This window comes from Schistocerca americana, chromosome X (genome assembly GCF_021461395.2).
Source record: "Schistocerca americana isolate TAMUIC-IGC-003095 chromosome X, iqSchAmer2.1, whole genome shotgun sequence".
In the NCBI taxonomy this organism is placed as follows: domain Eukaryota; kingdom Metazoa; phylum Arthropoda; class Insecta; order Orthoptera; family Acrididae; genus Schistocerca; species Schistocerca americana.
Genome location: NC_060130.1, coordinates 614,397,623 through 614,974,338, shown reverse-complemented (window position 1 = coordinate 614,974,338; position 576,716 = coordinate 614,397,623). Strand labels below are relative to the sequence as shown.

General features: G+C 42.5%; 1 protein-coding gene across 1 annotated transcript; it reads right to left on the bottom strand.

The window, feature by feature from the left end:
• Positions 1 to 113,023: 113,023 nt before the first annotated feature.
• Positions 113,024 to 425,317, bottom strand: LOC124556204 (elongation of very long chain fatty acids protein AAEL008004). Its single transcript, XM_047130194.1, has 11 exons — positions 425,274 to 425,317; positions 302,071 to 302,140; positions 235,661 to 235,701; positions 157,948 to 158,023; positions 143,504 to 143,694; positions 138,177 to 138,257; positions 131,866 to 131,949; positions 118,694 to 118,750; positions 118,461 to 118,566; positions 115,010 to 115,146; positions 113,024 to 113,221 (listed from the first exon to the last, which is right to left on the bottom strand). The coding sequence occupies exons 4-11, from the start codon at positions 158,003 to 158,005 to the stop codon at positions 113,024 to 113,026; spliced, it is 912 nt and encodes a 303-aa protein (XP_046986150.1). The 5' UTR covers positions 158,006 to 158,023; positions 235,661 to 235,701; positions 302,071 to 302,140; positions 425,274 to 425,317.
• Positions 425,318 to 576,716: the final 151,399 nt, after the last annotated feature.

Below are 576,716 nucleotides of genomic sequence, written 5' to 3'. Positions count from 1 at the left end.
GAAATGACCTCAACACTGAATAGTTTAAATTATAAAATTGGTGCTAACCACTAAGCTCTGCAAGTCAAAATAGGGAAACAACTAAATAAACAGCATAGTACTTTCAAGACCGAAATTGGCGATGTCCGCCAAGCTCTAATTGATTGGAAGAAGTAACTACTGCTTGTGAAAAAGATATTAAGAAAGTAAAATCTGATTGTGAGAAATTATGTGAGAATGTTACCGGTAATGAAAGATTTTCTGACTGAGTGGAAGCAGTAGAGCTACAAGTACAGGAACTAAATACTAGTATTACTAACATAGAAAATAGAGTAACCTATGATGCTTCTTGTAACACTACTGTACATCATGTTAACTTCACTTGACTCTGCTTTCATCTGAATGTCATCAGTTTTTACGTTTTGCTTCAGATGAACAAGTTCACCCATTAGAGTTCTGGAATGATTTTCAGGATGTTTTACCAAATGCATGGTCAGAGCGAGAGCAAATTTCTTTCATAAAAGTCATTTGTCAGGAGATGCTTTGAGATGGTCAGCTGACCTAATGATTAGATGCAAAACTCTTTCCAAATTTAAAACTTCATTTCTTAATGTGTACTGGTCACAGCAAACAAAACGATATCTTGAGAGAGTTTTGTAGTGGTGAAAAGTTTGCCCCAGGTCATGAGTAAGTAAAAGAGTTCTTTAGAAAGTGGATTTCATGGTTGTCATATCTGACAGAAACTACGAAACTCGAAATGATTGAAAGGTAAGCTGACTTGATACTGACAGAAAAGAATCATTTCTACACCTACAGATAATGTGGATAATTTCATTCAATATTTGGAGCGAGTAGAAGTAGTAGCTGCTGCTGAGGAGTAGGTGCTAAATAATAATAGGTCTTCTAACAATCACGATAGCAACAGAAATAATGACAGTGGGAACGTGAATGTTAGAAATATGGAGGTTCAGAATACAAGATGTAACTGTCGTAGTCGAGGCCACAGTAGAGGAAGAGGGGGCAGATAGCCACCACACTTTCGTAACAATTATTATGACCAAAGCACAAATGTGAATAATGTGTCGTTGAGACAAGACAGAGAGCAGAATGCTACCCTCTCTTATTCTGTATCCGATGAACACAGCAGGCCGCGTGTGGGAAACCACGTCCCGTCTGTGAGGAAACTGGCGCTCACAAGGCGGAAACAGTAACACAACTAGTAACAATAACACATGTTGCAGTCAGTCAGCACACGGAAACAGGTAACAGGGATGATGAAACAGGAACACACAGTAAACACAGAACACAGTGCTAAATCACTCTCATTACATAGCTGACATCATTTTGGACACATTAGAAAAATGGGTCAATGAGGAGAAAGAAAACGCTACAGATAATAGGGAGGATCAAATTAACAGGTTTGAACCAGATAAGGACGAAGATGAGGTAAAGGCTTACATCTTCGACAATGATGGCAATCTGATGGCTAAAGTTTTGGTAGTAGAGATAGATTCGGTTTTGCCAGGTCTTGACGAGCAGGAGTTGATGTTGAAGGGGCAGCAATAATAATGAGGTCACGAAACCTATTAGCTGTATTAACTTGTCACAAACTTTAAAAACCGACCACAGTATTATAGATAGCAATGTTTCACAGGGTCACAGTTCCTCAGAGGTAGAAAGTAGTTTGGCTGATGTGCAGCAAACGAGAGCAGAGGAAGTCGTCCAGTGTTTTGACTTAAAATTGGTGGACAGGTTGGAAAAGGCAGCTGAAAATGTAGAGATTGATGACCCCAAGAATCTGAGTCTGAGTGTAGTTACAACTGAACGAAACTACTTTAGCAGTAAACAGATTGAAAAGGATTTATTAGAAGATGTTTATGAGGGACCTGTCCAGACTAGAATAACTCATCGTATTGTAAAAACTAACATCTCTATTCGTAATAAGAATGAATTCACTGTCATGAAAGTAGACAGAATAATAGAACATCCTTGTTTAATCGTGCTCAGTTCAAGTGTTGAGATGCTGTTTGGCACATACACTCCTGGAAATGGAAAAAAGAACACATTGACACCGGTGTGTCAGACCCACCATACTTGCTCCGGACACTGCGAGAGGGCTGTACAAGCAATGATCACACGCACGGCACAGCGGACACACCAGGAACCGCGGTGTTGGCCGTCGAATGGCGCTAGCTGCGCAGCATTTGTGCACCGCCGCCGTCAGTGTCAGCCAGTTTGCCGTGGCATACGGAGCTCCATCGCAGTCTTTAACACTGGTAGCATGCCGCGACAGCGTGGACGTGAACCGTATGTGCAGTTGACGGACTTTGAGCGAGGGCGTATAGTGGGCATGCGGGAGGCCGGGTGGACGTACCGCCGAATTGCTCAACACGTGGGGCGTGAGGTCTCCACAGTACATGGATGTTGTCGCCATTGGTCGGCGGAAGGTGCACGTGCCCGTCGACCTGGGACCGGACCGCAGCGACGCACGGATGCACGCCAAGACCGTAGGATCCTACGCAGTGCCGTAGGGGACCGCACCGCCACTTCCCAGCAAATTAGGGACACTGTTGCTCCTGGGGTATCGGCGAAGACCATTCGCAACCGTCTCCATGAAGCTGGGCTACGGTCCCGCACACCGTTAGGCCGTCTTCCGCTCACGCCCCAACATCGTGCAGCCCGCCTCCAGTGGTGTCGCGACAGGCGTGAATGGAGGGACGAATGGAGACGTGTCGTCTTCAGCGATGAGAGTCGCTTCTGCCTTGGTGCCAATGATGGTCGTATGCGTGTTTGGCGCCGTGCAGGTGAGCGCCACAATCAGGACTGCATACGACCGAGGCACACAGGGCCAACACCCGGCATCATGGTGTGGGGAGCGATCTCCTACACTGGCCGTACACCACTGGTGATCGTCAAGGGGACACTGAATAGTGCACGGTACATCCGAACCGTCATCGAACCCATCGTTCTACCATTCCTAGACCGGCAAGGGAACTTGCTGTTCCAACAGGACAATGCACGTCCGCATGTATCCCGTGCCACCCAACGTGCTCTAGAAGGTGTAAGTCAACTACCCTGGCCAGCAAGATCTCCGGATCTGTCCCCCATTGAGCATGTTTGCGACTGGATGAAGCGTCGTCTCACGCGGTCTGCACGTCCAGCACGAACGCTGGTCCAACTGAGGCGCCAGGTGGAAATGGCATGGCAAGCCGTTCCACAGGACTACATCCAGCATCTCTACGATTGTCTCCATGGGAGAATAGCAGCCTGCATTGCTGCGAAAGGTGGATATACACTGTACTAGTGCCGACATTGTGCATGCTCTGTTGCCTGTGTCTATGTGCCTGTGGTTCTGTCAGTGTGATCATGTGATGTATCTGACCCCAGGAATGTGTCAATAAAGTTTCCCCTTCCTGGGACAATGAATTCACGGTGTTCTTATTTCAATTTCCAGGAGTGTATTTCTTAACAATCTATCAGGGGAGGATAGATTTTGATCATAACAAATCAGTATTAACATTACCTGATTCTTGGGTAGTTAAAGAACCTTTCACAGGAAATTATACAGGCAGTAACGATGAAGCATGGGAACTACATATTAGAGTAATGAGGAATAAGGGATATTTGCAGGAAGATACTGAATTCCACAGAAAGGTGCAAGATGCTAATGTGGAAGAGATAGAGGCAAAGGTACAGTCAACAAATCAAATTTATGATAAACAAAGAGCAAAATTAAGGTGAGTATTAACCACTCATCACAATGTATTCTCGAATACACCTGGTGAAGTTGAAGGGTATGAATGCCATTTGAATGTAAAGCCTGGTCAGGTATTTTTGAAGAAATCTTATCAGATACGTGTTTCAAGAAAGCAAGTATTTGAGAGAGAAATCCAATATATGTTGGCATGTGATGTCATTGGTGATCATAATAATCTTCTTGTTGTTGTGCCTAAGTGTGACGGAAGTGTTAGATTAGTACTGGATGCACGCTGGCTAAATGAAATTGTAATAAGGGAGAGTGACTGTCCCTGAGATAATGAGGAATTGATACAAAAGTCCCGAGGAATTAGGTATCTTACATCTATGGACATAACTTGTGGATACTGGAATTTGCCCTTGGCGAAAGAATCACGTAAATATGCAGCCTTTTTGTATGAAAGGAGTGTGCTAGCAATATAAAGTAGTCCCATTTGGATTAAATATTTCTGTGTCTGCCTTTGTAAAAGTAATAGCTCATGTATTGGTGCAGGAATTGTTAGATCAGGTAACTATTTGGGTAGGTGGTATACTATTGGCATCTCCCACATGGGAAGAACATATCAGTCTACTAGACAGTGTGCTAGAAGCTACAGAAAAAGGTTTTATGAAATTAAAGTTAGAAAAGACTGAGTGTGTAAGAGACAAAATAAAATACCTGGGCCATGAAATTAGCGGGGATGGTATATTACCCGATCCTTCTAAATTATAAGTCACTGAAAAATTTGAAGTACACAGAAATAAAAAGCAATCCAGGTCAATGAAATTACAATGAAATCCAGACCTTTAGCTACATACAGGCGTTGATAAATATCAACAGGGACAGTTGAAAATGTGTGCCCCAACCGGGACTCAAACCAAGGATCTCCTGCTTACATGGCAGACATTCTACCTGGCTGAGCCACCAAGGACAGAGAGGATAGTGCGTCTCCAGGGACTTATCTCTGGCACGCTCCCTGTGAGGCCTTCATTCTCATCTTACTGTCCACACACTACATTTGTAGCGCCCCTGCCCAGTATACTCATTACTTGCGGAAGTCAATCTACCGTATCCTGTAAGAGTTCGGGCGGTGTGAGTGCATCCGCAATGAAGAAGATCATTGGCCGGTAAGCCTTATCTATATGAAGTTTGTATCTGTTCTTTCGGACATACCATCTTCGTATATTCAGGTCAATGTCCGGTTTATTCGGATTCTACCGTCTTTTTGTTAAAAGTCATTTGTTTAATGCACCTTGTTTAGTCCACTTGTTGAAAAAGAATACCCTATGAGGTTGGACTGAAGAGAACCAGTCCGCTTTTGAAGAATTAAGAAACTGTTTGATGAGTAGTCCGCCTTTACACCATCGAGATTTTTCGAGACCCTTTTGCATGTCATTTGACGCAAGTGGTTATGGGATTGCAATAGAGGTGCTTCAGATGGAAGGCGAAAAAGAGGTACATAAAACAACCGTGTCTGCGAGTCTTTCACTGCAACATGCAGAGCGAAATTATGGAATTTCGGACTTAGAGAGACTGGCTGTCATGTTTGGTATGCAAAAGTTTGAGCATTATTTGGTAGGGCACAAGGTGATAATGTATAGTGATCACAAGGCATTTACAGTTTTAAAAACTTCCAAACTGAGACATCCGAGACTAACCAGGTGGGCTGTGTACATTCAGCAGTCCGACCTTGAGATTAAGTACACACTAGGGAAGAACAATCTGGTAGCTGGTAGATTATCAAGAAGTGCTGAGCTATGCAGGGAATCAGAAATTCCGTTAGCAGATGGGAATGAAGTGAGCATGATGGCCATACTTGAGCTCAAGGTCGAAAGCGCCTTGAAGAAAGTATGTATGTAAAAACTTAAGAAAGGAGCAAAATGATGATGATCAGTTGAGGTTAGTTAAAATCCATTTAGGATTCCCTAATTACCCAAAACTAAAACAGTACTATTGATTACATAAAGGAATTTTATTCCAAAGAAGAAAGTTAAATTCAGTAGAATGGAAATTTTGTTTTCAATCACAACATGTGGATCTGCTGACAGATTACGTGCATCTACAATATGACTATTACGGGGCCAATAAATGCGTTGCTAAATTAAGTACAAAAGTCATTTTCGGTAACATGCACTGTAGGGTAACAAGAAGGGTAGCATCCTGTGTTGTTTGTCAGAAGGCATGTGCAGTAAAGAGCATAATGCAAGGAGATATGCGCAATGTAGAACCAAGTGGAACTCCTGGAGTTGTGTGCCGCCGATCTTTTTGGGCACCTCCCGACATCTAGAGGAGGATGTACCCATGTTTTTGTGGTGACTGATGGTTTTAGCAAGTATGTCAAACTGTGTCTGATAATGATAGCTAATGCCAAAACGCTGGTAGACAAGCTAGAAATGACAGTTTTGTGAAGTTTTGCAAGCCTAAGAGTCTCTTATCGGATAATGGTCTTCAGTTCGCATCTGAAAAATTTAAGGCATATCTAGAAAAGGCCGAAATTTGCCATATAAGGATCTTGGCGTATTTTCCGTGGGGAAATATAAGCTAAAGGGTTAGGCATGAGCTAAACAGCTTGTAGGACTTACTGTAGAACTTACTGTAATAGGAAGCATTCGACTTGGGCCGATCATAACAAAAACTTTGAAGTAATCATCAACGATCTTAAACTAACGTTTAATCAGGAATCCCACAACATCCTTTCAAGCATGATTGATTTTCCAGTCCTATCTCAGAGCTCTATAAATGAGAGGAAGGCACAGGCTAGGACAAACATTCGTAAAAGAATGTATTTGTACTATCTGCCATGTCTTCATGTCTTTCATTTGGGCATTTTCAGTTTTATTTATTTCCTTAATTAATTAATTTTCTAATTAGCCAATATTTGTCAACATATGGACATTGTAGACACTATTAACAAATAAAAAGAAAAAGTTGGTAGAGCACTTGTCCGCAAAAGGCAAATGTCCCGAGTTCGAGTCTCGGCCCAGCACATATTTTTATCTGCCAGGAAGTTTCATATCAGAGCACACTCCATTGCAGAGGGAAAATCTCACTCTGGAAACATCCCCCAGGCTGTGACTAAGCCATGTCTCCGCAATATCCTTTCTTTCAGGAGTGCTAGTTCTGCAAGTTTCGCAGGAGAGCTTCTGTAAAGTTTGGAAGGTAGGAGACGAGGTACTGAAGCTGTGAAGACGCGGTCTGAGCCGTGCTTGGGTAGCTCAGTTCGTAGAGCACTTGCCCGCGAAAAGCAAAGGTCGCTAGTTCGAGTCTCGGCCTGGTACACAGTTTTAATCTGCCAGGAAGTTTCATCCTTCTGAATTTGTTTAGTGTACTCATCCCTTGGTCTCCCTCTACGATTTTTACCCTCCACACTGTCCTCCACTACTAAATTGGTGATCCCTTGATGCCTCAGAGTATGGCCTACCAACCGATCCCTTCTTCTAGTCAAGTTATGCCACAAATTTCTCTTCTCTCTAATTCTATTCAATACCTCCTCATTAGTTATGTGATCTACCCATCTAATCTTCAGCATTCTTCTGTAGCACCACATTTTGAAAACTTCTGTTCTCTTCTTGTCCAAACTATTTATCGTCCATGTTTCACTTCCATACATGGCTACACTCCATACAAATACTTTCAGAAACGACTTCCTGACACGTAAATCTGTACTCGATGCTATCAAATTTCTCTTCTTCAGAAACGCCTTCCTTGCCATTGCCAGTCTACATTTTATGTCAAAATGGCTCTGAGCGCTATGGGACTTAACATCTGAGGTCATCAGTCCCCTAGAACTTAGAACTAGTCAAACTTAGCTAAACTAAGGACATCACACAGATCCATGCCCGAGGCAGGATTCGAACCTGCGACCGTAGCGGTCGCGCGGTTCCAGACTGAAGCGCCTAGAACCGCTCGGCCACCGCGGCCGGTCTCATTTTATATCCTCTCTACTTCGACCTTCATCAGTTATTTTGCTCCCCAAATGGCGAAACTCCTTTACTACTTTAAGTGTCTCATTTCCTAATCTAATTTCGACAGCATCACCCGATTTAATTCGACTACATTCCATTATCTTCGTTTTGCTTTTGTTGATTTTCGCCTTATATCCTCCTTTCAAGACAGTGTACATACCGTTCAACTGCCCTTCCAGGTCCTTTGCTGTCTCTGACAGAATTACAATGTCATCGGCGAACCTCAAAGTTTTTATTTCTTCTCCACGGATTTTAATACCTACGCCGTATTTTTCTTTTGTTTCCTTTACCGCTTGCTCAATATACAGATTGAATGACATTAGGGATAGGCTACAACCCTGTCTCACTCCCTTCCCAACCACTGCTTCCCTTTCATGCCCCTCGACTGTTATAACTGCCATCTCGTTTCTGTACAAATTGCCACCTTCAGAATTTGAAAGAGAGTATTCCACTCAACATTGTCAAAAGCTTTCTCTAAGTCTACAAATGCTAGAAACGTAGGTTTGCCTTTCCTTAATCTATCTTCTAAGATAAGTCGTAGGGTCAGTATTGCCTCACGTGTTCCAACATTTCTACGGAATCCAAACTAATCTTCCCCGAGGTCAGCTTCTACCAGTTTTTCCATTCGTCTGTAAAGAATTCATGTTAGTATTTTGCAGCCGTGGCTTATTAAAGTGATGGTTCGGTAATTTTCACATCTGTCAACAGCCGCTTTCTTTGGGATTGGAATTATTATATTCTTCTTGAAGTCTGAGGGTATATCGCCTGTCTCATACATTTTGCTCACTAAATGGTAGAGTTTTGTTAGGCCTGGCTCTCCCAAGGCTGTCATTAGTTCTAATGGGGTGCTCTTCACTCCAGGGGCCTTGTTTCGACTTAAATAGGTTAACAAAATAAAATTCAGGATTAATAATGAAGTAAAACGTCACAATGTTATGAAGTAACGTATTGCCAATATTCAGTCTGAAAAAGACAATGGTATTTTTCCAAACAAGAAACAAAAAAAAGAAAAAAGTTCTTTCTGGTAACTTCTCAATTGTTTATTTAAATTTTTGTCCTTCCTTAGACCTAAGTTGAGAACAGAGGCTTAGGCTATGTCATGTTTTTCTCAGAGACAGTTAGTTACTTAGTTACTTTCATGTTCCATGGATCATTTTGCACAATAAGTAGTCATGATGTGGAATGAGTCATTTTACATTTACATTGCAAACGAATTTGTCTCTAAACATCACCATATAATTATTTTTCCCCGAAAATGAAAACAAGATATAGAGACTGAGTTATCATTTCCTACCCACCACCTTTTACACATTACAAACCTAGAAATTCTTTCATAGAATAGAAGTGGTTGTCAAGGAGAAACTTTTTCAATGTATTTTCAAATTTTGCCTTGCTGTCTGTTAGATATTTTATATCACTGGGCAAGTGGTAAAAAATTTTTGTTGCAGCGTTGTGCACCCCCTTCTGTGCTAAAGACAACCTTAATGTTGAGTAATTAATGCCATTTTTTCTTTTAGTATTGTAATTATGTACCTCATTGTTCCTTTTGAACTGTAGTGGATTACTGCAACAAATTTCATGATGGAATAAATATACTGTGAAGCAGTAGTCAGAATGCCCATCTCCTTAAACAGATGTCTAAAAGATGATCATGGGTGAGCACCACATATGATTCTTACAGCACATTTTGGGGCAATGAAGAACATTCTTAAGGATGAGTTACACCAGAACATTATTCCATATGACATTACTGAATGAAAATAAGCAAATATGTCAACTTACTGATTTCTCTCTCCCCAAAATTTGGTATGATTCAAAATGCAAATGTGGGTGAACTAAGTGGTTTTAGGGTTTCCAAAGTGTGTTTTTTTTTTCAATTTAAATTCTCATCAGTCTGGACACCTAAGATTTTTGAAGTTTCCACAATATGTATTATTTCATCACCATGTGTTACACTTATCACTGGTGCAGTTCCCCTAGAGGTGCAGAACTGAATATGATGTGTCTTTCTGAAATTCGCAAAAAACCAGTCAATGTTACTTCTGAGAGTTTTGTTCACCATTTCTTCCATTTCTGCATGTATACTGGGAGTGATTACAATACTGGTGTCATCTGCAAAAAGAACTAATTCTGCTTGTTGTACATTAGACAGAAGATCATCTACATATACGAGAAACAGTATTGGACCTAAGATTGAGCCTTGGGGAACCCCATACATGATTTCTTCCCACTCAGAACTATGTCCCTGGATTCTGTTGGTTGAATTACTACTACCTACGACTTTCTGCATTCTTTTGGTTAGATATGACATGATCCATTGGTTGGCTATACCAACAATCCCATAAAAATTCAACTTGTCTAGGAGTATATTTCGATTCACACAATCAAATGCCTTGGATAGGTCACAGAAAATACCAACCAGTGCTATTTTGTTATTTAATGCTTATAATATGTGGTGTGTGAACATGTAAATGGCATTCTCAGTAGACAAACCCTTCTGAAACCCAAACTGTGATTTGCTGAGGATATTATTGTTATCAAGGTGAGATACTACTGTAGAATACATCACTATCTCAAAAATTATGGAAAATGATGTCAGCAGTGAAATATGTCAGTAGTTACTGATGTCTCTTCTGTGAGACCTCTTCTGTTAGCCTCTTCTGTGGTTGGTTGTCGTGTCTGTTGCTTCACTATATTCCACATTGCTTTAACTCTGTTGTCAGAGGTACTGCTTTCTGACATTATGTGCATGCTTCTTGATTTTTCAGTAACCTTTCTTAGTAATTTTCAGCAGTTTTTGTTGTGCACAACTAATGCAGGGTCTCTACTTGTTCTTGCCAAGAGATACATTTCCCTTTTGCTTTTACAAGATACATTAATCCCCTTAGTGATCGATGGTTTTTTACATGGCAGTTTAATGTCCCTTCTGATTAGCTTATGCAAAAATCTATTTTCAAATACTGATATGAATTTATCATAGAATAGATCAAATTTTATATTGGTATTTGGTTCTTTATAAATTGAATCACAGGTTGTTTCTTCTATACTACTTTTAAAAACATTTGCCCAGTAGTCATTAATGATTCTAACTGACTTCCACTGAGGTGTATCCACACTGTGAGGCACTATGTCATTTATCCTGTCTAACCGCATCATGATCAGAGGGAGCATTTGTTACTGGGTAAAGAGTAATTTTCTTGCTTTGTGCCTCATCAAAGAAACCATTATCAATTGGGAACCTGTTGTATTTATCCACCAGTGTTGGAAAGTTAACTAATAAGAGCAAATTGTAGGATCCAAATAAGGTTTCCAGATCATTTTTCCTGTCAGAATCCTTTAGAAAATCTATACTGAAGTCACCACATACTATTAACTGCTTGCTAATGTCTGACAGACACCACAGTAAGGAATCCAGATTCCACATAAATAATTCAAAATTCCCTGGTGGGGACCTATATACTGTTCCAATTAAAAGTGAACTGTTTTTCATTATTAATTCAAATGCACAGACGTCTATGTGCTGATCACTACAAAATCTACTTGTGTCAATGCTTTTGAACTTGTGTTCTGTCTTAAGATATGCAACAACTCCTCCTTTTCCCATATTAGTTCTGCATGAGTGAGCTGTTAGACTGTAATCTTTTATATGTAACTGATCTAGCCCTGTGGTTATGTGGTGCTCAGACATACACGTGATGTCTATCTTTTTCTCTAAATTTTGCAAGCAGACAAGAAGCCATTCTACCTTATTACTCAATCCTCTAATCTTTTTGGTGGAATAAGCTAACCTTAGTTTTCTGTGCATTCTTGCGGGGCTCTTCTGTTATAGTGACTTCTTTCAAAACAGGGTGCCTGAAACTTAATTCTAACCTAAAAAAGGCACCCCTTGAGACCAGTAACCACAGGGATCTAGCATTGTGTGATGGTGGCAGCCCGTACATTTCCTGCAAGAAGTTCAGCCAACCTATCTTTCCCTCTCCTATTCGGGTGCAGTCCATGTCTAATACAACCCTATCTCCCAATTGTAGCAACGGGCACTGCACTCATATGAGAAATCATTTCAGTCAACAATAACCAGCTCCACTGAGAGTTAACACAGCTCACAGCAGTATTAACCCAGGGCTAGTCATGGTGCTGCAGGACCTCCACGAAACTCACATTTGTGTGTGTAGTTGTACTCCTATTTTATCCAGGTCACCCCAAATTCTGTAATTACTCCAGGCTATTTCTTCTACACCTACTATAATAACCTGTTCCTCTTTGTGCCAAAACCTTTGCATAATTTTACTATGTCCTCTGTCACCTGGCTATGGCTAGCACTTGGCTTCACAATACTTGTGACCTGGTATCCTACTCCTAACATTTTCTGCACTATCTGGTCTACACCTCTCCCATGGCTACTACCTAGCAGCAAGACTTTTCCCTACTCTCTTTTGGTACCGAACTACACTGAGTTTCTAGGCTAGAAGCCTGCTGCAAACTACTGAAACCTATAGCTGTATGAGCCTCTTCCGGCAACAAGCCAAATTTATTCGATATTGATACCTCAAATGTTGAAGAAGCTGATGAACTGTTCCCCTTTTGCCCATTGCTTGTTGCCCTTACCCAGTTCCCACGACCTTTTCCCCTTTCAATATATCTAGTTCCATGGAGGTTTCATGAAAGGCAGCATACAAGCTGTAGTGGAGAAGGAATTCAAAAGGACATTATCTACAGTGAATCTTCCACTTTCCCTATTGTTATGGTAAATAATGACGTAACTTCCACCCCCTACCTTAAATGTTTTAGTGAAAGTGGTTTGTATGGATGCTCACACTGGTGAAATCTTTTGTGTGTTTCTCTTACAGGTAAAGATTGAAAAATTTAAATAAAGAAAGTAATTTTATAATAATCGAAAATTTTCTTGTATGTTTCTATGTTATTTTAAGTAAATAACTTACAAATATCAGTAAGATCATGTTTTTCTATGTATTCATACATATATGTGATTTATTTTGTGATTGTAGTATTAAGGAAAAATTATGCTCAAATCAATTTCATTTAAAAAAGGTCAGCTATAGTAACATCCCTTGTTAAATATTTATATATTTATTATATATATTATAAATATATATTTTATAAATATTTATTTATTTAATTTTTTCAAAAATAATTTTTTTTGCAAAAATAAATAGGGGATGATGTGGCGAAACAAGTGCTGTATCATTTGAGAGATACAGAGGCAAGCAAGTAATCTGAAACTTACCCCAGTTCACTGCTACTAGTGTCACATCATTGTAACGCACCTGTGCGTAGCATACAAAGAATTGCGTCATAATCTAAGAATAAAATTAAAGTAGCTTCTCCAAACTTTGTCAACATTTGCTTCAGTATATTAACTTTAAAATTATTAAATCTCAGGATCATTTGATGAATATGTTTCACTAAATTCATTGTTTTACGTGAAATAGCAAGTGACGATAAATAATAAAGCTAGAAAGCCAAACATTGTCCAGAATGTGTACATGTATGTCGCAATCAGCTGTTACGTATCTCAACTTGATCAGAATAATATTTCGCCATTTTTACGAAAAATTGAAGGCGCTAAATACTAGAGTCAGAAAGATGAAAATTCGTTTGAAGCTTGAGGTTGATATAAAAACATTGCCTATGTGACTCCATTAAGCTACCGCTAATAGTTTTCAAGTAATTTACTAAAAACTAAATTTGGAACAAAAACAACCTTATTTGCAATATATTAAGCATCATTTATATAAATGATAGCAAGTTCTAGTTACTGTACATGATTACATCCATTAAATTACAAAAATATTACAAATTTCAAAAACTTTGATGTAAATAACAATCAATACAAGGACTCTTAAGGAAGTAGTTCGGAGGTCATGTAGTAATGTCACTTCCATTATAAAAATCCTAGGCTGCAAAGTTTAAACGCAGTCCAGCTAAAACTTTTTCGGCAATTAAAGGCAGCTTAATTCCATTCATAAAAAAAATTACGAAGATTGTAAATTGATACACAACACTGCTTTAAAATATGTGTTTGAGGAAGCAACCACGATACCTGCCCACAGAGTGAATGACCGCATATGTTCTGTTTGGCCATCTCCTGCACCCATACACGATGTGATCAAAAGTATCTGGACACCTGGCTGAAATGACTTACAAGTTCGTGGCGCCCTCCATCGATAATGCTGGAATTCAATATGGTGTTGCCCCATCCATAGCCTCGATGACAGCTTCCACTCTAGCATGCATACGCTCAATAAGCTGCTGGAAGGTTTCTTGGGGAATGGCAGCCCATTCTTCATGGTGTGCTGCACAGAGGAGAGGTATCGATGTTGGTCGGTGAGGCCTGACACGAAGTCGGCGTTCCAAAACATCCCAAAGGTGTTCTATAGGAATCACTTCAGGACTCTGTGCGGACCAGTCCATTACAGGAATGTGATTGTCATGTAACCACTCTGCCACAGGCCGTGCATTACGAACAGGTGCTCGATCGTGTTGAAAGATGCAATCGCCATCCCCGAATTGCTCTTCAACAGTGGGGAACAAGAAGGTGCTTAAAACATCAGTGTATGTCTGTGCTGTGATAGTGCTACGCGAAACAACAAGAGGTGCAAGCCGCCTCCTTGAAAAACACGACCACACCGTAACACCACCGCCTCCTAATTTTACTGTTGGCACTACACACGCTGGCAGACACCTTTCACCGGGCATTCGCCATACACACCCTGCCATCGGATCGCCACATTGTGTGCCGTGATTCGTCACCCCACACAACGTTTTCCCACTGTTCAATCGTCCAATGTTTACGCTCCTTACATCGAGCAAGGCGTCATTTGGTATTTACTGGAGTGATGTGTGGCTTATGAGCACCCGCTCGACCATGAAATCCAAATTTTATCACCTTCTGCCTAAGTGTCATAGTACTTGCAGTGGATCCTGATGCAGTTTGGAATTCCTGTGTGTTGGTTTGGATAGATGTCTGCCTATTACACATTACAACCGTCTTCAACTGTCAGCAGTTTCTGCAATTAAACAGGCAAAGAGTAAGCCAGAACACACAAGTCCATTTAGTTTTAAATGATTCCTGATTAAGTAGTGACAGAAGACTCCAAGTTAATCTGAGAAGTAAACAGATTTTGCTGTGTATAAATTTCAGTGCTTGTTAGTTAGTTACTTTATTACATGTTCCTTAGATTTAGTGACCTCCATTTAGACCCTCATAGCAATATAGGCACCTTTATTCTTATATGTGATGCATTTATTATTGTTAAAAATCAATCAAAACAGTCTCAATCGCCTTTTCAGGTCTTTTAATTTCTTGGCAACTGATTTTGGCCCTATCCCCGGTCCATCTTCAGGCTTATGCCGCCATTATTGCTGCTGATGGCAGCAGACAGAGCGAGATCCGTAGAAGTACGGCTGTCAATGGTGCTACTGTCGTGCTACTGTCGTGAGTCTCTATGGAAGGAGGTAGGACAGTGAAACTACGACTAGTGCTAAATAGTTGGACATACACAACTCTTGTCAGAACGTGGGGTTCGAAAGTTTGTCTGCTCTGTAAATTAGGATAGATGGTGATTTATAGCATCTCTGTCGAAAGAGCACAATGTTGGTGTTTATACAAGTGTTTCAGAGCAAACCGTTCATTGTACATTGTTAAACATGGAGCTCATTAGCAGATCACGTGTTCACATATTGACCCAACCACATCGTCATTTACTATTGCATTGGGCACAGGATCATCGGTTTCCACTGTCAATCAATGGAAATGTGTCAGCTCTTGGGGGTGAATTGCATTTTTGCTACACTGGGTGGGCGTTCGTCTCCACAACTGCTGTCATTTAGGTGAAAGGTATGGTGGGAGCAGTATTATGCTGTGGGAGACATGGCATGGCACTTGAACGACTTGGATACTTTTCCCCATGAGTGTTCTTCCACAAAGGAGGCCAGATATCTGAATACCTGTACTGAAAAGAAGCCTACATTGCACACAGAATCATGAAACCGTTTTCATTAAATAATATTTTTAAACAGTGAAAAAATCAGTCGTATTGAAAGAGAAACATGGAATTTTTTGACGTTACTTGGCATTTAGGAAAGAAAAGATAGTGCCTAAACACAGGTATTATGTATTACCTTCTAAATTTTGTTTGTGTGTTTGTATGTATATATTTTCACTAGCAAATAAATGTCGTTGTTCTGAATTGTTTGAACGACACTTTTCCTGTTTTTACGCTTCTCATTGTTTATCATGCAAGCTTCATGAAGAACATCTGATACCAATTTTTCTTTGTCCATCAATACACTCTACCACAGTGAGTTCCTTAGTTCTGATACAGTATTAGAACCTTTCGTATTATAGATGGAATTCCATATCTTATTTTCACCATTCTGTATTGGGCTAAGGGAAATCACATCGTTCTGACATTCCATCTAGTGGCTTATGATAAGATCATCATCTGCAAACAGGGTACCCAATCATACTATTTCGATTGTATATTAATGGTCTTGTGTCATGTTTTATGGCGTTATATTCTAAATCCATAAAAACACAGTACGATTTTGATGCTCCCTTTGAAACAACATACTGTATCTGAAAATTTAAGACCAGTTCACATTGCCCAACGTATCACGTCACGTAATAGCACCATCATGGCAGTGCATATTCACATTGTCCATCACATCTAGCTAAGTCAATTCAACTAGCCCTGTACCAAACTGTGAAAGTGACTTTATGAGATACAATTCGTAATACAAAATGTCAGAATATAGTATCCCAATAAAGAAACTAATAATGGTAAAGTTTATCAATGGCCAAAGCAAACAAAATAATTTGTGTTTATGGTCAGCTTTGTTTGGTAAAGTACTGAGAAGTGACAAAATTTCGAAACATCGACTTCTGACACCTGTTTACTGACGAAAATACACACATACGAACATATCAAACAATATTTATAAGGGAATAAATAGAGCCTGCTTACCTTATCCATTACGTTTCCTTTTCCCTTATGTAACTAACAATGTTAGAAAAAAACAAATTTTTCTCCTTCATTAGAGCTGGTTTTTTTCACTTAAAATCTTATTTAGTGACAATTGCTTCATCAGTTTACTTTCGTTTTTATACTGGGTGGCTCTTCTTTGGGTCGTCAGGCACATTCTCTCTAGTGTTCTGCAGTTACATTCAGTTTCGTTTTTGGAGCGCTTACCTGAAGTCACTTCAAACAAATCCTTCTCATCACATCTTTCATATGATGTCCAACATCGATGGAAAGCGTCGGTATGTTTCGTATTATATAAAAAAAATATTTTTAAATCGAAATTCTACGTGTCTATTCGATAAAGCAGTCCCAGATTAGTTTAGTGCGTTATTCGTTTTACCGAGATGTATTAACAGGAACAGTAAAACATGAAGAATAATCAGTACTGCAACAGTGGCTGAGCAGCTCATCTGTATAGTGGTAGCAGTTAGGGCGCTACTGGAGTACAGATTATTCTTCGTATTTTACTGTACCTGTTAATATACATTGGGAAAACACATATCGCAGCAGACTAATCTAGGACAGATCTGTCGAATGGGCACATAATATTCCACTTTAAAAGTAATTTTGTTTCCAACAGGAAACAAATTAACACTCTTCATCGATGCTTAGCTTCACGTGAAAGATATAATGAGCAATATTTGTTTGGGTTGACTATCGCTACGCGTCACAAAAACGAAGCTGCAAATATATGTATAAATTTCAGAGAAGATGCACATGACTACTCTTGGAGAGATGCTCTGTATACAATGCAACAGCTCTGCTCTGTTATTGTAAAATCTAAACAATTTTTCACTATCAGATATCCAACCTCGCTTGTGGGCGAACACTCAATGGAAAAAAAATCAAGTCATAATGGAAAATTGCGATATCCCACGAAAACAAAGCACTGTATCAAATAAGAATTAATAAGATAAAAAGGACAATAGCCACTATTATAGCGTGAGTGAGTACAGTGTAAATAGATTAACTTCCGATGTTAGCAGAGAATACACCGTCAAAACTTTCTTCTCGATGATGTTTAAGGTGGCGTCACATTACATGATGGTCCATTGATGGCCCATGTGTATGCCAACATTTGAAATACATTGTGGAATATTTTGACATGATTGCCAGTGTTAATTGGTCTTGTTTGTGTTATGATGCAAGATCATTTTCTCTTCACTGTAATTAATTTTACCCAACGAGGTTGCAGCAGTGTCAAATACCTTAAGTCTTTTGCCAGAGACAATGAAAACTTAAATTGGATTTCAACATGCATCTAAAGTGACGCCACTCGGCTGCGAGTCAAGCGACATCGCCAAAGTTGCACGTGAAAACATGTGGGTTCCTGTGGCGTCTCTTGAATGGTGTCAGTCTGGGCAATGCCAGTAAAAATTATGATGGCTTTTTTCCCTCACTACCGATTAGCCTAATTCGACTGCCCCCTGGTAGCTTAACTTCGAAGTATCTTTGCGTATACTGGTTCCCATTTCAGTTAAACACCTGTCTAGTGAATATAAGAAAAATAGTAACGAGGTTTCTAGTAGCACAATAATTTTATCTTGACTGTAGTTTCAATATGAGAATGCGAATATACAGTCACCATCTATATTAAATGTCTTTTAGTGCACTTACACACAGTATAACTAGAAAATTCGCTACAGAGTAAGTTTAACATTTGCAATACTTGTGACATCTTAATTAACTAAATGATATGAGGTGTAAAAGTGGCAACATTAACTCTCAAATGTGTCATCGTGACATCAGGGATAGCATCCAATATATCACGAAAGCACTTTGAAATTATATTTTTGGGAATCCGATATACAGGATAGTCAGAAACAGTCTGAAAAGCTTATAAGAGGATAAGCTGTGCTGGAAAATAGTTGTTAAGTTCCTACCGCCTCATACTCGGTTTTTGTATCCCTCTCTTGCTTGGTTTTAATAAACTTGTTTGGTTACATCATCTCTAGCGAATTTCCTACACAAAAGCAGCTCAACAACTACTCGAAATTTGCTTATGTTATACGAAAATGTTTCACAAATGGATCTTCGATTGCGAGTGCTTTTTCCTTTATAATTGTGTTTGATGCTCTCGTGTTATTTCTGCACAAAATCCACTACCAAAACTTATGTTTATGCTTTCTTTGCTTCTTATAGGATTCTTGGCCGAATTATAATGCCACAATCTGAATGACAGCGCCAGTATCTATGCAAATAATTAAAGTTCTCCTGTACAATTGTGACAGGAGTTTGTCGAAACAGTAGGACATGGTGCCATTACCAAATCAGTTGTCATGCCACTTGCCATGGCGTCACTTTAGCTGCATGTGGAGACCTGGATTTACACATGCATACTGGAACACCACTGATACCGGTCAATATGACTGTCGAAAAAAAGTGTTCTCTCACTGTCATTCCAGCTGGCATGACAGTCAGAGAGTTAACAATCAGTTAACTTACTGAGACTATGCACTACCCAAGAGCTTCAAGAAATGCTGCAAGGTACCAACAGCCTCATTCTGCTAAAGTTCATTTGACTGAACAGGACGTGCCTTTATTTGTAATTAAATGACGAGAGGTAATATGGCTGTGATCTTTTCAAAAAGGCACAACAGAGCAGATCTTGAGTTGGGCATTTTCATATGTAAGTAGATGGGAAAACTGTTCTTTGTCTTCAACTACATAAAGAAATACTTTTTAAGGTGGTAAAATATTCTTAAACATAGTGATAAAGATCTCATTCTAGCTTTCAGCAGTTCCTTTTTACCACTGACTAGTATTTAAGTAACAGCACCACTGGCAATAATGGAATATCTTTCAAATATTGCATCTGAGAGTATGACTTGATGAGGTTCACCTTAGGTTCATGTTACTGAAGAACTACATAATTTAAATGTATTTTGAAGTAAGTATAATGATAGTATATTTTGCAGTGTATCTGTGCCTCCAAAGATTTACAGCGACTCTTCACTTGAAACAAAACGCTGTGTAAGCACAATACTCTTCTGATCTGCTAAATAACTGGACAATGATAGGTTTGCACAACGGTATAACAAATAAGTTTATTTTTACAGAATCTGTGATCTCTCAGAACCCTGAATAACTGTAAGATTAGACAAAACAGAAACTGTTGAGATAAGAGCTTTACATTCTAATGCATCTTCAAGAAATTGCTAACATTATCCAGTATTTCATGTAAAAATTTGGAAATTCTACAGCAAGGATATTAAAGGAAAAATAGGACTCCGATTATCAGGTATCTCAATGTTTCCTGTAACTTAACACAGAGCAATGTCTTGCATATGTAAGTCTGGCCTTTGTATAGAGGAAGACAAACATCTCAAAAAGATTTCAAAATCAGTATTATTCGTCAGAAAATGATTTGTGAACCACATTGTTGAGAGCGCTTTTATTATCATGGCTTTTGCACACAAATCATTTCTACGAGAAATCCATTCCAAATTCAGAATTTTGGGGTTAGTTTTCTATGTCTGATGGAGTTTCTGCGAGCTCCTGAGCTGAAAATATCCACACCCATGACAACACCTTAATGAATTATGTCATACTGACACCATGTCACGATAATGCTGCCAGTGAAATAATGGCTATGCATATGTAAACCCTAACTGTCGTCTGAAGGCAGGTGGTTATCTAAGTGGTGATGTCATGGGTTCATTAGCCAAACAAGAAAGTATTAGTGAAAGAGAATATATTTTTGGAGATTTGGACTTCCAAAGTTCTGAGTTATCATTTGGAGCATGAAGTGTCATTACGACTAAGTGTCTCAATAGTGACATGGAATTGTAGAAAATTATGAGCTGTGTTGTTCTCTGTTTGCGTGGGCTTGCGATCTGATCACCTAAGGAAAAGATGCTACCCAGATGAATGAATACTGAGGGGGAGGGGATCCCTAGACCAATGTTGGGGCAACATGGGGTTGTTTACAATGATACAAGTAACAGTATAAGCATAAACTGTACTCTTCCAGCCAGCCGGCCAGTGTGGCTGAGCGGTTCTAGGCGCTTCAGTCTGGAACCATGCGACCGCTATGATCGCAGGTTCGAATCTTGCCTCGGGCATGGATGTATGTGATCCTTAGGTTAGTTAGGCTTAAGTAGTTCTAAGTTCTAGGGGACTGATGACCTCAGATGTTAAGTCCCATAGTGCTCAGAGCCATTTGAACCTTTTTTTTTTCAGCCATATAAATTTTCCTGTAATAATATTGCCTTACAGCAGTAGGCAACGCTTAGGCACTTTTCTGCTCTCATGAGTAAGGAGACACATCATAGTACATGCCTGACTATATGCATATGTCATCAAGCAGGTGTAATGAGAAACATTGTTGTGGAGTGATTTTAACGTAGGATGTCACTGTGAGGTCTTGGCATCTTGTGGCTAAAGTTGCAACTAATGATACTGTAGACATTCATAAACCATATTTACTAGATATGCAAATATGTATTGTTTTAATTATTTTGCTAAAAGGGTTTTGATAAAAAGATTTAAGCTATTAAGAACATTGTAAAGTTAAGTATTTCTACTAAAGCTCTCTGCAAGTAGATGTGGCTTTACATTTGCAACTGTAAGCTAAGCATCTTCCATGCATTGCAGACTAGTTAACAAAATATTTTTATGATTAGTGACCATGTAATGACTTATACTCAGAGTGGTCATTTTTGTGAGTGTACATAGAAATGCTTGTTAGGTACTGATGCACAGAAAGTGTTCATGCTAGTTAACCATGTCCCATCAGCGTCACCTCAAAGGCAGTTTATATAAATTTAGTCAGGTTTCCTGCACTTTCATTTTGCAGCAACTATTTATTAATGTGTAATTTATTGCATAGTACTGTGCAAGCCCTGTCTAATATAGAGGCGATCAGTAGTTTTAATGCTGAGCATCTACTGCATGTGATCATTTCCTGTTTTTTCGAGTCTGGTTGTCAAATATAGTCATTAGAGCAATGAACATTCCTAATTAGGATATAATCTAAGTGACTGGAGACATCACATGTGGTGAGCGTCATAAACAGGACATTGATATTGTATTAGTATCCTGAACCTAGGAAAATTATTTCTTCGATTTTGTCGCCCAAATTAAAATCTGTTTTCAAGGTTGCTGACAAGAACCAAATGTAGAGGGAAAAGTATTATTAGGTGATGTAGTCAATTGGGATGTAATCTGCAGGAATGGAAACAATAGCAGGGCAGAAGATAGTCTACGTGGGTCAGAGGCTACACATTACGCAACAATTAGAAAAGGGGTAATTGTTCTTTACCAAATAAGTTCGGAAGATACAGTTAGACATCTGCAAATGATAATAAACCAGGAATTGGTAGATTCGGAGCAAAGATGTTTAGAAGGTGCAGTTATGTATCCATTAATTGAGGGTAACTTAAAAATGGTGTCAGAAATGAATTCAAGTAGTAAAGAAAGTCTAGTCACAAGGATACTGCAAGCTCTGCGTCAACAAAGTTAAGCAATACAAACATAAACGATTCACAACTGGATAACTCCTTGGGTGAAAAAGTAGATTCAATAAAAAGTGAATTGCATAAATCACTAAACGTATTACTAGCAAATCACTAAAAGAAGCATTAGTTGAGAAGGTTGGGTTAATATGCAGGTCATTAAAAGGGTCAATGTGTGAGGAAATATGGAGAAATGTGGAAGTAGGAATAAAATCCCACATAAAAGAAGTCAGTGAAAGAATAGGTACATGTGAGAAACGTATAAATAGGGTAGAAATTACTGTTAATCAGGTAAATACTGAGAATAGGATTCATGAATTTGGGGAGGCAGTAAATAAAAAGTGAAATCAAACTGTAGTAAAAATTAGTACTAATGCCAGTAAAATAAATACAGAATTAGTGAAACAGGTACAGCAACAAATGTCACATAATAAAGTACCAGATGTAGAGAACTTGAGGACAGTAGCTTCTAGAATTACTGAGAGAGTTGCAGGATTACAAAATGCAAAGAGATTGACAACTATTTTCCCACTTGGACGAGCAGCTCATAATCCAATGGGGATTGAGTTAGGGCCATGAAGGACTGTGACACTTTCGGGGAATTTTTGAGTACATTTGAGGACGAATTTTACTCATATATTAATGAAAATGAAGTCTGTCAGGAATTTTTGAATTAACCCTCATGTCGACCTATTGAGGAGAAAACTATGAGGACATGTTGTGAAGAACTGTTTAGGAAGGTAGAACACATAAAGGGACTTCTATGATAGAAGAGTATTTCTTGCATTTGTTGCATCATAAACTACCATGGAGTGTACAAGATTACATTACATTACGAAATTCTGACAGGTGACATTGATAAGAAGAGTAGGTGAACTTGAAGTGTGGAATATACCAAATGTCGACAGATTCCACTATAATTGAGAGAGGTGCAATAACAGTAGTAATAATAATAATAATAGTAATGATAGAGACAGAGAATATGGTATGAGGGCTATAAGAATGGACCAAGGGAGGAGAGATGGCAGAGGTTTTGGAGGAAGAGGCAGTTGTAATACCAGACCATATTATGATCATAAGAATGAAGAAAATTAAAAGCCACAACAGCGAAGGGCCGAGCTGTAGGTGATAAAATAGATAGGCACCAAAAACCACAATCAAAGCATAACAGTGAGAATGACTCCAACGTAAACAGATACTATGAAAATAGGCAGAATGACAGGAAAAGAATAAATTCCAGTTTTAAGACTAGAAAGGAAGAGTGCTATGCACAAGTGGAGAAAGAGAGAGTGGGATTCTAAATTAAATTTGGTATAAGGTTTACCTAAAAGACATAGAGAAAAGGAAATTAAAAATATCAAAAACTTAGAAAAGTTCATCAAGTAGATATAGATGAGATTTTGCCAGCAGATATACAGGAACAAACTAATACAAATTCCTATACTAAATCTAGTTTTCCTAATAAGTCAAAGAGTGAAACTTGCAAATGCATGGAAAAAGTAATGGACAATAGTATTGGTAAAGCAGTAAGAGATATGCTTATTAAGTCTAGTAGTAATAGTAGTACTGAAGCAAACGAGAATTTCGATCAGTGTGTAGAAGAATTGAGTAGATTAGGTGAAGAGCTACTGGAAAAAATGAGAGCAAATGGCAGAAGGTGTCAGGAGTAGTTGTGAGAAAACTGATTGTGGAAGACAGTGAAATAGACAAAAGTGTTGGTAGTTCAAGTGGTAATAGTGAGTGAGGTAAGTGAAGATGAAATTGTAGGTGTAAGTGCTACTGTCAATGATCTTAAAATATATGATGCAGGTATTATCAATAATACAGAAAAATATGTCAAATGAGAGTCAATTAATTACAGAAAGGGAACAGTTTCATGAGGTCCAAAGGGGGTAAAGAAAATGGAAATAAGTGGGCAAGTTCTATTCACAGAACGTGATAGTAATAAAGTAGTAATAGAAAATGCACTATGTAAAGAGCAGGAAACGTTAGTGGATACCAAATCTCAGATAATATTATGGAAATAGAGAATGGCAACACAGAAGATGGAGTACAATTGTGTTTGGTAGGAAGGAAAAGTATAGTAAAAACTGTAGTGGTGATGAAAAGGGTATAGATGAAAATGAGGAGTCTGCCTTAAGTGTGTTTGAGTCAGAGAATTAGAATCAGGTTCTGTCACAGAAGGAATATGAAGTAAGAAAAATGGAATAAAGAAAATGGCCCAGATTGGAAGGATGAATTAGTTCAGGGGAGGACAGGAGAATTGGACTGTAAGGATACTGAAAAACCTCTAGATGAGTGTGTGTGGTTAAAGGAAAAACCCAAGAGAGAAAAGTAATAAATTAGTCCACTGTATGCTGACAAATTGGACTACTGAGGCAATAGAGTAAGGAAAAAGGTCAAAGAACCATCACTTACAGCTGGACAACCAGTTACTGAAATAGAATTATATGGTATAAAATAATGTGCTTTACTAGATGTCGGAGGTCAGATACCAGGCATTGCTGAAAATTTGTGGAAACAAGTCAGGAAAATAAAATTGCAGTTATGTCAGTGACAGGATTAAAAGGAATTAGTGCAACTGGAAAATTAAGTAAACCTGTTAGTAAACAAGAGTATTTATCATTCAAAATTGGAGGATGTCATCTAGAAAGTATGTTCTTAGTGGTACCAAATTTGAGCATAGATATTATCCTCAGGTCTGAGTGGTTGAATGGGAACCATGTAATTATAAACTGTGACCAAGTGTTAATGATATTTCAAAATTTAGATAATGAAAAGAATGTTTCTGTTTTGGGCATCTTGCAGATGGAACTGAGCCATTGGCTTGTTTGAGAGTCAGGGAAGAACCTTGTGTGGATTTTTATGACAGTATGTATGATGTAAAGTTTATAGAAAATACTCATGACAGTCAGGATAAGGAGGAATTATTTAGGCAAAAGGTAAATGAAATTACTGAAATCAGTGAGGAGAAAAAATTTGTACTATTTCAGATATTAATGAAAAATGATGAAGTGTTTTCTAAGGAACCAGGAAAAGTGATTGGTACTGAGTGCATGCTTAACCTGAAACTGCATGAACCTTTTTATACAAAACCATTTGAAATCCCAATACCTAAAAGAAAAGCTCTAGCTACAGGCTTGGATAGGACTGAGAAATTGGGAGTAATGGAAAGAACTAATAGTAATTACAATAATCCTATTATGTGTATTTGGAAAAAAACCTGGCGAAATAAGGGAAGTAATAGATGCCAGTAAACTGAACACAGTCATTGGGAAGGAATGAGAGAAATCTGATAGTTTGGCTGAAATAATTCAAAATTTTGATGTGGCAAAGTACATAAGTAACCTAGATTTACTCGCTGTGTACTGAGAAATACCATCTGCTAGAGAACAGAGAAAGTACGCTATTTTTTGTTTGGCGCAAATATTATCAGTTTTGTATAGTGCCATATGACTTGAATATATCCATGTCAGTCTTTATACATGCACTGGATAAAGTTTTGAGAAAAAAATTTGTGCAACAAAATTATAGCTTAAAGCTACAAAAAGTTGAGAAGAACATTGTAATTTATTGATGGAAGTCTTCCAAGCTTTGTGGATAAGGTGGAATGACTTTACAATTGAAGAATACGAGTTTGTAAGGAGTGAAGTTATGTCTCTATGGTACTTGGTCACAAGGGATGGAATTAGGAAAGACCTAGAGAAAATCAAAACACTGAGGAATTCTCTTTTCCCAAATGCAGAAAACATCTAAAAGCATTACTAGGATTATATGGATTTTGTAGGAAGTTAGTGTCTGATCAAGTTTTTAACAACCCAGCTCTTAATGGTTTACTAAAAAAAGACAAGGTATTTGTTTGGAGAGCAGAATATCAGGAGGTGGTTCAAAAGTTAAGCAGAATTGAGTGAAGAAAGTATTTTGAGCCACCCAGATATAGGACTGCTGTTTTGCCTGGAAATGGGCAGTAGTGCATATCGTTAAGGAGCAATTTACTTTAGATAGGTAACAAAGATAAACATGAGGAAAGGAAATCCATACCTTCCGCGAGCAGGACCTTTAGTAAGTGTGAGCGAATTTATATCATCCCAGGAAAAGAAGCCTTAGACATAATTTGGGCATTTAAAAGATTAACAACATTTTCTGGGGACATAAGGTAATTTCTATATTGACCACTTGGAATTAATATTCCTTAAAAAGTCTTACCCTTCATGTGATAGACTAACAAGGTGGATGGAATATCTACAATCATTTGCATTTGAATTAAAGTACATAAAGGACAAATAAAATATGATGTCTGATGCCTTACTGAGAATACCAGTAGAAATAAGGGCAGATAAACACAGATTAGGGGGTATGAGGGTGCAAACGAATGTCTTATGTAAGGTGAATTAAGGCCAATAAACAAATAAAAAATTATTGGTGAAAATCTGAGAAGGGAACAGAATAATGATCTATTTTTGCAACTAGTGAAATCTGAACGTAGTAAAAAGGGCAACAATAAGGTACCAAGGCGTTATAGTATTTTTAATGGTATCCTGTCCTGAAGAAAAGATCAAGCCACTGAGGTGTGGAGAGCTTGTTGACCAGATGAACAAGCAATCACTCTAATTGCTTGTATGTATTTGACTTAATGTATGTATGTATGTATTTTCTGGATATTGTGAAAATAAAAAGTGTGTAGAAAAATTAATGGACTCAGTATATTGTAATAACATGTCAAGGCCAGCCAGTGTGGCTGTGCGGTTCGAGGCGCGTCAATCTGGAACCGCGAGATCGATATGGTCGCAGGTTCGAATCCTGCCTCAGGCATGGATGTGTGTGATGTCCTTAGGTTAGTTAGGTTTAAGTAGTTCTAAGTTCTGAGGGACTGATGACCTCAGGTGTTAAGTCCGATAGTGCTCAGAGCTATTTGAACCATTTGAACATGTCAAGGTGAGTATTTGAGCGAATAAAGACCTTTCACTTATGTCAAAGAGCTGAGGAAGCCAATCAAAAGAGTAGATGTCCCATGGAATCTGTAGTGCCCAATGATGTATTACAATTAGTAGCTATAGATTTATTTGGCTCATTATCCAGAGCATCAGGTGGTCTCTGTCACATTTTAATGGCAACTGATTTGTTTTCTTAACATATCAGGCTATATTGCACAAGAAAAACGCTGGCAAAGTAGTCTGTGGGAAGAGGATAAAAGATTACTTCATGATGATAGGAAAACTTTAGGCCAATTATAAGATAATGGTACTCAGTTTATTCCCAAGGAAGGGAAAAATAGTATGCTGGATCAAGGAATATAACTAAAATATATAGCAGCATACGATGCAGCTAGTAAACCTGGTGAACTCTGTAGGAGGAATGTTCATAGGCTTCTTCTGACATTTTGCCATTACAGACACAGTCACTGGGGAAAATTCGTATCAGATATGGAAAATGTTTTAAATAATTGGGACGTGAGTATAGATAGTTTAAACCTGCTGAAATTGTGAGAGGAATGAAAGAGCCTAATGTAACAGAACAAAATGTTAAGTTTCCTGCGAGTTAAGATTTTTTGAAAATAAAAGACTAGTTAAGGAATATGTAAAGAAACAAATGACAAAACGTAAGGAAAATCGTAAGGAGAAAGGAAAGTCAACTAAAATAGAGATTATAGCTCTGGAGATAGTTAAGTGACATGAGGAATCCAAAGAAATAACAGCCGAAATTTCTTAATTTCTCCGTATATACACTCCTGGAAATGGAAAAAAGAACACATTGACACCAGTGTGTCAGACCCACCATACTTGCTCCGGACACTGCGAGAGGGCTGTACAAGCAATGATCACACGCACGGCACAGCGGACACACCAGGAACCGCGGTGTTGGCCGTCGAATGGCGCTAGCTGCGCAGCATTTGTGCACCGCCGCCGTCAGTGTCAGCCAGTTTGCCGTGGCATACGGAGCTCCATCGCAGTCTTTAACACTGGTAGCATGCCGCGACAGCGTGGACGTGAACCGTATGTGCAGTTGACGGACTTTGAGCGAGGGCGTATAGTGGGCATGCGGGAGGCCGGGTGGACGTACCGCCGAATTGCTCAACACGTGGGGCGTGAGGTCTCCACAGTACATGGATGTTGTCGCCAGTGGTCGGCGGAAGGTGCACGTGCCCGTCGACCTGGGACCGGACCGCAGCGACGCACGGATGCACGCGAAGACCGTAGGATCCTACGCAGTGCCGTAGGGGACCGCACCGCCACTTCCCAGCAAATTAGGGACACTGTTGCTCCTGGGGTATCGGCGAGGACCATTCGCAACCGTCTCCATGAAGCTGGGCTACGGTCCCGCACACCGTTAGGCCGTCTTCCGCTCACGCCCCAACATCGTGCAGCCCGCCTCCAGTGGTGTCGCGACAGGCGTGAATGGAGGGACGAATGGAGACGTGTCGTCTTCAGCGATGAGAGTCGCTTCTGCCTTGGTGCCAATGATGGTCGTATGCGTGTTTGGCGCCGTGCAGGTGAGCGCCACAATCAGGACTGCATACGACCGAGGCACACAGGGCCAACACCCGGCATCATGGTGTGGGGAGCGATCTCCTACACTGGCTGTACACCACTGGTGATCGTCGAGGGGACACTGAATAGTGCACGGTACATCCAAACCGTTATCGAACCCATCGTTCTACCATTCCTAGACCGGCAAGGGAACTTGCTGTTCCAACAGGACAATGCACGTCCGCGTGTATCCCGTGCCACCCAACGTGCTCTAGAAGGTGTAAGTCAACTACCCTGGCCAGCAAGATCTCCGGATCTGTCCCCCATTGAGCATGTTTGCGACTGGATGAAGCGTCGTCTCACGCGGTCTGCACGTCCAGCACGAACGCTGGCCCAACTGAGGCGCCAGGTGGAAATGGCATGGCAAGCCGTTCCACAGGACTACATCCAGCATCTCTACGATCGTCTCCATGGGAGAATAGCAGCCTGCATTGCTGCGAAAGGTGGATATACACTGTACTAGTGCCGACATTGTGCATGCTCTGTTGCCTGTGTCTATGTGCCTGTGGTTCTGTCAGTGTGATCATGTGATGTATCTGACCCCAGGAATGTGTCAATAAAGTTTCCCCTTCCTGGGACAATGAATTCACGGTGTTCTTATTTCAATTTCCAGGAGTGTAGATCCCTTTGAGATGGCTAATATAACCCATCCCAAAGCCTATTAGATGATTTATCCAAAGTTCAAAAAGAAATATGGAGTAAGAAATATAGCTGATTTGAAATTATATGGGAAAAGAGTGATTCAGTAAGTGAATGTAATAGACAAAATTTTATTTACCCTTGAGCAGGCATGCCTTCGTATAAAATGTACCAACCACAAATAACATTGCCTTTTGCCATTCCACTGCTGCTTTACAACTGCTAGTCCGTACTTATTCCTTCATTATTGCTTCAGTTAATCCAGTACTGAGCTGTGCTGTCATATGTCCAAGTCAGGAGCAGTAATACAAAATAAACTGCATGTTAGGTGAGAAAAACATTTATGCAAGAAAAGACACAGTTTCTGAGCCCACAGTGAGACAGCTGGATACAAGATAGATAGCAGTCTAATAAGCAGTTGGCTGCAATCTGATGCTACTGCGCTATTGAATGCTTCGAGTGTGTCCTTACTGTGGGGTAAGACTTGTACATTGCATCAGAGTGATATAATGAAAGTTTGTTTTATTATTTTTTAATTAAGCTGTAATTTATCTCATATAATGTAAGTTTCTTTTATCATTATTTAATTAAACTAAGAGTAAACTGTAATTTTGCTCAGTCATGTTTACCTTGGTAAAATGAAGACAGCTAGTCTTTTAGTGTGTACAAAGTATGCCAGACGCCAGCTTGTGTTACAAAAATCGATGCACCTGCTCGAGGGTTAATACTAAAAGTTGATGTAAAGTAAAATGACTTGAAATTAGACTATGAACAGAGTAAACATGCAAACAATATGGATAGGTATATAAAAAATGAACTATGATAATTCTATACTAAATTAATAATTAGCAATTTCTGATTAGTAATTGGACATTGTGTCAATAAAATAAGTACGTAGAAAGAATAGGTGTTAATGCACACAAACGGAATCGAGTGAAGTAAGAAATTAGTTTTTAAAGCTGTGGTGATATGATTAATAGTAAATATGATTAATTGCAAAAAATTATTAGTAGGTATGATTGTTAAATATGATTAGCAGGTTAGTCCAGAGAATGAGAATTGTTCTATGTTGACTGCAAAGAAATCACAAAAGATGTTTTACCTTTTCTAAATATTTTACTTATAAAAGAGTTTAAGTGAACAAATTTAATAAATTTTATGCAGGGGCTATTACAAACTGCTAGGACTTGTAGAAGGAAGTATTCTGAATAGGAACCCATGTATGGTAATGTACCATTTCTGTGCTACAGCTGTTTGAAAGCGTGTTTCTTGGTTAGATAGGCAAGAGGGTAGTCTTGGTGGGAGGTGGTTACGTTGGATGGTCTGATATCATTTGATATCTATCCTACATCTCTGACCTGGTTCGAGCTTCATTCTTGTGTCTGTGAGTGGGTTAAGAGTGACATGGTTGAGTACACATTTTCAGAATACACCGATGTGATCCTTCTGAATGGTTAAGCTCGTTGCAATGGAAAATAACATCTTTGCTGTCTATTTACACAAGCTGAACTCAAGGATTGCTCTGTCGAATAAAGTATAGCAGAATGAGGGTATTGGCACCTTGCAGCATTTTTTAAGCTCTTGGGCACCACATGGTCTGACTGTTAACTTTTCGACTGTCACGTCAACTGGAATGACAGTGAGACAATACGTTTTTTCCTCAGTCATGTTGGCCGCTATAAGTGGAACTAAAGTGGCATCACAGCAAGTGACACGACAGTTGATATGGTAATGGCACCGAGTTCTATTGTTTCCATATACTCCTGTAACAATTCTACTGGAGAACGTTTTGAGTATGTTCCCAACTCATATTGCTTGCATGGATATTGATGTTGTCATTGATTTTATGGCATTATAATTCAGCCAAGAGTCCTATAAGGAGAAAAGAAAGCATAATCATTGGATTTGGACTTGGCTTCTGTGCAGAAATAATACGAGCGCATCAAACACACTAATAAAGGAAGTAGAACTCGCATTCGAAGATCTGTTTGTGAAGCATTCTTGTATAATGTAAGCAGATCGACCTCTGTTAATATTTCGATTCAACATTCCGTCAAGTACTGGCTTCAGCGAAACTGTGTGTGACACTTCGATGTTTCACATCTGGCAATCACCTGACATCTCCCCGGTATAGACAGGGTGGTCATAAACAGTCTGAAAAGCTTGTAAGGGGGATGTAGGGTAAGTTGAGTTGAGATGTAACTATTAACCAAAAAATTAGATACATTCCACCATTTCTCAATTAATTTGCATTCAAGTTAGTAAATCAGGCCATTGTGTGTGGAAATTCGCACAGCCTGCTGGAGGTGATGTCGCTAAATATGTTCTTCAATTGGTTTCCTAAAACCAAACAGGAGACCGACACAAAAATTGGACATGAGACGGTAGTAAGGATCGAACCCAAGCCAAAGTCTGAGAAGTCTCGTGCACTATCATCTATGCTAAGAGAACAACTGACACTAATTGTACAATGTGGAACTCTTTAATTTTTGTTCACAATGGCGTGATTGCCTAACTTCAATGCTAATTAACTTGGAAATGGCCCAACATACCAAATTTTTTCTTAACAATTATTTTTCAGCCCATCTTCCCCTGCAACACTCTTATAAGTTTTTCAGACTGTTTCAGACCATCCTGTACATTTGATCCCCAAAAGTAGAATTTCAAACTACTTGCATGATGCGTTGGATGCTATTTATGATGTCCTGATGACTCATTTGAAAGTAAATGTTGCCACTTTTACACCTCATATCAGTTTGTTAAATAAGATGTCAAGGTACTGCAAACATTAAACCTATTCTATATCGAATTTTGGAGTTATGCTGTGTGTAAGCGCACTAAAAGACATTTAATACAGATGGTGACTGGATATTTGTGTTCTCATTAAAACTACGGTCAAGCTGAAATTACTGTGCGACTAGAAACGTTGTTACTTCCTTTCTCATATTCACTGGACGAGTGTTTAACTAAAATGGAAACCAGAATACACAATGATACTTCAAAATTAAGCCAACCAGTCGCAATCGAATTAGACTAATCGATAATGAGAAAAGGAAGCGATTTTAATTTTTAGTGGCAAGGCTAAAAATGGCTTCACTCAAGAAACGCCGCCGGAATCCGCGTGTTTCCACATGCAACTTTGACGATGCCATTTGACTGGCAGCCGAGTGACGTCACTTTAGCTGCATGTGGAAACCCAGTTCAAGTTTTCATTATCTGTGGGAAAAAGCTTAAAGTATGTGACACTGCTGTAACCTTACTGAGTAATTCAGCATACGCTAAAAATATAAGTACAGTCAAGACAAAAAGAAAATCTTACATTGTAACTTAAATAAGGCCAATTATCACTGGCCATCATGTCAAAACATTCCACAATGTTTTTCAAATGGTGGCATTCACATAGGCAGTTAATGGACCAACTTGACATGTGAGTTCACCTCAAGGTTTCCCAGGAAGAAAGTTTTGATGGTGTGTCGCCTGCTAACATCGGAAGTTAATCTATTTTCCCCACACTCACTCACGTTATAATAGTTGCTACTGTGCTTTCGTTTCTCCTTAATCTTTATTTTATTGTAGTGCTTTTTTGGGGGGGGAAATGGCAAATGTTCCGTGAGGACTTAATTATTTATTCCATTGAGTGTTCTCCCACAAGTGAGTTTGGATATCTGAAAGCGGAAAAATTATTTAGGTTTTACAATAACAGAACTAAGCTAAGTCCTCATTGTATACGGAGTATCTCCTCTAAGAGCCGTCAGGCGCGTCTTCTCTGATATTTCTATATACATTTGCAATTTTGCCTTTGTGATGTGGAGTGGGAGTTATCCTAAGCAAATAAAGCTTTTCATATCTTTCACGTGGTGCCCAGTGTCGATGGAAAGCACCAGTTTGTTTCCTGTTGCAAACAAAATGACTTTTAAAGTAGAATGTTACATGCTCATTCGACAGATTGATCCCAGGTAAGTCTGGCCCGATATTTGTTTTATCAGTCTATATTACTAGTGACAGTAAAACAAATAAAACAGGAAGAATAACCAGCACTCCATTAGCGACAGCACCACTATGGCCCACACTGACTGCTCCTACCATACAGAAGTGCTAGTCAGTCGCTGCTTGAGTAACGACAATTCTTCAGTTTTTACTGTTCCTGTTAATACATATTGATGAAACGAATAACGCACTAGTCTAATTTGGGAGCGCTCTGTCGAATAAGCCCAGAAAATTTCGACTTAAAAATCATTTTGTTTGTAATGGAAACAAACCGATGCTTTCCATCGACAGTGGGCGTCATATGAAAGACATGACTGGATGGATTTCTTTGGGCTGGTTCCAGCTACACGTTGGAAAAACAAAACTGCAAATATCTGCAGAAACACTGGAAAGAACGTGCCTAACAATCTATTCGAGAGTTACCCAGTAAAAAAACAAATGTAAGTTGATGATCCGATTTTAGTTAAATAACATGTCAACGTGAAAAAAATCAGTTTCAACAAAGATAAAAAATACAATTGTTTACGAAATTATTAGTTAGACAAGGGAAAAAAACATAATGGATAAGGTAAACAGGCTCTATTTATTCCTTTATAAATACTGTTTGATGTTTCTAGAATGAAATTTTCACTCTACAGCGGAGTGTGCGCTAATATGAAACTTCCTGGTAGATTAAAACTGTGTGCCAGACCGAGACTCGAACTCGAGACCTTTGCCTTTCACGGGCAAGTGCTCTTTCAACTTTTTTTTTATCTCATTTTGTTCGCTTTTGTTCGTCGCAACTACTTGAGGCGGACGTCGTAAGCCACCCTTTTAAGTTCGTTGTTGATCGATTAACTCAGTTTTTTTATTACAGAGGGCAGCTACCCCTCTGACCGAACGCGCTGAGCTACCGTGCCAGCATCAACTGAGCTACCCAAGCACGACTGACGCCCCTCCTCACAGGTTTACTTCTACCAGTACCTCGTCTCCTATCTTCCAAACTTTACAGAAGCTCTCCCTCTCGCAGGAATGGTACTGGCAGTTTACTACACAAAACCAGCCAACGGACATATGTTATCAGGTGTGCTTTGGCTATTAATGAACTTTACCATTGTTAGTTACTCAATTCCAATACTACACTTCCACTTTTTTACTACGAATTGTAATTCATAGATAGTGTTGCCAACTTAGTGGATTTTCCACTGGAACTAGTGGTTTATACCCTCCTTTCAGTGGCGAAGTATTGGTTCTAGAGGCCAGTGGGTCTTATAGTGGTTTAGTAGAATCCAGTTTCAGTTACTGAAAATACGATCTCTCAACCACTAAGCTATTTATATATAACGAAATATGTTATTTCTACTTTATTTGATTTTAGGAGTATTTAACGTTTACTGCGAAGACAACACTGATGCATTACAATGTGACATCAAACAAACCATCACACTCGATAGAGTACTTGTGGGGATTTGCTGTAGAACGAACAGTATTTAGTAGCACCTAGTTATAGTTCATTTCACAAGCGAAGACGGCTTGCGCAGGTGCAGGGAGTGCAGCAACAGGTTTCAAACAATGGGTGCTCACTTATTTCATTGTCGCTTTTAATAACCTCTGAGCGCTATTGGCTCACGCAGGGTGCGTCACGTCAGATGCGCAGAAAAAATTAACTCAACTGTCGTCCTTCATGGTGTGCATTATGCAGTTGTGATTCTCAGTGTATGGTATTATTTCACGACTTCATCCGTGTGTAACTACGCCGCAAACACAATATATGCTAAAGTTTCGGGATCCTTGGCTTCAGGACCCACATTTAAAAGACTGGCTTCAACTTACTGAAAGTACTAAAAGTCTCATGGGATGTCGAAGAAGCATCTACAAAATAAAACGGTAAGCAGCCTTTTTTAAAAATTGATTAGTCATCTATTGATCGGTTTTACATCTTTGACAAAACTTTGACTAAGTAAATTGCAGCCTAAAATTGCTTTTAGGTCTGAGCCCATTGGGAATAAAAACAAGGAAGAAGTGAGACTCGCACTATTCAGTCATGCATACTAGTATACGTGTAGTCGACTATTTGGGAGAGCTAATTAACCACAGTCATGAAAAAGATATCGAAAAAGTTCAGCTGCACCGAACTAAGTGCACCTCAGTTATAAAAAAAAGTGTGATCACCGCATTTAACTGATATTCTGAAACAAGATTGCAAAGATCAATCACTTAGCTTGTTAATCTGCTGATATTGCTGTACATAAATACTTGGGATTGATTATAGTTTATTACAGTAAAATACACCAAAAATAGTCTACATACCTTGACCTTGCTGAAGCTATTCTCTCTGCTATAATGAAGACACATCACGGATTCGATTTGCGACTTGAAAATTTAATGGGCATTCGTACAGATAATGCCTCTGTCATGGTTGGAGTAAATAGCGGAGTATTTACAAAACTGAAAGAAGAGGTAACACACTTGATTTTAGTATGTTGCTTGTACCATTCCTTGTAACTGGCTGTTTCAGCTGCGGCAAACGAATTTTTACCGAGATATGTGGAGTTTTTAACTAAAGAGACATATGATTGGTTTAGTCGCTCCTCTTCCAGACAGTCTCTTTATAAGTAACTATACAAAACCATCAACGATGGACAGAAACCGTCAAAAATTGTTCAAGCGTGCCAGACAAGGCGATTATCAATAGAGTCCGCTGTATCAAGAATATATACGCAATGGCCAGAGCTAAAAACACATTTTCCAAAGCTGAAGTGCGCGAAAGGTGTCACATGGAAGAGTTTTTGCATGCTATGTATGCAAACGAGATTAAGTACGCATATATTTCATTTTTATATCCAATATTAACTGAAATAAAAAAAATAAAATGTTCGAATCGAAAGATACAGATCACAACAAACTTTTCGATGAATTGACGAACCTTATAGACATGTTTGTCAGTAAAGTTACGTTACCTGCAAATAAAGTTAGTATTTTTACTCAAAATATTTGTGATTTCTTCGATCGAAGATGCCATCTGCGATTCCGCTTTGAAAAGGAGTTACCTGAAATCAGAGAAAAAGGATTACCATGGGAAGACGAAAAAATGTTGCGTAATCGGTGCATAACATTTATAGTAAGTCTGATTGAAGAAATAAAAAACAGATTACCAGAAAATTTGATATTGATGAAAAAAAATTCCAGAATAAGTGTTGAACAAGCACTTAATCACACCAAAGAAAATCTAATTGATGCAAAGGCACAGTTAAATAAAAGTGTAGAATTTGTAGCAACAGTGGATGATCAGTGGCGATAAATTCATTTGTTGAACTGGAACGAGATCAAAGATACAACAAAAATTTGGAATGAAGTATTGCATTTCAAAGATGCTCAAGGGGAATCCAGATTTGAGGAATTAGCGACTTTTGCGATTACTCTCAGAATACTGCCTCAGTCCAATGCCGACGTTGAAAGACTATTTAGCAGTATGAATGAAATAAAAAAGCAAGCAGAGGAATAGAATGAAATTTAATCTTTTAACTGCTATATTAAGAAGACATTGTGGTTTGAGGTTGGAAGGAAAATGCTGCAACGAGTATGAAATTCCAATAAACGTTGAAAAACAAATCGGTACCAAAGAATCGTATTGTTGCGGTCATCGACCACCAGAATAGAGCAGAGTGGTATCTCTGCACACTGACACGCTCTTGGGATGCGGGTCTTGGCACGCGCCTTTGTGCAGTGTGTGTTCACGTTTCGACCAGTGACGCTCGCCAGGCTTGTTTATCTGTGTATATGTGTAATTGTGCAGTTAGAATAAATACGAGTTTCATACAAGTGGTGCGCAGGTTATTACGGCAGCTAAGCGACCTGATTCCAATAGTGGTGACCCCGGACATTTTCGATACGACCACAGTACGCGCTTTTCTCATCTTTCCTCCTGCCACCGTTACGCACCGATGAACCACAACGTGATTTGTGACCCGGAGCTCACCATGAGTTTGCCTACAATTTCATTCATGGACGAATTGCCGGTAATTCAGCCATCGACGTCTCTGACTACAGTGTTAAACCCGTGTTCACAACATTACCCCACTAGTACAGTCCACGCACCATGACCCACACATGTAGCAGTGCATCCAAACACGTGGCAGTTTACGAACTTCATCTACATCTACATCTACATCCATACTCCGCAAGCCACCTGAAGGTGTGTGGCGGAGGGTACCTTGAGTACCTCTATCGGTTCTCCCTTCTATTCCAGTCTCGTATTGTTCGTGGAAAGAAGGATTGTCGGTATGCCTCTGTGTGGGCTCTAATCTCTCTGATTTTATCCTCATGGTCTCTTCGCGAGATATACGTAGGAGGGAGCAATATACTGCTTGACTCTTCGGTGAAGGTATGTTCTCGAACTTTGACAAAAGCCCATACCGAGCTACTGAGTGTCTCTCCTGCAGAGTCTTCCACTGGAGTTTATCTATCATCTCCGTAACGCTTTCGCGATTACTAAATGATCCTGTAACGAAGCGCGCTGCTCTCTGTTGGATCTTCTCAATATCTTCTATCAACCCTGTCTGGTACGGATCCCACACTGCTGAGCAGTATTCAAGCAGTGGGCGAAAAAGCGTACTGTAACCTACTTCCTTTGTTTTCGGATTGCATTTCCTTAGGATTCTTCCAATGAATCTCAGTCTGGCATCTGCTTTACCGACGATCAACATTATATGATCATTCCATTTTAAATCACTCCTAATGCGTACTCCCAGATAATTTATGGAATTAACTGCTTCCAGTTGCTGACCTGCTATTTTGTAGCTAAATGATAAAGGACCTATCTTTCTGTGTATTCGCAGCACATTACACTTGTCTACATTGAGATTCAATTGCCATTCCCTGCACCATGCGTCAATTCGCTGCAGATCCTCCTGCATTTCAGTACAATTTTCCATTGTTACAACCTCTCGATACACCACAGCATCATCTGCAAAAAGCCTCAGTGAACTTCCGATGTCATCCAAAAGGTCATTTATGTATATTGTGAATAGCAACGGTCCTATGACACTCCTCTGCGGTACACCTGAAATCACTCTTACTTCGGAAGACTTCTCTCCATTGAGAATGACATGCTGCGTCCTGTTATCTAGGAACTTCTCAATCCAATCACACAATTGGTCTGATAGTCCATATGCTCTTACTTTGTTCATTAAACGACTGTGGGGAACTGTATCGAACGCCTTGCGGAAGTCAAGAAACACGGCATCTACCTGGGAACCCGTGTTTATGGCCCTCTGAGTCTCGTGGACGAATAGCGCGAGCTGGGTTTCATATGACCGTCTTTTTCGAAACCCATGCTGATTCCTACAGAGTAGATTTCTAGTCTCCAGAAAAGTCATTATACTCGAACATAATACGTGTTCCAAAATTCTACAACTGATCGACGTTAGAGATATAGGTCTATAGTTCTGCACATCTGCTCGACGTCCCTTCTTGAAAACGGGGATGACCTGTGCCCTTTTCCAATCCTTTGGAACGCTACGCTCTTCTAGAGACCTACGGTACACCGCTGCAAGAAGGGGGGCAAGTTCCTTCGCGTACTCTGTGTAAAATTGGACTGGTATCCCATCAGGTCCAGAGGCCTTTCCTCTTTTGAGCGATTTTAATTGTTTCTCTATCCCTCTGTCGTCTATTTCGATATCTACCATTTTGTCATCTGTGCGACAATCTAGAGAAGGAACTACAGTGCAATCTTCCTCTGTGAAACAACTTTGGAAAAAGACATTTAGTATTTCGGCCTTTAGTCTGTCATCCTCTGTTTCAGTACCATTTTGGTCACCGAGTGTCTGGACATTTTGTTTTGATTCACCTACCGCTTTGACATAAGACCAAAATTTCTTAGGATTTTCTGCCAAGTCAGTACACAGAACTTTACTTTCGAATTCATTGAACGCCTCTCGCATAGCCCTCCTCACACTACATTTCGCTTCGCGTAATTTTTGTTTGTCTGCAAGGCTTTGGCTATGTTTATGTTTGCTGTGAAGTTCCCTTTGCTTCCGCAGCATTTTTCTAACTCGGTTGTTGTACCACGGTGGCTCTTTTCCATCTCTTACGATCTTGCTTGGCACATACTCATCTAACGCATTACGTACGACGGTTTTGAACTTTGTCCACTGATCCTCAACACTATCTGTACTTGAGACAAAACTTTTGTGTTGAGCCAACAGGTACTCTGAAATCTGCTTTTTGTCACTTTTTCTAAACAGAAAAATCTTCCTACCCTTTTTAATATTCCTATTTACGGCTGAAATCATCGATGCCGTAACCGCTTTATGATCGCTGATTCCCTGTTCTGCGTTAACTTTTTCAAATAGTTCGGGTCTGTTTGTCACCAGAAGGTATAATATGTTATCGCCACGAGTCGGTTCTCTGTTTAACTGCTCAAGGTAGTTTTCAGGTAAAGCACTTTAAAAAATTTCACTGGATTCTTTGTCCCTGCCACCCGTTATGAACGTCTGAGTCTCCCAGTCTATATCCGGCAAATTAAAATCTCCACCCAGAACTATAACATGGTAGGGAAATCTACTCGAAATATTTTCCAAATTATCCTTCAGGTGCTCATCCACAACAGCTGCTGAGCCAGGAGGCCTATAGAGACATCCAATTACCATGTCTGAGCCTGCTTTAACCGTGACCTTCACCCAAATCATTTCACATTTCGGATCTCCATCAATTTCCTTCGATACTATTGCACTTCTTATCGCTATAAACACGCCTCCCCCTTCACTGTCCAGCCTGTCTCTGCGGTATACATTCCAATCTGAGTTAAGGATTTCATTACTATTTACGTCTGGTTTCAGCCAACTTTCTGTCCCTAGTACTATATGAGCGTTGTGACCGTTTATTAATGAGAGCAGTTCTGGGACCTTTCTGTAGACGCTCCTGCAGTTTACTATTAGCACATTAATATTGTTATTCCCTGTTGCATTTTGCCTACTCCTACCTTGCTGCGTCTCAGGAAGCGTCTTGTTGGGCCTAAGGAGGGGATTCTCTAACCTAAAAAACCCCCATGTGCATTCCACACGTACTCCGCTATCCTTGTAGCCGCTTCCGGCGTGTAGTGCACGCCTGACCTATTCAGGGGGACCCTACATTTCTCCACCCGATAGCGGAGGTCGAGAAATTTGCACCCCAGATCTCCGCAGAATCGTCTGAGCCTCTGGTTTAAGCCTTCCACTCGGTTTCATACCGCAGGTGAAACAAGAACTTCCCTCACCACAGTGCTCAGCAACATCCCGTATGAATATGTTATGAGGGTAGTTCAATAAGTAATGCAACACATTTTTTTTCTGAAACAGGGGTTGTTTTATTCAGCATTGAAATACACCAGGTTATTCCCCAATCTTTTAGCTACACAACACTATTTTTCAACGTAATCTCCATTCAATGCTACGGCCTTACGCCACCTTGAAATGAGGGCCTGTATGCCTGCACGGTACCATTCCACTGGTCGATGTCGGAGTCAACGTCGTACTGCATCAATAACTTCTTCATCATCCGCGTAGTGCCTCCCACGGATTGCGTCCTTCATTGGCCAAACATATGGAAATCCGACGGTGCGAGATCGAGGCTGTAGGGTGCATGAGGAAGAACAGTCCACTGAAGTTTTGTGAGCTCCTCTCGGGTGCGAAGACTTGTGTGAGGTCTTGCGTTGTCATGAAGAAGGAGAAGTTCGTTCAGATTTTTGTGCCTACGAACACGCTGAAGTCGTTTCTTCAGTTTCTGAAGAGTAGCACAATAAACTTCAGAGTTGATCGTTTGACCATGGGGAAGGACATCGAACAGAATAACCCCTTCAGCGTCCCAGAAGACTGTAACCATGACTTTACCGGCTGAGGGTATGGCTTTAAACTTTTTCTTGGTCGGGGAGTGGGTGTGGCGCCACTCCATTGATTGCCGTTTTGTTTCAGGTTCGAAGTGATGAACCCATGTTTCATCGCCTGTAACAATCTTTGACAAGAAATTGTCACCCTCAGCCACATGACGAGCAAGCAATTCCGCACAGATGGTTCTCCTTTGCTCTTTATGGTGTTCAGTTAGACAACGAGGGACCCAGCGGGAACAAACCTTTGAATATCCCAACTGGTGAACAATTGTGACAGCACTACCAACAGAGATGTCAAGTTGAGCACTGAGTTGTTTGATGGTCATCCGTCGATCATCTCGAACGAGTGTGTTCGCACGCTCCGCCATTGCAGGAGTCACAGCTGTGCACGGCCGGCCCGCACGCGGGAGATCAGACAGTCTTGCTTGACCTTGCGGCGATGATGACACACGCTTTGCCCAACGACTCGCCGTGCTTTTGTCCACTGCCAGATCACCGTAGACATTCTGCAAGCGCCTATGAAAATCGAGATGCCCTGGTTTTCCGCCAAAAGAAACTCGATCACTGCCCGTTGCTTACAACGCACATCCGTTACAGACGCCATTTTAACAGCTCTGTACAGCGCTGCCACCTGTCGGAAGTCAATGAAACTATACGAGACGAAGCGGGAATGTTTGAAAATATTCCACAAGAAATTTCCGGTTTTTTCAACCAAAATTGGCCGAGAAAAAAAAAATGTTGCATTACTTATTGAACTGCCCTCGTACATAGCAGCCTGACACACGGCCAGGTACTTTCGCCCGAAGTGCATACCGCTACATTTCCAACATACCAACAGCATGCAACCACGTTTGCAGCAGCCGTGACGCCTGCGCCTACTGCGTTTGCTCCCGCACCATGTGTGTCGTGTGGTCAGAGGCCTAATTGCGCTACAGTACGGACAGTCGACCCTACACCAGTTTCCGGGCCTCTACTGTCCCCCATTGCCATCTTCCCACAACGCCACAGCAGCCACCTGTAGGACGGTTTCCGAAGCTGCCACAACTATAGAAGGACAACGCTGTATGACGGTTTGTGTTAGTGGACATTATTCTGGACATTCACGGAGTGTGGGGAGACGACGCACATTTCATTTGTTTAATTACCCACCTCCATGACGAACTGGACCTGGTCATTGACCTATCGCTCTCGCCACCAAGCCAGCACAAATATGCCATCGCAAGAGCTGACATCATCGAGTGCTTATCGCGCCCTCCAGCAGAAGCCATCCACTACATAATTCACGACGTGCCAATAGGGGACCGTACGCCTTCACAACTTTGGCTCCATTTAAGGGCCCAGGTGGGCAAGGAGCAAATCCCTGACCTCGCACTCTGGGCGTTGTGGCTTGTGAAATTACCACCAGACCTCCAACTACACCTGTTGGCTTACCAAAACACCGCTCTGGAGGAAAAACTACGACTGGCGGACCAGGCATATTCCATCATCAAACATCGCCAGGTCGCATCCTCCTGTTTTTCTGACACTCCGAATGTTGGCGACACTGCCGTCACATCTACTACGTTTCACCGGCCGGCCAGCAGAGGCCAGGCGCGCAGCTCGCAGCAACAGCCGATGGAGCCCCCTGGTGGCCAGACGGCCGTACTTGTTATGGTTCCTCCACCGGTTGCCCCGCCCACCTTCACGCAGGCGTAACAGAACACGCCACGTGACGTTGCCGGCTCGCCGGCTCAGGCACAACACCCAGCGTACCCACTATGCTGGTATCATATCACGTTCGGCGACACTGCACGTTCTTGTCGTGCACCTTGCAACTACCCAAACGGGAAGCGCGAGTCAGAATAGGCGCCACGGCTCGCACTGGCAGTTTAGTGCGCCAAAAACATTATCTACTGACCACCCCTGCTGCCCACCATGCTGGCAGACTGTACATCCACGACAGGACGAGCACACTCTATTTACTCGTGGACACGGGCGCCGATGCTAGCGTTATTCCTAAGTCGAGAGCCCCATCTTCGACATAGACACCCGTCATGCCACTGCGAGCAGCCAACAATTCCGCAATTCGCGTCCACGGTTCAGCCGAACTCCAACTAAATCTCTCGCCTGATTTACGCTGCGCCTGGACGTTTTGCGTCGCGGATGTCGACTGCCCCATTATCGGTACGGATTTCCTGCGTAACTTCGAGCTCTCGCCAGACCTCGAGGCAGCAGCCCTCCTGCATCACGCTTCCGGCAACAGGATACCAGGGATTTTCGCCACCTGTCCCCCGCCCCCTGCCACACACTGTGATACCTTGCCCACCGTGACAGCCGAACGCGCCCTTCTCACGACAGAGCTCTCCGCCGCCTGGTCGCGCCTGACAACCCAGCGCCTCGAGATTACCGACCTTCGCGCCGAAAACGCGCATCTGCAACAGCTGATCACCGCCACGTCAGCCGAACTGTCCCGCGCACGGGAGGCAGCAGGGGGCGCTTCCGCACCGCGGGGATACACCCACGAGAACTCCACCGAGGCGCAGATACCTCCGCAACGATGCATTTTCCCGCAGGTCAGTGACATTCCTACCTCCAATGTAATGCGTGTTACCCCACCTAGTCCCAGTGTGGTTCCCCAGGGTGTCCCGCAGGTGATAGGCGCGATTACTAACGGTCACTGTTTGAACACCACAGAAGGCCCCTCAGTATGCAACAAGGCTCGACGCCTTAATGCCACCAATTACAGCATGCAAAAACCGCTGTACAGGAGCTGTTAGATTCAGGTATTGTTCGTCCATCCAACAGCAATTGGTCCTCGCCTGTTCATCTAGTGCTCAAGAAGGACGGTTCATTTCGTTTGTGTGGCGACTACCGACAGTTGAACGCCAGAACGATTTTAGACAACTACGCTACACCAAACATACAAGATTTCGCCCAACAACTCCATGGTGCACGCGTTTTCAGTGTACTTGATTGCCGAAAAGTGTACCATCAGATCCCCATGTACCAGTACGACATCCCTAAAACAGAAATTATCACCCCTTGCGGACTGTACGAATACTGTTACGTGCCGTACGGCCTCAAAAACGCCGCACGGACTTGGCAACGGTTTATCGACTCCATCCTTTTCTCACTCCCATACTGTTACGCGTATTTGGACGACATCCTCATTTCATCACCTACCCTCGAGGAACACGAACAGCACCTATCAACAGTTCTTAGTAGTCTCGCCGAGAATGGAGTCCAAATGAACGACGATAAATCTCAGTTGCAGTCCGCTAGTGTGACATTTTTGGGCTATACTGTTTCCGCAGAAGGGACCCACCCCACATCTGGCAGAGTCGCCTTTATATGCGACCTCCCCCTGCCCGAGAGGTCCGCAGCTCGTGGTCGTGCGGTAGCGTTCTCGCTTCCCAAGCCCGGGTTCCCAGGTTCGATTCCCGGCGGGGTCAGGGATTTTCTCTGCCTCGTGATGACTGGGTGTTGTGTGTTGTCCTTAGGTTAGTTAGGTTTAAGTAGTTCTAAGTTCTAGGGGACTGGTGACCATAGATGTTAAGTCCCATAGTGCTTAGAGCCATTTGAACCATTTGAACGTGCCTGCGGCTTACCGCGACCTACGTCGTTTTTTAGGGATGATAAATTTTTTGCGGCGGCACATCCCACACGCCGCATCCCTACAGGCTCCGTTGACCGACGCACTCATCGGAGAGAATACTTCAGGGCTCCGCAAGGTCCTGTGGGGCGACGACATGCGACGCGCGCTCGACGCACTAAAAACGGCACTAGCGAACGCTGTCACGTTCGCGCACCCGGTATCTGACGCCTCATTATCAATCACAGCTGACGCAAGCGACGCTGCAATCGGCGCTGTGCTCCTGCAGCAGGTGGCAGGCTCCGCACAACCACTACGTTTCTTCTAACGGAAGTTGTCAGCCTCCCAGTGTAAGTGGTCCACTTTTGACCGAGAGCTCTTTGCTATTTACGAGGCAGTTCGGCATTTCCGAGAGGACATTGAGGGTAGGTCAGTGACCATATATACAGACCAAAAACTGTTGGCGGACGCTGTGCGGTAATACCACAACCTACCTCCCCCCCCCCCCCCCCCCCCGCCGTTTCTGACACATGGACGTAATAAGTCAATTCACAACAGACGTCCGTTATATCAAGGGTGCGGACAACGTCGTTGCTGACTACTTGTCACGGGTTGGTACGATCTCGTTTTCTTGGGACTTCGACGACCTAGCTGCCCAGCAACAAGGGGATGACGACATTCAACAGTTACTGAATAGCGAGTCCACCTCGTTCTCAATTGAACCACGCCGAATTCCAGGTTCAGCCTTACCAGTCCTCTGTGACGTCTCCACAGGTATTGCCCGCCCCTTAGTATCGGCCGCCTTGCGCCGTAAGGTATTTGCCACTGTCCATGACCTAGCACATCCCAGTATTCTGGCTACCACACGCCTCATAACAGAGCGATTCGTATGGTCTGGGGTTAGAGCAGACTGCAAATACTGGACACGGGCATGCATACCTTGCCAACGCGCTAAGGTCGGCCGTCCACGCATGCACACCATTGAGCTCATTTGAGGTACCGAAAGGCAGGTTCCGTCACGTCCATCTTGACCTGGTCGGACCGCTCCCTCCTTCCTAGGGTTTCTGATACATTTTATCTATCATCAACCGTGTTAGTCGGTGGGTGGAGGCGATTCCAATAACAGACATTACCGCCGACTCTGTCGCACGGGCCTCATCGCCTCCTAGATCGCGCGGTTCGGTTGCCCATCTACGGTCACGACGGACCAAGGACGACAATTTGAAGCTGTGCTCTTTGGCAAATTATGCGATCTATGCAGTGCAAAAAAATTAAGCACAAGCGCCTACCACCCGCAAAGCAATGGGTTGGTCGAGCGCTGGCACCGCACATTAAAAGCAGCGCTGATGTTCCACAACAGATCTTGGTCCGAAGCCCTCCCTTGGGTACTACTAGGTGTCCGTTCGGCTTGAAAAGACGATTTGCAAGCCTCCCTAGCGGAATTGTTGTCCTCCCAGCACAATTCGTCGAGGATTCCGATCCTCCCCCGCAGTCAGAACTTGCGACGCTTATAGAACGCGTCCTACACTTCGCCGCAAATGTACGCCACGCGCCCCCACGAGCACACACGGTCCCTCTTGACTCCATGCACAAAGACCTACACGTTTGCGATTACGTGATGCTGCGCGATGATACGGTACGACCCGCACTACACCCGCCCTACTCGGGCCCATACAAAGTGATAAGCCGCTCGCTGCAGACCTTTTACATTCTGTGCAACGGTAGAATACAGTGTCCGTCTCGCGCCTTAAACCAGCTTGGCGCCTCAACGACGAGGCAACTTCAGAGTACAACTTCCACCCCGACCACAATCTCGTGCCACCTTCCATTCCATCTCTAATACCTCAAACGCGCCGAACCCCCCCCCCCCCCCGGTACCCGTGACGCGTATGACGATGCGTGTGATGATGGTGTGACACCAGTGGTTCGTGTTCACCCCCCAGCTCAGAGGCTGCAGGAAAGGTCGCGTGTGAAGTTTTCACCCCTCCCTTCCCCCACCTCAGTTTTTCCGTCGACCGGCCGACGCAGACCGACGACGCCAGCGTCGCCGTTTTCCACGTCGACGTGTCACCTTTCCCGGTCGAGGACTTGTCTCTCCAGCTACGAGATGGGACACTGTTCGTCCTGCACGTTTCCCCCCGCACATTCGACGATTCAGCCGCCCAGGTTACACTCCTACGCACGTTTGCGGTACCGACAGACGCAGAGGAGGCGGCAATCACCGCTTCGATCGATGAGGACGGCCACCTCTGCATTCGCGTGCCACTCACGGCACACCACGCCCCCGCATCGCCGGGCCGCTTGATCCCAGTTTCCTGTTTCGGCCGCCCGCTACGCCCACCGGTGTGGCACCGTGACTTCATCACAACAGACCGATCACCACGCCAACCTACATCACCTCCTCTCACTGGTAGGGGGGGGGGGCGCTCTGTGGCGGTCATCGACCACCGGAACAGAGCAGAGTGGTATCTCTGCGCACTGACACATTCTTGGGACACGGGTCGTGACACGCGCCTATGTGCAGTGTGTGTTTACGTTTCGACTGGTGACGTTCGCCAGGCTTGTTTATGTGTGTATATGTGTAATTGTGCGGTTAGAATAAATATGACTTTCATACAAGTGGTGTTCGGGTTATTACGGCAGCTAAGAGACTTGATTCCCATAGTATCAATATGAAGCCGAGGATGATGATGATGCAGACGAAAATGATTCATCTGAAGAAGACGAATGCATTTAAATAATTAGCTGTTGTTGTAGAACTTTTTGTATGTTCCTGACCTTGGCTTGCTGATTTATTTATTGTATGTTCATTTAATGATTCTGAATATTTTATTACTGATTAATAAAAACTAATTACTAATGTACTTATTGTTTCCTTTCATAATAATTAGAAAAGTTTTTAGTGAAAATTTTAGCAATTATGAGAGTAGGCGCGTTTTTGTTAGTGGTTTTCTGGTGGTTTTTTGTACTTGGAAGTGGTGGGGAGCTCACTTTAATTGTTGGCAGCACTGCTCATAGAGTTACTTTCACTGTTCAGTACTGGACTATCAAATTTTTTTGTCAAAGTCGATATGTCAAATACGAGGGTCACTCCAAAAGAAATGCACATTATTCTTTTTATATCCACATTTTATTCTACATGTTTGAAAGTTTTACAGTGTGTAGATACATCCTTTAGGAACAATATTTTCATTTCTCCACATAATTTCCATCCCTCTCAACTGTCTTACGCCATCTTCGAACAAGCACCTGTATACCTGCACTGTAAAATTCTGGACCAACCTGTTGGAGCCACTGTTTGGCAGCGTGCACAAGGGAGTCATCATCTTCAAACCTTGTTCCACAAAGAGAGTCTTTCATTTTCCCAAAGAGATGATAGTCACATGGAGCCAGGTCAGGACCGTAAGGCGGGTGTTTCAGTGTTGTCCATCCGAGTTCTGTGATCGCTTCCAAGGTTTTTTGACTGACATGTAGCCGTGCATTGTCGTGCAACAGCAAAACATCCTGCTTTTGCCGATGTGGTCGAACACGACTCAGTCGAGCTTGAAGTTTCTTCAGTGTTGTCACATATGCGTCAGAATTTATGGTGGTTCCACTTGGCATGATGTCCACAAGCAAGAGTCCTTCAGAATCGAAAAACACTGCAGCCATAACTTTTCCAGCAGAAGGTGTGGTTTTCCATTTTTTTCTTGGGTAAATTTGCATGATGCCACTCCATTTATTGCCTCTTCGTCTCTGGTGAAAAATGATGGAGCCATGTTTCATCACCTGTCACAATTCGTCCAAGAAATTCATCTCCACCATTCTTGTACTGTTCCAAAATACCGTTTTTCTTGTTTCTTTGTGAGCCACTGTCAACATCCTGGGAACCCATCTAGCACAAACCTTTTTTAACGCCAACACTTTCAGTATTCTGCAAACACTTCCTTCCCCTGTCCCAACGTAGTATGACAATTCATTCACTGTGATGCGTCTGTCAGCAGTCACCAATTTGTTAACTCTCTGCACATTGTCTGGAGTTTGTGAGTACGAAGCCTGCCACTGCGAGGACAATCCTCAATATTGCCGTGCCCGCTTTCATCACAACCTGCTTGCCACCGACTAACTGTACTGCGATCGACAGCAGCATCTCCAAACACCTTTTTCAACCACTTGTGGATGTTTCCCACTGTCTCGTTTTCACAGCACAGGAATTCTATGACAGCACGTTGCTTCTGACGAACGTCAAATGTAGCAGCCATCTTGAAGACATGCTGTGACGGCGCTACTCACGGGAACAGGTTGAACTAATATTGAAAACAAGCGGGAAGGATGCATCTACACACTGTAAAACTTTCACATATGTAGAATGAAAACTGTATTTTTACAAAAATAGTGTGCATTTCTTTTGGAGTGACAGTCGTATTTATGTAAAAGAAATTTGATGGTGTAATAGGGAACTTTGTCAAATCTCGTCTGTCGTCAAATAAATGTAATCAAATCTAGGGCCTCACCGTAGATTTTATCATAAAAGTCGCTTGTCTTTTGGGGTCAACGGAAGCGTCCGATTCCACCTGTCTGCTTTGACCTATGTAAGGGTGTTATGTTGTGTGACGTCATAAAAGAATGGAGTTTATGTGTTGGTTGTGTTTGTCGATGTCGTCTTGTTGTGTCTGAAGGCGCCCCCTCTGTGTGTGTGTGTGTGTGTGTGTGTGTGTGTGATGACCGACCTGCTTTGCTGCGCCGAAATTTGTTGGTGGTAAGTAATTGTTTTCTTGGGTCTATTTTTCTCGACTTGTAATGTTTTGTGTATTTATTGTGCATTGAATGTATCTTAATTTACGTAGGGATATTTGACTTTTTAACTTTTGAGGTGTTGGGGTTTTGGTTTTGTTTTTCATAGTTGTAGGTGTTGATTTTTTCGTATCAATAGTTATGGTTGACCTATATAGGTCAAGGGAAATGACTGATTCCAATATTCGTAGTTTTATATGTAGGCATCGGTGTTTTGGTATCGTCAGTTGCGATTGACCTATATAGGTCAAGGGAAGTGACCGATTCCTGCAGATTTTGTAATTTTTTTTGTTTTTTGTTCATCATTTTGTGTGTTTTGGGATTGTGTTGTGTTTTTTTACTGTTATATTTAGCTTGTCCCCTCCCTGAAACCCCCAATTTCCCACGGTTGTCCTGTTAGTTTGATTGTATTTTAGCAGGGAGATGTTATTGTCTTAGTTATACATATTTTCGTGTTTGTTGCCGTGTGTATGTAGTGATATCATAGGCGCCATATTGGAGACGCGTAGAATAGCCATTTCTGACTATTGATGACGTCATGGGTCAAAGCAGACGGTTGGAATCGGACACTTTCGTAATCCCGTCTTCTGTTCACTGCAATGCGACATGCTACCACGTGGAACACTAGCATCACTGCAGCGTTCTGCCATCTGTAGTGTGTTTATAAACATGGCCATTAAATTCAGTTGGTGTGCATCGTCAACTACAAAATTAGTAGAGCTGTAGGAAGCAGATGAGGCGCCTTACAACGTGAGGCACCCTGAATACAAAAATAGATTAAGAAGATTGGAGAGCTATAAAAATATTGCAGAGGTGCTGTGAGATATGGCATCGTTGTACAGCAGATGACACAAAGAAGAAAATTAATGGCCTCGACTCAAGCTACTCCCACAAGAAAGCAAAAGTATGTATTGACATATTTATTTCATTTTATTAATGCAAGTAAAGTTTACATGACATACAAATGATTTGCATAAATTTCTTCACTGCAGCTACTTGAAGCATACAATAATGTTTACATAAGATACAAGTAATTTAATTACTATTATTGCAGATGTGTAAAAGCAAAAGTGGAGCCAGTGGACAGTCAGTTTATACTCCGCAAATGTACTGGTACCAGTTGCTGAAATTCCTCGATCAGGCCACAGAGACGGACGAAAGTGTGAGCAATTTAGAGAGTACCGAAAGTGGCAGTGAACGTGGAACACCAATGTTTGAAGAAATGTTTGACGTATGTACATTTGTTTACATTTCACATTACGAAATGTGATTATCTTGCCAGGGCACTTTCCCAGCACCATTGTAAAATGTTTTAAAGCATTCTCTAACTGTTCTCCCGTGTACTGGACGTCCAGAAGCAGCTTGGCAAGCTATTGGTTCCATTCGCTGTCGGTCCTCAGTCCTTTGAGACTCAAGATAAGTGCAGTCTCCTACTACGGCAGACACTATTTCTTGACGAGTTTACATGTGTTTTCTTCTCTCAGTTAACAAGTTGTGCAGTGTGAGGGCAACCAGTGAAATTGTGGTAACTTTTTCTGGAGGCAGATTATTGGTAGAAAGAAAAATCCTGAAACGACTGGCAAGAATACCAAAGCTGCTTTCGACAAATCTTCTTCCTCGCAACAGTCTGTAACTGAAAACCTTTTCTTCCTTAGTGATTCCTTTTAAGGGGTATGGCTTCATAATGTTGTAACTCAGAGGAAAAGCATCATCTGCCAGTACAACCATTGGAGTTGTTGGAGTGTTTTCAAAAATCAAATTATGGGAGTGACTCATTGACCGTTCTATTCTGAACATTCCTGTAGGCAGGCAGTTTGGGAACACAAACAATAGTTTGCGTTCCCAAGCTGCCTGCCTTCAGGAATGTTCAGAATAGATCGCTAAATGAGACACTCCCATAGTTTGCTTTTTGAAAACACTCCAGCATCACCAACATGCCCATTAGTTCCTGCATCAACATACCAAAATTTTTAGGTAGTATCTACCATGGCAAATGAAATGATTCTGTTAAAGAATTTATAATTCGAAAAGTGAGATCCACTAGCTTGTGGGCAATTAATTCGAATATGATTTCCATCCATTGCTCCAATAGTCTTATAACAGTACTTCTCCTCGAAATCCTTTGCAATTTGCTCCCACTCTTCTCTGTTTGTGGGTACCTGTAAATAAGATGTATGTATGTGTAACATAGTATGTGACTAATGGCTTTCATTTCTATTTTATAGCATGAATGCAGGCTCATTACACCATTCAAGAAGAGCCTGGTGTTGCATGTAGTGAGCCACAGCCACAGCCCCAGCATCAAGAGCGGCCTCCCACAAGGAGAAGGAAACGACAAACTGACGTAATTGTGGAGGACACCAGAACATTGAAGGCTATGGCTGATGTGGCCAGAAATCAGCCCCAGCCCCAATCTGTCGGAAAGACCAGTATAGTGCCCTTGCCACCCACATTCCAGCTGAACTGCGGGAGACGGAAAATGTAGGTGGTAATGCATTTGCAACAGGCACTATGCAAGGGCTGAATCGGTATATTAGGGACAGGTGGGATTTGCTGCATGCAACATATCCACAGCCACAACTATCCACCTCTGGGTATATCTAGGCTGCCTTCCAGCAAGCTGGCAGAGAAGAGGAGGATACGATTTAATACACACACAAACACACACACACACACACACACACACACACACACACACACACACACACACACATATATATACAGGGTGAGTCGTGTAAGACGTAACACCCCCATTATTCCGGGGGCGATTGCACATATCGACAAGCGGTGTTCGAATCATAGCCGACTATGGGACACATACTTTGGTACATGCACAATAATCACAACGTTTATATTGACCGAGATAATGAGGCAAGTACATGTTTTTAAATGGGACGCTATACTTTTTTTACCATCATTCGAACGCTCTGGAAAAGACGCGTATAGTGATGTAACGCATGTTGCTGTTGTGATTCAAACTTCGCTTAAAAGACGCTGGGAAATATTGTACCATTGAAGGTTGAGGCGGTCGGAAGCAGCTGCAGACTAAACACACCTCGCGCGACCCGCGGGCCGAGTTGCCGTGCTCTATGCAGCATGCACGGCCTACACTACGTAGGTGAATCCTCATCTGCCCTCTTTCAAGCGAAGTTTGAATCACAATAGCAACATCCTTTACATCACTATATGCAGCTTTTCCAGAGCATTCGAATGATGGTAGAAAAAAGTATAGCATCCCATTTAAAAAACATATAATTGCCTCATTATCTCGGACAATATAAACGTTGTGATTATTGTGCATATACCAATGTATGTGCCCCATAGTCCGCTATGATTCGCTGGAAACCGCATGCCGGTACGTGCAATCGCCCACGGAATAAAGGGGGTGTTACGTCTTACACGACTCACACTATATATATACACTCCTGGAAATTGAAATAAGAACACCGTGAATTCATTGTCCCAGGAAGGGGAAACTTTATTGACACATTCCTGGGGTCAGATACATCACATGATCACACTGACAGAACCACAGGCACATAGACACAGGCAACAGAGCATGCACAATGTCGGCACTAGTACAGCGTATATCCACCTTTCGCAGCAATGCAGGCTGCTATTCTCCCATGGAGACGATCGTAGAGATGCTGGATGTAGTCCTGTGGAACGGCTTGCCATGCCATTTCCACCTGGCGCCTCAGTTGGACCAGCGATCGTGCTGGACGTGCAGACCGCGTGAGACGACGCTTCATCCAGTCCCAATCATGCTCAATGGGGGACAGATCCGGAGATCTTGCTGGCCAGGGTAGTTGACTTACACCTTCTAGAGCACGTTGGGTGGCACGGGATACATGCGGACGTGCATTGTCCTGTTGGAACAGCAAGTTCCCTTGCCGGTCTAGGAATGGTAGAACGATGGGTTCGATGACGGTTTGGATGTACCGTGCACTATTCAGTGTCCCCTCGACGATCACCAGTGGTGTACGGCCAGTGTAGGAGATCGCTCCCCACACCATGATGCTGGGTGTTGGCCCTGTGTGCCTCGGTCGTATGCAGTCCTGATTGTGGCGCTCACCCGCACGGCGCCAAACACGCGTACGACCATCATTGGCACCAAGGCAGAAGCGACTCTCATCGCTGAAGACGACACGTCTCCATTCGCCCCTCCATTCACGCCTGTCGCGACACCACTGGAGGCGGGCTGCACGATGTTGGGGCGTGAGCGGAAGACGGCCTAACGGTGTGCGGGACCGTAGCCCAGCTTCATGGAGACGGTTGCGAATGGTCCTCGCCGATACCCCAGGAGCAACAGTGTCCCTAATTTGCTGGGAAGTGGCGGTGTGGTCCCCTACGGCACTGCGTAGGATCCTACGGTCTTGGCGTGCATCCGTGCGTCGCTGCGGTCCGGTCCCAGGTCGACGGGCACGTGCACCTTCCGCCGACCACTGGCGACAACATCGATGTACTGTGGAGACCTCACGCCCCACGTGTTGAGCAATTCGGCGGTACATCCACCCGGCCTCCCGCATGCCCACTATACGCCCTCGCTCAAAGTCCGTCAACTGCACATACGGTTCACGTCCACGCTGTCGCGGCATGCTACCAGTGTTGAAGACTGCGATGGAGCTCCGTATGCCACGGCAAACTGGCTGACACTGACGGCGGCGGTGCACAAATGCTGCGCAGCTGGCGCCATTCGACGGCCAACAGCGCGGTTCCTGGTGTGTCCGCTGTGCCGTGCGTGTGATCATTGCTTGTACAGCCCTCTCGCAGTGTCCGGAGCAAGTATGGTGGGTCTGACACACCGGTGTCAATGTGTTCTTTTTTCTATTTCCAGGAGTGCATATATATATATATATATATATATATATATATATATATATATATATATATATATAATTTTTTTGTAGCTCTCCAATCTTCTTAATTTATTTTTGTACTCAGGATTCCTCACGTTATAAAGCACCCCATCAGCTTCATATGTTTCTATCAATTTTGTAGTTTTCGGATACAAAATGTAATTCTGACTTGTTATAAAATAAAAATAGTTCTTAATGCACCTAAAGTGTATTGAACATTTATTTACCTTCAGATATTGGTCTTTTAGTGCTTTATAAATTGCTGCACACGTTTTAGGTATTATCTTCGTTAATGTGCACTGTGGCATTAGAGTACTGTTGTAAGCTAGAGTAACTCTCTCCTGTAGCAAGGAATCGGAATGTTACTGTGAGCCTGTCTTCTGCAGATATAGCAGTTCTTAAGTGAGTATTGTGCTTTGTGATATTAGGATACATACCACTGAGCAAATACTGAAATATATACTCATCCATTCTTAAGTAATTTATGTACGACTTGGCGTCCTCCACTGAAAGCTCACGTAACAAGTTTTCTTGAATGCTTTTATCGTCTCGACGTAAACCCCACGGCGTCACCCAGGTATGTTTCCTCTGTTTCCTTGGCTTCTCTTCCACATGTGCACATCGTGCAATTGTGGTACATGCAACTGCTGCAGTTAATAACAAGTTGTTGTCAGACATCTTGAACTTTGACGAAAAATATGATGACAGTGTAATTCCCCTTTTTAGCGCCACGTCAAAGATCTTTGTCAAATAAATTTGACGAATATTTGATCAAGTCTTTGTCAAAGAAATATGATAGTGTAATACCGGCCTAAGGCCGGTATTACACTATCAAATTTCTTTGTCAAAGATTTGATCAAAGATGTGATCCAATATTCCGTCCAATATATTTAACAAAGATCTTTGACGTAGCGCTAGAGGGGGTATTACACTGTCATCAAATTTTTCGTCAAAGTTCAAGATGGCTGACAACAACTTGTTACAACCGCAGCAGTTCTACGTACTCCAATTGCATTGTGTGCACATGCGGAAAAGAAGTGGGGGAAAAAATGGAACCATACATACGAGGTTGACAGTCTTAAAAGTCCTGGGATTACAACTTGATAATAAATTCAGTTGGGAGGAGCACACCACAGAACTGCAGAAAGGCCTTAACAAATCTGTATTTGCAATTCGAGTGTTAGCAGACATAGGAAACATAAAAATGAAAAAGCTTGCATACTTTCATTCCATAATGTCATATGGGATAATATTTTGGGGTAAATCTTGAAGTCAAACAAGTTTTCAAGGTCCAAAAGCGTGTAATACGTATTATTTGTGGAGTAAATTCACGGACCTCCTGCAGAAACCTCTTCAAAGAACTGGGTATACTAACTACTGCCTCTCAGTATATTTACTTCTTAATGAAATTTGTCGTAAATAATATATCTCTTTTTCCAACAAACAACTCAGTTCATACATACAATACCAGGAACAAAAATGATCTGCACAAGGACTTAAAAGCGTCTGTGATCTATTCTGTTACTCGTTTTTATTCTCTGTGGGTGTTTTTAGTATTTGGAAAAAGGGACCAATGACCATCGCAGTCTGGTCCCTTTAATCCCACAAACCAACCAACTCACTTTAGTTCAAAAATGGGTCCACTACTCAGGAACACTCATCTTCAATAATTTGCCAGGAAACATAAAAAATTTAGTTAGAAATAAAGATCAGTTTAAAAGGAGCCTGAAAGACATACTGCTGGCCAACTCCTTCTACTCCATTGGCGAAATTTTTAATAGACTCAAATGATGTATTGTATTTATTCATACTATAAGTATTGTTACTTCAGCTTAAAAAAAATCGACATGTTCCACATCCACGAGGCTCTCCTCAGCACGGATCTATGGAACGAAAAATTAATCTAATCTGGGTGAAGCCGTGGGTTTTACGACGACACGATAAAAACATTCAACAAAACTTGTTACGTGAGCTTACAGTGGAAGACGTCAAGTCGTACATCAATTACTTAAGAATGGATGAGCATACATTTCTGTATGTGCTCAGTGAAGTGTATCCTCATATCACAAAGCACAATATTCACTTAAGAACTGATACATCTTCTGAAGACAGGCTCACTATAACACTCCCATTCCTTGCTACAGGAGAGGGTTATGTTAGGTTAGGTTAGGTTAGATCAGGTTAGGTCTCGAATCTTCTTAATCTATTTTTGTATTCAGGGTGCCTCACGTTGTAAAGCGCCTCATCAGCTTCAGACATCTCTATTAATTTTGTAGTTGTCGGCACTCATGAATTGTATTTACCGGCAATGGTTATAAAAACACTACAGACGACAGTACGCTGCAGCGATGCTAGCGCTCCATGTGGTAACATGTCACATTGCAGTGAACAGAAGACAAGCGGTTTCTTTGATCAAATATACAGCGAGGCCCTAGGTTTGATCAAATATTGGACGACATTTGACAAAGTCCCTATTACACTATCAAATATCTTTGACAAAGAAATTTGATAGTGTAATACCGGCCTAAGCAAGCTGACATGATGTGATGTGATGAACAATGTGAATAAGCAATGTAATGATGGTGCCAGGACATGATGTGATGTGATGCTCACAGTGAAGTGGCCTTTAATCATTCTGTGCAGTATTTTTCTCGGAAAAGATCCTCAAAATTTTTACGAGTTCTAACCACAGTCTAATATAACAGTCGCGACACTCACTGCTGTAAAAGTTGTTGCCGTTTGACAGATGGAGCGACACTAGCGCTCCAAGCGGTAGGTAAGGTGAACGTCAGACGCGTCGTAAGCATAATGTTTGTTTACATCCATTTCCTACGTAATTTCCGCATTATTTGAGTTATTTTCTTGCCTCCAAGGGTTTGTGTGGTATCAGAAGGCATATATGTTTCTAAAAATGATTCTAAAATAAGCGCCAGCACGGACAAAAATCATGAATAGAGTGGCAAGCTACAACACATTCGTGAAGAAACACTTGTGACATTGGACAGAATTGCAGCTTACCACGTTCATATCAAAAGAATATAAACACACAGATTCACATGTCAGAAGCACAGACATGTACCTCTACTTGCAAAAACGATCGACAGCTCGTTTATCGTTCTGTAGGCCTACTGCGTTTGTTTGTCATTTTCGCCTGTTGCCACAAGTACGACCTTCATCTTTTTATTATTCTAAGTGGGACAAGCAACTGCCAAATAGTGGGAAGAATATGCTGAAAACACTATAATGAGCTGATTACACTACATTTCACGAAAAACCAAATATTTGTATAATTTTCAAACAATCTGTCAGTGAAGAAGGTGCTGACAAAATAATGTCATCACACGAAAGAAGCAAGGGAAATTAAGTGACTGACAACAGAAGTGAACGAAATACATACCAAAGAAATCAGCAGCCCAAATGAGCCAACTTCTTCAGTTTCTTATTTGCTTTCTTGTTGTTAGAAACTACGTCTTGATTCCAATATTTCAGCCTGTAAACGAGTCTCACTTTAACAAATAACTTGATTAACAGCAGTTTCGCTCGAAGTCTAGCGATTTGCACATTCTGACACTTCACACGCTTTTGCAAGACACGAACAGCTGCACTTAATCTAACCACTTCATCGTCAAAGCAGGTCTGTGTTGACGATTCACACGAATCTGGCACTGATACATGGTGAGCTGAACCAGCTGCTTCTGTGTCATAGGACTGTTTTACTGCTTTAGATTGACTGTCGAATCTTTGTGGCAGTTTCCTCTTCATCGTCAGCTGAGGTGGCTTATTTGGAATGTCAAACAGGGTGGGTACTGCATTCCACACGAGTTTGTTGTTGTCTGCGTTCATGAACTGGTTTTGTTCGAAATGTAGCGAACAAAACCTAATATTACTATACAGGTACACTGGGTCTTTCTTCATGAGGTCTTCTCGCCTGCTATTAACAAGCCATTTTCTGCTCCTAAAACGAAACATTCATCATTTATACACATATAGTTTGCAAGTGAATCCTGACGATACAGTTTAGTAACATGATGGTTATACCTCTCAGGATCCTTAGGAAACCTAAAAAAAGACAGCTTTGGTGTCTTCTTTCTGTTGTTGGTGCAATTTATTGCGCTACAAACGCTCCCGCCAGTAAAAGCCATTGTAAAAATCAAAATAAACAACCACTATTCTCCTTCACGATCGCGACGAACTCACAGTGTAACCTACCAGCCGCTTGGGGCGCTGCTGGCGCTGTAGGCAACAAAATCGAGGCGAAGTGTCGCGACTGTTATATTAGACTGTGGTTCTAACCTATAACGCCATACAGAGGTGATGCAAGACTATAAATGTATAATCAAAATAGCACCTTTGGCTCTGGTGACTGCAGCTAATGATCTTATCATAAACCGCTAGACAGAATGTGAAAACAATGTGATTTCTCGTAGCCCAGTACAGAATGATGAAAATGAGATTATGGGATTCCATCCGCGATACAAAAAGTCTTAATATAGTATCAGAATTAAGGAACTCACAATGTTAAATTACATTAATGGACAAAGCAAAATTCATGTCGGATGTTCTTCATAAAGTTTGCGTGATAAACATTGAGAAATGAAACAGGAAAAGTGTCGTCCAAACAATTCAAAATGGCGACATTTATTTGCTAATGAAAATATATATGTGCAAAAACAGTAAAAATGTTTGGAAGTCAATACATAATGCCTCTGTTTATCTATTCCGTTTTCTTTCTTAAGCCTTAACTCACGAGATGTGGTCTCTCAGACGACGCGAAAATTTTCGAACTCGCTCTCTGAGGCCAGTTGTGGTGGAATGCTTCTATACTCCCCCTACCCTCCTTAAATTGCCAAGCCTACGATGTTTTGCTGTCGATTGTGTTATCACCTTCTGTGTTTATTGTTGACACGTGTTATCGGTAGGTGTTGGAGTCTCCTAGACTGCACTCGTGCACTGCGTACCTGTTTTCTTCAGTACACTACAGTATAGTTCAAAATGTGTCGTTTTTAACTTTCCCGAGTTTGATGAAATTGTTTGTCGGTCTATGAAGGAAGGTGTCAGTGATATAGATCAAGAAATAAACGAAAAAGACGACAATTTTACAGTAGCCAGGATCGCAGTTCTGCTGTCAAACAAGAGTATCATCCAGAGGAAGAACTTCAGAAAAGCTGTGATGGGGATCTGTCTGTTTCTTCAATGAAATACTTGAAGTGCCTGTTAAAATGTGTTCTGAGTGGTGATAAAAATGTAGTTCCCACCAATTAATGTCAATTTGACAGACTTTCTTTCTGTACCTACTGGGTGCAATTTGTATGCACAAATTTAAACTCTGGAATTTAGTTTTATTTGGAAATTTATTGACTACAGAGATTGCATAATTTTTCAGAATGTAAAATTCAGTGCTCTAACAATCTATTTATGTGTACTATTTAAAAGAACCATACAAATTTATGTGCTTTTCTGTGATAAATAGTAAAATGCTGCCGGCTTTGTTTAGTGCTATAAAATAAACTAGAAGCATTAAAAAACACTTATATAATTCTAAAAATAAATGTTAAATAGCATACATTAAAAATTTCAAATGATTTTTGCCTTAAATCCTGGTTTAAAAATAGGGGTCCCAAGACCCCACCTCGTGGTATGCGTTACAGAAAAGTCACCTCGTGAGTTAAGGGTTAAATACCAAATACTGACAAAACCAACTGTATTTTACTCTTCAATAGATCTCACTTTTTCAGTGTTAAATTAGGGAGCGATGACCTCAGCAGTTTGGCCCCTTAGGAATTTACACACATTTCAATGTTAAATAAACTTGTTTAGTGAAAATTGTTTCATCAATCTGCTCTGTACAGGTATCGTAAACCCTGAAACTTCTCCATTTTCAGATGTCTGGCTGCTTTTGTGGAAGAACGCTTATGGGGAAAAATAGCCAAGTCATTCCTGACTTGTCAGATGTACTTTCGGATATTGTCATCTTCCTTGCACAATATTTCAATGAGGTGACACATCGCCTTCATTGAGTGTACCTGAAGATGGCGACAAGTTACGTCACATTAATACCATGCAAAGTAGATGTCGATATTTGTCAATGCACATGGAGGTCAAAAATGTCAGCAGATCACGAGGAAAGCATGAAGAATAACATCCAGTCCTCATGGATCATTTGCAGTATGACTCAAAAACAAATCAAACAATAAAATGAAGATACAAAGCTACGAAATAAACACGATTTAGTGCAGAGAGAATAGGTTAACTTCAGATGTTAGTAGACAACGTCATCTTCCTCCACCAATATCAACACTAAAAATGTCTTCTCCAGAAACCTTGATGCTTATGTGCCATTCCATTTTGTTGAGGGCCTGTGTAAATGCCCCCATTTGAGATGAATTGTGGAATGTTTTAACATTCCATTCCATCTTGTGCCATTTCGTCAAGTGTGAATCAACCTTACAATGGTCAAAAGCTGTTTTATATGACTAATTTCTGACATCAATTACCATAAGTCTGATAAGTATTATTCATCGATTGGATTAGTAGTTGGCCCTGAATATAACATCACTTCTAGCATGATTTACGATTTATAATAGTAATTAATGCCACAACCCACTCATATGTGGAAAATTGTTAGTGTTTAACAAAAGGACGAAAAAGTTGGACGGAAGAGCCATAGAGCATTGCGTCAACACCCAGAGTTTAATAGCCACAAATATGGTGACGTAGGTTACAGTAATAGACACGCCCGTGCATTGCACAGTTACGAAAACCGAGCTCGGTGGTAAATGGCGGTGCACACCCATAACCTTGTAGCAAGTGTGGTGGTGCCACTACACCAGGTCAAGTCTCTTGTTTTGGCAATGTGATTAGGCATCACGTTTTAGTGAAACAAATGGGCACTGGAGGCATATGACTACACTACTGGCCATTAAAATTGCTACACCAAGAAAATGATGTGCTACAGACACGAAATTTAAGCGACGGGAAGAAGATGCTGTGATACACAAATGATTAGCTTTTCAGAGCATTCACACAAGGTTGGCGCCGTTGGCGACACCTACTACGTGCTGACATGAGGAAAGTTTCCAACCGATTTCTCATACACAAACAGCAGTTGACTGGCGTTGCCTGGTGGAATGTGGTGATGCCTCGTGTAAGGAGGAGAAATGCGTACTATCACGTTTCCGACCTATATAAAGGTCAGATTGCAGCCTATCGCTATTGCTGTTTATCGTATCGCGACATTGCTGCTCGCTTTGGTCGAGATCCAATGACTGTTAGCAGAATATGGAATCGATGGGTTCAGAAGGGTAATACGGAATGCCGTGCTGGATCCCAACGGCCTCGTATCACTAGCAGTCGAGATGACAGGCATCTTATCTGCATGGCTGTAATGGATCATGCAGCCATGTCTCGATCTCTGAGTCAACAGTTGGGGACGTTTGCAAGACAACAACCATCTGCACAAACAGTACGACGACCTTTGCAGCAGCATGGACTATCAGCTCAGAGGCCATTGCTGCAGTTACCCTTGACGCTGCATCACAGACAGGAGCGCCTGTGATGGTGTAGTTAATGACGAACCTGGATGCATGAATGGCTTGTCATTTTTTCAGATGAATCCAGGTTCTGTTTACAGCATCATGATGGTCGCATCCATGTTTAGCGGTATCGCGGTGAATGTATATTGGAAGCGTGTATTCGTCATCGCCATTCTGGTGTATCACCCTGTGTAATGGTATGGGGTGTCATTGGTAACACGTCTCAGTCACCTCTTGTTCGTGCTGACGGCACTTTGAACAGTGGACGTTACATTTCAGATGTGTTACGACCTGTGGCTCTACCCTTCATTCGATCCCTGCGAAACCCTACATTTCAGCAGGATAATGCACGACCGCATGATGCAGGTCGTGTACGGGCCTTTCTGGATACAGAAAATGTTCGACTGCTGCCCTGGCCAGCACATTCTTCAGATCTCTCACCAATTGGAAGCGTCTGGTCAATGGTCTGTTTGACTCAATGCCCAGGCATATCAAGGCCGTTATTACGGCCAGAGGTGGTTGTTCTGGGCACTGATTTCTCAGGATCTATGCACCCAAATTGTGTGAAAATGTAATCACATGTGAGTTCTAGTATAACATATTTGTCCAATGAATACTCGTTTATCATCTGCGTTTCTTCTTGGTGTAGCAATTTTAATGGCCAGTAGTGTAAGTCTGAATTTCAAAGCAGGGATCAATTGTCATCGCTGGAAGTCAACAATACCACTACAACACCAGAGCGACGCCAGACAGGGAGATGACTGGCCCCTGCCGGCTGCAACCATGTGCTCGAGACAGGGCTGCACCTGCTGTATGCAATAAATCTTTCATGGGACTTTGTGTCTCAGCCGTGCTTATCAGCCATCTGCACCTGCTGACTCCAATGCCGAGTTCCTAGTGGGAATCCATGTCACAATGCCTGCCAAGGGGGCAGCACGTCACACCCTGCGAACAGCAGCCTTTGCACTCCCACAATGCCCCAAGGGAAGCAGTGTACGTATGTCCTGTTTCACCGCCACCAAGGCTGCGTGCAGAATCAAGCAGCCACCTCCCAAGTGGGGTGCAATCGCAGCATAATACGAAGCACCACTGTCGTCAGTGCCTATTGCCTACAGAGGCTATCAACCTCAGCAGCGTGAGGTGCCAGTGTAGTGGTATCAGGTGGATGCCATCGCCCATTCATCAGGCTCTAGCCAGGGTCAGTAAGGAGAGGCGTGCTTGCTTCACTATGCCATGTGCCAAAACAATAAAGCATGTTGTAACGGTTAACAGTGTTTCCCTGGGCACCATGGCTTATCACCACCACTCACTCGTTCCCCCAGCACACTACAGAGCCATGTCAGGAGTGGGAGAACTTCACCACCATCGACAGTGGAGGGATGCCACCCCCACTTTGCATTGTCGGAGCCACAGCTCACAGTATCGTTGTTAGGGCGAGTGAGGCTTTTTTTATCTTATGTGTTGATAGCAATGGGGTCAAAGCTTAAGGGATGTAATTATGTGAGGGTTACCCTTACAAGACCAGAGGAGCCTGCTGACTTATCACAGTTTAAGTGCATTTCAAGAGATGAATGCTTGGTGCCTGTGCATTGTACTTAGTGTAATTTGCTTGGGCACACTGCACCTTGTGCTGAATCGGCATCAGTGACTCACTTTACATGTAATCTTTTTGGGCAAACATGTAGATAGTGTAGGAAGTCGATGCGGCTCATCATTAGACAGAAGGAGTAGGTTTATAGAGAACTTTGCAATTACATTTTCTTTTGTTACTTAGCTGTGTTTGTCTGATTCGTGAAAATAAGTGAGGTCGAAACAGAGGGAAAGTCAGGGACACAAGATGTCACCAGTGAGGAGGCTTTGCAATTGTTATTGAATCAGGTACCTCAATTGAGAGTGGTTAATGTGATTGTAAATAATGTATTGGTGGAGAAGGATCACAAAATAGAATTGCTGAGGTCTCAGGTTCTAGGGTTGGATCCAGCTATCACTAACCATGTTTCTCCCTTCTCTGGATGTCTGAGGGTATGGTAGCATGTGTAGAAGATCTCAAGTTAACGTCTAACTTTGGGAGTTCATCAGATAAGCAGTTATTGTAGATTGCAAGGTTATGTCTGATGGGAGAAGTGATGTTGCTTGTAAGGTGTACAGAAGCATTACATAATGCAGAAACTTTTGATGAATTGAGGCAGGGATTGGAAGAATGGTACAGGAAGCAGAACAGGGCATGATTTTTTGGGAGCATTTGGGTGCTCTTCCAGAAGGTGTAATGAAGCAATGAAGGATTTCATAGATAGGATTAGGAAGTTGAATATTTACTCCTGTGTGTTATTGCAGAATGGCTAGATGATCAAAGTGGAGCTGCAGGAGGTTGATAAGCGACTAGTCGATGCTTTTCTAAGGAGTCTGGCACCAGATACCTCTAGGAGGGTGCACATGGGTGTGCCTGAAGATCTCCATGCTGAGGTTAGGTTAGCTCTGGAATACGAGTAACCTGATAGATCAACAGGCATCAGGGATCAAAAACAAGTATTTCCATCAAAGATGAAGTGTTTCAATTGGGGATGAACAGGTCATATGCAGAAGTAGTGCTACCAGCCAAGAAGGAGTGACAGAGTCAACAGAGGTGACCAGTGATTTAATGGGAATGGTAGAATGGGAAGTGTAGCTTACAGACAAGGATCAGGGGTGGTAATAGAGGTTGTCCAGGGGGGGAGGAAGGACTGTTAAACTTAGGAGGGAACCCCAGTGCCACATACAGGATTTCCCAGTTAAAAATAAGTGCAGTGAGAATGAATGAAGTGGTAAAATGTGCCATAATGTGTGTGATAGATGGTAATAAATATAAAGATTTGTTGAAAACAGTGGTTCATGTGTCAGTGGTCTCGAGTGATTTAGTGGGAAGGAAGTGTTGGAACACAGCATATTATAAATTGCGTGAGGTAGGGGACAGTGATACAGAACCATTGGCTTCAGTAGTGATAAGTTTCCTGTTCAACGCAATTCGACTTAAGCAATGTGTTGAAGTGGTGTCTCATGTAAGTGAGGGGTAGAGCATGAGCCAAGGGTTGAACTTTATGCCTCAACGTCATGCCATAATTGACTTTCGATAACATGTAGTAGAATATAGTGTGAAGACATTCCAACTAGGAGAAACCGATGATTTGCTGTGAGGAATGTCTAATATACAAAACAATCCAGTTCAACTGCAAGCTATGACATTAAGATTTGATTCATATGATTTCATGTCAGGAGGTACAAAGAAGTTGCTATGGGTGAATGTGGAGCCTGTGTTACCAGTTGATATGTCATGTGTAACAGAGCCATTAGAGGGTAGTGAAATATTGGATGCAGTGTGTTGTTTGATAAAACATAATATTGTACAAGAGAGGGAAAGAGGCAAAGTGGTACCCATCAATGAAGATCATTTTGGCGTGGAAGAAGTTATGCTGTTAAAGGGAATGTTATTCACTACATTAGAAATTCTGGATCAAGAAGACTGCCACACAGGTGATGTTGGCTGTGATGAGGCAGATGCTGCTGCTAGGACTCCATTTCATGAGAAACTGAGTCATTTGAGGGGGACAGATAGGACTCAGGTGGAGGACTTGTTGCTAAAATTTCAAGATTTGTTTTCTCCACATTTGCTAGTAACATAACACAGGATTCCAAGAGGAAATGAAGCAACAGTATATTGGAGGCTATATAGAATCCCACAATTGCTCCTACCAGTTTTGAAGGAGTGTATAAACCAACAGTTGGCTGATGTAATTATAGAAGAGTGTACCAGCCCCTGGGGGTCAAGAATTGTGATTGCGTCAAAAAGATCTATGGTCAGGCCAAAAAATGTTAGTTAATAATAATAATAATAATAATAATAATAATAATAGCTTTATTCAACATCAAATGGTACACTGCACATCTACAAAGAAATAGTAATGATTAAAGTTATTTGTACAATACACAAGACACATTCTTCTGAATACATCATTAATTTACAACAAAATTACAATAAGATGTTTACTGATGTCTATTCACATAATTTCACAAAGCATTTGTTGTTCTTCATATAAGTATGGTACTCTGCTAATGTGTAGAAATGGTGTTTTATTAAAAATTTCTTAAGCTGATGTTTCAGTTTAATTGTAGGAAGAGCCATGACTGCACTAGGCAGTGCATTAGCTAATTTTATACCTGCATACTGAGGCCCCTTTTCGTAAAGAGCTGTTTTGTGGCTGCCAATTAAAATCTTTCTTTATTTCTAGTATTGTAGTGGTGGAAATCTGAATAAGTGTTTGGGTGCAGTATTTTCACAAGCAATATGGCTTTTAGAATGTATGTGTTTATAACAGTTAACACCTCTGTTTTTGGAAACAAGTTGCTACAAGATTCCCTAAATTTTGCGCCACAGATTATCCTCACACCACTTGTTTGAAGAATGAGTAGCTTATCTAAATTAGCTTTGGTTGTTGCCCCCCGAATTTCAATACTGTAGTTCAAGTGAGAGGAGAAAAGAGCATGGTATGCAGTCTTTAGGACTACAGTGTCTTTACAGAATTTGCTAATAGTACTGATTGCAAATATATTTTTTGACAACTTAGTTGCTAGAGAGTCAATATGTGTGTCCCATTTCAGGTTGCTTTGGATTGTTACGCCAAGGAATTTTGCATTAGACTCTTTCTTTACCAATTCGTTGCCAATGTATAATTTCATTTCATTATTCAAACTACTTTTGTTAAACTCCATCAAACATGTTTTACTGGTGCTTACATTTAAGTGGCTCTATTGAAAAAGTGAACAATTTCTTTTGTCACATCATTACACTCGGACTCTAGTTCATTACATGATTCCTTTTGACACACAATGGACGTGTCATCGGTATACAGAACAATTTTGGAATTTATAGTGCAGTATTTAATATCATTTACATAGATCAAGAACAGAAGGGGGCCCAACACCGAGCCCTGGGGCACGCCATATTTTATGCAAGTGATCTCTGATTTGTAGACACCAATTTTTCATTTTAAGCAGAACAAACTATTTTCTATTGCTCATATAAAACTTTATTAGGTCATAAGCAGCGCCTCTAATGCCCATGCTCCATAGCTTGTCTAATAGGATGTCAATATTCACACAATCAAAGGCTTTTTCCAGGTCTAGGTATACACCTGCCACATGTTCCTTGCTTTCGATACCCCCTAACACCTCTTCAATTAGTTGAGCAGCTGCAGTGCTAGTTGATTTACCTTTTAGGAATCCATTTTGATTTTAAAACATCAGGTTGTGTTTGTTAAGAAAGTTTATATTCCTGTTGTATATAACTTTCTCAACTATTTTGGAAAAGACAGGAAGGATTGAGACTGATCTGTAGTTTTCTATTTTATTGTTGTCACCTTTCTTAAAAATGGGTGTTACCTGTGCTATTTTTAATCTGTCTGGAAAGATGCCTGATTCTATTATATTGTTGACTGCTACAGACAGAGGTACAGAGACATTTTGGCTACAGGCTTTTAAAACATTAATATTTAGGCCATCATGCCCAGCAGAATTAGAGGGTTTTAGAGAGCTAATGATCCCCATTATTTCTGCACAGTTTGAGGGGGCTAGATTTATACTATGGTCACATGTATTACCTTTTGTTACAATTACTGCCACCTGAATAGTAAGACTATGACAGATGCCCAGGCAATTCCAAACATCACGGAAATGATAGCTAACAATGGACTTAAGAAGTAGATACCATCAGTTAGAAGTTGCACCAGAAGATAGACTGAAAACAGGATTTTCAGCACCTTGCATACAGTACCAATATATAAGGATGCCCTCTGGGCTGAAGAATGCACTGGAAACTCTCCAACAGCTACTGGATGGAGTGCTGAGGGCATTGAAATGACAGCAATGCCTCATACATCTCCATTTTCAAGGGATATGCAAGAATATGGACAACATCTGAGGGGAGTGTTCAAAAGATTACAAGCAGCCCATCTGACATCCAGCACAGAAAAATACTGCTTTGCACTGGAAGAGGTTAAATATCTGGGCCATATTATTAGGAAGGGCAAAGTGAGGAGCGATCCGAGGTTAATACAAGCAGAGCAAATGTTTCTGGTGGCATGAACAACCCAAGGAATTAAAAGCTTTTCTCAGTCTCACAAATTATTATAGAAGGTGTTTTTGGCCAGACCACATATGCAGTTGTTAAAGAAGGGGACTAAGTTTGTATGGTCAGAAAGATGCCAGGAAGCATTTGTCCAGTTGAAGAAAGTATTGACATCGAATCTGTTTTTGGTCTTTCCTGAGTTTCAGGAGTTCATATTATCATGTGATACACCAGATCACACTCTAGGGAGGGTTTTGAGGCAGGAGATTGATGGGCAAGAGCATCCTGTTGACTGTGCAACAAGGCAGTTTAACATAGCCGAGAAGAATTATTCTACAACCAAAAGAGAAATGCTTAGTTTGATATAAGGAGTGATGTACTTCTGGTGTTACTTGTACAGAAAGAAGTTTTGGCTTGTGATGGATCTTGCTTCTTTATAGTGATTACATGGTTTGAAGGACCCATCCAGTAGATTGATAAGTGGACGTTGAAACTCAGTGAATTTGAGTACGAGGTAATGCATAAATCATGAAAGAAACATGGGAATGCAGATGGGCTTAGCAGAAAAATAGCTGTAATATAATACAGGCATTGGGTCATTACCCTGAGGAATGGCAAGCAGTACAAAGTGCTAAGAAGAGTGTAAACAGCAATAGTTTAACATGAACAACTGCTAGTTATGCAGAGAGACAAAATTGAGACTACGAGTGGTGGTGCTGGCCAAGCTGAAACCAGACATGTTACATGAGATGTGTGATCACATTTGAGTGTGCCATAAGGGATGTCTGGCAACAAACCAGAGAGTGGCAGAAAAGTATTGATGGAAGGGAAGAAAAGATGATGCTGGTCAATACATTGAGAATTGTGTGGGTTGTGCACAGTGAGCGGATTTGAGTTGGAAGTAGGTCCTGTTACAGAGGCTACGAGAAGCAATGGAACTGCCCAGTTTCACTGGTATGGACAAGTTATGCCCATTCAACTGAACATCAGCAGGTAATCACTTTTCACTGACCATAATAAGCCATTTTTCTGGTTATATCAAGATGGTTCTGATGGTAGACCAACAAGCAGTCACAGTTTCACAAGTGTTAGTGAAGAGGTGGATATTGAAGTTTGGGGTGCCAGGGATGATAACTGCAGACCAGGGAATGAACTTCATTTCAGACCTGATGGAAGAGTTGTGTAAGTTACTAAAGATGAAAAAATTGAGAACCAGTCCACTTCATCCAAAAGATAGCATGTAACAAAACGTGTGCATCAAAAAATTCATACAATACTTAGTTATTAGATGAACTCACACCATTCCAACTGGGATACATATCTATTCATTGTGGTGAATGCATACAGCTCCAAACTACACTCTGGTACAGTATTGTCACCATTCAGGGTGGTTTATGGGTAGAAGGTACAGTCACCATTCGGTGTGATTAACCAGAAAGGTGGCACGAAAGGAAAAGCAATATAGGAGTATACTAGAATCATAAATGAAGTGTGAAGAAAGACCAGTGAGTGAATACTAAGGCATTGGAAAAGAGGCAGCAATGTGAGTGGGGACATTACCTCAGTACAAAGTGAGTCAATGGTTGATGATATACCCCACATGGAAAAATGAAAAAGTTTAATTGAAACTACATGACTGGTAAATGTGAAGCTACAACTGCCGATAAGGACAACAGTTGTGCATGTCAGGCATCTATGACCATTCAAGGATCCGCCAATGCCAATTCCATGAGAGGTATTAGTGAATGCGAGGAGAGATATGAAACGGACGAAGCAGAAGGATGAGTGACAGGGGAGAGGTCCAGAAACCTCAGGATCCTTATGCATTAAGAGAGGAATTATTTGTAAAGTGGTGTGATTTTTGCAATTACTGAATATTTTTATTTTTGTACAGTGTATGGTATTAATGTGTTTTGGATGAAGTTATATGTTGGTGTAGGATATGTTTTATCATAAATGTGTTGAGACATGCTAACTGGAGACAGCAGATTTCTGGGGGCAGCAGATGTGGTATTCATCCATGTCCTCAGGTTGCCTTATGGTAGAAAATCCAAAGAAGAAAGATGCTAGTTTTAGCAGTGCTGTACTTTTTCACCAGAGGCAGAGTGAAGGGACTGCATGATGGTCAGCTTGACAGAAGAGTTGTGTTCTCCAGACAATCAGATATGGTGTTACCCAGCCACAGGTGGTCATTAGGTTTATTGTTTAAGATGTAGCAGTTGCAGAATGAAATTAGGAGATTGGAAGAAGTTTTTACTGGCATACAATAACTAGCGGTTAGTTGCTGGAGGCTGAGAGAGGTCTTGAAGGAACACGGGAATTTGTTTGAGGCATGTGGACGATTAAACGAGCAGATGCAGGAAGTGATCAGAGTGGTTCTGCACAAATCCAGAAGAGTAAAAACGGGATGGAAACATGGAGGGGAGGGGTGGTATATTGAAAACCATCTTCGATATGGCAGTCTTGAATGACGTAAGCAAGTTGGACAAAGTGGCAGAGATTGCAATGGCGTTAGTGGAGGCAAATAAAGTAACTGTGGAGAGGCATTCCATGCAGATCGTGAGCTTGGAGAGTGGTGTGTTACAAAACACATGCATGCTCCAGAAACTGATGAAGGAAGTTAGGGATTGTGCCAAGACCTCGGCTAGCACTCTCACCCAGGAGTACTACCATGATGCAGCAGTGGGTGTAACAACAGACAGCTGATAATAGTGTGTGTTGGTGACGTTATTGTAAGTAGGCAAGCACACGGTGTTCGTGTGTTACATAGTACACTACTGGCAATTAAAATTGCTACACCAAGAAGAAATGCAGATGGTAAATGGGTATTCACTGGACAAATATATTATACTAGAACTGACATGTGATTACATTTTCACGCAATTTGGGTGCATAGATCCTGAGAAATCAGTACCCAGAACAACCACCTCTGGCCGTAATAACAGCCTTGATATGCCTGGGCATTGAGTCAAACAGAGCTTGGATGGCGTGTACAGGTACAGCTGCCCATGCAGCTTCAACCCAATACCACAGTTCATCAAGAGTAGTGACTGGCGTATTGTGACGAGCCAGTTGCTCGGCCACCATTGACCAGACGTTTTCAATTGGTGAGAGATCTGGAGAATGTGCTGGCCAGGGCAGCAGTCGAACATTTCCTGTATCCAGAAAGGCCCGTACAGGACCTGCAACATGCGGTCATGCATTATCCTGCTGAAATGTAAGGTTTTGCAGGGATCGAATGAAGGGTAGAGCCACGGGTCGTAATATATCTGAAATGTAACATCCACTGTTCAAAGTGTCGTCAATGCAAACAAGAGGTGGCCGAGATGTATAACCAATGGCACCCTGTACCATGATGCCGGGTGATACGCCAGTATGGCAATGACAAATACATGCTTCCAATGTGCGTTAACCGCGATGTCGCCAAACACAAATGTGGCCATCATGATGCTGTAAACAGAGCCTGGAATTATCCAAAAAAATGACGTTTTGCCATTCACCCAGGTTCGTCATTGAGTATATCATCACAGGCGCTCCTGTCTGTGATGCACCGTCAAGGGTAACCACAGCCGTGGTCTCCGAGCTGATAGTCCATGCTGCTGCAAAGGTCATCGAACTGTTCATGCAGATGGTTGTTGTCTTGCAAACATCCCCATCTTTTGACTCAGAGATCGAGACATGGCTGCATGATCCATTACAGCCATGCAGATAAGATGCCTGTCATCTTGACTGCTAGCGATATGAGGCCATTGGGATCCAGCACTGCATTCCGTATTACCCTCCTGAACCCAATGATTCCATATTCTGCTAACGGCCATTGGATCTTGACCAACGCAAACAGCAATGTTGCGATACGATAAACAGCAATCGCAATAGGCTACAATTTGACCTTTATCAAAGTCAGAAACATGATGGTGCACATTTCTCCTCCTTACACGAGGCATCACAACAACATTTCACCAGGCAACGCCAGTCAATTGCTGTTTGTGTATGAGAAATTGGTTGGAAACTTTCTTCATGTCAGCACATTGTAGGTGTCGCCACCGGCACCAACCTTGTGTGAATGCTGTGAAAAGCTAATAATTTGCATATCACAGCATCTTCTTCCCGTTGGTTAAGTTTCGCTTCTGTAGCACATAATCTTCGTGGTGTAGCAATTTTAATGGCGAGTAGTGTACATACTTATCCAGTGAAGTTAGTGGAAGTTGCAAGGTAAGAGAGGAAGGGGTGCTGCTATTAGCAGAATACGAGGATCAACATGCAGTGATGACCAAAAGTGAGCTCCAGCAATGCCAGATGCGATAGTCACTATGTGCCTGAATCACAAAATTGTAACAAGTAGGAGTACATGCATCAAGCAACTCTCTGGGGGTAAAACAGAGGGATTTCCTTGCCAAAACGATGTGATCACCCAGAATCATATTTTCAGAAGGCAGGTTTGCATCAGTACCCTTGGAATACAATGACGTAGTGATAATTGCTAGTTGCTATGAGCTAGGGAAACTAATCGGCGAGACATTTTGGATTTATGAGGCACTGCATTGCTGATCGATGGGACTATATTTGATAATCTGGGACCCACATTTCATTTGCCAACTACTATGTTGGGAGTTATTCAACTAAATGTGATATGGCCACAGGTGTACTGGCCAGATGAACCTTCAGAGATGTCCAACAAAACCTTATGTTCATTAACAACATCTGGAGATGTAGCTTGGATCATTCAGTAAACCAAATCATATAAGCCCATAAGAGGTGGATCACTACAGAATAATTGCTGAAGCATGTGGAACAGCACCAGAATGATAGACATCAAGTAACCCTGACTTTGAGCATTGCATGTCCTAGCGCAGTGGTAAATATAATTTTGCTCTGCCTAACTCTAACATATTTCAAATGACAAAGGTGTGATAGGCCGTCCCAGGACTAATCCAAGTTTCCATAGACTGGATACTATGAGCAAGACATAGGAGATAAGTTTATGTAGTCAGAAATGAATAGAGTAGTTTGCGTAGTAGTTAAGAATAGCTGATTTAGAGTTAGAAACTAGTTTCACAGATTAAGGTTAGAAGTAATTACAGTAGATTTCCAAGCTATTATAAGACCCAAGAGATTGGGTCTTCTCTGTAATGGGGGCAGTGTAGTGCCCTGACACAGTCTTTGGTTGGAAAATTATTAGTCTTTAAAAAAAGATAGGAACAGTAGCATGGAAGTGCCATAGAGCATTGCATTAACAGTGAGAGGTCAGTAATTGCAAGTGTGGGGACATGGGTTACAATAACAGACACACCAGTGAATTGCACAGTGAGGAAAATATATCTCAGCAGTAAATAGCACTGCACTGCCATAACCGTGTAGCAAGAGGGATGGTGTCACTTCACAGGGGAAAGTCTCTTGTTTTGGCAACATGACTAGGCACCAGCTTTTAGTGAAATAAATGGGCAATGGAGGCATTTAAATAAGTCTGGATTTTAAGGCAGGGATCACTTGTTATTGCTGGAACCCAGCAGTACCACAACAATGCCAGGAATTACCAGATAGCAAGAAAACTGGGCTCCGCCAGCTGCAGCCATGAGTTCGAGGCTGGGCTGTGACTGTTGTTTGCACTAAGTCCTTCATGATACTTTGTTTCTCGGCCTTGCTGATCTGCTGCCTATGCCTGCTGACTCCAATAGTGAGTTCCTAGTGGGACTCGGCACCACAACACCAGCCGCCTACTGCTTGCCATCACACCCCACAAACAGCTACCTTTGAACTCTGTTGTGGTAATATGAGCAACGTTAGTTCTTGCCGGGCCTACACAATGCTGAGGAAAGCAGCACACTTGTTTTATTACATCACCATGGCAGCCGCATCTGGAATGTGGGAGGGGAGGGGGAGGGGAAGGGCGCCTCCCAAGTGGAGTGCTGTCACAGCATAACATGACACAGTGCTGACATCAGTGCACACAGTCTACAGACGCTGCCAGTCTGAGCACTGCAAGGTGCCAGCCCACCATCATCAGATGGAAGCTGCTGCCCGTTCATCAGCCATGGCCAGGGTCAGTGCCTGCCTCACTACGCCATGTACCAAGATCAAAAAAGCTCTTTGTAATTGTTAACAGTGTTTGCCCTAGGCACCATGGCCTATCTCTACCACTTACTCATCTCTCAGTGTGCCCAGAACACTACAGTAGTGATGGCTACTTCATCCTTTCACATTATATGATGATTCTTTTTGTTGTACAAAAGAATGTTAATTAAGATAAAACAGCTATAAAGAAATTGAAGAAGCAACAATCAAATGTTTTGTGAAATTATTTCTCTAAAAGTTAAAAGTAGGAACTGTAACAGATTATAGAAATATTTGATATTGGATGCACCTTTGAATTCTTCTTCTTCTTCTTCTTAGCATGCCTCTCCGCTTCGGACATTGGAAATCATCATGGATATTCTGCCTTTATCAGTTGCAATGTGAAACAGTTCTTCAGAGCTAATGTTAAACCAAGATCTAAGATTGTCGGGCCATGAAATTCTTCTTCGTCCCAGAGGTCTCTTTCCCTTGATTTTTCCTTGCAGGATACATTGAAGCACCTCATATCTTTTTTGATTCCTCATGAAGTGGCCAAGCTATTGTAGTTTGCAACACTTGATGATGTTGATCAGCTCTGGGCTTTTGTTAACTCGAACCTTGACATTTGTCACTTTTTGAGTCCATGATATTCTCAACATTCTTCTGTATAGCCAGAGTTCAAAGGATTGGAGTCTGGCAGTGGTTGCCTTTGTAAGGGTCCATGTTTCCACACCATAAAAGAGAACTGAGAACACATAGCACCTGAGGAGCCACATTTTTATGTTCATGGTAAGATCATGAGTCTTGAAGGCTGAGCTCATTGAGTTGAAAACACTCCTCAGCTTTCCGATGAGACAGTTTATCTCCTGCGAGTTGTCCCATGCTTCGTTAATGGTGGTGCCGAGATATGGGTACTGTGAAACTCGCTGTATGCTTGTGCCATTGATGTACCGACTCACACCTTGAATGTTCTTCCTGCTGATGATCATAAATTTTGTTTTGTTTGTGTTGATGTCCAAGCCGTATTTCTTACTTGTCTCAGAAATTTTGTTTATCAGCTTCTGCAGCCCTTCCATTGTATTATGCTTATTATTAAACTGGATTTCATGCTGGTCAGTTTAATCGTCCACTTGTCAATTTCCCAGTCTTCATTTGGGATAAAAATTTAAACAATTTTTTTTCTATCAGATCACTAATTAAGCCTTTCTTAATTATCCAGGTTACTTGCAAGAAATTAAAAGTTTTTTTTTTTTTTTTTTTTTTTTTTTTTTAACTAGATTTCACGCTGATAAATTTGCCATCCCATTTGTCATTTCCACTCTTTATTTAACTGTGAAAATTTGAACCAAAATCCGTTATGTAATATCTAGGGAGACCTGTTTTTACTCCACTCAAAACTTTTATAAGATATGATCGGATATGATTGTACGTATCTAATAAACAAAGTGCACATAAAGGCATTTAAAAAACATTAAGGTAAATATGAAAATTTGTGAAGGAGGAATAAATGATGATATGAATGAGGAAAGCCAAATGTTTAAACTAGAAAAACCAGAATTTGTAAAATAATTTGTTCTCAGTGAATTTAACAAAAGTTGTGGACTCATTGGTCACATATTATGTGCTGAAAAATTGTTTATGTATAATAAATTTGATTCTAAAATAGAAGCTTAACAAAGTGTGTAATGCATTGATTGTTAAAAGATTATAAATAGTATGGTGGATGTGACCAGATGGTTTGTTATAATCATAACTCAGTTTTATTTCAGTGAAGTCTCAGTATTGTTTTAGTCTCAGTCATGGTTTAGTATTATGTTAACTTAATAATGTCATGTTTTCAGTTCATTTTCAGTGTTTTGACTAATTTTCTTTAAATAAACTAGGACTGAAATGAAGCACATTTTTTTATTTGTGTCTATATCAATACACCAAGATCATAGGACCACAAACCATCAGAAATCAGTACCCAGAACAACCACCTCTGGCCGTAATAAAGGCCTTGATACACCTGGGCAGTGAGTCAAACAGAGCTTGGATAATGTGTGCAGGTACAGCTGCCCATGCAGCTTCAGCAACACAGTTTTTTATAATGTGCTATTCTGCAAATATTTAGTAAATCACTAAACTAAGAGTGAAATTTGCTATGGAGTGCTCAAGCCTAATACACTACTGGCCATTAAAATTGCTACACCAAGAAGAAATGCAGATGATAAACAGGTATTCATTGGACAAATATATTGTACTAGAACTGACATGTTATTATATTTTCATGCAATTTGGGTGCATAGGTACTGAGAAATCAGTACCCAGAACAACCACCTCTGGCCATAATAAAGGCCTTGATACACCTGGGCAGTGAGTCAAACAGAGCTTGGATGATGTGTGCAGGTACAGCTGCCCATGCAGCTTCAACCCAATACCACAGTTCATCAAGAGTAGTGACTGGCGTATTGTGATGAGCCAGTTGCTCGGCCACTATTGACCAGACGTTTTCAATTGGTGAGAGATCTGGAGAATGTGCTGGCCAGGGCAGCAGTCAAGCATTTTCTGTTTCCATAAAGGTCCGGACAGGACCTGCAACATGCGGTCATGCATTATCCTGTTGAAATGTAGGGTTTCGCAGGGATCGAATGAAGGGTAGAGCCACAGGTCATAATATATCTGAAATGTAACATCCACCGTTCAAAGTTTCGTCAATGCAAACAAGAGGTGACAGAGACGTGTAACCAATGGCACCCTGTACCATGACGCCAGGTGATACGCCAATATGGTGATGACAAATACATGCTTCCAATGTGCGTTAACCGTGATGTCGCCAAACACAAATGTGGCCATCATGATGCTGTAAACAGAACCTGGATTCAAGCGCTCCCGTCTGGGTTGCAGTGTCAAGGGTAACCGCAGTCATGGTCTCCGAGCTGATAGTCCATGCTGCTGCAAATGTCCTTGGACTGTTCGTGCAGATGGTTGTTGTCTTGCAAACGTACCGATCTGTTGACTTAGGGATCGAGACGTGGCTGCACGATCTGTTATAGCCATGCAGATAAGATGCCTGTCATCTCGACTGCTATTGATACGAGGCCATTCGGATCCAGCACAGCGTTCCATATTACCCTCCTGAACCCACCGATTCCACATTCTGCTAACAGGCATTGGATCTCTACCAACGCAAGCAGCAATGTCGCGATACGATAAACAGCAATTGCGATAGGCTACAATCCGACCTTTATCAAAATTGGAAACGTGATGGTACACATTTCTCCTCCTTACATGAGGCATCACAACAGTGTTTCACCAGGGAATGCCAGTCAATTGCTGTTTGTGTATGAGAAATCTGTTGGAAACTTTCCTCATGTCAGCACGTTGTAGGTGTCGCCACTGGTGCCAACCTTGTGTGAATGCTGTGAAAAGCTAATCATTTGCATACCACAGCATCTTCTTACTGTCAGTTAAGTTTCGCATCGGTAGCACGTCATCTTCGTGGTGCAGCAGTTTTAATGGCCAGTAGTGTATTAATATTGTGACTAGGGTAGAATAATATAATTACATTGTAAGCCTAAACTTGAAAACTAAAATCTTATATCGAACACTACATCCGATTGCATGGTGAATTTATGGTAACAGCGTCACACAAAAAAGTCAGTCATTCAGTTACATCCTTAGCTGTGCTCTCACCTGAGACACAAAACATATTTGAGATGGATACTTACTCAGCTTTTGGATTTCAAATAATAGACAAAATTAGCATCATATTCAAGGTGGTATTATTTGATGATCTTGAAACATTATGTACTGAATGTGTTTATTTATTTTCTCTGTGTTTAGGGTATATTAACTATTATGCAGCTCAAAATCAATTGAAATCGTCTGCAATCTCATTAGTTTTGAGACTGATCAGTTCATGTAGCCCTACAAGAGGACTTAAAAGGTGAGATAAATCAATTAATGGAAGAAGATATTGAAAGCAGCTGTAAATGCATAATTGGACATTGATGTCTAACCCATTCCTTGATCAAAACAACTAATTTTCAATCTTTCTGGTGGCCAGTAATTCTCAAAAACAGATCTAGCTGAAGAATATCTGCAATTGCCGCCTCAAGAACAGTCACAACACTTTATGGTAATTAACATGCTCTTCAGGTTGTACAGATACATCAGTCCACATTTTTGAATCATTAGTGCAATGACATTTCTCCAATGCTACTTGGAACAACTAATTCAAAAGATTCCAAACATGGCTAACTACTTGAATAATATAATTTTCACTCATGTTACAAGGGAACTATACCTGCAAACTTGTGTATACTCTTCCCCCTGCTAAACAAGAGTGACGTTTTCAAGAAAGAAATGGAATACCTAGGCCACATCTTGAGTCACAGAAGTTTACAACCAACTTAACAACATGTAGAAGACACAGACAAAATTCAAGTGCTCACAAATTTAAAAGATCTCTAATCATTTTTGGTAAAACTAATTATAGTTCCAGTTACATACCTAATGCTGCCCAGATTATCAGACCACTCAGTAACTTATACAGCAAATGTGCAAAATCTGAATGGTCCCATCAGGGCCAGGACACTTTTAAAAAATTAAAACAGTGTCTGTCAAGTGACCTATGACCCATCCAAGTGACTTATCCTGGCTACCTACACCCCCGAGCACAGCTTTGGGTTGGTTCTCTCCCCCAAAACTGCAGACAAATATTAACAGATTGTGGCAGTTCTCTCCTCTCAGGATTTGCTGTCACCACAGTTTGCTCTAGCAGATGATCCTCTCCCAGGATTTAGGCGGCTAGACACTCTTCAAGATGCTCCCACTGCAGCAGGCATCCTATGTGACAGGAATCTCTTACCCCCACCACCAGGACTGGTCTTCATGAATTTCTGTGCAGGAATCCCCATCTAGGTGTGACACTTGCATGTTTCTGGCATGCTAGTGACATTCAGTTGGTCTAGAAATAACTTAAAGGCTTGGCTGAATGTAAGTACTGTGAGACAGTGCCTGAGTGCTGCACTGATGATCTGGAGTGAACGTTTCAGCAAGTCAGTCTTGTGTTGCCTTGTAGCAACTAGTTTGACAGGCACCCAGTCCAACACAGAACCAGATGGCTTTTCCCACATTTAATAGCTCATGTATCACAGTTCCTTTTTGCCCTTTCTAGCCACTTTGGAGAGTCCACATTTGGGCTCTGATGGGCCCATGGTTTTTAAATTTGCAGAGTCACATACCAGCATGATCAATGCATTTTTCTGTACTGAAACAAGTTATTTCCAAACAAGGTCAGACTAACTTTGCACTGCTCATCCGTGTAGGCACTAACTGTTGGTGGTAACTACTACCAGACAATATTTAGTTGTCTCTCTTATCCCATTTCAGGCCAACGCAGCCATGGTGTGCCTTCCTTACAATAACTGCACAGTGTCTTATTGTTTTCCTGATCAATGGTCACGTTTGATGTTTGCATTAACATTTCAAATGACCAAATGACTTACCTGTTGACTCCAACACTTTGTTCAAACTGTTTCTCATGCATGGCAAGAACTGAATTTTGTAGTCATGTTATATTTAGTATGTCTTCTACATATGGCACCAGCTTAAGTTAGCTTTGTCAGTTGAGTTTAAATGCTATTGTTCAAACTGTTTTTCATGCATAGCATGGGCCAAAATTTGTGTTCATGTTAGATTTAGTATGTTTTCTACACATGGCACCAGCCACATTTGATGTTTATGTTCATATTATGAGGGTCCATGTGGACTAACCAGTTGAGTTTAATTGCCTTGTTCAAACTGTTTTTCATGCACTGCAGAGGCTACATTTTGTATTCATGTTGTATTTATTATCTTTTCTATGCTCGGCACCATCCGCATTTGATGTGTGTGTTTACCTTACAAGCATCCACTTGGAGTAACTGGTTGGGACTAAAGAGTGTGTTTAAATTGTTTGTAAATTACAGCATGTGTCCAATTCTTGTATTCATGCTCATTTCTGTGGACCACCACAAGGACGGAACAATTGTATTTTTCAATTTCATTTAATTATTTTCAAATTTTCACTTTGCGCAACATCTGGTTTTCATCTTCAAAGATGAACAAACTAGATACTTCATGTCTGTTTATTTAAAGTTTCCCCAGCTACTTGCACTACAAAGAGCTGTCTACTAACTGTTGGATTTTCAAGTTATGCTTAAACCAATGCTTATTCTGTTTGATCTTATTTGGTTGCTTGTAGAAGTCAGTTGAGCTCAATAAATTGGTTGCTATTGCAGAAAACAGCACTTACGTGGTGGGGTAGCAATATATGCAAAAACACCTCTTGCATCAAACTGTGGCAGGATGGATCTCAATACCCTTTGTGATGAAATGCATTTTGAAGTATCAGGTCTAGTAATTGAGAACCTTAAGCTAATGATAGTAGTAGTGTACAGGCCACCTAGTGGTGACCCCCATATCTTTCTGGAGAAACTTGAGGAACTCTTAATGTACATATGTATACCGAAATGGAAAAAATACAATATTGTCATTGGAGGGGATATCAATTAAAGTTTTGATGTCCTGATGGACAGAAAAACTGTGACCGAGCTCAAAAATGTGCTTCGACAATTTGACCTGTACTATGTTAACTGCAAACCTACCAGAGGCTCATCCTGTCTAAACAATATACTTACAAATATTAAGAGAACTTGTATGTCTACTGATGTAATTAGGTACCCTTACTCAGACCATGATGCAATATATCTTAGTCTTAATAATGTAACTTCAGACTGTGCCAAACCAGAATCTAAAATTGTGATTACTAGACCAGTGAGCAGGGAGGGGATGGATAGGTTTAGACATGCCCTCACTTATTTCAGATGGGACACATACACTCCTGGAAATTGAAATAAGAACACCGTGAATTCATTGCCCCAGGAAGGGGAAACTTTATTGACACATTCCTGGGGTCAGATACATCACATGATCACACTGACAGAACCACAGGCACATAGACACAGGCAACAGAGCATGCACAATGTCGGCACTAGTACAGTGTATATCCATCTTTCGCAGCAATGCAGGCTGCTATTCTCCCATGGAGACGATCGTAGAGATGCTGGATGTAGTCCTGTGGAACGGCTTGCCATGCCATTTCCACCTGGCGCCTCAGTTGGACCAGCGTTCGTGCTGGACGTGCAGACCGTGTGAGACAACGCTTCATCCAGTCCCAAACATGCTCAATGGGGGACAGATCCAGAGATCTTGCTGGCCAGGGTAGTTGACTTACACCTTCTAGAGCACGTTGGGTGGCACGGGATACATGCAGACGTGCATTGTCCTGTTGGAACAGCAAGTTCCCTTGCCGGTCTAGAAATGGTAGAACGATGGGTTCGATGACGGTTTGGATGTACCGTGCACTATTCAGTGTCTCCTCGACGATCACCAGTGGTGTACGGCCAGTGTAGGAGATCGCTCCCCACACCATGATGCCGGGTGTTGGCCCTGTGTGCCTCGGTCGTATGCAGTCCTGATTGTGGCGCTCACCTGCAAGGCGCCAAACACGCATACGACCATCATTGGCACCAAGGCAGAAGCGACTCTCATCGCTGAAGATGACACGTCTCCATTCGTCCCTCCATTCACGCCTGTCGCGACACCACTGGAGGTGGGCTGCACGATGTTGGGGCGTGAGCGGAAGACGGCCTAACGGTGTGCGGGACCGTAGCCCAGCTTCATGGAGACGGTTGCGAATGGTCCTCGCCAATACCCCAGGAGCAACAGTGTCCCTAATTTGCTGGGAAGTGGCGGTGCGGTCCCCTACGGCACTGCGTAGGATCCTACGGTCTTGGCGTGCATCCGTGCGTCGCTGCGGTCCGGTCCCAGGTCGACGGGCACATGCACCTTCCGCCGACCACTGGCGACAACATCAATGTACTGTGGAGACCTCACGCCCCACGTGTTGAGCAATTCGGCGGTACGTCCACCCGGCCTCCCGCATGCCCACTATACACCCTCGCTCAAAGTCCGTCAACTGCACATACGGTTCACGTCCACGCTGTCGCGGCATGCTACCAGTGTTAAAGACTGCGATGGAGCTCCGTATGCCACGCCAAACTGGCTGACACTGACGGCGGCGGTGCACAAATGCTGCGCAGCTAGCGCCATTCGACGGCCAACACCGCGGTTCCTGGTGTGTCCGCTGTGCCGTGCGTGTGATCATTGCTTGTACAGCCCTCTCGCAGTGTCCGGAGCAAGTATGGTGGGTCTGATACACCGGTGTCAATGTGTTCTTTTTTCCATTTCCAGGAGTGTATTTTATTAGGGTTCAACACTGCTCAGCTGATATTGTTTTCACCAAGTTTTTCTCCATATTTTTAAATATATTTGAAAATAACATCCCTCTGAAAAAATGTACAGTGAATATTAGTAGTAATTACAAGAAAAGGAAAATGAAGGAATGGTATACTCCACAGTTAGGGCAACTGAAAAATACTATTATGCTGTATTCTTGTCTGTACAAAACTGGTAAATCAGAACTGTATAAAGAACTGTATGCTAAAGCTAAATACAAGTATGGCAAGGCAATAAATGAAGCAAAGAAACTGCATAACATAATAAACATTGAAAAATCTAACAATAAATGCAAAAAGGCCTGGAGTGTAATAAACTCCATTGCTCACACTATACACAAAGAGGAAATTGTCATTACCCCAGAAGAATTTAATAAATATTGCATTCAGTCCATTGAAGAAATTAGTAGCTCAATAAACAAACCCCCTGAAAATGCACTTAGTAATATGGACAGCAGCTTTGAAAAGCTTCCCCCAAACGCCTTCACTCTCACAGAAGTGAACCCAAGTGATATCCTAAAAATAGTGAAAAATTTCAGACCTTCAGTTAGTGTTGATTATTATGCTATGTCATGTAATTTGTTGAAAGATGTTATTGATTGTGTGATTTATCCCTTAACTTTTTGTATTAACAAATGCCTAGTTGAAAGTAAGTTACCCGACATACTAAAAATTTCTAGAATTGAGCCCATATATAAAAAAGGGGAAAAGAACTGTCCCGCTAGCTACAGACCCATATCCATAACCCCAGTTTTTTCAAAAATTTTAGAAACAGTTATGTATGAGCAAGTTAGTGTCTACTTGGGTAAACTAAATATAATTAGTGATAAACACTCTGGATTTAGGAAAGATAAATCCACAACAGATGCTATGGAGTCCCTCGTAAAATTAGTACCAGATGTGTTCGAGGCTAGGGACTATGCCTAGGCTACATTTTGTGACCTGAGCAGAGCCTTTGACTGTGTAGAGCATGACACTGTGCTAAATAAGCTGGTTTACTATGGTTTTAATGACAACAGTATAAATATGTTCAGGTCTTTTCTAGAGAACTGTCAACAAATTGTGTGCATTGATAGGGAGAAATCAAATTTGGTTAATGTTAGGTACGGAGTGCCTCAAGGGTCGGTGTTTGGACCTTTAATTATTGTGCTAACGATTTTCATGACCTGCCCTTGTTCATAAATTCTCTCACAATATTGTATGCTGGTGACACAACTTTTATACATAAAAACTCTGATCTAGGTACACTGAAAACACTGACCGAAAAAAACCCTTGCTCAGTCCTCATTATGGTTCAAAGTTAATGGCTTCTTACTAAATGAAAACAAAACCCAGACACTTTACTTTAGCCTCAAAGAGATTCCTAACTACCAAGAACTAGAAACTGTCAAATTTTTAGTTGTTAATATTGACAATAAATTGACATGGGAAAAATATATTGGCTAGGCTTTCAAGGGTTATTTATCTAATTAGAAATTCAAAAAGACATGTTCCCAATGACTATGTGAGATCAGCATATTTTGCCTTCTTCCGAAGCATCATCTCTTATGGCAACTTACTGTGGGGTAGTAGGTGTCATGTAAATGACATTTTACTTTTACAGAAGAAAGTAATCAGAATAATAACAGATTCTGATAAAACAGAACATTGTAAACCTCTGTTTATTTAATTGCAGTGTCCTACAGTAGTAAACTTATTCATCTACAATCTTTTATTGTACATTAGAAACAATGTCTCTAATTTTGTGTTGAGAAATGAAATTCGTAGCCTTAATACTAGAAACAGAACATCTGTAGATGTGCCATATCATGGATTATCAAAATTGCAGAACTTCTACCTAGTTCTTGGGCTAAGAATGTTTAACAGACTAAGTGCTGACTTTAAAGAACTGCCTGTAAATATTTTTAAAGCTAAATTATACAAGCTACTAGTGAACAATCCGTTTTACACCATTGATTAATTTTTTGAAGATGAAAATACTGTATTCTAATGTGTACCTATTTTATGTAAACCAGTTTACATCAGTATAGTGGTTTACGTAGAACTTTTACGTTGACTTTGTCTATTGCTGTAATCAGCTGAATGACAATAAAATTTTATTATTATTATTGTGCTTTTTGTCAAACTCAAGCCGAAATTCTTCTAATTCCATGTTGGAATATGCATCCCTGTCCTTCCAATCATCACCTTGTTTAAAGTTCATATTTTTGTGTTTACATGAGCTCTGTTTTGGCCATTAAGCTATTTACCTTTTCATTTAATTTTGCCTTTTGGTAACTGTGATTATGCACTGCCTCTCAGGAGAGGATAGAGTCATTCAGCATAACCCATGTAAACTCAGTTAAGTACCTTATCACAAGCATTGGGAGTTTGTGGATCTGTGCAATGTTGTTCAAGCAGCATGTAAACCCTTTAATTTTGTTGGTGATATCTTGATTCAGCTCTACCAGTCGGCAGCTCAGCTACCAGATTTCAGTGCTACTTGGGTCAAGTTTATTCAGGAGTCAGATTAGATATCAGGTTAGCTTTGGCAAGCATCAAGTCACAATCAGCAACAGTCCTCTCAATTCTAAAATTAGCATGGAAATACTGACTGCAGCTCTAAGTTAGGTGCTATTACACTTCATTTACACAACAGCATCATATACACCTCCAAAGCTCTGACTACAACTCAGGTAAACTATTCTAAAATTGAAAAAGAAATTCTTGCTATCATATTTGGCTTCCAAAAATTTCATACATTTCTTTATGGGACTGAATTCCGCCTAATCACTGATTACAAATTTGATATTCCATTGTTCAGTTTCAAGAATCAACTTCCCAAAAGAGACAGTTCCATGCTCCACGATGGGCTCTCTTTCTTAGTAATAACAAACAGAATGACATGAAAATATTGATGTCTTGTCCAGAATTACTTCTGGCTGGACTAGGTTTGCCAGGTGTCCTCATTTTCTGGGATGGTCCCCGTTTCAGATTAAAGAAATTGGTGTGCCAAAAAGTGCTTTCTGGAATGCACTTTGTCCCAGATTTTTGGATTTCAGAGAAATATTCGCATACTATTAATTAGTTCTCCAAATTCTTGTGTGGGTCTATATTTCAACTCCAGCTGTTAAGCTAAATGACAAAAGTTTTTACTATTGCAGCTCACTGTGTTCTTTAAGGAATATTATTGTGCTGTAACACTGCTAAGTTTCAATTATTGCACCTTATGTCAGTTCATTTTAAGCTTTGCAGCAACATGGTTCTCTGTTTCTCTGTCTGAATCATATTGTCATTAATCTGTTATATAAGTGTTTGATCTACATGAACTCAAAATGCCAAAGAGGAAGTGTTGTATCCAAGAAAAACATTCAGAAGGGTTCTTCAAGAAATGAGGGAGAAGTGACTATGAAGCAGAATATGTAATTTGCAAGTGTCATATTTCCATTGCGGTAAGATCATATATTAAGAATCATTTAGCTAGCATGAAGAATGTATCAAGCATTTATTTTGCAAGTACTTAAAAAAATTAACACTTATTTTATTTAAAATTCATTTATGACTGGAATACCCAGCAGGTTTCAGTTGACTATTTGTTTATTTTAAGATGCGAATATCTTTGGTGTTTAAAATATTCTGATTGCATGATTTTCTGACTTTTAATAGTTTTAGACAATGCTTAATCTCCCTTAATAGTTTTGCTTTGTAACTACAAATTTTTAATATAATTACACATTTACTGTTGGTTTCTAATGGCAGTCAACTGCCCGCTTCTCATGAATATGCAATTTACCTGGTTTATTTGGTGTTCTTGTTAGTTAACAGTCATCAGCTTCATGTACTGTTGCATATAATGGGCATTACATGTCTGTTTGTTGTCAGTAGCAGGTCAACTGCAGCTATAATGGATCGCTGTCATGGTCATGGCCTTTCTGAGGCTGAAACTGTAGAAGCTCATCAGATACCTGCAACTCAGTTCAAAGTAAAAGAGTTTGAGAGTAAGTACAATGAAAGTGGTACATCGAATGATCCTCCTGTGCATTCGACTAGTGATCCATCAGAAAGCAGTGGTGAAAATGACAAACTGGAGTTCCTTCCCATCATAATCATGCTGTAACTTGGGTAGATAGATCTTGGCTTGCTTTGCAAAATGTAAGTATTGGTATTTGTCACACAGGGAGAATAGGAGGTGAGTAAAATATTACAGTAAGTACAATTGTCAAGTATAAAAGTTTTTTTTATAGTTATTTATGTTTATTTTTTATGTTACCTATATTTATATAATTTATTTTTGTAGTATTTACATTGATTTTATCTCATAACATCTAAATTTTTGCAGGTACTACTGTAAAAAATATTAGAGTGAGAGCCAACATTGGTCAAGAAGAGTGTGGGGCTGATGGAATGGCATGGACACCTTTTTCTTTTAGAAACTCTGCAGGAAGGAAGATTCATCTAAGTGATTTTCGAGAGATTGCTGGACCTACAGGGTATGCAATGCATACTGTTAGGGAGGAATCCCCAGCCAGTGCACTTTGTCTGTTCATTAGTGAAAATGTGTTGCGCCTAGTGAAAAAATGCATCGCAACAGAAGTGTGCATTATACTCAGCGATAATTTTTGGAACTTAAATTTGGAGGAGCTGGAAGCATTTATAGTCATATTGTATTCTCGAGGAACATATGGTGCATGGAGTCTTCCCACGAGAGATTTACAGAGTCATGAGTGAGGTCCCCTCTTTTTTATGCAAACAATGGCAAGAAACAAAATTTTAGAAATCATGTGATCTCTCACTTGGCACCAAAGCTATGTGTCAGCAATGTAAAGAAGCTGAAAAATTGTGTTTGGCATCTGAAATATTGTACATGTTTATAGATAACTGCATTGCATGATACAAACCAACTGAACTCCTAACTGTGGATGAGCAGTTATATACGACGAAATGCTGATGTCCATTCACTCAATACATGAGTGGCAATCCTAATAAGTACACCATAAAGTATTGGTTGCTCACAGGTGCTAAAGTTAGATATGTTCTAAATCATCTTCCTTATTTGGGAAAAGATGAAACTAGACCTGCGAGTACTAGCCTGGGAGAACACTTAACGCTACGTGTCATGGAACCTTATTTATGAAAGGGGAGAAATGTTACAACAGGCAACTTCTTCACTTCTCTCAAGCTCACAAAAGAGCTAAAAAAGAGGGATACAAGCATTTGAACAGGAGTAGAATGGAAGTGGCACCATCTGTGAGGGAAGGACAAGATGTACTTCATTCAAGTGTTTTTTATAAGGCTGGTGACATTACTTTAACAGCTTTCCAAGAAAAGAGTGAGAAAAATGTGCCTATTCTTAGTTCAAAGCACTCCAGAGTAACAATCAATGAGGGTGCAGAGATGAACACTCAAGAAACAGTCAATTTTTATAAGAATACCAAATTCAGAATACATGTGATAGATAAAATACCATGCATATATAGTGTAAGAGCAATGACGAAGTGATTACCAGCACATATCTTCTACAACATTCTGCATCTACCTATGATCAATGCTCACACCCTGTACAAGTTGATAACTGGTTGTGCCATAACTCAATGGTCTTTTATAATGAAAGCCATAGAAGAATTAGCGGTACCATCAGAAATTCTCACCCTCAGCAACTCCAGACCCCATCTATTTTGATACTTGACAGAGAAGAAGGAACATCTAAGCAAACTAAATGAGAAACTTGTCAGGCTTGATTTTACAACAAAAATAAAACTAGAGATAGTTGTTTTATATGTACAAAATTTGCACATGGTTCACGTCTAAGCAAATGGATATGCAAAAAGTGCAATCGAGTAGTCTAGTAAAACAGTACTTACTTTTAACAGAATAAAAGTATAATTAGTGAATAGCTAAGCAATCCTATAATAATAACATTTGTCAATTATTTTTATATCATTTAAAACACAAAAATTGAAAATGTAAGCAATTTTATGCACCTCTAACATGGTGTCACATATTTTTGTATGGTTTGACAAAACAATAAAATTTATCAGGTTCAAATAAGAATGCACCCACATTATTATTGTAGATAAAAAATAGTAAAATCATTATTAATGACAATAAATATGAAATATTATTACGTTTTCTAAAATAAATATTTTTAAAATGTGATAAAAACCATAGTGGTCAGCTGTCCTTCATTGGGTGTTGTAGTGGATTGATGTGAGCTGGACATTCTAGCGTTAAACAGGCCAAATTAGTAACAGCAGTGGAATTAGCGATTTGGCATCATACTGTCTAACATCATATGTCTTTGAAATCAGGGGAATGTACTTCTGGACTACACTCTAGGTTTTTTAATGATTCTGAAGCAACAAAAAAGTGATGTTGGGGAGAACAAAATCAACAGCACTTGTGAAATCAATGTTAGTGCCTGAGACTGTCAAACAAATATGTGATGGTCTTTCCAAAGTCTGTTATTATGGTGTTGCTACAGACTTTAGTAATCATAAAGCTGAGAAAATATTTAAGTAACTTTTCAGTGTTTTACACCAAGACATTGAGTTTGAGTAAAATTACCTCTCTGCCAAATGGTACTGCCACTGTAAGAAATACGTTTTACATCACTATCTTAAATGAAAACAAAATTGATAAATAGTGCATAGTGTTTTGCGGTGAAAATGTCAACACCAATTTTGGAGGAGTAAAATAAGCTGGTACAAACAATATGTTCGTGTAACTGAAAACTGAAGTAAACAAAAATCTTGTGGGAGTTGGGTGTCCTGCACACATAGTATTGCATAATGTTGCAAAGACAGCTGCTGATGTAATGAGTATTGACAAGCAAACAGTAGTAATTAAACTTTCCAATTACTTCTCCAAATACAAAGTACAAAAGGAGTATCTAAAAGAATTTTGTGAGTTTGTTGACATAGAATATAATCCATTGTTGTCACAAACAAAAACAAGGTGGTTATCTTAGTTTGTTGCAATAGAGAGAGTAGTGAAATTATTTTTTGCTCTTAAGTCACTCTTGAGAAACCTTTTGACAATATTGACTGGAATACTCTTTTTCAAGTTCTGAAGGTGGCAGGGGTTAGAAAATACAGGCAGCGAAAGATTATTTACAATTTGTACAGAAACCTGATGGCAGTTATAAGAGTTGAGGGGCATGAAAGGGAAGCAGTGGTTGGGAAGGGAGTGAGACAGGGTTGTAGCCTATCCCTGATGTTATTCAATCTGTATATTGAACAAGCAGCAAAGGAAACAAAAGAAAAATTCGGAGTAGGGATTAAAATCCATGGGAAAGAAATAAAAATTTTGAGATGTGCTGATGACATTGTAATTCTATCAGAGACAGCAAAGACCTGGAAGAGCAGTTGAACAGAATGGACAGTGTCTTGAAAGGAGGATCTAAGATGAACATCAACAAAAGCAAAACAAGGAAAGTGGACTGTAGTCGAATTAAATCGGGTCATGCTGAGGGAATTAGATTAGGAAATGATTCACTTAAAGTAGTAAATGAGTTTTGGTATTTGGGGAGCAAAATAACTGATGATGGTCGAAGTAGAGAGGATATTAAATGTAGACTGGCAATGGCAAGGAAAGCGTTTCTGAAGAGGAGAAATTTGTTAAGATCGAGTATAGGTTTAAGTGTAAGGAAGTCGTTCCTGAAAGTATTTGTATGGAGATGATATATAGTTTGGACAAGAAGAGAATAGAAGCTTTCGAAATGTGGTGCTACAGAAGAATGCTGAAGATTAGATGGGTAAATCACGTAACTAATGAGGAAGTATTGAACAGAATTGGGAGAAGAGAAATTTGTGGCACAACTTAACTAGAAGAAGGGATTGGTTGGTAGGACATGTTCTGAGGCATTAAGGGATCACCAATTTAGTATTGGAGGGCAGCGTGGAGAGTAAAAATCATAGAGGAAGACCAAGAGATGAATACATTTAGCAGATTCAGAAGGATGTAGGTTGCAGTAGGTACTGGGAGATGAAGAAGCTTGCACAGGATAGAATAGCATGGAGAGTTGCATCAAACCAGTCTTCGGACTGAAGACCACAACAACAACAACAACAACAACAAGTCATTCTTCCTTTCAGATGAAAAATCACCCAAATTTCTGACACCTCTGCTTCAGAATCCACTGACTGAGCCATATTTATGGTTTTTGCACTGTCAGATGAGTGCATTTCAGAGACAAATTCTTAAACTTCAGAAGGCAGACAGTAGTATTATAGAAGTAGCTGCACTTTTGGAAGATGTTGTGGGAGTGATAGGATGGCATAAAAAGGAAAAATTTGTGGCACTCAAAGTGAAATCTATGTATCTTGCAGAAAATAGAGGTTGCATCCTCTAGGGATATCCAGCAATTTCATTCTGATATTGAGCAGGTGAATTTTTTTTTTTTTTTTTATGGTCAGCAAACTTGAAAGAAGTTTCCATTTTCAAATGGATGTTGCTAGGCTCAGAACATGTTTGGAATGAAGTTACAGGGGCAATACTATCCAATACTATCTCTGCAAGACGAAGTATTATCGTTGCTTGACCAGTTTTACTTCCTCAACCAGTACACTGTATCACAACTCAGCAAGAATAGTGATAACTGATCTAGTAAATCATGTCTGGAGAAGTGGATCTATTTCTTTGAACAGTGTGGATGTGTAGAGCAGTAGTCACAATTACTAAATCTCTGTTCCAGGACACAATGTTACGGTGAAAAGTATCTTCTCTCATGAATTGTCCAGTGGACTGAAGAACAAAATAGATTCCAAATATCAATAGTTAAGGCATTGGTAAAATGTGTTTTCAATTATGAAGTGAGCTGCTCTGACTTTTATTATTATACACCATAAAATGTGGGGGAGGGAGCTGCAGTTAACTGCAGTGATCATTAATTGTCAGTACACTAAGTCAAATGAGAGTGTCCAGATGAGTGCAAGTCTGACAGTGCTTCATCTCTGCAGCTGACTTGCCAACTGTGAAGTGGATCACCTGCTACACATGACAAACACACTTGTAATTGACTGATCCCAAGTTTCAGTGTCCCACTAACATGAACACTCTAGTATGGGAGCACAATAATTATAACAGTAAAGGAATATTGCTAGTTCTAAATTCTGTTGTACTATTGGGATAATGAATAACTGCTTGCACTGCTTCTAGACAGCAACATTGGAATCTGTAAACTTTCACCTGTTTGATTTGTGAGGTGTCTTTTGTTTTCTGGAAAATAATTGGAAAAACACATTCAGGCCTACTAGTTCACTGAAAAATTTAAATTTGTGCATTGTGAATTTGCGTACTTCCAAGTGCAGTTGACCGGCAAACAATAAATGTGCAAATATATCTGAGTATTAAACCTTTTATGCAGCTACATCCTATACAGTCTTGTGACAGTAATGTGTCGGCTCTGCAAATTTCTTCTCCTCCTCTTATTTTTTTTTAATACAGCAACAGCCACAATAGTGGCTACTTTTTCCCCTGAAACATAGTATGACTCACTGACTGAGGGGCAGCTGTTATTTGAGGGGCCAGGGCAGAAGACCTGCTTGTGAGAACCACTTTCCTCCTACTGTAAGTGGTTAATTGCAGCAGTTCAGAATGTCCTGACTAATAGTGGCAATTTGGTTGTATCTTTCACTTTTTTATGCTTAAGGGTAGTGATCCAGGTTATGCTTCCAAATTATGTCCATTTTTCGTAAGTTTAAGAGAAATGTCCCGGTTTGTCAGACAGAAATTATGGTAACCCTAGGCTGGAACCCACATTTGACTTTAGCAAAATAATGTGCTTTCATATTGCCAATGGTTTGTGAATCTGCTTAGCTGATTTTCCTCTCACAGCATTTGAAACTGTGTGTGTTATGGCTGAGGATTCACTCCTATGCCAAATAACATGAAAAATTTAGCTTGGTTGTCTAAAGTGACTCCTGCCCTTGCTTTCCCAGGACTTTTTACCTATTTCTCCTTGAAAAATAGAATCAACATGATCAATGGACAATGAAAAATACAGGATGGTTATTCCGCCATCATTGCATCAGTGTGCCATCAACTTTCTGCCCCTGAACACTGGGGCATGATGTGCATGAAGGCACTTGCGAGAAAGTATGTTACTTGCCAGCCAACACATATGAAATAAACTAGAGAAACCTGTTTGCAGACCCTGCACAGTGCTTCCATACTTGTGCAACACCTCTGTGTCTGTGCTGTAGCACTGCTCTTGGCCTACTCTTCATGAACTGTCTTACTCAAACATTTTCACATGCAGATTCAACTTAGCCTCAAAAGATTTAAGTTTTTGCTTTAGCTGCCAACATGAATTTGCATTCTGTATTTCAGTAAGTACTTAGGTTTATGACAAATAACTACTACTATCAGTTTTCAGTTCTAGCCAACTGGTGATATCAAGCCTTATATGAGTCCCCCTGTTTTCAGGAGTTCTCCATGCTCCAGCCCTTTTAGTACATATGTTCTTACAGTTCACCTTCCTCTCTAAGTATAGAGACAGAGGATAGAAGTAAACTGTGTTAACAGATATAAAATATGCAGCATCAGAACCCAAATGTAATAGTATTATGCTAAGAGTGGATATAAATGGAGTGTACACAGTAGATAGAATCAATTACACCTGAGTTCCCACGAAATATATTAAATACTAAGAGAGAAAAGTTAATTAATGATATGGATGGCTAAAAAGATGGAAACGACAGCCTAATGGTGTAGAATATTGATGAGGAGGTCTCATGAAACGAAAGTTAAGAGAGAAGGTAAAAAAGGAATGAAAATAAAAATCAACCTTCATACTACTAAATTATTAGTGCAGGTAGAAAATATCTGCATTCCTTGAGATTTGAAGATAGAAGCCATAAGCTTACTATCAATTTGTTAATGAGCACACTTTCTAAAATAACACTGTTGTTACAAGTACATAAAATTTGCCTGCACTCATTCATTCTTATTGAGTACTTTATTTGGTCATTCCACAAGAATAAAGATTGTCTTATCAATAGTTAGCACCCAGTTAGCTAGAATGAATCACAAGATACCAGTTAAGAAAAAGAATTCAGGTTTTGATAGATAAAGGATAATGATACGAATCATACAATCATACAATGACATTAAAAATAAGAGTAGACAATGTAAACAAATACATATAAAATCTATTTAATGAGCAAAAACAATATTTTACAAAGAAATACATTATAGACATACGGGTATAAGAACACGTACTCATAAACAGTTCGGCGATATTGTATAACAGCTATTACAATAAATATACATTATCATCTAAGATACATAACAACCATTCAGCATCAGGATGCTCACAGCAAGTTTGAAACAGAAATATAAAAGATTGTTCCTTTCACACCCTGCCTTATTTGTGCTTCAGATTTTACAAACTTGTATCATCAATGTACCTTGCCCAAAATTTTATATTTTACATCTGTATCTGCATTACATGAGGTCTCTTTCACAACACTGATCAACTGAATTACAGCAAATGCTAAGCAGATTACTGTTCTCACACACAATGACTACACATTAGAGGAGTTCTTTTTTATATAACTGAACAGTTGAGTATAGTAGATTTCATTTGTACATAAAACTGTCATGTGTCAATGTTATTAAGCAAAAGTGACACATCTTTTAATAGCTGCTTGCATTTGTTTCAGTCACTGTCTGTCTCAGAAACTGTTGCATATGTAGCCTATTACAAAATACAATTAACAAAAAGTAAACCTTTCAAAGTATGTACACAGGAAAGAACTAAACAGTTATAGATTGACCAATTGAAGTGGTGAACAGCACTCAGCCATGGCAAGTGAGGGGGAACTATTCAGCTACTCACCACAACTGGAAAATGGAGCAGTTGGTATTATTCTCCTCTAAAATGTCCTATAATTATTGAAATGAGTGAAGAAAGTAGTACATTGACAAGAAATGGCAAAAGATGTGTGTGCAGCAATATTAAACTGAACTTGTTGCTTCACTCTTTGTTTTGTTGTGTGTATATAGTCTAATTGTTGAGCACAATAAACTTAACAGCCCACACAACCCACTCTAGCAATACTTAGCTAAAAAAAAAAAAAAAAAAAAAAAAATCTGCCATTCTCTCTCCAGGTCCACACCATGTTTAGTTGAGCTACACCACAATTTAGCTGAATCTTGTTTCAGAGCAATATACATTGCACAATAATCTTTCTGGGGATTGGCCAGTAGAAATACATATACATTTTTCACATTTCTGCACCTCATATCCTTCAACAGTTCAGTATGAACTGAGAGTTTTGATTTTATCATCTAAAGAGTGAATAATGCAAAAGCAAGGAAAAAGTAGAATAGTCAGCAAAGTTTATTGAGCTGAAACATTTATGGCAATAATAATAATAACACATCAATACTTATTTATGGCAATGAAACATTTCTGACAGCAGATGACAGGCAAAATTTGATAACTGCCATATGTCTGTGACTGATGCAAATTTTTAATATTCAGCTGTACATCACATTATAATTTAGATCTGACTAGACTTTAACTTATCATAAAAAATATACAGTGATAAAAACAAATATAATTATGAACTGACAGTTTGACAGAAACTCAATTGAGTTTTTTTGTTATGGCTCTTGTTTCTAACAAATCTGCAATTGATGTATGGTATTAACTTGACATGAGAATACACACATTCACATATAAAATCATGCTATGAATACCACGGGCTTCCAAAAACTGTAAAAATAGCTTTACTCCTTTTAAACCCTTATTGTTTGCCATTATGTGGGTTAATAAAGAGGGACTGTGTTCAGAATACACGTATTGGATTTAATGCCCACAGAATGTTGTAGATAAAACACTTTTTTTGTTTACATCCACAGCAGTATAGAGGAACACTTCAGTTGTTCACTGTCTCCTGCTCATCATCACTTACAGTTGATAATGAGCATTTACATGTCTGTTTTCCTAAAATGAAAACAGCACTAAATCAGTACTTCATCAGTTTGTACCATTTGCTAAAGACTTATTTGCAACTGTACGTAAGTGAATATCTGTTGATGCATTGATGTAATAGTCAGATGCTTGATTCTTGGAGTAGCCATTTGTTACAGCATGTCCATTTGTGACAGATGTGTGATTGATTTTGGTTTCATTCTGTAAGAAAAGGATATTCTGTGATTAGTTCAAAATACGTCTTGTTGCAAAATCATAAGTTGTCAACAGTCAGAGGAATCCTTATAAATAAATTTATTAAGTGGCGCTACAACCAAATGAAGAGGAAACTGTTTCGATGTTAAAATAGTTCTAACAGAGCCAAAAATCACAGTGACAGTTCGATTATTCTGGACGTCTGACAGTGTTTCATTGGGCTTTGGTTTTGACTCATTTTTCAGCCAGTCTGATTCATATTATTGTCAAATACAGTAGATTCTAAGTTAAGTTGTCATCAGTCTGAAGATTGTTTTGAACACCACAGTGCATTACTAGGCATGGTGTCTTTGGAGTAGTACGCCATTGGCTTCTTCTGAACTTCGAACTGACTTACCTCACCAGTTATACCTCACCAGCTATACCTCAGTTAAACGTGAATTTCAAATCACAGTGCAATTCTGCCTTTTCACATCAATAAACATTGACAGAGGTCAAAGCAGTATTAAATGAGAGATTAAAATCCTAGGACTTTGAATTTGTAGTGTAGCAATTCATCAGTGAGCCACCAAGCCACACACAATAGATTAAATCATCATAAAATAAAAATTTTCTTTGTACTGTATTGAGTCATTCTTTTTTCTGGAATTCAGTATCACTGGTTAATTGCACAGTAAACTGGAATGGGTAGTTATAAAAGTAGCCCATATAAATGTTGACAAATGAATCCTGTTAAGACTGAATTATTTCACTTGTCTCACTTTTTTAAAGTTGTTATGAAAGTTGCCCATAAAACATGCTATGAGCAGACTATAAAATATTACTTATTGTTTATTTCACTTATAGTTTCCATAAATGAATTCTACATTACCAATGATATAATGAGTTTCTGTGGTTATTTTGTGATGATATCAAGTCATTAACTACTACATTTACATCTACATGATTGCTCTGTAGTTCATAATTAAGTACCATAATATTGTTGTAGGAGTTTGATTGTAATATGTGTCATACATTGGAATTCATATGCAGTTACCACAATAGCCCATGTTAATTTAACAAGTGACTGATTTATAAATGAAATATAATCATTCCAAAAGAGAAATCATCATATATTCCACAAAATTCAGTTACTAGAAATATTCCAAGGACATACATCTTCTGAAACTGCACAGCTGCTCACTAACAAGAAAATGAATGCAAATTTATTAAATTGTTTGATCTTAGATTAGTCAGATGGAGACCAAAACTCTCCTGTCATTAATTGGCTTGAATGATAGGAGGGATGGCTGAGAATAGATACTGGTGAGCAGTATACTGATTAATCTCTCACAAATAAAATCAAAATGTCTTTTGTGTTGCACATGATGAGATTCAATAAATGTGAAATGACAGAACAATTCCTCTTGATGAGAAAAGAATGGAGTACATGAAAAATAAGTACACCCATGAACATCATTCTACAAAATTGCAACTCGTCATCATTGAAATGACGCAAAAAGGAAGATGTAACCACTGCATCAAAACCGTGGCAGATATCAATAAAAATTATTCATCATACATTGCAGGCTTTCGCTGCTAGTATATGTGTCCTCGGTGACTTCTGTTTTATGAGCAAAAGGCTGTACCCCAATGCATATTTCATGGGCCTAATTCATTGTCTCCTAATGCTGGAGACACCATCAGATGGTATAGACTCATATAAAAAATTCAAACTTACATGAGTTCAGCGAGCCAAACTGTTTATATGTATCCACACAATGGCTGAGTCATGGCATCTTTTGATTAATGCCTAAGATCACAGAGTCACGCCTACGAGTCTCTTAGAGCTTGCGGTGCAGTAGAATTGGAGCTGTCTGTTTCATTTGCTACTAAGCATCACAACTTGTCTAATTTCAATCCTTGTTCTTTATTCTAAAGTTATTTTTATTATTTTTTTCAATATGGCCTCTCTGTACATCCAAGCAGAGTAATAGTTGTATTTTAATAAAACTGTAGTAGTATTGAACAGATGAAGTTGGTGGTTCTCTGGTCCCAGAGTATGATCTGCTACTGCCATTTTATCCATGTTTCCCAGGCAAACATTACTCTTGTATTCTTTAAGTCACATGATAATGCTTCTTTTTGTAGATCCTATGTATACTTGACTTCATGTGCAAGGGATTTTGTGTACTCCTACTGTTGCAGGCAACAGGCATAGGTCCCTTGCTGTGTTAAAATGTTCATGCACTTTTCTTATTGGTTTAAGCACTATCAGTACCATGTCTTTTTAGTAATCTGCTGAGCCCATTTGTGACTCTTTTTACAAATGGGAGGAAAATTTTCCCTTTAGTTGGTTTTGTTTTTTCACCTGAAGCTCCAGACCTTTTAGGAGGCAGTGCCTTATTTATCTATTTGCAGAATAGCAGTTTCTTTTGAAAGTAGTTCTTAAATGATTGAACTTTTTCTCCAAGTACTGTGGTTCACAGAATCTTTTGGGCCAGTCCACCAATGTTTTAATAATTCCCCTTTTGTGCTTGGAATGGTGACTGGAATTTTTGTGACAATATCTATCCATGTGAGTAGGCTTTGTGCTCTAAAAGTTCTGCCACGTTTTTTAAGTACCTGGATATACAAAACTGAATTTGAACCTTCTTTCAGTTACGCTGTAGTTATGAAGAGATAAAGATAAGAGATTTTTTACTGCAGAGGATGAAAAATTGAAGATATTAGTTTTGGGTGATAATTTGGTAGCCATACAATTTAAGCACATAGCTCAAAGAATAAGCAAAAATGCATTACAAAGATGGTCAAAATTACTCTCTCAAATAAGGATAATCTGTGGTGAATCAAAAACTGAGAAACTGTAAATTAAAGTCTAAAAGAAAATAACCAACTTTGACAAATTTGATTCCAAAAGGAACCAATGTGCACGGCGACTGTAGATTAATTAAGGAAGAATAGGAATACAGCAATCAGTCATAATCCTACTAGTTTCTTACTATACTTGTGTACTCAGATTTCAATTACAAATAGCCATCTTCAGTGTACTTGAGTGAGTTACCATCCAACGAACTCTCAACAGTACGTCACCTTAAGTCACATGATAATGCTTCTTTTTGTAGATCCTATGTACTCTTGACTGCATGTGCAAGGGATTTTGTGTACACCAAATGTGGAAAAAATTCATAAGGTGACATGTACTGTAGTGAGTTCGTTGGATGGTAGCTCACTCAAATGCACTGAATATGACTACTTATAGTTGAAATCTGGATATACAAGAATAATATAAAACAGTGGGATTGCCACTGACTGCTGTGTTCCTATTCTATCTTAAAAGAGAACACTGAATTCATTCCACCTGAAAAAGTTTGTACCATACTAAAATACAAGAAGAAAATACAAAAACTGAGTGAATTTAATGTGAAAGAAGAGGAATAAAATCAAAGCAAATTGCAAAATAGTATAAAGAAAATGGAAAAGAGAAAATCACCAAACTGAAATAGATTGTAGTGCAGAAGCAATGAAAAATAAAATAGAAGTTCGCAGCACATAAAAGTGCAATGCTGGACATTACAGTCAGCAAAAGACATCTGTATATTTTGGATGAAAGTAAATGACCTATGGAGAATGAACAAATACAATGAGTACATTATATGATAATATTTTGTTATCAGAAAGCAACATTAAGAAAAATATCTTCTCAAAATCAACCCTAGAATGGAAACAATGAATTCAAATCTCCTTGTAAATGAAATTACAGAAGATTTTCCCCCTGTTGCGAAATATAAATGATCTTTCCTTCCTTTTCAACCTTCCCTTTCCCCACCCCCTCACCCTACGAGACTTCCATTTCCCTTCCGCAGGAAATAACTGTTGGTTCTGAATGTTAGGTAGTGTGTCACTGCTACTTTTATATGTGACTATTGGCACACATTTTGCATTCGAAGGTAAGCACTGGCAAGCAATTGTGTTTCATAATTCATTACTTTTCTCTGGTGAATTTTCCTTTGATACAATTTACAGTTGAATTCAGAAAACGACTTAAAACATGATAATCTTACTCCAGGATCCTTCTCTGAGACTGCTGACTCTCAGATATAATAGTTCAGTATGGTTGCAAATTAGCTTGAAACTCCAGTGAGCTAATGAATATGTTGCTATAAGTCTACATCTAACTGTATGAGTAACCTAGGAGAAATTATAAAATCAGAAGAATTTGAAAACAGCATGATAGTGTTAACTACTGCAACATAACAAATTTGTGTCAGGCTGTAAATTTGTGTGTTTCTCTAAATTAAAAAAAAAAAAAATGCAGATGGCTTATAGGGGACAGTCAAATGAAAACAAGACAGATGGTGGAAAATGTGGGTAGACTGTTTATTATTTAAAAAGTAATCACCATAACAGTTAACACATTTATCTTACTGTGAGACAAGATGGTCAACACCTTCATGGAAAAATGTGTGCAATTGTCTACAGAACCATGATTGCACCCAGGCATACACCTCTTCATCTGAAGCAAATTGACGGCAATGAATGTCTTTCTTACGGGCTCCAAATATATGGAAATCAGATGGTGAGAAACTTGGACTGTGTGGAGGATGTGTAAGGGCTTACGAGTGAAACTTCTGCAGTATAGTCAAAACAACTTGCCAACAAAATGCCTGTCCACATGTTCATCTATATCTGCATCTGCTTCTACGTCAATATGCCACAAGCCACTTGACAGTGTGTGCTAGAGGGTACTTCTGGTACTACTAACTGGTCCCCCATTCCTTGTTCCAATTGTGAGGGGTGAGTGGGAAGAATGATCATTGGTAAGTCTTTTCATTTTTGTCAGAACGTAAACTGATTTTGTGACATATTACAAGTTCCTAATCAGGAGCGAATTATTTAGTCTCACCTGAGTGCTTTGGTAGTTCAGTTTTTTAATCTCTGCATGTGAATCTGATTTACTAGACACAGTTCTCCATGCGTACAGTAGAGTTCCGTAGTGGATGTCGATTGTCCTTGTTTGTCTGTGTAGTGTAGTTTCCCACAGTCTTTAGTAAGGATAGGGGCTGTGATTGCTGTGTGTGGATACGAGGTGAGTTGGTGACTCTTTGCTCTCAGCTCCAGGCTGTGATGACTTTGGTTATACAGCTTGAAACTGCAGTGGATGGGCATCATTGTTGTGGGCCGGTCGTGGGGATCCAACGGACATCCAGCACATCTGAGTTCACTGATCAGTCCACACCAGTGGCCAGCACAGTTACTGCTCACACTGAGGTTGACCCCTCACCCATTGTCGAGTGGGATGTCACCTTGGAGTGTGGAAGGCGATGAAGGACTTCCCAAGGGGCTGAATGTAAGACCTCCCCAGTTAGTCTGGCAAACAGACTCCAGGCACAAGACATTGTCCCTCAGTCAGATGCAGTTGCTTATCTTGTTTCAGAGGAAACATCTCAGCCTGAAAGATTCAGACAATCACAGAGGGTAGTATTATTGTTAGTTGTGAGCTCCAAAGTTAGGCACATTATGGTTCCCCTTAGGGACTTGGCTGCCAAGGCAGGGAAGAAATCTAATGTGCACTCCATGTGCATGCTGATAGGATTTGTTCCAGACATGGAACTGGTCCTTCTGCATGCACTGAAGAGCACAGCAGTGGTGGCTCACATCTATGATGTGTGTTGCTTTGGACTGGAAGAGATTCTCTCTGGTTTCAAGCAGCTAACAGAAATGGTAAAGGCTGCCAGTCTTGCTTGCAAGATGAAAGCAGAGCTCACCATTTGCAGCATAGTCAACAGGAATGATTGCCAACTTCTGGTAGAGAACTGAGTGTAGTGTCTGAATCAGAGGCTCAGCTGGTTCTGCGGCCATGTAGCTGAAGACTCCTTGATTTGCGCCACAGGGTGGTTGGGTTTCTGGTCAGCTGAGTAGGTCAGGAGTCCATTACATGCTGTGTGGCATAGACTGGGCAGTTTTTTAGGTTAGAGCATCTTGGGAAAACACAAAAACTTCATTCTCAAAAGGCGCAGGTTGTACATAGGAAGAACATAGAGCCAGGAACTATCGGTATCTGTTGTAAACTGTCATAGCTGTGCTGGGAAAGTACCAGAGCTCCAAGTGCTAATAGAAAGCACTGATTCTCAAATTTTTATGGGCACCAGAAGCTGGTTAAAGCTGGAGATAAGTTCACCCAAAATTTTTGCAAAGAACCTAACAGTGTTCAGCCAGGATAGGTTAAGCGAAGTTGGGAGTGGCATGTTTGTTGCTATTACAAGTAGCCTATCTTGTAGCAAAATTGAAGTAGATAGTTCCTGTGAGTTAGTATGGGCAGAGGTCATTCTTGGCAACTGGAATAAAATAATAATTGGATCCTTTTACTGACCTCCTAAACCAGATGATAACAATTGCCAAAAGGTTCAAAGAAAACTTGGGTTTAATTTCAAACACATACCTGACCCATACAATTCTAGTTGGTGTTGAATTTAATTTACCCTCAATATGTTGGTGAAAATACATGTTTAAATCTGGAAGTACACAGAAAACATCTTCTGAAATTGTGCTAAACGCATTCTCTGAAAATTATTTTGAGCAGTTTGTTCATGAGCCCATGTGAATAGTAAATGGTTGTGAGAATACACTTGACCTCTTAGCAATGATAATCCTAAGCTAATAACGAGCATCAAATTGAAAACAGGGATTAGTGAACACAGGATTGTTGTAGCGTGATTTAATATTTTAACCCCCAAATCCTCCAAAAATAAACAAAAATATACCTATTCAAAAAATCAGATAAATATTCAATTGACACCTCCCTGAGAGACAATCTCCACTGCTTCACAATTAACAATGTAAGCATAGGCTAGATGCAGCTTCAATTCAAAGAAATAGAATTGACAGCAATTGAGAGATTTAAACCAGGTAAATTAACAAATGACAGAACTAACGCCTTATGGTACATAAAACTGGTCATAACAGTGTTGCAAACCAATGAAAAAAGCATGCCAAATTCAAAGATTGGCAATATTTTACAGAAGCTCAAAATTTAGCACAGATGTCAATGCAAGATACTTATAATAGCTTCCACACTGAAAATTTGTCTTGAAACCTGGCAGAAAATCCTATAAAATTCTGGTCATATGTAATATGTGCTAGTGGCAAGACAAATTGCCTTCTCTGTGTAAAAGCAATGGAAATACTATTGACGACAGTGCATCCAAAGCAGACTTACAAAACACAGCCTTCCGAAATTCCTTCACCAAAGAAGATGAAGTAAATATTTCAGAATTCGAATCAAGGACAGCTGCCAACATGAATAACTTAGAAGTAAATATCTCCAGAGTAGTGAAGCAACTTAAACCACTTAATAAAAGTAAGTCTTATGGTTCAGACTGTATATCAGTTAGTTCCTTTCAGGGTATGCTGATGCAGTAGCTCCATACTTAACAGTGGCAACACCTGCCCCCCCCCCCTCCCCCAACTCGATATGTTCGAGGAAATGTAAGACATGTTATTTGGTCTTTTGTGTGCCAAAGTGCAGTGCCATACCTATTCACACAGCATTCTTCTATTGCACGTCACTTTATTTTGCTCTGTGGAATTCAAACATACACTTTTTGTAATGGAAGCTATCAGACCCATATTCAGGACAGTGGAAATTAAAATATTCTGTGGTGCCTCTCCTGTCCCCAGTTGGCTGGTTTGACAACCTACACCCCCTTAAAAAAACTCGCAATTAATACTGGGTGGGATTATTTGTGACTGAGAGAATAAGAACTCTTCAGAAAATTTACACTATTTATTACCTGTTAGCTAATAACATTCTCTTTTGTGTGACATAAAATTAAATATAGGAAACATAAAACCAGTAAAGACAAGAGACAAGCAAGACAGTATGCATTTCTTCAATCCTTATGTCCCAGAATTTTTTTCTCTCTATCTTGCTAAGCGTTACAGGGCTTGCTTTCCTTTCTGCAAAAGAATCTATTACCTTATTAAAGTTCGCCAAATGTCTTGCTACATGAAAAATCAAAATGTAATTGTATAATACTGAAAGAGTTGGTAACACAAATAGTACCTATGGCTTGTGTGATTTCTCAATTTGATTACATCTGTGTTGTCACTGTCTGCTAGATAAAATGAAAAAGATCTTTCTAATATTGCAGCAATTGTAACACATTCCAAAATAGTGAGACTGATTTTGCACAAATGGTGATTTTTATATACCTCATTTACATAAATAACATGACAGAATGGAATTCGCAAAGTACTAATGTTAAATGTCTATTAGGCCCACTACAAGCAAAAAGTTCTATGTTAGGAAATAGTTTCACATTTCATTCAAATGCTTCAGTTCCTCAAATATGACATCGAAAACTAGTTGTACAAAACTTCTCTATAAATATGGAACTGACATATTCTTCCACATAACTTGTGTGATGTACCCATTTCTTCTCCTTTCTCGATCCAACAAACAATCTTGTCATTACTAACTCTGCAACTATTCCTGCCATTGTCAAAATTTATTCTCCAGTTAACTTCCCTAAGCCTGCCAGAATCACCAGCTCAGTTATCCCACATTTATTTTCTGGTTAGGCATTATCAGGTGTTCATACAATATGTTTTTCATGCTGTTCTGAGAATAGAACTTAAGCAACTGCTAATCGGGGACTGTACAACTGGCCATTAATAGTGTAGGGTTCTGTTAAACATTTTCTGTCAAAATTTCATTTTCTTAGATACACTGAGAAGATATGTAATCTTTCTTGCCTGTTATTCTTGTTAGTCATTTAAGTCCACTCTGGTAGTCCGACTCTATGGATTTCACTAATAACTATAACAATGCTGATCATTCGCGCACCCCATCAACCACATAAACAAACAGCAATTGGCATTCAGTAGTTTTGGTTTATTTGACTCAGCTCGTATAGTCCCATTCCCTCTTGTCTGTGGGAAAGTTTTTTATTTTTAGATGCAACGGAGATGCCCCTGGCAGGGAAATCACGTACACTATGCACCCATTCAAAAATCAACTTATGATTCATTTAGAAATCAACTTTGAATGTGCTCAAAAATGTTCAAAATCCAACAGGGATGTGTTTCAAAACCACATGAATAATCGATAGACCAATGTGCGCTAGTTGCTAGGCGCTTTGTGAAACAAGATTTTTTTTCTTCAAAAATATTAATTTGGCACCCCAAAAAATTCCTGCCCAGGGCAGATACCCTGGTTTGCTGGGTTGCCACCACAAAGTTTTTGGTCTGGTTTGAAAATATTGTAGACAAAGGGCTGTAAATGATTTAGGAGATAAACTGATAAGGGAAACTTCCCATCACACCCCCTTGTGATTTAGTGGTAAGAGTGCCCAGTGTACAGCCCATCAAAAACTGAACACAGATCAAGCATGAAAACAGGAAGAAGGTGTACTGATCATGGGATGTCCACCCTGAACAAATTCATTGGAAAAAAAGTGGTCATGATGTTGGACTGCAAAGTGGGTGAGGTGAACCGTGTTCAATGCTCTCTTGCGTTTTTTTTTTTTTTTTTTTTTTCTGCTCCCTGTATTCAAATTTGTGCCTGTGTCATGGTATAATGTCTGTTTGCAGCAGTGAAGTGTAAGGAAGGGACCTACAATGAAATTCAATCCTGCACAACTAATCTATTAGCAGCTGAAAGGAAGTGGCTTTCAAATGCGAACCAAAAGCCTTTGATGACAAGGAGACAATTCAACCGAATCCTCCACCAGAAAACATATCTGGTGGGTCATACATAGACTGTATGTGTGTCATATGATAGGACCTAATTTGTACACCTGGTGAGTGAGTGAGATATGCCTCCCTGCCCAGTTTAGGTGTTTTTATGAATGTGAACGTGATCTCTCCCAAGGAAATGAGAACATAATAGTTTGCCACATAAGCTGCAGATAATGAATGCAACAGTTTCATAACCACACAATTTCTCTGTGCTCTGTCAAAACACATATTTTAGTGTTTTTGAAGTTGCACTCAGTTTTGGAAGTTTTGCTCTTGAATTCCTTTGTTAACATAGTTAACATCTGTTTATTTGTTGTTTTCATTCCTGTGAGGTGTCTATGTGGTATCTCACCTGCTCTTACTATTCATCACATTTACTTGTGATAGTACTGTATTCATACCACATGATTTATATTCTATAACCAATGTACAGTATGACAGCCACCAAGCCTACAGAAAGAGAACATACATTTCAATAACTGAATGGACAGTTCATAAAGTTGTGAAAAAAATAAATAAATGGCTCAAGGGGGTTTAGAACCTAGATCACCCACTTCATAATCCAACCCTGTGACCACTTAACCATGGCACCATGGCTATGCCACTTTCCTCAGCATTTTATTTGTTACATTTGGACTGTTCACTGCTTCTGTTTTTTTTTTTTTTCGTAGTTCAGTACACCTTCTTCTTGTTTTCATGCTTGATCTGTGTTCAGTTTTTGGCAGGAAATCCACTAGGCCATCTTCCCACTAAATCTGATGGGGGTGCAATTGGGAGGTTTCGTTGTGAGCAGCCATCTTAGGTTGTTTGCAGATGATGATGTCATTTATCATCTTGTAAAGTCATCAGAAGATAAAAAAAAATTACAAAACAATTTATAAAAGATATCTGTATGGTGCAAAAATTGGCAATTGACCCTAAATAATGAAAACTGTGAGGTGATCCACATGAGTGCTAAAAGGTATCTGTTAAACTTCAGTTACATGATAAATAAATCAAATCTAAAGGCCGTAAATTCAACTAAATACCTAGGAATTACAATTATGAACAACTTACATTGGAAAGAACACAGAAAATATTGTGGGGAGGGAAAACCAAAGATTGCATTTTATTGGCAGAATGCTTAAAAAATGTAACAGATCTACTAAAGAGACTGCCTACACTACGCTTGTCCATCTACTTTTGGAGTACTGCTGCAAAGTTCAAAGAAAAGTATCATGTTTCATATCATCGTGAAATAGGGGAGACAGAGTTACTGACATGAAACAGGATTTGGGGTGGACATCATTGAAAGAAAGACGTTTTTTGCTGCGGTGGAATCTACTCACGAAATTTCAGCCACCAACTTTCTCCTCTGAATACAAAAATATTTTGTTGATGCTGACCTAAATAGGGAGAAAAGATGATCATAATAAAATAGGGAAATCAGAGCTTAGACAGGGAGATATAGGTGTTCCTTTTCTCTTTTCTTCATGCGCTGTTTGAGATTGGAATAACAGAGAATTATTGTGGAGCTGGTTCCATGAACCCTCTGCCAGCAATTAAGTGTGATTCATGGAGTATAAATATATGTAGATGTAGATGCAGATGAAGCCTCTGTATTAGCTCTAATTTCTAAAAAATTTTCTTTGTGGTCATTTTGTGGGAGGAAGTAATATGTTGTCCGACTCTTCTCAGAAAGCACACTCTCAAAATTTCAACAGGGACCCTTTCTGTGATGCACAACGATTCTCTTGTAGTATCTACCACTGGAGTTTGTCAAGGATTTCTGTAATGCTCTCATGCTGACAAAATGATCCTGTGATGAAATGTGCACTCTTTGTTGGATCTTCTTTATCTCTTTTATCAGAACTACCTGGTAAGCATCCCAGGCCTATTTATGAACAGTACTCAAGAATCAATTAAGCAAACACATTGTAAGCCATTTCTTTTGTGGATGAGTTACATTACCTTAAGATTCTTAACATTAAATGTCTAACAGTACTCCACCAAAATATTCAGTGTGTAAAAAACAAAGTGCAACAGCTGGAAGTCGAGTTACAAATCTTAGACAGCACTGTTATCTGTATTACAGAGCACTGGTGTAAAGAAAGTGAAATCTTATATATTAATTTACCCTCTTATGTCCAAGCATGTTCTTATTGCAGAAACACAATGAAAGGTGGAGGATCATGTATTAATGTTAAGAATGGCATTGAATTTAAAGTCAGAAATGATATTATCATGCTAAGTGTAGACAAAGACTTTGAAGCATCAGCAATAGAGATTTATTATTTTTTTTCATCAGTCTACTGACTGGTTTGATGCGGCCCACCACAAATTCCTTTCCTGTGCTAACCTCTTCATCTCAGAGTAGCACTTGCAACCTACGTCCTCAATTATTTGCTTGACGTATTCCAATCTCTGTCTTCCTCTACAATTTTTGCCCTCTACAGCTCCCTCTAGTACCATGGAAGTCATTCCCTCATGTCTTAGCAGATGTCCTATCATCCTGTCCCTTCTCCTTATCAGTGTTTTCCACATATTCCTTTCCTCTCTGATTCTGCATAGAACCTCCTCATTCCTTACCTTATCAGTCCGCCTAATTTTCAACATTCGTCTATAGCACCACATCTCAAATGCTTCGATTCTCTTCTGTTCCGGTTTTCCCACAGTCCATGTTTCACTGCCATACAATGCTGTACTCCAGACGTACATCCTCAGAAATTTCTTCCTCAAATTAAGGCCGGTATTTGATATTAGTAGACTTCTCTTGGCCAGAAATGCCTTTTTTGCCATAGCGAGTCTGCTTTTGATGTCCTCCTTGCTCCATCCATCACTGGTTATTTTACTGCCTAGGTAGCAGAATTCCTTAACTTCATTGACTTCGTGACCATCAATCCTGATGTTAAGTTTCTCGCTGTTCTCATTTCTACTACTTCTCATTACCTTCGTCTTTCTCCAATTTACTCTCAAACCATACTGTGTACTCATTAGACTGTTCATTCCATTCAGCAGATCATTTAATTCTTCTTCACTTTCACTCAGGATAACAATGTCATCAGCGAATCGTATCATTGATATCCTTTCACCTTGTATTTTAATTCCACTCCTGAACCTTTCTTTTATTTCCATCATTGCTTCCTCGATGTACAGATTGAAGAGTAGGGGCGAAAGGCTACAGCCTTGTCTTACACCCTTCTTAATACGAGCACTTCGTTCTTGATCGTCCACTCTTATTATTCCCTCTTGGTTGTTGTACATATTGTATATGTCCTGTCTCTCCCTATAGCTTACCCCTACTTTTTTCAGAATCTCGAATAGCTTGCACCATTTAATATTGTCAAACGCTTTTTCCAGGTCAACAAATCCTATGAAAGTGTCTTGATTTTTCTTTAGCCTTCCTTCCATTATTAGCCGTAACGTCAAAATTGCCTCTCTCGTCCCTTTACTCTTCCTAAAGCCAAACTGATCGTCACCTAGCGCATTCTCAATTTTCTTTTCCATTCTTCTGTATATTATTCTTGTAAGCAGCTTCGATGCATGAGCTGTTAAGCTGATTGTGCGATAATTCTTGCACTTGTCAGCTCTTGCCGTCTTCGGAATTGTGTGGATGATGCTTTTCCAAAAGTCAGATGGTACATCGCCAGACTCATATATTCTACACACCAACGTGAATAGCCGTTTTGTTGCCACTTCCCCCAATGATTTTAGGAATTCTGGTGGAATGTTATCTATAGCTTCTGCATTATTTGACCGTAAGTCCTCCAGAGCTCTTTTAAATTCCGATTCTAATACTGGATCCCCTATCTCTTCTAAATCGACTCCTGTTTCTTCTTCTATCACATCAGACAAATCTTCACCCTCATAGAGGCTTTCAATGTATTCTTTCCACCTATCTGCTCTCTCCTCTGCATTTAACAGTGGAATTCCCGTTGCACTCTTAATGTTACCACCGTTGCTTTTAATGTCACCAATGGTTGTTTTGACTTTCCTGCATGCTGAGTCTGTCCTTCCGACAATCATATCTTTTTTGATGTCTTCACATTTCTCCTGCAGCCATTTTGTCTTAGCTTCCCTGCACTTCCTATTTATTTCATTCCTCAGCGACTTGTATTTCTGTATTCCTGATTTTCCCGGAACATGTTTGTACTTCCTCCTTTCATCACTCAACTGACGTATTTCTTCTGTTACCCATGGTTTCTTCGCAGCTACCTTCTTTGTACCTATGTTTTCCTTCCCAACTTCTATGATGGCCCTTTTTAGAGATGTCCATTCCTCTTCAACTGTACTGCCTACTGCGCTATTCTTTATTGCTGTATCTATAGCGTTAGAGAACTTCATACGTATCTCGTCATTCCTTAGTACTTCCGTATCCCACTTCTTTGCGTGTTGATTCTTCCTGACTAATGTCTTGAACTTCAGCCTACTCTTCATCACTACTATATTGTGATCTGAGTCTATATCTGCTCCTGGGTACGCCTTACAATCTAGTATCTGATTTCGAAATCTCTGTCTGACCATGATGTAATCTAATTGAAATCTTCCCGTATCTCCCGGCCTTTTCCAAGTATACCTCCTCCTCTTGTGATTCTTGAACAGGGTATTTGCTATTACTAGCTGAAACCTGTTACAGAACTGAATTAGTCTTTCTCCTCTTTCATTCCTTGTCTCAAGCCCAATAGAGATAGTTGCTATAAATATGCCCAAGAAACTAACTATATTATGTGTATATCATTCTCCCAGTGGTAATTTAGAGATATTCTTTTCAAAACTTATATAAAGCCTAGTACTAGGATTGACTCTGAAACATAATATCCTTTTGTGTGGGGACTTTAACATAAATACAACTAAAACAGATGACACCAGTAACACATTTGTGAATATCCTACATAGTTTTGGTATATCATCACTAGTCAACTGTGCAACAAGAATAACCACAAATGCATCATCTACCACTGACCATGTAGCTACAGATGTAGGCAGAGGAAACTGTGATGTACTTGTCAAAAATCTGGGACTGTCTGACCATCTATGTCAGATTATAAAAGTAAAAGCTTGTGTAAAAAAAGAATCAAAACTGCATGTATATAAAAGAGTCTACTCCCCATCAGCTTTGCAAGAGTTTTCTTTAAAGTTAGCATGTGAAAGTTGGGAAGGAGTATATATAAAAACTAAAGTGAATAACAAGTTCTCCAATTTTATGTTTGAGTTTAAATTAAAATTTGAAGAAACATTCCCCAAAGCACTAATTCCCGTTGGAACATACACCAACAATAAATGGATTTCTAAAGGAATTAGAAAAAGTGCTCAAACTTGTAAATACCTAAACTCCATTAAAAAGGACAATAGTGATCCAATTTTTTGCACTACTACAAAAACTACAAAAGGATCTATAGGAAGGTACTCCACACTGCAAAAAAATCAGCCAACGATAGGTTCATAAATTTAGCCAATAATAAAAGTAAAGCTATATGGGCTGTAGTGAAACAAGAAACAGGAACTGTGAAGCAGTGAGGTACAAACACACAAATCATGAACAAGGAAAACTTAGAAAGTAACCTGAAAGAATTAGCAAATTATGTGAATACCTACTTTAGCAGCATTGCAATGAACTTACAGAAAAATTGTCCAAAAGGTGCTAATCAACCAATACAGAAGCATACAGCAAACTCAATGGTATTGCTTCCAACTACTGAGGAGGAAGTATGCAATGTTGTAATGCAATTAAAGAACAAAAACTCAGCAGGTTTAGATGAAATCCCAATGTGTGAGCTGAAAAAATGCATACACAGTATCAAAGCTCCAATAACAGAAATCATAAATGAATACTTCAAAACTGGTTGCTTCCCTGACTATCTGAAGCATGCTAAAATTTTACCAGTTCACAAGAAAGGTGACATAGAAAACGTTGAGAACTACAGATCAATATCCCTAATGTCATACTTTTCCAAAGTGATAGAAACAATAACGAAAAACAGGCTTTTGAGCTATCTAAGTAAATTCAACCTCCTCTGCTATGACCAGTATGGTTTCAGGGCTGGTAGAGGTACAGAATCTGCAATAGAAGCACTAGATGAGAACAGCTATGTAACTGGCCTTTTCCTAGACCTGTCTAAGGCATTTGATACAGTTGACCACCAGAAGCTGTCACATAAATTAGAGGCACTAGGAGTAAGGGGAGTGGTTCTCAAATGGTTTCATTCACATCTAGAAAACAGAGTACAGTCAGTAGAGATCGCACATGTCTCCAGTGGATCAAGTACATTGAGAAACATATATCTGATCCACAATATATCAATATTGGGGTCCCTCAACGAAGTGTACTTGGCCCTGTATTATTTCTGGTGTATATAAATGATTTCCCACAACATATCAGCCATGGAGAGAAGATACTGTTTGCAGATGACAGCAACATAGTAATCACCAGTAAGACACCAGCACAAATGTTGGAAAATTCTACTGAAGTGCTAAGGGATGTTCACAAATGGTCCCAGGAAAACAAAGTAGCTCTCAATGTAAAGAAAACAAATACAATATGCTTTAGAATGAACAGAAAACAGAGCCCCTTAAATTTAAAACTAGATAACATCTCCATAGATGATGTACCTACAACAAAATTCTTAGGGTTGCACATTGACAACCAAATGAAGTGGAATGAACATGCTATGAAACTCTCAAAAAAGATAGCCACAACATGGTATGCACTTGTATCCATTTGCAGTAGTGAATATTTGAGGACTGTATACTTTAGTTATGTTCATTCGGTACTCAGTTATGGTATTATTTTCTGGGGAAACAGTGCTCAGAATTTACAAACAGTATTTAAAATGCAAAAGAGAGCAGTAAGAATTATAACAAAAAGCAGTAAGCAGCCCACTGCAGAGAACTTTTCAAAATGTTAGAAATTCTAACTGTTCCTTGTGAATTTATATTCCAAACCATAGTGTACATCAAGAAAAATATAAAAAATTATAGCACAAATAGCAGTTTTCATAACTACAGTACAAGAACAAGTCACTGTCTTCACCTAGACAGAAAGAATAAACATAAGACCCAAAATAGCTTCTTGTATGAAGGTGTAAAACTGTACAATAAACTGCTAAAGAAAATAAAAGAAGCAGATAATGTGTACTACTTTAGGAAAAATCTTAAATTGTTTTTGCAGGAACACTGCTTTTAGACTATAAGTGAATTCCTTAGTACAAAATGATTGTAAATAGCTTTTGTTTCACAATATTTTGATAAGGAGCAAAAATGACTGTAAATAACTTATATGTCACAATGTTTAACTACATGTAACAACAAACTGTATAAATATATGAATGTATGCAACTGACAACATCCATATATTTTTAAATGTCCACAGATGGATAAATAAATAAATTAATTAATTAACCTCAGTTGGTAACGTTGTATTGACTACAATTCAGGTTTGCTGGACAGCCCTAACACATCCTCAATACAGTCCCATTCTCTTGCCAAGAGAGTTCCATATTTCTAGAGCCCTGAAGGAAAACGTTTATGGCCATCAATTTGCTTTGGATGAAGAGGTGCACATCTGGGTACAATCACGGCTCCATAGGCAATCACAAACATTTTTCCATGAAGGCAATGACTGTCTTGTCTCACAGTGGGATAAATGTACAAACAATTATAGTGATTACTTTTGAAGTAATAAACAGTGTACTTACTTTTTTCTATCTATCTAGTTTTCATTTGACTGCCCCTTATATTATAGGGCTGTATGTGCTGACCATGCTGCAGACATTCTAAAGTTTTCTATGGTTTTTGTTCCAGATTTAGTGTTACTATTATTTTTCCTTATTAGAGTTTTTTTCCTACCTGTGGATCAGATTTCTCTTCTCTTCGTGATTTGCTCTTGTAAGCTTGATTATAAAAATTCGAAAACAGGAAATAGAACATGACAGCATGCATTCCAATCCACCACACAAATGCCTTGGGATAGTTGCAGTCTATGAACAATAGCTGGAAGGCATGTACCATTATTGCTACAAACTGTACCTGCAAACATAAATATTTGTTTTGCGGCTTCAATTATTTATACATAACAAAGTAACAAGATGACAAAAGACATCTTAACTTTCTAAGCAACTCAAAAGTCCTCTAGGGAAAAAGCTACTGGTGTATCTGGTAACAGTAAAACAAAATTAGAGCTAAATATCATTCTGTTTTGAGATAACAAAATACAAAGTGAAGGTAACTGTTATTTTGAAATGGGGGAAAAGCAAAACTTACACATGCACGCACACACACACACACACACACACACACACACACTCACATGTGCACTAGAGCTTGTAAGACAGTTACATTCAACAACTGGCCACTTCACAATACTGCAAATCGCAGGGATAAACACATCAATAAGTTAGTGTATGCTGACAGTTTCCACTGACTGGTGTCTTTTAGAATCATATTTTGAGAGACTTACATCAGCAAGGAAGTTCTTAACCCATATAGCTTTGTCATAAGTACAACATGCTGTGTTAATAATAATTATCTTCTAGGCATTTTTAAACAACAATATTATGAAAAGGAAAGTTGCTACTCACCATATGGCAAAGATGTTGAGTCGCAGATAGACACAACAAAAAGACTGTCACAAACAAAACTTTCGGCCATTAAGGCCTTTGTGACCAGTACACACACACACACACACACACACACACACACACACACACATAAAGTCGTGAGTGTGCATGCGTGTGTGTGTGTGTGTGTGTGTGTGTGCGTGTGTGTCTGTGTGTGTGTGTATTGTTGATGGCCTTAATGGCCAAAAGATGAGTAGTGACTTTCCTTTTCGTAATATTGTTACATTCCATCCAGGCATTTTAAATAGTTAGACAAGTTAACTGCAGTTCCACAGTGGATATATTCTTTAAATAAATTTGTTATAAACAATGCACTGTTTTCAAAACGACTAATAATATCTGTAACTAAGTTACCAAACAATAACTGACTGTACGTGCTCTTCATTAAACCTGACTTTGGTTTGAAAGGGGAGAGTTATACTATCACAGATATTTTCATGACTTTCTCAATGATTTAAATATGCCCAATGGCTAGCAAAGTCCACTCTAAAAGCAAACCAGTGATGTTCCTTCTTGACAACTCTTTCTTGTATAAAAAATATACTTTATTTAAAGATTTTAGATGGCTCCATGAAGAAAATGGGATCTTTTATGAAAATGAACAGTTTCACTCAAACAAAAATATATGGTATATAAAATCTAAATTTCACATGTTAATGTAATACTATAATAACATTTAATTAGCATGATGCAGATTTCCAATTATCATATTACTTTTAGATGTGCTTGGAAAGTTGCACGGTCAGCCTCTGTTTAGGCAACTTCAGCACTGGAATTGAAAGATTAAATGAGGCTGTTTGTAAGCCTTGTCCAACATCTTAACAATTATGCCTTTACGTGTTTACAGATAATAGCTTTATTCTCAGAATGTAAAACAGTTTCCTCATTTTATTTGCTTTTACTGTGTCTGTTGATTTTTGTATTGTAGAGATTATGTAGCTTTTATTGTTATTCACTGAATTGGCATCTCCTAACCACTGGCTTTGTTTCAAGTTCTTGGTCAAGAATCTCATAACTGATGTGTTTATGAAAGATGGTGGTACTTAACATTAGACAATAAAATTAGGAAAGAGAGAATGGTTCTTCACCCATAGAAAAATGAAAATCATCAAAATACAAAAACAGGAAATAATTATAGCTGGTATAAGAAAACTTTCCTTATTGAGAGAATAAGCATTGTAAACCAGTTTTAACTTACCATTTGGAAGGCAGTGAGGTATTTTTTCCACCAAAGGTATTTTTGATATTGTGGGCCCATTGCAGCCAACAAGTAATAAGTATACATAATAATGTGAACAAATGTGTTAACCAGTCCAAAGAAAGTGCTGTGGCCTCCTAGAATTGAAACATAAACAATAAAACGTGTCACTATCATTTGGTATACTCCAAAATTTATGAAGTGCAAGTCAAAATACTGGTAAGGTGTGCTTCACATACAAAGAGTTAATATGGGTAATTTGTAAATTAAATATAGGGTTAGGTGTTTTACAATAACTTTGTGCAGATTTTGGTCAATATTATCTTTTGGTTACCAATTTTATTAAAAAAAGAAAGTTACAATATTTCAGAGATGAAATTAAAAGAAAACTGCTGGCTGTGTACAGGAGAGCAATCTTACTGATTCTCAAAAAAAAAATTACATTTTCACAACTGAAATTGCTGCTGGATTATCTACGTCAGATGATTTCTGTGATAGTTTTCAGAATACATAACATTTACAGCTGAAGTGGATATTTGAGGTTTTGATTGAACAGTCAAACAGTTTGGGAGAAAAAAGTCCTGATTGCTGACTATATTTTCTTAATCATCTAGTCATACAAGTCTTTTTAGTATTTTGGAATATGTTCTAACTGTCTCTTCACTGTACTGCTTCTCTTCATCTGAGAAGAATTGTCTTCAAAGACTGCCATAGCAGCATCTCCATTTGGAAGGATTTTACCATTTCCTTTATTGTCAGATTAAACTACCTTGAATTCAATTTCTACCTTCTTATTACACTTGCTGATAGCCATAAGGTCCTCATAGTTCAGTTTCTCACAATTAGAGTTCAGAAACTCACACACATTCTCTTCAGTAAAATAAATGAAAACCATTTGAGGCACCATGCAATACCTCTTCAGTTTCACTGGTAATTTCACTGACCAGTTTATAATTTGGATATGATTAAGCAACAGCCAATGTGTTTCTGTGCATACCCATCACAAATTTTAGAGTGAAATAATTTAATTGTACTAGTTACCATCCTAACGTCAAACTATCACCAATGTGTCCTGATGGTACACTCACCAGCTGAACCAAATGCTACAGCAAGCTTAGAAAAATTCCAACATTGTGACAATAGTACCCTGATCTATGGGTTGTGGTATACGTCTGGTCTAAGAAGACAATAATGGAAGGTTGATGGCTGTAAATATTATCAACAAGGAGGAGAATTTTGAAAGGAATTATTTATTTATCAGAACATTTCTTCAACTCATTTGTAGTTCATTATTAAATGATTTAATGGAAATTAAAGATATCATGCCAATTTTTTACCTTTACTGGACATGCAACCTGTTTCTATTAAATCTCTTCAGTACTCTCAAATCTTCTGAATGATAGACCAAATGAGGTTTTAATTTACAACCACCTGAAGCGTTTTCTATGAAAACACAAGTGCATTGATCATTAGCGGTCTTAAAAAGGCTTTAGTTTAGAAATGGGTATATGTATGGCAAGGCATTCATTTCCAGAGCAAAAATTGAACCTGTTTCATTCAGATGTGTATCCTTTCTGTCACAATGTATTTCAATCTTACTTTAATCTATTTGGTTCCAAGTTATTCTCTTGGACTTGCTAACTCATTAGTTTCATATTATGGAAGCCAAACTTTTGCCTGAAATGAAGAAACCTACTTCTTAGCTACAGCTTGAATTACAACTCCAAAAAGAGGCATCACCAGCAGTTGCTGGGAAGAATCTATTGACTTATCTTTGTTACCATTTGTTCTTAGTGAAATTTAGTCACTCTCATTTCAGTGAAGTAGATTGGACATTGAGCTTTTTTCAATTTATTCGGCATTGTCACTAAAAGTTCTCACTGTAGATTCCATAAGTCCCATAGCACGCGGACTCTCTATGCTCACCTTACTCACAGTGATTCAAAACATGTAACCATTTTTTAAAATGACTGCCATACATTCCTTGACATCAAAACATTCACATGCTATTCTTTCTCGTGTAATTTTGAAAACAGACCCTCTCGCATGTACATGAAAGCCACATAGCAATGATTTGATGACAATGATAAACAAGCTCATAAAATTGTACAAATATACAGTATAACTGAAACTTAATGGCAAATTAAAAATGTGTGCTGGATCAGAACTTGAACCTGGGTCCTTTGTTTTCTATGGGCAAGTGATCTATCAACAGAACTATCCAAGTATGACTCATGACCTGACCTCACAGCTTTACTTCCACCAGTACTTTATCTCCTACCTTCCACACTTCAAGGAAGTTCTCCTGCATACATTGCAGACCTTGCAGTCTTGTAAGAAAGTATATTGCAGAAACTTGGCTTAGCCACAGACTGGGGGACTTTTTTCCAGAATTAATTGTCATTCTGCAGTGGAACACGCACTAATTTGAAACTTCCTGGCAGATTAAAACCCTGTGCCAGACTGAGACTTGAACCTGGGACCTTTACCTTTCATGGCCAAATGTTCTGCTGACTAATCTGTCCAAATACGACTTATTTTTGGAAATATAATGTAAAAGGGTAGATAAAAAAATCTACTCACTAAGTGGTGGCAAGAGAACACACATATAAATGTACTGAAACTTGCAAGTGTTCGGAGTGAGTGGCTCCTTCTTCTGGCAGAAGGATTGCAGGGGAAGGAAGATGGGTGAAGGAAAGGGACAACTATGGTTTAGGAAGTATTTGAAAAAGTTGCCCAGGTCAGGGGAGGCTTATTGGACAAGATGAGGATGGTTTCCTTCGCATCCTGTCCTGTAAGTCTCCCCTGACCGCAGTTCTGGCTGACTTTTTCAAACTTTCCTTATTTCCTAAGCCTCACCAGCACTTTTCTTTCAGCCATCTTCCTTCCCTTTCAAACCTTATACCACAGAAGGAGCCACTGGCTATGCAAATTTTAATGTCTTTATATGTGTGTTCTCCTGCCACCCCTTGGTGAGTAGATTTTTTATCTGTTATACTACATTATATTTTCAAACATGACTCATGACACACCCTCACAGCTTTACTTCCACCAGCACATCATCTCCTATGCAGGAAAATTTTTGTATTGTTTGGTAGGTAGGAGAAGAGTTACTGGTGGAAGTGAAACAGGGAGACTGGGTCATGACTTGTAATTGGATAGCTCAGTTCGTAGAGCACATTCCAGTGAAAGCTGTATGTCCCAGGTCTGAGTTCTTATTTGGCTCCCTTGTTTTAATCTACCAGGAAGTTTCAAATTAGTGGGCATTCTGCTGCAGAATGAAAATTCATTTTGCATACAGTATTATTTTTTGACTAATTGGCAACTAATGAGGCATGTGTTATATACTCAGCACACACTTTACACGTGAATAATAAAACAGTGAAAATGCAGATAACAGAAGCACATACACCAGGGTTTTATTGCATTTCATTTTCTCATGCTTATTTACCTGGTGTAAATTTAACTCCAAACCAAACACTCATAGGCATTACTCCATGGTGAATTACATGCAGTGTTGACACATGACTGTTCTTTTTCCGAAGCACAAAAAAGAACTGAAAGAAAAAAGACAAATCAAGTTATTTAAAATTTATTATTCAAGTAACATTACAAAGTCAAGAAATATTGTTGTTTAAATGTAAGACTGAAAATTACACAATGGAAAATAATTAAGACACTTACTGTATCAAAAAATTCTGTGAACTTGGAGAAATAATACCACCAACATGCATGGACCATCTGCAAGTAAATTCATATTATGGTAAGTTTTCAAATACAAAAGACTGTCTTACAAGTGCCAAACATTTCAAGGGACCTTTTGTACTGATTTGATTCTTATGAACTATGTTTTATACTACATTATACTGTGTTTTATACAACATATTGAGTTACATTAAATCTTTTTTTTTTTTTAATGCAATGTTAGTAACATGACAAATAAGCCATGAATTGCATATCAATTATAGAATATGAAATGCTAACATATTGGAACATTTGCAACTAACAAAAAGCCAAGGTTCCAATGGTAAAGGAATTATGCTTTATTTATCAAACTATATGCACAAATGACAGCAATATGGAGTTCTTGGAACATAGAATCACAGTAGCAATTGATCTCATGGTCTGTTGAAACTGGTGGTTTCATCCATTTTACACCAACTCAACAGCAAAAACATCAGTGCTGGCTAATTATGCATGTCTGCCTTATGTAATCAACCATACTGGCTCTAAATAATTGTGGCAACACAAACTTCAAAAATGTTATAAATAAAATAACTGTTTATTGATCAATTACTGCTTTCATAAATAATTTGTAACTCATACTGAAAATATTCTACTCTTTGGTTTATTTATGAGATTAATTTAATCCAAGATAACAGATTAGTGTTCCACTCATTTCAACAGACCATTCCTACAGCCACTATGAGCTGTTCACGTGAACTAAATAACATAACAATGGAGGAAAAAGTAAGAGCTAAAATGCATTAATTCAAACCCGCTCTGCAAAGAAATAGTTTCTTTCCTGAATCGTTATCATACAAGCATTCCATGAAGACAATAATCACAGATGAATCAGAATTATTAAGTTTTTTTCCTACACATCCAACATAATTTCAAGCTGCTGAACTTCAAAGCAGTCTCATTTCAATAATTTGCACCATTTCACAGTTACCAAGAATTATGCGTGTCAGACATTCAGCAACATATTTCATCATTTTCTTCTTATTTTCTGTATGGTCTCTAAGCTACAGATATAGGATTTTCTCATATTTGCTGCATGTTTATGTATTGTGCATTCCAGTTCAAACCTGCAGATAGTTTTTCTGTGATCATTGTTGAAAGCTAGCAACAGCTGTCCAGCTCTCCTCATTTTATGTGCCCAACTTGCTTGGTGTTTTGCACAATACATCTGGCCACAATCTGTTAAAGTAAATAGTTGTCTAACTATGACCTAATTTTTGTTATGTTTCTTATACATTAATTGCATTTGCAGTTTCTGAGCATTATACAGAGACTCTTTCTTTCTGTAGTTGCTTAGTGTGGTTTAGTTAAATGTGGATTCTTTTTTTTTTCAGGACCCCAACCACTTTGCAACTTATCATATACACTATGTGATCAAAAGTATCCAGACATCCCCAAAAACATACGTTTTTCATATTAGGTGCAATGTGCTGCCACCTACTGCCAGGTACTCCACATCAGCGACCTCAGTAGTCATTAGACATCGTGAGACGGCAGACTGGGGCACTCTGCGGAACTCACGGGCTTCAAATGTGGTCAGGTGATTGGGTATCACTTGTGTCATACATCTGTAAGCGAGATTCCACACTCCTAAACATCCCTAGGTCCACTCTTTCCGAAGTGATAGTGAAGTGGAAACGTGATGGGACACATACAGCGCAAAAGTGTACAGGCCGACCTCGTCTGTTGACTGACAGAGACCGCTGACAGTTGAAGACGGTCATAATCTGTAATAGGCAGACATCTACCCAGATGATCACACATGAACTCCAAACTGCATCGGGATCTATGGCAAGTACTATGACAGTTAGGCAGGAGGTGAGAAAACTTGGTTTTAATGGTTGAGCGGCTGCTTATAAGCCACACATCATGCCAGAAAATGCCAAATGGTGCCTCGCTTGGTGTAAGGAGTGTAAACATTGGATGATTGAACAGTGGAAAAATGTTGTGTGGAGTTATGAACCACAGTACACAATGTGGTGATCCAATGGCAGGGTGTGGGTATAGCGAATGCCTGGTGAATGTCATCTGCAAGCGTGTGTAGTGCCAAGAGTAAAATTTGGTGGCTGTGGTGTTATGGTGTGGTCATGTTTTTCATGGAGGGCTTGAACCTCTTGTAGTTTTGTGTGGCATTTCACAGTACAGGCCTACATTGATGTTTTAAGCACCTTCTTGCTTCCCACTGTTGAAGAGCAATTCGGGGATTGTGATTGCACCTTTCAACATGATCGAGCACCTGTTCATAATGCATGGCCTGTGGTGAAGTGGTTACATGACAATAACATCCCTGTAATGGATTGGCAGGCACAGTGTCCTGACCTGAATCCTACAGAACACCTTTGGGATGTCTTGGAACGCTGACTTCATGCCAGGCCTCACTGACCAAAATTGATACCTCTCCTCAGTGCAGCACTCCATGAAGAATGGTCTGCCACTCCCCAAGAAACTTTCCAGCACCTGGTTGAAAGTATGGCTGTAAGAGTGGAAGCTGTCATCAAGGCTGAGAGTGGGTCAACACAATATTGAATTCCAGCATTACTGATGGAGGCCGCCACAAACTTGTAAGTCATTTTCAGCCAGGTGTCCAGATACTTTTGATCATATAATGTACATCCAATGCTACACATATTAGTACAGTTATTTACAGTCTTTGACTGATCTTGTATGTTCACTTCTTGGAAAACGTACTCGTAATTTTCCCACATGTTGTGCCTGCTTTTGGCTTCATATTTCATATTAATTTAATTTTTGGTATATTCATTTATATACTTAATTTCATTGCTTCCAGGCATAATTAATGGAATGCATCTTTAATTTCTGTCTTACTCTGAACTAATGTGATTATTTCATCAATGAGCTATATATTCTTACCTGATATCCTATCTCATTTTGCTTCTCAGTATCTGTTTTTAAATATATCTTTTATCACCAATGTAAATAATTTTGCATCTATTACATCCTACCAGCTAATATTCCAGTTGATTTTTACCAATTTGATGTCCTAATATATGCTTCATTTTATGTTGTTTTTCCTAATCTCTGTGTAAAGTTAATGAATTGCACATTCTTTCCTATCACTTTCATCATTGTTATTACTGCCAAAAGTACTACTGTGTGGAAGTAATTTCAGAGTGCCCTGCACACTCCACTGTTGTAATCTATAACTTTCTGGATAAGTATGCCGGAATATGGATGTACTCTACTGTCCTGGAGTCCATTCTAAAGTCTGTGTCTTCACTCGTTTGACACAACCCAAATTTTTATCCTAACTATACTGTGAGTGTTCTCACAAAGAGTTTGTAAAATTGTAATATCAGTCTTATTGTCAGTTTTTCAGCAATACTTGGATCTTCTATGTTGTATATCAACATAGGTGTTGTAGGGTCCTAACTCTTGCGAAACTTCTTTTTATTCTAAAACTATACTGAACAATAAATTCAGCTATTTTATTAATGATTACTTTCCTTCTTTTTAAATAACTGGCAGTTCATATTTTTTTTAGTCAGCTCATTGCTTGTATAGTTCCTCATATTGAATGCTTGGTATTTCTCCGACAATGTATTGCAGATTCTATTACAGTAACGATTATCTTTTTAAGTTGCTTTTTTTATTTATTTATTTGGCAATCTTGTGTTCCAGTTTGTGAATATATCACAGCACATGGAACAGGTCAGTCCAGTTTCGATTCTTAAAAGCCAATGTAGACTACTTCTGTTATTCACATATATATATATTTTTTTCCTGCAACCCAAAGCATTACATTGACTGTTTATCAATGTGTTCATTTCCCTGTTATACCTGACTCCTTGTTTGAAGATTTTATGTCGCTATTTCAGTGCCTCAGATTTCCTGCTTTAGCTCTTTCCTTGATGTCTTGTTAGATTACACATATTATGATGTTTCTTTAACCATTGTTAATATTTTCTTCTTTCTAATACTTGGTAATACCTTAGGTTTCTTAGTGGTGTTGTCTTCCTCTCCAATACTTTTTCACTGAACTCTGGGTTCTGTTCTTCCAACAGGGTTTGACCCATTCTTTACATATTGTATTTGATCAAAAAGTGCACCAGAGTTGAAGCAAGTTGCAACAGAGCCAGCCACAAGCAGGTTACCTGTTGCAAAGCAAAACATGGCCAACAGGCATTGTGAAGCAGAGCCAGCTGGGAGCGATACAGCAACAGCTGACACTGCAATATGCTAGCAGAAGGACGGAGCCTTTCATCACTTGCCACTACAGAAATGTTTAGAGCATGTGCCTTAAGCCCTAAATGAACATAGTCTGGAGCATATAAGTACTCAGCCATTCTTGTCTCATTATCACAGCCTCCACCATGAGCCTGTGACACCTGGAGTGACATCCTGGAATGCAGTACAGGATCTGCTGTTCAACCATGAGGCAGAACAGCCTGCACTGACTCACGAGTGAGCCACCACCAGAGCAGAGAGCAACCCCATTGGTGGGGGGAGGTCATGGCCATCTCCACAGTATTGTCAAATGTGCCACCATGCAGTCATCACAGTTGCAGCCAGAGATGTCACTGATAGTGGTATTTGAGTGATTCCACACTCGTCCCCGCTCTTTGCGCTATCAGAAATGCCAGACATCTATTGTTTCGCATGAGAGGCAACTCTACTGTCATCCTGATATCCAATTTCACTGCCCACGTGTGACCATCATAGGGTCATCTAACACTCGTGTCACATCACTGACATCGTCTTCTAAGAGCAACATCTGAACCTACAGCCTACAGTATGGTGAGTGCAAAAAATTTATCATATTTTGGTCATGGAGAAAAGATTTGATGGTTGTGTATTTTTTAATTAGATTTTATTATGAGTAGAGAGCCAGTGGATTTCTCTAGTTTTAGAGGTAATGGAAGTCAAGTGGTGGGCTTAGGCATCAGAAACTGCTGATGGCCTTGCAAAAAATGTTTTGAAGCTGTTAAAATTTTAGCTACTTAATTGTCCATTCCTACATCCGTATGAATGTAGTACTATTTATCCAGGGTCATCTGGCAACACTATAACAGTTAAGCCTCATTACAAGATGCACAAGTCTGGAACTGCAGACTGGTTCTGGTAGGCCTGTTACATTGCATGATTTATACAGGATATACCTACCATGAATCGGCGCATGTGCACTGGATAGCAGTAACACATGGAACTCGAAGGAGACTGTTTTATTTTAAAGTTTTTCATACAGACTAAAAAAAAATTGTAAAATAAATTATTAAATTATATACTTAAAGAGGAATCTGATCGCCATATTACAGAAAGATGCATGCTAAACGGAAAATACACTTACTTTTCTTTACACCATATTCACAGCCCACTTGGTATGCAAAGTTTTTCTGAACTGACACTTCGATGCAACAATGAGCAAATGCAGCATTCCTCTGTGGGAGAGTCAATACAGGCAGGAGAATTGTCTTGGCCAATAATGCCAGCTCTCTGAAACCAATCCTACCAAGTGACACTTCACTCTTCTTTCAAGTTATGGAACTGGTACAAGTGAACAAGTCTTTTATCTCTGAAGGTCGGGTTGAACAAATTTCAGCCATACATACTAAAGGAACCCCATCCTATTGTAAGTCAGTATACAAATACATTTCTGGGTATATTTATTTGGCTGCTGTCATACATGACAGAATAAAAAAAAAAAAAAAAAAAAAAAAAAAAAAAAAAAAAAAAAAAAAAACTGCCACGTATGATAATCGCACAGCTATACTATGACACTGAGTACTTTAAGTACCCTACTGTACTTTCAATGTACTTAGTACAAAGTGCTTTTTAGATCATCATGTCTGGCAGACTCTCAAGAGACAGAAACATAAGCAGAAAATGAGAATCTGGTGCATCTGAAAGAAACAGAAAGGCTGAGATGATTATATCGAAGCGAGCTATGAGTTCGAGTAAGATGAAATTTCTAAAGAAAACTTCAGGTGTAACTGCTCCCGAGGCCTCCAATGAAGCTCTTATTCAAGTGTCTTTATCCCGGAGGATCTCATGGATAAATTAGGCACTGGACGCTATTTTTCAAAAACTGATTTGTGCGACGCATATCTTCAAATACTGCTTGATGAAGAATCTCAAAAAGTGTGTGTAGTGAATGCTCATTTGGACTTGTTTAAATATTTGTGTTTGCCTTTCAGCAGTGCTTCTGCACCTGCCATTTTTCAATGGTATTTGGAACAGCTGACTGCACAAGTGCCAAACTGTTCAAACTATTTGGATGACATTGTCATAGCAGGTCGTACACCTGAAGAACGTACTGCAAATTTATGTGCTTTCTTTAATGTGTTGTCTGAAGCTGGACTGGACAAGTGTGATTTTTTTAAACCTGAGTTGCAGTATCTTGGTCATGTCATAAACAGTCAAGGTGTGCATCCTCTTCAGTCGCATTTGTTAGCCATATGACACTTGCCAGTTCCACTCAGTGTCACAGAATTGCAAACTGTTTTAGGGAAAATGAACTATTATATTCAGTTCATAGCAAATGCTGCACAAATTGCAGCTCCAATTCCTTCCATCACAGGAATGTCCCCTTTGTTTGGACGAATGAGTGCCACATAGCTTTTCAGAAATTTAAAGATGTATTGTTCCATGATCGATGCTTAGTTCACTTTGATACTGCAAAACCAGTTGTATTGCAAGTTGATGCTTCCTCTTACAGAAACTGTGTAGTACTTTTGCATAGAACTGGTGATAAAGACAGACATATTGCTTTCACATCAAAAGCGTTGTCCAAAGTGCAGTGTAAATATTCACAAATTGAAAAAGAGTCATTGGCTATTGTGTATGTTGTCACCAAATTTCACCACTATTTCTATGGTAGAAAATTCTGCTAAGTAACAGATCACAAGCCTTTGCAGTCATTGTTCCATCCAATGAAACCGGTTCCTGTACAAACTGCAGAAAAATTGCAAAGGTGGACTTTGTTGTTGTCTCAATACCAGCATGAGATTGTGTATCGTCTGACAGATCAACATGGTAATGTAGACACACTTTCACGTATTCCGATTGGCCCTGATACAGACTTTGACACTTCTGCTGAATCTTGTTGTCACATCAATTATCAGGATTCTGAATTGCTTCAGTCTTTTCGCTGAACCATAAGAAAATTGCACAGGCCACAGACGCTGATCCAGATTTGAACATTTTGCTCAACTACATTTGCATATCTTGGCCTCATTCCTTGCACTGTATAAAGAACTCTGTAGTGAGCTGATACTTTGCATATCAGCATGGCCTTGCTGTACAGAAAGGTGTGATTCTTGTACAAAATGTCACTTACGTTTATTCCTGTAGAAAGTCACAAAGGGGAAGAACTAGCCACCACAATTTCAAATTTTTTAAACAAATGTAACATTGCTATAAGAAATTTGAGAGGCCAATCCTATGATAATGTGTCAAATATGTCTGGATATTACAGTGGTCTACAGGTGCATATTATGAAAATAAATCACCTCTTATACTACCTACCATGTTCAGCACACTCATTGAATTTGGTTGGAGTGCACACTGGAGAGAGCTGCTTTGGAGCTATCTCATTCTTCAGCTTTGTACAACTTTTTTGCAGCATCAACTCATTACTGACAGTTATGGTCAAACATCTTGAAAAATATGTTAAAGATGACCATTATTTGTCATTAGTTCTGGAAAGAGTCTCCAACACCAAGTCGTGTGTAGGAGGCAATGTGACTAAGGCTTTGTGAAAAGGTTAAACATTTTCCAGAAAGCTTTGCAGTGTACTGATGATGAGACTCAGACATCACAAGTGATTCATGAGGCCAGATGTCTATTAAAGGATTTTTTTTTTGGGGGGGGGGGGGATGCCTTAATGGCTGTTTTCTGGGCTGCCATACTAGATCAAATCAGTGTTGTTGGTATCTCTCTACAAAAAACAACTATTGAACTTGGAACAGCAGTTATCCTTTTAAAATCACTTTTATATTTTTTACTTTCATAGCAAGAATTATTTGATGATTATAAGGTGAAGGCAAGTGAGAAAACTGATATCCAGCACAGTGATGAAAATGAGAAAGTGTGAAGAAGGAAAAGGCATCAAAATGATGGAGCTGCAGAAGACATTGTGTACAGAGGAAAGGAGAAGTTAAAAACTGAAACTTATTTGTGTGTACTACATATGCTGTGTACAGTATTGTCACAGTGACTAGAAGCTTAGGGAAATTAATTCTCTGTTTGAATTTCTAACAGATTTCTTGACAAAGTCCACTTATTAAATTACAGAGGCTTGTACAAAACTTATTGAACATTATTCTGAGGATACCGAGCCTGAATTTATAGACAAGATTGTGCAGTTCAAGTACTTCATCTTACAATTAGAGAATGCCAGAAGATAAAACTGTACCTGCTGAGGAATCATATAAACTGATTTTTGGTAATATCGCACAATCAATTTTCTCAAATGTAAGGACAGCATTGCAAATGTTTGGAAGTCTGATGATTACAAACAGCATGGGTGAACATAACTTTTTACAATCAGAAACTGTCTTCATTCATTAGTGTCTTGGAACTGTTTAAGTTCATTGGTGATAATAGAGGCTGAAAATGACATATTGCAAAATGTCAACTTTCAAGATGTTTGAAGTGATTTTGCATCTAAAAAATTTAGAAGAGTTAATATTTAAACTTTTGTTACTTTAAATTCCAGTTTAGTAAAAATATGCATATATTCATTTGTTTCAATTTTTATTGAATAGGTTGATGGTATATCTCTACAATGCATAAAACAGTTTAATTATGAATAAAACTGAGTTGTGGTAGAAAAAAATATATTTTAGGGAGTTAGAAAATGGTAAAGGGACCTCGAGATATGCATTGCTTAGGAACCTCGACATGGTTAATCTGCCCCTTCTGGCAATAACTTTTAATGTGAAAAATACCAAGTTGCATCATATCGTGGAGTTCGCACTTAACTGTGGATCCCATTATAACTGGCTGGATAAAAACCTTTGAGTTGAAGACAGCTTTACCTTATCCATAACCCAAATTCTATGCTGACAGTCTGCTGATTTCATTGAATAAAAAGTAAGTTCTGTAATCAGGCCCGGAGCACTGAACAAGGCCAAGCTGCTGCTGTGTGATCCTTTGCAACACCATATGGTACGGAGGGCATGGAGTTTGCACATGGCTCTTGCAGTCATTGTTTGCTTACCAAACCTTAGAGCTGTTACTTCTCATTCAAGTGTCTCCTCAATTGCCACTATGAGGCTGAGAGGACCCCATTCCATTGCCACAGAAAAATTCGTGCCAGTACAGACTGAACCCAGATCTTGGGCATAGCAGTCAGCCATGTCAACTGCTCAGCTGTGGAGACAAACGATTCAATAATTCTTTTAAATTTTCCTTCATTTTGCACAGGAGGGTTATGTCACATATGTATCCAAGAATTTGTTTCTGTTAATTTTGCACTTTTAGTGCCCTTTTTAAATTTTGTTTTGCTTCCTTTACTACTTCTTGGACATACAAACTTAATGCTAGAGGAAATTAACTGTGAGTCTGCCTTATGTTGTTTGTAAGATGAACTTGTCCATTTTTATATTCTGCATCTATTGCACCCACTTTATTTTTGAAGATATTTTGGTTGATTGTTTCTCTCCTCCTGTACTTTATTACAATTCGTGATTTCAGATATCTTACATTGTTGACGGCTTTCTCTAGGTCACTATAATGGTACACTGTTTTTTTCCCCTTATTCTTCTTCCACGGCTATGAAAAAAGCTACAGTTATGTCTCTGGTATCATTAATTCTCCTAAAGCTAAAATGATCTTCATAATATATGTCTTTAATTTTTCTTACTATCCTCCTGTATGTTATTCCATTTGGTGATTTACTAACGTGAGATGTCAATAGTTTTTACATTTACCTGTTCATCTGTTGATCTGCTCATTCCTTCTATAGTATAGCATTCTTTTGTAAGTCTGAGGGTAGATCCCATGTTTCACAGATTTTAGACTTGAGGTTCAAGAATCTTTAAGTTACAACACTTCACTCTGATTTTACTATCTCTGAAGGTATCTCATCAGCTCCAGCCGACTTATCAGCTCATATAATTTAGTGTTCTTTCAACAATAATCACACTACTGGACCACCTATTTCTTCCACATCAAACTCCTTTTCTTCCTTTGTTATGCTCCAAAGCACCTCTCCTCCATCACACATACATTAATTGTCCTCATGTGATCAGTTGTTGTAAATAATCTACTGCAGCTCAAAAAGAGCAATTATGTAATAATTAGAATATCAGAAGAAAAAATGCTATTCATTACTCCACATTAAGGCTATTTGTAGCACAAAAAGAGGGGCACAATGCTGCGTTCAAAATTTTGGCCACTTATCCAGTGATACAAAATGTCTGCCAGACAGCAAAGTTAAATTTGAAAACTTACTGAAAAAGTTTCTTCTTGACAACTTCTCCTCTTCCACCGAAGAATTTGAATTTCTATTATGTGTAAAAGGTGGTGGGTAGGAATTACTAACTCACAGCAGTACTAAAAAAATTGTAAATGGTCAGTATGTAGCCATATTTACATGTGCATGTGTAACGTGAATGTAGAATGACTGATTCCACATCATTATGATTAATCCCACAAACAATCCATGGAACATGAAACTAATTACCAGTAAATAATTAATTAACACTCTTCGTTTTACACTTAACAGTTCTTTCCCATTATCACCTAATACGTTCTCATGAAAGCAATCTACACTGATATCTTCCCACATCATTATTTGAATTGTTGGTAATTTATTTCACTGAAAATCTTAAGTATTTCCAAATGTACCATTGGGCTTCTTTCTTGTACCTTTACTCTACCTGTGGAGACATTTTTAGCCTCAACTATTTCATTGTTTATGAAATTTCACTTCATTTCTACTGAATATTTCTCAACACGTCTGCCCAGATCAATGATAATTGTTCTGAAAAATATCCACTTTCTCTCAGTTTTTTGTTAAATGACTGCAAATTAAAGGGCTGCCGCCTAAAATGTCAGAAGGGAAAAAAATATTTTCATTTGCAAATTATGTGATTTTTCTATTAATGATGTTCCTGTGTATATGAAAAGTCACCCTGCATAAAATGATGAAACTTAATGTTTGATAGTACGCAATTTCTGGAAAAAATTGCCAGTATATTACAGCAGTGGAAAATCAAGATGTTTCATACTAACATTAAAAAACATTCATCATTTAATAGTTTACATAATTTACCTCATTTCTGCCGTAGCAACTAAGATTACACACAGTGAATAAAACATTCATGCAGTTACCATTAACAGTTACACAGAATGCTTGTTTGATAATATGCTAAGATTCACATTTCCACATCAGTGTTCCTCACAAAAGAAAAAATTAAATATTCCTTAAATTTCAGAAATTTTGTAGCTTTACATTTACTGCAAAATTGAAAATAGGTAAAACTTTTGTCATATGACTTAAAAATTACAAGAAATCCACATTCTGTGTTTATTATCTGATAACCTGTAAGAGAACTCACAGTTAAACTTGACATAATAATACTCTATACATTCCACATACTCACATGTGCTGGCACATTAAAGGGATTGTAGCTGTCATGACTAAAATGAAACAGAGGCTTCATTATCTTCCCCAGTGAAAGATTAAGTATTTTAATGTGATAATGACATTTTATGAACACATTTATTAAATTATAGATGATATTGCACCACATCTGTACCCCAGAAAGCTTTTCATTAAGCATTATGCACTGCAAGATTGCCCATTTGCTGCTTTCTGACAATGTGCATGCAATGCTTGTAGCAATCACATAACATGTATGTTGTGTGAAACTCTATACACATATGAGGAATAGTCATAAAGTTTTAATTATCACATTTTTTTTTTGGGGGGGGGGGGGGGGGGGGGGAGGAGGAGGAAATAAAGTTACATAATTAATTTTTATAACAATAATGGAAATTCCTGGATGGAGCAATACATAAAATAACATAAAGGCAACCACTCACCTACCATAGTTGATCGATGTGTGGAGCACGGTAACACATAACAGAAAACAGCATTCACACTAGCTTTTGAGCACTAGCTCTTTTTCCGGCAATAGTACACACTCTCATGTACACAACCACACAGACACTCAAACCGACTCTCCCGTGGCCACAGGAGTGTGTGTTTGGCTTTCTGTTTGGTTGTGTGTGTGAATGTGTGTACTATTACTGGAAAAGAGCTAGTGCTTGGAAGCTTGTTTAAATATTGTTTTCTGTCATGTGTTACTGTGCTCCATGCATCAATCTGTTATAGGCAAATGGTTGTCTTTCCCTTATTTTAAATAACTGATTTTTTGTTTGTTTACAGGTATGCATCCACAGCCCCAGTGCAGACTGAAATCTCCACACCACAGTACTGTTGCACACTGCTAGAGGAACCAAAACAAATTGGCACAGGCTATAAAGTAAGTGGAGTATCTTGCAGTAATTAGTTTTTAGCAGTGGTGGAAATGTCGCAACTATGTCAGGCGATAGCCATCATGGTTGATCTGACACAGTTGTAGTAGTTTAATTGATGCTGGGAACAAATCACTGCATGTTACTTCATTTTGTCAATGGGCTGCACTATTTTGTTTTGCCAACTAGGGCATGGAACAGTACAGTGGCATGAGGACTTTGATTATACCAGGTCTGCAGACATGTATTTGTAAAACAATCAAAACATTAATTATGTAACTTTATTTTTGTTTTTTAAGTGATGATTAAATGATAGGAAATGTGAAGTATAACAATAAACACAGAAATGAATGACATTTGATGTAATTTCATGCAGTAATACAAGCCAAATGTGAAAGCTAATTTTAATAGTAATGAATAACTAGAAAAAAGTCTACAGCCCACCATAGTTTTTTAGAAAGTTTTAAGTACGCAATAGCTTACATAATTCATAATTTCTCAAACAATTATATGTATTCTTGAAAGCCAATGAGTAATATATATTTAGCCTCTTTATTACTGCAATTGCTTGAAATATTCTCTGATTATTGATAAACATTGATTAGTGGGCAGCATATTTTTTCCCAGAATGAATGTAGGAAGCTCCTTTCATGACACAATGAACTCACCCTTAATGTCTTGGGATTATTTGAATAGTCGACAGGTTGACAACGGAAATTATACAGGCCTGTTAACCAACCTGACATGCTTATCTGCAAAACAAGTACCATTATATACTTGGATGGAATCTAAATATAAGCAGACACAACAAGCACTTCACTTTACTCCTTATTTCTTTCCAAAGGATGAACTCTGGAAATGTTTCTGTAGAAATATGGCTGATACATTCAGCAGCAGTTTTCATGTTAAAATTTTAGTTAATTTAGAAATTGAAAATTCAAAGCATTAGAGAGAATTAAGATACATAAAAGACCATGCTCTAGGGGTGATAAATTAGCTCAATTCTTTTGACAGGTGTAAGCATGAAAACTGAAATTTGAACTTTTCCCTTTTATACAGGAAAGGCAGTTGATATGAACCAAAGGTCACGATAAACACAGTGACATTTGTCCAATAATAAATGAACACAGTAAAGAAATAGTGTGTAGACAAACCTACACAGAAAATATGAAGGAGGTAACTGTCTGTTCAAGAGGTGACTGTCACAAACAGGAAAAGCTTAGAATAACACAAAATGGGAACTATGAAAAAAAGAGGTAAAAGGGGAAAGTGAAAACAAAAATAAAGCAATTGTGGCTGAAGAAGCAAGTAATTGATTTAGGAAATAAGAAGGTCACAAAAACAGTGAGAAGTGATGTAAATGTAGGACAAAATGAATACAAACATATGATACACAAGGTGTCAAAAAAGAAAAATGAGGAAAAAACACAGCAGCTAGAAGACAACTTTGCCATAGGAGGCATGTCAGGATTTATGTAACAGAAATTTGAGGAAGAAAGAGGAGTTGAGGAGCCTAATGTTAGCTAAGAGGTATTGCAGAAAGTAGTATGGTATTTCTTTATAGAATTCATATACTTTTCCTTACTTTGTTTATGTCTTACATTTATGAAGGATGAAATCATAGTTCCAAAAACTGAATGTTTAACACTATCTATATATGTGTCTACATAGAATTTAACTTATGATAAGCATGGCTCCTTTATCTATCTTTATTCATTTTAGTTACTGTACCATTTTCTGGTTACACTTTGGTAAAGCAATGATAATAACACTGTTCTTTCACCATGTTAGATATGAATATCAACTACATTAACAAAACTGGACAGCAAACTACAAATTCATTACTACAACCACATAAACATGCATCTTTTGCAAACATATATTTATGAGTATTTTGATAAAGCATATTGAAAGTATTCCTTCTGTTTCTTCCAGAGTAACATAATTTGAATTGTTTTATTTAGCTTACACAAGTCAAAATGTATAATTTCTATGTTATGTAAAAATTCAGCATTAACGTGTATGGTGTTACAACTTTCACTTATTTGTCATGTTTTCCTCAAAAATATACACAAATAAACAGTAGTATTATACTTGCAGAAAAGTTTGTTAATATGGTAAAAAATTACTCATTTCTGTCAGTTTCAGATGATTAGAATAAATTCAGCAACTGATATTCATTGACATTCCGACTGGAATAGTCATCACTACGAAAGTAATTTTTTTTAGTCACAGTATTTTAAAGACTATAATTAAAAGCAATATTTATTATGACAATATTCATTATAAAAAAGTTATTCACAAATTTAGTGCCCCCAAGACGCACCTTTTTAAATTCCATAAACAAAAAGCTTAAAAATCTGAGAATAAATCTGTTACTACCCAAAATCCATTACGAGTGATTTTGGAACTAGTCAATTGAAGTGCTGCTCCAGCTATTATGAATCTCTCTGGTTTTTATATTGATTAAAATGCAAACAAATAAACAACATGGTGAAAAATTATTGCACATCACTCTAGGTGTACCATAAATTTTCACCAGTACTGGGAGAATTGCACAATTTAGATGAAAATCGTAGCTTACGGCTATTCAGAAAGATTAACAATTTGTACACTTTCCTCATACCAGAGGAAATGTACACCAGCAAGACCAGAAATGCAACTGAAATTGATGTACAAATATATTTAGATGATGAGCACAAAAGCCAAAAGGAAGCTCATGTACTTAATGACCAAGTTGTGTGGTCAGTATCCTAACACTGCACTCGTAGCAAGGTTGGTTGGTTGGTTGTTTTTGGGGAAGGAGACCAGACAGCGAGGTCATCTGTCTCATCGGATTAGGGAAGGACGGGGAAGGAAGTCGGCCGTGCCCTTTGAAAGGAACCATCCTGGCATTTGCCTGGAGCGATTTAGGGAAAGCACGAAAACCTAAATCAGGATGGCCGGACGCGGGATTGAACCGTCGTCCTCCCGAATGCGAGTCCAGTGCATAGCAAGGTCCTAAGTGTTTTATTTTTGTATTGTTTTCTGCTTGTGTGTAAGATGTGTCAAATGTGTGACTATATGCTTCAGATAACATTAAAGAGTACAGTACTTGTGAAGAGCAGTGTTCTGCTGATGTCTGCATGAATGAATGTAAAAAAGAAAGAAGGGTAAAATCTAATACAGTATCACATATAACTTCGTCTTCTCAAATGGCACTAAGGCATTCACTATATTTGTGTGTCTATATCTCCATCCACACTCTTCAAACCTCTATAACATTAGTGTTAAAGGGTGCTTACTACTTTTCCAAATCTTAAGCATTTGCCATGTTCCATTCACAAATGGGGTACATGAAGAATGAATAGTCGTCTATGCCAACAGTTATTATCTTCATTTAAAAAAGTTCTTATTTTACAGTACAGTTGTGAGAAGTTCAGAATTTAATCCTGGATAAGGGGACATAATGAGGGGATCAAAACTGTACTGCACATGTCATCATTTTTTCCTCTCCTATACCAGCTCAAGGCTATGGATGCTACAGAGCTGTGATTTAGAGAAATCATAAAAAAATATAGTTCAACTGACTGAAACTAATTTTTAAAAATAAGAATAGAAAAATGTACCCAGTCAGATATGGTGTCCTACACAAAATATTATATGCCACTGTCTACATGAAAGGGGAAAATACAAGTTTTTTGCAATGCAAAGACATACAGTGAGGGAACAAAAGTCATGGGATACCCTCTAATATCCTGTTGGACCTCGTTTTGCCAGGCATGGTGCAGGAACTAAATGTGGCATGGACTCAACAAGTTGCTGGAAGTCCTCTCCAGGAATATTGAGCCATGGTGTCTCTATAACCATCCATAATTGCAGAAGTGTTGCCAGTGATGTATTTTGTGCATGAACTGACCTCTTGATTATGTCCTATACATGTTCAGTGTGATTCATGTCAGGATATCTGGGTGGCCAAAACATTTGCTCAAACTATCCGCAATGTTCTTCAATGAACAATAGTGGCCTGAAGGCATGGTGCATTGTTATCCATAAAAACTCCATCTTCGTTAAGGAACATGAAGTGCATGAATGGCTGCAAATGGACTCCAAATAGCTGAACATAACAATTTCCAGTCAATGGATGGTGCACTTGGACCAGAAGACCCAGTCCATTCCAGGTAAACATAGCCCTCACCATCAGTGAGTCATCACCAGCCTGTACAGTGCCTCATTGACAACTTGGGTCCATGGCTTCATGTGGTCTGCACCACACTTGAACCCTGCCATCAGCTCTTACCAGCTGAATCTAGGATTCATCTGATCAGGCCACAGTTTTCCTGTCATCTAGGGTCCAACCAATGTGGTTACAAGGTCATGATAGGTACTGTAGGTGACGTGCTTTTATCAAAGACAGGTTGTCTGCTACCATAGACCATTAAGACCAAATTTCTCTGCACTATTATAATGGACAAATTTGTCATACATCCCACATTTTTTCTGTGGTTATTTCAAGCAGTGTTGCTAGTCTGTTAGCACTGACAACTCTTCAAAATCGCTGCTGCTCTCCGCCGTTAAGTGAAGGCTGTCAGTCAGTGCATTGTCAGTGAGAGGTAATGCCTGAAATTTGGTATTCTCAGCATACTCTTGAAACTGTGAATCTCAGAATACTGAATTTCCTAACGATATCTGAAATGGAATTCCCCATGGATCTATCTCCAACTACCATTTTGTGTTCAAAGTCTGTTAATTGTTGTTATGCAGCCATAATAATGTTGGAATCCTTTTTCATATAAATCACCCAAGTACAAATGACAGCTCTACTAATGCACTGCCCTTTCATACTTTGTGAAAGCGATACAACCACCATCTGTGTATGTGGAAATCACTGTCCCATAACTTTTGTCACCTCAGTGTAATCATACAACAGGGACCAAGCAAATGAGGCAGTGCTGTTGTTAAGATGCTGACCTCATATTATGGAGATTAGAGTTTGCTCTGTCCGGCCATCCTGATTTAATTTTTCTGTAATTTTCCTAAATCATTTTAGGTAAATGCCACGACGATTTCTTCATCGAAGCCATGGCAGACCATCTATCCTATCCTTACAATGCATACTTATATGTTTAGGATGCGTGAATATTTTTAGCTATTTATTTTCATTTTATTGTGATGACAAATCAAGTATCATTATCAGGTGATTCCTCAATGAATATATGTGTGACCTCAGCTTTAGAGTGGAACAAAATATTAGCATAAAGGGAGACACGCTGCATTTGGGAGCTTAGTTTTACTAGAAAGAATCATTTATATCATGTGTGGAGTTTACATAAAGATAATAGGCCTACGGATGGCAGTTGTGTGGTGATTGTAGTAGCAGTATAACTATGTGATGATATGTGATACAGGAACTTGTCTCTAGCCTGCTCTGATAAAGTCAATGTTCATCCTTAATCCACTATATTTGCTTTCCAAGCCCCTTCTGTTCCTTATATGCCATCTTTACCAAATTTCATATCCCCAATTCTGTCACAGTGGTGAGTACTGGACTCCTATTTGAGGGACTGGCACTTCAAATCCCTGTCTGGCTATCCAGATTTAGGTTTCTCATGGTTTCTGTAAATTACTAAAGGCAAATGCCTGGGCAGTTCCTTTGAAAAGGACATGGCCCAAGAACTTAACCAAAAACAAAGCAATGTTTTTAATCTTGTTTCTACGTATGTCAACTATTCCGTGCCTCTAGTACACAGTGAGTGGATACCTTCACTCCTTCCATTATTTGTATTCCACATGACCTACCAGTATCATATTAATATCTCTAGGAAAGTTAGATGAACTGACCATTGGATACATTGTGTGAAGATTCTGTTACATTTTCTCCTGATACTGTTCCAACAGATTCCTAAACCATGCACAGGTAATATAAGTTATGGCTTATCTATAAAAATAAGAGGTTTGTTGTAATTGTCCCTGTACCTTTGACCAATAGCACAGTCTGCAGGAAGTAAACACCAATTCTTGTTTCCTCAGAATACTTCAGACAGCAATGAAACTGAGTTACACATAATAGATTCATCTAAACATCTAGCCAGCAATGCAGTGATAATTACTCTTCAGGGAGAAGCTCACATTCTAGAAACACAGATACACAGCACTCACGTATGTTGTTAATTAAGCCATTAGTATCATGCGGTAAAAGGCTTCAGTGTTAATGTTCAATCACAGTTAATAAATGACATCTATACACACCCCAATTCCTCCACAACAAACACCTCATGCGAGTCAAGCATTTACCGTTAAGCAAACAAAGTACATACAAAGTGGTAATGTAGTAATGAGATACTGATGAGTCAATGGAAAAATGATATCATAGGGGAAAATAATTTAGCATTTTCAGTTTGGCAGATTTACAGCAACTACGTTTTAGCAACAGAAAAGAAGAAAATTTTACATTAAAAATATTTTATAATGACAAAATTCAGTGAAAAAGTAAATATCCACAATTTATCTCGAATGTATATATGTACAGAAAAGAGTTGTTAAAAATAACTGAAGTGACATGTGATTGATCCACCATGTGATGATGTTTTTGCAGTGTCTTTAACAGCATTTCACTGCATTCATGGAACATGGAATGTATATTCCATTAGGAGAACACTTAGTTTCATCTCTCAAAGACAGGATAAGCAATTTTTCATCAAAATTCTGCTAAAATACCATCACCTGGAGGAATCACAAGCTACTTTTTTTTAAAATTTGAAGTTAGAGAAAATATATACTAACTTTTTATACAGAAGTATTATACCAGCACATGTCGTATTTATTTTGAGTATGCAGTTTCAGATTTTGCTTTAAACGAGTTAAAATTAGGCTTATTTAAAATTTGAATATTGTTAAAATTTCCAAAGAAGAAAAAGGTACATAGCTGTATGTACCTATACTTCCTAGACTGAAATTCCAGGCAGTATCATAAGTTTACAGAGTGGGCACAGTGACTCACCCTGACAGCTAAAGGGTTGTCGGAGTAGTCGATAGGCTGGCACCGGAAGCTGTATTCAGTCAGCCATCCACTCATGAGACACTGAGAGAAACAAGCTGTTAAATTCCATTCACCGAAAGCTACTCTATGTGCACTGTTTCCCCACAGAATGAAGAAGTGCCTTCTCCTGGAGAGTTTTCATTACTCACATATTAATTTTGATAGAATTTCACATGTGTATTTCTAGATATGTACATTGACATCAAGACCTACCCTTCTGCATTTACTGATATATTTACTTCAATAAAATTTCACACTTGTTTATGTACATATGGATATTGATACCAAGAGTTAACCCTTTGAAATTTGGTCATAATGATAATATTAAGGCAATCTGAACAGATATTTGTTTGTTCTTTTGATGTCTTCTGACCAAATTGTAGTTAATTTGTACAGTGATGTATGTTATATCTATGCAAAATAATTTGTCATCAGCCAGTCTATTATCTTCATTATTTTTGCCTTATGCTGCAGGAAGATGAAAAAATACCATAGTGTTAAATATTAGAAAAGTTATGTATTATGGCTGCTGTTTAACTGTAGCATGGATGAAACTTTAGTTTCATTAATTCATTAACATGCTGTCTCTGCATCAAAAAGTTCAACAATACATTCACATGTAGACCTAATTCAGATAATATTTTTAAGTAACTCACTGAATAATTGTTCTTTCAGGTGTTTAAATAAACACGTGATGTTTTCATCAAGGAATAGTCATACTTTCTGGTCAAGAAAGTTTCACTGTTCATGGAAGATTTGCAAAGTATCTCCGACAGCAAAAATCCAAAATTTTAGACAGTGACTAGACAGCATATTCCTGAATCTTTTGACTTTATTTAACAACATTGAGTTTTCCCAGTTCTCATGAGACAAATACTCTCTCGCTGTTAAAATGATGAAATAATGAAAATATGTATTCCAAGGATGGATTACAGCAATGTGGTAGCCTGAAGAGTGCAGTTATATAGATGGTAAATGGAATGCAGTAGGCTGGGAGTTATATAATCTCATCTTTTGTGCAGAATGTATATATAAAACTGGGTATTTATTTTCATTCATTCACTATCACTTCAGGTAACACAAAGTCTAGTTTCACTGCCATAGTGTCACACATGGTTCTCTGCCCTTCGATTAACTTTTCCAATAATAATTTTCTAGTGTGATACAGTGGTATAATGGTGTCTGCTGCCATTAAAAATCTTCTGCAGTTATTATTCTTCAGTTTGTCACATTAATTTCTAGTTCATGAAATTTTATATTTGAACACAATTGAAGCACTGCTGTTGTTGTTTCAGGGGCATTTGGCTTCAAAGTCATAAGTATGCACTGGAATGCAGATATAGATGTAAACTGCAATGTGTTACTTTCTCCATTGCTACTGGAATGAAGTCATATATTTCCAGATTGTTATCTTCATATCACCTATGTTCTCATAGTCAATATACTTCAACGATATAGTATGTTCCAATTTTCTTTCTATAAAAATAATGATAAGGGTTTATTGTTCTGTGAACCATTCATCATCTTTCTGGAGTTTTTTTGTATAAAAATTATTATAGAATGTCAACACACAAAAAGCAAACTAAAAACAAAACAACACTGAAATTAGCATTTATCATAGTAGCTGTTCAGATCATCTCTTCCACTTTGTTTTATGAAATTAATTACCTTAGGTACAGAACAGACTCATGTAAATTCAGGAAAATGTAAGTTAGGTAACCCTTTTTACTACTAATCATTTACAACTCTGTAGCAATACTGAATGATTTGGAGAGCCAAGAAAGTACTGAACAATAAACTAAGCTTGTTAAATACACTGAAACACAAAGTTTAGTAACAATAGTAACAGTCTCTATTAGTTTTTTCTCTGCTCAGTAGAGGAATTTTAATATAAATCAAAAACATTTAGAAGCAATAGACAAATTATATTTGCCATTTCATGAAAAACTGAAAAGGTGACAAACAGCTGAACTAAAAAGCAAGCTGTGCTGGTAGCAAACACTCAAAGCATGAAATGCAGAAGAAGAAAATTTTATACTTAACTCAAGGAAGAACAAAATAAAAGAGGGTAGAATTATTTCAAAGTTTTAACATTTCATATATTTGAAACATGTACATTAATATACTAAAGCTTTGCATCATATAAGGATTCTGTGCAACAACAAAATGTATTATTATGAAATAACACATCACTCAGCTAATGTATCTTGATTAAAAATCTGTTTTAAAGAAAAATCTGATTTTGTAAATGAAACAAGAAACTGTATTTTGAATAAGTTACTTAAATCTAAGGAAAAAATTAAATTAAAACCAATTTCTTGAAATTTATATGTACAACAAGTAAATCAACATTTTCAAAGCAGTTGCACAGTTCATCCTTCACTTTCACACAACATTACAACTGAATCAGGAAGTGGAGAGAAAGCTAAGCACCAGTTAAGTGCAGAAACAGTTTAAAGAGAGAAAGATTATTTTGTAGTTGAAGTTCATCACCGGAGGACAGAATACTGTACTAAAATAAGACATTTCACTTATTCTGTGCATGTTTATTTACAGTGCTTGTCCAAAATCCTATTTACAAGTGTAAGTGATTTTTAACCTTCACCCATAAGCTGTAATTAGGTTTTTGCAAGTCATTCCATACACTTTTTTTTCATTTTACTTAAATTGTAGTATGTTCCCATGAAAGAATGGTCTTCCAATCTGTAGTAACATTATTTACAGAGGTTAAGAAATAATGCCTTTATTCTGTTCAGCAATACCCACTTTCAGGCAATGCTGGAACTGGTATGTCAAATTCAGCTACTTTACTTATTCTGAAAAGGAGATCAGTCTGAGGGACTTAAAATACATTCACTTCACTTCTGATAACATGTGACATCCATATTAGCCTCCCCCCCTCCAACCCCCCCCCCCCCCCCTTACCATCTCCCCATAACTCTGTGATTAAAAGAATTTGTTTATTAATTTGGCTGACAGTGCATACACCTGTATTCAAATTATTTGAAGCTTGTTTGATGCAATAGTTCAAACTTAATTGACATCTTTCAACAGATGGCTATATGAGGGACCACCATGTCGTGTTTGATAATTATTTGAGGAATTAGCTATACTGACAGAGTAACAGCAGGTGTTTCATCACAGAAATAGGAAATTCTTATACAATTTACTTCTGTAGATAATTGTGCAAAGATAATTGTACAAAGATTCAGCTATATCACTGCTTACTATTATTATCTGATTATTACTAAGCAGTATTACCACAGCTTGGTAAAACAGTTTCACATGAACTCATGTGGACATGTTACTAAAAAGATAATCTGTCTCATATAGTGCTGATGACTAAATTTCCCATCTTTATTTATTATTTATACTTTTCAAATGACTTTCATATCATCAGGCTGCACTGCTGTTCTGATGATCAGAAAATGTATTGCGTTCTGTGTGTATTTGAAGGGAAACTTGACTAACACACTATAAGGCTACTCTAGCCTCACATACTCCGAAAGACCTTCCAAATAGGACTGCCCATATTACATTCACTGATAATGGTGCTCTGCTGTAACTTGAAGACTAGTCAAAATATTTCTTACTTAGTTTAAGGGAGGCAAGTTGTATGCTTCATACATTTACATGCTCAGTATGCAACTATTAACATTGTATACAGGGTGTTACAAAAAGGTACGGCCAAACTTTCAGGAAAAATTCCTCAAACACAAATAAAGAAAAGATGTTATGTGGACACGTGTCCGGAAACGCTTAATTTCCATGTTAGAGCTCACTTTAGTTTCGTCAGTATGGACTGTACTTCCTCGATTCACCGCCAGTTGGCCCAATTGAAGGAAGGTAATGTTGACTTTGGTGCTTGTGTTGACATGCGACTCATCACGAACGTGGTTTTGCCATCAGTGCAACGTTTACAAATGCGGAGTTGGCAGATGCCCATTTGATGTATGGATTAGCACGGGGCAATAGCCGTGGCGCGGTATGTTTGTATCGAGACAGATTTGCAGAATGAGGGTGTCCCGGCAGGAAGACGTTCGAAGCAATTGATCGGCGTCTTAGGGAGCATGGAACATTCCAGCCTATGACTCGAGACTGGGGAAGACCTAGAACGACGAGGACACCTGCAATGGACGGGGCAGTTCTTTGTGCAGTTGACGATAACCCTAATGTCAGCGTCAGAGAAGTTGCTGCTGTACAAGGTAACGTTGACCGCGTCACTGTATGGACAGTGCTACGGGAGAACCAGTTGTTTCCGTACAGTGTACAGCGTGTGCAGGCACTATCAGCAGCTGATGGGCCTCCACGGGTACACTTTTGCGAATGGTTCATCCAACAATGTGTCAATCCTCATTTCAGTGCAAATGTTCTCTTTACGGATGAGGCTTCATTCCAACGTGATCAAATTGTAAATTTTCACAATCAACATGTGTGGGCTGACGAGAATCCGCACACAATTGTGCAATCACGTATTCAACACAGATTTTCTGTGAGCGTTTGGGCAGGCATTGTTGGTGATGTCTTGTTGGGCCCCATGTTCTTCCACCTAAGCTCAATGGAGCACGTTATCATGATTTCATACGGGATACTCTCCCTGTGCTGCTAGAACCTTTACAAGTACGACACAATATGTGGTTCATGCACGATGGAGCTCCTGCACATTTCAGTCGAAGTGTTTGTATGCTTCTCAACAACAGATTCGGTGACCGATGGATTGGTAGAGGCGGACCAATTCTGTGGCCTCCACGCTCTTGTGACCTCAGCCCTCTTGACTTTCATTTATGGGGGCATTTGAAAGCTCTTGTCTACGCAACCCCGGTACCAAATGTAGAGACCCTTCGTGCTCGTATTGTGGACGGCTGTGATACAATACGCCATTCTCCAGGTCTGCATCAGTGCATCAGGGATTCCATGCGACGGAGGGTGGATGCATGTATCCTCGCTAAGGGAGGACATTTTGAACATTTCCTGTAACAAAGTGTTCGAAGTCACGATAGTACGTTCTGTTGCTGTCTGTTTCCATTCCATGATTAATGTGATTTCAAGAGAAGTAATAAAATGAGCTCTAACATGGAAAGTAAGCGTTTCCGGACACGTATCCATGTAACATATTTTCTTTCTTTGTGTGTGAGGAATGTTTGATGAAAGTTTAGCCGTACCTTTTTGTAACACCCTGTATATCTGTTTGTGTGTGTGGTTTTCCGATATTTCATTTAAACTATGAACTTACAACACACATGCTCTTCAAACATGGTATGCTGGAATGTTTGTGTACTATTACTTACCTCGTAAAAAAGCCATGCACTGAATATAACTTGGAAAAAGTTGTATGCAATCAGTAGATTTTTTAGCTCGAATGGTTTACGATTTTCCATAAGTCTTGGGCCAAGTACTTTTACAATATATACATATGTGAGACAGATTGCAGCAGTAGGGAATGGGCTTGACATTAGGAACCATTTGCTAGTCCTCGGATCTGCAAACATTTTAGAAATGTCAAAATCATGTACATAATATAATGAAGTTATAATACAACAAATATTTAACCTGTGAAGTCAGAGAGCATTTCATAACAACACATTATTGTCACAGAACCCATTAGACTACAAGTCCTGGCATAAAGAGCACATTTTAATGAAATAAAGGCATGCAGTCATAACAACCTGTAGTTTCTTGATGATCCACGATAAGTTTTAAGTGCGGAAATGAGAAAGAATATAACACCATTTTTGTGACTGCTTTAAGAAAAGAAGAGAAATAAACTGAAAAATTGGTGTCTACATCTTATTTGCAGTGACTGGAGGTGGAGATCCCCACACTCAGCATTATTAAAATAATGGAACAAAATTCCTGTGAAATCTGCTAACACTGATCATTCATGTACTTCGACTACCATTTTTTACTCCAGTGAACAAGGTTGTCTGCAATATCATAGACAGTATAGTACATATTTGTCCATATAGGTGGCCAGATGTACATGAAGCAAAGCGGCTGATTATTTGGATTCTCTGTTAGACAAGATATTAAAAGATCTTGTAGTTGAACCCTATTTACAAAAGTGTGTGTATAAACAGCAATGTGTGATGACAGTACACACTCTTTATGAGAAGTCACTTGCAGAGAGTAACTGCAGACAGACATCAGCTCCCAGCAATAGTAAAAAAAAAAAAAAAAAAAAAAAAAAAAAAAAAAAAAAAAAAAAAAAAAAAAAAAAAAAAAAGGGGTTCAAATGGCTCTGAGCACTATGGGACTTAACATCTGAGGTCATCAGTCCCCTAGACTTAGAACTACTTAAACCTAACTAACCAAATGACACCACACACATCCATGCCCAAGGCAGGATTCGAACCTGCAACCGTAGCGGTCGCGCGGTTCCAGACTGAAGCGCCTAGAACCGCTCGGCCACACCGGCCGCCCAGCAATAGTCAAAAATTGTAAAAGAACTGTCATAAAGAACTGTGCAGATAACTACACACAAGTGATTTAGAGCCTCAGTAAATATCTACCAAAGCCAATGTTTCAAAATTATAGCTTTGCCGAAAGGTAAAAATTGAACTTCTGTCTTTAGGTTGTTGTCTCAAAGCACCCAACATGTGACAAGAATACATTAACGTGATGCAAATTCTACCACGTCCATGTCACAGTCACAGTCTCTGTGTCACTTTTGATGTTTCCAACTACTTCACAGGTGAGTAGTAACTCCAAATATGACAGAAGGAGCCTCAACTGCTTACTTTGAGAGACGAAACTAATAGTAAGAAAAAAGCAACATTATCTAGTTTTTCAATGATTGAACAACTTTTGACATCTTAAGCTCGCAGAAACTCATCAAACGGATGACCACCAGTGGCACTGCACACCTTACAATATCATCTATTGTCAGAACTGCTCTTTGGGTTCAAAATCCTTTGGCCTATTGCTAACACGTTCTGTCTATGATTCTTCAGAAAGTACTTCATGGTTGTCAGATGCTTATGAATAAATCTTCTCACACACAACCTGGCACCGTCTCTTCAAATTTTACTGTGTGAACAGTTCTTTGCTGAAAACCTTGGCCAGTTCTCTGAGAATCCAATGACCCAGTTTCTTGTAAGTTTCTATACATGGTGATAAATTTGAACCATTCTCAAATGGTATCCGTACAAGATCCATATTGTACAGCAACATGCACCAAAGGACTCACAACGACATGTTGACTTCACTCTCCACTTTCTCACTTGGATTGAAGTTGACGAGTGCTGGCCCTGGACCATCTTATGGACATATGATGCCCATTTTTCTTAGATGGGCGAGGTGAACACACAGAATTGCCGAGTGTGGGGATCTTCACCTTCAGTCACTGCGAATGAAGTTCCTCTGTACGGTGCAAATGTCACCATATGGCGTGGCTTCACAGTTACGTCCATCATTGGACCCTTCTTTTTTGAACAGGTTGGTGCTCAAGGACCAGAGACGTGCAGTGTGACAGGCCAGCATTACTGTGATATGCTTCACCAGCACATCATACCTGCACTACAAGAGAGAGACACATTGAACTCAATATTTTTTATGCAAGATAGGGTCCCAATGCACATCACTTGTGAAGTTCACCCGCTTCTCTGAAACACATTTGGATATGATAAAATTATCAGCTGATCATTTCCAAATGCTTGGCTGGCATGATCACCTGATCTCATTTCCTGTGATTTCTGATTTTGGGGCTACCTAAAGGACAGGGGAACATTCACACATGTGCTGATCTCAAGCGCAGCGTATCAAGAGAGGTAGCTGGCATACCCACAGACATGCTTCATTCTGCTGTGCAGAATGCAATCCTGCACTTTCAGAATCTTCTGGGCACTGATGGGGGCCATATTGAGCCCCTTTTGTAGCAGTAATGGTACCGGTATGTGATGGTATGATGTACCATTGCAGCACATCAAAAGTGTTTCAGTTGTATTGATTCTGCATTATTTCTCTTATCCATGTCCTTGAAACTAATGCTACCAAGTTTGTTACTCATAAGGTAGGTAATTAGTTACCATGTTATGATGTGCTAAATTGGGTAAGTAGTAATTAAAGTGCATTACTCACAGAGATTCAGTGAGGGCTTTAATTGCCATATGGCAACAAAACTTGGTAGGTATTCTAATGCATTAATGCGCAACTGATTTATGCTGGAAAAAAATTATTTCCAATTTTAGCTACCAGATGCAAATCTGTCTTTGTCAGTGCAAGAAAAATGAATTAGTAATGAGACATGGGCAGAAAAGATCAAATAAGTCAGAAAGACATAATCTTGATTTTGTTATGAAGGACCACTTACACAGTTTGTTTAGTATCAGCACGAGAAATGTTGACAAGATGCTATACAGCGCCAGATTTGCATCTGATATTCAAAATTGGAACTAATTTTTTTCCAGAGTAAATTGGCTCTGCATTAATACATTTGCATATCTACCAAGTTTTGATGTTGTACAGTAATTACAGCCCACAGCAGACCTCTGTGAGTTGCTGCACTTTAATTATAACTACCTGGTAGTTTTGGCACCCTGCACCTCAAACCAAAAACTGACTGGGGACAGCACCTAACAGAGCAAGGACACTGCTGACCATTAAAATTGCAATACCGAGGAGACAAAATGTGACACATGTCAAAATTGCATAACATGTACTACTGCATACAAGTGATTATAATTTCAGTTCAACTATGCATAGTAGATAGGAGTAATGCCATCTAATTCTCTACATAAGGAAAGATTACATTTTTCGTTCAGAAATAGTATTTGAATGTCCATTGTTTATGAGAAGACTGTGGTATACGCCTCTATGGTGATATTCCTAGCAGTATGTGTTGGAATTTGACAGTGGCCAGATTGAGGCGCTTCAAGACTGCAGTTTATTATTCCTGTCATCTTTTCATACGAGTCCCAGTTCTGTATACAACACCACAATAGGCACATCTGTGTATGGAGGCTTCGAGGTGAAGGAATGTTGTCAAATTGCATTCATCATCGTTATATGGGAGTGCAGCAGCTACCGCGCCAGTACGGGTGCCACTGAGTACACAAAACCACATGGCTGGTAATTTCTACAGTAGTCATTTGATTTCATGGGTTAATATCTGTGCTTGTGCTCTTCTTTGTGGACTCTGTGACATGCTGTTTATAATGTAGTTATCTACCTTGGCACAGAGGAAATTCGACTGTTGCCCTTGCCTTTAAGTTCTCCAGATCTCTCACACACTGAAAACATCTTGTCATGGGGAGACTGGCATGCCACAACTCATCAGCCTTAACAAATGCCAAGCTGTTTCCTAATCATCTACAGTCGAGTCTGCAGGGAGAGTGAAGGCAGCACATAGGCTACCACGGACAGAGGTGTGGTGTGGAGGCAACAAGCTCCACTTTGTCTAGTGCTGGTATAACACTGGCAGCCATGGGGTGGGCCACAGTGGGTGGAGGTGGTGAAGGGGGGGTGGGACGACAACCAGCCGTATTTTTCTTCACGCACTGCTGGTACTGCTTGTTGCATCATATTGTGCATTATGCTAAGCTACGAGTGAATCCGATCACAATCTTTGTTTGGCTAATGCCAGCTGTACCGTAGTCATTTTAGTGATTTATCAGAGCATTGGCAGGCCGAAGTAAATAGACATCTACCGACTTCCGCTGGTCTAGAACTAGGAAGTCCTGGTTCAGGCTGTTGTGTGCAAGTAGTGCAAAAACAGGAGTACCATACCCAAGAAACGAATGGTTAAGTTTGTTTTCAAAACGATCATTCAGTGATATTGTTATCATTAATTTCCTGTCTTCATTCTGTAGTTTAAGAACTGATCAGAGAATTTGTATTGAATGTTGCTTTTGATGAGTCACCTATGAGTAAAACAAGAATTTACGAGTCGTGTAAGTGTTTTAGAAGTCGGGTGTGAAGGTTTCGAAGACATTTACAGCACTTACACTTGAACATGAGGTTTGCTCCAGACGCAGACAGATGCAATACACAAATTCCTGCCGTCCGGCCTCTAACCGTCGCTAACATTTTTAAAACCCATATAATAACGCCGATCCTGTACAGCGACGACAGAAGAGAAGGAAGAAGGAGAGGAAGTAGATGAAGACCATCTTGCTTCGGCCGCTGGCAATTAAGAATCAGTTCTACAAGGCAATCCGAGGGTAATTTTCCGAGGTTCTTCCAATTCATCTAGTATTCACAAATGGAGCTTCCGAAACATGTTTACTTAAGCTTTAATTATGCCAGTTGGCATTAAAAAATAAAAATGAATGGTAATGCAAGAAATCGAGTAACATGATCAGATGTAAAGTTATCTAGGCAGATACTGTTATAGATGGCATCAAAGTTGACTCTTTTTAAATAAATGGCCAGTAGCATTTTTGTTGTTGTTAATTATGTGTTCATATCCAACAGGAAGGTCTCAGTTCTATCTTTTAATTTTGAGTGTCAACTTAGCGTCATTGGTATACAAAAATATCTCTTGAGATTATTTTGAAGGTCCATTTCCTGTCTTAGTAGGTAAGTTGGATTTAATCATATAGAGATGTAATTTATAATAGACAAATAAAAAAGGTGATATATTAACAATACAGGAAGATGTACTTTGTGTATACTAATGAAATACGCTTAAATGTTAGGTATCAAAGTAATCTACCGTAACAAAATATTATGGTGGTGGTGGTTGTTGGATGTTTAAGGGGGACTAAACAGCGAAGGTCATCAGTCCCCCACAAAATATTATGTGGACACACATTTGAGGTAAAGTAAGTGTTGTGTATCTTCTGTAACATATGGTTCTTGGGGTCAACTATACTCCGTTCATCATAAGAATAAACCTCATGTAAACATTAGGCAATGTATTCTTCCGCGTATTATGGAACCTCATTGGGATTTCGTTTCACTTGGAGCTGAAGCCAAGCTGTCTCGTGTAGTCTAGTATAATGAGGATACGTTTAATGCTGCGCGTGACGCACACATCGACTCGGCGATTATGCGGGGCAACATCTTTGCCGACGCATTTAACTTGGACAGCACTGACCAGGCAAATGATCCAACTAACCTGTAGTGATGTGAACAGCTGCAGTAAAGCAGTAAAAAGAGACGAGCAAAGAACAATATACACTCCTGGAAATGGAAAAAAGAACACATTGACACCGGTGTGTCAGACCCACCATACTTGCTCCGGACACTGCGAGAGGGCTGTACAAGCAATGATCACACGCACGGCACAGCGGACACACCAGGAACCGCGGTGTTGGCCGTCGAATGGCCCTAGCTGCGCAGCATTTGTGCACCGCCGCCGTCAGTGTCAGCCAGTTTTCCGTGGCATACGGAGCTCCATCGCAGTCTTTAACACTGGTAGCATGCCGCGACAGCGTGGACGTGAACCGTATGTGCAGTTGACGGACTTTGAGCGAGGGCGTATAGTGGGCATGCGGGAGGCCGGGTGGACGTACCGCCGAATTGCTCAACACGTGGGGCGTGAGGTCTCCACAGTACATCGATGTTGTCGCCAGTGGTCGGCGGAAGGTGCACGTGCCCGTCGACCTGGGACCGGACCGCAGCGACGCACGGATGCACGCCAAGACCGTAGGATCCTACGCAGTGCCGTAGGGGACCGCACCGCCACTTCCCACCAAATTAGGGACACTGTTGCTCCTGGGGTATCGGCGAGGACCATTCGCAACCGTCTCCATGAAGCTGGGCTACGGTCCCGCACACCGTTAGGCCGTCTTCCGCTCACGCCCCAACATCGTGCAGCCCGCCTCCAGTGGTGTCGCGACAGGCGTGAATGGAGGGACGAATGGAGACGTGTCGTCTTCAGCGATGAGAGTCGCTTCTGCCTTGGTGCCAATGATGGTCGTATGCGTGTTTGGCGCCGTGCAGGTGAGCGCCACAATCAGGACTGCATACGACCGAGGCACACAGGGCCAACACCCGGCATCATGGTGTGGGGAGCGATCTCCTACACTGGCCGTGCACCACTGGTGATCGTCGAGGGGACACTGAATAGTGCACGGTACATCCAAACCGTCATCGAACCCATTGTTCTACCATTCCTAGACCGGCAAGGGAACTTGCTGTTCCAACAGGACAATGCACGTCCGCATGTATCCCGTGCCACCCAACGTGCTCTAGAAGGTGTAAGTCAACTACCCTGGCCAGCAAGATCTCCGGATCTGTCCCCCATTGAGTATGTTTGGGACTGGATGAAGCGTCGTCTCACGCGGTCTGCACGTCCAGCACGAACGCTGGTCCAACTGAGGCGCCAGGTGGAAATGGCATGGCAAGCCGTTCCACAGGACTACATCCAGCATCTCTACGATCGTCTCCATGGGAGAATAGCAGCCTGCATTGCTGCGAAAGGTGGATATACACTGTACTAGTGCCGACATTGTGCATGCTCTGTTGCCTGTGTCTATGTGCCTGTGGTTCTGTCAGTGTGATCATGTGAGGTATCTGACCCCAGGAATGTGTCAATAAAGTTTCCTCTTCCTGGGACAATGAATTCACGGTGTTCTTATTTCAATTTCCAGGAGTGTAGCTTTGAATGTCGTGACAGGCATATGTATTGATTTATCTAAAGCTTTTGACGTCACTGACCATAATGCCCAAGCCACGGCCGCCATACTGGCGGCCGTGCCCAAGCAGAAGATTGTCCAATTAGGAATTAGAGGTATATCCAATGAGTGGCTCAAGACATACCTATGTGGTCGCAAACAGGTGGTTGAAGTGCAGTATACTGACCATAACAAAATCAGCTACTACTATTCAGGATATGAAAATGTGAAATATGACGTCCCTCAAGGATCAGTATTAGGACCCATTCTGTTTCTCCTCTATGTCAATGATCTTATGTGCAACAGATATTGCCAAACTACCCTCCAATTTGCAGACGATACAAGCTTCCTTATTAGTGGTAAAACAGAAGAAAAAACTAAAAGACTCTGCTATCCACACAATGAACAGTGTAGAACTGTGGTTCAGCTATAACAAACTAATTATAAACAAAGAAAAGACAGTACCACTGAACTTCTATAATGTAAAAGGCAGGGACCACCCAAACATAGAAATAGAACTTAGCGACAGAGTTCTTGAAAGTGTTGACAGCACAAAATTTCTGGGACTCTGGCTCCAGAACAACACAAAATGGGAGGTACACATTGAATATTTGCAAAGAAAACTAAGCAAAACCTGTTACATGATACTGATCTTAAAAAATTGTTGCAGCAAAGCCAGCCTGTTAAATGTATACTACTCCTATGTGCATTCTGTAATTAAATATGGCATAATCTTCTGGGGCAATGCAACAACAAATATTAAACTTTTCAGGATGCAAAAGAGAATATTAAGAATTATTGAAGGGGTAAACAATACGAAATCATGCAGACCCATATTCAAAAAACTGTCAGCTCTTCCTCGTCCTTGCATTTTTATCTACAAAACATCAGTTTTCATCAAACAATATGTTGATAGACACCCAGATATCTAATTAATAAATGAAGATATACATGCACACAATACAAGGCAAAAATCTGACCTTCATATGAAACAGGTGAGAACATCATTGTGCCAAAAAGGCACACTACATACTGGGATAAAGATTTTCAATAACCTACCTACCCATATTAAATCAGCAGGTAAACTCTGTAGTTTTAAGGCTGAAGTAAAGGCATATTTAATTGATCATTGCTTTTACAGTCTGACAGAATACATAAGAGCCAAACAACAAAAATAAAGATGCATTATGAATATTCTACTTTGTATGTTGCCAGTAATGTTTGTTGTATGTATGAATCTTTGCTAAATTACTTCAATATCTAGTTCTTAGGATTGCAACACAAACTGTATTTTATCTTGTAAATACCTAACCATGTCCAATATCCTTGTATATATTCTATGCATGTAGGATTTGAAGGACTATATAAATAAATAAATAAAAGAAAGCAGGCTAAAATTAACAGACAATAAACCTGCAAATGCTGGGCACACACTGTACAACAGTTTACTGCAATGTATAAAGACATCTGATCGATATTTGCCCTTACAGTATTAAAGACTTAAATAATGTGTGTGTATAAATTTTTTATAAAGTACTTTAATGACATTTTCTGTGAATATTCTATAAAATATATGTATATGTACTACCTTTTTGTAAATAGCTATGTATATGCAAGATTTATGTAAAAATGAAAGTGTCCAATATCATTGTAATAAATGATCCTCAGACAAATAAAGAATAAAGGAAATAACGGTAAAACTCAGGCGATACCCTTCTTAGATGAACATAATATGCTCTCGATCTTAGCTACCATAGTATTGTACTTATCCCTTAACTTGGCTTCAGAACAGTTCTAATGGTTTCAGATTGCAGTGTTAAGATGACAACTGTAAAAATGCAGGATTTTTAGGGTGTGCTCGACGCCGTGAAAATTATTGTTTTCCATGTTTCTACAATGCTTATCACTCTGGCTCATGTGAAACCACATTTACCCTACAAAACAACGAGCATATTCAAACGACGAGTATTTGATTTTTCATTTTCCTCAAAAAAATTTAATTGTGTAATTTTTTCTTAACTTCAACAATCTTTAACCATATTGTGTAAAATATCGATAATTAAGAATGAGTATTTGCAATGAAAACCATAATTTTATGTGTGATAGTTAGTTAGTTAGTTATGTGTTCCATTGATCAACCTCACAGTCACCGTTACGATGTGGAAGGTGTCAAGTGCATAAGAAATGCACACATGAATCAATTTTTTTTTTTAGATTAAATTTTTTATCACCTACCCCATTCCCTTAAATGGCACAAAATGCGTATATTATACCTGTAGATTTATTTACTCCTATTCAAGAATTCAACTATGGTATAGAAGGAATTGTCATGGAGATACGATTTCAGTTTATTTTTAAAACTATTACTGTTATCTGTCAGACATTTCATTTCACCTGGTGATTTATCGAAAAGTTTTACAGCAGCTTATTTTACCCCTTTCTGTGCCAAAGATAGCTTAAGTAGAGGATAGTGTAAGTCTTTCTTTCTTCTGGTATTGTAATCATGAATGTCACTGTTGTTTTTAAACTGGTCCATGTTGTTGAGAACTAATTTCATTACTGAGTAAATGTACTGTGAGGCTGTTGTAAGAATTCCTAATTTTTTAAACAGATGTCTATAAAATGTGCTCCAATGAGCCCCACACATTATTCTAACCACTTTCTTTTGAGTAGTGAATATTTTTTTATCAAACTGTTGAGTTACCTCAAAATATTATTCTGTATGACATCAGAGAGTGAAAGTATGCAAAGTATGTTAGCTTGCTAATTTCTATATCCTCAAAATTAGCAGTTATTATGATTGTAAAAGTTTCTGAACCTAGTCACTTTAGGAGATCCAAAATATGAATTTTCCAATTAAGATTCTCATCTACATGTACACCCAAAAACTTAGTATTCTCTACCCTGGCTACTGACTTGACTTCTATTGATATTTTACATTTATTGAAGGAACAGTACTTCTTGCAGTAGAAAATTGGATATACTGCGTTTTTTCAAAGTTCGGAGGAAGCCCATTCACAGAAAACCAAACAGTAACTTTTTCAAAGACATTACTTATATTATTTTCTATTGGAGTTTCTTTTACTGGATTAATAATGATGCTTGTATCATCAGCAAACAGTGTCAGTTTAGCTTCTTCTTTGAGATAAGAAGATAGATCATTCACATATATGAAGATCAGAAAAGGCCCATGATCGAACCCTGTGGAATACCTAACGTAATTGCAACACAGTCTGATGAAGTGGGAAATTTCCTTAAGTCACTTAAACGGTATAATGAGACTTACTGCTTCCTGTTCTGAAGATATGACTTAAACCACTCATACAATGTTCCATTTATACCACAGAATTGTAATTTCTGTAACATAATGTCATGGTTCACACAATCAAATGCTTTGGATAAGTCACAAAAATTCCTGTTGGTGACATTCTACGATTTAAAGACTATATTATGTAGGCAGCGAAATTGTATATTGTTGTTTCAGTAGAACAGTATTTTTGAAATCCAAACTGTGATTTACTAAGTATCCAATTACTGCTGAGATGGGTAGCCACTCTTGAGACATTACTTTCTCGACGATTTTTGACAATGCTGTAAGCAGGGATACTGGCCAGTAATTATTGATATCTGTGGTGTCCCCTTTTTTGTACAGAGGCTTAACAATAGCATATTTTAATTACAGATGTGACTCGTAACATTGTTTTAGTAACTTGCTAGAGATGTCACCTATGTAATTAGAAACTAGAAGACGTGCAATTTTCTTGAAAAAATGATGGTGAAGTACGAGTAAGTTACCATATATTTGATGAATTTCGTATGTAAATGATTTAAGTATTCAAACAGAAAAAAAATTACAAACCCAACGGGTTTCGCACAGCCGCCCGCTAGCGCACTCCATTATTGCTCAACGACGCTATCGATTACACCACGCATGTAATGGAAAATATCTTTCTTATATTTATTACGTGAACTGCTTATCCATTTCAGTTACTGTTTTTTATGCTCAAGTAGTCAGACATACTTTTATTTACATTTTCATCTGAACACTCATCCGATGTTTCTTTGTCTTGACGTGATTCACTATGTCAGACCTTCAACAATGTCCAGTACCTAAGTTTGATTCACACAACGTACATTCTGCAGTGTCTCCACTACCTGTGATAGGAGTAACTCACTTTTTACGAGGGCGTGCTGAAAAGTAATGCCTTCGAATATTTTATGCTGCTGTCAATATCGATTGACGTATTAACGTCATGCATATTACCCTGTCGACTTTCCCGCTTCGTTGCCGCGTCGAATACATTTCTCCTGACGAGAGATCAGTTTATTGATTCTGTTAATGTTGACTGTTTGACTTTGTTCTTTGTTGACGGAGCCATAACCTCACCTCTGCTTGCACCGCTTCTAGCGACAGAGTGTTACAACTTGGTGAGAGAAGTGGGAAAGTTGACCGAGTAATATGCATGATATGTAATACCTCAATCGATATTGAGAACAGAATTGGACATGGACTCCAAATTCGGAGGCATTACTTTTCAGCACGCCTTCGTACTCGCGCAGTAAACTGCAAATCAAGCATCCAGTAGCATAAAATGCTTTAGTCGCGGAATCACAAAAAACGGGACGTTTGAGTGCCCCCCCAAAAAATTCCAAGGCAGTAGAACATTTTGGAACAAAAAACGGGACGATTGGATACCATACGTCACAGGCGAACCTTTGGTGGATGAATGATAATGTGGTTGCTACATGATGATGCTCCAACAGACTGTCCTCTTGAGTGTGGAGCAAAAACACTAGAACAGACAGAACATTCCCACTGCCTGCTGTGTTCCAAGGGGTCCTTTCAATCACTGAAATCTATTCTTCCGAAGATATTTGATCACCACCTTCAAGTGGTGTACCTCCAGTGGAAAGCATTTCCAGCCATCTCTCCATATGACCTTTTTTGCTTCTAATCTTCTCAGGAATCATTTCCTACAGTTTGTGCCCATTTAGAAAAATCGCCCTGTGTATTTAATTTTACACAGGGTGTTGGGAAATTCCCGTTAAAAACTTCCAGGGTATGTAGCATGGAGTGACTACGTAATACTTTGAACAGGAACCCATGCCCGGAAACGTACCATTTCCGTGTTACAATAATTTCAAAACATGTTGGTTATGTGACCAGTTTTACAAGTACGCTATTATATTAGCTGTGATCCAGTACATCACTTGTTTTACAGTTCAACCCCTTAACAACTAAAGAAATTCCTCGTGTACTCGTTGATGGGTTCTCTTCAACGAGCCGGCAGAAGTGGCCGAGCGCTTCTAGGCGCTACAGTCTGGAACCGCGCTGCCGCTACGGTCGCAGGTTCGAATCCTGCCTCGGGCATGGATGTGTGTGATGTCCTTAGGTTAGTTAGGTTTAAGTAGTTCTAAGTTCTAGGGGACTGATGACCTCAGCAGTTAAGTCCCATAGTGCTCAGAGCCATTTGAACCATTTTTCTCTTCAACGTGAGGCCCTACAGCCTCTTCCATTACGAATGTTCGGCGTCTTCTTGGAGCACCACAGTCACGCCCGCTGGCGGTAAAGGTACCCCTTGTATTGTATTGTACTGTATGGAACTGGGGACCTAGAAATGACGGAGACGTTTCGTCCTCACCGTAGCCCTCAGTGGTTCACAACCCCGGCCCCCAGTGGACCCCCTGGGAACGCCTCACACCAGACGAGCGTAACCCCAAAAGTTTGCGTGGTAGAGTAATTATGGTGTACGCGTACGTGGAGACAGTGTTTGTGCAGCAATCGCCGACATAGTGTAACTGAGGTGGACTAAGGGGAACCAGCCCGCATTCTCCGAGGCAGATGGAAAACCGTCTTACAAACCATCCACAGACTGGCCGGCATACCGGACCTCGACGCTAATGCGCCGGGTGGATTCGTGTCGGGGACCGGCACGCCTTCCCGTCCGGAAAGCAGTGTGTTAGACCGAACGGCTAACCGGGCGGGCAAGGTACCCCTTTCTCGAAGCCGTTGCTTAACTGGGGCGAAAATGGCACGCGGTGGGGCCATAAATTGCAGATACGATGTCGATGAAGGTGACGAGCAACTCTTCCATTACCGTGAGCTTCGCCATACGGAAATGAAATGAAAAAAATGAAATGAAATGAAGGATCACGTCGTTGTATTCTGCAACTGTATACTCAACCATGTTGCTCTAACAGTCACAGACACATGAATGAGGCTCGAACCAAGTCAGAGCGGGAGGATAGACGTCAAATGACATCAGCGAATCCGATGTAAGCGCACCCTCCCCCCCCCCCCCCCCCCTCACCATGACTAACCTATTTGCACATCTGTCAAACGAATCGGCTGTTGTCTGCTCAACTCCTCTACAAGTCTTTGAAGTCTATAGCAGGAATTTCTGAACACCCTGTGTTATTAAAATCATGGGTATCTGGGGTATGTAAATGTGAGGGTGCCAGCAAGTTATTTTGTGGGAGAGGTTAGAGCCACTACCAAACTGTGACCCTTGACTCAGAAACGAACCCTTGATGGGTGCCAGATTTAATATGTAAATTGTGACTTAGTGAAGGAGAATTATAATTAATAAATTTTTCTAATGTTCAAAAAATATTCTAAAAACTGCAGCACAATAACAAGTACGAAACCGTAAGCAGTATTAGTATTTTCAACCGCAAACAGCTAACGGCTAATTTTCCCTAGAAAAACTGGGTAGTACAGCTCTTGAGGCCCAGACCACAGAGACCTGAAGCATGTGCTACATGGATAAATCGAATCTGTGTAGCTAGCTACCACAAAGGGCATTTGTCATATAGTTTGAAACAAGCAAGCACAACAGTGCAACACGACATTCACTACCACAATTACTACAATACTACACAAAACATTTTTGTTGTTACATCTATAACGTGCTGGCAAACCTGCTCTGAGGAGCCACAAGAAGCTCCTGCGATGGGCCTATCTATATATGCTTCATCACACATTTTGAAACAAGCAAGCACAACATTGTTAGATCTGCGGACTACAATAACAACGATCTGAGAAAAAGTGAACAGTATGGAAAGCAATGAAGCCTTTTCGCCCTACATGAAATTCCTAGTGTCTATTCACATTCTTCAGCTGTCGTAAACGGCATAAATTAAGAAAAAAACTAATAGATGTATTGTATATTTACCTCCTTGTCTGTCCATTAAGTCCTGGAAATCGTCTATTAAACTGAGGATGGCTGCCATGGTCTCGCGTCAACCTTCCTGCAACAAAGACGTGAACCATTTAGTCTTAATAACGTAGTGTGTTAATCGTTGAACAGCACAATTATGTATCCCATTCACCTCCGACTTGTCAACGGACTTACCATTCCTCTAATGAAACCCTCGTGTACCAGTGTTGTGATTGACATAAGTTACAATTAACGAATAATTTGAGTTGTTAGAGAGAATGCGGGTGGCCTAGCAACAAAATAAGTTTGAGCGTCAGTGACCAAACCTACCTACTTCTTTTGACATGTACACTGTTGAGAGAAAATATTATGGCCACTGCCGACCGCGATACTGCATACTGCCTGGCGGTGTTGTGGACACGTGATAAATCCTGACTCAATAAATATATCGAGGTGCGGTTTTCGCCCAGTTATAGCGGACAATATGGCGAATTTCGTGACATTCGCAAGTAATTGTTATCAAAAAAATGGTTCAAATGGCTCTGAGCACTATGGGACTCAACTGCTGAGGTCATTAGTCCCCTAGAACTTAGAGCTAGTTAAACCTAACTAACCTAAGGACATCACACACATCCACGCCCGAGGCAGGATTCGAACCTGCGACCGTAGCGGTCTCGCGGTTCCAGACTGCAGCGCCAGAACCGCGCGGCCACTTCGGCCGGCCAATTGTTATCGTTTATGATCGCCAAATTACGATACGACTTCATTTTTTCTAATATAACAGGCTATATACTTTTCTCTGTGGCATTTTAAAGAACCTTGTAAGAGGACTTCAACGACAGAACTTGTATGATACTCGATTAAATAGTATCAAGATAACAGCGCCGCAAACCATTGTCCCGCCGCCAGGAGAAGAGGTTCCACAAAACGTCTGCCCTATTATACCAAATGTGTGTCTGGTACGATTCTTGTATTTACCTGTGTGATTGAAGCTGTGTTCTACTGTTGTAGCAATCAGATAACTTGCTCGTACGGTTACTCGGGCATTCAGAATGTATACGACAGTTGAGAACTATTAGGACAGAAGTGCGGTTGTATGCTGAAGAATATCCATATCGTGCCAAGCACTCACAATCTGTCTTTGCATATATTACAAAAAAAGTTCTAGAAACTGGAAGAGTCGAGAATAAACTACGCCGAGGAAAAAGAAGAGCAGCCAAAGAAAGAAATGAAACAAATATCATTTTAGCAGCAGTTAACACACAATGCAAATGCCAATAAGAAGCATCTCAGAAGTCCGAGAGGAATCAACCAAACGAATGCTCTACAAACACTACATTCCACCGCATTTCATCCTCTCGACATTTCGCTGCTTCTAAGCTTCATGGCAATTGGTTACAGTTCTCCGAATCTTATCTAAGAATCGTTAACTAACGATGGGCGAGTCAATTTTCGCAATGCGCAGTAATCGTCAGATGAAAATCCACATAAGATTTCACACACATTTTTTGGGAAAATCCACGCTGGCAAAGAAATGAATAAAAACAACGCTCTTGGTCTATCAACGCTTGGTAAGTGTTTTTCAAGACCTGCATCATTGTTCCCCGTTTTATTAATGAGAATCTAAATACACTCAAGTATCTCAGGTTCCTAAGATATGCTGCCGCCAAAGTTACTGGAAGACATCCCATAACGCAATCATTGTGGTACCAACATGACGAATGTCCTTCCCATTCCGCACCTGTAATGACAGACACTCTTAAGAGAAAATTTAGACATTGGAACGATCGTTCAGAAATGGTCTGCACATCCACCAAGCTTAACATTTATGTAATTTTACCTGTGGCAAAAATTAGCATGAGAGGTCTGTTAGGAAACACCGACGACTCCCGAATGCATGAAATGCCTAATAATAAGGGCCTGTGCTACCGTTAACTCCAGATGAAATTCAACATGCAGCATTGTTTTTCCAGAACCACTTTAAAGCGTGTAGCAGTGCTCAAGGTCAACATATTTTGCACTTGGTACACAGCGGTGTTGGTAAACACACGAACCGTAACTGAGTTATGTGCCTGCATACATTTGGTGTAATAGGCCAGACGTTTGTACAGTCTCTTTTCCTGACGGCGGGGCAGTGGTTTCCGGCGATGTTACTGAAATACTGTTGACCAAGTTCCATGCATATTATGTCACTGAAGTTCTCTCAGAGGTTTCTTTCAAATGACACAGAAAAAAAGTATAGTTCTTGCAGAAAATCAGAGCGACTATAAACGACAAAAATTACTTGCGAACTTCTGAAATTCGCCATACTGGAAATTTGTGGTAAGGTATTACGGGACCAAAGTGTGTGTCGTAATTCGGTGACTATAAACGGCAAAAATTACTTGCGAATTTCTGAAATTCGCCATATTGGAAATTTGGAAATTTGTGGTAAGGTATTATGGGACCAAACTGCTGGGTCATCGGTCCCTAAGCTTACGCGCTACTTACTCTAACTTTAACTTACCCTAAGGATAACACACACACCCATGCCCGAGGGAGGACTCGAACCTCAGACGGGGGAGTCGCGCGATCGTTGACAAGACGGCTGAGACCGCGCGGCTACCCCGCGCATTCGCCATATTGTCCGCTATAAGTTGGCGGAAACCGCACGTCGATATATTCATTATTTCCAACCTCGCCCTGTCTAAGCTGAGCAGAGACGAATGGGTTATCATTCTAGCGACGATACGGGCCGCAGATGACGAAAACAACCGAAGAAAACCACATTGACAAACGGATGCCTTCATGCTTGATGTCTTCTTCGATCGTGATCGCTTATCTCTGCGGGATAATGGTCCGTGCCACAAGGCCAGAATAGTGCTACAGTGGTTTGAGGAGCATGTTAGTGAACTCACGTTGAAGTCATGGACACAAAATTCACCTGATCAGAGCCTGATGGAACACTTGTGGGGCGCTATAGGGCGCCAACTCCTTACCCACATAGCACGGGCCCATAATTTATGGTAATTGCGTGACCTGAGCCTAGATATCTGGTGCCACATACCTCCGGAAACCTATGAAGGACCCGTCAAATTCATGCCACGCTTAATAGTTGCTGAATTAGATTCCAAAGAGGAGCGAATACGTTAGTAAGCAGGTGCCCATAATGTCTGGCTCATCAGTGTAACGATCGGATTGTTGGAACTGAAGGCTACGTAATGGGTGGCTATAGGGTTGACAAAACTTAAACTAAAAAGGCAGGATTAAAAAATACTCACAATACATATTGGTTATGGAAGAAAGCCTTCTCAAAGAGAAAACTAGTAAGAAATTTTGTAATTACTCATGTAGGTAAGTTAGACGTGCAATAGAAGAAGAACAGATGATGTCCTCCTAAAGAGGGGATCCGCGAGTAGGAGACTGGTACAACAGGAACTCAAAAAGTAAGTTACACGTTATTATGGGAGACCAAGTAACTTTTATTCAATGCTGCACTGCACAGCAAAGAGACACAGATACACTACTGGCCATTAAAATTGCTACACCAAGAAGAAATGCAGATGATAAACGGGTATTCATTGGACAGATATATTATACTAGAACTGACACGTGATTACATTTTCATGCAATGTGGGTGCATAGATCTTGAGAAATCAGTACCCAGAACAATCACCTCTGGCCGTAAAACGGCCTTGATACGCCTGGGCATTGAGTCAAACTGTGCTTGGATGGCGTGTACAGGTACAGCTGCCCATGCAGCTTCAACACGATACCACAGTTCATCAAGAGTAGTGACTGGCGTATTGTGACGAGCCAGTTGCTCGGCCACCATTGACCAGACGTTTTCAATTGGTGAGAGATCTGGAGAATGTGCTGGACAAGGCAGCAGTCGAACATTTTCTGTATCCAGAAAGGCCTGTACAGGAACTGCAACATGCGGTCCTGCATTATCCTGCTGAAATGTAGGGTTTCGCAGGGATCGAATGAAGGGTAGAGCCACGGTTCGTAACACATCTGAAATGTAACGTCTACTGTTCAAAGTGCCGTCAATGCGAACAAGACGTGACCGAGAAGTGTAACCAATGGCACCCCATACCAACACGCCGGGTGATACGCCAGTATGGCGATGACGAAAAAACGCTTCCAGTGTGCGTTCACCGCGATGCCGCCAAACACGGATGCGACCATCATTATGCTGTAAACAGAACCTGGAGTCATCTGAAAAAATGTCGTTTTGCCATTCGTGCACCCAGGTTCGTCGTCGAGTACACCATCGTAGGCGCTCCTGTCTGTGATGCAGCGTCAAGGGTAACCGCAGCCATGGTCTCCGAGCTGATAGTCCGTGCTGCTGCAAACGACGTCGAACGGTTCGTGCAGATGTTTGTTGTCTTGTAAACGTCCCCATCTGTTGACTCAGGGATCGAGACGTTGCTGCACGATCTGTTAGAGCCATGCGGATAAGATGCCTGTCATCTCGTCTGCTAGTGATACGAGGCCGTTGGTATCCAGCACGGCGTTCCGTATTACCCTCCTGAACCCATCGATTCCATATTCTGCTAACAGTCATTGGATATCGACCAATGCGAGCAACAACGTCGCGATACGATAAACTGCAATCGCGATAGGCTACAATCCGACCTTTATCAAAGTTGGAAACGTGATGGTAGGCATTTCTCCTCCCTTACACGAGGCATCACAACAACGTTTGACCAGGCAACGCCGGTCAACTGCCGTTTGTGTATGAGAAATCGGCGCCCACCTTGTGTGAATGCTCTGAAAAGCTAATAATTTGTATATCACAGCATCTTCTTCCTGTCGGTTAAATTTCGCGTCTGTAGCACGTCATCTTCGTGGTGTAGCAATTTTAATGTCCAGTAGTGTACGTGGCACTATTTTTCAACACAGTCCCCAAATCTCTGTAAGCAATGGTGGGAACGTTCCAGCAATCGTTCAGTTCCTAGACGGTAGAAATCCGCTCCTTGATCACGGAGGACTGATGATACCAGCTGTGTTGATATGCGTCTAAAAAAAGGAACAGGAAGTGTTACGTACGTAACAAAACATTCACTTATCAGGGAATGACCCTAATGCAGGAGTAATAAGTGAGCAGGGAAACTGGAATATGTAACCCCTTCTGACAATGCGCCACTGTTGTTGTGCAGTGGTCTTAACGAGTGAGGACAAGTGCAGCTTACTTCCTGAAGCCCCTAAGTATTTTACAGAAAAAATAACAAAGTGTTGAGATTCATCTCTATGTATGAATGTACCCGAAAGGGACGTGGAATCATGCCGACTCAGCGACATGGCCACCTGGCGCTAGGTTTATCAGTTAGGATCATTGGCGCGAACAGTCCGATCGAGGTGGTCCCACAGATTCTCGATTGGGTTTCAATCCGGGGAGTTTGGTGGTAAGGGGAGTACTATAAACCCAACCTGGTGTTCTTCGGACCACGCACATGCACTTCAAGTTGTGTGACATGTTGCATTGTCCTGCTGGTAGGTGCCATAGTGTCGAGGAAAAACAAATTGCATGTAGGGATGGACATGGTCCCCAAGAATAGATGCATACCTGCGTTGATCCGTTGTGGCTTCCAGAACGAGGAAATCAGCCATAAAATGTCACGAAAAAATTCTCGAGACCATAACGCTCCCTCAGCCGGCACGGATCTTTCCAAAGACTGTTGCGAAATATTTCGCGCCGTACTCGCTAACGGCCATCCATAAAACGCGATTCATGTCTATGGGCCACCTGTCGCTACAAAGTGGACTCTTGCAGTGCTGGCGTGGAAATTCCAGATGTTGGGACATGTCCTGAGGCATCAAGTAATCGTCAGTTTGGTAATGATGGGAAGTACGAGGGAGTAAAAATTATCGAGGAAGGTCAAAGGATACTCTAAGCAGCTTCATATGGATTTGGGCTGCAGTCGTTATTTAGAGATGAAGAGGCTTGCACAGGATAAACTAGAGAATAGAACTACATCAAACCAGTATTCAGACTGAATACCACAACAACAACAGCAGCATCAATAACAACACTATTAAATACATATCACACGAGAGAGTGTATGTACAGAGCTGCCAGAGTTAGAATTCCGAGATGCAAGTTGGAATTCCGCATTGACACTTGCAGCTGTGGGAGAACGCTCACCGAAGGTCTGTTTCAGTGAGTTTAAAACGTGCAATAAATTCCGAACGCCTCTTTTATGTAATTGTTTTACGAGCCAAATTCTTCAGTTTGGACTGATGAATTTTTGAAGAGAGTGAAAATGACGTCGTTAAGCTGAACAAACAGGAAGAGTGCTTTTAGGTGGTCTTTAGCAGGGTAATATTTTCCTCTCGGTAGCCTAAATGAATGGAAGAGTCCATTATGTAACGTATCATAGAGCTGATTGTGAGGCAATGACTCCCAAACGACTGGCCCGTAGCCATGTGGTCCCCGCTGCAGGTGGCTGTATGTTCTTCTTCTTCCAACAGATTAAGGAGAGTTTGAAGGCCCTCTCATGCAGTCATCGTGACTAGAAGTGGCGGTCGGTCAGACAACAGCATCATACAGATCCCACTGTTTGTACACTGCCCAGCTATCTCTGCTATCTCTCTTCTCGTAAAAGGAGAAACAGAGTCCGACATATATGCATCGTCCTATAATAAAAACGACTGTACGAGATAGTACAGTGGCTTGTACACAGGAGTTCACATCGACGACGGCTATTTTTCTTTTCAAGGTCCATTCGGCAGCGAAATTGAAACCACAGTGAAAATCAAACATGTTTTGTTTGTAACATTTAGCTACATCCTCCAGCTGCTTCGCTGCGCAGTCGCTATTCCGACTTACACATTTGTCGTAGCGGTGCACCGGCTTTTCAATACCCGCGTCATATAAGGCAGCCGCCTGCGTTTTCCGCCAATTTTCTACTCTTGTACCAATTCTGCTTGTTTATTGTAAAGTGGAAGTTTATTCATATATATATAAATAAGGGTGGACCCAATATTGAACCCTGTGGGACTCCCTTTGTGATTTCTCCACTGTCACTAAGTTTTCTACCATTCCGACATTGTGTGAATTATTCAGCACACTCTTTTTCATTCTGTTTGTTAAGTACTATTTAAACCAGCTGTGTGTAGAGCCATGAATTACATAAAACTTGAGTTTTTCTAAGACAGTAAAATGAGCTATACATTCAAAAGCCTTGGAAAGAGCACAAAAAATACCAACTGACGATATATTATTATTTAAGGCTTGTACTGTTTGGTGAGTGAATATACAAATACCAATCTCAGTCCAGAAGCTCTTCTGGAATCCAAACTGTTTTTCGAATAATTCTGAAAAAGATATCAGTATGGAAATTGGGCTATAAGTCTGTCTTGTCATCTTTCTTATGGAGAGGTTTAACAGTTGCATATTTTACCTGTCTGGGAAAATTCCCTGTGCAAGAATTCACATTCGCTTGTTCTGAACTGACCTTCTGTTCTGAATTGACGTTCTCAGGTAATCCTGGTCCAGTCGCTGAACAAGATCATCGGTTGATACGCGCTTTCTTCCCTGACCGTCTGATCATAAACGTCTGTATGTCCTCCTTCAAAGTTCCTGCACCGTTGTCGGACTTTGGTGCCAGACATGACAGTTACGTTATGTGGACTGCATGAAATCAAGTGGAACCGCACTAAATAAAGATATCGAATGACAGCATGCACTTCAAACTTGGCAGGAGACACTATTGTCCCAGGCATGTTTACGTGCTCACTGTGCGCTCAGAACTCGTAAGTGCGACGTGACGCGGTCGACAGTAGAGAGACAGCGCAACGTACCTGCGCAGAGCTTCATTGGATTTTCGCTGTGATTTTAATTTCGCTACCGATAGGACCTTGAGAAGAAATAGCCCTCATTCATAAAGAATGCTTCAGATAAAGTGTTTTTCTCTGCATTTAACAAAATAATAGGTGAAAGGAATATTTATTTAGATAGATGAACGTAAGAAACTTTAATATTTCTGTGAAGTTATGAACCTAGTTTATGTAATTATTTTATCAGATAGTTCCAGCAATGAGTTAAAATGTTTTAAATAGAAGATTACTTTTTCTGTCATGTGACAGATGTACAATGCCTGAAAAAAAGAGTAAATGAAGCAGGCAGAAAACTGGGTGGGGTGTCAATGTACCTTCGTACAAGTACATACCACCTACGGGGATTTAAACGATTATAGCTGCAGTTCTCTATGAGAGGTAGAACGCCTAGCATAGTACAGTAACGTTGCTCATGTTTAGTGTTGTTACCAGGCCTGGTAGGGTATATAAGAGTCGTGGACTACATCAGGTGCTGAATGATTACTGTGAAGGACTAGTGCGAGACGTCGTTATCAGCACCTGACAGAGCTTCAAAGTAATCTCATCGTAGGTCCTCATTTGGCCAGGTGGTCGAATCGTGCAATATCTATATTTATGGTGCATTCAGATATGGCTGTGACCTCACGTTGGACTGCATGGGAACGTGAGGAAAGGCATATTCGTCGTCAAGGTTCTGGTCCACATCTGACCACCGAATTGGAGGATCCTCCTAGTCTGCCGCAGACACATACACTCTGTGATCAAAAGTATCCGGACACCCTCAAAAACATACGTTTTTCATATTAGGTGCATTGTCCTGCCACTTACTGCCAGGTACTCCAGATTAGCGATCTCAGTAGTCATTAGACGTCGTGAGAGAGCAGAATGGGACGCTCTGTGGAACTCACGGACTTCGAAGGTGATCAGGTCACTGGGTGTCACTTGTGTCATATGTCTGTACGCGAGATTTCCACACTCCTAAACATCCCTAGGTCAATTGTTTCAGATGTGATAGTGAAGTGGAAACGTGAACGGACACGTACAGCACAAAAGCGTACAGGTCGACCTCGTCTGTTGACTGACAGAGACCACCGACAGTTGAAGAGGGTCATAATGTGTAATAGGCAGACATCTACCCAGATCATCACACAGGAACTCCACAATGCATCAGAATCCACTGCAAGTACTATGAGACTTAGGCGGGAGGTGAGAAAACTTGGATTTCATGGTCGAGCGGCTGCTTATAAGCCACACATCACGCTGGTAAATACCAAACGACGCCTCGCTTGGTGTAAGGAGCGTAAACATTGGACGATTGAACAGTGAAAAAACGTTGTGTGCAGTGACGAATCACGGTACACAATGTGGCGATCCGATGGCAGGGTGTGGGTATGGCGAATACCCGGTGAACGTCATCTGCCAGCGTGTGTAATGCCAACAGTAAAATTCGGAGGCCATGGTGTTATAGTGTGGTCGCGTTTTTCATGGAGGAGGCTTGCACCCCTTGTTGTTTTGCGTGGCACCATCCCAGCACAGGCCTACATTGATGTTTTAAGCACGTTCTTGTTTCCCACTGTTGAAGACTGGGAGACTGATGTAGACTGGGAGACTCAAAAGTTCATAACGGGTGGCAGGGAAAAAGAATCCAGTGAAATTTTTTTAAGTGCTTTATCTGAAAACTACCTTGAGCAGTTAAACAGAGAACCGACTCGTGGCGATAACATATTAGACCTTCTGGTGACAAACAGACCCGAACTATTTGAAACAGTTAACGCAGAACAGGGAACCAGCGATCATAAAGCGGTTACGGCATCGGTGATTTCAGCCGTAAATAGAAATATTAAAAAAGGTAGCAAGATTTTTCTGTTTAGAAAAAGTGACAAAAAGCAGATTACAAAGTACCTGACGGCTCAACACAAAAGTTTTGTCTCAAGTACAGATAGTGTTGAGGATCAGTGGACAAAGTTCAAAACCATCCTACAATATGCGTTAGATGAGTATGTGCCAAGCAAGATCGTAAGAGATGGAAAAGAGCCACCGTGGTACAACAACCGAGTTAGAAAAATGCTGCGGAAGCAAAGGGAACTTCACAGCAAACATAAACATAGCCAAAGCCGTGCAGACAAACAAAAATTACGCGAAGTGAAATGTCGTGTGAGGAGGGCTATGCGAAAGGCGTTCAATGAATTCGAAAGTAAAGTTCTATGTACTGACTTGTCAGAAAATCCTAAGAAATTTTGGTCGTATGTCAAAGCGGTAGGTGGATCAAAACAAAATGTCCAGACACTCTGTGACCAAAATGGTACTGAAACAGAGGATGACAGACTAAAGGCCGAAATACTAAATGTCTTTTTCCAAAGCTGTTTCACAGAGGAAGACTGCACTGCAGTTCCTTCTCTAGAATGTCGCACAGATGACAAAATGGTAGATATCGAAATAGACGACAGAGGGATAGAGAAACAATCAAAATCGCTCAAAAGAGGAAAGGCCGCTGGACCTGATGGGATACTAGTTCGATTTTACACAGAGTACGCGAAGGAACTCGCTCCCCCCCCCCCCCCCCCCCCCCGCCTCCCTTCTTGCAGCGGTGTAACGTAGGTCTCTAGAAGAGCGTAGCGTTCCAAAGGATTGGAAAAGGGCACAGGTCATCCCCATTTTCAAGAAGGGACGTCGAACAGATGTGCAGAACTATAGACCTATATCTCTAACGTCGATCAGTTGTAGAATTTTGGAACACGTATTATGTTCGAGTACAATGACTTTTCTGCAGACTAGAAATCTACTCTGTAGGAATCAGCATGGGTTTCGAAAACGACGGTCGTGTGAAACCCAACTCGCGCTAGTCGTCCACGAGACTCAGAGGGCCATAGACACGGGTTCACAGGTAGATGCCGTGTTTCTTGACTTTCGCAATGCGTTCGATACAGTTCCCCACAGTCGTTTAATGAACAAAGTAAGAGCATCTGGACTATCAGACCAATTGTGTGATTGGATTGAGGAGTTCCTAGATAACAGAACGCAGCAAGTCATTCTCAATGGAGAGAAGTCTTCCGAAGTAAGAGTGATTTCAGGTGTGCCGCAGGGGAGTGTCATAGGACCGTTGCTATTCACAATATACATAAATGATCTGGTGGATGACATCGGAAGTTCACTGAGGCTTTTTGCAGATGATGCTGTGGTGTATCGAGAGGTTGTAACAATGGAAAATTGTACTGAAATGCAGGAGGATCTGCAGCGAATTGACGCATGGTGCAGGGAATGGCAATTGAATCTCAATGTAGACAAGTGTAATGTGCTGCGAATACATAGAAAGGTAGATCCCTTATCATTTAGCTACAAAATAGCAGGTCAGCAACTGGAAGCAGTTAATTCCATAAATTATCTGGGAGTACGCATTAGGAGTGATTTAAAATGGAATGATCATGTAAAGTTGATCGTCGGTAAAGCAGATGCCAGACTGAGATTCATTGGAAGAATCCTAAGGAAATGCAACCCGAAAACAAAGGAAGTAGGTTACAGTACGCTTGTTCGCCCACTGCTTGAATACTGCTCAGCAGTGTGGGATCCGTACCAGATAGGGTTGATAGAAGAGATAGAGAAGATCCAACGGAGAGCAGCGCGCTTCGTTACAGGATCATTTAGTAATCGCGAAAGCGTTACGGAGATGATAGATAAACTCCAGTGGAAGACTCTGCAGGAGAGTCGCTCAGTAGCTCGGTACGGGCTTTTGTTAAAGTTTCGAGAACATACCTTCATCGAAGAGTCAAGCAGTATATTGCTCCCTCCTACGTATATCTCGCGAAGAGACCATGAGGATAAAATCAGAGAGATTAGAGCCCACACAGAAGCATACCGACAATCCTTCTTTCCACGAACAATACGAGACTGGAATAGAAGGGAGAACAGATAGAGGTACTCGGGGTACCCTCCGCCACACACCGTCAGGTGGCTTGCGGAGTATGGATGTAGATGTAGAAGAGCAATTCGGGGATGGCGATCGCATCTTTCACCACGATCGAGCACATGTTCATAATGCACGGCCTGTGGCGGAGTGGGTACACGACAATCCCTATAATGAACCGGTCTGCAGAGAGTCCTGACCTGAATCCTACACAACACCTTTGGGATGTTTTGGAACGCTGACTTCGTGCCACTCCTCACCGACCGACATCGATACCTCTCCTCAGTGCAGCATTCCGCGAAGAATGGGCCGCCATTCCCCAAGAAACCTTTCAGCACCTGATTGAACGTACGCCTGCTAGAGTGGAAGCTGTCATCAAGGATAAGGGTGGTCCAACACCATATTGAATTCCGTCATTACCGATGGAGAGCGCCACGAACTTGTAAGTCATTTTCAGCCACGAGTCCGGATACTTCTGATCACATAGTGTAGTAACTTCTTCACATCTGCGTCAGCCATCCGAGAACAAGCAATGGACTCCCTGGGACATTGGTCGGTGACTAGCGGCAGCCCAACGAGGAAATGACTCTCCCATACGTAAACCGCCGTTAACACCAAAACACAGACGACTGCGCTTGGAGGGGTGCCTTGACTGGGAAGCATGGACTGTTGATGAATGGCGACACATTGCACTCAGCTATGATTCGCGCTTCTGAACTACACCGGGTGACCAACGTCTGCGAGTATGGCGGCGACCTCGGGGAGCAGTCCATTCTTACAATGTTTTGGAGCGCCACAGCGGTGTTATTCCTGGACTCATGGTGCAGCGAGCCATCGGGTATGACTTCAAGTCAAGGCCGGTAATAACTGAGATAACACTGACAGGAAAACTGTGCTTCACAGGTATGGTATCCTGCGTCCTCATGTCTTACCTCTCAATCGAGAGTATCGTGGTGCCATTTTTCAACAGTACAATGCTCGTCCACACATAGCATGTGTCGCTATGAAGTGTCTGCTTGATGTTGAGGTACTTCCGCGAGCAGTAAGATCCTCATATCTGTTTCCGATAGAATATGTATGGGACCAGCTCGGACCTCAACTCTGTCCCACTGCCAATACCCAGGTTGTCAAGGACCAGTTGCAACGTTTGAAACTCTTCCTAAAAATGGTTCAAATGGCTCTGAGCACTATGGGACTTAACATCTGAGGTCATCAGTCCCCTAGACTTAGAACTACTTAAACCTAACTAACCGAAGGACATCACACACATCCATGCCCGAGGCAAGATTCGAACCTGCGACCGTAGCGGTCGCGCGGTTCCAAACGGAGCGCCTGGAACCGCTCGGCCACTCCGGCCGGCAACTCTTCCTAACCTAATGGGTGCATGCACCCTTGCCAGAGGGGTGGAGTGCAACGTCATACTGATAAGTGGGCTCATACTGCCAAGTTCTCTGTAAATTTGATTTGATTTCGTAATCACTGACGTAACATCACACACCCTATCAAACCGTGAAGTTTCATTTCGTATCCTCCTCCACTTCTGGGTACTTCACTTTCGTTGTCAGGTAGTGAGTTTAGTGTGCACAAATAGGTTTAAATCAATTTTCAATAAATTTTAGTAAGGTAGCTAGAAGCCTTCAAAGGCTTAGGTGTAGATGCAACATGTTGTACGTGCCATTTTTACTCCACGTGAATATCCGTGGCAATATGCCAGCCTGTGGTGTGGCGATCGAATCGGAGGTAGCTGGTTCGTATATTAGTGGCGGGTGAAATTTTCGTTGCTAGTATTTGACTAACAAGGGGAGGAGAGGTGGTGGTATACCCTTTCTAATCATCACACATTGCGGCCATGTTCGAGATTAAAGACCAAACCTCTCCGTCGTGTCTTACGGAGAGAGTATATGCGGCACTATTTTAAGCTCGATAGTACCCTGGCGGCTATTCGGGAGGACTAGGCTATGAGCCGGCACCAAGTTTCATTATCTCACATTCGTTCAACCTTAAAACGAAAAAAAAACACTAAGAGGGGTAGTCGTACAGTCACCTCGAGAAAATAAAGTTACGTAATGAATGTTTTGTTTGTTTCAGGTGGACGTCTGTAGTCTAGGCGATGCAGTGATTTGTTTTCTACATTTGAAGGATAAATACGTTGCAACAATCCATACTGAGCTGGTGTAAATGCATGATAAAAAAGCACAATCATATGACACAGTGTGGCGCAGACGTACGCGGAGTGTCGAACAAGTTTGAATGACGATGAAAGAACTGACAGGCTATCTGTCTGTGAATAACGGGGAATTGCAAAAGAAGTGCGGGCCCTGATGGGCGAAGGATGGCAAATTGGAATGGAGACGATAGTCGACAAAGTGAAAATCAATCACAGATCGGTTTTTACGATCTCACACAGTCTGAACTCTGTAAAAAGGTTGTCAAGCGCTGGGTTCTCCGGCTGCTCATTACCGAGGCAGCAGCGTTTCTGTTGAATTGTGTGTCAGGTCAATCCAGACGACTTCTTTAGCCGTCTGTGTCGGGTGTATCAGTATATCCCCGAGACAAAGAAGTGAAGTGAGCAACGAAAACATGTACAGTGTTATTTAAAATGGTCTTGATACTTCCAAGTGATTGTAAAATTGTTTGCATGATTATATGTATGCGAACAGCAACTCAATAAATTTCTTTTTGTTGCAGTGATCTCTAGCCACATGGCTTTTAGACCAAAAGAGAAGGCATTTTGCATAGTTTATGCCGAAATTTCAAGATTACAGCGAAAATTTTAATTTTTCAACAGACTGGTGTCTCAGTGGACTTCCACAAGAATGTTCGTGAATTCTTGGATACTGAGCCATCAGGACGACGGATCGATCGTGCGTCAGCCGGCAATTTATAATAATGCAATTTCTCACATTCCTTCAAACAAATGTAACTCTTCCATTATTCCTCTCTAAATCTGGCTTATGAGAGTGTCACGTATAGCATATTAGTGCTCCAATGTTGCAAAATTGCCCTTCGTCAAAGTCCACTTTGTACCGACTAAATTTTGTTACGGGCATTTTTTGTATTGCTAACACGGCGGGATTCTCTCAGTACGCAATTTTTCTTTGCCCTGTACAGACTGTACGAAGATGAGTTAGCTAATCGGTCGTTGCGTGTCCACAGCAACCATCCCGGTATTCGCTTTAAGTGATGTCAGAAAACCGTGAGAAACATACATTTGATGATGTGAATCCCAGTACTCTTCAATACGAAACCAGTGCCTTAAAACGTATGGCACCTCGGTTGGTTTGCCTGTCTTATGCCTCATGTACCGACTTCACGCTTCCACACAGAGCACTAGACGTGTGTCGTAAATTGGATGACTCTGGTTCGAGATCCACGTCAGCTGCTATCAGAAAAATGATGCCATGTTTCAGTAAATTGCCCCAGGCACATTTCGAATACCTTCCTTTCGTAAGGCCCCACAGACTTCATCGACGATCCTTATCTTAAGTGATAAAGTCAGATGCTTAATGGAAATGGAAATGAGCGTTTGGCGTCATTGGCCGGGAGGCCCTTTAAGGGACAGGTACGGCGGCCTTGGTGCAGGTCTTATTACATTCGACGCCACATTGGGCGGCCTGCGCGCCGGATGGGGATGAAATGATGATGAAGGCGACGTAACACTCGGTCCCTGAGCGGAGAAAATCCCCGACCCAGCCGGGAATCGAACCCGGGCCCGTAGGACGGCAATCCGTCACGCTGAGCACTCAGCTACCGGGGCGGACAGCTGCTTAATGATCCTCTCTGTTGATGTGATTTTAGAATATCGAAAGAAAAATTATCTTTCTCGGTAAGTACGCGGAGTGCTACTCCGGGCCTGCTGAGTTGGCGAGTTACTGTGTGACGTATTTAGATCATATGGCGATGACTTGCTAATCAACTTTCAGTGGGTGTTCAGGAAAACCTCCTGAGTATTTTGGTACAAGGGACAAATAGCCTCCGGCGACTTGATACAAAGTTATTGCATTTCATTTGGTTTGTTGCCTCAATTAGATATGTATCTGTATTGGACTGAAAATTTTGACTAATATGCATGTACCTTTTGGTTGGAAACAAACTTTTTCCAATGAGCACACTACTTGCTGTAGTAAACACTAACGTCCATTTAACTCTTCGCCCCGAAGGCTGCAAACACTACTGCATGGTTATGTCTGGGATAGTTTTTCCGGCAGTGTTAGCTGTACGCTAATACTGATACATTGCAATACGAACAGGTTTATTGACGAAGAGTTGGACATCATGCACAACGTTTGTGGTGTCAATGAATACAATGCAAGAGTGGCACAATGACTGCGCGCTGTGCTGTTGACACAGCGGCGGTAGCCTCGTATCAGTACTTTTGGACCTGGACTTAAGTGTTTTGGGTTCTACGGTCTTACGATTACATATTACAGGTTTATTAACTCTTATGAAGGTATGTTCACAGAAGAAAAGATAACTGGAGTAAGAAACCGAGTAAGCTATTATTATACTGTAACGAGGCATCGGTGATCACTGTTTCCTATACCGAAGTACTCAGAAAGCATTCTCGAACAATCTCTCAGATTTTGTCGGTGATGTTCTGGTCTCCTATGAGTCGTCAGACATTTGCGATTTCGTTTTCGGTACGTGTACCTGGAGTCAGCCCAAACAAATAACGTTCACCACTTCCTTCATAAGACGCCCAGCGTTAACGGAAAGCGCCGATGTGTTTCCCGTGCCGGCCTCGGTGGTCTAGCGGTTCTAGGCGCGCAGTCCGGAACCGCGCGACTGCTACGGTCGCAGGTTCGAATCCTGCCTCGGGATGGATGTGTGTGATGTCCTTCGGTTACTTAGTAGTTCTCAGTTCTAGGGGACTGATGACCACAGATGTTAAGTCCCATAGTGCTCAGACCCATTTGAACCATTTGTGTTTCCCGTCACAAACAAAATAATTTTTAATGCAGAATTTTACATACCCTTCGATAGAGCGGTCTCAAATTAGTCTAGTACGATATTAGTTTTAGCAATATGGGATTAACAGGGACAGTAAAGAGTGAAGACAGTACTCTAGCAGCGACAGAGCCGTTCTAGCCCGCGCTGACTGCTACCGCCATGAAGAAGTGCTGCTCATTCGCTGCTGAAGTAACAGCTATTCGTAGTATCTTACTGTTCATGTGTACGCAGCGTGTGGTCTGGCGTTAGCGTTCTCGCTTCCCGAGCACGGGGTCTCCAGTTCGATTCCCGGCAGGGTCAGGGATTTTAACCTGCCTCAAGATGACTGGATGTTGTTATCATCATTCATCCCCATTCCGGTGGGAGGAAGGCAATGGCAAACTACCTCCACTAGGACCTTGCCTAGTACGGCGCTGCGGGTCTCCCGCATCGTTCCTCTGTGCTCTGTCAAGGAGTATGGGACTTCATCATCAGTGTTCATATTAATACATATCGATAAAAAGAATATCGTACTAGAGTAACCTGCGACCGCTCAATCGAATGGACATGTAAAATACGGCTTTAATTTTTTTTTTTTTTTTTTTATTAAGAGGAAACGACTGTTTCCGTCGGCGCTGGTCGTCACATGAAAGACGTGAGTATTTGTTTGGGCTGACTCTCCCTACACATGCAGAAACAAAATTACAAATATCTGCTGAAACACCGTGGAACACACGTCTGACGATTCTCAGGAGCGACAGGGTGAAGAAAAATTCGCGCACTCGGACTTCGCAGCGCGATTCCTCACATATTAGCAATACAAAAATGTCTCTCACAAAATTTCGGCATGCGCAAATTTCTGGCAGTAAATATACGTTACCAAGATTGGCACTCTGGAAACACTGTAAGACGTGTACAGTAACTACCTCTGTCAGCAGACAGAAACAGTGCTGTGCAGTGGGTGTAGTGGATAGCGTTTTGGATTAACATGTAGGAGTTCGAGGGTTCGACTCTGGGTGGAGGCGTGTTTGATTTTATTAGCTAAATGTAGCCTGCGTGGTACGGTATTTGGCGTTTCAACCGTCATACGGTGATTACAGTGGGTCTTCTACGAAAAATTTTCACTTATATACTACGAACGCATAAATCGTTTTCATGGTAAAGCCTTTTGTACGTCATTCCATTATACGGTTGGTGGTCGTCCATATTAGCAACTGCAAATGCATTTCATGTGTTTAATAGGTAGTGTCTCAGAAAAATTATTTCAGTGTTATGGAGAGACGTATTGTTCGTAAAACAGTGATTCATCTTTGCTATGTGAGTGGAGCGATTAAGAGCAAACTGTGTTCTTTAGTCTAAGTGTGTTGAGTGACGTTAACTGTGTTGTTCAGAGGGACAAAAAACAAGGCCGGTAACATCTGTTAGTTCTGAAATCGGTGAAACAATATTTTATCAAGCAGTAACTTCGCATATTATATGGAACTCAAATAATACGTTTAAAAAAGTACATATCGTGGAATAGAGGCCCTGCTTCTCATCAGTGCTACGGTCCCAGCGTCAAATTTTAATACCTATGCCTCAGTGCCTGTAGACAAGCCTCTAGAAAAGTTGGGCTGGACAGGAATCTGACTTTTCTCGTGCAGTACCTTAAAAATTTAAAGCATCATCGTCATTTTCAGTTCTTAACCTGTATTGAGAATCACACGCAGATAACTGTGCACTGGTGGTTGATATATGGCTCCTCGAAGACATTTGAGACTCCAGTGCTGCAATGACAAAATTTGTATTAAGCCACAGACCCATCGGCCTGTTGTAAGCCTGTCCGTAAAGCGCAGAGCGAGCAGCGCTTGTAGTGGAGGAGAGGCCTGCCTGCCTTTGTTTTGCCGGCAAGGTGAGAACAGGAGGTGGCGTGAAGTTCCTGGCCACCTGTCTTTGCACCAAAGCCCTGGCTTAAGTTCTAGACGTCTGTAGTGCCTCATCAAGTGATGGCAGGCGACACTATTGTAGGTGATTCGTCCGTCGGATGGGGATGTTAAGCTCAGCAGCCCCTTTCGTGCTATTCGAAAATGGTTCAAATGGCTCTGAGCACTATGGGACTTAACATCTGAGGTCATCAGTCCCCTAGAACTTATAACTACTTAAACCTAACTAACCTAAGGATATCAGACACATCCATGCCCGAAGCAGGATTCGACCTGCAACCGTAGCGGTCGCGCGGTTCCAGACTGAAGCGCCTAGAACCGCTCGGCCACACCAGCCGGCACCTGCTAACCATTACGAACTCAAACCAAATGAGTCACGTAGTTATTTGTAAAATACTGTGTCAAGTGGTAAGGGTGCCACTCAAACGTATTCTTATTTACAGAAAAATAATTTTTTAAATAAGTTTCTTGAATATACTGTCAAAATATTGTTGGCGGCTCAGTTTTTGACCTTTCGCGGTCCGGATCTGGACAGCGGTCCGTCAGTTGGCGACCTTGATCTATAGGCTGATTCCAGTCTGATACGTGTCCTTTGCAGTGAACCTTTTAAACCAGTTGTGACACAGTGCTAACACACGTCCGGGACGCAATTTTTTTTTCACTAAGCTCGTTAATACTGTAAAGAATACGGAAATTAACAACTAAAATAACTAACGCAAGAAACGGACACGAACAGATCTACCCAAATCGCTGCACCTTGCACTGTCCTACTACCCTGATAGACGGGAAAGTAAAAATGTAAGAGGCGTATGGCATTGTTGGCTCGGATATCCAACGGGGTGGGTTTAGCCTGCAGCATCTCTGGCTTTACGGCCATCATATTCAGCTAAAAAGAGCTCTTCTTAGAGTAGCTGAGAAGACAACGATGGGGAGATGTGAGGTACTGATGGCAGATGGTTTTCTCGGTACGTGTATGGTGAGAAAGGCCGCCTAAATTCTATTCCGGCTTCACGATTGACTGCTGTCTTCGGAAGTAGCGCGCCAAAATGAATATACTTCTGTTATAAATATTAGAAAACCTAAACAGTGAATTTACTCGCATTTCATATAAAATCGCTTCTCAGTAACAGGCTGTCATTCCATTATTTCAAAAGTGTTGATTACCAGTAGAATAATAAACAACTGCTAAACGATAAGCAGACGAAGCACTTCGGAGATCTTCAGGTCGCGCCTAACTTGGATGGCGGTTGAGGTGGCTGGGCTGACAGATGAGGGCTCCAGTGGCGGTTGCTGTGTAAGAGAACAGGAGTAACATAGATGCGGCAATCCTAAAGATACAACACTTAAATCTACTGCGCTAGTGCTCCTGTAGACTCTGTGAAACATGGCATCAGGGTCGCCAGTACACCTCCAGTTGTGCACGTTTTAAGGAGCATGCGCATGCGCAACTCGCGTGACGTAATGGCCTTACGGATTTGATAGAAAAAACGTACACGGTTCATAATGTACAACGCGAGCCCTTGCCACTCAACTAGAGTTTTACGTCAGTTCCACGATGTGGTAGCACACTGCGGCAGGCTTTTATCCCCGTTCGCTAGGCATAAATCTTGCTAGATGACAGCACATTCCCAAATACGATAAATCACTCACTATATACTGTAGTAAAATTAGATCGGATGACAATGCAGATTAAAGTTGTGCTGAGAGTAAACCTATTTTGTGGGTCTCCGAATGAGTTATAGCACATTAAGTTGTGAATTCTATCATACAGTAATCCATTTGAGGCGCTGAGGATCAAAGGGCCTAAAGTACATCACCGTCGATTGTGAGACTGCAGCATTTGTTTATGCTTCTGAAATCTGTTGATCTGTGGTGAGCCACGTTTATCTGTATTATAGGCCCACATTGTACATCTGAAAATTCACGAAAAGCTGTATCACTGGTTTCTCCGATATTCACTTAAATGTGAGATCGACAGCGGTGTGCTTAAGGCCTTTATGAAAGTCAGCGCCTCATTTGTATTTTAGTCAAGTGACCATTTTGGTAAACATTACGACTTGAGTATGATGATTTCCATAAACAGCATTTTGTGTGTGGAGCTGGTTGTTAACTGTGCGGTAATCGGTTTTCGTGTGCAGTGTAAACATGAACTATGTTGAATCTATAGTAAATGCGAACAAAAAAGTAGAGCTGTGAGGATGGTTTGTGAGTCGTGCTTGGGTAGCTCAGTCGGTAGAGCACTTGCCCACGAAAGGAAAAGGTGCCGAGTTCCAGTCTCGGTCCGGCACACAGCTTTAATCTGCCAGAACTTTCATATCAGCGCACACTCTACTGCAGAGTGAAAATCTCATTCTGCGAACAGAAAAGTAAATTAGCAGCAAAAGTTAGCCGGAAAGGAACTAGGGCCTCCGAGAATGGATCCTCTGATTGAGAGTGTGACGAAATCAAATAAGCGTGACCACAAGCGAACATTTAGCAAGGAAGTGTACAGTTAGCACAAGTTGTGTGGGTGCAGCGTAAGAATATCTGATTTCAGTCAGGAAGTAAATTCGTGAGCGAATACATCAGTTATGGAGAGTTGCGAAAGCTTACACATTATTTCGTTATTGCCCTAAACTGTACATAATTATGTACAAAACAACAAAATTCCACTAAAACAATTATTTCTTTTGTCAGATAAGTTGTGCATCTTATTATTTATTCTTATTATTATTACTGTTGTTATTATTATTGGCAATGGTAATAGCTGTATAAACTTATTGATAAGCATAACTGTTACACAGCTGATGCTATTAATCCCACACGCTCAGATTTATTTGAAACTAAAAATTTGTGATCAGTATCGGAGGGCAGACACGTTGTCTGCCACGGTCGGAGTCAGTTAAGACATAATTATGAATCTCTGATTTGTAAATGTGAGAGCTCCATTGGCAGTCATGGTCGTTATTAGTTAGGAACTTAATTAGCAGTACAACTCAAATAATTAATGGATAACTTGATCAAGTTGATTAACTTTATGAGGTCCCGTTCTGCTCTTCGGCACAGACAGTACGAAGAGTTTGTATCTGAGTGCGATTCGCTGCATTCTGACTCAACGCAGCACAACAATGTTCGTTGACTAAGTAAAGGTGGAGTGATTAAATGATTTTGCAAAAGAAGAACTAACCACTTTCGTAGACAAGAAGCTACGAGTTCCTAGCAATCGAACGCGGTATTCTATCTGTGTCTTTCCTGAAAGACTTTCTGAAACGTTCAAACGCGCTCAGGTACCGACCTACACGGAAATGGGAAATAAATATGTGATCTGACGCGAAGCATGTCTTCTTTCCGTTACAAGGTGAATATCTTTGAAAAAGAAATGTAATTCAAGAATATAATCGCTTTCTAACAATTATTGAATATAAAAATAATTCTTAAACAGACATTGCAGTTTTTTCAAATTTTACGTCAGATCTTAAGTAGGAATTGCAGCAAGATTTCAAGACTTTGCTGAGATAGAGAAGTTGTCGCATTTCTTAAAATCGCCTTTTGAAGTTTCTCCAGCGGCAGAATGGACTGATGTGGCTGCGAAGTTGTTCCGCCATTCAAAGCCTTTCCTCCAAATGGAGATAACAGACTTGAAGGTCGACATTTCTTTGCAAACAGAGAAGAATTTTGGAGGAAACATTTTCCAGAAAAACAAGGAAATTGCAAAAAAATTATCCATTTACCTGCTATTGTGTTTGGCTCCAGACATGTTTGTAGTACTATGTTCTCCAGTATCTTTCGTATGGGGCCTGTTTACTGTTGAACCGGCCATAATGCTGCTTTGATCGTCACTGCAGGGGCAGTTTTTATATATATATATATATATATATATATATATATATATATATATATATATATATACCGGAAATGTAATTTCTCCCGTTGATTCTGGAATACAGTTATGCCTACCTGTTGTTGTTCATATTATTCTGTGAGTGAAAGTTAAAATAATATTAGTAAGGAATATGAGTTGTTTTTCTTGGGATTTCGATAAAAATTTTCAAAAGTATCCGGACCCCACCTAAATTTACTAGCCGACCCCTGCTGTAGGTCCTCCTTGTGACGGAACTGGCTAGACGGACTGCTCTTCAGTTTTCAGATCAACTATACCTGCTGACAATGACTGAATGTAAAACAGTCAATGTCATGGCCTTCAGCGGTAACTACGGCATCACAACGCTCGGCGGGAATGCCACACATTCCTCCCGAGTTTTCATACTTATCTGCAGAGCAGTCTGAATGGAATAGTACGTAATAATGCGGAAATTCTGGCGCAGAATAGTGTCTTGGTGACAGCGAAAGCGAAGCTGGCACGAGAGCCCACTTTCGCTGGCGTAGGCGGCACCGCGCGGTCCGTCCTAAAAGCGCTTCCAGCCGAAGCAAAAGCACTATTCCCCTCCACCCGTCACCCGTACTTTCCGACCTCGAAGGTGGCCGACGTCTGAAAGGTGAACAAATCCTAGTTAAGAGGAAGACCGCCATGCCAAGTTTTTTAAGAAAGGGCCTTTTGTAACTATCGAGTCGGTGGTCATTTGCCACCGTTGCAATCGATCCCTCAGACACACTGGAGACCGAGAAGAGTTCACAGAAATACAAATGAAAACTCCGAAAAATTGTAACAGTTTTGTGTGGAGAACTTCGCGCATACAAAACGAATTGAAGACGTCTGAAGATTTGCTCAGTAGCGTACCAACGCTTATTAACGAAAGTAAAACTGTTTACAACCCGAAGGTTGGTTTGAACACCGCAGAGCTTACTAGCACGAGTAGGAATACAGTAGGCATACTCCCGATCCCTGGAGAACCACCGGGAATTGATCAAGGTCACCCAGGGAATCACCCAGGCAGTTGTGCTACTTACAGTCAAGGTCATGACGTCATGTGAGATTAAAATGGCGGCAACCGCCTCTCTTCCCCTCCGGGCCAATGCATCTACATCTACATCCACATAGATACTCTGCAAATCACATTTAAGTGCCTGGCAGAGGGTTCATCGAACCACCTTCACAATTCTCTATTATTCCTATCTCGTATAGCGCGCGGAAAGAATGAACACCTATATCTTTCCGCACGAGCTCTGATTTCCCTTATTTCATCGTGGTGATCGTTCCTCCCTATGTATGTCGGTGGCAACAAAATATTTTCGCACTAGGAGGAGGAAATTGGTGATTGGAATTTCGTGAGAAGATTCCGTCGCAACGAAACACGCCTTTCTTTTAATGATGTACAGCCCAAATCCTGTATCATTTCTGTGACACTCTCTCCCATATTTCGCGATAATACAAAACGTGCTGCCTTTCTTTGAACTTTTTCGATGCACTCCGTCAGTCCTATCTGGCAAGGATCCCACACCGCGCAGCAGTATTCTAAAAGAGGACGGACAAGTGTAGTGTAGGCAGTCTCCTTAGTAGATCTGTTACATTTTCTAAGTGTCCTGCCAATAGAACGCAGTCTTTGCCTAGCCTTCCCCACAACATTTTCTATGTGTTCCTTCCAATTTAAGTTGTTCGTAATTTTAATACCTAGGTATCTAGTTGAGTTTACGGCTTTTAGATTAGACTAATTTATCATGTAACCGAAGTTTAACGAGTTCCTTTTAGCACTCATGTGAATGACCTCACACTTTTCGTTATTTAGGGTCAACTGCCACTTTTCGCACCATTCATATATCTTTTCTAAATCGTTTTGCTCTTTGTTTTGATCTTTTGATGACGTTGTTAGTCGATAAACGACAGCGTCGTATGAAAACAACCTAAGACTGCTGCTCAGATTGTCTCCCAATTGGTTTATATAGATAAGGAACAGCAAACACCACCTTCGGGAACGCGAGAAATCAGTTCTGTTTTACTCGATGACTTTCCATCAATTACTACGAACTGTGACCTCTCTGACAGGAAATCAAAAAATCCAGTCACGTAACTGAGACTATATTCCATATGCACGCAATTTCACTACGAGTCGCTTGCGTGGTACAGTGTCAAAAGTCTTCCGGAAATCCAGAAATACGGAATCGCTCTGAAATCCCTTGTCAATAGCACTCAACACTTCATGTGAATAAAGAGCTAGTTGTGTTTCACAGGAACGATGTTTTCTAAATCCATGTTGACTATGTGTCAATAGACCGTTTTCTTCGAGGTAACTCATAATGTTCGAACACAGCTTATGTTCCAAAATCCTGCTGCATATCGACGTTAATGATATGGGTCTGTAATTTAGTGGATTACTCCTACTACCTTTCTTGAATATTGGTGTGACCTGTGCAGCTTTCCAGTCTTTGGGTACGGATCTTTCGTCGAGCGAACGGTTGTATATGATTGTTAAGTATGGAGCTAATGCCTCAGCATACTCCGAAAGGAACCTAACTGGTATACAGTCTGGACCAGAAGACTTGCTTTTATTAAGTGATTTAAGTTGCTTCACTACTCCGAGGATATTTACTTCTACGTTACTCATGTTGGCAGCTGTTCTCGATTCGAATTCTGGAATATTTATTTCGTCTTCTTTTGTGAAGGCATTACGGAAGGCTGTGTTTAGTAACTCTGCTTTGGCAGCACTGTCTTCGATACCATCTGCATTGCTATCACGCAGAGAAGGCATTGACTGTTTCTTACCGCTAACATACTTCACATACGAACAGAATCTCTTTGGATTTTCTGCCAGGTTTCGAGACAAAGTTTCGTTGTGGAAACTTATAAGCATCTCACATTGAAGTCCGCGCTAAATTTCGAGCTTCTGTAAAAGATCGCCAATATTGGGGGTTTTGCGTCTGTTTAAATTTGGCATGTTTGTTTCGTTGTTGGTTCAAATGGCTCTGAGCACTATGCGACTTAACATCTATGGTCATCAGTCCCCTAGAACTTAGAACTACTTAAACCTAACTAACCTAAGGACATCACACAACACCCAGTCATCACGAGGCAGAGAAAATCCCCGACCCCGCCGGGAATCGAACCCGGAAACCCGGGCGCGGGAAACGAGAACGCTACCGCACGACCACGGGCTGCGGACTGTTTCGTTGTAACTGCAACAATGTTCTAACCCGTTTTTTGTACCAAGGAGGATCGTGCACACCCTCCACACCTTCATCTGTTATACGATGTTGCAGTTACTGTGTTATTCTGATCGCGATGCATGCATGTCCAAAGGAACGGGCACTGCGGCGACCACACCGTTACGAAACACATCAAATGAATTCGCAACTGCGAATAAGGATCACCATCATCTGTAGACTGGAATGACAACAATGAAAATTTGTGTCGAACCGGTACTCGAACCTGGATTTTCCACTTCTCGCATAGTTGACAACGTATGGAAGTTTGGGTCTGGCCGTGAGTCGTAAACGGGTAACCAAATGGTAAGCGACTGCTCGCGATAAGCGGGAAATCTGGCTTCGAGTTCCGGTTCGACACAAATTTTCACTGTCGTCATTCCATTCTATAGCTGATGGTAGTACTTATTCGCAGTTGCGAATTCATTTGCTGTGGTTCGTCTTTTATAGTTGAGACACTTATGTGGGATGGGTTATTCTGCAGTTGGACAGCTTAGTGAGAGGATGTGTCTATTTCTTAATAACAGATTACGTTAAGTGACGTCGCTTGAGTTCTATTTATTAATAACAATATTACGTGGCACCAGCAGAGGCGTCTACATCTACATCTACATCTACATTGATACTCCGCAAGCCACCCAACGGTGTGTGGCGGAGGGCACTTTACGTGCCACTGTCATTACCTCCCTTTCCTGTTCCAGTCGCGTATGGTTCGCGGGAAGAACGACTGTCTGAAAGCCTCCGTGCGCGCTCTAATCTCTCTAATTTTACATTCGTGATCTCCTCGGGAGGTATAAGTAGGGTCACCTAGGCAGATATGTAAGTACTCTCACTTCTACGTATTTATCATAGTTTCACGTATTTTTCATCTGTTTTTCTATTTTATAACTGGAGGCACTCTGGAGCATAGGGAGAGGTTGTGTCTATTTGTAGCAAATTAGATCACTCTAGGTCTATTTGTCAATAACATATTATACAGCACCAGGAGCGAAATCACCTAGGCAGATATGTAAGTACTTTCAGTTTTGTACATGTTCCTCAATTTTACGTATTTTACCGGGTATTCCAAAATTTTAAGTATTTTGTCTCAGGCAATCACAATAGAGAATTAGATACCACTGATAAAGTGTCACACCTCCCCAACTCCATCTCTTAAAACAGGAACACTCTAGAACTGGGCGGCATAGGGATAGGCCGAGTCTGTCTATTAATAACAAGTTACGTCACTCGAGATCTGTTCAATATTTGGAAGCACCAGCAGAGGTCTCACACAGAGAGATAATATGTAAGTACTCCCAGTTCTACGTATTTTCCTCAATTTACTGCATTGTACCTAATTACGTGAACTATGTGTCAACATCGCGACGCATCGTGCCACGAAACCACGTCACAGTGTCGCGTCGCTTCAGGTCACGTCGCGTTGCGTCGCGTCAGCGTCATGATACTTTCAGTTTTGGTTCAAATGGCTCTGAGCACTATGGGACTCAACTGCTGTGGTCATTAGTCCCCTAGAACTTAGAACTACTTAAACCTAACTAACCTAAGGACAGCACACAACACCCAGCCATCACGAGGCAGAGAAAATCCCTGACCCCGCCGGGAATCGAACCCGGGAACCCCTTTCAGTTTTGGTTCCGATGTATGTATCACAGCTAAGCCTAAGCTGGTGTTTGACCTCATAGTGTTAGAAACGTACACGTTGGTAGAAATATTGACGATGTCGAGAATGCATATTGTATAAGAAATATCACACTGCATTACTAGATTATATGACGTCATAGGAAAATTCTGATACCTCCAACCAAAGATACTGAATTTGTAGCACACCTCTCGCATGCTGGAGGGTAGATCACCCTCAGACTCCGACTTTCGGGGTGTTGCCGCGAACGCCGACGGTCGCGGACACAGTGCCCAGCAGTTGGGTTACGGTTGGGTTGTTTGGGGGAAGAGACCAAACAGCGAGGTTATCGGTCTCATCGGATTAGGGAAGGATGGGGAAGGAAGTCGGCCGTGCCCTTTCAAAGGAACCATCCTGGCATTTGCCTGGAGCGATTTAGGGAAATCACGGAAAACCTAAATCAGGATGGCCGGACGCGGGATTGAAACGTCGTCCTTCCGAATGCGAGTCCAATGTGCTAACCACTGCGCCACCTCGCTCGGTCGACCAGCAGTTGCCGAGGAAGTTGCGGCTGCAGCCTAATGTTGCTGCTATATCATATCTGGCCGACAGATCCTCCGCTCACGGTAATAACGGCAAACAGATCCGAAGACGTAGGTGGAAATATCAAAGACCGATGCAAATACACACCGCCCTCCTCATAGTATGCGCTGGATAATGCCGACACGGCATGAAGATCCTCGTCCGATCGTGATTGCCAGGTTGCAAACGGGAGTGGTCGAGATGCCTGCCTAACAGTACGCCAGACCATGTTAGAGAAATTTGCAATCACCTCCGATCTAGTAGTTGGCACAAATTACGCTCAATCGTCCAGGGTGAGAGCGTCCCGCCACAGCGAAGCCTGTCGCAGCTTGTCGACGCTATTGCAGATAAACACTGCTACCAGTTTAAGCGTCAAGCACCCGCTCCCTCCCTGCTGCTTTATAATTTCTCTATGTAACGCCAAGAGAAACAAGTCTTATCTCGTGGACATCTACAACCTCACCAAAGGAAATCTGTGGACTCATTTGCGGATAACCCCTCGAACAGCTCAAGCGCTAACCACATCCCTCCTCACCTTCTCGCCCTCCTCCCTCCAACCGTCATGCTTTTGAAACAAGTGCGGGTGACTCCATTTTCAGCTGGGCGGCCTCCCAAGTGGAATGAAGGCTCGTAAAAAAATAAACCCTGCAAGAATATGCGACATTATTATAAGCATCGTATATTAACCACTGGGAAATCCGATTATGGTACGTAATTTCGACTGATCCATGCACAATACTTCCTTAAAAACCGAGCACTGTGTCTTGATAAACTGTTTCTCCAAACAATAATTACCATCGTGATTCAAAAAATGCCAACAATACACGCAGAATGACCCCTGGAAAAGCGAGTTGCACATACTTGGTAACAGTGCAATCAGCACCATGTTTATGACGAGATGCTGCTCGTATCTGCCAGCATTACAGATCTATGAAGCACGAGGACCGACATCGCCACGATGAGACTGTGGACATGCCGTGCAACACATGCCCGTATACGTTCCCACCAGTCGGGGGGAAAACCCATCTCATGGCTCCAGGTACGCGAGGGAAGCTATCCAGGCAAAGCTGATACATGGAGGGGGATCACAGATCCGTGAGGCTGTGAGTAACGGTCCAGAATTGTTTTCTTTCGGTGTCTGGTAAATTGCACCACCTCGACCGCAAAGCGGCAGTTGAAGCAATAGCCAAGGAGTGCCCACACGCTGTCAGTAATATCCAGAGGCCTGCTTGATAAAGCTACCAGCGCATCGCCTGTCGGACGCGAGGCAGACAGCAGAGACTGTCAGAGTAAAAACATTCCAAAATCAAATTTTTATCATACATTACAATATCAGTGACTCATAACTGGAATCAGTCACCTCATACAAAATCATTTCCCTTATACAAATCCGTGTGCATCTGGAATGGAATGATCACATAGGCTACATCATAGGTGAAGCAAGTGTTACACATCAGCTCTTTGGTAGGATACTGGGATAATAAATTTGTATGTAAAAGAGATTGTCTACAAAACACTCCTTCGAGCCATCGTACAATACTGCTCTTAGGTGGGTGGGACCCGTACGAGATAGGACTGACAAGGGATACGTAGCGCATACAAAGAAGGGCAGAGTCAATAGCTGCAGGTTTTCTTGCCCCAAGGCGAGCGTCAGTGAGATGCTGAAAAACCTGAACTGGCAGACGCTTGAAGATGGACGTCAGTTTCCCACGAAAACCAACTTATAGTGTTTCAAGAACCTAGCAATATTCGACAACCCTCTACGTACTGCGTCCGCAGAGATCGTGAAGACAAGATTAGACTAATTACGACATTTAAGCGATCATTCTTCCCGTACATTATACGCGAAACCTTAATACGTGATACAACTGGAAGTACCCTCTGCCATGCACTTGACAGCGGTCTGCAGAGTACAGCTATAGATTTAGATGTAGACTGAAAATGTTCATGACTCCTTACCCCGACCACAATACCCTGCACGCTGAATTTAAATCGTTTCATGGGACACGAATACACGTACACCTACAACCTGATTTTGCTAAATGGGAAAAATCTCTCCCTGAGAGTATAAGAAACAAGCAAGTTATATGGACATTTGACCAGAAAGCGTTCCAAGGGAGACACACTCACTGGACTCCGCCCTAACAGGCCCCGGAAGGCCCAACGGTACCGACCGACCGCCGTGTCATCCTCAGGTGTTTCACGTCGCTGGATACGGATTGGAGGGGAATGTGGTCAGGACACCACTCTCCAGGCCGTTGTCTGTTTTCGTGGCTGGAGCCACTACTTCTCAGTCAAGTAGCTCCTCAATTTGCCCCACGAGGGCTGTATGCACCCCTCTTGCCAACTGCGCTCGACAGATGTGGACGATCACCCATCCATTTGGTAGCCAAGCCCAACAGCGCAAAGCTTCGGTGATCTGACGCGAAACGGTATTACCACTGTGGCAAGGCGATTGACAGCACACCCACTTGAAGGTGGAGATAAAAGATCTTTGACAGTGATCAGGACGAGGCACTTGGTCCGCCAGCATGGGGTAAGCCAGACGACTGTATAGAACATTGTCCATGAGAACTGTCAATGTCCATATCACTTAAGACGCGAGAAGTCTTATACCTATGGACTTGCTTCCCCGGCGACGGCTTTGCGCTGGTTCGTCGCCCAGACTGCTATGGTACTGGGATTCTTGTCATCCACCCTATTTACAGATGAGGTTAATTTATAAGGGGCGGTATCGTCAACCTTCACGACACCCGCATGTGGGCTACGGAGAATACATATGGTACTGTGGCCGTGAAACACCAGCACCGATTCAGTCTCAATGTGTGGGCAGCGATTATTGCCGACCGCCTCGTGGGACAAGTCATCCTTCCACAATGTCTCATATGCGAGGTATGTCTGTTGTTGCTGAGGGTTATGCTGTCTGCCCCGCTGGAAGACATGCCTTTGTTCGTACGAAGGGTAAAGTGGCTACTAAATGGTAGTGCTCCAACTCACTGCCCTCTTGAGCGTGGAGATAAAACACTAGTGTAGACAGAACATTCCCACTTGCATGGTGTGTTCTCATGTGTGCTTTCAGTCGTTGAAACCTATAATGTCAAAGATCTTTTATCTCCACGTTCAAGCAGCTGTACCTCTCTTGGAATACATTTCCAGCCATATGTACACATGACCTTTGTTGCTCCTTATCTTCGCAGACCCGAATTTTGCCCCACTTAGCAAAATCATGCAGCATGGTCTGCCAATCACCTGCCATAAGCATTTTTGTAGTATCTGTCCTGAAAGACAGAGCTTGTACCTTCTTCGAGTGTATGATACCTAAAAAACTTTCAAATTTCTGTTTCACTCTCTTGCCACTCAAACAAACCAATCGTCATTAGCGTTGCCCTTCTTTGTATACAGTGGATGCCGCTTTGGGCTCCGAACTTTTATATGTATCCCCTACCAATCAAGAGCAGGTCTTACTAGTGTTTTCTATGCTACCTCTTTTGTACACAAACTGCGGATGTTCGATATTTACAAAGTATCGATGTTGGGAGTTCAGATATCGATGTTTCAACAGCGATGCAGAAGTCTTTGAAACATAGTAGCATCGATATTAAAGTCAAAATCTCGACCTTCGATGTGGGCAAAAAAAAAGGCCACTTGTTATCAGTGTCAATAATTTTTTTGTCATTTAAACAAATTTTGCTTCCGATCATGCCTCGTAATGACATCTGTGCAACACATTTGTGACTTGGCAAAGGCGGTGATGGGGGAGAGAAACAATATTTTCAGCGACAGTGAATCAAATAGATGCAGTATTTCACATTTAGTGTCTAAAATCTCTCTTATGGCAACAGTTCAAATTTTCGAAGTATCTCAGTAGATACTTCAGAAATTGGAATGGAGGGTGTACACTTGTCTAAACTTTATACTCTAATGCATTTATTCATCGGTTGTAAATATGTATAACCTTTCTAAATTGTTGTAAATGAAGGTTTTTTAAAAAATGGTTCAAATGGCTCTGAGCACTATGGGAACTTGGAACTTGGAACTACTTAAACCTAACTAACCTAAGGACATCACACAACGCCCAGTCATCACGAGGCAGAGGAAGGTTTTTTAAATCTGTTGAAAGTTATTACACTTTTGCGCAAACTACCGTCGAGACTTACATGCAAGAAGATTCTGAAAAAGAATTTAAAGTTAATCAGAACTACTCCAAAACTAAAATTCAGAACGTAGACAGTTTAACACTCACGGCAGATATTTGGACGACAAGGTGCAGTGTAGAAGTTTCTTGGGGATTGCTGTTCATGATTTGTATGGCTATAAAATGGAAATAGCTACTCATGGAATCTGTGAGTTGTCAGGATCATACATAGGTGAATATATTTCGAACATGTTATTACAGCCGGCCGCTGTGGCCGAGCGGTTCTAGGCGGTTCAGTCCGGAACCGCGCTGCTGCTACGGTCGCAGGTTCGAATCCTACCTCGGGCATGGATGTGTGTGATGTCGTTATGTTAATTAGGTTTAAGTAGTTCTAAGTCTAGGGGACTGATGACCTCAGATGTTAAGTCCCATAGTACTTAGAGCCATTTAAACCATTTGAACCACATTATTACAGATTTGTAACTATTGGGGAATAAATATCAGCGAAATACCAGCAGTGCTGACTAACGCCGGAGCAAATATAATTAAACGAGTAGAAAAGCATTTAGTAGTCATACACCGTGTTTTGCCCACATGTTTGATTTAGTGGTAAATAAATCTTTTTAAAAGACTGACAAACTGCGTGAGCAGACTTCTTAAGAAATAGAAACCGGTATGTTGCCCTCGACGGCGAGTGTTCGTCAGAGACGAGGCTATCGTCAGGAGAGACCCAGGGACGTGCGAGAGGACCTCTTTTATTCTCTGTATACACAAATTATCTGACGGACAGGATGAGCAGGAATCTGCGACTGCTGATGACGCTTTGGTGTACGGCAAGGTGTCGTTGTTGAGTGGCTGTAGGAGAATACAAGATGAGCTAGACCAAATTGGTGTGCTGAATGGTTACTAGCTCTAAATGTAGAAAAATCTGAGTTAATGCAGATGAGTACGAAAAACAATTCCGTAACGTTCGAACACAGCATTAGTAGTGCGGCGCTCGACAGAGTCACGTCCATTAAGTATCGAGGCGTATCATTGCAATGTGTTACAAAATGGAACGATCACATAAGGACGGTAATATGGAAGGCGAATGATCGACTTCACTTTATTAGGAGTATTTTAGGAAAGAGTTGCTCATCTATAAACTAGACCCCGTACTGAACACTAGTGCGACCCATTCTTGAGCACTGCTCGAGTGTTTGGGATTCCCACCAGTTCAAATTAAAGACATCGAAGCAATTCAGGGGCGGGCTGCAAGATTTGTTACCGGTAGGTTAGCATTAGAAAATATTTCATGTACTCCCTGGTGTGAAGACGACGTTGTTTTCGCGAAACACTATTAAGAAAATTTAGAGAACCGGCATTTGAAGCTGACTGCGGCACGATTCTGCTGCCGCCAACGTAGATTTCGCGCAACGACCACGGAAATAAGATAAGACCAGTTTGGGCTCCTACGGAAGCATACGGACAGTCGTTTTTCCATCCAATTTGCGAGTGGAACAGGAAAGAAAATAACTAGTAGTGGTACAAGATATCCTCGGCCATGCACCATACGGTGACTTGCGGAGTATGTGTTAGATGAAGACGCACTGCGTTGAAAAGGATCATAATTAGGTACTGACATGGTCAAATCGACGGATGTTGCAGATATAACGCACACAAGCTTTTGTGGTTAATTGAAACAATCTACCTGCAGAATTCTCAGTACTCGTACCTTGTTGCATTAGATCGCAATAGTGCACGTTTGGCAGAACAAGTGGTAATCCAATAGTACCTGAGGGGGAATATTACAAACAAAAAATGAAGCCAGAGTCAGCTCCATGCTCGCCAATGAGTTTTGACGACAGTCCTGGTTAAAGTCGTTATAGTACTACCGTAAGTTAACGAAGCCATCAGCGGAGACGGATATATAGGTGAAATAAACTTCCAATGGAGACGCAAGCGTGGCAGAACCACTGTAATTTCCAATGAGTCCATATAAATTACGAGAACAATTTGTCAGCTTGAGTTTAGAACAGAAAAAAGAAAGCCAGTTTCTCCGCCGAGTGGGTATCAGTTTTGCCGTGTACTGAAATGTATGTAATTTGTTTCAAGACACTTTTACTTGGTGTGATCTACAAGCCACGGGGCACTACTGTAAAAGAAAGTGCTGCTTCTGATGTATGTTGAAAACAAATTACAGCTTGCACTATAAACATCTGTACATTAACTCTCTGTCATCGAATAGCATGCAGAGCAAACAGCGATAATAAAGTACTGGATCTTCTTTTTGGTTTTGTACTGGTCTGTATTCCAGAACAGGTTTCTCGTAGTATTCGTTTGCGAAGTTTCGCGCAACTAAATTTTAGGTTAGTTAATGGCACGCTGGAGGACCGTTAAAACATAAGCATTAGGTTTAAGAACAGCCGCCTTGGTAGGATAGACTTCTCACACAAATTACATTGGTGCATGAAATACATCAAACTAACGAGATAATCTGCATAAGCTGCATCGACAGTTGTTTTCTTTTCATTCGCATTTTTTTATTAGCAGGACTCGTGATCACAGTTGCGTAACAATATGGAAATGGCTGCTAATTTCTCATCGATTTCGCGTAACAACGAATCGTGAAGTCAAGCTGCGGTCGACGGGTGAGGCCATCGTGACTGGAAAAAAGAAAGCGAGTACGTATTTATGAGGTTGATTATACTCTCATTTATAGCATGATGTTGTATAGAAAGAACAGGTAACTTGAAACATTTTCGGTGTTCTTTTAATTTTGTCCACAAACTGCAGAACGGCTATTACATATGCTGGAAGTACAATAGACAATGCCTTTAGTCACAGACATTCGCACTTTAGTTCAAATGGTTCAAATGGCTCTGAGCACTATGGGACTCAACATCTTAGGTCATAAGTCCCCTAGAATTTAGAACTACTTAAACCTAACTAACCTAAGGACATCACACACACCCATGCCCGAGGCAGGATTCGAACCTGCGACCGTAGCAGTCCCGCGGTTCCGGACTGCAGCGCCAGAACCGCACGGCCACCGCGGCCGGCTTCGCACTTTAGGGTGATAGACATTGCACCTCGGACCTTAAAAATTCAAACATATGACGTATTAAAAACTAAACTCCTCCCGCACAGGCCATGAAGGTCCAAAGGTACCGACTGGCCGCCATGTCATCCTCAGCCCACGGGCGTCACTGAATGCGGATATGGGGGGCATGTGGTCAGTACACCGCTCTCCCGGCCGTAGCTCAGTTTCCGAGACCGGAGCCGCTACTTATCAGTCAAGTAGCTCTTCAGGTTGCCTCACAAGGGCTGAGTGCACCCCGCTTGCCAACAGCGCTCGGCAGACCGGATGGTCACCCATCCAAGTGCTCACCACGTGACCAATGATGTGGTACTTCACCACGCTGATAAAAATGTTGTTGTCGTGGTGTTCAGTCCGAAACTTAGTTTGATGAGCCGGCCGGAGTGGCCGAGCAGTTCTAGGCGCTTCAGTCTGGAACCGCGCGACCGCTACGGTCGCAGGTTCGAATCCTGCCTCGGGCATGGATGTGTGTGCTGTCCTTAGGTTAGTTAGGTTTAAGTAGTTCTAAGTTCTAGGGGACTGATGACCTCAGATGTTAAGTCCCATAATGCTCAGAGCCATTTGAACCATTTGAACTTGGTTTGATGCAAGTCTTCACGCTAGACTATCCTGTTCAAGCCTCTTCACCTCTGCGTAACACTTTCTCCCATTACCAAATTAAAAGTGGCGATCAGAAAGTTTCCGTTCGAAGCACTTATAGTCCATTAATTAATTATTCAAAAGCAGTTTTAATCGCATTTATTATTATTATTATACCGCCAACCGGTTTGAACCCGACGTAGGGGCCATCTTCTGGGCGTTTGCACCATTGGTCGAACCTCGTTCGGTAAATCAGCCAGGAATTGTTGCCGTCAGCGAATGCATGTCAATTTCAACCAACTTCCAAGCTAACATTGAGAGGGGAACTGCATGTAGTGGAGATTTGGAATTAGGTATCTTGCAAAAGCCGATTCCTCACACTGGGACATAAAAATGCACGCCTTCAGTGGTGCGGACAACACATAAACAGGACAGGAAGGCGTCCAGTGTGTTCATAAGAATTGCAGTTTTTCCTCTATTCATGTGATGAAACGACCAGTGACGCTTTACACCCTCTTTGGTGGGTGTAGTTTAGGCTGAAGGTGGTTCTGCGACTTTTGCGTTTCTTGTTTCCACGATTTGAGATCAATTATTCAGGTTACCATGAACATGAACGAGGATGCTTGTTTCAGTATTACAGGTGACCAAATGTTGCCCTTACCTCTAAGTCTTCGCGAAGAGTACGCTGTAAATTTTCCCGTTTTCCAAGATGCTGACAGCCATGTTCACAGAGCTGAACGCGTATCTTCCTGATTTGGCGAACACTTAGGCACGCTACTGCACCTCGACTGGCCCGCTGAATGACTCTATGTTTATCCCAGAGAAAATGTCTGGAATTATTTGGAACAACGGGTGAAAATTATCAGTCAACATCAACACAATTTGATTTCTCTAGAGGATCTAATCATCAATGAGTGGCTTCAGCTGGATGCGCCATACAAGGGTTGGACAAAAAAATGGAAACAACGCAAGAAATTAATGCTTGAAGATACATGCAGATGCTAGCGAAGCGTGCAGGTGGGGCTATTGTACCTGACCATGAACGGCACATGTGCAATGCCCTCCATAAAGTGCAGGTGTCAGTTACTTAGAGGTGGCAAAAGTCGTGGGATACCATGTAACATCGTGTCGGATATCCTTTTTCCCGGCGTAGTGCAGCAACTCGACGTGGCATGGACTCAACATGTCGATGGAAGTCCTCTGCAGAAATATTGAGCCTTGCTGCCTCTAGCCGTCCATAGTTACAAAAGTGTTGTTGCTGTAGGATTTTGAACACGAACTGACCGCTCGATTATGTCCTATAAATGTTCGATGTGATTCATTTCTGGCGATCTGGGTGGCCAAACCATTCGTTCGAATTGACCAGAACGTTCTTCCAACCAATCGCGAACAATTGTGACTCGGTGACATAGTGATATGTCACCCAGAAAAATTCCATGTTCGTTTGGTAACATGACGTCCATGAATGGCTGTAAATGGTCTCCAAGTAACCGAATATCCTAAGGACCTAGAACATTGCACGTAAACACAGCCCACAGCTTTATGGAGCCACCATCAGCTTGCACAGCGCCTTCTTGACAACTTGGGACCATGGCTTCGTGGTAACTGCGCCACATTCGAACCCTACCATCAGCTCTTCCCAGCTGAAATAGGATTTCCGCTGACCAGACCACAGTCTTCCAATCGTATATGATCCAAAATTTTGTACATGGCTGCACGTTCAGAGACCGTGAATAATTGCAATTGAAAGACAACAGCTCTCGGTCACTATTTTTAACGAATTTACTGGGTTGCAACACTGCTAGGAGTGTCTTCCTCAGAATTTAATTCAAAGAATGGTCTATATCATGGTCACAGAATTATGACTAAAAATGTATGATACAGAGTATAAGAACAGAATCATCGTGAAAGATTGGCAGTACTTATATGTCATTTATAAAATAATAAATATGCCAAAAGGGCATTAGTCACAAAGATATTTAAGGTGAAAAATTGTGATGGCGAGCCACTAAGAGCTGCTCGTTACTTACGCGGTTACAGGTTGCAAACGGACTGGTCCCATGCGGCATACACATGGAGTTCGCAGTACTGTAAAGACTGAATGCTTGTGGATAAAAGCTTTGTCTATTATACATGGTGGCCAGAAACAGTCTGAAAAGGTTTTATGGTGTTGCACGGTATTTTTTGCTGACAAATACTTATTAAGTGAAATAAATTGATACGATGCTTCCAAGTTAATTAGCATTGGAAAATGGTTCAAATGGCTCTGAGCACTATGGGACTCAACTGCTGAGGTCATTAGTCCCCTAGAACTTAGAGCTAGTTAAACCTAACTAACCTAAGGACATCACAAACATCCATGCCCGAGGCAGGATTCGAACCTGCGACCGTAGCGGTCTTGCGGTTCCAGACTGCAGCGCTTTTAACCGCACGGCCACTTCGGCCGGCAATTAGCATTGGAGTTAGCCAATCAGACCGTTGCGCGAACTCGAGCCAATAGCTGAGCAGTCTCGTGCGCTATCATCTACTACGTCATGAAACAACTGACACTAACTGTACCTGGCGGACCGCTTGAATTTGTGCGCGCAACGGCCTAGATCGCTAAATTCAATGCTAATTGACTCGGAAACGGCACAACGTGGCGAATTTTTTCTTAACAATTATCTATCAGCAAAACCCACCGTGCAGCATCTTTACAAGGTTTTGAGACCGTTTCTGACCACCGTGTGATTCCCTGAACTTGAAGTGTGCAGCACTGGCAGGGAGATGACGGAACCAATTACTTAGATACGACCGTGAAACTAGTGTAGAGACTACACGATGTGTGGAATCCAGTCGCTAACAAAGTTATGTGCTGGGTCCCTACATTTCTTGCTCCGTAACTATGGCCTACTGTTCTTAATTTGCAGGTCAATGGAAGGTGAAGGCACTTGAATTCTGACAGAAAATAATTTCCTAATCTCCATGCAGTTCGCGTACCCTCAAATTACTACAGTAAGGTAGCGCACCATTCACAGGGCAACTAAAGGCCGAAAATGGTGTGCTAAACGTTCCAGAATATTCGTAGGATGCTTGTCCAAAGTCTTACTACGATTAAAGCCCGTTTTCCACGAGCGACTTTCTGGTCAATATCGACTACTAGAAGTGAGTGCGTCTTTCGTGCTAAAGAGTAAATCACCACACAAATGGGTCGCAAATGTGTCAATGACGTCAATGATCTATAAATTGTGCCGAGTGTGGAGTTCCATTTTTCCGAGTATGCTGCACACTGCACGTGCGCAAAAACAAGGGACTGTGGCGGCTAACATCGGAAGTTAACCTGTTCTAACAGGCTCACTTCCACTATAAAAATGGATTTGGTGCATTTGTGTCTTCTTAATCTTTACTGTGTTGCTTGATTTGTTTTCGTGACACATTGAAAAGGTTGTAGGAAGTCTTGGTATTTTTCATACTAGTGTACTCCTACAAGAGAGGCGAAATATCTGAAAGCAAAGAGATATTTACGTTTCACAGAGGATAAAAAAGCCTACACTATTCATAAATGAGTACGTAAATGGGTAAACATGCTTTAATGAAAATTATTTCTGCCGTGAGAAAGTAAGAATTACTTGACGAGGAAAATAGTTTTCGGCGTTATTTTTCGTTTAACAAGACAATAAGATCCCAAGGGTAAAGTAAAAGGGCGTTATTTACTGCGTTCTAGAAATTGCTTGATGTGTTTGGAAGTATGTATTTTCTCGAGCAATAAAGTTATATGTTTTGAAATGTTTGGAGGATTCTTTAGAGCATTTACCACACGATCTTTGACATGACCATCTACTATGACTTTTTCTTTAGCCGTTAACAAACCCTATTATAATTGCTTGTGCCTACATTTTGTTTCTATATGTCGACTTCTTTTTTTTCTTTTTCTTTTTTCAAAAGCGGTGGTCCCTCATAACCTCACTTTCAAGCTTCAGGTGCCAAATTTAATAGCACGCAGCTCTCACAACGCACGCAATTTTGGCGCTGACGCGTAAACGAAAATGACCACTCGAGACAGACGAGACTCAGTACAGGAATAAAACGCCAGTGGCGCTGCACTTGTCTCGAGCAGTCAACTGAGACAAGAAAGTCGATCGTGTAAATGGGACTTAAGACAGGAGAATTGTATTCATTATATTGTATTGTATTGTATGTTAACCGGGGGCCTAGAAACGACGGAGAGGTTGCGTCCCCGCCGCAGCCGCAGTGGTCCACAACCCCACGACGACTACCGCAGTCCACTTCACCCCTCCGCCGCCCCACACCGAACCACTCTTTCAGGGTTATTGTGCGGTTCGGTAGTTTTGTCACTGGTTTCTTCACCAGGCAACCACGATTTGGGGACTTGCGTCAGCCATCCTATTCACAGATGAGGCCACCTTAATGCGTATTCATGCTGCCTTTGACACTGTTCGGATGCAGCCTGGCCGATGTTAACGTGTGAGACTGAACATGCTACGACACGTACACGCATGTGTTAAGGCACATGGAAACCATTTTCAGGACATACTGTAACTGTGGCTGCATGGTACAACGCGCGTTAGACGGCAGTCTCTGTGACTATGTACTACTGAATAAACGGTCTCTAGGATGGAAACCATGCATTTCCGGACATAAGTTCATTATACCTTTTTTGTTCCGTATCCTCTCATCGATCAATCACTAGATTTTGTACATGGTGGGAAAAAAAATCAGCCTATATATACATGCAAATATTTTAATACGTTATTCTACAAGTAAAACTAAGGAAAAAAGTTCATATAAACATAGGTTCGCAAGTGTTTAGTTACGGAGTTACAGCTAATAAAAGATTTTGCCTGAAATTTAGCAACTTCTAATATGAAGCCATCGCAAAACTGTACGAGATTAAAGTAAAGCACGTTTTCCACTTATTTTGTTTTTATTGGCCTGATAAATCTAAAAAAACATGTCCCAGACGTTTATCTGCACTAGTTTTCCAGAACATCCTGAGAAGCAAAGATGTAATTTCGTAAAATTTTTAGTTTATTAACAATTTGGCCCAAGTTGTTTTTCTTTTTTTTTTTTTTAATTCCAGACAATTGCAGCCGGCCGGGTGGCCGAGCGGTTCTAGGCGCTACAGTCTGGAACCACGAGACCGCTACTGCCGCAGGTTCGAATCCTGCCTCGGGCATGGATGTGTGTGATGTCCTTAGGTTAGTTAGGTTTAAGTAGTTCTAACAATCTAGGGGACTGATGACCTTAGAAGTTACGTCCCATAGTGCTCAGAGTCATTTGAACAATTTTGACAATTGCACAAAGTTTTCAGTAGAAGTTGTAGAGAATCTAATTTTGGAAAAATGATGGTAATAACTTTAACTGAAACTGTATGAATGTGTCAGATAATCTGCTTTTATTAATACAATAGCACACGTGAATTCATGTTAAACCGTTGTTATTATGTTCTTTCACTGAACAATACAGAAAAATAACTCGTTTCAAGGTTAGGTAACGACTGAAACAACCCACTAACGGTTGTCAACAATGACACAAACGTTTGTACATTCTTAATGGAAAGTAAACAAATTTACTTGTATAATAATCCTTGCTTCTCTGGATGTTCTGAAAAACTACTGCAGATACACGTCTGGGACATGTTATAATAGATTCACCAGACCAATAACAACAAAACAAATGGAAATCGTGCCTTACTTTAACCTCGTACAGTTTTTCGATGGCTTTATATTAGCGATGTTGCTAAGTTTCAGGTAAAATCTTTTATCAGCCGTAACTACGTAACTAAACATTTGCGGACCTACGTTTATATAGACTTGTTTCTTTACTTTTACTTGTGGAATAACATATTGAAATATTTCCATAACTTCGTGAATCACCTGTATACATGGTGGTCCATTGATAGTGACCGCGCCAAATATTTCACGAAATAAGCATCAAACGAAAAAACTACAAAGAACGAAACTCGTCTAGCTTGAAGGGGGAAACCAGATGGTGCTATGGTGGGCCCGCTAGATGGCGCTGCCATAGGTCAAACGGATATCAACTGCGTTTTTTTTAATAGGAACCCCCATTTTTCATTACATATTCGTGTAGTACGTAAAGAAATATGAATGTTTTAGTTGGACCACTTTTTTCCCTTTGTGATAGATGGCGCTGTAATAGTCACAAACGTGTAAGTACGTTGTAAGTCTTTCGATCTGACGCCAATTCGGCGACTTGCGCGTCGATGGGAATGAATTGATGATGATTAGGGCAACACAACACCCAGTCCCTGAGCGGAGAAAATCTCCGACCCAGCCGGGAATCGAACCCGGGCGCTTAGGATTGACAGTCTATCGCGCTGACCACTTTTTTTATATCATTTTGTTTGTTTTTGTTCGTTTCATCTGTTTGGTGCGGACGTCGCAAGACACCCGTTTCAGTTCGTTGTTGATCCATTAACTGTTTTTTTTATTACAGAGGGCAGCTAACCCTCTGACCGAAAAGGTAAGCTAAGGCACTGACTGAACACGCTTTTTCTTTTTTTATTTCATTTTGTTCGTTTTCGTTGTTTGAATCTGATCAGGGCGGACGTCGTAAGACACCCTTTTAAGTTCATTGTTGATCTATTAACTCAGTTTTTTTATTACAGAGGGCGCCTAACCCTCTGACTGAGAAAATCTCATTTTTGTTCGCTTTTGTTCGTTGCGTCTGCTCGGGGCGGACGTCGTAAGGCATCCGTTTAAGTTCTTTGATGATCGATTAACTCAGTTTTTTTTTTATTACAGAGGGCACGTAACCCTCTGACCGAACACGCTGAGCTACCGTGCCGGCACGTGGTATCACGTAACATGCCGCCAGTGCGGACAGTATTTGCTTCGTGATACATTCCTTGTATTAAATTGGACCGTTTACCAATTGCGGAAAAGGTCGATATCGTGTTGATGTATGGCTATTGTAATCAAAATGCCCAACGGGCGTGTGCTATGTATGCTGCTCGGTATCCTGGACAACATCATCCAAGTGTCCGGACCGTTCGCCGGATAGTTACGTTATTTAAAGAAACAGGAAGTGTTCAGCCACATGTGAAACATCAACCACGACCTGCAACAAGTAGGTGTTTAAGCTGCTGTTGCGGCTAATCCGCACATCAGTAGCAGACAAATTGAGCAAGAATCGGGAATCTCAAAAATGTCGGTGTCGAGAATGCTACATCAACATCGATTGCACCCATACCATATTTCTATGCACCAGGAATTGCATGGCGACGACTTTGAACGTCATGTACAGTTCTGGCACTGGGCACAAGAGAAATTACGGGACGATGACAGACTTTTTTGCACACGTTCTATTTAGCTACGAAGCGTCATTCACTAACAGCGATAACGTGAACCGGCATAAATTGCACTATTGGGCAACCGAAAATTCACGATGGCTGCGACAAGTGGAACATCAGCGACCTTTGCGGTTTAATGTATGGTGCGGCATTATGGGAGGTAAGGTAATTGGCCCCCATTTTATCGATGGCAATCTAAATGGTGTAATGTATGCTGATTTTCTACGTAATGTTCTACCGATGTTACTACAAGATGTTTCACTGCATGACAGAATGGCGATGTACTTCCAACGTGATGGATGTCCAGCACATAGCTCGCGAGCAGTTGAAGTGGTATTGAATAGCATATTTCATGACAGGTGGATTGGTCGTCGAAGCACCATACCATGGCCCGCACTATCACCGGATCTGACTTCCCCGGATTTCTTTCTGTGGGGATATTTGCTATCGTGATCCACCGACAACGCCTGACAACATGCGTCAGCGCATTGTCAGTGCATGTGCGAACATTACGGAAGGCAAACTACTCGCTGTTGAGAGGAATGTCATTACACGTGTTGCCAAATGCATTGAGGTTAACGGACATCGTTTTGAGCATTTATTGCATTAATGTGGTATTTACAGGTAATCACGCTGTAACAGCATGCGTTCTCAGAAATGATAACTTCACAAAGGTACATGTATCACATTGGAACAACCGAAATAAAATGTTTAAACGTACCTACGTTCTGTATTTTAATTTAAAAAAACCTACTTGTTACCAACTATTAGCCTAAAATTGTGAGCCATATGTTTGTGACTATTACAGCACCATCTATCACAAAGCGAAAAAAGTGGTCCAACTAAAACATTATTATTTCCTTACGTACTACACGAAAACGTAATAAAAATGGGGGTTCCTACTTAAAAAAACGCAGTTGATATCCGTTTGACCTATGGCAGCGCCATCTAGCGGGCCAACCATAGCGCCATCTGGTTTCCCCCTTCAAGCTAGACAAGTTTCGTTCTTTGTAGTTTTTTCGTTTGACGCTTATTTCGTGAGATATTTGGTCCGGTCACGTTCAATGGACAACCCTGTATACATAGACTTCCTCTAGAGCTGAAAGCAAAGAAGGTAGTGATGTTGGACACTAGGATCTGGAACGAAGTCAACGTCCTGGCTCACCCCAAAGGTGTTCCACTGTGTTCATGTTGGGACTATGGCCACGCTAGTACATTTCAGCAATATTATTGTCCACAACCATTGCCTCAGAGATGTTGCAGGGTGACTGGTTACAGTGTTATGCTGATACTGTTCTTCTACTGTACGCAGTGCACAATGCTGTAAAATGTTTCCATATCCTTCCTCATTTAGCATTTTCTTAAGCGCCTCAAGGGGAACACAACCCAACCACGAAAAACACCTTCATACCGAAACACCTCCTCCTGCGAGCTTCACTGTTGACCAAACCTTTCCATCGCACTGCCACATCACATAGCGGTTATTCATCACTTCAAATCGCTCGTTTCCAGCCATCCTTTGTCTAGTGGCTTTGCTTTTTACATCACCTTAAGCATCACGCAGTACTGACTACATACATGTGTAACATATGAGGAGCTGCTCGATTATTGTACCCCGTTCTTCTTACCTCCATACGCACAATTATGGTGCTAGATGCATTGCTGGTAGCATTTTGGAACTCACGAGTGATTCCATCCGCTGATTTGATGCAATTTTTTTACAACCACCCTCCGCAGTGCCTGACAGCCCCAGTCCGTCAGTAGGTGAGATCTGGCTAGTCTTGGTTTATCTGTGGTTGCTTCTTCGCGTTTCCACTTCACGTCGCCAGCAGACGAGTTGGGTAGCTTTCGAAGGATTGAGCTGCCCCTGATGGACCTGTTGTTTAGGTGACCTCCAATGACTAGTCCACGTTCGAGTCGCTGAGCTGTGCTGACCGGCCCTCTGTGCCGTTACTGCTTCTCTACTGACGCCACAGTACTGCCCGCCTCCTTTGATAGTGGTAAGTCCGCCTCTCGTGACATCTAGTGGTCAATTCAGCATTACAAAGGGGTGTTCGTATGCTTTTAATCAGATAGTGTACATGTAGAAAATCTTGCCTTTCGATCTTCGGATCTTCCTTTCTCAAGGAAAGGACAGGTACTTTATTTCAGTTTCTATAGTAATGTGTCACATCACCAACAACTTTAATCTTGGCACAATTCATGCATTTTAACCCATATGGACACAGACTCTGATTCATTTACTTTACGACGATTCCTTGTTCTAAGAACCAACGACATTGTAGACAGATAGTAAAATGAACCACGATCTCTGTTATACACTTCACATACAGGGTAGCGCACGAAATGTGTTACCATTTTCTTTTTGAATATAAACTTTATTGTCAATACAATCTGAAAGGAACATATACTACAATGAAGATTTGTTATAACTTAGCATATGCTCAATATGTCCACCATTTCGTTTCCTAACTTTCTTCAAACGAACACTGACGTTAGTGACTACCCTACGGCACATGTCTTCCGTAATTTCACTTCAAGCTTGAAGAATAAGTCTTCTGAGCTCCGTTAAATCACTTTGACGTTTTGGGAAATTTTTTCCCTATAGGTACCCCCAAAGAAAAAAGTCACATGGATTGAGGTCTGGACTATTGGGGGGCCAATTTTGTCCGTCATTGAAGCGACCTGGAAACCTGAGTGAAATGATCCGCATGTCGAAATGCTCGTGTAAAAACTCCAACACAGTGTTTGCAGTATGTGGGCTTGCTCCATCTTGCATGAACCACTGCGTGTTGAAGGGCAAGGCAGTAGCAAGAGGCTGTGGAATGAAGCTATTGCGAAGCTTGCTCAAATAACGCTTGCTGTTCACAGTTTCTTCAAAGAAAAAGGGTCCAATAAGACCGTGACTGGAAATTGCTGCCCAAGCTGTAATCCTCGGAGCATTATGCTGTCGTTCATGAAGCACTTGTGGGTTTTCAGTGGCCCAAAAGCGTACATTTTGTTTGTTAACCACACCGTCTAAATGAAAATGCGCCTCGTCTGAAAACCAAACGTTGTTGAGAGTTTCTTCCCTATCCTGCGCCCACTGAGCAAACAGTAGTCTCTGCTGCTTGTGTTCTTCAGTGAGCTTCTGTGCACAGGTCATCTTGAACGGGTACATATGGAGGTCACTTTTAAGAATGCGTTGAACGGAGCGTCTGGATATTCCCAGTTACACTGCTGCCTTTCTACACGATTTCCCGGGACTTCTCTGTACAACAACTCGTACCGCTTCAATATTCTCCGGCGAACAAACAGGCTTAGGCCGAGGTCGCTTCGCTTCCAATACTGTTCCTTCCTGTACAAATTTATCGTACAACCTGTGGATGGTCTTCTTGCAAGGGACCCATCGTGTGTTAAACTGTTGTCGAAAATGCCTCTGAGTCACAACAAGGCTTTTCGTTTCATGAAAAAGTAACACAATTGCCGATCGTTGCTGTGTCTTCAGTCTTCCATTGTCAGTCATTGCTGCTTACTAGTCTCCTAGCGGCAGTATATCTAATGTGCGTCGTAAATTGTGAAAGAAACAATTGGTAACACATTTCGTGGGCCACCCTGTATCTGAAATGTACGATAAGCAATAATTCCTCGGCTGTTAAAAGTCTCCAGCCCTGATAGAGTCTCCACTTTACCAACGCGAACTAGAGCCACAGTAACCCAACCATTACCATGTGCTCTAGCATCAACATTAGCAAGTGTAAAGTTCAGTACTCATCCACAAAACACTGAAGGACCATGAAGAATAACTTGCGCACCTACTCCACTCTTCGTAGTTATAGACATATTATCAATAGCTTTATACACTGTAAGGCGCGTACGCCTTCTCCTCCTAAAATAACGCGGCATAACCAGTCTGTGTCGATGCTGCTGCACGTGCGGCTGGTCGACGACTGACGCCGTCTTACCAGAAAGTTATGCCGCGTTATTTTAGGAGGAGAAGGCGTACGCGCCTTACAGTGTATAAAGCTATTGATAATATATACGAGGGGTGTTTTGAAAAGTCCGTGCAAAAATAAAAACTACTTACATGTTTGAGGTAAACTTTTTTATTTTTCGACATAGTCTCCTTTTAGACATATACACTTCGTCCAACGCTGTTCTAATTTGTTAATCCCTTCCGAATAACAGGAATTGTCCAACTCTGCAAAATAGCTATTAGTTGCTACGATCACCTCGTTTGAATAAAATCTTTGTCCCGCCAGCAATTTCTTCAAATTGGGGAACAAATAGTAGTCCAAGGGAGCCGAGTCTGGGGAATAGGGGGGGTTGGGTTGGGTTGTTTGGGGAAGGAGACCAGACAGCGAGGTCATCGGTCTCATAGGATTAGGGAAGGATGGGGAAGGAAGTCGCCGTGCCCTTTCAGAGGAACCATCCCGGCATTTGCCTGGAGTGATTTAGGGAAATCACGGAAAACCAAAATCAGGATGGCCAGACGCGGGATTGAACCGTCGTCCTCCCGAATGCGAGTCCAGTCTCTAGCCACTGCGCCACCTCGTAACGAGTTGGAATCCTATTTCCATTAATTTTGTGGCCATAACTGCAGAGGTGTGTGCTGGTGCATTGTCGTAAGGGAAAAGGACTTTTTTTGGGTCCAATCGCCGGCGTTTTTCTTTCAGCTCGGTTTTCAAACGGTGCAATAACGATGAATAATATTCACCTGTAATAGTTTTACCCTTTTCCAGATAATCGATGAGTATTATCCCTTGCGAATCCCAAAAGACAGTCGCCATAACCTTTCCGGCCAAAGGTATGGTCTTCGCCTTTTTTGGTGCAGATTCTCCCCTGGTAACCAATTGTTTAGATTTTTGTTTGGTCGCAGGAGTATAGCAATGTATCCATGTTTCATCCACAGTGACGAAACGACACTTAAAGTCCTGCAGATTCTTCCTGAACAGCTGCAAACCATCCTTGCAACACTTCACACGATTCAGTTTTTGGTCAAGCGTGAGCAATCGCGGGACCCATCTTGCGGATAGCTTTCTCATGTCCAAATGTTTATGCAAAATATTATGTACCCGTTCATTCGAGATGCCCACAGCACTAGCAATCTCACGCTCCTTAACTCTTCTGTCATCCATCACCATATCATGGATTTTATCAATGATTTCTTGAGTCGTAACCTCTACAGGGCGTCCAGAACGTTCCGCATCCCTTGTGCCCATATGGCCACTCCGAAAATTTTGAAACCACTTATAAACTGTTCTAATAGAAGGTGCAGAGTCACTGTAATGTTTATCAAGCTTCTCTTTAGTCTCCTGAGGCGGTTTGCCTTTCATAAAGTAATGTTTAATCACTACACGAAATTCTATTTTGTCCATTTTTTGACAAGCACTCGACTTCCTTGATTCACACGAATGCCAAAATACAAAGAAATAGACGAATATGGCTGAAACGTCGTGTGCGTTCTTTCCAAAGATGCTACTAACTAAACATGACCTCGATACGCGCCGGTGGTGCCATCTCTCGGACTTTGCTCGGACTTTTCAAACGCCCCTCGTATATTACTACGAAGAGCGGAGTAGGTATTCTTCATGGTCCTTCAGTGTTTTGTGGATGCGTACTGAATTTTACTCTTACTAATGCTGTAAAGTAAATGAATCAGAGTCTGTGTCCGCATGAGTGGTGCACTGAATTGTGCCAAGATTAAAGTTGTTGGTGACGTGACACATTACTATAGAAACTGAAATAACGTACCTGTCTTTTTCTTGTCCTTTCTGACTTGCAGTAAAAAACGTCAGGCTGACGGACTGTTGTTTCATTTTATTTACTGAAATCTGGTAACAATATCCATTTCCGTGTGAGCGCGGAGTTTCGCAGGGCGAACAAAGGACGCCGCGTGTCCGTTGGTCAGAGGCTGTTGCATAATAGGCTCCGCGGGCTATTGTCATTCTGGAGAAGTGTCGCGAAAGCTAAGGCGCCGGCCGTCGCTGCCAACTGTGTCACCACGGTACTGCCGTACTACGCGTAAACTGACTCGTCTCAGCTGATATTGGCGGCCAACAGACTGATTCTGGGACAAACAGCTGACACTGCGGGCACTTCTGAAAGCAACACTAAGCAGCTACTCTCTACACTTTCAGAATTACGGCTGTTTGAAGCCCACTTTCTTTGTCATGTTCGTCATGTGAGTGCAACACAGACAGGTGTGGCTAAAAATATTACCTGTGCGCAGGTCGCGGCGGCCCCTCTTCGGAAATATGAACCCACTTTTTTAAACTATTATTTTACTTGGTTGATGCTATAACAATGAATTCACAAGCAACCGTAACAAAAGAAGCTGACTGAAGGGGGAACGGGACAGTTGCAGAGTATTTTTCAGTGAGATGGGTCAGTTGCCAGCAGAGTTACGGAGCGCAGGAGGCGGTTTCGTCAAACAGCTTCAGATGACACTGTGAGTGTTCGCTTCTGAAAAGTAGTGTGGTGGCAACACTGATGAGTGCAGTGGAGCAATCCGTTTTTATTTTGTGCAGAATAATAATAAACAAAGATTACGTAGTGTTTCAGTTTGTCTTAAATGTTCATTTAGGTGTCTTAATCGCAAAGTTTTTGAACAGAAATACCGGTTTCGGCCGTACAATAGCCATCTTCAGAATCTACAACAGAATTAAAAGATAAGAAACATTACTATCTACTAAAATAAGAGATTAAAAACAAAGGACAGAAAATATAACATAAACGCGACTGATCTCTCATTCCGCTGCTCTGCAACAAGTCTTCATATAAAAATGCTGAGTCAGAATTCCCATGCACGCTTCGACCGGATATATACAGGATGCAAAGCTGTCCCAGAGGTCGTTCATGCACGCATAGCCTACAGATATTTATACAAAGTAATTAAAAGGAATTCATTTAAAAATACAGTCCTTCAAAGTGTCCTCAGTTGTATGTAAGTAAGCGAAAATTTCATTTTATTTATGAATTTTTATGTTAAATTATGTGAAAAATCTGTTTGTCTTCTGATAGCTTAAAGTTGATCAGAATTTAACAAGAAGTTCAAGAAATTAAAAAAATGATTCTGTAATCATTCTAAAATAGAATGCATTGCACTACAAACAATACCGTTTGACGAACATCCGCAACTGAGCATTATACTAGAGATTGAAAATATCGCTTCAGTTGTAAATTTCTTTTATTATCACGACCGGTTTCGGGCTCTCATAAACCCATCCTCATGTGTTGCAACTGTGCTGTGGCCCCTGAGCGCCGACATGTTCTGGGGTAGGCAACTTTCAGAGGCAATAGGAACCCACATATCCAGTAAACATGGGCTCTAAAATGCATACTTTACGAGATATGAGCACTTGTTCAATAGGGGAGATGTACACTCCTGGAAATGGAAAAAAGAACACATTGACACCGGTGTGTCAGACCCACCATACTTGCTCCGGACACTGCGAGAGGGCTGTACAAGCAATGATCACACGCACGGCACAGCGGACACACCAGGAACCGCGGTGTTGGCCGTCGAATGGCGCTAGCTGCGCAGCATTTGTGCACCGCCGCCGTCAGTGTCAGCCAGTTTGCCGTGGCATACGGAGCTCCATCGCAGTCTTTAACACTGGTAGCATGCCGCGACAGCGTGGACGTGAACCGTATGTGCAGTTGACGGACTTTGAGCGAGGGCGTATAGTGGGCATGCGGGAGGCCGGGTGGACGTACCGCCGAATTGCTCAACACGTGGGGCGTGAGGTCTCCACAGTACATCGATGTTGTCGCCAGTGGTCGGCGGAAGGTGCACGTGCCCGTCGACCTGGGACCGGACAGCAGCGACGCACGGATGCACGCCAAGACCGTAGGATCCTACGCAGTGCCGTAGGGGACCGCACCGCCACTTCCCAGCAAATTAGGGACACTGTTGCTCCTGGGGTATCGACGAGGACCATTCGCAACCGTCTCCATGAAGCTGGGCTACGGTCCCGCACACCATTAGGCCGTCTTCCGCTCACGCCCCAACATCGTGCAGCCCGCCTCCAGTGGTGTCGCGACAGGCGTGATTGGAGGGACGAATGGAGACGTGTCGTCTTCAGCGATGAGAGTCGCTTCTGCCTTGGTGCCAATGATGGTCGTATGCGTGTTTGGCGCCGTGCAGGTGAGCGCCACAATCAGGACTGCATACGACCGAGGCACACAGGGCCAACACCCGGCATCATGGTGTGGGGAGCGATCTCCTACACTGGCCGTACACCACTGGTGATCGTCGAGGGGACACTGAACAGTGCACGGTACATCCAAACCGTCATCGAACCCATCGTTCTACCATTCCTAGACCGGCAAGGGAACTTGCTGTTCCAACAGGACAATGCACGTCCGCATGTATCCCGTGCCACCCAACGTGCTCTAGAAGGTGTAAGTCAACTACCCTGACCAGCAAGATCTCCGGATCTGTCCCCCATTGAGCATGTTTGGGACTGGATGAAGCGTCGTCTCACGCGGTCTGCACGTCCAGCACGAACGCTGGTCCAACTGAGGCGCCAGGTGGAAATGGCATTGCAAGCCGTTCCACAGGACTACATCCAGCATCTCTACGATCGTCTCCATGGGAGAATAGCAGCCTGCATTGCTGCGAAAGGTGGATATACACTGTACTAGTGCCGACATTGTGCATGCTCTGTTGCCTGTGTGTATGTGCCTGTGGTTCTGTCAGTGTGATCATGTGATGTATCTGACCCCAGGAATGTGTCAATAAAGTTTCCTCTTCCTGGGACAATGAATTCACGGTGTTCTTATTTCAATTTCCAGGAGTGTATTTCATAGTATCGAAGATGAACAAGTGCTCACAGCTCCTACTACCATATAATCTTTGCGGCAACAGTACTAGTTTATGTATTTCATTGTCAGAGGCATCAGACAGGTTTTCGTTTATAAATTCCGACTCGTCCATTTCCGGAACAGGGACCCTTATGTCAAATTGATACATTTATCCTTCTCCATCACCTCAGGAAGTCTGTAACATCATCATGGAATCATCCTCTTCATACATACATTTACAAGCGCCGGCGCCTATAACTTTGGCGCTTTGGCGCGTCGTTGGACTATGTTTCCGGACATAGGTTCCTATGTACAACCTAATCTAGAATGTCCTCTCTACAACCTCTAGAAGCGTGTGACATGAATTGTGAGACACCCTGCACACTGTAAGTAGCACAATAAGTAGTAAAACCGGAAATGGAAAGGAAACAAACGTGATACCAAAAAAGAAACAAATTACACCAACATTTCAATAGCGTCAGTGAGTCATACCGTAATGTATAGGGGGAAGGTAGTGAAGCGCAGGTATGTCGTGTTTATTTTATATTTTCTATGCTTTGTCTTTAATCTCTTATTTTAGTAAATAGTAATGCTTTTTCTTTTACCTCTATTGTATATTCTGAAGATAGCTACTGTATAGGCGAAACCGGTAATTTAGTTCAAAAAACTTTGCGATCATGACAACTAGATAAAAATTATGTAGGTTATGTAATCCCTTTCCAAATTGTCACTTTACACTGAAGAGCCAAAGAAACTGGTACAAACGGCCTAATATCGTGAAGGGCCCCGGCAAGCACGCAGAAGTGCCGCAACACGACGTGGCATGGACTCGATTAATGTCTGAAGTAGTGCTGAAGGGAATTGACACCATGAATTCTACAGAGCTGTCCATAAATCCATAAGAGTACGAGGGGGTGGAGATTTGGCTCTGAGCACTATGGGACTTAACTGCTGTGGTCATCAGTCCCCTAGAACTTAGAACTACTTAAACATAAGGACATCACACACATTCATGCCCGAGGCAGGATTCGAACCTGCGACCGTAGCGGTCGCGCGGTTTCAGACTGGTGGAGATTTCTTCTGAACAGCACGCTGCAAGACATCCCAGATATGCTCAATAATTTTCATGTCTGGGGAGTTTGGTGGCCAGCGGAAGTGTTTAAATTCAGAAGAGTGTTCCTGAAGCCACCCTATAGTAAATCTGGACGTATGGGGTGTCGCATTGTCCTGCTGGAATTGTCCAAGTCCGTCGAGATGTACAATGGACATGGATGCAGGTGATCAGATAGGATGCTTAAGTACGTGTCACCTGTCAGAGTCGTATCTAGCCTCCACCAGCTTGAACAGTCCCCTGCTGACATGCAGAGTCCATGGGTTCATGAGGTTGTCTCCATACCCGTACATGTCCATCCGCGCAATACTATTTGAAACGAGAGTCGTCCGACCAGGCAACATGTTTCGAGTCATCAACAGTCAAATGTCGGGGTTGACGGGCGCAAGCGAGGCGTAAAGCTTTGTGTCGTGCAATCATCAAGGGTAGAGGAATGGGTCTTCGCTCCGAAAGCCCATATCGATAATGTTTCATTGAATGGTTAGCACGGTGATACTTGTTGGTGACCCAGCATTGAAATCTGCAGCAATTTGCGGAAGGGTTGCATTTCTGTCACGTTGAACGATTCTCTTCAATCGTCGTTGGTCCCGTTCTTGCAGGATCTTTTCCGGCCGCAGCGATGTCGGAGATTTGATGTTTTATCGGATTCCTGATATTCACGGTACACTCGTGAAATGACCGTACGGTAAACTCCCCACTTCAACGCTACCTCGGAGATGCTGTGTCCCATCGCTCGTGCGCCGATTATAACTCCGCGTTCAAACTCACTTAAATCTTGATAACCTGCCACTGTAGCAGCAGTAACCAATCTAACAGCTGCGCCAGACACTTGTCTTATATAGGCGTTGCCGACTGCAGCGCCGTGTTTTGCCTGTTTATATATTTCTGTATTTGAATTCGCATGCCTATACCAGTTTCTTTGGAGCTTAAGTGTACATCAGTTTATATTTTTGTTTGTCACTGAAACTATTCAAATCAGCACTTGTAAAGCTTTGGACCTTGGACCAAAGGACTACAAAAAAGACATGTGTGTTCACGGTAGTTGTGGATTTGACAGACTACTGAATGCGGGCACGAATTTATGACAACTTAGGCATACGTATAGCTTGTAACACCAACATTCTGTGCCATCAGTATAACTATAGCTGTCTTATTATTGTCTGTTCATAAATGTATATATTTTTTATTATTTGTAATAACGATGAATATTATTTTCTGTGCGGTTTACGTATGTAAAACCGTTCGTTCGGCTACAGATTCATGCATAGGGATTGACAGGTAGAAATATACTGGTAGCGAAGGAAAAGCTGGAGGGGAGTCCGTCTGAGTATACGAGGTGTTTAGCGCGCCAAAATGAAAGGCATAATAGCACCCAGTGAGCGGCCACTAGTCAGTCGCTAGAATTTAGACTGTCAATATTATGCAGTGGAAACGAGACTAAATTATCTGCAGATTTCTTGGAGTGAGCCTCGGGTGGACAAATTACTAACTTACTGACCGTGGACGTGGAATGCTCCATGATGTTTGGGTGTGGAAGGAGGAATTACGTTAGAGCCATTTTTATAATGATCCACGCTTGCGAAATGCTAATCAACGCAGTCACCCCCGCATCTTAACGCTCGTCGCATCATGGCAATGTGCTGCTTCTTTAGACTAGTAAAAATTCATGAGTCAGTATTTCTTTTACTGTGGTATAATACATTTGTGGATGTGGCACTCGTGTGTTACAAGACAGTTATTGACCTTAGATTCGTAACCTATGCTAGGATCCTGTTCCTAATTCCTTAAGTTATCTGAGTGCGCATAATGATGCATCTGATATAAAAGGACTGTTTGATTTTGCTAATAATAATAAATGAATACTTAAAATGTGAGTAAAATCGCTAGTCAAGCTAAAGAAAAACTCATTTCTTAGATTGCATAGTCCAAACTGAAAATTTACTTGTCGAAGAAGGTAACTGATATTCTATTTCACTCTTTTTTGAAACTATTCTCGAATAAGCAGTTGATACAAAGGTTGAATTTTGTGTAATATATTTTTGCTGGGAGAGTGTTTGTAATAAGTGTTGTCATGTGTCATTGTAACGAGAGGACCCACATATTCTAGAAATAAGTTTCCTCGATGGTTGAACAGATATTATAAGAGGATTACTTTTTCAGAGTTAAATAGTTCATTTTGGAAACATTATAGTGAGGAAATAGTTTGCTAATCTCTTAATGTATCATAAGCAGAATTATCAACCATCTGGCTTTTTCCGGAATGTCCGGCTAATGGATGCTTCGGAAATGTGCGGCTATTGGATGCCGCTTTTTTAATGCCCGTTCGGCATTTTTTTCTTTTTAGAAAACGCACAGGATTTTGGAAACGAAGTTGTATTTCATGATCGAACTAATCTCTGCGTAGAGGAATTGGAATGAATTATAAGCTGCACACACTTGGCTATACAGTATATTTGTCATCTGGTTCGGTGCCAATGGTGTTATTGTTTGCAGAAACGCTGCGTTCATACACGACGTATAAGATATCTCGATTCGAGATATTGTAGTTTGTCTAGCACTGTCTCGGTATTTTCATACTCTGAAACAAAAGCTTGTTAGTTAATAATTTGAAGCTGGAGTTTTCATATGTTGTCGTGTTTGGAAGTGTTGATTCACCAAGAATTTTAGCGAAGTAATGTGGCTGTATACGATTAAATATTACTACTTCTCAGATAAACAGTAGTGAAGGCAGATAAAGGCCAAACAAGTTCTCAGACAAAACGCACTTTCAAACGAAACACCACTGGAAAGGACTGAAAATTATTTCTAGGTAATTGCACTGTATTTGTAAAACAAAATACCATTGTTTAATACTACAGCAGATATTCAACGTATTATTTTCTTCTCGTATTAACATTAGAGCATGTTTCTAGCGCCATTGTGTGAAGTATAAGCAATTTATTGAACTATTAGGCTTTTTTTAAAAATGTCCTGCTTTTTGTGAAGCACTGTCTGCTTTTGATAATTTTCAGTTGATAACCCTACCTTTGGTAGAGAGCTGTATAGAAGCTATTGTTAGAAATTGATTTTGCGAATCTGACTTCACCTGGGATAAATGTTAGGTTTCATTTACCTAATGAATCTCTGAATTTTAAAGCGATTAACACTTATTTCATAATTATACGTTCGATTTGGACTCAAGATCGTATTTTTTACCTGACTAAAAATTATTACACTTTCTAAACGAATCCATGTTCCCACACTCGTTTCTGATACATATTCTTCTGCATAAAACAATATTGTATTTGGAGACGAAACCAATAGTCTGACTGCTTAAAATTCATTAGTTGCACGATCGTGGTCGTAAACCCTGTAAAAGAGTAATCTTCACTAACTTACTGCAATGAAGGAATGTTATAATCCCAGCCTGTTATCGAAGATGGAAGTGATAAAATTAATGCGTAAATAAAATGGATAAACAAGAATGAGAGATGTCAGGTAAGTGATTGTATTGACTTCAGGAAGGCGTTACTAGTGTCACGAGGACAATAAAAGTCTACAGAAGGATACTGACGAAATTCCTTCGATTCCAGATTAAAAATTCATTTAAGATTTTTATAGTTTTTGAGCGTAGGCACACAAATAAAGCTTACTCATGAGCATTTCGGTTGTTAATTCCAATCAATGCTGCGTTCGTTGAATGTTAATTGACGTTGGCCTCTTCTCTGTAAAGAAAATCGCCATTCTTATTTTTGTGGATGTAATTTATCCTGGTTTCACTACGTAGCTTTCTCATTTCGTTTAATTGCAGCTGCAGTTTGTACTTGCGAGGTATACTTACCGTCAGGGAACTGGGTGAATATTAAATCATTTCAAATAGTAGCTTGACAGACCTACGCTCACAGGCGCACGGTTGACCTGCTTCATTATGTCTCAAGCGTCAGTGGCACTTTGCCGCCCACGACAGCGTTCGAGGAAGAGCCGTTCCTTATCGAGACAAGCGCGCTGGCTAACCAGTCAGCGGTTCTCGTCAGGTGGCTGTGGGAGTGTCTGCACCAAGCAATACAAAAACGCGCACTCAGCGAGCTTCTAGAAATAACTGCTGTTCTCGACAGCGTGTGACGACTACATTTACCCACGGATATTCGTGGCGTGTATAGCGCCGAAGAAACGCAGTGAAATGTCCAAACGCGTCCTAAATCATATCGCGCTCAGATGAAACTGCGGAAACTCAACAGGGCAATAGGGTCACCATTATCCCTGCAGGTTTTATGCGAAGCTTGCAACAGAATTATTTTCACACTTGGCTGCAAATGGCCATAAATCTGATGGGCAGAGAAGTGCTCCATGTGATAACTAATGAGTCAAAGTCATATTAGTCTGCAAAAGTAAATAAAAATAAAAAAGGCTGCGGCACTGAAACAAAACTACTATGGAGCGTTGACCGTATCAGGCTCTAACAGGATTCTAGAACCTATTACGAGTGCAAAAACCTACCACCAGCACTGTTTTCGAAATTAACAATCAATCGAAATTCTTCTTGTTTACTTCACTTGTTGTGGTCTTAAGTCTGAAGCCTGGTTTGATGCACCTCTCCACGCTACTATATCCTGTAAAAGCCTCTTCATCTCTGCATGATTACTGCAACGTTCATCAGTTGGAAACTGCTTTCTGTAATCAGCCTCGGCCTACCTCCACAACCTTTACTCCGCACACTTCAGTCCATTACCATTTGACGATTCCATCGATAACCAAATAAAATATTCTACTAGGTTCAGGATCTACATCTACATCTACATCTATACTCCGCGAGCCACCTTACGGTGTTTGGCGGAGGGTACTTATTGTACCACTATCTGATCCCCCCTTCCCTGTTCCATTCACGAATTGTGCGTGGGAAGAACGACTGCTTGTAAGTCTCCGTATTTGCTCTAATTTCTCGGATCTTTTCTTTGTGATCATTACGCGAGATATATGTGGGCGGTAGTAATATGTTGCCCATCTCTTCCTGGTATGTGCTCTCTCGTAATTTCGATAATAAACCTCTCCGTATTTCATGAAGAACAACGTTTTATCAGGTTACCTTTCATTCGGATAGTGGGTGCACTCAGCGACTGTTATGTGGCTTATAAATTACAGAGTGCAGCAGTTAGTCGTCCTTCTTTTAGATTTTATTACTTAACTCCAGATTTCGGCTAGTGGGTAGCCATTCTCTATTCTTGATGCATGTAAGTCCCTGTTGTTCAGGCGTCAGTCACATTTCTTTGAATACTTGAGTAGCATGGCAGACCTACGCGCAAATGGTTCAAATGGCTCTGAGCACTATGGGACTTAACATCTGTGGTCATCAGTCCCCTAGAACTTAGAACGACTTAAACGTAACTGACCTAAGGACATCATACACATCCATGCCCGAGGCAGGATTCGAGCCTGCGACCGCAGCGGTCGCGCGGTTCCAGACTGAAGCGCCTAGAACCGCACGGCCACCCCGGCCGGCACCTACGCTCACAGGCGCACGGTTGACGCCCGAACAACAGGGACTTGCATGCATCGAGAATAGAAAATAGTGCATTGAGAATGGATAGCTACTAGCCGAAATCTGGATTTGCGTAATACAATCTAAAAAAGGACGACTGATTGCTGCACTCTATAATTTATAAGACAACGTTTTTGCGTTTCACTGCTGACTTTACTTAAAAATCACCACAAATATTTGTATATCAATATATACGCTGCTGTATGAGGACTCTTATTGCAAATTTGTTCAAATACACTGACGGAAAAAATGACAAAACCAAAAAGTAATTAGTGTAGAGTAATGAAATTTTGGGAATACATTTGTTTAGGTAACATATTTAAGTGATTAACATTGCTAGACAACAGGTTCATTTAAGCGTGAGATAAGCCATTGCAAATGTGAAATGCTGGTACATTGGTAAACGGTGTAACCGCCAGAGTGCTGAGTGCAAGCATGCAGAAATGCATGCACTGTGTTGTCCAGGTACCGGATGTCAGTTTGTGGGATGCACTTCTATACCTGTTGCACGCGGTTGGCCAACACAGGGACGGTTAATGCTGTTTGTGAATGACGCTCGAGTTATCGGCCGGTGATGTGACGTATGTACTTGACTGGAGACAGGTCTGGTGATCAAGCAGGCCAAGGCAACATGTCGACACTCTGGAGAGCATGTTGGGTTACAAACTGCGGTATATGGGCAAGCGTTATACCGTTGGGAAACACCCCCTGGAATGCTGTTCATGAATGGCAGCACGACAGGTCGAATTAGCAGACTGACGTAATGTTTTGGAGTCAGAGTGCGTGGAATAACCATGAGAGTGCTCCTCCTGTCATAAGAAACTGCGCCCCAGACCATAACTCCAGGTGTAGGTTCAGTGTGTCTGGCACGCAGGCAGGTTGATTGCAGGCCCTCAACTAGCCTCCTTCTAACAGACACACAGCTTGACACCACTGAAGTCGGAAATGGCGCTTGTTTGGGGTCGGCGAAATGCACGCTACAGGTCGTCGGTCTCGGAGCTGTTCTTGTAGTAACTGATTTGTAACAGTTCGTTGTGTCACTGTGGTACTAACTGCTGATCAGATTGCAGCTGCAGATGCAATACGATGCACCAGAGCCATACGCCAAACAAGATGGGCCTCCCTGTCGGCAGTGCCACGAGACCGTCCGGGTCCCGGTCATCTTGCGACTGTACATTCTCGTGACCACTGCTGCCAACAGTCATGTACAGCGGCTATACTCCTGCCAAGTCTTTCTGCAGTATCGCAGAAGGAACATCCAGCTTCTCGTATCCTTTTTACACGACCTCTTTCAAACCCAGTAAGGTATTCATAATGACATATTTGTCGCCTTAAAGGTATTCTTTTTCTAACATCCATTCACCTCATCCAATCTCAAAGGTAACACGCTCACGGCCGTTACAGCCTGATACACAGCAAACCTCATTTGCATCCTCACAGTGGTGCTACTAGCATCACACTTCTGCAATCGGCTCGCCATTGAACAAACATCATATTTCAGATGTAGAAACACGCCTACCAACTTTTGTTTATGTCGCACAACTACTCCTTGGTTTTGCATTTTTTTTTCTGTGAGTGTACAACATTAGTTTGTTCGGTGATAGGATGTAATGCTATTTACTCCTGTATTTTAGGAAATTATTAAATTTTAAGCAGAGCTATAGCTGAATGTTGTTCCTAGTCCGTTGTTTCTCGCGAATCATTTGCATTCCCACAGCGAAAGTGAAATATCACGTGATTGCTCCAGCAGCGCTGGATACCGTATCGTTCGCCGATGACATTGTAATTCTGTCAGAGACAGCAAAGGACCTGCAAGAGCAGTTGAACGGAATGGTCAGTGTCTTGAAAGGAGGATATAAGATGAACATCAACAAAAGCGAAACGAGGAAAATTGACTGTAGTCGAATTAAATCGGTTCATGCTGAGGGAATTAGATTAAGAAATGAGACACTTAAAGTAGTAAATGAGTTTTATTATGGGGAGCAAAATAACTGATGATGGTCGAAGTGGAGAGGATATAAAATGTAGACTGGCAATGGCAAGGTAAGCGATTCTGAAGAGGAGAAATTTGTTAACATCGAGTATAGATTTAAGTGTCAGGAAGTCGTTCCTGAAAGTATTTGTATGGAGTGTAGCCATGCGTGGAAGTGAAACATGGACGATAAATTGTTTGGACAAGTAGAGAAAAAAATGGCTCAAATGGCTCTAAGCACTATGGGACTTAACAACTGAGGTCATCAGTCCACTAGACTTGGAACTACTTAAACCTAACTAACCTAAGGACATCACACACATCCATGCCCGAGGCAGGATTCGAACCTGCGACCGTAGCAGCAGTACGGTTCCGGACTGAAGTGCCTAGAACCGCTCGGCCACATCGGCCGGCGGACAAGAAGAGAATAAAAGCTTTTGAAATGTGGTGCTACAGAAGAATTCTGAAGATTAGATGGGTAGATCACATAACTAATGAGGAGGTTGGCGACTCCATGGCGTGTTGTGTGCACCACGACCAAGTAGTGGATAGAACTGGATGGAAAATCAACATTGGCCGTATTTTGTTGTTATATTGTCAGCAAAATCGAGGAGGTATTGAATAGAATTGGGGAGAAGAGAAATTTGTGGCACAACTTAACTAGAAGAAGGGCTCGGTTGGTAGGACATGTTCTGAGGCATCTAGGGATCACCAATTTAGTATTGGAGGCAGCGTGAAGGGTAAAAATCGTAGAGGGAGATCAAGAGATGAATACACTAAGCAGATTCAGAAGGAAGTAGGTTGCAGTAGGTACTGGGAGATGAGGAATCTTGCACAGGATAGAGTAGCATGGAGAGCTGTATCAAATCAGTCTCTGGACTGAAGACCAAAACAACAACAACAACTATTTTCTCCGAATGTTGACGCCTCCAGTTTCAATCGGGCAAGTGTTCTGCCACGTGCTCACGTGATATTCGATAGCTAGCACGCAGACGAGTTGAATGCGTCACACAACAGGACTCAATTCTCAGCCGCAGCTGGCAGCGCTTCGCTCTTGTCCTTTTTGGTCAGTCTCAGGTTAGTTTGTTATTCAACTATCAACATGCATCGCTTCCATTGAAGTTTTCCGGACTAGCCCACGACTGTGTTTGTTTAGCAACTGTCCAGGTATTAGCCTGGAATGTTAGTGAAAATCGACGAATAAGATAAAACAGTTTTTCTGTCTATTTTACTTCAAGCGTTTGAATACCTGTCAGATGCAAGGCCACTTCAGGCGGAACGGTATTAATCTGCGCCGGGTAATTACTGCACGCTGATGTCTGATTGCGCAAGCTGAAACCGTTCCGCAGTAGAAATCCTGTTAAGTAACTGTGCTAACAGAGAAGAATCCTGTGCTTTGAAAACTATGTTTTTGCAATTTTGTAAAGCGAAATCCGATGCCGATCACACCATAGGTTGAAAAATAGTCATGCTGAAGCTCGATGCATACAAGAGACCAGCTATTTAATGGCGTGTGTCGAAGACTAACTTTGAGTTGCTGCAGAAAACTGCAGGCATTTGATTTTCTTTGCTGTTATTTAGGACGGAGCAATATGCGTTGCAGAGGCTGAAGTCTCGTCAACGCCGAGGTCATTGGAAGACGTCGAATAATGACTGATTGAACAAAGAAACATTTTTGTTTTGTTTTCGAGAAGTCGAATAACATTTTTACTTGCAGTACAAGATAAAAATTATGACTTCACTTAAAGAGGTCAATAAGATATACACTACTGGCCATTAAAATTGCTACACCAAGAAGAAATGCAGATGATAAACGGGTATTCATTCGACAAATACATTATTCTAGAACTGACATGTGATTACATTTTCACGCAATTTAAGTGCATAGATCCTGAGAAATCAGTACCCAGAACAACCACCTCTGGCAGTAATAACGACCTTGATACGCCTGGGCATTGAGTTAAACAGAGCTTGGATGGCGTGTACAGGTACAGCTGCCCATGCAGCTTCAACACGATACCACAGTTCATCAAGAGTAGTGACTGGCGTATTGTGATGAGCCAGTTGTTCGGCCACCATTGACCAACGTTTTCAATTGGTGAGAGATCTGGAGAATGTACTGGCCAGGGCAGCAGTCGAACATTTTCTGTGTCCAGAAAGGCCCCTACAGGACCTGCAACATGCGGTCGTGCATTATCCTACTGAGATGTAGGGTTTCGCATGGATCGAATGAAGGGTAGAGACACGGGTCGTAACACATCTGAAATGTAACGTCCACTGTTCAAAGTGCCGTCAATGCGAACAAGAGGTGACCGAGACGTGTAACCAATGGCACCCCATACCATCACGCCGGGTGATACGCCAGTATCGTGATGACGATTACACGCTTCCAATGTGCATTCAGCGCGATGTCGCCAAATACGGATGCGACCATCATGATGCTGTAAACAGAACCTGGATTCATCCGAAAAAATGACATTTTGCCGTTCGTGCAGCCAGGTTCATCGTTGAGTACACTATCGCAGGCGCTCCTGTCTGTGATCCAGCGTCATGGGTAACTGCAGCCATGGTCTCCGAGCTGATAGTCCATGCTGCTGCAAATGTTGTCGAACTATTCGTGCAGATGGTTGTTGTCTTGCAAACGTCCCCATCTGTTGACTCAGGGATCGAGACGTGGCTGCACGATCCGTTACAGCCATGCGGATAAGATGCCTGTCATCTCGACTGCTAGTGATACGAGGCCGTTGGGATCCAGCACGGCGTTCCGTATTACGCTCCTGAACCCACTGATTCCATATTCTGCTAACGCGATAGGCTACAATCCGACTTTTATCAAAGCCGGAAACGTTATGGTACTCATTTCTCCTCCTTACACGAGGCATCACAACAACGTTGCACCAGGCAACGCTGGTCAACTGCTGTTTGTTTATTAAAAATCGGTTGGAAACTATCCTCATGTCGGCACGTTGTAGATGTCGCCACCGGCGCCACCCTTGTGTAAATGCTCTGAAAAGCTAATAATTTGCATATCACAGCATCTTCTTCCTGTCGGTTAAATTTCGCGTCTGTAGCACGTCATCTTCGTGGTGTATCAATTTTAATGGCCAGTAATGTACATTTTCAGAATATTTCTTCAACACTAAAAACTGTAATAATTACGCTTCATGTAATGTTATTATGTTATTCAGAAATTTCGGAACATATTTCCACAGGATGTGAAACGTAAACTTGGACAATCACTCGTTCTGTCGAACCTTCACTATTGCGATGTGGTAGTGAGGCGACTTTTGCCGAAGTCATGGTGGGAGAAAACATCCCCAATGTATTACAGAACCAGTTCCGGCGTCAACTACACCCTCAAAACACTGTGGGTTTAATGCCTCATCGGGCCGTCGGTGGATTCGAAACGTTGCATCACATGTAAAGAGCCAAATCTTGATTTCTCGAACCACAGTACACGTCTCTCCAATCATTTACTCTCCAGTTTCTGCGTTGTTCGGTCCATTAAAGACGCGCAGCTTTATGTGCCGCTGTGAGGAATGGCCTTTTGCGAGGTACGCGACTCCAGATGTGCGCATGCAATTCTCTATGCAATGACCTTTAGGAGAAACAGAACAAAGCTCCGCATTCTGGCTCAGACGGGCCAGTCGTGCCAGACGGCAGCCATGTCGTCCTGTGCCATTCGGCGTCATGTAGATGCGGTATGGAGGGGCATGAGGTCAGCACATCGCTGACCCGGTCGTTGTCCTCCCACCAAGGCAAAAAATTCATGGCAGTACAAGGAATCGAAGCCCGGTCCTCCGCATAGTAGCCAGACACGCCGGTCACTGAGCTACGGGAGGCGGAAAATGATCTCTAGGAAGCTGGTTGAAACTATCCTGCATTCATTGTCAGCAGCAGTTCCTGTCGGGCTTAAAACCTTGTCATTGTTAAATCGTGATACTCGTCTCTGGTCTCTGTCCATTAGAATCTCTTTACGATCACTGTTCTTACGCCGTATTACTTGGCTGTGAGTGGTACATCATTACTCGTATACACGCTGGGTAGCCCGCGTTGATACGCCAGCAAATAGGACGACTTCATTCACGGTGTGGTCAAAAAGTTGTAGAAAAAAGTAAGTTATTGTGGATGAGTACGAAAAATAACCCTGTAAGATTCGAATTCAGCATTCGTGATGTGCTGCTTGACACAGTCAGCAAAGAACGCTAGCGCGAACCATTGTTGAGTACTACTGGAGTGTTTGGGCTCCCCATCGGGTCGGAATAGATGGAAGCGATTGAGAGGCGTGCTGTTAGATTTGTTACCGGTGGGTTCGATCAGCTCACAAGTATTACGGAGCAGCTTCATGAACTCAAGTGGGAATCCTTGGAGAGAAGACGAAGTTCTTTTCGCGAACACCGTTGCAGAAATTTAGAAAACAGGCATTTGAGGCCGACTGCAGATAGATTCTCCTGCCGCCAAAGTACACTCCTGGAAATTGAAATAAGAACACCGTGAATTCATTGTCCCAGGAAGGGGAAACTTTATTGACACATTCCTGGGGTCAGATACATCACATGATCACACTGACAGAACCACAGGCACATAGACACAGGCAACAGAGCATGCACAATGTCGGCACTAGTACAGTGTATATCCACCTTTCGCAGCAATGCAGGCTGCTATTCTCCCATGGAGACGATCGTAGAGATGCTGGATGTAGTCCTGTGGAACGGCTTGCCATGCCATTTCCACCTGGCGCCTCAGTTGGACCAGCGTTCGTGCTGGACGTGCAGACCGCGTGAGACGACGCTTCATCCAATCCCAAACATGCTCAATGGGGGACAGATCCGGAGATCTTGCTGGCCAGGGTAGTTGACTTACACCTTCTAGAGCACGTTGGGTGGCACGGGATACATGCGGACGTGCATTGTCCTGTTGGAACAGCAAGTTCCCTTGCCGGTCTAGGAATGGTAGAACGATGGGTTCGATGACGGTTTGGATGTACCATGCACTATTCAGTGTCCCCTCGACGATCACCAGTGGTGTACGGCCAGTGTAGGAGATCGCTCCCCACACCATGATGCCGGGTGTTGGCCCTGTGTGCCTCGGTCGTATGCAGTCCTGATTGTGGCGCTCACCTGCACGGCGCCAAACACGCATACGACCATCATTGGCACCAAGGCAGAAGCGACTCTCATCGCTGAAGACGACACGTCTCCATTCGTCCCTCTATTCACGCCTGTCGCGACACCACTGGAGGCGGGCTGCACGATGTTGGGGCTTGAGCGGAAGACGGCCTAACGGTGTGCGGGACCGTAGCCCAGCTTCATGGAGACGGTTGCGAATGGTCCTCGCCGATACCCCAGGAGCAACAGTGTCCCTAATTTGTTGGGAAGTGGCGGTGCGGTCCCCTACGGCACTGCGTAGGATCCTACGGTCTTGGCGTGCATCCGTGCGTCGCTGCGGTCCGGTCCCAGGTCGACGGGCACGTGCACCTTCCGCCGACCACTGGCGACAACATCGATGTACTGTGGAGACCTCACGCCCCACGTGTTGAGCAATTCGGCGGTACGTCCACCCGGCCTCCCGCATGCCCACTATACGCCCTCGCTCAAAGTCCGTCAACTGCACATACGGTTCACGTCCACGCTGTCGCGGCATGCTACCAGTGTTAAAGACTGCGATGGAGCTCCGTATGCCACGGCAAACTGGCTGACACTGACGGCGGCGGTGCACAAATGCTGCGCAGCTAGCGCCATTCGACGGCCAACAGCGCGGTTCCTGGTGTGTCCGCTGTGCCGTGCGTGTGATCATTGCTTGTACAGCCCTCTCGCAGTGTCCGGAGCAAGTATGGTGGGTCTGACACACCGGTGTCAATGTGTTCTTTTTTCCATTTCCAGGAGTGTATATTTCGCGTAAGGACCACGAAGATAAGACGAGAGAAATTAGGGCTCATACAGAGACTTACAAACAGTCTTTATCCCCTCGTTCTATTTGCGCGTTGAACAGGAAAGGAAATAATCAGGAGCAGTACGTGAAACCCTCTGCCACACGGAGTATGTATGTAGAGTAGACGCAGATGTGCACGTGCAGTAACGACAGCTCATTTCTGATGTTCTGTCACGACTCTGCGTCGATCCATCTTCCTGCGCTTATTCCATACAAGCGACTGTGACACTCACTAAATCACACACACACACACACACACACACACACACACACACACACACACATATACAGCTATGATGAATTAGTGTCGGTAGGTTAGTTCTATATAGGGTTGCAGGGTAATATTTCTGACTTTACAGCCATCATATTCAGCTACTAGAAGCTCTTTTTAGAGCAGTTGAGGAGGCAGCAGTGGCAAGATGACGTAATGTTGAGTCACAGATGGTTTGTCCGGTACAGATATCATGAGAAAGACCGCCTCAATCGTGGTCCTTCTCAGCGATTGGTCGCTGCATTCGGAAGTTGCGCGGCAAAATGATAATCTTCTGTTGTTAATATTAGAAAAACTAAACAACGTATTATCTTGCATTTCATATTAAAGCATCTCTCAATAGCGTGCTATTATTCCATTATTTCACAAGTATTAATAACCAGCAAAATAACTGCTAAACGAAAAGGCAGACGATGCACTTTGGAGATTTTCGGATCGCGCCTAAGTTGGATGGAGGGCGAAGTTGCTCGGCTGTAAGATCAGAGCTGGTTCGGCAGTCTCAAAGGAGGAACATGTCTGCCGCGATATCAGTTAAGACTTAATTTACAACGCCTGATTTGTAAAATATAGCTAGTTCGGTAGTCTCCGAGGACAGACGTGTTGTCTGCCGCGGTCGGCATCAGGTTATGACTTTATTAGCATGTATGATTATTTGGACCTATAGTTGAGACCAGTGTGACAGTATTTACGGAAATACACAGTTAATTATTTTGTTGAAGAATGGAAATTATTTGTGACTCTAAAGTGAAATATAACTCTGCAGTTTCTCGTGTTCTGCTAATAAAAAGCGAGTGGCATCCTGTATAAACAAAAATAATTGAAAATTTAATTATTCACATAGTATTAGTTCCTCGCTGAAAGTTTCTTACAGCCGGAAGATAACGGGCTCAGCACCTACGTGTTGTTTTCTGCACAGGGGACAACATTTATAGCAGAATGCAAGTTGGTGAACATTTATTAGAACTTATGCATCTCACTCAGGGCGGTGGAATGAAATAGGCACCTCGTGTGTACTGCAATCTTAGTACAAATGATATCTGGACACGTAATCTGTGGTAACACAGAGGAGGTATGAAAGAGAGAAGATTTCGAGAGAAGGGATTGATCATACGCACATATATACAATGAAGAGCCGAAGAAACATACACCTGCCTAATATCGTGTGGGGCCCTGGCGACCACGCACTAGGAGTCGACTAATGTCTAATGTAGTGCTGGAGGGAACTGACACCACGAATCTTGCAGGGTTGTCCATAAATCCATAAGATCTCTTCTGAATAGCACGTTGCAAGGCATCCCAGATATGCTCAATAATGTTTATGTCTGGGGAGTTTGGCGACCAGCGGAAGTGTTCAAACTCAGAAGAGTGTTCCTAGAGCCACTCTGTAGAAATTGTGGACGTGTGCGGTCTCGAATTGTCCTGCTGGAATTGCCCAAGTCCATCAGAATGCACAATGGACATGATTGGATGCAGGCGATCAGACAAGATGCTTACGGACGTGTCACCCGTCACATGCCCCACATCATTACAGAGCCTCCACCAGCTTGAACAGTTCCCTGCTGAAACTGAGGGTCCTTGGTTTCATGAGGTTGTCTCCATACCCGTAGACGTCCATCCGCTCGATACAATTTGAAACGAGGCTCGTCCGACGAGACAACATGTTTCCAGTCATCAACAGTCCAAACTTGGTGTTGACGGGTCCAGGCAGTCATCAAAGGTACACAAGTGGGCCTTCGGCTCCGAAAGCTCATATCGATGATGTTTCGTTGAATGGTTCGCACGCTGACACTTGTTGATGGCTCAGCATTGAAAAAATGATTCAAATGGCTCTGAGCACTATGGGACTTAACAGCTGGGGTCATCAGTCCCCTAGAACTTAGAACGACTTAAACGTAACTAACCTAAGGACATCACACACATCCATGCCCAAGGCAGGATTCGAACCTGCGACCGTAGCGGTCGCGCGCCTAGTACCGCTCGGCCACTCCGGCCTGCCGCCCAGCATTGAAATTTGCAGCAATTTGCGGAGGGTTGCACTTCTTCACGTCGAAAGATTCTCTTCAGTCTTCCTTGGTCCCGTTCTGGCAGGATCTTTTCCGGCCGCAGCGATGTTGGAGATTAGATGTTTTATCGGATTCCTGATATTCACGGCACACTTATGAAATGGTGGAACGGGAAAATCCCCACTTCATCGCTACCTCGGAGATACTGTGTCCTATCGCTCGTGCGCCGACTATAACACCACGTTCAAACTCACTTAAAACTTGATAACCTACCATTGCCGGCCGCGGTGGTCTCGCGGTTCTAGGCGCTCAGTCCGGAGCCGTGCGACTGCTACGGTCGCAGGTTCGAATCCTGCCTCGGGCATGGATGTGTGTGATGTCCTTAGGTTAGTTAGGTTTAAGTAGTTCTAATTTCTAGGGGACTGATGACGTAAGATGTTAAGTCCCATAGTGCTCAGAGCCATTTGAACCAGTTAACCTGCCATTGTAACAGCGCTAGCCGATCTAACAACTGCGCCAAACACTTGTTGTCATATATAGGGTCGCCGACCGCAGCGCCATATTCTGCCTGTTGACATGTCTCTGTATTTGAATAGCATCCCTATACCAGTTTCTTTGGCGCTTCAGTTTATATCTCGCTCTCTCTAGCCCTGTTTTTTCGACTTGCCGTAGCCAGATATCCGGCTTTACCAGGAATGCCCGGCTTTTTACGGTCGTGCCCGGCGAAATATATGCTAGTCTGGCGTGTCTGGCATTTGTTAGACTTTTTAGCGATGAAATGGAGAAAACACAACAAGACCCGTTCTAACATAGTGGCGAAAGCGCAAGGAATAAATATGAGTAATGTGATAGACTATAAGGAAATACAGAATGCTTCCGTAAAAGCGTGCAAAAATGCAACAGGACATAGAGAATGCTACAATGAACAATCTGAGGTAGAGAACCTGGAGTCGAAGAAGCCAGCTTAAGGAAAAGTGGGATTAAACTTGTCTACCACTTTGTCTAGCATTACTGTCTCCCAACTTATTTACAAATAACATGCGTTCAAGTTTACGGGTACTGTGCTGTTTATTTACATGTACATTCTTTATTTCCTGCAAGGAAACAAGGAGGACTACCCTGATTACTAGGAAGCCATGATGCAGGTTTTGTTTACTTTACTTGTGCTTAATTTGGCTATGTTGTATCGTATTTACATTGTCCCTTGACAGAACGTGCTATGACTCAACAACAGACCCATTCATTACTCAGTGCTTTTCAGAGACGTGCAATACAGTACGACGGAGCAGTACCCAGAACAGTTTCGCAGAACTAACTGACATGCACCTTGTGTATGGTGAACTACCTTGAAATGCTCTCACTGCTGAATGGCTGTACAGGGAACTATTTCCTAACAGGCATCATCTGTCATTATGCGTGTTTATTTCTCTAGATCGGCGAATGCAGGAGGCTGGTTCACTGGAAAGAAGAAACGAGGGACCTGGTGACATGAGGACCACTGGCACACGCGATTTTGAAGAGAAGATGAACGTGTTGCAGCGGACCCCACTACAAGTACTCGTCGTATAGCTGCACATACTAGCGTGTGGCGAGTACTGCACGAACAACAATAACACCCATATCATCCACAACGAGTCCATGCAATGCTTGAGACCGACTTTGCATCAAGGGTCGCATTGTTTCAGTGGTTGCTCCAACAATGGATCGACCAGATTTCCTCCAAACCGTGCTGTTTGCTGACGAGGCCTCATTTGATCGTGGTGGTATTTCGCACAGCAGGAATAGCCATGTGTGGAATGAGGAAAACCCTCAAGTTGTAGTAGAGTCACATCATCAAGCACGTTTTGCTGTGAATATCTGGGCCGGCATTGTTGGTGACAATCTCATTGGACCATATCTTCTACCTGGCCGTCTGAATGGCCACTTGTGCTTGAGGTCCGTGCAAAGAGTTCTACCTGAGTTGTTGGAGAACGTGCCTTTGGCTGTTCGTCACAGGATGTGGATTCAGCACGACGGTGCACCGCCTCTTTTCAGTGTGGATATCCGCAACCTTCTTAATACACTATTTCCTGGTTGCTGGATTGGAAGGAGATGGTCTATTTTATGGCCTGCGAGGCCACCTGACCTGAATCCCCTTGGTTATTTCCTATGGGTGTATCTAAAGTGCATTTTGTATGAGACCCCAGTGGATAAGGAGATAGAATTACTGCCAGAATTATAGTTCCCTGTGATGCGATTCGAAACGCACCAGGGATATTTGTCAGGGTGCGTCAGAATCTTGTTCGTCGGTGTCATGCTTGCGTTGAGATTTAGCTGTCAGTTTCAGTACATTTTGTAAGATACAGTACAAATGATACCTTCTCTGAGTCAGTGATTGTATTTGCAGTTAACTGTAACCAATGTAAATAAAGAAGTACGCAGTAATGTGATTTTATGCCTATTATCTCCTTAATATGGCTTCTCCGACCCCAGGTTCACTACCTCAAATTGTTCAGTGGAGCATTCTCTACGTCCTGTTACATTTTTGTACGGGCTTACGGAAACAACCTGTATACAGGGTGTTTCACAATTCATGTTACGCACTTCTAGAGGTTGTAGGACCCAACAACGAACACATTTCTCCCAGCGAGAGACCAGTTTCATCAAACTTCGTTGACGGGGCCACAACCTCTCCTATGCTTGCACCAATTCATCACTATCAAAGTGAAGTCCAAGAAGGTGTTCAAGTTTTGGAAACAGACGAAAATCGGATAGGGCCAAGTCGGGACTGAATGGAGGATGATCAATGACACTGAACTCAAAGTGTCAGATTGTTGCAGATGTCGCAGCGCTAGTGTGTGGTCTGGCATCGTCATGCTGAAGGAGAGGGTGCTCCATGTGTGGACGAACTCTTCGAATTCGAAACTCGATTACAGTACGCTGTTTCTCACGCACCGACATAGTTACATCACACATCGCCAAGTTACACGCTGCAATTGGGAGCCCTTTAGCGCCAGAGGGCTTAAAATATGTAGACATGAAGAATAAAGATGTAGAATGGTAACAACGTTTGTTTTATTTAAAAAAAAACTTTGAGAGTTTTTACACAAAATATTCGGAGCCATTAATTTACAGCACTCCGTCGTAATGCTTCTCGTGATACTGGTCCTTGAAACTTTGTAGAAAAGCTTTCGTGGAACAACTGACGTCTAGTTTCAAGCGCCTAATAATTTCTGCTTTTCAACATTTCCGTGACGCTCTCCCTTGATTCAGACAAACCTGTGTCGCTTGCGCTACATTTCGTTCTACACGGTCAATATCACTTATTAATCCTATATGAAATTGGTTTCACATACCAGAGATATGTTCTAAGGTGAGGCATGCGAGTGTTTTGTGAGCAGTCTCATTTGTAAACTGACTCTATTTTCCTATTATGCCACCAACGAACGGATGTCTGCCACCTGTTTTACCTACGATTGACCCTATATGATAGTTCTGTTCCGTATTCCCACAAATTTTTAGAACGACGTATGAGTTGATTGTTTCTATTTGTGACCCATGGATGTTGTAGTCATAAGATACTACTTTTCTGCCCTTTAGTGAAGTGCCAAATTTATGTTTTTGTACATGGATCACCTGGCGAATTGGCCTCACCTGGGTGTCATTCGGGAAACTTGATTGCAATCTCAGCAAACCGCTTATCCCTATAAATTTAGAGAAGGTTTATGACACACTCATCCTGGCAGTAACAACATACGGGCTTGAGACAATGACACTTACAAGAAACAGCGCAAATCGCCTCTGTCAGAGAGTAATAAAGAGAGCAATCTGGGAATGAGTCTGAGAGACAGAATCAAGAACGAAGATCGAGCGTTTAACGAGACTGAAATGGCGTTGGGCAGCACATGTAGCCAGGAACAACTTCAAATGGACCAAAACACTGATGCAGTGGCGTCCAAGACACTCAAACAGAAGAATCGGATGTCCTTTGGTGCGATGGAGAGACGACATCCGATGACATGAGGGAAAATACTAGATACAGACCGCCCAGCAAAGATGGATACGGAAATGTCTGAAGCGGCCTTTGTCAAGGAGTGGATATGTAGAGACTGAAGAAGAAAGCAAGTTACCAATCTTTTCACCACTTTGAAATCTAGCTTTTTTTCAGACAGTACTTCATTAAACGTAATTGCATCATCTGTGAAATGTCTACCGGGTCATTATTATACAACACGAACAGAAAAGGTCCCATTACACGTCCTTGTGGCACTGCTGAAATTACTTCTACTTCTCTCGATCCAAGGTAACATGCTGCGTCCTGAATACCAAGAAATCCCCAGACCAGTCACAAATTCCGTATGATTCTCCATATGGTTACCATTTCAATAATAAACGCCTGGTCAATGATGAGTCACTACTACTTTATTTTATTTTTTATTTCACACGTCTAGTTCCGTAGGACCAAATTGAGGAGCAAATCTCCAAGGTCATGCAACGTGTCAGTACATGAAATTATAACAGAAAAGTAATAACAGATAAAATAAAATGTTTATGAATCCAAAAAAAATGACAAGACATAAGTTTATGTAAACGCATTCAACAATATAACATAGAAATCAGCTTAATTTTTGAAGGAACTTCTCAACAGAATACAAAGAGTGACCCATGGGGAAACTCTTCAGTTTAGATTTGAAAGCGCATGGATTACTGCTAAGATTTTTGTATACTTTTGGTAGCTTATCGAAAATGGATGCAGCAGTGTAGTGCACGCCTTTCTGCACAAGAGTCAAGGCAATGCGATCCAAATGCAGACTGGATTTCTGTCTAGTATTAAGTGAGTGGAAGCTGCTAATTCTCGGGAGTAAGCTGATATTGTTAACAAGAAACAACAGTAAGGAATATATATGTTGAGAGGACAACGTCAGAATACCAGACTAATGAACAGGGGTCGACAAGAAGTTCGGAAACTTACACCACTTACTGCTCGAGCGCGAGCCAAAAATACCCTTTAAGAATGGGATGAGTTATCCCAAAATATAATACCATAGGTCATAAGCGAATGAAAATAAGCAAAGTAGACTACTTTTCGTATCAAACTATCACTTAGTTCAGATAGCGTTCTAATAGTAAAAAATGCAGCATTCAGTCTTTGAACAAGATCCTGAATAGGGACTTTCCACGACAGTTTACTCTCTATCTGAACACATAGAAATTTTAACTGTTCAATTTCACGAATCATATTATTTATTTATTTATTTATTTAACCTGGCAAGATTAGGGCCATCAGGCCCTCTCTTACATCTAACCAGGCATTCTACTTATTTTACATTCATATGTTTTAGTAAGCATGTTAAACTACATCTAGTACAAAAAGTGAAATAAACAATTTGAAAGGTACACCTGGAAAAATACATACATATAGAGTTTATATTCTTAGGTCACAAGTACTGTTATAATTAGACATTATTGAAGAGACAGATTTTAGATAGGAGTGCCGGCAGCAGGGAGTATGAGGGAGACTCATGGTGAAGGGAGGAGAAGAATAGAGACATGATGAAACATAATTAAGGAAATATAAAGGAAAAGAAGATTGCGTGGCTAATAGAGAAAGATGAAGAGGAAGGCATCTCAGGAGCAAGATAGGAGACGCTAGCTTTGCTATTTGACAGATGAGGGGATTGTCCTTGTACATTAATTTTGTGGAGAACTTTGTGAGGATGATAGTAGGAAATGCTTCAACTTCTTCTTAAAAGCAGCAGGAGATCGAATTTTGCGCAAGGTAAGGGGCAGTTTGTTCCAGAGGCGGACAGCGGCAACTGAGAAGGAGTTTGCAAAAGTTTTTGTTTTGTGAGTGGGCACAGTTAGGATACCAAATAAGAGTGACCTCGTGTTTCGATTATGATGACATGACAGGTTTTTAATCTCTGAAGCAAGGTACTGGGGTGCTTGCGCGATGAGGAGTCGGTGGAGTAGACATAGAGTGTGGTAGTCACGCAATTTGTCCGGCCGCAGCCACCCTAGCTCGGAGTATGAAGCACTAACATGATCATATCGGCGTATGTTGCAGGTGTAACGCACACAGGCATTCATGGTTAGCTCTAGCCGTCTTTTGTTTTCACTACTCTTGCCTTGTTGAATCACATCACAATAGTGGAGGTTCGGTAGAACGAGTGCTTGCACGAGCTGGCGTTTCAAGTCCTGTGGAAATATGTTCCGAAACTTTTTGAGAGCATAGAGACAAGCAGAGACAAGCAGACGTCAGCAGAGAGAAGTAAGCTTAGTAATTAATAGATTATCGTAGGAAGCTAGAATTAAATTGAAATTTACTAAAGTGATACTGGTAGTGATTATCGTAGGAAGCTACAATTAGATTGAAATTTGCTAAAGTGATACTGATAGTGATTTTTGTTATGAACAATTTAAACCGAAGAGATGGGTGATTAATGAACTAAAGGAGAGACTAATAATTGCAATAGAACTATTTCAGAACGGAAGAGAGTAAACTGAGAAAATGAAAAAAGAATTAGCAGTAACTAAAATTAAGTAATGGTTAGAGCTACAGACACAAAAAAATAGTGAAAAGTTAATACAGTTACAAAAACAATTAGTTGAAGGTACAAATATGGGTATAATTAAAAAATTAATAAAATTACAAGACTATATCTGAGTATTGGGGCTGTTACAATTGCAAATGGTGTTAAGTTTGCACTTTTGGCTCGAGTAGCTTCACTTAATACTATTCAGTTCTGTCATGTTTGTGACTGTCTTCTTTCCAGCTGCTGTCTTAATGATTACTCTGCCATCCTGAGTCCACACATTGTGAAGACCGAAATGGGATATGGCACTGTTTAAAATCTTTAGCCGTTCGTGTGTCAGATCTTCCCTTATTGTAAGCCCTGTCCTTGCTAACTTCTTCTTCTGGGTAAAGATCTCTGCCCTTTTTCGGTACGAGACAAATTTAATTATTATTGGACGAGGTTTGGTGGCACCTGGTAATTTTCGTCCCACCCGATGGCTCCTGTCAATGTCTGCCTTGGTCACTTCAGCGCCTAATTTTTCACGCGCAACCTGTATAAGCAGGTTGTCCGTGTCTTCTTCCTTATTTTCTACTACTCCAAACAGTCGTAGACTATTTCGCCTTTGGTACTGTTCTAGTTCGTCAGTTGCGGCAGATAGTTTGACTTCCAACTCTCGTGCCTTTTTCTCGTATTCAGACACAGACTTTTTTAGTGCTGTAATTTCGGCAGTATTGGCCTCAACAGTTTCACGCATTTTGGCCGATACTGCTGCCGTTACAGTATCTGATATAGTGCCTGCTATCAGATCGAGATTGTTTTTATCGCGAAGCGCAGCGTTTACCTCAGAGCGGACCAGCTCCGCTATACCGGGAGCCGCGGCCGCACCTGCTGCGAAATTAAAACGTCAGGTTTTGTTGAATTGTGGGTTAGAAACTGTAAAAACTTAGTCTTACTGTGATTTAGCGTATTCCTCAATGATCCAACTTTTGGAGCAACTCTTCAACAGTCTGAGCCATATACGATATTGTGCATGGAATTTGACTTGTTAAAAACTGTCAACTTCTAGGTGGAGGCTAAATGAACACATCAGTCTATTTATCTCTAAAACACATACGCACTCAAAGAAATCGGAGCTTTCATGAGCATCAGATGGGGGTCTTGGGACTGACCTGCCCTGAAACACGCCTCTCCTTATGCAGTGTACTTCGGATCGACCCCGGGAGAGAAATCAGGTAACGTGCGGAAGTATGCGTGCGACCGGTTTCCAGAAGCTCCATACGCGAATGTGACATGAGAGAAAGCAAAAGATTCTCGTTCGGTACCTCCGTGTAGAGATCAATCTCAAAGTCACTTGCATGCAGTCTTCCTAGTGGTGTGAATTTCCATGGCTGTAAAGTCACTTTTACACAAGGACTTTCTTGTCTCAGACGACTATTCGTGGCAAGTGAGTCTACTGCAGCGCCCCTGGAATATTATTTCCTTACAAGTATAGGAATAAAAAAAAATATCATTTCCCTTACTGAAAACGCAGCTATTTGAAAACGTCAACAGAGCGTTCAAGGCAAATGGATTATCGCTGAATTTTGACTGTTCAATACTTCTCAAACAATGAAATACAATAAGTAGAAAGTTTTAAGTTTTTGGGATTACAGATAGATCACAAATTCAGTTGGAAAATCTGTTTCCTAGAATTTACGAAGAGCCTTGGTTTAGCTACGTTTCCAGTACGAATGGTTACTGCTATAGGCGGTTTTAAATGAAGAAGCTAGTTATTCTGCATATTTACATTCACTAATAGGTTATGGAATCATTTTCCTGAGGAAATTCGAGTTACACGGATAGTATTTTCAGAATACAGAAGCGGGTTACAAAAATCTGGTGATACTGCTAAAACATTTCTTTAAAAAACTGAGTATTTTGCCTATAGCTTCACAATACACATATTCATTAATGTTCTTTGTCAGTACTAATATTTCTTTTTTCACGAAAAACAGTGAAAGTCATGAATGTAATATTTCGACCAAAAACAACTTCTAAAAAATCTTGGAGTTAACAGTAGTACAGAGTGGAGTCACGTGCCTGGATACACATGTATTCAACAACGTAACATAGCACATTAAATATCATGAAGATAATGTGGCGGAGTTTAAGACTGAACTGAAGAACTTCATGTTATACGACTGTTTCTACTCCACTGCAGAATTTGTTTGCAGAAAATTTAATGTTTTAGATTAATTTATAATTATGATTAGTACTGTAATACATTAATGTCATTTCACTGTATTAAACTTAAATGTGCATATTTGGCTTCTTTCCGCGTCAAAGACACCATTCTCCGTGGATTCCATGGAATACTACTACTGTAATGTAACGAATGATCGTTTTGTTTACACAGCGGTAGGAAAAGGCACAAATGGTTGCTTCCTCATTCACAAGGGATGTTATAAATCTCAGGGATGGTGAGACTGAGACTGCCCTTCGCATCTCCTTTATCTTCTTAGGAGGTCGGTAAATAGATCTTATACCTCGTCCTCCCAGAATTCTGTCTGTTTTGTTGGATACAGCGCCGCAGAGAGAAAGGAAGATAATTGGTGGCTCATCACGTGAATGTCGATATCTTACTCAATGAATGTACTAACAATACTTTTTAATGTTGGAGTAATTTGGATTTTGACCTCATCATCAAATGCCTGTATCTACTTACCCACTTTGGAATATTCACTGGTTCACCCCCAGATGGTTTTCCTAGAAAAAGAAAACAGAAAATGATTTAATTTACGTGTGTGTTTGTACCGCACTAGACAGACAATGTAGACATTATGTGAGGAATAATGTAAGTAAATGCTGGGATCGCTGGTGTACAGTCAGATGTAGATAACCTCGAATACTTCAGAAGATAGAGGAAATGCATACTGACAACATCAGTACATGGAACTACGTAAATATACCAGGTTACATTTACTATTTGGTATGGTGAACGGCCATTTGTTCAAAATGTAGGAAAATGTTAGTTACTGAAGATCAGCAAAATAAACAATCCTATAATGTTCGAATACAGTATTTGTGGTGTGCTGCTTCACACAGTCACATCAATTAAAATTCTAAGTATAAGTAGTGGGACTGTGACAGAACTGGTGCAGTCTGCATTGTTAGTCGATTTCCTCAAGGTCAAGGTCAAGGTCACCCCTCCCCCCATTCTCCCTGCCCCTTTCCCCCTTCCCAGCTCTAGGCCAATTGGGTGAGATAAAATGGCTGCAAATTCAAAAGTGTGTGTTCCTACTGGTCTAAAAAGCTGGTGGAGCCAGCATGGTTATCATATTTATCCTCAAGTAGTGTATGTCACTTCAAGCAATTCCCCCTCTCAGTTTATTACATAGTTACTATAAATGAGGTCGTGTCATACCTCCTTTATGAATTAATACATATCATGCTGCTTCTATGATTTATGACCTAGAAATGTGTGCCTTGTCTCCACCACTAGTGGGAAATTCAAAAATTGCAGTTGGAGCATTATCCTATCGGACAGGAAAGATGTTGCAGCCTGCATTGTTGCCAGATTGGTTCCATTCACTATAGTAAAAGGATCATCGTCATGTTATGTCAGCAGCAGAGATCTGCCACTTCCAGGCATGTTAAAAGAAGAAAACTGACTCATTCAGTTGAATGTAAGAAGTAACTCATTGCTCATTATTATTCACTGTACTTTTTCGCAAATACTCCACAACATAATTACATGGTCACTTTTTCGAAACTACGTAATTGCCTCCCACTGTGACACAGAAGTTTGAAATTTGGCTCAAAGAAGATGCCAACAACCTTCCTCTGTAATGATGCAAAAGCCCTGCGACGTCACTCCAAGGCTCGGCGACACTTCAGACAGCAGTGTACTGACACATGCGAAGAAAAGCCTAGACCTCAGAAGTTCATACGAGGTGTAAGGTGGATTAATGACGTCACACTGGCGCCAAATTTCACCGCAGTTCTGACCAACGCCACTGTGGACGTGTCACATGATGGGAAGGTTTTCATACCCCTTGTTACTCATATTACTCACATTTCATCTCTACTTTTGAAACCTATGTTATGGAGGTCAGTACCCCGATGCCCAGCGTAGAAATCACGCTGTTTTCTTATGGGTGGCCGAGGAAAACAATTCAGACACACTGCCACTCAGTATCGATAAGAAAAGGCCTCAGAGAGGTGGCATAAAGTGCAGCAATCGAAACACCCCTTCCTTAGGGCGTGAATACCAATACATTTAGCTGTCGAAAATGACTTTTCGCACTGCGATGCGGAATAGGACGACTTTCCCCATAACCTTTGACACTGCTGACACTCCCCAGTCGGTTCAACCCTTCTCTAAGGTCATCATCGGCCTGAAACTCCACTGAACGTGATTGTACCCGTTTGGAGTGTATCACAACTGTTATTTTTCCTCTGGTACAGAGAGTGAATCCACTTGGGACAGCTAAAAACCATCTGAAGAAATGTGAACTTGAACGGAAGTGGCAAACGGTGTTTATGTTTTTTCAGCCCACCTGTTTTGCCCCCCTCCTGTGGCATGCTCACAGGGGGGTGGGGGGGGGGGGATGGGGGATAGGGGGGTGCGTCATTGACACATGGGTGAATAAAACGGCAGCGTCCGCCTAAGCCTTTCCCCCCACCCCTCCTCCACACACACACACACACACACACACACACACACACACACAAAATGGTTCAAATGGCTCTGAGCACTATGGGACTTAACTTGTAAGGTCATCAGTTCCCTAGAACTACTTAAACCTAACTAGCCTAAGGACATCACACACATCCATGCCCGAGGCAGAATTCGAACCTGCGACCGTAGCGGTCGCAGTTCCAGACTGTAGCGTCTAGAACCGCTCGGCCACCTCGGCCGGCCTCCACACACACACCAGGTTGACAACACCCTCAGTGCCACCCACAAAATTTTATTGAATACTTTAAAAATGTACATGTACAGAGAGAGCCAGTCACAGATTACTAGGCGTCGTTATGACAGGCATCTCTTTCGAGACCCCCTCGATTTCTCATGTGACCAGCAGATGCTAGTTCAGCGATATAGTGCTACTCAACTCAGGGGTGTTCAAACGGTTGTCTGTCACGATGGAATCTAGTAATCAGTAACTGTCTCTATACAGTTACATTTTGAAAGTGCACAACAGAGGCGTGCAGGTGGCGCCGAGAGTGCTGCGGAACTTGGGGGGGGGTTGTCTTACAGCGACCCTTTTACATTTTATTCACGACTCCCCTCCCCTCTTTCCTCTAATCACGCCACAGGAGAACGCGAAACAGGAGGGATGAAAAAAGCATAAACAAATTCAAATTTTGTTGAATGGTTTTGGACGATCCCTAGTGGTTCCACTCTGCATACCAGAGCAAAAATTGCGGTCCTTCTACATTCTAAAGGGGCGCAATCCCGTTCGACGGGGTTGCAGGCCCACGATGACCTTAGAGAAAGGTTGAATTGTCTGGGGGGGGGGGGGTGTCAGTTGTGCCAAACGTTGTAAGAACGTCGTTCTGTTGCGCATCGCACTGCAAACTGTCGTCATCGAATGCAAAATATGTGGGAATCAACGCCCCAAGGGAAAGGGTGTTTCCATGGACATCCTTTATGCCACGCCCTGAGGCCTTTTCGTATACTGAGCGGTAGCATGTGTGAAATGATTTCCTCGTTCACCCATAACAAAACCGCGTGATTTCAACGCTGGGCATCTCAGTTCTGACCTCCATCGCAGAGGCGTCAAAAGAGGGGGGGGGGAGGGGGGGGGGAGTGGTTTGTGGGTAAGAGGTGGTATGACGATGTTCCCATCGCGTGACATGTCCAGGGTAGCGTTGGGCCGAGTTATGGTGAAATTTGGTGTCAGTGTGACATCGTTAACTAACTTTACACCTCACATGAACTTCTGAGTTCTAACCTTTTTTCGCATGTATCGACAACTTGCTGTTTGGAACGTCGCCAAGCTTGAGGGTGACGTCTCAGGACGCCACGCTTTTGTACGACTACAGAGCAAAATTTGCAACTTCATCCTCGCAATGGCAGACAGTTAAGGGCGTACGGAAAACTGGCCCTTTAATTGTGCTGCGCAACGTGCTTATGACTTTTTCCTATTCCACAGCCCTGGATCAGAAACCAACTCTGCCCAAATTATCGAATCAGGAGGCTCAATTGTTTCATAAATACGAGTTTCTATTGTCTGCACTGCTGCTGCTCGGTGAGCAGAAATCAACACCTGATATTTCGGAGCAGGAACACAACTGTTCGTTGCAGTAGCACCACCAACGCCGCCACAACCACCGCCAGCACCAACTCGCCAGTCTGCATCTACATGGTTTGGGTGATGATAACAGAAACTGATAATGTTAAACATGTTGCTATAGTTTGGTTTACAGAGATTTATTGGTATAGACTATGTGGTAAGAGGGAGTACATTGATGATCAGATGACAATGGAGTACGACCCATCTACATTACTGGCCATTAAAATTGCTACACCACGAAGATGACGTGGTACAGACGCGAAATTTAACCGACAGGAAGAAGGTGCTGGGATATGCAAATGATTAGCTTTTCAGAGCATTCACACAAGGTTGGCACCGAGCGAGGTGGCGCAGTGGTTAGACACTGGACTCGCATTCGGGAGGACGACGGTTCCATCCCGCGTCCGGCCATCCTGATTTAGGTTTTCCGTGATTTTCCTAAATCGCTCCAGGCAAATGCCGGGATGGTTCCTTTCAAAGGGCACGGCCGACTTCCTTCCCCGTCCTTCCCTAATCCGATGAGACCGATGACCTCGCTGTCTGGTCTCCTTCCCCGAAACAACCAACCAACCAACCAAGGTTGGCGCCGGTGGCGACACCTACAACGTGCTGACATGAGGAAAGTTTCCAACAGATTTCTCATACACAAACAGCAGTTGACCGACGTTGCCTGGTGAAACGTTGTTGTGATACCTCGTGTAAAGAGGAGAAAAGCGTACCATCAAGTTTCCGACTTTGATAAAGGTCGGATTGTAGCCTATCGCGATTGCGGTTTATCGTATCGCAACATTGCTGCTCGCGTTAGTCGAGATCCAATGACTGCTAGCAGAATATGGAATCGGTGGGTTCAGGAAGGTAATACAGAACGCTGTGCTGGATCCCAACAGCCTCGTATCACTAGCAGTCGAGATGACAGGCATCTTATCCGCATGGCTGTAACGAATCGTGCAGCCACGTCTCGATCCCTGAATCAACAGATGGAGACGTTTGCAACACAACAACCATCTGCACGAACAGTTCGACGACGTTTGCAGCAGCATGGACTATCAGCTCGGAGACCATGTCTGCGGTTACTCTTGACGCTGCATCACAGATCGGAGCGCCTGCGATGGTGTACTCAACGACGAACCTGGGTGCACGAATGGCAAAACGTCATTTATTCGAATAATCCAGGTTGTGTTTAGAGCAGCATGATGGTCGCATCCGTGTTTGGCGGCATCACGGTGAACGCACATTGGAAGCGTGTATTCATTCGTCATCGCCATACTGGCGTATCACCCGGCGTGCTGATATGGGGTGCCATTGGTTACACGTCTCGGTCACCTCTTGTTCGCATTGACGGCACTTTGAACGGTGGACGTTACATTTCAGATGTGTTACGACCCGTGTCTCTACCCTTCATTCGATCCATGCGAAACCCTACATCTCAGTAGGATAATGCACGACCGCATGTTGCAGGTCCTGTAGGGGCCTTTCTGGACACAGAAAATGTTCGACTGCTGCCCTGGCCAGCACATTCTCCAGATCTCTCACCAATTGAAAACGTTGGTCAATGGTGGCCGAACAACTGGCTCATCACAATACGCCAGTCACTACTCTTGATGAACTGTGGTATCGTGTTGAAGCTGCATGGGCAGCTGTACCTGTACGCGCCATCCAAGCTCTGTTTAACTCAATGCCCAGGCGTATCAAGGCCGTTATTACCGCCAGAGGTGGTTGCTCTGGGTACTATTTTCTGAGGATCTATGTGCTCAAATTGTGTGAAAATGTAATCACATGTCAGTTCTAGTATAATATATTTGCCCAATGAATACCCATTTATCATCTGCATTTCTTCTTGGTGTGCAATTGTGCTATTTTAATGGCCAGTAGTGTAGTCCTCCTCGAGGCATCTTTTTCTCTGGCATTCAGGTGTCCATCATTAAGATGTATGGGGATACAGCACTCAAGCTAATATCTGGAGACTCTATTTATTTACATCGTTCCAGTGTTATGAACTAGCGCGATCTACGTATATGATGGATTATGGATTGCAAGGGACGGTCTGAGTCGCTGGCAACAGTATGTCATATCAGTATTCAACGACTTCGTAAACTACATGTGTGAGAATAGTGTACATGCGAGAGAGTTAGAACAATGTATAAATTCATGTGTCCACGCAGTACCAAAATCAGTAACTATTACATTTAGGAGTATTAAATTCAAACAAGAGGAATTTATGGACAGAATATGTCGACACATTACTGTTCCAATAAATATTGGTACATCACAGGGTGAATTCAAATCAAATAAGAAAAAGTTATTTGAAAAATTCTACAATGGGGATACTGTAGAAGAAAAAGAGAATGAGTACATTTTTTGATGATTGTGAATAACAATGTCTGAAACTATATCTAGAATAAATAATATTTCTTACAAGACTGTTTTATTTTTTTCCCACCCCATACTGTGTGATTTAAGAGTTTCTTACGATGCGCACTCATTGTAGTTCAGTGATTAAGGTAACTGAAGAGGAAAAGGCGGAGCCCTTTTACTACCCACACTAAACAGTCTAAGCTGCAGTGGCTGCACATTTTTCTAAGACTTTTTAAAGAAAAACGTATATGAGATACTGTGAAAAAATTATTTTATTTGTACCCTTTTACAGCCCCCTTTGGCAGAAGGAGGTTCATTAGTTTGATATTTTCCGTCCAAATTAAAATTTATACCAAAATAATCGTACATGGAAATAAACAGATCACTCTGAAACACTTGAGGTGACTCGTGAAAGCCATGTGAAATATTACATTAGTTGTTTAGGACTTCGTGCATTGCACTTCTTGTAGCCGAGCGCATTTCAGTTAGCATTATCGTATCTGCATATCTATGCTTTGCTTCTTACCTGTTGTACAGAAGACTCGGTTTCTTAACAAGATTCACTATATAGTCTGTATACAAAGGATGATACCTACGATTTGATTAGTAACGCGCACCATAAAGTGAGCCAGAACAGTGAACGCACAGCAAAGCTGCGAGGTGAAAGGATAGTTGGGCATCTCGCAAGTAATGAGTTGCCGGGAAACGACAGAGAAACAAATATCCCGTCGTCATCCGGTGCAACTTGCTAGGCGTCAGCACAGCCCGGCGCTGAAACACCGTGTATTTAACCTTGGCGCCTGCATGTCCGCACCTCCCTCCAGCTGTGCCAACATCGCGACTACCAAAGATTTGTCAAATACGGGAAATCAGCAGTCGGGAGAGAGAATGGGGGACGTACACTGATTCACAGTAAAACTGCAACGCCACCAAGGCGATATGCAAAATACGTCAAATTGGCGTCAAGTGTACTGCGTGCTTGGATATTACACTACTGGCCATTAAAATTGCTACACCACGAAGATGACGTGCTACAGACGCGAAATTTAACCGACAGGAAGAAGAAGCTGTGATATGCAAATGATTAGCTTTTCAGAGCATTTACACAGGGTTGGCGCCGGTGGCGACACCTACAACGTGCTGACATGAGGAAAGTTTCCATCCGATTTCTCATACACAAACAGCAGTTGACCGGCGTTGCCTGGTGAAATGTTGTTGTGATGCCTCGTGTAAGGAGGAGAAATGCGTACCATCACGTTCCCGACTTTGAAAAAGGTCTCTGCAGCCTATCGCGACCAAACACGGATGCGACCATCATGATGCTGTAAACAGAACCTGGATTCATCCGAAAAAATGACATTTTGCCATTCGTGCACCCAGGTTCGACGTTGAGCACACCATCGCAGGCGCTCCTGTCTGTGATGCAGCTTCAAGGGTATCCGCAGCCATGGTCTCCAAGCTGATAGTCCATGCTGCTGCAAACGTCGTCGAACTGTTCGTGCAGATGGTTGTTGTCTTGCAAACGTCTCCATCTGTTGATTCAGGGATCGAGACGTGGCTGCACGATTCGTTACAGCCATGCGGATAAGATGCCTGTCAGCTCGACTGCTAGTGATACGAGGCCGTTGGGGTCCAGCACGGCGTTCCGTATTACTGTCCTGATCCCACCGATTCCATATTCTGCTAACAGTCATTGGATCTCGACTAACGCGAGCAGCAGTGTCGCTATACGATAAACCGCAATCGCGATAGGCTACAATCCGACCTTTATCAAAGTCGGAAACGTGATGGTACGCATTTCTCCTCCTTACACGAGGCATCACAACAATGTTTCACCAGACAACGCCGGTCAACTGCTGTTTGTGTATGAGAAATCGGTTGGAAACTTTCCTCATGTCAGCACGTTGTAGGTGTCGCCACCGGCGCCAACCTGCTAATCATTTGCATATCACAGCATCATCTTCCTGTCGGTTAAATTTCGCGTCTGTAGCACGTCATCTTCGTGGTGTAGCGGTTTTAATGGCCAGTAGTGTATATTTCCTCTCCGCTGTCTCTCGCTGTGTCTGATGCTTAGATATGAAAATGATTAGAATTTCAGAGCAACTTCAAAAACTAGGTGGGAGTAATACTCCCTAACTTCTGTGTAAAGGATCGAGTATGTAGCGTGTTTCTCATTCAGAAATCGCATCTGAATGCTGTTTATTTGTGAGAAGGTCGTGTTATACCTCGTACTATAATCCGTTCAGCATAAAAATAAACCTGATGTAAACATTGCACTATGTACTCTTCCGCGTTTGCTGGAACCTCGTTGGATTTCCGTTTCACGTGGGACTGCAGCCGAGCTGTCTCGAGTACTGTCGAGTACGATAATAAGGTACGTTTTGTGTTGTGCTTTACGCACACATCGACAGCGATAATATGGGGCAACAGCTTTACCAGCGCATAACTTGGACACCACTGGCCGGTCAGCTGGTACAGCCAGCCTACAGTGACGTGGCCAGCTTCAGTTCACACGTAAAAAGAGACGATCAGAGGAACGATACAGCTTCGAATGTCATTCAGTTTTTAAGCAAAATGAAATAATACACTGCAAATCTCCCACAATACGCTCCTTAGACGACTATACGAAAATGACAACACCTTATCGTTTTTAGCCAACGTACTATTGTAATTATAAACAAGAAAGATGAAAATGCCTGACATAACCGCAGGGTAATTTTTCTGCATAAGTTGTGTGTAACGTAAGAGAGTACTGAAGGATTTCACCGTATAGTTAAATATTGAAGCCACTGAAGGTATTACTTACAGTCATTCATCTGGTAATCACTTAACTCCTTCCTTATCCGAATCCGAGAAATACATTTCAGTTCTGGAAATGTCACCCACTACATTGATAACGAGCCGATCAGCAACAGAATCCACGAACCCAACCAGGCGCAGTATTTTCTCTTCTTTTATGACGAGCCGTTCTATATCCCGCCAGTGTTCGGCATTGATGTGTGAAAAAACTGCGTGCATTAGTTCCAGTACGTCTGGCAGCTTAACAGTCTTGTTACTTCTCAGGTCAAATCCCACAGCTTGGCTCCAGATCATTCTGTCGGGTCCATATTGAAATGGTACAGTGGCAAATGTAAAAATGCAGCATTTGAATGATGTGTTCGATGCTGTGAAAATAATTGTTTTTCATGTTTCTACGATACTTATGTACCTCTGTGGTATAAAACGATGGACATAGTCCAAATAAAGAGTATTTGGTTTTTCATTTTTGCCTTAAAAATTAAATTATGTTTTCTTAATTTAAACAACTTTTATGAACAGTCTTTCATAAAACATCTATAATTAAGGATTTGTATCTGAAATGGAAACAGGAAATATGTAATTAGAAACAAGAAGACGTGGATTATTCATAAAAAATGATGAATTTTATAATTACGAGATGTAGGTATTTCAAATTGAACGAGAAAAACGAATTATACTGTGGAGATGTGCACCAACGCACGAATAACCGCATTTTGTTAATATTCCATTACGCTCCCGACTGCGCTACCCATTCAATGTGGATTAGTTTGTCAATTGCATTATATACAAAACTTTAAAGCCGATTAGCTCTGTAAATTTATGAAAAACATTAAGAACAGCCTGTTTCTCGGAACTTTTCAACCGTGTTCCAAGCGCGTGTTTTACTGCGGAACAGAAAACAGCCATTTTCATACTGCGCATTATTAGCACGAAAAGCAGAGCACATTGTCAACCTAATGAAGTATATGTTCGAGACTAACTTCTATTTATGATGTTTGTAACGTGTGTGTGTGTATGAGTGAGAGAGAGAGGGGGATAGAGCCGACGATTTTTTTGGGGGGGAGGGGGGGGGGGGGAGGGTGGCGGGTGTACTAGCTGTTAGCGAGTGGCAAAAGTATTAATATAATAATACTGTCCAATGTAATAATAATAGAACCCATCATCTTTACACTCACTCACTGATCCATGAACTCCTCCACAGAACATTGAAACGAAAAGTCAAAACAGCTGCCACCAAAGTTTTCAGCCACTCGCTAACAGCTAGTACACCGGCCACCCCCCCCCCCCCCCCCCCCAAAAAAAAACACTCATACACACACACACACACACACACACGCACACACACACACGGTATAAATATCATAAATAGAAGTTAGTCTCGAACGTATACTTCGTTAGGTTGGCAACAAATAGGTAAACGTACCAAAGAAGATGAAACACGTAATGGAATCGCAATATTCACGCTGTGAAAAGCAGTGTAGACGAAATAGTTGTATCGAGTGACAAAAGAACAATAGTGCACCACAAAAAAGAGTGAGAAACATGGTGAACAGAGTGTGGCAGGCGAGAACACAAAGATGTGATTATATGACAGTGATAAAAGTGGTAGTGCGACCTCCAGACCAGAAGGGGAAACGCAGATCGGCAAATCGTAAGTAATTACTTTTTTTACAAAAAATCGCGAAGTGAACTGTTTGATAATCTAAAACTAACAAAACTGTATCGTTATAGATCCCACTGATGATGCCTTAGAACAGGAGAAGGCGAAACGCGTATGGAATACGATAAATAAAGTAATTAGCAGCAGGAAAAGGCAGTTTTATTTACAAAACAAGTATTCATAGCACAATGTTTGCTTCCGTGTTAAACTTATGACGAGTAAAGTATAGAGCACAGAGTTTTTGCAAACTGGACGGCCTGACACCCTTGGTTGTCGAGTAGTAATATCAAGACTGTCGCGAGACTTGTAGATTGAGAATGGGGAACTTGTTGTAAAATAATACAAAACACCTTTCTCTTTGTTCATTGTAGCCATAGATAATGTATTAAATGAGTTATCGGTATGTTGAATTCACCATTTTGTTCATAGAACTTCCAGTCATGGCACTAGAGTTGTCTCTTCTGCTGCTATGCATTACCACTGTCTGTCGGTCCATGTCTTAACAATCTTCTCGTGCGGCGATTGTATACTTTTTCTTCCGTGTGTTTCTTTGTTTCGTTAGTGACAGGTGTCATTATTTTACTTCTTTCACAGTGATTTAATTTGAGAAGTCATCAGAAATGAATAAAATTATTGTTAGATAGAGACCTTTGTCAGTTTATGAAACATCAGATGCAAAGCAACAGTTAAGCAATGTGCCTGAAACTTAATAGACGCGCAAAACTTGTCTTGCGATTTTCTCGGAATTGCCAGAGTAGTACACCTTACTTACTTACTACTTGCACATTGTGTTCTTTTAATGGCTAACTAAAGGTGTATACAGTGCGAAGTAAATCCGTGATCCCAACGTCGTGGCCGGCCGAAGTGGCCGTGCGGTTAAAGGCGCTGCAGTCTGGAACCGCAGGACCGCTACGGTCGCAGGTTCGAATCCTGCCTCGGGCATGGATGTTTGTGATGTCCTTAGGTTTAACTAGTTCTAAGTTCTAGGGGACTAATGACCTCAGAAGTTGAGTCCCATAGTGCTCAGAGCCATTTGAACCATTTTTGAACCAACGTCGTGGCCTCCCCTTGTTAGAAATGAAATAAAAAACTGAATATTTCTTTAAAATATCATTTGTTGCAATACAGTCTCTTTTATTCATATTAGCGAAAGGGTATCACTGTTTTTATCTTATTTTGTTGGTTATTATTCGTTCCATTTGAACGACAGCGCTGCACTACAGGGTGGATGCATATTAGAAGGGTGTCGCCATGAGGAAAAGTTTGGAAAGCTCTGGTTTAGAGTATTGGAGGCGCGTGACCGCTGCCGATGGTGTTCATTCAGCTGCGATGCGCGAGAGAGACGGCGATTAAACTTAGCATGGCTTGGCGGAAGTTGCCAAAGATGAACGATAGTATCTCGCTTAAAGACATGTCTCCGTATTTTTAAATATTTTTTTCAATAAATCGGCCATGGCCTTTTTGGAGAAACCGTCTAGCTAGTCGCCTTAACTGATTTGGGAAATCCGTTTCATCCCGAATACAAATCCAATGCCGTATTCTGCTGAACTCTGTGATTCCATGCATTGCTTGCCTTATACCTTCCCGAATACCCCAACACTGATACAAAGATTTGTGCCAAAACACAACCTTGGGTTAATTATTCCACAAAAAGCGGAGAAATTCAGCGAACAGTTCCGTGAGTTAAATCTGGGCCATTGAGTGGGCGCTTTCACTTGATTTCTCTACGTAGAATGAGCCACGGATCAGGTTGCGGAGCGAGTTCTTTGTATTCGTGGCAGCCCTGCACACTGGATGCGACCTTGCATCATTGCCTCTGCTGTTTTCCGGACGCAGTTCTACGTCTACCCCCAGTCACAACACAGCGGTCGCAAGTCAGGAACGCGCTGTACTACAGCGTGGATGCACACGAGCGATTTATCATCGCGAATTCGCAGGTTCATTTCTTCGCGCGTTTTAACAGTACATGTGAAACAATAGAGCGACGCACACTATGGGAGCGAAGCTGCGAAATCGCAGCGAGAGAACTGTGTCCGCCAACAACTGCTGCTTCCCAGCGATCTTCCCGATCACTGCGAAGCAGCAACACTGTGAGAATTTGGCAATACACACGTGTTCGCAACTTTGGAAACAGCTATCGTCAGCCTGCCGGTTTGGACGTTGAATTATATATTGAAGATGCGAAAAAACACCCTCAAATATCGGACATATCTCGCAAGGAGTGTCATGGTAAGATTAAGACGAGAGCCACATGGTTTCAAATGCGTGAATTGTTTTGTGAGGGTTTTGCTGCGAAATCACATCAGGAGTAAGATGGTATTAGCAAACGTCGAAATTAACTATTTAGTGTTTACGTTCTAGTGCTGACGTTTTTGCTGGAATGCGGCCATTCAGAATTTGAAATAGCCCTAAAAAGCAAATGATTCGCTCCATGGCTAGAGCCTTTTCACCTCAATGGTACATCTTCAGTCCAGAATAACATATAAATGAACAGGGTGTATCAGAAAGAATCATCCGATTTGGCACGTCTATATTTCTGAAACTAATGCACATATGCAATGAATTTTGTTTTTTGATAGACGGGAAACTCAAAAAGTTTTTTTTCATACCTTTTCATAGGTGTTCAATATGCTCCCCTTGAGATGCACGGCATATGTCAATGCGGTATTCAGATTGTTCCCACACTGCAGCGAGCATGTCTTGTGTTATAGCTTCCAGAGCTGCTGTTATGTGATGTCTCAGTTCATTCATTGTTGTTGGTAGCGGAGGCACGTAAACAGTCTTTTATAAACCCCCACAAGAAATAATCACATGCAGTCAGGTCCGGTGACCTTGGAGGCCAGTAATGTAAGGCTGAATCATTTGGTCCAGTGCGACCGATCCATCGTTTAGTAATCCTTTGGTTTAAATGTTCAAATGTGTGTGAAATCTTATGGGACTTAACTGCTAAGGTCATCAGTCTCTAAGCTTACACACTACTTAACCTAAATTATCCTAAGGACAAACACACACACCCATGCCCGAGGGAGGATTCGAACTGCAGCGCCTTAGATCGCTCAGCTAATCCCACGCGGCCTTTTGGTTTAAAAATTCCCGCACTTCTAGATGCCAGTGTAGCGGTACAAAATCCTGTTGGTAAATGAAGCCGTTAGAATCAGACTCCAACTGTGGGAAAAGTAAGTTCTCAAGCATATTGAAATATGTGCTTGCTGTAACAGTGTTCTCAGCAAATAAAAATGGACCATACATCTTTTGCGGTAAAATGCACAAAACACATTAAATTTTGGAGATTCCCTCTCCTTGTACAACTTCATGCGGTTGTTCCATACCCCATTACGATGGTTCACCTTTCCGTTTAAATGGAATGTTGCCTCGTCACTAAACACTAAGCGTGGAAGAAAACTGTCATCCTCCATCTTGCCAAGAACGAAATTACAGAACCCCACCCGTTGTTGTGCGTCACCTTCACGAAGAGCTTACAGTAGCTGAATTTGGTATGGTTTCATGTGTAAACGTCGACGCAATACACGCCAGACGGACATCGAAGGCATGTTGAGCTGTCGAGCTGCACGGCGAACGGATTTCTGCAGACTTCTTGTGAAACTATGGCGGATGCGTTCGACGTCTGTGTCAGACACTTGTCCATGCCATCGTCTAATGTTCTGTGCTGTAGGATGATTCACACTATACCTAGTACGAAAGTCACGGTGAACAGTTAATACTGAACCGCAGTGCGCAAAACATTGAACGCGAAACGCTTTCTGTTGTCCCGACACCATTTTTACTAGAACTGAAGTGGGTGCACACCGTTGCTACCTAGCGGGAACCGTGTAAAGCTCGAGAGTTTGCTCATTCCAATAGTATGTTGTTCACGCACATATCTCAAGTAACATAATAGTTATGATTTTTTTAAAAAAAATCGAATGATTCTTCTTGATACATCGTGTATATTATGTTATTTCAGACATTTCAGTGTAATGACTGTTTCCTTGTACAGCAACCGACTTTTCTGCTTCCTTCTGCTTACGCCCACATTGTTTGCCTACCAGTTTAGTACTGCCGCGCTATTACCACTGCGATGTCACCGTGTGTGTACTGAAACGATTTTTGACGCTATTGAGCTCGCTGTGAGCACAGCACGCGCATTTCCTCGTTGCATCGAGCCTGAGGCGTGAGACAAAATGAACCGTCCTTGCACACATTCTCGAACGTACAAGATGATTGTTTGGTATCGAAATAAAAAGCAGCATCTGTCCCTTTACTGAAAAAGCAGCTTTCGAAACATCTGAAAATATTTGCAAATGGTTCAAAACAAACGGTTTATGCGAGTTTTCCGGATTTCCCGGTGGACCTACTGCAAATACACTTCTTGGGATTGCCGCCGCATGACATTTGTGCAAGTCCCACAGTACTCTTTCGAAGCAGCTGTTCAGCAGCTTCAGGTGATCACAGTAATTACTGCTGCAATACGCGGGTGACAGATATTCGCACAGCGGCGTCCAAATTTATCACGGCCACAAACAAGAACCACACATGAAACTTCTTGGCAGATTAAAACTGTGTGCCGAACCGAGTAGAGCACTTGCCCGCGAAAGGCAAAGGTCCCGAGTTCGTGTCTACGTCCGGCACACAGTTTTAATCTGCCAGAAAGTTTCATATCAGCGCACACTCCGCTGCAGAGTGAAAATTTCATTCAAGAACTACACCTGCTCGGAAAAGGCCTTATGTTGGACAAAAGTTGAACACGCTCCATTCGAATATTCAGTTCACTGTGGAAGTGGAAAGAGACAGCAGCTTACAGTTTTGGCTTATCATAGTTAGCAGAAAAGCCGACGGAACGCTGGGGAACAGCGTCTACCGCAAACCTACTCATACAGAGCTATATTTGCAGGCCAAAAGTTGTCATCGCCCTGCAAAATGTGTAAGCGTCGTATGATATCTGCTCCATAGAGAACATGTGGTCCCTGATCTCGATAGGGTGCCACATATGCTGCAACATCTAAGAGTGGTGTTCCGACAGAACGGTTACTATTCTGAAAAACAGTATACAGTGCATTCCGTTCCAAACGAGTTCAGCACAGGGAGGTAAATCAAGATATGAAGATAACCACTACAACGGCCTTCTTGCTGAGGAATCAACCCCACGGGAAATATGGAAGGTCACGTGCTGTGTGCAACAGGAAAGGTTATGGGTAATGAGGTGTATAAGTGTGGCATACTGTCAATTGTAACCTGTACTGTGTGCATCTGTTGCATAACTGACATGTTTGACTAAAACAAAATCAGTTACAAAAGATGGATTTGTTCTGATCTACATTACAATTGAGGAACCTGTTCTGTTCTGTCAGTTACGATCTTGGCCTTAGAAAAAACGGCTTATGTAAGATTCTGTCCTAACGTGGGAAGTCTTTTATCGGACGGAGATGTCACACTGTGCAAGAACGCTATGTTGAACACCGTAGAAATACACACCTGGGCCAGCCTGACAAATCGGCAACAGCGGAGCATTGTCTAAATATGGGACATCGTATGTTTTATGAAAATACTCAAGTTTTATCCTCAGAATAACAGTTCTTGGGCTGTGTTTATCCAGATAACCTCATGAACACGGATGCGGGATTTCAATTAAAGGCTGCCTGCAACCCAGCGCTGGCTGCAATTAAATTAAAACGGGAAAAACAAGAACTTCCGATAACATACTCGACGCAACGGATTGCACAGATTTAATTCAGATTTTAGCCCACAACGACCAGGAGAGCGGTGTGCTGACCCCTTACCCCTTCATATCGCTTACGAAAGACATCACTGAGTGCGGCTGGTCCCGGCGGAGGGTCCAGTCCTCCCTCGAGCATGGGTGTGGGTGTTTGTCCTTAGGATAATTTAGGTTAAATAGTGTGTAAGCTTAGGGACTGATGACCTCAACAGTTAAGTCACATAAGATTTCACACACATTTGAACATTTTTTTTGACACCACTGACACGACTGCCCCGTCGGAGGTTCGAGTTCTCCCTCGGGTGTGGGTGTGTCGTACTTAGCGTAAGTTAGTTTAAGTTAGATTAAGTAGTGTGTAAGCCTAGGAACCGATGACGTCAGCAGGTGGGTCCCATAGGAACTTACCACAAATTTCCTTTACACCACTGACAGAGGATGACTCGGCGGCCGGTTGGTCCCGACTGGGCTTGAAACTTGCAAAAGAAAGCCGCAATAACGACCGGCAGCACTGTCATCGCCGACGACGCATTGGCGAATGGCCTCTTTTCGGCTTCCGGCAGGTGGAGCGGTGGTGCTATTTTCTTCCAACTATAAGAGCTTTTCCGTGCGTGAGTGTTTCCTTCTCGTGGCCCTTGTAAATTTGGACGCCGCCCGCGAGTACCAATGATTGCGCCTTAAAACGTCCACTAATAATTACCGCCTTGGTATGTTACTGAAACGAGTCACGAAGTAACTGGGATGACGGTCCTCCCCGCGCGCTTCAAGTTCTACGAAAACACTGCCCACGACAGAAATGCAAAATTTCGTACGCTGTGCCAAAGGTCCACCGGCAGCTGCGCACACGGAGCGTTGCTGCGCTACCTGTGCAACACGAAATGACGGTGCCAATGACTATCACTTAACGCCTATCGCACCCGTTATGCCATATGTTCCACAGTATAGTTACGATTGGGGGAGTAGTGCGACGCACTTGGCCTTTGCCCAAACATGTCAATCAGCAGCAGCGAATATCAAGACGAAATTCCGATGTATGCAAAGTTATGGCTGGAAAACTGACTCCTTCTTCGAGATTCAGGTTACAGAACTCCTCCACGGCTTATGAACCCTTAGAAGAGTCCTAGCACTAGAAAACAAATGTCATTAACAAATGCATCACAAAGAAACGTGTTGTAAATGAAAACTGTTTATAAAATCGTAAATACATTTGCTGACACAGAGAGCGCCTTCGGTTACTTTATAGTGTATAGTTCTGCAGAGTATTCAAAAAATGGTTCAAATCGCTCTGAGCACTATGGGACTTAACTGATGTGACTTAAACCTAACTAACCTAAGGACATCACACACAGCCATGCCCGAGGCAGGATTCGAACCTGCGACCGCAGCGGTCGCGCGGTTCTAGACTAAAGCGCCTAGAACCGCTCGGCCACTCCGGCCGGCTGCAGAGTATTGCTGAGTACATTAAGGACGAAGGATTGGAAACTGCAGGAACAGAGAAAGGCACGTTGGAAACCGAAGCAGCAGCATACGGCTTGCAGGTCACAACACATGTCAGATGGAGGGTAACTTGGTTCGGTTTCGGAACATCGCTTCTCTCTCGTGCGCGAGCACGAAAAATTCCTTGAACCTCTCTGAACTGATCTTAATGCTAGAAAGGGTGGTATCAGATAACTTGCCAGTCAATGCGTATGCTGGTGCAAGTGCAATCTAGGCTTCGTATCCGATTTAGTAGGTAACTGTCCTACAGGTACCAAATAAAGTAATTACTTTGGTAACACTGACAGTACAGATAGATGCAATAAAAAAAAAAGCGGGGGCAGAGCAGAACCACACCACACATCAAAAAAACAACACTTTTCTCTTTATTAATTACATTAAAATTGCTTTATTGCTTCCTTGGATACAAAGGCCAGAAAACACAAATTAGTTACTATCTCCAACTTAGACGCCATATGGGATTTAGGAATTAATACGAATATTAACAAGTTCACCTAGGTGTGTAGTAATGATGACTCCCGCTAATCCTTCCTGTCGAGAGGCGTGTCCCACCGGTAGCACACGGTCGAGCCTACCATTTATGCTACCAGCAATACAATAACGTGTGATATATTACCTATCAGCTTGTCGCAACATCTCTGAACACAATCTTATGTGACCTTTCAACGAGAGAGCTTCCTAGACAAATGACGTACCACATAACTTGTGTTTAATTTAGTGTACAGTCATTTTATGTGACCTCTTGTTGTTTGAAAAATAAAAGGTATATCTATTGAAATAGTAGCCTAGGGCGTTTGAATACGACCGCCGCCCCACGGCCGAGAAACAGGAAAAGCAGCTCCGCAAGATGGGGGAAAGCATGAATACGCACGCAGCCCAACAGCAAGAAACAAAATTTCACGCCGGCGTGAACACGTTAAACAGTTAAACATATCACAGATTACATCATACTGAATCGGGGTTTGATTTAATGGAATATGTGTACAGGGTGTTACAAAAAGGTATGGCCAAACTTTCAGGAAACATTCCTCACACACAAATAAAGAAAAGATGTTATGTGGGCATGTGTCCGGAAGCACTTAATTTCCATGTTAGAGCGTATTTTAGTTTCGTCAGTATGTACTGTACTTCCTCGATTCACCGCCATGATTTCATACGGGATACTCTACCTGTGCTGCTAGAACATGTGCCTTTACAAGTACGACACAATATGTGGTTCATGCACGATGGAGCTCCTGCACATTTTAGTCGAAGTGTTCGTACGCTTCTCAACAACAGATTCGGTGTCCGATGGATTGGTAGAGGCGGACCAATTCCATGGCTTCCACGCTCTCCTGGCCTCAACCCTCTTGACTTTCATTTATGGAAGCATTTGAAAGCTCTTGTCTACTACGCAACCCCGGTACCAAATGTAGAGACTCTTCGTGCTCGTATTATGGACGGCTGTGATACAATACGCCATTCTCCAGGGCTGCATCAGCGCATCAGGGATTCCATGCGACGGAGGGTGGATGCATGTATCCTCGCTAACGGAGGACATTTTGAACATTTCCTGTAACAAAGTGTTTGAAGTGACGCTGGTACGTTCTGTTGCTGCGTGTTTCCATTCCATGATTAATGTGATTTGAAGAGAAGTAATAAAATGAGCTCTAACATGGAAAGTAAGCGTTTCCGGACACATGTCCACATAACATATTTTCTTTCTTTGTGTGTGAGGAATGTTTCCTGAAAGTTTGGCCGTACCTTTTTGTAACACCCTGTATATGCCGAATGATTGGAACAGTTCTCAGAAAAAGCAAACGACTAGGAGAAGGGGATCATCGTTGCTTAGAGATTCCGCAGGCAGAATTTCGAGGGAAATGGAAGCTGGTAACCGATGGCAATATTGCTTCATGAAAATTCCGTCGGTAGGGCTTCGCATGAGGTAGCCAAAGCCTGTCGTACACTCTCCAGGACAGTGCTCAGTCGAGCACATGTCTATTATTTGTAAACAATTCCAATTTAATACCGGGTTCCCGGGTTCGATTCCCGGCGGGGTCAGGGATTTTCTCTGCCTCGTGATGGCTGGGTGTTGTGTGCTGTCCTTAGGTTAGTTAGGTTTAAGTAGTTCTAAGTTCTAGGGGACTTATGACCACAGCAGTTGAGTCCCATAGTGCTCAGAGCCATTTGAACCATTTGAGCCATCCAATTTAATACCGACGACCAGTCTTTTAACGAAAGCTCTGTCTAAGTGAGTGTTGAGTTATGAAATCGGTTTGCAGAACGTACGTGACGTACGCAAGGTAGTATGAGTCGCTAGAGAGAATCAGATTCTTTCCTTTATAACTTCTGTTCTAGAGGAGTGACGTCAGAAGTCATCCCCTCCATCATGCCCCGATGCCAAATGAATTGATGAATCGCAACAAGTGACATCCTTGTCTCTTTCTGTAGGGACCACGGGAGTGGGTCTGTTTTCAGTGGTTGGTAGACACCAGGAACATAGATCTAGCAGAAGTGGATGACTGATTGTTAAGGTTTTTAGTTCCACTTTCTTAACGGAAGCCACCAGGAGATCCCTCAAACAACGGTCGTTTTGGCGTGCCCAGGAAGGACAAAGGTTTTCAGTTCAGTCGTCTCCTCTCGTAGGTAATTTCTTAAATTATTGAATGTGGGATGAAAACTGTCCGGAAAGTGGGAAGATAGTTCTGCATTGTCTCAGGATAATTTTTACGTGGCTAGCCGAATTCTAACTTTAGCAGTTCACCGCAAAATTGTCCGCAGCTCGTGGTCTTGCGGTAGCGTTCTCGCTTCCCGCGCACGGGGTCCCGGGTTCGATTCCCGGCGGGGCCAGGGATTTTCTCTGCCTCGTGATGGGTGGGTGTTGTGTGTCTTTCATCATCATTTCATCCCCATCGACACGCAAGTCGCCGAAGTGGCGTCAACTCGAAAGGCTTGGACCAGGCGAACGGCCTACCACACGGCATTTCCATTCCCATTACCGCAAAATTATCTTGTCAATGTATACGAATTCATGATTAATCAAAATATCAATATGAGTGATCCGTACTGCATTCATTCTTCAATCACTCAGTACAGCTGTTGTTTGCCATTCACACCTAGTTCACCACATTTCTCAAACAAATGAGGCGGTTCCGCTAGGAGATATATAAAGAAATTTATTGTACGAATGGTACGAGACCGCCAGAATTGAGCTTGTTCAGTGAATTCGTACTGCAATGATACTTATTACTTTTAATTCACATTTCATTCATTGAAAAATAAAGTTTGAATTTTTGAACTTGCAGTGGTATGATCACATTGAGTTGCTTAAATTTATTTTCTATCGTACTGTGAATAATGTATATTACACTGACGCAAAAAGATCGCAACACCAACAAGGAGTTGTGTAACGTAAACGATAATTGGAAGGCGTGTTTCTACATTTGAAAGATGAGGTCATGACGTCTACCCAAATTTCGTGCCAGTCGCATAAGAGTGGCGCTAATGGCACCACTACGGGATGCAAATCAGATTTGCTTTAAATATACGCTGTAATGATCTTGAGCGTTAGTTGCTTTGAGATTGGACATGGTAAGTTGATATTAGTCACTCATGCCTTCAAGGTGACAAAGACGCTTTTATCAACACCTCACTGAGTTTGAATGAGGTCGTGCAATAGGGCTACGAGAAGCTGGATGTTCCTTCTGCGATGCTGCAGAAAGACTTGACAGGATTATAGCGACTGTAAATGATTGCTGGCAGCGGTGGTCACGAGAATGTACGGTTGCAAGACGACCGGGCTCTGGACGGTCATGTGGCGCTACTGAGGAGAAGACCATCGTTTTCGGCGGAATGGCTGTGGCGCATCGCACTGCATTTTCAGCAGCAGTCAGAGCACCAGTTGGCACCACACGTATGTAACGAACTATCTCAAATCGTTTACTTCAAGGGCAGATCCGATCCAGACGACCCGTAGCGTGCATTCCACTGACCCTAAACCACCGCTATTTAGCCGGCCGCGGTGGTCTCGCGGTTCTAGGCGCGCAGTCCGGACCCGTGCGACTGCTACGGTCGCAGGTTCGAATCCTGCCTCGGGCATGGATGTGTGTGATGTCCTTAGGTTAGTTAGGTTTAAGTAATTCTAAGTTCTAGGGGACTGATAACCACAGCAGTTGAGTCCCATAGTGCTCAGAGCCATTTGAACCATTTTGAACCGCTATTTACGACTTCATGAGGGCCTACAACCAACCTGTGTGCGAGCTAGACACATTGAACATACACGTGGAGTTATTGTCTGTGGTGCGGACTCCTATTACAGTATGGTTATGCCATGCACTCTGCCTGCAGATTTATAGATCAGTCTGGTGATTCGACCGGTTGTGTTACTATTCATGAACAGCCCCCCAGGGGGTGTTTTCCAACAGGATAACGCTCACCCACATACCGCAGTTTTAACCCAACATGTTCTACAGGTTGTCGACATGCTGTCTTGGCCTGCTTGAAAACCGTATCTGTCTCCTACCGAGCACATATGGGACACCATCGGCCGACAACTCCAGCGTCATCCACAAACAGCGTTAACCGTCCCTGTATTGACCGACGAAGTGCCACAGGCATGGATCTCCATCCCACAAACCGACATACAGCACATGTACAACACAATGCATACACGTCTGCATGCGTACATTCAACATTCTGGTGGCTACACCGGTTATTAACGTACCAGAATTTCACATTTGCGTAGACTTATCACGCGCTTGATTTAACCCTGAACCGGAAACGAACGAGTCAAAGTTATATACGAAAACCATTCTGATACCTCTGACAGTGGAATATGTGTACTGGTACTATTGTTGCTAAGATTATAGGGTAGGCAAATTTCAGAGGTGGTAGTATGGACGAAAGCAAGGAAAAAATGTCTTGCAAACATGGGCTCTAAAATGCATACCTGATGAACTATGAGTACTTGCTTATCTTGAACATTTGATACATTTATCCTTCTCCATGATTTTAGAAAGTCTGTAAGATCATCACTCAATCAGTATGTATATACATACATTTACAGGCGCCGGTGCCTGTAACTTCGACGCTCTGTAGCGTGGTTGGATGACGTTTCCGGACATGGATTCCAACGTAAAACTTGATCTACTACGTACTCTCTACAACCTCTAGAAGTGTGTATTATGAACTGTGAGAAACCTTGTATACAAAAAGACATATGGCATGTACAGGGTTATTACAAATGATTGAAGCGATTTCACAGCTCTAGAATAACTTTGTTATTTGAAGTATTTTCACAATGCTTTGCACACACATACAAAAACTCAAAAAGTTTTTTTAGGCATTCACAAATGTTCGATATGTGCCCCTTTAGTGATTCGGCAGACATCAAGCCGATAATCAAGTTCCTCCCACACTCGGCGCAGCATGTCCCCATCAATGAGTTCGAAAGCATCGTTGATGCGAGCTCGCAGTTCTGGCACGTTTCTTGGTAGAGGAGGTTTAAACACTGAATCTTTCACATAACCCCACAGAAAGAAATCGTATGGGGTTAAGTCGGGAGAGCGGGGAGGCCATGACATGAATTGCTGATCAAGATCTCCACCACGACCGATCCATCGGTTTTCCAATCTCCTGTTTAAGAAATGCCGAACATCATGATGGAAGTGCGGTGGAGCACCATCCTGTTGAAAGATGAAGTCGGCGCTGTCGGTCTCCAGTTGTGGCATGAGCCAATTTTCCAGCATGTTCAGATACACGTGTCCTGTAACGTTTTTTTTACAGAAGAAAAAGGGGCCGTAAACTTTAAACCGTGAGATTGCACAAAACACGTAAACTTTTGGTGAATTGCGAATTTGCTGCACGAATGCGTGAGGATTCTCTACCGCCCAGATTCGCACATTGTGTCTGTTCACTTCACCATTAAGAAAAAATGTTGCTTCATCACTTAAAACAAGTTTCGCACTGAACGCATCCTCTTCCATGAGCTGTTGCAACAGCGCCGAAAATTCGAAGCGTTTGACTTTGTCATCGGGTGTCTGGGCTTGTAGCAATTGTAAACGGTAAGGCTTCTGCTTTAGCCTTTGCCGTAAGATTTTCCAAACCGTCGGCTGTGGTACGTTTAGCTCTCTGCTTGCTTTATTCGTCGACTCCCGCGGGCTACGCGTGAAACTTGCCCGCACGCGTTCAACCGTTTCTTCGCTCACTGCAGGCCGACCCGTTGATTTCCCCTTACAGAGGCATCCAGAAGCTTTAAACTGCGCATACCATCGCCGAATGGAGTTAGCAGTTGGTGGATCTTTGTTGAACTTCGTCCTGAAGTGTCGTTGCACTGTTATGACTGACTGATGTGAGTGCATTTCAAGCACGACATACGCTTTCTCGGCTCCTGTCGCCATTGTGTCTCACTGCGCTCTCAGAGCGCTCTGGCGGCAGAAACCTGAAGTGCGGCTTCAGCCGAACAAAACTTTATGAGTTTTTCTACGTATCTGTAGTGTGTCGTGACCATATGTGAATGAATGGAGCTACAGTGAATTTATGAAATCGCTTCAATCATTTGTAATAGCCCTGTATATAATGAAATATGGTATAGAATGGAAGATTAATGACAAGTACCGCATATGGGAACCAGTAGCATGTACCATGGAAAACCGGAGCATGAAACTGTTTTGGCAAAACTAACGTACTACTAGCTGATATTCGGGTCAAATGATAGTCTGCATTTATAATTAGATTAATTTGACCTGTCAGATGGTAAGTCTTTGTTACTGGAATTTATGTGGTTATATAATTAACATACTGTATTCTTCTCTTATTTTAATTTATATGATTGTAGTAGCACTTGCAGAACTTGTTCTGTGTGGCATACCAAAGATATGATATCAAGCAAACAAAATGATAAATAAATATTGCCTGACATTTCTGTGGGATTATGATCTGGAGATTTAGCAGGCCAGCTGAAGGGCGAAAGGGTGCCTGAATGTTCGTCATACCAGTCCTATGCACGTAGCTGTTGTCATCTGGGAAGCTGGGAATGTCCACTATTCATGAAGGTGTAGGAGAAAGGCCAAATCTTCGTCACCGAGAATATGGAAATAAATATCCTCGTTGATATTCGCGTGAACCAGCATAATTGGGCCAAGTGATGGTATGAAGAACACCCCAAAACATCAGCTTACAACCTCACTGCATCGTTCAGGCCTAAACGCTGCGGGTTAAACGCCTCACTAAGCCATCGGTGAACTCGACTCCGTGCATCATTTGAAAATAGACAGAATCCCGACCACACGCCTTCAGTCAATTATCGTTCAGTTTCTGTGTTCTCTGGCCAACTGAAGACGTACAGCTTTGATCCGCTGTGTGGGCCTCTGTAGGTTCCAGACACTAAACGCCCATGGCATGCAATTTCTTCCGTGATTTTCGATCGGAAATTAGCTGAGAGGGACCTGTATTCAATTATAACAACAATTCCTGTCGGTTTTGAAACCGATTGTCATCGGCAAGACGTGGCCCTCGCCTCTGGGCCCTATCGGTTAGGATCTTTTTACGACCACTTTTCCTAAGCCGTGTTACATGGTTGCGAGTGGTGCACCATTCCTTGTGGGCAAGTAGGACGGTCCACAATAATACACCGACAAGTGGGGTGGTCGTGGGCACGTCCAAACAAGATAGCTTCTATGTTCTACTCTGTCACGACTCCACGTCCATCCATCTTAGTGCGTTGATTTCATACAATCGAGTGGCACATACACACCACTTCAAATGGTTCAAATGGCTCTGAGCACTATGGCACTTAACTTCTGAGGTCATCAGTCCCCTAGAACTTAGAACTACTTAAACCTAACTAACCTAAGGACATCACACACATTCATGCCCGAGGGAGGATTCGAACCTGCGACCGTAGCGTTCGCGTGGTTCCAGATTGTAGCGCCTAGAACCGCTCGGCCGCCCCGGCCGGCTCACACCACTTCATTCCCATGACTTCCGTCGGCGGTGGAGGATCACATGGGAGCCCAGAACCAGCTCTACACGATCTACAGCGCTTTAAAGATAGCAGTGTGCTGTTTTAAAGAGGCTATTAAATTTTGTGCAGTGAGCTTAAGAAAAAACAGTTTAGTTAATGTTGTGTAAAACTGACCGAGTGTTGAACCTACATCGAGTAACGAATAAAGCTGTAGTTGACGTGATCTTACACATCTGTACTCTGTGACTAAAGAATTGGGTCTATGACTTAAGTATAAATGAGACACTACTGTGTTGAGGCAACTCAAACAAATATCTGCATGTAACTTTTGATGATAACATAGCCCGAGACCGCTACGGTCGCAGGTTCGAATCCTGCCTCGGACATGGATGTGTGTGATGTCCTTAGGTTAGTTAGGTTTAAGTAGTTCTAAGTCCTAGGGGACTGATGACCTCAGAAGTTAAGTCCCATAGTGCTCAGAGCCATTTTTGATAACGTAGCCGCAGTCGCAAGTGGAGCAGGGGAAGACTTCATTTCGTTGGTAGGATACTGGGGAAATGCAGCCAGCGTACAAAAAAAAATTGCTAACAAAACACTCGTACGACCGCTCCTGGGGTACTGCTCAAGTTTGTGAGACCCACGCCAATTAAGACCAGCTGGGGATGAATGTATACAAAGAAGGGCAGCACGAAAAGTCACAAGTTTCTTTGAGCCATGGGAGAGCGTCGTGAAAATGTTGACTAATTTGAATTCGCAGTCGCTTGAGGAGAGAGATCGAGTATCTCTCAAAAGCCTACTTACAAAATTCCAAGAACCCGGTATTATATAAGAATTCTGGAAATACACCATAGTCGCTTATGTAACGTTCCAATAGGAGGTTTGGCAACTCATTTGATACCCCTTGTGTAGGGTTTGCCTACTTTCAGGCACTAGAGCAGCCTGAAATGATGTCGAAGTACCTCACAGGTACATTTGTAACGTGCTCAAGAAAGTTGCGTTCGTGGCACTGAGGGTACTGCCGAAATGGAGAGTGTAGAGGGACCTTTTACCATTTTATTCACGCGCGTATTAATGTAGCACTCCCGTGTAATCACGCCACGGGAGGGCGGGAAACAGGAAGGTTGAAAAAACGTAAGTACCATTTGCTGCTTCGGATCACGTTCAAATTTCTTGGAATAGTTTTGAACGGTCCCTAGTGGTTCCAGCCTGTACACGAAGGCAGAAATTGTGGTCGCGCTGCACTCCAGAGGGGTCCTTTCACGTTCAATGGGAATGCAGCCTCATAATGTCCTTAGAGAATGATTGAAACGTCCAAGGGTGTCAGCAGGGTAAGAGGTTGTCAGGATCATCTTCCTGTAGTTCATAGCACTGCGAACTATCGTTTTCAACCGCGCAATGTGTGGGACTTAACGTCCAGGGAAAGGAGTGTTTCCATTGACACCCTATATGTCACCCCGTGAGGCCTTTTCGTGCCCATTCTGAGCGGCGGTGTTCTGAATGTTTTCCTCGGGCGCCCATAAGAAAGCCGCGTGATTTCAACGATGTGTGTCGCGGTTCTGACTCACATCATAGAGATGTTAAGACTAGGGATGAAATGTGGGTAAGAGGGATGTGACGACCATCTCATCGAGTGATACCTCCATAGTGGCGTTGCCCGCATCTCGTGGTCGTGCGGTAGCGTTCTCGCTTCCCACGCCCGGGTTCCCGGGTTCGATTCCCGGCGGGGTCAGGGATTTTCTCTGCCTCGTGATGGCTGGGTGTTGTGTGATGTCCTTAGGTTAGTTAGGTTTAAGTGGTTCTAAGTTCTAGGGGACTGATGACCATAGCTGTTAAGTCCCATAGTGCTCAGAGCCATAGTGGCGTTGGGCAGAATTGTGGTGTAATTTGGTGCCAGTGTGATATCATTAACCCACCCTACAGCTAGCATGAAATATAAGCCGTGGCCTTTCTTCTCGTATGTGTCGTCACCTTTCTGTGTGAAGCGCCGCCGAGCCCGAGGATACGTCTCTGGAAGGTTTTAGGCACCTTTGAGCCAAATTGCAAACTTATACGTCGCAATGGGAGACAATTACGGAATTTCGAAAACATGTTCCTTTAATTTTGTTGCGCATTTTATACGTAGAAACTGGGGAGAAACGGTAGTTTTGTTGCATTACGACTCGCGCTGACTGACAGTGCGGGCAGGGCAAGAGCTGTTGAGCACGAAGATCACCTGGTATTATGACGACGAGTCATCAGGACGGGCTCTAGCTGTCGGAAAGAACAGTAACGTGGTGGGAAAAGGCTAGTTAGCACCACGGAAGTTACTTTGCCGAAGACATTTGTCGCCTGAGATGTCTGAAGGAGATCTTGTAGGCAAAAATGGGATAGAACCGGAGAGCCGTGACGTAAATGGCTGGCGACCTTGGAAGACCGGGTGGTGTTCCGAGCTGGCGATCCGATGGCCGTTTTTCGTTCCTCGCATCACCTTTCGCTTCCCTGAGATGAGAAGCCAACTGTTTCTTGTTCTTACCTGATACAAGTCTGCAAATAAATTTGCGATAAGACGCAAAACTGGTGGTAAACTGATGGTAGCGCACCTGCCTAGCGCGCTGGAGACCCGGGCTCGAATGCCGGCCTTGGCAAAAATTCTCATTTGTCTCTCCAGTCTGCGTATATACATCACTGATGCTTGAGATTTGAAGAGATCTCTGGAACCGTATAGTTTAATTTGAGTAGTGTAGTTTCAAATCTACATTTTCACTGCGTCGTCCACTTTGCGATGCGTGAAGGGCGATACTTGTCGCACTTCACTGCGTCATCCACCTTGCGATGCGGGAAGGAGGGTCCTTATCGCCCCAATTAGGCTGGCTCTTGTGACTGTTTCTTCAAAAAGCCTAACAAAATGGTGCAAACCAGTGATAAAACGAAATATCACACGATTATTCCTTTTCTGTATTAGAAGTGGAACGAAGCTGCAACATTCATTGTGGGCTGGTGGAAGTTTTCGACTTAAAATGCACCAATGCATCACACACTGGTTACGTTGCGCAGACGCTTCCAGAGTGGTCAGACTCGTCCGAAATGATGTGGCTGACTGGGTGTTGTGTGCTGTCCTTAGGTTAGTTAGGTTTAAGAAGTTCTAAGTTCTAGGGGACTGATGACCATAGATGTTAAGTCCCATAGTGCTCAGAGCCATTTGAACCATTTGAAATGATGTGGCGGACTATCTCTCTGTGAAGTACCAGGAATCACAAGAGAGTTGGAAGCCACGGTGCTCAAAGAAGGGAGGATCAGAAAGGAGGCGACAGTGGACAAAGTGAAAATCTACCATGTATCAATTGTCAACACCTTCCGCGACATTTTCAGCATGAAAAATATCGCCGCCTGCTGGATTTTCGCGAATGATCACACCCTTTAAAAATAAATAAATAAATAAAACCGCCCACGCCAAAAGAAGAAGAGTGGAAGTGGGGAACGCTCAAAGTGCCAAATCTGACATTTGTTAGGAGAATAAAAATAACGGATTTTTATCTAAAACATTGAAAATGTATTTTGGTACCACATCACAAAAAAAAAAAAAAAAAGACAAATCAGAAAATAAATGCTTTATTAAGGAGATGGACCTAATTTCTTTATTGGATTTATTGGATTTAAATGTTCCTTAGAGTCTACTTTTAAAATCCATTTATATAAAGTGTGCTACCAACGTAAAAATATGGGGGTCTGGAGCATCCGAGCGCTCGAATGCAATCGTTGTTAAACTATAACAGTTACCGACGGAATAGGGATCCTGTTAGTTTCGGATATTATTAAAGAGGCATTAGTATAAGTTAAAATCCTTTTCTCAACAAGACTACTCTTCGTAACATGATTCGTTTATGGAAACAGTCTGAAAGCACGTGCTTGTCCCGCGTCGCTTGTTTTTTTTATACAACGTATAAGTATAGGGTGATTGCTTGAAAATGACAAATAAATGTTTGTATACGGATCGAAAAGTAACTCCAATCGTACAAAAACACTTCGATAGGAAAGTGAAAGCCAGTGAATCGATATAATTTCGTCAAAATGAGAGTGGTTCGAAATCGTCGAAAAAAAGGCCAATTGCCTATTAAAAGGTTTGTTCATTTTAAATACTAAAAAACACTTGTTGAAAATTTAAACGTTTTTTTTCCAAAGCAATATCTTTCAAGTTGGCAGGAGCTGTAACTCATGAAATATACATGCAATTAGATTACACCTTTTTGTAACTTGGGAATCGGTGTTTTTATGCTATAGTACGTAGGATTTTGGCGACATATTTTAATATGGATTTTTGGTACACGTTTTTATAACGACTTTTTTGTCGAAGAAATTGACTTTTATTTCAGGGTGCTGCCACTTTGTTAAAACCACTTTTATTGAAATCCCTACGTATTACGTTTGACAATATCCTCGGCTTCAAAGTAGTTACTGAAACTCTGTTCTAGGTTGAATATTGTGGCATTTAGAGCTTCCACCAACCACCCTCGCACTCCGCTAAAGCCTTTTGTCGATGTCGTGTAGTGTCCTCTGTTTGCAAGTTTTTTTACCTATAACAATACGTAATACAATCTTAAAGGTGTACAATAAATGTCTAAAGTCAGTTTTGTAATTTGTTTGTTACTTTATAGAAAAAAATCGCGGATATCGGTTCCAAACTAGAGCGTCAGTCTGGTCTACCGCCTTAAGAACATTAGAAGTGCCACACGAGGAAACTGAGTGGTTTTGAATGCCAATAAGGAAGTTTTTACAAGCTGATTCTTGCAAAGAAGAAAACAGTAAACAGTCACTGTTAATGATGCTATTTATTTACATGAATAGCACCGTTACCGGTTTCGTATCGACAGGCTCATCTTCAGACGCCTGTTCACGTTTATATTACATTTGCTGTTGTTTACATTAGCTGTTAGCTGGTTTTTTTTCGAGAAATAGTGTAAACAACAACAAGAGATGTAGTATAAACGTGAACAGCCATCTCAAGATTCACGTGTCCATTCGAAACCGGTAACGCGATTTGTGTAAGTAAATATCACTATTAACAGTGACTGGTTGTTTTTTTCTTCTTTGCAACAATAAGTTTGTATTTTGTACACAGCCACGGTCACAAAAATGTCAGTTTACGAGAAAATAGCAGGAAGAAAGTTTTTGTCCAAGTGCCTTATATCTGAGGCACTGCGTTCTATTTGTCGTAATACAAATACAGAATTAGAGAATTAGGTTTTTAACTGGTAGAACCTTAGTCAACAAAAACCACTTCACATATCTTTTAAGATTTGGAACTACTAATGTAGTGCTCCTTGCCCATTATCCTCATTACTCGCGGCGTTTCGCCGATTGCCGTAAGGGTTTGAGACTGGTGTACATTGCACTGAAGAGATTCTTTGTGTCTTAATTCATAATGGCTGCTGGAACAAAATGGTGTCTGTTCGTGAAGAATATATGTAGTTGTAGCTTGCTGCGCTGAAAGCAAGAGAATTTCAGTATTTCATGCATGAGAAGCATTTATTTCTGCTACTGTCTCTTACTATGATAGGTACTTTTCTTTAAACATAATTTTTGATGAGTAACAGTCATACAATATTTTTTAAAGGAACACACCGCCATTTGATGGTATTATTGTTTATTTAAGCACAACCCAGGTTTCGACTTTTTATGCCATTTTCTAGAATTTTGATTTTATGTCTTTAATATACATTGTGTCCGCCGCTCGTGGTCTCGCGGTAACGTTCACGCTTCCCGGGTTCAATTCCCGGCGGGGTCAGGGATTTTTCACTTGCCCCGAGATGACTGGGTGTTGTAGTGTTGTCTTCATTATCATCATCATCATCATCATTCATACCCATTACGGTCGGAGGAAGGCAACGGCAAACCACCTTCATTAGGACCTTGCCGAGTACGGCGGTGCGGGTCTCCCGCATCGTTCCCCTACGCTCTGTCAAGAAGCATGGGACTTCACTCCCACTATATATTGCAGGACACTTGACATGAGCTTGACAACATGTTAAGCGTCCTGCAGTACACTTTAAAGATATAAAATTAAATACTTGAAAATGGCATAAAAGGCTGAAACCTGGGCTGCACTTAAATAAACTATAAAACAGTCAAATGGCAGTGTGTTCCTTTAAAAATAATAATTTTGTACAGTATCTAATAATTTGCCTTTCTAATACACGAATATTTTTTTAGATTTAATTACTTTTGCTTCCAAAGCGAATGTGTCGCATATTTTTGTCGTTTGCGACTCAGATTTAGCAATAGTTCTGGAATTTGTATCTTCTGTGTTGCTAAAGAGTTTTATTGTTCTTGTCGTTTTAGTATCACGTCTGTGTGGCTTTTCCCTTCAGCTACAGCTATGGTGGCTTATTTGGTACGTTACATATTGCAAAAAAAAATGGCTCTGAGCACTATGGGACTTAACATCTATGGTCATCAGTGCCCTAGAACTTAGAACTACTTAAACCTAACTAACCTAAGGACAACACACAACACCCAGCCATCACGAGGTAGAGAAAATCCCTGACCCCGCCGGGAATCGAACCCGGGAACCCGGGCGCGGGAAGCGAAAACGCTACCGCACGACCACGAGATGCGGGCTAAATATTGCATTCCATACAAGTTTCCTAAGTCCTAAATTCACTAAAATAAAATTATCATATGGAATCGATGCCCGGGAGTCCCCACCCGGGAAAGTTCGGCCGCCGAGTAGCAAGTTTTTTCAGTTGATGCCACATTGGGCGACTTGCATGTCAGTGATGATGAAAGGATAATGAGAAGAACACAACACCCAATCCCCAAAGGGAGAAAAGTGCCGACCTGGCCGGGAATGGAACCCGGACCTGTTGCATGGCAGTCAGACGCGCGGGAGACTCAGCAAAGGAGGTGGACTGTAGATTCACAAATGTGACTGAAAGTGAACAAAACTTCACATTGTTGAACAGATGTATGACGTCTTTTGCGGGACTACCGGACCGTCCAATCTTCGGCCCCTACAAATCATTCAAAACAGATGCCTCTGCCTCATCTTAGGAGCTCCGAGATGACCCCGGATTGTCGACCATCACGCCGAACTGAACATCACGCGCATCTCTGATCACATCACATCTGCAACGCAGAAGCTCTTCCGTTGGATCGACGAACTCAGGCTGCGAGCCCTTCCCCCTGCTTACGTCTGAATAGAGCTTGAATAAATTCCTGTACCAAGACATCTCAGAAGTCCGACCTTAATGCAAGGTAGAACTCTGGCGCGCGCGCGTGCTAGCACACACACAGAAACCGCGACTGTTATGTTAGACTGTGCTTGTACTCTAATGACCTTGTGGTCGACGGGTCGTTCATCCTTAATATTCCATCCTTTATTCGGATGAAGAAACCCTTTCATGGCAGGCAGTTTCAGAAAGACGAGAGATGATTTTCGGTATGAAACGTTTCCTGAACATCCGAAATGTGGATTTCTACAACCAAGAACTCCGTCAAGAGTGAATATGTAGAGAAGGCACCTCATCACCAAATTTTATGTTCGCAGCTTGATTTATCTAGGTGCGCTTCTCAGTCGGTAGCGCAATTGTCCGCGAAAGGCAAAGGTTCTGGGTTTGCGCTCCGTTTCGGCACAGAGTATTAATCTGCCACGAAGTTTCACATCAGAAAGAGTATGCGGTTTTCATTTGCTTCAGTGTGCTATTCAAAGTTATAGTAATTTTCTGAGGCGAGCTTCAGATCGCTAAGCATCCGTGTGACTGTCGCATTAGCGGCGCGCCCTTGCACCGTTCGGAAGTGTGGTGGCCGGAGCTGCAGTTAGTTACCCTGCGCCGCATCCAGCCACTTTTCGCTGAGTAACGTTGCGTCAGCGGTCGAGCGGAAGAGGAGAAAGTGCGGGCTTGGCGGCTGGCTCCTTTCACCGCAGCCGGCACTGTCCCCAGACGTCACCGGACCTCTTTGTTACGAGTTCGCCCGCTCAAAGAAGTATTTTCGCCCGCCGGAAGAATCGAGAACAACTCCGGTCATTGTCGAGAATGGCAAGCGGCGCAGTCCGGCAGTGAGGGATGCATCACGCCGAGAAAAACAGCTGAGAGGGATCAGTATTTACTTCCGGCTCGGAGCAGGATGCCGCAAACCTTCTGGAACAGCGGTTTCTTCCAAGCTTTCTATCTCCTGTTTCACATTACCTACGCCATTGCGCTTCGGGTTTATCCCTGTTGACTCGCGTAGCTCACGGGGAACTAGACCGCATCTGCGGTTCGTGTAACGTGATCCCGCACATCGAAAGTGCAATTTTTCTGCATCTCCATGCTTGTGCGCAAATAAGATTACCTTCATAGCGCCGATACGATTACTTTTATGGCGGGGGGAGTTAAAATAAGTCCGTAACTCCTTCAAAGCTGTAGTGCACAAAAAAAAGAAAAACACATAGAAAGCCGCCCGCCGGCCGCTGTGATCGAGCGGTTCTAGGCGCTTCAGTCTGGAACCGCGCTGCTGCTACGGTCGCAGGTTCGAATCCTGCCTCGGGCATGGATGTGTGTGATGTCCTTAGGTTAGTTACGTTTAAGTAGTTCTAAGTTCTAGGGGACTGATGACCGCAGCTGTTAAGTCCCATAGTGCTCAGAGCCAACCATCTAACATGGCTGCTGAACGACGGTGTATCTTTTCCATCCATCACAACTTTGCTTGGCACGTACCTATCTAAAGCATATTGTACAATGCCCTTGAACTTCGTCCATTGATACTCAACGTTGTTCGTGCTAGAGATGAAATTTTCGTGCTGATCGCTGAGGTAATCAGGAATCTGTTTCTTGGCACTCCTGCTAAGCAGAAAGACCTTCCTGCTCTTCTTTGTATTCCTATTTACAGCGATATTTAGTTTTTGTTATAAGACACGTTCATTTTACGCTGACCTCACGCATAAGATGTCAAGTAGATGAAAAGAATACGTCCAGCATATGTAAACAGTTGCGCGATTGTGTACCGTGTTCGTATGATACAAAAAGTAACTGTGAGCCTGTCGCACAAGCTGCTTTATGTTTTTAAATAATTTAGTGACAGATGTTTTACAAGAAAAAGAGTTGAAGACATGAAGATGACAGCATAGTCTGTTGACACCTGTTGCCTTAAATAAAGAAATATTTTATGCGATCTTGCCTGTTGAATGGTTTTTAACTGAGGAAATCAGCGTCGGGTGCAGATGTAGGAACCCAGAATTGCCGTCCTGGGCATGTTTCTGGTGGAGGAGGAGATAATCTCCGACCTGAAACTTCCTCGCAGATTAAAACTGTGTGCCGGACCGAGACTTGAACTCGTACCTTTCTTTCTCGGGCAAGTATTCTACCAACTGAGCTAATCATGCGCGGCTCAGGACTTGTCCTCACAGCTTTACTTCCGTTAGTACCTCATCTTCTCCTTGCAAACTTCACCGAAGTTCTGTCGCATACTCTGCGAGGCTAGCTCTCATGGAAGAAAGGATATTGCGGATACATGGCTTAGCCACAGCCTGGGGGATATGTCAAGAATGACTTGTTTCACTCTGCAGCCTAGTGTGCGCTGATACGAAACTTGGTGGAGCTCGCAAAAGACAAACCTTCTAAGTTCGGGTCTCGGTCCGGCACACAGCTTTATTCTTCCAGGAAGTTTCACATTAGCGCAAACTCCGCTGCAGAGTGAAAAAATTCTTTCTGGGAACTCCGATCTGTTTTCAAGTACCAGGTGTGTGTCTGTGTCGTTTGAATGGCATGATGAGTGCTTGTTTAGTGTTGTGTTTGAGTTGTTATGGGCGAGAGGAAGGGAGAAAGCGAAATCTGGTACCAGCACATGGCCTGCTCCTCCCGAATAGCAGCGAGTGGGGCGACGAATTAAACGTTCCTATCCGAAGGACAAGTCACCATTATCAACAGTGTCACATATCCTGATTCCCACGAGATTGCTGCAAAGTATGGTGATCACGACGATTTAACTATGTGTAAGACGGGAAATCGTCAAGTGGGGGGGGGGGGGGGGGGGGGGACAAAAGCGATATTTATTGCTTATTATATACTTTAATGGTATTATATACTTTAATTGCTGTAAGTTCCGAGTTATTGTTATGTGGGAGAGAAACCTCTCTATTGCGGAAAATATCAAACAAAGTAATAATCGCTATATAATGTAATAACAACTAGATGATAACAGATTTCGGTTGGTTAGCGACTATCCTCAAACTGTTATTTTGGAATCGTGTTGAAGTCGATAATTAAGAGCCAATTGTTTACATCTTGATCCAGGGTATACTGCATGAATAGTTTATAACATTTGTAACTGTTGTTTGCATTCCTTCTAAGTAAGGCGTGTCTTTAACAAAATAGTGTAACTATTGGACTTAGCCTTTGCAAGATTAATTTTAGCTAAGTGAAAAAGCTGCATTACTAACTTTTTCCGCATTTTTAAATGGCTTCATTTATCTCTCCAACATTCATTCTCCTAAATATGATTTTTTCTTGTGTTTCGAATATTTGCTGACTCTATCTTATTGTACATTTGAAACTCTATTTCGTTTTCAGGGCCTAAATTTTTGATTACGTAGCTGACATACTGATCCATTATCCAGTGGATGGCATTGCCTTTTGTTGTTGCACAATATTTTGTTCGTAGTCTGTAAAGACGCATTGACATTTACAGTCAGGTGAAGATCTTGAAAGGGAATGCTATTTTGTCCCTTAGCGAGTTCCTACTGTTTATGCTTTCGTTGCATGTGTATCTATATATAGCACTTTTCCTACATGCGTATGAAAAAAAGGTTGGATTGACTTGTACGATCGAGTTAGGTCTTTCACTGGTATTAACGATACTATCAAGTGCCCTACCTCTGCTTCCAGGACTTGAGTGAGTAGTGATTGTGAGAACCCTAAAAAAAAGGAAGGGGTACAGAGATACCGCGCGAAACAGACGGAGAAGTCATAATTGGGAAGTGGTTACAGCGCGACGATTTCTTCTGTTATCTTGCCAACACAGTGCACTTCTCGCGCAGTGTACACGTAATTGATTGTTGCTCGCTGTAGTTCTTCACCGCAGCCATTTCGCCGGAGAGAAAGGTCCACTCTTGTCAACTCATCACAACTTTTACTCTGTATCACGGTTGCTGCGCCACGTAGCACATGGTTTTCACTACTACTGTTCATCGGAGACAATAGTACCGTCAGGAGTGCCCCAAGGAAGTGTGCAGGTCCACTCTCGTTCTCTATGTACTTAAGTGACTGACGGATAGGGGAAGCAGCGATCTGCGATTTGCTGATGACGCTGTAGCGTATGGGAAAGTGTCGTCTTTGAGTGACTTTAGGAGGATACAGAATGATTCAGATGGTTCAAATGGCTCTAAGCACTATGGGACTTAACATCTGAGAGTATCAGTCTCCTAGACTTAGAACTACTTAAACCTAACTAACCTAAGGACATCACACACATCCATGCCCGAGGCAGGATTCGAACCTGTGACCGTAGCAGCAGCGCGGTTCCGGACTGAAGCGCCTAGACCTCTCGGCCACCGCGGCAGGCGATACGGATTGACTTGGATAGAATTTATATTGGCTATAGTGAATGGTAGCTTGGTTTACACCAAGCGTGAGCAAATAGCAGCCCGCGGGCCGCATGCAGCTCGCTAATGCCTTTTGTGCGGCCCGCCAAGACAGTCAGAATTTTTATGTAACAATTTATATCTTTTCCGAAATCCAAATTTAACTAATGCATGCGATAATTTTAACAGATGCGGCCCTCTGCTAATCTCTGTTTCCACAAAGTGGCCACCGAGTCAAAACTAATGGCCGTCCCTGCTCTAAACGTAGACAAAAGTTAATGCAGTTTAGTAGGCAAAACAATACTGTTATATTCGTACAAAATATTACTCGTGTGCTGCTTGATACAGTCGAGTCGTTTAAATAACTGGGTGTAACGTTTGTAAACCGATATGAAATGAAACTTCCTGGCAGATTAAAACTGTGTGCCGGACCGAGACTCGAACTCGGGACCTTTGCCTTTCGCGGGCAAGTGCTCTACCAACTTTTTTTTTCGTTATTGATCGTTGTGTTTGGTCGTTGCGGACGTCGCAAGACATCCTGTTCAAGTTCGGTGGTTGATCTTTCCACTCAGTTTTTTATTACAGAGGCCAGCCAGCTCTCTGACCGAACACGCTGAGCTACCGTGCCGGCATAACATACGCTTTTTCACAGGTCAGCACGTCACCACAGAGCTAGCGAAAAGGTATACCAACTGAGCTACCCAAGTCGTGCTTGGGTAGCTTAGAGTACTTGCCCGCGAAAGGCATAGGTCCCGAGTTCGAGTCTCGGTCCGGCACACAGTTTTAATCTGCCAGGAAGTTTCATATCAGCGCACACTCCGCTGCAGAGTGAAAATCTCATTCCGATATGAAATGGATCGAGCATCGTGGTAGGGAAGGCGAATGGTCGACTATAGTTTATTGGGAGAATTCCAGGAAAGTTTATCTTATCTGTAAACGAAACCGCATGCAGAATACTTGTAGGACCCTTTTTTCAATACTGCTCGAGTGTTTGGGGTCCGTTCCGAGTCGGATTAATGGGAAACATCGAAGCAGTTCAGAGGTGTGCTGCTAGATTTGTTACCGCTGGGTTAGGTCAACACGCGAGGGTGTCGCAAATGTTCCAAGAACATGGAGGAAAGAAGACGTTCTTCTCGCAAAGTGCTATAGAGAAAGTTTATCTAACCGGCATTTGCAACAGACTGCATCTACATGCATCTCGCTTAAGGACCGCGAAGACAAGATAAGAGAAATTAGGTCTCTGGATGTCTATCTTTTCAGAGATGGTTGCGAGACTCAATTGTTCGCTACAGGATGTCAAATCAAACACCTTTCAGTCGTCTAATTTCCAAACTGTTATTTTATTCGGCTATTAGTTCCGGCGATTTAATTCGCCATCTTCAAGCCCCTGACCGACGTGTAGGAAGATTCCAACACCGGTTCCGGTGAAAATAAGGGCCAGCATTCAAATACTGGTATCTGTAGATTTCTCCTTGACACCGCGATCACTTCAACCATCATCTGCCGATGCAGCAGGCAACTATGGAGTTCTAATATCAACATGGATCTTTCAATAAATCATTATTATTTTTGTGGGAATATTTTCCATTTTATCGCCACAAAGTTGTTAGAATCACTTTGGGGTCAAAACAGACCCTAGACATGAAATGCGTTTTTCCAGAACTAATGACATGCGAGGGTTAAGTAGGTCCTCAACTCGCATCGTGAGGATGGGCGCACCCCGTTCCAGTCCTCCTACCAAGGAAAAATCCCTGGCAGTACCGGGAATCGAACTTGGGTCCTCCGTATAACAGCCATATACGCTGATCACTGAGATGTGGGGGTGGACTCACCCTTGAGCCACTAAAATATTTGACCGCCTCCCTTGTGAATTAAATGTGCTGAAAGACAATGCTCGTTTGAAAATAAATTTAAACTGACAACTCCTTAAACTCTACAGATAATTTTCTTGAGTAGATGGAGGAGTTGAGTTATATTTAACTTTCATTTTTTTGTAAATGAAGATTTTAAAAATGCGATTATGTGAATAGCCAGCATGTAACCATGTTTCCACAGAGGAAATGTATCTTGAGGTATTACCTGTTGGGTTTCGTCTTAGGATATTTGGTCGAAGAATGTTCAATGATTTTTCTGACGTCTCGCCAACACGAGTGTCTGGCATTGTCATAGATCCACTTTTCATTGTTGGTGGCGGACTAGAGTCAAACTAGCTGCCAGAGGATATTCACAGAGGTAACAAAAGTCATGGAACACCCCCTAATATCGCGTCGGTTCTCCTTTTGCCCGACGTAGTGCAGCAACACGACGTGGCATTGACTCAACAAGTCGTTGGAAGCCTCTGCAGAAATATTGAAACGTCCTGCCTCTATAGCCGTCCATAACTGCGAAAGTGTTGCTGGTGCAGGATTTTCTGCACGAACTGATCTGTCGATTATGTCCCATAAATCTTCGATGGGATTAATGTCGGGCGATCTGGGTGGCCAAGTCATTTGTTCGAACTGTCCAGAATGTTCTTCAAACCAATCGCGAACAATAGTGGCCCGATGACATATTTGGAAACACGAAATCAATCAATGCCTGCAAATGGTCTCCATGTAGCCGAATATCTACATCTACATCTACATTTATAATCCGCAAGCCACCCAACGGTGTGTGGCGGAGGGCACTTTACGTGCCACTGTCATTACCTCCCTTTCCTGTTCCAGTCGCGTATGGTTCGCGGGAAGAACGACTGTCTGAAAGCCTCCGTGCGCGCTCTAATCTCTCTCATTTTCCATTCGTGATCTCCTCGGGAGGTATAAGTAGGGGGAAGCAATATATTAGATACCTCATCCAGAAACGCACCCTCTCGAAACCTGGCGAGCAAGCTACACCGCGATGCAGAGCGCCTCTCTTGCAGAGTCTGCCACTTGAGTTTATTAAACATCTCCGTAACGCTATCACGGTTACCAAATAACCCTGTGACGAAACGGGCCGCTCTTCTTTGGATCTTCTCTATCTCCTCCGTCAAACCGATCTGGTACGGATCCCACACTGATGAGCAATACTCAAGTATAGGTCGAACGAGTGTTTTGTAAGCCACCTCCTTTGTTGATGGACTACATTTTCTAAGCACTCTCCCAATGAATCTCAACCCGGTACCCGCCTTACCAACAATTAATTTTATATGATCATTCCATTTCAAATCGTTCCGCACGCATACTCCCAGATATTTTACAGAAGTAACTGCTACCAGTGTTTGTTCCGCTATCATATAATCATACAATAAAGGATCCTTCTTTCTATGTATTCGCAATACATTACATTTGTCTATGTTAAGGGTCAGTTGCCACTCCCTGCACCAAGTGCCTATCCGCTGCAGATCTTCCTGCATTTCGCTACAATTTTCTAATGCTGCAACTTCTCTGTATACTACAGCATCATCCGCGAAAAGCCGCATGGAACTTCCGACACTATCTACTAGGTCATTTATATATATTGTGAAAAGCAATGGTCCCATAACACTCCCCTGTGGCACGCCAGAGGTTACTTTAACGTCTGTAGACGTCTCTCCATTGATAACAACATGCTGTGTTCTGTTTGCTAAAAACCCTTCAATCCAGCCACACAGCTGGTCTGATATTCCGTGGGCTCTTACTTTGTTTATCAGGCGACAGTGCGGAACTGTATCGAACGCCTTCCGGAAGTCAAGAAAAATAGCATCTACCTGGGAGCCTGTATCTAATATTTTCTGGGTCTCATGAACAAATAAAGCGAGTTGGGTCACACACGATCGCTGTTTCCGGAATCCATGTTGATTCCTACATAGTAGATTCTGGGTTTCCAAAAACGACATGATACTCGAGCAAAAAACATGTTCTAAAATTCTACAACAGATCGACGTCAGAGATATAGGTCTATAGTTTTGCGCATCTGCTCGACGACCCTTCTTGAAGACTGGGACTATCTGTGCTCTTTTCCAATCATTTGGAACCCTCCGTTCCTCTAGAGACTTGCGGTACACGGCTGTTAGAAGGGGGGCAAGTTCTTTCGCGTACTCTGTGTAGAACCGAATTGGTATCCCGTCAGGTCCAGTGGACTTTCCTCTATTGAGTGATTCCAGTTGCTTTTCTATTCCTTGGACACTTAATTCGATGTCAGCCATTTTTTCGTTTGTGCGAGGATTTAGACAAGGAACTGCAGTGCGGTCTTCCTCTGTGAAACAGCTTTGGAAAAAGGTGTTTAGTATTTCAGCTTCACGCGTGTCATCCTCTGTTTCAATGCCATCATGATCCCGTAGTGTCTGGATATGCTGTTTCGAGCCACTTACTGATTTAACGTAAGACCAGAACTTCCTAGGATTTTCTGTCAAGTCGGTACATAGAATTTTACTTTCGAATTCACTGAACGCTTCACGCATAGCCCTCCTTACGCTAACTTTGACATCGTTTAGCTTCTGTTTGTCTGAGAGGTTTTGGCTGCGTTTAAACTTGGAGTGGAGCTCTCTTTGCTTTCGCAGTAGTTTCCTAACTTTGTTGTTGTACCACGGTGGGTTTTTCCCGTCCCTCACAGTTTTACTCGGCACGTACCTGTCTAAAACGCATTTTACGATTGCCTTGAACTTTTTCCATAAACACTCAACATTGTCAGTGTCGAAACAGAAATTTTCGTTTTGATCTGTTAGGTAGTCTGAAATCTGCCTTCTATTACTCTTGCTAAACAGATAAACCTTCCTCCCTTTTTTTATATTCCTATTAACTTCCATATTCAGGGATGCTGCAACGGCCTTATGATCACTGATTCCCTGTTCTGTACATACAGAGTCGAGAAGTTCGGGTCTGTTTGTTATCAGTAGGTCCAAGATGTTATCTCCACGAGTCGGTTCTCTGTTTAATTGCTCGAGGTAATTTTCGGATAGTGCACTCAGTATAATGTCACTCGATGACCATTTCCACTCAATGATCTGTTCAGTTGGCTCAGAGGACACAGCTCATTCCATGTAAACACAACCGACACCATGATGGATCTACCACTAGCTTGCACAGTGCCTTGTTGACAACTTGGGTCTATGCCTTCGTGGAGTCTGAGAGATACCATTAGTTCTTGCCAACTGAAATCGGAACTCACTGACCAGACCACGGTTTTCCAGTGTTATGGGGGTAAATGGATTGGTCACGAGCCAAGGAGAGGCCCTGCAGGTGATGTCGTGCTGCTAGCAAAAGCACCCGCGTCGATCATCTGCTGTCATAACCCATTAACGCCAAATTTCGCCGCACTGTCCTAACTGATGCGTTCGTTGTACGTACCACATTGATTTGTGCGGTTATTTCATGCAGTGTTGCTTGTCTGTTAGCACTAACAACTCTACGCAAACGCCGCTGCTCTCGGTCGTCAAGTGAGAGCCTTCGGCCACTGCGTTGTCTGTGGGGAGAGGTAATACTTGAAATGTGGTATTCTCAGCACATTCTCGACATTGTGGGTCGTGGAATAATGAATTCTCTAACGATTTCCGAAATAGTGATGTCCTATGCTTCTAGCTCCAACTACCATTCCGTGTTCAAAGTCTGTTAATACTCGGCGTCCGGCCTTAACCACGTCGGCAACCATTCCACATGGATCACCTGAGTAGAAACGACAGCTCCGCCAATGCACTGCCCCTTTATACCTTGAGTACGCGATACTACCGCCATTCGTGATTGTGCATATCGCTATCCCGCGACTTCCATCACCACAGTATATATTTCTGTCGCGTCAACGTCTGAGGGCTCCTCCATAGTCATTTCCACAGCAGCTACAGTCTGCTCAACAATTCTTTAAAATGCATCTTATTTGTAAACGTACTGACATGTTCCCCATGATGACGCACGGAACAAATGGTTCAAATGGCTCTGAGCACTATGACACTAAACTTCTGAGGTCATCAGTCCCCTAGAACTTAGAACTACTTAAACCTAACTAACCTAAGGACATTACACACATCCATGCCCGAGGCAGGATTCGAACCTGCGACCGTAGCGGTCATGCGGTTCCTCACTGTAGCGCCTAGAACCGCTCGGCCATTCCGGCCGGCGACGCAAGGAACAAGCAAAAAACTAAACAAAACATGTTTGCTGATAGATGATCTAGCGAGTCTTACTAAACGAAGCGCTATAGAAAAATGTGTAAAAGTGCACAAATGGCGAATGCTAGGAATGGTCAGAGCGAATCAGAACGGAGAAGGTGCTTATCGGGATATTGTAATCTGTGACACAGCAGTGACTACAGCTATTTCTTCCGTGGGAGCGAACTGTCACTCAAGCTTCACACGACCTCCTGTTTGTCCGCTGCCACATTCTAGCACGCCAGTTCGGCCCCAGAGATACGATTTGCAATCAATGGAACCACTTTTCGTGACGTGAGTGTCTCCGAAGCTGATTGTAAGTAAATGCGTTTCGCGGTTCGCTGTTAGGTTAACTACCCGTCAGCTGTGAACATACGTAGTCGTACACCTTGAAAGGCCTCTCAGTTAACAGTGTAACTATTACGCTGCTGCCTGAACAGTTACTGAAAAGTATGCCACCATCGTCAGAATATTCTGAACAGCGATTTATTCTTAAAATTGCTCTTAACATAGAAAAAATGTTACTAATAATGTGAAACCTATAAAAAAATAAACAAAGAATGACTTCAATTCGGTTGCGATACTCTGAGCATATACGGGACTTCGGCATAATTTTTTTACTTCTGAGGATGTATGCAGTGTCCATATTACACACCCAATATTTCTTAAACGACTCAAGTTACGGAAATAAGATTTCAAAGAAGTAATAGTATAAACAAGAAAAGTAAGTTACTGGGTAGTTAACAATAAATTTAAGATTTAGGATGTCTTTTGTGAAATTACAGTGGTATGCAAAAGACAAGAAGACAGTAGCCTTCGCGTGATGTGTTACTGCCAAGAAACATAGCTCGATGAACCTGGACCATACACAGATAGAACTGCTACGGTATAGGGCAGCAGGTAACTTGCAGAAATACCCAATGAAAAACACAAACGATACTTGAAGCAAAGACACTCATTACACTGACAACACCGCGATTCATGATAGTCCCTTGGACATTACAAAGGGTGAGAAATGGTTCTTAACACTATGCCGTCCGGCGACACCACAGTGGTGTCGTTTGCATAGTATCGCTGAGTGGCCGGCGACACCACAGCGGTGTCGTGAGCATAGTATCACGCAGTGGCCGGCGACAGCACTTCAAATGGTTCAAATGGCTCTGAGCACTATGGGACTTAACATCTGAGGTCATCAGTCCCCTAGAACTTAGAACTACTTAAACCTAACTAACCTAAGGACATCACACATTTCCATGCCCAAGGCAGGATTCGAACCTGCGACCGTAGCGGTCGCGCGGTTCCAGACTGTAGCGCCTAGAAACGCTCGGCCACTCCGGCCGGCGACAGCACTTCAGTATCTTTTGCATTCTGTTGGTGTTTTGTTTAGGTAACAACAAGTTACACACGTCAACAAGCTTTTTGTTTTTATAAGTACTTGTGCTCTTTCATCATGGCGGACGAAAGATACAATAGGATTATTTACGATGAATGAGCGGACCTCTTGTCTGAAGTTTCGGATGACTTGGCCGATTGGGAAGAAGACACTGGATATCAGAAAAATGAAAGTGAAGCAGAATTGTAGGAAGATGGTGAAATACGTCCAAAATGAATTCGGCGAACGCTACGGTTCCCAACTGATTCGGCCGAATCAGACGAAGACGGCAGTGCACAGTGGTCAGACTTTGATTTACTGAGGACCAATAATAAATTTGAAGGATCCCCGGGTCCAAACGTATTTCCCAAATATACAAAGAGTGTCGAGGATATCGTAGAATTATATATTGGGAACGATCTGTTTGAATATATTAGTAACGAAACCAACACGCACTACAGTCAAAATTACAATAGCAGGAAACTGGATTTAAAAAATGCCAAATTTGTCGACGTTACGGGACCCGAACTTAGAAAATGGTTTGGGCTTGCTATCCTTATGGGAATTGTAAAAAAAGCAAGATTCGATGATTATTGGTCGGTTGATAGGCACGCCGATATGTCGCAAAGCGATGTCCCGCAACCGATTCAGACAAATATTATCGTTTTTACATTTTTCCGACAGCAACAATAAACCGGATAATGCCGACCGGCTTCTCAAAGTGCAATGCGTAATTGATTATTTTTCCAAAAAGTTTAAAGATACGTTTAATCTAAGACAAAATATTTCAATTGATGAAGGAATGATACAGTGGCGTAGGCGATTAAATTTTAATGTTTACAATCCGTCGAAAATTACGAAATACGGCATACTCATTCGGATGCTGTGTGATTCGATTACGGGATACATTTCCTCATTCAAGATATATTCCGGAGCTGGACAGTCTTCAGCAAAAACAGTGATGGAACTATTGACACCTTCTGAAGGAAAGTGGCATCACCTCTGCATGGATAATTATTATAACAGTGTAGAACTTGCAGAGAAGTTACTTGAAAGGAATATTCGAGTTTGTGGAACGATACGGCAAAATAGAGGATTCCCGGAAAATTAAAGCGCCCGAAAGTCAATGTGTTTGAAGCTTGTCAGCAACAGAAAGGTGACACGCGGCCGGCGACACGCCAAGTAATCCGAATTAGCGCTGCCAGCGCCAAGCGAATAAATTTGTACGAGACGTGCGGACGGCAAAGTGTTAATAGGGCGTGTGACCACCACGGACGACAATACATGCTCTACAACGTGTTCTCATGTTGGTCACAAGTTTGGCAAGGAGTTCTGGCGGCAGGGCTCTCCATTCCACCACAACTGCTGGATGGTCGTTACTGCATGTGGACGTCGTGCATTACGTTTCCTCAACGCAATCTACATGTGCTCGATGGGGTTTAAGTCGGGAGAACAGCCAACGCTGTCCATTCACACCGAATATTCTCTCTTTCCAAGAGCTCTGCATCTGCGTAGTTCGATGCAGCCGCCCATTGTCATCCACAGAAATGAAGTCAGGGCCGGAAGAAAAGACGCACGTTGAACGGTGAGTGTAATGTATTCAAAGATTCGCAAGCTGCCGATGTGGCGTCACCTAAAAAAGACTTGCAATACGGCGGCCGAACTCCCCCGAATGGAGCCTCCCGGCCAACAATGCCGTACGATTATTTCCATTTTTGCAACATTATGCCTCCCCACACCGCTGGACCACTAAACCGATCATGTTCAAGAATGTTCCTGGGTGCACTATGTGTTCCCAACTCTTGTCATAATTATGATGGTACGACTAGCATGGTCGAACATAGTCGTTTTGGTGTCCAGATGTTACGGTGTGCGGAGGCATAACGTTGCATGGGCGTATTGACCTCCAAATCTTTGAGCACGGTAAACTCACAGGTCAACTTCATTGTGAGGCTGTATTGCTTCAACATGTGCGTTTTACAGTGACCTATTCTGCCCTGACTTCATTTCTATGGATGAGAATGTGTGACCGCACCGAACAGTGAAAGTGGAGCTCTTCTAGCGAGAGAATATTCGGCAATTGGCTGGTCTGCCCATTCCCCCGACTCAAATCCCATTGATCACGGGTGGAATGTGTTCGGGAGATGTATAGCAGCACGTCTACATGCACCAACGATCATCCGCAGTTTTCAACTGCGCTTTTGAAGGAATGGAACTCCCTACCACAAGAAGTCATTGTATTGTATTGTAGTGTATGTTAACAGGGGCCTAGAAACGACGGAGAGGCTCCGTCCCCGCCGCAGCCGCAGTGGTCAACAACCCCACGACGACTACCGCAGTCCACCCCTCCGCCGCCCCACACCGATACACTCTTTTACGGTTATTGTGCGGTTCGGCCCGCAGTGGACTCCCCTCCACCCCCAGGGAACGTGTCACACCAGATGAGTGTAACCCCTATGTTTGCGTGGTAGAGTAATGGTGGTGTACGCATACGTGGAGAACTTGTTTGCCCAGCAATCGCCGACATAGTGTAGCTGAGGCGGAATAAGGGGAACCAGCCCGTATTCGCCGAGGCAGATGGAAAACCGCCTAAAAACCATCCACAGACTGGCCGGCTCACCGGACCTCGACACAAGTCCGCCGGGCGGATTCGTGCCGGGGACCAGGCGCTCTAACGCACGGCTAACCGGGCGGGCTAAGAAGTCCCTACCAACCTTGTGGTCAGCATGGGAGCTCGTTGCAGAGCATGCATCGCAGTCCGCGGTGATCACACACTGTTAGCAGCGATGTCCTGTGGATCATCAGCAATCGCAATGACTTCAGAGTAATTATTGTCTTTCAATAAATGTGTAATTTTTGTTCGTCCCATTACCTTCTGTAATACACTGTAGCAATTCTTTCTATGTGTGGTCCATCTTGCATCGAGCTATGTTACTTGGCAGTGAGACATTATGCGAAAGATATTTTTGTTCTGAAGTTTTGCGCACCAGTGTATTTGTGTGGAATGTAGCCTAGTACGGAAATGGTATGTGGACAATAAACGCTACAGAGAAAAAGAGAGTAGAATCATTTCAAATGTGGTGTTACAGAAGACTGCTGAAGATTTTATGGGAGAGAAGCACGTGGCGACGACCCATTCGCGCAAGGATAATCTTACAGCAGCAGAGAGGTCTGCTTCGCATTCTCTGTGCTACATAAGTGGGATTATGTTCAGGAGATGCAGCGTTTACTAGCTGATGCATCGTATCGCAGGCTCAGTCCTGACCAGACGAAAAAAAGTGGAGAGGGAGGATAACACCCTCCCGAAGAAAAGTTGCTTGTCAAAAGACACTGTTAAGTCTCATATTGTGATTACCGTTGATCATTTTTGGTGGTGTTACAGTGCTAGTTGTCAATTATGTGTGTTGTTGTACAGCGTAGGCTGTCTTCTGATTGATGGTTAGTGTTGCCCTGTCTACCGAGGGTGTAAGGTGCCACACACAGTTATCTCTCGTTTCATTGGTGCCTTGAAAATGACGGGGTGTTCACCTGTCGAAATATTTGCAGTTGTTGACGACGTTAGCCAGCTGCGGCGTATATATTATTTGAACATTATGTGGGCAACTCTGGTAACTAATGTAGATGTGCTGAATCAGATCGGGGAGAAGAGTTTTGTGGCCGAACTTCAGTCAAAGGCCAGTAACATATTCGCAGTTGAGAATATGGTCAACCATCAGCTCTGTAATGGAAGGAAGACAATGAAAATTTGTGCCGGACCGAAACTCGAACCAGGGTTTCCCGCTTATCGCGAGCGGTTGCCTTACCACTAGCCTATCCGAGCACTACTCACTGCCAGACCCACACTAATATACGTCGTCAACCATGTGTCTACATAATGGATGTACTATCACAGGTTGTATATTCCTGTACGGGCGAGACATTTTACTTGAAAGTCGCTTGTTGCGAATATGGACAACCATCAGCTGTACAATGGAATGACGAAAATGAAAAGGGATGTAAGAGGGCACCGCAGTGCCTGTTCGTTTGGACATTCATGCACTTCCAAAGGGACATTGCATCCTAACTCGGAATAACAAAGGCACTGCAATATAGTGTATATTAACTAAAAGCTAACCTAAGGCATCAAGGAATAATCAGCTTGGGAGTAGACGGAAACTTCAGGAACAAAAATTGTTGAGAGAGACTAAAGACTGAATATAGCAAACAGTTGCAAGTGTATTTAGGTTGCAGTAATTGTGAGAGTTGAAGAAACATCTACCGTCCGATTAAAATTACTTGTTACCTGACGTGTGTCGCTAGGCGCTACTCTGTTGCCACATTCGACTGTCGCTCGGTTAGAGACGACGCACAATCACGGCAGGTCACTTCGCAAGTGCTGAAGTGCTGTTACATGTAAATGTTGGCAGGCGTTCTCCATCAGGTATGACGGTAATGCGAGGTACTCCGTCTACAGCAGATTTTAAGTGATTGATAACTGAATTGCAGCAGACGACGCGTTCTGTAGCCCCGAATTTACACTCATGTCCTAACCTACCCACAATCTCGTGATGTACAATGTATCCGAGAAATTTGCGGCAGAACTATTAACTACTCACGCTTTGTTCACGGCGACTGAATCTGACCTCTACGAGCAAACTCATGACAGAAGAATTTCAGTTTCAGTACTAAAAGCGAACTGTAATTTCTCACTGTCATTGGCTACTCGAACAGATGCGTTACCAGTTGATGAGCAGTACTAGCTGGAAACCAGTTGCAGGTTATAGGTGACACAGGCAGATTAGGAATGATAGGAAGGAAAAAAAAACTCAATATGAAGATGAAAATGACGAGACAAGTGTTTAAAAATAAAGAGAAATACATTTAAACCAGGTAATTGAATAAAAATAATAATAACATTCATTTTGATAAAGATTTAAAAATAAAAAAAATTAAATTCAATCACGTGACAAGATTCGAACCCAAAACTTCCTGCACATCCAGACTGCACTTTAAACACTACGCTATGGTACCATTTATTATTACTGACATATTTTAGTCTTCTAGCGCACCAGTTGCAACGGCGATTTGCTGCCTTCCAATAGTTCGGCAACATGCAGTGTCGTATTTAGCTTATCCACTGTAGGCTGATCTCTGTGATGATAATAGTACACTGAAGAGCCAAATAAACTGGTACACCTGCCTAATACCGTGTAGGGCCCCCGTGAGCACGCAAAAGTGCCGCAACACGACGTGGCATGGACTCGACTAATGTCGGAAGTAGTGCTGGAGGGAATTGACACCATGAATCCTGCGCCACTGTCCATAAATCAGTAAGAATACGAGGGGATGGAAATCTCTTCTGAACAGCACGTTGCAAGGCATCCCAGGTATGCTCAACAATATTCATGTCTGGGGAGTTTGGTGGCCAGCGGAAGTGTTTAAACTCAGAAGAGTGTTTCGGGAGCCACTTTGTAGCATTCTGGATGTATGGGGTGTCGCATTGTCCTGCTGGAATTGCCCAAGTCCGTCGGAATGCACAATATACATGAATGGATGCAAGTGATCAGACAGGATGCTTACTTATGTGTCACCTGTCAGAGTCGTATCTAGAGGTATCAGGGGTCCCATATCACTCCTAATGCACACGCCCCACTCCATTACAGACCCTTCACCAGCTTGAACAGTCCCTTGCTGACATGTAGGGTCCAAGGATTCATGATGTCCTCTCCATACCTGTGCACGTCCATCCGCTCGATACAATTTGAAACGAGACTCGTCCGATCAGGCAACATGTTTCCAGTCATCAACAGTCCAAAGTCGGTGTTGACGGACCCAGGCGAGGCGTAAAGCTTTCTGTCTTACAGTCATGAAGGGTACAAGAATGAGCCGTCAGCTCCGAAAGCCCATATCGATGATGTTTCGTTGAACGGATCGCACGCTGACACTTGTTGATGGCCCGGCATTGAAATCTGCAGTAATTTGCGGAAGGGTTGCGCTTCTGTCACGTTGAACGATTCTCTTTAGTCATCGTTGGTCCCGTTTTTGCTGGATCTTTTTCCAGCCGGAGCGATGTCGGAGATTTGATGTTTTACCGGATTCCTGATATTGACGGTACACTCGTGAAATGGTCGTATGGGAAAAACCGCATTTGATCGCTACCTCAGAGATGCTGTGTCCTATAGTTCGTGCGCTGTCTATAACACGCGTTCAAAATCACTTAAATCCAATTAACCTGCCATTGTAGCAGCAGTAACCGGTCTAACAACTCAGCCAGACACTTGTTGTCTTATATTGGCGTTGCCGACCGCAGCGCCGTATTCTGCCTGTTTACTTATCTCTGTATTTGAATACGCATGCCTATACTAGTTTCTTTGGCGCATCAGTGTAGAATATGTGATGCCGAGTCGCGTCTTGTGAGACAGGATCCAATAGCGTTCGGTTAGTGCTGTGTATGAAACGTGCATATTTCGTTACCATCATTGTGTGTGTGATGCTTTTGGTGTGATTATCATGTGTGATAAAATGTGAAATACAAGGGAGAACCACGGATACGGAATCCAAACACATTAAGGAAGAAATTCATACAAGGAATTGGAAGTGAACTGGGTATTTGTTTTGGCAGATTGGCAACGGCAAACTGTTTAGCAGTGACGAGCGCTTTGATTGGAGAAAACCAGTTCCAACGCGTGAAGTGTCAACTAACAATTAATTTTAATCAGACTGCAGTAGGCTATCCCTGATCGCAAGCCCACCTGCGGGAAGCCGGGCACCCGCGAGTAGTGGTTGGCAGGCGTGTCCAAACAGTTGACGCGCGGGCAGTCCAGGGCTGTATGGTACGCGCCCATACTGCCTGGTCTCGCGCCTGCGGGCATGGGGTGGTAGGGGTGGCAAAAACCGATCGATTAAAACTAATACCGATATTTTAGTTCTGGGTAACTGGTATCTTTGTCTCGGTTATAACAGCTATTTTTATTTTTCCACTAATACACTACTGGCCATTAAAACTGCTACACCAAGAAGAAATGCACATGATAAACGGGTATTCATTGGACAAATATATTATACTAGAACTGACATGTGATTACATTTTCACGCAATTTGGGTGCATAGATATTGAGAAATCAGTACCCAGAACAATCACCTCTGGCCGTAAAACGGCCTTCATACGCCTGGGCATTGAGTCAAACAGAGCTTGGATGGCGTGTACAGGTACAGCTGCCCATGCAGCTTCAACACGATACCACAGTTCATCAAGAGTAGTGACTGGCGTATTGTGACGAGCCAGTTGCTCGGCCACCATTGACCAGACGTTTTCACTTGGTGAGAGAGCTGGACAATGTGCTGGCCAGGGCAGCAGTCGAACATTTTCTGTATCCAGAAAGGCCCGTACAGGACCTGCAACATGCGGTCGTGCATTATCCTGCTGAAATATTGGGTTTCGCAGGGATCGAATGTAGGGTAGAGCCACGGGTCGTAACACATCTGAAATGTAACGTCCACTGTTCAAAGTGCCGTCTATGCGAACAAGAGTTGATCGAGACGTGTAACCAATGGCACCCCATACCATCACGCCGGGTGATACGCCAGTATGGCGATGACGATTACACGCTTCCAATGTGCGTTCACCACGATGTCGCCAAAAACGGATGCGACCATCATGATGCTGTAAGCAGAACCTGGATTCATCCGAAAAAATGACGTTTTGCCATTCGTGCAGCCAGGTTCGTCATTTAGTACACCATCGCAGGCGCTCCTGTCTGTGATGCAGCGCCAAGGGTAACCGCAGACATGGTCTCCGAGCTGATAGTCCATGCTGCTGCAAACGTCGTCGAACTGTTCGTGGAGATGGTTGTTGTCTTGCAAACGTCCCCATCTGCTGACTCAGGGATCGAGACGTGGCTGCACGATCCGTTACAGCCATGCGGATAAGATGCCTGTCATCTCGACTGCTAGTGATACGAGGCCGTTGGTATCCAGCACGGCGTTCCGTATTACCCTCCTGAACCCACCGATTCCATATTCTGCTAACAGTCATTGGATCTCGACCAACGCGAGCAGCAATGTCGCGATACGATAAATCGCAATCGCGATAGGCTACTGACGTTTATGAAACTCGGAAACGTGGTTTTACGCATTTCTCCTCCTTACACGAGGCATCACAACAACGTTTCACCAGGCAACGCCGGTCAACTGCTGTTTGTGTATGAGAAATCGGTTGGAAAGTTTCCTCATGTGAGCACGTTGTAGGTGTCGCCACCGGCGCCAACCATGTGTGAATGCTCTGAAAAGCTAATCATTTGTATATCACAGCATCTTCTTCCTGTCGGTTAAATTTCGCGTCTGTAGCACGTCATCTTCGTGGTGTAGCAATTTTAGTGGCTAGTAGTGTAACTGAGTAAAAGCTCGAAACATCAATTAGGCGTGGCAGCAGTGCTAAAATTTTCGTTTTTAAATAAACCTTGAAAACTACATTCGTTAGAAAATTGCATTATTACAGAAAATGGAAAAAGCCATCCGTGCCATTTTAGTAACAACTCCAACAGAAACGAACAACAAACGCATGGCATAAGATGTGGTATAGCGCTGCTGAGATAATTATGTTCCTCTCACTGTGTGTCTTGTTTTAAGGCACGCGTGTACGTGCAGTGTGCAAGATGTGCTTCCACTTGGTCTATACCATAATTACTGGCTGTCGTCCGTTTTACTGCAGAATGGCATCAATCCTTGTTTCGAAACATCTTTACAAAGTGACATAGCAGTGAAGTACAATGCTTCATTTGCTTTGGAAGATTAAAGATTCGTCTCTTATTTCCATCAGCTTGTAGCCCTTTAGCACTGGCTATTCTTAGTGCCCAAATAGTGCTGTGACCACCGATTAGAACGTGCTTTTGAGCAAAGTTTCAAAAAATTACAATCAGTGGGAGAATACTGGTAATTTTTTGTAGTATTTAGTCACTTATCACTTTTCGAGAAAAGTTGCGAATGGTGGATGGATTAAGTTTTCTTTTATTTGCCTATTTAATTCAATATTTTTAACGATGCGTCTTGAGACTGAGTCAAAATTTTTCAGTCTTCTTTCGATTTCTACGTTTATTACAGGAATTAATAAGAACAAAAAACCCGGAAATCGGTTATTTTAGATACAGGTTATTTTGAGCGATTTAACAATCACATAAACTGGCGTGGGAAAAACCGATATAACCGAAAACCGGTTGTTTGAGCGAGAACTGCCATCCCTATCGGGCGGCCAAGTGGTTTGTACACGCAGAGAACTGCAATAACTTACCTGCCCGTTCCTCATGGGGCAGCAATGGAACAGCAACTCAGTCGCATCCATCCAATCTTCGGACGGAAGACCATAATAAGAGCAACGCATATCCCATGTGGCAGTAGCGTACGATGGCTTTTATTATATTTGACGCCACAGTACAAATGTTGCCATGGTTGGTTGGCTGGGTGATTTGGGGGAGGGGTCCAAACAGCGAGGTCATCGATCCCATCGGATGAGGGAAGGATGGGATACGAAATCGGTCGTCCCCTTTCATAGAAACCATCCCGTCATTTAATTTGTTCGATGTCTGGAGGGGGGGGGGGGAGGTGTCAACAACTACCTCAGCTAATTTTCAGAAAATAAACGAACGTGAAAACTGATAAGAGTCCCAAAATAGGCACGGAGTCCTAGAAAACTACAAGCTATGCTTGACAGAAGATAGATTTAGATACTACCCCATGTGAATCAGCTTGCGGCCTGACCACCTACAGAAAACATTCCACCCAGGTAGGGGCGCTTCATGATAGAGTAGCATCGAGAGCTACATCAGACAAGTCTTTGGACTGAAGACCACAACGACAACAAAGGGGCGCCTATTCACAGGTTAACCGTACGTGCTGCCTATAACAAATTTGACACGGTTCTTGAGTCCTCAAGTAGAACATGCGTGACAGAAAGGTGAAGCCCATTCACTAAGGAAAAAAAAGAAAAAACTAGCAGGAACACTGACTTTCGAGGGAATCGAATGAAAGAAACACATTTACTCCCATTATCCACTCGCACAGCTATAATCTGCAGACCTGTGTCCATTATCTTAGTGCCAAGTGAAATACTGATGATGGTGAATACACACTTCAGTTTCCTATCGTGTACACTATTATTCTTGTAACTTATGTTAAAGTGATGTACCAAGCGTTAATGTAACCAAGTTGTTATTATAATATCAAAACATGTTATGCAGGGTGGCTAATTTTAATTCATAATGGGGAATAACTCAGAACAGAGATGAGATACAGCGCAATGTTTTAGATAAAAGTTGTAGATGGGAAAGAGAGTCGCGCATTGATACTAATGGCCTTGACCGTGAACGTTATTTTCGAGGTGTTTTGGAGGTTAAAGCGATTTTCTTAAACGGAAACCATAGCATTTGATTTAAGAGCTGAAAAGAGACGTATATTTTACGTATAAATGATACATTATTCAAGGTCATGGCAATGTTCAATGAAGAACAAATAAGCAAATATGTTTTCAGTTCCAGTAGGAATTAACTCGAAGTAGAGGAAGGATACAACAAATGGTGGTCATTTTGGGCATATGTTGAATGGTTAATTTTCAGGTACAAAAGGAAAGGCATAGGAGCTCTCTGAATCAAGCACCCAAGGAATGAGAGGCGAGGAGACTCTTTCAGCGCTTTGAAAATCAATGATCTGCGTTTTATTTATATTTGTTCTATCATGCAAATGTCAAATTACATTTATGCTCTGTGATTTATTTGTTTTTGCCAATAAACACGTTAATTAAAACTTAAGGTTAAAATGTTTCTTCGCTCTTTCCAAGTCCGGCGTCATAAACAGGGGTTAACATGAAATAAAACTCAGTCTTCGAATGATCTTCGATAAGTACCTTTACGATCATGGTTGTTCGTGGGATACGTTATCCTTTATGGCCCTTCTGATTTGTATGTAACATTGTATTTTGTTGTATCCCTCCTCTGTTCCGAGTTAATCCCTACTGGAAACAGACATAGTTACTTATATGACCTCCATTGAACCTTGCCATGTCCTTGAACAATGTATCACTTTATACGTAAAATTTGCCGCTCTTTTCAGATCTTAAGTCAAATATTAGGGTTCCCATTAGAAAATCACTTTAATCTCCAAATCACCTTGTAAATCACGATCAAGATTACGACCAGTAGTAGCAATGCGTGGTGCTCTTTGCCACCTACAACTTTGATTTACGGCATTTTGTTGAATCTCGTCTCTATCCCGAGTTATTCCCCATTACGGATTAAAATGGTTCACCCTGTATACATTATTATTATTATTATATAAATTCCTATGAAAAGGCGATTCTGGGTAATGTTCAGGAAACTAAACGAAGAATGCTCCGCCGGCCGGAGTGACCGAGCGGTTCTAGGCGCTACAGTCTGGAACCGCGCGACCGCTACGGTCGCAGGTTCGAATCCTGCCTCGGGCATGGATGTGTGTGATGTCCATAGGTTAGTTAGGTTTGAGTAGTTCTAAGTTCTTGGGTACTGATGACCTCAGAAGTTAAGTCCCGTAGTGCTCAGAGCCATTTTTTTTAAGAATGCTCAAAATGGGCCCTGACAATTAACACCAAAGTATGGAATACATGGAAGTTGGTGAAGATGAACGAGAAGACTTGGATGTGAGGTTTTGCAAAATTAAAGTTATCTCTACATTTAAGTACTTGGGCGTCATTTTCACAAATGGCAGAAGTACCCAGGACATCACAAATAAAATTGGCCAAGTGAAAAGAGTAATTGGTCAATTTAATTCTTTGCTATGGAGTGACAAATTTACAAAGAAAACGAATTTCTTGCTGCAAAAGTCAATCGTAGAGATTAACACCATGTATGATGCTGAAAAATGGGAGCTAACTAAAACGGAGAAAAACCAATTGATTTTGTTTCAGATGGATTTTTGGCGAAGAATTTGCCGCATCTCCAGACTGGACTGCGTCGGAAATGAAAGGAAACGGGGAATAATAGCAGAAAAAGACACACGATCCCGTAGATAGCTTAATGTTACACGAGTATGGCCACCTCCACCGAGTGGATAATAACCGCTGGCTAAGAAGGATCTATGAGTGGACACCGGCTGAGTGGAGAAAACATGGAAGACTAGAAGATGAATGCAAGATGTTAATGAAGCGATTAATTTAACGCCCCTTCAGGAAGAAGATTAGACAGGTTGGAAACTGGAAGTTACGCTGAGAGGCAAAAGACGATGACCGTTGTTAAAAAGCCGCACTCAGCCAGCCAGTCACCCACCCACACACACAAAGAAAACCTCGTAGCTCCGTTTTGTTAAATTTTACAGGAGAAGCATAAACGGTTCTTAAAAAAATAATATCAAGTGTTACACATAAAGTCGCTACATGTTTAACTATGTGGTAGAAGCCTAGTTATTGACACATTACAGAAACCCATGCACTTTCAAATCTCTCTTTGATAACAGTGTTACTGGTTACTGGAACTACGACGTTTTCACAGACACAGGGGGTTACGAGGTTCTCATCTATTTTTTGTAAAAACGAACTTTATCGACAGGTTCCTTACACTGCAACAAGAAAAAATGTCTAGTAAACACGGGCTCTAAAATGCTAAAACGTACATAAGCGCTATGAGCACTTTTTCGTCTTCGTTACTGTGAAACACGCGTATTATAGTGCAAGCACTTTGCTTTCCATCTTTTGGTAGGTGGGAGTATAGACCAAAACAACAAACAAAGTCCAGAAAACATTGATTCCAAAATCCATACCTTAAGAGATATGAGCATTTGCACAATAGAAGAGATGTATTTTACTGTAGCATAGTTGAACAAGTGCTCATAGCTTTTCAGGTGTGCAGCTGCCCATGTTTACCGGACTATTTTTCTTGTTTTGGTCCATAATACCTCCCCCTAAAATATGGAAAACAAAAAGCTTACAGTAGAAAATACGTGTTTGATAGTGTCGAAGAAGAAAAAGTGCTCATAGCGCTTAAGGTACGTATTTTAGAGCCCACGTTTCATAGAAATTTTTTTCTTCTTTTAGTGTAAGGAACCTGTCTCCAAAGTTTAACTGTAAATCACAGTCCTACAAGGTGGAAAATGGTAACTAGTTCAAAAATGGTTCAAATGGCTCTGAGCACTATGGAACTTAACTTCTGAGGTCATCAGTCCTAGGGGACTACTTAAACCTAACTAACCTAAGGACATCACACATATCCATGCCCGAGGCAGGATTCGAACCTGCGACCGTAGCGGTCGCGCGGTTCCAGACTGTAGCGCCTACAACCGCTCGGCCACGCCGGCCGGCTGGTAACTAGTGATTATGTAATATAAATAATTGTTGAGATCCAGGCAAAGATGGTTCAAAAAATGGTTCAAATGGCTCTGAGCACTATGGGACTTAACATCTATGGTCATCAGTCCCCTAGAACTTAGAACTACTTAAACCTAACTAACCTAAGGACATCACACAACACCCAGCCATCACGAGGCGGAGAAAATCCCTGACCCCGCCGGGAATCGAACCCGGGAACCCGGGCGTGGGAAGCGAGAACGCTACCGCACGACCACGAGATGCGGGCTCCAGGCAAAGATATACACGATTAAAAAACTTCGTGGTGCTGACATTAAAGCGTTAATAGCTCCACTGGCAGCGTTTTAACTTGAACGATAAACTGTTTGATGATGATGGTGATGTTTGTCTGTGTGTGTGTCGACGAGGTTGGTGTGGTCATCAGCAAGGTCATTAGTGAAGAGGAAATTTTGTTGATACGATGAGGAAGCGGAAGCAAACAGTAATGTCATTTAAGAAATGATGTCGCGTTTCACAAGATGAGGAGCGGCGGAACTTCTCTAGCACAATGGCCGGCTTCCGTGGATGCGTTTTAAGTTCAAAATGGGTCAAATGGCTCTGAGCACTATGGGACTTAACTGCTGTGGTCATCAGTCCCCTAGAACTTAGAACTACTTAAACCTAACTAACCTAAGGACATCACACACATCCATGCCCGAGGTGGGATTCGAACCTGCGACCGTAGCGGTCACGCGGTTCCAGACTGAAGCGCCTTTAACCGCACGGCCGCACCGGCCGGCTGCGTTTTAAGAGTCCCGCCACTATCTGTACTGATGTGACGTCTGTTCTAATAGAACGTTGTTGTATTCTCCACTGTTTATAAATTTTAGTTCCAGTGCAAACACTCATTCCTCATCGAGCCGACTGTTTCAAATCGAAACTCTTCGTTCACCATATCCTTAACTTCTTACGAAATAAAAATGGATCTCGATGTAACACAAGACACATTTTCGGGCACAACATAAAACTGCTCGAATTTATCCGTCAAATTTCCCAATATTCATTTTACTTAGACCTATATTGAGTCTACCAGCTCTCATCGAGTGACTCAAGTTTTTGTTTATAATTTTCTTTTTAGAAATTATGCCTAGGATTTCTAACGTTTATGGATAGTCAGAACCATCTCTTATTCGCAGTGACACAATAGGTTATGCGAGGAATAGCTCCCAGGAGATCTGAGATCTGTTAAAAAAGACTTTTGAAGCAGTTGAGACATTTCAGAAGGGGAGGAGGAAACGAAATGAAACTTCGCGGGTTGTGAGGACATGTGAAGTTATTTCAATGCTTACAAAATCGAGTCAAATTTACAAAGAATTTGGAAGTAAACTATGTGATTTTATTTTATTTTTAATAAAAAAACTTGGAAGTTCATGGCGCCCTCCATCGGTAATGCTGGAATTCAAAATGGTGTTGGCCGACCTTTATCCATGATGACACCTTCCACTCTCGCAGACATACGTTCAATGAGATGCTGGAAGGTTTCTTGGGGAATGGTAGCCCATTCTTAACGGAGTGCTGCACTGAGGAGAGGTATCGATGTCGCTCGGTGAGGCCTGGCATGAAGTCGCTGTTCTATAGGATTCAGGTCAGGACTCTGTGCAGGTCAGTCCATTACAGGAATGTTATTGTCGTGTAACCACCCAGCCACAGGCCGTGCATTATGAACAGGTGCTCGATCGTGTAGAAAGATACAATCGCCATCTCCGAATTGCTCTTCAACAGTGGGAAGCAAGAATGTGCTCAAAACATTAATGTAGGCCTGTACTGTGATAGTGCCACGAAAAACAACAAGGGGTGCAAGACCCCCTCCATGAAAAACACGACCACACCATAACACCACCGCCTCCAAATTTTAGTGTTACGACTACACACCCTGGCAGATGACGTTCACCGGGCATTCGCCATACCCACACTCTGACATCGGATCGCCGCCACATTACATTCGTAACTTCACACAACGTTTTTGAACTGTTCAATTGTCCGATGTTTACACTTTTTACATCAAGCGAGGCGTCGTTTGGCATTTCCATGAAATCCAAGTTTTCTCACCTCCTTCCGAACTGTCATAGTACTTGCAGCGGATCCTGATGCAGTTTGGAATTCCTGTGTGATGGTCTGGATAGATGTCTGCCTGTTATACATTACGACCCTCTTCAACTGTCGGCGGTCTCTGTCAGTCAACAGACAAGGTCGGCCTGTACGCTTCTGTGCTGTACGTGTCCCTTCACGTTTCCACTTCACTATCACATCGGAAACAGTGGACTTAGGGATGTTTAGGAGTGTGGAAATCTCGCGTACAGGCGTATGACACAAGTGACACCCAATAACCTGACCACGTTCGTTGTTCGTGACTTCCGCGGAGCGCCCCATTCTGCTATCTCATGATGTCTAATGACTACTGAGGTCGCTGATATGGAGCACCTGGCAGTAGGTGGCAGTACGATGCACCTAATATGAAAAACGTATGTTTTTGGGTGTGTCCGGATAATTTTGATCACATAATGTATGAGCCTGTTTATCAGTATGACGATTTAAGAAAAGTATAGAAGCTTTTGAAATGTCGTGCTGCAAAAGAGTGCTAAATATTAGCTGATGTGGCACTGAATCTAACCGAAAAAAAACTAAAAGAAGGTTGCTATATGTATGCGTCTGGCGTCTGTGATGTTGGATGTGTCCAACAGAGCAATTTGGTAATGGAGGGAAGTGTGAGGGGTTAAATTTATATAGAGAAACCTAGGCATGAATACTGTAAGCAGATCAAAATGAATGTAGTTTGCCGTAGTTATTCACAGATGAAGAGGCTTGCACAGAATAGACTAGCGTGGAAAGCTGCATGAAACCAGTCTTCAGACTGAAGACCAGGACAACAATATTTCTTCAGTGCACCATCCGTGAAATGCCTGGGATTGTAACTATCAATGTCCGATAAGTCACATATGTATAACATGTATAACGGCGGTCCTGTTACACTCATCTGCCGCACACCAGATAATATTTAATTTGTGACATGTTTGTTGCTGTAGAAAGGAATCGTCAAATCTCTGTAACAATGTTCAAATGGTTCAAATGACTCTAAGCACTATGGAATTTAACATCTGAGGTCATCAGTCCCTCAGAACTTACAACTAATTAAACCTAACTAACCTAAGGACATCACACACGTCCATGCCCGAGGCAGGATTCGAACCTGCGACCGTAGCGGTCGCGCGGTTCCAGATTGAAGCGCCTAGAACCGCTCGGCCACTCCGGTCGGCAAAAGTGTACCTATTCAACATTATACAGATACAAACGTCTCTGAAACTACATCGCTCTGCAAAACTCAAGGACGAGATAGATAAAGTAACATAATATATTAACTACGCGTTGGAAATGTATGAATGTGTGGGAGCATGTGCCAGAGGTCTACCAGTCGTCCATAGCATGAGGTCAGTGTGACTATAGTACCAAATGGGACTTTTGTCACAACACGAGGCAATTGGAGAGACGGGAAAAGACAGTGTGTGTCAATAAGAGAGCAGTTACGGTGCACTGTGTGATGTTTTCATTGCAACATGGCCCGGAGACTACATTTGGACCACTTCACACTGAGAAGAGTCATCGTGAAACCGGAAGAGGGACGAAGTGTGACGATTGTTGTCCAGGAGTTTGGTATTTCTCACAACGTTGTTTCAGGCGCATGGGGAGCCGTCTGAAACACAGGCAATGTTTCACGAAGGGGAGGAGGTGGTACACCACAATTGACGTAGCAGCAGATGACCGCTACGTCGTGCAACAGGCAGGAAGAGACCCCACAGCAAACAGCGGGTGCGGTTGCAACCACATTCAACAGGACTGCAAAGCACGCAATCTCACGCTCCACATTGGGGTGGCTTCTTTGCCCGATGACCAGTACGGTGTGTTCCGTTGACACTGTTTGCAATGGTTCGAGGAGCACAGAGACTGGAACGACGAGGAGTGGGCGCGCGTGCTCTTCTCGGATGACAGCAGGTTCAGCCTAAGTAGTGATTCTCGACGTACCCTCATATGACGAGGGGTTGGAACACCAAGGAACATTGTCTAATATGGTCGTTTTGGGGTCCAGGTATTATGATGTGGGGAGGTATAATGTTATATGGACGTACTGACCTCCAAATGCTTGAACACGGTACTCTCACCAGTTAAGGTTACTGTGACACTCTACCTCTTTCCCAGTTGCTTTTTTTCTGGGGTGTATTCGGCCCTGACTTCATTTTTATGGATGAAAATGCGCAATCGCTTCGAACAGCGCAAGTGGCGGAGCTCTTGGAACGAGAGGTTATTTGGCGAATGGATCGGACTGGCCTTTCACCTGGCCTAAATCCCATCGAGCACGTTAGGCAAACGTAGGGGAGATGTACTAAAGAACGTCCACATACACCAACGGCCATACAGCAGTTGTCAACCGCACTGGTGGAGGAATCCAGCGCCATACCATATGAACTCTCTTAGTCCTTTTGTCCAGCATGGAAGAACGTTGCAGAACATGCAGTGCCGTCGTTGGTGATCACACACCCTACTAAGAGTCATGTCCCGCCTTTTGTAACGTTCGTGTTTCCGTCCGAAGAGGCCTCCAAGGTCCAACGGTACCGACCGACCGCCGTGTCATCCTCACCGATATGCGTCACTGCATGCAGATATGGAGGGGCATGTGGTCAGAAAACCGCTCTCCCGGCCGTTGTCGGTTTTCGTGACAGTATCCGCTACTTCTCATTCAAGTAGCTCCTCAATTGGCCTCATAACGGCTGAGTACACCCCGCTTGTCAACAGCGCTCGACAGACCCCGAACGTCACCCATCCAAGTGCTAACAAAGCCCGACAGCGCTTAACTTCGGCGATCTGACAGGAATCGGTGTTACCACTGCGGCAAGGCCGTTTGCTTGTAATGTTCACGGGACCATCATAAATACTGAAATGTACTTATTGTCTTTGAATGAATTTCTGTTCGTCTCATTGCATATGTCTTTCCTTCTGTACTATACTGTAGCATTTCTCTCTATTGATGTTCCAAGTTTCATTGAGCTATGTTACTTGGCAGTGACACTTCATACGAAAGTTACTTGCGTCCTTATGTTTTGTGGACTAGTGTATACTTTGTTTCGCGTTTTTACTCTGTAAGAAATTGTGCTCCGTTTGCTCCCCTGCTCCGTCTTCCACGAAAATAACATTTTATTTGCCCCACCCCATCTTCCCCTACCCCACATTCCGAGCGGGCAATAGCCATAACGTATTACGAGTGGGCTTTGCACGCACGATTGTGCCCAGCTGTGTAGGCGGTCTATATGTAGCTCGCGTCGATGGGAAGTACTGTAACGGCACAGGTGGTATAAATATTTCATCGACGCCCTGTTACCGCTAAGCTTTAGAGAAGGCCAGGGCCACTGGGGACAGAACGGCCCATCTGCTTGTCTACGCGCAGCGCTGGCATTGCAGTTGTCTGAAATATTATGCGAGGCAGACATGCAGTGCTTCCCCCTGTCGCGCCGAATGTGAATCTCTGGCAGCAGTCAACGCCTGCGGCTGGCGTACAGCCTCTGCGCAGTCCTACGACTATTGGCATCGCTAAGCCAGGCCTAGTCGTTTGACTTAGCTAGTACGATGCTCGCTTCTTGGCCAGATTGGCGCATGTCTAATAGACAACGTAATGGCCCCTCTACCTTTACGGTATTTCTTTTTGCCTTGGCGAATACCGATACGGTGGAAAAGGAGGAAGGAATAGGTGAACTTGCTGTACAAAAGGTGAGAATAATCTTGTTAATTTCACCTCGTTTCCATCCATCTCTAATCTCCGCCTCTGCAGCTGAGTAGCCAGCGTTTCTAACCACCATGAGAGGACCTTGGTTCAGTTCCCAGTACTACCAGAGCTGTTTTCTTCGTTGGAGGACCAAATCATTCAGTGTCGTATTGCCAGTTGAGGAGCTGTTTGAATGAGAAGAAGCGGCTATGAGTTCTAGAAATTGACAATTTCTCTCCATATCGCATGCGAATGATGCCAATGGCTGAGGATGATACGGTAGACGGTCGGCACCTATGACATCGCCGTTCCCCACTTTCTAATCAGAATTCGGCCTTTTCATGACCTTTGTCTGTCTGTCTAATAAAATGAGCGTGTAGTAAAAGTTAATTAAGCACAGTTGGGTGAATCTGAAATGTTCTTATCTTCTGTTGAAACTGAGTCTGAAGTTTTTGGGACCAAATTATGCCATGAAACTTAAATAAAAATTTAACTGAAAAAACTGAGTACTTCAAGCTTGGACGATACTCCCTACTTGCTGATTACTGTTAGGTACAATTAATGGTTCAAATGGCTCTGAGCACTATGGGACTTAACATCTCAGGTCATTAGTCCCCTAGAACTTAGAATTACTTAAACCTAACTAACCTAAGGACATCACACACATCCATGCCCGAGGCAGGATTCGAATCTGTTACCGTAGCGCTCGCGCGGTTCCAGACTGTAGCGCCTAGAACCACTCGGCCATAACGGACGGCTCCAATTAATGGTACAAGACAGCATCATTCTGCCCGAAACGCGAACGTAAATACAGCTACTCTACTTGGCTGTCAAATCATTTTACGATATCACTAGACCGTCGCGCTTGTGTGCACCCGATACTTTGCAAAATCGAAACTCATTTCTGACCCCAGTGATGCTTAACCAGTAGCTGTCGCGACTCGCAGTGGTTGTTGCCGTTATCGTATCGATCATATGTCGCTGAATAGATCGAGGTGTAGCAACGGTGACTTCACATACTGATTGGTCCGCCAGGGCAGGAACGTCGAGCTCATCCGAGAAAAACAAACGAAACGTCTACAGACGGATATGATCACCCGTGAAGAGACACCGCATACTCAGCTGCAGTGTCAAACATCGTTCTGGAAACAGTCCCTTCGGTTTGGTTAATCCATTTCTACACATCATTCTTTCTTCCAGGAGTGCTAGACTACCACAAAGGTATGCAGTTGATCCTCTGTGATGTCTGGAAGGTAGGAGAGAGTACAGACAGAAGTGGAGCAGTGATGAGGCAGGAGAAGAGGAGGGGCTCGTTGCTGGACAACGGCTACAGAAGAATACTTGGACCTTGTGATTAATGTGTGCTCTGTCCAGGAATCTGGTGATGTAGAGGCTAATCATAGGCCCCTATCCCAGCAGATTCGAGGGGTGAAGTAATTTTCATTGGTTATGGGCGCACGTGGTCACTGCGGTTGACTGCAGTGCGGAGGGTCCATGTTCGATTTCCGATACTGTGAGGGATTTTCCATTGGTGGGAGGACCTGTAGGGGGTGCACTGCGTCTCGTGATGTCCGGGGTGTGGGGTGCACTGCCCCTCGTGATGTCGATTAAGGAGCTACTTGACGGAGTAGCAGCAGCTCCACGTCACGAAAACTGATAACGGCCGGGAGAGTGATGCGTTGACCCCACGCCCACCATACCGCATCCAATGACGCCCCTGGCAGATCCGCCAGGGCTTATGGACGAAGTTTATGTTATGTTGTGAGTGCAGGAGGGCTAACTGGTCATCCGGAAATTATTCAACTATGAACAAATATTGTAAATCTACCGCTGACCATCGCAATGCTTGGATTTATAGGATGTGTCGCAACGCTGTTCTTATTGCATTGGCTGCCAAAAAAAAAAAAAAAAAAAAAAAAAAAAAAAAAAAAAAAAAAAAAAAAAAAAAAAAAAAAAAGCACAATGGAATTGGATCTACTGCCAGACAAACGAGTTTATACTAGTACAGAGTACAACTTTTATTCTGAAGGAGAAAAATATAATATTTCGCCCAAGGGATGTTGAAGTTCCAGATGTTCCACTTCTATTCACTTCTTTCCACGTCAGGGGAGTTTGTGCCGGCCGGGGTGGCCGAGCGGTTGTAGGCGCTACAGTCTAGAACCGCGCGACTGCTACGGTCCCAGGTTCGAATCCTGCTTCCGGCATGGATGTGTGTGATGTCCTTAGGTTAGTTAGGCTTAAGTAGTTCTAAGTTCTAGGGGACTGATGACTTCAGAAGTTAAGTCCCATAGTGCTCAGAGCCATTTGAACCATTTTTTTTTTTTTTAATTTCTCTGTTCGTCGATTCTAGAATGTCCTAAGAAACATCGCGCTACCATAGTGTATTGAGAAATGACAAACGTCTGGGTTTGAAGTTTTATGACTTAGAAAATGACATAAGAAGCTAATAAGTTTACAAGATTGTATTGAGAACGAACAGTAATACTTTGAGTGACTATGTTGAAATTCGTTAATTTGAACGATATCTTTAAGTGTTAATGTTAAATTTTGGGAAAGCCCTCTTGTCCATCTGTTTAGTCCGATTATCTGCTTAGTGCTAGTTCCTATTAAGCATTTGTTGTAGGTGGGTTCGAGACTCTATTAAGTACACAATTTTAATTTCTCAGGGAGGTCCAAAACATTACACATTCCGCCGAAGAGTGAAAGACTGATTATACGTTCTCCTTTATAATTGAAACGACATGGTTCTCTATTTTACCATAAATATCAGATAGAATGTAAATGACGGGGAAACTTACCTTGGATGTTGAATATTCCTGTGAGTCCTGCGCCCTGAACGCGGCTACTCCGACTGATGTCTAACAAATCCTGCAACAGGAATATCATCGTCACTTCCCAGTTTCTGCTACACACCACGCGCAGCCGCTTCTTATGTAAGACAGGACAGTAAGCCTAGATAAGCTCGTCTCACGAGGCTCAGAACAAGCCCACTATAACGACAGTAAGTGGCGAAGCTGGTACGTGCTAATGTTTCTTGCAACAATATACAGCGTGAACCGTAATTCGCGCACACGGACGACACGGCACGATTCGTTGCACACTAACATTACAGATATGTCCCTAACAAGATTTCGTCCCTTACATATTTTCTGTAGAAAAGGGACGTAGAAGAAAGACATTGTGGCAACACTGTTATCACATGTACGACAAGTATCTTTCTACAACAGCGTGTCTCTGTGCTACGCAATTAAAGCAGTGGGCATAGTTTTTAGCTACAATACTCGAGTTCGAGAGTGCGATTCTGGGTATAGGTTTAAATTCTTATTTTTGAATTTAGATCTGCTCAATAATGCTGTGGAATACACTGTTTGTTAAAAGGTTCATATCCTACAATTACAGTTTTTCAGCTCTGAACCTAACAATTATTGGTCATACATGTCAGAAGTATTCATGAAGAGTAATAATCAGTTAAAATTAATTACCTGTCATTGGGCATAAACAACTACGAAGCCTTTAATTCTGAACATGTTAAACATACATACACATACATACATTCGGTAAGATTGGCAAGTTGACTGAAAGCTGACAACATAATTAGTCTTTACGTTAATACGATAATAAAAGTAGTGACAAAGTTTGGTAACTACCTGTGAATCGACTTGGTAGCCATGCTGTTGATGTCACGTCCTATAGAAATGCAATGTACGTGAAGTGGTAAGCATTATAATTGGTACTAATCAATTGAACTAATGGCAGGAAAGTATAGCGGAAATTGGGTTCGGATGTAGTTGATGAGGTAAGGCGAAATAGTGTAGTCAGGCGATGTATTATGTATGTTTGCAGGGGAATTACCTAGGTCAAAAGAAGCAGGAATAAACCATGGAGAGGTTTTTTACTTTGTGGGAAGGGGTGTAACTAAAAAAACTGGAAACAATGTCGACAACGAACGATGAGGTACTGTGGTGTGTAGTGTGTGGGAGACAATAGAGTACATATTTAAAAGCAAAATAAGGCTTTAAAAGTGGAATACTAGTGTTAGTATTAAATAATTGTACTTGTTTTGAATAACAGCTGCTGTAACTGTTGTACAGCGATTATGAAACCAGACACCATATCAATCGAACTCTCGAAGCGGAGTATTGTAACGCAAAAATCCATTCTTCCACTAACTGTGCGACACCAGCACATCGTGTTGAATGAAGATACTTGTCGTATACGTGAATAAAGTGCTGCCGAATTGTCTTTCTTCCATATCCATTTTCTATCGAAAATACGCATGGGACAAAATTTTGATAGGGACATTTCTGTAATGTTAGTATTTCTGTGCTGTTAGCATGCAAGGAATTGCGCTCTGGCGTCCGAGTGCGCCTATTTTGGTTCAACATGTATATGTTTTTGATACCACAATTAAGGGCTAATTTCCGATAGAGGTTTTATCTGGAAAGACGTGTTGCAGATGGGATGCTGCGTTATTTATACAGGCTGAGTCACTAACTATGGCCATGATATTGTTGCTAGATGGGGTCGCGTCAGAGATATGAATGTCAACTTTGCTTTTTTTAAAATGGGATGCTATAGTTTGGTACATATTTTCCGAAAGCGGCTACCGAGACGAATCCAATGATGTGTAACAGTAAGGTCTTTGAAGGTCAGCGAAGGTCAAAAAGGTGGCATGAACGTCCATTTAAAGAAGGTGTTCGAAGTGATGACCATTGGTATCAATGCAGTGCTGCAATCTTCTTATCATGTATTGAGTTCTATTCCTTATCACTTCGGCACTTCTCGAAGCACATGCTCCGACAATTCTCTCTCGCATATCTTCAGGTGTAGTTGGAATGTCTTTATAAACAGTGTCTTTTACGAATCTCCACAAGAAAAAATCCAGAGGCGTCAAGTCTGGCTAACGAGCCGGCCACGACACATCTCCTCCGCGTCCAATCCAGCGATTTGGGGATTGTCTCTGCAACTCATTTCTAGCCATCAGCGAAAAATGTGCCGGACACCCATCGTGTTGATACCACATTCTGTTTCTTGTTCCTAAAGGTATTTCTTCCGATAACAGACTTAATGTTTCTTGCAACAAAAAACCAACGTCAAATTATGACCCCCGTTGTCCCATGTAACTTCTGTCCCACAAACGATTCAGCTTCTATCATACTTTCGCAGTTACTCTTGGTAGCAATAGTTAGTGACTCACCCTGTATATCTGTGGAAATAGATAGTCACAGAAAAATTAAATCTTATCTAAAGGTAAGATACAATTAGAAATCAACAGAAAGCAAGCAATAACAGTAACCCAGTGTTCACATGTCCGAAATATTCCGAATTTATTATTTCTGAGGACGCCATAACTGTGCTGAAACATGTTTGGGTAACACAAGCAAATAACTGTTTTATGTTAGAATGCATAGCCTGAAAACTCCATTTGCTAAGTATATAGTAACACAACACAACCATCTGGAATACTACAATTAAACTTGTAAAACAGCTTTCTATGGTCATTTGCCATTGGAGATGTGGCATTAGCCCTTGACAAGAAATGCAACCATCATATCTTTTTGCGACTTGGATAAATCGCATCCTTTGCCCTCTAAGGCAGCAAGGAATATGCGCACGGACAGTATATTAGCCCAGTTGGATAATTACTTCATTAGTGCTTATAATGGTGGTACGCCACAAGCCACGAGCTATGACTTCGTATTCAGGAGCTAGCAATAATTACCAAGACTACCACCAAAGCCTCACACATCCAGGAGATGTTTAATGAGATCGCTGTCAAAACTAACCTGGATATGGACTTTAAGCACTTAGACAGCATAACACTTAAAGAACTTAAACGGAATTATCGGAAACACTGACAAGGAGAGAGTGACCAACAAAACCCGTGCAGAAAAACTACATAAAACCTGTACAATCATTTGGTATATCCATAACAAGAAATCCCTTTCCATCAAAGCCTAACTTCGCCATTGCCAGACAGATGTTCCTTCAGAAACCCTCTATGTCTATGCAGCTAAATCATTATCATTAACAATCAATGTCAATGCCTTCTATAAAATGGAACAACACAAATGTTCCTTCAGAAACCCTCTATGTCTATGCAGCTAAATCATTATCATTAACAATCAATGTCAATGCCTTCTATAAAATGGAACAACACAAATTGTGGAAAATATTCGGATCCAAGATCCAAGAAGGAATCTGGACGTGCAAAAGCTCTTAAGTACAGTCTTTCCTGAATGAACGGTTTGGTTTTACTGTACGGATAGGGCTTATGAATTTTTACAGACGCACAACATGGATGGACGCCTCGCTACTAACCAGAAAATCTTTCAAGTGATAAACGAGGCCCGAGAAAGACGAAAGTACAATGGCTAGCCAGCACCCAGTAGGATGTAACGGAAGTCACTATTGACCTACTGGCAACTACAAGGACTACATACAGGCGGAAGATCGATTCTCACGAGTTCATGTCCAACCAACTGAGAGACATGAGTCTGATCCAAAAATACTTGGACTCTAGACATATATTTGCCAGTTTTCACCAAGTTGGTATTTCGTTGTCTTGTTCATAACTTCGCAGGTACTGCAGCCTACTAACACGTTTGACCATATCGCCAATGAGATATTTATTTTGTGCACTTTGCTTCTAGATGCTTGAATCCCATTCCTCTCAGCACCGTGTCCTACCTGCCATAACTTACCACACTATAGACTTACTCAGTACTTTAACATTTCAGTTACACTTTTTGTCGCCTTCTTGACAACAACGCCTTAATGACAACAGTAAAACTTCATGGATGGACCACAAAAGTAATTTCCGTTGACGCTTTCCACGCATGTCCTGAGACCTGTGTAGCATAGCGCACACTACTCTGAACTGGAATATGATTTACCGAGTCAGGTGGTCGTCTTTTCGCTACGGCTAGGTCCATGGTTCTCTAATGAAAACAATTACGCGCTGTTAGGAGACTAAATAATTACCCGATCCTTCATGAAATACGACACGAGATATGGTGTTGCGAAAAAAACTTAAAACTGTAGAAGTGTGTATTAATTCACCCACTTCAGTAGAAAGTGGAAAAATCCGATACGAACAGTTAAAAAGGAATTTCCTTACTCTAAGTCGGATATAGAACACCCTCTAAAGTCCTATTTAATAGGTTAAAAAAACAAACAGACAACTTGATTGGAGAATGTCACTCAAGGTTTCGAAAAATGTGATCATGTGTAGAACAGATCCTAAACGTTAATTAAAACTATCCTCCAAATATGCAAAACTAAACAAACCGTACTCAAACTTGCTTATTAAGAAAGACGTATCATGCGGTAGATACGGGCACTGTTTGATGTATTAGAGGAATTTCAAGTAGTCAAATAGTAGGAAAATAAACATGGAAACTGGTCAGACTAACTTTTACCAACACAACAACAAAAGTGAAATTTTTGTTTGAGAACTTAAGGAATCGTTCGAATCAAGACAGGGGGCAGACTGAAGGACGGATTATTGCCGTTACTGTGCAGTTTAGTTCTGGAATATGTAGTTTTGGAAAACGTGATCAGAAAACGGAAAAATGAAACTAAAGACAGGAGTCTCCAAAATGAAATCTGATTGTATTGTCTAACAGTTGCAGATGACATAGCTATCTCCTTAAATAACAGACCGCAAGCAATTCATACTATTGAGAATCTCCATGAAATATCGGAGAAAAGTGTGCTACAAATTTCTTACGGGAGGGCCCACACACGGAAGGAGCCAGATCACGATTAAACCAATTTATTTAATCTCTAACTTCGTCAGATTCACAGACAGTAGACAAATTTAAGTATCTAGGACAAATTATTGAACTAGCGGATCTAAATTGGGAGACTGAAAAAAACAAAGAATTGCAAAACTACAAAGAGTATATAAACGCATCTGTAACAGATACATCAGAAAATCTCTATCTGAAATGGGAAAATTAATAAATTATAATGCAGTTGTTTTTGTTAAAACAGAAATCCTTTACGCATCTGCAATTATGTTGGTGGAAGATCCCAAACAAAAATCGTTGAAAAACAAGAACGGAAAATTTTCTGGAAAATCTTAATACCAAAATGTAAAAATGAGATTTGGATAAAAAAGAAATCACAGGATATCTATCAAGTTATATCAAAGAACCACAGACACGTACTATCGGGAGACGTTATTAAAGTTTTAGGGTCATCCATATAGAACGGACGACGAAAGGCTCAGGATAACAGAAGTTAATGAAGACCTAAAAGATACCGTCAGTTATTGAGAAATCATTGAAAACAGAACTAAATTTGGAATCCTAATTCTCAAATTTACTGAGCAGTCTACCCGACCAGTTTTAGGATGGCCAGAAGGAGGGGGGAAGAAATTCAGTGAACGAATGAAGAGATACATAGAGGAAAAAAAGGAAAAAGTCGCTAAAAACGTTCAAACGCGCTGCTTAGTTGGGCGAAACGAATAAAAATTATAATAGTAAAAATTTCCCTATATCTACAGTTGTTACCAGTGCGCAGAATTCCGTCAAAATGACGAGAAACTAGGGGAATCTCAATATAGGCAAAATGAGACTGGAGTGGCGCACCAAACAAGCAGTGGCCATGGACATTACATTGTACTCGTCGCTTACCGGAAGATGAACCGCGCGTCCTTCGACAAACCACTTCTGTCGCAAAGTCGGCAACGGATGACAACACGATCTTGTCTCTGGCGCGTTGGATTCTACCTTCAGCTATAGAGGACTTTTCTGATGGCAATTCCGCAAGGCGTCACCAGAAAAAGAGTTAAAAAGTGTTGTTAGCAGTACACTTCCTGATCAGGCACTTTCCTCACTGCCAACAAAAAGGATAATAGTCTCCTGATTAGTATTTCCAATGTCGGAAGTCATGACGAAAGAAAGGAGATTGGCGATTCCCTAAAGCATGTGATTTTATTGAATGCATGTCAACCAGACCAAAATTATAATTTCAAGAAATGACGTAGATGGCATAAAGAAAACATTTCGACTGGAGTGGCTGTCATTATACCCGTAGCTAGTTCATTCTAAAGCAGTTAAAGGTGCGCTTTGTAAGTTGTGTGCGCTTTTCTGGCCACGTATAGCATTTGGCAGTCATCATGGCGCAATCAAAAACCGTCCATTCACCAATTTGAAAAAGTTTCGTAAATCTGCAAAAATGAATGAATGTGCGTTCGGAATGGCTTCAAGATGCACTCGCAAATTTCGTAAACGTTATCGTGAACAAACCAAAGAGTATAGAAAAAGTCGTCACTGAGAATCTTGCGGCTATAGTTGAAACTAATCGTACTGAGTTGAAATCAATTGTTTCTTGAGTAATGTTTTGTGAATTGCATGACTCGCCTTTAAGAGAAAAAACAAATTCAGATGAGGTTCATGATATTTTATTGCAGTTTAGAGTGCGGTCAGTTGGTAAAGCATTTTGAAATTGCCCCTAAAAATGCCCTCTATATTTCTAATGGAATCCAAAATTAAATAGATTCTGAAACAAACTGTAGTGTTTTCAGTTACACATTATCCTGCAGGTTGTGAATGAGCGGGTCCATACCGTAGTTTCCATATAAATTGATTTGAACATCGATATTGAAGCTTGTGTTAGCTGTTCAAAAGTGCAAAATGTACGGAACGTTGCACATTCGGAATATCTAATGGCAGGAAAACGAGTGATTGCGAGAACAGGTTTTGCGACGGGATCAACAGAAAATAACAGAAAGTTAGGGAAAATGTAAGATCCGTAAATGTGCAAACAGATTTTACTGTAATTATACTGTTCGTTTATGTTTATACTATTGACCAGGTACTAAAAGTGCACTGTACAAACCAGTAGGAGGAAATGATGAGCAGATAACAATCTCCTCAAAATTTCTAAAACACATGTGTGGGAGAGTGGTTGCCCTAGTGACATGAAAAGTATTACGGTATAGGCAAGTTCTTCGGCCGGCCGAAGTGGCCGTGCGGTTCTAGGCGCTGCAGTCTGGAAGCGCGAGACCGCTACGGTCGCAGGTTGGAATCTTGCCTCGCGCATGGATGTGTGTGATGTCCTTAGGTCAGTTAGGTTTAACTAGTTCAAGTTCTAGGGGACTAATGACCTGAGAAGTTGAGTCCCATACTGCTCAGAGCCATTTGAACCACGTTCTTCGTGGTTTGGGTGTGGTACCCTTATTCTACTTGAGAAAACGGAAGGATATGAACATGTTTTGCAGCGTTACACTGAGGTGACAAAAGTCATGGGACACCTCCTAACATCGTGTCGGACGTCCTTTCGTCCAGCGTAGTGCAGCAACTCGACGCGTCATGGACTCAACAAGTTGTTGGAAGTCCCCTACAGAAATGTTGAGCCATGCTGCCTCTATAGCTGTCCATAACTGCGTAAGTGTTGCTGGTGCTGGATTCTGAGCACGAACTGACCTCTCGATTATGTTCCATAAATGTTCGATGCATTCATATCGGGTGATCTGGGTGGTCAAATATTTCGCTCGAATTGTCCAGAACGTTCTTTAAACCAATCGCGGACAATTGTGGCCCGATAACATGACGCATTGTCATCATAAATATTCCCTCGTTGTTTGGGAGTATGGAGTCCATGAATAGCTGCACATGGTCTCTAAGTAGTCGAACATAAACATGGTCCAGTTATTCCATATAAATACGCACTACACCATTATGGAGCCACCACTAGCTTGCACATTGCCATGTCTACAAAGTAGGTCCACTGACTTCTTGAGTCTGCGCCACACTGGAACCCTATCATCAGCTCTTGCCAACTGAAATCGGGACTCATCTGATCAGCAAACCACAGTTTCGCTGTCGTCTAGGTTCGAAATGATGTGGGCACGAGCCCAGGAGAGACGCTGCAGGCGATGTCGTGCTGTCAGCAAAGGCATTCGCGTGTGTCGTCTGTTGCCATAGCCCATTAACGCCAAATTTCGCCGCACTGTCCTAACGGATACGTTCGTCGTACGTCCCGTACTGATTTCTGCGGTTATTTCACGGAATGTTGCTTGTCTGTTAGCACTGGCAACACTACGCATACGCCGCTGCTCTCGGTTGTTAAGTGAAGGCCGTCGGCCAATGCGTTGTCTGTGGTGAGAGTTAAGCCCTCAAATGTGGTATTCTTAGCTCACTCTTAACACTGTGGTTCTCTGAATATCGAATCCCTAAGGATTTCCGAAATGGAATGACCCCTCCATCTAGCTCCAACTATCGTTCCACGTTAACAGTCTTTAATTCCCGTCATGCGGCCGTAATCACGTCGGAAACCTTGCCACGTGAATCACCTGGGTACAAATGACAGCTCCGCCAATGCTCTACCCTTTTATACCTTGTGTACGCGATACTCCGTTATATAAATGCATATCGCCATCCCATGACTTTTTCCACCTCAGTGTATGTACTGCATGCAGCAAAGGAACAGTTCGGAGGCGATGATTATATTAGCATGACAATGCGTCATGTCACGAAGCAGCATCTTTCAGGCAATGATTTGTGAACAATGACATTCCTGACATGGTCTGGGCTGCCCAGACTCCAGACCTGCAACCAGTGGAACACGTTTGGAATGATTAGAACGTCGGCTTCGCTCCAGACCATTGAATATAACATGACTACCTCGTCTTATTTCGGCTCTTGAGAAATAATGGGTTGTCACTTCTCCATAGACATTGAGACGCCTCACTGAAAGTGTCCCCAGCAGAGTTCAAGCTGTCATAGAAGAGAGCCGGCCGCGGTGGACGAGCGGTTCTAGGTGCTCCAATCCGGAACCGCCCTGCTGCTACGGTAGCGGGTTCGAGTCCTGCCTTGGGCATGGATGTGGGTGATGTCCTTAGGTTTAAATAGTTCTAAGTCTAGGGGACTGATGACCTCGGATGTTGAGTCCCATAGTGCTCAGAGCCATTTGCCATAAAAGAGAACGTGAGCACACCCTATGTTAATGTCCACTAATAGGAATGTTGATACCAGGCGTTGTAATTATGATTTAATCGGTTTGTTACACACGTTACCCTTTTTTCTATCTAACTAGCTTCAAAACAATAAAAAACTGTAATATGGAATTGCCAAAACGTAAACACAAAACACAGAGCAATGCAACAACCCGCACACGCACAAGCTACTGCGGTTTGTTTGTCGTCGCTCAACATAGTGTCGATGTGCTGCTCTTCCATTGCACCCAGTGAACCCACACACAAGGGCAATCAGCCAACTCTTCATCAGCGAACCTGTCCATACAGGTGTGTATCACTGTTAGCTTGCGATTAACATTGCTACAAATCAAATCAGAGACAGAACTGAGCAGTACTGAATCGAGGCTCGAGGGCGAAAAGTAAAGTGGACATCATTGTTGTCGCCACCTTTTACTGTGAGTGAGTGGAACAAGTTTGCTTCTATACAAGAAACACAGCGCGTCCCGTTGACATCCGCACTGTTCTGCTTAATTTTTAGTGCAGTACAGAGACGAAGATAAATTACGATAAGAAATCAATTACTCTTTAATAAGGCACCAGCGTCCACGGGGACCTGATACCAAAACACTCAGGACATATTCCTGAACAAACTACGATTTTCTTTTTCTGTGGCGTTAGGGTTTACCACGTATGTGTATTATATATTGCATTGAATGTATCAAGTATTTAAATTTTGTTTTTAATCACAGTGCGCTGTATACAGTTAGTCTGTAGCGACACCTTGTATGATACATGATAGATCCGTTCAGATTGCTATGGTTTTCAAAGACTGCTCTAATTTAATATGAATGTCGACTGTATCTTATTAGATACACGCTGGAGAGCTATTACGTCAGATATCTGGCATTGTAAGAACGGATAGATATCAGAAGTAACCAGTAGCAATCGACTTCCGACCAAACGAACGAGAGGGGAAGGCTAGTATTGTTGATTTAGCTTGATTTCCTTGTAACACAGCACTAAAAGATTGGTAACAACTCAATGATTCCAATTACACCATAAAAATGAAGTGAGAGTTGATTTTAGTTCCATAAAAACATGTTCTGCTAAATGTATCATACTGGATACGTTGGATCTCTGAGGCTAAGTGGTTCAAATGTCTCTGAGCACTATGGGACTCAACTTCCGAGGTCATCAGTCCCCTAGAACTTAGAACTACTTAAACTTAACTAACCTAAGGACATCACACACATCCATGCCCGAGGCAGGATTCGAACCTGCGACCGCAGCGGTCGCGCGGTTCCAAACTGAAGCGCCTAGAACCGCTCGGCCACATCGGCCGGCCTCTGAGGCTAAGTTTCATAAATTGATGAGCAACTGGTAACAGATATGATTCATTCGTAGGTCTAATATTTCTTTTTGTTGTTTGAGCACATATAATTGTAAACTCTAATAATTCCATTACGATTTCTTTGCTTTTCTTTGCTTATGATGTGATTTACATTATAGATTGTTTAGTTTATAAAGTGTTATTTATGGGTAATTGGTAGATGGAGATCATTAACTGAAAAGGTATAATTAAAATTATAACAAATATACGTCTCTAATGACATTAAATAAGATCTTCATTAATATTATTTGGTGAATTCTTGTTTCCAGTATGGTTCGTATTATGCAGGTGTTTATAATAGTCCATTAAATTATTTAAGTGATTATCCTTCTGATTTTCGTACTGATAATCCATTAACACATTTTGGTTACTGGGTGAATATTTTTGGATGTACAGGTTTCAGTATTTTAAAATGAAATATTTGTGGAATGGTTTTTTAAATTTAAACTGTTTTGTGGTAGCTATAGCTTGAATGTTGCATTGAATATCTCTTTTTCATATGTATTTGTAATTTATGTGTATTTTAAATGTATTCATTTACTGAGTGAGAAAAATACAAATAGTTATATTATTGTTATTTTGATTTGTCAATTTTTAGAATTTTAAGTTTCTATGTATGAATGATTGTAAAATTGTCATTACAAAGTTTGTAGACATATGAGACGATGCTTGCTTAGTGAAATCACATGTGATTTCGAAAAATTACCTCCTAAAAGGCATTCCGTATTGGTCCTGATTCTGTGAGAGATATCCTATTCCGGTATTTTTGGTTTTTTCGAAAGTTGCCATTCTTTTGGTTCGTCCTGTATTTGAGTATGGGGCGGCAAAACGCATGGCGAAGCTTTTCCTTGTGTCGACACGGCGAGGGGAAAGGCCACCAGGGCCCTGGAGCCATTCCAAGGCGGCAGAGGCGCGGAATGCTAAGCTGAGAGCCGCTGAATCACTGCGCAAAACGACCGACTTTCTGCCACCGCAGCGCCTTTCCAACTACACCAATGTAATCCAAGAGCTTCAGCACACAGGACACCACATTAGTCACCCACAGTAGGTTCAGCTCCATACCGAGTAACATCGCCTCGAACCTTGGTACTGACCTTAATTCGGCCGGGACGAAAATCCACAAGTTTCGTCAGATACGCCATATCCAGCAGAAGCCACTCATTGGTGATTACATACTGTACGGTTACGAACGCTGGGACACTGACTGTTACGTTTCACTGCTGTTCCAAATAGTCCTAAATATTTCCTGTGAGATTAAAAACGTGTGATTTAGTGGGCCAATCGAGGTGCGATATGATACCTGAGTCTTCGTCAAACGAGGAACGTATGGCTGCAGCCCTGTCCACGCGGCTATTTTCCTTTTGGATGACGGGACTGTCCATAGAACGCTCATACTGAAGATGTAGCACAAATGGCATTGCTTGGTCAGCGAGAATGTTAATATAACATTCTGTTTCATGCTCACGGTAACTAGAACGAATTGGTCCAAGTTATTGAACCAAAAAACGCCCCAAAATCATCACAAAACTACATCCCTCCTGAACTATACCGTCAACACACCGCGAAACACACGCCTCCCACGTAGTTGCTGTACAGTTTCTTTGTTGTTTGGGCCACTGAAGACATGCAGCATTCTCTGACGCTGTGGGCCCTTCTACAAGATACTCGATTACAAATGTGCAGTGCACGTGCTTCCACCAGTGTCCGTTCGGAAACTTGTTGAGATGGACCTTCATACAATGACAGCAACAATTCCTAGCCGGTGTGAAGGCTATTGTCACTGAGAAGGCCTAACACTGTCCTCTGGACCGTACCGATTAGGATCTTTTTGCGACCACTGTTCGTATGCTGTGTTACTATAATTGGTAGGCCATTCCTAATAGACACGTTGGGCAGTCCGCGTTGATACACCAACAAATTGGGTAACTTCATTCACACTTAGTCATGCCACGTCCAAACAAGATAGCTACTTTTCGCCATTCTGTCACATCTACACGTCGACCCATCTTACTGCCCTCATTCCATACAACGGACAAGCACGTACACACCACTTCACCGCCATAAGTAACGTCAGCTGTAGAGGGCCGCATGATCACATGATACTGTTCCATACCATCTACAGCGCCCCGAGCGACCAGTGTGCTTTTATAAGTGGGTGATCAACAGTTCGCTAGGCAAGCTTATTAGAAGGAACCTTACACACAAAGAAGTCCTGATTTAGGTGTCGCATCGTTTGATTGGCCCATTTCTCGGGATGGTACTGCATAGGGACATAATCTATTCCTTCCCACTTTCCTGTAAAAGCTCATTCATTTATGACCTAGCTGTCGATGGCAAATTTAACCCTATAAAGGCCTCCCACACGACACTGATTTCCACAAACTACGGGAAACAACAAAAACTTTGTAAAACGTAAAGCAGCCGCCATGAGGGTGGATAATGTTATTAAGTTATTACTGCTTCACAAAACCACTGCACGAAACCTAACGATGCTTAAAACTCTGTCGATTCAATTGTACACAGAAGACATTTGTGTTGTCAATATTTGCAGCCATATTTTCACAAATGCCACTTCAATGTTTTTTATCTTGCAGACAAAAACAATTATTACTAGCCTATTGCGACAGTATTTTCATTTTTATTTTCAGCCAATCATGTTTTACTTAATAGCTTAGACATCTTGACTGTTCTATAAAGGAAGTAAAAACGACAACTGAATAATTGTCTACGCATATACAGGGTACCCCGAGAGAAATTATCAATATTCAGGGATGTGACAGAAACGCTCATTTGAAGCAAAAAGCTTCATATGAACACATGTCCTGTTTCCAATGGTTTCCAAGATAGAACACATTTAATGTACATTTGTTTCAGGACTAGTGGAGCGCAAGTGTGTGTCATGGTATACAGTTAACTGGCCACCAACATCGACATATCTTACGCCATAAGATTTTTGTACCTGGGGTTGGATGAAGTCTGTAGTGTACAACCGAAAGATAAATGCGCCAGGTGAACTGCTTGGTCACATCATGCACGCTGCTGCCCTCATTGGTGTATGTGCAAAGACAGTCAGAGAAGCAACACACGTTCTCCCAGGAATGCACAAATGCTTTGAAGCTGAAGGTGGAATATTTGAACTTTTAATTGTGAACTTTACAACGGCTGTAATTTTTACTAAATGTTTTATATGTATCCATGTGTAAACCTGACAATGTATAGTATAATATAGAAAATAAATAGCAATGACAGGATGCACGTAAATAAACTTTCACTATTTGAGGCAATGTAGACGAAAATCCATTTACTGTATGGGTACTCAGCGTTACAGGAATGATGTTCAGACTGTGAGCTGCAGGATTTCCGTTGTTAGTAGCGTTAGTGTCATGACTTGCCGTTAGGCGCCTATAGTAGTATGCTGTCGTAGGGTTGAAACAGAAGTCTTTGAATAAAAGTGTCATTTCTATTCGTCTCATTGCGTATTTCTTTCGGCTGCCTTCTGTACTATGCTGTAGCAGTTCTTTTTATATATGGTCCAAGTTTCAGTTTCAACGAGCTATGTTACTTAGCCGGTACTTTCGTCGTTAAGTTCTGCACAGTAATGTTTATGTAGGATATTTGACTATTGCCGGCCGCGGTGGCCCAGCGGTTCTAGGTGCTTCAGTCCGAAACCGCGCGACTGCTACAGTCGCAGGTTTGAATCCTGCCTCGGGCATGGATGTGTGTGATGTCCTTAGGTTAGTTAGGTTTAAGTAGTTCTAAGTTCTTGGGGACTGATGACCTCAGAAGTTAAGTCCCATTGTGCTCAAAGCCATTTGAACCATTTGACTATTACTGGGACCAACTGAAAGGGTAATTATAGGCAAACGAAAGATGAAAATAATCTTAACAAGCACAGGTCCCGAAACCGATAGTTTCCTGATACAATGTATGCACAAGTGCTGTCATGTCAGTGTTACAACGTAGTTAATGGCTACGGCTTTATTTATGCTGCAGCTTCTCTTTGGATGATGTTTCTTTTGGTGAAGAGATACGCATGTGGTACATGCATGATGGTGCACCGGCACATTTTCATGTGGCTGTTCGGGAATACGTAGCACGAATTTTCGGCAAGTGTATCGATCGTGGCTTGCTAATATCATGGCTTGCTAGTAGCCCCGATTTGAACCTGTTGGATTTGTTTGTGTGGGTACATTTAAAAGCTTTGGTGTATTTTATACCTATTGATATTGTCGACGAACTCCGGGAACGCATTTTGGATGCTTGTCAATACATTCGGAACACACATGGAGTTTTCGAATGAGTCCAGCCATCGATGAAGAGACGTGCTGAAGCCTACCTTCACATGAGCGGTAGCCATGTGGAACATTTGCTGTAATACGTTTCTCCTTCAAGTGCATATCTGCAGTTTGGATCCTTGGCCTCTCAAAGTGTTCATACATTTAGCCTTAATACGTCGTTTCGGAGAAACCATATGTTTCCAGACCTGTCTGTTTCATTGTCGTACTCCACCAATTCGTTTCAAACAAGAGATGTCCCTGCTCAATTTGCGTACCTTACTTGTAAGTAATATGAATACTTACTCTAAAAACGTGCTGCTATAAACACTAATTACCCCAAAATAACGTATTTATAGTTTAGTAAAAAAAATTATTGGCTTTGTAGACCACTCAAAACGATTAAAACAATTAGATGGAACGTGGTTGCTTTGAAAATGGAATGAAAATTCATTTGCGAGTAATGGGGAATAAGCAGGAAGAAGCTGGCTGAGGGCACAGCACCACGCAGCGTGTTCTACCTTCGCTTTTCAAACACAAGCGCGCGTGCGCACACACACACACACACACACACACACACACACACACACACACACACACACACGCACGCACTCTGGTGACAGTTTTAGCTCGATGGCACGTCCAGCAGCACCATATTATGTTTGCTTATTAAGTTATTATCTACTTGCTGTCAGGCGATTTCGTGCTTTTTCGCTCTAAATGTATAAGTAAATCTGTTTTTAGAATACTCGACCACGATGTATTCAGTACCACGGCATGTCTCGGTTTCAGGATTTTACTTGAAGCAATGTTGACAATACCACTTTCCCTCATCATACGTTTTGTATTTGGTTAACATGTCGCCGTTCTGACTTTTCAGGTCCTCTCTTTGGTGATATCGTTAATGCATCACTAGCACAGCGATTTTTTCATGCAGGTTAAAGTATGCCATTGCTTATACTCCTTATAATAATTATGAAAGGGAAGATTTAAAGGTACTTACGGCTCGATTCCTTTACTACTATCTTTTTGCCAAATATTCAAGAAAGTAACATACTCAAGAGCAATGTTACACAGTTAAGCAAAAACAGTTTACTTAGCTCGTTACGATTTGGATTTCGGGAAGGTCGCTTGACTACTATTTATACGGCCAATCACCAAATATTGCAAGCCTTAAATAAGAAAATATCGGCATCTGATAATTTTTGTGATTGTGCAAAGGCTTTGGTTTGTATTGCTCATGATAGTCTATGAGGAAACAATGCGTTTTAGACACTTAATAGTTTTACAAGCTGTTGATTTGAATCATTCATAACAAAAATAGTTTTACAAGCTACTGATTTGAATAATTCATAACAAAAAGAATGCAAGAAGTTGAGATGAATGTGGAGGGAGAAAAAAGTTAAGTGATTCGGGAGAAATCACTAAGGGAGTCCAACGGGGTTCAGCTCTGGGATCCTATTTGTCATACATGTGAGTGGCATTTCGATTTACATCAAGCTGAGTAAATAATTTTTATGGATGACATTAAAATTATAATTATCGGCCTTTCTCTATTTCCTTCTAGTTTTGTAATTTTACCTCATTTTTCGATGTCTATTATTGGCCAACAGTACAACATGATTTAACTATTTTTCTCTTTAACTTTTTCTAGCATACTCTTTACACCTGATATGAGCCTTACGTCTTGATTTCGGACTGGATCAGCTCTTGTGCTTCTCAAAGTCTAGCGTTGAATCCTCATTTCCGCTGCCTGTATTCTTCGTCTTTTTATTTTTCTGTCATACATGGCTTCATAAAGGATTGTAGAGACTCATTGTTTCATAAAATTTTGTCATTAACTTAGCACTGGCTTTGATATCTAAGATTCTTTTAATTGTGCCTCATAAAGTGGAGAATGATTTAATTTTACAGTTAAGATCACCAGAATTATCTAAAAACTTAAACTATAACCAAGGTATTTAAAAACAATGACCTCGTCCATAAGTCTGTCTATTATTAGGATTCGCTCTTGTCGGTTGTTTCCCGGTGAGTGTTTGTATCTTAGTACAGACATTTAGAGTCTAATGAAAAACAAAACAGGTATTTTCAGTATTGTGCAAAAACTAGAATAACACCAACGACTCATGTAGTACATAAATAGACGTGGGTATACACATAGATAAAAATTTGAACTGGGAGAAACGTATCACTTAGCTGCTCACAGTTCGTGTAATTGTTAGTTTTGGTAACAAACAAACCAACATATTAACACGTTCTGCATATTTCCCCACATTAATGTTTCCTGGGATCTGGATGATTGACAGAACAGATACACCTTCGTGTTTTAAAATCATTTTTACATGGGTTTAGCTGTTCGAGCTTAAGTTCTTTCCTTGTCAATTTTATGACGATGCAGAGAAGCGATAATAAGTGGAAAGAACAATCATGTCAGTTGTAGCAAAGAAGGAATCAGATTGTTTATAGTTTTGGAAATGTGTTGCGCAGCTGTAAAGGAAACTGCGCGCAACATGTCTTGGGCGACCTATTCGTAACTACTGTTCGACCTAGGTGAAGCACCATGTGTAAAATTAACTCCGCCACTTACAGTCCCTCCAAAGCGCCCAGTGTGCTCTATTACGTCCGTGACTACCGTTTTATCCGGTGAGCTTATGGTCAACATCTATATCGCTTAAGAGATTTATCGAAAAGTTGAAATATCGATACCTTAGATATTTTTTCATATCTAGACACCAGAAGGGGCACACAGGGATTTGTATGGTGGTCCGCCTCAACCCATTGAGCTGGCGCCCTGCGTCTTGGGGATGGCCCATCATTTACGAGCTGTGTGTGTGTGTGTGTGTGTGTGACGTGACCAGCTGGCGACTGCTCGGCCGTGGCCTTCCGGTCGCTTTCCCCAGACCCCGAGACAAGGGCGTCTGTCGTAACATACCTTTCCCACTGCGCCGTAGTCGTGCAAACCCTCTGTCGTCTGTAGCCGACTATCCGCTGTTTGGCGCGGAAAATGAGTGTAGTACCGTCACTCTCCCCTTCCCGTTCCTACATCTATACACCGCTGGCCGCCTTATTGTATGTGGGGAAGGGTATTTTGAATACCCTGCCACTTCTCCCCTTTCCTATTCCATTTGGGAATGGTCCGCGGGAAGAACAACTAGTGGTAAGCATTCATGTGAGTTCGAATCTCAGCCCTTTGGATCTTCTCTATTTCGTTCCTCTATCAGTCCTGAAGGAAGGAAGATTAGGTTTAACGTCCCGTGGAAGTCGAGGTCATTAGTGACGGAGCACTAGTTTCGGTGGTGGTAAGAATGGGGAAGTGAATCGGCCGTGCTCTTTCAAAGGAACCATCCTCGCATTTGCCTGGAGAGATTTAGGGAAATCACGTAAAACCTAAATATGGATGGCCTGACGCGGGCTTGAACCGCCGTCCTCCTCAATGCGAGTCCAGTGCGCTAACTATTACGCCACCTCGCTCGGCTCTGTCACTCCGGCCTGGAACCGATCCCAGATTGACGAACAATATTCAAGTATTAGTCGAACGAGGGTATAATAAGCTGTCTCATTCGTGCATGGTTCTTTCAATGAATCTCCGTCTGGCACATAACTTACCAACGATTAGTTCTATGTGGTCGTTCCACTTTAAATCGCTCTGTACGCGTACTCCCTCATATTTAATGGACATGAGAGCGTCCAGCGATCATACAGAATTGAGTTTTTCTGCCTGTTTAAACAAAGTACTTCACATTTTGTTATACTGAGCATCAACTTCCAACCCCTGCAGCAAGCTACCATCATCTGCAGGTAGCCGACTCGAGCTGCCCACTGAATGCAGTTCTCTTCCTCATGTTCTTCACTGGGAAACTGGCTGGGATGGACTTGCATTCAATGACAGGAGCAGTTCCTGCGGGGTATGAAGTCGACTGTCATTGACAAGGCGTGACACTCGTCCGGTCTCTGTCAGTTAGCAACTTTATAAAACCGCCTTTCTCACGTCGTGTTACATGGTTCAGTGTGGTACACCTCTCCTTGAACACACGCTGCACGCTGGACGGTCCATGATGAACGCCAACAAATCGGACAACTTCTTTCACGGTCTGGTCATGGACACATCCAAACCCGCTAGCTCCTGTCTGCCATTTTCACGCCTCCACGTTCCCCCATCTTATTGTGCTGATTCTATACAACCAACTGGCACGTTTTCATAATTTCACTGCTGACTTAATGTCAGTGGTGGAGGGTCACATGACCCCCTGGTACCAGTTCTACACAACCTACAACGCTCCACCAGTGTGTGTTTTAAGGGGGCGACTAATATCAGGTGGTTATAATTTAAGTGCAGCTACTCCAAGACGTCCAGTGTAGGCTGTAATTATCATATGGCAGCGAATCTTGGTAGATGTCCTAATGCGTTAATGCGGGACCGATTTACACTGGGAAAAATTAATTCCAATTTTGGCCACCAGGTGCATATCTGGCACTGTGAATGCAAGAAACACGTATAGAAATGTTTCCATATGTCATGTATTAGGGATGGGACTTGGGCAGAAAAGATCAAACAAGTGATAAAGGCATAGTGCTGAGTCTATTATTAACCTTTACGGCTTAACAAATGACGGCACTGATCTCATATCGTCATAAAAACAGTGCACAGCACCAGATTTGCACCTGGTGTCCAAAGTTGTAACAATTTTTTTCCACAGTAAATCGGTCCCGTATTAAAGCATTAGCATATGTAACAACTTTGCCTGCCCCACGATAATTACAGCCCACAGCGGATCTTCGCGAGTAGCTGTACTTCAAATGGTTCAAATGGCTCTGAGCACTATGGGACTTACGTTCTGTGGTCATCAGTCCCCTAGAACTTAGAACTACTGAAACCTAACTAACCTAAGGACATCACACACATCCATGCCCGAGGCAGGATTCGAACCTGCGACCGTAGCAGTCCCGCGGTTCCGGACTGCGCGCCTAGAACCACTAGACCACTGCGGCCGGCAGCTGTACTTCAATTATAAGCTTGTTCGGTAAGCTTACATATTGAGAAACTAATTGAGAATGCGGTACGCATATGTATAGTCAGCCCTCAAAGTGTCTATACTATCATTTCTTGATGTATGTTATTTTTCTCAAGAATCATTCTGTATACTTACAAGTCTACGGGACAGAATTCACAGAATTAGGCGTAGTAATATATTGTTCTGATACAAACACAATATTTATATAGCAGAAACATTGGGAATTATCTATGTTGATACTTGCGCTTTTGTAAATACTCGTAATTTCGATATGGACACTATCTGCAACGTGACACACATCTGAACGCTATTCAGTTTCACTGGTTCATGTCAGCTATAGCCGTAGCAACGGTTTCCACCATCCTTTCGCCCACAAGGTATAAATCAAGAATTTATTGAAAATCATACTGGACCAGCAGCAGCTGCTTTTGCGAATCACTTGATCAGATTCTGTTGCAAATGTCACCGTCAGGTACGAAAACTTTTTAGCATCGAAGCATTTGTGTATGGTTACAACCATGATGTTTAAAAGTACCCAATGCAACGTCGAATAACTAATCAGAAACTTGACAGGCTTGTGAGAAAGACATCTTTCGATCGTATCTGACAAATGTAATATTGGCGCTAAATATAGGTGTATCCAATGTCGTCATTATTGATAAAATGTTGAACCCACTTCCTGTGAAACTCGTCACCAAGGCCAATACTGGCCACTGCAGCTGCGCTGGTGCGACGTATTTTAACAAAGAGCCGCGTTTCAGACCTTGACTGGGCACAAAAAAAGAAAAAGAGAAAAAAGAAAGAAAAAAGATCGAAATTCTTGTAAAAACTATTTTTATGTGCCTCTGGTGGACTAGGTATTTTAATGTATTGCTATGAGCACCAAACTGGAAAGGAAAAGCTGGTTGAAAGAGACAGGAAAGGAGGGAGAGAGAGAGAAGAGAGAGAGGGAATGAGGAAATAAATATGGCAGGAGGAAATGAGTTGGTAGTAGTGATGACTTTGTCACTGAGACAGAAGGCAGAGGAGCAGTCAGAGAGGAAAAGAAGCCGAACCGTTGTTAATGGACGCTGAGAAAGCGTTTCCTTATCTTGTTAGCTGAAACCAGTTGGTGTAAGTCTAGAGTTGGAAATTAGATTGAATATATCAACCACTGGGTGACATGTCTCTTCCTTGTACGTTTGGCTTTCTCCAATGTTGTCTTATGCAAGCTGGGGAGACAGAGCTGCAACGCAAGGTCGCAGAAGGGTTGGCTTTTTCCACTTAACAGTGCGTGGTGATTACAAATGCACCACTGAATGGCTGGAGAACGTCCGACGCAACTCAGCTGCCAGAGAATCGTTAGTCTACGGATAAAAGGAACGGAGATTAGAGATTAATGACACTCTGACAAGTCGTTAGAGAAGAAGCGCCAGCTCCGGTGTCTAAGTACTTAAAGGGTGTCGACCTTGTCTTGCTGAGGGAACCAGCTCAGTATGCACTATAAGTGGAGGTGGGAAACCACCAGGATGCCAGATGGGGAGAGTAATATTCTGCTTTCATGAATGCCCATTGCTCCAGCTCCGTGAGTCTCTCATAGCTTTGGTATGTTTTGGCGACGCGTATCAGGACACAGTGTGGACCTCATAGAATCTGTAGGTACATGTATATATTGTGTGTATACTTCTGTTTTTTTGAACATTTATATTGCAATTTTAACTGTCAACTATAGTAACATTTTAACATACTGCGACGAGTCAAAGCAATCTACTAGCATCTAGCTAGAGCTGGCAATGCCTGCAGGGGAAATAATGACTGTTGACAGTAAGTTTGTAGGACAGCCACATGGCGCTCTTAGTATCCTTTATTGCACGGTTTCGCTCAGTTTAACGCGCGATCATCGTCAGCAACTCATGTAATCAGCCAATTACTCTTAACTGTAAATTCTACAGTTCATGACGATGCTTGTGTGGCATGGATTTCACAAATCTTTGGTGTGTTTCCTGAGATGTGTGGCATCAGGTATCTACGCACAGATCACGCTGTTCCAGTAAATTAAGAGTCGCCGATTTCTGGACGCGGTACTGGCGGCCGAGATCTTTTCCATCGGGCTCAGATCAGGCGATTTTGGTGCCCGTCAAAGCACTTTAGTACTGTTCTGGCCTTAAGACGTACACAGTTATACTACTGTAAGATTCCATCGCCGCCGGAAAGGACACGAAGAGATGCTGGTGGCCTTCATTAAGTGGAGGTTCAAAAAAATCGATTTTTTAAAATTGCATTTTTGGATCCATAAAAGTGTTTAGAATCCATCCCTGAAACGGTTTTTCCGAATGAACGGAAATGTTTGTTATTCGCGGTTCAACAAAAAAATGCATCTGCTTGAAATCGGCCTTTTTCACGCCCCAGTTTTGTTCTTTCGGAGGACGAGTTATTGTACCGGTGCCTGGGAGGAAACACACAAAATTCAAATGAAAGGTTGAACGCGTGTGTTTGGAAGTTAGCCCCCAAGCATTTGCATTCTGGGGCGAAGACTGTGGAGATTGCGAATTTCCTGGCAGTGAGCAGCTTCAACGAAGGGTATTCAGCAATTCTGAAGACCATGACAACTGTGGACGTCACCCTGGGACTCTATTCGACGCATTTCGCCAAGCATTCGGACGACCACCGGATTCATGCGGTCGAAAACCGCTTGTCACCGGCCGTACGAGCGGTTCTGGAGCAGCGCAGGATGGCCCAGATAGAGCAAAACGCCCTCTGTGTGGAACAGAAAGGACTAGTTTATGGACCCGGAATAGCAGAATGAACGTAAGTTGCATAATATGGCATTTATATGTAGTCAAAACTTCAAACTTTTTCTCGAAATGACTTTTTTTTATCACGCAGTATGATAACTTCAAATCTTCTGAACCGATTGGCATGATTCTTTGTTTCCGACAAAGCTAACTAAATTGTTTAGGAGTTGGACTACTTTTATTCCGATCCATCAACTAGAAATATTTTTACTTGGCCGACGTAGTCGAAAAATCGATAGAAAAACCCTATTTTTTTCAAAATTTTGGTTTCAGACGAGCCAGATGACCTGTGACATACCGCGCGTGGAGGTCTACATCGAAATTTTGTTTCCTTCCGACGGCACTTCCGCCTTTGCTCTTCGACATTTCCGGTCGAAAAAATTCCAGTTTGTAGAGGAAATACCAATAAACATTTTGACCAAATTTGACATTGATATCTATAACACATCCCGAGAAAAAAATTCTCAAAGAACATGCTTTTTTCGGGCCGAAGACAGTAAACCTCCCCTAACGGTCACGTAGTCCAGAGCTGTCATGGTGCCTTCGACTACAACCATAGGTCCCATGGAAGCCCAGGTGAATGTTCCTCATAGCATAATATTGCCACCACCGGCCTTCGTCCGTGGAGGCGTGCATGTTTCGAGCATCCGTTCTCCTGGATGACGGGGTATTCGAACACGAGCATCGACCTGGTGTAAGAAGAACAGTGATTCATCCGACCAGGAGCCACGTTTCTATTGATCTACTATCCAAACTCTAAGATTCCCTGCTCACTGCAATCGTAATTGACGATGTCGTTGAGTCAACATGGGAACACAAAGAGGTCGTATGATGCGTACTCCCATGCTCAACAATTTGCGAAGAACGGTGTGCTCCGAAGGACTAGTATTATACTCTGTTGTATCTGTCACAGATCGCCGCCTATCCTTCTGCACTGAACTGGCAAGTCTCCGACTTTCACGTTCTGCGATCAGGCGTGGACATCTGACATCTTGTTGCCTACCCGATGCTTCACCGTCCATCGACCACTTTCCTCAGACGCTCTCTACAGTAGCACTGGAATAGCCGACCAACTTTGCCATTTTCCAAATATTTGTTCCCAGGGCGCCGGACCATAACAATCTGCGCTTTCCCGAAGTTACTTATTATAGTGGATTTCCTCATTTATGACCCATATCGTCACTAGAATAATTCCCCGTCCGTCTCTTCTCCGCTTACAAATTTTAATTATCTGCAACGCCACCAAGTTGTATTCTATCACGCGGTAGGCAGTGGTTATAATGTTTTGGTTCATCCGCGTATCTCCCTTTACTAGTATGTACATGAGACTGCGTTAAACCGCCTTTATTGATAGACCTGATTGTGAACAAGGGATCATTTAGTTTCTCCCTTGGGCAGGCACTGATTAGGCTACCTCCTTTGAGCATTTGTTTTAAAACGTGTATAAACATAAATATAGAGGGCGGATTGTAATTAAGAGCGAATCCTGACGTAGGTAAAGTATCCATACATATAATAAAAATGGATGTGTATATGTATGTATATTCCACGTCTCCTCCTAAACCACTGGACCGATCTCAACCAAACTTGACACATATAGCTCATACTGTCAGGCAATGATCGTTGTAGGGGTAAGAACCACCTACCTATCATAGTTCAGGAGAAATGACTTCGTAAGCACTGAGATACGTGAAATACTGCAGCATTACTTCTGTGCTACGAACCCTAATCGGAAAAAAATTCGCATACAGTATTCACATATGCCGCAAATGCACCTACAAAATTATACCACGATGCAACACATAGTTCAGGGGTTATGCTGTCATAAACTCTGAGAAGCGTGAAAAATTGCCGCTTTGTGCCTGACGTTTAAATTTATCACTTCTTGGCTACCGACTCTATTCGCAACACATTTTGCAGAGAATATCAACATATGCCTCTGATTGTACATACAAAATTGTATCATTGTATGACACATACATCACAAGATATAACGTCATAAACACTGGGATGCGTCAAAAAATGCCGCTTCACGCATGATGTTCTAATTTATTACGTCTTTACTACTAACACTATTCGCAACAAATTTCGCAGACAGTACGCAAACGAGATGGACCCAGGTAGGAGAAAGATGAGGTGTAGAGAGAGAGAGGAAGGAGGAAATTGACAGAGAAAAGACAGAGGATGAGATGGGCAGAGAGAGAGGGGGGGAAGGAGGTAGACAGAGCGAGAGGAGAGGAGGATATGGACAGAGAAAGGCAGGAAAAGGAGATAAACAGAGGGGCAAGGAGGAAATGGACTAAAAGGATTGGAATGTATACCCGCGCAACGCCGTACTCAGTACTATAATAAAATCAGATATGTTCCATTAAAATTGACCCTCAAACTTCACCTGTCATCCAGATTTTTATGGTTCAAATGGTTCAAATGGCTCTGAGCACTATGGGACTTAACATCTGAGGTCATCAGTCCCCTAGAACTTAGAACTACTTAAACCTAACTAACCTAAGGACTTCACACACATCCATGACCGAGGCAGGATTCGAAGCTGCGACCGTAGTGGTCGCGCGGTTCCAGACTGAAGCGCCTAGAACCGCTCGGCCAGATTTTTATGTCTGAGGTCGTCTCACTTTGAAGTGTGCAATACTCTCCTTGATACGGTTGAAAAAAATGGAGCAACAAATTGTTAAGATTTACGGGATAAAGAGTTCGTAACTTGATATCTTCCCCGACGGCGACAGTGGTTTGAGGAGCACGATACTGAACTTACACTGGTGCCTTCGCCACAAAATTCGCCCCATCTGAACCAGATGAAACTCACCTGGGACGCTGTGGGGCACCAGTTTCTCGCCCTAAAATCACCGGTCGTAATTTACGGTAATCGTGTGAGCTGTACGTAGACCTTTAGCGCCACATTCCTTCATAAACCTACCGAGGACATGTTGAATCTATACCACGCAGAATCGCTACTGTACTGCGTTACAAAGTAGGGCCAACACGCTCCAGGGTCACCAGCGTAAAAGGGTGTACAAAGATATGGAAACAGCACAAACACAACATATTACCATCTCTAATACGGTGTAGGAAAACGGTACTGAAAACAGTTTCCATTCATTCCAGAATGGATAAATACAGGCCATGTATGGTTCTCAAAAGTCTCTTATATGATATATCTTATATCATATTTTCTGAAAAATAGTGGCAAGTTCAGCTAACGATGATGGAGGTGGTTGCCTATCACGCTCCCTTCTCTCCAAAGTCTTAATAATATTGAGATAGGGTGACAGTGGTGGCCAGGGAGATGAGACAATTCATCCTAGTGCTCCAAAATCAGCCCTGAATGACGTCAGCTGTGTTAGCAAGGAGCCTATCATCTTGGAGTACAGTATCACGACTGGGGGTCTAACGTTGTATTAGATCTACAACTTTGCTTCTTCAGTTTCTTTACTGGAAGTGCGAAGCTTTATTGTGAAATACAAAAAAAAAAAAAAAAAAAAAAAAATACTATTCACAGTATTGGCCATCACTGGTCACTACATTTCCCATATTTTGGGCAGCATACGAATCACGCGACGGAAGAACTGAGCGTCTGTTGAGGAGATACATGAATCGATACAATTTTGCATTTTTTCATATGACTAGTTGGTTGATTTGGGGGAGGAGACCCAGCAGCGTGGTCATTGGTCCCATCGGATTAGGGAAGGATGCGGAAGGAAATCAGCTGTGCCCTTTCAAAGGAACCATCCCGGCATTTGCATGAAGAGATTTAGGAAAATCACGGAGAACCTAAATTAGGATGGCCGGACGCAGGTTTGAATCGTCGTCCTCCCAAATGCGAGTCCAGTGTGCTAACGACTGCGCCACCTCGCTCGGTTTTTCATATGATCGCGAGTGCTGGTCAGCCAGGCTGTGGTTTGCCATTCATCAAGCAGGTGGCAGCCTGTGAAAGCAGTGTCTGCAACATACGGCGAGTGGGATAAGATTTCCCATTTCAACGTTTCTAAGTATGTTTTACGGGTTTTGCGATATGCGGCCGAGCATCGTCATGCAATAAAATCACCTTTTCATGTCTGTCGCTGTGTTGTGGCCATTCGTCTTTCAGTGCTCTGCTCAAACGCATCAATTTCTTTCGATAACGATATCCTGTGATAGTTTCCGGCGGTTTCAGTAGCTTCGAAAACCTCTCCTCCACTGCCATGCCGGTGTTCGACGTCAAAATTACCGTTCTTGAAGCGTTGAAACCATTCTCTGCACGTTCTTTCACTAATAGGTGCACCACCCTAGGTCTTACCCAGCATTGTATGAGCCTCAGCCGCAAATTTGCTCGTGTTCAATGTGAAAATTAAGAATTTGCGCAAATGACGAAAATTGGGCTCGTAACTTGACATATTCACTCGAGAATAACTTTACGATGCTATTACAGATCGAATAATATTTTGATAGCGTCATGTTTACAAATGTCTAAGCTTATTGTATGACACCCTACCACCTGCACCACAACTTGGCGCTACTGCCATCTACTGCAAAAAGACAGAAGCGAAGTTACAGACCTAATACCATGAGATGGACCTGATCGGCCAAAATGCTGTCATAATTCATGGCAGGAATGTGACCTTGCAGTGTAACTATGTGGCCGCGTGGAAAACCACGATATATCTGCCGAAATCACCACCGAACTCCCACCACGTTTGACTCTTGAGACGTGAACTTGGCCAGGAGTTGGCAACAGTCTCAAACAAGACTCATCCGACCAAATGACATACTTCCATCGTTCCATAGTCGAGCTTTCATGGTTTCCGCACCACTACACGGGCAGTTGCACCACTGATGAGTGGTTTTGGAATTCGAAATGGTCCAAATGGCTCTAAGCACTATGAGACTTAACATCTGACGTCATCAGTCCCCTAGACTTAGAATTACTTAAACCTAACTAACCTAAGGACATCACACACATCCATGCCCGAGGCAGGATTCGAACCTGCGACCGTTGCAGCAGCACGGCTCCAGACTGAAGCGCCTAGAACCGCTCGGTCACAGCGGCCGGCTTGGAATTTGAGCTCGCCCTGCAATTCCCTGCTTCTGTAGCTCCCTTCGTGTTGTTTTGATACTGACAGGGTTCACGATTGCGACATTCAGTTCTGCAGTGACTTTTGCAGTTGTCGCCCTCTTATTTTTCGTCACAATCCTCTTCAATGACAGTCTTTCACGATCACTCACCACACACTTTCGCTCGCGTTGTGACTTAGCGGATGACGTATTTTCGCTTCCCCTGTGTGCGGTATAAATCCTCGATATTGTGGCTCTTAGAACACCAAACACTTCTGCGCCCTTGGTTAAGGAAGCACCCACCGTAGCAGCACCAGCTATCTGCCCTCGTTCGAATTCAGTTGGCTCCGACATAATGCTCTCACAACTGCACTTGCAAACAAATGGTTCAAATGGCTCTGAGCACTATGGGACTTAACATCTTAGGCCATCAGTCCCCTAGAACTAACCTAAGGACATCACACACATCCAGGGCCGAGGCAGGATTCGAACCTGCGACCGTAGCAGTCGCCCTGTCCCGGACTGAAGCGCCTAGAACCGCTCGTCCACAACGGCCAGCCTGACAATTGGAAAGCATTGAGGACATTGCACAGGTGCCGATCTTGGTCAAATGCAACAGCACAGTCTGCAGATTGACTAGCATCTACATTTACGTTAAAGCACATATTTCTTGCAGTATGTTCATATTTTTGTCCAACTCCTGTATATTACGATGCAACTTTGCAGACTGACGTCGAGATATTTGCCAGTAACTGTTGCCCTAAGAAGATAAAAAAATCGTCCTGATTTTGGACATATACATTTTTAATTTATTTTTTTTTTTCACAGTGAACATCGAGTGAACAAATCTGAGAGAAAATACGTTGCTCATCTTCACTCAGTCTGTCGCATCACACGGGCAACGTGGTGCGAAATATAACACATTTTCACCTATATCAGCACAATGCCGCTCACGTAATGGTTCCATTATCGTACTGCAAGTAACCTGATTCGCAGTTTACACGAGGTATTTCCGCTCACTCCCCAACGGCTGGCGGGACGTCACAACACGAGAAGATACAGTTACGAACTTGGTAAAAGGAAAAAATCGGGCAGCTGTGCCATCCAAAATCGGCGAGTTCGATTTTGATCGGATTACCTGATCGTGACGCAAAGAGCGGTGGTGAGCCAACGCGCTGCTTTGGCACGGGCGTAAGCGATGCGTATCCAATGCGTGAAAGTGCGTGCCGCAACGCTACCACCTGAAGCAACCCGGAGCTGCTGCCACTGAAAGTTGACTTTTTTGCCGCGTCCTAGCAATACCAAGTACACTGTGCCCACAGATCATGGTAAGCATCGGCCTCTGAACGACTGATTAACTTTTTGTGATTTTTTTAGACATAATTCATAAAATCCACTATTGCAGTTTGGCCGTGAGGCCATAAATCGACTGAAGTATTGCGAAAATTGTCCTCCAGCATGTCAAAACTTCAAAAAACATCTAACATGTACATGTGTCGTCATCACGTCCATATGCTACATATTTAGCGATGTGGTCACCTTTTAAGTAAATAGCATCAAACCATTAGATATGTTCACAGTACTAATGGTAACAGGTGCAGTTTTGTAGGAAGAGCATATTGAAAGGTCTTGACGGTTGAATATGTTTTTCTTCCTCCAACATCATCAGTTGCCATTAACACAGTGACCATGTGTAGTGGTTTGTTGTTATTTATGTAAATGTGACATGATAGCTATACACTCAGCATAAGGACGTCATGATGACGTGTATACATGTCTTTGTTGCCTAACTACAACCTGATGGCTACGAAGTGCCGCTGAAACCCACACAGAAAAAAAACTTACCCGATCCGCAACCACTTGATAATATTACTACAAATGTTCCAGAATCTTAGATAAAAACATAATCAACTGTTTCAGATATAGTGCAGAATACTGTGTCAGTTCTGCTGTGTTATTTCAAAACTCTGTTGTGATCGGGACATATACAAGCTTTTCAGAAAATTTATTTCACTTCCGCTTTACTCATACCTTCTTGTGCAAACCAACGCCGTGGGATGGAGCACAAACAGAGAAAGTAGATAATATATTATAAAAGCTGAACCCTCAAGTACGTGTAACTTGAAAAATCAAGAGTCGTAAACAATGCAGACGCCGCATGAACAAAATTGAACTGAGCTCATTTTAGTTCAACTAATACAGAGATCTCCGGCTTCCAACCGAGAGTTTTCGTCGAAATAGTGCGTAGTAGAGAAGATGATAGGAACGATACTAATCGAAATATCGCGCCTTCGGCGAACTTACAGGTGAGGAAACCCGAGAGAGTTATATTAGTGAAGCTGACATTGTTTGCTCAGGTATGCCACTAATGTTGACAAAAATTGCGAACGAACTAAGCAAGCACTCGTGAAGTGAAGTATTATGAACATAGTTCCTATCATCAAAAACACCTCTTAATACTGCCATAGAAGCATTGGTTATATGTGCTGTTGTAGTGTCGTGCATGAAATAACCGTAGGTCGTTTCGTTAGTTGTTAGTTGTCTGAAAAAAATTGCAGTATATTATTCACATACCTATCAGGTTTTATGTAAAAAGATTGGCCCAATAATTCGTGTTGCGTTAGCCGCACACCACGTTCCTGGTTTCACGCCACGCAGAGGCTCATGATGTAGCTGATCAAGATTTGCAGAACTCCACCGTCAATTCATTGAATCTTCTCGACTGATCAGCCGAGTGACGACGTAGTCTTCTCGCAACGGTTCGATGAATTTCGTACCCATCATCTTCAACCGAAGTGTTGGGATGCTGTGTTTCACCTGTCTATAGCATTCTGACACTCGCTTGAAGATGTTATTAGATGTGTTCCACCTATTTACAGAATGCAGACACTTCGCTTGAAGATAACGGGTATGAAACTCGCCGAAACGTTGCGACAAGACGACGCCACCACTCGAATGATCACCCGACAAGATTTCATCATTGGAATACGCCGAGAAACCCTGCAATCACATACATCCGACGTCAGTTGTTCTGCAAATTCACGTACTCCGATTAATGGAGCCACGATTCTTCATATAACAATAGCATAAAGTATGAACCACTCCATTATACACAGACTCTAATAGCTAGTTTGCACTATGGACCTCGAGCAACTGTATAAAGACCTCTCGTAACTCGTCCATTTCCGCTAAAACCGGTACGCCACCCGACATGGTCCGAGGAATCTCAGCCCGCGTTCCTGGTATTGGGTTCCGCGCAACGCCGGACAAAGTATTTGGATCGTATGCGAAACACTCTTTATGGTGAGATACGCTTGTTGAAATCAATTTTGATGTTCCTGGCGAGTGGTCAACACTAAAATACATATTCCCTGTCCACGTCTCGCAATACCCTTGTTTGCCTGCAGTATATCATAATGTGTGAAAGTTTTCCTATTTCTGATTGCTTCTGCGTCACAGGAAAAGATGACCAATACTGTTCGTAGGCCCATGCCACAAACCGCTTATTGTAACTTTGGCGATTTCGCCAATTGTATGCAGGCAGTTAGCAATTCCTGCCGTTTTCGTCACCACTAAAAGACACTTCTCGCCATCGCAGAGCTTGCTAGAAAGTCGTTTAAAGTATTCTCCTGATGTGGCATTCAGTGACTTCTTCGTCTTTCCCCGGATGAAGAAATGAAGAACGACGGCGACTGATTTTCGAGGCGGAACATTCCCTGAACAGCCAGAATACAGACTCCTAGAACCAAGATCTCCGTTAAGTCATTCATCGTTCGATATCACAACTCCTCGTACACGGATTATAATACAGCTGCAAGTGAGTCGTCCGTATTGTACAGCCGTGGTCCATGAAAATTTTCCGTTCCTAACTTTTCGTCCAGAGTTGCGATGGACATCTTCAAGAGTGCTTCAGGGTCAGCTGAGTCTTGCCGAGTGGCAATTCGGAAGTCGAAGAGCGACATAAATACTGTGGAAAAGGGGGCGTGGTAGAATTTACACGTGATCGGCAGAGATAATCCTTGTCAGAGATAAAACGTAGCTATCGGCTGTCATCTGTCTTTGGTAAAACTTATCTATCGATTCTGTATGGCTACTGTCTATACATCACTACGTTTCGTAGTTTCTTTCTTTCTGTTAAAACTATCCTCACGTCTGCATATTTCGATGACTTGTCTACAGGATGCTTCACAATCTAGAGGTTGTAGAGGGGACTTACATCAAGTTTTAGATAGGAATCCTTGTCCGGAAACGTCATACAGCGACGCTACAGCACGTCAAAGTCATGGCGCCGGCGCCTATAAATGTATGTACGAGGTTTTCACAGAAAGTCATGCACCGCATTTTTTTCTCAGCCGAAAACAATGCTACGAATGCAAAGCATTACGCGTATATTATTTGGAGTCTCCTGAGAGAGCGCGCCAAGTTCCCGTCATTTCCGACAGATAGCGTAGCTGCAAGACAGTTTCAAAATGGCGTCTGTAGGTGGTGTACGTTACAAGCAACGTGCCGTCATTCAGTTTCTTACTACAGAGAAAGAAACTGTGGGGAATATTCACAAACGCTTGTGCAAAGTCTATGGACCATCTGCTGTCGACAGAAGTGCAGTTATTTGCTGGGCACGGAGGGTAAGGTCATCAGAAGGCGGTTCGGCGGAGCTCCACGATTTGCAGCTGTCGGAGAGACCATACACGGCTGTCACACCTGACATGTTGCAGCGAACTGATGTTGTCATTCGCGAGGACAGACGCATTACGAGTCGGCATTTTGAGGACGATGAGGAGGTGATTCACATAGTGAAGCAATGGCTCTGCCACCAGGACAAGGATTGGTACAGACAGGGCATACACACCCTTGTTCCACGCAGGAGGAAGGCCATAGAACGTAATGGAGATTACGTGGAAAAACAGGGTGTGTAGACGAACCACCATTCTTTCGTGTGTATAATTCTGTTCAATAAAGAGTTGTGGAAGAAAAAATGCGGGCAATGATCGTATATACAGGGTGATTGCGTGATGATGTTACAAACTTGGTGGAATGATGGAGAAGGATAAATGCATCAATTTGAAGTAAGTGTCCCTGTGTCAGAAACGAACGAGTCGAAAGTAATAAGCGAAAACCGTTCTGATACTTCTGACAGTGGAATATATGTACTGGATCTATTGATGCTACGTTTTTAGGGTACACAACTTCCAGAGGTGGTAGTATGGAGTAAAACAAGAAAAAATGTCTAGCAAACATGACGTCTAAAATGCATGCCTTAAAAGCTATGAGCACTTGTTCAATAGAGGAGATGTGTTTTACACTAGCGAAGATGAACAAGTGCTCATAGCTCTTCAAGTACGCATTTTAAATCCCAAGTCTACTGGAAATTTTTTTCCTTGTTTTGGTCCATACCACCAATTCGGAAAGTTGCTGCCAGAAAACCGTAGCAACAACAGTTCTAGTACATGTATTCCATTGTCATAGGTATGAGAACGGTTTTCGCTTATACCTTTCGACTCGTTCATTTCCGGTACAGGGATCCTTACCTCAAATTCATGCATTTATTCTTCTCCATCATTCTATAAAGTTTGTAACATCATCACGAAATCACCCTGTGTATACATCCATTTAACTTCGACGCTTTGTAGCGTCGCTGTATGACGTTTCTGGACAAGGGTTCCTATGTAAAACGGGATCTATGAAGTCCCATCTACAACCTCTAGAAGTGTGTAACATGGATTGCGAAACATCCTGTATACAGTGTACATAAAATTCTGATTGCGGAAAACCTCACTTCACGTTTTTCTGACTGAAGAGCATGCTCTTACTCGCCCAGCTGTTTTTTCCTTTTGCCAGAGTCGGCAAAGACATTTATGTTCCTTCAGCCGCGTATTCATGCTTTAATCTCTGACAAGGAGTACCTCCACCGATCACGTCAAACTTTTACCACGCCCACTTTGCCACAGATTTATGTCGCCCTCCGACGTCCGACTAGTCAGCCGACAAGAATCAGCGGAACCAGGAGTACCTCTAAAACTGTAAAGCACAACTTTGGTCGAAATGTTACGAATGGAAAGGTTTTATGGACCATACAACTAGAAAAACTAACTTGCAGCTATGATATTCAGTGGTGAAAGCCCTCATTGTATGATCACTGTGATTCATTTGAGAGCGACGGGTGTAATAACCACTCTGACAAGAGGAACCCTCCATAAGTCGCTCTCTGATACAAACGAAACTTTCAGGTCGAAAGAGGGGATAAAATAACGGGACACCTATTTTGGTTTAGGTGCTAATACTGAATAGTTTCGGAAAGAATGACGGTTAAAATTTTGACGAGAGTATACCAGCCTACTAGCGGAGGGTGGAAGTAAGTGCGTTGATAGTGTAGCGGTTAAGATCACAGGTTTGACTTTTTGCGACCCCTGTTCAAACCTAAACTTACGTTTTTTTTAATCTACTGTTATTGTGGAACTATGTGACAGTCTTTTTTGTGACATCGTGAAATAAAATGACAAAGGAAATAAATATTTCAAAAGTTATTAGAATGGATTTTATCATCATAAAACTTATACAAATTCGTATTATTAACAGTAAGTGGAAATGAAAGATAAAAATTCTAGTATTTCAGTTTCCTTATACGATGGGTTATTTGTCGATGAAATACTGACGTGTTCATTAAAAGTAATTCCGCTAAAGTGCACGCAGTTCTGTCAACACTGCGACGTGTACTTTTACCGACAAGTGAAGAAATACATTTGCTGATTACAGAAATACCCTATTCTCATCGCACAGCAGAGGAAAATCACAAGTAGATACGATGCAATTAAAATACACGCCTTGATCCAGCTTTCGAGAAAATACTTCGATCTGCATGGTAGTTTGCCGGGAAATTATCGCCAGATCGCAAATATTTCGCAACATTAACGAGGTCGCTTTTCCTAATGATATTTACACACAAAAAAAGAGAGAGACTTCAGCATAGGTGATTGCGGCGTATGTGCTTTTGCACGCTGCTCGTGCGTCTCCCAATTTTTATACTTTGAATGTTTTAGGATAGATGTCGTTATGGAAAACGCACTGGTTCTTTTGAAGTAGAAAAGTAAAAATGTAACCGAAATCGAAATATTAGAATTTATGTGTTTCTCATTTTCCATTACTGTTAATATTACAAAATGATTTATATTTTATGATGATAATATCTATTTTAATAGGATTTGAAAAACTTATTTCTTTTGTCGATAATTCCGTTGTATTTTAAGATGTCACAAAAAATATTGATGTCACATGCATCCACAACAACAGCAGATAAAGGAAAATATAACATAAGACTGAATTTGAACACGGGGCGTAAAAATGCGAACTTACGTTTTAACCACTATGATACCGACCCATTTACTGTGGCATTTCCTAACAGACTGATAAATTGGAGTCGAAAGTTTAACCGTCATTTTCTCGGAAACTATTAAGTGTTGCCACCTAAGCTTTACCTTCACCCTTCTTTCGCCTTGTAATGTTTAGTCTGTGTCAGTGTGCAACCTATGGAGGGCCCCCTCGTGAGATGAATAGGTTGGCACCTAACAGGAAATAGGGGGGCTGCATCAGACCAGTCAGTTCAGCAAAGAGTGCGGAACGGGCGTGTATCAGCGACATTGCACTGCGATGGAGAAGCGGATTGTTATAATCGGCTCGTTGGAGAAGATGACTAGATTATCTGGGAAGGCCGCGTTTTGGCTGGGCTGTGTGTGGCCTTGCGGTAGGCCTGCAAGGGTGTCCTCCAGCGAGGGAAATCGCTGGCTTTCGCCGCGCCAGACGTAATGGCGCCGCTTGTATGCGGGGCCGGCACCCAGGCAAACACGCGACAGCGCGCTGAGCCACACAACACCCACCAATACGGCTCCAGAGGCTTCGCGACTGCCACTTGTAGACAACGTCACATCGTTCTTAAGGAGAGATGCTTAAAATAGTTTTTGTCGTTATTTTGATTTAAGTGTATAGAATCTCCTGGACACTCTTGATACACTGATGTAGCAGAACATTGACAACCTGCATTATGGCGTCTTGCTCCACCTTTCGAATGCAATACAGCAGCTATCCCTTGTAGCTTTCCAGAGGTAGCCAGACCTCTACGCACAGATCACACAATTGGCAGTGGTTTGTGGTCGCAGATTTGGCGTCAGGGACCGTCCCACGAATCGTTCAAATGGCTCTGAGCACTATGGGACTTAATTTCTGATGTCATCAGAACTTAGAACTACTTAAACCTAGCTAACCTAACGACATCACACACATCCATGCCCGAGGCAGGATTCGAACCTGCGACCGTAGCGGTCGCGCGGTTCCAGCCTGTAGCACCTAGAACCGCTCGGCCACCCCGGCCGGCGCCCCACGAATGTTCTATCGGGTTCAGATCAGGCGAATTTGGTGACTAACACATCAAGATGAGTTCATTATCGTGCTCCTCAAATCTCTGGTACAAGGCTGGCGTTATGACACGGACCGTATCCCGCTGGAAGATGCTACCACCATCAGGGAAGATATCAAACATGAAGGGAGTAAGATAGTCCTCAATAACGTTCATGTGGTCAACATTTGTCGTGGTTCCTTCGATTACTGCCAGAGGTCTCGTGGGAGATCAGGTGAGTGCTCTCGGTAGCTGGGTACAGGGACACTTTGTTGATACGCGAAACTGTGGCAGATTTTAACGAAATAACTTGAAATCTATGATTTTTAGCGACATTACGCGAAATCGGTGGTTTTTGGCGAAATTTTGAGGAAAATATCATTTTTCCGCGTACCTGGACATTCCGCGTACATTTCCGCGTACAAGTTGGCAGTCTGAGGACGCTTGCGACAAGTGAAAGCTATTTAATGTTGAAATTTGTTCTTTCGTCAGTGCTTATTGTGGCATATAACATAATTTAAAGTGACAGTTCATTTTCAGAATGAGACCGGAGAAGTTTTGTGTCCGTTCGCTGTCAGCCTTAGCGGTTAAATAGTATCGTGCGCAATGGCATTGTGCTAGTCACGCACTACGTTGACAGGATGTTGTCTAAAGCCAGGTTTGTTAAACCGATTTCCCAGTACCGATTTGGTTGGTCATGTAAACACTCCAATATATATTCTGGAAAATCCGTTCTAGCTGCCGGATTTCCTCTTCAACAATAGATTTTCACTCCCATGAAAACGCTCAACCTTTTTTGAAACGTGCTTCGGTTGTTATGATACGTCTTACTTTTAAACATTTCTGGCTAATCTGGATGGTCTGAATTTTTGTGGAGTTAAGAGAAATAGAAATATTAGACTGAGCATGAAGTTGGTCTACATGGCAAATTTAATTCATTAGAAATAGCCACGGGCTAAATACATCAGAAACTAGAACAGCTGGCTTCAGACACTATTTTTATGAAACAACTGAAGATCAGAAAACCAATATTTGAATGGTCTAGCAAAACTACTGTGGCATCAAGCCGAGTTCACACACGCAACTAAAGCGACGCCACAGGCAGTGAAATAACGCAGTGGTACAGCAGTTGCATGTGCGAACAGCCAGTTTTCAGTGGCATCACTCAAGTGACACCACTTTTGTCACGCCACAAGAAGTTCAACTCAGCTGTGTTTTGTGACCGCCACTTTCCTTCTCCACCACCAAATAGCGTCATTCGACTGCTGCCTGAATTTCGAAACACCAACACTGTATTGAGGTTTTCGTGTTTGTAATTTTCGGTGTGTGTTTTTCTGTCCCAAAAAATGTCTAAAAATGGTCTTCAGCCAACTGTACAGTTTCTTCAATTGTATGAGGAGCTATCTTGTTTGTGGAAACATGAAAACGAGTGCCACAAAAATGACTCCAAGCGCTATGGGACTTATCATCTGGGGTCATCAGTCCCCTAGACTTAGAACTACTTAAACCTAACTACCCTAAGGACATCACACACATCCATGCCCGAGGCAGGATTCGAACCTGCGACCGTAGCAGCAGCGCGGTTCCGGACTGAAGCGCCTAGAACCGCTCGGCCACAGCGGCCGGCCGAGTGCTACAAATACAGACTTTTAAGAGATCAAGGATTTCTTGAAATTGTGAATAGTATGCGGGAAAACATCTCCAGTTGTGATATGTGCATCGCAAAAGCTCATATAAAAAGCATTCACAATGCCTACATCAATCAATACAACAAAGTGTTAACGTCTTACACGAGCGGTGCGTCTTCAGGTCCATCATGTGCCGAAAAACATTTATTTCTAAAAAAGGCATGGTTTTATATAATACAAATCGTACTTAAAAATTTGTAACTCTTTTTACATGTGTTTAGAAAAAAAAAATCCCTCATTTTCTTTAAAAGACAAGCGAAATAGTTTGTGAAAGATGGATAAAAAATACTGTGTTTACTGTACTTAGTCAAAACAAAAAATTGATCATTGTAGGGTTTGCGGTAAGTGCACAGCTATCATAAAAATTGAATGATGTGGAGTATGACTGCATGCCGTATGGTTAGTACAATGCAACTCTAACAACATGAGGTACGTGTTTTGATTCTAGACTGTATATGTCCAGAATCGTGACAACATGGTGGTCATTTTAATAGGAACATAATATTAGCTTCTTACCACATAAAGGAAATGTTGACAGAGTCAAATGTCTGCAGGCTACAGGAATTGATAGCCAACAGTTTGCAGATGTGGCACTAAAGATTATTTGGTTTCCATATTCCAGTGTAGGCAGAGAGAGGCTACTTTTTGACTGCAATGATGGGTTGACAGATCGGCGGGCAAAATCTGTTGGACGACAACTCACCAGTTACGACAATGCTGGGATGTAAGAAGGGCAACGGCCTTGCCGCAGTGCATACACCGGTTCCCGTCAGATCACCGAAGTTAAGTGTTGTTGTGCGTGGCCAGCACTTGGATGGGGGACCATCCGGGCCGCCATGTAGTATTACCATTTTATGGGGTGCACTCAGCCTCGTGATGCCAATTGAGCTGCTACTCGACCGAATAGTAGCAGCTCCGGTCAAAGAAAACCATCTTAACGAATGGGAGGGCGGTGGGCTGACCACATGTCCCTTCTATCTGCATCCTCAGTAAGGATGACACGGCGGTCGGGCCACTTGTGGCCTGAAGATGGAGTGCTTTTTTTTGTCATTTGAGAAACGGTATGCAGTGTTTGGCTGAAAACCTACTTGCCTTTAACCGTTATTTTTTTCTCTGATTATGCAGTATAACATAAATGTTCCCTTTTCCTTGTTCAAGTTAGTGTAATGTAAATAAATATGATACGTCTGGTGTAATACATGTAATGTAAATGATAGTCATGGGACGGCGATATGGATGCATAGAGATGGCGGTGGTACCGCGTACACACGGTATAAAAGGCCGGCGCATTGGTGGAGCTGTCAAATGGTTCAAATGGTTCTGAGCACTATGGGACTTAACTGCTGTGGTCATCAGTCCCGTAGAACTTAGAACTACTTAAACCTAACTAACCTAAGGACATCACACACATCCATGCCCGAGGCAGGATTCGAACCTGCGACCGAAGCGGTCGCGCGGTTCCAGACTGTAGCGCCTAGAACCGCACGGCCACTCCGGCCGGCGCGGAGCTGTCATTTGCACTTAGGTGATTCATATAAAAAGGCTTCCGATGTGATTAAGGCCGCACGACGAGATTTAACAGGCTCTGAACGCGGAATGGTAGTTGGAGCTAGACGCATGGGACATTCCACTTCGGAAATCGTTATGGAATTCAATATTCTGAGATACACAATGTCAAGAATGTGCCGAGAATACCAAATTTCAGGCATTACCTCTGAACATGGACAGTGCTGTGGCCGACGGCCTTCACTTAACGACCGAGAGCAACGGCGTTTGCGTAGTTTTCAGTGCTAACGGACAAACAACACTGCGTGAAATAACACCAGAAATCAGTGTGGGACATACGACGAACGTATTCGTTAGGACAGTGCGGCGAAATCTGGCGTTAATGGGCTATGGCAGCAGACGACCTACGCGAGTGCCTTTGCTAACAGCACGACATCGCCTGCAGCGCCTCTCCTGGACTCTTGGCCATAACGGTTGGACCCTAGACGACCGGAAAACCGTGGCTGGTCAGATGAGTCCAGATTTCTGTTGGTAAGAGGTGATGGCTGGGTTCGAGTGCTGCGCTGCAGCCATGGACCCAAATTGTCAACAAGGCAGTGAGCAAGCTGGTGGTGGCTACCTAATGGTGTGGGCTGTGTTTACATGGAATGGACTAGGTCTTTAGGTCCAACTGAACCGATAAGTGACGGGAAATGGTTATGTTCGACTAGTAGGTGACTTCCAATGACTTGTTGAGTCCATTCCACGCGGAGTTGCTGCATTTCGCCGGGCAAAAAGAGGTCCGATGCGATATTAGGAGGTATCTGATGACTTATGTCACCTCAGTGTATTACAGTCTCAGTAGGTATTATTAACTTATATATAATGTGATCTTTATTCGACATATTAAAGTACATGTTCTAAAGGTTACCGACACCGTTCCCTAAGTATTTGCCAGTCCCTGAATTTTCCGATTACCATATATGTATTAACGCACCTATCATTAAAAAACTTCGATAACCACACACATTTAACACTAAAAAATACCTGAAATCAGATAAGAGAGGAATGGTGGAGGAGAGTGTTGTACTTTGGAAAAATATTTCATGGTAGTAATATAAGTTCAATACAATTTCTTATTCCATTTTTAGGTTTCCGTATCTCAGTCGGAAAAAATGGAACCCTTATAGGATAACTTTGCTGACTGCCTGGTTCATATGGTTCAAATGGCTCTGAGCACTATGGGACTTAACAGCTGTGGTCATCAGTCCCCTAGAACTTAGAACTACTTAAACCTAACTAACCTAAAGACATCACACACATCCATGCCCGAGGCAGGATTCGAACCTGCGACCGTAGCGGTTGCGCGGCTCCAGGCTGTAGCGCCGAGAACCGCGAGACCACCGCGGCCGGCGTGCTGACTGCCTGTTAAGAACTCTTTCTCTCAGGAACGGGTAGAGGTATCAAGTTGAAATTTACATCAAATACGAATGTCCACGGTCCCATGGTGGTGTAAAAAATTAAACTTTCTACTCAATGCACTGAAAAGATACGGCCACTTATGTCATATATTTTGATACTTGCAAACTCAAAGCCGGCCGCCGTGACCGAGCTGTTCTAGGCGCTTCAGTCCGGAACCGCGCTGCCACTACGGTCGCAGGTTCGAATCCTGCCTCGGGCATGGATGTGTGTGATGTCCTTAGGTTAGTTAGGTTTAAGTAGTTCTAAGTTCTAGGGGACTGATGACCTCAGAAGTTAAGTCCCATAGAGCTCAGAGCCATTTCTAAGTCTAGGGGACTGTGACCTCAGATGTAAGTCCCATAGTACCTAAAGCCATTTGAACCATTTTTTTGCAAACTCACTTGTCAATACCTATGTACGAACTGTCTATGCAGAGTGTTCCGAAATTCCCATAACAAACTTCTAGGACTTGTAAAGGGGAGTGAGTACATAATATTTTGAAACACTTGTCTGGACGACGCTACGGAGCGTAAAAGTTATAGGAGCCGGCGCCTGTAAATGTATGTATATACAGGCTGATTACGTGATGATGTTACAAACTTCCAAGGTTGATGGAGAAGGTTAAATGTGCCAATTTGAGCCACGGGTTCCTGTATCGGAAACGAGCGAGTCGAAAGCTACCAGCGAAAAACGTTCCTGATACCTCTCATAGAGGAAAACATTTACCGGTTTGTTTCTAAGATACTACGGTAGGCAAGTTTCAGAGGTGGTAGTATGGACCAAAATAAGAAAAAATGTGGACAAACATGGGCTCTAAAATGCACACCTCATTAGCTGTGAGCACTTGTTCAACAGAGATGTGTTTCACAATAGCGAAGATGAGAAAATGCTCACAGCTCCTCAGGTATGCATTTTGGAATTTTTTTCTTGTCTACTGAAGATTTCTTCCTTGTTTTGGTGCATGCTACCATCTCTGAAAGATGCCTACCCGAAAACCTCAGCAACAACAGTACTAGCACATGTATTCAACTGTGAGATGTATCAGAACGATTTTCGACTCATTTGCTTTCGAGCCAGGAGCCCTTACCTCAGAGTGATACCTTTGTCCTTCTCCATCATCCTTGAAAGTGTATGACACCACCACGTAGTTGGCCTGTATATGCATACATTTACAGGCGCCGGCGCCTATAGCTTTGAAACTCTGTAAGGTTGTGTGTTTACGTTTCCAGACATGGGTTCCTATTCAAAATATTATGTACTCACTCCCCTCTACAAGTCCTGGAAGTTTGTAACGGGAATTTCCGAACACCCCGTATACATAACTAAGTTTGTACGGAACTCTTAAGAGCGCGAAACCTGCTCGCGCTCGTCCCGTTTTTAAACGATGGCAATCGCTGCTGTGTTTTTCTGCAATTACAACAATTGCTGCGGAAAATTAAGCTTTTTTATGTGAAAAAAATGTTCCAGGGTTCAACGTGGTCTTATACCTTGGAACAAATATTCTATTGAAATTTAAAAGCGCTGCAGTCAAGAAAATCTTTCCAATATCGCATTTAATAGCCTACCTGTTGCATTATTACCCTACTACACATCAACGATCAGTAAAAGGCGTCAAATTAAGTTGAAGTATTAACAAAACCCAGTTACAAGTGAAATAGGTTTTTAAGCAAAAGTTATTGGAAATCAACACAAATTTTCATTCCAAACACAGGTAAAGTTGTTAAAAGAGTAAAGAAACTGAGTGAATTTGCGAATTCATATGATCCTTGGTAAGAGACCTTCCGTTTTAGGGTGCAAGATGATTCACGATGCACGACCGGCGAAGAATGGGTTAACTGTCCATACGTTGCACAACTAGTTTTAAAAATATATGGAATTTTACTTGCCATAAAATTCTGTAAGTAAAGTATTAACAGTACTTCCCAAACACCTTTAATATATCATAAAGGGCCTAAATGTATAGAACTAAGAATATTTACAAGTGCTGCACAAAACACAATCTCATGTCTCACAACAGAAACTAGAAAATGGAAAGGACTGCTTACGGCGGTCTGTAGTGCGTATAACTTGATGTGATTTTAAAATCGATCACTAGACTGCAACATTGACCAAGAAACATCATGTTTTCATAGGTACACTATTCTCAAGGTACAACACTTCCCGCTACTCCGCGCACTGCTTGCATTGTGGTAAGGACAGTATGTATATATGTGTGTGTGTGTGTGTGTGTGTGTGTGTGTGTGTGTGTGTACGACAGTAAATAACGCGTGTTGCCATAACGACGTGACCACAAACGAAAGCGTACTTCCTGCCCGTCCGTGACTCAGTCACACAACGCTACCGTTGCATTGCTGTTTTCGACTTAACTGTTACGCATTCCTGTGTATTTCCCTACTTCGGTCATGGTCGCATTAGTTTCTTAGTCTCACAGTTGTCGCGCCCTACGGCCAATGTTGCAATTTCAGAATGATGTAACAAGGATGAGCAGTAAAAGAAAATGAACATCGGATCCTTGGACCTATAATTGGAAATGGTAAACTTATATTTTAGTAATATTGTGATCTATTATTACCTAGTTTAATGAATATTACTCCTCTATTTATCGTCTGTTGGTAAAAATACACAGGCTTTTCCACTTATTGCTATTTGTGTCAGATTTAACCCAAACTTTTTTATCATTTCTTTAAGAAGACATGTGGAAATAACCTTGAAATTCAAAGAAATGATTTCTATACAAAACTAAATAATGAAGGGGAGAAAAGCATTGTTTGGAAAAAATAGAAAAAATAGTCACACAGTCTGCATTATCAGGATTTCCACAGTTTCTAACGTTTCATAAGGAGTCCTGTGCTTCTGTAATGGCCTGTATTCTTCTAGATAACGAACACACAACACTATCTATATGTTTAGGACCTAATATTGCTTTCCAAGTGAGTGTATAAATTATTCTTCCACGGACGCTTATTCATTTCTCTGTGTGTCCTTTTTTATTTAAGTAAAAAGATAGCTTTTCTTTGAAAGGCAAATCAAGATAAGCTATCATAATGTGTACAATTGTCGACCCTCTTCTAATACGAAAACGCTTTTGTGAAGCCAAAACGTCTGACGTAAAACTGGGAACTTCATAAGATGGAGTTTAGTTGCAGCTAGACTGCGCAAGAGAATTTCTAGAAGTCGAGCCATAACAGAAGAAAAAGACTTACGCCTGAAAAAAGCAAGACAGCGCTTCTTTTTACACAGTTTTTGATTCTCCTTCGTTACTTTCTTATGTATAGTTAATAATTTAATTTGATCCTATTTTAAGGTTATACCTGCATATTCATTTACATAAATAGCAGCATCTTAGAGTTAAATGTAACACAAACGCAAATACCTGGAAAAGCCATAGCTCAAATTTACTATCAAATCTGAAATCGCGACACGTGTTCTTTCAACATCTACAACCTATATTATTTGGCTGCAATAATTTCTTTTCTTTTAATACAAAGCATATCTTTATTCCTACAATTGTGCAAAATTATTTTGCAGTTCATTCATGTTGGAATTCGTCTACAGTTACGACCGAAAAGAAATAACGCGTCAATCTTTTTTCTTCTCACGTTTCCAAATTAAGGCTAAGATAAACTTGTTCCAGTGTCATCATCTTATACTTGATCCGAACACTGTACTATGACGTTGAGGGCTGTGCGTTTCGATGGCATCTTTCAGGTCGCTGTTCTTAGTGGTGAGAACTGGTGGTTTCGTGCAGTAGTATACGAGGTATCCGAGAGGCTCCGTTGTGAATTGCACTGTTGATAATTACAAAAATTAGCCACAGACCTTATAAATGTGACATTGCAGATTTTTTTTTTCAGTGTAATATCTGCTTTGCCGTCCTGTGTCTGACATACGCAGAGTACGTTCCTTCCATTCTTTTCTATATTGTGCAACTTCCTCTATTATAGATTTCGTACTTAAATCTTATCTGCTGCAACGTTGTACACATTCTAAGGGCTTAATTTCTGATTTTTCCGTCTATCTAACACCTTTCTATTTCGCAGCCCAACTTTTTTCTATGTATAATAAGGTCGTTCATGTGTCAAACATTGAACGCAGTGTGACATGGGAAACAGATTTCAGCATACAAAATAAGCCCCTCAACCAGGATGAAAAGGTCACTGCTATATATCTGTCATCCGACAGCGAGGTCCATACTCTACTATGTTCACAACCAACGACTCCTCCTGTGGCCGATAAGCGCCAGCGGGCAGTCACGTGGGCCTGGTCGCTGACGTCAAACTGGAAATGAAACCCAACCGTCGGGCCGTTGCAAGAGACTTCGAAGCGCGCTGCGCCGAAGTCGCTTACACCGTCCTTTTGTCACCTGACTATTTACGGGGTTTCACATGAATTATGTTCTGAATTACTGTTCTATGGATTACTGACAGATTTGCTTGACCTTGGTCTATATTGATTTTTCTCTTGGTGTGTTCTACAATTTACAACGACCTGATGCGGACCGAAATTGTTAACTATCAAGAGATCAAATGCCTCAAATGGTTCTGAGACTATGGGCCTTAACATCTTAGGTCATCAGTCCCCTAGACTTAGAACTACTTAAACCTGCCTAACCTAAGGACATCACACACATCCATGTCTGAGGCAGGATTCGAACCTGCGACCATAGCAGCAGCGATGTTCGGCCGAGAACCGCTCGGCCACACCGGACGGCTATAAAGCGATCACCGCGCATCCATATTTTCTGTGTAATGAAGAGTCTGCTACTCCGCAATGAGTCTAGTAGAAACAAGAAACCTCACTTTCGCGCCACAGCGATTGGCTGTACCACTGCACACTCTGGTGTCCAGAACGGGCGATACTGATGAGGGATCGATTAGACATCTTGGTGGGCAGAACTGGTAATATCGATTATATTGATTATGAAGAATTACAACCTGAAGGTCGAAACAGTAAAGCTCCTAAGAGAGATAACCTTAATATGGATCTTCGATATGAATCTAAGAGGGGTGTCCAATAAGAAAGGTTCCCTATTTATAACAAAAATAACATACAATTTATCACCTCTGGATCACGGGGTCCCGAGTTCCATGCCCGGCCGGGACGGGGATTTTCTCCACCTGGGGACTGGGTGTTTGTGTTGTCCTCATCACTTTATCATCATTCGGGAAAGTGGCGAGACTGGACAGTGCAAAGACTGGGAATTAGTACAGCCCTGATAACCGCGCAGTTGAGAGCCCCAGAAACCAAACATCATCACAAAATTTACCGCCGGCCGTGGTGGACGAGCGGATCTAGGCACTACAGTCTGGAACCGCGCTACCGCTACAGTCGCAGGTTCGAATCCTGTCTCGGGCATGGATGTGTGTGGTGTCCTTAGGTTAGTTAGGATTAAGTGGTTCTAAGTTCTAGGGGACTGATGACCTCAGCAGTTAAGTCCCATAGTGCTCAGAGCCATTTGAGCCAACAAAATTTACCACGTTGAAATAATTTAATTGACATTGCACAATGCTTCTGTTATTTTTCTACATAGTCCCCATGTTTTTCCAAGCATTTTTTGGTAACGTGACACAAGTTTCTCCAAACCAGTATTGTACTAGGTCGGATCCTGTGCTTGTAAGCACTTGTTCACTCTTGATGTGACTTCATCATCGCTGTTGAAGTGCTTAACTCCAAGATGACCTTTGAGTTGGCGTAACATGCGAAAATCAGTTGCGGCAAGATCTGGTCAATATGGAGGATGCTGGAACACTTTCCAGTTGAATCTTCCGAGCTCCGCCTGTGTCATTCTACTGGTACGCGGGCGAGCATTGTCATGAAGGAAGAGAACTTTGCGAGACAAAAATCCAAGACGTTTTCCTTTGATGGCAACTCGCACATTCGTCAAGACGAGCAGAGGTCTCGATTTGATGAACATTGTTTTGGAAAAAATTGTGTAAAGTCATCAAAAATGTTTGGAAAAACCAGTGGGAGCAAGCTGTTGCAGCTCCCATACTCCAGAAAACAGTCCGGAATGATCAAAATAACTGCATAGGGATCAGCCGTTTGAACTCTGGTTACAAATTTTATGGTTTGATACTCGCTTCTCCTTTCGGCCAATCATCGAGACTGCCTTGCGACAAGAACAGGGTAGGTCCTGTGCTGATAAAGTTTTCTCCATGAAGCAGATAACAGAGAAAAGAGAAAGAACCTACATTGAATTTATAGGCCACGTCGACGCTTTTTACAGAGCAAGCTATAGGACGGAAGGAGAATATTGAAGCAACTCTCCGAACTACTGAAAAACTTTGAGGAAACCAGAGGTACGTTTAGCAAATATTTGCCAAATCGACGATTAAAAATTAATGTACAGACAAACAGTCACAGTTCGTGTATTATTCACTAACTACCAGTTTCCCTCTACTGACGAGAGCAACTTCAAATACTCATTGCCCATATCCCAACACGTTAATGGTTAAAGCTCTTCTCTGCGCCAGCGTCATTACAAAAGTTGTGAAGTAGTAGTTAACTAGATAGTACACGTAGTGGAGTTTCTGTACATTAACAAAGATATGTGCTAAGACGAGGTTCATTTCAGGATACAGTAACATGGGCATACGACAAGGCTTCACTCTGTCGCATATTTCAAAAAATGGTTCTGAGCACTATGGGACTCAACTGCTGTGGTTATCAGTCCCCTAGATCTTAGAACTACCTAAACCTAACTAACCTAAGGACATCACACATATCCATGCCCGAGGCAGGATTCGAACCTGCGACCGTAGCAGTCGCACGGTTCCGGACTGCGCGCCTAGAACCGCGAGACCACCGCGGCCGGCTGTCGCATATTTAATTTACTTTAATAGACAGACGACGCTATTGCAGAATGGAAAAGAAAACTTCTACAGTTAAATCCTTGGCGGTTTATGTTTCAGTTCCATGAAACAGAAATATCAGGGATGTAAATCCCGGCCGTAAAAGCGTGTATTGTGTGATTGTATAGTCAGGCTTTGACGATACATAAAAACCGATAGCTTTGTCTTGACGCTCTTGTTTGCCAACGATCAGGTAACATATGAGCGCGAGTTTTCGCGACCGCAGTCCATTTCAGTAAAATTCTTCTGTAGGTGTGACTGTTTCGGCTGCTACTGCTGGCAGGTTTCACCGGGATAAAAAAAAAAAAATCTGGGATCAGGCAATATGGGGGAATTTCAAAAAGTAAGTTTCGCTTCATTATACTATTTTCTTTATTTTTTGAGACAATAACTTTTTTTTTATGTCACAATCTTAACCGGTTTCAGCCCCAATAGCCATCTTCAGATGCTAAGAGCGGTAAATGTTCACGCATCGTCAGTTTGATCTTAGCAGTTGAAGATGATCGTTGTGGCCGAAACTGGTTAAGATTGTGTCATTAAAAAGTGACTATGTCAAAAGATAATCAATACTTGATAATAAGTCAGTCACCGTCACCTTACACAATACGTAATTTTGTCGGGCCAAGTAAATTTTATTGAGTACTGCGCTACACTGTAAAGTGCAACAGTTATATCACACTATTTTTCAATATAGTCACCAAATCTCTGCAAACAACGGTCGGAAATTTCTACCAATAGTTCAATTCTTAACGATAGGAATTCGCAACTAGATCATGCAGCCACTCAAAAATCACTTTGTGGACGTCCTTGTCGCTGGAAAATCTCTTTCCCCCCAGACGTTCTTTCAACCTGCCGAAATGATAGGAATCGCACTGTGCAAGACATAATTTTCCGGATCAGCATCACCCAGCATCATCCATATATAGCCAGAATTCAACGGTGAATTTACAAGTTTTGCCGACAAGCATGGTGCTGTCCTTTGGTGTACTTTCCAGCTGTCGCGCCATTTCACTTGCACGCTGCAGTGCACCTGTTATCCGTACAGCAACAGAACTGTGTCTGCAGCAAACCCGGAAAACGTAGTCTCTTCTGACAATGCGCAGTTGTCTTAGCGAGGGACGTGTGTAGCTTTCTTTCTGAAATCCCTGCGCAGTTTAAGATTCTTAGCACATACCACTCCGAGACTGTTAGAACTAAATAAAGGCCCAATGCCACCGACCGGCCGCCGTGTCATCCTCACACGTAGGTGTCACCGGATGCGGATACGGAGGGGCATGTGATGAGCCCGGCCGTTGTAAGTTTTAGTGACCGATATCGCTAATTCTCAATCAAGTAGCTCTGAAATTGGCCTCACATGGGCTAAGTGCACTCCGCTTGCCAACAGCCCTCGGCAGACCCAGACTGTGACCCATCCAACTGCTAGGCAAGCCATACAGCGTTTAACTTCGGTGGTCTGACGTGGGAATAAAGTAATGGGGCAGGACAATTTTGAAATTTCGCTGCATAAAGCAGACTCCATTGCATTTTGTGGTCTATCTCAAGTCCGCTGCAGTTGGGTTGTTAATATCAAACCAGTTATACATATAAATCAATTTTCTATCCTCGTACATTCTCACTATTTGAAGAACTCTGTATTGGAAGGGAAACTGAAAAACTTAACAGAATAGTGCGCAAGAAAAAACAAATCTTGGGAGGCTAAGATTTTGCAGCTCAAATTAAGCTACTTCGGGCACAGCATGAAAGCTGATGATTCATTAGAAAAGTCTATAATGCTCGGAAGAACTGAAGGTGAAAGACTAAGAAGAAAACCTGTGATAACGTGGATAGAGGAGATGAAAGAAAGCGTCGTGATGACCCGAATAGAACTGAGGACAAAGACGTCGTCCAGGAGAGCATGGAGATTCATCTTTCATTGTATCACCAGAGGTTGGACGCGAGTTGATGTATCATAACAGCAACATGGTAAATAAGTTGGGCGCTAAGAACCATAGTAGGGAAGGTAGTAATGCTGGTTTATACGGGACTGAAGCGTGAGTGTTCACTAAAAAGGGCAAAAGTAGAGTCCAAACCTTTGACGTACGATTTCTTCGATCAGTTGTGTCTATGACAGACAGGGACGGAAAAAGAAATGGGGACATACGACGGACATTCAACATTTTTAGCTTCAATAAAAAAATCTTAGAATATTGTTAAAACTGAAACTGTCATGTGGAATGTGTAACCGATGAATGTTTGCCAAAATCGGTCTACACGTACGAGAGCGTGCTGGAGAGTAATGCCTCCTAATATTTTACTTGAAAACTCTTATAGCTTTTTTAAATAAAACAATCGTTTTTAACATTCTACATTTTGTGCAGCTCTCTGTCGCTAGAGAGCTCCGAATTGTAGCGTGTAACATGGCGGTGTGTAGCGTAATTACGCCAGTGCGTGACAAATAGCGTGCTGTAATCGAATTCCGAATTTGAAAAGTTCGTTCACACATGGAGCACCGTTCCCTTCAGCATAACATTGCCAGACCACACACGAGCTCTGCAACGTTTGCAACAACCCCACGCGTCGTGTTTACTGTCATCAATCATCCTCCATACAGTCCCGATTTTCATCTCTTTTCAGAACTTAAAGAACACCTTCGAGGATTTCACTTTGATAGTGATGAAGCGGTGCAAGCAGAGGTGAGTTTGTGGCTCCGTTTACTATGTCAAACGTTCTACTGTGACGGCAGCAACAAAGTTGTCTCTCGTTGGTAGAAACATGTTCACTGTCAGGGTGACTATGTTGGAAATAAATATGTAGACATGATGAATAAAAGTGTAGAATGTTAATAACGTTTGTTTTATTTAAAAAGTCTTAAGAGACTTCACATACAAAATTCGGAGGTATTGCTTTTCAGCACGCCCTCCTAGAAGCCTACAGCGTTCCGCAGAGTGGGTAGGCCAAGAAACTACGGAAGGATCAAATCTTAAGTTCACAATAACACGAAGGGCATGATGAATATGAAGGTGAAAACTGCCAGTACTTTGTAAAATTTCATTTGCAATTATCTCCTCATTTATCTTTTAAGTGTTCTTGTGATTATCCCACATGTTCTTTGATGCAAGCTTGCTTTATTTTATCCTCTTCATCGGTTTGTCGGAGCCGAAGAACTAGACATGAGGCACTTGGTTCAATGTTTGTCATCGACACAGATTTTTTATTTTACTGATTCCTTTCCGAAGAAAGCCAGTTAGCTGTTTAAATCTTTAAATTAAATGCACATATTAAGAGATGTCATTTTCATGATGCCCTACTCAGTTGGTCTTCACTTCCTTTAATCATTACTTGATCGTCTGCGCAGAGTAAGATGTTTACATACTGTTGGCTTCCTAGTTTGGTTTCCAAAGGAGCACAGTCGTCTTTACAGGTTTTTATCGCGACACCTATGCAGATGGCAAACAGCGACGGAGAAATACTATATGAATATCTAACTTTATGTCTGTCTAACGATAACCGCTTTCCAGTATTTATATCGATTCTAGTATTCGTAAAAAGGCTGAATCATTTGGGTCAAGTGTTTCCGGGTTGCCTCTTTTGCACACTATTCCCGATAAATTCTTTCTGTCAACATTATTAGACGGTTTGTCGAAATGAAATACACACTAATCCATCTCTACGAAAAGGGTAACTTTGTCAAGGAAGTGCGTATTTTACAAAGTTTTATAGTTTTCCGTTAGAAGACGTGTGCCTGGCCACGTGCCTGACAAATAGCACGCTCAGCCAATTCACACCTTGTTGACGTAACCAGCCCTGCCCGCGTCTATTCACGTCAAGCGAGCAGCCTCCGTTCCCCTTCACTTCATTGCAATCTTTTGTACGGGTAGTATCCGTACTCTTTACTAACCTGTAGCTATTAGTGCTACTTCGAACTCATACTTATCCCTTCAGTGGAGAATTGGGCATACTTAATTTTCTGTTTTTTTGTTTTGTGAAATGTTTGAGCGGAGCGAAGGCAAAACCTGGACAGTACACCATAAGTTTATATCCGAATCTTCATAGCCAAACGAAGAGTAAGAGATCGACAAATGGGGTATCAAATTGATCAACATGATATATACTTCTGCAAAGAAAGATTTAATTGTTTAAAAGTAATCTGGGTAAGTAAGAAACCCTTAATTAGTGATTTGAGGAAAATTTTTGTCCGATTTTTTAATAGCCGAACAAAGAGCGTGAAATGGACAAATGGGGCAACAAAATGACAATCGTTGGGTCTACTTTTGCAGAAAAATATTTAATTTCTTGATGTGCTAAGGATAATTAAGAGAAATTTAATTAATGATGTGAGGGAACATTGAAATATTTCATGAACAGCTGTTGCTAACTATGTAAGGAGGAGTCGAATAAAATCAAATCACAGGATAAATTGAAACTGTTCTGCTTTGTCTTGCTCTATTTAACCTTAATAATAATGAATACCGATCGATACTTAAACATATTGTACAGGGTGTTTCACAATTCTTGTTACACACTTCTAGAGGCTGTAGAGGATACTTAGTAGATCAAGTTTTACATAGGAACTCATGTCCGGAAACGTCATTCAACGACGCAACACAGCGTCAAAGATATAGGTACCAGCGCCTGTAAATGTCTGTGTATACAGGGTGATTCCGTGATGACGTCACAAGTTTTCAAGGATGAAGGAGAAGGATAAATATATCAACATGAGATAAGGGTCCCTGTACCGGAAACGAACGAGACTAAAGTTACAAGCGAAAACCGTTCTGACACCTTTGACAGTGGAATACATGTGCCGGTACTGTTGTTGCTAAGTTGTGGAGTAGGCAACTTTCAGAGATGGTAGCATGCACCAAAACAAGAAAAAAGTCTGGTAAATGTAGGCTCTAAAATGTATATCTTAGGAGCTATGAGCACTTGCTCAGTGGTGTAGATGTGGAGGAGAGGAAGCGGAGATTAGTGTTTCACGTCAAGTCGACTATGAAGTCATTAAAGACGGAGCACAAGCTCGTATTAGGGAAGGATAGGGAAGGAAATCGGCAGTGCCCTTTCAAAGGAACCATCCCAGCATTTGCCTGAAGCGACTTATGGAAATCACGAAAACGTATATCAAGATTGCCGGACGCGGGTTTGTACAATCGTCCTCACGAAGGAGAGTCCATTGTGCTAACCACTGCGCAACCTCGCTCGGTGTGGGAGATGTGTTTCACAGTAGCGAAGATGAATAAGTGCTTATAGCTCCTTAGGTGTGCATTTTAGAGCCTATGTTTACTAAACATTTTTCTTGTTTTGGTTCATGCTACCACCTCTGAAAGTTGCCTGCCCTACACATTTAAGCAAGAGCAGTACCGGTACATGTATTGCATTGTCAGAGGTATCAGAATGGTTTTCACTTGTAACTATCGACTCGTTCGTTTCCGAACGAGCGACCCTGACTTTAGGTTGATACATTTATCCACTTATATCAGCCGGCCGGAGTGGCCGTGCGGTTCTAGGCGCTACAGTCTGGAGCCGAGCTACCGCTACGGTCGCAGGTTCGAATCTTGCCTCGGGCATGGATGTGTATGATGTCCTTAGGTTAGTTAGGTTTAATTAGTTCTAAGTTCTAGGCGACTGATGACCTCAGAAGTTAAGTCGCATAGTGCTCAGAGCCATTTGAACCATCCACTTACATCATACTTGACAATATGTAACATCATTATGGAATGACCTCGTACATACATACACTTAGAGACGCCGGCGCCTATAATGTTTCTGGACATGGGTTTCTGTGTAAAACTTGACCTACTAAGTCCCCTCTACTACCTCTAGAACTGTGTAACACGAATTGTGACACACCCTGCATACCATGCATTCTAAACAAAATTTCATCTACCCCACCCAGTAATACAGATGCGAGCAAAAATCGAACAGTATACGAGCAATATACACTCCTGGAAATGGAAAACAGAACACATTGACACCGGTGTGTCAGACCCACCATACTTGCTCCGGACACTGCGAGAGGGCTGTACAAGCAATGATCACACGCACGGCACAGCGGACACACCAGGAACCGCGGTGTTGGCCGTCGAATGGCGCTAGCTGCGCAGCATTTGTGCACCGCCGCCGTCAGTGTCAGCCAGTTTGCCGTGGCATACGGAGCTCCATCGCAGTCTTTAACACTGGTAGCATGCCGCGACAGCGTGGACGTGAACCGTATGTGCAGTTGACGGACTTTGAGCGATTGCGTATAGTGGACATGCGGGAGGCCGGGTGGACGTACCGCCGAATTGCTCAACACGTGGGGCGTGAGGTCTCCACAGTACATCGATGTTGTCGCCAGTGGTCGGCGGAAGGTGCACGTGCCCGTCGACCTGGGACCGGACCGCAGCGACGCACGGATGCACGCCAAGACCGTAGGATCCTACGCAGTGCCGTAGGGGACCGCACCGCCACTTCCCAGCAAATTAGGGACACTGTTGCTCCTGGGGTATCGGCGAGGACCATTCCCAACCGTCTCCATGAAGCTGGGCTACGGTCCCGCACACCGTTAGGAAGTCTTCCGCTCACGCCCCAACATCGTGCAGCCCGCCTCCAGTGGTGTCGGGACAGGCGTGAATGGAGGGACGAATGGAGACGTGTCGTCTTCAGCGATGAGAGTCGCTTCTGCCTTGGTGCCAATGATGGTCGTATGCGTGTTTGGCGCCGTGCAGGTGAGCGCCACAATCAGGACTGCATACGACCGAGGCACACAGGGCCAACACCCGGCATCATGGTGTGGGGAGCGATCTCCTACACTGGCCGTACACCACTGGTGATCGTCGAGGGGACACTGAATAGTGCACGGTACATCCAAACCGTCATCGAACCCATCGTTCTACCATTCCTAGACCGGCAAGGGAACTTGCTGTTCCAACAGGACAATGCACGTTCGCATGTATCCCGTGCCACCCAACGTGCTCTAGAAGGTGTAAGTCAACTACCGTGGCCAGCAAGATCTCCGGATCTGTCCCCCATTGAGCATGTTTGGGACTGGATGAAGCGTCGTCTCACGCGGTCTGCACGTCCAGCACGAACGCTGGTCCAACTGAGGCGCCAGGTGGAAATGGCATGGCAAGCCGTTCCACAGGACTACATCCAGCATCTCTACGATCGTCTCCATGGGAGAATAGCAGCCTGCATTGCTGCGAAAGGTGGATATACACTGTACTAGTGCCGACATTGTGCATGCTCTGTTGCCTGTGTCTATGTGCCTGTGGTTCTGTCAGTGTGATAATGTGATGTATCTGACCCCAGGAATGTGTCAATAAAGTTTCCCCTTCCTGGGACAATGAATTCACGGTGTTCTTATTTCAATTTCCAGGAGTATATTTAGGGTGAAATTGAAAGAGCGCAGTGCACACATGTAGTCGTAACTATGAACACAATGCGTTACAACCAGCTTTTGTTCATTAAGAAACGAAACCACTCAATACGAAAATGAGACGAGGGATGATTAACCAAGTTGGAGTGCTCCAAGTGGTCGCTGCGCTCGACTCGAACTGTTCGAGCAGTTGACGTCAGGACGTCGACAATTCTCAGGCTTTGCTCGAGCTTTCGATCGCTGTAGAGACAGACTTCTGTAGTACTATCTCTATGACGTGATATAGCTTTATTAATATGTAATGGATTGTAATTCTCGAACTTCAGGTCGTCCTACGATCTAATGATGTCTGTTGGTATTGCCTCCACAACGGGTCTTGCCACAGTTATTTAATTTCGCGATCGCAATTATAGTCAATCTCATATGATTTAGTGCGTTAATTAAACATTCAGTTCCTAATCGTTTTTCTTCCTCTGAATGTTACCATTTCGTTTTAAAGCTGATTAATCACTGGTAACTTTTCAGAGTTACTGTAATGTGTGAACAGGAATCGAAATGGTCATTTGCAAACTCACTTGGTAAGTTACCATGGTGTCTAATAATTAAATGAAACATATTTTGGTTTTAGAGTTTTGATTCTGAAATGCAATACTTTCGCCTCTGACTATTAGCTTTACATAAAAAACTCCATAAATGTTTATATACGCTATCTGTAAATACTGTATGATAACTCTTATTGTACATCAGTGCCGGCCGGAGTGGCCGTGCGGTTCTAGGCGCTACAGTCTGGAACCGCGTGACCGCTACGGTCGCAGGTTCGAATCCTGCCTCGGGCATGGATGTGTGTGATGTCCTTAGGTTAGTTAGGTTTAAGTAGTTCTAAGTTCTAGGGGACTGATGACCACAGCAGTTAAGTCCCATAGCGCTCAGAGCCATTTGAACCATTTTGTACATCAGTTCAAATACAATACCAGTTTGTACGGTGGTAGGATTTATTACCTTTTCCTCTTTCCGTACTGGGGATGAATAACATGATTTTGATATTTGGTCCGGTGTCTATTCACACCACGAAACAAATAGCAAAAGAAGGCTCTTGGAGTATCCCAGCAAATGCAAAGGCCGTCCGCCGTCACTGTGTTCGCGGCCATGGAAGTTGACGGTCAGCTATAAGTCGTCGCCGACCGTGACCCACCATTCTTCCACGACTTGTGACACTTGCGACCTCCCCGGGACGACGCGCTGCAAATTAAGCGTGTTTACACCCGCCATACGACGCACTCGCGGCAACTCAAGAGCACGGAACCGATTGTGGAGGTGCTGTGGTTAGCACATTGGATTGACAGTCGGAAACATTCTACCATCCAGATTTAAGTTTTCCCTCTGCACTTTCATTCCGTGCTTTACCGACTTCTTACAACCCTAGCGGCGCAACTCTGAATTCTTACAGTGTCTGCTTGGTACAGACTCCAACAAATCTATATATTCGATTAACAAGATTTTACACATTTCCCCCATTTCATATCGCTTCTTCTTAACTAGAACTACAATCTGAGATCAGGCGCAGAGGTCTGTACAATGCTGACGGGTCGCCTAGTCATCCTTTGCCTCATGTCAGGAAGAATATCTTGCCATGGAGCAGAGCTTACGTTGGCCAATTGTGGGGAAGGAAATGCCGCGTGGGATTAGCCGAGCTGTCTAGGGCGCTACAGTCATGGATGTGTGGCTGGTCCCGGCGGAGCTTCGAGTCCTCCCTCGGGCATGGGTGTGTGTGTTCGTCCTTAGGATAATTTAGGTTAAGTAGCGTGTAAGATTGGGGACTGATGACCTCAGCAGTTAAGTCCCATAGGATTTCACACACATTTGAACATTTCTTGAGAAGGAAATCAGCCGTGTCCTTTATGAAGGATCTATCCCGCCATTCATATTAACAACTACAGGAAAGTTTTCAATTTTTTAGTCTATTTATTTATTTTTGTAACTTGCAGAGTGCTAATGCAGATCGTAATGGTTCAAACGGCTCTGAGCACTATGGGACTTAGCTGCTGTGGTCATCAGCCCCCTAGAACTTAGAACTACTTAAACCTAACTATCCTAAGGACATCACACACATCCATGCCCTAGGCAGGATTCGAATCTGGGACCGTAGCGGTCGCGCGGCTCCAGACTGTAGCGCCTAGAACCGCTCGGCCACTCCGGCCGGCTGCAGATCGTATTTAGCAATAAATTCTCTCTGTAAAATTTGAACAAACAGGTTTCTGTAGTTAAGTAAATTACTCATTAAATATATTTCAGTTACTGTTATTGTACTGTGCGTAAAGTAAATATACATTTGCAACGAGAGAATCAGACAGAGCAAGAGAGATGCAATATGAAGATGCCTCTTTCCATATATATGTTCAGCGCACTTCCCATCAAAAGAAGAGGATTAATCACAATTATGTCTCAAAAATTATTTTTAACTTCTTCTACTTTTATTCTACGTTGTGATGCTCATTTACACTTAATATTTAGTATCGTGCCTTAGCATTGAACACATTCACTTTTATAATTTTGAACTTCACTTAGTGACTAGTGCTCTGTTCCCTACTGAGTACCGAGCGAGGTGGCGCAGTGGTTAGCACCCTGGACTCGCATTCGGGAGGACGACGGTTCAATCCCGCGTCCGGCAATCCTAATTTAGGTTTTCCGTGATTTCCCTAAATCGCTCCAGGCAAATGCCGGGATGGTTCCTGTGAAAGGGCACGGCCGTCTTCCTTTCCAATCCTTCCCAAACCCGATGAGACCGATGACCTCGCTGTTTGGTCTCTTCCCCGAAACAACTCAACTCAACCTACGGAGTAGTGTATACTTATAGCATTACACTTATAATTATTTTCTTATCTCAATTGTATTTTGTCTTCACATGCTGCTGTTATTTACAAATTATTCTTGGTGCTGAGAGTACTTGTGCTAAATTGGTGATGCAATGTATAAATAGTGTTCCCATTTTTCGTTCTTAATTACAGAATACGAAGATGACAGTAGCCCAAACATGCTGTGAAATGAAGAAATACATACAAAAAACATTAGGAAATTTAAACAACATTAACAAAAGGCAACATTATCCGCGAAGAAAAGAAAACATTTTCAATTACAGGATGGAGTGTTTGCTGCACGACAATTCCGTCAGATTTTCAGATCGTTCCAATTAGTAATTCCAAATTATCCTGACCGAATTTTTGTTGTATGTAGGAGGAAATCTATCTTCATTAGTTCTCACTGCCGCAAATTAAATTATTTGAATTGTTGTGTAGTTATTAGTGATTGTACCTATTCTAAGTTCAGCTAGGATTGAAAGAAACATATATACGAAACTGATGATTGTTTTACTGTTCAAGAAATAAGGTTCAGTCATAATACTTTGTATCAGAGTTATTCCATATAAAGTTAAAATGAATATTCCATGGTCGCATTCGTCGTCCTCATTCCGTGCCAAGCCGTGTTATTGTGCGACTTCAGGTGTGCAAGAAATCATCAGGAAAGTGCTTCAAGCTTTTGTCAATAGAAGGTGGTATCAGTATATTTCGATATTAACGACACATCGTGTTTCATTGTGTTTCAAACCGGACGCTCTTCATACTGTGGCAATTGGTAACTTGAAGCGTTACACTGAGGTGAAGTACTGTTTCTCATTGAAATTGATAAAGAACCGATGCGTGTTCAAATATTGATCCGTACCTTTATTTTTTTAGAGTTAAAAAGTCAAATTTTCTTCTGTGTGAGTAACGAATTCACAGCTTCGCGACGAATTCTCACGCGCACGTTATGTTCTATCAGACTCGCTATCATGACAATGCGGAGCAACGGACCTGGAGTCCAGGAACCCACGGACAATAACGAAGAATCCAGATGTCGGCGACGCACCGGAGATAGCAACAAACATTACAACAATTCAGTGAAGTTTTCACCTTTCCTTACGTAGCTCCATATCCGATTCTTCCGAAGCAGAATCTCTGAGTGATTTGTAACAAAACGACTGATTACATCTCTTTCCGTCAACGAACAGTCCAGCTCTTCCAGGAATCTCTTAAGAATTTCCCAGAGTCTTTCAGAATTGTCAGAGAGCCATGATTTTTCAGGTAAATCCGATTCCCCCGAGAATTCCTCTTTTTTCCAGACAAATCGCCACTCGGAATTAGGCGAGGGAACCCATTTACCCCTCAGGGTCAGCCAGCCAACAATACGTAAGACACGATCAGTGGGCACTCCGCTGGGTCAAGGCAAGAAGGCATTTCCACCATAATGTTGCAACTGCGGTACCGATTAGTTGTCGCGGTACGGGCGAGGTGCCGTGGCAGTGTTGGCATTGCGCGGTGTGATAAAGAATCGAGACACGCGCGCATTACCTTGTCCGTGCCGAGTTCCGTTGCGACAAGGGGGGCCTTGCGTCACGCCCACTGGCCCGGCTACGCTTGCCCAACCATTCGTCGGATCGCGACGCGCGAGCCTAAACAATGCGGACGCGCCGGCCACACAGCCACCTGCCTGGGAAGCTGGCAGCGGCCCATTCAACCCGGCCCATTCAACCGCAACGCTCTGCGGGTCCGCAGCCCCATTATCGTAACATTTATCACTCATGTCCAAGAAGCTATTGCTTTGCAAAATTGGATAGAGATTTTGATTCAGCAAAAGATTTCCTGAGGTTTCCAGGAGTTTTCAGGTTGAAATTACAAATTTTCCTGATGTTGTATGGTAGAGGAAGATTTACTTTGCAACAAGTGGTTTTTTTAATTTGAGACAAAGGGTCATAGGTGAGTCTCTGTGAACGGTCAGAGATTTACATTCACAATCTAAAAAAACTTCGTTTGAATCGGCACAGAAATCTTCCACAATTTTCAGTATGTCCTGGCACCAAAACACCTCGGAAATGACAGTAGTCATCCTCCTGCTTAATTTGTTGTTCTACAAACATACAACCAGAAATTCAACCCATTTACACACCTACAGCTTTCCATGTTAATTTTTGTCTGCCATGTATGTTTGTAAAACTTCCATTCTTTTATTCATAAAACAACTGTTTCACCATTTTAGTTTACCTGTAACTGTTCCATTATTTATTATTTTGTACTGTCATGGTTACATAAACATAAGCTCAATTCATATACACACGTACAGCTTATCATGTTCATCTATAGCGTCCATCAAAAAGTACCGAGACAGATTTCATTCCAAGCGATAAGCGAGATTAGTGCAGTAACTACGGTAGCAGCTTTAACTAACAACTGTAAAAATCACGACGTCCTTTCGACCAGGCAGTTGTGAGCGGCAGTGTTAAGCAGTGGACGTGCGACCATAGCGTGTCAACAGTGTTGTGTCACAAATCGCAATGGAGCAACATTTCTGAATCAAGTGATCAAGATATTCTCCAGAGTTTTTTGATGAAGAGAAAAGTGTGCATAGGGGGAGAAGGAGGAGATTAGAGTTTAACGTCCTGTCGACGACGAGGTCATTAGAGACGGAGCACAAGCTTGGAGTAGGGAGGGATGGAGAAGGAAAGCGGCCGTGCCCATTCGAAGGAACCATCCCGGCATTTGACTTGAGCTATTTAGGGAAATACTGGAAAACCTAAATCGAGATGGCCGGACGCGGGTTTGAACCGTCCTCCTCCGTAATGCGAGTCCAGTGTGTAAACCAATGCGCTATCCCGCTCGGTAAAAGTGGGTGCAAAGTTTGTCCCGAACAACTTGACTCCTGAACAAAAACAAGGATGCGTGGGCGCTTGCCGCGCCTTGATCGAAAGGCAAAAAGCGGACAATTCCTTCCTTATCTATACCTACCACAAAATGACAAAATGCTGAAATTCACAGGTAGAGTCAACACTTATCCAAACCAATGTAACGTGCGAGTTGAACTACACCCTAAAGATGGACTTTTCTGTCAGTTTTACACTGTTGCATGAAAATCCTGTGCGTTGCACCCAAGTGATGGGAGACTATAAGCTTGCTATGCATTAAGCATAAAAACCACCATCTTTTCTGGAAGCCTTCACCTTCTTCATGTTTATGTTGTGGCGTAGCAAGACAGCCACGCCACGGAAGTAGCCGAAAGGCACGCGTTTAGTTCACGCAGGCAAGAGATAGGTCTGTAACAGGATACGTAATGAATGCTATAAAGAAAAGTACGTAGCTTCTGGAATACTTAACTTTAATCCATCCTTGGTACACCGCTATTGACGATGTAAGTGAGACTCCATAGATACATGCAATGTTACTAATGGCGCCTTGCTAGGTCGTAGCCATTGACTTAGCTGAGGGCTATTCTAACTATTGGCTCGGCTAATGAGCAATGCTTCGTCCATGTAGTCGCTAGCAAAGTCGTCCGTACAACTGGGGCGAGTGCTAGTCCGTATCTCGAGACCTGCCTTGTGGTGGCGCTAGGTCTGCGATCACACAGTGGCGACACGCGGGTCCGACATGTACTAATGGACCGCGGCCGATTTAAAGCTACCACCTAGCAAGTATGGTGTCTGGCGGAAACACCACAGTTTATCTGTTTTTTTTTTTTGGTTGATACAGTCTCGAAATAATTTTCGGGCTGACAGGATACGTCTCTCACATATTTTAGTAACTCATTCACTCTTTAATTACTGTGTGTAGTAAATACTGCAATATTTTTATCTGTAATCGATAGCACATGTATATTGTCAACGTATTGAGACAATTGCACCTTGCAATATTCACTTACATCCGTTATCTATGCTTGTAAATATTTTATTCTATAATGTAATACCTCTCTTGTCAAGGATCATGATGTGGCAAAGTGTGAAATCAAGCATTTTCATACTGTTTGTACTTCCACTCAGTGTTTATTTACTGTGAAACCAAGTATACCTAAATTGTGTGTGTGTGTGTGTGTGTGTGTGTGTTTAACCTGGCTAATATGTATATTATTGGGATTAATTCGTAAAGGATACCACGAGGCAGTGCTATGTAAGAATCATAGGACCTAACGATCTTTTCGTTTCGTAAGCGTTTTGATAACTAATGGCTAAATTTCCGTTATATCCGCCAGCGCGACAATCCTAACGTTTAACTGCACATGGTACAGAAAATAATGTTCCTGTGGCACCTCCATCTGATGTTATGCCTGAAGTGTCTCGAAAACTAGTTAATGGTGCAATAAATTGTATGAAATTCAAATACGACTTGTCGTATTTACACAAACCGATAATACTAGCGAATATTTCAAGTACATCTGGGATTCACAGTTTTAGCAACAACCAGTACGCCCTAAATTCCGCAAAGAACCAAATTCCCATGCATAAAACGGCTTCAGACGTCTGATTACTTTACAAATGCGTTAGATATTTCACTTTAAGCATGTAAGCGAGAAAAACTTTCGGGAAATGTTTAAAATTATGATTTAAAGTTTGTTGAAAGCTCTAAGGTCTCTCAGTATCAAAGACTGGATTTTGGGTAATTTGCGCTCCATTCTAAGCAAAAGTTAGTTTTTCAGGAATCTCAGTGTTTATGACGACATGTCTCCTGAAGTATGGGTCGTACGATGATATACTTTTACACGTACATTAAGAGATATATGTAGATACTGTCTGCAAAGTGTGTTGCGAATAGAGTTAGCAGTAAAGAAGTAATAAATTAAAACGTCATGTGTGATGCTGAAGCTTTGCTGCATGAGCAGCGAAAATGTTGCAAGCGATAAACTTTATTCGTTTCATTATTTTGTGGGGGTGGTAGAGTGGTTGTTAGTGAGAAAAAGTTTCATAAAGGTTTGAATTCATATGTAACGTTTGTTGTAGTAGCTCAGTGTCCTTTATCAATTAGTTGATGAATAGAGTCCAGGTATTTGCGAGTCGTCAGTTACCCTGCCTCAAGACAAACACACAGTTTCTAACTGTTCCAATGGCTCTGAGCACTATGGGACTTAACATCTATGGTCATCAGTCCCCTAGAACTTAGAACTACTTAAACCTAACTAACCTAAGAACAGCACACAACACCCAGTCATCACGAGGCAGAGAAAATTCTAACTGTAATTATGGTCTTATTGCGCCAAGCTCTTAACATGAGGTTATCTATCTATTAATGAGAATAAAGGATAGCATTTTAAATTTTTAAATTCGTTTAGTGACTATGCGAAAAAATTAAAATTAAATTTTTGTTACTCCTGGAAGCTGTTAGATACGCAACGTGCGAGAGGTTCCGGATTTCAGGATAGTCACTTAGTAGTATATATCCTGTACGTTACAAGCTATTGACGCCCATGTAAATTCCATGGTTACCACCATCCGTCACCAGTGCGATAACGTCATGTATGTGAGAGATCGTGGCAGCAACACGCTTGGAACTGTCGTATCATTGTAATGTCAACAGACTTTAAAACCACGCCCACTAGCCCGGCTACGCTTGCCCAACCATTCGTCGGATCGCGACGCGCGAGCCTAAACAATGCGGACGCGCCGGCCACACAGCCACCTGCCTGGGAAGCTGGCAGCGGCCCATTCAACCCGGCCCATTCAACCGCAACGCTCTGCGGGTCCGCAGCCCCATTATCGTAACATTTATCACTCATGTCCAAGAAGCTATTGCTTTGCAAAATTGGATAGAGATTTTGATTCAGCAAAAGATTTCCTGAGGTTTCCAGGAGTTTTCAGGTTGAAATTACAAATTTTCCTGATGTTGTATGGTAGAGGAAGATTTACTTTGCAACAAGTGGTTTTTTTAATTTGAGACAAAGGGTCATAGGTGAGTCTCTGTGAACGGTCAGAGATTTACATTCACAATCTAAAAAAACTTCGTTTGAATCGGCACAGAAATCTTCCACAATTTTCAGTATGTCCTGGCACCAAAACACCTCGGAAATGACAGTAGTCATCCTCCTGCTTAATTTGTTGTTCTACAAACATACAACCAGAAATTCAACCCATTTACACACCTACAGCTTTCCATGTTAATTTTTGTCTGCCATGTATGTTTGTAAAACTTCCATTCTTTTATTCATAAAACAACTGTTTCACCATTTTAGTTTACCTGTAACTGTTCCATTATTTATTATTTTGTACTGTCATCGTTACATAAACATAAGCTCAATTCATATACACACGTACAGCTTATCATGTTCATCTATAGCGTCCATCAAAAAGTACCGAGACAGATTTCATTCCAAGCGATAAGCGAGATTAGTGCAGTAACTACGGTAGCAGCTTTAACTAACAACTGTAAAAATCACGACGTCCTTTCGACCAGGCAGTTGTGAGCGGCAGTGTTAAGCAGTGGACGTGCGACCATAGCGTGTCAACAGTGTTGTGTCACAAATCGCAATGGAGCAACATTTCTGAATCAAGTGATCAAGATATTCTCCAGAGTTTTTTGATGAAGAGAAAAGTGTGCATAGGGGGAGAAGGAGGAGATTAGAGTTTAACGTCCTGTCGACGACGAGGTCATTAGAGACGGAGCACAAGCTTGGAGTAGGGAGGGATGGAGAAGGAAAGCGGCCGTGCCCATTCGAAGGAACCATCCCGGCATTTGACTTGAGCTATTTAGGGAAATACTGGAAAACCTAAATCGAGATGGCCGGACGCGGGTTTGAACCGTCCTCCTCCGTAATGCGAGTCCAGTGTGTAAACCAATGCGCTATCCCGCTCGGTAAAAGTGGGTGCAAAGTTTGTCCCGAACAACTTGACTCCTGAACAAAAACAAGGATGCGTGGGCGCTTGCCGCGCCTTGATCGAAAGGCAAAAAGCGGACAATTCCTTCCTTATCTATACCTACCACAAAATGACAAAATGCTGAAATTCACAGGTAGAGTCAACACTTATCCAAACCAATGTAACGTGCGAGTTGAACTACACCCTAAAGATGGACTTTTCTGTCAGTTTTACACTGTTGCATGAAAATCCTGTGCGTTGCACCCAAGTGATGGGAGACTATAAGCTTGCTATGCATTAAGCATAAAAACCACCATCTTTTCTGGAAGCCTTCACCTTCTTCATGTTTATGTTGTGGCGTAGCAAGACAGCCACGCCACGGAAGTAGCCGAAAGGCACGCGTTTAGTTCACGCAGGCAAGAGATAGGTCTGTAACAGGATACGTAATGAATGCTATAAAGAAAAGTACGTAGCTTCTGGAATACTTAACTTTAATCCATCCTTGGTACACCGCTATTGACGATGTAAGTGAGACTCCATAGATACATGCAATGTTACTAATGGCGCCTTGCTAGGTCGTAGCCATTGACTTAGCTGAGGGCTATTCTAACTATTGGCTCGGCTAATGAGCAATGCTTCGTCCATGTAGTCGCTAGCAAAGTCGTCCGTACAACTGGGGCGAGTGCTAGTCCGTATCTCGAGACCTGCCTTGTGGTGGCGCTAGGTCTGCGATCACACAGTGGCGACACGCGGGTCCGACATGTACTAATGGACCGCGGCCGATTTAAAGCTACCACCTAGCAAGTATGGTGTCTGGCGGAAACACCACAGTTTATCTGTTTTTTTTTTTTTTGGTTGATACAGTCTCGAAATAATTTTCGGGCTGACAGGATACGTCTCTCACATATTTTAGTAACTCATTCACTCTTTAATTACTGTGTGTAGTAAATACTGCAATATTTTTATCTGTAATCGATAGCACATGTATATTGTCAACGTATTGAGACAATTGCACCTTGCAATATTCACTTACATCCGTTATCTATGCTTGTAAATATTTTATTCTATAATGTAATACCTCTCTTGTCAAGGATCATGATGTGGCAAAGTGTGAAATCAAGCATTTTCATACTGTTTGTACTTCCACTCAGTGTTTATTTACTGTGAAACCAAGTATACCTAAATTGTGTGTGTGTGTGTGTGTGTGTGTGTGTTTAACCTGGCTAATATGTATATTATTGGGATTAATTCGTAAAGGATACCACGAGGCAGTGCTATGTAAGAATCATAGGACCTAACGATCTTTTCGTTTCGTAAGCGTTTTGATAACTAATGGCTAAATTTCCGTTATATCCGCCAGCGCGACAATCCTAACGTTTAACTGCACATGGTACAGAAAATAATGTTCCTGTGGCACCTCCATCTGATGTTATGCCTGAAGTGTCTCGAAAACTAGTTAATGGTGCAATAAATTGTATGAAATTCAAATACGACTTGTCGTATTTACACAAACCGATAATACTAGCGAATATTTCAAGTACATCTGGGATTCACAGTTTTAGCAACAACCAGTACGCCCTAAATTCCGCAAAGAACCAAATTCCCATGCATAAAACGGCTTCAGACGTCTGATTACTTTACAAATGCGTTAGATATTTCACTTTAAGCATGTAAGCGAGAAAAACTTTCGGGAAATGTTTAAAATTATGATTTAAAGTTTGTTGAAAGCTCTAAGGTCTCTCAGTATCAAAGACTGGATTTTGGGTAATTTGCGCTCCATTCTAAGCAAAAGTTAGTTTTTCAGGAATCTCAGTGTTTATGACGACATGTCTCCTGAAGTATGGGTCGTACGATGATATACTTTTACACGTACATTAAGAGATATATGTAGATACTGTCTGCAAAGTGTGTTGCGAATAGAGTTAGCAGTAAAGAAGTAATAAATTAAAACGTCATGTGTGATGCTGAAGCTTTGCTGCATGAGCAGCGAAAATGTTGCAAGCGATAAACTTTATTCGTTTCATTATTTTGTGGGGGTGGTAGAGTGGTTGTTAGTGAGAAAAAGTTTCATAAAGGTTTGAATTCATATGTAACGTTTGTTGTAGTAGCTCAGTGTCCTTTATCAATTAGTTGATGAATAGAGTCCAGGTATTTGCGAGTCGTCGGTTACCCTGCCTCAAGACAAACACACAGTTTCTAACTGTTCCAATGGCTCTGAGCACTATGGGACTTAACATCTATGGTCATCAGTCCCCTAGAACTTAGAACTACTTAAACCTAACTAACCTAAGAACAGCACACAACACCCAGTCATCACGAGGCAGAGAAAATTCTAACTGTAATTATGGTCTTATTGCGCCAAGCTCTTAACATGAGGTTATCTATCTATTAATGAGAATAAAGGATAGCATTTTAAATTTTTAAATTCGTTTAGTGACTATGCGAAAAAATTAAAATTAAATTTTTGTTACTCCTGGAAGCTGTTAGATACGCAACGTGCGAGAGGTTCCGGATTTCAGGATAGTCACTTAGTAGTATATATCCTGTACGTTACAAGCTATTGACGCCCATGTAAATTCCATGGTTACCACCATCCGTCACCAGTGCGATAACGTCATGTATGTGAGAGATCGTGGCAGCAACACGCTTGGAACTGTCGTATCATTGTAATGTCAACAGACTTTAAAACCAACGATGCATCTGGTACACACTGAAATCTTCGCAACACAGTACCGAAGCACGTCGCTAGAGGGTTCAAAACATAAACTGGATTATCGTGCGGCGATTGGTTTTCAGCTGTAGCGGAAATGTTTCAGCTGTCAGCTAAGACGGCGGCGGCGGCGGCAGCGGCGGCAGTTATGGCTCCTGTAAAGTCACTTGGGCTGGCCCGACACTTCCGCTTCTACCGAAAACAAATTACCGCTCGGCAACCTACTTTATCAATGGGCTAAGCCGTTTAGTTCTCGTTCCTCTAGCAGCGTCAGCGTGCTGTGGTACTGTGGCGTGCGGTTTTCACAGTATGCGAGGACTTCAGACACGTATCTTAAAATCTTAAAAAAAAAGTTTCAAATTATGAAAACAGCGGACCCGGTCCGACGGGACAAACGCTAAGAGAGAGAGATTCGTATGGAGTAAAGGAAACGTCCGGTGTACCTCAAGGTAGCCTAGTAGGGCCTACACTGTGCGTGACATATATACATATTCACCAACGACACAAATGTTTACAGGGAGGTGACATCCTTTGAAAATTGTTCCGAAATGCAAAGAGGCTTACAGATAATCAGCACCTGGTGCAAAGAATTGCAGCTGAATTGAAACGTTAGTAAACGTAATGCAGTGCGTGTAAATACACTATCAGGTCAAAAGTATCAATACAACCTTGTGTAATGCGTAAGTGCCCAACAGAAGTCACAGGAGTCCGCATCTCGTGGTCGTGCGGTAGCGTTCTCGCTTCCCACGCCCGGGTTCCCGGGTTCGATTCCCGGCGGGGTCAGGGATTTTCTCTGCCTCGTGATGACTGGGTGTTGTGTGATGTCCTTAGGTTAGTTAGGTTTAAGTAGTTCTAAGTTCTAGGGGACTGATGGCCATAGATGTTAAGTCCCATAGTGCTCACAAGGGAACCTCCCCATCGCACCCCCGTCAGATTTAGTTATAAGTTGGCACAGTGGATAGGCCTTGAAAAACTGAACACAGATCAATCGAGAAAACAGGAAGAAGTTGTGTGGAACTATGAAAAAAATATGCAAATTGTACAAACTGAGTAGTCCATGGGCAAGATAGGCAAAATTGAGGACCATATTAGCACAGGAGCGCCGTGGTCCCGTGGTTAGAGTGAGCAGCTGCTGAACGAGGGGTCCTTGCTTCAAATCTTCCCTCAAGTGAAAATTTTAATTTTTTTATTTTCGCGAAGTTATGATCTGTCCGTTCGTTCATTGACGTCTCTATTCACTGTAATAAGTTTAGTGTCTGTGTTTTGCAACCGCACCGCAAAACCGTGCGATTAGTAGACGAAAGGACGTGCCTCTCCAATGGGAACCGAAAACATTTGATCGCTAGGTCATAGGTCAACCGATTCCTCCACAGGAAAACACGTCATTCTATACGACACTGGTGACGGCATGTGCATCACATGACAGGAATATGTTGTCGACCCACCTAGCTTGCACACTTGGCGAATGAGTAAAAGGATTCTTCTACCTTGCCTGATCTAGGTTTTCTTGTGTATGTGATAATCACTCCCAAAAAGTGATGAAAACATAAGAGTTTGTCAGATAATAATTGTCTGAAAATAAAAAATTAAACTTTTCTCTCGAGGGAAGACTTGAACCAAGGACCTCTCGCTTCGCAGCTGCTCACGCTAACCACGGGACCACGGCACTCCTGAGCTCATACTGTCGTTAAAGTTGCCTATCTTGCCATGGACTACTCAGTATGTATATTTTGATTATTTTTTCATAGTTCCACACAACTTCTTCCTGTTTTCTCGATTGATCTGTGTTCAGTTTTTCAAGGCCTATCCACTGTGCCAACTTATAACCAAATCTGAGGGGGGTGCGATGGGGAGGTTTCCTTGTCAGAGCCATTTAGATGTCACAAGGGGCAGTATAAAGGGGGATGGGGATTGTTGTGTTGTCAGTAGAGAAACATTAACAGCAGAATAGGCAGGCCAGGAAGGGTCAGTGACTTCGGACATAGACTAGTCACTGGATACCACCAGAATGACAAACACATCTGGGGCAATTTAACTTTTCTAAAGGCCGGCCGGATTGGCCGAGCGGTTCTAGGCGCTACAGTCTGGAGCCGCGCGACCGCTACGTTCGCAGGTTCGAATCCTGCCTCGGGCATGGATGTGTGTGTTGTCCTTAGGTTAGTTAGGTTTAAGTAGTTCTAAGTTCTAGGGGACTGATGACCTCAGCAGTTAAGTCCCATAGTGCTCAGAGCCATTTGAACCTTTTTTTTTAACTTTTCTAAAGCTGCCCAATTTGACTGTTGGTGGTATGATTATGAAATAGGAACGCGAAGGAACAATCGCAGCTAACCGAGAACAGGCAAACCTCATGCAAGTGCGTAGCGGGTTAAAAAGAACGGGGTACATTGGTCCAACAGCTTCTTATTAGCCACGCTTTTCTGTAGAAACTGCTAAGTGATGGCTGAGGTGGTGAAAAGAGCGACGCCACTGGACAGAGAATGACTGAAAACAAGTGATTAATCATGCTATAACCTGGGGCAGCCCTATGGAAAGGTCTGAGTTTCGTGAATGCCTGGACAACGATACCTGCCATCACGTGTAGCGTGAAAAGAAAGGAGGACGTAGTGTTATGGTATGTGGTGTTTTTCGCGATTGGGTGTGGTCCCATTATTTCGCTTAAGACAATGCTAATTTCGGAAGGATATGAACACATTTTACAGCAATGCGTGCTGCGTAGCGCACGGGAACAACGGTCGCGCGGTTCCAGACTGAAGCGCCTAGAACCGCTCGGCCACACCGGCCGGCCCCAAAGATGTTCCATTGGGTTCAATCCACAAACTATTGCCTCACAGATGCTCTCTTATGACTGGGTGTATTGTCATGCTAACACAAACAATCATCGTCTCGTACGCTATAACGGTGATTGTGAAAATATTTCTCTTAGCTAATAACTTTCACTTTGAGACTAAATTTGCTGCTTTTTATGGAAGTCCTCTTTCACATAGAAGCCAATCTTCTTTCTTCCTGGCGTAACAGCTTTTGTAAACGTGCATTATGGCTATCAAATATGCTGAAGCTTAACATTCTGCATAAATGAAGAGTTTCCTAACTTAAAATAGTGTCTATTTGGCGATTATTTAAGATAATAACGGGAAGTGAGAAAGTAATTTTTATTGTATTTTATATTTTTTCTTTGAAAATTACTTTTAGTAAAGTAGAAATATCTGTAACCTTAAGAAACCTCTCTTAGACAACAGTACTCCATTGCTCACCTCTCTTCAATGATTTGACGACTGAAGGCTCGAGTTTCTTGTAATCTCTCAACCTAGAGTTAAAATATACCGGAACATGCATATACCCAAAATCCCGTCCCATAATAAGACTGCTCAGTCTAGTCCAGCTGGATGACAAGGATACGTACAAGTTAAGGCAAATAAAAAGCTGGCTCTTCCGTTCCATCTACGCATGTCTTACGGCATGTTTAAACTAATCGATAGATTTCTTCACTTTTAGCTCGAACGTGAAATTAGCAGTAAAAGTCGTAACACCACACACTGTTTCACCTCTGAAGCTCAACCAATGGCCTTGCCGCAGTAGTAACACCGGTTCCCGTCAGATCACCGCAGTTAAGCGCTATTGCGTTTGGCTACCAAGAGGATGGGTGACCGCCCTGGTTGCTGAGCGCTGTCGGTAAGCGGGGTGCACTCAGCCATTGTGAGGCCGGCTGAGGAGCTACTTGATTCAGAAGTAGAGGCTCTGGTCATGAAAACTGACGACGGCCGGTAGAGCGGTATGCTGAGCTCATGCCCCTTCATACCCGCATCCAGTGACGCCTATCGGCTTAGGACGACACGGCGTTCGGTCGGTACCGTTTGGCTTTACGAGGCCCCTTCGGACGGAGAGTTCCTGAAGTTTAGGGTATAAAAGACTTGTCGCACCTAACAGTACTCTTTGTTAAGTGGACTATTACTCTATAGGAACTGCAGCTGTTAGAAAATTTGTCGCCATCCGCTGTAATGTTTATGTCTTCTTATACTTTGATTCTCCGCCGTGAGATACATTATACAATTCTGTAGGGATGCAGATTTTACTGTAATCGCCTAGTAGCCATTTTGACCGGGACGCCAAATGAAACTTGTTTTTTCCTTCTGGGTATAGGGTGTAGTCAGAATTGCAAACTTTTACGTAGTTCACTTCCAAATTTCGCTTTGGTATCTGCAAATGAACTTGTGTGCAAGCTTGTCTATCAAGGGACATTTCACGCAATACGGCTTAATTTACCACTGAGCCCCCGAGACATCGCTGGACGATTCGTCACTATATTTTTGGTCAGCGTAGGATTGTCACAGAAATGCTCAACATATTCAGCGTGAACCGACAGGTGTAAGACAAGAGTGTGGATTGTCGCCTACTCTTTATCATATTTACATTGACTTCATTCTCTTAAGCAGAAATGTAAACTAAACAAAGGAATTAAGATAGCAAATGATGAGCACCTGAATGTGGTTCTGTTTGCAGATTGTATCGTTATTACTCAAAAGACTGAAGATGACTTTCAAGGATCAGTATACCAGCTGAATGAAATATGCAAGGAATACAAGTGAAAAGTTTGTAGTAATAAAACGAAAATAACGACATTCCGAGGAAAATATCCAGTCAGACGAAAAACAGTTTTAGATGGTTCAGTTTTAGAACAAGTCTCTCGAATCTCTTACTCAGGCTGCAATGTTAGTTCTGATTTTGATTCACGTATTGAAAATAAAATACACTAACTTTAAACTGGCTGTGGAACAATTACCAAAACATTGGGCCATAAAGTGCAAGAAGAGAAATTCTGTGGAAGTGAAAGCTGGATTATCACAAAAAGAAACAAGAACATAAATTCACAAGGTAGGGGTGAGGTTCCTGAGGAGGACAAAGGCCAGCATAAGAAGAGAAGTGATTAAAATGAAGATGTCAGAAGAGAATTAAACATTGTCAACATGAATAAAAAAACTGAAAAGTAACGTGGAATGGGGAACAACAGCTCATGAGAAGGCTAGGTAATAGAACTCTGCAGAATATAATGAACTACTAGCAGAATGGGGAAAGAGATATTGGAAGACCTCGGAAAAGATGGGAATAATTTTGCTTGCGAATTCGGAACAGGCAGTAACCTCATCCTTAAAAGTGAGACGACGACGTCGAAATTGCAGCTTGAGACGTTGCGAGAAACAAGCTGTGCATCGAAGAAAACTTTCCTAACAAAATTCCGAGAGCCTACGTTCTAAAAAATGTCAAACATATTACTTCCTCCAAAATACCTCTTACGTAATGACCACGATGCTAAAAACAGTGAGTTTCGGGAACAATCTTTCTTTCCGCGGATGGGGCAAGAAGGAAGAAAATGACGCTCCTGCACCATGCACTCTCTGCCACACAGCGCACGTTGGATTTCGGAGTGTATTAGCAGACATTAGGTACTGATTAGCGGAAACGTACAATGCAAATTTTAGCACATGTAACAAAACGATATTTTTTAACGCTGAATCCTACGTGTCTAAATAGAGTCATCAATCTCCACTGTTGCACAGAGCTCTACTCAAATGCCTAAAAACCACTATCTAGATTCGAACCCGGGACCTGCAGGGACGGAGACTAGTGCTCTACCCGCTAGATCAAATTGTTTTTAACTGATCCTTTACTGAACAGAAACACAAGAATTTCAAAGTTTTACAGATGTTGACGTATAGCTTAACCATTATCAGTATAGCCTTCAAATCGCTCACCTTGAACAAGGAATTAATAATAATGATAATGTGACAATAAAAAAGACCGACCTTAGCGGTGATCATTTTGTATCGACAGTGACATATATTTTTTAAGCAGCGATGTGCTGTATCCACAGGAACATTTATTTTTTAAACAGCTTAAATTGTTTTTCGTTCTTCTTTCAGAACAGTTTGCTTGCGCTGTGTCATACATTTTTTGAACTGCTTTTAGATGTAAATTAGTGAAATTAAACAGCAGACTTGCAAAATTTGCTACATGATCAGTTTTTTCCTAAAAAAAGGAATTTCACGTGTGTACAACAGATACGCACAAATACGTACAGATTCGTATTCATGCACCATTTCTAGCATTGCCCTTGCATTTCTTTGACTGTACTTACACACCTGAATCTGTTTATAGATTTCCTTCTGGGCACCACATCATCTTGAACCAGTTGAGTGGTGAGGTTACCTACGCCGTCTGTCTTAATAGTGAAATTTACTGCATGTATTTTCATAGTTCCACTGTCTGTGTTATCTACATGAGGTGGAAATAGGAAACCAACCTACCATTTGGCTAAAAGAAAGTAGAAAACTGTCTATGAAGCACATACAGGCAGAGCAGTGTCGCAGACCTACAGTCGTTATTCCAGACGCATCTGGTCTTGCTAAGTACAGCTCTAAGCATTGCATTGTACGAGAAGATGGTTCACAAGTACGAAAATGTGACGTTATTGGGAGAACTAATAATGACAAAACTGTTCCACCTGGTATGCGAGATATATGGCGCATGCGAAATACCCTTAGGGTTCAGCAAGACTGCAATAATTCCAGTTCCATAGAAGTCCGGTGCTTCCAGATGTGAACAGTACAGATCCAACAGTTGCATAATTCATGGTTTCAAAATACTGTCACGAATAATTTATAGAAAAATGGAAAGACTAGTAGAGAAAGACCTCTGGGAAAATCAACTTGCGTTCCAGGGAAGTGTGGGCACGTGCGAGGCAATGCGGACCCTATGACTTATCTTGGAATATACGTACAAGAATGCCAAAACTACGTTTACAGCATTTGTAGATTTATAGAAAGCACGGATAGTGTTGACTGGACTCCCCTTTCTTGAAATTCAGAATTTAGCAGCTTTGAAATACAGGAAGCGAATGTTTGGACACAACTTATACAGAAACCAGACTGCTGTGATATGAGTGGCAGGGCAAGAGAAGTAAGGAGTTGTTGCGAAGGAACTGCGAAAAGTTTATGCCTACCCTCGATGTTATTTAACCTGTACAATCAGGAAGGAGTCAAGGAAACCAAAGACAAGGTTTGAAAGAAAACTGGAGTTCAGGGAGAAAACATAAGAACTTTGAGGTTAGCGGATCACACTGTAATTTTGTCAGAAACGGCGAAGGATTTGGAAGAGCAGTTGACTGGAACGGATAGTTTCTTGAAACGAGGTTATAAGATGGATATAAACAAATGTAAAACTAGGGTAATGAAACGTGGGTGAATTAAGTCAGACGATGTTGGAGGTTTAAGTTAGCAATTTCGATAATAAAAGTAGAAGACTAGTTTTCCTCTTCGGGCAGCAAAATAACAGACAACGGCCGACGCAGAGAGAATAAAAAGTGCACACTGGCAAGAGCAGCAAAAATGTTTCTGCAAAAGAGAAATTTGTTAACACCGAATATAAACTTCAGTATTAGGATGTCTTTTATGAAGGTATTTGTCTGTAGCGTACCCCTTTATGGAAGTGAAGCAAACGTGGGCCGTAAGCATTTCACACAAATGGAGAGCACGAGCTTTTGACATGTGGTGCTACAGAAAAATGCTGAAGATTAGTGGTTATGCACAGATGAAGAGTCTCGCACAGGATAGAGAACCGGGAAGAGATGCATCAGACCAGTCTTCGAATTGAAGACCATAACAACTACAACAACAATATTTAAAAAAATGAAAGCGATTTTTTGTGAGGGCATTATTCGAATCTACTGTTAATACCCAACGATAGCATCTCATTACGATCTTAGCGGAACTCATTTTTCAACCGTATATCCCGTAATAACGTCTACGAGAAACTTGCCCAAACTGACATAATTAATTTCTGTTTAGTTTACCTGTTTCGTTTATGCCGCATATCGGAACAGTTCCTGCGACGAGACTATTCTACGCTGAATGAGCTGATCTTCGATCCCTCCTACTGTAGCTTTTCTTTTAACAACACAGAATAGAATTTCAAGTCACAACCGGAAAATTTTTGCCAACAGAAAGTGGGAATTATAAAGAAAACTGTAGAAAGTATAAAAATCAGATGTTTCAGCTCGCTATGCAAAGAGTTCGCAAAAAAAAAAAAAGAAATACATGAAGTTCAGTTTATGCCTGCCGTTATTGCAAGACTCTCGTAAACGAAGACGAAATACTTCTTCCCGAAAAAAGAAACTGTTTTTGAAATTTATTTTGCAAAAGGTTAAGTAAAGAGGAAGGGGAAAAACATTACGTGTTGGTTAGGCGGAATGTTTATTTAGAAACTGTATTGGCTCGGAACGATCGATACCCTAGCAATATTGCTGCCGATGATACAAGAGCCGATGTTTGGGAATAGATAACGTATCTACATATAGTAAATATGCTGAAGGCTGACGCGTAGTTGCAGCGGAAGCTAAGAACCTGGCCCAACGGGATTATCCAGGTTTCGCTTCCCTCGGCGTCAGGCGTGCTCTTGCAGGTGTTATTACGTCTGACGGGCTGCATGGAAACTCTGGGGCAGGTGTTTACTTGGCTGTTGTTGACGTCGTAAGCAGGTACTACCACGCGAGGAGAAAAAATTCTGGCGCCCGTGGAAGCGGAAAATTTGCTGTCGAGTCTCTATTAACATCAAACCACCCAACGACCTCGCTAGCACAGAACAGTCGCATTAATCAGGCGGACTCGTAAAAACGGCGAGAAAACTCTGGTTTGCATGTGAAAATCGATCAGAATGATGAAAGGAAGGAAGCTGAGGTGCTGCAACGTGTGGATTTAGGTAAAGATGTATGGCCGAACGTACGTTTTAACACCACAGTGCTTTCCTATTGGAGGTTCTATACCCTTGTCTTCCCCTGACCTTTGAATTGACTTACCCAGCCATTTATTGGGAGGCCTACAGTCTAACGTGGATTCCGAACGACGTTGCTATTCGACAGTTTTCACGGTAACAAACATTGATAGAGGTGAGAGAAAATCCTAGGACTAGTCATGGATCTAAATAGAAACCTTTGCATCTGTAGTATGGCACTTTACCACTAGGCCACCAAGAGAAGTACGGGAAACATCAAAACGGAAAATGTCGGTGCACTCGAGGTCCCAGTTGCAATTCAGAATTATTACTAGACAAAGTGAAACCCGTAGCGGAACTAACTCGGTCAGGTGAGTACTCTACAACCGCGTTCCAGTTCAACCTGGTGCACGTTGTTAACCTCGCAGTGCAAGCATGGAGCGTTATTGCGGAAATGCGTAGCCCTCGTGACTTACTGTCAACGTTCTTAAATTTATTGTCGACTTGTAGGAGAAAGGAGTAACAGTACCGAAGGAGAATGCAACGGAACGTGCGACGAAACTATTGGAAGTTGACTGAAGCAATGATGTTCAAGTTACGGAACGAGGGACACGATACCGAACGGAGTGGGATTCAAGTATCTACGCCAAGGAAGAGAGGAAGAAAGGTTAGAGTTTGACATTCCGTTTGCGTTCAGCAATTTAGGGAAATAACGGAAAACTTTAATCTGGATGGCTGGACGGCGATTCGAATGGACGTCGTTCCGAATGCGAGTATACTGCGCCACCTTGATCGGTTAAGCCAAATAACCAGAAGAAGCAAAGTGCACACTATACATATTCCATCGACGATACACATAAAAGAGTTATTAGGCTGCAATTTCTGTGATCCTGTGAACAGCATAAAGCAGTACGATCTTAACGAAAATTTTACAGATTTTGTGGCACAGAACTGGACTTGAAGGCTAGCAATGAAACTCTGAGCCAGAATAAACGAGTCGTCCGTTTGTGAACGACACGGCATAGTTTCAAGAAAGTTTTTTATGAAAAAAATGAAGCATAATAATTAAAGATGAGATTTATTCATACGAAATGTGGCATCATACACTTTCACTGTGAACAAATGTAGTCACAGATGTAATGTGCGGCGAGTGCTGTTACACAAATGAGCTGGTCAGTGTTTAATTGGCGTATAGACGTGTAGTATCTGGCAGTGCTTAATTTGTATTAAGACTTATACGCTTGTAATGCCTACCCTCCTTGTACACGAGCATAAACACGACGGTACTACCACCGCAGTCAGATCTTCAGTTCACTTTGCCGAGTAATATACTCTTCTTATTTACATCTACTGCTGTAATTGACAAGCCATGGCTCGGTGTGTGGCGTGGGATTCATATAGATACGGTACCATTTTCTCCCTTGTTCTTCCATTCCGAGAAGGAAGACCACGGTCAGTCATCTGTATGAGCCATTATTATTGCTATAGTATTCAGTCCGAAGATTGGTTTGATGCAGCTCTCTACTCTAGTCTATCCTTTGCAAGCCTCTTCGTCTCCGAAGAGCTACTGCAATCTTCGTCCAATTGAATCTACCTACTGTAAACGTGCCTAGGTGACCTTCTACAATTCTTATTCTCCTCCACTTCCCACTATTTTCAAATTGTCGATTCCTTCACGCCTCAGGATACATCTTATGAGCCGATGCCTACTTTTATTCATCTCGATTCAGTAACTATTGGTTAGTAATTCTATCTACCTATCTAATCTTTAGCATTCTTCTGTATCACATTTCAAAAAATTTCTATTCTCTTCTTGTCTGAACTGCTTATCGTGCACGTTTCACTTCCGTAAGAGGTACGCTCCAGATAAACACCAACAGAAAAGACTTGTTAATACTTAAATTTATATTAGTTGTCAATAAATTCGTCTGTTTCAGAAATGCTAGTCTAGCTACTGCCTGTCTGAATTTTATATACACCGTATTTCGGCCATCATCAGTTATTTTGCTGGTCAAATATTAAGGCTCATGACCATGTCTCATTTCCTAATTTAATTCCCTTGTATCGTCGTATTTAATCCGACCACATTCCATTATCCTTGTTTTACTTTTGTTGATGTTAGTCTTATAATTTCAAGACACTATCCATTCCGATTAACTGCCCTTCTAAGTCCTTTGCTATCTTTGACAGACTTATAATATAACCGGGAAATTTTTATTTCTTCTCCTTGAGCTGTAACGTCCTTTCTAAATCTTTCCTTGGTTTCCCTTACTGCTTGCTCAATGTACAGAGTGAACAACATTGGGGAGACGCTATAACCCTACCTTACTCCCTTCTCAACTACTGCTTCTTCTTCATGTCCTTCGACTCTTAGAACTGCAGTCTGGTTTCTGTACAAGTTGCAAATAACTTTCGCTCCCTGAATTTTACCCCTGCTACCTCCAGAATTTCGAAGAGTGTATTGCATTCGTACGAGCCATAATACTTCTGATTTTAAGGTATTGGTCATTACGTGAGATGTGTGTTGGAGGAAGTCGTAAGCTTCTTGACTGGGTATGGAACTCGGGCACTTGGAATTTTGTGTGTAAGAGTATCCAATCTACACAACGTCTTCCTTGAAATGTCTTGCCCGCATCTCGTGGTCGTGCGGTAGCGTTCTCGCTTCCCACGCCCGGGTTTCCGGGTTCGATTCCCGGCGGGGTCAGGGATTTTCTCTGCCTCGTGATGGCTGGGTGTTGTGTGCTGTCCTTAGGTTAGTTAGGTTTAAGTAGTTCTAAGTTCTAGGGGACTTATGACCACAGCAGTTGAGTCCCATAGTGCTCAGAGCCATTTGAACCATTTTGAAATGTCTTCCCCTGCAGTCCGTTGAACATTTCCGTGACGGCCTAACGCGGAGTAAATAAACCTAAGACGAATCGTACTGCTGTTCTTTGAAATTTTCCCCTCGAGTACATTAATCAAACTTGCTACGGGTTTCAAGTACAAGTGCACACGAACCGTACGTACTGCTGTTATTTGAAATTTTTCCCGTCGAGAACACTAATCAAACTTGCTACGTGCTCTGACTAAAAGTACACACGAATTGGACGAACCAGTGTTTGGTAAATCACTTCTTTTGTACAGGACTTACACTTCCTTAGATCCTTTTCCAATAAATCTAAGTCTATCATCTGCCTTACCCACTACTACATTTACGCTATCTGATCAAAGATATCCAGACAGCGCTATGTAATTCGGAATTGACCACTAGATGAGGGGCGAACCTGCCAGTATAAAAGGAGGCGGGAAGGATTGTCTTGTCAGTAGAGAAGAGGTAACAGCAGAACGGTCAGTCAACAAAGCTCACTGACTTCGAACATGGACTAGTGACTGGATGTCACCTGGGTAACACATTCATCAGGAGCATTGCGACTCTTCCGAAGCTGCCCAAGTCGACTGTTGGTGATGTAATTGTGAAGTGGAAACGTCATGGAACAACCGCAGCTAAAACAAGATCAGGCAGATCTGATGAACTAACGGAGAGGGACCGTCGAGTACTGCAGAAGGTGGTTGTAAAAAGTCGCTCGAAGTCAGCGGAAGAAATCACTCGTGAGTTCCAAAGTGCCACCAGCAGTCTAGCTCTGGAGTTAAAAATAATGAGGTTCAATGGACGAGCAGCACCTCATAAACCACACATTTCTAGTCAATACTAAGCGATGCTTGAGGTAGTTTAATGAACGATGGCACGAGGCAGTGGATGATTGGAAACGAGAAATTGTGAGTGATGAATCACACTATATCCAGTGGAAATCCGATGGACGTGTTTCGGTTCGCAAATGCCTGTAAACGTTACCAGCTCTCCTGTGTAGTGCCAGTAGTAAGTAGAGACGAGGTAGTGTTATGATATGAGGTAATTTTTCGTGCTTAGTGTGTGGTCCCCTTATTGTGCTTAAGGAAACACTAAATGTGGAAGAATATGAATACATTTTATAGCATTTTGTGCTACACACAATAGAGGAACAGTTCGGAAAAGGTCATTGTATCAGCATGAGATTGTACCCTGTCATAAAGCCGTACCTGTGAGACAATGATTTGAGAACACTAACATTCCCGAAATGGTCTGGCCTGCCGAGAATCTCGACCTGAACCTAACGGAACATCTCCGGAATTAGTTTTGCCATCGACTTTGATCCAGACACTGGCGTCCAACATACTATCTTCTCTGGTTTCGTCCGTTGATGATGAATGAGCTACCATTCCTCCACAAACATTAAAACACCTAATTGAAAGTATCCCCAGCAGATTTCAACTCGTAATATAGGCGAAAGGTGGACACATCCTATCTTCATATCTGCTAAAAGGTGTCCGGATACTATTCATCAGATAGTATCTATGGTCGTTTAACCTGAAATGGCTCCGGCTGGAAACTCCTAGATACCTACAGAATGAGATTTTCACTCTGCATTGGAGTATGCGCTGATATGATACTTCCTGGCAGATTAAAACTTTGTGCCGGACCGATACTCGAACTCGGGAACTTTGCCTTTCGCGGGTAAGTGCTCTACGGGTCGTGAGTCGTGCTTGGGTATCTCAGATGGTAGAGCACTTGACCGCGAAAGGCAAAGGTCTCGAGTTCGAGTCTCGGTCCGGCACAAAGTTTTAATCTACCAGGAAGTTTTATATCAGCGCACACTCCGCTGCAGAGTGAAAATCTCATTCTGGAAACATCCCCCAGGCTGTGGCTAAGCCATGTCTCCGCAATATCCTTTCTTCCAGGAGTGCTAGTTCTGCAAGGTTCGCAGAAGAGTTTCTGTGAAGTTTGGAAGGTAGGAGACGAGGTACTGGCAGAATTGAAGCTGTGAGGACAGGTCGTGAGTCGTGCTTGGGTAGTTGAGATAGTAGAGCACTTGCCCGCGAAAGGCAAAGGTCCCGAGTTCGAGGCTCGGTCCGGCACAAAGTTTTAATCTGCCCGCCGGCCGGTGTGGCCGTGCGGTTAAAGGCGCTTCAGTCTGGAACCGCGTGACCGCTACGGCCGCAGGTTCGAATCCTGCCTCGGGCATTGACGTGTGTGATGTCCTTAGGTTAGTTAGGTTTAATTAGTTCTAAGTTCTAGGCGACTGATGACCTCAGAAGCTAAGTCGCATAGTGCTCAGAGCCATTTGAACCATTTTTTTTTTTTAATCTGCCAGGAAGTTTCCTAGATGCCTGATGGTTGTAACTGGAACCGGCTAGTGATCGCCAATCGCGGATTCGATCGATATCGGATTTTATCAGCTATTTACATGATTTTATTACATTTATCTGTGTTTAGAGTCAGACGTCAAACATTTTTACCAGGCAACGACCATCCCGAAGTCTCTCTGCATTTCATTAGCAGGTAGAAGTGACGGGAGGGGTTCTAGGCGCTACAGTCTGGAACCGAGCGACCGCTGCGGTCGCAGGTTCGAATCCTGCCTCGGGCATGGATGTGTGTGATGTCCTTACGTTAATTAGGTTTACGTAGTTCTAAGTTCTAGGGGACTGATGACCTCAGATGTTAAGTCCCACAGTGTTCAGAGCCATTTTTTTGCATTTCGTTATAAGTTTCTCACGATGCTTTTTTCCTGTACACAACAACGTCGCTTGCGCATAGTCTTGTAGCGCTATAGATATCTGCCATGACATTTATATATTTCGTGAACGTCAACGGCTCTGTTCCAGTACGTTGAGGGACGCCGATTGCCCCCTCTTTTTGATATATAGTTATAACCACCTGATTAGAAGCGTGTTCGTCCGTCTTTGGAAACCAATACAACAGCTATTACGCGTGGCAAGGATTCGACAAGTCCTTGGTAGGTTTCTTGAGGTATGTGGCACAAGGTGTCTACGCGAAGGTGACGTACTTCCCGCAAATTACGAGCTGGTGGTTTGTTGGCACGGAGCTGGTGCCGTGTAGTGTCACAGATTTCTTCCAACAGGTTCATAAAAGGAGAATTTTGTAGCCAAGAGATCGATGTGAGTTCACTATCATGCTCCTCAAACCACTATAGCACGGTTTTGGCCTCGTCATCCACCCAGTTATTCTCCTGGAAGATGCCCTCGCTTTCAGGGAAGACGTCAAGCTTGAAAAGACGCACATGGTCTACAGCAATGTTAACGTGGTCCATAGAACGTTCTACAATGTACACGAGCCCAGTGTTGCGATACATTCGTTCCTGTATTAGCACCGAACCCTGTCGTCTGATCTGCCACAGATAAAAACTTATCCTGCTTAACAGAGCGTAAAAGCCTCGGACATCTGCGGTCTATGATGCGGTGTAGACGTCCAATAACTTGTCGCTTATCTGTGTTCCCACCGTCCTTCAACACATTTCCGCAATACTCATGACAGTGGCACGTGAATAGCCGACCATCTTCGCTGTTTACGAGATGCTGGATCCCAGGCGCGGGGCCTTACAATATGCCCTTCGTCAAAGCCGCTTATGTCAGTGGATTTCCCCGTTTGCCGTCCGTATCTCCGCTGTAACGATTCCCCATTCGCTGTTCTCCGTCTAGAGACTTTCCTAACCGCATCACTTCACCGCAACGCCATTAGTCGGCTTCACTTTCGCGGTGGGCTGTGATCATAACGTGTTCGCCCACCAGTGTATGTAGATGTAGCAAAACAGAAGGAAGACAAGAGTCACCGGTGTTAAGCACAACGTTTTATCACCAAGCCCACCGACGACACGCAGTGTCGTCTCCAAATGAGTCCAAATGATTGCAGCCATCGCCGATAATGTGTCTACGACGTAACTGAGTTTCCAAAAGTTCTCTCTCAACGTCATGGGTGCACAGATGGACCCGCTACGCCTCGCCCTCCGAGATGTTAGGTGCAACTGGTGGTCATGTCTGAGATTAAGAGGGAGTTTCACACTACTCTATGTCATAAGAGTCCAGTGCGGTAATGCTGTGCAACGACTGATTTACATGTGCTGGATTCAGCGAGTTCTCAACAACCAAAAGGTCGAGCATGCAGTGCCGCTACAGACATCGTTCTGAATTTTAAGCTGTATATTACTACTGAGTCTTTACATTTGGTAATCTATAAGTGCGATGCATGACGCATCAGTACACAGGCTCGTCGATATGACATCATCTACATATACAGTCAGGTGGAAAAAGTAACGGGATAGCCATACGCACATATAAAGATGACCGTAGAATCGCTACTAGACGCATGGGACATTCCATTTGGGAAATCATTAGTGATTTCAATATTCCGAGATCCACAGCGTCAAGAGTGTGCCGAGAATACCAAGTTATAGGCATTACCTCTCACCATGAACAACGCTGTGGCCGACGGCTTTCACTTAACGAGCGAGAGCAGCAGTATTTAAGTAGGGTTGATAGTGTTAACAGACAAGCAACACTGCGTGAAATAACCGCAGCTATCAATGTGCGACGAAAGTATACGTTAGACCAGTGCGGCGAAATTTGGCGTTAACGGGATATGGCAGCAGAAGACCGACTTGAGGGTCTTTGCCAACAGCACGGTATCGCCTGCAGCACCTGTGCATGGCTCGTGACCGTATCGGTTGGACCCAGCCGACTAGAAAACCGAAGTACTCTTAGATGAGTACCGATTTCAGTTGGTAAGAGCTGATGGTAGGTTCGAACGTGGCAAAGACCTAACGATGCCATGGACTGACGTCGTCAACAAGGCACTGTGGAAGCTGGTGGTGGCTCCATAATGGTGTGGCCTGTGTTTACATGGAATGGATTAGGTCATCTGATCCTAATAAACCGATCATTGTAAATGGTTATGCTCGGCTACTTGGAGACAATTTGCAGCTATTCATGAACTTCATGTTCCCAAATAACGATGAAATTTTAATGGACAACAATGCGCCATGTCACCTGGCCACAGTTGTTCGCGATTGGTTTGGACAACATATTGGGCAACTCGAGCCAATAATTTCGCCACCCATGTTGGCCGACATGAATCCCATCGAACATTTATGGGCGTGGCTCAATATTTCTGCAGGGGACTTCCGGCGGCTTGTTCAGTCCATGCCACGTGGAGTTGCTGTACTGCGCCCGATAAAAGGAGGTACGACACGGTATTAGGAGGTATCCCATGACTTTTGTCACACCAATGTATATTCCAGAAGCCGGCTAAATACTGACGGTGAAAATTTCATCTACCACTAGGATTCTAACGGCGAATTGAGCACCACCACACAGGAGTGCGGTAACGACATTTTTTCCTTTCTCATTTTTTTTTTTTAAATCGGGGCTGGAATTCGGGATCTTTAACTGACGCGGGTAAGTGATCTATGGTATACAAACAACTGGCGTAAACTGCTTCTTTCGCTACAAAAAAATAATGGAGTGCGTTCCTCGCCGAGGCGGCGTTCCTCGCCGAACCCGCCTCGTGTATCCAGGCACGTCTTCGCATTTTTTGTTTTACTTCATTTTTTTATAGCTGAAATGTAAGAGAGAAATCAAAACTCTTTGAAAAGAAAATAACTCAAACGGCACAAAATACACCTTTTTTGAGTTTAAGCGATATCATCCACCGGGCATTCTTCACTAAGGAAATGGTACATGTTCTTGTATAAATATGGAAAAGAGAGAAAAAAAGGAAGGAAAGAAGGAGAAAGAAAGAAAAGAAAGAGAGAAATAGAAAAGAAATAAAATCTCAAACCCCGACTACGGAGGCGGGGCAGACTATGCTATAACTCCTAAATATTTAAACGATGTGTCACGCTGCAGATGTCCGCCACTGTTTCTGTCATACGACACAGTAATTATCATTCGTTCCTCATTTCAGAGTACTCAGTTTTGGATCCTCAACAATTTGTATAATTATCAAGCTAAACGATTGGGACACACTGTATGCGTGACTTTAAAGGCAGAAACCAGCGGACGTTTCAGTTTAACGGTCGCGTGAAAGCCATATTTGTTTATGTAAGTGAGTGTTTCACAAAAAGATAAAGTAACAGTGACATCTATCGTCCCTGTTATTCTTACACGAGAGTTTAGTAGGAATCCCGACATCCATTCATAAAACTTTTTTCCTCGGCTGTTCGCTGGAAGCCGTCGTAAGGACGAGAACTGCGCCGAGGAAAGCAGTCACTACTTCCGCAGCACGCACGGCACGCCTGCTGTCGGCATGTTTACTCGCCGCGGGACCAAACAGACCTGTAAATAGCGAATTCTGCACACAAAGCAAAGTGTTCGGAACGCACAATAGGCTCGTGCAGAAGTGAAAATAAACAAAACATTATGACACGTAGTCGGCCGTGTCCGAAGGCGAGTGCAGCCAGCTGCCGAGGACGCTGGGTCGCGTTATCGGCTGGCGAACGCAAATGGCACGGCGACGAATGACATCACGGGAGTTGATGCTATTCTACGAGTATAAGGCTAAACTTCGAGCGCAGTGCCCTGCTCGGAGTATGGAAAATCGGCGCCAAGAGGGCGGCGTGAACACTGCTGGCCATTAAAAAACAGCAACGCAGTGTAGCAAACAAAATTGGCGTGAAAAGTACTGCACGTTTGGGTACGCACGTGATTCGCGTTCTAACGCACAATCGTACACTGTAGGTAGGAGTGGTTCCACCTGCATTCTATATATAGGGTGTTCGTAAATTCCCGTTACAGACTTGTAGGACTTGTAGAGGGGAGTAAGTACATAATATTTTGAATAGGAACACATGTCCGGTCATTGTTATAGGCGCCGGCGCCTGTAAATGTATGTATATACAGGGCGATTCCGTGGTGATGTTACACACTTTCAAGGACGATGGAGAAAGATAAATATATCAAATTGAGGGAGGGATCCCTGTACCGGAAACGAACGAGTAGAAAGTTATAAGCGAAAACCGTTCTGACACCTCTGACAGTGGAATACATGTGCTGGTACTGTTGTTGCTAAGGTTTTAGGATAGACAGCTTCAGAGGTGGTAGTATGGACCGAAACAAGGAACAATGTCCTGTAAACATGGGCTCTAAAGTGCATACTTTAAGAGTTATAAGCACTTGTTCGATAGAGGCTACGTGTTTCACACTAACGAAAATGAACAGGTGCTCATAGCTCCTCAGGTATGAATTTTAGAGTCCATGTTAACTAGACATTTTTTCTTGTCTTGGTCCGTACTAGCACTTCTCAAAACTGACAGCCCTAAAACCTCAGCAACAACAATACTAGAACATGTATTCCATTGTCAGGTATCATTTTCGCCTGTAACTTTCGGCTCAATCGTTTCCGGTATAGGGACCCTTACCTCAAACTGATTCATTTTTCCGTCTCCACCGTCATGGAAAGTTTTTAAATACATTTACAGGCGCCGGTGCCTATAACTTTGACTCTCTGTAGCGTCTATGGATGAAATTTCCGGACATGAGTTGCCGTGTAAAACTTGATTTAGGAAGTCCACTCTACAGCCTTTAAAAGTGTGTAGCGTGAACGAAAGTTTTCGTAGCACGTTTCTCATTTAGAAATCGCATTTCAGTGTTGAGGTTTGTGAAAAGAACGTGTTATGCCTCTTGTAAGAAGGAGAAACTTGTACCTCCTACGGCCTCTGTAGTTCAGTGGTCATCGTCTCTGACTGCTATGCGAGTTCGAGTTCGATTCCTGGAACAGCCAAGGATTGTTCCATGGTGGGAAGAACTGGAACGGGGTGCGCTCAGGCTCGTGATGCCAACTGAGAAGTTACTTGATTCAGAAATAGCGGCTCGAACGTCAAGAAAGCCTACAACAAACGGACGCTGTGTGCTGACCCCCTGCCGCTCCATATCACATCCAAATGACGTCACTAGCATAGGCAGACACGGCGATTGTCGTCTGGGCCAGAACGCTAACTCTACCAGCGGGCGGAGGCCATCCGGCCACCCTTTACCACCAACATTGCCGAATGCAATAATTCACATGCCGACCGAGTAAAGACACGAGATAAATGCCAGGATAAAGAAGATAGAAAGATGCCATTTCCAGGGAATAAATACAATTAATAACAGTCCAAGCGGTAAATGTTGCCCCTGCTAGAATACTGCAGGACTGGTGGACACAAATACAGAAAATAATTCTGGGAGTTATTTGACACCTTTCCGTAAATGTCGGTCAGGTCAGATTTGTACCCTCTCCCGCGGGGTAAACAAACCTATAACATCACGTACCGTCATTCTTTTTAGAAACTACACTGCTCGTGACAATGGTTCTTGCGGGTTTTCTAGTTATTGAAACACGTCAGAACTGTTTCTCAGAGAAGTAAGGGTTCAGGGCGACTGGGCGCATGAGCATTGTTTCAGAAGACTGCCACGGTGTAAGAGGCTCCTCCGGAACTTCGAGAAAGTATCGCTTCCAATCTGTGAGGCTGGTGCTCCTCCCGCGATGAGCGCGACCCACAAGAAGTGAAGCGCACAAGAAGAGCGCACGCTTTCTTCACGCCTTACGCAACGGCCGTGCGATCATTCGCTTTCTAGTCGACACGCTTATCCCAGCCCTGGCGGGAACCGAGCCAGCTCGTGCCATCGTTTCTCCCAAGCCACGGCCTAATTCCTCTCCCATCCTCAGAAAATCCACTCCGCCGACAATGAATCTGTTTCCAATTGTTTGGCTTTTGCCGCTTAAGGTCCACAGCTGCTACGTCGTCGAATGTACGCATTCGTTACTAACATGTAAACCTACCCAAGGGTGGTGTAGAGCAAAACAAGAGACACGTGTTTTTTTATACTTACCTGTCCGGCCGTTTAAGGGATGGAACAACCCTTTGAAAAAATTGAATTTAATCTTTCTGAACGAATACAGTTGAAACGGTGACGGATATAGGAATAACTTCAAATAAATGTTCTGCGGTTTTTAATGTACGTTACAACGGTGCACCTAGTTTTGCCGAAAAACTCATTTTTTCGAAATCCCCTTCCTCTCACTATTTTGTTTTTCGTTTAGAAATTTGACTAATCGTAAAACGTATACCATCGTTAACATCAAATTCAATCATATATCATGAAGTGGTATTCCAAAGACGGATTTGTCAGACATCAGGTAGAGATATCTCTAATCGCTGTACGCGGCCCCCGATATGTGTCTACTTCAATGTCAATTGTCATGTTGGGTTGTTTAATAAGTCTTACACAAACAGACACACACACACACACACACACACACACACATACACACACACACAATATTTTTTGTTTTCAAGTTGTAACTTTTGCGGATTTAATTATGTTATATTTTAAATTGTTTGTAAATTATTCTTGTAACATTATTGTAAATCTGTACAATAATGAGGAGGCGCAGAATTGTTCACAGCAAAAAAATGCTGAATGCACTTTTATTTTGTCCACCAAGCACAAGCACATGCGTCTTTGGGATATCATTTCAGTTCATAATGAGTGACAGAATTTGATGTTAATGATGATATACGTTTTCCGTTAGTGAAATGTTGATATAAAATACAAAATAGTGAGAGAGAGGGGATTTCGAAAAAAATGACTTTTTCGGCAAATATTGGTGCACCGTTGTAATATACATTAAGCATCATAGAAGTTTTATTTAAAGCATTTAGGCCGGCCGGGGTGGCCGAAGGGTTCTAGGCGCTACAGTCTGGAACCGCGCGACCGCTACGGTCGCAGGTTCGAATCCTGCCTCGGGCATGCATGTGTGTGATGTCCTTAGGTTAGTTAGGTTTAAGTAGTTCTAAGTTCTAGGGGACTGATGACCTCAGAAGTTAAGTCCCATAATGCTCAGAGCCATTTGAACCTAACATCTGTTCGTGGTCGTACGGTAGCGCTTTCGCTTCCCGCGCCCGGGTTCCCGGGTTCGATTCCCGGCGGGGCCAGGGATTTTCTCTGCCTCGTGATGACTGGGTGTTGTGTGATGTCCTTAGGTTAGTTAGGTTTAAGGGGACTGATGACCATAGATGTTAAGTCCCATAGTGCTCAGAGCCTAACATCTGTTATTGCTTCAACTGTATTTATTCAGAAATATTAAAATCAGCGTGGTGTTACACCCCCTTAACGGCCGAATGGACAAGTATAAAAACTAACTGTCTCTTATTTTGCTCTACACTACAACATATTCAAAGCCGACCAAACTCGAAGTGTTTCCCTTGGGTAGGTTTACTTGTGAGTAACGAGTATTCCGCGAGGCTTGAAGTACCGTTTCGTCACTGTCTGAAGCGTTTCCTTACTAGCATGTTTTGTTCGCTGCACGCAGTACGTGTCCGATTCGGTACGAATCGGTAATTTTCGAATTCCTCCAGTTCGTTATCCTCAGCGGACCTGGAGTAATAGCAACGTTTCGTTACTCTCCTGTCGTCTTTCCCGCACGTTTTAGTGTTCCTCCAGTTTCTCATCATCAGCGGAGCAAATCGTCAGTGATACGGAGTACGGAATATTTTTTTTCATTTGTCACGTTTTGCTTCCCGCAAGCAATTCGTGTACGATTTAGACGGAATCGGCCGTATTCGTAATGCTCTAATTCCTTCGTTTCACACGCTATGGGTTTCGCCGTAAGGGAAATTGCTTGCTTTTCGGTATGCCGCGGAGTTAAAAACGGCATTTTAACAGGGCTGCGGCAATAACTGGCCGGAAAGCGGCAGCTGCCGTTCGGCGCTCCAATGTCGCCGTGCCTTGCCACTGCAAAAGCCGGCCGAGGCGCGGCAGGACTGACGTGTCTCCCAGTAGGGGCTTACTTATATTACCTCGTCAAAAGTGTTAGTGGACATTTAACTCTTATGAGAGCTTGAACTCTGCTGGAAACACTTTCAATGAGGTGTCTGAATGTCTGCGGGGAAAGCAAGCAAGCAAGTTTTTAAGATTGCGAATTACAATGAAACAGCGTTCCCGGAAATCGCGGCTCGATGAAGCCGCCACCTCTTCTATACTTCCTAGCAGCTTCTAGCTTCACCTGTATCATAGGTTAACGAACTTCAGTGATGTTCACTTGGGACGGGACATCTCTCTATCGACATTGTTTACTGTTATTTTGGACGCACATTTATTGCGAGCCTTGTATGTACCACTGGCGATATGCAATCCAGTTATGCCTCGGACTCGTACTAGATGTTAACATGTGTTTTGATATATTGTAATTTCGACTTTTTGTACATAGACTGCTCCGGAGATGGGTATTAACCATAAATCGGTCACCTACTGAATAAACTTCTATTTTATTCGCAACTCTGGCTGCCTTTTTCCGTCAGAATTTTAATAAGAGTTCCAGCACTCTGGAAGTATGTATATTCATTCAGTATCTGGGAGTATGCGTACAGAACGATTTAGAGTGAAAGGACCACATAAAATTAATCACAGAAAAGGTAGATATCAGACAGATTCAATGGAAAGAATCCCCAGGAAGTTTAGTCCACCCACAAAGCGGGCAGCTCACAAAACCGTCAATCTCTCGTTCGACCGATACTCAAGTAATGCTTCTTAGTCTGGGACTCTTACCAGATAGAACTGATAGATGAAACAGACAAAATCTGTTATGACTCTGCACGCTGCGTGGTTCTTAAGTGGACACAGGAGTGAGGAACAGATGCTGTTCGTGAACAGAGAATTCATATATTAATTTATTTTACATCTAAAATCAAATAGTAAAAACAATACATAACTTCGTTGCTGTATTTGCAGCTTCAGTTGCTGACAGTAGATCTGAATGTAGAAATATATACAGATATAAAAGATTTATAAATCTGTCGTTCTTCAGTACACTGTCTATTTGGAAGATGTCGAACCCTGGCCACTAAGCAAATCTATAAATGTTATACAACTGGCAAACACACAAAACGGGCTCAGTGCATGTTGTTCGAACTTAAGTACACCCACCGCTGTAACTCCGGAGATAGGATGCTTGCATCTCATTAGTAGCGACATAATCATTCGTGGCAGAGCCCTAGTGCTGCGGTGGCGGCTGTAGCAAACGCGACGGGGCAATTAGCGGCGTGAGTATTTGAAAGTGCAGCGGACCGGATAGTGGCCAGTACCGCAAGATCCAAATAAGAGCGGCACGTTTCTTCACAGGCTCGTTTAATCAGCGCAGGGGCGTCACGGAGATGCTCATCCAACTGCAGTCGCACAGGAGTGGTGTTGTGCATCACGAAGTAGTAAAGGCAAAGCTCCGAGTTCTGCCCCAGAAGGGGCCAATCGTGACCGACAGACCGTTGTGTCATTCTCTGCCAATGGTATTATATTCCGGTGCAGTATGGAGAGGCATGGGGCTAGCACATCTCTCTCTCGGCTGTTGTCGGCTTTGTAGACCTTGGAGCCGCTACTTCTCATTCAAGTAGCTCCTCAGTTGGCATCACGAGGCCGAGTACACCTCTTTCCAGCCCAAGGAAAAGTCCCTGGCGGTACCAGGAATTGAACCCGGGTATCCCGCATAGCAGCCAGACACGCTGACCACTGAACTACGGAGGCGGACTGCATCACGATGCCGTTTAGTGCAAAAATTCTGACATCGTACGTTCCTAGAACAGTCGACCATCATATTGCTCCATCTTACGTTCAAGTCGCGAAATATCATTAAAGCAAGATTACAGGGATTCGAACCCACGCGAAGGCTTCTCAACAATCGTTCTTCCCGCGCAACATTCGCGATTGAGACAGGGAGGGGGGAAAGTGACACCAGAAAGTCAAGTACCCTCCGCCACGCACCATAAGATTACGTTTAGAGTAGAGATGCAGCTGCAGCTGCATATGAGATCAATTTCCTTCACATCCTAGTCCGAGCCAAGAAAGTGTTCCACTACTAATCACCTCGTCGCTGACGGGACGCTAAACCCGAAATTTCCTTCCGTAACTTTTTTTATTTGTGGGCCAGAGTTTCAGTTAGTTATACGATCAAACGGGTCCCACACAAAATTTATTAGAACGTTCTGTAATGGATGGATCAAACGAATGAGACATTAATATTCGCATTCCTCGGAAAGTGCGAAGGTCATTTCCTCTCTATATACGCTGAGTACCTTACGCGTACTCAACAAGAATGGTAAACGGAATTCATTTACATTAAAATCACTGAGTCAGACATTTGAGCGTAGTGAGCGTACTTCCGTACTGAGAGTGTGTTGTGCGAAGATTTGCCAAAACCGAGGTTCTGAGCGACGAGGCGCAATTGTAGATACTGGACGTATGTCTGGACGGCGCGTCCCCCCTATGGCCACCCGAAGCATGCACTGCATCCCCCTGCGGCCACCCGAATTTTTGTAGGTATTTCTTTAAATCATTTCAGACATACACCAGACAGTTCCCTTCAAGGCTTAAACAATGCCACGACGGACTACATTCTCATCCTCGTGAAGCACCTTAAATCGCTCAACAGAGGAGACTTCATCTGATGGTAAATTTATATTGTTCCAAAGACTGTGCAACAGAAATTGCTCCCCTTCTTCTAACAGCAATTTATCGAAGGACGCCGGAGGAACGAAAGGTTCCAAGCCACTGGAGAGAGACGCAGATCAAAAAAATGGTTCAAATGGTTCTGAGCACTATGGGACTTAACATCTCAGGTCATCAGTCCCCTAGAACTTAGAACTACTTAAACCTAACTAACCTAAGCACATCACACACATCCATGCCCGAGGCAGGATTCGAACCTGCGACCGTAGCGGTCGCGCGGTTCCAGACTGAAGCGCCTAGAACTGCTCGGCCACAGCGGCCGGCAGACGCAGATCATTCACTGGTTCGGGAGGGGTCACCATACAGATGCACATTGTCACTCCACTGTATCGCTTATACAGTCTGCAAGCATGAAACGTATTATGTAATTTTACAACAGATTGCCGATTTTTCCAGTCAATTAAAACCTTAATTTTTCATATCTGACACCACGTCTTTGGATTTGTTGGTTGATTTAGGTGAGGGAACCAAACAGCGAGGTCATCGGTCCCATCGAATTGGGGAAGGATGGGTAAGGAAGTCAGTCGTGCCCATTCAAAGGAACCATCCCGGAATTTGCCTGAAGCGAGTTAGGGAAATGACGGGAGACCTAAATCAAGATGGCCGGACACAGGTTTGAACCGTCGTCCTCCCGAATGAGAGTTCAGTGTATTAACTACTGCGCCACCCCCACTCGGTCATATGATCTACTTGTAATAGTATTTATTATGAAATATAAACTTTAGAAATCAACAAGGGAACGAAGATGTTGTGAAATTCACCTCGATCTGTTCGTCCATGTGATCCAAAGTGCCACAGATAGGGGCGTCAAGGTTGATGCCGTAGTCTTTAAATTTCGGAAGGTATTGGATACCATTACCCATTGCAATTTAGTGTACAAAAACAAACTTACCGAGTACTGGTTTGACACTGTGCTCGGATTTTAAACTTCCTAACAGGTAAAACTCAATAGCCAGACGCAAACCGAACAAGAGAGCGATACAAAAATTGGAAATGGGACGGTAGTAAGGATCGAACCAGAGCCCAAAGCTGAGCAGTCTCATGCCCTATCATCTACGCTATGAGAACAACTGACAACACTGATTGTATCCCGTGGGCCGGTTGAATTTACGCGCGGCATGGCCTCATTGAGTAACTTCAATGTAGATTAATTTGGAAACGGCGCAACGTATCGAATTCTTTTCATTTTCAGCACGATCTACCCTGCAACATCCTTACAAGCTTTTCACACACACATTATATATATATATATATATATATATATATATATATATATATATATATATATATATATATATATATATATATATCCGGCCAGTGTGGCGGAGCGATTCTAGGCGCTTCAAGTCTGGAACCGCACGCCCGCTACAGTCGCAGGTTCCAATCCTGACTCGGGCATGGATGTGTTTGATGTCCTTAGGTTAGTTAGGTTTAAGTAGTTCTAAGTTATAGGGGATTGATGACCTCAGATGTTAAGTCCCATAGTGGTCAGAGCCATTTGAACCATTTGGAAAGTGCTATTGACGTGCGGTCTTCTCAGAATGGATTCGTAGTCAGGGACTGACTCGTATTGCTAGCCAGTCATGAGTTTTTAATATTCGGAAGTGTATTTTTGTGCAAACATACACTTTTTAAATGGAACAATGCCTATTGACTTTACCATACTAAAGGTAGTGTAAATTAGAATGTCAGGTGCAGGAGTCTAGTGCGAGTCGTTTACCAGATGTATGCTGTAAAATTCCTACACCGACACCTGTACAATACCTGTGGTAGCACACAATAAAGAACAACACAAGTGCATACACTAGTTATGACCAGTAACTAGATAACTGACCATCACAGGTTGTGTTCAAAATGACCACCGGCAGCGGAAATACACTATTCCAATCTGCCAGTCTTGTATGTAACGATTGCTGCACACCTCCTAGTATATCAGCTTGGATGTCCGAGTAGGCTGCAGTAAGACGGCTTTGCATATCATCGGGTGTAGTTGGTATGTTATTGTAGACAGCATTTCTCATCTTTACCCGCAGAAATAGGATCTACAGGCGTCAAATCCGGGGAACCGACCGGCCAAGGTACAGATCCTCTGCATCCAATCCAGCGATTCGGAAACAGTTTGTGAAGACATACTGTAGTACTTAGAGCACTGTCACTATGGGCCGGATAGCCGTCATGTTGGTACTACAGGTTCCTTCTACTCCGCAGAGGAATGTCTTATAGCATCTGTGAAAGATGGTTTGTTAGGAGACTGCTATACTTGGGCGAGTTCAGTGTTCCGTCTATGAAAAACGGCCTTATGAGCTGATGGTTCACTATCTCACACCACAGGCTTACACTCCATGGGCGTTGCCGTTCCACTTGAAGCGAACGGGGATTGTCAACAGACCAGAAGTACATGTTTCGGCGGTTTACCTGGCCATTATTGGTAAACATGGCTTCATCACTAAACTAGGTACATGATGCATCTGGAGTATCCTTTCTTAATACCTATGTGCAGAAATTAACACAATTCCCCTAATCGTTTCCATGCAGCTATTGATGGAAAGAAATGTGATAGGGATGGAACCTATGTCGACGGAGAATGCGTAGGAGACTTGCGTGATCCATGCCACTTCCCAGAGGGATTGGACGGGAGCTATCGTGCGGCTCAAATGCAACATCAGCAAGAACATTAATTTCCCCCTCTTCTGTCGTCATCTGTTTCCTTCCGTTAGGTTATCTAGGTGTTACAAAAATGGTTCAAATGGCTCTAAGCACTATGGGACTTAACACCTAAGGTCATCAGTCCCCTAGACTTAGAACTACTTAAACGTAACTAACCGATGGACAGTACACACATCCATGCTCGAGGCAGGATTCGAACCTGCGACCGTAGCAGCAGCGCGGTTCCGGACTGAAGCGCCTAGAACCGCTCGGTCACAGCGGCCGGATAGGTGCTACACTAACACTCTCGCGTAACTGGTTGAAGAGGTTGATAAATAATTGCCGAGATGCTTGACGTCTATTGGCATATCTTGCCTCGTACACCATACAAGAACGAACTGCATTCTTCCCACACTCTCCATACACCATGTCGGCTTTTTCTGCACCAGCAAACCCCATGGTCACTCACAACCCACTGCTTAGACTGTCACACACAAAACGACTAGCAAGTCGCAATGCACTCAAGTAACACACAAGCACTCAATAAGCAAACATAACAACATCGTATCTAGCAACTAAGCAGGTTGAATGGCACAAACAAGTGTCACTGCGGAAACTTTTCAAAATATGGTATGCCGTAAACGACTCGCACTACAGTTCTTAGCAAACAGCACTGACATTATAATTTACCCTACTTTTAGTTTTTTAATGTCAACACGCATTGTTCCATTAAAATAAGTGTATGCTCGTACAAGAAAGTACATTTTCTAGGTATTACTACAATCTGTTTATTGGCTATCAATACGAGTCCCTGGCTACCAATCCATTCAATGAAAACCATCCATCACTAGTGCTTTCCATTTCCGCAATATTTGCAGTACAAGCTTTAGGTGATTCATCCTGTAAATATATAGTGAGGTCAGAACCAGGGGGGTCGGAATAGCTTGTAAGCATGTTGTAAGATAGGTTGTGCTGAGAAATAATTGTTAAGAAAAAATTCGGTACGTTACGTCCTTTCCTAGTTAATTGGCATTGAAGTTAACCAATCGGGCTGTCGCGCCTGCAAATTGAACCGGCCCGCCAGATAGAAATAGTGTCAGTTGTTCTCACAGCGTAGATGACAGCGCACGAGATTGCTAGCCGGCCGCTGTAACCCAGCGGCTCTAGCCGCTTCAGTCCGGAACCGCGCTGCTGCTACGGTCGCAGGTTCGAATCCTGCCTCGGGCATGGATTTGTGTGATGTCCTTGGGTTAGTTAGGTTTATGTAGTTCTAAGTATAGGGGACTGATGACCCCAGATGTTAAGTCGCACAGTGCTTAGAGCCATTTGAACCATTTTTGAACGAGACTGCTCAGCCTTTGGCTCTGGCTCAATCCTTACTACAATCCCATAACCAGTTTTTCGATCGCTCTCTTGTTCGGTTTTAGGAAACCAAACGAAGTACATGTTTTGCGACACCGTCTCTGGCAGGCCGCTTGAATTTTCGTATACAACAGCCTCATTGGCTAACTTAACTGGTATTTAAGTCGGAAACGGCGCAACGTACCGATTTTTTTAACAATTATTTCCCAGCACAACCTACCCTGCAACATCCTTACAAGCTTTCCAGACTGTTTCTGACCACCCCGTATACTCTGTAAAGACCCTCTAACACTCCCTAGGAGTACACAACAAGTTATTTTTGTGTCCAGCGATTTCTTCCTGGTAAGAACGACGTCTTGAGTTTTACCTGCTCTGAAGTTTAAGATCGGGACACATTGTAGACCCAGTATACCGTAAGTTTGTTTTTTGTTCACTAAGTGGCTATGAGGAATGGTATCCAATACCTTCCGAAAGCCAAAGACCATGGCATCAACCTGGACGGCGCTATCTATGGCACTTTGGACCCCATGGACGAATAGATCGAGGTGAATTTCACAAGGTCTTTGTTCCCGAAATCCATATTGTTTCCTACAGTTAAGATTTTATAATAAACAGTATAACAAGTAAATCACGGTTCCAGTGACATGACGTCAGTTATGCAAAGTTGTGATTTTAGTTGTATGTAATGACAGTGTGCATCTACACGTCGACCCTCTTGAAACGCTGAATGATCTGTCTTTTGCAGTAGCTTGTTTAAGTTGTAGGAGTTGTAAGGAAAAGCGCCGTCAGTCAGAGAGTCATTGGAAGAATCTGAAGGATATAAATAATTCAGCGGATAACGTGGGAAGCTCCATAAGGCTGTTTGGTGCCGTTGCATACAGCGAAGCCGCAAAACTAGAAAATAGTGGCGTAGTGCAGGAAGACCCGCAGAGAATCAGTTACTGGTGTAGAGATTTGCAGCTGAACTTCAACGTAAAAAAATGGAAAGTATTGCGCATATATACGAGGAAAGGCTCATTACTGTTTGGTTACATTGTTATCGAAGAAGAAGTAGAGGCAGTCAAACCGTTATACACCTGATCGTATGCGAATGTAGCGATTTATAGTGGATCGGGGACATGAAACTAATCGTAGACTCAAAATCATTGGGAGAATCAATGGAAAGTGAAGCTCATCTGAAAAGGAGGTAACAATCAAAATACTCACTTGACCAGTATCACAATACTGCTTCTCGGTCAGGAACCGTTAGCAGGTAGGACTAATGGAGGAAACAGAGGTGACCAAAGGAATTACAGCACGATTCGTCCCGGCCTCGTTTATTAAACGCGACGCTGTGGCCGAGCGGTTCTAGACGCTTCAGTCCGGAACCGCGCTGCTGCTACGGTCGCAGGTTCGAATCCTTCCTCGGGCATGGATGTGTGTGATGTCCTTAGGTTAGTTAGGTTTAGGTAGTTCTATGTCTAGGGGACTGATGACCTCAGATGTTAAGTCCCATAGTGATTAGAGCCATTAAACGCGAAAGTTTTACGGTATGTTTGTTGCTAAAGTTCGAGAGCGTACTTTTCCAAATATTACTACCTCCTATATACACCTCGTGGAGAGACTATGAAGATAAAATTATAAAGCTCTTACGGAGGCTTAATAACAGCCATTCTTCCCGGGCACCATTCGTGGCTGAAGCAGGAAAGGGAAAGAGTTCTCACTGTACACGAACTACCCTCCACCACAAGTTATAGGATGATTCGCAGAGAAAAGATGTCAATGCGGATGTTGTCGTTATTCTGCCCCAGTTTTTCGCGCACCCGTTTTAGTAAGACGCAACAGCAGTGTTTCCGGATAGATTAAAAAGTGCACACGCTGTACTTCTAGAATGGAAATGCGTGTATGCTGGAAATCAGTCGCGGAGGTCAGAAAAAAGACCAGGAAGTCTTCAAGATAGTGAAAGAACTACAAGTTTCTCTTTTTATGTAATCTGCCGACAGACCCACTTCTTCGCGGAAGCTATAGACTTAGGTTAGTACAACAGAAGCCAAACATGAAATCTGAACTAAATGGATAAAAATTTTTTGAAATGAGAAATGTGAAAATATTTACATATTATTTTCCTTACTTTCTGTTTTGCAAATTTATTAATTAGTAAAGTAAATCTCTCATCAGTTTAAAGGCTGCTTTGAACACAACAATGTACCAGGTATGGTACTCTTAGAGGCAGCATGATGCCTTCCTCCGATCTTTGAACTGACTGTTCAGTTATACAGGGTCCTACAGCTTAACGTGGATTCCGAACAAGAGCGCAAATCGGCATTTTTCACAGTAAAAAGGTGAATGAAGGTAAAAATCTGAGAACTGACCAGAGATCAAACCCGAGACCTTCGTATCTGTAGTCTAGCACTGGACCACCATTTTAAACTATTTATGACAAATAACTGAGAAATAATAAGTTTTTCATAGAATTAAAAATAGAAACCAGTAACTTAAAGCTGAGAAAACGCAAGGCGACTGCAAATTAAGTATGCCAATTACAGCAGTCACAGAATGGAGAATCACATGCAGTACTCAACAATTACATAATATGGAAACGAATTTAGTCAACTTTCTTTACTCGACAGTAGTCTTTGTTGTATCGTTTAAGTGGTGGTATTTATACACTTCCTTTTCCTTTTCACGCATTCTGAGGTTCCTCTTCATCAATACCCAAACCCTAACAATAATTCAGTGATGGTTACGGACTCGTTTATTAAGTGGAAGAGCGTTATGGAGTACCCATCCAACATAGCTGCAAGAGAGGCTTTATTGCATCACGAAGAGGTTTACTGTTAACAATCTGAAAGGACGAGTCAGATAGCATATTATTTTATCCAGCATACATTTCGCTTTAAGGCAATGCTGGGAGAGTCGGATGAGTTATAGTCTTGTTTAAACAAGTATTTCAAGAAAAAAACGTAACTAAAATTATGAACTGATTTTCACCGTGTTTAGAGAAACATACGAAATACGAATTTCAGAATTTTTACGTAATCTTTGTAAGAGACAGAGATTTTAAACTTCATACTTATTACGAGTCAAATATGGACAAAACTGAAAAAATGCCGTTTTCCGAAGTTTACACAAAACAAACACAATGCAATGCGTAGCTGTAGAAAGATCCGTTGCCGAGTGAGGTATTTTGGTACTCAACGAAAATCTGTTTCCCGGGAGGAAAAATTACATCTATTTTAAAAACATCACTAGGAATCTATCCTTAATTAAGAACAAATTTTTGACATGCTTTGGGATGCTATAGTATCTAAATCATACGTCAAGTAAAGTTTTCTTACGTGATTTGTATAGGAGACAGAGAAGTTATTTAGAAATTGGAAACCTAACAAACGAGTTAAAATACAGAGGCTCAAACTGAATTATAATGGTCATAGCAACGGGCAGACACGTCGTTTAGATAGTACCGACATATGTCGCTAAATCGCTGGGGCGATCCAAAGCCAAAGCTGAATCCGACTTTTTTAATTTATTAATTTTATTTATTTGGTCTCTAGCTGGTCAGCTATTTAGCCACCGAGACAAGATTTCTTCAAGTGTAGCGTAAACTGCTGGAGCCACGCTCAAATAAGGCACTGCTTCTAAGTACAGGATACATGGACCGAACGGTCTCTTTGTATTACATCCCTGTTCTTGTTCAACTGAGGTAGTAAAAATAAATAAACTATGGTACAACGGATGTTGGAGCCATGGAGGGTTGTATGAGGGTGGCCAAACAGCAATTTTTAAAACATTAAGAATAAACCTCTTGTTTCGGCATTTCCTTAATGACGGTATGTGCAAACCATCACGTCTCATCAATTGACGAGTACGGCTGGCTTTATTCGACTCAAAGGTCGCTGTCTAATCGTCATCCGCGGCATAATCTCCTAACTGTTTTGCTGCAAATGACTTTAACGGAGACGGGATGTTAAATACCTATTTGGAAAAGTATGTCGTTAGGTCCTGCTTGATGACAAGGAAGTATGTGGCGCTTTTCATTGCTAAGTGGGACACGAGCGTTCTCGTAGCTCATGCTTCGTAGAAAAACATTGCGTGTCTTCAATACAAGAGCGTTAAGATTTAAATTAGAGCGATTTCGAGAAGTCCCACATACTTAATGAAACCTATCGTGTCTTCGTCATCAGTTCCCAAGCAGCCTCCAAACCCTGTTAAGCATCCAACGATATGGCAATGTATAAAATACTGTACGAGTTCGTAAACAGTGCCAACATCCCGATATAGCTCCCTGCGCTGCTAACCTAATGCTCTTGATAATTAGAATGCCAGGGGAAGATCAAAGCACAAATACTGTTGTATCCATATGTGTGGCTTAATACTCACATACGGCTCTTGTATTCTGTTCTCATGTTCTGTCTATATGGTCCTTATAGAGCTGCACAAATATACAATTCTCTATCCGCAGCTTTTGAAACGATTCTTACAGGACATCCAAAAAATAAATTTGTTGATAATTGAGAAACATGCATTGAACTGGGAATATCCTAAGTGTGTACCAACGGTGATTTCTTATTTCTTATTGTGTTACCAGTAGGATTTTTTTCTCTGTATATCCTGTGTTACATTTTCGCCATGTTTACACGTTTCAATATACTGTGAGTGTAAAATCTGTTTTATGTCTTAATCTGTTCTTTGTTAGGCGTATGTAACTTGGTACCAGGGTAAGATTTAAACTAATGCACACCATGAATTGTCAAAACAAACTGCAGTATAACATTTCCAGTGTTGAGATGGCTGTTAAGGCATGTTCCGAAAGCCAATAAATTAAAAAAAAGATCTATTGTCGAGAGCTTCGCAGAAACTACTAATGATCTATCTTTAGACTGAAGTAACAAAAATCCTGGGATTCCTCCTAATATCGTGTCGGATCTCCTTTTGCCCGGCGTAGTGCAGAAGTTCGACGTGGCATGGATTCAACAAGTCGTTGGAAATCCCCTGCAGAAATATTGAGCCGTGCTGCCACTATAGCCGACCATAACTGCGAAGGTGTTACCGGTGCAGGATTTTGAGCAAGCACTGACCTCTTGACTATGTCCCGTAAATGTTCGATGGGATTCATGTGGGGCCAAATCATTCGCTCAAATTGTCCAGAAAATTCGTCAGACCAGTCGCGAACAGTTGTGGCCCGGTGACATGCCGCATTGCCATCCATAAAATTCCATATTCGTTTGCGACATGAAGTCCGTGAGTGGCTGCAAATGGTCTGTAAGTAGCAGAACATGACCGGAACCCAGTCCATTCCACATAATCACAGGCCACACCATTATGGAGCTACCATCAGCTTGCACAGTGCCTTGTTGATTACTGGGGTCCAGGGCTTCGTGGGGTCTGTGCCACATTCGAACCACATCATCAGCTCTTACCAACTGAAATCGGTGATATTCTGACCAGGTCACAGTTTTCCAGTCATCTAAGGTCGAACCGATATGGGCACGAGTCCGCGAGAGGCAATGAAAGCGATATCATGCTGTTAGCAAAGGCACGCATGTCGTTCGTTTGCTCCCACAGCCCATTAATGGCAAATTTCGCCGCACTGTCCTAACGGATACGTTCGTCATACGTCCCACATTGATTTCTGCGGTTACGTCAAGCAGTGTTGCTTGTCTGTTAGTACTGACAAGTCTACGCAAACGCCGCTACTGTCGGTCGTTAAGTGAAGGTCGTCGGTCACTGCGTTGTCCGTGGTAAAGGGTAACGCCTGAACTGTGGTGTTCTCGGCACACTCTTGACACTGTGTATCTGGGAATATTGCATTACCTTACGATTTTGGAAATGGAATGTCCCATGTTCCTAGCTCCAACAATCATTCCTCTTTCAGAGTATGTTAATCCCCGACGTGCGAAGATAATGACGTCGGAACCCGTTTGACATGAATCACCTGAGTACTACTGACAGCTCCGACAATGGATTGCCTTTCATACCTTACTTACGCAATACTACCGCCATCTGTATATGTGCATATCGCTATCCCATGACTTTTGTGTGCTCAGTGAATGGGGCATGGAAACGTGGAGTTCAACATACAGTAGATATTAAAATCATTTAATGGAACATTTGCATCCACGTTTATATTCTGCAAGCCACCATAAGATGTGTGGTGGAGTGTACTTCCTGTCCCAATATTTTCTCTCCTTTTATATTCCATTCGCTAACGGTGCAGGAGCAGCTGTACTGTCTGTAAGCTTCCTGATAAGCTCTCAAGTCTGATTTAAATTAATTAGCATCTGATGTTGTCGCGACAAGTGTGTCTGCAGGCAGCCGCTGCTTGAAGTCATCTGGGATTTGTTTATTCCATGTCAGTATCCATGACATAAGGCCACCGCCAGGATTTTCGGGCCCCAGGTAAGGGTCCCTCCCCCAATTTTTTTTATTTTGAACTTCGTTTTGTTAATTAGGTCAGAAAATTTTACAGCAAAACCTGAAAAACGCCTTCTTTAAGAATTTTTTTAATGGTCACTGGCCGAGCGGTTCTGGACGTTTCAGTCCAGAACCACGCGGCTGCTACGGTCGCAGGTTCGAATGCTGCCTCAGGCATGGATGTATGTGATGTCCTTAGGTTAGTTAGGTTTAAGTAGTTTTAAGTCTAGGGGACGGGCATTAAGTTTTGCACGGATAGTTTATTCACAACAACATTCATCACTTATAAGTGGAACTGTCTAAATAACGACGTACCTCATCACTGAGAATCCAGGTCCCGCTCACTATCAGTTAAGGAAGCGTCAACATCATCTCCACGTTCTTCCCACTCCTCGCCTCTGCTGGTATAGCGAGTGGCCCAAAGGGTAACAAGGTAACACTGTATGGCCATTTTTCGCATCCTGATCATCCTCGCCCTTACGCTTTCGCTTTTGATACCCTGCTGAAGCATTGTAACTCATTTTTCCGCTCAGGTGACTGGTTTCCATTATAACAAAACTCTCAACACTGCATAATGCAACTATACAAAAACATAACTTCTACATCATCTACGTCATACTCTGCAAGCCACCTAATGGTGTGTGGCGGTGGGTACTGTCGGTACCACTGTCTGATCCCTCCAACCCTGTTTCACTCGCGAATTGTGCGTGGGAAGAATGATTGTCGGTAAGCCTCTGTATTGGCTCGAATTCCTCGAATTTTCTCCTCGTGGTCAATACGCGAGATGTATGTGGGGGGAAGAAATATGTTGTCTGATTCCTCCTGAAAAGTGCTGTCCCAAAGTTTCAATAGTAAATTTCTCCGTGATGCACAGTGCCTCTCTTGTAACGTCTGCCAGTGGAGTTTAGCATCTCCGTAACGATCTCGCGCCAGCTAAACGATCCCGTGACGAAACGCGCCGCTTTTCGTTGGATCTTCTCTATCTCCTCGATCAATCCTACCTGATAGGGATCTCAGATATAAGAACAATGTTGTGGATTGGAAAGAGAGCCAACCCACTATGAGAGGAAGCCGAAAGGCACGCGTTTTAGCTCACGCAGGCTGGCGTGAGGTCTGGAACAGGTCAAGGAAATGAGACTAGCAAAAAAGGACGTAGCTGCGGAATACTTAACTTTAATCCATAAATTGTGAACATCGCTCTTGACGGTACATGTTTTACAGCATCAATAGTAACTGGTAACGCCGCCTTGCTAGGTCGTCGCAAATGACGTAGCTGAAGGCTAAGCTAACTATCGTCTCGGCAAATGAGAGCGTATTTTGTCAGTGAACCATCGCTAGCAAAGTCGGCTGTACAACTGGGGCGAGTGCTAGGAAGTCTCTCTAGACCTGCCGTGTGGCGGCGCTCGGTCTGTAATCACTGATAGTGGCGACACGCGGGTCCGACGTATACTAACGGACCGCGGCCGATTTAAAGGCTACCACCTAGCAAGTGTGGTGTCTGGCGGTGACACCACAAACAATACTCAAGAATCGGGTGAACAAGCGCCTTATAAGCCACTTCTTTCGTGGATGAGTTACATTTCCTTAAGATTCTTCCGATGAATCTGAGTCTGGTGTCTGCGTTTCCCACTATCTGTTTTATGTGGTCATTCCACTTAAGGTCACTCTGGATAGTTACTCCTTCAGCTGTTTGTCAACAATAGTGTAGCTATACAATACTGAATTTCTTTTTCTATGTATGCGAAATATGTTACATTCATTTACGTTTAGGGTCAACTGCCAGAGTCTGCACCATTCATCAGTTCTCTGCAGGTCGTTCTGCAAATTATTACTATCTTCTGGCGTTGCTACTTTGGTATAGACAGCTGCATAATCTGTGAATAGCCTTAAAGAGCACCCGATGCTTTATACTACATCATTTACATATACTGTAAACAGCAAAGGTCCTATCACACTTCCCTGTGGTATTCCGGATATTACCTTTGCATCTGTCGATTTAGTTCCGTTAAGAGCGAGATGTTGAGTTCTATTGGCAAGAACTTCCTGCACAACCACAAAATAACGGAGAGAGTTTGGCAGGCTGTTCAGCTCGATTGACTTCTGAGCACTACTTCTACATCTACATCTGCAAACCACCGCGAAGTGCATGCCAGAGGGTAAGTCCTATTGAATCCAGTTATTAGGGTGTATTCGCCTTCCATTCACGTATGGAGTGCAAGAAGAATGACTGTTTGAATGGCTCTACACGTACTGCAGTTATTCTAATCTTATCCTCACGATCTCTATGAGAGCTATATGCAGGGCTTTGTAGCTTATGCATAAACTGTTAATAGACTTTCTCTGGATAGTTTACGTCTGTCTTCAAGAGCCTGCCAGTTAAAGCTACTTCAGTATCTCTGTGACATTCTCCCACGGATCAAACGAACCACTTGTGTTGACCTCTGTATATGTTCATTATCCCCTGTTAGACCTATCTGGTACGGGTTCCATATATTAGAGCAATATTCTATAATCGGGCGCACAAGTGATTTGTAAGCCATCTCCTTTGTGGACTGATTGCACTTCTCCAGTATTCTACCAATAAACCGAGGTCTACCGTCTGCATTACGGGCGTCTGAGCTTACGTGAGCATTTCATTTCATATTTCTACAGAGATTCACACATAGGTATTTGTAAGTGCTGGGCTTTTCTAACAGTGACTCAGTGGTGTTATTCTCATAGGATACTACGTTGTTTTCGTTTTGTGAAGTGCATAATTTTACATTTTTGAACACTTAAAGCAAGTTACCAGTCTTTGCACCACATTGAAATCTTCTCAAGATCTGACTGAATATTTATGCAGTTTCTTTCTAAGACCAGTTTATTATAGATAACTGCGTTATCTGCACACGTGAAGTTACATTTAAATCTGACGATGATTTTCCATCCATGATAACATGCTACGTCCTCTCTAGTGAAAAGTTCTCAATCCAGTCACCACATATGATCGTACTTTTGACAATAAGCGTAGGTGTGGTAATGAGTAATGACAAGCCACAATACGAAACAAAACACAAAAGAACAAACTTTTGCCCGTCCGCACTCGCACGAATTCGGCGAATTCGGTGCTGTAATCTCGGATTGTCAGAACTGGCTTTCGACAGCTAGCCTCTTCAGTAGCTTATAGTAGAGACTGACTCACAGTATCTCTGCCGATGGACCACCTTCTCAAGTACACAAATGTGAAAGGGTGAACCGTATTAAAAATATCCCAACATAAACATTTTTGTCTTCAATGTCGTCCTAACGTTCTAAAAGGCGAAAATCGTTTTTAAGTGACGCAAAGAAGAAAGCATCAAATACAAAAGTCGTAGATGTCAATTAATTAAACTTTTTATGTATTTAATACTTTCACGTGGAGAGTAAATTAAAAGTTACTTAATAAAAAAATCACTTTTAAGATACAATTTCTTCTACTAATGAATATGCTTTAAACAATTATATTATTATCATACGAAAGCAGTAAATAAATTAATGTCGTGTGACTAGGGTCTACAGATGGAGGTAGTATTGCATACGCAACGTATAAAAAGGCATTGCATTGGCGGAGCAGTCATTTGTACTCAGACAATTAATGTCAAAAGGTTTCCATCGTGATTGTGGCCGCACGACGGGGACTTAACAGACTTTCAACACGGAATGGCAGTTGGAATTAGACGCATCGGACATTCCATTTCGGAAATCGTTAGGGAATTCAATATTCCGAGGTCCACAGAGTCAAGGAGTGTGTCGAGAGCACCAAATTTCAGGCATTACCTCTCACCGCTGACATGACATTAGCCAACGGCCTTCCTTAACGACAGAGAGCAGCGGCGTTTGCGTAGACTTGCCAGTGTTAATAGACAAGCAATAATGTGTGAAATAACCGCAGAAATCAATGTGGCATGTTCGACGAAAGTATTCGTTAGGACAGTGCGGCGAAATTTGGCGTTAATGAACTATGGCTGCAGACGACCAACGCGAGTGCCTTCGCTAATAGCACGGCTTCGCCTGCAGTACGTCTCTTGTGCCTGTGACCATATCGACTGGACCCTAGACGACTGGAAGACCGCGGCCCCGTCAGATAAGTCCCGATTTCAGTTGGTAGGGCATGAGTGTGAAGCAGACCCACGAAGCCACAGGCGCCGTGAAAGCTGGCAGGGTTCCGTAACGATGTGGGCTGTGTTTACATGGGTTGGCCTGGGTCCTCTGGTCCAACTGAACCAATCATTGACTGTGAATGGTTATGTTCGGCTACTTGGACACCACGTACAGCCATTCATGGACTTCATGTTCCCAAATAGCGATGGGATTCTTATGGATGACAGTGCGCCATGTCACCGGAGCACAGTCGTCGCAATTGGTTTGAAGAACATTCTGGACAGATCGAGCGAATGATCTGGCCATCCAGATCACCCGACATGAATTCCAAATGGTTCAAATGGCTCTGAGCACTATGGGACTCAACATCTTAGGTCATAAGTCCCCTAGAACGTAGAACTACTCAAACCTAACTAACCTAAGGACATCACACACACCCATGCCCGAGGCAGGATTCGAACCTGCGACCGTAGCAGTCCCGCGGTTCCGGACTGCAGCGCCAGAACCGCACGGCCACCGCGGCCGGCGACATGAATTCCATCGATCATTTATGGGGCATAATATGGGGGTCAGTTATTGCTCAAGCTCCTGCACCGACAACCCTTTCGCAATTACGGAAGACTATAGCCGCGTCATGGCTCAGTATTTCTGCAGCGGACTTCCAACGACTTGTTGAGTCCACGCCATGTCCTGTTGCTGCACTACTCTGGTGAAAAGGAGGTTCGCCACGATGTTAGGAGGTATCCCATGACTTTTGTCACCTCAGTGTATTACGCAACATACATACTCAAAAAATTGTTCAAATGGCTCTGAACACTATGGGACTTAACATTTAAGGTCATCAGTCCCCTAGAACTTAGAACTACATAAACCTAACTAACCTAAGGACATCACACACATCCATGCCCGAGGCAGGATTCGAACCTGTGACCGTAACGGTCGCGCGGTTCCAGACTGAAGCGCCCAGAACCGCTCGGCCATTCCGGCCGGCCAACATACATACTCAATATGACTAGAAATATACTTATCTGATAAAGTGTCTTTACTTTGATTAAAAGGTTTTTTATATACTTCCATGCAAATATGATATCAGTGGCGGGAAATTAAAGTACGTCCATAAGTATTACAACACTGGCACGTATATAAAAAATATGTTTTGCTCTACACTGTTTGACGTATTGGTTGCAACTTGCATGCAAAACTGTAGTTTTTTAAATTAATTTAACAACTAGTTACATATGTATATGTTTTTTAAAGCAAACCCGCAGACTCAGTGAGGGCCTCCAGCGCTCAGGCCCTTTTTTACAAAATCATAGATGCAGAATTAAAAAGTTACGTTTGACTTCTATTTAGTTAGACGCCCGAGCGTGTCCGGTGTACTTTGTCCCGTTTACAACCTCCCAAACTCCCCCCCCCCCCCCCCCTCGTCACCCGTACACCTCCACGAAACGCCAGCCGTGCCGTGGCAGACCGAGGCCGAACCTCATTTGTTGTGCATTCCGACCTGCCTTGTATACGTCAGTGTAAGGATACATTGTACACTCTAACCAAACATGACTTCAAACAGCTTACCGCTCTGTGACACTAGCAACTTCGAAACTTTCTAGCTGCCTAACTAAAACTGCTTTCGTGCATACTTGGTTGAACTACATCAGCTAGAAACAAATAATGTTCTATTTAAAAAAAATGATAATTCCTTTTGCGTCTCTCTAGAAAGTAGCTACATAAACTATGTTTATAACTCTGCAGAGAGATGAGCGTTTCTTACGTTTATCTATATTTACCTACATGTGTTGTAATACTTATGAACATTCTTTAATTTCCACCAACTGATACCACATTTGAATGGTAATATATGAAAAACCTTTTAATCAAAGTAAGAAAACATTTTTAATTATCAAATAAGTGTATTTCCTTTCACTTATTATTTGGAAATTTACAGAGAAAAACATCTTATATTAGACAACTTGCATATAGGTATGAGAACTCCCAATGAAAATTTGTTGACATACAACATGAACTTGTAAGGTGTTAAGATATAATGCTAATTCCTCCTGTATTTCAAGAAATTTTTGTCCCCTTTGAATGATGGTGTTGGAGGAAACTCCTTAAAGCTAAACGGACCGCGAAAAGAACGAATAGGTCCGTACTACAGCAAATAAAAGCAGATTGCTCCTGGGAAGGTCTGATACTGGCACAAAATCTGACCTACTTTGGGTATATTATGAGAATACATTATTCGCTGGAAAAAAACATTAATGTTGGGGAAGATCGAAGGCGCTAGGAGAAGAAGGCGCAAAGGATGAGATGGATCGATGGCATCGCAGAAGTAACGGATTCCAAGCTAGAAAGTCTGCTGGAGTAAATGCTGGGCAGAAGGAACTGGCGTACTTTAGTTCATGGAGTCACGGAGAGTCGGAATCGACTTAACTAATGAAGGGAGGGAGGGAGAGAGAGAGAGAGAGAGAGAGAGAGAGAGAGAGAGAGAGAGAGAGAGAGAGAGAGAGAGGGGGGGGAGGGAAAGAGAGAGACTGTTATTGTTACTAGTTCGTAGTTTGTTGCATATAGCCCATACCCGAGCCCGTGCGATTCATGTCAGTCATTATTCGAGCAGTGATTGTTGTTTGGAGCTTGTGCCACATAAATGCTATCCTGACACAGACGTAAGTGCAGTTTAGTAAGAGAGTGACTTTACGTAGATTATGTAATGGTAACATCTTGATTTCACGCAAATCAGGTCTGTTAAGATGATACTGGTTCTGCAGATTGACTACGCACGCGCATTTGTCTCGGGGTATTCCGGGGTTAATCTACAGAGGCTGGCTGCCTCCCGACGTCTTTTTCCAAAGACTGATCACATGGCTTATTACTGGCAAAAGCTGTCGTTGGCCGTCGCTTACAAGCTGAAATATCAGTTCGAATAGTGTCATTTTCGCAGCAATGTTGATGTACGTTTATTAGCGAAGGAGACATTAATAGCGAAAATCTCAAAGTATTTGGGGTCGTAGATATTCAGTAGAAAATTCAGGGACTTTCAATAGTGCTAGACACTTGTAATTTGTTCAGTGAATAGATCTTTCTCACAAGTCAAGGTAAAAATTGCACATTGAAGTTCTTATATCCAATTCCCGCTTTTTACTATTGTAATACAGACAATAAATTCGTTAGAGAAGCCTTGGAGTACCTATCAACCGCAGTACAATATGGATACGAAATTTGATTAGAAGACGCTTATAAAGAGCGACGTCAAAAATTTTCAGGAAATCTAGAAAAATGGAATCGATTTGCGTTTGCGATCTTCTTACGATAAAATTCATTATCTCGTGCGAATAGAGAGCCAGTTGTGTTTCACAAGAACGATGCCTTCTTTTAAAAATCCATGTTGTTTATGTGTTATTATAGCTTTTTTGAATTATCTCTCAATGTTTGAATCCTTCTACAAACAGATGATTATTAATGAGATTTATCCGTTGTGTTATGGTTGTTGTCGTTCTGCAGACAGTGGGGAAGACTTTCTGTTTGGTCGTGACGTATGCGACGAGCTATAGTAGGACGAACCTAAGATTTTATCTTCCAAGTTCTGAAATCGGGACGATTCGATTCGGAATGCAGCATCTAGGCATCTAATCCATCCTATGCAAGGTGAACCCGATCTCCACGGACAACATACTGGATCCTGTTCAAAGATGTTAACTAGTATTTTCGTATAGGAGACAAGGTTCATTGAAAAGTAACTGCACTGCGTTCCATTCATTATCCCCATTTATCTATGTATGAGGTTGAGCTAAAAAGTAATGCCTTCGGATTTTTTATGTGAAAACTCTTAAAGCTTTTAAAATAAAACAAACGTTACTAATATTTTACATCATCATTCTTCATGTCTATATGTGAATTTCTCAACACAATCACCCTAGCGGCGAATACATTTCTCCCAATGAGAGACAAGTTTGTTGATACCATTACAGCAGAATATTTGACTTTGTTGACGGAGCCACAACCCCATCTCTGCTTGCACCGCTTCGTCACTATCTAAGTGAAGTCCTTGAAGGCGCTCTTTAGTTTTGGATACAAATGAAAATCTGATGGAGCCAAGTAGCGACTGCCTGGGAGATGATCGATGACTGTGAACTCAAAGGTGTCAGATTGTTTCAGATGTCTTAGTGCTCATGTGTAGTTTGGCATTGTCACGCTGAATGGGAGGGTCTTGCATGTGTAGACGAACTCTTCGAACTCCAATCTCGATTACAGCATACTGTTTGTGACGCATCGACATACTTACGTTAAACACCGCCACGTTGCAAGCTACAACTCGGAGCCCTATAGCGGCAGAGGGCTGCAATATGTAGACATGAAGAATGAAGATGTAGAATGTTAAAAACGTATGTTTTATTTAAAAAGGGTTAAAAGTTTTCACACAAAAAATTCAGAAGCATTACTTTTCAGCACGCCCTGGTATATGTATTGCACTGAAAATATTTGCACAACAGTGTAAATTTCGTCGGTATCCGCTGTATGTCTTATTTGAAAGGAAAGTTGTGCAGTTCACATACAGTACTTGCCGTTGACAGCATTAATACCAGCCTTACTCATTGCCTTCAGTACTTCTTGGTTTTGCCTTGTTTCTTTTTCCGTCAATTTTAGCTGTACATTAACAGTGATACACAGTAGAATGGATAGATTTCATGACGAAAAGTTGGCCGATATGCACTCCGTGGAAGGGTACAGTGAATGAAATGTTTAGTATCCCCGCCAGCAGACAATGAGATGGATGCAGATGAACTGGCGTGGATATCGCACAGGGATAGTACGTAACACCGTCACGGGGGGGCGCACGCGATGTGTGGCATGGCAGAGACATTGAGTCACGTGTTTGTTTACCTGTCAGTGGCGATAGACCTGACCTGGCAGTTCTTTGGTTGACTTCACCCACCTCAGACCTGGCCTTCGCTTCGCGCTGTATCGGCGTGCTAGCGTCAGTCGTTTGCGGTGGTCGCGTTTCTGTTTATCTTCCTGCTCGTCTCTACACAGCGTTCGGACTCTCTACTCCCCCCGTAGGTTGGCACGCACGTTGTTTCGTTCCCTCTTCCGGGGTTCAACTCACGGGCTTTGTTGTCGATCCACTGTCGTCTCGTGTAGTTAGGTTCGTGCCAACAGTGCCGGTTTGCGGCGTCATCACGTCTTGCACTGATATTAAAGAAAGGAAAATGGTCGCGACGAAGCGGTTCTGATCTGTCCCTTAGCGTCGACAACCACATTACCATCTGTACATTGGCGTCGGTGTTTTGTCGTAAGTTTTAGTGACTACATGCTAGACTCTTTTTCACTGTTGTGATGGCATTGTCGCAGAAACAAATAGACCGTAATTACACTATTATCCTGTAACGAGCCACCGAAGATCACGGGCCCTCTATACCAAAACACTCCGAATTTATCCCTGTACAACCTCGAAAGTATTCTCGGAGTTCGGGTGCACCCTGCAGACAGTACATTTAGATAGTTGGCATAATTGTCCTGGGGACGTTGCCCGTCCGAAACGGATGTTTCCCCTCCCAGACGGTGGATGAACATTTGGCGATGAGGAGAAAGGTTGCCTACTATCTCGCAAGAAACCAATGAAATCGTTAAGTAGTTAAAGCCTGCTCGGTCCCATACTGCATCGCCGGACACAGTGGTTCGGTCCTTTCCAGAATGGCAGGTGCATGTTTTGTTTCTGGTCGGCAGCCAGTGTCAGCTGGTACCATGCCTCGCCTCCGAGTTTCCCTCGCCGCAGCTACGGCTCGTGGCTTTCACCGCTGCAAACAGCAATCTCGGCCGCCTGCTACCACCTCGACCTTAACCTCGGCCCACAACGGCGGCCGTGGCAATTACCACCTCCTTAGCACCACTACCCGGAAAATAAACAAAACGACTAGTGATTATTCTCGTCGTTTCTGGTATAAGATCGCCACCGACGACGACAAATACAGATCCAAACTGAGCAGTGTAACTGCTACAGATATTTCTTTCTCGTCTCGTCGCATCACAGTGCGGTATATAGGGTGCTTCATAAATGAAAATATTATTTCATGTGTTATATGAATGAGTGATGTTTGTTCTTTCGGACGTGTCCGGAATAAGACATCACGTGGAATCCACAGCTGTGATACATATTTTGGAAGTTGATGGTGGAGGGTGGAGAAAGTAAAGGAAACGGAGAGAACTAATGGCATCTTCTGCATCGGACAATTCCGAAAGAACATGCGCCACGCATTCATACAATTGATTCGCCTTGATGGGCAGTGAATCGTCAATCTTCAGTGCGGACGCACAATATCGTTCGACCTCCAGCTGGATCGAGCATGGAGGACACGGACGGGAGGGACTGCGGACAGGTGACGCTAGGTGAGAATGTGGGTCGGCCGGGGAGCGGAGCGTGCCGAGGTAGTCGGCGCATTTGCGATGAACACTGTGTCTGGATGGCGCAGTGGTTCACGCCACTGCCTACTAAACAGGAAAGCCTGGGTTCGAGTCCCGGTCTGGCACACATTTCCACTCGTCGCCGCCGATTCCGCATGAAATCTCGATCCAGCTGATATCAGTTCCTTTCCTTCCCTTTCCCTTCTTCCATTTCTTTCTTTCTTTCTTTTGCTACTGCCTCCATCCCGCATTGTGCGCGGGTTTGGCAGGGTTAAGTACGGATTTGGCATGGTTAAGTTTAAGGGGTGGCCGGATGCCCTTCCTACCGCCACCCCGTACCCCCCGGGACGGAATTAGTGTACCCCAGCTGTCTGCGTCTAGTGTAAATCGTGAAATAGTGTGAATGTGTTTCAAATGGCGGCAAGTCGTGTAACTGAGGCGGGCCGTGGGGACCAGCCCGGTATTCACCTAGTAGAATGTGGAAAACCGCCTAAAAACCACATCCAGGCTGGCCGGCACATCGGCCGTCGTCGTTAATACGCCGGGCGGATTCGATACGGGGCCGGCGCGCCTACCCGAGTCCAGGAAGCAGCGCGTTAGCGCTCTCGGCTACCCTGGCGGGTCCTCTCCTTTCTCCCCTCTCAACCTTCAATTTACATAATATGAAAATATTATTTTATATATGTTCTACAATTCCTGTTATGTAGTAGACAGGACTTAGTAGGTCAAGTTTTGATTAGGAATCCATGTCTGGAAATGTAACGTCTGAATACGAAATACGTTTGAAGATTTGATCACTTTAAAATCTCCCACTTCACGGTACACTCACAGAAAAGAGGGTGCCGTCGTCAGTCTCTGTCGTAATTGACATCACATACCATTTTCATCCTACAAAAACACCGGCTGCGAGAAACTGGTACGTTCGCAACAGAAGGATTGACTGTGGTGCTCCACGGACGTACCACATTCTCGACTGTAAAGGAGACGTTCTCCAACTCTGACGAAAAAAAAAAAAAAAACAAACCGCAGGTTTTGATACGTTGTGCAATAGAGATATACCTATTTTTTACCAATACAGATACTGTTGTCGCATTTTTAAAATGTACAGAAAAACGTTAAAATTACTTTTTAAAACGTCTAAATTTCAAAGACAACCCCGCGGTCCCCTGCCACCACCCCCCACCCCAGGAATATGTATATTGAAATTTCGTTTTTGCAGTGTGTAAAGGGAGTCAGCCTAAATAAATATTGCTCACCACGTTTTTTCATGCGACACTTGACATCAACGGTAAGCGTCGGTGTGTTTCTCGTTGCAAAAAATGGTTTCTAAAGCGGAATTTTGGGTGTCCACCCGATAGAGCGGTTCCAGATTAGTGTAGTGCGTATAATCCATATATATTAACAACCGCTCAGTCGCTGCTGGGGCATTGATTATTTTCGGTTTTTTACTGCTCCTATTCATACATAAACGAATATCGCACTAGACTAATATAGCACCGTTCTATCAAGTGGGCAAATAAAATCCAGCTTCAAATATAATTTTGTGTGTAACGGGAGATAAACCGACGCTTTCTGTCGACACTACGCGCCCATGAAAGAGGTGACAAGCAGTGCTTGTTTCGGGTGATTCCAGTTACACATTGCAAAAACGAATCTGCAAATATTCCCTGAAGCATCAGAAAATGAGCCTGACGACTCTTGGGAGAGACACGCTGTTTCAGGAGGAATGTTCAATATTCATGGATATGACAGGAACGATCATTCGAAGCAAGAACGTCTTATAAACATGTAATCTAAAATGCATTCCTTAAGAGCTATGAGCACTTCGTCTTTGATGGTGTGAAACAAGTCTACTGTACTGCAATCTATTTGCTTTCTATATTTTGGGAGGAGTTAGTATGGACCAAACCAAGGGCTACGAGCACTTGTTCAGCAGAGTAGATGTTTCACAGCAGCGAAGATGAAAAGTGCTCATAGTTCTTAAGATATGCATTTTAGAGCCCACGTTTAATAGACTCTTTGGTTCGACACCGTTTATATGCTTCTTTCTTAGCACGTATGAAAGACGTTTACCGATCACATTCATGTAATAAGATAACTAGACATCCCCTAAAATGGTTGTGTGGTGAGGTTTAACACCCAAGTCATTGGCCATTCCTTTTTGTTGAAAAATCATTAGCAGCTAACATCTATCCCGATATGTTAGAACAGTTTTCGGAACCGCAGCTGATCGACTTAGAGCCTGACATCAGTAAGAGAGTGCAGTAAATTGTAACGTGTTACGAATGATAATAGAGACTTGACATTATGTCAAGTGGAAATATATTTGCGGCACTAATTAGTGTTCTAATATTTTTCATGCATTCTATTGTCCCATTTGTCTTTTTAATGATTACTGCTCTCGTTTTAATTTCGTACATCTTCAGGTCCATTGTAGTTGCAGAGCAGCTCGTCAGTTTTATGTGGAGTGCACAGCCTCCATGAGTCACGTCATCGACTTTTGAAGCCTGCGCACTGCAAACAAAAACATTGCCGGATCTCTTTTTAACTACAACGGATCTGAATATGATCGAAATTAGAACGAAACAGGTAATAACTAAAAAGACAACTGAGACAACAAACTAAAGCAAAAATGTTACTGCTATAGTAGTGTTGTATTTCTTGTTCAAGAATGCCGTGGGTGAAATTTCAGGGGTACACTTACAACCCTGTCAGTTATTGCTGTTAACTATGGTACACCCTGTATGTTGTCTCTCTATACTCGGAATGGACGATGGAAAGGGCGAATTTCAGGAAAATGTGTTGCGAATGAGGCTGTTCTAATAGATTTGAGCGTAATACATTCGAAATAATGACACAGGTGACATATACGTGTTGCTTTTTGGCAGTATTTGAGGGTTGGAATTTGACATTGAACTGTTCAGTGACGCGTATTACATACGTTAAAACCGTAATTCTGTCCGCATCTTACAATACAAAGATAGTAACGTAAAAGCAGATTTAATCTTACATGTTTCTGAGACGAAATGGACGTCGTCAAAATCATGATGGATTGTAATTACGTATATCTGCTTACGTGAATTTTGTGGTCTGATGATCATATTGGAAGTCTAGATTGGTAGAACAACAAAGAGATTCACCTATAATCTGACGACGTGTATCCAACATGATCTTCGTAAAATAAGTCACAAAAATAGCGAACTGTCAATCGAAAATACAGGATAAATTTCTTGTTAAGGATCACTTTTACTAACGTGCATTTAAATACTCTGTGGGTACCCATAAACAAAGATGTTTCAGTGATACTGATAAAAACTTTCAGGGACAATTTGAAATTGGGAACTATGGTCCAGAAACGAATGAACGTAAATGTAACAACGAAGTGCGAATTTAGCACTAGTTATGTGAGAAAGTTTATAGGAACAGTTCCCCAGCCCTGTACCAAACAGAAGGCGCACATCAAATACAGGAATCTAGAAAAATTTTAAGAATAAACACAATACTTTGAGCAGACATCGATTCTAGACCAGACTTCACGCAACTGGAACTCAATCATTAACAGGCTGTGCAAATTGGAATGTGTGCAACAACTTTAACAGAAATGTAGCATTCCCGTTGAGTACTCTACATCTAAATCCACACTCTACAAACAGATGTGTGAAGTGCATGGCGGGGGATAATTCCCACTGTATCAGTTGCTAGGTTTCTTCCCGTTTATTGCTTAAACTCCTCTTTTCGCCATTCGATCCCCAGGGCAGCGAAACATAGGGGGTTGTAGTATATTTCAAGATTCGTCACTTACAGCAGGTTCTAGAATTTTTCTAACTACGTTTTCACGAGATAGTTGCTCATGTCTTCAAGCGTTTTCCAGTTTTTTTCATATTCTCCATGACACTCTCCCACGCTTAAAAAAAAACCTTGCGACCATCCGTGCTGCCTTTTTATGTATACGTTAAATATACCCTGTTTATTCTACTTGGTACTGGTCCTACACACTTCAGCAATATTCTAGTATGGGTCGCACGAGTGTTCTGTAAGCAATCTTCTTTGTGGAGTGATTGTATTTCTCTAGAATTCTACGAATGAATCAATGTATGTCACCTGTTTTACGTACGACTGAGTCTACGTAGCGTTCCATTTCATATCCCTACAGGTATCCAAGTATTGGTATGATCTGCCCGATTCCAACTGTGACTCCCCAATATTGTAGTAGTAGGCTACTACGGTTTATAGTATTGTGAAGTGTAAAATTTTATATTTCAGAACACTTAACGCAAGCTGCTGTCCTTTGCACCACTTTGAAATGTTATCAAGGTCCTACTGGATCTCTGTGTAGCCTCTTTTAGCCATTATTGCGTTGCAAACAACGACATCGTCTGCGGAAAGTCCGAGGTTTCTACTAATGCAGTGCCTGGAAGAGGACGCTTGACACCGAGAACCGCATAACAGTAAGTTCTGTATCATACGTCATGATGGATACACAGGCGCTTGCGAGCGAAATTTCATCGCTGGCGCCAACGTAATTTTCGTTCGCAGTGGCCACTACTACCAACTGTTACACCTTTTTGATTCCGTTACTTCTCCGAGAAGCAGTTGCTTTGCTGACGAGGGGAGTGGTCGTTATTGCCGAAAGCTAGGATGCTCATAGTGTCTTAACGCGACAAGTGCACTGAGAAATGATTATACAACGAATGAGAGCTGAATTTTAAACGGAAAAGAGATTTCAAATGCACTGTCGATCTGCTGACGATGATAAAAGTTAAAGTAGACACATTTTTTAATGATTTTATTTGTCTGCACAACTTACACAAGCCGTTACATTTACAGCTGGATCACTAAACAGCTAACACCGGGTACGGTAGTTGCAGGCTGTCAATCTAACGGCTCCAGGGGCAAAAAAAATTTGATTTTCAATATTTCATACTGTTGGTGATCAAATTTAAATTTTTAAAATGATGCCATAACTTTATTATTAGGAGCTATAATATTTATGCTGAAGGGTTAACGCAATAAGGCAAGTATTACAGTTAGAAACTGTGTATGTGCCTCGAGGCGGGGTAACACACGCCGCTCAAATTACCCAGACTATAATCATCCAGTATTTAATAATTAGACCACTTAGCGACTTGCGACAAATCTTACACATAATTTTAAACTTTTAAGGAATTTTTCCTCACTAAATTCCCCTCCCCCTGGCCCCAAGAAAATGATGAAAGGAAACAAGTTTATGGCTTACTACATTTTCAGCGTTCATAAAGTAAAACTGCAGCATCACCTGCAAAATCATATCATATTATATTTCTGGATATGTGACGTTTTATATGTAGGAGTTCGATCCCTTAAAGAACCCGGGTAGGGGGAGGGGGCGGGAGAGTTTACTGGTTTGTTCTACACAGCGTCTTCCCAGCTTCTAAACATTCAAGACGAAGTCGCACAGAGTACTATCGTACTCGTTCCAACAACTCATGTGTCGTACGAACAGTGGTCGTGGTTTGCCTACTCTGCAATGTATAGGATTTCATCTAACAAACGATGATTCGTAGATTACCGTATTCCACTGGCAGAGTTATGTCACAGCTGGTTTGACTTCGTAATTTTCCATTGATTTTTTCCCAGACTAGTGTTCTTGATCTCAAACTGATACATCTACTCCTCTCTATCATCCGTAGAACGTTTTGTTATCACCGAATCACCCTGTGTATGGAGAACTTTCTGTTTGTTTCTAAGAAAATGACTTTGAGGGAAAACGACATATAAACGGTATGGGTGGTAAAAGACGTATACCTACTTACAGGTTGGTTGGTTCGCTGGCTGGTTGATTTGGGGGAGGAGACCAAACATCGGTCCTATCGGGTGAGGGAAGGACGGAGAAGGAAGTCGGCCGTGCCCTTTCAAAGGGACCATTGCGGAATTTGCCTGAAGCGATTTAGGGAAATCACGGAAAATCTAAATGAGGATTGCTAGACACGGGTATGAACCGTCGTCCTCCCGAATGCGAGTCCAGTGTGCTAACCACTGCGCCACCTCGCTCGGTGCACCTACTTATGGGACTCACGCTATAGTTCATCTTCGTGGACAAACGTAGATAGGTCTCCCTTCTAAAATACAGTCCTTTATTGAATCTGGAGAATACAAGGTACTCCAAGGGAGAATTTAACGTACCCCAACAAGGAAAGCATACACTCAACGGGTCACTGATTCTGGTCATCTTTTGCACGAATGTAGTACATAATTACGTGTGATAAATGATGCTATAGTACGACACGGTTCTCCAGCGTTTTCGAGAACAGAAGTTTAATGTTTTAAAAGTTTGTCTAATGACATACTTACGGGCCTGCTGTCGAGAAGCGGTGATAACGGACTACAACAAAGATACCCCTCGTCTGTCAAATATCCACGGTCGTCATGGACACAAGTCTGCAGAAACACTGACGAGTCGGTGTTGGCTACAAAAGTCTGAGCCGTTTGGGGTGATGCAGTCTCAGAAACACTATCAATACCCGAAAGGAAATTTAAACTAAAACTGATACCGAATAGTGTTTGTAATTCCTGCAATTAGGCAGCAGACATTGCCCACTACTTTCTTTGTGACGAATCTACACGCATTTGGAGTTGGACAAGGGACAAGTTGGCACTGATAACAAGGACGACTCCTCAAGAGATTGATATCACGACCCTGCTGCGACGAGGCTGGAAATTCTTGTCTGCTGCTAAGTGCCACAGCTACATTTGGTTGCTCGGACAGTGCATCTACTTCACGCTGAAGACAATACATCATTGTGTACTGGACTACCACCTTCCGCAACACTGGATACTGAAAGGGCAATTTCATAAGAGATATATTGTAACTTTTCAAAACTATCTGCGAATAGCACTAGCAGACGACTGGTCCAAATTACGTATTAAATGTCTGTCTAATTTCCTAACGAATGTCCTGCAACAGCTGAAGACCCGTAAATAAGGAATATATTTTATCTACATCATGTGTTCTTCCTTTATTTAGATCTTACGTACGGCCCTAAATTACTTTACTTTGGTACTCATGTATGTAATTTATCCTTGCATCCATCTATCCAAGGATGATGGAGAGGACGTCTTGGAAAACATGGCAGTGTGTGCTTTCTTTAATGTTTCTGTTTAAAAAACGGCAAACTCAGCCGAAATAGAAACAACGCGACGAGCTAAAGAGACAGACTAGAAGTCTGCCCTTACTGCGTTCAAATCACGCCATTATCTTTTTTTTCCCTAAGATTCCACGTAACACTTGTTTCCTTCGGAAAGGAACAATAATAATAGTTATCACTGTGGTACATTAATGGCGAAGTATAATCGAGGCGTAACAAGGAATCGTGATGAAATAAATATTCATTTATTGGCACATTCATGCGCCTGTCACAAATACAGTGTACGCTATTTAAAGCAGGTACAGCTCCGTATGATTTCACTGTTATACGCGCAAATGTAAATTTTCTCACGATTCCTTATTCTAATGTACTCTGTGCATGTGCGTATCGCAGTGAAGTCATACCGGGCAGTAGCAGTGCTGAATAATGTACACTGTATTTGCGATACACGCGTGACTGTATCGGTAAGTAAATGTCCATTTCATCAGCATTCCTTAGTGTTATAATGAAGTGTATACTGTATTTTACGATTCCTAATTACGCCTCGCCAAAAGTGTACCACTATGACGATCAGTAATGTGTTTGTTGTTGTTGTTCCTTTCCGAACAAACGTGATTCGATGTTTGGTGGAAGATGAGAAAAAATCACGGCACTCGATCGCAGTACGGGCAGACTTACAGTGTGCTGCATTAGCTGGATGGCTGGCGCTCTCGTATGGCATTCAACAGGTTCGTAAAACTTTGATCGTCGGTTTCTCGAAAACGCTTCAGAAGTACATCGTACTAGACCAGTATTTGTTACATCTAGGTATGCACTACAACCGAGCACAAGATGAGCAAATTCGGTGAGCCGTTGGATGCACGCTCGCATTGTTAGTAACTATCACAGTTACTAACAATGCGAGCGTGCATCCAACGTGTTCCGCGCGATCGTAATGCCGGATAAGGCGAACGAAATGGTGATGCCCAGACTCTTTCGGAGCAGAGGGGTTTAATCCTCGTCCAGATGTCCAGATTTAGATTTTAGAATATTTGTTGTGAACGCCGTGATGATTCCTTCGACACTGCAACGACTGGTTTCGTACCCACCTGTGTAATCAGTGTCTGGCGACATGGACAACCAAAGGACGTTAAACTTTAAGCTTCCTTGTTCATGTTCATGCAGAACATAGCTTTTGGGAGGGTATTTTCCGATGCTGCAGGACCTGTACTGTGCACGCTGAAGAAATGACGGAGTCGAACCTAACAAGGTTATTTTACTGACGTCTATTTCAGTACTGCTGATTTCTGAAAACTGCAGCATTTTAAACTCGTGACATTTGTGAGGGCTCTGTGTTTAACTGAAGTGATAAAACGTAAAGCTGTCCTCAGCTGTAAGGTTGGTTGAACAACACAGTGCTTTACTAGCCCTGGTCCTGTTGGAGGTGGCATGTTGTTGCTGTCCGCAGACCTTTAATCTTTCTTACACAGCCATTTAAAAGGCGAGTAGTCAGTTTTCAAATTAACAAATCACTTCTAGAGGTGGAAGTGCCTAAAAATTAGAATGGTAGTCTGACATGGACCCATTCAGCAAAAGCCCTATTACGCCGATAGTCTACTTAGAACTTCGAATATTTGGTACCTGAGGATCTATTCTTCGAAAACAGCTCTGAGGAGAGGATGTGGCAACCTGGACCCCTTCTGATCTGTTAGTGAAGTAAGCAGAAATGACTTATTTTGATCTGTTCGTAACATCAAGCAGCGAAATTGTGTTCACTAAGACAGAAATATCATTCCGACGATTTATCCGATTAATAAATAGTGCTACTGTTTCTTCCGAAATAGCAGATCTATCCAGTAGGTTAAAGCACGCTGGCTGTTTGACAGGAGACAGGCCGCGCGAAGCCACAGCTGTTTGAAAAGACAGTTTTGCGAGCGCGTCTTTTTAGCCAGGAGTGCAAAGCACAGATATCCTTCGGAAAGCAGTCGCTGATTTGATTCAGTTATTTCTCTATAATTGTGCTGAAAAGCAACGACCTTACGACAGCTAAATAAAATTGGAAACCGTCAACTACTCTGGAAATTGTTCAATCAGTTACAACTAAAGTTTCTCAGTACAAAATCATAACGTCAGTGGTACAGACACCAACAACGCTATCGCAATTCCGCAGAATCTGTATGGACCAGGAGTCCCACATTTTCGTCTGATGTCATAGGGTTCACATTACTTTGACAATACGTGAACTGGCATAAAGTTTTGTGTTAAACGTAGATTATATCTACTAAAATATTTGCTTCCATAATGCTCTGCACTGAACTCTAACTTAATGACGAACTGAATAGTATAGTACACTCACTACTCCAAATTACTGGACTCCTGCCGAAGACATTCAGAAAATGTCATTCATGATTCAGGAGCCACTTTAAAGTACAGGTCGAAAGTCGCAGTTTTTCTGGTCTGAACAAACCTAATCCACCGAATTCGCAGATTTTTATTTTCTTTCATTGTTATCTCGGAAAATGAGATATCTCCGATATCCGTGCAAAATTTATTGAGGTATTACACACAGCCGAGGATCGTGAAGGGATCTGTTTTGTGTCAGTTTGCGTAGGGATGCCCTGGAAAATCTGCGACTGCACGTCCAGCAGCTTTTGGCCACAACTCTTTATCTTGGTTTATGGTATAGTTGGAGAGAAATTCATCCGCCTGCTAGTTACAGCTGCGAAATCCCTGGCTGCACTGGAGAACCACGAACTGTCAAATCACGCAAACACAGCATCTCGGTCGAGACCAAACTGGCATACTTCCCAGAAAAGCGACGAACTGGAAGAGATGCCGTAACGGAAAGAAGGCACTGGCAGCAGAAGAGAGCGGCGAGCAGACCGCTACGTACCTCGGAGCTGTAGCACCTCACTCGTCAACGTCGGCGTCGCAGGACAGACTGCGCTTCTGAGGGCCGCTCCGCAAGGGTAACTGCGAGCGACGGCCTTGACGCCAGCGCCTCTGCCGGCCGAGAGCCCCACTACGCCACCTGCCCTTCCTCACTGTGGCCTGTGGAGCGCCGGTTCTGCCCAGCCGCCCGTGGAAATCTCCTCGCTCGCCTTGATTAATTAACGTACGATGGCTCTTACCTTTCGTAGATGGATCCCACAGTTATCCGTATACTCTATCCGCCGTAGGAAGAAATATTAGGAAAATCCTCCATTTTTCCCCTCTGTTCTGCATCTACAAAAATATTACGCAAATCACCATGAAGAGCATAGCAGGGAGTACTTAGAATGGTACCCCATGTTAGGGTTTTTCCCATTCCAGTTGCTCACGGAGCACGGGAAGAATGGCTGTTTATTGCGTGTGTGCTTGACAAACCGGTGTAACCCGCCTTCAAGGGCCCCTATAGGAGGGGAGTGAATAATGGGTCGTATGAATAAAAAAAGAACATTTTTCGGAGAAGATTCTCAGAACAAAAGAACATTCTCTGAGAAGGTTCTCAGTTTCGCATGAAAAAAAAATTCGAAGCATATTCTCCGACAAGGGTGTTCCTTCTCGCTACCTCCCCTCCATCTTCAGAAGGTTCTCAGTTTGTGTCATCTGCCGTGTCCGGCACAGAACAAACGCGTAATGTTACATTTCATCCAACTCGCTCAAACAGGCAAAGTATCCAGTGTACAAATATGGAACTGGTAGCAGTGTGTTCTGGAAGAGTTGCACTACGTTTCGATTTTACTTTTATGTGCGGCGACAAATTATAAATACTATTACGAGCAGTTTACGAAAATGTATTTTCTTGCGATGTTACCGACATCTCGACTTGCGGGAAACTTTTCTGTTATTGAAGTTAGGTGACCACATTATCCGAACGAAATCTTAAGATTACATGACCTTTTCATCTACTCCAAACCGGAACTCTGTGAGTTTTCCAGCACAAGCTAATTTTGGTTAAATACTAAGCATATTTGTCCGCTCGCACGTCAAGTGCGTAAGGTGGTTGCTCCGGCTGTTCGTTACGACAAACAGATCGTTAGGTTTGTAATAAATCAGGTATTAATTTTTCTGACCCGCCAACTTATTTCTAAGATAACAAAATATGAGATTTGTGGTGTGAGAAAACACGATGATGAACCTCTGAAAATGTCAGTGACACAGTTGTGTAGTGTATACTGTCTCATCGTGCATCAGATTGAAAACTTGGGTCTGCTAAATAGAAACAATTTTTTTTTAAATTTTCACTTTGTTTGAAAGGTCGCTCCCTCTTTCATGATTTTCGGGAAGAAAGTTAGCCATGCAAAATAATGTTTCTATTGTTAAACCTGTATAAACTTCTATTGTTTCTCTCTTCAGTATTTCTACGGGCTATGTATACTTTTTGCCTTCTAAGTAAGACAAATTCTGCCATTTTTACAAAAAAAAGGTCGGTAAAAATTAAGCTTAACAGAACTTATTCAGCTCGAAGTATGCTACAGAGTTCACTCCAAAAATGGAGAATGTTCTCCGTTTGTGAGAAGCTCCTCTAGTTTTTCTTCGTACGGAATCGGAGAATGTTCTTTGTTTTGAGCAATTTCCCCACCCTTTTACTCATGCTGAGAACATCCTCGGGTGAAGTGTATTCTAGAACTCGCTTTATTCGTGCTAACCTGAGAATATTCTCTGAAATTTCGAGTATAAAGTATATTCTCCGTTTTATTCACACGACCCAAGGTCTCTAGATTCTTCTCGAATCTTTTTAAGTAGGCTTTCACTGGATAATTTTAAAAATTTCAACGACACTCTCCTGTGAGTCCTGCAAAACCGTGTCCATTGCACACGATCATTGGACCCATTAGTCCTATTTAGTACGGATTCCACATACTTTAGTATGAGACGCACATGAGATTCGTAAGCAGTCTCCTTTGTAGACTGGCCGTATTTTCCCAGTGCCCGGCAAATGATCGGAAGTGCAACCTGCTTTATTTACAACTGAGGTTATGTGATCGACCCATTTCCTACCCCAGAATATATCCAGGTATTTGTACGACTAGACTCATTCCAATTGTCACTCATTTATGTTATGGACATAGGATATTTCTTTTCTGCTTTTTGTGAAGTTTATCATGTTACATTCCTGAACATTTAAAACAAGTCGACTACCTTTGCACCACTTTGAAATTTTATCAGGAGCTTGCCGGATATTTGTACAGTTTCAGATTAATTATAGTGAACTGCATCATTTGAAAACAGCCGGACGTCACTACACTGCTCTGGAAAAGTCAAGGACGAGACAGATAAAGTAGCAGAAGCTAATAACAACTCGGTGAAAATGAATGAAAGTACAGGAGCATGCTGCCTTAGGTCTCCCAGTCGTGCACAGAAAGTGGGACGTCACATGGCGTGAGGGCAGCTTGACTAAAGGCCCCAATGGAGCTGGCACCGTAACACGAGGTAGCTGAAGGAACGGGAAAAGACAGTGTGTTTTGTTAATCAGTGAGCAGTTACGGTGCGCTGTGGTGGTGTCCTTTATTAGAAAATTACCCGGAGACAACATTTGGACGACTTCATATGGGGGAGAATCATAGCGAAGCAGCTCAGGAGTATGGTATTGCTCACTTCGTTATTTCACATGCACGGGGAGCATTACGAACCACAGACACTACTGTCGGAAGGAAAGAAGGTGGCCGTCCACTGTCAACTACAGCAGCAGATGACCACTCCAGTGTGCAACAGGCAAGAAGGGACCCACGTCGAACTGCAGGTATAATTGCAACGACGTTTAACACGACTGCAAGGCACACAATATCACTCTCCACTTTGGCACGGTGACTGCACGAGGGTGGTCTCTTTGGTCTCTTTGCTCAATGAGCAGTGGGTTATTAGCACAGAGTGTAAATATCTATGGAATGAGCATAGCGTACTGCGCATGTTCTGTTGAGAACACACACTGAGGACAAGCCGGGCTATTCACATAGTAATGGGACGTCGCTGCTTGTTGCAATTTGTGGTAACAGTGAAACTTACAAGTGTCCACCTGCTTTTACATGCCTTCCTACACGTTTTAGTAGTAATAACAAAAAATGGTTCAAATGGCTCTGAGCACTATGGGACTTAACATCTGAGGTCATCAGTCCCCTAGAACTTAGAACTACTTAAACCTAACTAACCTAAGGACATCACATACATCCATGCCCGAGGCAGGATTCGAACCTGCGACCGTAGCAGTCGCGCGGTTTCGGACTACAGCGCCTAGAACCGCATTGCCACCGCTGCCGGCTCCGACATCTGCAACCACGAATTCTGGACGTGATTTCACGTTAGTTTCGTCACGTGTTGAAGACACTCGCCACGGCACTTCTCGAACACTCGACATGTCGTGGAGTTTTCGTGCCAAGCCTATAGGCCATCAAAATCTGCCCTCGGTCAAACTCAGATAGACGCAGCATCTTCCCCATTGTACACATGGACTGCACCCTCACTGCTAGTACATGCACCGTGCAGTCATTCCTCACCAGGTGACGCTGCTATCGCCTGTTTATATCGACACTAGGTCGGTGGTCATATGTTCTTGCTGATCAACGAATGACCCTAATGTTAAAAAAAGATGTTCTTTCAAATTGCCACCTCCTCTCTCCCCTCTCTCTTTCATCCCTGTCCCCAATCTTATTTTCCTATTGGCTGAAAAAATGGCGGGAAATTCAAGTAAGCATTATCCTATAGGCTGAACGACAGTAGTGTGTGTTACATATGATTCATTACCCAGTTAGCTTATCGTTATAATTTATGTCATCCTTTTCTTAATTACTATAAATTATGTTATTCCATTTATGTTAATTAATATCAATTATGATTTACAATCAAAGAATATGGTTGCCTCTACATTTCTGTCGCTCTTTTATTAATTACTATTACTAATAGTTCAAAAAAACACATCAGGCACTTTGGTATTCGAGTATACGACCACCCTCCATTTCTATATTTACAGTCTTGGGATAATCAGATATAGTTTGGGGCAATTCATTTATAATTCTTTAGAATTTTGGCGATTTTCTCTCAGTATTCCAAATATCCACTTTTCTATATTGTCATCCAGAGACACGTGTAAAGACGAAGCTTTAAATGTTTTAACAACTTCCACAGTGTATTATTTAAAAAAATGACACTCTTGCTACAAACCAATTCTTTTTTTCACTGCAAGGAACTTGTCCCTGCATTGTTAGGATTCTACACACACTATGATATCACTATGAGGCTGTCTTACGTGAGTCTGACACTATAAGATTATAGCACACTCGTAAAAAACGAAAGGAAATAAAAAAAATCCATGAAAGAGGGATTCTGCAGACATGTACGTGCACACACTGCGGGTCACACGCAAGACGTCGCTAATATCCCACATTTACATTATTTTCCACACTGGTGCAGCTTCAGACATAGACCGCTGTCGTTTGTAATGACAGGACTGGAATGGGAGAAGTATGCACTTTACTTAAAACAAGGAAAAGTGCGGCAGGTTATCTTCCATCGTCTGCATCTTTATTGGAGATATTTCCAGAATGAGACGTTATTAAAACTCCAGCATCCTGAAATACTATTGTTACCTGTATAGAGCTATACACACCCTTTGAAACATCCCCTTAGAAAAATTTATACATGACTGTGCTTTAACCTGACACACAATATTTTTAGCGCAACGCAATCTGACTTTCAAAAATCGCTACAAAAGAATGGCCCTGACTAACATTAACCTATACCTTTCACAAATCACTTACCTCACAAAAATCTTCGTTACTGCAACTACTGCAATACAGCGAGCGCCACTACTGCCAGCTAAATAAAACATTCAAACTACGGAAGGCACTAACTACTGATAGGCATAGTTAGCAAATGAAAGATATTAATAGAGAACAAACAATGTATTTACCTTAATAGTCATAATATATATAGCGGTTCATGACAAATTACAAAACTCCGCCATCTCTCTCCCCACATCCACCACAGCTGGCGGCTCACCTCCAACTGCGTAACGCTACGCGCTGTTAACAGCCCAGCTGCCCAACACTACAATGGCAGACAACAATGCAAACTAGCCACAGACTGCACACAGCACATACAGAGCGCTACAGCACAGCCAGTGATTTTTTATACAGAGGTGACGTTACCAATAAAAAAACATAAACAGCCTACTTACATAGCCCCCATTCTCCCCACAAAAAATTTTACAAAATGTTTTGGTCAGTGGCCAATAATGATTTGATAAAATTTTTCATAATTACAATAACAAAGATATCAAATGCACACACTTATTGATACAATGTTGGTCAAAAGCTAAAATTTTCTCACAGTCCATAAAGACAGTCCTGATTCATCACAGTAAAATTACAGTGTTTTTCTTTTTCTATGTAAGTAGGCTGTTTATGTTTTTTTATTGGTAACGCCACCTCTGTATAAAAAATCACTGGCTGTGCTGTAACGTATTGTTGTGCTACGGAAAAGGCAGTGTCATTGTAGCTATACCACAAAAGTTACTACTAAAACATATTTTACTTTGCAGAAGAATTCAAAAAAACTGTGCAGATATAAAGCAGATACAGCACAAAAGCAACAATGTAAATTGTGTCACACGTTAGTAGCGTCGTGATATAATTGTGTAGCTGTCAAAGAAACCAAGTGCTAAGTCATCTTTAATCCCACAGAAAATACTTCAAATAAAGAATGTCTTTTCAAGTAAACCAAAATGTTACATGAAAATCTCATTAGCAGTGCCGGTATATGTTCTAAGTATGTGAGGCTGATAGTTGTTACGTAATCATGCAACTAACAAGCAAGAATGTACAAATACAACACTGTGTCGTCTGTTCACTATAACAATGCAATCGTAATTTCTGTTTAAAAATGTTCCCTAGGTTCTAGACTGGATATTTAACTTCAAACATTGTTGCATGTTAACAGTTTCTTAAGTCTGACAAAGCATACTAGAAATGTGAAGTTAAGAGTTTTATGGCAAAGACAAAGTTAAAAAGCAGATTATCTTTCAATAAACGGTTTTACATGTGAAATGTGGTGTAAACCTTTACTCTTCCTAGTACGCAGAGTTTCAACTTCAACGCAATTATCATGTGGTATACGTCGGTAAAGAATACTGGAATTTTTCTCAAGGTTAGCGTCTATGTTATTTTTCCCTGAGCCAGCGGGCGCACGCGGCTGCCTGCTGTGCGAGTCATTGTCTGTTTCTTTGCTGGCGCGCGTCGTTACTGGGGTTAGGAGACCTAACTTCTACAAATTCGCCTTGCCGAGAGGGCCTAGCTCTGTTTAAATCCCGCCAGTTCTGATGCATTTCAGGTCTGTCGTTACGATCATATCGTCTGTCGTCATGTCGGTAGATGCCATAGTTTCTTACTTGTCGGTCACGTGGTGGAGAATTTCTCCCTGAATCGTAACTGCGCGCTGAACTGTTGCGTCTGAAGTTATTCTGTCTCCCTTGATAATAATTATTTTGGTTCCCATATTGTCTGTTTCTCTGATTCGGAGGCTTTCAGACAGTCGTTCTTCCCGCGAACCATACGCGACTGGAACAGGAAAGGGAGGTAATGACAGTGGCACGTAAAGTGCCCTCCGCCACACACCGTTGGGTGGCTTGCGGAGTATAAATGTAGATGTAGATGTAGATTGTCTCTGTGATATTCATTACCGCGGAGAGGTGATCTTTCCCTGTAATTATTACTACTCTGCCAACGGTTGTCATACGGGTGGTGTCTGTTTTGGTCACGATTTGTGTTGTGAGAATAGCCTTGCCGTGTCCAGTTATTGTTTCTGTCGTCACGGAATTGTGACGGATATGACCTGTAATTGTTGTGTTCCTGTTTCCGCTTTCCGCGATTGTCAGTGTCAATTTCTAGTTCTTGTAACAGTCCCTGAAAAGCTTCAGTGTCGTCTTTGCAACGTCCTGCCAAAATAATATGCCGTAAATGTTCAGGTAATTTGATTAAGCAAATGCGGATGAGTTCTGAGGGGCTGTATGGGTTTGACAGGTACTGATTCTTGTGCAACATGTCTTCAAAATATTTCACAAGACTGGAAAATTCAGATTGTTCGAAATGTTTCTGTTGTGTCTAGACAAGACAGCCTAGACACAATGAGAGGAAGCCGAAAGGCACTCGCTAAGCTAAAGCAGGATGGCGTGAGGTCTGAAACAGGATACGTAATGAATGCTATAAAGAAAAGTACGTAGCTTCTGGAATACTTAACTTTAATCCATCCTTTTGGTACATCTGGAGATTGTGGCGATACAAGTGAGACTCTTTAGATACATGCAATGTTACTAATGGCGCCTTGCTAGGTCGTAGCCATTGACTTAGCTGAAGGCTATTCTAACTATCTGCTCTGCAAATGAGCGAGGCTTCGTCAGTGTGCATCGCTAGCTACGTCGTCCGTGCAACTGGGGCGAGTGCTAGTCCGTTTCTCCACACCTGCCTTGTGGTGGCGCTCGGTCTGCGATCCCTGACAGTGGCGACACGCGGGTCCGACATGTACTAATGGACCGCAGCCGATTTAAAGCTACCACCTAGCAAGTGTGGTGTCTGGCGGTGACACCACAGTTTCATCATTATGATGCTATGTTTTACTCGGTCTTGTGTAGCTTGAGACCAATATGCTGAGAGGAAGACGTGATAAAATTCTCCTTCACTGTAACAATCGTGAATGACCGATCGCATTCTTACAGCTGGTTCATTCTCCAAGTAGCCACACATAAATTCTAATCTGTGTTCTAATGACCAGTTGGGAGGAAAACAATGAGAGAATTGATGGAGCCATGCTTGTGGATGAATGTCGTTGCCAGAATTCTTAAATGTTTTGAATTTACGTGTAGTAATGAATAGCTTGTAGTCAAAATCATCATGTCGGCGAGTCGCATATCGGTCATTGTTAGGTCGTGTCGGCCGTTCCATCTCAAAATTCGGTGCACATTGCCAATTTCTTTCATAACTTCCGAAATGCCTTGTGTTATTATTTTGTGGCTGTTCCGTATTTATATGTCCCTCTTCCCGTATTGGGGCGCGAGTGTCCTCTGAAATACGTAATTCTTGTATTACCTGTGTCAGCTGATCTTGTACTTCCCGGATTTCTCTTTTGTACTGTGTATTGATTTGATTTTGATTCTGTTTGAATTTTCTAATTTGTTCATACTCTTCTGTGTCAGTGAAGGCTACAGGTCTTGTGTCATTCAGATCATCATCTACCTTTGTAGATAAGTTAGTGACCTGATCCGAAAGTTCGGCTACTTTCTCCGATAGTGAACACATTTCCTCAGTGTGTTTTTCTGAACCAAGTTTCAGAGTGTCCTTTTGTGTTGAAATCGAATCTACTGTGTCCTTTAAGTTTTCCTGAGTTTTTGCAAGTTGCATAACCGAATCGGTAGATGCAACTGAGTCAATTTTAGCTTGCAAGGTGTTGTGATTTTCATGAACAATAGTTTGCAGTTCTTTTATGGCTGCTTCGTGATTCTGTAATGCATTTTCATGACGCGAAAAAATAGGTTGGAAATGCTCACAAATTTGTGTTTTTACGTCATTACAGACTTTTTGACATTTCGATTCGATGTTATGTAACTCAGTAGTTAAATCTTCACGTGTTTGTTCAAGTGTGGTGTCTAACTTTTGAAGATTTTGTTCCATTGTGTCTAACTGTTGCTGTGTTTGTCTCTGGTGTTGTTCCATTGTGTCTAACTTTTGAAGATTTTGTTCCATTGTGTCTAACTTTTTAAGATTTTGTTCTTCTGTGTCCAACTTTTTAAGATTTTGTCCCATTTGTCTCTGATTTTGTTCCATTTGTTGCATTAATTGCAATAATAATGTATTAGTGTCTGGAATCTGTTTCTCTACGCTTTTCGGCAGTGCATTTGCACCGGCAACATTCACATTTTGACAAGCAGAAAATGTCTCTTGACTCATTTGAGAAAACGGTGATGACCCAAAACCTGAATCTACAGTATTTGCGAAATTGTGTCCTGTCATTTCGGATTCCTGAGGCAAGCTGTTGCCGACCGATCGATCGATAATGCTTCCCTGTTCACTACCTGTTTCACTGTCTACACCATTGTTTGCAGCCCGCTCCATTTCCCTATGCACAATTACCAAATTACTACTTTGAACATCAGTTAATTCATTACTCGGTGGCGCTAACACACTGCTTTCGTCTTCACTGTCATTTCTCAGTTTACTTTGTAGCCTAGTATTACGTTTTCCACACGCCATAATTGTCACAATATTTCACACGATAACACAGAAAAACACAATTTGAAGAGCAAAATAAAATAACATAGCAATGGATATAATGTCTACTTAATTGCAAGTGCAGCTGCGAAATACTTGGTGCAAATCTACATGCATGCCACAACTGTTTTACTGTACAACAATGAATGACTGCAACTACAAAGGAGATTCTCTCTACAATTATGTGCCAGCAATAAACAAAATCTACACTAATTACACAAACTACAAGGAAAAATCAGAAGATTCCCGTGAGGTATCCTGGCAGGGTCGCCATATGAAACGTCCCCTTAGAAAAATTTATACATGACTGTGCTTTAACCTGACACACAATATTTTTAGCGCAATGCAATCTGACTTTCAAAAATCTCTACAAAAGAATGGCCCTGACTAACATTAACCTATACCTTTCACAAATCACTTACCTCACAAAAATCTTCGTTACTGGAACTACTGCAATACAGCGAGCACCACTACTGCCAGCTAAATAAAACATTCAAACTAAGGAAGGCACTAACTACTGATAGGCATAGTTAGCAAATGAAAGATATTAATAGAGAACAAACAATGTATTTACCTTAATAGTCATAATATATATAGCGGTTCATGACAAATTACAAAACTCCGCCATCTCTCTCCCCACATCCACCACTGCTGGCGGCTCACCTCCAACTGCGTAACGCTATGCGCTGTTAACAGCCCAGCTGCCCAACACTACAATGGCAGACAACAATGCAAACTAGCCACAGACTGCACACAGCACAGCCAGTGATTTTTTATACAGAGGTGGCGTTACCAATAAAAAAACATAAACAGCCTACTTACACCTTTCTTCGCAAATTTTAAGTGAGCAAACCTCCAGGTACAGTAAGGACATAGGGACTGCATTGACCACCGTCAAGGTCACAGATCTCCGATAGGCGATCTAGTTGGGCTTTCCCTCGCCGATTAAACATATCTTTTATTACCCCTAAGTCTCGACAAAATGTTGTTTTTTAAACAGCTCCTTTACTTACTTTTCGTTTCGAAGATGGAACTTCTGCTAGTACCATCATTTAACATCTGTACCTGTCCCATTTACGAACGGCATGTAGAAAGAATGTCTGTCGGTAAGCCTCTGTATTAGCTCCTATTTTCTCCTTGGATACATTTCGTGAGAAGCATGTGGGTGGAAATAATACGTTGCTCTAGAAATTTTAACAGCAAACCTCTCCGTGATACACACTACCTCTCTTGCAGCGACTGCCACTGGAGCTTGTGCCGGCCTCTGTGGCCGAGCGGTTCTAGGCGCTTCAGCCCGGAACCGCGCTGCTGCTACGGTCGCAGCTTCGCATCCTGCCTCGGGCATGGATGTGTGTGATGTCCTTACGTTAGTTAGGTTTAAGTAGTTCTAAGTTTTAGGGGACTGATGACCTCAGAAGTTAAGTCCCATAGTGCTCAGAGCCATTTGAACCATTTGAACCTAAATCAGGATGGCAGGACGCGGGATTGAACCGTCGTCCTCCCGAATGCGAGTCCAGTGCGCTAACCACTGCGCCACCTCGCTCTGTGGGATGCTTTCATTGACGCCCTTTAAGCCTCTCGTGTCGGTTCTGAGTGGCTATGTGTCTGAAATGACACATCAGAAAACCGGGTGATTTCAACTTTGGGCATCGCTCTTCTAACTTCCATCGTGGATGAATCAATAGAAGGGGTAAAATGTGGGAAATGTGGGTAAGAGGTGGTGTGACGACCCTCCCATCGTGCGACACGTCCACGAAGGTGTTGGACAGAATTGTGGTGAAGTCTGATGCCGATGTGAAAACATTAACCTACCTTACATCGCACATTAACTTCAAGGCTCTGGCCTATTCCCCTCTTGTGTCGACACCATGCTGTTTGAAGCTCGCCGTGCCCGAGGGCACCACGTTTTTACGTTATTATACAGGAAGGTTGTAGGCACCAAACTTACACATAGCTTTGGGAAATAATTACAGGTTTTCGAAAAAGTTATACTTTAATTGTATCGTGCAGCCTGTACAGAAAAAGAATGTAAATAGAATGATCAGAAAGAAAATGTAAGTATTGTATATAGAAATAAAAACAACAAATTGGAGTGAGAAACATAGTATTTAAGTCTGTCAGTGTAATGTATATACGTCTTCAGAGAAAAGCTTTGTAAATAAACCAATGTATATATGTCATAATAAAATAGCTTTGCAAATAATTGTATATAAGAAACAATTAGCTTTGTAAATAAACGAACGAAAAGTAATGTTGGAAATTGATGTATGTAAGAAAAATTATGTTTGTAAATAACACAGCAAAAGAAAATGTTAATAATAAACCGATAGTTAATTTGTTGTATTATTGTTATTACTTCCAAGTCCTTTCACTATCGTATTATTGTTGATAATAATTTGTTCTTAGCAAACCTTAACCTCTCTCCATGATGCACAGATCTCGAATGAAGAGGCCACCATAAGTAAACTAGTTTTAAAGGATGATAAGGTGGAGGGCGAGTTCAAATCTTAGTTGTCCATGGGGGAATGAATGGTCATTTTAATGTGCTCTCATTGACTGAGATACATAAGCGTTTCTCACCAATTTTATATGACCCAAACATTGTGACCGGCTTCGAGTTATGTCATGACCCTGAATATACTCATAACTAGCCCAAGTGTCTAACCTGATACCAAATATCCTTATCAGTGAGCTTGTGATAAGATCATTAGCTTTTTTAGTACTGGCGGTCTTAAACTACTCTTCTTAACACGAGATCTGGAGAGCGTTGGATCAATAGTTCAGGAAACAGGAAAATGCCTGTACACCCAGTAGGCTTATCACCTCTGAACTTATATCTGTGGTGAAAGTGGAAGCAAGAGGTCGCAAGCAAACGCTGACGACCCCGATGACATGAAGTACAGTATTATACAGGATAGTGTGGCGATAAGACCAGAAGAAATTCGAATAGCAGTGTTGTGTGTCTGGAATCCCTGTATAGTGTGAATCATTGGAATTTTTGAAAATAAACTTTGGAGTTAATAATTTACCTTTGCTGAACAGCTGTGAGTAATTGTTTGGGATATATTCTAACAACTGTATCTCTGTAAACAACAAAAATTGGACACATGTTGTATCGAATATTTTATTCGAATTAGTCTATGCTACCACCCGCTAAAATATTTAATAGTCATCGCGTAAAATCTTATGTATAAACTTATCGTACCTGATTCTCTGTATGACATGTAAAGTCTAATAGAACGAATAGCGTCATTATCTATCTACCCACTGTCTTTCGTCAAATGGTCGCCTCGTCCGTTTCCTCATCGCCTCTTATGGTATCGCTATAGATAAGCGGATCAAGCCCACTAGTCGGAAGTTCCGGTGTAGTCGCCGGTTGTTTATAGCATAGTCGGTGAAAGAAGAGAGCTGGAAGCGATATTGCCACCTTGCAACTGCGAAGCGCAAACGGGTGCAGGCGTAAACAATGTCGTCTACAGAAGTGCGGAAATACTGAAGAGTAGCCACAGAGACGTACTGTATACAAAATCACGTTACGTGGTTGGTTGAAGAGGATGCACGAGGCAGTTGCGACGAGTCTACTGCAACTGTTAGGGATGATCTTATGCCAACTATAGTATACCTATATCCAGGTTAGGCGGCTGACCCCCGTTTAATCCTGTGTGGCACCATTTCGTCGTCATCTCCTGTGATAGCACTGTAGATAACCAGAGGGAACTTACTACCCAGAATTCTGAATTACTTGCCGTTTAAGCAGATCTATATATACTTGTATGTTGATATTTGGAATTTGACAGATTCGCATCAGAAAGGTCGAAATGTTTCCATTCGTTAACATTCCCGGATCTACGATATTTCCGAACAGGGGCAAACCTTGATAGTGACGCCCCCTCCCTCCCCTCGAGCGTTTGAGTTTGGACGTCAAAAATTTTTAAAAATAGATTTTTCAAAAATACGTTCATTTCGTGGTGCACAGCTTTCTCAAGAGTTTGATATATAAACCATATATGTTCGAGGAAATGTAAGACATGTTATTTGGTGCTAAAGTGTAGTTCCACGCCTCTTCACACGGAATTCTTCTATCGTACGTCGTTGTATTTCGCTCTGTGGAATTCAAACGTGTATATTTTGTAATGGAAGCCATCAAACCTATATTCAGGACAGTGGAAATCAAAATGTCCTGTGGTGCCTCTCCTGCTCCCAGTCGCCCGGTTTGACATCCTAACCCCCCCCCCCCCCCTTTAAAAAATACTAACAATTAAAACTGGGTGGGATTCTTTGTGGGCGGGAGAATTAGAACTCCTCAGAAAATTTGCACTCTTTATTGCCTATTAACTAATATCTTTCTCTTTTTTGAAACACAAAGTTAAATATAGTTAACATAAAACCAGTAAAGACAAGAGGCAAGGAAGATAGTACACACTCTTCAATCCTTAGGTCCTAGCATTTTTTCTCTAATCTTGCTACAGCTTTACACTTTCTGCGGAAAAATTTATTACCTCGTCAAAGTTCGTCAAACGTTTTGCTACGTGAAAAATCGAAATGTCGTTGTCCGATACTGAAAAAGCTGTTAATACCAATAGTACCCAAGACTGGTATGGTTTTTCGATTTGATTGCGTCTATTTTGTCACTGTCTGCTAGATTAAACGAAATAGGCCTTTCAAATATTGCAGCAGTCGTAACATATGTCAAATAAGCGAAACTGTTTTGGCACAAATAGTCATTTTTTTTATTTGTCTCATGGTATGGTTTCTCGATTTGATTGCGTCTATATTGTCACTGTCTGCTAGATAAAACGAAATAGGCCTTTCAAATATTGCAGCAGTCGTAACATATGTCAAATAAGCGAAACTGTTTTGGCACAAATAGTCATTTATTTTTCTTTGCCTCATTTACATAAATAACACTTCAGAATATAATTAACGAAATGTCAATATCAAATGCCTAATAGGTCTCCTACAAACAGAAAGTTTTACCTAAGGAATTAGTTTCATATTTCATTCATACGCTCCAGTTTTTCAAGCACGAGATCGAAAAGTAGTAGTAGTACGAAATTTTTACGTAAATTAGAAATCGTCATATTCTTCCATATAATTTTTGTGATGTGCCCGTTTCTTCTCCTTCCTAGTTCTATCAATCTTATCAAAACTTTTTCTCCTGTTAACTTCATTAACCCGGCCAGGATCACCTGTTCAGTTATCCCGCGTTTATTCTCCAGTTAGCCGTTATTACGTGTTCGTGCAACGTGCTTTCCGCGCTGTTCCGAGAATTGAACTTAAGCGGCTGCTAACTGGGGACTGTAAAATTGGCCCTTAGTAGTGTAGCGAACTGGCAAAAATTTTCTGTCAAAATTTCATTCTCTTGGATACACAGAGAAGATAATATACAATCGTTCTTACATATCGTTCCTGTTAGTCGTCTATTTCTGCTCTAGTAGTCTGAATCTATGGATTTCGCTAATAATTATAACAACGCTTATCATTCGTATTCACCTATTCGGGTTTTTCGGCTCAGCTCGTATAGCCCCGCCCCTTTTGTCTGCTGGAATTTTTTTTATTTCAAGATGCCACGGGGATTCCCATGGTAGAGACATCACATACACTACGCACGCATTCAAAAATCAACTTATAATTCGCTCAGAAATCAACTTAGAATGTGTTCAAAATTGTTCAAAAACAAACAGGGATGCGTTTCAAAATCATACGAATAATCGATAGACCAACGTGCGCTGGAAACTATGCGCTTTGTAAAACAAGGTTTTCTTCTAAAAAGAATATTAGTTTGGCGCCCAATTTTAAGTTTCGTATTTGCTGGACGTGAAGCATTTTCCAAAACATAGTGCTATCATTTAGCGGGAATTTCATAGGACACAAAAAGTGTGTATACAATTGAAGAGTTCAAATATCAAATGTTCTAAGTACCAAATATCACATTTTTTAGGGGAATCAAAAAATAATGTGTTGTGACGAGATGAAGCTATAGCTATCCGGCCACAACTGTGGGTTCCTTGATTGCTCAGTGAAGTGGCACATCAAACTAGATCACGTGAAATATTAGTTCATTTTATTCTATAACAAAATAAAAGATTTACTTAGGTTTGACGCACGTCTTTGCCACAACAGTACTGACCTTGGAAAGTGGACGTGTTTGTGCGGGTTATCTACATGTACGGACAATATCAATGACATTGTCATTCTTATCAATGATGTCATCAAACCATGTCCTCTCTTTCCTCTTTTCTCCTCCTCTCCAGCCATCACGATGTGGTATTACAATGAGACAGCCAATCAGAAGGTAATTTCAATAAAAGAATAAATAAAATAGACTTAAAAAAATCGGCGGAACAAGCCCGGTTGTGCTTTGTATGGTGCCAAACTCGAAGTTATGCAGTAAAAAATTGTGTGATCATCACTTGAATATGCGACAAGGTCAAAGATATGCATTATTTCCTTGAAAGTCAAAGACATTTGCGTGTAGGTACAAACATACATACACACAGGTCTCGTACTAAGCTGAAGGAACTTTCAGATAAAATAAATAAAACATGTATTTTAATTAGCTATCAGCTTTAATGCTTTTACGCTTTGATACATACACAATCGACCACCTCCATAGCCGATTAAATGGTTCAAATGGCTCTGAGCGCTATGGGACTTAACATCTGAGGTCATCAGTCCCCTAAAACTTAGAACTGCTTAAACAAATGGTTCAAATGGCTCTGAGCACTATGGGACTTAACATCTATGGTCATCAGTCCCCTAGAACTTAGAACTACTTAAACCTAACCAACCTAATGACATCACACAACACCCAGTCATCACGAAACTGCTTAAACCTAACTAACCTAAGGACACCACAAACATCCATGCCCGAGGCAGGATTCGAACCTGCGACCGTAGCAGTCGCGCGGTTGCAGACTGAAGCGCCTAGAACCGCTCGGCCACCCCCCATAGCCTATTAGTTAGGGTCACTGCCTTTGGTGCGTAAGGATCCGGGATCAGCTCCTGGTAACCTCAGATAGGGAAGTCTGGAATGGGGACTGATTCAGTCTCACGATAAAATAGGTCAACATCATTTTTCAGATGACAGTGGTCCCAAGCTAATGTTTTCTCATTACCTGGAAGTATAAAACGTTTTTTATCCTGCGCTAGCATGTAGCAACGTGGGATAATTGAATGAAAAAGACACTGTACAGGAAAAAAATTATAGAGCGCATGAGCCTAAACTTGTTTTTACGTTGCGGTGGGTTACTGCCGAATCACACAGCAAGCGTAATCTACATGAGTAATCTGAACTGTACTTGTCTCGCCTGCATCCGCCGGCAGCATGCACCTTGTGCAGTCCTTAAGATTCTTTTGGCTCTTAAGGGGACTTCCATTAACGACGTGAACTCAGAAATGGGTGGGGTGGGGGGGAGGGGTGAGGGGTGTGGCAACATCTCACCAAATCTTATTTAGAGGGAGGGGACCAATGAAAATCTCACGTCACCTTTTTAATTCAGAGAATATACATTATTATAACGGATAACTTTTTTTATAAAATTAATCCCCAGCTTAGGCTATCTTAAAGTGTCAACCAACCTTTATGTCCTCTATGGTCTGTACCGAACGCCTACACGTGTGCATGCCCGTGATCCCCGATTTGAAACAAATGCCACACAAGCGTCTGATTTCATGAAGAGAGTTCCCCGACTTGCCCGTAGAAATCACTGAGTGTCAGTTAGTGAGTCAGTCGTGATATTCTGGAACGCATACACTGAAGCAGCAAGGAAACTGCTATAGGCATGCGTATTCAAGTACAGAGATATGTAAACAGGCAGAATACGGCAACTCCTATATAAGACAAGTGTCTGCGCAGTTGTTAGATCGGTTACTGCTGCTACGATGGCAGGTTATCAAGATTTAAGTGAGTTTGAACGTGGTGTCATAGTCGGCGCACGAACGATGGGACACAGCATCTCCGAGGTAGCGATGAAGTACCATGAATATCGGGAAACCGGTAAAACATCAAATATTCTACATCACTGCGGCCGGAAGAAGATCCTGCAAGAACGGGATCAATGACGACTGAGAGAATCGTTCAGCGTAACAGAAGTGCAACGCTTCCGCAAATTGCTGCAGATTTCAATGCTGGGCCATCAAAAAATGTCAGCGTGCGAACCATTCAACGAAACCCTTCGATATGGGCTTTCGGAGCCGGAGGCCTCTCGTGCACCCTTGATGAGTGCACGACGCAAAACTTTACTCTTCCGTTGAGCCCGCCAACATCGCCACTGGACTGTTGATGACTAGAAACATGTTGCCTCATCGGACGAGTCTCGTTTCAAATTGTATCGAGCGGATCGACGTGTACGGGTTGGAGACAACCTCACGAATCCATGAACCCCGCATGTCAGCAGGGGACTGTTCAAGCTGGTGGAGGCTCTGTAGTGGTGTGGGGCGCGTGCAGTTGGAGTGACATGCGACTCCTGATACGACTAGATACGACTCTGACAGATGACACGCACGTAAGTATCCTTTCTGATCACCTGCCATTTACGTCCATTGTGCATTCCGACGGACTTGGGCAAATCCAGCAGGACAGTGCGATACCCACACGTCCAGAACTGCTACAGCGTAGCTCCAGGAACACCCGTCTGTTTTAACACTTCAGCTGGCTACCAGACTCTCCAGACATGAACATTATTGAGCATATTTGTGATGCCTCGCAACGTGCTGTTCAGAAGAGATCTCCACACCCTCATGCTCTTACGGATTTCTGGACAGCCCTGCGGAATTGATGGTGTCAGTTCCCTCCAGCACTCATTCAGACATTAGTCGAGTCCATGCTGCTTCGTGTTGCGGCACTTCTGCGTGCTCGTGGGGGCCCTACACGATATTACGATCTTTGGTTCTTCAGCGCATAAAGTCGATGTGCGTTCAGCATGAATTTCTATCAAGACTTTTACAGTGCATCTGTTAAACAGCATGCCTTCAAGTCGAAACAAAAGTGCCAACAAGAAGTTAATTGTTCGTGGCAGAGAGCTAAGCTGAAGTTCAGCGAGAATAATTCTCTTAGCGATCATATTAATCAAGAGACACAAAATGGCAACTGATTATGTCCAACCTATGCATGGAATGTGGGGGCCCTGAACATCAACAAAAGCAAAACGAGGATAATGGAACGTGTTGTTGTTGTTGTGGTCTTCAGTCCTGAGACTGGTTTGATGCAGCTCTCCATGCTACTCTATCCTGTGCAAGCTTCTTCATCTCCCAGTACCTACTGCAATCTACATCCTTCTGAATCTGCTTAGTGTATTCATCTCTTGGTCTCCCTCTACGATTTTTACCCTCCACGCTGCCCTCCAATACTAAATTGGTGATCCCTTGATGCCTCAGAACATGTCCTACCAACCGATCCCGTCTTCTGGTCAAGTTGTGCCACAAACTTCTCTTCTCCCCAATCCTGTTCAATACTTCCTCATTAGTTATGTGATCTACCCATCTAATCTTCAGCATTCTTCTGTAGCACCACATTTCGAATGCTTCTATTCTCTTCTTGTCCAAACTATTTATCGTCCATGTTTCACTTCCATACATGGCTACACTCCATACAAATACTTTCAGAAATGACTTCCTGACACTTAAATCTATACTCGATGTTAACAAATGTCTCTTCTTCAGAAAAGCTTTCCTTGCCATTGCCAGTCTACATTTTCTATCCTCTCTACTTCGACCATCATCAGTTATTTTGCTCCCCAAATAGCAAAACTCCTTTACTACTTTAAGTGTTTCATTTCCTAATCTAATTCCCTCAACATCACCCGACTTAATTCGACTACATTCCATTATCCTCGTTTTGCTTTTGTTGATGTTCATCTTATATCTTCCTTTCAAGACACTGTCCATTCCATTCAACTGCTCTTCCAAGTCCTTTGCTGTCTCTGACAGAATTACAATGTCATCGGCGAACCTCAAAGTTTTTATTTCTTCTTCATGGATTTTAATACCTACTCCGAATTTTTCTTTTGTTTCCTTTACTGCTTGCTCAATATACAGATTGAACAACATCGGGGAGAGGCTACAACCCTGTCTTACTCCCTTCCCAACCACTGCTTCCCTTTCATGTCCCTCGACTCTTATAACTGCCATCTGGTTTCTGTACAAATTGTAAATAGCCTTTCGCTCCCTGTATTTTACCCCTGCCACCTTTAGAATTTGAAAGAGAGTATTCCAATCAACATTGTCAAAAGCTTTCTCTATGTCTACAAATGCTAGAAACGTAGGTTTGCTTTTCCTTAATCTTTCTTCTAAGATAAGTCGTAAGGTCAGTATTACCTCACGTGTTCCAGTGTTTCTACGGAATCCAAACTGATCTTCCCCGAGGTCGGCTTCTACTAGTTTTTCCATTCGTCTGTAAAGAATTCGTATTAGTATTTTGCAGCTGTGACTTATTAAACTGATAGTTCGGTAATTTTCACATCTGTCAACACCTGCTTCCTTTGGGATTGGAATTATTATATTCTTCTTGAAGTCTGAGGGTATTTCGCCTTTTTCATACATCTTGCTCACCAGATGGTAGAGTTTTGTCAGGACTGGCTCTCCCAAGGCCGTCAGTAGTTCCAATGGAATGTTGTCTACTCCGGGGGCCTTGTTTCGACTTAGGTCTTTCAGTGATCTGTCAAACTCTTCACGCAGTATCGTATCTCCAATTTCATCTTCATCTACATCCTCTTCCATTTCCATAATATTGTCCTCAAGTACATCGCCCTTGTATAGACCCTCTATATACTCCTTCCACCTTTCTGCTTTCCCTTCTTTGCTTAGAACTGGGTTTCCATCTGAGCTCTTGATATTCATACAAGTGGCTCTCTTTTCTCCAAAGGTCTCTTTAATTTTCCTGTAGGCAGTATCTATCTTACCCCTAGTGAGATGAGCCTCTACATCCTTACATTTGTCCTCTAGCCATCCCTGCTTAGCCATTTTGCTCTGCTGTCGATCTAATTTTTGAGACGTTTGTATTCCTTTTTGCCTGCTTCATTTACTGCATTTTTATATTTTCTCCTTTCATCAATTAAATTCAATATTTCTTCTGTTACCCAAGGATTTATACTAGCCCTCGTCTTTTTACCTACTTGATCCTCTGCTGCCTTCACTACTCCATCCCTCAAAGCTACCCATTCTTCTTCTACTGTATTTCTTTCCCCCATTCCTGTCAATTGCTCCCTTATGCTCTCCCTGAAACTCTTTACAACATCTGGTTCTTTCAGTTTATCCAGGTCCCACCTCCTTAAATTCCCACCTTTTTGCAGTTTCTTCAGTTTTAATCTACAGGTCATAACCAATAGATTGTGGTCAGAGTCCACATCTGCCCCTGGAAATGTCTTACAATTTAAAACCTGGTTCCTAAATCTCTGTCTTACCATTATATAATCTATCTGATACCTTTTAGTATCTCCAGGGTTCTTCCATGTATACAACCTTCTTTCATGATTATCAAACCAAGTGTTAGCTATGATTATGTTGTGCTCTTTGCAAAATTCTGCCAGGCGGCTTCCTCTTTCATTTCTTAGCCCCAATCCATATTCACCGACTATGTTTCCTTCTCTCCCTTTTCCTACACTCGAATTACAGTCACCCATGACTATTAAATTTTCGTCTCCCTTCACTATCTGAATAATTTCTTTTATTTCATCATACATTTCTTCAATTTCTTCGTCATCTGCAGAGCTAGTTGGCATATAAACTTGTACTACTGTAGTAGGTGTGGGCTTCGTATCTATCCTGGCCACAATAATGCGTTCACTGTGCTGTTTGTAGTAGCTTACCCGCATTCCTATTTTCCTATTCATTATTAAACCTACTCCTGCATTACCCCTATTTGATTTTGTGTTTATAACCCTGTAGTCACCTGACCAGAAGTCTTGTTCCTCCTGCCACCGAACTTCACTAATTCCCACTAGATCTAACTTCAACCTATCCATTTCCCTTTTTAAATTTTTTAACCTACCTGCCCGATTAAGGGATCTGACATTCCACGCTCCGATCCGTAGAACGCCAGTTTTCTTTCTCCTGATAACGACATCCTCCTGAGTAGTCCCCGCCCGGAGATCCGAATGGGGGACTATTTTACCTCCGGAATATTTTACCCAAGAGGACGCCATCATCATTTAATCATACAGTAAAGCTGCATGCCCTCGGGAAAAATTACGGCTGTAGTTTCCCCTTGCTTTCAGCCGTTCGCAGTACCAGCACAGCAAGGCCGTTTTGGTTATTGCTACAAGGCCAGACCAGTCAATCATCCAGACTGTTGCCCTTGCAACTACTGAAAAGGCTGCTGCCCCTCTTCAGGAACCACACGTCTGTCTGGCCTCTCAACAGATACCCCTCCGTTGTCGTTGCACCTACGGTACGGCTATCTGAATCGCTGAGGCACGCAAGCCTCCCCACCAACGGCAAGGTCCATGGTTCATGGGGGGGGGGGGGGGGGGGAATGGAACGTAGTCGAATTAAGTCTGGTGATGCTGAGGGAATTAGATTAGGAAGTGAGACACTTAAAGTAGTAAAGGAGTTTTGCTATTTGGGGAGCATAATAATTGATGATGGTCGAAGTAGAGAGGATAGAAAATGTAGACTGGCAATGGCAAGGAAAGCGTTTCTGATGAAGAGAAATTTTTTAACATCGAGTATATATTTGAGTGTCAGGAAGTCGTTTCTGAAAGTATTTGTATGGAGTGTAGCCATGTATGGAAGTGAAACATGGAAGATAAATAGTTTGGACAAGAAGAGAATAGAAGCTTTCGAAATGTGGTGCTACAGAAGAATGCTGAAGATTAGATGGGTAGATCACATAACTAATGAGGAGGTATTGAACAGAATTGGGGAGAAGAGGAGTTTGTGGCACAACTTGACAAGAAGAAGGAACCGGTTGTTAGGACATGTTCTGAGGCGTCAGGGGATCACAAATTTAGCATTGGAGGGCAGTGTGGAGGGTAAAAATGGTAGAGGAAGACCAAGAGATGAATACACTAAGCAGATTCAGAAAGATGTAGGTTGCAGTAAGTACTGGGAGATGAAGAAGCTTGCACAGGATAGAGTAGCATGGAGAGCTGCATCAAACCAGTATCAGGACTGAAGACCACAACAACAACAACATTCATGGAATGTATGGTCAGACTATATAATTTTATTTATTGAGTGTTAATATGTTGTTTAAACGTTTTCTGTGGGAGACATATCACGATGTATGTAAAGCCCTCTAATGGATAAGTTCTTACGATCGGTGCGCGCCTACATAATAACGTCCTGATGGCCGACGCAACGAAGGGCGCTGACCACTGATGTCTTTTTTCAGCTGTCATATAGACCTTTATCTTTCATAGGTAGTTTATAGGTTGCTACAGGCAATGTATTACGTATATTAATTTTTGACCGTAAATTCACCAAAAAACAGGGTCGGACCCATTATCTTCACATATTTCCTTTTAATAATTTCATACGGGTAACTGTATTCGTCTTTTACTGTATCACAATTGGTTTCTATGATAGTTATCAATATTTAAAAGTCTGCTACATGTATTTTATCTAATGTGTTTTTATCAGATTATGTATTTTGCGTAAATGATGACTATATCCAAGCCTACAATAGGTAGATTGTAGGCAAACAGATTTCTGGTATCTACTGTACTTCAGTAGCCAGTTGCAATAATGACTGTGTGGACGATGTGGCCTATTCTACACCTTATTTTAGATCATGTGACGCTGCTGTGCTGATTATATTTATATGTTTTGACGATGTCTTTATGGCCTTATCACATGGTGTAGAAAAGGTACGTTATACAGTATTTTATCTGTTCATTTCCCTGATTTTATGATAATATATTGTGATACGTATTGCTGTATTGCGTTGAAAGACACGCTGCTCACTAGGTGTATATATTTGTATATTGTAGATCTGAGGATGGTCATTACGGACTGAAAACGGTCACCGTCAAAAGAATTGATTCAAAGACTGGAATAAAAAATCATTTGACTTGCATATGTAATATATGTGGGATTTAATTTCAAAATTTCAGCTATGAAACCTTACATATTTCATTCCTTTACTTTTCTTTTTCTCGAAAATTGCACAGTTAGCACTAAAGCTCTGACTTCATGAATTTTACCGTTTTGTTCTCTCCTTACTCACGAGACAAAATGTTAGTTACTCATTTAAAAGAGCACACTGGTCACGCCGTAGAACGTGGAGAACTGGTAGAAACCGGACATGACGCAAGTCATAGCAGTGAAGTAATATGTATGTGCCAGTCGGATCTATAGAATCAGTGCAATTAGATGGATCAACAAGGAGACGAGACAGAATGGCAGAAAGGATCTATCGTGTAGGGACGTACCCATGATCACACAGTAAATTAACTCTGTACGAGAAAGAATTGTTTAGCCAGCGCAACTGTGTACCACACGTCAGTATGTTCTCCTTGAGAATAGTAATCGATAAAACTGCTCGATTTATCATGTATTTCTAAGCCCATTACGAGTTATGCTGTGGTAAATATTCATATCAATGTATCAGGAGCGCAAAATATATGCTGAAAAAACGTGAAAACTTTGCAGGAAGTTAGCAGTAGCAACTTCCTTAACTAAACCTGTGCCCTCCGGAGAAAGATATTTCCCAAATGACTGGGGTGGGAGGAAGACGGGCTCCCAGCCAACTTTAGACCATGCATATAAATCCACATTCGCAGCCTCTTAGCTATCGGAAACAGTTTCACGACTTTCAAGAAAGCACGGGCGGACATTCCATCCTACTTGTTGGTTCTGTACTAAAAGTTTCACCCACTGGTCCACTTGACACTGTTACCCAGACTATAGCCACGCGTATCACTAGCACTAAATTACTGGGAGACGACGACGAAATAGACTGGGTATAAATCACAAGGAGGTCCAGACGGAAGATCCCCTTGTAAAAAGGTGAAACATTAGGTCCCGAAACCACTTGTTGGAGGATTCTGTGTGCCTCAGACCATATACACTCATGCTCATAAATTAAGGATAATTGCAGAATGTGGTGCCACACAACGTGGCACTGCACAAAAATGATTCTAATAGCATAGACACATAGGGAACACACACGGCACAGAGCTGTATGTCCACGGTATTGGTGATAAGTTAACAAAACCGTCCCGAAACACATGTGCTACAAAACGCCACTGTTTCCTGCGCATGTACCCCGACATCAATGTGGGATATCATCACCATGCACAAGTACATACGCCGCACAACGGGTTGACACTCTGGATCAGGTGGTCGAGCAGCTGCTGGGGTATAGCGTCCCATTCTTGCACTAGTGACTGTCGGAGCTCCTGAAGTGTCGTAGGGGTTTGAAGACGTTCAGCGATACGTCGACCGAGAGCATCCCAGACGAGCTCGATGGGGTTTAGGTCTGGAGAACAGGCAGGCCACTCCATTCGCCTGATATCTTCTGTTTCAAGGTACTCCTCCACGGTGGTAGCTCGGTGGAGCCGTTCGCTATCATCCATCATGAGGAAGGTGGGACACACCGCACCCCTGAAAAGGCGGACATACTGGTGCAAAATGACGTCTCGAGACACCTGACCTGTTACAGTTTCTCTGTCAAAGACATGCAGGGGCGCATTTGCACGAATCATAATCCCACCCCACACCATCAAACCACGACCTCCATACAGGTCCCTTTCAAGGACATTAAGGGGTTGGTATCTGGTTCCTGTTTCACGCCAGATGGAAACCCGGCGAGAATCATTGTCCAGACTACACCTGGACTCGTCCGTTAACATAATCTGGACCACTGTTCCAATGATCATGTGTTGTGTCCTTGGCATCAGGCTTTACGGGCTGTCCTGTGACCAGGGGTCAGTGGAATTCACCTTGCAGGTCTCCGGGCGAATAAACCATGTCTGTTCAGTCGTCTGTAGACTGTGTGTCTGGAGACAACTGTTCCAGTGGCTGCGGTAAAGTCCCTAGCAAGGCTACCTGCAGTACTCCGTGGCCGTGTGCGGGCACTGATGGTGAGATATCGGTCTTCTTGTGGTGTTGTACACTGTGGACGTCCCGTAGTGTAGCGCCTGGACACGTTTCCTGTCTGCCGGAATCGTTGCTATGATCGTGAGATCACACTTTGTGGCACACGGACAGCCCGTGGTATGACCTGCTGTGTTTGACCAGCCTCCAGTCGCCCAAGTATTCTATCCCTCATAACGTCAGCGATATGCGTTCTTTGAGGCACTTTCAACACACAGTCACCATTAGCACGTCTGAAAACGTCTGCACACTTATTCGCTGCACCGTTCTCTGACATGCACCAACACAGCTCTGCATATGTGGACTGCCGCCAGCGCCACCGTGCGACGACCGCAGGTCAAATGCACCGCATGGTCATACTCCGAGGTGATTTAAACCCGCAAATCGCCCACCAGATCATTGTTTCACCATGTATCAGCATTATCCTTAGTTTATGAGCACGAGTGTATTTTAATGGCGCTTAAAACTCCTAAAGCGTGCCAACTTGAGACTGGATTAAAACGTATTTTGGGATTAGCGTGTATAAAAAAGTTATGTAATATTAACATATAAATTTATCGATAGTGTGTGAATGACTTTTATGTATTATGTTCCAAACAACCGTGAAAACTACTCTTCCAGGAAAAAAAATTAGTACACCCTTTTGGAGGTTTCCAATTTAGTAAAGATTTATTGTTGCAACAGTGCGTATGGAGTATATCAAATGATTACCTTTACAGATCAATAGCATGGACAGTTTTGAGGTTCTAGGTATCGACCTGTGCTGAAACACACTTATTAGTATGGGGTGTAGCCTCCACAGACGGCAATGCAGGCGCTGACTGTGGTCTCAAGTCGATCGTGCAGACGGCGAATACTGTCCTGGAATACATTATGCCGCGCCTGCTAGACCTGTTCGTGTAGTTTTGTAAGAGTTGTAGGTTGACGGGTCACTTGTCGTCCCATTGTACGCCATATGTGTTTGATTGGAGACAAATCCAGGGATCGTGCTGGTCAGGGGAGTTGCTGCATGTCGTGCAGAGCTATTGAGTTCATGGTAAGCTTGTGGGTGAGCATTATCCTGTTGGAACAACACATCACCTTCCTGTTGCAAGAACAGTAAAAGAACGTGTCTAACAACATTATGCACGTACTGAGCGCTGATTAGTGTCCTCTCCAGAAACACAAATGGTGAACGAGAGTTGTAGCTTGTCGCACCTTAGACGATAAGGCGTGGGATGGGGTCAGTGTGTCTTAAATGAATGCACTCTATAAGACAGCACTCGACAGTTCTACGTCATTCGTGCAAACGGCCGTCACCTGCGTGTTAGCAGAATCTGCTTTCATTGCTGACGACCACGGCGCACCTTTCTACCATCTAAGTGATCCTCTGACGGTATCAGTCGAGCCGTGCATGTCGGTGCTTTGGCGTGAGTCGAACACGGGATAGTGGCGTGCGTGCCTGTAGTCCCACTGGTAATAACCGGTTCGCAACAGTTCGTGTTGACACGCCCTCTCATCTGTGTTGTAGGAACTGTATGATCTGCCACTGCTACGACGGTCCTGGTGGGCATCTGTGCTGCGTGGACGTCCAGAACGTCGTCTACAAGTGTGACAATGTTCACAATGTAACACCCCCTTTCTTATCCGGTTGGTGGACTAATTAAAGAATAACCGCGTTCCTAATGTTTTGATATTAATTTGGGATAAGACATAGAATCCGAAGTGAAAGTATTACCCGGTAGAAGTGAGATGTTGTCATAACTTGGTCGTTTTGTGCGATTTACTTTGTGCAATAACGATCGGCAGAAAAAAACATAGTACAAAATAATACAGAAACTAGCTGGTGAAATTTTGGTCCCCAATGATGAATTAATTTTAACTCTGTTTGAAAATTACTGTAAATGAACGGTCGCCAGCTCACTTAGTGTGAGACAAGTCAGTTAAAACTCTTGACTTTGAAATTAAATTACGTTACTATTATAGCACGTTGCAGGCGTGGACAGTCGCAAAGGCACTGACTCGCGCTCATTATCAAAACACAATGATGACCCAAAAAAATTTCAGTCATGGACAAAAGCAAACCTGCAACTACTTCATGAAATTAATTACTAGTTCTTTACACTACCAGTTGGGTAACAACTGAACTACGTTTCTTACTGTGATGCGAACTGCTGTTAAACTGTTTTGCAAAACGTAAACTTTTCAAAAAGAATAATTTTTGTATTTAAATTGACTGTTCTACAATAAGAACCGGTTTTTAAAATGATTACGAAGTTCTCTACTTTGACATATTGTTACGTAAAATTACCTCTCAAGCGAAACTATATGAACATGAAATATTGTTAACTATACTGCTTTGTAAAATTATTTGTCAATACTCAGCACTTAATTAGCAAGTCCAAAAAAATAACTTTTTGTTCACTTTCATTTAAACTATTAATCAGTTCGATAAACTTCACTCTTCTTATTATTTACTTGCAGTTCATTAATGACAAATTCTGTTAATTATGGATATGGAGAGGATCCTGTCAGGTAGTTGCTACTGAGAATTACACACGTTAACACCCGTTAGTTGCTAAAGTATTTGTTATTGGAGGATTCACAACTAACACTGGAAAGCCTTTTACAATTATAAATAATAAACGTGTTGGGTCTTACTTCATAGCGGTGCGACAACGTAAGGCTACAGGTTCTTCACCATAATTAACTTTGGGCCCCCAGCGCTCTTCTTAAACGCTGGTTAACCTTAATGTTTTGTGCTGTGCCCAATTACTTCTCCAAATTATGCCTGGCCATACCGTACGTTGGAGCTTGCAGTAAAACAAGTCTTGCGTCCTCTCGCAGCAGAATTCGTCCTTTGTGTCCGACACGCTCACTTGCTACCAACCGACTCTCGTTACTATCTGACAGACACTGCCCAACTGCCGCGCTCCTGCGCTCAGCAACAGTACGACAGTAACAATAACCTCTTTGGCTTACATAACGATATTCCCTGACTTGGCCAGTGCGTTTGTTACAATTCTTTACATTCTCTTTCATTGGTTATTTTGCACACAGGAAATTATTAAAACATATATACATCACAATAACATACACGTATCAAAAAAAGTTTTGCATCACCTCGGTTCCGAGAGTTCCGGAACCTGTACAGAAAATTGGAATAGAGATCAACATAAACATCATTTCCGTCCTTTTTATTTCTCATGAAAAACCACACATTACATGTTGTACCCCCATACAGCGAGACCTTGAGAGGTGGTGGTCCAGATTGCTGTACACACCGGTACCTCTAATACCCAGTACCAAGTCCACTTGCATTGATGCATGCCTGTAATCGTCGTGGCATACTATCCATAAGTTCATCAAGGCACTGTTGGTCCAGATTGTCCCACTCCTCAACGGCGATTCGGCGTAGATCCCGCAGAGTGATTGGTGGGTCACGTCGTCTGTAAACAGCCCTTTTCAATCTATCCCAATCACGTTCAATAGGGTTCACGTCTGGAGAACATGCTGGCCACTCTAGTCGAGCGATGTCGTCATGCTGCAGGAAATCATTCACAAGATGTGCACGATGGGGTCGCGAATTGACACTAATGCCTCGCCAATATGCTGCCAATGTGGTTGCACTATCGGTCGGAAGATGGCATGCACGTATCGTACAAGCGTTACGGCGCCTTCTATGACCACCAGCGGCGTATGTCGGCCCGACATAATGCCACCCCAAACCTTGCTGCACTCGCTGGACAGTGTGTCTAAGGCGTTCAGCCTGATCGGGTTGCCTCCAAACACGTCTCCGACGATTGTCTCGTTGAAGGCATATGTGACACTCATCGGTGAAGAGAATGTGATGCCAGTCCTGAGCAACGTGATGCCAATCCCGAGCGGTCCATTCGGCATGTTGTTGGGCCCATCTGTACCGCGCTGCATGGTGCCGTGGTTGCAAAGATGGACCTCGCCATGGACGTCAGGAGTGAAGTTGCGCATCATGCAGCCTATTGCACACAGTTTGAGTCGTAACACTACGTCCTGTGGCTGTACGAAAAGTATCAATCAACATGGTGACTTGCTGTTAGGGTTCCTCCGAGCCATAATCCGTAGGTAGCGATCATCCACTGCAGTAGTAGTCCTTGGGCGGCCTGAGCGAGGCATGTCATCGACAGTTCCTGTCTCTCTGTATCTCCTCCATGTCCGAACAACATCTCTTTGGTTCACTCGGAGGCACCTAGACACTTTCCTTGTTCAGAGCCCCTCCTGGCACAAAGTAACATTGCAGATGCGATGTAACAGTGGTTTTGACCTTCTAGGCATGGTTGAGCTACAGGCAACACTAGCTGTATACCATCTTTCTGGTGGAATGACTAGAAATGGTCGGCTGTCGGACTCCCTCCATCTGATAGGCGCTGCTCATGCATGGTTGTTTACATCTTTGGGCAGGTTTAATGACATCTCTGAACAGTCAAAGGGACTGTGTCTGCGGTACAGTATCCACAGTCAAGTCTATTTTCAGGAGTTCTGAGAACTAGGGTGATGCAAAATTTTTTTTATGTGTGTATTTATACACTTTATTTAAATATACATAGTTAATAAAGCAGGAAAAAGTTTATGTGGGGGCACCGTGTTGTTGCATTATAACAAGACCACTGTTACCAGCATCGTTGCACAATTGATGCAGCATGTCCAACTCGTGTGGAAATTCTTCGAAAGGACCATTCCGCCACTCGGAAAGCCGCAGTTTGATTCCTTTTAAACTTGATCATTTGGCAGTAGCAAGCAAGAGTAAGTCTCCGTGGCATGGTTTCTAACATTCTGCGTGGTTTCTGTTTGTTCTAAGTCGTGTCTCTCTACCACTTTCGCGCAACGACGCTCTGAGCGTGTTTTTTAGGGAATTGACTAGTTTTTAACCTGGGACCTGTTGCTGGTAAGGAGACGCCAGACCACACATGACATGTAGAGTTCAGAAGAGTTCAGTGAGACTAGCGATGATATAATCCAATACGTAAAGATTTCAGCGTCAGCTCCACTGCACTCCCTGTAAAAGATTCTTAATATTAACTAAATTTAGTGGAAGGGATTCAAAGCTTTCCTATTTTTAGTTAGCTGGTAAAATAACGTCGAAAAAACAGTGAAGTTTACCATTAGAAATTTTATTCTACTCACAAAACATTGTTTATAAATTGCACTATTGATAAAAGGAAATGTTTTAATACAGGATGATGAAAACCAACTGCATTCAACAAAAATGTGAACGAATATTCCCTAAATGGGTTTCCAAGTTCTACAATGGATCGAAGGATGACCTATGCCATATCACATCTATAATCTAGGTTTAAATTAAGTTTCACAAAAGAGAAAACTATCAAAATGGTCTAAAGTGACCCTCAGTTATCTTTAATTACTTATCTCACTTGTCGTAAATTACAGTGGCTGATGTGGCTTCTCAATAATTATGTAACAGAAAAATCATCGCGTTTCAGATTTTAACTTACGTAGCAAATGTGAATACCATGAGCTTCAATTGACGATCGACACTAGTACTGTGTAAAAAGGGGATGTAGCAGATGAGACTTCTGCAGTTTTGAGTGAAGCCGTATGCGCTCAAAAATGCGGCATCGCGTGTGTTCATTACCTTGTCGGTGTTCATCAGGGGGCTGCGGCCGGCGCAGCTCCATGCATCTCGCCGTCTCGGAAGCAACTCTCTCCTAACTTCTCCTTACTACAATTTACCGAAGTTGGATTAAAAGAAACTATCTGGCTGTGTTTTCATCTGACCAATCATGGTTTCAATGTTAACCTTAAGCTCCGCCTCCAAAAATTCTGTCTATCCAATGAGAAATGTTATACTTTTCGTGGTGGGGCAATGTTTTTTAGGTTTGCAACGTAACAGAGACGAGAAAAAGTCTCACGCTAAAACTTGCGGCTGGTCTGGCCCTTTTAGTGTTATCGTAAGATCCATACTGTTCTTCTGGAGGGCTCTATCTTTTAACATGGGCTGGGGGGTGGTCCTGGTGGTTAGCTGGCGACGTGGGTGTCCGTCCCTTATCGTAGGTCCTTCTAGCTTAACACGGTTCTGCTCTCGGTTTCTGTTCTCGTTTCTCCCCTCGGAACTGCGTCTGTCTCACGGTGGGAAGGTATGACATGCATGTAGGCATTCTTGTGTTAGTCTGTGGTATTCCATTTGCTCTCTCATTACTCGTATTACTTTGGTTAATTTAATGTCACGATTTATTCGGAGCTATGTGACATACTACTGGATTTGCTTACCATGTCAGGGTTTTCATGGAAGGTGTTGGATTGGCCTGACACCTAACATATCACCACCCTTCGAACTTAATTTTTGCACTGAATTTAGTCAATGATTGAATCGTTGTCTAAGTCAGTCAAAAATTATTCCTTTATCTAAATTTTGTTGCCTACTGTTCAGTCACGTTATCCTGGTTCTATGCTAGTTTGTATTACTAATTTATATTTTTATGTCCTTCCACATTATTCTCAAAAATATGTATATATTGACAAGAGAAGAATATTTTTAGTCAATTATAATTATTTTCTAAATTATTTTCTTTCTTTATTTAAGTGTGAAGTTTGTTTTTTAAGAAGTTTGTTATTGAAAGCGAGGAGTCTGTCACATCGATTATCTCGGAAATATATTTTTTTATAAATGTAGTAATTAAGTAAAATCTATTCCTATCACATTTTCTAAATATCATGTACAAGTAAAATGTTTTTGTTTCTAGACACTCATTTCAACATTGTTACACTAACAAATAAGAATTATTGCCAAGAATTGCTTTGAGAGAGAAATATACATACACAAGTATTGAGATATTATCCTAACAAATGGTACAAATGTTAAAAAAAGAGGGAAAACATCCAACAAGATAATTTTTTATTCTTTGTTTTTATAAGGAGAAAATAAGTAAAATATAGTTATTCTTTTATTTTTATGAGGAGAAAATAAGTGGCATATAGTTTTAGTGTTTACTATGCCTTACTTTTGTTCTTTATATACTGTCCATTTCAGAACTAATGACTTATTTTTATCGATAGTCTATTTCTTACTTAAGTCCATGGTCAACGACTGTCATTTTGTAGTTTATTAGCTGTCTGGTGTGCTTAACTTATTTAGTTTTTCACACGTTTCTTTTGCACAATTCCTACATCACATAATTTGATTTCACACATTCACACAATCCTATGAATATTTAAGCATGAGGTTGGCGAATGTTTTTGCACGAAGGTGATGGACTTGAGCGAGATGGATGTGGGCAAGTATTTGATGTACAGCTTCGTTCATCGTCCCTTGTTGGCTTTGCAAGTGTGTGTTGCTGTTGTGGAGGTCCCATAATGGAATGGAGCTGTGAGTGCTGAATCTCGTGGTTTACTGGCTTTGTATGCGTGAAAGTCATCGTTATGTGTCGCTGAAAGCAGTCGTTTTTTTGTAGTAATACTTCACAGATGACTAGTTTACAATAGGATATGGATTTGGGAAGGTATGTCGTCTATTCTTCACCCATCTTCTTTCTTGGTCTCAATCTTGCGAATCTTCAACTTCTGTTCTTCCTGCTTTTTCTCTGCTTCTTACTTGATTCTTGGTTCTTCTCTGGGCAGGATATGGAAATATTTATTGATAACTAGTCGCTTTGAAGTTCTCTTCTTAGTAACAGTTTGGTAAATTGTTTGGGCGTGTCATTTTTACTTTGTGGAAGTTTTCTTCTGTTTCGTGCATCAGCGTGCTGTTTAATAGCAGTATTGTGACTTTTACACATTTTTTTTTTGCCAGCGGTGGCTTGCCCAAGAGGTCTTCTCGTCGGGTCGTTTTTTGCTCGCTCCACTGAGTCGGGGCGTCCAAGGACCCTCTTGACCTTCCGTGTTCTGTCACAGCAGGGTTCCGCTTAGCGGGCAGATTTACTGCCCACATCAGATACAAGGGCCCTCTGTTGGTCTCGCTGTCCTTTCCCTTCTCTCGACGCTTCTGCCTTGTAGGAATCGTGTCTTGCTAATTATGTCCTTTTCTTTCTTGATACTTCTCGCGTTGCAACTTGTGGGTCATTGCATCTGGTCTTTGCTGGAGTTTTTACAATGGTTCTTACAAAAAGTTTTACTTATAATCATCTAACATATGTCTAGTACCTACATTGTTTTACGCCTTCTTAAAAAGCCTTACAAATTTTGGCCCCCTTTCCATGTTAGAATTCTAAGATATTTTGAGTCTTAACTTCTACAAGAATCCTCAAGTTCGTTTTTTATTTTTGTGTAGTGTTGTGGTGTGTAGCATTTTAGTATTTCATGCTGTTAGACTATCTACGTTTTATCCCTTCACCTTAATCTATGGTACTATTGGTGTTATTTTTGTTTTTGTTTTTATTGAAACTACTTTCTTTTTCCCACCTTCTTCTCTCTTCATTCTTCTTTCTCCTGACGATCTTATCTGTAATATAATCTTGAAATATTGTGCTGATTATTTACCAGTAATAAAATTAATCTTCCAACTTTTTGATATGGCTCACATGGTGAAGTCCTAAGGTTTTGCTTGTTTTTGGGTTCATTAGTTCCACAGCATTATCATGAGCAATTCAGCTAATTATGACAGGTCCTCTGTATGCAGTGTAAAACTTACGTATTTTGTGTTTCTGTTTGTTGGAGAGATGGTATGTTTTTACAAATACTTTCTGGCCTACTGAGAATGTTCTTTTAATTGCTGTTCTATCTCCTCTTTCTTTTCTTTTAATGGCTGCCTTTCTGATGTTGGAGAGTGCTGTTGCTATGACGTGTTTGAGCTGTCTATGTGGTGCAATAGGAAATCTAACATTTTCTCTTGTTATGTTTGGGGGTTCAATATTTTTAAGTACAGTAACTGGAGGTAGTAGTGTAGTGCTGTGTGTCATTTCATTTATTACTTCTTGAAAATCTTTAAGGTATATATCCCAAGTGTTGTGTCTTTTGCCTGCATATAATCGGCATAAAGTGCCTATGTCCTTCATAGATCGTTCTGCTGGATTTACGCTAGGTTTGTACTTAGATATGTAGATGGGTTTTATTTTGTGTTGTTTTAACGTGTTGTGCCATTGCACTGATTTGTATTGTGGGCCATTATCCGAAATTATTCGTTCCACTCGACCTACTTGTCTGAGAAAATCTTGTCTAAATGCTTTGCTTATAGTAAGACCTGCTGCCCATTTTAATGGTGTCAAGGTAACATATTTAAAAGTAAGTTCCAAAGCGACAAATATGAAAATATATCCATTTTTGTGCGTGGGAGGGGCCCCATAAAATCTGTTGCAGCTATTTGTTTTAATTTTTTAGGGATTATTGGAAACATAGGTGGTTTGGTTTGGAAAGTGACGTGTTTAGCCCTCATACATTTTTTGCATTTGACTAATACTGTTCTAATTCGTCTCTCCATATTAGGAAAATGGCTTGTTTGTTTTATTTTTAAAAAGCATTTCCTTGGCCCAAAGTGGCCATTACTTAAATGTGTATACCATGTGTGCTTATCAATTAGTTCATCTGGGATATAAATTAACCATTCATTCGTTGCAACATTTCGTCTAAAAATAAAACATTGTTTTTTACGAGATAGTGCTGTCGAATGTCTGGAAAATCCTTACTTCTCCACTTGTGTTTGATGCCTAGTATTTCGGGATCCTCGTCCTGTTCTTTGCCTATGTTTTTCAATGCTGTCGTAATGTAGTTTTCGAAAGGTACTTGTTTCATATAGTACATTGTAAACTGGTCTTCTGCTGCTTCTAAACCTATGTTATTGGATGCACTCTGTGGACATTGTGATAAAGCATCTGCTAATACATTCGCTGGTCCTGGTATGTGTGTAATAGTGAAGTCAAATTCTTGTTGTATTAACATCCATCTGGCTAACCTCCCATGACTTAGTTTGGCGGATAACAGAAATTCTAATGCTTTGTGGTCAGTGTATACTTTTGTTTTTCTTCCGAATAGGAAGTATCGAAAACGTTGGCCATACAATGGCCAATGCCTCCAGCTCCGTGACTGAATAGTTTTTCTCGCTTTTTGTGAGTACCCGACTGGCAAATGCAATTGTTCTATATGATCTTAGCACTACCAGTTCGTATTCTTGGAATAAAACAACTCATAAACCTGTTTCCGCGCTATACAAAAATTTTGTGTTAGATCAGGATGTGCTAAAATCGGTGCTGTAGTTAGTGGGTTTTTCACTTTTAAAAATTCTTCATGGGCTTGTTGATCCCATACCCATGGCGTGTTTTTTCCAGTCAATGCACATAGGCGTGGTGTTGCGAGAGAATCCGGTGAGACCTAGAAATCCTCTGAGAGTTTTCTTATTATATGGAGTACAGAATTCTTTGATTGCCGTTAGTTTTTCTGAGTCAGGAGAGCTTCTGTAAAGTTTGGAAGGTAGGAGACGAGGTACTGGCAGAAGTAAAGCTGTGAGGACGGGGCGTGATTCGTGCTTGGGTAGCTCAGTTGGTAGAGCACTTGCCCGCGAAAGGCAAAGGTCTCGAGTTCGAGTCTCGGTCCGGCACACCGTTTTAATCTGCCAGGAAGTTTCATATCAGCGCACACTCCGCTGCAGAGTGAAAATCTCATTCTGGAAACGATAAATGCTGTAAATTTTCTACATTCTGGGGCCAATTCTATTTGCCAGAAACTACTCCATAAATCAATTGATGAAAATATCGTAGCACCATGGAAGTTTTGTATCAATTCCTCTAATTTTTCTGGGCGATCTGTCTCAGTGATTATGATTGAGTTGATCTGTCTGGAATCAAGCACTAACCTGATGCTCCCATCTCGTTTTTGGACAATATAGAGCGGGCTGTTATATGTGGAGGCAGCTGGTTCAATAATATCGTCATCTAACATTTTAGATATCTCCTGGAATATTTTATTCCTGTAGCTTAATGGGATTGTATAGGGTGGCACTCTAAATGGTTTGTGCTGTTTTACTTCAAACTTGTACTGAAAGTGTTTAATACTGCCAGTTTTAGGTAAAAATACCCCTGCTTTATCTCGTAAAATACCCTCTAATTCTCTTTTACTGTGTTCCGAAATACCTTGAACTTCTTGCAATTATTCGTCGATTTCTTTATGGACTTCTAACATGAGTTGAGGCGATTCCCCCTTTTGAGCATACCATTCTAATTCTTCATCCTCTTTATCTCGGGTCATTCTTAATTTTCTTCTGGTAAACCTTGCGGGATGTAAGGTCGTGGTCCATGAAACTCTTCAGCTCCTAGCGTTTCGTCCAGTGCTTCGCTGGACATCTTCAGAGGGGTGTTTCTCCTCCGGTGAGTCTTGCCGACTGACGGGTCGGACGTCTGAGAGCGACTTATGTATCGTAGAAAGTGGGCGTGACCAGAGTTACACGTGATATGCAGAGATAACCTTTGTCAGAGATAAAACTTAACTATCGATCGTAACCTTGTCACGGATAAAACTGTCTAGCAATTCTGTAGTGCTACTGTCCAAATATCACTAAGTTTCATGGTCTCTTCTTTCCGATTAATCCGTGACAAGGTTACGATCGATAGTTAAGTTTTATCTCTGACAAAGGTTATCTCTGCATATCACGTGTAACTCTGGTCACGCCCACTTTCTACGATACATAAGTCGCTCTCAGACGTCCGACCCGTCAGTCGGCAAGACTCACCGGAGGAGAAACACCCCTCTGAAGATGTCCAGCGAAGCACTGGACGAAACGTTAGGAGCTGAAGAGTTTCATGGACCACGACCTTACATCCCGCAAGGTTTACCAGAAGATATCTCATCCGGTCGTGAAAGCCTTCATACTATGATCATTCTTAATTGTTTGTTTATAACTGGTATTTCTTCTAATTTTAGCTTTTGCTCAAAGAGAAGTGTGACATTCCCGAATGTTGCGCTACCTTTCCCCATATCTATTATCGCTCGTCTCTCATTTAAAAAATCTGCACCTATAATCAAATCTACAGTTAGTTTAGGTATTATCACGAAGTTGACTTCGATCTTTTGACCTTGACACGAAAGAGTTAACCTTGTTTGTCTCGTAACTTCCACAGCATTGTTTCTAATAGGACCTCTTTCTTTAATCTTACGTGTTTTCAGAACTGGCAATTCCTCATTGGCATTACACTGCATGAATAAATTTTCTGAGATCGCAGTCAGTTCACCTCCGCTATCAATTACAATATTGACTGGGATATGCTTTACCATGGCCTTCACAATTGGTTGAATTTGAAAGGGTTGGTTCTGTTCTTCTATTTCTTGCATCAACGAATCCTCCACTGAATCATACATGAGTCTTTTCAGGACTTTCCCAAATGAATTCGAACTTTCTGTAGGATAAGCTTCGACTGCTACTTCTCTCTCTTTTATTTCCTCTTCTCTATTTCTTCCTTCATTTACGCTTTCTTCAACATCCTCTACTTTTTCCTCATCCTCGTCTATCTTCTCCTTCTTCGTCGCTACTTCCACATAATCGCATCTAAATGCTCTAATTATCGCTTCATAACTTCCTTCATTATATACGTTGGGTTGTGTGCCCACTAGTAACTTATTTTCAACTTCTGTCGACTGCACATTATCCTAATTGAATTCGCTTTCCCTGGTTTCCATCTAAAATAGCTCCGCAATACTCATTACTTCGTCCTCTCCTCCTACATTCGTTGTGCATGCCTCTGGTAATTCATCTTCCTCGTCCGTATTCTCCCAATTAATTTCGTCCCAACACGATATTTTTATTTTACTGTCTTCGTTTTCATCTGGTCCCTGCGGTTTTGTTTCTTCCTTCTTCTCTTCTCGTGATAAGGTATTTACTTCTCTGTTCAAGGTGCTGCAATTGTCCTGGGTCGGTGCGTCATTCTCTTTGGCATGGGCGCTTAGCTGTCAATTCGAACGTTTTTCGGGGTTTGGTGGTCTTACCTCCACCTCTTATATCTGTATTCTCTTTTCTTGCTCCGCTTGTTGATATTGGTTTCTTTTTTGATAATTTGTCGGTCTATTGGCGCTCCAATACCCGTTCCGGTTGTCGTTATTCCCTCTGTAATGGTTGTTACCGTTCCTGAGTGAATTATAGTTATTGTCATATTCTCTTCTAAATCCATAACCGGTTCTTTGTTGAAATCTATTGTCGTTTCTTGGTGTGAAGTTATCACGTGGTTCGTAATTATTGTTTCTTCGTACTGTGTCTTGTGGATTCCACTGCTTTTTGCTTTCGTTTTCACGTGCGCTTCGTCTTTTTCTTGCGTCATCTTCCGAAAATATGAACTCTAGTTCCCTTAGAATCCCTTTAAATGCTTCAACGTCATTGCCTCCGCGACCTACTAATGATTTCTGGTATTTCAATGGTAACTTCATCGTGCATAATTTAATCAGCTCTCCGTCACTGTATGGTACATCTAAGCATTGATTTTTCTTTGCCATTAATTCGAAAAATATCACGGGACTCTTCTCTCCTGAATTTTCAAAATATGGGTTCTGTAATAATTCGTACTTCACTCTGTTCTGTGCTTCGCTGGACCAATATCGTGAGAGAAACTTCTCTCTGAAATCTTCGTACGATCGGCATGTCCCTGCAACATTCTGCATGGTTCCTGCGACTGTTCCTGACGTGTGCACATATAAAGTCTAATTTGTGTGCTAGCGTCCAGTGTTCTGTTAATCCTACTCGGAATTCAAATGGTTCAAATGGCTCTGAGCACTATGGGACTCAACTGCTGAGGTCATTAGTCCCCTAGAACTTAGAACTAGTTAAACCTAACTAACCTAAGGACATCACAAACATCCATGCCCGAGGCAGGATTCGAACCTGCGACCGTAGCGGTCGTGCGGTTCCAGACTGCAGCGCCTTTAACCGCACGGCCTACTCGGAATTGAACAATAAAATTTCGTGGATGTAATGAGTTTCCTTCTCGAAAGTGTTAAAATGTGGTGTCACCGCCAGACACCACACTTGCTAGGTGGTAGCCTTTAAATTGGCCGCGGTCCGTTAGTATACGTCGGACCCACGTGTCGCCACTTTCAGTGATTGCAGACCGAGCGCCGCCACACGGCAGGTCTAGAGAGACTTCCTAGCACTCGCCCCAGTTGTTAAACCGACTTTGCTAGCGATGGTTCACTGACAAAATACGCACTCATTTGCCGAGACGATAGTTAGCACAGCCTTCAGCTACGTCATTTGCTACGACCTAGCAAGGCGCCATTACCAGTTACTACTGATACTGTAAATCATGTAGCATCAAGAGGGACGTTCACCATTAATGGATTAAAGTTAAGTATTCCACCAGCTACGTCCATTTTTTCTAAATTCTAATTTCCTTGTCCTGTTCCAGACCTCACGCCAGCCTGCGTGAGCTAAAACGCATGCCTTTCGGCTTCCTCTAGTAACACGGTGTTGGCTCTCCTGCCAACCACAACATTGGCGACAAGGCAATACCTCTTTCTTAACTATAGTGCCCTGATTTACTTGTGTAATGGCTTCGCCACCATCTCCAGATGTACTGTCCGAATTTTATCGCTTACAGAATCAGCAGACGCAGGCCTTACTGGATGCCCTTGGACAGCTCATCCAGGGTCAACGTGCAATGCAAAACGACGCGGCAGCCGCCACTCCACCACTAACGCAGCCACAACATGCAGTTGCACCAATTTTTCGTCCTTTTGATGCTGCACTGGTAAGCTGGACGGATTGGTCACGCCAATTTGGATTCCATCTCGCCGCCTACAGAATTCAAGGTAACGAGCGGCAGCCATTTTTGTTGTCTTTGGTCAGCGTACAAACGTACCATGTGATAGTCAAATTATTTCCCCGACGCGACGTAGCAACTCTTTCCTACGAGGAAATTTTGTCTGCATTAGATGCATATTTCAAAGACTCAGTCAATGTAGTTGCCAAACAGTATACCTTCTTTCGTACAAAACGTACGGCAGATCAGACTAATCGGGAGTGGGTTGCAACCTTGCAAGGCCTTACTAGGGATTGTGCTTTTGAGTGTCAATGTGGACTCCCTTATACAGATACTATGGTACGTGATGCAATTGCATAGAACGTTTCTGATGTTCGTATAAGGGAACAGATTTTGAAACTAGTCAATCCCTCCCTTCAACAAGTGATGGACAGATTGGATCGGCAGGACACACTTGACTTTGCTCAGGAATCATTTGCAACTTCGCCACCCGTGTGTCAGGTTAACCGGCCCGCCGGGCGAGCTGCACGGAACAGTAAACAGCCCTCGCACCTGGCTGCGCCACTGCCGCCAGGCTCTCAGCCATGTGTACTGCGCCGGCAAGCAAATGCAGTGCAAAAATCATGCCCGCAGTGTGCTACTAGACATTTGTGCGAGAACTGCCCGTCACGCCAAGCTATTTGCTTTTACTGTAATAAAAAAGGACATGTTCAAAGTGTTTGCCAGAAAAAGCTCAGATCCGAAGCTCTAAACCATTCCAGGCCCTTTGCTTCGCGCCGGAATCGGAATCGAACCAAGGATACTCAGGCTCGCGAAACTTCGCCCATGGAAATTCATATAGTTCATTCCACTCCGCCCAGTGCCACTCTCTCTAACAGTGACTGTGTTCGTCCCACAAATAGTGTGCGTCGACATCGCCGGAACTCCCGTCAAGTTGGAAGTGATTTTGTACCAGTGTCAGTTCACGTTGCACGAGACAGTCGCTCTTGTCGTCAGCAGGGCAACAAACTGTTTGTGGACTTGGACATTAACGGCAAAGTGATACCATTCCAGCTCGATACCGGGGCTGCAGTTTCACTGATCAATCAAGACACTTACAAACTGCTGGGCACACCTCCGTTGCGTGCCGCAACTGTTAAGTTAACTAGCTATTCAGGTCAAGAGATCCCTGTGTTAGGACAGTGCAGCCTTCTTGCAACATACAAGGGACAAACAAAACTTGTGTCAGTTTACGTCCTTCATTCTTCTTCTACAGGGAACTTGTTTGGTTTCGATTTATTTCAGTTGTTTAACTTGTCTACAGTAAATCAGGTCCTATCAGTGAACCAGACTGTGCCTCCCGACAGTGTTTCTCGTCTATGTGAAGAATTTGCAGACATTTTTGCACCGGGCCTCGGTTGCGCTAAGAACTATAAAGCACATTTGGAACTGAAAGTAAACGCACAACCGACATTTTTCAGAGCGCGCAATGTTCCCCACGCATTGCGTGATGAGGTCGCAAAAACATTACACGATTTGGAATCACAAGGTGTAATTGAACGTGTGCAGGCTTCTCTCTGGGCATCACCCTTAGTAATTTTGCCAAAACCTTCAGGAAAATTGAGACTTAGTGTGGACTTCAAGGCAACAGTGAATCCACAACTAGTGATTGCAACTTTTCCTTTACCCCGCCCGGAAGATCTTTTTGACAAACTGTGCCCGGGTAAATATTTTTCGAAGTTGGACCTAGCAGATACATACTTGCAAATACCGGCGGACGAAGTATCTCAGCGCGTTTTGGTGGTTAACACGCATCTTGGTCTGTGTCGACTCAAACGACTGCCATTCAGGTGTGCATCCGCCCCTGCATTGTTTCAGCAATATCTACAAACTGTTTGTGCGTTGGTCCCTACTGCAGCAAACTATCTGGACGATATTGTGGTCTCCGGAAAGACGGAAGAAGAACATTTAGCCAATCTCAGAATATTATATCAGGTCTTGCAACAAAATGGTCTTCGCTTGCGGAAGGACAAATGTGTGTTTTTTGCTCATGACTTGCCCTACCTGGGACATGTACTCAATGCCCAAGGCATACATCCCAGTCCCGAGCACCTCCGCGCGATACAAGACTTGCCTTCGCCGCAGACTTTGAAGCAGCTACAGAATGTGCTGGGAAAAATCTACTTTTATCACTGATATGTTCCACATGCCTCTTCCATTTCAGCTCCGCTTCATCGCTTACGCCGTAAAGGTGTTCCGTTCGTCTGGGCGACGGAATGCGAACGCGCCTTTCGCCAGTTGAAATCGGGGTTGCTTTCCAATACTTGCATTACGCCATTCGATCCCCAGAAGCCCCTTTTATTGATGGTGGATGCATTGGATTTCGGGATCGGTGCTGTGCTTGCGCACAAAGATGGATCACACGATCGCCCTATTGCGTTTGCGTCCAAATTGCTCTCGTCTGCACAAAGAAATTATTCACAGATCGAGAAAGAAGCATTGGCTCTCGTATTTGGTGTTACAAAGTTTCATGATTTCTTGTATGGTCGTCACTTTACCATTCTCACACACCACAAACCTTTGACATCGCTTTTTCATCCGACCAAGCCTGTACCTCCACATACAGCGCAGAAATTCATTCGCTGGTCTATTTTCCTCTCGCAGTACCGCTACGATATCTTGTATCGGTCCACTGCTAAGCACGGAAACGCCGATGCGTTGTCCCATTTGCCTGTTGCTGAGGATAGAGCATTCGATTCCACCGAACTTGCTTGCATATTCATTGACTCGGAAACCGATGACGTGGTCGAATCGTTTCCGATTGATTTTCGTCATGTAGCTACAGCCACAGCTGCCGACCCTGTCTTTGCTACCGTTCTGCGTTTTGTTGCTACGCAATGGCCCTTGTCAAAGTCACGGATCGGGGATCCGTTGGTTCGCCGATTTTTTGCTCACCAGGAGAGACTTTTTGTACGACGTGGTGTTTTGCTGTTGCGTTCTGATAATGATCAGTCCAGGGTCGTGGTCCCACGTTCCTTACAGTCCTCTGTCTTACAGCTTCTCCACCAAGGACATTGGGGTATAGTGAGAATGAAACAACTTGCTCGTCAGCACTGTACTTGGTTCAGAATCGAGGCCGCGATTACGAATATGTGCTCTTCTTGCATGGTGTGTGCCGAACAACAATCAGCACCACCGCAGAAATTCTTTGCATGACCAAAAGCCACTTCCCCTTGGCAACGCTTACACATCGATTTTGCTGGTCCATTCTGGAATGCTCGATAGTTGGTTGTGGTAGATTCATTCAGTAATTTTCCTTTTGTTGTCTGGATGTCTTCCACGACGTCATCTGCCACCATCCAAGCATTATCTGCTATCTTTTGCATTGAAGGTCTTCTACAGACTATTGTTTCCGACAATGGCCCGCAATTCATGTCCACAGAATTTCAGTCATTCTGCAAGGCCGATGGTATTCAACATCTGACGTCTGCGCCGTTTTCGCCACAGTCAAACAGTGCCGCTGAACGATTGGTCAGGACTTTCAAGTCACAGATGTTGAAGTTGAAAGAGTCGCATTCTCGGGAGGACGCGTTATTGCTCTTTTTGTCCTCGTATCGCTCTCAGCCCCGAGATGGTCGCTCGCCGGCTGAGTTGCTCCACGGTCGCCCTCATCGAACCTTGATGTCTTTGCTACATCCGCCGCATCAGGTTCCTGTGCAGTGGCAGACACCTGCTTTTGCCCCAGGCGACGTTGTCTACTACCGCCACTATCAAGCTTCGCGGCGTTGGCTCGAAGGGCGCATTCTTCGCTGCCTCGGCCGCGCTATGTATCTGGTTTTGGGGGCCTCTGGTGAGGTGCGTTGGCATCTGAATCAGCTGCGCCTCTGTCGTCGCACGGGATCTGCCGCTCCCCGTCTGCTTTCAGCGACGGTGCCGTCCGGTCAGAGCCCTGGGGACCCATCTACTAGCTCGCCTCGGCCCCAGGTGTTACCGACGCTGCCTTCCATTTTGCCCCATGGCGACGCGCCGCCGCCGCCGCCGCCGCCGCCGCCGCCGCAGCCGCCGCCTGTTCTCCCGCCGGCGACGCCCGCAGTGGACGCGTCGCTGCAACCGCCGGGCGCCTCCCTGGGTCACGCGCCGCCGATCGCTTCCCGTGACCAGTTGTCCTCCGACATGGAACTCTTGCCCGCTCCGGACCGAAGGTCGTCTTCGCCCGTCGGGTGCCCCGGCCCGATGGAGGTCGACCCTTCGGCCCCTCCTATCTCTCTGCGGGCGCATACACCGCATGTTGGCGTGCACCCTGGAGCACGTTTTTTAGGCGTTTCGTAGCTCCCCGCGGTCCGAATGGCAGGGTGCGGGTGGCACAGCCTCGCCTGTTGTTAGGCTCCCCGCCTCGCCGCATACTTCAACATGGGATCCTCCCCACGGCGGGCGGAAGCCTTATGCCACAACCGTACGCCGATTTGCGGGGGAGGAATGTGGTGTCACCTCCAGACACCACACTTGCTAGGTGGTAGCTTTTAAATCGGCTGCGGTCCGTTAGTATACGTCGGACCCGCGTGTCGCCACTTTCAGTGATTGCAGACCGAGCGCCGCCACACGGCAGGTCTAGAGAGACTTCCTAGCACTCGCCCCAGTTGTACAACCGACTTTGCTAGCGATGGTTCACTGACAAAATACGCTCTCATTTGCCGAGACGATATTTAGCATAGTCTTCAGCTACGTCGTTTGCTGCGATCTAACAAGGCGCCATTACCAGTTACTATTGATACTGTGAATCATGTACCGTCAAGAGGGACGTTCACCATTAATGGATTAAAGTTAAGTATTCCACCAGCTACTTCCGTTTTTTCTAAATTCTAATTTCCTTGTCCTGTTCCAGACCTCACTCCAGCCTGTGTGAGCTAAAACGCGTGCCATTCGGCTTCCTCTAGTAACACGGTGTTGGCTCTCCTGCCAACCACAACATGAAATTTTCTGACTGTGAGGAAATGATCGTTGTCGTACTTCGTCATAGTTCCATATGAAATTCGCGATTCTTCGCCACTTTTGTTTCTGATCATTTCTCCCGCCGTTCTTTCCGGTTGTGGTAGATCCATTGGATATTGTCCACTGTAACTTTCGCCTACCCTTGCGTAGTATCGTTGGAGTGGTACGCAATAATTTTCTTCCATCGGTTGTGAATGTGTAGCTGAATGTATTGCACTGTACTCTTCGCGACCTGGCTTTCCATTGTCAGGTACTGGTTCGGTATCTTGTCTGGCTAACCTTGCTGCTTCATTGCACGATCCGAACTGTCTTGAAACATACATTTGTGGTTCTGCATGTGTTTGTGGTGCCGTTTGTTCATCAAAAATTTCGAAACGTGGTTGTTGCGGTGCAGGCTGTCTGATTTCACGTATGTTATTTTCCGCCTGTGATTGGAATCGAAAATGCATGATATCTTCGTTAATTGCTTGTTTTTCCGGTGCTGTTACAGATACGGATGTGGTTGCAGACTCAGTGCTTGTTCGATCTTGTTCACTACGCTCTTCAATGGTTTGCAACAACTCTGTTCGCAATTTCTGAAATTGTTGCTTCGTTTGCGCTTCTATTTTGACTATGCGGTTATCATATCTTTTCAGCGCTGCTTTTGTGATACGTTTGCGTAACACACTGTTTTCAGCAATTTCACGCGTTGTACCTGCTGCTTGTCTAGTAATTACGTTTGTCTGTTTCTCTAGTTTCTTGACTTCTCCCTGGGCGTTGTTACGTAATGTTTTGATCTCGTCCTGAGTGTCATTACGCAATGTTTGTACGTCTGCTTGTACCTTGTCAATGTCTGTTCTCAATTGATTGTGTCCTGTTACTAAGTTTCCTACGACTTCTCGAGATTCTTTTGCCTCGTCTTCAATATGACTCAGTTGTAACTGAATTTTTTTGTTTTGTTCTTTAATCTCACGCATTTGTCTCGTGGTTTCTGCAATTTGTTTCGTCGTTTCTGCATTCTGAATTTTAATTTGGTTCGCAATTTCTTTATTTTGTCTTGTCATGTTTTCCGTCATTAATTGTAATAATTATGCCAGATTGGTGGGTCCTATTGCGTTTTCTTCCGACGTCCTACGCTCTGTGTTTTCGCCCAATTGTTGGTTTGCAACCGGTTGCATTGAATTGTGTGGTGACGCGTTTCTGCTCGCATTCCTTGTACTCTGTGGTGAGGGAGCTCTGATTACTTGTACTATGGGTTCTACGTATTCAAGACGCAAGTTAGAATCCTCATCGGCTGTCTCTCTACTTTCCTGCTCCTCTGTCGTATGCTGACTTATGTTTTCTATGCCTTGACGCACATTATCCTCGTATGGTGCATTATCTGTCCTATTTCTCGCGATACTGCATCGTCTGTTGTACTGTCCTCTATTCTCTGTCCGTCTTCATGTTGAGTGTCTACCTCAATTCGGTCAAGGTCTCGATCTGCCATTACTAATCTTTCCGAATCCCTTATTTTTCAAAAGCAATTCACGCGCCCTACTTCGCGTCAACATGCGTTTCATAAACTTTTTGCACACACGACATGACAATCAATTCACTTACTTGTTGGGTCAGAACCAACTTGTCAACGATGTATCCGCCACCTCTGCGCTTGCATTGGAGAGAAAACTTAATTCTAACAATATTAAAGTTCATAACTTAATTATGCTACTGTCTCTGCCAGAATGTCTCACTTTCTATTGAATACTTTTACTATCCATCGCTGCAGGTACTGTTTTCGACTATGTATAACTTTAGGAAAACGTTGTTTACTATGAAAATTTTTCAACAGGATATTTTTCTGACCTAGTTAGGCATGTGGTCGCCCTTCAATCATGGTATTTTACCATCCTGGCAGGGTCGCCATTCTCTAACATTCTGCGTGGTTTCTGTTTGTTCTAAGTCGTGTCTCCCTACCACTTTCGCGCAACGACGCTCTGAGCGTGTTTTTTAGGGAATTGACTAGATTGAACCTGGGACCTGTTGCTGGTAAGGAGACGCCAGACCACACATGACATGTAGGGTTCAGAAGAGTTCAGTGAGACTAGCGATGATATAATCAAATACGTAAAGATTTCAGCGTCAGCTCCACTGCACTCCCTGTAAAAGAATCTTAATACTAACTAAATTTATTGGAAGGGGTTCAAGGCTTTCCTATTTTTAGTTAGCTGGTAAAATAACGTCGAAAAAGCAGTGAAGTTTACCATTAGAAATTTTATTCTACTCACAAAACATTGTTTATAAATTGCACTATTGATAAAAGGAAATGTTTTAATACAGGATGATAAAAACCAACTGCATTCAACAAAAATGTGAACGAATATTCCATAAATGGGTTTCCAAGTTCTACAATGGATTGAAGGATGACCTATGCTATATCACATCTATAATCTAGGTTTAAATTAAGTTTCACAAAAGAGAAAACTATCAAAATGGTCTAAAGTGACCCTCAATTATCTTTAGTTACTTATCTCACTTGTCGTAAATTACAGTGGCTGATGTGGCTTCTCAATAATTATATAACAGAAAAATCATCGCGTTTCAGATTTTAACTTACGTAGCAAATGTGAATACCATGAGCTTCAATTGACGATCGACACTAGTATTACGTAAAAAGGGGATGTAACAGATGAGACTTCTGCAGTTCTGAGTGAAGCCGTATGCGCTCAAAAATGCGGCATCGCGTGTGTTCATTACCTTGTCGGTGTTCGTCAGGGGGCGGCAGCCGGTGCAGCTCCATGCATCTCGCCGTCTCGGAAGCAACTCTCTCCTAACTTCTCCTTACTACAATTTACCAAAGTTGGTTTTAAAAAAAACTATCTGGCTGTGTTTTCAGCTGACCAACCAGGGTCTCAATGTTAACCTTAAGCTCCGCCTCCAAAAATTCTGTCTATCCAATGAGAAATGTTATACTTTTCGTGGTGGGGCAATGTTTTTAAAGTTTGCAACGTAACAGAGACGCGAAGAAGTCTCACGCTAAAACTTGCAGCTGGTGTGGCCCTTTTAGTGTTATCGTAAGATCTATACTGTTCTTCTGGAGGGCTCTATCTTTTAACATGGGCTGGGGGGTAGTCCTGGCGGTTACTTTTCGTTGTTTGGCAATGTTTTTTAGGTTTGCAACGTAACAGAGACGCGAAAAAGTCTCACGCTAAAACTTGCGGCTGGTGTAGCCCTTTTAGTGTTATCGTAAGATCCATACTGTTCTTCTGGAGGGCTCTAGCTTTTAACATGGACTGGGGGATGGTCCTGGTGGTTAGTTGGCGACGTGGGTGTCCGTCCCTTATCGTAGGGCCTTCTAGCTTAACGCGGTTCTGCTCTCGGCTTCTGTTCTCGTTTCTCCCCTCGGAACTGCGTCTGTCTCACGGTGGGAAGGTATGACATGCATTTAGGCATTCTTGTGTTAGTCTGTGGTATTCCATTTGCTCACTCGTTACTCGTATTACGTTGGTTAGTTTAATGTCACGATTTATTCGGAGCTATGTGACATACTACTGGATTTGCTTATCATGTCAGGGTTTTCATGGAAGATGTTGGATTTGCCTGACACCTTACAGGTTGCCTGCTTGATTCACATGTTTGTGTCACACGGAATCTTCTGGCTGTAAGTATTCCCCATTAAAAGGTAAGCTCAGATAGCGCTCTGTTAGTTACACCACTACGCTCTCTGTTGGCGGATGACGTTAAAACCATTATCACTGCGTCTGCTAGCCCCCAGGTGGCATATGCCGTCATCGGATCAAAATGGACGTTGTCTGTCAGGGTGTACACTGCCCAAAAAATTGGTATAGTACTGCCCATACCGCGATTGGTGCTGAAGACGAGTAAAACGTCCCTGTAGGAAAGCCCAAGAATCAAGGATGCTCTTGTCACTGTTGTGGAACGGGTAAGGTATGACATTCCTTTGATCCATGTCACTGCGTTAGTCTTAGGGCGAGGGAAAAAGGTCTCATCCAGGAATAAAAGGGACTATGGGTCCACTGCGTGTGGGGCCATGCGAAGAAGAGGGGCAAGCATTTTCTTATCAACTGCCGCGCCTCACCAGGGGATCCGCATCTTGCGATGTGCATCCATGTCGTGCAGATGCCGCTGTCGGCAAAGTGGAGAGCCGCCCATGTTAATGGCATCGGTAAAATGGTAGCCAAATGGAGTATCCTGTACGCCAGATGAACTTTGGCATAAGCAACCCTTTGAATCAAGTTTAATGTACAGAGTAAATTGTGTGGGACGCTCATGCGTGTCTCTTGACGAAGTCTGGTATAATTAAGGAACGCTGTTCTCCTGACGTCACGTGTGAAGACAATCCCCAAACATTGAAGTGTATCTTGTAATCGGAACGGGGCCACACTTCCTTGCGGGAGACCCCTGCCTATTACTGTTGCTCTGGACTTCGTTAATTTCACACGGCTGCCCGCAGCAGCTCCGTATCTGGCAATCCAGTCTACCATCCTTGCACTTTGTCACCGTATCGTGCCAAAAGCACCATATCATCCGCGTATGCTCGGTAGATGAAGGCATGACCTCTCAATCCAGTTCCCGTCAGCCAGCATTGCAGTCCATGTAACAATGGCTCGAGGGCGATGGCGTACAAAATCACTGATAGCGGCCATCCCTGCTGTACCGATCAGGTGATCGTAATTGAGCCTGCTGTGCATCCATTGACCATCACTTGTTACGTACCACATCGGAGTAGACGCATGACAATAGGCGCGGGGGAGGGGGGGGGGGGGGTGGGAGGAAGACCATCCGCAGCAACGCCGCCTCCAGGTAGTCCTGATTCATCTTATCAAAGACATGGTCAAAGTCCGCTGACTGACACCAAAGCTCCGCTCAAGCAACAAACCTCTGCCAGGGCGATGACATCCCTATAATTTTCAAGCTCCATCTGCATTTACTGTTACCATCCAGGCACGTTTGGTCCAAGGAAACAACTCAGGGCAGGACACACAGAATGCGAGCTGCTAGAATCCGTACCATTAGGCTATCGTAGCTCGGCTCATGACCAGACACAAACTTTCATATGTAGTCAACCATGTGTCTACAACCTGCACTTGTGCATTCGTTATGTACATTCCTATATTGGGTAGACATTTTAATTGAAAGTCGCCTGCCAGGTGTCGGCGGATAAATACGATATGCCAGTGCCTGGGTTGTTCAGAAGTATTGCACAAAGTTCCTTCGGACATGCATGCATCGTGTTTATCCGCCGATACCCAGCAAGCAATATTCAATTAAAATGTCTTCCCTGTACAGGAATATCCGTAATGGATGGACGAGTGTAGGTTGTAGACACGCGTTTGACGACATATATAAGTTTGGGTCTGGGCAAGAGTGGTACTCGGATAGTCTAATGGTAAGGTGACCAATCGCGATAAGAAGAAACTCTGGGTTCATTGCCCGGTGCAACACAAGTTTTAATTGTCGTCGTTTCATTATACAGCTGATGATTGACCATATACGCAAATGCGAATACATTCCATACATTTTACAAGTTTAATGTGATGATTTAAAGTCTAGGTAATTTTCTCTATTTCTCAATATTGATTGTAACTATAACAACCACACTTGTAGCAAACGCTTTTCTAATTTAACAGATGTAACCTGATCATGTGGCTTCTAAGCTACGAAACCGGTCGTTAAATTATTTACAAGAGCAGCCAAGCGATTGTTATTCAAGATGTCTACTTATGACTGCTATTGGCTCTCATATAAGATAGTGTGTAGCGGACCGTAAGTGACTGTCGCGTGGCGTTTGATTGTTAACTGCCGGCCTCCCAGCCACCCCGCCTACACACTTACAGCAAAACCAATCAGATACGTGCTTATCAACCCTGCTCCTTCATCACCCGTAGTCGTACCAACGTAGTTCGTTAAAACTTGGAATACTGTCTTTTTATTGAATAATAAAACTGGATTTAATTTACTTCATATTATTAAAAACTGCGAACCATTAATTCTTACTGCACGAGAGCTTTTAGTACGTTTAATTAGTTAAGCTTGGATACATTGGTACAACGGTGTTATCATCTATCAACTAATAGTCAAAAACCTGAAATTTCTTTTTAAAAATTGTTAGGGGGACACGTGCCTCTTCCCCTCTCCTCCCCCCCCCCCCCCACCCCGGTCGTGACGTCGTGACGCCCATGTGCACAGGTGACAAATGCTAGATGAACAGAAAACCTGTCATGAAGAAGAGTGCCTCAAAATTCATCAGTAAATATTCATACCATTACTCGCTTGTTCATTGATATCTCAGGCATACAGTCTTATAAACATAAAAATAGTGTTGATACTTATCGAAGAAACTATTACGAATGTGTTAATACCAATGGAACGAGTTATTTTTAGTAAACGCGCCGCGCGGGGTTAGCCGAGCGGTCTAGAGCGCTGCAGTCATGGACTGTGCGGCTGGTCCCGGCGGAGGTGTTCGAGTCCTCCCTCGGGCATGGGTGTGTGTGTTTGTCGTTGGGGTAATTTAGGTTAATTAGTGTGTAAGCTTAGGGACTGATGACCTAAGCAGTTAAGTCCCATAAGATTTCACACACACTTGAACATTTTTTTTTTAGTAAATGCATACATTTTCTCCCAAATCACTGATCTGATTTCAACCAAACTTGGTACACATATCACTCATTGTCTGGAAATATTCCATGCTGGGGGAAGAACCCGCTACATCTACATCTACATGGGTACTCAGCAAATCATACTTAAGTGCCTGGCAGAGGCTTCATCGAAGCACATTCAGAGTACTTCTCTGTTATTCCAATCTCGAAGAGCGCGCGGAAAATACGAACATCTATATCTTTCCGTGCCTGATTTCCCTTATTTTATTATGATGATCGTTTCTTCCTATGTAGGTCGGCGTCAACAAAATATTTTTTCATTCAGAGGAGAAAGTTGGTGACTGAAATTTCGTGAGAACATTCCGCCGCAACGAAAAACGCCTTTGTTGTAATGATGTCCACCCCAAATCCTGTGTCATCACAGGGTTGCTCTCTCCCCTATTTTGCGATAATCCAAAACATGCTGCTGTTCATTGAACTTTCTCGATGTACTCTGTTAATCCTATCTGGTAAGTATTTCATACCGCGCAGAAGTACTCCCAAAGAGGACGGACAAGCGTAGTGTGCGATCTTTCCAATTGTTTGTAACTGTAATTCCTAGGTATTTAGTTGAATTTACGGCCTTTAGATTTGATTGATTTATCGTGTAACCAAAGTTCAGCGGATTCCTTATACCTCTCATGTGAATGATCTCATACTTTTCATTAACTGGGGTCAACCGCCAGTTTTTGCACCATACAGATATCTTTTCTAAATCGTATTGAAATTTATTTTGATCTTCTGATGACTTTATTAGATGATAAACGACAGCATCATCTGCAAACAACCCCAGACGGCTGCACAGATAGTCCCCTAAATCTTTTATATAGATAAGGAACAGAAAAGGGCCTATAGCGTTACCTTGGGGAACGCCAGAAGTCACTTATGTTTTACTCGATGACTTTCCGTCAATTACTACGAACTGTGATCTCTCTGACAAGAAATCACCATTCCAGTCACACAAGCACGCAACTTCACTACAAACCGCTTGTGTGGTACAGTATCAAAAGCCTTCTGGAGGTCTGAAAATAAGGAATCAATTTGAAATAGCTTGTCAATAGCACTCAAAGAGCTAGTTGTGTTTCACAAGACCGATGTTTTCCACATCCGTATTGACTGTATGTCCATAGAACGTTTTCTTCGAGGTAATTCATAATGTTCGAACACTACATGTGTTCCAAAACCCTGCTGCATATCGAAGTTAATGATATGGGTCTGTAATTTCTTGAATACTAGTGTGACCTGTACAGCTTTCCGGTCTTTGAGTACGGATCTTTCGTCGAGTGAGCAGTCGTATGTGATTGTTAAGTACGGAGTTATTACATCAGCAAACTCTGAAAAGATTGTAATTGGTATGCAGTCTGGACCGGAAGACTTTCTTTTATTAGGTGATTTAAGTCGCTTCACTACTCCGAGGGTATCTTCGTCTAAGTTATTCACGTTGGCAGCTGTTCTGGATTCGAATTTTGGAGTATTTACTTCGTCTTTTTTGGTGAAGGAATTTCGGAATGCTGCGTTTAATAAGTCCGCTTTCGCTGCACAGTCGTCGATATTATTTCCATTGCTTTTGCGCAGAGAAGGCACTGATTGTGTTTGCCGCTAGCGTACTTTACATGCGACCAGAATTTCTTTGGATTTTCTGCTAGGCTTCGAGACAAAGCTTCGTTGTGGAATTTATTATAAGCATCTCGCATTGAAGTCCGAGCTAAATTTCGAGCTTCTGTAAAAGATCGCCAATCTTGGAGACTTTGCGTTCGTTTAAATTTGGCATGCTTTTTCACTGTTTCTGCAACAGTGTTTTGACCCGTTTTTTTGTACGAAGGGGGATCAGTCCCGCCGTTTGTTAATTTATTTGGTATAAATCTCTCAGTTGCTGACGATACAATTTCTTTAAATTCAAGCCACATTTGGTCTACACTTATATTGTTAATTTGGAAGGAATTGTGGTCGTCTCTCAGGAAGGCGTTAAGTGAATTTCTATCTGCTTTTTTGAACAGTTATATTTTTCTTTTATTTTTGGAGGATTTGTGGGTTACAGTATTCAGTCTCGCTACGCCAACCCAGTGTTCACTAATCCCTGTATCCGTTTGGTGCTCGTTATTAGTTCAGGATTATTTGTTGCTGATAGGTCAAGTGTGCTTTCACAACCGTTTACTATTCTTGTGGGCTCATGAACTAACTGCTCGAAATAATTTCCAGAGAATGCGTTTAGCACAATTTTGGATGATGTTTCATGCGTGTCTCCGGTTTTAAACATGTATTTTCGCCAACATGTCGACGGTAAGTTAAAGTCACCACCAACCATAGTTGTATGAGTCCACCGAGCGAGGTGGCGCAGTGGTTAGCACACTGGACTCGCATTCGGGAGGACGACGGTTCAATCCCGTCTCCGGCCATCCTGATTTAGGTTTTCCGTGATTTCCCTAAATTGTTTCAGGCAAATGCCGGGATGGTTCCTTTGAAAGGGCACGGCCGATTTCCTTCCCGATCCTTCCCTAACCCGAGCTTGCGCTCCGTCTCTAATGACCTCGTTGTCGACGGGACGTTAAACACTACCCACCACCACCACCACCTGTATGAGTCCGGTTCGTATATGAAATTAGACTTAGTTTTCTTTGAACCTTTCAAAGGAGTGTTCGTGGGAAGAAAATAGAAGTTTAGCCCACGATGCACTATTACCCAGACTTTAGTTCTTCAATATTTGAGAATGAGAGCACTTAGTAGTGACTTGCAACAAACTTTACATATAATCTCAAACCCTTACAAAACTTTTTGTAGCTGACAACTGCCACAAAATGATGAAAGGAAAAATTATTACTGCTTATTACTTTTTCTTTGTTAAGGCGATGTTTTAATCTATTTATTCTTTACTACTAACTATATTAGCTACGCTATTTGCAGACAGTATTCATACATATACCACTGAACATACCTGAAAAATTATATAATTTTACGACACATAGTTCAGGTTATGACGTCATAAACAGTGGGCTGTGTGAAAATGAAAATGGAGGGCGAAATTCGCTTGAGACACAGCTGAAATATGTGTAAAAATACACTAAATAAAAAAAAAAAAAAGCCGACGCACCCCGAAGGCATTAGGAATTATCTGAGTGGGACAGAAATCGGTAGATGTGATATACATGTACAGCCAAACAATTGATTACAACTTCAGAAAAATTGGATGTTATTCAAGAGAAAGAGCTTCACAAACTGGTTCAAAAGGTTCAAATGGCTCTGAGCACTATGGGACTTAACATCTATGGTCATCAGTCCCCTAGGACTTGGAACTACTTAAACCTAAGTAACCTAAGGACATCACACACATCCATGCCCGAGGCAGGATTAGAAACCTGCGACCGTAGCGGTCACGCTGTTCCAGACTGAAGCGCCTAGAACCGCTCGGCCACACCGGCCGGCAGAGCTTTACAAACTGAGCAAGTCAATAACGCTATAGTCCGCCTCTGGCTCTTATGCAAGAAGTTAATATGTTTGTCATCACTGATTGTTTTATGTCTTCCTGAAGAATATAGTACCAAATTCTGTCCAATTGGCACTTTAAATCGCCAAAATCCCGAGCTTGTTGGAGGGCTCTGCTCATGATGCTCCAAACGATCTCAATTAGGGACAGACATTACTGGTCAAGGTAGGGTTTGGCAAGCACGAAAACAAGCACTACAAACACTCACAGTATGCGGGTGGGCATTATCTTGCTGAAATGTAAGCCCAGGATGGCTTGCCATGAAGGGAAACATTATGGGATGTAGAATAACATCGACGTAGCGCTGTGGTATAAAGTTGCCGCGAGATCATCACTACCAGTTGTCGAGCTGTGTGGTGGGTGACAGTCAGATTCTTTGCCCACCGCTGTATGGGGCGTCTCCAGACACGTCTTCAGCCTGGAACCTCATTGACCGGAGTAGAATTGTCTTCAGTGATGAGTACCGCTTCGAACTGAGAACCGATGACCAGCGAAGACGCCCCGGACAGTGGTGGGGTACCACCTGGCTGTCGCCCGCCATATGGACTCATAGCCAGGAGTGATGATATGGGGCGCCATTTATTTTCATATCATTATGCCTTTGGTTGTCATCCATTGCATCCTTACAACACAGGGGTATGTCGATGAAATTCTGTGCCTCGTTTTGTTGGCCTTCACCAGAAATCATCCTGGGTTACATTTCAACAAGATAATGCCCACACACGGCGAGAGTTTCTACTGCTTGTCTTCGTGCTTGCCAAACCCTACCTTGGCGAGAAAAGACGCCGGATCTGTCCCCAATTCAGAACGTTGGAGTATTATAGACACAGCCCTCCAAATAGCTTGAGATTTTGACGCTCTAACCCTTAGATCGATTTTAGCCAAACTTGGTACACATATTACTTACTATCTGGAAAGAAATAGTATGAAGATAAGAACTAGCAACATCATACTGGGGTCGGGGCGATAACGTGGAGAAAGGATGAAAGGAGGAAGAGATGGACAGACAGAGAGGGGGAAGGAGGAGACAGACACAGATATGAGGGAGAAGGGACTGGACAGATAGAGGGGAGGGGGAAATGGACAGAGAAATGGAATATGAGGAGATGGAGAGAGAGAGAGAGAGAGAGAGAGAGAGAGAGAGAGGGGAGAAGGAGATGGGCAGACTGATAGGAAGGAGAAAATGGACCGAGAAAGGTAAGAGGAGATGCACAGAGAGGGAGGGGATGAGGAGATGGACAGAAAGAAGGGGGAGATGGAGGTAGAGGGGGGAAGGAGATAGAAGAGGCAGGAGCAGATGGACTTAGAAGGTGGAGGAGGAGATGGACAGAATGGGAAGTAGCAGACAGATAGAGGGGGAAGGAGCAGATGGGCAGAGGGGGAAGGAGCAGATGGGCAGAGGGGGGAGGATCAGATGGATAGAGGGGGAAGGACCAGATGGACAGAGGGGAAGGACCATATGGACAGAGGGGGAGGACCATATGGACAGAGGGGGAGGAGTAGGTGGACAGAGACTGGAGGGTAGAGGATGTGGACAGAGACAGGGAAGAAGGAGAAGGACAGAAAGGAAGCAGAGAAAATGGACACAAAGAGGAGGAAGGAGGAGATAGACTAATACAACTGGGATAAATACATACCTTGGTAGCGTCAGATACTCAGCTACTAACGTAATAGACAGTATTTAAGACCAGTGGTGTATAAACTGTGCCACTTAAAGGGATAAATTGCACGATTAGTTAGCGCATCAACGCGGACTGTCAAACGTGTTTTCAAAAAATGGTGTACCACTTGCAGCCTTATAATAAGGTGTAAGGTTCAAATGGCTCAGAGCACTATGGAACTTAACATCTTAGGTCATCAGTCCCCTAGAACTTAGAACTACTTAAACCTAACTAACCTAAGGACATCACACACATCCATGGCCGAGGCAGGATTCGAACCTACGACCGTAGCGGTCGCGCGGTTCCAGACTGAAGCGCCTAGAACCACTCGGCAACACCGGCCGGCTAAGGTTTATGAACATCGGTTATAAAAACACCGTAACCGATAGTGACCAGAGACGAGAGTTCCGTCTTGTCAATGACAATCGGTTTCAAACCTAACAGGAATTTCTGCTGTCATTGTATGCAGGTACATCTCAACCAGTTTCACAGCGAACATTGGAAGGCAAACTGCATGCAGTAGACATTTGGAGATGGGTACCTCGCAAAACGACAGTGTTCACAGTGGCACGTAAGGCTGCAGTTCTTCAATGAGCCAAACAACACGGAAACTGTTAAGCAGCTGACAGGAGGCGTGTAGAGTCTGACAAATCATGATTTACTTCTTTTGAAATAATAAAAGGTGTGAAGTACAGCGATGGTCTAATGACGTATTTAAACCGCAATGCGTGGGCATAATGAACTTACGCACACTGATTCAAATTGTCGTGAATCTGAACCAGGATGTTTATTCAAATTTTCTCAATGGACAAGGCTTGTCTTTCTTCTGCTTCTTCACGATGAATATGCTCTGGTCACACACATCTTCAGGGATGACTACAGTTGTGTTTACAGGGCTGCACGCAAACGTTTCTGGTATGGCTGACCCGCTATAAACCACCTAATGTTCATCCCGTAGAAAATTTCTGAGACTGTTTGGAACAGCAGGGGTGAAACATAGCAATCAACAATCCCACAATTTGGCAGCTCTATGCGATCTAATTATCAGTAATGTTATACACTCAGGTAACAAAAGTCATGGGATAGCGATGTGCACATATACCGTATCTCACACACAAGGTATAAAAAAGGGCGTAGCATTAGCGGAGCTGTCATTTGTACTCAGGTTTCCGACGTGACAATGGCAGCAAGACGGGAATTAACAGACTTTGAATGCAGAATGATAGTTGGAGCTAGATGCAAGGGATACTCCGTTTCCAAAATCGTTAGGAAATTCAATATTCCGAGATCAACAGTGTCACGAGTGTGCCGAGAATACCAGGTTTGACAATGCAGTGGCCAACGGCCTTTACTTACCAAGACCAACGGCGTTTGCATAGAGTTGTCAGTGCTAACAGACAAGCAACACTGTATGAAATAACCGCGAGAGCCTTTACTAACAGCACGACATCGCCTGTAGAGCCTTTCCTGTGCTCGTGACCATATCGGTTGGAACCTAGACAACTGGAAACCTGTGTCCTCTTCAGATGAACCCCGCTTTCAGTTTGCAGAAGCTGATAGTAAGTTTCGAGTGTGGTGTCACCGCCAGACACCACACTTGCTAGGTGGTAGCCTTTTTAAATCGGCCGCGGTCCGCTAGTATACGACGGACCCGCGTGTCGCCACTGTCAGTAATTGCAGACCGAGCGCCGCCACACGGCAGGTCTAGAGAGACTTACTAGCACTCGCCCCAGTTGTACAGCTGACTTTGCTAGGAAAGGTTCACTGAGAATTACGCTCTCATTTGCCGAGACGATAGTTAGCATAGCCTTCAGCTAAGTCAATTGCTACGACCTAGCAAGGCGCCATTTATCCTTTGCTATGTATCTAATGAAGCATGTACAGTAACATGACCAATGTTCACCAATTGTGGATTAAAGTTAAGTATTCCAGCAGCTACGTACTTTTCTTTATAGCATTCATTACGTATCCTGTTTCAGACCTCACGCCAGCCTGCGTGAGCTTATAGCGTGCATTTCGGCTTCCTCAAACAACACGGTGTTGGCACTTCTGCCGACACTTCATCGAGTGTGGCGCAGACCTCACGAAGCCATTGACCCAACTTGTCAACAAGGGAATGTGCAACCTTATAATGGCTCCATAATAGTGTGGGCTGTGTATATGTGGAATGGACTAGGTTCTGGTTGTAGTCGGCTGTTTGGTGACCACTTGCAGCCATTTATGGACTTCATGTTCCCAAACAACGATGGAATTTCTATGGCTGACAGTGCTCCATGTCACCGAGCCACAACTGTTCGTGGCTGGTTTGAAGAACTTTCTGGACAATGCGATTTGGCTATCCAGATCACCCGACATGAATCCCATAGAACATACACTCCTGGAAATGGAAAAAAGAACACATTGACACCGGTGTGTCAGACCCACCATACTTGCTCCGGACACTGCGAGAGGGCTGTACAAGCAATGATCACACGCACGGCACAGCGGACACACCAGGAACCGCGGTGTTGGCCGTCGAATGGCGCTAGCTGCGCAGCATTTGTGCACCGCCGCCGTCAATGTCAACCAGTTTGCCGTGGCATACGGAGCTCCATCGCAGTCTTTAACACTGTTAGCATGCCGCGACAGCGTGGACGTGAACCGTATGTGCTGTTGACGGACTTTGAGCGAGGGCGTATAGTGGGCATGCGGGAGGCCGGATGGACGTACCGCCGAATTGCTCAACACGTGGGGCGTGAGGTCTCCACAGTACATCGATGTTGTCGCCAGTGGTCGGCGGAAGGTGCACGTGCCCGTCGACCTGGGACCGGACCGCAGCGACGCACGGATGCACGCCAAGACCGTAGGATCCTACGCAGTGGCGTAGGGGACCGCACCGCCACTTCCCAGCAAATTAGGGACAGTGTTGCTCCTGGGGTATCGGCGAGGACCATTCGCAACCGTCTCCATGAAGCTGGGCTATGGTCCCGCACACCGTTAGGCCGTCTTCCGCTCACGCCCCAACATCGTGCAGCCCGCCTCCAGTGGTGTCGCGACAGGCGTGAATGGAGGGACGAATGGAGACGTGTCGTCTTCAGCGATGAGAGTCGCTTCTGCCTTGGTGCCAATGATGGTCGTATGCGTGTTTGGCGCCGTGCAGGTGAGCGCCACAATCAGGACTGCATACGACCGAGGCACACAGGGCCAACACCCGGCATCATGGTGTGGGGAGCGATCTCCTACACTGGCCGTACACCACTGGTGATCGTCGAGGGGACACTGAATAGTGCACGGTACATCCAAACCGTCATCGAACCCATCGTTCTACCTTTCCTAGACCGGCAAGGGAACTTGCTGTTCCAACAGGACAATGCACGTCCGCATGTATCCCGTGCCACCCAACGTGCTCTAGAAGGTGTAAGTCAACTACCCTGGCCAGCAGGATCTCCGGATCTGTCCCCCATTGAGCATGTTTGGGACTGGATGAAGCGTCGTCTCACGTGGTCTGCACGTCCAGCACGAACGCTGGTCCAACTGAGGCGCCAGGTGGAAATGGCATGGCAAGCCGTTCCACAGGACTACATCCAGCATCTCTACGATCGTCTCCATGGGAGAATAGCAGCCTGCATTGCTGCGAAAGGTGGACATACACTGTACTAGTGCCGACATTGTGCGTGCTCTGTTGCCTGTATCTATGTGCCTGTGGTTCTGTCAGTGTGATCATGTGATGTATCTGACCCCAGGAATGTGTCAATAAAGTTTCCCCTTCCTGGGACAATGAATTCACGGTGTTCTTATTTCAATTTCCAGGAGTGTATATGGGACAGAATCGAGAGGTCAGTTCGTACTCAAGAACTTCCATCGGTAACACCTTCGCAGTTATGGAAGGCTAGAGGGGCAACATGGCACAATATTTCTGGAGTGGACCGGCAACGACCTGTTCAGTCCATGCCACTTCGAGTTACTGCACTACACCGGGTAAAAGGAGGCCTGACACGGTATTAAGAGATATCTCGTGACTTTTGTCGCCTCGCTGTATACCTGAGTTACCGTTTGCATTACCTTTCTCGCCGAACTGAGTTCATTACCAATGCTACAGACAGTGTTACTTTGTATTAGCGCGATGCGTCCTTCTCGTGACTAGTTTTTTTGTGTGGTGTGCTTACGGTTCAGTTGAAATGTATCAAACTTCTTTGCATTTTTTTCACTTCATTAATAGACATAACATCAATCTCAGGATGAATAGAGTAGCCAATAAATTTACTCATGACCTGGGCAATAGATTACGCATTAGTGAGCCTCCAAAACAAGCGTGGACGCAAGTCGTCTGTGACGTCGCGCCGATTGTCGCTCGTGGGAACTCTCACATTGACTATAATGTGCTCCGTCACTGTGCAAGTCGCCGAAGTGACTTCAACTCGAAAGACTTGCACCAGGCGAACAGTCTACCCGATGGGAGGCCCTAGCCACACGGAATTTCCATTATACTGCGTCCACTTCGCGCTCGTATGAACTTGGCCTCGTTTTATTGTAGCTGAGAGAGCAAATGACGCGAGCGGAAAGTCTTTAACGGTCAGAGGAATGTTGTAGACTAGGATAGCAACCTTAAGCATGAATTCTGAATCCGCTTTGGAGAATACCAATCCATCAATTTCTGACCGCAGTCAAAAACAACCTATTTACGATTGTCGATTGATGCTACAAGTGATTGCTAGATAGAATACTGAAATGGGACGTTACTATTATTTTAAAATTTGTGATATATCGTGACTTGGTGCAATAGCTGTGTCACTTTATGAAAACTGCCAGTTTCTGTCAAACAAAAGACCATCCTCAAGTAGAAGGCAGACACTAATTACAAGACCTGCACCTGATCATGATCATTTACATCCAGATCTATATTATACACTGACTGAATTAAAAGTGTAGAACGCAGAAAAGAGCCCAATTAACATGGAGAAAAGCAAGGCTAATCTTCTCTTTCCATAATACTGTATCGAACTCTCTATCCTTTGATTAGCTCTTTCACATTCCTCTTCCACCTTCCCGCCTTCTCTTCTTTGCCTAGTACTGGCTTGCTATCTGAGCTCCTTGTATACACTATCTGATCAAAAGTATCAGGATATCCTTTAGTGTACATTAATATGGGATGTATCCACCCTCCACCTTTATGATGATTCGAGCTTTGGTGGGGACACTTGGAATGAGATATCTGTTGTCTATGCAGGAACGGCAACCTATTTTTCCTCAAGAGTCGAAATCAAGAAAAGGTAATGATATATGTAAATGGAAGGGGGATCACTGCTGTCAGCTGCAGCGTGACATTAAGCGAAATTGTGAACCGGACCTGGATTCGAGCCCGGGATCTCCTGCTTACGAGACAGGTGCGGTAACCAGTGCGCCATCCGGGACAAAGCGTTATTGCAGCTGCACGTCGATCCACACTCCCACCGAGAGCCACCTATCCACAGTCCATGTCCAATATACTCCCGTTCGCTACTCAGAGATTCCCACAGGGGGTCGGACGTCTTTAGTGCATTCTCACTGAAGAAAGTCATCCATTGCTCAGCCAGGCTTAACAGTTTTATGAACGCTTAATGCCCCTCCCGTTGCAGCTGACAGCAATGATCCCCCTTCCATTTCCATATAGTGTTTCACAGCTGCGGGATCTGTGTGGTGTCTGTCCTTTCAAAGGAACAGACAGCGTGCTTTCTTAAAAAAGATAATGATGTAGGACGCATGGACCTGGAGCGAAGTCGACTTTCTAACTCATCTAAAAAGAGTGACACCGGTTTGAGATCGGGACTCTGGGTAGACCAGTGCATTTTAGGAACTTTAGTGTATACAAACCATTTGCCTCACAGACGATTCTTTATGTTCGGGTGCACTGCATTGCTGATAGACGTTTTCACACGTGAAATAAGGGGACCACCCAACCATGGAAAACACCCCCATACCGTAACAACATTTCCATACTTCGCTGTTGGCACTACACAGGATCACAGGCAACATTCTCCAGGCATTCCTTTCGTCCCCTTTCATCGGAATGCAATAGGGCGTAACGTGGATTCGAACCTGCGACCGCAGCGGTCACGCGGTTCCAGACTGAAGCGCCTAGAAGCGCACGGCCACACCGGCCGGCTTTCGACAAGTATGAGTCGAGCAAAGTTGTGAGGGATGGAAAAGTCCCGCTTGTTTCGACAAATGTGTTAGAAAGCTGCTACGACAGCAAAGAGAGCTTCACTGCAAATTTAAAAGTAGGAAAAGTCTCACAGACAAACAAAAACAGAACGAAGCCAAAATTAGCGTAAAGAGAAGCATGCGCGAAGCCTTCGACGATTTAGAAATTAATATTCTGTCTACCGACTTGACAGAAAATCCTGAGAATTTTGGATATGACGTTAAATCACAAAATATATCGAAGCCATCTGTATTGATCATAATGGCATTGTTACGGAGGATGGCACAGAAAAGACCCAAATACTACACGCCTTTTTCTAAAACTGTTTCACAGAATTATATTACACTACTGGCCATTAAAATTCGTATACCACGAATATGACGTGCTACAGACGCGAAATTTAACCGACAGGAGGAAGATGCTGTGATACGCAAATGATTAGCTTTTCAGAGCATTCACACAAGGTTGGTAATACGGAACGCCTTGCTGGATCCCAACGGCCTCGTGTCACTAGCAGTCGAGATGACAGGCATCTTATCCGCATGGCTGTAACAGATCGTGCAGCCACGTATCGATCCCTGAGTCAACAGATGGGGACGTTTGCAAGACAACAACCAGGTGCACAAACAGTTCAACGACGTTTGCAGCAGCATGGACTATCAGCTCGGAGACCATGGCTATGGTTACCCTTGACTCTGCATCACAGACAGGAGCGCCTGCGATGGTGTACTCAACGACAAACCTGGGTGCACGAATGGCAAAACGTCATTTTTTCGGATGAATCCAGATTTTGTTTACAGCATCATGATGGTCGCATCCGTGTTTGGCGACATCGGGGTGAACGCACATTGGAAGCGTGTATTCGTCATCGCCATACTGGCTTATCACCCGGCGTGATGGTATGAGGTGCCATTGGTTACACGTCTCGGTCACCTCTTGTTCGCATTGACGGCACTTTGAACAGTGGACGTTACATTTCAGATGTGTTACGACCCGTGGCTCTACCCTTCATTCGATCCCTGCGAAACCCTACATTTCAGCAGGATAATGCGCGACCGCATGTTGCAGGTCGTACACGGACCTTTCTGGATACAGAAAATGTTCAACTGCTGCCGTGGCCAGCACATTCTCCAGATCTCTCACCAATAGAAAACGTCTGGTCAATGGTGGCCGAGCAACTGACTCGCCACAATACACCAGGCACTACTCTTGATGAACTGTGGTATCGTGTTGAAGCTGCATGGGCAGCTGTACCTGTACACGCCATCCAAGCTCTGTTTGACTCAATGCCCAGGCGTATCAAGGCCGTTATTACGGCCAGAGGTGGTTGTTTTGGGTACTGATTTCTCAGGATCTATACACCTAAATTGCGTGAAAATGTAATCACATGTCAGTTCTAGTATAATATATTTGTCCAATGAATATCCGTTTATCATCTGCATTTCTTCTTGGTGTAACAATTTTAGTGGCCAGTAGCGTACATTTTGTTTCATCCTTTGAAATGTCGCACGAACGTCAATAAGGAAAATATCAGATGCTCCTAGTTTTCAAGAAAGGTCGTCGAACAGACCCACAAAACTATAGGCCTATATCTCTGACGTTGGTGTGTCGTAGAATTTTGGAAGGTGTGTTATGCTCGCGTGTTATGAGATTTCTGGAAATCAAAAATCTTCTGTGTAAGAATCAATATGGGTTCTGAAAACAATGATCGTGTGAAACCTAGCTCGCTCTGTTCGTCAACGAGACCCAGAAAGCAGTAGATACCGGCGGCATAGCGGATGCCGTATTCGTCGACTGCCGTGAAGCGCTGGATACAGTTGCGCACTGCGTCCTAATGAAAAAAATACGAGCGTATGGAATATCAGACCAATTGTGTAACTGGACTGAAGAGTTTCTACCAAACAGAACACTGCATTTCACTGTCAAAGGAAAGAAGCCTTCAGAAGTAAAAATAACTTCGGCTGTGTTAGAGGTCCATTACTTTTCACGCTATAGATAAATGACATTGTAGAAAACGTCGGAAGTGCAGTTAGGCTCTTCGGGGATAGTGCTGTTGTAGAACAAATTCATAATGGCTCTGAGCACTATGGGACTTAACTTCTAAGGTCATCAGTCCCCTAGAACTTAGAACTACTTAAACCTAACTAACCTAAGGACACCACACAAATCCATGCCCGAGGCAGGATTCGAACCTGCGACCGTAGCGGTCGCGCAGTTCCAGACTGTAGCTCCTAGAACCGCTCGGCCACTCCGGTCGGCTGTTGTAGAACACTGGTGGTGGTACTTCTTCTCAAATGTAAAGTACTGGGTATACATAGACAGAAGGACCCAGTATTGTATGATTTCACGATTTCAGAACAATCACTGAATCAGGTTACTGCCATAATATACCTAGAAGTATGAGTACGGAGAGATTTAAAGTGCACCGACAACATAAAACTAGTCTCAGGAAATGCAGGCGCCAGGCTGTGAGATTCATCAGAAGAGTCCTCAGGAAATGTGGTCCGTCAACAAAGGAGACGACTTACAAAACCCTCTTTCGACCGATCTTTGAATAATGCTAGTCAGTATAGGATTCGTACCAGATAAGATTGGTAGAGGAAATAGAAAAGATCCACAGAAGAGCAGCATGTTTCTTTACGGGATCATTTAGCAGGCACGAAGCGTCACGGAGATGATCAACGATCTTTAGAGGCGTTCTGTATCACGATATGGTCTACTGTTGAAGTTCCGAGATGGTACGTTTCTAGAAGATTCAACAAATATGTTGCTTAACCCTATACCTTACGAAAAGACCATGAGGGTAAAATTTGGAGGTTACGAGCACACGCGTAAACTTACCGGCAATCATTATTCCCGCGGAACATTCGCGACCGGAACAGGGAACGGGAGAAGTGACAGTGATACACAAAGTACACTGTGCCACACACCACAAGATAACTTGTGGAGTATAGGTGTAAAGGTAGATGTTGAAGACAGCAATTTCTGGACAAAAAACTTATGTGGCGTATTCCGAATGGTTTCCGAGATACAACACCTTTATTGACAGTTTTGCATATTTTTATTTAATAACTCGAAAACCGCGCGCCCTAATGAAAACATGTCGCAGTACAGAATTAAACTACGTTAAATTTCCTACTAAAAAGTTCTTATTCATTTCTTACCCAGGGTTAATGTGTGTGTGAATTCCTAAGGGACCAAATTGTTGAGGTCATCGGTACCTAGACTTACACACTACTTAAGCTAACTTACGCTAAGATCAACACAAACGCACTCATGCCCGAGGGAGGACTCTAACATCCGGCGGGAGGAGCCGCGCAATCCGTGACATAGCGCCTTAAACCGCGCGGCCGCTCCGCGTGGCTTCCATGTCTGATAGTCTGCGTGAAGAGAGCGCGAGAATATTAAAAAATTCCGTGCGACGCGCATGTGCTGTAGCTTAGATAGTGTTTGTAAGCCAGTTTGAGGTAGTTTCCCGACTTGATAGACCACAAGTGTTCTGTATCAGAGTGTTCGTCTCGAATTCTTTTACAGTGCTGTGGTGCGTTGTAAACAATGACAATGTATTGCATAATACAGAAAATAAATAATTGTGTACATTAGCCGAGTTTTATTTCGGAAACCATTCGGAACAGAGCACACGTCCGTATGAAGTACACTCCTGGAAATGGAAAAAAGAACACATTGACACCGGTGTGTCAGACCCACCATACTTGCTCTGGACACTGCGAGAGGGCTGTACAAGCAATGATCACACGCACGGCACAGCGGACACACCAGGAACCGCGGTGTTGGCCGTCGAATGGCGCTAGTTGCGCAGCATTTGTGCTCCGCCGCCGTCAGTGTCAACCAGTTTGCCGTGGCATACGGAGCTCCATCGCAGTCTTTAACACTGGTAGCATGCCGCGACAGCGTGGACGTGAACCGTATGTGCAGTTGACGGACTTTGAGCGAGGGCGTATAGTGGGCATGCGGGAGGCCGGGTGGACGTACCGCCGAATTGCTCAACACGTGGGGCGTGAGGTCTCCACAGTACATCGATGTTGTCGCCAGTGGTCGGCGGAAGGTGCATGTGCCCGTCGACCTGGGACCGGACCGCAGCGACGCACGGATGCACGCCAAGACCGTAGGATCCTACGCAGTGGCGTAGGGGACCGCACCGCCACTTCCCAGCAAATTAGGGACACTGTTGCTCCTGGGGTATCGGCGAGGACCATTCGCAACCGTTTCCATGAAGCTGGGCTACGGTCCCGCACACTGTTAGGCCGTCTTCCGCTCACGCCCCAACATCGTGCAGCCCGCCTCCAGTGGTGTCGCGACTGGCGTGAATGGAGGGACGAAAGGAGACGTGTCGTCTTCAGCGATGAGAGCCGCTTCTGCCTTGGTGCCAATGATGGTCGTATGCGTGTTTGGCGCCGTGCAGGTGAGCGCCACAATCAGGACTGCATACGACCGAGGCACACAGGGCCAACACCTGGCATCATGGTGCGGGGAGCGATCTCCTACACTGGCCGTACACCACTGGTGATCGTCGAGGGGACACTGAATAGTGCACGGTGCATCCAAACCGTCATCGAACCCGTCGTGCTACCATTCCTAGACCGGCAAGGGAACTTGCTGTTCCAACAGGACAATGCACGTCCGCATGTATCCCGTGCCACCCAACGTGCTCTAGAAGGTGTAAGTCAACTACCCTGGCCAGCAAGATCTCCGGATCTGTCCCCCATTGAGCATATTTAGGACTGGATGAAGCGTCGTCTCACGCGGTCTGCACGTCCAGCACGAACGCTGGTCCAACTGAGGCGCCAGGTGGAAATGGCATGGCAAGCCGTTCCACAGGACTACATCCAGCATCTCTACGATCGTCTCCATGGGAGAATAGCAGCCTGCATTGCTGCGAAAGGTGGATATACACTGTACTAGTGCCGACATTGTGCGTGCTCTGTTGCCTGTATCTATGTGCCTGTGGTTCTGTCAGTGTGATCATGTGATGTATCTGACCCCAGGAATGTGTCAATAAAGTTTCCCCTTCCTGGGACAATGAATTCACGGTGTTCTTATTTCAATTTCGAGGAGTGTATATGGGACAGAATCGAGAGGTCAGTTCGTACTCAAAAACTTCCATCGGTAACACCTTCGCAGTTATGGAAGGCTAGAGGGGCAACATGGCACAATATTTCTGGAGTGGACCGGCAACGACCTGTTCAGTCCATGCCACTTCGGGTTACTGCACTACACCGGGTAAAAGGAGGCCTGACACGGTATTAAGAGATATCTCGTGACTTTTGTCGCCTCGCTGTATACCTGAGTTACCGTTTGCATTACCTTTCTCGCCGAACTGAGTTTATTACCAATGCTACAGACAGTGTTACTTTGTATTAGCGCGATGCGTCCTTCTCGTGACTAGTTTTTTTGTGTGGTGTGTTCAGTTGAAATGTATCAAACTTCTTTGCATTTTTTTCACTTCATTAATAGACATAACATCAATCTCAGGATGAATAGAGTAGCCAATAAATTTACTCATGACCTGGGCAATAGATTACGCATTAGTGAGCCTCCAAAACAAGCGTGGACGCAAGTCGTCTGTGACGTCGCGCCGATTGTCGCTCGTGGGAACTCTCACATTGACTATAATGTGCTCCGTCACTGTGCAAGTCGCCGAAGTGGCTTCAGCTCGAAAGACTTGCACCAGGCGAACAGTCTACCCGATGGGAGGCCCTAGCCACACGAAATTTCCCTTATACTGCGTCCATTTCGCGCTCGTATTAACTTGGCCTCGTTTTATTGTAGCTGAGAGAGCAAATGACGCCAGCGGAAAGTCTTTAACGGTCAGAGGAATGTTGTAGACTAGGATAGCAACCTTAAGCATGAATTCTGAATCCGCTTTTGAGAATACCAATCCATCAATTTCTGACCGCAGTCAAAAACAACCTATTTACGATTGTCGATTGATGCTACAAGTGATTGCTAGATAGAATACTGAAATGGGACGTTACTATTATTTTAAAATTTGTGTTATATCGTGACTTGGTACAATAGCTGTGTCACTTTATGAAAACTGCCAGTTTCTGTCAAACAAAAGACCATCCTCAAGTAGAAGGCAGACATTAATTACAAGACCTGCACCTGATCATGATCATTTACATCCAGATCTATATTATACACTGACTGAATTAAAAGTGTAGAACGCAGAAAAGAGCCCAATTAACATGGAGAAAAGCAAGGCTAATCTTCTCTTTCCATAATACTGTATCGAACTCTCTATCCTTTGATTAGCTCTTTCAAATTCCTCTTCCACCTTCCCGCCTTATCTTCATTGCCTAGTACTGGCTTGCTATCTGAGCTCCTTGTATACACTATCTGATCAAAACTATCAGGATACCCTTTAGTGTACATTAATATGGGATGTATCCACCCTCCACCTTTATGATGATTCGAGCTTTGGTGGGGACACTTGGAATGAGATGTCTATTGTCTATGCAGGAACGGCAACCTATTTTTCCTCAAGAGTCGAAATCAAGAAAAGGTAATGATATATGTAAATGGAAGGGGGATCACTGCTGTCAGCTGCAGCGTGACATTAAGCGAAATTGTGAACCGGACCTGGATTCGAGCCCGGGATCTCCTGCTTACGAGACAGGTGCGGTAACCAGTGCGCCATCCGGGACAAAGCGTTATTGCAGCTGCACGTCGATCCACACTCCCACCGAGAGCCACCTATCCACAGTCCATGTCCAATATACTCCCGTTCGCTACTCAGAGATTCCCACAGGGGGTCGGACGTCTTTAGTGCATTCTCACTGAAGAAAGTCATCCATTGCTCAGCCAGGCTTAACAGTTTTATGAACGCTTAATGCCCCTCCCGTTGCAGCTGACAGCAATGATCCCCCTTCCATTTCCATATAGTGTTTCACAGCTGCGGGATCTGTGTGGTGTCTGTCCTTTCAAAGGAACAGACAGCGTGCTTTCTTAAAAAAGATAATGATGTAGGACGCATGGACCTGGAGCGAAGTCGACTTTCTAACTCATCTAAAAAGAGTGACACCGGGTTGAGATCGGGACTCTGGGTAGACCAGTGCATTTTAGAAACTTTAGTGTATACAAACCATTTGCCTCACAGACGATACTTTATGTTCGGGTGCACTGCATTGCTGATAGACGTTTTCTCACGTGAAATAAGGGGACCACCCAACCATGGAAAACACCCCCATACCGTAACAACATTTCCATACTTCGCTGTTGGCACAACACAGGATCACAGGCAACATGTTCCAGGCATTCCTTTTATCCCCTTTCATCGGAATGCAATAGGGCGTAACGTGGATTCGAACCTGCGACGGTATCGGTCACGCGGTTCCGGACTGAAGCGCATAGAAGCGCACGGCCACACCGGCCGGCTTTCGACAAGTATGAGTCGAGCAAAGTTGTGAGGGATGGAAAAGTCCCGCTTGTTTCGACAAATGTGTTAGAAAGCTGCTACGACAGCAAAGAGAGCTTCACTGCAAATTTAAAAGTAGGAAAAGTCTCACAGACAAACAAAAAAAAAAAAAAAAAACGAAGCCAAAATTAGCGTAAAGAGAAGCATGCGCGAAGCGTTCGACGGTTTAGAAATTAATATTCTGTCTACCGACTTGACAGAAAATCCTGAGAATTTTGGATATGACGTTAAATCACAAAATATATCGAAGCCATCTGTATTGATCATAATGGCATTGTTACGGAGGATGGCACAGAAAAGACCCAAATACTAAACGCCTTTTTCTAAAACTGTTTCACAGAATTATATTACACTACTGGCCATTAAAATTCGTATACCACGAATATGACGTGCTACAGACGCGAAATTTAACCGACAAGAAGAAGATGCTGTGATACGCAAATGATTAGCTTTTCAGAGCATTCACACAAGGTTGGTAATACGGAACGCCTTGCTGGATCCCAACGGCATCGTATCACTAGCAGTCGAGATGACAGGCATCTTATCCGCATGGCTGTAACGGATCGTGCAGCCACGTATCGATCCCTAAGTCAACAGATGGGGACGTTTGTAAGACAACAACCACGTGCACAAACAGTTCAACGACGTTTGCAGCAGCATGGACTATCAGCTCGGAGGCCATGGCTGCGGTTACCCTTGACGCTGCATCACAGACAGGAGCGCCTGCGATGGTGTACTCAACGACGAACCTGGGTGCACGAATGGCAAAACGTCATTTTTTCGGATGAATCCAGATTTTGTTTTCAGCATCATGATGGTCGCATCCATGTTTGGCGACATCGGGGTGAACGTACATTGGAAGCGTGTATTCGTCATCGCCATACTGGCGTATCACCCGGCGTGATGGTATGAGGTGTCATTGGTTACACGTCTCAGTCACCTCTTGCTCGCATTGACGGCACTTTGAACAGTGGACGTTACATTTCAGATGTGTTACGACCCGTGGCTCTACCCTTCATTCGATCCCTGCGAAACCCTACATTTCAGCAGGATAATGCGCGACCGCATGTTGCAGGTCGTACACGGACCTTTCTGGATACAAAAAATGTTCGACTGCTGCCGTGGCCAGCACATTCTCCAGATCTCTCACCAATGGAAAACGTCTGGTCAATGGTGGCCGAGCAACTGACTCGTCACTATACACCAGGCACTACTCTTGATGAACTGTGGTATCGTGTTGAAGCTGCATGGGCAGCTGTACCTGTACACGCCATCCAAGTTCTGTTTGACTGAATGCCCAGGCGTATCAAGGCCGTTATTACGGCCAGAGGTGGTTGTTTTGGGTACTGATTTCTCAGGATCTATACATCTAAATTGCGTGAAAATGTAATCACATGTCAGTTCTAGTATAATATATTTGTCCAATGAATATCCGTTTATCGTCTGCATTTCTTCTTGGTGTAACAATTTTAGTGGCCAGTAGCGTACATTTTGTTTCATCCTTTGAAATGTCGCACGAACGTCAATAAGGAAAATATCAGATGCTCCTAGTTTTCAAGAAAGGTCGTCGAACAGACCCACAAAACTATAGGCCTATATCTCTGACGTTGGTGTGTCGTAGAATTTTGGAAGGTGTGTTATGCTCGCGTGTTATGAGATTTCTGTAAATCAAAAATCTTCTGTGTAAGAATCAATATGGGTTCCGAAAACAATGATCGTGTGAAACCTAGCTCGCTCTGTTCGTCAACGAGACCCAGAAAGCAGTAGATACCGGCGGCATAGTGGATGCCGTATTCGTCGACTGCCGTGAAGCGTTCGATACAGTTGCGCACTGCGTCCTAATGAAAAAAATACGAGCGTATGGAATATCAGACCAATTGTGTAACTGGACTGAAGAGTTTCTACCAAACAGAACACTGCATTTCACTGTCAAAGGAAAGAAGCCTTCAGAAGTAAAAATAACTTCGGCTGTGTTAGAGGTCCATTACTTTTCACACTATAGAAAATGACATTGTAGAAAACGTCGGAAGTGCAGTGAGGCTCTTCGGGGATAGTGCTGTTGTAGAACAAATTCAAATGGCTCTGAGCACTATGGGACTTGACTTCTAAGGTCATCAGTCCCCTAGAACTTAGAACTACTTAAACCTAACTAACCTAAGGACACCACACAAATCCACGCCCGAGGCAGGATTCGAACCTGCGACCGTAGCGGTCGCGCAGTTCCAGACTGTAGCTCCTAGAACCGCTCGGCCACTCCGGTCGGCTGTTGTAGAACACTGGTGGTGGTACTTCTTCTCAAATGTAAAGTACTGGGTATACATAGCCAGAAGCACCCAGTATTGTATGATTTCACGATTTCAGAACAATCACTGAATCAGGTTACTGCCATAATATACCTAGAAGTATGAGTACGGAGAGATTTAAAGTGCACCGACAACATAAAACTAGTCTCAGGAAATGCAGGCGCCAGGCTGTGAGATTCATCAGAAGAGTCCTCAGGAAATGTGGTCCGTCAACAAAGGAGACGACTTACAAAACCCTCTTTCGACCGATCTTTGAATAATGCTAGTCAGTATAGGATTCGTACCAGATAAGATTGGTAGAGGAAATAGAAAAGATCCACAGAAGAGCAGCATGTTTCTTTACGGGATCATTTAGCAGGCACGAAGCGTCACGGAGATGATCAACGATCTTCAGAGGCGTTCTGTATCACGATATGGTCTACTGTTGAAGTTCCGAGATGGTACGTTTCTAGAAGATTCAACAAATATGTTGCTTAACCCTATACCTTACGAAAAGACCATGAGGGTAAAATTTGGAGTATCGAGCACACACGTAAACTTACCGGCAATCATTATTCCCGCGGAACATTCGCGACCGGAACAGGGAACGGGAGAAGTGACAGTGGTACACAAAGTACACTGTGCCACACACCACAAGGTAACTTGTGGAGTATAGGTGTAAAGGTAGATGTTGAAGACAGCAATTTCTGGACAAAAAACTTATGTGGCGTATTCCGAATGGTTTCCGAGATACAACACCTTTATTGACAGTTTTGCATATTTTTATTTAATAACTCGAAAACCGCGCCCCCTAATGAAAACATGTCGCAGTACAGAATTAAACTACGTTAAATTTCCTACAAAAAAGTTCTTATTCATTTTTTACCCAGGGTTAATGTGTGTGTGAATTCCTAAGGGACCAAATTGTTGAGGTCATCGGTACCTAGACTTACACACTACTTAAGCTAACTTACGCTAAGATCAACACAAACGCACTCATGCCCGAGGGAGGACTCTAACATCCGGCGGGAGGGGCCGCGCAATCCGTGACATAGCGCCTTAAACCGCGCGGCCGCTCCGCGTGGCTTCCATGTCTGATAGTCTGCGTGAAGAGAGCGCGAGAATATTAAAAAATTCCGTGCGACGCGCATGTGCTGTAGCTTAGATAGTGTTTGTAAGCCAGTTTGAGGTAGTTTCCCGACTTGATAGACCACAAGTGTTCTGTATCAGACTGTTCGTCTCGAATTCTTTTACAGTGCTGTGGTGCGTTGTAAACAATGATAATGTATTGCATAATACAGAAAATAAATAATTGTGTACATTAGCCTAGTTTTATTTCGGAAACCATTCGGAACAGAGCATACGTCCATATGAAGTATTACCAGCATTAGCATCCCTCAAAGCACTTACGTTTCTTGCTGTCTCATCCCGTCTGGAGGATATTAACTTCATGTCCGTCTTGGTTATGATAATTCGTTCGCTATGCTGCTCATAATAGTACGCCTATATTGCTGTTTTCTTTTTCATTATTAGGTCTACTGTTCCATTACTCATAATTAATTTTGATTTGATAACAATTACTTAACGAAAAGCGACAATGAGAACATTTGTCGAAATTCAGTAGCAAAATATAAAACACAATGTATTAAATACTACTGGCCATTACAATTGTTACACCAAGAAGAAAGGCAGATGATAATCGGATATTCATTGGACAAATATTTTATACTAGAGCTGACATGTGATTACATTTCCACGCAATTTGGGTGCATAGATCCTGAGAAATCAGTACCCAAAACAACCACCTCCGGCCGTAATAACGACCGAGCGAGGTGGCGCAGTGGTTAGACACTGGACTCGCATTCGGGAGGACGACGGTTCAATTCCGCGTCCGGCCCTCCCGATTTAGGTTTTCCGTGATTTCCCTAAATCACTCCAGGCAAATGCCGGGATGGTTCCTTTCAAAGGGCACGGCCGACTTCCTTCCCCGTCCTTCCCTAATCCGATGAGACCGATGACCTCGCTGTCTGGTCTCCTTCCCCAAACCAACCAACCACCCGCAATAACGGCCTTGATACGCCTGGGCATTGAGTCAAACAGAGCTTGGATGGCGTGTACAGGTACAGCTGCCCATGCAGCTTCAACACGATACCACAGTTCATCAAGAGTAGTGCCTGGTGTATTGTGGCGAGTCAGTTGCTCGGCCACCATTGACCAGACGTTTTCTATTGGTGAGAGATCTGGAGAATGTGCTGGCCACGGCAGCAGTTGAACATTTTCTGTATCCAGAAAGGTCCGTGTACGACCTGCAACATGCGGTCGCGCATTATCCTGCTGAAATGTAGGGTTTCGCAGGGATCGAATGAAGGGTAGAGCCACGGGTCGTAACACATCTGAAATGTAACGTCCACTGTTCAAAGTGCCGTCAATGCGAACAAGAGGTGACCGAGACGTGTAACCAATGGCACCCCATACCATCACGCTGGGTGATACGCCAGTATGGCGATGACGAATACACGCTTCCAATGTGCGTTCACCCCGATGTCGCCAAACACGGATGCGACCATCATGATGCTGTAAATAAAATCTGGATTCATCCGAAGAAATGACGTTTTGCCCTTTGTGCACCCAGGTTCGTCGTTGAGTACACCATCGCAGGCGCTCCTGTCTGTGATGCAGCGTCAAGGGTAACCGCAGCCATGGCCTCCGAGCTGATAGTCCATGCTGCTGCAAACGTCGTTGAACTGTTTGTGCACGTGGTTGTTGTCTTGCAAACGTCCCCATCTGTTGACTCAGGGATCGATACGTGGCTGCACGATCCGTTACAGCCATGCGGATAAGATGCCTGTCATCTCGACTGCTAGTGATACGATGCCGTTGGGATCCAGCAAGGCGTTCCGTATTACCCTCCTGAACCCACTGATTCCATATTCTGCTAACAGTCATTGGATCTCGACCAACGCGAGCAGCAATGTCGCGATACGATAAACCGCAATCGCGATAGGCTAAAATCCGACCTTTATCGAAGTCGGAAACGTTATGGTACGCATTTCTCCTCCTTACACGAGGCATCACAACAAAGGTGTGACCAGGCAACGCCGGTCAACTGCAGTTTGTGTATGAGAAATCGTTTGGAAACTTTCCTCATTTCAGCACGTTGTAGGTGTCACCACCGGCGGAAATCTTATGTGAATGCTCTGAAAAGCTAATCATTTACATATCACAGCATCTTCTTCCTGTCGGTTAAATTTCCCGTCTGTAGCACGTCATCTTCGTGGTGTAGCAATTTTAATGGCCAGTCGTGTAATACCGAACTTTGTAAGATTTGCATGTAATGCACTATGTGATCAAAAGTGTTCTGACGCCCCCAAAAACATACATTTTTCAAATTAGGCGCATTGTACTGCCACCTACTGCCAGGTACTCCGTATCAGCGACCTCAGTACTCATTGTACATCGCGAGAGAGCAGAATGGGGCGCTCCGCGGAACTCACGGACTTCGAATGTGGTCAGGTGATTTGGTGTCACTTGTGTCATACGTTTGTACGCGAGATTTCCACACTTCTAAACATCCCTAGCTCCACTATTTCCGATGTGATAGTGAAGTGGAAACGTGAAGGGACACGTACAGCACAAAACGGTACAGGCCGACATCGTCTGTTGACTGACGGAGACCACCGACAGTTGAAGAGGGTCGTAATGTGTAATAGGCAGACATCTATCCATGCCATCAGGATCCACTGCAAGTACTATGACAGTTAGGCGGGAGGTGAGAAAACTTGGATTTCATGATCGAGCGGCTGCTCATAAGCCACACATCACGCCGGTAAATGCCAAACGACGTCTCGTTTGGTGTACGGAGCGTAAACAGTAGACGACTGAACACTGGAAGAAAGTTGTGTGGAGCGACGAATCACGGTACACAATGTGGCGATCCGATGGCAGGGTGTGGGTATGGAGAATGCCCGGTGAATGTCATCTGCCAGGGTGTGTAGTGCCAACAGTAAAATTCGGAGGCGGGGGTGATATGGAGTGGTCGTGTTTTTCATGGAGGGGGCTTGCACCTCTTTTTGTTTTCCGTGGAACTATCACAGCGCCGGCCTACATTGATGTTTTAAGCACCTTCTTGCTTCCCACTGTTGAAAAGCAATTCGGGGATGGTGGCTACATCTTTGAACACGATCAAGCACCTGCTCATAATGCACGGCCTATGGGGGAGTGGTTAGACGACAATAACATCTCTGTAATAGACTGGACTGCACAGAGTCCTGACCTGAGTCCTGTATATCACCTTCGGGGTGTTTTGGAAAACCGACTTCGTGCCAGGCCTCACAGACCGACATCGATAGTTCTCGTCAGTGCAGCACTCCGCGAAGAAAGGGTTGCCATTCCCCAAGAAGCCATCCAGCACCTGATTGAACGTAAGCGTGCGAGAGTGGAAGCTGCCATTAAAGCTAAGGGTGGGCCAACACCATACTGAATTCCGGCATTGCCGATGGAGGGCGCCACGAACTTTTAAGTAATTTTCAGCCACGTGTCCGGATACTTTCGATCACATTAATTTGATTGCAGCACTACAATAAAAAAACGAAGTTTGCAATTCAGAACTTAACAGTTATCATGGCGGATGATGCCAACGCCATGGGGGCAGACACCAACCATGAAGAGATGCAGGTGGTCTGCAATGAAGATCACGTCGTCCACAGCTTTCATGATGCCTTCGATCGCTATCGCAGGTTCCACGGGAGCGCAGGTGAATGTCCCATACAGTATCATCCTGTCCCCACCGGTGTCATCGGTCTTCGTCCGGTGATGCGATGCATCTTTCGAGTATCCTTTCGCCTGCATGATTGCGTATCCGGACACGATCATCGACCTGGTGAAACAACAAACGCGACTCATCCGACCGGATGACACCTTTCCGTTCATCCAATGTCGAATCCCGATAATCCCGTGCTCACTGCAATCGTGATTAATTATAATTAATGAGATCGTTGGGTCAGAATGGAAACATGCAAGTGTCGTCTGCCTCAACGCCCATGTTCAATTGTGTGCACTGAACGGAGCGGTACGGAAAACTTGTGGCGGTACCAGCATTGCACCTCTGTCGTCAGATTGCCGCCTCTCCTGCTTTACGCAACAAATAATCCTCCGACCTCCACGCTTTGTCATGAGGCGTAGACGTCCGAAACCTTGTCTCACACTTGTGGTTTCACCGTCCTGCAACCACTTTCCATAGGTTCACACGACAGCAGTATGCGACCAGCCGATCAGCTTCGTAGTTTATGAGATGCTCGTTGCCACGCACCAAGCGATAACAATCTGCCCTTAAAAATCGCTTAGGTCAGTAGATTTCCTTATTTTCGACCAGTATCGCCAACAGAATGACTCCATTCTTCTCTGCTACCCTTGAACGATTTCCTAGCTGCGTCACATGCCCATATCGCCACCAGGAAGCAGTCAATCTGGCGATGGGTAGTGGTCATGTACACTGTAGGAAATACTGCAACCAGCCATACGTTTTTTGAAACGATTTTATTGTACCATTACTAGTTTAGGGCCTGAGCCCAAAGTCAGATTCTAATATTGACTTCTTTGCAGGTTTACATTTGTGTTCTAAAATGTAACACGGTTTTTGTGACTAGCATAGTTTAAAATAGGTTTTACATTTATGACCTAAAACATAAAGAAGTATTTTGATTATATAGTTTCACACTTGTATATGCTCAATACAATGTTACCAGCATCGTTCAGACCTAAATAATTGAATGATGAACTGTGTAAAAATATCTGTACTACGAAGAAGTATCTTTACAGTAAACCCAGAAGTGCGGCGTACCTGTACACGTATCACGTTCTTTGGGACATCAAATCAGCAGCTGATGTAGACAAATGTATCTGCCATCCTGAATTTAGTTCTGTTCATTGATAAACACGGAATGTAAAAGAAAATCAAACCTCTGTCTTATAATATGTAAAGGAGGGATTTTAGGGAAGTAAGTACAACGTGTAGAGCATATATGAGTGTAAAAATATGTAATCAAAAAACTTTGTTATATTTTAGGACACAAATGTAAAACCTTCTGTAAACCGTGCTGTCACATAAACTTTGTTATATGTTAGGACACAAATGTAAAACTTGCAAATAAGTCAGCACTACCATCTGATGATAGGCTCAGAGCCGAAACTAATAATGGTGCAATAAAGTAATTTAAAAAAACTTGTGGTTAGTTACAGTATTTCCTACAGTGTAATTTAAGATATAGCTGCAGTGTTCTCTAATCGAAATGGATAAAATAAAGTGGTAATAATGTTTTAGCTCATCAGAGCATTTCATAATCATTTCACAATATTTAAGCAATTTTTTTTCTTATGTCTGAAAGGAAAACAAAATTTAATTTTCAAATTTAATTTTAAAATTTCAGTGGTGATAACTGTATTGTAATCTCACATGGCTATGGATGTGTCGCATTAACGAAATTCATCGGTCTCTCGGTTAGCCTCAAAAGTATTAGCAAGATATTAGGCACTTTTGAGCACGACGTGGTCTGTGTCTAAAGACGTTCTGTGTCCTACCCAAGAAGCATATCAGAATTATCACGTAAGTATAAAAAGGTCGTTCAAAAAGTTTCTCACAGTCGTCTCTAATTTTTTTATTTTTACAGGAGGAGAATGAAATTATTTTTGAACATACTTGAAACAGCGCACTCATATCAGCGCACACTCCGCTGCAGAGTGAAAATCTCATTCTGAATACTTGAAACATTTAGCTATAAGTCGGTATATAAAAGCATTTTCTTTTATTTACAGGTGAGCGATAATGGACGGTGAAGTAGATGTTAGGTTGCAACAAAAGTCGGTGATGGTGTTCCTCTTCAAGACCGGCGATGACTCTGCCACATCGATTCACAGGAAATTGCTCCCTGTTTGTGGGGAGGACACAGTGGGTCCCAGCAGTATCATCCGGATTCCACTCGGAAGAAGAAACCAAGACTTTCACGAACAGCAGGCCGAAAGGTGATGGCCTCCTTCTTCTGGGATCAGTGTGGTGTCATTTTCATTGACTTTTTGGAACCTGGCTCGTCAACTAACCGGGAGGGTTACTGTTTGTCATTGGACAAGCTGTGACGTGCCACCAAGGCCCATAGACCACAGCTTCACGGTCAGCTCATCAGATTACACCATGAAAATGCCAAACCCCATACAGCCTTTATGACGCAGGAGAAAATCAGGAAAATGGTTTGGAAAATTGTTCCTCTTCCTCCCTACAGTCCGGACTTGACTCCGTCTGATTTTTACCTCTTTGGTCGTCTGAAGGCCCACATGCGCGGTGATAGAGAGAAAGACCTTATTTCCTGTGTCAAGCGATGGTGTAAAAATCAATTCCCAGAATTTTACCAAAGTACATTTTCATCATGGAAAGAACCTTGGGCCAGATGCATTACCGCTGATGAAGGCTACATTGAGTAGGCTCAATATATAGCTGAACGTTCCAAGTATGTTCAAAAAAATTTCATTCTCCTCCTACAAAAAATAAAACGATTAGAGACGACTGTGAAAACTTTTTGAACGCCCTTTGTATAGACCTCGAGGCGAGAGAAAACCTAGAAAGACACCCAGTTAACAAATTACTTAACGTCTCACACAGTCAGATGAATTGTTTATTCACAAAAAGCTAAGACGAGTGTGGGTAAAAGTAAAAATGTAAGTTTTAACAAGGATGCAAAGTCACAGTTTCTTAAATCCTCACCTTCACATTTAGGGCCACATGCGCCGTAAAACATTTGATAGTGAGAAAGACCTTATTTCCTGTGTCAAGCGATGGTGTAAAAGTCAATCCCCAGAATTTTACCAAAGTGCATTTTCATCATGGAAAGAAAGTTGGGCCAGATGGATTACCGCTGATGAAGGCTACATTGAGTAGGCTCAATATATAGCTGAACGTTCCAAGTATGTTCAAAAAAATTTCATTCTCCTCCTGCAAAAAATAAAAAAATTAGAGACGACTGTGAAGTACATATTAGATGATAAAGTTAAGATTTACTTAGTGGTTTTTGATCTGGAAGCTTATTGATCTGTAAGAGAAGACTTAAAAATCAAACAAAATGTCTAGGCCACTAGCGAAATTATAACCTACAGGTAATACAGCCTTTCCTTCACAAAGGAACCACGCAACAAATTAACTGTTATTATTATCGTATCAGAAACATACATAAACCACAGTTTATACATTTATTGACAGATCAATACAGTTTATATAATCTTTGACCAAAATTTGGCCACTTCCACTGCTTTTTTCGTTGCCAGCGGAAAATTATCTTTTGTGCAGGTTGCTGGACGCATCAACACTGAAGCATTTGTTGAACAATCTGTTCTTCTCCGCAGTCACAAGGTGGTAGAACCATTCGACTGGAGTTGACTTCAAGCAGCCTGCTATAATTCTGCATGTGCCATTTAGGGCAATATCTACCATTTTGGCTTTTGTTTACTTATACTACAGAGGACAGGCATACTATGCAGCGGAGTAGTATAATGCCATTGCAGAAGTCCGGATGGTTTCAGCTTGGCTGCCCCACTGACATCTGGCCGGTTTTCTCAGTAGCTTGTTACTTGTGAAGACTTTTGATTTGAAATTCATGCAGTGTTTTTTGAACGCTAGAGATCTGTCTAGTGGTATTCCTAGGTATTTGGAATATCACAGTGTTCTAATTTAACCCATGACCATTCCATCCTTAACTAGCGAGTGGTTTCCCTATTTCTCAGATGGAAAGCACACACTTGCGTCTTTGAAGGATTTGGCTTAAGCTGGTTTATCCTGTAGTATGCTGCCAGATCTTCAAGAGAACTCTTTAGGGTGATTTCTATAAAATCGAAGTTTTACAATTTAGCTAGCGAGCTGGTAGTGATAGGAGTATGCTCTCAGTGTGGTAGTGTTGATTGACAGAGATAATTAGTAACGTTAAAATTGAGATTAGTCGTAGATTCTGTATGGAATGACCATCCTGGAATCAAATAATGACTTTGACTCCGAGGGTTACACCCTAATGGAAAATCATTCAGATTATTTACTGGAAATGCCAACGAAATATCAAGTAAATTTAGCAGGAAGACTCTACACCACAACAGGATCTAAATCGACGGTCACATAGTTGCCAAATGTGTTCAACAATGTTGCCAATTCTCCATTATACTAGCCAGTGGAATAAAACTTTTGCTCAACTGATGTGCCGAGATGACTAGCAATGGGGAAACTCGCATTTCGAAGACGACCCGAAGCTTGCTGCTACCGCTTTGACTGGCAGCCGAAATATCTGAAGCATAGCCCAATGACTTTCATTCATATTTCTGTGACTATGATTTTGAGCTAAAGCACAGGTTTAAATAATATGCAGACTCACCAACTGTAACTCAGACATCATGAATAAAGAGCAGGGTGCATTATTTCGACTTCCCTACTGTTCAATAGATGTCGTAGCTATTTTTGTTTTTTATGTTAAGTGTACTGCGAACATGAAGCTCATTCACCGGAAGAGACTCGTATTTTAGCGTCACCTGACACTGTCAGCATTACGAACAAATAAAATTCTTTTAAATATTATTCACTTGAAGCAATTTTCCTTAAGAATGCTTTAATTGGCCCCACTTCAGACATATGACACAATTGAAAAAACAACTTAACCCTGATTACAAATCACGAAAATCCGCAAAGGCATTTCATAAGCTGCTAAAATCAGAAAAGCAAGCAGTACAAGGAAATCTTTCGCAATGACCAAAAACTTGACTCAAAACTCAGTGAAGAAAATGAAACCAGTGAAAGAGTACAGTGCAAGTTCGATAATGCTAGATAATGTGTGAGATTATATTAAATTCAACTTCATGGACCTCTTACTAACATTTTGGTTTCCCTCCGTCTGAAGTACGTAATATTTTGACACTGAGATCCACCAGACGCACTTCGCGTTCACCGACAAAGCAATATCAGCGAATACAGTGTAATCACTACAAGTAAATGATTCTATTCGTTATTTTGATTAATGCAGACTGTATGGCAGTTTCGCTTAATGAAGACATATTTCAGACAATACAGACAACACCGTCAGCGTTTTATGTTCTTTTTTACATGTTCTGATCACAGTTGTTTTTCCCTTCGTGTTAGCAGAAACACAAACCTGATTTCCTCTGCACACATTCGCCGTGTCCATTTCTTTGCGTCTTTTTGAGCCCACTTCGCTTCCTTGGTTTGAAACCTTACGTCATTCCAATGAAAGTATTCTTAAGAAAAATAGTTTTTACATTCATAATGATCAAAAGAATAAAAGTGACACCGCCTCATAATGTTTACAGGATAACCGCGGGTGATGCTGAAAATAAAAAGAAGGGAATTGCGTCTGTCGGATGAGTTTCTCAGTTTGACGGAAAGAAATAATTACGACAGCTATTGAAGAAATAATTACGACAGCTATTGAAGAGAAGGGCCAGCTTAGTAAGTAGCCTCAGTGAACTTCTTCCTCCTGTCGCTACTCTAATGGAGAACTGGTAACATTATAGAATACGTTTGGAAACTACGTAAGCATTGATTTATTTCCTGCTGTGGTGCAGAACTGTCCTTCTAAATTTACTTGATATTTCTTTGTCATTTCCGTTAAATAATCTGAATGATTCTCACATAATATGTAACACTGGAGCGTGTAGTTTATTACTTGATTTCAGGAATGTATGTCATTCCACACAGAATCTATAACTAATGTCAGATTTAACATTTTTAATTGCGTTTTATTTGGAGGTATCAGCCATCCAGTTATAATCTTTGAAAATAATTACAACTTGTCTAGATCGCAGGCACCTTTATTCAAATGTGACAGCATTTGACTACCGTCATTGAGCGGTTCCTGTTCAATAAACAGCTATTGTCCATCAAAATGGCTAGGTCTGAAGAGCATGTAATGATCGAAACCCGTCACCTTTGAATAAATGTGCCTGTGAATTAGACTGTTATAATTATTTTCAATAATTATCTCTGTTAATCAACAACAGCGCAGTGAGAGCATACTTTTACGCTACTGGCTCGCTAGCTAAGTGATAGCGCTGCCCCTTTGTGAAGGGAACGCTGAATTAGCTGCGGGTTCTCGCTAGAGACCTAAACGTTTTGTCTACTTTTTACGTCTTCTCTCACCAATCTATAACGTACCAAATCGTACCTATTAAGGAAATATTAACTTCACCATCTTAAGTCTCATTACAGTTTCGATGTACAACCTCCTAGATTCAAAGTTGAAAATTTAAGAAATTGTGACGTTGCCCCCTTATTAAAAGCTATATTTATTTGCTTATGCTGACAGATCTTAGTTTTTTGTGAATAAACAATTCATTTGACAACGTGAGGCACTGAATAACCTGTTAACTGGGTTTCTTCTTCAAGCTCCTCTCACTACAAGGTTTATATACGAATTCTCTTTCAATGTGGAGCATCTTCCTTTACGACACTATCAGACTACATCACTCAGTGTAGGTTTGTGGTCTGTTGTGATGATTATGGCAACGTAAGCCTGGGATCTGGGTTAGATTCACACGGGAGACAAACATTTTTAGCAAGCACAAACAGACCTCCAATAACAGTCGCCAGTAAGCTTCCTTACATGAGAGTCTTTTTGTTAAGGAGCCAATCGTCATGTAAGTTCACAGGGCACTTCTTATTGTGTTTGAACTTGAGATACTGAAATTATTGATGCTGGACTGGGATTCGAACTCAGATCTCTCCTCTGCCACGTTTGACCCTTTTGAGATGATACAGATCCACCGTTGCATTGTTTCCCAAAGACTCCAAGGTTCTTATAATCTCCACGAAAGGTGCATATCTGAGTTCGAAACCAGGTTGGACACAAATAATTTTAACATTTCTCAGTGAGTTTTCAATATTAACGATTGGTGCCGGTTCCACAGTTAGATACAGAACTTCTCGTCGTATCATTTGACGTTCAACATACCCCTCTTAGTTACTGGAGCAAAATAATTCTATAGTCAACGCCTCTCCGTGCGTAGTCAACAACGACGATATGTGTAGCGTTCGACTCTGTCAGCACAGAGATGAGCCCGCCCGGTTGGCCGTGCGGTCTAACGCACGGCTTTCCGGGCGAGAAGGAGCGCCTGGTCCCAGGCACGAATCCTCGCAGCGGATTTGTGTCGAGGTCCGGTGAACCGGCCAGTCTGTGGATGGTTTTTAGGCGGTTTTCCATCTGCCTCAGCGAATGCGGGCTGGTTCCCCTTATTCCGCCTCAGTTACATTATGTCGGCGATTGCTGCGCAGACAAGTTCTCCACGTACGCGTACACCACCATTACTCTACCACGCAAACACAGGGGTTACACTCGTCTGGTGTGAGACGTTCCCTGAGGGGTCCACCGTGGGCCGAACTGCACAATAACCCGGTGTGGGGCGGCGAAGGGGTGAAGTGGACTGCGGTAGTCCTCATGGGGTTGTGGACCACTGCGGCTGCGGCGGGAACGGAGCCTCTCCGTCGTTTCTAGGTCCCCGGTTAACATACAATACAATACAATACAGCACAGAGATTTTCCTCGCGTTATTTCCATTTCACACATGTGTACATCTTTCTACTGGTGAAATAAACCGATTGTTAACGTCTACTGGCGACTAGAAGTCAAAGACGGTAAGAGCTGGCCGGTCGGGGTGGCCAAGCGGGTCTAGGCGCTACAGTCTGGAACCGCGCGACCGCTACGGTCGCAGGTTCGAATCCTGCCTCAGGCATGGATGTGTGTGATGTCCTTAGGTTAGTTAGGTTTAAGTAGTTCTAAGTTGTAGGGGACTGATGACCTCAGAAGTTAGGTCCCATAATGCTCAGAGCCATTTGAACCATTTTTTGGTAAGAGCTGGGTTCGAATCCTGGCAAGGCAAAACTTTTTCGTCTCGTCATTGCAGTTTCAGTCATCTCGCTATTGGTGAAAAATTACGATTTCTAACATTTTATTCTGCTTAGTTAACAATCCGATTAGGTGCTGCGTTCGAATCCCCGTCAAACATAAAACTGTATGCCAGGGCCGGCCAGAAATTCTGCACGCGTGCGGTGCTCCTGCACATGTGCAACTTCCGAGTCACAGCGTGCACGCCGCAGACGTCAGCGTTCATGTAGTGCATGTTTCTACGCGCAGATGTCGCTTTATCCACTTGCTGGGATACTCTGTACCGGCGCATCCTACTGCTCTTTCCGCAGCTTGCAAGCCAACCACGGGAAGGTATTTCGCGCATTAAACATTTAAAATACTGTCACAGTCTACTCATTGAGACGTCTACTTTTATGTTAACAGTTTAACCCAGTAAGACAAGTAATACAGTTAACAACCGTGGGTTTTTATTAAGGCAGCTTGACTGACGGCATGTAAATACGCGTGATGTTTTTGAGCTAGTATTTAAGAAAAAGAGCACTTAGCGACTTCCAACGAACCTTATTCATGATTTCAAATTACATTAAACTAATGTTAGGTTTCCTATAACTAATTCTCGGTACCCTCAGTTACACTTACATAATTTCTGTCTCACTGACCTCTGAACAGAATGATAACCGCAGACCTCTCGCTGATCACCTGTTATCTCAATACCATTATTGCTATATCTTTCATCAGTCCCGTATGAAATATACATAATAACCGACAATTATATGAATGTTATGTTTTATCTACTTCAGCTGAGCGTAGCCCTTCACATATTTTTTTAAAAAAACCTAAATGTAAGTATACATTGAAACAATCGGTTTAATGGCCAATTTTCCTCTTGCTTGTACCACATAAACAGGGAAGTGGAGCCGCCGCCGTTCATTTAGGACACATGTCTAATAACAGACGTCGCTGTCGCTCCCTGTTGCACACGTGCACGCATGTGCAGCAGTTCCGCACGTCTGCACACTGTGCAGCGTTTGGCCGGCCCTGCTGTATGCCATATCATATCACGTTTAAACCTGCGTACACTGTGTTATTTGTGACTGAAACCGTGTTTAATATCTTTCGTGGTTATAATAACGTGTATTATGATCTTTGAATTGTTGTTGTTGTGGTCTTCAGTCCAGCAACTGGTTTGATGCAGCTCTCCATGCTACTCTAACCTGTGCAAGCCTCTTCATCTTCGAGTAACTTACTACAACCTACATCCTTCTGAGTATGCTTAGTATATTCAGCTCTTCGTCTCCTTCTATGATTTTGATCCTCCGTACTTCCCTCAAACACTAAATTGGCGATCCCTTGATGCCTCAGAACGTGTCCTACCAACCGATCCCTTCTTCTGGCCAAGTTGTGCCACAAATTCCTCTTGTCCTCAGTCCTATTCTGTACCTCCACATTAGTTACGTGGTCTACCTATCTAATCTTCAGCATTCTTCTGTAGCACCACATTTCGAACGCTTATCTTCTCTTCTTGTCTAAACTGCTGATCGTCCATGTTTCACTTCCACACACGCTACACTCCATACAAATACTTCCATAAAAGATTTCCTGACGCTTAAATCTGCACTCGATGTTAAGAAATTTCTCTTCTTCAGAAACACTTTTCTTGCCAATGCCTGTCTTCGACCATCATCAGTTATTTTGCTCCCCAAATAGCAAAACTCATCTACTACTTTAAGTGTCTCATTTCCTAATATAATTCCCTTAGAATCACCTGATTTAATACGACTACATTCAATTATTCTCGTTTTACTTTTGTTGCCGGCCACAGTGGCCATGCGGTTCTAGGCGCTCAAGTCTGGAACCGCGTGACCGTTACGGTCGCAGGTTCGAATCCTGCCTCGGGCATGGATGTGTGTGATGTCCTTAGGTTAGTTAGGTTTAATTAGTTCTAAGTTCTAGGGGACTGATGACCTCAGATGTTAAGTCCCATAGTGCTCAGAGCCATTTGAACCTTTTTTTTTTTTTGTTGGTGTCCATCTTCTATCGTCCTTTCAAGACACTGTCCATTACGTTCAACTGTTCTTCCAAGTTCTTTGCTGGCTCTGATAGAATTACAATGTCGTCGGAAAACCTCAAGGATTTTATTTCTTCTTCCTAGATTTTAATTCCTACTCCAATTTTTTGTTTGTTTCCTGTACTACTTGCTCAATATACAGATTGAATAAAAAAAAATGGTTCAAATGGCTCTGAGCACTATGGGACTCAACTGCTGTGGTCATGAGTCCCCTAGAACTTAGAACTACTTAAACCTAACTAACCGAAGGACATCACACACATCCATGCCCGAGGCAGGATTCGAACCTGCGACCGTAGCAGTCGCACGGTTCCGGACTGCGCGCCTAGAACCGCGACACCACCGCGGCCGGCACAGATTGAATAACATCGGGGATAGTCTACAATCCTGTCTCACTCCCTTCTCAATCACTGCTTCCCATTCGTGCCCCTCAATTCTTATAACTGCCATCTGGTTTTTGTACAAGTTGTAAATAGCCTTTTACTCCCTGTATTTTACGCCTGCCACCTTCAGGATTTGAAAGAGAGTATTCTAGTATTATCGTGATATTAATTTGCATATGAACTGATAGCAGTTATCTCTTATGGCTTCTTGAAATAACCATTTTGTATAGTCAATCGACTGTACCGAAAAGAGAGCAGAGTACCAGCAACACAGTTAAGTTATGTGGCTTGCATACAAATCAGGTTAAACACAAACAAGGTCGTTCGGATACTTTTGAGCGTGATAGTACGTGTGCCAACTGTCGGATGAAACGAAACTACTTTATTAAGTAGGAAATGCTTTCCAAAAGTTCTGGAAAGTTTCACAGACCACTGAAAGCGTTTCCTGTTTAATATAGTTGACATCTTCTGCCAGGCAGCAGCGGAAAGTTCAATTAACGAAACAATGTCTTAACCGCTCGGACATGTGACTGAGCACTGATGTGCTTTCACAGTTAGGAAGAGAAACATGGTGGAGGGCGTCAAGGGAAGCCTAGACAGAAGTAGATATGGTCTGGCGATACGAAATATTCTCCACCCTCGGTAATCACAACCAGCAACACCTCGACCATAACTCCACAACTACCTGCCCCGTTAGCACTATGGACGGACCATACAGCACTGTTGCCGCATGTTGCAGCAACGTTGCAGTATTGTTGACGTCAAAACTACTGCGTCCACACATTGCCGTAATATATGATCCGTGTAAGAGAAATTTAATTGCATTGTTATTGTAATGAGTACTTCATATCTACATCTATATCTACATCTACATCCACACAATCCGCAACCCACTACATGCTTCGCGATGGACGGTACCTTGTACCGTTAAACGTAATTCCCTTTCCTGTTCCTCTATCAGAGTGAGGAATAAACGACACTCTATATTCCTCCATACGAACCCTAATTTCTCGAAACTTTTCTTCATGTTCCTTACAATAAATGTACGTTGGTGGCAGTGGAATCGATCTGCAGTCAGGCGCAAACGCCAGTTTCAATTAACAGTGTTTCGCGAAAATAAACTCCTGGAAATTGAAATAAGAACACCGTGAATTCATTGTCCCTGGAAGGGGAAACTTTATTGACACATTCCTGGGGTCAGATACATCACATGATTACACTGACAGAACCACAGGCACATAGACACAGGCAACAGAGCATGCACAATGTCGGCACTAGTACAGTGTATATCCACCTTTCGCAGCGATGCAGGCTGCTATTCTCCCATGGAGACGATCGTAGAGATGCTGGATGTAGTCCTGTGGAACGGCTTGCCATGCCATTTCCACCTGGCGCCTCAGTTGGACCAGCGTTCGTGCTGGACGTGCAGACCGCGTGAGACGACGCTTCATCCAGTCCCAAACATGCTCAATGGGGGACAGATCCGGAGATCTTGCTGGCCAGGGTAGTTGACTTACACCTTCTAGAGCACGTTGGGTGGCACGGGATACATGCGGACGTGCATTGTCCTGTTGGAACAGCAAGTTCCCTTGCCGGTCTAGGAATGGTAGATCGATGGGTTCGATGACGGTTTGGATGTACCGTGCACTATTCAGTGTCCCCTCGACGATCACCAGTGGTGTACGGCCAGTGTAGGAGATCGCTCCCCACACCATGATGCCGGGTGTTGGCCCTGTGTGCCTCGGTCGTATGCAGTCCTGATTGTGGCGCTCACCTGCACGGCGCCAAACACGCATACGACCATCATTGGCACCAAGGCAGAAGCGACTCTCATCGCTGAAGACGACACGTCTCCATTCGTCCCTCCATTCGCGCCTGTCGCGACACCACTGGAGGCGGGCTGCACGATGTTGGGGCGTGAGCGGAAGACGGCCTAACGGTGTGCGGGACCGTAGCCCAGCTTCATGGAGACGGTTGCGAATGGTCCTCGCCGATACCCCAGGAGCAACAGTGTCCCTAATTTGCTGGGAAGTGGCGGTGCGGTCCCCTACGGCACTGCGTAGGATCCTACGGTCTTGGCGTGCATCCGTGCGTCGCTGCGGTCCGGTCCCAGGTCGACGGGCACGTGCACCTTCCGCCGACCACTGGCGACAACATCGATGTACTGTACAGACCTCACGCCCCACGTGTTGAGCAATTCGGCGGTACGTCCACCCGGCCTCCCGCATGCCCACTATACGCCCTCGCTCAAAGTCCGTCAACTGCACATACGGTTCACGTCCACGCTGTCGCGGCATGCTACCAGTGTTAAAGACTGCGATGGAGCTCCGTATGCCACGGCAAACTGGCTGACACTGACGGCGGCGGTGCACAAATGCTGCGCAGCTAGCGCCATTCGACGGCCAACACCGCGGTTCCTGGTGTGTCCGCTGTGCCGTGCGTGTGATCATTGCTTGTACAGCCCTCTCGCAGTGTCCGGAGCAAGTATGGTGGGTCTGACACACCGGTGTCAATGTGTTCTTTTTTCCATTTCCAGGAGTGTAATATCATCTTCTCTCCAGGGATTACCTTATGATCTCCCACAGCATTTCGTAATACCCGCATGTTGACTGAACTTAACGGTTACAAAACTAGCAGCAGGCCATCCTTAATACGACCTGGTGGGGATTCCAAACTCTCGAGCAGTACTCAAGACGGACCAGTGTTCTCTCCTGCATAGATGAGCGAAACTGTCTCTCAATTCTCCCAATAAACCGAAGTTGACATTCGGCTTTCTTGCAAACGACCTTACGTGCTCGTTCCATTTCATATTTCCTTGCAGATAGACGCCTAGATATTTAATTGACGTGACTGTGTCAAGGGGTATACCACTAATACTCTATTCGAATATTACAGGATTGTTTTTTCTACTTGTCTCAATTAACTTATGTCTTTTTTAAGCGTGAAATTGAATCATAAAATAGTTCCATATGATATCAATGTGTGAGAGCATGCAATTTTTCTGATGCTTTAATCACCAAATTCAGTAGTTGCACGTGGAGCAAATTTTACTGAAGCCAAATGTTGAAATTATCTGTAATATGTGATATCCACTTCAAGTTCTCATTGATACGCACACACAGGAATTTTGAACATCAATTTTATGGGATATACTGCTCGTTTGTAATTAAAATACAGCTGCTCACAGAGGTCCTCGGTTGGCTATCGTATGGCAGCGAAACTTAGTAGATATGCTAATGCGGAACCGATTTGCGCTGGAAAAAATTAATTCCAATTGTGGCCACCAGGTGCAAATCTGGCGCTGTACACTGCATGTATTTAGAGAGCCTGTATAGGGAGATAGTGGCCAACTGGACGATATGGCGGCCATTTATCTGCCAAACTGCGGGCGGGACTTTTGAATGGCCAGTAATGGAGTAGTGGAGTACACACTCGCCGAATCAAAAGCACAAGACAATATGACGAAATCATTCGTTAAATGCCTTTCTTTACAGCTATAATATACTCATAGTAGCCTACTACGTACAGCACAGGAAAACGTGATACAGTGGCTGTAAAAATTATTCGTTACTTGCATTTATCTCCTTTAAAGTTCGTTTACTAGACATATTGCAATGAAAGTAACGTAAATAATAAAATATAGTGTATAGCATTTGTTTTGTATCAGAAGTGCATAATGCTAAAGACTTAACTTACTTGTATTACGTCAGATGAATGAAAGTCTTAAACAGTTGTTTACTTGTGACACGCAAATGTGTGAGACGTATTAGTACTTCTTGTCACGTCTTCAAACGTTTTGCATGTCACAAGTAAACAACTGCTTACGACTTTCTTTCATATATACGCTGAATACCTCTCGTAGATAACAAACGAAAAAAATTACAAATATCAGGTAATGTTAGATGTAGGCTACTATAATAACGACCAAATATAACAAGAAAACTACCGTATCCCTTCTGCCCCATAGTAAGTAGGCCTATTAAAAACTGTCTTCAAGAGTACCTACAGTTATTTACTACGAATAATGTTTCAGCAACCACGACAACTGCAGAAAACGTGCTTACAACTTGCCTGCGTCAACAGTCAGGCAATAATACTGAAACCAAAATAATGCCTAGTGTTCTGATTCGGAACAAAATAAAATTTGACGCTACAAAGTCGAATGAGCATGGCACAGCAATTACAGGAACTTTCCGTTTCCAGTAAGGACTGTCAGATATTGGTTTCAGAAAAGCTTGTGATGCTACCAGTATGCACGAACTGTCAAGGAAGTAAGAGCTTAAAAATGCAATAAATTGTAATAGGCCTACCTGTTTTGCGTGACTTTCTTCATTGCGCGGAAATGTTAACATGCGAAATCCACCTTCGCCTCTGTTGGAACAATCAAATGCAGCACAACCTGGCATCGTTTATGAACGTCTGCAAAACGAATTACAGATGTCAAAACAATACTGTACAATTACTACCGTGTTTACTTCAAACATGTAGACCTACCGACTTCATCACAAAACGCTTCATTATTTCAACTCGTATTTAAGATCGCAAACGCTAATTACCTACTAAAAACGATATACAACTAAATCGAACATGCGTGCACAACGCATAACAAGTCTCTCAATAATTCAAATGCCTTTTAATCGTTTCCAAAAGTCCTCTGAACTTCAATTCAACTCAAAAGCCCGGCGAACATAGGAAGCGCGAGAGCCGTTTGGCAGAAAAATGGCGCCAAAGCTAATCAACCAATCACGGGCAACTTCACCTATGGCCACTCTCTCTGTATACAGGCTCTCTACATGTATTACGGTATGACATACACACTGTGATCTGTCAAGCAATAACGTGAGTGAACAGTACGGCAATCGAGAAAATCAAGTTGTGCTGTTAGTGAAACTGTTTTATGTACACGGCAGCAATTACAGTCCTGCATTGCAAGAGTATCGCTGACTGAAAGATCTGAGGAGAGGCCCGATGTCATTAAATGGTTTAAAGAAGATGGTAATGAAATTTGAAAACACGGGTGGGCTTGGTGTAGCACCTGAAGGAGGAAGGCTTCCTATCCCTTGGACCAGGCTGTTCCAGCTCCACTGTGAGCTGCGGAGCGCTCCCTGCTCCAGGGAGCCGTGTCGCTCGCTGTGACCAGTCAAGTGGGCCGGCACGCCGGCACATGGCAGGCGGCAAGGCAAGCGTTTTGACTTGCCAGCTGCGTCTTACAAGATCGACAATCTCATACTCTTAGCTGCTAAGACGTGGTGACATGCTACACCAGGAAATACGATGTTCAGGGAATAAATAAGAAACAACTGTTTTATAACAAATTGCATACTAAATTTATTGGGCCTTTGTAGCTTGACATCTTTTCATTACAAGATCGGAAATATCAGGCGTCAAAGTGTTCGCAGCGTCAATGCGGAGGATGGCCTTCATTGTTGCATCCTGAAGAAACGATCGTTCCTTACTTTTTACTCTTTTCATTGCTGACAACAGCTGCTCACAACAATAAGTAGATCCAAACGTGCACATGATCTGAGCGGCATTGTTGTGAAGCTTGGGAAATGTTTTTCGCTGTAATGAACGATACCATCGTGACAAATACAACGTGTTGTAGTACTCCTCTTTCAACAAAGTTGAATTTTGCAAATCAATAATCTTGAATTGAAGTGACGATGACAACTCATCGGGGGAAACTGAAAACGGAGTGCTGAACACCTTAAGTTACATTTCCAAACTAGTGAGGTCTCTGAATCGTGTTTCAAACGACGTGATGAGCTGCTTTAACTTTGTTTGGTAATCGCCAAAAGTAGTACCTTCAGGTAGTTTTAAACAAGCAAGACCATTGAAGAACGTTAAATGTCCATTACTCATCTGCCTCTCAAACAAACGTAACTTTTCCATCAACGCTTTGATCTGGTCGTACATGTCAACGATTAGCTGCCCTTTACCCTAAATGACAGATTTAAATTATTCAGATGCATAGTTATGTCAGCTAGGAACGCCAACTCTGATATCCATTTTATATCTTTCAGATAACGCAATTCTTCCCCTTTCATTTCGAGAAAAAGGGATATTTCCTCACGAATGGCAAAGAAAGCATCAAGAGCTTTTCCCCGACTCAGCCAACGAACAGTACTGTGGTATGGTATATCCCCATACTCCGCTTCCATATCTTTCAGGAATCCTTTGAATTGGCGATGATTCATACCTTGACGCCGCTAAAATTCACACACGTCACGACATCTTTCATTACGCCACCTAGCTCTACTGTTTCAGCACACAGTGTCTCTTGGTGAATAAAACAATGAAGAGTCAAAATGTCTTTCCCGAATTCGTCCCTGAGCTTATTTTTCAAACGAGAAGCAAAACCTTTCTGACGTCCGATCATTTGTGGTGTACCGTCTGTCGCTACCGAATGGAGCTTATCCCACGGCAAATTCATATTGTCCACTGATTAACAAACAGCTTCAAAAATGTCACGTCCTGTTGCGGTGTAATCGAGTGGTACCACATCCAAGAGTTCTTCAGTTACTTGCAGCTCCATGTCGACACCACGCTCAAAGACTGTAAGCTGAGCACAGTCCGATGTGTCGGTGCTTTCGTCAAGCGCTAGCGAAAATGCAACAATGCTCTCCGCCTTTTTCCTGAGCTGTGTCTCTAAATCCGCTGCCATGTCCAGGATTCGACGAGACATTGTTTGCTTCGACAGCAAACCCCTTCAACTGCCTGTACCTCCCTTGGAAACAAACATTCTGCAACTGCTACCATGCACGATTTTACGACTGGTCCCACCGAAAACGGCTTGCCACTCGTCGCAATGATGTGAGCGACCCTGCAGCTTGCTCGAATTGCAGATTCAGTAGTGTTTTCTCCGCTCTCATTCACCTGAAACTATGTTACATGTTTTGATACCCTCTGTATTACGAAACCGTTTTTAATCTTACGTCTCCTGGTATGTCGTTCTTAAGCCTGGCTACCAGTTCTCTGCGTGCAACTCCTTCTACCTGATCGTAGTACGCTGCCTGAAGACGTGTATAATGTCGTTGTATATTGTACCTCTTCGCAGAATTAAATACTTATGACATACAAGACGCTGAGGACGACCATCCCTCTCAATGAATAGAAAGGTATCCTCCAATAGAGGTACAGGGCTCCCGCAGCTAGTCATACCTGCTATTGAACACGGATTATTGCGTCAGTTGCGGCTGCATGCGGCCAGGGGGCAGTGAGTTCGCTTTCCCCCCCCCCCCCCCCCCCCCCCACGCGGGCTCCGAGCTGTCGCAGTGAGCGCTCCGGAGCGCTCCGGCTCCCTGGAGCTCGGTTGGAACAGCCTGCATTGGACGTTACTGGCGAGGTTGCTGTTGTTCTAAATGAACATGCAGCGTGCGCCGCGAGTACTGCTAGTGCTCGTGGCAGTGTCACGAGAATTGTCCATCCCATGGTCAACATTACGGAAAGTTTCGCAGTCTATTTTACACTGTTACCTGTACATGATCCAGACGGTGCAGCAACAGAAACCTCAAAATCCACAGCAACGTTTGTTCTTCGGTTTGTTTTCCGGACAGATCGAAGTTGACCCGGCAATATTCTGTGGAGTGACAAGGTACATTTTACATTACAAAGTGTAATGTGACTATGTTGTGTGCACTCACAAAAACCTATATTCTCGGTCCGTTCTTCTTTGAAGAGAATGCACCCAGGGGGCCTGCCAGGGGCACCGTGACGTCTGCGAGTTCACGAGACCTCCTTGTACGGCAAGTGTCCGTGATTGGCTGCTGCATCGCTGGCCGCAAAAAGCATTTTTTAATGCTTTGAGGTAATTATGTTTTCATTTACGAGGTACTTTCTGTAAAACTTATAGTTTGTGGTTTGCTTTTCGTATTTTTCTTTCTATATCTTTAACGATACGGTTCTGTTCCTAAGATGGGGCAACACCTCATGTCGCTCGCCCAGTGAAACATCTGTTTAATGCAACCTCCCACGAATGTGTTATCTTCGGCGGTTTTCGAGATGCGTGGCGTGCAGGGTCACCTGATATAAATCCGTGAGACTCTGCGGATGCCGAAAAGAACGTATTTAACCAGGGACCCGCTAGGTCTCTACCTGATCTGAAGGCCAGTATACAAGAACACGTTGCTCAGATTCCACCGGAACTGCTGCGAGCAATTGTTGATTACGTCGTTTTACGGATGCATTAACTCGTTGACGTCTCTGGTGCTCGTACTGAACGAATTGTGTAAGCTGCGGTTAATAATGAAATCAACATTATACCTTTCTCACTTGTTTGATCTTTTCTGCCTACGTCACATTCCTAATCCATTACATATGGAAACATTTCCATAAGTCTTTCTTGCATTCATAACGCTAGATGTGCACCTTATGATCAAAATTGGAACTATGGTTTTTGCTAGTGTAAATTGGATCCTCATTAGTGCATTAGAATATGTACCGAGTTTCGCTACCAGACGACAATTACAGACCACACTGGAACTTTGTGAGTAGCTGAACTTTAATTATAACCACCTGGTATATCTTTCCTTCCACACAATTCAAGTGCTTGTCTAGGGGTTGCATTATAATATGAGGAAGTGGGAGTCGCATACAAGTGTCTGTGGCTGGCTGCTGCATCGTTGGCCGGGAGAAAACATTTTTTAATGCTTTGAGGCAATTATGTTTTCATTTGCGAGATACTTTCTGTAAAACTTCCAGTTTTGTTTGTGGTTTGGTTTTCGTATTTTTCTTTCTATATTCTTAACGATACGGTTCTGTTCCTAAGTTCTTTGACGTTCATACTGTTTGATTATAAGACACTGAATATGGCAGTTCAAGAGAGAGGCTGTCCTGTTTCAATGTCTTCACTCATCAGGAGCCGTATTACAAAAACCCCGATCGACGGAAACTTGAATATTATCTTCAGTCGGACCTCCGTCCCAGAAAGAATTGATAAAGGCTATAGAGAAGATCCAAAGGAGAGGAGCGCATTTCCTCACAGTTTCGTTTAGTAATCGCGAAAGCTTCACGGAGATACTCACGCAACTCGTAGCAGACGCTGTAAAAAGTCGTTATGCAAAATGGTGTGGATGAATGTTAAAATTCTGTGATTAGTTTCCTAGAAGAGTCGATCAACATATTGCTTCCTCTTACGTGTATCTTGTGAGAGTACCACGAAGGTAAAATTAGAGAGATAAGAGGTCACAGGATTCTTAGTTACAGGTACACAAAGTACCAACAATCAGACAGTATAAGTTGTCTTGCTTAGTGTACACCATCTGATCAGAAGTATCCAGACACCTAAGAGTGAAAAATAATACAGGGTGTGTTCACCCTTCCTCCTTTATGACGGCTTGAATCTGCTGGGGACACTGTCAATGAGGTGTCTGAATATGTGGAGGAATGGCAGGGCATTCTTCCTGAAGAGCCGAAACCAGAGAAAGTTGTCCTATTGGACACTGAGATCTGGAACGAAATCTACCTTCTAATTCATTCCAACTATGTTCCATTGGGCTCAGGACAGGACTTTGGGCAGGCCAGTCCATTTTAGGAATGTTATTCTCCATAAACCATTGACTCACAGATGCTGCTTTACGACAGGGCGCACTATCATGCGGAAACAACCGGCCATCGTCTCCGAACTGCTACTCTGCTGTGAAATGTGTCCATATCCCTCGGAATTTAGTGTTTCCTTAAGCGAAATAAGGGGACCACTCGTGGTCGGTTTTCCTAATCGTGCGGCGCCATCTATCCAGGTAGTAGTGTCGGATAGACCGCCAGAGACACAGCACCTCGTGTTCCTGCTACTAATAAGGCGAGTACACCGTTCGTTTGTTATATATTTTTACGAGCTTCCAACAGGAGCGACTTATTTACAGATACCTTGTAGTCACTAGATTATTTTTGTAATTTCTTGCATGTTCGAGTGCTTACTAGGCACAAGCTTTTATTTTAATAACAGTGTAGCATACACTACCACTGTTGTTATCGACCCTCGTATCATATAGGCTTTTGCTGTTTTGGTTAGTGTAGCTCAGTGTCGTTCAGACCGTTAGTGAGAGAGCACCTCGAATTTCTGCTGCTAATAAGCTGAGTACACCATTCGTTTTTTACATATTTTTATGAGCTTCAAACAGGAGCGACTGCGGTAATGGATAGGAACTGTGATTGCTGTGTACAGATACGAACTGAGTTGGTGACCCTTCGCTCACAGCTCCAGGCTGCTGCCAAGGGTCATCACTGTGGAGCGTCGGACGCCGGGATGCAAGGGACGTCCAGCACGTCCCACATGTTCCCCGATCAGTCCACTGCTGTGGCCGCCCCAGGTACTGCCTGCACTGAGGTTAGCCCCACACCCGTGGTCGAGTGGGAGATCATTCCCAAGTCTGGCAGCCATCGAAAAACGTTCCGAGGGACCGATCGTGGGGCCTCCCCAGTTCGTTTGATGAACAGGTTTCGGGCGTTATCTGTGGCTGACGATGTCTCTGAGCTGTATGCTGTCGTCCACCTTGTTCCATAGGAAGCTTCTCGGCCCGCAAGGTCTGGGCATTCACAGAGGGTGGGTTTGATGGTAGTTGGGAGCTCCAACGTTAGGCGCGTTATGGCTGCCAAGGAGGGGAAGGAAGCCAGTGTGCACTCCGTGTGCATTCCGGGGATAGTCATTCCGGATGTGGAAAGGGTGCTTCCGGATGCCATGAAGAGTACAGGGTGCAGCCAACTGCAGGTGGTGGCTCATGTCGGTACCAATGATGTGTGTCACTCTGGATTGGAGATGATTCTCTCTGGCTTCGGGCGGCTAGCGGAAATGGTAAAGACTGCCAGTCTTGCTTGCGAGATTAAGGTGGAGCTCACCATCTGTAGCATCGTCGACAGAACCGACCGGTTCTGTGACCGTGTAGGCTGCAGATTCCTTGACTTGTACCATCAGGTCGTGTATTTTCGGGTTCCGCTTAATAGGTCACGAGTCCACAATCGGACTAAACAAGTCCACGATCGGACTAAACTATTAATTGGATCGGTTTTCCGGCCCCCCCCCCCCCCCCCCCCCGACCCAGAAGGTATAGTTGCTGAACAGTTCAAAAAAAACTTGAGTCTCACTTCAAATAGGTACCCCACTCATACAGTTATAGTCGGTCGTGAGTTCAATCTACCCTCTATATGCTGGAAACATTATACGTTTAAAGCCAGCGGCAGGCATAAAACGTCATCCGAAATTGTACTGAATGCTTTCTCAGAAAATTATTTTGAACAATTCGTTCATGAGCCCACTTGAAGTGTAAATGGTTGCGAAAGCATACTTGACCTCTTAGCAACAAATAATCCTGGACAAATCAAAATGAAACGCAAAGTATATCTATTTAAAAAAGCTGATAAAAATGCTCTTAACACCGTTTTAAGAGACACTCTTCAGTCCTTCCGATCTGGTCACGTAAGCGTAGAAAAGTTGTGGAATGATTTCAAAGAGATAGTATCGACAGCAACTGAGGGACATATAGCGCATAAATTAATAAGTGATGGTACTGATCCCCCATGGTACACAAAACGTGTCAGATAGCTGTTGCAGAAGCGGCAAAGAAAGCATGCCAAATTTAAAAGAACGCAAAATCCCCAAGACTGGCAAAGCTTTACAGAAGTTCGAAATACAGCGCGTACTTCAATGCAAGATGCTTTTAATAATTTCCATAACGAAACTCTGTCTCGAAATCTGGCAGCAAACCCAAAGAGATTCTGGTCATACATAAAGCAAACCAGTGGCAAGACGCGATAAATAACTTCAATGTGCGATAACAACGGTGAAGTCACTAATGACAGTGCTACTAAAGCAGAGTTATTAAACGCGGTTTTCCGAAACTCCTTCACCAAAGAATACGAAGTAAATATTCCTGAATTCCAGTCAAGAACAACTGCCAAGATGAGAAACATAAAAGTAGCTATCCTCGGTGTCGCAAAGCAGCTTAAATCACTTAATAAAGGCGAGGCTTCCGGTCCAGATTACATACCAGTCAGGTTCCTCTCAGAGTATGCTGATACAATAACTCCATACTTAGCAATTATATACAACCGCTCGCTCACAGAAAGATCCGTACCTAAAGACCGGAAAATTGGTCTAGTCACACCAATACCCAAAAAAGGAAGTAGGATTAATCCGTGGAATTACAGGCCCATATCACTAACGTCGTTTTGCGGTAGGGTTTTGGAACATATACTCTGTTCGAACATTATGGATTACCTCGAAGAAAACGATTTGTTGACACATAGCCAGCACCGATTCAGAAAATATCATTCTTGCGAAACACAACTAGCTCTTTATACTCATGAAGTAATGAGTGCTATCGACAGGGGATGTCAAATTGATTCCATGTTTTTAGATTTCCAGAAGGCTTTCGACACCGTTCCTCACAAGCGTCTTCTAACCAACCTGCGTGCCTACGGAATATCGTCTCAGTTGTACGACTGGATTTGTGATTTCCTGTCAGAAAAGTCACAGTTCGAAGTAATAGACGGAAAGTCATCAAGTAAAACAGAAGTAATCTCCGGCGTTCCCCAAAGAAGTGTTATAGGCCCTCTATTGTTCCTGATCTACATTAACAATATAGGAGACAATCTGAGTAGCCGTCTTAGATTGTTTGCAGATGCTGCTGCCATTTACCGACTTGTAAAGTCATCAGATGACCAAAACGAATTGCAAAATGATTTAGATAAGATATCTGTATCGTGCGAAAAGTGGCAATTGACACTGAATAAAGAAAAGTGTGAAGTTATTCACATGAGCATTAAAATAAATCCATTAAATTTCGATTACGCGATAAGTCACACAAATCTGAAGGCTGTAGATTCAACTAAACACTTAGGGATTGCAATTACAAATAACCTAAATTGGAACGATAACATAGATAATATTGTGGGTAGAGCAAACCACAGAATGCGATTCATTGTCAGAACACTTAGAGGGTGCAACAGGTCTACTAAAGAGACTGCTTACACCACGCTTGTCCGCCCTATTCTGGAGTATTGCTGTGCCGTGCGGGATTCGCATCAGGTGGGACTGACGAATGATATCGAAAAAGTGCAGAGAAGGGCAGCTCGTTTTGTATTATCGCGAAACAGGGGAGATAGTGTCACAGACATGATACGTGAATTGGAATGGCAATCATTAAAACAAAGGAGCTCTTCGTTGCAACGGGATCTTCTCATGAAATTTCAATCGCCAGTTTTCTCCTCCGATTGCGAAAACATTCTGTTGACACCTACCTACATACGGAGAAATGATCATCACGATAAAATAAGAGAAATCAGGGCTCGCACAGAAAAATTTAAGTGCTCGTTTTTCCCGCGCGCCGTCCGAGAGTAGAACGGTGGAGAGACAGCTTGAAGGTGGTTCATTGAACCCTTTGCCCGGCACTTTATAGTGAATAGCAGAGTAATCATGTAGATGTAGATATCATTTTCACTAAGGCGTAGCTTCTGCATGTGACTTTGGATATTCGTCAACCAGCTGATTGAGGTTTTCCTCTCCCTCTCCTCTTCGTAGCCGTGAAAAGACACTTTTCCGAGACACAGTCATTAGGTGTTCGTGTTATGTTATCATAAAATCTCAGCCTGGAATTTTAGAGCTTTTCTTCTATGGACGTGACTTATGAATTGATTGCACACTTTGTGTTTCAACTCTTCCCATGTATCGTAACATGCTCAAACCTATGGTGTTACAGTCGTTTTATAAATTTTGCCTTCTTTATGGGTAGTTTTGCATGACACATATCCCTTGGAAGCATACGCCATGTATTCCAATCAGATCATTCTATGAACTATATCTGCTTCAGCTTATTCGCTCTTTCATATTACTGATTCCACATATTTAAAAAATTTAGCTCTTGGAAATGTGGCGTTATCAAGGTTGATATCTGTGGTTTTTGTGGCATCGCGTCTAAAGTTGCATATCATGAACTCGGCCTTTCTTTTTCTGAAGCGTAGTCTAAGAGCATTTCTCCGCTCCACAAGGTTCTTTTGAATACCATGACTGTTATCAGATATAATGGCAACATCACCAGCATACAAAAGATTTCACGTTGTTGTTTAATGTATCTTTGCGGTTAGGTGATCCATTACAACTTCAAACAATAATCGAATTATGATGCTTCCCTGATGCTTTTATATGTCTGCAGGACTTTTGACGCACACATGTATGGACACTGTTGTACATGTCCTCAGCAGTCGTGTATAGTACGCCTGGACGTGATTTAACGTAGAGTTTGCCATATTATGGTTCTTGGTACTCGGTCAGAAACCTTTTTTATTTCTATAAGGACGATGTGAATATTTTGATTGGTTTATTGATGTTTTTCCAGCTATAGTCTTGTTGCTTGAATAATAGGCGTATTTCCCTTTCCTGCTGCCCTTTTGAACCGAATTCCTGTTGGTGGTCTTCAAGGACTCTTTCTGAGGTTTTAACGGTATGAAATATCAGTTTAACACCACTGGAGCGAAATTAGCTAGTCGCTAATAATGAAATAAAGTTCTTTTATCCATGCTGGATTTTGTTGGACTCCGCGGCCGTTAAAGATTATTGCTGAAGGACATGATTAGCCACAAGCAATTTAATAAAGTTTCATTTGAAGCTATTCCCGGTTTTCGATTGCGACTATCTTCAGATAATGTTTACCTCAGCAGTATGCATGTCTGAAGATGGGCATGACAAATCGAAACCGGTAGTGGTTTCACATAAAACTTTTTTTAAAAAAAAGGTAGTTGTGAACGGTTGGGTTCCTTACCAGCAATGGAATAAAATGTTTCTTTCAAATTATGAAAAAATCTGTCCTTAGACACGCAGGAAAATGACGCCTTTTAAGACACTTGCTGCTTACTGACAAAAGAACGTAGCTATACATGTTACGAAATTAAAGTACCGTGCCGCGTTTTTCCGTCATTATGTGAAGGCTAATCTAAGGGACTAATTTGTAGCGACTTTGATAAGGTTTTCACTAATAGATAGACTAGTTCACGAGTAAGATTTCTGTATATAATCTAATACCGATACGCCACCCAAGTCGTCCAGCCACAGATAGTTACGAGGAAAGTGCCATAACCCAGTTTCCCACAAACTTCGTTCAGTAGGAGAGGGGTCAAAATAAGCGGACACTTGACTCGGCTTATACACTGCCGATTCTGAGTAAACGATAGTCAAATTTTAGAGATACTGTCTTTGCCTTTTAGCGACTAAGTGGTTCAGCAGAGACGGTGGCACAGTGGGCAGTGTCGCGGCTTCACTATATAGCGAGCTGTGTTTGAAACCCGATTATGATTTTCATTTTTGTTTTTCATTTATCCCCCCATGTCCGTAGAGGATTACTACACGAATATTTTCCAGTGTACACTACTGGCCATTAAAACTGCTACACCACGAATATGACGTGCTACAGACGCGAAATTTAACCGACAGGAAGAAGATGCTGTGATATGCAAATGATTAGCTTTTCAGAGCATTCACACAAGGTTGGCGCCGGTGGTGACACCTACAACGTGCTGACATGAGGAAAGTTTCCAACCGATTTCTCATACACAAACTGAAGTTGACCGGCGTTGCCTGGTGACACCTTTTTTGTGATGAGTCGTGTTGGGACGAGAAATGCGAACCATCACGTTTCCGACTTTGAGAAAGGTCGGATTGTAGCCTATCGCGATTGCGGTTTATCGTATCGCGACGTAGCTTCTCGCGTTAGTCGAGATCCAGTGACTGTTAGCAGAATATGGAATCGGTGGGTTCAGGAGGGTAGTATGGAACGCTGTGCTGGATCCCAACGGCCTCGCATCACTAGCAGTCAAGATGACAGGCATCTTATCCACATGGCTGTAAAGGATCGTGAAGCCACGTCTCGATCCCTGAGTCAACAGATGGGGACGTTTGCAAGACAACAACCATCTGCACGAACAGTTCGACGACGTTTGCAGCAGCATGGACTATCAGCTCGGAGACCATGGCTGCAGTTACCCTTGACACTGCATCACAGACAGGAGCGCCTGCAATGGTATACTCAACGACGAACCTAGGTGCACGAATGGCAAAACGTCATTTTTTCGGATGAATCCAGGTTCTGTTTACAGCATGATGATGGTCACATCCGTGTTTGCCGACATCGGGGTGAACGCACATTGGAAGCGTGTATTCGTCATCGCCATACTGGCGTATCACCCAGCGTGATGGTATGGGGTGCCATTGGTTACACGTCTCGGTCACCTCTTGTTCGCACTGACGGCACTTTGAACAGTGGACGTTACATTTCAGATGTGTTATGACCCGTGGCTCTACCCTCTATTCGATCCCTGCGAAGCCCTACATTTCAACAGGATAATGCATGACCGCATTTTGCAGGTCCCTTACGGGCCTTGCTGGATACAGAAAATGTTCGACTGCTGCACTGACCAGCTAACAGTCATTGGATCTCGACCAACGCGAGCAGCAATATCGCGATACGATAAACCGCAATCACGATAGGCTACAATCCAAAATTTATCAAACTCGGAAACGTGATGGTACGCATGTCTCCTCCTTACACAAGGCATCACAACAACGTTTCACCAGGCAACGCCGGTCAACTTCAGTTTGTGTATGAGAAATCGGTTGGAAACTTTCCTCATGTCAGCACGTTGTAGGTGTCACCACCGGCGCCAACCTTGTGTGAATGCTCTGAAAAGCTAATCATTTGCATATCACAGCATCTTCTTCCTGTCGGCAAAATTTCGCGTCTGTAGCACGTAATCTTCGCGGTGTAGCAATTTTAATGGCCAGTAATGTACAATTGATTTAACGGCTACAAAAATCGTGATATTAAATTAGCCTTCTGAAATGAACATAAACGAGAAGATTTTCAACAATCAGAAGACGAATTGGCCACTCCGCTCCTTCCTACCCGCAAAACACACAATGCTGTACGACCAGTTTAAAAACACAAGTGAGATGCGCCCGGTTAAGCGCAGTCTGGCTTTAGCGTCTGTTCATTTCACAACACATGTCAGTGTGGCGCAGTTACGCAGGGTAAACATAAGCTTCTTCACCATCAAGGATATTTTATGAGTATTTCGCTGTCAGGGACTCAAGGTCTCCCATGGCTCGTCGCAGGTTGATTGCGTTTAGGTTGATTTCTTACCCTCATTTATCTTTGTGTTTGTATTGCACTGAAAATACGTGCAAAAGGCGATTGGTAAACGAAACAGGTTGTAATTGTAAAATAAATGTAGATATCTGAACTCTTGAACTTCCTTATACATACTTGGTGTTAAAAAAAGCGACACATTCTCCTACAGGAGGTTGTGTTGGTCAAAACTAGAAGAATAGACCCTATAATTGTATGCCTGGAAACCAATAACTTCTCTATGGAAACACACTTTTTCGAATCATTCGTGGTACTTGGTGTTGACAACAGCAACCCCCACTTTATTCTTCGTCCTTAAAATTGCATTCAGTACTGATCAGGTCTGCATCGGAATTACGTTTCCCTTAGTGCTGTGAGTTAACAGTGATAGGAAGCGGTATGTATGGTTTCACGCACGATAGAGGAGGCCGATGTTCACCTCGTGTATGTGTTCACTGAAAGCAATGTAAAAGCGGCACAACGGCGCTTTACTTAGCTGTTCCCGCAGCGACAGGAGTCATATCAAAGTAATTTTGCATGTGTACATATGTACAATGGCGCGCTGAAAAGTAATCGTAGATGACCTCAGCAGTTTGGTCCCTTTGGAATTCACACACACAAAAGTAATCAATCCGAATTTTTAATGTGAAAATTCGTAAAGCTTTTTAATTAAAAGAAACTTCATTAACATTCGATATGTTTATTCTCCATGTCTACATATTTATTTCTCAATATAGTCACCCTGGCGACGAACACATTTCTCCCGACAGGCCAATTTGTCGATACAGTCACTGTAGAATGTTTGACGCTGTTGAGAGAGGCGCCGCTTCATTACTATGAAAGTGATGTCCGTAGGTGTTCTTTAAGTTTTGGAAACAACTACAAATTGACTGGGGTTAGACGGGATTCTATGGAGGATGATCGGTGCCAGTGAATCAAGGGCGTCGGATATTTTCAGCTGTCGAAGCGCTCGTGTTTGATCTGGCATTGTCGTGCTGAAGGGGTGGGTGCTCCATGTGTGGACGAACTCTTAGAATTCGTGTTTTCAGTATGACGGTCCTGCAGGACACCGACACAGTTACGTTACACACCGCCGTATTACACGCTACAACTCGACGCCCCCTAGCGGCAGAACGTTGCAGCTTGCGTCAGCAAAGTGGGAAAGTCGACCGAGTAATGTGCATGACATGCAATACCTTATCCAGTCTTGACAACAGAAGAAAAAACTCGGAGACAGTCCTTTTCAGCAAGCCCTCGTACATACACTGATGGCTGTACTATGACTACTGCGTACCGTGGCACGTGGGCACGTGACGCTGCATGGTAAGCAGAGGGAATTGGTTAATCATTGTTGTTGTTGTGGTCTTCAGTCCAGAGACAGGTTTGATGCAGCTCTCCATGCAACTCTATCCTGTGCAAGCTTCTTCATCTCCCAGTACCTACTGCAACCTATATCTTTCTGAATCTGTTTAGGGTTAATCATTATAGTGACTATATCAGCCGCAAATTTGGAAATGCACCAACAACAGAAACTTTGACAAAGGGCAGACTGTTATGTCCCGGCGCTTAGGAAAGAGCATCTCGGAAACGGCAAAGCTGGTCCGTTGTTCGTGCGCTACTATTGTCAGCATCTATGGAAAGTGGTTGAAGAACATTGAAGCCACGCGTATGTGACAAGGTTTTGTACATCCTCGCCTCGCCACAGAACGTGGAATTCGGAGGTTTTACGGGATAAGCGGCGATCTGTGGTACGTTTGATAACGGACCAGAATGCTAGTGCAGGCACATCTGTTTCGGTGCATACCGTTCAGCGCACATTGCTGAACGTAAGGCTCCACAGCAGACGACCCTTACGTGTTCCAACGTTGACCGCACGACATCGCCATTTACGATAGCGGTGGTAGTAGGATCATGGAGGTTGGACCGTGAAGCAAAGGAAACGTGCCGCCTGGTGGAATGAATTATGCTTCTTGTTACATCAGGTAAATGGTTGTGCCCAGACATACTGTCATCCAGGCGAATGGGTGCTCAGAACATTTGCATCCACATGTACATGCATATTTCGCAAGTCTCTTTACGGTATGTGGGGGAGCGTACACTGATATGACAAAAGTAATGGGATACCTCCTAGTATCGTATCGGATCTCCTTTTGTCCGGCGTCGTGCAGCAACTCGGCTTGGCATGGACTCAACAAGTCGTTGGAAGCCCCTTTTAGGATTAAGCCATGCTGCCTCTACAGCCGTCCATAATTGCTAAAGTGTTGCCTGTGCAGGATTTTGTGCACGAACTCACCTCTCAGTTATGTTCCATAAATGTTGGAAGGGATTCAAGTCGCGTGATCTAGGTGGCCAGATCATTCACTCAAATTTTCCAGAATGTACTTCAAACCAATCGGGAACAGTTGTGGCCCAGAGACATGTTTGGGAACATGGCTGCAAATGGTGTCCAGGTAGCCAAACATAACCATCTTCACTGAATGATCGGTTCAGTAGGACCAGAGGTTCCACTCCATTCCATGTAAACACAGCCCACACCATTATGTAGCCACCATCAGCTTGCTCAGCGCCTTGTTGACAGCTAGGTCCCATGGCTTCGTGGAGTCTGCGTCACTTTCGAACGCTGTCGTCAGCTCTTACCAACTAAAATCGGGACTCTTCTAACCAGGCCACAGTTTTCCAGTCGTCTAGGGTCCAGCGATATGGTCAAGAGGCCAGGAGAGGCACTGCAGGGGATGTCGTGATGTTAGCAATGGTATTCGCGTCGGCCGTCTGCAGCCATAGCCCATTAACGCCAAATTTCTTCCACTGTCCTAACGGATACCTTCGGCGCACGTCACACAATAGTTTCTGCAGTTAAATCACGCAGCGTTGCTTGTTTGTTAGAACTGACAACTCATACGCAAACGCCGCTGCTCTCGGTCGTCAAGTGAAGGCCGTCAGCCACTGAATTGTCTGTGGTGTGAGGTAATGCCTGAAATTTGGTATTCTTGCCACACTCTTCATCTTTGGGTCCCGGAACATTCAATTCCCTAACGCTTTCCGAAATGGAATGTGTCACTCTTCTAGCTCCATCTACCATTCCGGTTTTAACCGCTATTAACTGTCTGTTAATTCCAGTCGTGCGGCTATAATCACGTCGAAATCCTTTTCACATGTATCACCCGAGTAAAAATGACGGTTCCGCCAATGTACTGTCCTTTTATACCTTTTGCACTCGATTCTGCCGCCCTATGTATGCGTGCATATCGCTTATCCCATGACTTTTGCCACCTCAGTGTGCTTCTGGTGATGCATTCACGAATGTCGCAAGGGAAAAAAAAATGGCGCTGAGCACTACGGGACTCAACTGCTGAGGTCATAAGTCCCCTAGAACTTAGAACTACTTAAACCTAACCAACCTAAGGACATGACACACATCCATGCCCGAGGCAGGATTCGAACCTGCGACCGTAGCGGTCGCGCGGTTCCAGACTGTAGCGCCAGAACCGCTCGGCCACCAGCGGCCGGCGCAAGGGAAAAATGATTATGCAAAAAGCTTTCTGTGACCTCAAACATCTCTAGTTTTCTCGTCTTAAATCATTTCACAAGGCGTATGTAGGAGGAAGTATTTTGCAGACCGACGCTTATTGAAACGTAAGCTGTCTAAATTTCAACATAAAACCTTGTAAGTAGGCTGTTTAAGTTTTTATATTGGTAACGCCACGTAGCGCTCTGTATGTGCTGTGTGCAGTCTGTGGCTGGTTTGCATTGTTGTTGGAATATCTGCCATTGTAGTGTTGGGCAGCTGGATGCTAATAGCGCATAGCGTTGCGCAGTTGGAGGTGAGCCGCCAGCAGTGGTGGATGTGGGGAGAGAGATGGCGGAGTTTTGAAATTTGTAAGACTGGATGTCATGAACTACTATGTATATTATGAGTTTTCAACACTATTAAGGTAAATACATTGGTTGTTCTCTATTAAAATCTTTCATTTGCTAACTATGCCTAGCTGGCAGTAGTGGCGCTCGCTGTATTGCAGTAGTTCGAGTAACCAAGATTTTTGTGAGGTAATTCCTCCGCCACACATCGTTGGGTGGCTTGCGGAGTATCAATGTAGATGTAGATGTAGAAGTGATTTGTGAAACGTATAAGTTAATGTTAGTCAGGGCCATTCTTTTGTAGGGATTTTTGAAAGTCAGATTGCGTTGCGCTAAAAAATATTGTGTGTCAGTTTAAGCACAGTCTTGTATAATTGTTCAAAGGGGACGTTTCATATGTCGACCCTTAGCCGATGATACCTCACTGGAATCTTCTGATTTTTTCTTGTAGTTTGTGTAATTAGTGTAGCTATTGTTTATTGCTAGCGCGTAATTATAGAGAGAATTTCCTTTGTAGTTGCAGTCTTTCATTGTTGTACAGTAAAACAGGTGTGGCATGCATGTAGATTTGCACCAAGTATTTCGCAGCTGCAATTAACTAGATATTATTTTCAGTGCTATGTTAATGTGTTCTCTAATTTTTGCTCTTCAAATTGTGTTTTTCTGTGTTGTCGTGTGAAATATTGTGACAATAATGGCGTGTGAAAAACGTAATACTAGGCTCCAAAGTAAACTGAGAAATGACAGTGAAGACTAAAGCAGTGTGTTAGCGCCACCATGTAATGAATTAACTAATATTCAAAGTTGTAATTTGGTAACTGTGCATAGGGAAACGGAGCGAGCGTCAAATAATGGTGTAGACAGTGAAACAGGTAGTGAACAGGGAAGCATTATCAATCGATCGGTCGGCAACAGCTCGCCTCAGGAATCGGGAATGACAGAACACAATATTGCAAATACTGTAGACTCAGGTTTTGGGTTCTCACCGTTTTCTCAAATGAGTCAAGACACATTTTCCGCTTGTCAAAATGTGAATGTTGCCGGTGCAAATTCACTGCCGAAAAGCACTGAGGAACATGTTTCAGACACCAGTGCATTGTTATTACAATTAATGCAACAAATGGGACAGAAGCTTCAAAAGTTAGACACAATGGAACAAAATCAGAGACAAACACAGCAAAAGCTTCAAAAGTTAGACACAATGGAACAAAATCTTCGGAAGTTAGACACCACGCTTGAACAAACACGTGAAGATTTAACTATTGAGTTACATAACATTGAATCGAAATGTCAAAAAGTCTGTAATGACGTAAAAACACAAATTTGTGAGCATTTTTAACCTATTTTTTCGCGGCATGAAAATGCATTACAGAATCACGAAGCAGCCATAAAAGAACTGCAAACTATTGTTCATGAAAATCATGAGACCTTGCAAGCTAAAATTGACTCAGTTGCATCTACCGATTTGGTTACGCAACTTGCAAAAACTCAGGAAAACTTAAAGGGCACAGTAGATACTCTGAAAATTGGTTCAGAAAGACACATGGAGGAAATTAGTTCATTATCAGAGAAAGTAGTGGAACTTTCGGATCAGCTAAATAATTTATCTACGAAGGTAGATGATAATCTCAATGCCTGCCGGTGTGGCCGTGCGGTTAAAGGCGCTTCAGTCTGGAACCGCGTGACCGCTACGGTCGCAGGTTCGAATCCTGCCTCGGGCATGGATGTGTGTGATGTCCTTAGGTTAGTTAGGTTTAATTAGTTCTAAGTTCTAGGCAACTGATGACCTCAGAAGTTAAGTCGCATAGTGCTCAGAGCCATTTGAACCATTTTGATAATCTGAATGACACAAAACCGGTAGTCCTTAATGACACAGAAGAGTGCGAACAAATTAGGAAATTCAAACAAAATCAGAATCAAATTAATACGCAACACCAAAGAGAAATCTGGGAAGTACAAGATCAGCTGACACAGGTAATACAAGAATTACGTATTTCAGAGGACACTCGTGCCCCAATACGGGAAGAGGGACATATAAATACGGAACAGCCACAAAACAATAACACATCGCATTTCGGAAATTATGAAAGAAATTGGCAAGGTGCACCGAATTTTGAAATGGAACCTCCGAAACGACGTAACAATGACCGATATGCGACTCGCCGACATGATGATTTTGACTATAAGCTGTTCTTTACTACACGTAAATTCAAAACATTTAAGAATTCTGGCAACGACATTCATCCACAAGCGTGGCTCCATCAATTCTCTCATTGTTTTCCTCCCAACTGGTCATTAGAGCACAGATTAGAATTTATGTGTAGCTATTTAGAGAATGAACCAGCTGTAAGAATGCGATCGGTCATTCACGATTGTCACAGTGAAGGAGAATTTTACCATGCCTTCCTCTCAGCATATTGGTCTCAAGCTACACAAGACCGAGTAAAACACAGCATCATAATGATGAAACATTTCGAACAATCTGAATTTTCCAGTCTTGTGAAATATTTTGAAGACATGTTGCACAAGAATCAGTACCTGTCAAACGCATACAGCCCCTCAGAACTCATCCGCATTTGCTTAATCAAATTGCCTGAACATTTACGACATATTATTTTGGCAGGACGTTGCAAAGACGACATTGAAGCTTTTCAGGGACTCTTACAAGAATTAGAAATTGACACTGACAATCGCGGAACGCGAAAACAGGAACACAACAATTACAGCTCACATCCGTCGCAATTCCGCGATGAAAGAAATAATAACTGGGCGCGACAAGACTATTCTCACAACACAAATCGTGACCAAAACAGACTCCACCCGTATGACAACCGTTGGCAGAGTAGTAATAATTACAGGGAAAGATCACCTCTCCGCGGTAATGACTACCACAGAGACAATCAGAGAAACACACAATATGGGAGCCAAAATAAATATTATCAGGGGAGACAGAATAACTTTAGACGCAACGGTCCAGCGCGCAGTTACGATTCAGGGAGAAATTCTCCACCACGTGACCGACAAGAAAGACACTATGGAATCTACCGACATGACGACAGACGATATGATCGTAACAACAGACCTGAATTGCATCAGAACTGGCGGGATTCAAACAGAGCAGGGCCCTCTCGACAAGGTGAATTTGTAGAAGTTAGGTCTCCAAATCCCAATAACGACGCGCGCCAACAAAGAGACAATAGGCAATGACTCATACCGCTGGCAGCCACAAAACGTACGTATGAAACTAACGACGCAGCTGCCGTAGCTAGTAATTACGCAAAAATGGAAGACATTAGAGACATCTTACTCCAGGAACACGACGCAAAACATAACAACATTGCATATCCTGTGATTCACATTACAGTAAGTGACGTAAAATTTACTGCAGTACTTGACTCTGGCAGTCCCATTTCAGTAATTAGTGAAACAGTCTTTAGCAAATGCAACAAATCGAACGATTGCCCCACACTTCCGTTACGTAAGATTAAATTACAAGGTGCAATCGTTGGAAAAAGTGTAGATGTACGCCAACAAACCAACTTAGAATTCTTTTGTCAAAGCCAAGCTTCTCTATGAACTTTCTTATTGTTCCATTATTGTCGACGGAAATTATACTGCGAGTAGACTTTTTGAATGAATACAAAGCAATCTTAAACTTTCACGATGCTGAAATAAGTTTATAGAAAGAAGGTAAGTCAATTGCTTTGAAATTTGAAGATTGGCTCACAAACAATGACGAGGACATTAATCGGCTTTACCTTCTGTTAGACAACAGTTCGGAATTTTCTACGGAACCAGACACTAACAATCACTCTGCAAGTACTGACAGGGATGATATCGACGACACATTTGATACTAATGAGTTAATTCAGAATAAAATTCAAACTACGGAAGGCACTAACTACTGATAGGCATAGTTAGCAAATGAAAGATTTTAATAGAGAACAAACAATGTATTTACCTTAATAGTGTTGAAAACTCATAATATACATAGCAGTTCATGACATCCAGTCTTACAAATTTCAAAACTCCGCCATCTCTCTTCCCACATCCACCACTGCTGGCGGCTCACCTCCAACTGCGCAACGCTATGCGCTGTTAACATCCAGCTGCCCAACACTACAATGGCAGATATTCCAACAACAATGCAAACCAGCCACAGACTGCACACAGCACATACAGAGCTCTACGTGGCGTTACCAATATAAAAATATAAACAGCCTACTTACAACCTCTTCGTGATGCACAACAGCCCTCTTGTCGGGTCATTGGATTTCGCTGAACGCTCTGCTGCCCTGTAAACGACCACGTGACGAAACGCGCCACTTTTCTTTGGATCTTCTCTAACTCTTCTATTAATCCTACTTGGTAGGGGTTGCAGACTGATGAACAATGTTCAAGAATCGGTCGAGAGAGTGTATTACAAGCCACTTCTTTGGTGGGTGAATTATATTTCTTCAAGATTCTCCCAGTGTATCTCTGACGGATGCTTTTCCTACAGTTTATTTTATGATCATTCCACTTTAGGTTGCTCCTGATGTTTACTCCTAGGTGTAATCGAACAGCAGTTGATCTCTCTACCTATTTATACGTAATATATTACATTTTTATGTTGGTCAACTGCTAGTCCCCGTATCAATCGTTGATTCTCTGCGGGTCTTTCTGCATTTCTCTACTGTCTCCTGGCGTATCAGTCTTTCTATAGGCAACAGCATGGCCTGCAAATAGGCTCACTGAGTGTCCAACGTTACCCACTTTATCATTAATATAATCTGTAAATAGTATTGGTCCTATAACACTGTCTTGTATTCGTGAAATTACTTTTACATTTGTCGTTTTTGTTACGTTTAACCTCAACTATATTCATGGAGTAATTTGGTACTCCAAGCATGACTCATTTCTTTAAATTCATGTCCTATTGCAAGGTTCTCACTCCGCTTCTATGTAATCTTACTCTGAGGTGACAAAAGTTCCGGGATAGCAATATGCACATATGCAGATGGTAGCGTTTTTCATCATCATACACTGAGGTGACAGAAGCAATATGCAGATATGCAGATGGGGACAGTATCGCGTACACAAGATATAAAAGGGCAGTGAATTGATGGAGCTGTCACTTGTACTCAGGTGATTCACATGAGAAGGATGCCGATGTGATTGTGGCATCACGACAGGAATGAAGACTTCGAACGCGAAACTGGAAACATGGGACATTCCATTTCGGAAATTGTTAGTGAATTCAATATTCGGCGATCCAGAATGTCAAGAGTGTGCCAAAAGTACCACATTTCAGGCATTACCTCTCCTCACGGACAACGCAGTGTCCGCCGGCCGAAGTGGCCGTGCGGTTAAAGGCGCTGCAGTCTGGAACCGCAAGACCGCTACGGTCGCAGGTTCGAATCCTGCCTCGGGCATGGATGTTTGTTATGTCCTTAGGTTAGTTAGGTTTAACTAGTTCTAAGTTCTAGGGGACTAATGACCTCAGCAGTTGAGTCCCATAGTGCTCAGAGCTATTTGAACCATTTGAACGCAGTGTCCGACGACCCTCACTCAATGACTGAGAGCAGTGGGATTTGTGTGGGGTTGTCATTGCTAACAGACATGCAACATTGCGTGAAATAACCGAAGAAACCAATGTAGGACGGAAGACAAATGTATCCGTTGGGACAACGCGGGGAAATTTGCCGTTAAAGGCATATGGCAGTAGACGACCGACTAACAGCACGACGTCACCTGCAACGCCTCTCCTGGGCTCATGAGCATGTAGGTTGGACGCTAGATGACTGGAAAACCATGGCCTGATCAGATGAGTTCCGATTTCAGTTGGTAAGAGCTAACGGTAGGGTTCGAGTGTGGCGCAGACCGCACGAAGCCATGGACCCAAGATTTCAACAAGGCACTGTGCAAGCTGGCGGTAGCTCCATAATACTGAGGGCTGTGTTTACGTGGAATGGACTGGGTCCTCTGGATATTCGGTTACTTAGAGATCATTTGAACCATTCATACACCTCTTGTTCCCAAACAAGGATGGAATATCTGTAGATGGCAATGTGTCGCGTCAGCGGGCCACAATTGTTCGCGATTAGTTTGAGGAATAGTAAGGTTTTCGTATGTTTTATGCCATTGTAAGCATTTCACCCTTACTGTACTGGGACAAAGATGCATGAGCGCGCTGGGTGAGTAGTGGGTAAGATCTTTGATTCTGTGTTTAATGTAATCTGTGGTGCGGTTGGTCAGCTGCGCAGCACTAGGGTATTGCTATTAGAGGCATAGTAGCGAGCAGTTGAGTTTTAGAGAATCAGATATGATGTTTGCGAGTCTTGAAGAAATAATATGGAATACTTTATTATGGAGATGAAAACTTGGTTGTGAATATATTTTCTTGACTGTATGGATGCAGACATATTTGGAGGGATATTTCGAGGTAACCAATGCATGTGCAAGAATGAAATGTTTGTCTGTCAGGAATATTAATTAAATGAAATATCTCCCTCTTAGATAACTAATAATATTCATGATTAGTGTTATTTTGATCTTTTTGTTTCCAGTATGTCACAAATAACTCATCTGGTTTAAATGCCTGTGATTTTTGCAATGGATGAATTTCGTAATTGTTAGAGTCTGCTTACCTCCGCCATCATTCTTAGTAAAGTTACAAATATTTTGTCGTATGTGCATTGCACCTTACACCACCTGCAGCCACTGATTGTTTTTGATACGCAAAGAAAAGTTTATTAGTGAGAAGATTATTTTTCTTTACCTGCTGCATTTGATGATTTTAATTTGCTTTTGAGAACGTCAGTACACCACACTCAAAATAACATGCTGAGCTAGAGGTAAATTACTTTTCTTCCTGGACAGATCTTACTTTGCCTTCTTGTGAGCATACAGTACGTAATCAGAACTGTCAGGTGTTGTGCTAAGTGAGCAAATGAATTTACAGTGAACAGGGAAGGTAATCTTAAACAGTTATTTTCTTTCGAGTAGAGCAGTATTTTATTTTGTAGATAATTCAATCACTAACTGAGACATCCGACTCGGTTTTTGCTTCCAATTCTTTCAATCAAACAGTACACGAATCAACATCAATTTCTGCCAATACGCACTCTGTCGTTGCAGATCCAATAAACATGAATACGGAATTCTGTAAGTCAACTTTGTTAGAGTTGATACTAAACATTAATAAAATCCTGCAAGACACAAATAGAACACTTGGGAAAAAAACAGAACATCGCTGGAGAAAACCAGTGAACACTTTTATAAAATAGACAGAATTTTAGAACAGAATGTAAAAGCGCAAAAGTACAAGAAGAAGTAAGTACAGATATCAAATATTCAGAAACCTGAGGAAAAACAGCAAAACCTTTCTGCAGAAATCCGACAAGAGATTAGAGATGACTTTCAACCTTTTATTACGACTACGCGGCCTTGAAACTGAGAAGAATAATTTAAAAACTGCACAACAAAACAACAAAGAACAGCTATTCGCAAAAATAAATACTACTGTAGCGAGTGCAGTAGTGTCGCAACTAACAGAACTACGCAATCAGCTTAATATCATCGCTGAAGCACTTAGTGAACAGGTAGGCACATTAAAACTGAACAGTGACTAACAAAAAGAACAACTTCGTATGGTAGCAAAGAAAGTCGAAGATCTGGCGAGAAAGATGGCAAATCTGTCCACAAATACAGACAGTGATTTGGTGTCGCACATCCTGTACCATATTCAGACACAACAGAATATCAGGCACTTATGAATTTCAAAGGAAGTCAGACTAAAGTCATTCAACAACAGAAAAGAGAAATGAACAATATGAGAGAACTGTTGACACGTATTGAACGCAAACAAGACAGTAATTGCGACACCAGTGACTTCACGTGTTCCCATTCACACCCACAATCAGAAACTTGTAATGAAACCGAATTCGTGACATCTATGTGACTTTCTCAATGAACAATACTTTTAGTATGACATAATAGTGAGCTACTCCTCAGGCGTAATAGAGAACATTCCAGCTCTGGCCGAAACGACAGTTTCGAGTGCAAACACTTTCTCACTGTTAGTAAATTCCAAATTTTTTGAAACTTTAGCAACGACATCCACCTCAAGTTTGATTGGATCAGTTTTTATTTTCACTACCACCAAATTGGCCTTTAGGCTACAAACTGGAATTTCTGTACGGATACCTCGAAAGCGAGCCAGCCGTGAGGATGCGGTCTGTAATCACGAAGCTGATTTTTACCTTGATTTCCTGTCTGTCTGTAGGTCGCAAGCTACTTGGGATCAAGTAAAGCGTAGTATAACAGTGATAAGAAAAAATGTTGATCAATTCGAGTTTTATAACCCTTTGAGATATTTTGAGGAGATGTTACGTAGGAACCAATATCTCACAAACCCGTACAGTCCGTCTGAGTTGATACGCATTTGCTTAAAGAAATTGCTTTCACATCTGCGTCACGTATGTTAGCAGGAACATGCAAGGACAACGTGGAAGCTTTCCAAAGTTTGCTACAAGAATTGGAACTAAACACCAACTGTATCGCTGGAAATCATGACAACAGAAATCATGACTCGCGGCTTTTATTTCCGCCCTGTAAACGTAGGAATAATGAATGCTCTCGCAAAACTTATCAGAACAGAGACGGTTACAGCGTCATCCGTATGATTCATCCTGTCGCAACCGAAAAAATTATTGCAACGCAAGCCATTTTCGTAGTGACGATGACGATCATGGTAATAGACAGAGCAGACACTATGAAAACGAGTACAGGAACTGTCACAGTAACCAGAACAACTGCAGGCGCGCCGGCCGGGGTGGCCCAGCGGTTCTAGGCGATACAGTCTGGAACCGCGCGACCGCTACGGTCGCAGGTTCGAATCCTGCCTCGGGCATGGCTGTGTGTGACGTCCTTAGGTTAGTTAGGTTTAAGTAGTTCTAAGTTCTAGGGGACTGATGACCTCAGCAGTCAAGTACAATAGTGCTCAGAGCCATTTTGAACTGCAGGCGCAATTTGTATTCTAATGGATACAATATGGATAGCTCAAGCCCACAGAACACGTGACAAAATAGAAATAACGCAGACGGTTACAAAAATAGGCAACATTATCAAATTAACAACAGAAAAGAACATTATCAAAACTCAAAGAAGTCTAGACCACAGCGTGACGTTGAGATGGTGAAGAAAGAACGCCTAACCCTGTCAACAATCAACGGCGTGAAAATGACACAGCACTGACTCGCAACGCCGCAAATGACGACGTTATAGGCAGAACTGGAAACATCGCTGCTGAGGTAGTAAATATTGTACATCTTGAGGAAAAAAGTCCGCATCTCGTGGTCGTGCGGTAGCGTTCTCGCTTCCCACGCCCGGGTTCCTGGGTTTGATTCCCGACGGGGTCAGGGATTTTCTCTGCCTCGTGATGACTGGGTGTTGTGTGATGTACTTAGGTTAGTTAGGTTTAAGTAGTTGTAAGTTCTAGGGGACTGATGGCCATAGATGGTAAGTCCCATAGTGCTCAGAGCCATTTTTTTGAAGAAAAAATGGTTCAAATGGCCCTAAGCACTATGAGACTTAACATCTGAGGTCATCAGTCCCCTAGACTTAGAACTACTTAAACCTAACTAACCTTAGGACATCACACACGTCCATGCCCGAGGCAGGATTCGAACCTGCGACCGTAGTAGCAGCGAAGTTCCGGACTGAAGCGCCTAGAACCGCTCGGCCACAGCGACCGGCCATCTTGAAGACATAAGAGATGTTTTATTACAGGAATCAGATAACAAACAGAAGGATTCACACATAGAGTGATACATGTTTCATTAGGTAACACCAGTTTGCCCTTCTTGACTCAGGTGGCCCATATCAGTGTTTAGCGAAATTGCATTCAACAGATCTACAAAGATGACAAACTGTTCTACAGTACAAGGTGCTATTTCAGACAAAAGTGTTGATGTACAACAGCAAACTTCTTTTGATTTCATATGTGAAGGGCATAAATTTGTCATGAGTTTCTTAAATGTACCGCTTTTTTTCCGACAGAAATAATACTAGAAATACACATCTTAAATAAACACAAAGCACTTTTAAACGTCCACGACTCTTCACAGAACGTGGGGTTCGGAGACTTGTCTGCTCTGTAAAGTAGAATGGATGGCACCCCTGCCCAAAGAGCACAAAATGCTGCTGCACGCACAAGTGTTACGGAGCACACCATTCATCGTACATTGCTGAACATGGAGTTCTGCAGCAGATCATCCCTACGTGTTGACATGTTGACCCAGCGACATCGTCAGTTACGATTGCAATGAACACTGGGCCGTCGGTATACGACCGTCGAGCGATGGAAACGTGTCGGCTCCTCGGGTGGATCGCATTTTTGCTACACCAGGTCTATGGTTGTCTCCACAAAAGCCGTCATCGAGGTGAACGGCGAATCGAAACGTGCAGAGCGTCATGTACACAGGTTGGTGGTAGCAGTATTATGCTATGGGGGACATTGTCCTGCGCTTGCATGGGACCTATGGTAGCAATCGAAGACACCACGTCAGCTGCGTACCACCTGAATCCCTTCGTGCTTGATGTCTTCCCCGACGTCGAAGTCATCTTTCAACAGTATAATTGTCCATGACTCGGAGTCAGAACCGTGCTACAGCAGTTTAAGGAGATTTATAATAATGGCCGATGCATATCCTATGGAACCCACCTGGGTCGCTATCGGGTGCCGTCACCGCGCGCGCAAATAAGCAACTCTTTATTTAGGCGAATTACATGACCTGTGAGAAGATACCTGATGCCACATACCTCCACATCCTACCAATAAACTGTCGGATCTCTGATACGCAGAATCCGTTATGCATTTCGTTCCAAAGACGAAGAATCGTTTATCCAGACGGTCAAAATGTTTTGGTCCATCAGTGTATACCCTAATGCTCGGAGTTGTCAACATCCAGCGTAACGTAACTCGGAATCAAACATCTTAGTACAAAGATCAAGGTCCATCTGTTATAGGAAGAGCTTGCCGCATGAGATGCAGCATCTGCGGGTAACTTTTTGCAAAAACGGCTACAACGAGACACAAATAAGACGCGCCTTACGTACAGATATGAGGCGAGAGGACAAACAAGAATCAGACGAAGAAAAACGTGTGGCAGTCTTGTAGTACGCTGGGCCACCCAACATTGCAAGAATATTAGAAAAGCACGAAATAACGACAATCTTCCACGCAACCCAAAACGTTAGGGACATACTTGGCTCGACCAAAGATCAGCTAGGCTCGCGGACTCCGGATATCTACCGTATCGAGTGCGAATGCGGGGTGCAGTACATTGGGCAGACATAGCGACGTATCTCACGGTGCCGTACAGAACACATCAGGAACGTAGGACTAGTTCAAATGGTTCAAATGGCTCTAAGCATATGGGACTTAACATCTGAGGTCATCAGTCCCCTAGACTTAGAACTACGTAAACCTAACTAACCTATGGACATCACACACATCCATGCCCGAGGCAGGATTCGAACCTGCGACCGTAGTAGCAGCGCGGTTCTGACTGAAGCGCCTAGAACCGCTCGGCCACAGCGGCCGGCCGTAGGACTAGGACAGACTAACAAGTCCGTGGTAGCAGAGCGTATCAAGCACCAATGAGGGACACATCTTCCAATATGAAAAAAAAAAAAAAGAATCTGTGTAGCGGAAACGGTTTCTGGGAATCGGTCGTCAAAGATGCAATGGAAATACGACTGCACAACAATCTATTAAGCCGTGGTAGCGGATTTCGGCTTGACGAAGTATGGGAATCCGTAATTGGGAAAATACGTCAGGAACGCTCCGTTCTGAAAAAGACGACGTCTGCAGACAGATTAGACTCCCACCAGGACTCGACGCCCGTGTCACGGCCGCGCTGCAATCCCCCACCACAAGTTGTATTGCGTTCCCCCACCACCGTTGCGTCACCCCCTTCCGGAGGCGCGTGATTGGCACTCCTGGAGAAGTGGACTATGTAGCTAGGTGAAACACAGCATCCCTGTTGAGAGACAAAACAGGACAACACACACAGACAAAACTGTGGTAAAACCAAGGCCCAACACACCAAGGGCAACATATGTAGAAATGGTTTCTCCACCAAAAAGCCACAACACCAGACACACACGCAAGAACAACATCAGGAAAAACACAACAACGACCAGGTCCACCAAGACAGATGAAGTTCTAGGGAACCCCACACTCAGTCCACCCCCTAACATCAGTTGTTAGGCATTATGGTCCAGACCATGAACGTCGTCATGGAAATGATGAAGGAATTCAGGGAGGCCCAGAGGCAGAACACTTAGATCAACGTTGCTCTTCAGGCAGCAGTCCAGTAGTCGCTCCCCTGCTCCCTTCTGCGACTTCCTCAGTAGTTTCAAAACCCCATCACGGATAGACGACCAAATATCCAAGGCTTGACAATGTGCGTCCACTCCCTATATCGATATGACATGTCCTGCAATAAGCACAAACGCCCCATGACGATCTTCGACGACTAAGTCGAAGAGAAAAATCCCAAAATCTCCAAGCCCTAATACCAATCCTTAATCCTTAAAATACCCAACATCTCGCCATCCTCAGGTAAGTACAAGACACAACCAGAACGCCATCACAATACACAGACAGTCAAAACTGTCCAAGATAATCACACACACACAAGCATACAATGTGGAGTAGAAGTCAATAGGTTACAAACTCCTCCATACACTTCCCCAAGGAGGGGAAAGTAAAAGGTGTGAGAGAGAGCACCCCTGCGACTTCATCAGTAGCAGCAAAACTCTATCATGGGTAAACGACCAAATATCCAAGGCCTGACAATGTGCGCCTTTAACGCAGACGGCATTGTTAATCAAGTGGTCGAGTTCAGAGAATTCATGAAGGAGTTCTGGATCGACATATGCATGATAGGGGAAACCCAGCTCAAGCCAGGAATCAAAGTCAAAGTTCCCAACTACAATAGTTATCGTATATACAGGCCAACCCAAGGTGGAGGAGTGGCCATATACATAAAAAGAGCGATCTCCCACCATCAGCTATACATACGAGCTACCGATAAAATCGAAGCATTGGCAGTAGAAGTAACCACTGCCACAGGATCCCTAACAGTTGTTGCAATCTTCCGACCCCCAAATGATGAGATCGACAAGGGAGATATAGTAGCAATACGGCAGATCGAAGGTAAACTCCAAGCTGGAGGCGAGTTCAATGCCAAGCACCCACTTTGAAACTCTAGAGTAACCTCTACAGCCAAATTGCAACAACTAGCGCGCGACCACCACTTTGAAACATGGGGTCCAATCGAGCCCACACACTTTCCTAAAAATGGAGTTAGGTCCGACATTGTAGACATAGCTCTCACTAGGAGGTTCACGGGGTTCATGACTGCGAGCACAGTCAGCAGGATGTCCTCCTACCACAACCCAGTGATTTTAGAGGTCGACGCGGGAGAATGGGTAATCCTACAAACGCACAGACTGGGAGCCATACCGAGAAACTGTCACCTTGGATATTGCTAGCGCTCCGCCAGCTAATGCCGAAACAGTAGAGCAAGCGCTACAAGACCGAACAGGTACCATCTTGCAGGCAGCAGAAGAGGCCACCCTCCACCCTACAAAGTGACTAGCCGCCCTCGCAAATATAACTCCCGGAACATTTGTTAGCTCAAATTCGGCACAAAAATAGAGTAGCAAAGGAGTGTAAGAACACCAGAGATCAGGCCACCAGGAGGCTGCTCAATCGTCTACAGAGAGAGCTGAAGGTAGCGCTCAATGAGCACAGAAACCAGCAATGGCAAAACCGCCTCTTGTCTCTCAAAATAGACAGTCACACACTCTGACAAGCTACAAGACAGTTCACCAAAAGACGCGCTAGGATGCCAGCACAGTGTGGCGAGTGGGGGATGGTCTACAGTCATGCTGAAAAGATCGACGCACTCGCCGATGCTTTCCAGAAGCAGTTCCAGGCGGTAGAACCCAGGATTAGGAGCTTGAGTATGTAGTTAATCGTCAACTGGCTGTCTACTCAATGTTGAGGAAGGTCCAGAGGACGAACTCCCATTTTCCGCCCAACAAAAGACGTGACAAAAGTAATCAGGTCCCTTCCAACAAAAAAGGCGCCAGGACACGACAGTGTCAACAATCATTTAGTTAATAACCTCCCACCCTCGGCGATCTCACACCTCCCGAACGTCGTCGACGAAACGCGGAAGTGGTCGCGATTCACTAACCAGGAATAGACCCTTTACTCCCGCAGCGCTACAGGCCGATTACCCTCCCGCCAACTCTGAGCAATATCTATCAGCACTCCTGCCAATACCCATACAAGAGCATATTAGCCATGAGCAACTTCTGCCTAATTTCCAATTCGGATTTCGGCAGAACCACTCCACCCCACAACAGATCATGACAGTGGTTGAAGCAGCTACAGACGACTTCAACCACAGAGGCTACTGCAGGATACTGCTACTTGATGTAGCTGCAGCCTTCGACTCAGAATGGCATAAAGGGTTACTATACAAGTTATACGCATGAAGGTTCCCTGGGAGCACAGTTCAGTTAATCGAAAGCTATCTCTCGAATAGAACTTTCTCTGTTAAAGTAGAAACAGCGACCTCCACCAAAAGGCACCCGTGCTGGGTTGCCGCAGGGATCGGTTCTGGGCCCCGTGTTATATAGTTTATATACCGGGGACACCCCCACAGCCCCACTGGTGCACACTGCACGGTATGCCAATGATACAACCTTCTACACACGCAATGCGAACAAGGACCTGGTCATACGTAGACTACAAGGGGTTTTAGATGTCACGGAAACTTGGGACCATCGCTGGCATATTACCAACAGTTCTGAAAAGACACAAGCTGTGCTAATCACCCAGAGGCTTGGGAGACACAGACCCCCCTCAACGCCCCTCCCCTCCTCCACCTCGACCTACACGGAACCAGGCTCATCTGGCTCAGAACTGCCAAGTACCTTGGTGTAACCTTAGACTCTCGTCTTACATGGAAGCCTCACATAGACGAGGTCCACAAAAGAGTCTGTGCCAGGATGTCCATCCCCTACCCCATTCTCAACTCAACCAGCTCCCTTCCTTGTTCTATATGGGTAAATGTCTACCAGGTACTTATACCTCCAGTAATGGAATATGCATGGTCTGTTTGGTTATACGCAGCCAAGCAGCATCTGGACAAACTCCAGAGGCTGCAGAACCGCGCCCATGGGAGGGCTCTGCACATCGTTTTGGGTTTCCGACAGACGATCTGCAAGCCGCTGCTGAAATCCCCTTCCTTAAAGAGCGTTTCCAAGATCTGGCAAGGGCTTTTTATGAGAGCTCTTCCAGATCTGGAAATGACCTCATCTACTCCCTAGGTCGGTAAGACATGCCCCGAGATAAGCACAAACTCTCAATGACGATCTTCGACGACTAAGTCGAAAGGGTAAAAATCCTGATCTCCATTTCCTAATCCTGTTGCTTCACCTGTAGAAAATCAACACCTCACTAACCTCAACCAAGTACCAGACACACACAGAACATTCATCACAATACACAGACATCCTAAAATCACAGGAAAAAATCACGCACACAAGTAAATAAGTGGAGTAAAACCCACCGCCCCACACTTCCTCAAAGAGGGGAAAGTAGTAGATGAGAGAGAAAGAGAGCATCCCGACAAGCTTTTCCAAGCGGAAATACTCGAGTCTCTAGAAGGCGCGGCTAACCCCGAAGTATTCGGGCCCGACGCAGCCCTACCATTCCTCAACCGAAGGATACTACGAGCAGCAAACGCAGCCATACCTAGACGACCGCAGCGACCACGAGACTTCTCGTCGTAGTTACCGCCACACGTCCAGGCAGTTATCACCGAGAAGATCTGACTGTTTCGTGAATGGCAATTCACTCGCTAAAGCGACACCAAGCGCTGCGTCAACCGAATGGGACGGGAGATAAAGGCAGCATTCGAAGAACATAGGACCAGAGAACGGGCAGACTCAGTGTCCACGCTCAACCCAGACGACGGCAGCGCCTGGAAAATCGCGAAGGAACCTCTTTCGGAGCCGGCAGCGCGTACCACCGCTAAATGTCGGCAACGAATACTTCAGTGAGTTAGATGCAAAAGCCAGCGTTCTGGGCGTCGAATTCACCGCAAACTTCACGCAAGTGGCCGATGTCGTGGACGAAGCCCCCAACCGTGATTTGTCGAGCAGCTCCCCATCGCCCTAGCACACAGGAATGAAGACGACGTAATGGAGCCGATTACAGAGGAAGAAGTCGTGGTGCAACTCCATTCCCCGAACACCAGGAAAGCAGGTGGCAGTGATGGAGTCAACAACCACCTTCTAAAGAACCTGCCGCCAGGAGCGCACCAGCACTTGTCTGACGCGTCCAACGAGATATTCGGCTAAGGCTACTACCCAACAACGTGGAAACACGCCGAAGTTGTAGCCGTCCAGAAGTTCGGCAAAGATTCTCGTCACGTAAGAAGCTACTGGCCCATCAGCCTGCTCCCGTCGCCCTCGAAAGTTTTCGAGAGGCCGTACGCGAAATGGCACGTCACACAGAAGGGTGTCACCCAGGACGAGCAGTTCGGCATTCGAAGAGGCCATTCAACCTCTCACCAGCTACTGAGACTGATGGAGTCAGCGATTAGAGCACTGGAAACAAGAGATTACCTTGTAGCAGCGTACCTCGACGTGTCCAGAGCCTTCGATTTCGTCTGGCATGACGGCCTCGTGTACAAGATATTCGAACTCGGGTTTCTGAAGTCGCACGCAGTCCTTCTTAGATCTTACCTATCGGAACGAACCTTTCACGTCAGAGCAGATGATGGTACGTCCCCAGACCAGGAAGTACGTGCAGGAATGGCGCAGGGGTAGGTAGTCGGCACACTGCCGATATTCCGAGGGTGGTGCGCGTCGAATTTGCGTTCTACGCCGATGACACATCGTTGTATACCCGCAGCATGAACGCGCACACCATGCGTCACCGTCTCCAACTTGGGTGCGACACTCTGGGTTCATGGTCAACGAAATGGTGGTTACAATTCAACACATCGAAAGGCCAGGCAATGATATTCACACGAAGAATGCTGCCGCCAGATATCCCACCGTCCTAAATGGTTCAAATGGCTCTCAGCACTATGGGACTTAACATCTGAGGTCATCAGTCCCCTAGAACTTAGAACTACTTAAACTTAACTAACCTAAGGTTCAAATGGTTCAAATGGCTCTGAGCACTATGGGACTCAACTGCTGAGGTCATTAGTCCCCTAGAACTTAGATCTAGTTAAACCTAATTAACCTAAGGACATCACACACATCCATGCCCGAGGCAGGATTCGAACCTGCGACCGTAGTGGTCTCGCGGTTCCAGACTGCAGCGCCAGAACCGCGCGGCCACTTCGGCCGGCCTAACCTAAGGACATTACACACATCCATGCCCGAGGTAGGATTCGAAACTGCGACCGTAGCAATCGCGCGGTTCCGGACTGAAGCGCCTAGAACTGCTCGGCCACAGCGGCCGGCTCCACCGTTCGAAATCCTGTCCCATGGAGCAAGACGGCGACCCTAGACCAAAGGCTCTCTTGGGTGCCTAATATCCGAGACGTCAGAAGCCTTCGCGCTCTATATTCACTGCTCAACCCGCCTCAACACGGTATCACTCTGTACCTAACACTGGTTCGATCAGTGACAGGCATCCTGCTCCTGCAGGACGCATTCAGGATCATCACGAGATCGTTCTACGACAAAGCGGGGCAATCCCGCAACTGGCTCGTCCGTGAATTGGGCTATCAACCGCATCCCAGGCCAACCACACGTTGGCTGACCTCCTGCGTGGATAATTTTCTCGCAGGTCACACAGGAAATCATTACCACATCACCAAAGGTCAATTCGTACAGGTACAGTTCCTCCCAGGAACAGCAGTAACAGCATCTTCATGCTTTCACTGCTCTACATGCCGAGCATGGGAAGTTCGCCAAAGAAGCGACAGCGATAGCATCCCGACACTTCATTTGAATATGATGGGTACGAAACTTGACTGAAACGTTGTGACAGGACGACGCAACCACTTGACTGATCACTCGAGAAGATTTCATCACTGGAATACTCCGAGAAAGCCTGCAGTGATATTATTAAGGTTCTTGCCACCGCAAAACTTAGTTCTCTTACTGGCAAAAACATTATACGGCATTGGGATAAACAGGCGCAAGTAGAGTTCGTAAGTTCAAACGACACACTTCTAAATGCTCCATTTCTTGCACATCCAGACCTGTCACACGACTTTTATTTGGTCACAGATTCATCAAATGGTTCAAATGGCTCTGAGCACTATGGGACTTAACTTCTGAGGTCATCAGTCCTCTAGAACTTAGAACTACTTAAACCGAACTAACCTAAGGACATCACACACATCCATGTCCAAGGCAGGATTCGAACCTGCGACCTTAGCGGTCGCACGGTTCCAGACTGTAGCGCCTAGTACCGCTCGGTCACCTCGGACGGCCACAGATTCATCAATAGTCGGGTAAGTTGCTCAAGTAATCCACGAGTTTGAGGAAAATGATATCATTATGAGAAGAAGTATAGTTTTTACTTGCCGTGTTGTAAAGAAATCAGAAAAAAAAATTATACTGTGACTGAACTAGAAACACTAGCAATCATTTGGGCATTTTCCAAGTCTCGTTTTTTCTTGTTTGGCGAACACACTGAAGTCTTTACCGAGCATCATGTACTACATTTTAATGTCTTCCATATTGAATCATGACATATTAAAACGTTGGGCATTTATCTTCAAGAATTCCAGTTTACTGTAGTTCATATTCCTGGCTTGCAAAATATTTGCACAGACACTTTACCTCGTGCACCCATTGACTTAGCAAAAAGAAATATAGACACCGATCTTGAAAAAAACTTCAGTGTACTATATATATATATATATATATATATATATATATATATATATATATATATATATATATAGAAAGTGGCCTTTGAGAACCCCATTGCCCCATCTTAAAAAAATATTGCACATGAACACGATAAAGATTCTGTATGGAGCGACCTGGAAAGTAAGTGGCATGAAAAAACAAACACGGGGATAAGACAGTATCACTAATACGCAAGAATATTCTCTTTAAGCGATATACTATCAACGACTCAATTTGGGACTTACGTATTCCTGATGAATTCTTAAACAAACTCATATTGTTCACACATCTAAGTTATACTTATTTTGGACCATCTAAGTATTTCAATAGACTCTGCACAACTTGTTATTTCAATGGCAAGGAAAAAGAATCAGAAAAGTTTTTTCTGTATGCAAATTGTGTCAAAGAGCAAATCCATTCACTATTACACACGATGCACTACAATTTCTCATCATTCCTACAAAGTTAAAAGAATTAGTAGCTATAGATCTTTTAGGCCCACTCATGAAAACTCAGAATCGATTTTAATATATTTTTGTTGCCGTAAAACTAACTTCAAATTTCTCTCTCATCTCGTTACAGAGACCCACTGGAAAAACTGTATCACATGTATTCATAAAGTATTTCCTACATGAGGTAGGAAGGAAATGTCAAAAAACCATATATTGCTCAGAAAGTACTTGTGAATTTCCATCGATTGTCAAACAAAAATAAGCATCTAATTCATAAGTTTTTCAAATGGTTCAAATGGCTCTGAGCACTATGGGACTTAGCATCGGAGAACTTAGAACTACTTAAACCTAACTAACCTAAGGAAGTCACACACATCCATGCCCGAGGCAGGATTCGAACCTACGACCGTAGCGGTCGCGCGGTTCCAGACTGAAGCGCCTAGAACCGTTCGATCACAGCAGCCGGCTCATAAGTTTTTCTTGGTGTGCAATGGATCTTACAGAATTCATCAAATGGCTCATGACAACGCAGTAGAAGTGGAAACAATACGTAGTAAAAAGTGCAAAGAACTCCATCACATAAACGCACATCAAACCATTCATAGAATAGTGATTTTTGTATTTTGCTCAGAGATGATCGTCTTGGAAACTATCTTGAATCCTTATTGGTGTGGCGTATATTTCTGACATATTATGTTCCTTATGTTATTTTATGATCTTTTTTGACTTTGTCGTACATGACATACGAGAGCATTATCCTGTGGAAGCACGTACTTTTTTAGTAACTAATTACACATCTTTTTGCCTTCAGGTCAGGTTATATAACCTTGGCTACTTACATTTCCTCCAGATTTATGAGACATGCCTGCACATAGGATGCACTGTTGAACGAAAAGGTTCTCATTAGTATATGGTACTAGGCAGAGATGGAAAACATGAATGTTAATACTACTGATATGCAAAGGTTTCCCTACAGATACCACATGCGAGTATTTAAACTGCATTTTTGACCACGTTTGTTTTCTTTTTCATCTTTGAGCATTGAAATACAGATGTATTTTTATGGTAAAATGTGTTTTTAATTAATAATATGCTACCAATCCATAATGGTTTTTCCCCTTTTTTGCATTTTTAGTAGTCCCCCATTCGGATCTTCGGGCGGGGACTACTCAGGAGGACGTTGTTATCAGGAGAAAGATGAAGAAGGATAGAGTAGCATGGAGAGCTGCATCAAACCAGTCTCTGCACTGAAGACCACAACAACAACAACAGTGTTTATTAATTAATTTTCTTGCCATGCCTTACGTTGGTGTTGTGAAATGTATATAATTTCATTGCATAATATAACTATTGCTTAACATAGATATTGCGTTAAGTGAACTTACGCGTTACACGATTATTGGTGCACCAACATATCTTTTGACATTGATTTCTTATTGGCATTTTGTGATGACAGTGATATCTTGCATTTATGTGATGACGTACTTTACTGTAGCTGCTGCATTGCTTCTATGATGAAACTTTTTGTGTATGATTTGCCTTAGCCTAAGAGTGTGTACTTAATTTTGCCTACTGGTTTAGTCATAATGACTTTTGCTGCATATGTGTGTGATAAGTAACTGTGCCACATTGCCTTTTTGATAAAATATTTTTCATGTTCGTGTATGTATGATAGTGAATTTGGTTGCACTGTTTTTCTGATGGAATATTTTCGTGAATGTATGTGTATCGCTGCGCCCATAGTATTATGAGAGCACAGTTAGAACTGACAGAAGTTATAAATAAGGTTAGTGTCATGGGTAACAAGAGAATTATGAATATGGATATAGGAAGAGAGTAAATGGAGAATGTAGAAGGTGCACCTAGAAAAGTGAAAGAAACGAATACCGATATGTGGAAGTAGTAAACTGTGTGAGTAGACAGGTCGCATAAAGTTGCACATGATGTTTTTGGCAGGTAAACTGAGATAAAAGGTATAATGAAGGAAGTATGAGGTTTCAGCGAAAGTATAGGCTCATGAAGCATGCATACAGTAAAGAAGTTAGAATTCTGATATTCTGATCAGTACATTAGAATAGTACAAGACACTAGGATAAAATATCACATAGATTGACTGAGACTTTGCCTCTGAAGTGCACAGGTTTCTCTTTCTTCTTTGCTTTACATGAACCATGACGCATTTGTTTGTTTACCCTTTCTTTCTGGTCTATATATCTTCTCGCTCTTATGTTGCGTGTGTGTGTTTTTCATGGATGAATTTTTATTACCACTATTCTTATGTTTTACATGTTAGTCGTAGGTTCTGTGTAACCAGACATTTTCTGAGAGACTAGGTAACATAACGTCCATTATCGTGTGCACACTAGATTTTCTAGCACATTTCAATGGACATTTGTCACTATTATAAGATTTTTTTTATATTTGCTCCACCTGCTAAACTTTACTTTTATATCTTGCACAGAATATTGCATAATTATTTGTGTGTATAAATATTTTCTGCTCACACTGATCTGACGTCTGTTTCTGTGACAGTATGGTCAATGAGCGACTGAATAACCGATTACAGTCCGTCTACTGACTTTGAGTAAGACCAATACTTCTTACGATGTTTAGTCAGATCGTTTGGCAACATTTTACTTTGCAATTCGTTGAATGCTTTTGTCATTGTGTAACCTCCCCCTCACTTATCGACCTTAATGATAGTGAAAAATTAAACATTGTGTACCTAATGGAAATATGGGAAGAGGAATCGTCACCGAAGTTAATCTGTCGGTAAAGAGGGAGGAAGGGTTACATCTAAATGAAAGAAAAATGCAAATGAAATTGGTGGAAATTAATTTTGAAAAAGGGTAAAGTTAATAAAGAAAGTAAATGTGCGGTCGTTACGCTAACAATTAACTGGCGTTAATTAGATATTTGGGGAAAATTACGGTCGCCAGTCCTATGGACAACTACTATAATAACTGAAAAAGAAAGGTTAATGCACATATAATTAGCACACGTGTTGTGTGAAAACTGAATGTTTGTCAGAAGTAATAAATTTCACTACACTCTGACTTAATTTAGCAAAAGAATAATAAAACCGGAAAATTGAAAGTTAATTTAGTGACTGAAATTAATAGTGAACTCTGTTTCTGAAGCACTACGAAATTAAATAAAATAAGGTTAGTCTTGGGCTACCTCAACAATTATCTCAAAAGCATCTTGAATCTACGCAATTTAAAAATAAGAGATTTAACTTTGAACTTGTATTAAATGATTTTGAACAATTAACAATAGTAAAATTTAGTGCGTACCAAGCTGAGCTGCAGTCACAGGTAAGCTAAAATATGGCAACAAAACTCGCACTCTTAATTTGTGCTTGCGTAATCTAAATATAGTTCTGTTTGGTTATTGTTGCCAGCTATGAATACTTTAACTGAACTTTGAAATTAAAGCAGTGATATGGAATGATATTATTTTAATGCTGACGTTTGAATTTCAACGACACTCGGGTTCACTTCGGAAAAGGAAGGGACCCTGCTTGGTAATGCAATTGGGACAATGAGCAACAAAGGTTCATGCTAAGTTGTTGTATTTTAGTGACGCAAATGGAACAGTTTGAAAAGCTGAGGTCTGCCATAGAGTTCTAAAACTTTACGTGCTTTCAGTCTTCCTTGTTGGTTGATTGAAGGTTTGAAGTCGTCGATCGAGGCTTATTATATAATATCATAATATATATTATTATATAATATCACTTATTGTCGGCCGTCGCTGTTGCAGAAGGTGGATGTCGGCGCGCCTTCTTCTCGACACGGTCACCAGGCGAAACGGGCTCTTGATGTGTGCCAGCTTATGTTTCCCGTCCGCGACACTGTGCCCGAAACTATCATAGCAAGTCGAGCGCAATTACATGCTGCCAAACCCCGAAAGCGCGGCAACTCGCGGGAGCGTCACTCAACACACCTGCTCCACCGCCCTACTCCATCCAGACTCTGCTCTGCCCGCGCTCCACGCAGCAGAGTTAACGTTACCCAAGATCCTAAACACTCTGGTCCTCCACACGACCTATCGATGTAATCGTTCGATAGGATAGTTTTCCCTAGGCAAGACCCAGCGTAAAAATACAAATAATATTTACAAAACAAACCAAATATACAATTATACATCGACACACACACACACACACACACACACACACACACACACACACACACACACACACATATATATATATATATATATATATATATATATATATATATATATATATATATAAATTGTAAAACAATTACAATATATAAAGACACAGAAATGTCATATCTTCAGGTAACAAAATAAGGGAAAATTTATAGTACAAAAGATGGAAAGAGGAGGATATGCATTTCCGGCGTTACACATGCCCAACATTGTCTGAGAATGTTCGTGTAACATAAACAGACTCAGAAAATGTCCCACAAAAAAAAAAAAACCAGCGGAAATGCATGTGCTCAAAACATCAAGAAAATTTAGCATTAGGCTAATTAACCATAAATCATTTTTTAGACCATAATAGCTGAGTGGAGACATTCCTAACCTTATTCCACTCTGTCATCTTGTACAAAAGAAAACAGGTTGACAACATATTAAAATTCATAGAAAACATAGAAAATGGATTAGCTATTCTAAAATCAGCAAAGTTCTTAACAGTATCAAGAAATGGAATACTATTTACAAAATTAATCAGAGTACATGGTCATAAAAACAGGTAGATAAAAATACGCAAATTAATAATTAATTACATAGAATACACATTTTTATATAACCTTTTCATAATTAATATTCTCGCCATGAGAGTCCAATTAACGCTAAACAAGAAAATAATATACAGCAGATCGAAAAAAAACAACATAAATATTAAGTTTGGAAGGTAGGAGTCGAGATACTGGAAGAAGTAAAGCTGTGAGTACCGGGCGTGAGTCGTGCTTCGGTGGCTCAGATGGTAGAGCACTTGCTCGCGAAAGGCAAAGGTCCCGAGTTCGAGTCTCGGTCGGGCACACACTTTTAATCTGTCAGGAAGTTTCATATCAGCGCACACTCCGCTGCAGAGTGAAATTCTCATTCTGGAAACATAAATATTGACAGCAGAATTCTTTCACATCAGCAGTCGCGGAAGAAAAACAACTCCGCCTTCCGTACTTCCAAGTACAAAGAATGCCGACAGCGGCACAAGAGCCGACTCCGGTTCCGCCTCGCCAGTATTGTTGCGCCCGCCTGTACGGCACGCTTGATCTCACTCGCCTGTGTAACGGCATTTCCAGAACGTCCGTTGCACTGAATTCTTTCGGAAAAACTCACTCCCGAGTAATCTCAAGGAGTCCATTAACACTATCACAGTGGAAAACTCAACACTGTCCATCACACACATGTACTAGCCTGAAACTTAAAACAGCGTCTAAGTACATCGGCAATGACTAGTAAAACACATATTCATGAAATCTTACAGTTTGTTACAAAATCATATTTACATTCCTTAATCTACTGTGACTCAGCTGAAAACTTCAACTAGCAGCTTGGATTTTTCAATAGATTAATAATCAGATACTCTTATATCATTTAATCAAAATTAATTACTTATTAATTACAACTTCTTTAATGACCTCTTGGTCAGGCAAAAGCATGGCAACATGGCAAATCCTTAAATCTTACACTCTATATTTACATATTGTGCAAATTACCCATACTGTGGTATAAATCAATCCTTGGTTGGTACAATTTCAAGTCTACACTGTTCCGTATGCCTAATAGTTTTCCAGAGCTTGGATACTCTAAGCAATAAGCATTTGTGTGAGGTATACCAATGACTTTATGTGGTCCATTACAAACAAACTTAAATTTAGAGATTTCATTGTCTATCTCGCTCGATTTCTCATAAGCTTTTACAAGTACTAAGTCTCCGATTACAAACTTAGCAAAACACGCTTTAGCGTCATGACGACGTATGTGAGCATCGGCTTTTAGCTTCATTATTTCTAGCAAACGATCATTTTTCACACCAATACTAATGTCAATCCGTGGAGGGAATTTGATTATCTCTTCCACTAAACTTTTACTTCTGTCATCTAACAGGATTTCCTCTGGAGAAAATCCCGTAGATTCATCTCTCAAGGCGTTCATAATTCTCTCAAATTCTGCTACATATTTGACGTATGCCCTATGGTTGTGATGGAAATAGGTACGGCAAAGTTTGCCTAGCTCGCGCATATACCTCACAGCGGGATTTCCAGCAGGACAGTAAGCTGAAATATGGATCACTTTGACACCATTACTTGCCATGCCTTCATTCCACAACTTAGAAGTAAATTGTGCCCCATTGTCTGATAGACTCGCCTTAGGATTACCAATATGAACAAAATAATCGTTCACAAGATTGCTATAGACTGCTTTGGCTGTAGCTTTCCTAATCGGGTATAGTTTGATGAACTTGGAAAAAGCTTCTAGCACTACTAAAATGTAGGCAAAGTGTCCTGATGACTTGGGCAAAGGTCCGTACAAGTCCACGCATAGTAATTCAAAGGTATCATTAGGCCTAATACTTTGCATAGGACCACGACTCGTACAGTTGGTAACCTTCACCTTCTGACATAAATCGCAAGTTTTCAGTATGTCAGGAACGCGTTTTAACATGTTGTTAAAATGCACTACTTCACTCAGCTTTTCCGTACATTTCGTTGGTCTACAGTGACCATACGCCAAATGGTAGTAGTATATTACTTCCGTGACGTATTTGGTGGGCCAGCAGACCCGCCAAATATTACTATCTTCACCCTTACGTATGAACAAGATATGATGGTATATCTTGTAATACTTCCTTAATTTCTCTCCTTTTGGACTCCTTTCATCATATCGGGTTTTCACCATATTTAAACAACTGTCATCGTTCTGATGACGACGTAGGTCGTAGATTCTTTCAGATGTTCACTATTAATTTACGTTCCTCAACTTCTTTAAGATAGTATAATTTGACCACTTCATCTGACTCATCTTTCAATACATCTTGATTAGACTTGGGCAACCGCGATAGCGCATCCGTTACACAATTGTCGGTCCCTTTTACGTAACAGATGTCATAGTTAAATTGCTGTAAATACAGCGACCACCTAGTCAGTCTTTCGTGAAGTAGTTTACAATCCTTCACATAAGTGAGCGCCTTATGGTCCATATGAATAATCACCTTACGGTCCCATAGGTAACCCTTGAACTTCTTGAATCCCCACACAATAGCGAGACACTCCTTCTCAGAAATCGTGTAGTTTCGCTCACTTTTTGATAAAGTTCGACTCGCGAACGCTATCGTCCGGTCTTCCTTATCCTCTCCTTCACCAGCTTCTTGGAACAGTTCTACCCCCACCCCATAATTCGACAAATCCGTCCGCAAATGGAAGGGTAGCGATAAATCAGGGTGAAATAGTATGTTAGATCTTAACAACTCGTCTTTTAATCTGTCGAAAGCGGCCCGACACCCTTCAGTCCACACAAACAGAACATTTTTGAGTAAGAGGTTATTCAAATTTTCATCATTAAACACCTGTCCTTTTACAAATTTACGGTAAAATCCTGTGAGCCCTAGAAAACTTTTTAACTGTTCCCTAAACTTGGGTGGACGACAATTCCTTATTGCTTCTAGTTTCTCTGGGTCTTTCGTAGTACCAGCAGTTGTAATTACATGTCCTAAAAATTTCAGTTTCTGCTTCACAGACTCGCATTTCTTTAGTTTTATAGTCATTCCGCGATGGCGTAATGCTCTAAAAACTTCATCTAACAGGTCACAATGGAAATGCCAAGTGGCATTGCCCAACAACAGGTCGTCAACATATACAGTTAATCTTGTACTCAAAGCCGGGCCTAGCACTTTATCTAGGGCCCTGATGAATACGGACACAGATATATTAAGTCCAAACGGCAGTACTTTATACTGATAACACCTGCCAGCAAACAAGAAGGCGCTGTATGGCCTAGATTCTTCTTCGAGTTCTATTTGCCAGTAACTACCCGTGAGATCGAGGCTAGTCATGAACTTAACGTCATGAAAACGTTGCAAAATCTCCTCCATACTCTCTGGCCTTTCTGTTTCGCGTTGAACGACCCTGTTCAATGTGCGTGCGCCAATCACAATACGCACACTACCATCCCGTTTTGCTACAATGACCAAACCGTTATTGTATGGACTCGTACTTCTTTCAATCACTCCCCATTCGGATATCTTATCTCTCCCCCGTTGCACTGCTTCCTTTTTGGACAGCGGTATAGCATACGGCCTCACGAAGAATGGTTCTTGCGGAATTACATGCAACTTGCATTTATATCTTTCCACAAGTCCTGGTTTGACTGAAAACGCGTTCTTACTCCTCATTATTACTTCATACAGGCCTCGTCTTTGTTCGTGTGTTACGTTTGACACACCATCTACAATACTTTCCAATTCACTTTCTACACTATTGTCAGTGCCAAGATTCCTCACGTTACAGTAGTTCAAATTCATGCCTACGTCAATGGCATCCGGCCAGTTAACAGTGTGTATAGGCTGGTATTGTCTATGCACACCGTCTCCTGCCTCGTCAAAACTAACTACTGTTGTTTTATTTTCTAACGTACATGTCAAAGTTTTGCTTTCGCAATTAATCACTGCACGGTACTTCAATAGCCAATCTAACCCGATAATTACTTCCGTAGTTAAGTCTGACACGGCGACAAACTCTTGTTCAAATCGTGTCCCACATATATCGAAGTTGACAAAAATCTGTTTTGTGACCGGTTTACTGGCCTTCCCAGTAGCACCGATAATTTTAACTCGTGTTACTGGCATAACTACGATACCAGGTCTGTCTTTCAGTAACTCAAATATTTTCGCAGATACAGCACTCAATTCTGCACCGGTGTCAATCAACACGTTTAGTTGTAGGTCGTGCATATTAACAGACACTACTATCTGCCTACACTTGTCCTCCACTGTTTCTTTATTTTCCCACAATAAATCCTCGTCTATATCCAGGTCATTCCAGTAAAAACCATCTGGCTTTGATCCTAAATCCGGCTTATTTGGCGGCTTTCTCAGCCTCTGTTCACATACAATTTTAATATCAACACGTTTTCCTGAGGCTTAGTCTGTAGCTTCGCCTCCAATGCCGAAACCTTTTCCTGTAACTCGTCAACTAGTGAGTGTTGCTTTGCTATCACTTCACTAATTGTCACCTTCGTTGATTCCTCTTAGGCCAGATTGATACCATCTGCCAATCTACCTGGAGGAATGTGCCCAGTGGTATCTGCAATTACTTCCTCTGGATCTGCGCAACCCATACTGCTACCGTCCGACCGAATAACGTCAGCTCTAACCTCATACACGCTGTAATCTACGTGCTTTTCTACCAATCGTGTCCGGCTATCACTGAAATTCTCATAATCTTTCTCCTTAATACTTTCGCAATGTTTAAACTGGAGTTTTGCGTCGGATGGGTGGGCTACTTCTACCACTATTACTTTCCGTAAAGTCTGCCGGTTAGGGCCAGAACTATCCGTTACTACTTCAACATCCAACTCCTGCGGGAGGAAACACGACGAATCTTGCTCGTGCTCCCCATTAACATCAACTATTTCTGGTAAAGTCTGCCGGTTAGGGCCAGAACATTCTATCACTTCACAAACACTATCTTCCTGGAGGACGAGACGCGGCAAATCCCGCCCGCGCTCCCCATAAACACTTCTCCCTTATAGGCCCCTATAATCTCTTAGTTCGTCGTATAAGCGACCGAACTACCTTAAACAGACATTATCCCTCTCTGAATCCCCTCGCTCGATGACGGACGTGTTATCCGACATCTGATCTTCCCTCAACACTTGCGAATCATTCTTAAACTCAATCTCAGGTTCCACTGTGGGTGTTACAGCTGTCACTTTATAATCGATTTCCGGAACACTACTTAAATTGTTCTCACTGACAGTGAATGTATTTTCTACTGCCGTGTCTACAACTGATCTACTACTTGTGGGCGCACACCTTTCTCCTAACATTGGCACACTCTCCCGCCGTTGATTATTCCATATGGAATTTTCATAACGACGACACCTGGGTTTTCTCCTGTTATTGGGCCGCCAAAATTTCTCCACGCCCGGTCGGCCCCTCACCGGCGCGGCTAATGGTTGGTTGGTTGGTTTGTGGAAGGAGACCAGACAGCGTGGTCATCGGTCTCATCGGATTAGGGAAGGATGGGGAAGGAAGTCGGCCGTGCCCTTTCAGAGGAACCATCCCGGCATTTGCCTGGAGTGATTTAGGGAAATCACGGAGCGGCTAATGGTTTCCCTGTCTCGTCCCAGCAGATCCGCTCCCCGGATGCTGCTCAGTCGTCTGATCACACCCTCTGGCGTTATTACTCTTCTGCGAAGCCCGTATCACGTTAGTATGATACTGGTTTCCGTCATTCCTGTAATTATTTGCATTGTACCGATTGTCATTACTGTACGAACCATTATTGTTATTGCTGCCATGGTTGCAGTATGCATTATTCCCATGGTTATTGGTGTTGTGGTACCCGTTGTTGTTACCACAGCCTCTACCATTGTCGCGATTATTGCGCCAATTGTCCTCGACCTCAACTCTTTCCAGGAAATCATTGATTGTCCTGTAATAGCTTCCTACATAGCGTTTTGTATCATCTGGAAGCTTCTTGTAGAGTTCCCAGACTATTTCGGATTCCGTGCGGCGATCACGCAAATATTCCAACTTGCGGATCAAGCCCTCACAAAACTCCTTCATCGAGCCGCGCGAATTCGCATCGAAAGGCCTCGATACGACAAATTCGCGCCAGACACTTTGTTGTTTTTGCTCTGACCAGTATTCAGCCAGAAACAAATTTTTAAACTCGTCGAAAGTCAGGTTCGTGATGTTGAGGTTTAAGCCCCAACGCTTGGCATCACCAGCCAACACGTCAATAACCACATTAATTTATCTCTCATTAGTCCGTGATCTGGGTAAAACTCTTTCACAATTTTTAATGAAATCGGTCACGTGTATATCGCCTTTTTTCAAGGGGTCGAACCGCTCCTCATTCGTCAACAACTCCGAACTCTGTGCACAGATTGGCATATAGCTCTGTTTTTCGTCAAGTTTCTTTTCTAATTCCGAAACTCTCGTAATTACTTGGCAAGTGGTTGTCGCAAGCGTTTCCACTTCCCTCTTTTTCTCTTCGCAGGTATTAGCCTGCTTCCTCACTTTAGTATCTACCTCGGATACTAAAGCCCTTAAAGTTTCCACCTTCTGTTGACACTCTTTTTTCACAAATTGAATTTGTTCCGTCACGTCGATGATCGGAGCAACTGCTTCTCCTACACTTTTCTCGATTCTGCTAATTTGGGAGTCAAAACGTGTATTTATGCTCGCAATTTCCGCCTGAACTCCTCTCATTTCCCGTTTAAGATTACCGATTTCGGTTTTAATCACAACAATATGTTCTTTGATTTTATCAACTTTTGTGTTAACAACTCCAACATTGTTGTTAACAACATTAATAGCTTTGTCCTCATTGTCTAGGTTCCTGTCAATTTTTTCAGACTGAGGCCCCCGTATTCGTCATCAAGGGGTTCAGATTTGATTTTCACTTCCGATTCCGAAACATTTTCTAAAGTTTGGAATTCCATTTCTGCTCTTTGTTGCGTTTCAGCGGTCGCGTCTTTCATGCTAGCTGCCTGCCCCTGAACAACGGCTTTGGCGGTGCACGTCTCCCACTGTCCGACCGATTGTTCCGTACCCAAGTCTACCAAATTTCACTAATTTTCAATATAAATGCCAAATCTCAAATCTAATTAGGATTCCTCCCACTACTTATTCTCGCTGACAATGCAAAATTTGTGTCCAGAACCACCTCAAAAGCGAACAACATGTTGGCACCAGGTCGCGACGTGTAACATCCCCTCACTTATCGACCTTAATGATCGTGAAAAATTAAACCGCGTGTATCTAATGGAAATTTGGGAAAAGCAATTGTCACCGAAGTTAATCTGTCGGTAAAGAGGGAGAAAGGGTTACATCTAAATGAAAGAAAAATGCAAATGAAATTGGTGGAAATTAATTTTGAAAAAGGGTAAAGTTAATAAAGAAAGTAGATGTGCGGTCGCTACGCTAACAATTAACTGGCGTTAATTAGATATTTGAGATTTGGGGAAAATTACGGTCGCCAGTCCTATGGACAATTACTATAATAACTGAAAAAGAAAGGTTAATGCACATATAATTAGCACTGAAAGCGTGACAACTGAAGGTTGACACGTATTGTGTGAATACTGAATGTTTGCCAGGAGTAATTTCGCTACCCTCTGACTTAATTTAGCAAAAGAATTAATAAAACCGGAAAATTGAAAGTTAATTTAGTGACTGAAATTTATAGTGAACTCTGTTTCTGAAGCACTACGAAATTAAATAAAATAAGGTTAGTCTTGGGCTACCTCAACAATCATCTCAAAAGCAACTTGAATCTACGCAATTTAGAAATAAGAGATTTAACTTTGAACTTGAATTAAATGATTTTGAGCAATTGACAATAGTAAAATTTAGTACGTTCCAAGCTGAGCTGCAGTCGCAGGTAAGCTAAAATATGGTAATAAAACTCGCACTCTTAATTTGTGCTTGTGTAATCAAAATATAGTTCTGTTTGGTTATTGTAGCCAGCTATGAATACTTTAACTGAACTTTGAAATTAAAGCAGTGAAATGGAATAATATTATTTTAATGCTGGCTTTTGAGTTTCAACGACACTCGGGTTCATTTCGGGAAAGGAAGGAACCCTGCTTGGTAATGCAATTGGGACAATGAGCAACAAAGGTTCATGCTAAGTTGTTGTATTTTAGTGATGCAAATGGAACAGTTTGAAAAGCTGAGGTCTGCCATAGAGTTCTAAAACTTTACGTGCTTTCAGTCTTCCTTGTTGGTTGATTGAAGGTTTGAAGCCGTCGATCGAGGCGGTGGCGACAATCACTTATTGTTGCCCGTCGCTGTTGCAGAAGCTGGACGTCGGCGCGCCTTCTTCTCGACACGGTCGCCAGGCGAAACGGGCTCTTGATGTGTGCCAGCTAATGTTTCCCGTCCGCGACACCGTGCCAGAAACTATCATAGCAAGTCGAGCGCAATTACATGCTGCCAAGCCCCGAAAGCGCGGCGACTCGCGGGAGCGTCACTCAACACACCTGCTATACCGCCCTACTCCATCCAGACTCCGGTCTGCCCGCGCTCCACGCGGCAGAGTCAGCACTACCCAAGATCCTAAACACTTTGGTTCTCCACACGACCTATCGATGTAATCGTTCGATAGGATAGTTTTACCTAGGCAAGACCCAGCGTAAAAGTACAAATAATATTTACAAAAAACCAATTATACATCGACATAAATGCATAAATATATATATACAAATTGTAAAACAATTACAATATATATTATATATACACAGAAATGTTGTATCTTCAGGTAAAAAAAAAAAAAAAAAAAAAAAAAAAAAAAAAAAAAAAAAAAAAAGCAAAAAATTTTTAGTACAATAGATGGGAATAGGAGGATATGCATTTCTGGCATACAATTGCTCTCGTCAAGCTCTTTTTGGTTTCATTCAGGTTCTGTTTCTCTACAAGGCTTTGGCCTCCCTTAAATCGGAGATGAAGCATTCTTTACTTTCGCAGCAACTTTCTAACGCGGCTATAGACCTACTCTGAGTCTTTTCTATGCCTCAAAATATTGCTTGCCACTCACTTGACTAATGAATACTGTACAATGCTTTTGGGTTTTACGCATTTTTGCCACAATTCTTCGTCATCAGAGCTGAATATATGATGATCACTACTTATATTAATCTCGCTAAACAAATTTTCTTACGTAAAGCACAGCAGTGCGCAGCACTACGGATGCAAGCCAGTGGGGCATTCACAAGACCACAATCGTGCTACCGTGGTTTGGGGAGCATGATAGTAAATCTACGTTGATGTCTCGGCCACCGAATTCGCCTGACCTGAACCCGATGGAATGCGTCTGGGACGCTTTCGGGCGCAAGCTACGCACCCACTATCTACCGCCCGTTAACTGCGTGACATGTGCGTAATATCTGGTGCCACATACCACCGTAAAACTGCCAAGGGCTTGTTGAATCCATGCTACGTAGAGTAGCTGCTGTACTGCGGTCCGAAGGTTGACCTACACACCGTTAAACAAATTTTATAACGTTTTGGCTCATCGGTGTATGTGTTTGTGGTGTGTATTTTGGTGACTTAATCATCTCATCTTGCTGGGTTTGGGAACTACTTCTGACGTTTTTTCTGTGTTGCGAAATAAATTTGGACTTTTAATGCAGCGTTTTATAAAATACCCTTTATTTATTTTCTCTGTCTTCCAAACATGCTTCGACATCTATGTGTCATCTTCTATGGATCTAGCTGTTATTTCTGTATAAATATTATAAAAAGATAATGGTTGTTCTTCCATTTTAAACCTAAAAACGGTAACGTGCGTTTTTTTGTTTTGATTTCTTATGAGAGTGAACTGTACAGGTCAGCGTGCATTTATGCCATTTTATGGCTCGACTTTAAGTCGTATTAAAAGTAGTCGTAAAAATTTTGCTTAGAGATTTATTAATTTTATAGCACTCTTTCGAAGGTAGTGGTGTGCTGTATTTACATATCCGTCCTGTTGTACATCATTAGTGTGTTTTATCCTTTGATTGTAATTACGTACACTGTTTTTCACATGTTTTACACTTCAACCATGCCTTGTATCACACGTTTTCATATACGGAATGAGGTTTGGGAGTAATTCACCCGCGGAGGATTGCAAAACATCTGTTCGACCGGATCTTGAGTAGGCACTGTGCTCATCAGTGGGACCCTCACTACGAGGGCAGTTCAATAAGTAATGCAACACATTTTTTTTCTCGGCCAATTTTGGTTGAAAAAACCGGAAATTTCTTGTGGAATATTTTCAAACATTCCCGCTTCGTCTCGTATAGTTTCATTGACTTCCGACAGGTGGCAGCGCTGTACGGAGCTGTTAAAATGGCGTCTGTAACGGATGTGCGTTGCAAACAATGGGCAGTGATCGAGTTTCTTTTGGCGGAAAACCAGGGCATCTCAGATATTCATAGGCAGTGGACAAAAGCACGGTGAGTCGTTGGGCAAAGCGTGTGTCATCATCGCCGCAAGGTCAAGCAAGACTGTCTGATCTCCCGCGTGCGGGCCGGCCGTGCACAGCTGTGACTCCTGCAATGGCGGAGCGTGCGAACACACTCGTCCGAGATGATCGACGGATCACCATCAAACAACTCAGTGCTCAACTTGACATCTCTGTTGGTAGTGCTGTCACAATTGTTCACCAGTTGGGATATTCAAAGGTTTGTTCCCGCTGGGTCCCTCGTTGTCTAACCGAACACTATAAAGAGCAAAGGAGAACCATCTGTGCGGAATTGCTTGCTCGTCATGTGGCTGAGGGTGACAATTTCTTGTCAAAGATTGTTACAGGCGATGAAACATGGGTTCATCACTTCGAACCTGAAACAAAACGGCAATCAATGGAGTGGCGCCACACCCACTCCCCTACCAAGAAGAAGTTTAAAGCCATACCCTCAGCCAGTAAAGTCATGGTTACGGTCTTCTGGGACGCTGAAGGGGTTATTCTGTTCGATGTCCTTCCCCATGGTCAAACGATCAACTCTGAAGTGTATTGTGCTACTCTTCAGAAATTGAAGAAACGACTTCAGCGTGTTCGTAGGCACAAAAATCTGAACGAACTTCTCCTTCTTCATGACAACGCAAGACCTCACACAAGTCTTCGCACCCGAGAGGAGCTCACAAAACTTCAGTAGACTGTTCTTCCTCATGCACCCTACAGCCCCGATCTCGCACCGTCGGATTTCCATATGTTTGGCCCAATAAATGACGCAATCCGTGGGAGGCACTACGCGGATGATGAAGAAGTTATTGATGCAGTACGACGTTGGCTCCGACATCGACCAGTGGAATGGTACCGTGCAGGCATACAGGCCCTCATTTCAAGGTGGCGTAAGGCCGTAGCATTGAATGGAGATTACGTTGAAAAATAGTGTTGCGTAGCTAAAAGATTGGGGAATAACCTGGTGTATTTCAATGCTGAATAAAACAACCCTGTTTCAGAAAAAAAAATGTGTTGCATTACTTATTGAACTGCCCTCGTAGATTGGATTAATAGAAGAGCCAGACAGCATCCAAAATTGAGCGGCGTGTTTCGTCACATAATCATTTATTCGGCGCGAGATAATTGTAAGCCTTCTTTTTGTGAACAGAATTCGTTGTTGAAAGTGAAGTAGCTCCGTTCTGTTGTAAGCTTTAGAATGGCTGCCATTTCTCCCATTTGTATATCTGCTGTTTTCTCATGTTTCCCCTTTGGTTCTTTGATGATTCTGATTGTTTCCCCTCGTGTGACATTTTTGTACATAGATGTGATGTCAAAAGATTAAATGGTTTCTGTTAATGGTAAATGTTTGTCTTTCATTTTTTAAATTAATTTGTTGATGTTTTAACAGTTCAAAAATGGTTCAAATGAGTCTGAGCACTGTGGGACTTAACATCTGTGGTCATCAGTCCCCCAGAACTTAGAACTACTTAAACCTAACTAACCTAAGGACAGCACACACATCCATGCCCGAGGCAGGATTCGAACCTGCGACCGTAGCAGTCGCGCGGTTCCGGACTGAAGCGCCTAGAACCGCTCGGCCAACACGACCGGACTTTTAACAGTTCCTGAAGTTGTGAATGTGTACCATTTGCGTAGTAATCTACGAGCATGTCTAGTTAAGCGGTAAAATGGTACATTTTTCAGTTGATTAGTCATCCCACGGGAGTGATTGTTAAATATATTTTCGAAAGACAGTTTAGTTTGGACACTTTATGGCTCTTATGTGTCATGCATTTTGGGAGAATTTCTATGATGGTAATTCCTAATCAGTATAATTCTCCATCTTGATCGCTATTTATATTTTTGAATTAGTGGATATTACTTTGAATTTTAGTGTATTAATTACAAATTAGTCATTTTTCCAGATTATTTATTGAAATGCCTGTACACTTAATTTAATTACCTTAATACGAATTTTTGTTGACACTTACAGTTGCATTTAACGCCACCTTACAGCCACGGATTGTAATTTAAGATTGGCTGCCTCTCTAAGCAGCATTAGCCATCGTACAAATGTACAGGTGAATTGACGAGATAAAGCATATCAAGTTTTAAATGCGGTATGCCTTTCTTTTGTTCTGTATGTATTGTTGTATTTCTGTTAGAAATATTACTTCTTCTCGTTTGTTCTCTTTATCTGACAGATTCTGACGATGGGTGCGGCCAAAATGCGTTAAGTTGTATATTTAAAATATATAAAAATGTAAATAAGTCTCGCGATGGAAAATTATGTTTGCTAGTGGTAATAATGACAGACTTCTACAATGACCTTATGTCATTTTCAGTGCGAGGTGCCGGGGCTAGCAGTGTATTTAACACTAAATTCTAGAATCTACATAAGTAAATGATGCTCTATGCCCCCCCTATTCTAACTCCGACTTTTGCTGTCGCACAAGGATTAAAAAATATACGCGAACTGACTGTAATCAAACCTGCAAGTGGAGTAGAAAAGAGTTTGGCACCTGCAATAATTTAATTTGATAAATAAGTTAAATAAAGGAAGGTTTCATAAACGTAGTGAGAAATGATGGGTTGCTCTACCGATTAACAGAATGAAAGTTCTGTCCAAAATAACAATATGATTTATTATGACTAAACACAAAATAATAAACAAAAACACATGAATTCTAATTTATAATACATCAAATTGGCTCAAATTGGATACACAAACAAACGCTGTGAAGCTGAAGTTGTCCCTAAACTAGATTGTGAGGTCTATGACGAAGTGGTATGTGGAGCCAATTCCTTGCCACTCAAATCTTAAGAGAGACACACAGCTAACCCAACATTAATTGCTGCTACTCAAGACAGAACAAAGTTAGAAAAAGACGAACAGGCGCGCTCTGCTGAGCTCTGATTATCACTAGGAAAATCCCTATCTGCCGGTGCTGCAGACGTACATTACCAAACTGTCTTCTTAACTGCCAGAACACGATCTGGCGCACCGGAGGCGACGGCTGGTTGCTTCGACGTCCTCGACCGAAAGGCGAGAGCCGACTACCTAGAGCACCCGTACAGGCCGAACACCGAACATTCCCGCCCCCACGACAGTGGCCGTGGTTAAACGTTCCAATCAGCAACTTGAAAACCGGCGGAAAATTCCACTCCATTGCCGGAGCACTACCATTCCACCAATGGAGATTCTTGGCGCCAATTTCTGCGCTGATTTTGCTACGTCACGGAGCTATGCCCTGAGCAAGCCAATCACAGTTACTATTTTGCAGAAAGCGCGGGAATTTTCCCGCCACAACTGCCTGGGTACACAAGTCATTCCCACGCCTCGCTGGTAGCCCACCAGAAAGTGTTTTCGCTAAGATTCTGCGAAGTAACGGAACCTCTAGCCCAGCCGCTACTTCAGACCCCTCTGGGCGTGTCTTTTGACAATGTCGGCGTCTGCAAAGCATTCAATCGACTTCCTCACAGCCGTCGGCTTAACCCTCTCCAGCTCAGGAGAGCCCGCCTGTCACCGGACCACCCGGGTGACGAGAGACGCTGCGTGGGAAGTCCGCGTGTGAGGGAATAGCAACTTTGCACCGCATGCAATTAGAGAGGAGAATCGTAAGATAGAAATATGAGAGAGGGCTCATGCCACCTCTCAACAGAAAAATGCAATTTTGAGTGTTTTATAACTTTCTGTATTATCCTCACCTCATAATAGTTAGTTTAATAATATTGTTCTCGTATAGCAATTATTCTGTTCTACTGACGTAATTTGTTTCACTCATAAGTGCTAATGGTGTCCTTTATCTGCTTTGGTGATGATTGCTTTGTGGTCTTGTAGTTTCTTGATTAGTTTTCTATAAATGTCTTATTCTGCTGTTTTATTTTAATCAGAAGACTACCCCCACATAAACACTAAAACGAAAGCAACATCACTGAACATTTCCAGTTTAGATTCACTCTGTACAGGACAATCTATCTGCACAATTTCTGAACTTTGTGCAGAACATCAATACCATATTCAAAGCAGTGTCTCTTTTTAAAAATCTCTTGTTACTGAGCACTGTCTAACAAATTACAATAAAATTATGTTTGATGAAAAAAGCTTGTGTCCCATGTACAAACTTTTTGGGCCTCTGTAGAGAATGTATAGCAGTAACTTTAATCGGGACGAAGGCTGTAACCTTAGTGGTGCGTGACTCTGGGTTTAGACCTTTATAAACTGAGAGTAAGTTGCCGAATGGTCTACGTTCCAGGGGCGACCAGCATTGCGTATATTTTCTTTATTTGTTTATTTACTTACCATGTTTTTGGGACCATATGAGCCTAACTTACCTTATCATGGAACGAGTCAGTACGTAGTTTACAGAACTATCTTCCAGTGAATGTTAGGTTCAGATGATGTATTGTCTGACGAATAGAATGTGCAGGAACCTGTCATGCCGGAAGAGCGTTAGTTCAAATGGCTCTGAGCACTATTGGACTTCCCTAGAACGTAGAACTACTTAAACCTAACTAACCTAAGGACATCACACACATCCATGCCCGAGGCAGGATTCGAACCTGCGACCGTAGCGGTCACGCGGTTCCAGACTGAAGCGCCTAGAACCTCACGGCCACACCGGCCGGTTCGGAAGAGCGTAATCGTCCTTGAAGCCAAAGGAACTTCTCACAGTAACTCTGGAAGCTCGATTTCAAGGAAGTCTAGGTAACTGGGCCCTGTAAGACGATGCGGTGACGCAACACGACCAGTTGGCCAATAAACCGCAATCACAATCACTGATGAAAAATTCCATTACATAAACTCAAGCAAGACTTTGCACCTTGAACTTCAAAACAAAAACAGCAGTTGACAAATAAACACATAGCAGCTGGAATGTCAACATGTTAAAGAGTAACTTAACTCTGCAACCAGTTGTGTCTGTGCAGCCAATGAAAATTTGTCACATTTTCTATGGAATATTTTCTTCGAACTAGTCTATGCTACCACCTCTTAAAATATTTACTATTCCTCCTGAAACACTCAGTATATTTTATAGCAATCAAAATTTTTTTATCGTCTCGCATGGGCCAACTAAGAACGACGTACCAGTTACAATACTTTATTCGATGTTCTTTTGTTTTCTTCCAGTACTCTTGCATCTGTTCACTACGCTGTTTCGTTCTGTCTTATGACCACTTCAGACCAATTTTGTTTTCTGCCCTGTATTCTTCAATTTTCAATACCTTCTCTCTACATACATCGCTACTAGTTGTTTCTTCACCTTCTATACTATTTGTTGCTAAACCTTTGTTTACTTCGTGGATCCGATTTGTTGTTGACTTTGCCATTGTAAACGTTTCATCTTTATTGTACTGGGACAAAGATGCATGAGCGCGCTGCACGAGAAGTGGGTAAATTTCTTGCCGGTCGCGGTGGTCTAGCGGTTCTAGGCGCGCAGTCCGGAACCGCGCGACTGCTACGGTCGCAGATTCGAATCCTGCCTCGGGCATGTATGTGTGTGATGTCCTTAGGTTAGTTAGGTTTAAGTAGTTATAAGTTCTAGGGGACTGATGACCACAGATGTTAAGTCCCATAGTGCTCAGAGCCATTTGTACCATTTTTTTGGGTAAGTTTCTTGACTAAAATTTAATCTGTGGAGCGCTTGGTCGCCAATCAGTTGTGCAGCACTAGAGCAGTCCTATTAGAGGCATAGTAACGAGCAGTTGATCAAGTATTCCAGCAACTGGAATACTTGATAATGGAGATGAAAATTTGTTTGTAACCATATTTTCTTGACTATATGGTTGGAGAAGATTTTTGGAAGAGCATTTCAAGGTACCCAAAGCACGTGCAAGAATGAAATGTTTGTTTCTCAGAACTATTAATTGAAGGAAAACCTTTGCCCCTTACATAACTAATAATATTCGTGATTACTGTCAATTTGATCTCTTTGTTTTCATTATGACACAAATAACGCAATAGGTTTAAATGTCTAATTTTTGTAATGAGTGAATTTCGTAACTGTTAGAGGCTTCTTATGTTGTACAGTTTTTTTGACAATAATCAGAATTAAGAACATTCTCCACCATTCTTAGTAAAGTTTTAAATATTTTGTCTTGTGTGTGTTGCACCTTACGCCACATGCAGCCACAGATTGCTTCTGACAAGCGAAGAAAAATTTAGTAGTGAGTAGATTATTTTTCTTTAGCTGTTGCATTTGCTGATTTAAATTTGCTTTCGAGAATGTCAGTTCATTAGAAATAAAATAGAAGTTACTTTCCTTTCAGGGTAGGCCTCACTGTACATTATTGTGAACAAACTGTTCGTACTCAGAATTTTCAGGTGTCCTTACAATGGCTCTTTCCCTTGTTCTATTACATATCTTCACTTTCTTTCGAACAACTATGTAGATGCTACTTAATACACAAGCATTCGAAGAAAATAAACTCACGGGTCCAAACAAATCTAATGAATGTAATCTTCGGGCAACTTCAGCGTTCCTTTCGAAGATTTGGCGGGAAACACAATTGGTTTTCATTTACAATAATTTTAATGTGTGCCACGTATAGGATAACATTGCTTGAAAAGTCTGTGCCTGAAATTTTAATTCTTTACTAACTCAAGTCATTTGAGAAATTTATTTTCCTACCTTGTTATTATTCCTCGGTGATGACTTCATTAACAATCTAATTACTAATTTCGACACAGAAAAAATTGGAATTAAAAAGGAGATGGTGTTTGGGAACGAACCCAGGCTTTTTGTTTCAGCCAGATGCCGTGGTCGCTGCGCCAGCGGCGCTTTCGGTGAACTGTTTACCTTATGGGTACATAAGCGCCAGGAGGAACAGTTTCTTTCCTCGGCCGCGCGGGATTAGCCGTGCGGTCTTAGGCGCTGCAGTCATGGGCTGTGCGGCTGGTCCCGGCGGAGGTTCGAGTCCTCCCTCGGGCATGGGTGTGTGTGTTTGTCCTTAGGATAATTTAGGTTAAGTAGTGTGTAAGCTTAGGGACTGATGACCTTAGCTGTTAAGTCCCATAATATTTCACACACACATTCTTTCCTCGATTTCTAGGAAAATATGGATTTGCAGACACCATAAGCACTGAAGTGACAGTAATCATGGGATACCTTCTAAAATCGTATCGGACCTCCTTTTGCCCGGTGTAGTGCACTAACTCGACGCTGCATGGACTCCCCAAGCCGCTGGAAGTCCCCTGCAGAAATATTGAGCCATGCTGCCTCTATAGACGTCCATAATTTCGAAAGTGTTTCTGGTAGAAGATATTGAGCACGTACTGATCTCTCGATTATGTAACATAAATGTTCGATGGGATTCATTACGGGCGATCTGGGCGGCTATTCGCTCCAACTGTCCAGCATGTTCTTCAAACCAGTTGCGAACAACCGTGATCGGGTGACATGGCGCATTATCGTCCATAAAAATTCCATCTCTGTTTGGCATCCTAGTAGAAGAACATAATAATTTCCAGTCAATGATCGGTTCATTCGGACTAGAGGATCCAGTCCAGTCCATGTAAACACAGCCCACGCCATTATCGAGCCACCACCAGTTGCCCAGTTCACTGTTGACACCCTAGGTCATGGCTTCGTGGAGTCTGCGCCATAGTCGAACCCTACCATCTGCTCTTACGAACTGAAATTGGGACTCATCTGACCAGGCCACGGTTTTCCAGTCGTCTAGGGTCCAACTGATATGGTCACGAGCCCACGAGAGTCGCTGCAGGCGATGTCATTCTGTTAGCAACGGCACTCGCGTAGGTCGTCTGCCGTCATAGCCCATTAACGCCAAACTTCGCCGCACTGTCCCAACGGATATGTTCATCGTACGTTCCATATTGATTTCTGCGGTTATTTTACGCAGTGTTGTTTGTCTGTTAGCGCTGACAATTCTGCACAAACACCGCTGCTCTCTGTCGTTAAGCGAAGGCCGTCAGCTACTGCTTTGTCCGTGCTGAGAGGTAATGCCT

Excerpts from the sequence above, each read along its gene's own strand:
- LOC124556204 (XM_047130194.1), bottom strand. The coding sequence starts at position 158,005 with ATGGCAGCCATCCTCAGTTTAATAGACGATTTCCAGGACTTAATGGAC. Across the intron at positions 143,695-157,947 it reads CTTAATGGACAGACAAGGAG|ATCCGAGGACTAGCAAATGG; the intron begins GTAAATATACAA and ends AAATGTTTGCAG. Across the intron at positions 138,258-143,503 it reads GTGCATGGCTTTTTTACGAG|TGTCTCATGAGTGGATGGCT; the intron begins GTAAGTAATAGT and ends TGTTTCTCTCAG.